The sequence below is a fragment of the Saccopteryx bilineata genome, chromosome 4, assembly GCF_036850765.1.
Source record: "Saccopteryx bilineata isolate mSacBil1 chromosome 4, mSacBil1_pri_phased_curated, whole genome shotgun sequence".
Taxonomy (NCBI): Eukaryota; Metazoa; Chordata; class Mammalia; order Chiroptera; family Emballonuridae; genus Saccopteryx; species Saccopteryx bilineata.
This window is the reverse complement of record NC_089493.1, coordinates 127,178,247-127,740,993: the sequence shown is the minus strand read 5'-3', so window position 1 is coordinate 127,740,993 and position 562,747 is coordinate 127,178,247. Positions and strand designations below refer to the sequence as shown.

General features: G+C 43.2%; 6 protein-coding genes, 1 long non-coding RNA gene, 1 other non-coding gene and 5 pseudogenes across 41 annotated transcripts; 9 read left to right on the top strand and 4 right to left on the bottom strand.

Moving 5' to 3' along the window:
- Positions 1-20,942: 20,942 nt before the first annotated feature.
- On the top strand, positions 20,943-53,916 carry CELF6 (CUGBP Elav-like family member 6). 6 transcript variants are annotated; one of them, XM_066278007.1, is made up of 13 exons: positions 20,943-21,307; positions 25,499-25,581; positions 35,818-35,866; positions 48,879-49,007; positions 49,116-49,195; positions 49,362-49,505; positions 49,590-49,722; positions 49,802-49,954; positions 50,102-50,164; positions 50,433-50,513; positions 50,600-50,743; positions 51,345-51,500; positions 52,344-53,916. In XM_066278007.1, the coding sequence occupies exons 1-12, from the start codon at positions 21,046-21,048 to the stop codon at positions 51,470-51,472; spliced, it is 1,449 nt and encodes a 482-aa protein (XP_066134104.1). In that variant the 5' UTR covers positions 20,943-21,045; the 3' UTR covers positions 51,473-51,500; positions 52,344-53,916. The 6 variants fall into 6 exon arrangements, with proteins under 6 accessions (XP_066134104.1, XP_066134105.1, XP_066134108.1 ...); XM_066278009.1 differs by lacking the exon at positions 20,943-21,307 and adding an exon at positions 25,257-25,366 and having other exon boundaries at positions 52,344-53,915; XM_066278008.1 differs by lacking the exon at positions 50,433-50,513 and having other exon boundaries at positions 52,344-53,915.
- Positions 53,917-64,454: 10,538 nt separating this feature from the next.
- Positions 64,455-98,210, top strand: PARP6 (poly(ADP-ribose) polymerase family member 6). 20 transcript variants are annotated; one of them, XM_066277993.1, is made up of 25 exons: positions 64,456-64,592; positions 65,753-65,829; positions 65,969-66,015; positions 68,520-68,717; positions 69,690-69,767; positions 70,489-70,583; positions 71,014-71,074; positions 71,308-71,398; positions 71,840-71,906; positions 78,687-78,836; positions 80,288-80,498; positions 81,985-82,038; positions 83,460-83,555; positions 84,363-84,455; positions 85,455-85,580; positions 86,760-86,825; positions 87,737-87,804; positions 89,391-89,439; positions 89,669-89,781; positions 90,478-90,550; positions 91,260-91,329; positions 96,723-96,802; positions 97,199-97,262; positions 97,430-97,514; positions 97,847-98,210. In XM_066277993.1, the coding sequence occupies exons 4-25, from the start codon at positions 68,715-68,717 to the stop codon at positions 97,947-97,949; spliced, it is 1,896 nt and encodes a 631-aa protein (XP_066134090.1). In that variant the 5' UTR covers positions 64,456-64,592; positions 65,753-65,829; positions 65,969-66,015; positions 68,520-68,714; the 3' UTR covers positions 97,950-98,210. The 20 variants fall into 20 exon arrangements, 19 of the variants coding, with proteins under 19 accessions (XP_066134090.1, XP_066134089.1, XP_066134098.1 ...); XM_066277992.1 differs by having other exon boundaries at positions 65,753-65,833; XM_066277997.1 differs by having other exon boundaries at positions 64,475-64,592; positions 65,756-65,829.
- LOC136333977 (small ribosomal subunit protein eS1 pseudogene) lies at positions 73,004-74,430 on the top strand (annotated as a pseudogene).
- On the bottom strand, positions 78,163-107,823 carry LOC136336384 (uncharacterized). Its single transcript, XR_010731438.1, has 3 exons — positions 107,429-107,823; positions 78,578-78,737; positions 78,163-78,463 (listed from the first exon to the last, which is right to left on the bottom strand). It is a non-coding gene; the product is annotated as an uncharacterized lncRNA (long non-coding RNA).
- Positions 107,824-107,895: 72 nt separating this feature from the next.
- Positions 107,896-140,875, top strand: PKM (pyruvate kinase M1/2). Of its 4 annotated transcripts, none has more exons than XM_066278004.1 (11): positions 107,896-108,037; positions 120,580-120,746; positions 121,662-121,753; positions 128,029-128,160; positions 128,724-128,910; positions 129,504-129,774; positions 132,867-133,017; positions 133,205-133,357; positions 136,748-136,914; positions 139,237-139,418; positions 140,165-140,875. In XM_066278004.1, the coding sequence occupies exons 2-11, from the start codon at positions 120,593-120,595 to the stop codon at positions 140,269-140,271; spliced, it is 1,596 nt and encodes a 531-aa protein (XP_066134101.1). In that variant the 5' UTR covers positions 107,896-108,037; positions 120,580-120,592; the 3' UTR covers positions 140,272-140,875. The 4 variants fall into 4 exon arrangements, with proteins under 4 accessions (XP_066134101.1, XP_066134099.1, XP_066134103.1 ...); XM_066278002.1 differs by lacking the exon at positions 136,748-136,914 and adding an exon at positions 137,319-137,485 and having other exon boundaries at positions 107,897-108,037; XM_066278006.1 differs by lacking the exon at positions 107,896-108,037 and adding an exon at positions 108,062-108,233.
- A 1,566-nt stretch (positions 140,876-142,441) lies between these two features.
- On the top strand, positions 142,442-196,762 carry GRAMD2A (GRAM domain containing 2A). Of its 3 annotated transcripts, none has more exons than XM_066278014.1 (12): positions 142,442-142,739; positions 188,414-188,506; positions 189,350-189,407; positions 189,765-189,840; positions 190,454-190,557; positions 191,158-191,256; positions 191,379-191,450; positions 191,978-192,052; positions 192,979-193,123; positions 193,258-193,462; positions 194,282-194,386; positions 194,639-196,762. In XM_066278014.1, the coding sequence occupies exons 2-12, from the start codon at positions 188,424-188,426 to the stop codon at positions 194,640-194,642; spliced, it is 1,026 nt and encodes a 341-aa protein (XP_066134111.1). In that variant the 5' UTR covers positions 142,442-142,739; positions 188,414-188,423; the 3' UTR covers positions 194,643-196,762. The 3 variants fall into 3 exon arrangements, with proteins under 3 accessions (XP_066134111.1, XP_066134112.1, XP_066134113.1); XM_066278015.1 differs by having other exon boundaries at positions 189,178-189,407; XM_066278016.1 differs by lacking the exon at positions 189,765-189,840 and having other exon boundaries at positions 189,178-189,407.
- Positions 196,763-206,507: 9,745 nt separating this feature from the next.
- On the bottom strand, positions 206,508-206,630 carry LOC136336870 (U4 spliceosomal RNA; annotated as a pseudogene).
- A 29,416-nt stretch (positions 206,631-236,046) lies between these two features.
- On the bottom strand, positions 236,047-271,680 carry SENP8 (SUMO peptidase family member, NEDD8 specific). The gene is made up of 2 exons (XM_066278017.1): positions 271,594-271,680; positions 236,047-238,530 (listed from the first exon to the last, which is right to left on the bottom strand). Exon 2 carries the CDS (start codon positions 238,492-238,494, stop codon positions 237,856-237,858), a length of 639 nt encoding a protein of 212 aa, XP_066134114.1. The 5' UTR covers positions 238,495-238,530; positions 271,594-271,680; the 3' UTR covers positions 236,047-237,855.
- A 232-nt stretch (positions 271,681-271,912) lies between these two features.
- MYO9A (myosin IXA) lies at positions 271,913-562,459 on the top strand. 5 transcript variants are annotated; one of them, XM_066277972.1, is made up of 43 exons: positions 271,913-272,341; positions 319,419-320,329; positions 346,479-346,573; positions 362,778-362,840; positions 367,598-367,697; positions 369,189-369,245; positions 373,704-373,801; positions 378,656-378,782; positions 388,051-388,140; positions 389,237-389,353; positions 392,728-392,862; positions 394,011-394,132; positions 399,835-399,976; positions 410,518-410,713; positions 426,193-426,312; positions 438,548-438,623; positions 446,873-447,016; positions 453,513-453,552; positions 461,197-461,319; positions 461,560-461,640; positions 464,186-464,296; positions 465,324-465,446; positions 468,774-468,923; positions 469,718-470,037; positions 472,164-473,750; positions 479,543-479,642; positions 480,156-480,365; positions 491,986-492,098; positions 506,943-507,085; positions 517,248-517,471; positions 518,255-518,371; positions 519,135-519,323; positions 521,781-521,828; positions 532,517-532,628; positions 533,854-533,915; positions 539,405-539,597; positions 541,137-541,265; positions 541,842-541,947; positions 542,682-542,813; positions 544,679-544,802; positions 553,755-553,957; positions 556,442-556,584; positions 557,895-562,459. In XM_066277972.1, exons 2-43 carry the CDS (start codon positions 319,490-319,492, stop codon positions 558,356-558,358), a joined length of 7,869 nt encoding a protein of 2,622 aa, XP_066134069.1. In that variant the 5' UTR covers positions 271,913-272,341; positions 319,419-319,489; the 3' UTR covers positions 558,359-562,459. The 5 variants fall into 5 exon arrangements, with proteins under 5 accessions (XP_066134069.1, XP_066134067.1, XP_066134070.1 ...); XM_066277970.1 differs by having other exon boundaries at positions 480,153-480,365; XM_066277973.1 differs by lacking the exon at positions 369,189-369,245 and having other exon boundaries at positions 480,153-480,365.
- LOC136333974 (cyclic AMP-dependent transcription factor ATF-4 pseudogene) lies at positions 349,980-351,300 on the bottom strand (annotated as a pseudogene).
- LOC136336658 (small nucleolar RNA SNORA61) lies at positions 402,799-402,931 on the top strand. The gene has a single exon (XR_010731494.1). It is a non-coding gene; the product is annotated as a small nucleolar RNA SNORA61 (small nucleolar RNA).
- LOC136333973 (golgin subfamily A member 5 pseudogene) lies at positions 413,232-414,317 on the top strand (annotated as a pseudogene).
- On the top strand, positions 520,253-521,198 carry LOC136333971 (coiled-coil domain-containing protein 28A pseudogene; annotated as a pseudogene).
- Positions 562,460-562,747: the final 288 nt, after the last annotated feature.

Below are 562,747 nucleotides of genomic sequence, written 5' to 3'. Positions count from 1 at the left end.
ATCATCCCACCCATTCTCAGGCCAGTTACACCATTTCAGAGAATCAGTGGCCCAGCTGAGACCATGAAAACAGCCCCTGCAGGTCCAGGAGGTAGGCATGTGGCTCTAGAAGAAGGGTCTTGGTGCACAGAAGCAGTTTTCCTAATGGGAAATGGCTCATCGTGGAGCCAGGCTGCCCCCTGGTGGTTTTGTGGTGAGGTGGCAGTGCAGCCTAGAAGCTGGGGCAGCAGCTGATTTAGATGAGTTCTTTGACCATTATTTAAGTTCTTTCACCTAGTCCTGGGTGGAAGAGCAGTGGGGAGGTTCCCAGGCTTTTTTTTTTTTTTTTTTTTTTTTTTTTTTTTTTTTTGAGGGGGTGGTATTTTTCCAAAGTTAGAAGTGGAGAGGCAGTCAGACAGACTCCCGCATGTGTCCGACCAGGATCTACCCGGCCTGCCCACCCACTAGGGGGCGATGCTCTGCCCATCTGGGGTGTTGCTTTGTTGCGGCTGGAGCCATTCTAGCACCTGAGGCGGAGGCCACAGAGCCATCCTCAGTGCCCGGGCCAATTTTCTCCAGTGGAGCCTTGGCTACAGGACAGGAAGAGAGAGAGAGAGAAAGGAGAGGGGGAGGGGTAGAGAAGCAGGTGGGCGCTTCTCCTGTGTGCCCTGAACAGCATTCTAACCCAGGACTTCCACACACTGGTCCAACACTCTACTGCTGAACCAACCAGCCAGGGCCCCAGGCATTTCTTTCAGAAAGATTCCAGTCTGGTGGACCCAGAAAGTTGGGGGAGGCAGAACTGAGAAGGAATCTGAGTAAAATATGGTTCATAAACAGTCCCTCAATCACTCTCCTGTGGGGACCTGGTGGGAGCAGACCAGCCCTGCCTTGTACTGTTTCTGTAGGGACAGAGTGGGCACCTTCTACCTGCCGAACCCTCTTGGGGATGGGTTTTCACACAGCCCAGAGTAGCCACACCCAGGACTTTGGCTTAGAGAGACACAACCTGCATCCACCAGAGGACCCCAAGAGTCCTGTGGGAGGGGCCAGCAAGCACCCTGTAGGAGTGATGCTCTACTCAGCTGCCCTGTTTCCTTCTTGATCTTACCTGTAACATCACTGTTGCTTGGGCGTAATGGTGAATAAAAAGATCAGCCATGAAGTTGTAAGCCTCAAGTCAATGAAGGAACAGACCATGAAAACCTTTGTGTTAAAACAACAATTAGGTTCTATGATTTCTTATTTCTGTTGTAAATATTTTCATTGTTATTATTTTTATAATTTAAAAAAATGTCACTGTGTCCCGGTCAAGACCTTCGGTGGTGGGATGTGCTGTTTCCAGCCTTCGCGTCTGCTCCTATGTGCCCAGTAACCTCAAACTGCTGACCACAGCCTCCGCCCATTCTGTCCCAGTGCTCCCCACCTCAGCTCCCGTCCCTGGGGCTATGGATTTAGTGCCCTACCTGCCCAGGGCCATATTGCATCAGCCTGCCTGTGTTCTCTGGGCACCACCAGGGAAAGAGAAGTGCCCAGACTCATTTCCTGGTTCTAGCCATGTTAGGGCACAGAGTCTGCCCCACTCTCTTGTGAATCTCCAAGGGTGTAAAGCAGACCTGGTGAGAACAACAGCAAAGAAGTGAACAGAAGCAGGGAACATTCAGCCCTGTCTCCTGGGGAGGCTTTGAGGCCCCGTGCCAGGCTCCCCTCTATTCTTGGAGCCCACTGTTCTCAGGTGCACTCTGTGGACAGGGACGGGTAGCAGGGGACTTGTACTGATGGGGTCAGTGAGGGAGTGATGAAAGCCATGACCCTGGGAAAGAATGAAAAAGGATTCTGTGGGAATAGATTGAATTTATATAAATGCAGATACACATGCCTGCCAGCAGCATCATTAGCACTCTAGTTTAGATTTTTATGGGTTTTGTCAATTTCATTTGTAAGATTAATCAATATAGGCCATCACGATTGTGTTTCATATACCTTTGTTTTTCCACTACACCAGAAAAGTAGGAATTGGGTGCTTTGTTTGTTAAAAATAATTCTGAATTTTTTTTCTTTATAAGTAAATAAACTCTGAAAGTTTAAAAATTAGTGTCCCTTTGCCTGATCTGTGGTGGCGCAGTGGATAAAGCGTCGACCTGGAAATGCTGAGGTCGCCGGTTTGAAGCCCTCCTGGTCAAGGCACATATGGGAGTTGATGCTTCCAGCTCCTCCCCACCTTCTCTCTCTCTCTCTCTCTCTCTCTCTCTCTCTCTCTCTCTCCCTCCCTCTCTGTCTTTCTCTCTCCTCTCTAAAATGAATAAATAAATAAAAAATTAAAAAAAAAATTAGTGTCCCTTTATAACAACTCTATATGTGTGTAACATAAACCCATAGTAACCAATTTCAGGGAAATGTTTCCTTGTGTTTTTCATAACTACTCACTCTATATGTTTTCAGTCCTGACAGTTGTCTTTAAAAATCATTTTTGAAGCAGTCCTTGTGTGTGTTGTGTGTGTATGATCCTGCATTTTTCAATGAGATTTTTAGAATGAAAATGTCCATGAACCTTGCTTATTTTAACAGTAATTACTGTATTCTAACCACGTCCATTTTATGTCTTCTCTACCACAGTACTTTATTTTTAATGGTTTCAAACATAAAAATGTAGAGAATAAAATAAGAAAGTGTAACCACCAGCCAGTCTTATCACATCTTAATAGTGTCAGATTTCTCTTTGAGATGAAACATGGATATGTCCCCAGACCCATCCCTTCCCAAAATAACCACTTCCAAGAATTTATTCAGTCTCATGTCCTCTGGATAGATGACACTTAGCTGTGACTTTTCTTCATTGTTAATAAATTCCTTTGGCTAATTATAGCAAATTAGAAAGGGAAGTTTTAGAAGCCATTCAAAACCTGTGAGAGGAGACTGCGGGAGGCCAGGGGCTGGGATGGGTATGGCTGTTGTGCAGTGTGCTGCCAAACAGGAGGAGGGAGCATGTGGGCATCTGTGTATTCTGTTTGCAGGTGTTCAGACACGGAAGTTCAGAGGAAACTAGGGATGTTTATCTAGACTCATGTAAGTCAGAAGTTTGCACAAAGAGATTTGTGGAGATACATCCAGGAAACAAAAGCACTTGGACACCTTTACCTGCTTGCTGTGTTAGGTACTGCTCTAAGCACTTTATTGGATGTTAATTTCTTTAGTCCTCCTCCCAATCAGTGAGGACAGGTAACAGTATTTTTCCTCCCTTGACAGATAAGTAAATTAGGTTAAAAGACTGGTTCATGGTTACACAGCTCAGCAGAGTCAGGGTTTGTGCTCAAGGAATATGGATCCAAGCTCACCCAGTTAATGCCCCATACTACACCAGGCTGTCAGCTGCCCCAAACCACTTCCTGTTGGAAGGCTTTTCTCTCAGCACGCAAATAGACATCACCTCCCTATCTTGAAGTAAAAACCCTCAGTCCTGCTTTTTCTCAATCGAGTTGCCTGAAACAACTGCAAGTGTGTCTCCACTTCTCATCCAGTCATGAAGGCGCTCTCTGAGGCCAACAATCACCAACATATCGCCACATCAAGGGGCATTTCTCAGTGAGAGTGTAACATTACTTGACCATTCCTTGCATTTTGAGATTTTGATCACTTTTTTTTTTTTATCACTCCTCATTTGAAATTCTTTCTTCCCAGACTTCTGTGACGTCGTTCTTCCCTGAATGTTCCCCTACATCTTTCAGGATGCTCAGCCCACATCACTGACTCCCCCAGCAAACTCCTGTCCCACAACCAGTCACTTTGAAGGATTTGTCTTCTTTCCTCTTATGTACATTTTTCTCAGGGATCTCATTACACTCAAACAAATCTGCATAATATATATACATATATGCTGAGCTCCAAAGACATCTACTTGATAGTCACATCATCTGAATGTCCATCACACACATTAGCTGATGTTCCAGGCAGAATTCATCCTCTTTCTTCATAGCTCCCTACTCTACTGTCCCACTAATGTGAGCCAAAATCTAGGAGCCTTACCTAATTGCCTCTACTCTGTCAAGTCATGTCCACTCTATATGGATAACTCTTAGATCTCTACTCTTCATCTGCACTGCCACTGTCTTTGTGCAGGCTTATCACATCTCCCCTGAACTTAGAATAGGATCCTCATACATCTGCCTTGAGTCTTCTTGAGTCATTTCTTTTTTAAAAAAAAAAATGTTTATTGATTTTTAGAAAGGGGGAAAGAGGGACAGGGACATCAATCTGTTCCTGTATGTGCCATGACTGGAGATCCAACCGGCAGCCTCTGCTTCAGGACAGTACTCCAACCAACTGAGCTCTCCAGCCAGGCATTTCTCAGTGAGAGTGTAGCATTACTTGACCATTCCTTGCATTTTGAGATTTTGATCCCAGTCATCTTTTTAAACTGCAACTTACTATGTCAATTTCCTGCTTTTAATTTTTCACAATTGTTTCACTGTCCAATTCTCTTAAGTTATTCTAGTCTTCTCCTTTGAGATGATGTGTCTTGAGCTCCCTAATCAACATTTCATGATACTTGACATGTATTAGTCATGTCTTTGGTTGTTGCAAGGAAACAACCCAAGCAGAAAAGATAACATTGCTTTGTGTAGATGCATGCTTCATATAGTAGAAGTCAACAAGATGATCCTAGGGATAAATCTCATAGAAGACATACAGGAACTTTATAGAGAAAATTATTAAATTTTTGAAAGATAGAAGAAGAACCAGATGTAGAGATGCAATATGTTCATTAGTATCCAGATCCAGTAATACATTAAAAAGATAATACACCAGAATCGAATAGGATTTATTGCTGAAATGCAAGATTAATAACAGTACACAAAAATAAGTTAATGTTAAAAAAATAATAATAAGTTAATGTTATATATCACATAAACAAAAGGATAAAACATGATTATGTCAGTAGGTACAGAAAAAGCATTTGATAAAGACCTAGTACCACCTGACCAGGCAGTGGCGCAGTGGATAGAGCGTCAGACTGGGATGTGGAGGATCCAGGTTCGAGACCCTGAGGTCGCCAGCTTGAGCATGGGCTCATCTGGTTTGAGCAAAGCTCACCAGCTTGGACCCAAGGTCACTGGCTCGAGCAAGGGGTTACTCGGTCTGCTGTAGCCCCATGGTCAAGGCACATATGAGAAGGCAATCAATGAACAACTAAGGTGTTTAATGAAAAACTGATGATTGATGCTTCTCATCTCTCTCCATTCCTGTTTGTCCCTATCTATCCCTCTCTGACTCTCTCTCTGTCTCTTTAAAAAAAAAACAAAAAACAAAAAAACCTAGCACCAGCCTTGGCTGGTTAGCTCAATGGTAGAACATCAGCCTGGTGTGTGGAAGTCCCAGGTTCGGTTCCCAGTCAGGGCACACAGGGAGAGCATCTGTATTCATCTGGGATATTGGCCCTTTTTTTCTCTTTTTTTATAGTGTATCTGTCTTTAGGCTTAGGATAATGCTGATCTTGTAAAATGAGTTTGGGAGTCTTCTCAAATTTTTGGAATAATTTGAAAGGGATAGATGTTAATTCTTTGAATGTTTGGTAAAATTCACCTGTGAAGTCATTCGATTCAGGATTTTTCTTTGTTAAAATTGTTTTGGTTGCTGCTTCAATTTAATTAGTTGTAATCAGTCTGTTCAGATTTTCTGTTTCTTTATTTTCTTTTTTTCAGTGAGAGGAGGGAGGATAGTGAGACAGACTCTGGCATGTGTCCTGGCCAGGATTCACCTGGCAACCCATCTGGAGCTGATGCTTGAGTACCAAGCTATTTTTATTGCCTGAGGCTGATGTTCAGACCAGCCAAGCTATCCTCAGCACCTAGGGCCATGTTCGAACCAATTGAGCTACTGGCTGTGGGAGGAGAAGAAGGAGAAAAGGGGGAGAGGGAGGGAGAGAGAAGCAGATGGTTGCTTCTCCTGTGTGCCCTGACCAGAAATTGAACCCAGGACGTCCATACACTGGGCCCATGTTCTGTCTACTGAGCTACGGCCAGGGCCTTCTGTTTCTTCTTGATTCTGTTTTGGGAGGTTATATATTTAAAAGAACTTAACAGTTTCATCAGATTGACCAATTTGTTTGCACATAGTTCATAATACTTATAATCCTTTGTATTTCTGTGGTGTTAGTTATTCTCCTATTTCATTTTTTATTTTATTTATTTGGGTCCTCTCTCCTTTTCTCTTGAGGAATCTGGTTAAAGATTTATCAATCTTGCCCTGGCTTTGCTGGGTAGCTCAGTCAGTTAGAGCATCTTCCTGAAACCCCAAGGTTGGGAGTTCAGTCTCAGTTCAGGGCACATATGGGAAGCAACCAATGAATGCACAACTAAGTGGAAGAACAAATGAGTGCTTCTCTCTCTCTCTCTCTCTCTCAAATCAGTAAATACAAAAATACAATCTTTTTAAAAATGTTTTTAAAAAGATTTCTCAATCTTATTTATCTTCAAAGAACTAGCTTTTGGTTTCATCAATATTTTGTATTTTTTTAGACTTATTTATTTTTTATGTGATCTTTATACTTCTACTTACTTCCTGCTTTGTTGTTTGTCTTTTTTTTTTTCTTGTTCCTTTGTGTAAGGTCATTGTTTATTTGAGTTTTTTTGTATTTGTTTGTTTCTTGAGGTAGGCCTATGAATTTCACTCTTAGGACTGCTTTTGTTTCATCCCATAGGTTTGGAGTTATTGTGTTCCCATTTTCATTTGTTTCAAAGTACATGTGTGTGTGTGTGTGTGTGTGTGAGAGAGAGAGAGAGAGAGAGAGAGAGAGAAAGAGAGGGACAGATAAGGACAGACAGGAAGGGAGAGAGATGAGCAGCATCAATTCTTCATTGCAGCACCTCAGTTGGTCATTGATTGATTTCTCATATGTGCCTTGACCAGGAGTCTGCAACTGAGCCAGTGACATTGGGCTCAGGCCAATGACCATAGGTCATGTCTATGATCCTGCACTCAAGCCAGCGACCTTACCCTCAAGCCGGTGAGCCCGCAATTAAGTTGGATGAGCCTGTGCTCAAGCCAATGACCTCAGGGTTTCGAACCTGGGTTTGCCAGGTCCCAGTCTGACACTCTGTCCACTGAATCACTGCCCAGTCAGGCTAAAAGTATCTTTTGATTTCTTCCTTGATCTCATTGTTAACTCATTCTTTATTTAGTAACATGTTATTTATCCTCCATTGTCTTTGTGTGTTTTTCAGGGTTTTTTCTTTTTTTTTTTTTTTTTTTTTTTTTTTATTTTTCTGAAGCTGGAAACAGGGAGAGACAGACAGACTCCCACATGTGCCTGACCGGGATCCACCCGGCACGCCCACCATGGGGCGACGCTCTGCCCACCAGGGGGCGACGCTCTGCCCATCCTGGGCATCGCCATGTTGCGACCAGAGCCACTCTAGCACCTGAGGCAGAGGCCACAGAGCCATCCCCAGCGCCCGGACCATCTTTGCTCCAATGGAGCCTTCAGGATTTTTTATTGTTGTAGTTGTTATTGATTTCTAATTTCTTAACACGGTAGTCAGAGAAGATGCTTTCTATGATTTTAGTCTTCTTAAATTGATTGAGATTTGTTTTATGTCCTAACGTGGTTTATCCTAGAAAATATTCTATGTGCACTTGAGAAGAATGTTTGTTCTTCTGCTTTGGGATGAAATGTTCTGTAAATATCAATTAAATCCATCTACTCCATTGTGATGTTTAAGGTCACTGTTTCCTTGTTGATTTTTTTTTGTCTGGAAGTTCTATCCATTGATGACTATTTAATTGTCAGTCTCTCCTTTTTATGTACATTAAGATTTGTTTTATAGATTTAGGTGCTCCTATGTTGTATGCATAAATATCACTCTTCTTGAATTGATTTCTTTATCATTGTATAATGTCTTTTGTATCTTTTTTTTTTCTTTTTTGTATTTCTCTGAAGTTGGAAATGGGGAGGCAGTCAGACAGACTCCCGCATGCGCCCGACCAGGATCCACCCGGCACACCCACCAGGGGGCGATGCTCTGCCCATCTGGGGTGTCGCTCTGCCGCAATCAGAGCCATTCTAGCGCCTGAGGCAGAGGCCATAGAGCCATCCTCAGTGCCCGGGCCATCTTTGCTCCAATGGAGCCTTGGCTGCGGGAGGGGAAGAGAGAGACAGAGAGGAAGGAGAAGGGGAGGGGTGGAGAAGCAGATGGGCGCTTCTCCTGTGTGCCCTGGCCGGGAATTGAACGTGGGACTCCCACACGCCAGGCCAACGGTCTACCACTGAGCCAATCGGCCAGGGCTGTCTTTTGTATCTTATTATAGCTTTTTAAAAAGTATTTTGTCTGATATAAGTATTAGTACCTCAGCTTTTTTTTGGTTTGTTTGTTTCCATTTGCATGAAATATATTTTTCCATCCCTTTAGTTTGAGCTCTTGTGTGTCTTTGTTCTGATGGGTCTCATATAGACAGCATATAATAAGGGTCTTTGTTTATCCATGCAGCCACCCTATGTCTTTTGAATGGACCACTTAAGCCATTTACATTTCAAGTGATTATTGATATGTATTTATTGATATGTATTTATATGCATTTTATTCTTTATAACTATTTTCCTTTTTTTTTCTTTTTGAAGAAATTTCTTTAACATTTTTTGGTGGTAATGAATTCTTTTAGCTTTTTTTCTCTTTCAATTGTAAAGGATTGCCTTGCTGTGTAGAGAAGTTCTGGTTGTGGGTCCTTGCTTTTCTTTTTTCTTTTCTTTTGGTTTGAAAGGGAGAGAGAGAGCTAGGGAATGAGAAGCATCAATTCTTCATTGCAGCACCTTAGTTGTTCATTGATTGCTTTCTCATATGTGCCTTGACCGCGGGCCTTCAGCAGAGCCAATGACCCCTTGCTCAAGCCAGCAAGTAGGTCTTTGCTTTTCATCACTTTGGATATTTCATGCCAATCCCTTCTAGCCTGAAATGTTTCTGTTGAGAAATCAGCTGACAGTCTAATGGGCGCTTTCTTGTAAGTAACAGTGTTTCTCTGGTTGCTTTTAAAATTCTTTGTCTTTAAACCTTTGTCATTTTAATTATGATATGTCTTGGTCCGGGCCTCTTTGGGTTCATCTTGTTTGAGACTCTATGTTTCCAGGACTTGTCATTTGCTTTCACCAAGTTAGAAAAGTTTTCAGTCATTATGTCTTCAAATAGGTTCTCAATCTTTTGTGCTCTCTCTTGCCCTTCTGTTACTTTTTTTTCTTTTATTTATTTATTCATTTTAGAGAGAGAGAGTTAGCGTGAAAGAGAGAGAGAGGAGAGAGGAAGGGGGGAGGAGCAGGGAGCATCAACTCCCATATGTGCCTTGATCAGACAAGTGCAGGGTTTCGAACTGGCGACCTCAGGCTCAGCATTCCAGGTCGACACTTTATCCACTGCACCACCACAGTGGTCAGGCCCTTCTGATGCTTTTTAGCTTTGGGTGTTCTTACACTTCATATTGTCTCTAAGATCCCTTAAACTGTCCTCATTTTTTAAATTATTTTTTTTTCTGGTCTGATGTTTTCTGCTACCTTGTCTTCCAAATCACTAATTCAATCCTCTGCTTCATCTGACCTGCTGTTGATTCTTTCTAGTGTAAATATTTTATTTTAGATATTGTATTTATTTATGACTGATTCTTTTTTATGGTTTCTATATTCTTTCTATGCTATTGACATTCTCAGTAAGTTCCTTGAGAATCCTTATGACCATTGTTTTGAACTCTTCATCTGATAGATTGCTTACCTCCATTTCATTTAGTTCTTTTTTCTGGAGATTTCTCCTTTCATTTGGGGAACGTTTCTTTTCTTCCCATCTTGGCTGCCTCTCTGCATTTGTTGCTATGTATTAGGTAGGTCTGCCATGTCACCCTGTCTTGGTAGTGTCTTCTGTGAGACCCATTGGTACAGTCTTCCTGATCACAGAAGAGTTGGGTACACTAGAATGTCCCTTGTATGGGTTATGTGGGCCCTCCTGTTGTAGTTGAGTCTTAATTGCTGTTGGCTTATCTATACATGGTGTTGACCCTCAAGCTGGCTGACTGTGAGGATCAGCCCCTTCCACAGTGTACCAGCTGCTATGCAGGGACTGACAACATGAAATGGTATTTTCCTCAGCAGGGTCTGGTGCCTGCTAAGATCTCCTATTGAATATGCTGCTGGTGGAGCTAATTGGATCCTGCTCTGATATTGTCCGAATCCTGCCACTGAGTGTGTTGGTTCTGGGGCTTTTGGGGAGGGATTCTGATACAGGTCAATGTCAGACACTGCCTATAACTGGCCCTGGGTACCCTGTTTAGAGATACAGAGTGATTCACAGTTTGTGGGTCCTATGCTGATCCTGGGTGTGCATGGGGAAAAGGCCAAGCTGTGCACCAAGGCTGGCTTCCACTGGAACCTAGCCTGTGTGTGGTCAGTTAGGATATAGGCCCATGGCAGCCCAATATCTCCCCTGGCCTGCTGATGCCTGCTAGCTTCTGGTTAGGGTTGGTAACTGAAAGATGATACACAATTTACCTCAGGTTCTCAGTGATTCACCAGGGAGGGGTGAATGGTGCTCACCAGACGGATACAGATTCAACCTTGGTGCCAGTTCTGGGTCTGGGGCCACTGAGCAAAAGTCTCAGGGTACACCAAGGCAAGCTTCCATCTTCTGGGTGACTGGGGACCATTGTGATAGGGCACGATCTCAGGGAGTCATCAGGGAAAGGGCAGCAGAGTTCATCATATCCAAACAGACCAAGATTTGTCCCTGTGAAAGGTGGACTCTGCACCCGTTTGGCATGTGAGGGAAAAATAGGCTCTGCTCTAGAGAAACAACTCTGCCTGTGCCAGATTCTGGTTGGATCTCCTCAAGCGCCCTAGTGTAATAGGGCAGGGCCACTGGGTGTTGGGAGACTGGGGGTAGTGAGTCTCTCATGGGGAGGCAGTACCAGTCAGGCTTGCAGGAAGGGGGAAAATGGCCCCAAACCCAGAGCCACACAACTCAGTCTCTGACACCCCCTGAATTTGTCAGTTCTGTACACCATGTGCCCAGGCAGCTGACTCCTCCATAGGGCATGAGCTCAGTACAGTGGGAACACGGGGAATTGGAAGTGTAGGGCTCTAGCATTACCCCAAGCTGATGCAGTGTGGAGAGGAGTGTTCCACCCAAGAAAAACGGTATCTGTGAGTGATGTGGGAGAGCAACTCAGCACAGGGACCCTTAGGGCTGTCCCTTCATTTTTGTCCCCTGAGCAACACAACCCAGTCTCCCCTCACATGACTCTAGTCCGCTCCAAGCCACCTTCCCTCTAGGGTGAGTAGCTGCAAATGAGCTTTTGTGCATTGGCCCTTTAAGAATGCATATGGGTTTTTAGAAGACTCCTGTTTCTCCCTGTTGGAACAGAATCCTTGCTGACTTTTACAGCCAGTTGTTATGTGGGTTCTTCCAAGCTCTGCTGTTCTGGACTGGAGAGCTCAGCATGGGGTTGAGACCCCATGCTCCTCAGGGGGGAACTTTACAACTGAGATATCCCTCCTGATTCTCAGCCACTACACATGGGTGTAGGGCCAGCACATTTCACATCTCCACACTTCCAGTCTCGATGTGTCTTCCTCTGTGAATCTTTGGTTATGAGACTTAAGTTCAGCTAGTTGGTTATTCAGGTTTATTCTATATTTTAGTTGTAATTCTAGTTTGGTCCAGGGTGAACGTTAGTGCAACTTCTACCTACTTTGCTGCCATCTTGGATTCTACAGGAAACCTCCTTTAAATATGAAGGTACAAAAATGGATTAAAAGTAAAGACGTGGAGAAAGATTTTTATGTTAACACTAATCAAAAGAAAACTGGAGGCCCTGGCGGGTTGGCTCAGCGGTAGAGTGTCGGCCTGGCGTGTGGGGGACCCGGGTTCGATTCCCAGCCAGGGCACATAGGAGAAGCGCCCATTTGCTTCTCCACCCCCACCCCCTCCTTCCTCTCTGCCTCTCTCTTCCCCTCCCACAGCAGAGGCTCCATTGGAGCAAAGATGGCCCGGGCGCTGGGAATGGCTCCTTGGCCTCTGCCCCAGGCGCTAGAGTGGCTCTGGTCAGGGCAGAGCGACGCCCCGGAGGGGCAGAGCATCGCCCCCTGGTGGGCAGAGCGTCGCCCCTGGTGGGCGTGCCGGGTGGATCCTGGTCGGGCGCATGCGGGAGTCTGTCTGAATGTCTCTCCCCGTTTCCAGCTTCAGAAAAAAAAATACAGAAAAAAAAAAAAAGAAAACTGGAGTAACTAGATTAATTTCAGACAGAGTCAACTTCAGAGCATGGAGTATTATCAGAGATAAAAAGAAACATTAGCCCTGGCCAGGTAGCTCAGATGTTTGCAGCTAACCTGATACACCAAGATTGCAGGTTCAATTTCCGGTTCCCAGTCAGTTCACATATAAGAACGAAACAATAAATACATAAATAAGTGAAACAACAAATTGATGTTTCCCTTTTTCTTCTCTCTAAAAGAAAATTAATAAACAAATTTTAAAACTTGTTAAAAATGATTATAATGATAAAGGAGAAAATGCACTAGGAAGACATTGAGTGTATGCCCTAAAAATACACAAGCGTAAAACTTGAAACTACAAGGAGACAAATCTAGGATTATACTTGGAGTCTTCAACTCTATCACTTGAAGGCTTTTTCAGTAATGGGCAAATCCAGCAGATAAAAAATTATTAGAGCCCTGGCCGGTTGGCTTAGTGGTAGAGCGTCAGCCTGGTGTGCAGAAGTCCCGGATTCAATTCCCGGCCAGGGCACACAGGAGAAGCGCCCATCTGCTTCTCCACCCCTCCCCCTCTCCTTCCTCTCTGTCTCTCTCTTCCCCTCCCACAGCCAAAGCTCCATTGGAGCAAAGATGACCTGGGCGCTGGGGATGGCTCCTTGGCCTCTGCCCCAGGCTCTTAAGTGGCTCTGGTCGTGGCAGAGCGTCGCCCCCTGGTGGGCATGCTGGGTAGATCCCGGTCGGGCGCATGCGGGAGTCTGACTGTCTCTCCCTATTTCTAGCTTCAGAAAAATACAAAAAAAGAAAATTAGTGACAGCCTGGCCTGTGGTGGCGCAGTGGGTAGAGCCTCGGCCTGAAACACTGAGGTTGCTGGTTTGAAACCCTGGGCTTGCCTGGTCACGGCACATACAACAAGAAATCAATAAACAACTAAAGTGAAGCAACTATGAGATGATGCTTCCCTCTAACTCCTCTCTCTGTAAAATCAATCAATAAAATATTTTTAAAAATCATTAGTGACAGGCCCTGGCCGGTTGGCTCAGTGGTAGAGTGTTGGCCTGGCGTGCAGGAGTCCCGGGTTTGATTCTCGGCCAGGGCACACAGGAGAAGCGCCCATCTGCTTCTCCACCCCCCCCCTTTCCTCTCTGTCTCCCCCTCCCGCAGCCGAGACTCCATTGTAGCAAAGTTGGCCCCGGCGCTGAGGATGGCTCCATGGCCTCTGCCTCAGGCGTTAGAATGGCTCTGGTTGCAACAGAGTGACACCCCAGATGGGCAAAGCATTGCCCCCTGGTGGGCATGCCAGGTAGATCCCAGTCGGGCGCATGCAGGAGTCTGTCCAACTGCCTCCCCATTTCCAACTTCAGGGGGGGAAAAAAAATCAGTGACATAATTGAACTGAACAGCAAAATCAGTCAACTAGAGCTATACATTTCTCAAGTTTACATGGAAAAATCACCAAGCTAGAACATTAAAAATGTATGTTCTCAGATTACTACAGCATAACAAACTATAGCCAAAATATTTGAAAATTAGAAAACATACTTCTAAATATCACATGGGTCAAAAAAGTCTTAGGAGAACAATTTTTAACTTTTTAATTAAATATAAAATGAAATATATAGTATTAATGCAGATATTAGAAAAGAAAGCTAAAATCAATAAGCTTTCACTTTAGGAAACTAGAAAAATAAAAAATTTAATTCAAAGTAAGCAGAGATAAGAAATAGTAAAAATAAGAGCAGAGGTCAATGAGATACAAAAATGTAAAAGCAGATGGAGAAAACAACACCAAAAGCTGGTTCTCTCAAAAGATCAATAAAATCAGTAAATCTATAGCCAATGTAACCAAGAAAAAAAGAGAAGATGCAACTTACCATAAAGCAGAAAGGGGCAGTCACTATTGCATGGACATTGAAGGATAATAAATGAATAAACAACTCTGCCCACAAATTTGATAATCTTCAGTGGTTTTCAACCACTGGTACACAAGAGTTAACCACCCTGATGTTGTCTAGACCTTAGTCAAATTCGTTTATGCTCAGTGTGATTTCTGTCTTAGCAGTCTGTGAAATCATTCTAATTTCACTAGTCCCCAAGTGTAAAGGTTTAAAAATCACTGATCTAGATGAAATAAATCAGTTCCTTGAAAGATACAATGTACCAAAACTCATACAAGAAGAAGTATATAATATGAATAAACCTATATCTACTAGAAAAAATTGAATCAAATCAATAATATTATTTCAAAATTAAAAGCACTAGGACCCCCATGGGCTCACTAGAAAATTTGCCATTAGATATTTACACCAATTCTCTATAATCTTTTCCTGTAAATAGAGGCCAGCATTTTCCAAATGCCAAAACCAGGAAAAGATATTACTGCCTGACCAGGTGGTACAGTAGATAGAGCATCAGACTGGGATACAGAGAACCCAGGTTCAAAACCCTGAGGTCACTAGTTTTACTGTAGGTCCATCCGGGTTGAGCACAGGTTCACCAGTTTGAGCATAGGGTCACCGGCTTGGCTGGAGCCCCTTAGTCAAGGCACATATGAGAAAGCAGACAACTAAAGTGACACAACTATGAGTTGAAACTTCTCATCTCCTTTTCTGTCTGTCTCTCTTTTGCTAAATATATGATATATATTTGTATACCAAATGAAAATTTTACAAAATTACAACCAAAATGAAAAACTCACTAGATGGTCTTAACATCTGAATGTAGGTGACAGAAAAGAGTTAGTGAACCTGTGGAATAGAATTTACCCAATCTACAGGAAGAAAATAAGCTTTAAATTTTTTTAACAGACCTCCTCAGGGATGTATAGGATTATAACAAAAGATCTAAAACTTTTATAAGTCCTGGAGAAAAAAAGAGGTGATGAAAAAATATCTGAAGAAGTAATGGCTGAAAACTATCCAAATTTAGCAAAATATACAAATCTACAAATCAAAGGAGTAAAAGATACAAACCTGCAGATCAAATCCCAAACAGGATAAAGCCAAAGAAATCCATATGAAGACACATCATACTCAAATTTCTGAAAACACACAAGACAAAGATAGGATTGTGAAAGCAGCAAGAAAGAAATGACACCTTGCCTATAAGGGGAAAACAATTATAATTACAACAAATTTCTTATCAGAAATTATAGAAACCACAAAGAAGTGGCACGACATCTTTCAAATGCTAAAATAACAGACCAGAATTCTATATTGAGCAAAAATATCCTTTAGGAATGAAGGGGAAATTGATTTTTTTTTTTTTGTATTTTTCTGAAGCTAGAAATGGGGAGAGACAGACAGACTCCTGCATGCGCCCGACTGGGATCCACCCGGCACGCCCACCAGGGGGCGACGCTCTGCCACGACCAGAGCCACTCTAGCACCTGGGCAGAGGCCAAGGAGCCATCCCCAGCGCCCAGGCCATCTTTGTTCCAATGGAGCCTCGCTGCGGGAGGGGAAGAGAGAGACAGAGAGGAAGGAGAGGGGGAGGGGTGGAGAAGCAGATGGGCGCCTCTCCTGTGTGCCCTGGCCTGGAATCGACCCGGGACTTCTGCACGCCAGGCCGACGCTCTACCACTGAGCCAACCGGCCAGGGCCGAAATTGATATTTTTAGGTGAAGTAAAACTTTAAGAATTTGTCACCAACAGAACTACCTTAAAAGAATGGCTAAAGAAGTTGTTAAAAACAAAATTATAAAAGAAGGAATCTTGGATTATCTGGAAAGAGGAAAGAACATCGTAAAGAGGAAAAGTATGGGTAAATATTGTAGGCTTGACTGTTCTTGAGTTTTCCAAATTGTTTTTGAATAACATTGAATTGGTTCTCAAAGTATGTAGAGGACGTGTTAAGAAAATTGTAAATGAGAGAAAATAAAGGGAATTAAATATTGGTAACTTTTCTACAGTTTAAGTGGTAAACTATCAACACCAGTATACTGTGGTAAGATATGTATGCTTAACGTACCTAGAATAGGAAGCAGCCCATAGGAAAGCAGGAAAATAAAACAGAAACAAATAATAGAGGAAATAAAAAGAAAACAAAATGATGGCAGATTTAATCCCTAACATGTTGATAATTGCATTAAATGTAAATGGCCTAAATAACATCAATTAAAAGACAAAGATTGGTGGCCTGATTTTTAAAAATGACCCATTATATGATGTCTACAAGAAATTGACTTGAGCCTAACCAGGCAATGGTGCAGTGGACAGAGCATTGGACTGGGACACAGAGGACCCAGGTTTGAAACCTCGAGGTCACTGGCTTGAGCTTGGGCTCATCTGGTTTGAGCACGGGCTCACATGACCCCATGGTTGCTGGCTTGAAGCACAGGGTCGCTGGCTTGAGCAAGGGGTCACTCACTCTGCTGTAGCCCCCTGGTCAAGGCACATATGAGAAAGCAATCACTGAACAACTAAGGAGCTGCAATGAAGAATTGATGCTTCTCATCTTTCTCCCTTCTGTCTCTATCCCTCCCTCTGTCACAAAAAAAAAAAAAAAAAAAAAAAAGGAAAGAAAGAAGGAGGGAGGGAGGGAGAGAAAAATTCACTTGAAATATAGCAGGGTACAGAGGTTGAAAATAAAAGGATGGAAAAATAATATGTGAACATTAACCAAAAGAAATCAAGGTTTGCTATATTATCAGATAAAGTAGATCTCAGAGCAAGAAATTTATCAAGAACACAGAGACATTATATAATGATAAAAGAATACATAATCTTAAATGTGTATACACCAACCAACAGCTGAAAAATATGTGAAGCAAAAACTAATATAACTGAAAAGTGAAGTAGATAAATTCACAATTATAGACATAAAAACCCTCTCAACAGTTAAAACAACTAGACATAAAATCAGGAAGGATATAGAACTCAGCAACACCAACAATCAGCAGAATCTAATTAGCATTTATAGAACATTCCTTTCAACTAGAACAGAATGTACATTCTTTTCAAGTACTGCCAAAATAAATTTATATTTACCGGCCTGACCTGTGGTGGCGCAGTGGATAAAGCGTCGACCTGGAGATGCTGAGGTTGCTGGTTCGAAACCCTGGGCTTGCCTGGTCAAGGCACATATGGGAGTTGATGCTTCCTGCTCCTCCCCCCTTCTCTTTCTTCTCTCTCTCTCTCCCCCTCTCTCTCTCCTTTCTAAAATGAATAAATAAATAAAAAATTTATATTTACCAAGATAAATCATATTCCGAGGATCACAAAACCTAAATAAACGTCAAAGAATGGAAATCATACAGTGTATGTTCTCTAACCATATGGACTCAAACAAGAAATCAATAACAAAAGATAACAGAAAAATCTCTAAACATTTGAAAACCACAAATACATTTATAAATCTGTGGATCAAAGGAAATTTTAAAATGCATTAAACTGAATGAAAGTGAAATGTCTTAGCAACCCATTTCATAAGCAGATAATTATAAGAACTAACTTTGGTTAAAAGTTTTAAAATACCTTTTTAAAAAATCACTATTTTTTGGCTCAGCGGTAGAGCATCGGCCTAGCGTGCGGAGGACCCGGGTTCGATTCCCGGCCAGGGCACACAGGAGAAGCGCCCATTTGCTTCTCCACCCCTCCGCCGCGCTTTCCTCTCTGTCTCTCTCTTCCCCTCCCGCAGCCAAGGCTCCATTGGAGCAAAGATGGCCCGGGCGCTGGGGATGGCTCTGTGGCCTCTGCCCCAGGCGCTAGAGTGGCTCTGGTCGCAACATGGCGACACCCAGGATGGGCAGAGCATCGCCCCCTGGTGGGCAGAGCGTCGCCCCTGGTGGGCGTGCCGGGTGGATCCCGGTCGGGCGCATGCGGGAGTCTGTCTGACTGTCTCTCCCTGTTTCCAGCTTCAGAAAAATGAAAAAAAAAAAATCACTATTTTGGCCCTGGTCATTTAGCTCAGTGACTAGAGCATTGTCTCGGTGCACAGACTTCTGGGGTTCCATCCCTGTCAGGGCACACATGAGAAGCAACCATCTGCTTCTCTTTTCCTCCCTCTCCTCCTCTCTCTCTCTCTCTTCCCTTCTTGTTGCCAGTGGCTTCACTGATTTGAGTTCAGCCCAGGGGCTAAGAATAGCTGGGTTGATTCAAGCATGGACCCAGAGGGGGTTGCCAGGTGGATCCCGATTGGGGCGCATGCAGGAGTTTCTATCTCCTCTTCTCTCAAAAAAATACCACTTTTTTTTTTTTTTTTTTTTTTTTTTTGTATTTTTTCAAAGCTGGAATCGGGAAGGCAGTCAGACAGACTCCCGCATGCACCGGACCGGGATCCACCCGGCATGCCCACCAGGGGGCGATGCTCTGCCCATCCGGGGCATCTCTCTGTTGTGACCAGAGCCACTCTAGCGCCTGAGGCAAAGGCCATGGAGCCATCCCCAGTGCCCAGGCCATCTTTGTTTTAATGGAGCCTCAGCTGTGGGAGGGGAAGAGAGACAGAGAGGAAGGAGAGGGGGAGGGGTGGAGAAGCAGATGGGCGCTTCTCCTGTGTGCCCTGGCCGGGAATCGAACCCGAAACTTCCGCATGCCAGGCCGACACTCTACCACTGAGCCAACCGGCCAGGGCCAATATCACTTTTAATTTACATTTTGCTGTAATATTTTTGTTGACTTCAGTTGCTACTGTTGCTCTTGAGAAGTTTCTTAGAGTAGTGGTCACAGGTTAGCAATTTTACTTGAAAAGGGGAATGTTTTATAAAATATATAATGTATGAATTATTTATCTTTATTGTATTACTCCTGTGTCCAAACATCACTGGCCCATCAAGAGAATACTTTCACCATCAGCAAGAATAATAAATTTCATCAGTTCTTACATTTTGCCAACTTTCAGTCATAAAAAGCAGCTTTACATATAGTTGGTATGAATGTGTATTTGTGGAAAAGAAAGGCAAACATTTTGTGTGTGTGTGTGTGACAGTGAGAGAGACAGAGACAGATAGGGACAGACAGCCAGGAAAGGGGAGAGATGAGAACCATCAATTAATTCTTCCTTGTGACTCCTTAGTTGTTTATTAATTGCTTTTTCATATGTGCCTTGATGGGGGGAGGACTGCTGCAGCAGAATGAGTGTCCCCTTGCTCAAGCATGCGACCTTGGGCTTCAAGCCAGCGACCATGAGGTCATGTCTATGATCTCATGCTCAAACCAGCGACCTCCCCGCTCAAACTGACGAGCCCGTACTCAAGCCAGTGACTTTAAGAGTTTCGAACCTGGGTCCTCTGCGTCCCAGTCCCACGCTCTATCCACTGCGCCACTGCCTGGTCAGGCGCGATCATATTTTAACTTTGATTTACAACTTTTAAGTATATAGACACACAGTTTGTTTCCATTTCTTCACTTGCCCTGGGTTCAGCAGATGTTAGGTGGTGGGCCTGACCCTAATCTCCTTGACTCTCAGACCCTCAGCTTTCTTGTTGGTAAAGGTAGATAACACTCCCTAGTTCACGGAATTAGGAAGAACCAGGTATCTAAGCAAATTTGGTTAATATATTACGTAAATTCCCTCACTCTCCTGAAGAGGAATCCGTGTTCAAGCAGAGTTTTTCCAGGTTTTGTTTATTGGTTTTTTCTTTAAAAAAGATGATCCCAGGCCCTGGCCGGTTGGTTCAGCGGTAGAGCGTCGGCCTGGCGTGCGGGGGACCCGGGTTCGATTCCCGGCCAGGGCACATAGGAGAAGCGCCCATTTGCTTCTCCACCCCCGCCCCCCCCCCCCTCCTTCCTCTCTGTCTCTCTCTTCCCCTCCCGCAGCCAAGGCTCCATTGGAGCAAAGATGGCCCGGGCGCTGGGAATGGCTCCTTGGCCTCTGCCCCAGGCGCTAGAGTGGCTCTGGTCGTGGCAGAGCGACGCCCCGGAGGGGCAGAGCATCGCCCCCTGGTGGGCAGAGCGTCGCCCCCTTGTGGGCGTGCCGGGTGGATCCCGGTCGGGCGCATGCGGGAGTCTGTCTCTCCCCGTTTCCAGCTTCAGAAAAAAATATATATATACAAAAAAAAAAAAATCCCACTCCTGACACCAAAAAAAAGAATATTTAAAAAGATGAGGGGGGAATGCAGGGAAGACAAACTTGTGCAAGGCTCGTGGGTAAGAAAATGGTTGAAGACAGCAAAGAGAGAGATGTGTGATGGACTGGGGTAGGATGCTTCCAGGAACTGAGCAGTGGGTATGGGGAGAAGGAACCCCCATGTACCCTGCTATGATTGGAGGTGTGTGTGCCTGTGTGTGAGGAAGAGGGTAACTCAGATCTCCGCAGACATCACCACGCATGACGAAGCTACTTACCCTCAAGAACAGGTACAAGGCGCACACGCGCAATTCACGGCCACGCCCGCTCCCACTCGGTACACACAGAGCAGCCGAAGGTCCGGTTGCCATGGCGAGCGGTAGCGCGTGAGTCCAGTCGCCCCTCCGCCCCTGGCAGAGCCCGGTCAACTCCAGCCCTGATTGGTCGCTGGTTTTCATTATGCAAATTAATTGCGTAGATCCGCGGCTGGCTGCCTGACGTCATCAAGCACGGGGTCTGGAGCTCAGGGCTCAGCTCCTGGAGAGCTCGTTCGGGAGTCCAGAAAGCGTCGCGCGGGGACCTCTAGCCGGACCCCAGCGTCCAGCCAGCTCAGTGCGGGCCTGCCCCGCCTCCGGCCCCGCCCCGATCTGGCCCGCCCCACCCTCTTTACGCCCCTCCACTAGGGACCCGCCCCCTAGGCAGCCCACCTCCCTCGCCGCCTGGGGCCCGCGCCCTCCCTCCTGGCCCTCGCCGCCAGTCCAGGGAGCGGACGGCGGGATAAGCAAGACCGGTGGGACCGGTGGGAGGGTGGACAAGCGGGGATATGGCCGCGGCGCCGGGCGGGTCAGCGCCGCCCGCCGGACCCGGGCCGCGACTGGGTTTCAGCACCGCGGACAGCGGAGTCGTCATGAGCGGGCTAAACCCAGGTCCTGCCGTGCCCATGAAGGACCACGACGCCATCAAGCTCTTCGTGGGGCAGATCCCGCGGGGCTTGGACGAGCAGGACCTCAAGCCGCTGTTCGAGGAGTTCGGCCGCATCTACGAGCTGACGGTGCTGAAGGACCGGCTCACCGGCCTCCACAAAGGTGCGCGGGGTCAGCCCAGCCCAGTCCTGCCCAGCCCTTACTATCCCTTACCAGCCCTGCTCAGCCTCAACCCGATTAGAGTTCAGCCCCGCCTAAACTCCAGCCCCAACCCTAGTCCTACTTAGAACAGTCCAATAACAGCCTCACTTTTCAGCCCAGTATCCCCAGACCACAGAGCCCCCAACCCAGAATTTTTTTAGACATTCTCCCTCTGATCATCACTCCGGTCCCCTGACATGTTCTGCACTCTAACCTCCAACTTCCTACCTTTCACTTCTTACATCCCAACAGTCCCCACCTTTCAGTTGGACTTTCCTCCATCCGTTCCATCAGACATCCCGAATCCTGGAATTTGGAAATTTATTTCACCTTCTAGCTGTCTAATACTCTCAAACTCCCAAATTCTGGACCCAATCATTCCTGAACATCCCCATTTGGTGCCACCCTATTCAGGCCTAACCATCCACACACATATCTTGGACTTGTACCCCTCATGTGGCCTTCAAGCCCAGGCATGCTCTACAGCCTTCTTTTGACTCTTAGATGGTCAACCCAAAATGCCACATGTCCAAACTCTCCCCTTCTTCAGAACCCAGGCCTAGTTAACTCACAAAATCCAATTGCCCTCCCAGAAGGTTCTCAGCTCCAATTCCACCCATATATATATATATATATATATATATATATATATATATATATATATTTTTTTTTTTTTTTTTTTTTTTTTTTTTTTTTTTTGTATTTTTCTGAAGTTGGAAACGGGGAAGCAGTCAGACTCCTGCATGCACCCGACTGGGATCCACCCAGCATGCCCACCAGGGGACAATGCTCTGCCCATCTGGGGTGCCTCTCCGTTGCAACCAGAGCCATTCTAGCGCCTGAGGCAGAGGCCATGGAGCCATCCTTGGCGTCCGGGCCATCTTTGTTCTAATGGAGCCTTGCTGCGGGAGGGGAAGAGAGAGACAGAGAGGAAGGAGAGGGGGAGGGGTGGAGAAGTAGATGGGCGCTTCTCCTGTGTGCCCTGGCCGGGAATTGAACCCGGGACTCCTGCACGCCAGGCCAACGCTCTACCACTGAGCAAACCGGCCAGGGCCTCCACCCTCATATTTAACAGTAAACCTTCTCTACGCCCTGCCAGAATAATGTCCACCTCTTCTGATTTGGGTCAGAACCCTGACCACAACTTGGAACTCCTGCCACCTTGTGCCCCTCATCTCAGCTGAATCCACTCTTCTCTCATTCTCTAATCTCCCCAATCCTGTGACTTATCTTTGCTCCTCCCCAATTCTCCTATAGCTTCCCATTTCCCTCCTTCCCAGGATAGTCCTGGACCAGAACCTGTGGACCAAAGCTTTAGGGTGGGTCAGGTTGAAGAGGCAGGAAGGGATATTCTTCCTGTCCTTGCTAGAGAGACAGAGATAACATAGTCCTATCCAGCCACACCCCTTTTCTTCCTGTAGAGAGAGGGAAGAGGCTTGTTTACGTGCAGAAAAGTCTATCCAGGCTAGCTGGAATGAGATAGCCAGGGTCATATGTCATACACGGGCGGGGGGAGGAAACATTTTGAGAAGAAGCACTGTTATCTCTCCTTACCTTCACCATACTACTGTTTCAGGATTTGATGGGGCGGGGAGCAGGTTGACCAACCATCCTCCATGGTCTTCCTAGGAGAGAAGTGGTGGGCCCTAGGTAACAGCTAAAAGTACTTTCTTAAGGGCTGAGGACTGAAATCAGGCTGCCACCTCTTTTCAACTGGGAGGCTTTGGGGAGGCCCACTGATAAAAGGGTTTCAGGAAAGTAAATGCCAATGGGAGATCTCAGACCAGCTATGTAGCAATGCATCTTCTACCCTTTGTACTAGGGTTATAGTAAATGGGGCATGAAAGGACAATACTATACCATCCAGACTCCTCCTAATGCAGTCCAGCTGCCTCATTGTCCATCCATCCACAGTAATTTAATTTCTAAACATTTATTCCAGTATGCAAATTCAAGCTAACCTTTTAGGGGATACTTTTAATTCTCACTCTTCTCACTCTTTACACCATTAGAGTTTCTGAACCATTTCCTCTTTGTTCCTCCCACTCTTCCTTCCTTCCTTCTTCCCTCCCTCCCTCCACTTAACTCTTAATTCTTCCTTGGGTTTTTTTTGCTTGTATTTTTTCCCCGAAGTTAGAAGTGGAGAGGCAGTCAGACAGACTCCTGCATGTGCCCAACTGGGATCCACCCAGCATGCCCACTAGGGGGCAATGCTCTGCCCATCTGGGGCATTGCGCCCTTGTGGCAGGAGCCATTCTAGCGCCTGAGGTGGAGGCTTGGAGCCATCCTCAGCGCCCAGGCCAACTTTGCTCCAATGGAGCCTTGGCTGCAGGAGGGGAAGAAAGAGATAGAGAGGAGGAGAGGTGGGAAGGGTGGAGAAGCAGATGGGTGCTTCTCCTGTGTGCTCTGATGAGGAATCAAACCCGGGACTTTCATACGCCAGGCCGACGATCTAACCACTGAGCCAACTGGTCAGGGCAACTGGGTTGTTGTTTCTCCCCCCCACACACACTCATCTGTCTTTCCATCCCTCCATTCTTCTATCCCCATCCTAGGTAGTCCACACAGGCTCTTTTAGGCAACAACTGTGTCACTGAGCCTTTCAGTCAAGGTCCCAGCCCTGCCCACTTCTGATGTCAACTGATATGGCATGTTGGCAGAAGATGGAGCAGAAATATAAGCAAAATTGGATGTTTGGTATTTAGCTCCAAACCAACCCACAACTCTCCAAGGCAGGGTTGCCTTGCAAGATGGTCGGGGAAGGTCTCCAAGTCAACATCTTCTCCACCATTCTCCCCAGCAACAGTGATGTCCAAAAAGCAGAGTGACTCATTTTCTTTTTGGTGGCTGGGTACAGAGGGAATCAGCCACAGCGCTTTGGAAAGAACCTCAATCTAAGTGTTAAGAGACTCCAAATACTATCCTGCCACTGACGCACTCTCTGAACCTCAGTTTCCTGATTGATCCAATGTGTTTGTCCCAAAAGTTCTCTAAGGTCCCTTTCACTCAGTAAATGGCAGATATTCACCCACCTTAAGGGGGCCACATAGAAGACATGGGAGATAATGTTCCCATTGGCCTTTCTAGTCTGCTAAAGTCTAAGTGGAAAACTATACCAACCTCCTTCCCAAATACATTTTCTCTTCTTTCAGTCTTTCTCCTTTCTACACTCAAAGGCTCTTTTTAGAAACAGATCTTATGTTACAACCATGCTAAGAACCCTTTAGTGTCTCTCCACTGCTCTTAGGAAAAAATTCAAAATCCAGACTGAGGTATACAGGCTGTAGATGACTTGATCCCTGCATATCTAACTGGCCACTCTGTTCTCATTTTCAATCTTTAACTTAACTTTGCATTCACTTCCCCAACACACTGAATTCTTGACTGAGTCTTCATATGTGCTATTTCCTTTGGTTCAATCCTAATTTCTTCTCTGCCCTGTATCTACTGGATCATTTAAGAAAGTCATATTTGGGGCACAGTAACCCTTTAAGAGGACCTATCTTGAAGCCTAGGGAGAGCTGACAGATCAAGCTCCCTGGATAGGCTTGGAGGTCACTGGAAGTTCCCACCTACAGGAAGCTCTTAAACTAGCCTCATCTTTCAAGCCTCAAATTAACCCCTTCCTCAGCTTCAAACTTGAAGGCAGGAAATGTTAAGAAGTTGTGGGGTCCTGGACTTGGCTCCTAACCCTCCTCTACCTTTTCTGCCTCCTTCCATCAAATCTGAGTTGGGAGGGAATTACATCAAATCTGAGTTGGGAGGGAATCAAGGCTGCTTCTGGGAGACTTTGTGAGTATGAATCCAAAAAGGAAGGGGAAGGCTGGGTTAAAGCAGAAGGCAAAGCAGCTTAGGGAGGTTTAACCCCCACAGGACTTATGGCTGGAGTGGTGAGGAGAGATGTGGGATTGTCTGAGCATGTGACTGGGTGTGAGTACACACGTTCCCTAGGCAGGAGGCCAAGAGCAAATGAGTCAGAGCCTGAAACATAGGCACATGAAGCCCCTCCAGTCAGAGAAGGTAAGGGGCAGAGAAGAAGCAATGTCCTTATTTAAAGGACAGTGGCCTTGATTTTGTCAACTTAATGGGATGTTCTGGGAAGAGTATTTGGGTGCTTCAGGAAACCCCCTGAGCCAGCCTCTTCCTCCCCAGGCTGTGCCTTCCTCACCTACTGCGCCCGAGACTCTGCTCTCAAGGCCCAGAGTGCACTGCACGAGCAGAAGACCCTGCCAGGGGTAAGTCCACCAGCGTCGGGGGGTGGGAGTCACCTCAGGCTGGGGATGTGCCCTGCATGCATGCCAAAGCAGTATGTAGGAGCTGGAATAGAACCGGAAACTAGCAGCAGAATCATCTTTAGGGAGAAGGGCTTACTTATGGGTTCTTTATTATAATTTTTCTGGCTCAAAGAAATGGGCTCAAGATCCTTAGGCCAAGTGTCCCACCTCATCTTTTAGAAGGGGCATCAGAGTTGTGGGCTATACAATTTGTTCACCTTGGCAAACATCATGGCTTGAGATATCATTTGTCCCTGGTGTGAGTGTGTATGCAGATACATAGGTTAGAGGTTCTGCTGGGCTGGGAGCCCATGTTCTCCTGAGCTAAGATCCTCGATGGCATGTACCTCTGGTCGTCTTCCTGTAATGTTTTTCCAGGGTGCCTTGACTCACCAAGATCACCTTCTCTCTACTCCTCAAACACTTGGCTAAAGTTAAGAGAGACCTGATTTGACAGGAAGCCAGACAATTATGTGTCTGTCAGTGGCACCTGACATGACCTTAGCTAATCACTGGACAAAAGGCAAAGTAAGATCTATTGACCCCACTTGTGGCAGGAAGCAAGTGGTGATTATTCAGAACTAGGGTAGGTTCACTAAGAGCCAGTCGTCATACTACCCACCCCTCTTGTCCAAGGAGTGATGTTTCTGGAACAAAAGTGCTATGAAATGCCCTGGGCAGGCCAAACCTAGGACTGTATCCAGTTCTAGGCCTCAGGTTTAAGAGAGTCATTAGCCTACCATAGAGGGACCATAATGGAACAGGAAATATATATGGAATGATAGTTTGAAAAAATTGGAGATATTTAGCTGGAGAAGATAGGGTTTAGTGGGGGCTTTAATACAGAGGTGTCATAACATAATAATTGAAAGTATTACTTTCCCAGTCTCAAAGACCTGGATTTGAATCCCAGCTCTGCCATTTGCCAATTTTTGTGTCTCTGGATACATTACTTAGCTTCTTGACTTAAATTTTAAATTTTCTCATCTAGAAGAAGAGGGTTATACTAACACTAAGCTCACTGGGCTATCATGAGGATTAACGGAGGCTTAGCAATTGTCTGTCACAGAGTGAGATCTCAATAAATATTACTGTTCAGGGTGTGGTGTCCACTTTTAGATTCTGAAGAGAGATTTGGTTTTCTACGGGTGGTCCCAGAGGACAGGATCAGGATCTGTGGGTATAAACAACAGACACGTTAACTTCAGCTCAGTACAAAGAAGTCATCCCTTTGAATCGCAGATGTCCAGACACAGGACAAGCTTTGCTTAGAGTTGATCAAGCTGTTGCTAGTATGGTAGGGTGTCAGATCCCAGAACCCACCCTAGTAATTGAAATAATTTGAGCCTCACTCTTTTTTTTTCTTTTCTTTTTTTGTGACAGAGACAGACAGAGAGAGACAGAGAGAGGGACAGATAGGTACAGCCAGATAGGAAGGGAGAGTGATGAGAAACATCAATCCCTTGTTGCAGCACCTTAGTTGTTCATTGATTGCTTTCTCATATGTGCCTTGACCAGGGGGCTACAGCAGACCAAGTGACCCCTTGCTCAAGCCAGAGACCTTGGGCTCAAGCTGATGAGCCTTGCTCAAACCAGATGAGCCTGTGCTCTAGCTGGTGACCTCATGGTTTCAAAGCTGGGCCCTCTACATCCCAGTCTAATACTCTATCCACTGCACCACCGCCTGGTCAGGTTGAGCCTCACTCTTGAAGATCCAATGTCAAGTAATGCCAACTTGTCACCCTCACCAGTCCTCTGTGTGCAGGCTGTGGAGTCAGACAGAACTCTGAGTGGGTCCAGGTCCCAGCATTATCTCTGTGACATGAAGCAAGTCTTTATCTTTCTAAGCCTAAACTTTCTCATCTGTACAACTGAACTCTTAGGACTATTATAATAATGGATTGAACTAAGTCATGTAAAGCACTCAACACAGTGCTTGGTAGACAATAAGTGCTCACTAGTTAGTGTGGTGGTGGTGGTAGTAATAGCAGCAGTATTAGTAGTGGGAGGAGTAGAAGTCATTGTTCAAACAATCCTGGGAGTATATGACTTCTGCTGCTCAAATGAGACTTGGCACTGAAACAAACTGTAGCATCTCATGTGGGAAATAGCAGGGTGAAGGTGCAGAGACAAAAAGAACAGGATGGCCTGACCAGGCGATGGCGCAGTGGATAGAGCCTCAGACTGAGATGCGGAGGACCCAGGTTCGAGACCCCGAGGTCACCAGCTTGAGCGTGGGCTCATCTGGTTTGAACAAAAGCTCACCAGCTTGGACCCAAGGTCACTGGCTCAAGCAAGGGGTTACTCGGTCTGCTGAAGGCCCATGGTCAAGGCACATGAGAAAGCAATCAATGAACAGCTAAAGTGTTACAATGTGCAACAAAAAACTAATGATTGATGCTTCTCATCTCTCCATCCTGTCTGTCTGTCCCTGTCTATCCCTTTCTCTGACTCTCTCTCTCTGTCTCTGTAATAATAATAAAAAAAAAAGAACAGGATGGATGTAAAATGAGGTTAAAAGTGTCAGGGGAGGGCCCCTGTGAGCATGGGCCAGGCTGGCAGGGAGCAGTGGTTGAAGTGAATCTTTAGATGCCAGGCTGAGGAGTTTGGACTTTATCCCGAAAGCAAATGAAAGATTCTGAAAAAATAATTAAGATGAACTTAGGAAGAACAAAATACCTCCTCAACTAGCCAGCCAGATGGCTCCACAAAATAAGGATTCTATGAGGTGGAGGGCACTGAAATAAGGGGTTTTAAGCACTAGACTACTGGGAGAAAAGAGAAATAATAATAAGCAACTTTTATTGATTCTAAAACTTTACATGTTCAAAATCATTTAATCCTCTAGGAAAGTTTTATTATAGGCATTCCCATTTTACAGATAAAGAAACTGAGTCATAGAAAACTAGTGACTTGGCCCTGGCTAGTAGCTCAATGGATAGAGTGTCGGCTGGTGTATGAATGTCCTGGGTTTGATTCCCGGTCAGAGCACACAAGAGAAGCGACTATCTGCTTCTCCCCCTTTTCTCTACCCCTCCTCTCTCGCTTCCTCTCCTGAAAGTAGTGGCTCATTTGGTTTGAGAGTTGACCCCGGGTGCTAAAGATAGCTTGGTTGGAGTCCATCAGCCTCAGACACTAAAAATAGCTCAATATTTGAGCATGGGCCATAGATGGGGTTGCCAGGTGCATCCCTGTTGGGGTGCATGCGGGAGTCTGTTTCACTATCTTCTCTCCTTTCACCTGAAAAAAAAAAGGAAAAAAAAAGTAAACAAGAGATTTGCCCAAGATGATGTAGCTTCTTCTGGGAAGGTCTGGGCACTCAGGTCAGGTAGTCTGGTTTCGGAACTCATTCCCCACCCCTGCTCCAACCTGCTGGCAGACAGGGCTCTAAGGTTCTGGAGGGGTTGGTGACCAGATACAGCTCGAGCCTCACACCCTTTCATTTGCAGTCTTTCAACACAGCCTGGCTTCCTCCAGTACTACCAGGATTGGCTTTATTCACCCCTTCCCAGTTTAACACAGTGGAAATTAATATTTAACTCTTCTAAATGAAAATCAGTGACTGCTGGCCAGCCCCAACAGTGTCTGTGCCATCAGTCTTTCCTTCGGGCCCACCAGGGGCAGCAGCAGCTTTAGTTACCTGGCCTCATGCTCGCCAGCATGGAGGGAGCAGGATGCCCAACTCTCTGCAAACAGTGGGTCTCGGGCACAACTGCCGCCTGCTGGACAAGCAAGAATACGATTGGTCTGGTCTCCTGAAGACAGGCTGGAGGTCACTGTTCGGTTAACTCCAAAGAGAAAGCCTACAGCCCTTTAGGATGTTTCATGATGAATGCTGGACTGGAACCTCCCTTTGATTCCCCTCCACCTGCACCCTGCTAATTTTTGTCACCCATCAGAGCTTGGCTTCCCACTCAAGACCCCCTGCAGACTTCAGTGGTCTGCCCTATCTTCTGCAGCTTCTTCCCATGAAGCTAGGGCTACTTCTTTCAGCTTCACTTTAGGCTCTGGAACCCACCTGAAGAAGGTCAAGCTCAGCCTCAGCCTCACTTTCAGAAGCTTCCCTCTTTAAAAAAAAAAAAAAAAAAAAAAAAAAAATATATATATATATATATATATATATATATATATTATTGATTTTTTTTAGAGAGAGAGAAACATCAATGTGTTCCTGTTATGTGCTCAGACCAGGGATCGAACCTGCAAGTTTGCATATTGGGATAATGCTCTAACCAACTCAGCTATCTGGCCAGGGCCAGATCTCTCCCTGCTTATGACCTCCTTTCCCTTGGGCATAGATCCCTTCAAATACTGTGAAGGAGACCGACATAATAGTACATTTGCTTTTGCAGGTTGTGCCCTGCACAAAACAGAGTGAGTGGAAAGGGCAACTAGGGGCTGAAATCCAGCCATGCTCTATTGACCATGCCATGTGTGTTAGCATAGGAAGGTATCAGCCCAGAAGACACAAAGAGGCATTTTTTTTTTACATTTTATTTATTCATTTTTTTTAGAGAGAGAAGACACAGAGAGAGAAAGAGACAGAGAGAGGAAAGAGATAGAAAGAACAGAGGGAGGAGCAGGAAGCATCAACTCCCATATGTGCCTTGACCAGGCAAGCCTGGGGTTTCAAACTGGCGACCTCAGCATTCCAGGTCAACGCTTTTACCCACTGCACCACCACAGGTCAGGCATAAAGAGGCATTTTTGTGCTAGCAGCCACCAAGTGAGTCAGAGCCTGTGCCTTCAAGGAGCTTCCAGCCCGGAAATAACTCATCACATCTTCATAGGGTTTACATCTGAGCATGTAAAAGAAGTGTCAGGAGTGAAGAGGAAGGAGAAGCCTCACAGGAGGGATGCTATCAGAGCTGAATCATGGTCATATGTCATCATGTTTGAGGGTCTAGAAACCTAAAAAATGAAGGCCACTTCTGGGGACAGTGTGAGAAATAGCAGGGCAGGTGTCCAGCAGAGATGGCTAACACTCCATGTGGACAGGGGATTGTGTATGTTGGGTAACAGGGGAGGCAGGACTCACAAGATCTGATTGCCAGTCTTGGGATTGGGATCTTGAGCTTTGCTAAGAGGCTTGCAGGGGGGAAGCACTGGCAGATTTTAAGCATAGAAGAGTAGGAGACTGGTTTCAAAAGATGACTCAGACTACAGTGTGAAGGCTGGGCTGGAGAGGAAGCCACCCTGGAGGTAGGGTGACCCTTGAGAACACTGTTGCTTAAGTGCAGATGAATGGTGATGCTGACATGGAGCTGGGGACAGGGAAAGAGTGGAGAGAGGAAGGCAGACATGAGGTTATCCACGTAAAGTCCAGAACCAATGGGAATTGGTAGTAGATTGAATCAGAGGAGGGGGATGATGTAGTACAAAGTGCCAAACACAGTGAAATTTGCTTTTCCTCTGCTTCACTCTTCCCTGCACTCATGACACCTCTCTTAGACTTACCAGTGGTTCCTTCTTTGGGAAGGTTCTCATAAACTCTCTTCCCATGGTGGGGGGAGGGGTTGAGGGCATGCATGGTGAATGGAGGGGGACTATAAATCAGGCTGGAAGAGTCTGAAGAGGGCAATGCTGAGCCTAAAGGCCGGAATTTAGGCAAGTCAAGGAGAGAGAAGGGGTGATGGGGGTAGGGCACTGCCTTCTCGCTGCTGATGGGGACAGAAGGTCCAGGGCCTGGTGTCTATCTGTGCTGCCTCCAACCTTCCCCACGACACTACCTGGATTGGCTTGTTCTCTTCTTCTGACATTCTCTCTCTTGACTTCCCCTCCAGGGCTGGGCTCTGACAGAGACATCAGCCTGGACTTCACCTAGGAAACTTTCAAGGAAATAGGTGCTCAACCAAGGGCAAGAGCTCACCTAAGGTCCCATGACAAGTTCTTGGCCAAGGAGGCAATGCCTTCTTTTCTCCAAAGGAGAAGCATGGTCACCTTGCCCTACTCCTTGTATGTCCCCTGGCTGTGTGGCAGGAGCAAGATGGGGTAGGGTTGCCCAGACAGTTCATGTGAGCATCTCTTCTCCTCCAGCCACACTGAGTATCCTAAATTGCAGGTGTTCTCCCTAACCACCTCCCAGTGAAAACTGCAGACCCGGAGCCCAATCTGTCCTCATTCTCTTGGGCTCCTGCACTGCAGACTTCCCTGTACCTCCAAACTCCCAAACAGCCAACTTCCCCAACTCCTAAGTCATAAATCTGAGAGTCAATTGTTCCTCCTCTCCCTCAGTCCCTACATCCTCTAGAACTTTAGTCCAACCAGTTCTTCCCAAACATTTCTTGAAGCTGTCCATTTTGTCCTTCTCTACTCCAGATCACCCTTGCCCCTTATCTGCATCACTGATGTTTCTACCTATAATCTTTCCTTTCTAGGCTTTTTCTCTGCATGGTGACAGCTCATGGGATCTTTTATAAGACCATTCCCCTATTTAAGATCCTTTCCTGGACCCTGGACCCCTATTGCCTTTAAATACAGCAGAGTCAGAATCTCTTGTGGTTTTTACAGCCTGCCCTGGTCTGGCCCCTGCTTACCTTTGTTTCACATCCTTCCATTAAAAAAAAAAAATATGTTTCACATCCTTCCATTAAAAGCCCATATTACATCTGGTGTGCCTACTAAGATCTAGCCCAGGGGTCCCCAAACTTTTTACACAGGGGGCCAGTTCACTGTCCCTCAGACCGTTGGAGGGCCGGACTATAAAAAAAAACTATGAACAAATCCCTATGCACACTGCACATATATTATTTTAAAGTGAAAAAACAAACAGGAACAAATCCAGTATTTAAAATAAAGAACAAGTAAATTTAAATCAACAAACTGACCAGTATTTCAATGGGAACTATGTTCCTCTCACTGACCACCAATGAAAGAGGTGCCCCTTCCGGAAGTGCGGCGGGGGCCGGATAAATGGCCTCAGGGGCCGCATGTGGCCCGCGGGCCATAGTTTGGGGACCCCTGATCTAGCCATTGTCATTGTCACCATAATCCTGTCAAGTAGGGTCATGATTCTCCTTTTTACTAATGTGGACACTGAGGCTCAGAGACCTTAGAGAAGTTGCCAGTGATGGAGACAGGATTTAAATCCATGTCTATCAGACTTGAAAGTAATTTGTTTTATGCTGGCTACCCCCATGCCCAGTGCCCACCAGAACCCTTGCTCCTCATTCAGACTGGCAGCTCCCTCTCCATATCCAAGGTGTCTAGGCTGCTCAGCTTCCAGCCCTGCCTCTCCTGTAGCTCCATGTGGCCTGAAGACTCCAGTCCTGCACATGAGCCCCCAGGTCAATCTACCTCCTCCATGAAGCTTTCCCTGAGTGACTGCAGCTTGAGTCAGCTCCTCCCAGAGCCCCTTACCTTGCACTCCTCCTAAGGCCCTAGTCCCCGCTGTGCCACGTTACTTGTGTTCATGTCTTAAGAACAGAATTAAGAAGCACAATGCAAAAATCAGTGTCAGAACTGGGGGCAGATTCCAGCTCAACTCCTCACCCGCCATGTGATCTTGGACAAGTGCTTATCCTCTCTCAGCCTCAGTTTTTCATTCATAATACAGGGACAGTGATATTACCTTGCAGAGCAGTTGGAAGGAATTCAGACAATGTTTGTAAAGTGCTATGTAAAATACTAGGCTCCCAGCAAATGGTGGCATTATTTCCCCCTCTGTGAGACTTTGAGGACAAAGTTCCCATGGTCATCGCTGCCTCCCCTAAAGGGGCCAGTCTGGGGATGTTCACAGAGTTCAGAATACTACTGGCAGCATACCCTAGTGGTGGAAAGCTTAGGTGCCCAGCCTTTGGCTACTGAGCTCTGCCAGGTTCATGTAGGACATGTGCATACTACCAAATGCCCACTCTCCATGAAAGAGTGGGGGCCTGGGGGAGGAGGACAGGGGTGTTCCCCAGAGCACCAACAGGTTCTGCCTCCCCAGAAGCCCAGCCAGGGAGGCAGCTGCAGTGGAAACCCTTGCTGTCACATGTGCCCCCGCTCCAGACTCCAGAGAGAAATTCTCAGGATCTATTTAAGAACTAATAAAATAATGATGATCTTGCTCACTTTCGTTGTCCCCAACCCCAGGCCTCTACTCCTCTATCCTCCTACCCCACCACTCACCTCTTTGCCTCTCCTTCCTGACCCCTTACTCTCTTGTTTTCTTCCCATCTCTACCAGGTTGCTCTGTCTCCTTGTCCCTCTCTAGTCTGTCTCTGACTCTCTCCTTACTTCTGTCTTCTCATGTCTCCTCATCTCTCCCTGTGTCTCCACTCTCCATAGCTCTATTTCTTGGTTTCTCCTTCACAATCACAGGTGGCCCTGCCCAGGGACGGGTCCTTCCTCCTGGTCCCTGGCCCAGGCCAGTCCAGACTTGTCCAGCTCGCCCTGATCTGCTTGGATTGATCTTTCATCCTCTCTAGACTGCAGCCTGAGTCCTTCCGTTGTCTTGGCCCCCACCCACACAGCCTGGGACACTGCAGGTGCTCCACCAGCAGCGGGTGGGTGTGTCAGAGCGGATAAGAACTTGGGTGGGAGGGGAACTGCACTGGTTCCGGCTTGGCATGTTTTCCTTTCCTTATTATTATTTTTTTTAATAAGCTTTCCCTACTCCCCACCCCCGAATTTGATCCAAAGGAAATTGCTCAACTGTGACTGCCAGGGCGTCACCATGGTTACCGGGTAGCACTTGTGGCTATGGTAACAGGGAGCTGCCTGTTGTCTCGGCAACAAGCACATTGGTAGAGGATGAAGTGGCCCCTGATTGGTGCAGAAACAGTGCATTTCCTGAGGGGAGGGGGTCAGATCATCACTTATCTGGCCAGATGAGCCTCAGCACCCCTTCTCCGTGACTGAGAAGGCCGCTGTTCTTTCCTCCTGGCACTCAGCTGCCTGCCCCCTACAATGATTCCTCCCATCCTACGCACTCAGCTCTTGGCAGTTTACAAAGACCTTTTGCGTCCCCGTTCTCTCATGTGATCCCCACAACACCCATGAGAGGAAGGTGAGAAGGGGATTCAATCATAGATTCTCTCAGGGTGGTTGGGGGATGGGAACGCGTGGGGTATACAGGGCAGAGCAGAAGTAGGTTTACAGTTGTAATGCAAATAAATACTACAATCATTAATAAATAATAATACAAGAATAAACTCTGTGTTTCACGTACTCACAACTGTAAACCGACCTTTGCTCCACCCTGTATACTTACGTCACCTAGGACATGTTTACAAATTATACAGTTCTAGGTGGTTCTCATCCACCCCTCATCAGGGCACCCTCGAATTGAAACGTAAAATTTTTTGGTGGGAGAGGGTTGGAGGGAGGAATCAAGCTGTTTCTGAGGTTTATAGCTTAGATGACTGGAAACATAAGATTTGGGCAAAAAGATGAACTCAAGTTTGGATGTGGCATGTGGAAGGTGCCAGTGGGATTTCTAGCGGGGGTGTCCATCCAGCAGCTGGGGACCTGGGTCTGAAGCTCAGTAGGGCGAGTGGACTGGAGACGCAAAGCTCTGAGTCATCATTGTGGAGACAGAGGCCGAGGCTGTGGGTGTGGACGAGGCTGTCCAGGAAGAATGAGAGGAGCAGAATGAGCAGGCCGGGCAGGGGGTGATGTCCTGGAGAATTTCAACATCCTTGGGGACGGGGGCCCCAGGAGGACTGAGGGGTAGAAACTATGGTGAGACAGAAGCTTGGAGAAGGCTTTCCCCATTTAACAAGTTGAATCAGAGAGGCAACTTACTGAAAGTCATGCAACCATTGAAGGGCAGAGTTGGGGATAGACAGCACTAAGTCTGATTCCCACATTGTTTAAACTGGCACACAGAATTATATTCTATTTGAGGCATAAACCACAGATCTGAAATATCAATTCTACTCTCCCACCCAAAGCCTTTCAAGAAGTCCAGGAACTAGATGGACAAGCTTCACATAGTCTCTGCCCAGAGCCTAAGGCAAGAGAATCTTCTCAGCCTTCACAGTCTGTCCTGTGCTTGCTACCACCCAACCCTTCAGGTTTTAAACACCTTCTAAAATTCCTAGGTTTAAGAAATGAAACTTGGAGAAAATCTATAATACCAGTATAAGAGAGGCAGAGCGCAGAGTTCAAAGGGTCAGGGCTTAGATCGTGCGGAGTTCAGGAATGGAGAAACTGGAAGCGTGGGGGCCAGGCAGTCATGCTGACTGGGTGTGTTGGTCTGATGTCTTTCAGATGAATCGTCCAATCCAAGTGAAACCGGCTGCCAGTGAGGGCCGAGGAGGTAACTTCCCTGCCTGACAAACGTCAGGGTATCACCCTTGTAGGGGATGGTGGGTTCACCCCTAGAGGCAATCCTACCTGTGGTTTATTACTAGAACCTCCTTGGGTCAGAGAGACAAGTGGGATCCTGATTTGCTCAGTACCAGAAACAGCAAAGCCATCCCAGCTCATATGAAGAAGGGATGAGGTCCCAAGATCCCCAGACCTAGAAGAGGCAGGAAGAGCCTAAACAGATGCTGGAGGTGGAGGAAGGGAACCTTTGTCACCTTGCCCCTGGAGAAAGTTCGCACCTGTTTTTTCAGGTTCTTCTTTGTTTGAAGAACAAAGTTAGAGTAGAGTTATTCTCCTTTTTCAGATTCTTCTAATTGCAGAGAACAGTCTACTCTAGGTTGGGGCCACTCACTCCTTCATTGCAATTGCCCGGCCACTCATGGTCAGAGATGAGGCTGGTGTAAGAGACTTCGCAGGCCATATTAAGGAGTTTGGCTCTATGTTGAAGACCCAGGGATGACTTTGAAAGTTTTTAGCTGCACTGTTTCCTGGTGCAGTGCTCCTTCACCAGGGAGCACTGAGGAGGGGCTGAGGGCCTGCACCAACTTCAGGCCTGGAAAAGTGATGCTGGCACCTGGTATCAGTTCTTCGTATCTTTCTTGCCCTTGGGTCTAATGTCTTCCTGTAGCCCTCCCTAATGTCTGCTGGCTCTCTCCCTTAGATAAGACTCTGCCATGGCTTCATTAGGAGAAAGCTTTCCAAGGTCAGGAAGAGAATGGAACCCAGTTAACAGACATTGAGTGACTCCTACTGCTTCTGTACATTCACCCAGACTTCATGCTCAGTAAAAGGGGGGATGGTGGCTCCATGGTTCCATTGTAGACTTAGTTCTTTCAGGAAATTCTTCTTTCATCCTTTTAGATTCTCTGACCTCTGTCTCCAACTCTCTGTTTCTGGTCAAGATGTTATCACCCCCTTTTTTGCCTTGAAGGGATATTTCCAAGCTTCCTCCTCCCTCCCCTTCACCCCTCAACATATATTCTCCTTTCCCATCTCATTCTCTTCAGACAGGTCTTTGAGAAGTACCAGGCTGCACACCAAACCTCTGGTTCACTTGTCCCGAGAATTTCGGCTTGAAACTCTGACAGGCATCAAGGCCATTATTGGCTCACAAACACTAGACAGTCCCACAGCTGAGAGGCCAGCTGTGAGTACCTAAGCGGACAGGTTGGGGTGCAGTTTATTTAACCACTCAACCAATGTCTTCTGAGCAACTTACTCTGCATCATAAATGCAGATGTGGGCAGGAGGACCTGGCCCTTGGCCTCACGGTGCTCTGGAGCGATAAGAGGATATAGACAAGTAACCATGGGTTACAGTTCAGTGTGATCAGTGCTTTTCAAGTTCTGGGGGCACTGTGGACACACAAACAAAGGGTCCCTAGCTTCGTCTGGGAGGCCAAGGTAGACTCCCAGGGTAGAAATCTTTAAGCTGATTCTCAAGGATGGACAAGAAGTGGTCAGTAGGAAAAAGAGGAGGGAGAGAAAGTGTTTGAGGCAAAGGGAATACCATGCACTGAACTCAGGAGAATGTGACACACCTGGAGTCTGGTTCAGGAACTAAGTCCACAGTGCTGGGAGCTCTCCTCTTCTTGGAAGGCTAACACAATTTGTTGGGGTGAGGGCACCCACACAAAGGAGGTCTCATGCCAGTAATGCTTCTGCTTGGTCTGGCCCATGTGTCCTGGTCACCTGGACCCCAACCAGTGTCATCAGCCTGGGTTTTATCACTTTTTCTTTCTGGATAAGCCTTTCAGGTGTCACACCACTGATAAATTCTGTATGTGTGGCCTCCCACCCCAATACCTGTTTATATTCGGAGCAGCTCAAGAGAGCAGAAAAAGCAAATCCAGCTTAAAAGAGGTCTGATAGGCAGTAGAATTCATCATTTTAGTACCACTTGTTACACAGATATTTACTGACAAGTGGTGGGTCTTAAGGAGCATGTACTCCCAATGCTTCCTTGGACAACCCTTCTTGCACATTGGGACTTGCCAGATCTCTCAGTTCCTCCGTGCTCCCACTCTGAGTCTCATATTTGAGAGAGAGAGGCATATGTGCTAAGTCTTGGGCCTTTACAATTTATACTTATTTTACTACCAATTTATCTGTGTTAGATAATCTTGTTACTAATCAAAATGTGTTTCTTTTCTTCAATGTTATCATATTTCTCTTCTGAAGTGAGTTCAGCTCTCTGCTGAATTTAAACAACTAATGCTTTTAAAAAATCCAACATTTAAAAAAATGTATGTATTGATTTTAGAGAGAGAGGAAGGGAGAGACAGGAACATTGGTCTGTTCCTGTATGTGCCCTGACTGGGGATCAAACCGGCAACATCTGTGCTTCGGAGTGATGCTCTAACCAACCACACTATCCAGCCAGGGCAGAAACCCAACTTTAAAATGGTATTGAATTTTGCTTTTGCTTTTTTTTTTTTTTTCCTGAAGTTGGAAACGGGGAGGCAGTCAGAAAGACTCCCGCATGTGCCCGAACAGGATCCACCTGGCACGCCCACCAGGGGGCAATGCTCTGCCCATCTGGGGCGCTGCTCTGTTGCAACCAGAGCCATTCTAGCGCCTGAGGCAGAGGTCATAGAGCCATCCTCAGCACCCGGGCCAACTTTGCTCCTGTGGAGCCTTGGCTGTGGGAGGGGAAGACAGAGACAGAGAGGAAGGAGAGGGGGAGGGGTGGAGAAGCAGATGGGTGCTTCTCCTGTGTGCCCTGGCCGGGAATCGAACCTGGGACTCCTGCATGCCAGGCCGACACTCTACCACTGAGCCAACCAACCAGGGCCTGCTTTTGAAATGTTAACACTTGACACAAATGTGGGACATCTTGTTCCATTCAAGTCTTATCTCTGTGATCCCAAACATTCCATAAATCTTCAGACTTAATGATTACAGCTGTTTTCATATATTTGAGCTTGAGCCTGCATATTTTTTGTTATTCATGAAATTAAATCTCTTAGTTTACAGTTGGTTAATAATGATTTCTATATCTGGTAAGAATACTGGTATCAAAGCAGACATAATCCAAGGGGTATCAAGGCAAATATAATCTTCCAAAACTGTGCTATTTTCTCCTAGAAGGGATTATTAGATTCTTTTTCCCATAAAATAGGAGTCACCAAATCCAATGTTAACGGGAGTCACGTAAGTAACCCTAAACGGGCAAGACTGTCAGGATTTAATTTAAAATTTCCATTTTAATTATATTAAATGTTGGCAACTAACTTGAGTTTTTAAGTGGACCAGCACTATGAGAATCTATTGAAAGCTATCAGTTTTCTTCTTTGGCCCAAAGACTTTCAATTTTTTTTTCCATCTGTCATATGAGAATATTCCATGTACACACATAAGCTTTTAAACAAAAATGGTTACTTTACATTTTGTCTCTTGACTTTGATGCCAGTGCAACAGGGTTATATTTCTCTTATTTTAAATGAATAGACATGAGGTCTGTGATTGAAATAACTTATGTCTTAAACACACGGTATATTGTATTACTTTCAGAATTTATTGGTAACATGTGCATTCAATGCTTACAGTGCAATAATAATAACACAACAGCATCTGCCTGACAGAAGGTGCATAGTTCCTCTTCTTCCATGGCTATCCCTTGCAGCCTTGGTGTCCCTTGGAGTGCCAGATGGTCATCCAGGTCCTCATAGACTATATATAGCAGTCTTTTAATGTATCCCGGTCAGTTCCTTTAAACTCTGTAATAATATTCACACTGTTCATATCCTGCATACTCCAAGCCTATATTTTACATCCTGAAGCATTGAGCAAAATATACTTTTAAAGTAAAAATGTATCTAATTTGCCTAAATAAAATTATTTCCTAATATACTAAAGGAACCCATTTCTACAATATACATACATAGTGCCAAAACTTTTCCCTTGTCATTTGGATTTATATGACTATAAACATTAAATGTTGGCCTGCATAAAAATTCAAGGTTCATATATTTCAAAATGTTAACCTCAAATTTATGAGGTCAGAACTAGAGATCCCCAATTCTCCCAGACAATGGGAACTGACTAGATCTATTTTCTTTTAAGTGAGAGGAGTGGAGATAGAGAGACAGACTCCCACATACTCCCTGACTAGAATCCACCTGGCAACCCCCATCTGGGACCATGCTTGCAACAGAGCTATTTTTAGCACCTGAGGTGGAAGCTCCACAGGGCCATCCTCAGTGCCCGGGGCTGGTGTGCTTGAACCAATCAAGCCATGGCTGCAAAAAAAAGAGAGAGAAAGAAGGGGGAAGGGGAGGGGGAAGAAGCAGGTGGTTGCTTCTCCTTGTGCTGTGACAAGGAATCAAGCCCAGGACTTCTACATGCTGGGCCAATGCTCTACCACTGAACCAACTGACCAGGGCTGAATAGGTCTATATTTTTTCTCTTCAGCATGGAGACTGGGGTTGATTCTTCCTAACTTACAGTATTTCTACTATGGAAGCAGTGAAAAATAAGTTAAATTATAAGTACCAATCTTATAGGAAAGCACTTTGTAGTCCCAAGGCAAAATCTTCAATATCATTGAACTCCTGCATATTCTTTCTTTTCTTTCAGGTTTCACAGCATAAAGTCAATAACTCATCAATCACAATGGTAATTGCTCTGCTTACTCCATTCCCCACCTTTGCTGTAATTTTTACTCAGCAAATATTTCTGTACCCAAGATTCCTTAGGTACAAAAATTGGTTAAGTAATTAATCCATACACTTCTTTCATTTAATTTTTTATGTTTTATTTTGTATTGATTTTAGAGTGAAAGGAAGGGAGGAGAGAGAGAGAAAGAGAAAGAGAGAGACAGGAACATCGATCTGTTTTGGTATGTGTTCTGAGCAGGGGTTGAACCAGCAACCTTTGCGCTTAAGGACAATTCTCTAACGAGCCAAGCCATCTAGCCAGGGCTCACTTTATTTGTTTATTTATTTATTTATTTATTTATATTTTTCTGAAGCAGGAAACGGGGAGAGACAGTCAGACAGACTCCCACATGCGCCCGACCCGGATCCACCCGGCACGCCCACCAGGGGCGAAGCTCTGCCCACCAGGGGGCAATGTTCTGCCCCTCTGGGGCGTCGCTCTGTTGCGACCAGAGCCACTCTAGCGCCTGGGGCAGAGGCCAAGGAGCCATCCTCAGCGCCCGGGCCATCTTTGCTCCAATGGAGCCTCGGCTGCGGGAGGGGAAGAGAGAGACAGAGAGGAAAGAGAGGGGGAGGGGTGGAGAAGCAGATGGGCGCTTTTCCTGTGTGCCCTGGCTGGGAATCGAACCCGGAACTTCTACACGCCAGGCCGACGCTCTACCACTGAGCCAACCGGCCAGGGCTTCACTTTATTATTTAACTACAATTTTAAATATTCTCTAAGGTGACATCTCTTTTTAATCTTAAAATTTGGTTTAACTCAAAATCCAATGATCTGTTTCCATATCAATTCTTTTATCCCTGTCCTATAACTGTTTAAGTAACTTGCCTGAATTTTCAAGGGCTTGTTTGAATATCAGCCTGGATTTTGAGTAATAAGCATATTATTAACATATTATCTAACTACGTGAGCCATCTTTTCCAAGGGTTTTGTAAGATTCTGTTTTATTCAGTGTTTAATAACAAAACTTTGAGTTCAAGTTAAATTTTGAGCTAGAATTTTTAGAATTTCTTAATAGTGGGACTTGTCCTCTGACCAAAATCAAATATGAACCTTAGCAACAACTATTTTCTCAGTCAGTTGACATTCATGTCAGTCTTTGATTCTTATACTTATTTAATTCTAAAAAGTATTCTTCTGCCTGACCTGTGGTGGCGTAGTGGGTCACGTGCTGACCTGGAACTCCAAAGTCTCAGGTGAATCCCTGGCTTGTCTGGTCAAGGCACAGAGGAGAAGCAACTACTATGAGTTGATCCTTACTGCTCCTCCCTTCTCCCTTTCTCTCTCTCTCTCCAAAATTAATAAAGAGCCTGACCAGGTGGTGGCGCAGTGGATAGAGCATTGGGCTGGGATGCAGAGGACCCAGGTTCGAGACCCTGAGGTCACCAGCTTGAGCATAGGCTCATCTGGTTTGAACAAAGCTCACCATCTTGGACCCAAGGTCACTGGCTTGAGCAAGGGGTTACTCGGTCTGCTGAAGGCCCACGGTCAAGGCACATATGAGAAAACAATCAATGAACAACTAAGGTGTTGCAATGAAAAACTAATAATTGATGCTTCTCATCTCTCTCTGTTCCTGTCCCTATCTATCCCTCTCTCTGACTCTCTCTCTGTCTCTGTAAAAATATAGATAAATAAATAAAATAAAATCCTTAAAGAAAAAAATATTCTTCTAAGACCTCTAAGACCTGACTAGACAAGTTTCACGGTACTGCTTCAAACTTGACTCAACATTTCACTTCCTGAAATGCATTCTACCTCCCAAGGAGAAAGGGAGTGCTTTCCTCCAGCTTGACTTAGAGCAGACCACCAGAGCCATGAGTGTAGCTGAGTCCCTCACAAGCCCTTCAGATGCAAATGTGCCCCTGCACAAGAAAAAGGCATCTCAGCGGGCTGAGAGTCTTTTTGTAAGGGACCTTACTCACCTCCTATCTCTCCTAGAGTAGGACAATGACACAGTTCTTCCTGGTCTAAGTCCCTATTTTTTCAACCATCCTTAAAGCCCTTACTTTATTTTTTTTTTAATTGTGGTCAAAATAGAACTAACAAACTTTACCATTTTTTTAAATTTATTTTTTATTTATTCATTTTAGAGAGGAGAGGGAGAGACAGAGAAAGAGAGAGAGGAGAGACAGAGAGAGAGAAGGGGGGAGTAGCTGGAAGCATCAACTCCCATATGTGCCTTGACCAGGCAGGCCTACGGTTTCGAACTGGCAACCTCAGCATTTCCAGGTCGACGCTTTATCCACTGTGCCACCACAGGTCAGGCCAAACTTTACCTTTTTTTTTTTTGTATTTTTTTGAAGTTGGAAATGGGGAGACAGTCAGACTCCCGCATGCGCCCGACCGGGATCCACCCGGCACGCCCACCAGGGGTGACGCTCTGCCCACCAGGGGGCGATGCTCTGCCCCTCCGGGGCATTGCTCTGCTGCGACCAGAGCCACTCTAGTGCCTGGGGCAGAGGCCAAGGAGCCATCCCCAGCGCCTGGGCCATCTTCTGCTCCAATGGAGCCTTGGCTGCGGGAGGGTAAGAGAGAGACAGAGAGGAAGGGGGGGTGGAGAAGCAAATGGGCGCTTCTCCTATGTGCCCTGGCCGGGAATCGAACCCGGGTCCCCCGCATGCCAGGCCGACGCTCTACCGCTGAGCCAACCGGCCAGGGCCCAAACTTTACCATTTTTAAGTGTATTGTTCAGCAGTGTGTTGACTATATCTACTTTGTGTCCAACTTATCTCCAGAAACTTTTTATCTTACTTTTTACTCATTTAACAATAACTCCTCATTCATTCTTCTTCAAGCCCCTGATAACCATCATTCTACATTCTGTTTTTATGAGTTTGACTACTCTGGATACCTTATATAAGGGGAATCATGAAGTATTTGTCTTCTGTCTGGTTTAGTTCACTTAGCATAATGTCCTCAAGGTTCATCCCTGTTGTAGCACATGTCAGAATTTCCTTCCTTTTAAAGGCTGAGTAATATTCCATTGTATGTATATGCCACATTTTGCTTATGCATTCATTGGCGGATAGACATTTGGGTCACTTCTTGTTATGGATAATGCTACTGTGAACATGAATGGACAAATATCTCTTTCAGACCTTGTTTTCAATTCTTTTGGATATATACTCAGAACTGATGTTGTTCGATCAAATGGTAATTCTATTTTTATTTTTCTGAGGAACCACCATACTGGTTTCTGTAGTGGCCCTGTCATTTTACATTCCTTCCAACAGTGCACAAGGGTTGCAATTTCTCTACATTCTTGCCTACACTACTAGTTATTATTTATTTTTATAGCAATCATCCTAATGGGTGTGAGATGCTAGCCCATTGTCATTTTGATTTGCATTCCCTTAACACTTAGTGTTGTTGAACATCTTTTCATGTTTCTTGGCAATTTTTGTGTTGTTTTTTGAGAAATATCTATTTAAGTCCTTTTGCTCATCTTTAAATCACATTATTTGGTTTTTTATTGTCACTGAGTGGTAGGAGCTTCCTATATATTCTGGATATAAAACCCTTATCAACTATATAATTTGCAAATATTTTCTTCCATTTTTTAGATTGTCTTTTCATTCTGATTGTGCTCTTTGATGCACAAAAGTTTTTAATTTTAAGTCATTCAACTTATCTATTTTAATTTCTGTTGCCTATGCTTTTGGTGTCATAGCCAAGGAATTATCACCAAATGGAAGGTCATGAAGCTTTCTCCCTATGTTTACTTTTTTCCTATGTTTAAGGGTTTTGTAGTTTTAGTACTTATGTTTAGGTCTCTGATCCATTTTCAGTTCATTTTTGTTTATGGTGTAAGGTAAGTGTCCAACTTCATCATTTTGCATGTGGGCATCCAATTTCTTTCAGCACCATTTGTTGAAATGACCGGTTCTCATGTGAAGAATTAGTGCTTATTTCTAGGCTCTCTATATTATTTCACTGATCTATATATGTCTGTCTTTAGGCCAGTGCCACACTGTTGGATTACGGTAGCTTTGTTTTAAAATCAAGAAATGTGAGTTCTCCAACTTTCTGTTTTTTCAAAATTGTTTTGGCTATTCAGAGTCTGTTGAGGTCCCATATGAATTTTAGAATGGATTTTTCTTTCTGCAAGAAATGCTGTTGGGATTCTGGTAGAGATTGCATTAACTGTAGGTTGTTTTGAACAGTATTGACATCTAACAATATTGAGTCTTTCAGTCCACAAACAAAGGCAGTCTTCCTTTTATTTTTATCTCCTTTCATTTCTTTTAGCAACCTTTTGTATTTTCAGGGTACAAGGCTTGGCTTATTGGTTAAGTTTATTCCTAAGTATTTTATTCTTTTTGGTACTATTATAAATGAAATAGTTTTCTTAATTTTCTTTGCAGATTGTTCAGTGTCTAGAAACAACTGACTTTTGTTTGTTAATTTTGTATTCTGCAACTTTGCTGATTTTGTTGATTAGCTCTAAGAGGGGTGTGTGTGTGTGTGTGTGTGTGTGTAATTAAGCTTTCCTAGATGCCCATCAGATCTGGCCAGCAGATGGTTTTCCCTGGGTGTTTCCTTCACTCTCATTCCCAGACTTCCTTGGCTCCTTGGGCTTCAGTTATTCCCAAGAATGTCAGGGAGAAATGCTCTGCCCTGAATGCTGCCACCCTCAGGAATTCCCCTGGGCCAACTTGCGGCAGGGCCTCCTTTCCTAAATAGCATCTTAGTGCCATTCCTGAAGAAGATGGATTGGACTGAATCTGGGCTCTCAGCCCCATCATTTGCTATGTTAGAACCCCTGACCTGTATGACCAGCTTCATGGAGATGGGCCTCTTGGGCCCTAACAACTTGGTTTGTGTTACCAAAAAAAAATGTATTTGGTAGAAGAGCAAGGAGTACACATTGGTTGCCAACAGGAAAATGAAGTTATACCATTCAGCTGTTTGTCTTTCCAATTGTGTGTCAACTCTATGCTGATGTTCTCTTTCTAGGGACCCACCCACCACCCATGAGTGCTGGGTTTATTTTGTTTTGTTTTGTTTTGAGAGAGAGCAGGACAGAGACTGACAGACAAACAGATAGCCAGGCAGGGACAGACAGGCAGGAGGGGAGAGAGATGAGAAGCATCAACTTATAGTTGAGGCACCTTAGTTGTTCACTGTTGCTTTATCATACATGCCTTGACCAGGGTGGGGAGGCTCAAGCCAAGCCAGTGACCCTTTGTTCAAGCCAGCAACGTTGGGCTCAAGCCAGCAACCTTGGGGTTTCAAACCTGGGACCTCATGGTCTATCCATTGCACCACCACCAATCAAGCCATGGGATGCTTTTATTTACACATTTCTGACCCACCTCTTACAAATTTCTATTTTTTACCAAACTGGTAGGGTTTGACCTGGAGGAAACTGAATTATTTGGACTAAATCACATCATCACCTCTCTCTCTCTCTCTCTAAGGGCATTGATCAGGCCTCCAAATCTTGACGGCTGTGGATTTGGGGGCTATTCTCAGAGGTCTAGCCTATACTTTCACCAGGTCTCTTAAGAAATGTATACCACCCTTTCAGGATCACCTAAGGCTTATTGTCACTGTAACTCAGATCATCCTCTGGTCAAACACCATTAAGTTCCCTATAAAATGGCAATGAGGAGACCAGGATTCAAGGTGATACCTGGGAAACAGGCAGCACAGAGCCCAGCCTACACCCTGGCCTCATTTTAATTTCAAATTCTATATAGTCCAGGAGCCCAGAACCATAGAGCCCATGCCTTGTAATGTAAATGGGAATTTGTAACTTGAGAGACTCTCACTGGAAAAGAAGGATCATAGCATGTCATGGTCTGTGACATGACCTTGAACTGAAAACCATCCAGAAAAAAGATCAACAAGAAGAAGAGCAGCTGAAGGCTCAGACTACTGTCCACACAACCCTCTTTCCCACCATGGGGGCTCTATCTCAGCCTTGACATTTCTTTTCCTACTGATGGCTACCTGAATGCTGGTCCATGTGGCATGACATCTTACGTAGGTGCAATAACCGTCTTGTAGACTCTTCCCAATGACACATAAATTAGGGCATTATGAAATCCCTTTAAGCCTTGGGACTCTGGATACCCTAGAAGTTTCTACAGCCCCTCCTGGGTCTTCTGCAACCACATGGACATACTTAAGTGTCCTAGCTCAGACCAATGACACAGTCTTCTGGGGTTGGATTCCCTGACCGAATGAGGCTTGTCTTCCAATATCAAGGCACAGCCACCGACATCATACTGGTCAAGAGATCCATAAAAGACCTTTTATATCTTCCTGAGTTGCTGAATAGGATGATTGCGGGTCCCTCTTCATACACTTTTAGAACTTAAGTCTCTATCTTTTAGGTCAGTGGTTTACAAAGAACTTTCCTTGGAGCTCTGTCTAGGGATTACTAGGGGCATGTGAAGCATGAAGAACTCCAGCACACACACATGCACACAAGCACACACTTACACACACTTTTTTAACTTCAGTCAGAGAAGTTTTACTTTTATATTTTGAACTTCATTCTAATATTTTTGTTGGAACAATGGATTCCACGGCTTTTATTTATTCACTTTTCTTTTTATTGAATTTATTGGGGTTACACTGGTCAACAAAATTACACAAGTTTCAGGTGCACAGTCCTACAACACATCATCTGTACACTGTATTGTGTGCAGTTTTTTGAAGACTTGGGAAACCAGTGATACATTCCAATGGTGCTGTTCCACGGGTAACATGCCCAGAAATAAAGTCCATCCACCAGATGGTCCTCTCACCACAAAAGGCCAGCACCTGCTCTAGAATCTGGCCATAAGTACGTGATCCATCTCTTCTCCCTCAGGATTCCTGGGCAGTAATCATTCTGGACAGATTCTGCTGGAACACACTATGCCTGTCCCAAATAAACTGCAGCCACTGCCCTCCACACAGACATGGCATCGACAGGTAGACATCTTGGGGTAGCCAGGGAAGTGAAGGCTGAACCCCACACCCTCCAGGTGAAATATGGACACACATAGCTTTGTTGGAGATTACCTCCACTGCTACTTCGGGCAATCTTTTCTTCCTTTTGAGCATTACCAGCCTTGCTCCCTTGCACCCAAGATCCAAGCACCCTTATTTGCCTAGCCAAGCTTATCAAGGAGTACAAGAGTTTGGGATGGCTCTTCCTGGGCTCTAGTATCTTGAAGGGGAAGCCTGAAGTCAGATTCTCACCCACTTCTTCTCTCTCAACTTGTATCACCTGGAGAAAGCTGCACCCCAAATTCAGAGTCTTATCTTGGTGCAGAAAGGAGCAGGGCTTTGATAGCAGACCCTGTGGACTGGACCCTCTACCCCAGGTTCCTGAGGCCACCTTGCTGGACATGCAGCTGAGTCCTGACTCCAGTTTTCTCCAAGAGACACAGGCCCAGCTTGCAGCCCCCTTCCTAGTGCCTCTGCCACTCCCAGAAGAAGGGTGGCCACAGGGAAGGATCAGACTTGTCCTCAGGTAGCATCCCGGTCAACAGGCAGATGTCATTCTCCCTGGAGAGAGATTAGAGCAGGAAAACAGGGTAAGCCAGAATGGCTTCACTGAGGGAAGGAAGTGGTGGAAGTGGGATGTAAGGAAAGGACTCAGGGATCCAGCAAGTGTAGTGTGATAAATACTAATGCTAGAGTCTCAAGAAACCAAGCTCCCTGCCCTCCTTGGGTCTGTGAAGGCACTCCAGTTGAGCTTGGTGCTAGGAATGGGGAGTCATCCTTCCAGAGCACATTGTCTGGGAAGGGGCAGTATGATGCAACAACTGCTTCTGGTGCTGTTTTCTGACCCAGAACCCTTCTTGATTTGAGCCAGAAGGAGCATTGGGTCTATCCATTGCCATCAGGCTAACCCATAGGGTCTACTTCTTTTCTCTAAACCCAGTCTGAATACAAAAGCTGCCTCTGAAGCCCTCCTCCCTCAATCGGGCTTACATGGCCACAAACAGCCTCTCCCAAACTTTAAGAACAGAAAGGTCAAACATAAAAGATGCATTCAGTGCTCTACGCAACCAAAGATACCAACTGGATCCATTTTCAAAAGAATAGCAGAGAGTCTTTCTGGGTTTTCCAGAACCTGGGGTCTCCTCATGGAAATCTGGGTTGAATTTTTTTCTTCCAGAGCTATCTAGAGGTTATCCTACCCCTCAAAGAAACCCAACCTTGTAGCCCCAGAACCTTCTCATTCCCTACATAGCTTCACAGCTAAACTGTAGTGAGCTACCTTCCTAGCTCCTCTAGCTGCGCTGGGGAGTCCAGGAGGACTTAGGGTCCCTAAATCAGCCCTGGATTTGTATCCAGAGGACCGAAAGCTGTTTGTGGGCATGCTGGGGAAGCAGCACTGTGAGGAGGATGTCAGGCGCCTGTTCCAGCCCTTCGGTCATATCGAGGAGTGCACCGTCTTGCGGAGCCCAGATGGCACCAGTAAAGGTGACTTGAACTGACCCCGGGATTTCCTGGTGATCTTGCTTCACTCTGGGCCACATGACCCTTTGGCCTGTGTGGCCTGAGCCACCCAATCCCTCTATCCTGCCCCAGGCTGTGCCTTTGTGAAGTTTGGGAGTCAGGGGGAAGCTCAGGCGGCCATCCAGAGTCTGCACGGCAGCCGGACCATGGCGGTGAGGGCGGGCGCGGGGCCGAGGGCGAGGCCAGCGGGGTGGCGATGGGCTCCTCCTTCCCACAAACGATCCACTGCCGTGGACAGGGCTCGACGCGCGAGGCGCTCGGCCCAGGGCCCAGGCCGGTGTCCGGACCGGTCACCGCGACCTCCCCTGCCCAACCCAGGGCGCCTCGTCTAGCCTCGTGGTCAAGCTGGCGGACACGGACCGGGAACGCGCGCTGCGGCGGATGCAGCAGATGGCGGGCCAACTGGGAGCCTTCCACCCCGCGCCGCTGCCGCTCGGGGCCTGCGGAGCCTACACCACGGCGGTAGGTGCAGGCCTGGAGGGGTCGGGAGCCGGGGCAGCTCATACTGCCGCGGGGCCACTCATACTGCCTCCTTCCCTCCCACAGATCCTGCAGCACCAGGCAGCCCTGCTGGCGGCCGCACAGGGCCCGGGGCTGGGCCCGGTGGCCGCAGTGGCCGCACAGATGCAGCACGTGGCGGCCTTCAGCCTAGTAGCCGCACCGCTGCTGCCGGCCGCAGGTACCGAGAGCCGGGAGGGCGGCAGCGGGGTTCGGGGTGCGGGGCCGCAGCCTGACTGCGACCTCCTCTGCCACCGCAGCCAGCTCCCCTCCAGGCGGCGGCCCCAGCGCACTTCCTGGCCTCCCCACGCCCATCGGAATCAATGGATTTGGCCCCCTGACCCCACAGGCCAACGGACAGCCGGCCTCCGGCTCTGATACTCTCTACAATAACGGGCTCTCTCCTTACGCAGGTGGGCCTCCCCGCCCCGCCACAATCTGGGAGCAGGGGATGGGGGGGGCCCTCCCTGGGAAGGGATTTCTCCTCCTCCCCTGCTGCCTTTCACTCGACCGTGCCCTCCGGCCCGCCTTCACTCGGCCTCCTGTGCCTCTCTCCCCAGCCCAGAGCTCTGGCGTGGCTGACCCCCTGCAGCAAGCCTATGCTGGGATGCACCACTACGCAGGTTTTACTGGGCTCCACGCAGCCTGGGGTGGGGGTGGGGGTGGTTTGAAAGGTCACAGAAAGGAATAGGGAAATCGGTGATGGGGGGAGATTATGCTCTCTTCTGAGGTGTCTACCCTTCCACCCACATACCCCGGGGCCCAGAACCACCTCTCTAAGAGTGAGGGTTATATTGGACTGGGCTGAATTGGTCAATGGTGGCCAAGCAGATGGGGCCCTGCTGGGGGATGGCCCCTGGGGTCACTGCCCACTCCCACCTCTGTCTCCAGCAGCTTACCCGTCGGCCTATGCCCCAGTGAGCACAGCTCTTCCCCCGCAGCCTTCAGTCCTGCCCCAGCAGCAAAGAGAAGGTGAGGGACCAGCTGGAGATCAGCACCTGGTGAGGCGGGGCCCAGGGTCCCTCCCCTGAGCCAGCCCACTGCTGCTGTTCCTGCAGGCCCCGAAGGCTGTAACCTCTTCATCTATCACCTGCCTCCGGAGTTTGGTGATGCAGAACTCATACAGACATTCTTGCCCTTTGGAGCTGTTGTCTCTGCCAAAGTCTTTGTGGATAGAGCCACCAACCAGAGCAAGTGTTTTGGTGAGCTGAGCCCCCTCCCTGGGCCTCTTCCACTTACTTGCAACTTTGAGATTCCTTGCAGACCTTAGATTGTTCCTCCATAAGTCAATGACTCCCAAAGACTGAACATCTAGCACAAAACAGGGTCGCAGACCAGTAATGGTGCTAAGCCCAGAACAGGAACAAATTTAGTTCAAGTTTATCTTGCTAGGTCAGGTATCTGGAAGATGTTTGAGCAGGTCAGGCTTTAGAATCTATCCAGGACAGGAAGTGTCTGGGTCTGGGATCAGAGGTCCCTTCCAACTCCAACTGCAGTTCAGAGGACCAGCATGGGAGCAGTGGGGAGAGAGAGTCAACCCATGCTAGGGAAAGACAGAGAAACACCCCAACCAGTACTCACACTAGATTGCTTTTGTCCTTCCAAGAATCACAATTTCATAAAATTTAAGCCATTTGCCCATTAAGTATGAGTGTGTGTGTGTCCATGCAAACAATGATGGTGGGTGGGGTGTATGTTTAATGGAACTGGCCTGAAGGGCAGGGAGAAGAGGGGGACCAGTCAGAGAGAAAAGAGGCCCTACCAGGCAGAGTCCCCCAGCTAACCTCTGCGCCCTTCCCCCAGGGTTTGTTAGCTTTGACAATCCAACCAGTGCCCAGACAGCTATTCAGGCCATGAATGGCTTTCAAATTGGCATGAAGAGACTCAAAGTCCAGCTAAAGAGGCCCAAGGATGCCAACAGGCCTTACTGATGTGATCTAACTGACCAGCCACAGAAAGGTGAGTCCTTAATGGGCCCCAGGCAGATGGGATCTGAGTGACAAGCCCTCTCAGACTTTTTTGAGTTGTTGGGGCACCCATCTCTGAAAAAGTCTGAGAGAGAAGAGCCAGGAGAGAGAAGAGCCAGGAATCCTTGGTTGGAGACTTTGTGTTTTTCCTTCAATCCAAGGACTGAGATAAATTAGACAACATTCCTGTCCCCATAGTCTGGGAAAGACAATTAACACCAAGCTCCAACCAGTGATTTCTACTCCAGAGATAACCACAGGGGCCATGGCAGCAGAAGACTTGTGTTCGGGGAGGGCAGGGGGACGAGACTAGAAAAGTAGGCCAGCTTGTGAAGGGTCTCAAAGGCCATGAGTGTGGACTTCACACAGAAGATGGCAGAGAACCATAAAGGAGGACCACAGTGCAAGTGCTGGGACAGTGGCAGTTAATGTAATGCTGAGGAGGGAAGCAAGTGCTCTGGAGAAGCAGGCTTGTGGTCCAGCGGGGTGATGGGGAGGACGGGACGGCCACTGTGAGGTTTCTGGTTCTCAGACAGGGCCAGCTGTCTGAGACTTAGAGACTTGCTATCTCAGAAGGCTCCAGGGCCCTGCCTCACTTGAGTGACCCCAGGAAGCCCTGTGGGGTGGATGCTGGGTTGGTGTCTTTGGCCTAGGACCCAGGGTCTGGCTTCAGTGGGTCAGGCTGATACCTTGGCCCTGCTGGGGCCCGGTTCCCAGAAAGAGAGGCCCAGGTGCTCACTGAAGATGGTAGCTGACGGGGCTAGCTGCTCTCCTTACCTTGCCCTCCAGACTGATTTTTGCTTCCCAAACCCTTACCAATTAATACCAACAACAGATACTGAGGAGTGAGAAGAAAGGAGAGGAAAAGCACAGAAGCGCTTAAGCAGTCCTCTTTGAAGGAGCAGCCGCAAGTGGAGGTAGATTGGACTCGAGGCCGCACCTGGGGCTCAAGCCACTTTAAGGATTGTCTTCACCAAGTGGGTTGCTCTGTGCCTGTGGCGCTGGGACAGCTGAGGACGGCTGTTGGGGGACCAGCAGAGGGCCGCGGGTTCCAAGGGCTTCCCACGAGGGAAGCCCAGATTTACTTCTTTCAAAATCATATCATTCCTTAGAGTTTAGGGACCAAAGGACTATTGCTTTTTTAAGAATATATATATATATAAATTAAAACAAAGAAAAAACACATAAGAGAAACACGAAAGACAGTATAGAGTCTCATGAAAGCTGCCTTTAACTACCCCTAGGAGACAGGGTCAAGGAGACCTTCAACAGCCCCAACCTAGCTGGAGGGGGGCTGGGAAAGGATTGTTCTGTGTCTCATATTCTCAACCATCTCCCTCCCCCCACCCGCACCTTTTTAAAAATAATTAAGGACTTGAGGTCTAGGTTCAGATGCAGGTAACAAGAGAGTTATGGAAGCAGTAAGCCCCCAATCCCCAAACACAGAGAGAGCATTGCTGAAGAGGTGTCAGGACAGTCTCTGGCCAGCCCCAGCTGTGGCCACCCAGAGAGGCCCCCACCAGCAAGAGGGGAACCTGCCTTTCTTTCCTCTGGAACCACTGCTTTCCTGGCAAGAAGAAACGGAGTTTTGGCCCCTCTAGCCTTCCTCTTCCCCTTCCAGAGAGACAGAGGACCTGTCTTTGGCTGAGCCGATACACCTCCTGTTTCTCGTGCCTTGAGCCAGCCCCAGGGTCCCCTTGCTCCAGGCCACCTTCTGTCTCTGAGTCTCAGTTTGCCCACCTGTAAAGTAGATGCAGGATAATTGTAGAGGGCGATGACAACAGACTTGGAAGGTTTGCTTCTGTATATACTGCCATTGAGAAAGGGATCATTTTCAATATGTAGAAGCTTCAGAATTTAGAGGTTTTCTCCTTACCTAGGACCTGGGAGAGAAGTAGATGTTTTGCCAAAATACTTCTTCATTCCCTTAAAAAGTACACCTTTCCTATGCAAGAGTGTTTCACGTGCTTATCCAAGGTGCTTCTAGATGGTGAGCAGTGTTCAGCTTAGAAGTGGTGTGTGCTCTGTCTGTCCATCTGTGTCTGTCTGTTGTGTTCAGTGGGTGCCATATTAAGCTGACCAGTGGTGGTGCTTCCTGCTTGCTTCTGTGAGATGGGCGAGACCACAGCTTAGAAAACCACTCTCACCTTGACTTTGTCCGCCTCTCCCGGGCCTGCAGGGCTCTGCGCATACTTTTCCGGGAGAGTCCCTTCCTCCCCACCCCACATAGATGTGGACCAAACTGGTCTGTGTGGCGGGCATTCTGATCCCTGCTTGTTGATGAGGCTGGAGGCCTCTGGTCTAATAACACATCAGACAGGAAAGGATGTGGGAGTGGGGTCAAAGGATTCCTCCTTCATAACAGTTTCTAAGAAAACTTGTTCCTACCTGTGCCTCTGTCTTTGACTCGTTCTTGGAGGGAATGGGATGAAAAATAGATCTGGTAATCATATTACCAGGTAAGGCGTGGTGTACATCAACTAATAATTCTCAGATGAGAAAGGGATGAGTGTCGAGGGCCTTTGTATGTCAGCACTATGCTGACACCCAGACTGACCACCTTGGACACCGATGAAGATAGCTGGCACCTGCACATTCAAACACATGTCCACAGAGAAGTAGAGAGTCTCCCTTGTACTTGGTGCTAAGCATTGTTTTGAGTACTCTGGAAGAAAGACAGAACGATAATGCAGTTCTAATGGAGGGCCACATGGGGTCTGTGATGGCAAGAAGAAGAGTACCTAATTCAGACTTGATTGGATATCAGAAAAGGTTTCCTGAAGGAAATGAAAGGAGAGGAGGGATCTTTGAGGAGGAACTGGGATATTTGGTCAAAGATAGACAGCTGCATCATTTTGATAATTTATTTTTATGACCAAGACATAATAATGGTGATCATTTACTCAGTGCCTATTCTGTGGCTGACAATGGCACCAGGACCCTTTTCCCATACCTAACTCTACCCTGAACCTTAACCCATCACCAAGTCATGTCAAGACACTTGAACCAAAATGGCATTGAAATGCTTTGCTTCATAGTTAGGGACTGGCAGACAGTGTGCCAGTGCAGCAGGGTCTGGATCAAGGGTCAGCAAACTACGGCTTGTGGGCCAATCTGGCCTGCAGCCTCTTTTTGTATGGCATACAAACTAAGAATGGTTTCTACACTGTTAAAGGATTGTAAAAATAAAACAAAAAAGAATATGAGACAGAGACTACATATGGCCTGCAAATCCTAAAATATTTATCTGATCCTTCAGATAAAAAATTTGCTGGCCCCTATAAGGTCACGGAAGACTTGTATAATGTCTAATGAGTTTGAACAACATGGTGTTTGTTTCTCTGTTGTCTGTGTATCTAACAATCTAAACCCTTTCAGCTGCAAGTGTCAACAACCCAACTCAAACATGTTTAAGCCAATAGGAAATTAATTGGATTATGTAATCGGAAAATCAGTATCTACCTTCAAGCATGACTGAATCTAGGTGTTCAAATGATGATGTCTCCATCTCTTGGCCTCACAGTTCCAGCTCTAAAGTCCTAGGGAGAACTTCGGCTAGAATAAGCATGTGTCCCCCTCTAGGGTGGCAGAGTAGGCCACCATAATTGGCAACTTCTCCAGGACTGTGTGGAGGGGAGAAATGGGTCCCCACAGGAAGGGAAGATGGGCAGAGAAGCCATACGTATCTACTATATTCCATTTCTTTATTGCTCAGCATCTACCTATATATTTTTTGACAAACATACAATTTCAAAGTGTGCCTGTGTACCCATACAATGACCTTAGGCCCAACAACAATAACAAAAAACACTCACTTCCCAATGTACGACAAAACAGAATCATATCCAGTAGCTTTATAGAAAACTCAGTCCAGGGTCCCTTTGTAATGTGCAATTCTTCATCAGGTCTGCGTATAACTTCCTGTGATTTTGTAATCCACAGCTAAAAGATCAATTTAGCTACCCCTATATAACCAATAGGAAATAGTGGAGGAAAAAAGGATAACCAGTTTTTAAAAGGAAACATACACCTTCCATTTGGAATGGGGAGCAGAGAAAACAATGGTCACTAATCTATAGCATATAGGACACATCCTGTGGACAGTGGAGTAAGTGTCTTGGTTCAACAAAATTGTTTTGGGTCCTTTTCAATGGAAAATAGATTTTTTACATATTTTCCTTATGGACATCCCTGAGAGGATGCCTCTTCTGGAATTGAGTCACCCTTCCCTTTGAACATGATTTTGGGCCCAAAGATTTCCAGATCTCTGTTTGCCAGGTGTGAGGATTTTCTGGTGATACAAGGCTCTCTGTGAGCCAATAACCATCATCAAGAATCTTGAATCCTTGTCCTTGAGGCTGAATCTGGCTCTTGGGATTTCTTTTTCTTGGCAACAGGTCACACTTTGACCATTTTCTTCTCCCTTAACTTCATGACTTCCATAATGACCTGCCTGACAATAAGTCAATCTTTTTTTTTTTTTTTCAGGGACAGAGAGTCAGAGAGAGGGATAGATAGGGACAGACAGACAGGAACAGAGAGAGACGAGAAGCATCAATCATCAGTTTTTCATTGTGACACCTTTCATTGATTGCTTTCTCATATGTGCCTTGTCTGTGGGCCTTCAGCAGACCGAGTAACCCCTTGCTCGAGCCAGCGACCTTGGGTCCAAGCTGGTGAGCTTTGCTCAAACCAGATGAGCCCGCACTCAAGCTGGCAACGTTGGGGTCTCAAACCTGGGTCTTCCGTATCCCAGTCCGATGCTCTATCCACTCTGCACCACCGTCTGGTCAGGCAATAAGTCTATCTTAATCTGCCCAATATCCCCAGAAACAAATTACCTATCCATCTAGTTACCTGTTCAACCTTTAGCAGGCTTATACTCCAGTGGCCCCAACCAGATAGTCAAAAATCTCTGAATTGCACTGGCTCCTGAGCCTCAGCCCCAAGGAGATACTAAGGGCAGGAGTGAGGCAATCATACAAATACTCATACTGACCAACCTGCAGGTTGCTCCCCTCCTCACCCTCCAGCTATGGTCCATTATTACACTAAGACCACATCACCAAAGCGCCCTTGACAGGAGTCTGTCAGTGGACACCACATTTGGGGACCCTCTGAGAACTTGTATAACTTGAGGACTGTGGGCAGAGACTTTAGCCTTCAGCAGGGCCTTTGGAATTTCTCTCTCTGGGTGCTTCTTTCTTTTCTTTTTTTTTTTAGTGAGGGAGAGAGAAAGGAAGGTAGAAAGACGAGAAAATCCAACTCGTAGTTATGTCACTTTAGTTGTTCATCGATTGCTTCTCATATGTGCCTTGACCAGGGTGCTCAAGCCGAGCTAAGTCAGTGACCTTGGGCTTCAAGCCAGCAACCTTTAGGCTCAAGCCAGCAACCATGGGGTCATGTCACTGATCTCATGCTCAAGCCAGTGACCCTGCATCAAGTTGGCAAGCCTTCACTCAAGCTGGTGACCTCAGAGTTTTGAACCTGGGTCTTCAGTGTCCCGGTTTGATACTCTATCCACTGCGCCACTACCAATCAGGCTCTGGGTGCCTTAAATGTAGTGAGGAAAGACCTTTGGTCTGATGTGGAACTGGTGACATCCCACGTTGGAAGCAGCTCTGGATCTGCTGTGTGCTCTGATCACACCTGGAGACAAGCCTGCCTCGGTGGGACAGAACATGCATGCCACACCTTACAAAACAGGGTGCTAAGGATATGGAGATCAGAGACTCTTGATCCTTTCCAGCTTTGGTTGTAATCTTTTGGCACCCATTTTCCTGACTACAGCGGCTATTTTGGGCCTCTGGACCTCCCTTCATAGCCAATATATTTGCACAATTACGTTACACAGTGCTGTGCTCTTTGGAAGAGCCAATGAAGGAGGAAATCTCATGGGCTCAGGGAACTCAGAGCCAATGCAGGCTCCTCAGCTATTATTCCAGCCTGAGCCACATGTGGTCTGCAGAGAGGTGACCAAGTTTGTGCTGAGCTTCACTCCTTTTGTCCCCAGCCCTGGCTTCAGACATTGCTACCACAGTGTTCCCCACCCTGTAGTAGGTGTGGCTGATCAGAGCCTTTGATTGACCATCTGTAGAGGAGACTGAACTTGCAGGCTCTGGCATCCTGCTCTCTAGTTGTCTAAGAGCAGAGAGACCCAGAAGACAGAGCAGGCTGCAAGCCTGGGTCTGAATTCTGCCAAGAAAAGTCTTAGGTGCCCAGGAGAAAATGCAGAGACTAATGAAGAGCCTGTGAAATGAGCCTTATTTCCTCCTAGAGGACAGGCCAGAAATGACCTGACCCAGCGACCTTGGTACTGGCCCCTTACAGGAAGCCAGCAGTCTGGGCTAGATTCTCTGTTTTTGAACAGGAAAAATCAGTTGTGTCCTCAGGACCTTCTTGTTACCATTGGGACCAATGTGTGGGTAGGGACCTGTGTCTTAACCCAGAGACTCTAGAAAGCAGACTTCAAGGCAAGGATTAAAGCGCTCATATTTGGGGGGGGGGGACAGAAGCACAGGATGGTGAAAGGGGAGAAGACGTGTGAGGCAAGGACAGATATGAAGAAATGTAAGACAATGCATGACTGTGTTGGCCACTGACTCATATGAGCCAGGAAGAGAGAGGTCATATTAGTTTAGACAAGGGTTTGTGATCCATGTAAAGCCAATCATAATCTTCTCCTCAAAGCTCTCTTGCTTTGAGGCTGTGGTTTTAGAAGTACATGAGATAGAAGCAGTTGGCATCTAGTTCTGCCACATTAAGAAAGTGCATCTGTGGCAGGAAAGAGAATGAGATCAATGCACAAAATAAAGCAGAGCCCTGAGAGATGGAGAGACAGACATGGTGATGTTGGTGTGAGCCCTGAATTCAGCCCTATCTGAAGTCAGGAATAGCACTACACTGTTCCCTTCTGGATTAAGCTGGTGGTCCATGTTGGTTCCTATGGACCAACCTATGTATGGTCATCTGATATGATTGTTTGCTAAGCACAAGGTATTTACAAGGAGAAACTACACCCTGGAGCAGTTCCTCAAGAAGAGAACCAAGGACTTTAGCTGTCTTTTCCTCTCTTAACTCCTGTTATCCACTGGCCAAGGTGTACCCCACATAGTGCTAATTCTGATGTATCTCTGAGTTGCACCATTGCCCTCAGGGTGTCTGCTTGGAAGTCAGATCCTATGGCTTGCCATGTGGCATTTCCACCATGCATGTGGAAGGGGAGGGACTACTCAGCATAGGTAGGGTGCTAAGGAGGCAGCCTAGGGAGTCCAAGCAGGTGCATGAGGTTTGTGACCAGTACATCCTACTGTCTCTCACAGGATTACTGTTACTGGTCAGGGTCCCTAGGCCGCAGAACCCTTGGCACTGTCTGAATGCTAAATGAAATAAATATTATCAGTTTTGGGAGAATAAAGCATTCAAGGGTGGCTTGAGGAGTTGGTATTTTTTTCCTCTGGAAGTTCCCAGGCCCTAAACTCCGGTATCTCCTGCTGCCTTTGCTCTTACTCACTCTAGATGGGCGAAGAGGATGTGGCTTTTATAATCTAAGACCTATGATTATCAGATCGTTGGCAGTCTAGCTTGCTAGCCACAGGCAGAAAAGGAAACTCTAGACACAGCTGCATACAGTTCTGTTTCTGCCAGCCTGGGAGAGTGCTGGACTGTGGAACCTTACTGAAAATATTTCTCTTTCTTTTTTAAGATTTTATTTATTGATTTTTTAGAGAGAGAGCAGAGACAGAAAATATGGGGGGAGGAGCAGAAAGCATCAACTCATAGTTGCATCTGTTATGTGCCTTGACTGGGCAAACCTGGGGTTTCAAACCTGTGACCTCAACATTCCAGGTTGGTGTTTTATTGACTGTGCCACCATAGGCCAGGCTGAAAATCTTGAGAGGACATCTTCCAAGTATGTCTCTGAAATTTCCATCTATGATAGACGCATGACCCAAATCCTAAAATAAAATAGATCTTGCCTGACCTGTGGTGGCACAGTGGATAAAGCATCGACCTGGAACAGTGAGATTGCCAGTTTGAAATCCTGGGCTTGCCTGGTCAAGGCACATATGGGAGTTGATGCTTCCTGCTCCTCCCCTCCCCTCCTCCTCTTCTCTAAAATGAATAAATAAAAATCTTTAAAAAAAAAAAAAGAAGTAGATCATTTAGCCCACTGACTTGATACCAGATAACAAAGATTCCCAACTTTTCCGCCAAGGATCACCAGGTCCCCACTGACTTCATGTCACTTCTGTTCTGACAGTTCCAGGTTCTTGGGTCTGTTTGCATGCTCCTTTCCATTTCTGTATGAGGGTTGGTTTAATTCTGAGAGATAGGAACCAACATGGACCACCAGCTTAATCCAGAAGGGAACAGTGTAGTGCTATTCCTGACTTCAGATAGGGCTGAATTCAGGGCTCACACCAACATCACCATGTCTGTCTCTCCATCTCTCAGGGCTCTGCTTTATTTTGTGCATTGATCTCATTCTCTTTCCTGCCACAGATGCACTTTCTTAATGTGGCAGAACTAGATGCCAACTGCTTCTATCTCATGTACTTCTAAAACCACAGCCTCAAAGCAAGAGAGCTTTGAGGAGAAGATTATGATTGGCTTTACATGGATCACAAACCCTTGTCTAAACTAATCACTTGGTCAGGGTGGTGGCATCCCCTGCCTGGCCTTATGGGTCATGCATCCATCTCTGTGGAGTGGAAGGAGGGACAGGGCAGAGGTGGCATTGTGACTGCCAGCCCCACTAAGTATGTATGGAGTGTAAAAACATGTACTGCATGGTCTGGAAAAATGTGTGATTTTGCCTGGGTGGGGTACGGGATGCCTCAAGTAGAGGCAGATCCAAAGAAACAGTGTAAGTTTTATCCTGGGAGCAGCAGGGAGCCATGGGAGGACTTCTGTAGAGGCATGACATGATCAGCTTGGGGTTTTAGAAAAATTCCCCTGCGCAGCTAAGTAGAGAATAAGTTAGAGGAATAGATCCTGGGACAAGGTCTGGTTAGGAGGCTAGAACAAGGGTGTGGTGAGGAGGTGCAGGAATATAAAAGAGGCTTTAATTTGATATGTATTAAGAGGTAAAACTTAAGATGTTTATGAGATAAATTGGTTCAGTTTAGGTGAGGGTGAGAGAAGTCTAAGATGCTTTCCTCTGAGGGCTCAGACTGAACATGTCATGGGTACTGCTTACTAAGCTAGAAACATGAAGAAATACAGACTGAGAAGGTGAGTTTGCCTGTGAGGCATATAAGTCAAGTTTTCTTAAAAGGCAACTGCTCCAAAAGGCAATGTGCAACTTGAGAGGTAAAGGATGGAGATGTCGATTTAGGAGTCCCAGGAATGTGCAGTCAGTGGTCACACAGAAAAGGAATTTGTTGAAAGGGTATTGGGTGGGTCACAGGATTTCCACTCAGGAGACAGGAGCTTAGAAAATAAGCAAGAACAACCGGAGGTCAAATCACTGGAGTAAAAGCCAAAATCAGATACCAGAACCAGCCCAGCAATAATACTGCAACTGTCATCATCCCTGGACGCTGAATGTCACTGTGACCAGTACCTACACTACTATAGCCCGTTGGACTAGGATAAAGCTGGCCCTACTGTGGCCACTGGCCCCAGGTTGTTCTAGTGCTCCAAATCACTTACTCCAGAAGGTTCATTTCTGGGGGCTACTTGGCCAGGCCTAGGTCACATGCCTCTGGTCCAGTTGCCAAAAAGCTGGGAAAGCAAAAACCCAGCCTTTTTTATGTCAGTCATGGAAGATGGGCCCTGCTTATCTCCAAGACCTATAACATAGGGGATTCAGATTTTGGACATCCTCAAATTACCAAGGTCAGCTTCAGGTGGGTACCACTGAAGTCACTGGGCAGAGTGATGAGGGTAGAAATGAGTGTAAACTGAACTGGTTTCTTAATTTAAATAATGAATAACAAGAGTCTCTTGGGATGCTGTGAAGAAGCATCCCAAGAGATGCTTCTTGTGGTGTAGAAAGAACACAGCCTGCAGGAGCCAACAGAGGAGAGGGATGCAGGGACAGGGTGATAATGCCAAGTGACATCACCCAAAACATCTCAAATTTCCCAGTGCATTTAGTAGTTTGGAAGTCATTCCTAACTTTGGTGAAAATATCTTCAGTGGAGATTTTGCAGAGAGGTCAGATGGCACTAGAAGGAATAAATGGGAGGGGAGAACAAGGGAGATTAAAATTAGATTAAAAAAAAAAAGTTTGGCTAGCTTGACCTGTGGTGGCGCAGTGGGTAAAGCATTGATCTGGAATGCTGAGATCACTGGTTTGAATCCCTGGGCTTGCCTGGTCAAGGCACGTATGGAAGTTGATGCTTTCTGCTCCTTCCCCCTTCTCTCTCTTTTAAAAATGAATAAATAAATCCTAAAAAAAAAAAAAAGGTTTGGCTAGCCCTGCTGGTTAGAGTGTCACCCCGACAAGCCAAGGCTGCAGGTTCAATCTCCAGTCAGGGCACATGCAAGAATCAGCCAATGAATAAAAGAATGGAACAACAAGTTGATCTCTCTGTCTAAAATCAATTAATAAATTCTTTTTCAGGTTTGGCTAGTTGATCAAGTTTATATGCTGAGATCAAAAAGTAAGGGAGGATACAATGTTGAATATCCATGATGAAGGAGAGGCAGGAGAGGAGGAGAGGGAATGACATACAGAGCACAGTGAAAGGACCAACCATGGATCTGAAGGGAGCCCTCTCTACCTCTGAGGAAGAAAGGGTGGGAGAGTCCAAGGAGTTTCCCCCAGAGTGCTCTTTTCCTCTGTGAAGGAGAATGGGGGTGAGGGCCACCTGAGGAGACAATTTGCAGTAGCTCTGTGCTGGATACAAGTAACTTAAGCAATTTATTATAAATTAAGGTCACTCATAGACCCCAAGGTCAGAAGGCCTCAGGAAGGAAGCTTCCAGAAACCGAAGAGCAGTCTCTGTTCTCTGCCTCTCCAAAGGCTGTTATGGGGCCCTTGCTGGTGAGTTGCTTTAGGGAGCAGAACTAACTCCTTCCCCAAGCACTCTGAATTTCTGCCCTCTGAAACTAAGACTACAAGACCTGTTATTTTATGTCCCTCACTTTCTTCAGGTATTGTAAGCAATGGGTGTAACAAACTAATGCTGAGACAGCATTGTGGCCCAGGCTGAGTTACCAGGGAGATGGGGTGGGGCATCAAAGAGGAGAGGGAGCTGGAAGGGAGACAGACACTGAGGTTTAAATGTATTCACATGTAAAAACATCACAGGGAAAATTCTGGCTGAGGCTGACTGAGGAGGCCAGAGATGACAGGCGTTCAAATCACTCAGGGCCAAGGCCTTCCTTAAGTGTGTGTGCTGTGTCCAGCTGAAAAGAGGGAGTAAGCCCTGGCCAGACAGCTCAGTTGGTTAGAGCATCCTCCTGATATGCAAACATTGCAGGTTTCATCCCCAGTAGTCAGGGCACATACAGAAACAGATCAATGTTTCTCTGTCTGTCTGTCTGTCTCTCTCTCTATCCCTCCCTCCTTCCCTGTCTCTCTCTCTAAAATCAATAAATAAATAAAACATTGTTGGCCCTGGCCGGTTGGCTCAGTGGTAGAGCATTGGCCCCACATGTGGATGTCCTGGGTTTGATTCCCAGTCAAGGGACACAAGAGAAGCAACCATCTGCTTCTCCAACACCTCCCTCATCCTCTTCCCCCTTCTCCCCCCCCCCCCCCCAGCCATGGCTAATTGGCTTAAGAGACTTGGCCACTGGCTCCTGGACCTTGCCTCAGGCACTAAAAATAGTTCCATTACAATGGAGCAATGCCCCAGATGGGCAGAGCATTACCCCATGAGTAGCTTGCCAGGTGGATCCCAGCAGGGGCCCATGCCAGAGTCTCTCTGTTTCCATTGCTCTCTTAATTAAAAAAAGAAAAAAGAAAAAAAAAAAGTACAAATTGATTGTTACAGAATACAGGGATGTAAAGAACAACATAGGAAACAGAGTCAATAATATTCTAATAACTGTAGTGTATAGTGTCAGAAGGGTGCGAGATTTATTGAGATGATCACTTAGTTACGTTAATATCTAATCGCTGGGGTGTACACCTGAAACTAATATAATAAAGTACGTCAACTATAATTGGAAAAAAAAAACATTTACAGGGAATAGTGATGATATGCAGACAAGATAACCATGAGGAATTTCACGGTCCCCTGTGATCTGGCCAGCTTCCGGCCTCTTAGGGACTCTGGAAAAGTACTCGGACCTTTCAAAGGTATGTTATCCTAGACTCACAAGGAAAATGGACAGGGCTCATTTAAGGTAAAGATTGACCTGCCACGACCTGTTTCGAGTTTATGATCTGACCATCCTGCTTGGTTCCTTTTGGTCACTGAATTTGCCAGGTCCGCCAAGTAGCCCCTGAACTTGTTCCGCCTTTTTGTTCACAATCCCGCTGTATGAATAGAGGTCAGAATGCTTCTTCAGTACATCGCAACTGCCAGGAGAGTAAATGTATTAAACCTAAGAATTAAGAATCCCTGAGGCGTGTGACCCTACTACACACGAGGGACTCCTGGACTCAGCCCGGCCCCTCAGTCTCCATCTGCCAGGCTGTTTCCCTCCCAACGCCAGGACTGGGCTCCCCGTTCATTCCGCCGAACCGCTGGGGGCGACACACCCCAACGCCTCTTCTGCAAGGCCCTTGCGCACCGCAGAGCCCCTCTTGCTCCTCCACGTAGCCGCTCCGCTTCACCGCGCAGCGGCCCCCCAATGATCGCACGCCGCTCCCCACCACCCACCCAAGCCGCCAGCACCACGCAAGCGCCCCGAACCTGGAGTCCGGAGCGGCGGCGCGCCCAGGGACAAGCCGCGCGGTGGTTGGCCCGGTGCGGGCCACGTGACCATAACTAGCGCCGCGTGCGCCTGCGCAGAGTTGCTCAGCGCGCCCGTGACGGAACGACTGGGCGTGGGGAAGAGCGACCTCGCCCGCCTGCCTGCCCCCGCCCCTTGCTCTGCCGCTCCACCCCCCACGGGGCGTCCCGGGGCGTCCCGGGCCGCTCGTCCCCTCAGCGGCGGCCGCGCGCGGCCCGGGGTCGCCGTGAGTACTCAGGAGGCTGGCCTGCGAAGCGCCTGCCACGGGGAGGGGCGGGGCGGCCGGGCCGCGTGAAGGGTGGGGGCCCGCCCCGCCGCTCGTGGTGCATGAAGTGAGGGGCTCGGACCCGGGGCTCCGAGGAGCCCTCCCGGGCCTTACGGGCGTCGCTGCAGGCCAGGCGGTGGGCGGCACAGGTCCGGCACAGGGCGTCCTCCTCGGGAAGCAGGTGTGGGTGTCTCCGGGGTCCCCCGAGCAGACCAGAGAAGCGCTCCCGTTGCTCCCGCAGGGGAGGCCGCGGGGCCTGTCTTGGGAGCGCGGGAGGCCGCTGTGTTTGCGGGCAGGCTCCGTCTTCGCCGCCCACGAGGCTGGCCTGCAAGAGTCGCCCTGCGCGAGTCGCCCTCCGGGGATCCTTCCCGCACTCTTTGTTCGGTGGGCTCGTCTTCCGCGGGAGAAGCGGAGGAGCCTCCGTCCCCACGACCACATGGCGGAGAGTCAGACCCGCATCGTGAACGTTGAGACCCTTGCCTGGGTGCAAAGTTGTTACCCCGAGGAGCCCCTGTGAGCCGAGCTGGACCTCTGGGACCCAGACTGGGGGCTGTCCCGTTTGGCCTGTCCCTGGTCAAGTTCCTAAGCCGTGGTGTGCGCTGCCTGGGTCCACGCGGACCCGGAACCGAGCGACGTCCTTCCCTGGGTACTGGGCACAGCTCGGGGCGGGCCCAGCTGCTGTCCAGAGAGGCCTCTCTTTACCTGGTTTAGATAAGGCCAGTCTTTCTGAATTCATTTAAGAACGCTTTCAATGACTCAAAACCACATTCCATAGAAACCGGATGTAGTTAGGGGCTGTCAAATGTGGGGTAAGGCCCGGTTCCTCCGGAGGGAGGCGCTTGGCTTCCCTACATCCGGAGTGTTCCGTGTGTAACGCAAATAGGACATCTTGCAGGTTTATTCTTCAAAAGTGTCTGTGATTCTGGGAATGTTATGAATTCCCCACCCCCATTTTCGTAATCTTCACCTTTTACATCAGTTCTCCATTTCTTAAGAGGAGTGAGCATTAACCGTGGAAGGTGGGAGCACCTTCACCGAAACAACCTGATGTGAGAACAGCGGTAGTCTCTTTCCTGGACAGGGAGAATTCTTTCTGAACTATCTTCTTCTTGTGTCAACAGCAGAAACCAAGCAGCAGCGGCCCTTGGAGACAGGCTGAGTGTTTCTTGACTCCTACAGTGGCAAAGACTTGGAGAAAGTTGGTACTTCTGGCCTCCTCTGTCCTCGCCCTACCACCCAGCCCAAGACAGCACGGCTGGACATTAGTGCCTCTTTCCTTGTTCCTCTGTGGTAGTCATCCAGATTAGCACCTGACTGTTTATTGTCACATCTCACAGACCCAGCCCCTAGACCTTCATATTCTGGTTCTCAGCTGCTCTTGAAGGTGAATGGAGTCTTGCTTTTTAAGATCGTTTTTTAATGGTTTTGTCTATGTGTAAGTGCATTTAGGTGCTTTATGTATTGGCCTTTTGGCATAGGTATCCAACAGAAAGGTCATTCATTTATTCATTTGACAAATACCTGTTGAGAGACTGGCAGTAGAGGCAGCGAAAACAGTCAAAGTCTAAGCCACCTGAGATCTTACTTTCTGTTTGGAAATAACCACAATGAACGAACATTGTGTATGTCAGAGCGTGATAAGTGCTGTGAAACAAGATGAAGCAGGGAAGGGGGATAGACTGCTAGCATGTGTATTGGGGAGTTGCTGTTTTATATAGGGTGGTCAAGGTGACCTTAGCAGAGAGTGAAAGAGTGAAGGAAGGATCAAGTCATGTGGATATCTGGGTAAAAAGCTTTCCCAGAAGGGGGAACAGCAGGAACAAAGGTACTTTGATGGGAATACACTTGGTATGTTTGAAGAATAACAAGGAGGCAGTTGTGGAATCTTGGGATGATCTTCCTGTTTGCATTTAGAATTGCTGTTTTAGGGGGAACCCGTGGAAGAGTCTAAGAGTAGTCTCTGATTTTTTTTTAAATTATTATTTTTTATTATTATTTTTTTTTTTTGTATTTTTCTGAAGTGAGAAGCAGGAAGACAGAGAGACAAACTCCTGCATGCACCTGACTGGGATCCACCCAGCATGCCCACTAGGGGGCGATGCTCTGTCCATCTGGGCATTGCTCTATTGCAACCGGAGCCATTTTAGCACCTGAGGCAGAGGCCATGGAGCCGTCCTCAGCGCCCAGGCCAACTTTGCTCCAGTGAAGCCTTGGCTGTGGGAGGGGAAGAGAGATAGAAAGGAGAGGGGAAGGGTGGAGAAGCAGATGGGCGCTTCTCTTGTGTGCCCTGGCTGGGAATCAAACCTGGGACTTCCACACACTGGGCTGATGCTCTACTACTGAGCCAACTAGCCAGGGCTGGTCTCTGATTTTCAAAAAATTATCTATTACGAATTTTTCCAACTGTTAAGAGTACAAGAAACCCTCATGTGCCAGTCACCCAGCTTCATTCATAATTGGCATTTTGCCATATCTATTTCATCTGTTCCTCCTCCCTTTTTGGTGCTGGAGTACTAGTATTTTAAAGCAAAAAATCAGGCTATTTCACCTCTGAGAACATCACTCCCAGTTTCCTTTTGCATCCTGTTTTTGATGTGTTGGGTAGCACTGTTGGCTGGGGGACTGCTCTGCTGTTTGCCCTGCCATTGTGTCTGTGTTCCCATCCTGGGTTGAGTTGATATCTGAGGAAAAGACCACAGGCTGTTGGAACATGCAAGGAGTTAGAACAGTGGTTCTCAAATATTATGCATTAGAATAACTTGGAGGGCTTGCTAAAACACAGATTACTGGAACCCCATCTCTGGAGTTTCTCATTCAGTAGGTATCAGTAGGAGTCCTTGATTTGCATTTTTATAATTGTTTGGGTTTTTTTTAATTTTTTTTAAATTTATTTTTAGAGAGGAGAGAGAGAGGGTGAGAGAGAGACAGAGAGACAGAGAGAGAGAAGGGGGGAGGAGCTGGAAGCATCATCTCCCATATGTGCCTTGACCAGGCAAGCCCAGGGTTTCGAACCAGCGACCTCAGCATTTCCAGGTCGACGCTTTATCCACTGTGCCACCACAGGTCAGACTGATTTGCATTTTTAACAACTTCCCTAGTGGTACTGATGCTGCTGGTCCACAAAACCCACTCAAAAACCACAAGTGGAAACCTAATGTTGAAAAGAATTATATTAGAGACCAATAATTCCTCTGTTCAAGGTTGGAGTTGGTGAGACTGAATATATGCAGAGCCAGGAAGGTCTAGAACAGTGGTTCTCACTTTTTTGAAAGGACTAGGAGGTTCGTGTGTTTCAGAGAAATATTGGGATCATTACTGCACTTTTATTTGGGGAGTAGGTTCCAAGATGAGTCCAGGGTATTGTTTTGGCCATAACAGCTCAGGCTGTGTCTACCAGAGGGTGTTCTGTGTTTTGAGGACTTTTTAAGTTTGTTAGCTATGATTGTCATATAAAGGCTTCTAGTGATACTGATGTTAATAAGAGATATGACTCAACTTGGAGAAGTAATTAGGAGTAAAAACTCCCAAAAGCATCTGATTCTGATGGAAGTTGATACTGTGAAGAATGTTCCCAATGTACTGAAGTGATAGAGTAGTATAAGCGTCTGGTCCTGCCACCACTTCTGGCTTCGGGGTTCATAAGGCGTTATGAGCTAGAGCAGGGACTTGCTCCAATCCAAGTTCCCCAGTTTAAGAAAGAGTAGCATCTTTTGTTTTTACAGGGTCCATTATCTTTAAAAAATTATGTGTACATGCATGCAAATATGTCTCTTTATGTACAAGTGTCTGTACATATGTATAATAAAAGTGTATCCATAAACGTGTGCTTGTGTATACACCACCAGCTTTTAAGTGGTGGTGAAACCGGTTGTTGTCTACTTTCCACAGGACAGTGACTTGTTACCACCACAACAGCAGAGCCTGCCATCCCCAGCAGATCTCCAGTCAGCCCCTGATAGCATCCCCATCCCCGTCTCCCTTTGTGGCCTCCTAAATGCCCATCTCGTTGACCTGGGTTCAGCTGGTGGTATGGAGGGGTGCTGCCTAGCACTGACCTGGGAGTGTGTGTGACCTACTGACCCAATGGTGAGGACCAACTGCCCACCTCTGCAACTGATCATCCATGGGGTAGATGGGTCAAAATACAAACTCATCTTTTCCTGTGTTTTCCCTCCCACCCTTTTGGAAGGTGGAGTGGCTCTTTGAAGTTAAGGAAAGGAGAAGGAGCATAGAAACAATTACTTAGTGTGTGTTTAGGTGAGTTTTCTGGGGAACGAAAGGGACAGAGAATGAATAGACAAGAGGTTAGGTATGATTTGGAGCTACCTTGGGTCCCTAGATGATCCTAGAAGAGGCTAGCTTATACTAGAACCTAGATATGCCTAGTAACCAACCTTGACATTGAATTCTGTGTCCCTCTCTTCTCTAGCTACCAGACCCTCAATCATATCTGACATTTAAGAAGGCCCAAATTCCCTACTGTTTTTCTTTATCCCACTAAATCATAGCTAGTTCATGGATGTGACTGATTCAGGGTGAGACTCAGATGCTCCTAAAGCAGGGGTCGGGAACCTATGGCTCGGGAGCCAGATGTGACTCTTTTGATGGCTGCATCTGGCTCGCAGACAAATCTTTAATAAGAAAGATAATAACATTAAAAATATAAAACATTCTCATGTATTACAAGCCATTCATTTCCTACCACTCATGTTCATGGTTGGAGGTGGCTGGAGCCAATCACAGCTGTCCTCTGGGACAACACCAAATTTTTATTGGATAATGCATAACGTACATGGGTCATAGTGTGGCTCTCACGGAATTACATTTTAAAATATGTGGTGTTCATGGCTCTCTCAGCCAAAAAGTTTCCCAACCCCTGTCCTAAAGGATAAAGTGAAGGGGATAAAGGGATTTGGGACTCAGTTTTGCTATTCCCAAGAATGGGACCTTCTTCCATTCTTTGTGGGGGTCTATTTCCTATTTTCCACCCTGTCACCCCACTCTGTTGTATAAGGTAACAGATCAGCACAAGGTTGTATCTTTATTTCTCATTACTAGGACATCAAAGGCCAGTTTTGGAATGATGATGATTCAGAGGGAGATAATGAATCAGAGGAATTTCTCTATGGAGTTCAGGTGAGATTACCACCCCTAAGATCCATGGGTGGTCTAAATGGGCTTCCCTCTGGATACTTCAAGAGTGAAAGAGGTTATTCTGGACCAGAGATATAATGTTGGTGTGGCCTGATCGTTATCAAAGCTAATACATCTTTCCTCTCTCCTGGGACTCATACCTTTCCCAGGGTAGACTATATCCTCTATACATGGAGGCTACCCATATGTTCTTATTTGGAAAGAATTATTTTCTGACTCTCCCCTCACTAACCAGTGGGATCATTTCAATCATTTTGTAAAAATTACCCTGCCAATGATTGCTTAATGCCATGACAACTCAAGGCATGAGCCTGAGCAGGAATGTTAGACTCCAGATAGAATTGATCTAAATTAAATTCTGTACTTTTCAGTCTGTTCTGAGTTCTCCTAGTAGGCACACCTAAGTATTCTGGTCAAGGTCTGAGAGGAAAAGCTGAGACTTAAGGATGTGAACTCCTTTAGCAAAACCTGCAGTTGGCCTGTTGAAACTTGTTAGGGTGGTGATGGAGGGAGACTGGTGTGTTGATGACATCCTCAGCTAGGGCTGCCACCAAGAGCCCCTTCATATACACAGCTTTTTGCTTATATGTAATGCTGCTGTTTGATTTTTCTGTTCTTGGTGTTTCTTCATCTTTTTATTTTTCACCTCTCTCTTTACCATTGTGTTCCTCCCCACTCCCTACTGTTTTTGCTGCTGACTCAGGGGAGCTGTGCAGCCGACCTATATCGACACTCACAGCTTGATGCAGACATTGAAGCCGTGAAGGAGATCTACAGTGAGAACTCTGTATCCATCAGGTGGGACTCCAGGGTGGCAGGGAAGCAAGCCACTTCTGAGCTGTTAAAGGGCTAGAGGGGTTTTCTTTTATGGTGTGATCGGGGATCTGTAGACACTGATAAATTATGAGCTTAGTAGTAGAGTTGCTCAGAGTACTTAAGCTGGGCTGACAGGAGTAAGTAGGGAAGTATAGTCACTTTTCTTAGAAATTTCCTTTTATTCTACACCTCTCTAGACTGTTAGTTTCATCTTAAAGGTAAGAAAGGCTCCTGGCCTGGAGAAGGCACTGATTATTAGGTAGCTCAAGGCTGTAGCTAAGAGCCTAGGTTCAGAGCTGCCTTCAACCATTCCCTTTTCCCTGGCCCAGGCTCAGTTCTCCCTCCACCTCAGTCTCTGTTCCCTTCTTTCTCCCTTAATGAGCCTCACCTGTGGTTGCCTGTATCTCTATAGAGAGTATGGAACTATCGATGACGTGGACATTGACCTCCACATCAACATCAGCTTCCTCGATGTAAGTGGTTCTAGCACCTGACAAAACATGTCTGGCTGGACTTGTGGGTCTGCTGTGTAGGCCGGGAGTCTAGTTCCTGAGTCCTGTATCTGGAGCACATATTCTCCATCCCTGTCTTCAGATCATCCCCAGACAGTGGTGTTTACTGTTCTGTGCATGTGTGTCGTACAGGGAAACTTCAAGTTCATTTCTTCCTGCCACTAACCTGGAAACTGTTTCCCTTACTCTTTTAGGAGGAAGTCTCTACAGCCTGGAAGGTCCTCCGGACAGAACCTATTGTGCTGAGACTGCGATTTTCTCTTTCTCAGTACCTTGATGGACCAGGTAAAGGCAGTGACTTTGGCCAAGTGTATTCTCTGAGCTAATCCAAAGTCCTAAATTAATTGAGACAGAGAAAAACTAGGAACAGGCCTTTGGGCATAATCTGCAGGCCATTGGTAGAGGATTTTGTTTCCTCTCACTAGTGTCCTCATTCCCTGTCACCTGATAGCAACCCCCTCAAATCCTTCTTGGTTAAAATATTGTTTTCTTTGATGATTCCCAGAAGGTATTTATCCCTCCCCTTCCCCTCCACTTCCTCATAGAAGTTGAGGATAATAAAGTCAGCCCCCAGAATCTACCCTTTGCTGCAAATGTTTTCCTTCCCCACCACTATTGTTTAGAGTACTTTTAGAATCTGAGGAAGCTGGTCCACTGGACTATGTCTTTGGACTTCCAGTGGGATAGAGACATGAATATACTAGAAGCTTTTTCTTCTCTTTGCAGAACCATCAATTGAGGTTTTCCAGCCATCGAATAAGGAAGGGTTTGGTCTGGGTCTTCAGCTGAAAAAGTAAGAACTTTGATCTTTCTGGTTATGGACATATATGGATGGACAGGCAGATGAAATATTTGTTCATCCTTCAGTGGAATAGTTTTCTTCCAAAAATGTGTTTTTGAGATATGCCCAAGAAAGACTAAAATAAATTTGGGGAGCCAAGTTTATGGTTAGGCAGAGGAGCCTGTGGTTCTGGGGTGTCTGGCATCGAAACATCATGAAGGTAAAAAGATAGGTTCATTACTAGTTAATATTTAAGGAAAAGTATGACCCTGGATTTAGAGCCGTGCATTTCCCATTTTCTCTTAGTTTTCTCCAAGTGGGGCCTAGGAGCTCAGACAGTTTTAGTTTATTGAATGTATTGAGCACCTTGTTAGGTGTTTGGTCTACAAGGGGAAAGCCACAGAGTCTACCCTCAGTGAGTTCCAAATAGAGTCCAATGGATATATATTCTTTTTCTTTTTTATTTTTTGTATTTTTCTGAAGCTGGAAACGGGGAGAGACAGTCAGACAGACTCCCGCATGCGCCCGACCGGGATCCACCCAGCACACCCACCAGGGGCGACGCTCTGCCCATCAGGGGGTGATGCTCTGCCCCTCCGGGGCGTCGCTCTGCCACAACCAGAACCACTCTAGCACCTGGGGCAGAGGCCAAGGAGCCATCCTCAGCGCCTGGGCCATCTTTGCTCCAATGGAGCCTTGGCTGTGGGAGGGGAAGAGAGAGACAGAGAGGAAGGAGGGGGGGGTGGAGAGCAAATGGGCGCTTCTCCTATGTGCCCTGGCCGGGAATCGAACCCGGGTCCACCGCATGCCAGGCCGACGCTCTACCGCTGAGCCAACCGGCCAGGGCCTGGATATATATATTCTAAGTCGAGTGAATATTTAAGTTTTAGAGAGAACACAGAAGAAGGAGTGAGTCAGTCCGATGGCAGGTAGAGGGCTCTGAGTGACTGAATGAGAGGGAGATGATGAATGGTTTTCAAGGATAGGCAAGAGTTGCTTATGTAGACAGACTCTAAAGTGAGTAACATTGCTAGGGCATAGTGATACGAAGCAGCATACATGTAGGAAGCTTCAGGCAGTTAAATATTGCAGTAAAATGCAAGGCAAACATGGTAGGAACTGAAGCCAGGATGTAGGAAGGGGTCCAAATCAGAGAGGATCTTGGGCTTTTTATATTGTAGGCTGTGAGAGTATTGAAGGGTTTCAGGCAAAGAAAGGACATGGTGGGTTTAGCTTTAAAAACAGTATCCTGTTAGCATTGTGCAAGATAGATAGGAAGGGGATGAGACAACTATATAGTTTAGTTGGAAGATTCTGTAGAAGCACAGACATTAGATGATGAGGGCTGAACCAAAGTGTGACTAGGTAAGAACAGAGATGAAAGATAGACTGGAGAGATTTATGAGCTGTAATATCATAAGACTTGCCTTTTGGCTCTGTGAGCAGCACCGTGGCCATCTGCAAGAACAGATGCCTTATGGAAGGCAGCAGAAAGGGAGCCAGAAGGAAAGTGGTTGATCTGTTTCCTAAGGAAGATCAGTGTGATGTGAAAGGTCCAGCTGTGCTCAATATAAGAGCTGTTGGAAACACTCTAGTCACAAAAAATCAAGGAACAAAATTGCATCTGATGGTCTCAAGGGCCTTGTTTTTTTTGTTTTTGTTTTTTAATTGATTTTTAGAGAGAAAGGGAAAGGGAGAGAAATAGCAAGAGAAACATTAATTTGTTGTTCCACTTACTTATGCATTCACTTGTTGATTCTTGTATGTGCCCTGACCGGGAATGGAACCTGCAACCTTGGTGTATCAGGATGCTCTAACCAACTGAGCTACCTGGCTAGGGCTCAAGGGTTGTATTTTTGAAGTGAACCTAGCTGATCTGCGGAATGATGAAGTTGCATTTGGAGAATTCAAGCTAATTACTGGGGATGTTCAGGAAAAAACTGCCTGACTGATTTCCATGGCATGGATCTTACCTGTGATAAAATGTGCTCCATAGTCAAAAAATTACAGACCATGCTTAAAGATCCTGTTGATGTCAGGGCTACTGATAATTATTTACTTTGTCTGTTCTGTTGGTTTTACTAAAAAATGAGACAGATTCGGAGGACCTCTTATGCTCAGCATCATTGGTCCACCAAATCTGGAAGATGACGGAAATCGTGACCTACGAGGTGCAGACAAATGAGTTAAGAGAAGTGGTCAATAAATTGATTCTAGTAGCATTGGAAAAGTCATAGAACAGCCTTGCCAACCGATTTATCCACTCCACGATGTCTTTGTTAGAAAAGTCAAAATGCTGAGAAAGCCCCAGTGTGAGTTGAGAGACCTCATGGAGCTTCACGGTGAGGGGAGCAGTTCTGGAAAAGCTGCTGGGGATGAGACAGGTGCTGAAGTGTATGAGCCCCCAGCCCATGGATCTGTTTACAATTCAGACATTCAATGGTGACAAATAAGAAGTCCTATTTGTGATATTTTAAAAAATTTATAATAAGACTTGAAGTTTGATTTAGGTATGTTGTATATCACTGGTAGTCAGCCTGGTCCCTACTGCCCACTAGTGGGCATTCCAGCTTTCATGGTGGGTGGTAGCAGAGCAACCAAAGTATAAATACAAAGATAGATTTAACTATAGTAAGTTGTTTTATAAAGATTTATTCTGCCAAACTTAGTGAAAATCTGACATAAAGTACTTGGTAAGTAATTATTATTATATGCTTTAACTTGCTGTAACTCTGCTTTATAAATTTTATAAAGTAAAGTTACTTCCCTACTTTATAAATCACCATTACTGTGGAACCGGTGGGCGGTTAGAAAATTTTACTACTAACAGAGATACAAAAGTGGGCGGTAGGTATAAAAAGGTTGACTACCCCTGTTGTATATGGTCATAAGCCAAGGAATAGTGGAAAGTTATTCCTAGGTTTCCACTCCAGGTGTCTAGGTAAATTGTAATATCACCAATTTAAAGAGGGATTTAGAAGAGGAACAGGTTTGTGGACTGAGGATAGGTAATTAGTTCCATTTTAAATATGTTTATTAAAGGTAACCTTGGGATATTTCAGTGGAGATGCTTAATAGATAGTTAGATGTGTAGATTTAGCACTTACAGGAGAGGTTAGGGTTGAAGGTACGTATCAAGGAATGGGTAAAAACTATAACCAGTGTAGAATTTGAGATGGCTGAAGGAGAGCTTGATGAAGTGAAAAAATCAAGGGCAGAACACCCAGACAAAGTGCCTGAGAAATTAGCAGGGTAAGCAGAAGAGGAAGAAACACTGGAGGCAGCTCAGAGAACTTGGGAACGATGGGAGGAGAATGGTGTTCCAGAAGGCAGGGAGGAGAGTTTCTTTAAGGAAGGCCAGGTGCCAGAGAGGCTAAGCAAGAGGAGAACATAGGTGGTTCTGTTGGCTTTAGCATCAAGGTAAAAGCAATTGTGGAGCCTGACTGGGCGGTGGTGCAGTGGATAGAGCGTCGGACTGGGATGCCAAGGACCCAGGTTCGAGACCCCAAGGTCACCAGCTTGAGTGCGGGCTCATCTGGTTTGAGCAAAAAGCTCACCAGCTTGGACCCAAGGTTGCTGGCTCGAGCAAGGGGTTACTCAGTCTGCTGAAGGCCCACGGTCAAGGCACATATGAGAAAGCAATCAATGAACAACTAAGGTGTCTCAACGAAAAACTGAAGATTGATGCTTCTCATCTCTCTCCGTTCCTGTCTGTCTGTCCCTCTCTCTGACTTTCTCTCTGTCCCTGTTAAAAAAAATTGTGGTAGAGTGGTAAAGGCAGACTCTGTTGAGAAGTAAGGGGTTGGCAATGAAGTAGAAACAATAAGTATGGATTGAGAAATTTGGATGAGGATAGGAGAGACCAGGGAGAGGTAGCTAGACTGAGAGGCAGAAACTTGAAACTTTCTGTAGACTTTGGGGAAGGAACTGAAAGGAAAGGGCACAATTGATGAATCAAGGTCTCTAACCAAAGAGACAGGAAGGAGCTGAGATCTAGAGCACAAGTAGAGAAAGTGACCTGTCATAGGAGGGTTTCCTTGTCTCCAGAGAATGGAGGCATTGAGGTAAGGGAATGGAAATAGAAATAGGTAGTAGAGTGGGAAAATTGAGAGCTGCCCTGGCCGGATAGCTGGGTTGGTTGGAGCATCGTCTGGAAGCACAGAGGTTGACGGCTCTATCCCTGGTCAGGGCACACACAAAAGCAGATCAATGTTCCTGTCTTGCTCTTGCTCTCTCTGTCACTTGCTAAAATCAGTAAATAGAAACTAAAATACTACTCAGCCATAAGAAATGATGACATAGTATCATTTACAACAACATGGATGGACCTTGATAACATTATACTGAGTGAAATAAGTAAAACAGAAAAGCCAAGAACTGTATAATTCGATACATAGGCAGGACACAAAATCCAGACTCATGGACATAGATAAAAGTGCAGTGGTTACCAGGGGGAGGAGAAGGGAGGAGAGGTAGAGGTGTGGGGGGAAGGGGAAGGGCTTAAAGAGAAATAAAATATAGGGTGACAGAAGATGATCTGACTTTGGGTGATGGGTGTACAACATAATCGACTGTCCAAATGATCTGGAGATGTTTTCTCTAAATCTATGTACTCTGATTGACCAATATCACCCTGTTAAATTTAATTGTCTAAATTAATTAATTAATTTAAAAAGAAATTTAAAAAAATTAAGAGAGCTGATATCTGATGGCTTTAGTTTTCTCTGTTTAGAAGAAAGAAATATTTGGTTGTAGGTGAAGTTAGTTTCTTAAAGGCGGTGATAAGGATTTAGGATAATAGTTTAGAACAGTGATTTTCAACGTTTTCCATCTCGTGGCACACAAACTACTAAAATTCCACGACACACCCAAAAATATATTTTTCCCCAATTTTACAGAAAAAAATGGGCATAATATTGATTCATTCACACCAGACAGCCATTGTTTTGTTGCCTGTTTTTACTTTTTTACTTGACAATTGAAGAGAAAAGGCAGGGTCAGTGCCCCTGACTAAATAGTCAGGTATTGCATGTTTTAAAAATTCTGCAGCACAGCCTGGGCTACAATGGCACAGTGGATAGAGCATTGGAATTGCTTAGGCCACCGGTTCAAAACCCTGGGCTACCTAGTCAAGGCACATATGACAATCAATGAACAACTGAAATGAAGCAACCATGAGTTGATATTCCTCACCTTCCATCCCTTTCCTCTCTCTGTAAAATCAATAGATAAAATATTTAAAATAAATTCTGCAGCACACCAGTTAAAAATTGCTGGCTTAGAGTAATGCTAGAGAGAACTAATCAAGGACAAATGAAAGAGTTGCCAAGACTATTTGAGGGCCCAGCTCAAGTTGGAAACTATAAATTTGAAGATGCAATATTTCATCTAACAATATCAGTACCTCTCATGTCACTAGGGCTTTTCTTCACTATTTTCAAGGCAGAGGGTGGTACTCACCTCTTTCCCATTCCTTTTGTTTCAGTCTCAGTATATAGTCATTGTTGGCAGTAAACTCCAAGGTTCCCAACTTTGGAAGGCTCACCTTTGAGATCTTTCTCTACTGGCAAAGCATCTCAGAATATTTTCTTTGTCCTTTATTTTTTTTATTTTTTATTTTTTTCCCTGTATTTTTCTGAAGCCGGAAACGGGGAGAGACAGTAAGACAGACTCCCGCATGCACCCGACCGGGATCCACCTGGCACGCCCACCAGGGGGCGACGCTCTGCCCACCAAGGGGCAATGCTCTGCCCCTCCAGGGCGTCGCTCTGTTGCAACCAGAGCCACTCTAGCGCCTGGGGCAGAGGCCGAGGAGCCATCCCCAGCGCCCGGGCAATCTTTGCTCCAGTGGAGCCTCAGCTGCGGGAGGGGAAGAGAGAGACAGAGAGGAAGGAGAGGGGGAGGGGTGAGAAGCAGATGGGCGCTTCTCCTGTGTGCCCTGGCCGGGAATCGAACCCAGGACTTCTGCACGCCAGGCCGACGCTCTACCACTGAGCCAACCGGCCAGGGCCATTTTTTTGTCCTTTAAACTAAGCATTGGGAGTGTGTAGTTACCCCCTAGAATAAAGAGCTACTTTAGAGGCCTGACCTGTGGTGGCGCAGTGGATAAAGCGTCGACCTGGAAATGCTGAGGTCGCCGGTTTGAAACCCTGGGCTTGCCTGGTCAAGGCACATATGGGAGTTGATGCTTCCAGCTCCTCCCCCCCCCCCCTTCTCTCTCTCTGTCTGTCTCTCTCCTCTCTAAAAAAAAAAAAAAAAAAAAAAAAAAGAGCTACTTTAGGCCTGACCAGGCAGTGGCACAGTGGATGGAGCATTGGACGCAGAGGACCCAGGTTCAAATCCCCAAGGTCGCCAGCTTGAGCGCAGGATCACTGGGTTGAGCCCAAAGGTTGCTGGCTTGAACCCAAGGTTGCTGGCTTGAGCAAGGGGTCACTCACTCTGCTTTAGCCCCCCGCCAGCCCCCATCAAGGCACATATAAGAAAGCAGTCAATGAACAAATATGGTGCTGCAATGAGGAACTGATGCTTCTCATCTCTCTCTCTTCCTGTCTGTCTCCCTCTTTCTGTCTCTGTCAAAAAAAAGAAAAGAAAGAAAGAGGAACTTTAGGACAGTATCTTTTCATGTGCTTAGGTAAGGTTATGTGGGGGAGCGGGGTTCAGACACATTGCCCCACCACAAGTACCTTTGCAGTCCCTGGATCTGCATTTTAGGTTAGTTGCCTTTCAGAGTCCTCTTTCTAGACCTGGTCCTCTGCCTGAGCTTACCGAAGCCTGTTTTCTTCAATTCCTTAGGATCTTGTGTATGTTCACATCCCAACAATGGAAACATCTCAGCAACGATTTCTTGAAGACCCAGCAAGAGAAAAGGCAGAGTTGGTTCAAGGCAACTGGTACTATCAAGAAGTTCCGAGCTGGCCTCAGCATCTTCTCACCCATCCCCAAGTAAGTGCTCCCCCAGGAGCTGATCCTTTCTAATCACCTTATTCTTATCTAAGTCCCCCTTTTTGATTACCTGAATTTATCTATGCGGTCTTCTCCTTGGGTCCTTCAAATTCTGTACCTTTAACTACTAAAAGTACCTCTGCGATCCAGTCCCCCTCTGTGATCCAGTCCTTTTACTGCTCACCCCAGTTTTTATACCTCATCCTTTATATAAAGCACAATACCAGGCCCTGGCCGGTTGGCTCAGTGGTAGAGCGTCGGCCTGGCGTGCAGGAGTCCCAGGTTCGATTCCCGGCCAGGGAACACAGGAGAAGCGCCCATCTGCTTCTCTACCCCTCCCCCTCTTCTTCCTCTCTGTCTCTCTCTTCCCCTCCCACAGCCAAGGCTCCATTGGAGCAAAGTTGGCGAGGGTGCTGAGGATGGCTCTGTGGCCTCTGCCTCAGGCGCTAGAGTGGCTCTGGTTGTAACAGGGCGACGCCCCAGGTGGGCAGAGCATCGCCCCCTGGTGGGCATGCTGGGTGGATCCCAGTTGAGCGCATGCGGGAGTCTGTCTGACTGCCTCCCCGTATCCAGCTTCAGAAAAATACAAAAAAAAAAAAAAAAAATTAAAGCACAATACCTAACTTATGGTATGTATTTGGAGAAATGTATGCTAATCTCTCCATCTTTCCTTTGTTTGACCTTCATCTTTATTCTCTATACCAGGGGTCTCAAACTTGCCGCCCGCGGGCCGCATGCAGCCCGCCCACCAATTTTGTGCAGCCCGCAGACTAATCAAACTTCATGGATTAGTCTTCGGGCCAGTCTGCGGGCCGCACAAAATTGGTGGGCGGGCTGCATGCGGCCCGCGGGCCCGAGTTTGAGATCCCTGCCCTATACTAAGGAGGCAGAGTTAGAGAACAGGCACCAACTCCTTACTCTTATGTAAGGCTACTCTGATCTATTATCTATGAACTCAGTTATCTAATACATAAAATAGGCCCCACCTGTGCTTTCTGATTTTCCCAAAGGCAAATATAGACCCAGATTTGTAGTTTCCCAGGTACTGTTGTTGACAGTCAGGCATCAGGCTCTTTGAGATGAAACTGCTTCTTGCCTCATACAGTGTTTAGCACTTAATCCTATGTATGTAAATACACACACACACAGAGTAAATGAAACAGGCATCCTCTCCAAGGGATCATACCTGGCCTAGATGCCGTAGAATGACATAGGCTTGGCCTCTATCCTCTATGTTCCAATCAGAAACACACAGATAATGACATAAAAATAAATTCAGATGTGTGATCCACTTATTTGTGTTAAGAGTGTTCAGATTTAATAGAACTTTCTGCATATGTTCTTCTTTGGCTTAGGTCACTTCACTCATCCTGGCCTTTGACCCCCTTGTCTCCAGACTTTTTTGAGGCTCATACTGAATCCTAGTTTTGTCACTTCTCCTATCTCTCCAGGTCTCCCAGTTTCCCTATTATACAGGACTCCATGCTGAAAGGCAAACTTGCTGTACCAGAGCTTCGGGTTGGGCGCCTCATGAACCGTTCCATCTCTTGCACTATGAAGAACCCCAAAGTGGAAGTGTTTGGCTACCCTCCCAGCCCCCAGGCAGGTCTCCTGTGCCCCCAGCACGTGGGCTTCCCTCCCCCAGCACGGACCTCTCCTTTGGTACATGAGCTGGGAGGGTCTGAATTGGGTGTTGGGAGGGAGGATTGTGGGAGTATAGCTTCTCAAACTGGGATGGGAGTATGGTTTTCCAGGCATCATAAATCAAACCTGGGCATGTTTCGTGGGTGGAATGGAACACTTTTTTTTTTTAAGATAGAAGCCAAAACAAATGGCTTCCAGAGACTATTTTTATTTATGTATTTAGTGACAGAGAGAGGGACAGATAGAGACAGACTGACAGGAAGGGAGAGAGATGAGAAGCATCAATTCTTCATTGGGGCACCTTAGTTGATTGCTTTCTCATATGTGCCTTGACTGGGGGGCTACAGCAGAGCGAGTGACCCCTTGCTCAAGCCAGCGACCTTTGGGGCTCAAGCCAGTCACCATGGGTTCATGTCCATGATCCTACACTCAAGCTAGCAACCCTGCGCTCAAGCTGGTGAGCCCCTGCTCAAGCCAGATGAGCCCGCACTCAAGCCAGCCACCTCAGGATTTCAAACCTGGGTCCTCTGCCTCCCAGTCCAACACTCTATCCACTGCACCACCATCTGGTCAGACTGGAATACATTTTTTTTTTTGTATTTTTCTGAAGTTGGAAACGGGGAGGCAGTCAGACAGACTCCCACATGTGCCCAACCGGGATCCACCCGACATGCCCACCAGGGGGCGATGCTCTTTTGCAACCAGAGCCATTCTAGCGCCTGAGGCAGAGGCCATAGAGCTACTACCCCCAGTGCCCGGGCCACCTTTGCTCCAATGGAGCCCTGGCTGCGAGAGGGGAAGAGAGAGACAGAGAGGAAGGAGAGGGGGAGGGGTGAAGAAGCAGATGGGCGCTTCTCCTGTGTGCCCTGGCCGGGAATCAAACCTGGGACTCCTGCATGCCAGGCCGACGCTCTACCACTGAGCCAACCAGCCAGGGCTGGAACACATTTTTAATCTCTGGAAACTTATATCTAAGCTGTTTGGCAAGCTTCCCTGACAGGCCATGAAGCACAGTGTGGCCTGGACATCCCAGTGAAATGTCACATATGGTTTTATTAGGTTATGGTTAAGACTTGAGATAATCAGCTGCTTGACTAACCTATTCCACCTATTTAAAAAAAAAATTTATTGATTGATTGATTTTAGAGAGAGAAACATTCATTTGTTGTTCCACTTAGTTGTGCGATCATTGGTTGCTTCCCATATGTACCCGGACCGGATTGAATCCGCAACCTTGGTGTTTTGGGACGACACTCTAACCAACTGATTGATCCAGCCAGGGCTCTATTTCACCTATCTTGAAGAAGGTTAAGGATAAGTGAGCTCTTTCCAAGAACCTTTGGAGAAATGTCCAAAGGTCTCTCCTACTTTGGAATTACTCAGGCCGATTAGAGTGAAGGCTTAGCTACTTGATGAGAGTCCTAGGTGACAGGCATGAATGAGTTCTGTCTGGGTACCAGTTTTATAGGAGGCTCATGGGGTCTGTCTGTCTTACTCTTCCCAGGTCAGTGGTCACTGCAAAAACATCCCCACTCTGGAATATGGATTCCTTGTCCAGGTAAGTCAAGTCCATATTTTCATTCCAAAGCCTTTCCCCTGTTATCTGACTCATCTGATCCCCTAACATCTCCTAGCTCCTTAGTCAGTTAAATAGTTTATTTCCTGAGTTTATCTGTTCCCAGAACTATACTATGTGTTAGGTAGGTAGGAGAAAAGAAGGCATAGCTCCCATCCTTGAAGCACACATTACTGGGAACTGTTTACAGACCACTTAATGATTGACTGCCAACCATGCTTTGCAAACTTTAACACTAATGTCCTAATGATCCCAGCATCCTTGCTCAGGTGGTCTTCAGTTTCTCGTGGACCTTTTTCACTGCTCAGTCACTATGGGTCATTTCTTCCCTTTAACCTTTTCATTCCCTAGACATGCTCTCACTTCGCCTCCCTGTTCCCTTTGTGTCATTTCCTTCACTGGATTTCTTCCCAGTAGCTGCTGATGGCAGTCAAGACTCAGTGTCACCTTTTCTGTCTCATCTTCATTACTCCAGTTACATTAATGAGCTGAAAGTGATGTCTCCTCTCTCTCAGCTCTCATGATGCTTTTTGTTTTCTGTGGCATCTAAGTGTCACGTACCATGTGCTACCTTGAATTGTAGTTAATTTGTATACATACCACGTCTCCCCTATTGGAGCAGAGACTTGAGAAGACAAGCTTTTATATTACTGCATAATCAGGAAGACTTTTCACTGAACTGGGTACATAGTAGGCATGCAATAAATCTGAATGAATAAAAGCCCTGCACGACCCTTTACCAGCCCCAAAGTATGTGAAATAGAAACAATTTGATTTATACACAAAGTGTACCATGTTAAGACATAATGTTTTAAAAAATACTTGAGGATATTCCTGCGTGAAGTCTGCATTTGTTTTCTTCCCAGCGCAGAGTTGGTCTGTGGTTGTGACCAGCAGCTAGGCTGGCTGTTCTGGGTAGTGAAATGACTTCTCAGGCTCCCTGCCATCTGATCATGGACTAAATGCTCACTGGTCCCCAAGGGACAATCTAATTGCTACAACTGATGCTAATAGTTTGATTAATACCTGTCAATATTTAAAAATACTTTCACAGAAATCATCTCATTATTCCTAATGCCTATATAAGGTGAATAATGTTCCACTTTATAAATAAAGAAACCAAGGCCTAGGTTAATTGACTTGCTTAAGTTATATGTGGTATTAAGTAGCAAAGAGGGTACTGTCAACCCAGGTCTTCTACCATGGCTGGTTGTATTTTTACTCTTCAACTACAGTCTTAGCTATAGAGTCAGGCCATCAGTCTAAGTGCAGGGCCCAGGAAGAGCTTCTATTCTAGGCACAGGGTTGGGAGGGAAGAGAGTAGCTGGAAAAGAAACTCAAATTAGTTCCCATATCTGTTCCTGTACTTCCAGAAGACTTAGTAGACTCTCCTCTCTCCCCAGATCATGAAGTATGCAGAGCAGAGGATTCCAACGCTGAATGAGTACTGTGTGGTGTGTGATGAGCAGCACGTCTTCCAGAATGGGTCCATGCTCAAGGTGTGAGCACAACCCTCCTCTGTGACTCTCTTCCTTGGTCCCTGAGCCAAGACCCCTTCACTCCTCATCTCTCATTTATTCCTTTCTTTTTGGCTGTAAGGTAAAGGTAGAATTCTGTCCTTACTCCGTGAGTCTCTAGAAATAATTGTTTTTCTCAGAAAACAAATGTCAGCAATCCTAGTAGGAAAGATGAGGAGGTTTTTTTTTTATTTATTTATTCATTTTAGAGAGGAGAGGGAGAGACAGAGAGAGAGAGAGGAGAGACAGAGAGAGAGAAGGGGGGGGAGGAGCTAGAAGCATCAACTCCCATATGTGCCTTGACCAGGCAAGCCCAGGGTTTCGAATGACGACCTCAGCATTTCCAGGTTGACACTTAATCCACTGCGCCACCACAGGTCAGGCCGAGGATATATATTTTTGAAGAATAATCCCCACCCATCATTTAAAAATAGGAATCAGATATTGACCATGATGATTGGATATGATGCTGTCCTTAGGGACTCCAAATCTAGGTTAGTAGACAGACACTTCACTATCTGTGTATAGAAGAGATATGAACGGTGATGTGAAGCTCAAAAGAGAGCTCTAACTCCTTAGGAGGGTTGGAAGACTTCGTGGAGGAGACAGCGTTATTCTCAAACCATGAGTAAGTTAAGACTTCACTTATTTACAGTGTTCTCCTGACACAGAGGGCCCCAAATCCCTATCTCACTCTAAAGTTGTCTGAGGTCAGAATTGTCCCTTTCCCCTGCAACACCTTTTTACTACACTTCCCCCACCACCCCTGTGCTTAATGTATTCATGCAGCCAGCTGTCTGTACTCGTGAGTTGTGCGTCTTCTCCTTCTACACGCTGGGGGTCATGTCCGGAGCTGCAGAGGAGGTGGCCACCGGAGCAGAGGTATGGGGGAGACTGCGGGGGGCCTGGTGATTGCACTCTTTGGAACATAACCTCCAGAAATGCTTTCATATGTAAGAATGCTCACGATAGTATTGTTCATAGTACACAGTAAAGAAATGGATACAACTCCATCTATAGGCTGTCCAGTTAAAGAAATTATAGTATGTTCTTACAGTGGAAATACTCTATAGCTATTATTTATGGTTAGAAAACAACAGTATATATAGTACAGTTCTGCTTTTTAAATAGCCTGTATAACACAGTAACAATTTCCATAGGGAAAATATCTGGAAGGTAATACGTCAAATTTAATAGTTCACCTGTGAGGAATGAGCTTTGTTTGGGGGCAGATAAAAATGAATTTTACCTTTTCTTTAATCACTTTTTTTTTTGACATAGACAAAGAGAGGAACAGATAGGGACAGACAGACAAGAAGGAAGAGAGATGAGAGCATCAATTCTTTGTTGTGGCATCTTAGTTCACTGGTTGCTTTCTCATATGTGCTTTGACCAGGGGGCTACAGCAGAGCGAGTGACCCCTTGCTCAAGCCAGCGACCTTGGGCTTCAAGCCACAGACCTTGGGCTCAAGCCAGTGGTGACATTGGGCTTCAAGCCAGTGACCATGGGGTCATGTGTATGATCCCATGCTCAAGCCAGCAACCCTGTGCTCAAGCTGGTGAACCCATACCAAGCCAGATGAGCCCGTGCTCAAACTGGTGACCTCGAGGTTTTAAACCTGGGTTCTCCGCGTCCCAGTCCAGCGCTCTATCTACTGCGCCACCGCCTGGTCAGGCTAATCACTTTTTCAGTCATGGATACTTTAATTTTTATGAGTTTATATTGTGTTATGAAAAAACCATGAACATATTTTCTTTTAAAAAGAGGAGCAGAGAGAAATGCTGAGACTCCAAAAGGTAGACCTGTCCTGGATACTGTGTGACTTCCGGCACTGAGAATCATTTAGCTTCCGCTGAACCCTTTCTCTCTCTTCCCTGAAGGTGGTGGATCTGCTGGTGGCCATGTGTAGGGCAGCTTTGGAGTCCCCTAGAAAAAGCATCATCTTTGAGCCTTATCCCTCTGTGGTGGACCCCACTGATCCCAAGACTCTGGCCTTTAACCCTAAGGTATAGTTGCTTGAGAAGAAAATCGGGGCACAGGAGCAAAGGCTAATGGGAGACTGGGGCTGTCATTTTATAGTAGTTACGCAGCACCTTGGAATAAGGATCAGAAGACATGAAACATTTGTTTCTTAGGAACTCTTGAACCCTAAGCTGTACCTGTTTTAGTGAGTAAGTAATTGAGTTTGTCAGAATTAGGGGAGAAGAATTATTAGTTACATCATAAAAGGGAAGAATAGAGACTTTGGAGCCAGACAGACCTGGATTCTACTTGAGACTTTGCTGTTCCTCAGAGTGGTGTTAAGCAAGTCAGTTAACCTTAATGAACCTTAATGAATCTCAATTTCCTTATCTGTAAAAGGGGATAATATCTACCTTGCAGATTGTTATGAAAGTGAGGAATAAAATATGTAAAGTACTGTATTAGTTAGATTTCTCCAGGAGAACATGACCAATAGGAGATTTATGATAAGGAGTTGACTTATATAGTTATAAAGGCTAAGAAGTCCCAGGATTAGCAGTCTCCAAGTTGGATACTCAGGGAGAGCCAGTTTAAGTTCCAGTCCAAATGCTAGCAGTTTCCAAATCCAAGTCCAAAGACAGGAGAAGGTCAGGGTGCCAGCTTCCAGGAGTCTGGCAGCAGGAGCCTGTTACTTGGCCTTTTTACTCTGCTTAAGGCTTTCACTGGATGGCCCACACAGATTAGAGAGAACAATGTGCCTTACGCAGTCCACTGCTAATCTCATCTTAACATACCCTGAAATAATTTTTGACCAAGTGTTTGGGCATGCCATAGTCGAGTCAGATTGACACAGTTAATGATCCACAAAATTTACCATCACAGTGCCTGAGTCTTGCTTATTGCTTTGTATCACATACTAAACCAGGCTCTTTACAGATGTCATTTCAGAATATTTGTATAAGGGTAGTGGGGATTTCTATCTTCATTTATTCACAGGGTTATTGGGGTTCCAAGAGGTTAAGTAACTTAACCCTAGTACTGTCAGCTGGTAAGAGAGCCAGCATATGATTCTGGAACTGACATTAAATGTATGTTCTTTCCATGACATTTCATGCTGTTTCCCTGGGGCCTACGCTATTGTACATCTGATCTTCCTTTTCGTTACATCTTACTCTCCTCAACTTATCTTTCTCTGGTTTTTCTCTTCCCATTGATTCCCACAGAAGAAGAATTATGAACGACTTCAGAAAGCTCTGGATAGCGTGATGTCCATCCGGGAGATGACCCAGGTACTCTGCCCTTGGCCTTCCCTGCCCTGTGCCACTTGAGTGTTGTATTCTGCTTGCAATTCATGGGACTGGAGTAAAGATTTAGAGATGCTACTCAGATTCCTCACTGTTTTCTTTAGTCGTCCCTCCTGTTTTTTTTGTTTGATAGCTCTGTTGCTCCTCTTTCTTGCTCCTAAGGTGTCTCTCAGCCTTTACCTTTGCTGCTAATTCCTTAACAGGTTGTTCATGTTGTTTTTTCCATGATTCTTAGGGAATTAGCAAAATGAGGGAAAGACCTCTACCCAGGGTTGGGAGGTTGAGGAGGGGGGCTTGAAGGTAAGGAACTAGACCCAGGGGCCTGCATCTTCTATCCTTCTAGGGGTGGGGCAGCCACATGGAGCAGTGACCATCCTTTGACTCAAGGCTGTCCCTCACCAGACTTCCCCACCCCTCGTCTGCAATCTCTGCATGAATAGACATTCATTTGTGCTCATGTACAGGTGGGCCTCTTCTCAGCAAATCCCATATCACAGTTCAGGTTAGCACATAAAATACACCAAGAAGGGATGCTTTATTTGTGAGAAGGACTCTTTGCTTTATATAAAGTTTTACTGCAGGATTCCTTAGCCTATTCTTTCTGGACGTTGATTTTATTAATTTTTTGATTCATAAGCAACTTTATAGGACTGTAGGAATTGAGTAAGATGAGTGAGACCCACCTGCATGTTGTTTGTAAGCATCTTCAGTCATTTTCATATTTATTTACAAGTCTTCCCAATCTGACTGGGTCCTTGTGGGTGGGAACCCCGTCTTTTCCTGACTCTGTGTGGCCTTCAGTGCCAACCTTGCCCTGGGCCCTGATAGTCAGTCTGTGGAAAGTGGGAGGGCTGCTACTGCTCCTGGAAGTTCACCTTATGGCTATTGTCTTACAGGGCTCATATCTGGAAATCAAGAAGCAGATGGACAAGTTGGATCCCCTGGCCCATCCTCTCCTACAGTGGTATGGATAGAAGGGTTCATCCTTCCCAAAGTGGGACAGGGACATGCTGTTAGACACGGTGCCTACACCGTCTCTGAGAGACAGCTTCAGCTTTCTTCTTGGATATGTCATGGAAGACACATCCAGCTTTTCTTCAGGCTGGATATGTCATGGCTGCGTTTTTATTGCTACACCTGGCTTTGACAAGAACTCGGGTCCTACAGAGAGCCCATAGATTCTGTGCTATCTCAACCTGTCTTTTGGGGTTTATTATTTCCCAGTGGGTTTTTGAGTGTCCCTTGCATGTAGGAATTAACACTTCATTTCAAACAAGTTTCTCTGCATCAAGAGAGGTGTGTCACCCCCTTCAACTCCCTTTCCCTGTTTGGAAGTCTTCCCTGTTACCATAGATTGTCTAGAGCCTTGAGGCACTGCTGTTACTCCCTTCTAGCAAAGATTCTGACTGTTCTGCACTGCTCAGCTTCCACCCTCCCTCCCTGACCTTGATTGCGGTTCTGTTTTTCTGACATAGCTTTCCCCTCTTTTCTTAGTCAACTTTTGACACCAGTGCTTTTCTCAGTGCAGCATGCTCCCTAATTAGCATGAGGGGAGGCCAGGCATGGGTCCGCCAGGGCGGCACCACAATGCACGGTGCAGCACGGAAACAAACCTCCACTGTAGGTCACGCAACTTTGCCGATCCTCAGTTTTATGCCTATATTCTCTACTGCCCTCAGAGTTCAGCCCACACACAGCCCAGTCTATCCCTGAGTTCTCAGGACGTTTATCCGAGTTTCCTGTTCTTCTGCAACCCAAGCAGTGACTTTCTGTTCGTTCTTCCCTATTCCTGAGAGCCTTCAGGTTTTCCCTGGGCTCAGGTGGGGATAATTCCTGACCTCTTGTATTTTTATTATTATTTTTATTTTTATTTTTTTGTATTTTTCTGAAGCTGGAAACGGGGAGAGACAGACAGACTCTCGCATGTGCCCAACCGGGATCCACCTGGCACGCCCACCAGGGGCGATGCTCTGCCCACCAGGGGGCGCCACTCTGCCACGACCAGAGCCACTCTAGCACCTGGGGCAGAGGCCAAGGAGCCATCCCCAGCGCCCGGGCCATCTTTGCTCCAATGGAGCCTTGGGCGGGAGGGAAAGAGAGAGACAGAGAGGAAGGAGGGGGTGGGGGTGGAGAAGCAAATGGGCACTTCTCCTGTGTGCCCTGGCCGGGATTCGAACCCGGGTCCCCCACACGCCAGGCCGACGCTCTACCACGCTCTACCGCTGAGCCAACCGGCCAGGGCCGACCTCTTGTGTTTTTAGCTGACCTCTTGTTCTTTTCCTTTTGTTCTATTTGTTTTCTTCCTAGAGGTAGCAGCTCACCTCTCACTCCTTTTTCATCCATTGTTTAGCTAACAGTAACTAGCTTTCCTTTTACGTTGTTATTTCCAAGCATTACTACCCAGGGGACACTCTAAATAGCGGCCTGGACATTTCACACAGTCAGAGCCCTCGCTTTTCTCCCAGAGCATGGCAAGGCTGCTGCTCTGTTGAAGATGACTGAGTCACGCCCTTACTCTGTCCTGTTCTTTTTTTCTCTCTTTTGTCCTAGGATCATCTCTAGCAACAGGTCACACATTGTCAAACTACCTCTCAGCAGGGTAAGTGACCTTTCTCCCTTTAAACTCTACATTTCTAATGAGAGGCAGGGAGGGGCTCCAACCAGCCAACCACATGGTCTCAGACTTGCCTGGTTGGCTCTGTCTTTGGGCCTAAGCATATTTCCTTATTTGGGGTCATTGCAGCCGGATATATTTTGCGTCCCCAACCCTTCCCTCCCTGATCTCCATTTCTGCTTTGTTTTTCTGACCCCACCCCCACCCTGGGCAGCAGCTGAAGTTCATGCACACCTCACACCAGTTCCTCCTGCTGAGCAGCCCTCCTGCCAAGGAGGCACGGTTCCGGACCGCCAAGAAGCTCTACGGCAGCACTTTTGCCTTCCAGTGAGGGGGGGGGCAGCAAATGATGTAGGGTGGTGACAGGTTCACTCAAGATGTATGAGTTTGTTACCTGTGTCCATCAACCAGTCAGTCAGCAGTAGTTATTAAATGTGATTGTGGCCAGTGTTATAGAGGAAAAAAGATACATATGATATGGTCTTCACTCTCATGCCACTAATGATGCATTTGAGGAGAAATGGTATTTACATATAAAAAGATGATTGAAGAAACAGATTGGAGAAATTAAATTTGAAATCTACTTTAAGGAAATCAGCAATGGAGGTCTAGTAGAGAAAGAGCCATATTAAAGGTAATACGAAGTGCATGGTGGTGCCCTTTTTTCAGACATGAATTCAAGACTGGAAGGCATATGTGGATTCATTGATAACTGTTGATTTTTGAGAATTTAATTTCAAGTATAGGTGACTAGGCTGATGAAAATACTGGATCAGCAGCTGAGGATTTAGGATGGGACTAACTCAAGCACAGACAAGAGGATGGGACTAGAAGATGTAGGGGTTAGCCACGCACACACACACGTCATGCATGCCTGTGACTGCCCATGTGCATGTCCACCGCCAGGTGTATGTGTCCACCTCCATGTCCTGTGTGGGTGAGAATGAGTGGGAGTGGTAGTCTTGGAAGTGCTCCTGGAAACCTCATACTCTGAGTAGACACGTATTCTATCCTGCCTTACAGTGGGTCCCACATTGAGAACTGGCATTCAATCCTGCGCAATGGACTGGTGAATGCATCCTACACCAAACTGCAGGTGAGGCTGTGCCCCTTTTTCTTTCTCAGCCCCCACCCTGCCCTCTCAGTTTGGGGAAGCCTGCTCTAGTTCTTGGCTGTTTCTGCCTCAGCACCCTCAGATCTAGCCTGTTGTGTGGCTTCCCTAGGGAGGAAGTTGGAACTACATATAGAATGAATGTGGCTGGGGCATATTTTACCCCTGGATGTGTTTTTGTTGATTCTGGGCATGGGAATATAGCTGTAGGCAGGGGTAGGAATTGCTGATTGCAGCCATTAGATGAATTAGCCTATTAGAATTTTCAGTGTATGTGACCATTCAGAGTTGATATGGGAGACTTCTTTGCCCTGTGAGACTCCAAGGCACAGCTATGGTCCCTCTTCCTAGCTACCTGTTCTGTAGTTCCTTGGGGGGGGGACATAGGGAGAATCTGCATATGTACCAAGGCCTGGGGACAGGAGCAAGGATTCTGAGGACCTGACTCAGTGGCTCTGCTGTTCTTCACTCTCTAAAGCTTCACTCTCCGAATACTCTCCTTTGGTATTTCATAGACAAAGGCATTAACCTGCATTCGGTTTTCAGATAATTGGCTTTTTAAGAGTAGGTGCCTAGAGTTACCTGACTGAGAGAGAATGGAGGGACAGAGGGCTGGATAAGCATTGTGGCTGCCCAATGTCCAGCCATGGGAGGGCCCAGGCTCATATTGCTCATCCTGGTGTTTCCCTGCAAGCTGCATGGAGCAGCCTATGGCAAAGGCATCTACCTGAGCCCCATCTCCAGTATTTCCTTTGGATACTCAGGTAAGAAATACTCTCTGGCCACCTATTTATATTGCATCCATTTTGTGAACACCTGCTCTGTGCTGTTCTCCTCCTCCATCACAAATACTTGATCTGTGTCAGCTCCCTCCCTATTCATGGGCACAGAGTTTGTCTTTCTCAACTTTCTCAGTAGAAATTTGGTTTCTTCACAGGGTGAAGCTTTTTAGTTCCCTCTTAGGTAGTCATTTTTCCCACAGGGATGATTTTGTTCATTATAGAGACTTGACCCTGGGAATGGGTGAGGGAGTAACTAGGAAATGAAAGTAGGCTTTTTGTAGACCACATTTTTGGTGTTGGCAATAGCCCATTTTTAGGAATTCTGTGTGTACATGTGCATGTGAGTTTACATGCGAATACACTGCAGGCTTGAGTCCTTTCCATTGGTTTACACATCTGGAGACATTGTTCTCCCTGTCAACCATCTTTTAAACTGTATGTAATCACACACTATAATATTAATCACATTGAATGCAAGCGAAAGCATTTTATTCGGGAGATAAGGCGTGAATGAGGTCCAGATTCTAGTCAGGAGATGAGTGCAGCTTTGTCTTGTTCAGAAAATGTTTCTGAGTTAGAACTCTCTTAGTATTCCAGGTTCGTGTCTTAATTCCTTCTCTGTCTTCTTTTGTTCTTGTTCTGTATAGTCTCTTTCTAAAGGAGGGCCACCTTGTAGTTGCATGTCTATTATATGGAGAGGACAGTGCTAGAGTATTTATGGATTATTATCTAGTATCCTCCAGGAATTAGAATTGTCATAAAGATTAGAAATCCTAGGTCCAGAGGCTCAGAACTAGAAAAATCTCTAACAGAATAAACCAAACAAAGTAAAAGAGATAGTATGGGTAGGTACCAAAATTGCCTGACCAGGCATTGGCACAGTGGATAGAGCATTGGAGGACCCAGGTTTGAGACCCCTGAGGTCGCCAGCTTGAGCGCGGGCTCATCTGGTTTGAGCAAAGACTCACCAGCTTGAACCCAAGGTCGCTGGCTCCAGCAAGGGGCTACTCGGTCTGCTGAAGGCCCGTGGTCAAGGCACATAAGAGAAAGCAATCAATGAACAACTAAGGTGTTGCAACGCACAATGAAAAACTAATGATTGATGCTTCTCATCTCTCTCCGTTCCTGTCTGTCTGTCCCTGTCTATCCCTCTCTCTGACTCACTCTCTGTCTCTGTAAAAAAATAAAATAAAATAAAATAATAAAAATTTAAAAATAAATAAATAAAATAAAATAAAAAGAACCAAATAAAAGCAGGTACAATAGAAACAAGCCAAAAGTTGATTCTTTTAAAGATTAAAACAAACAAACAAAAAAAAACTAGACAAAGCTTAGTTGGATTAAGAAGGAAAAGAGCACAATTAGATGAATGAAAAAGGGATCATAACTACAGAGAGAGCAAAATTTAAAAAGCTGATTGGAGAATATTGCCAGCTTTATACCAATACTTTGAAAACTTTGACAAAATGGATAAATTCCTAGAAAAAGATAACTAAAAACTGATTCAAGAAGAAAGAGAAAGCCTAAATAGCCCTAGAAGTATAAAAGACATTGAGTCCTGGCTGGATATCTCAGTTGGTTGGAACATAGTCCTGAAGCACAGAGGTTGCCAGTTCAATCCCCGGTCAAGACACATGCAGGAACAGATCAACGTTCCTATTTCTCTCTCTCTCAAATCAATAAAATAAGCAACAATAATTTTAAAAAAAGACATTGAAATAGTAGTTTAAAATTTCACACACATGCCTGACCAGGCGGTGGCGCAGTGGATAGAGCGTTGGACTGGGATGCAGAGGACCCAGGTTCAAGACCCGAGGTTGCCAGCTTGAGCACAGGCTCATCTGGCTTGAGCAAAATAAAAAATAAAAAAATGCTCACCAGCTTAGACCCAAGGTCGCTGGCTCAAGCAAGGGGTTACTTGGTCTGCTGAAGGCCCACGGTCAAGGCACAAATGAGAAAGCAATCAATGAACAACTAAGGTGTTACAACGAAAAACTAATGATTTATGCTTCTCATCTCTCTCCGTTCCTGTCAGTCCCTATCTATCCCTCTCTCTGACTCTCTCTCTCTGTCCCTGTAAAGAAAAAAAAAATGCAAGAATTCTTGTAGCTTGTGTACATGGGTAAATACTTTGAAAAAAAAAAATTTCACACACACACATACCCCACCAAACCCACACAACCCATGTAGCTCAAATAGTTTTTAAGTCAGTCTTAAAACCAAACTTTCAGGGAACATATTATCAATTTTATACAAAATCATTGAGGGAATAGAAAAAGGTGGAATTATAAGTCATAACAAATTGGTAAATTTGACTTTATTAAAACTAAAAACTTCTATCAGAGGACATCCTAAAAAAGTGAAAAGACAAGCTAGAAACCAGAGGACATTTATAACACCTGTAACCAGAGAAGATTAGTAATAAAAATATATTTAAAAAATTTTTACAAATCAATAAGAAAAAGACAACCCAATAGAAAAATAGGCAGGTGACATGAACACGCATGTCAACTAAAGAAATGACCAAAAAATATGAAAAGCTGCTTAACCACTATTAATCAGGGCAATAAAACCAGCACCAAAATGACTTAGCATTTTAGCACCCATATGGATTAGCAAAAGCTAAGACATATGAGACCACCTCTGCAGGATCTCTCTTATTACTCATGGGGACGTAAAGTGGTCTGACCACTTGGGGTTAAATTTGGTATTAAAGCTGGGAAGTTTTATCCCAGTGACCCAGCGTTTTTGTTCCTGCATGTGTGCACCCAAAGAGCATACACAGCCTTCAAAGCAATACTGTTTGCAACAACAAACCCTGGAAACAACCCAGATACTCATCATCAGGAGAATGGGTGAATGCATTGTAACACATCCTCACAGCTGATTATTACTTAGCAATGAGAATGAACGCGCATTGAACATGGAAAAATCTTAAGTAAAACAAGTAAGCCCAGAAACATCCTGCATGTTTTATATTGTTCAAGTGCAAACAAAATTGCCTGACCAGGTGGTGGCACAGTGGTTAGAGTGTTGGACTGGGACACGGACGACCCAGGTTCGAGACCCTGAGGTCGCCAGATTGAGCGCAGGCTCACCAGCTTGAGTGAGGGATCGTTGACGTGACCCCATGGTCGCTGGCTTGAACACAGAGGTCACTGGCTTAAGCCCAAGATTGCTGGCTTGAGCAAGGGGTCACTGCCTCTGCTGTAGCCCCCCAGTCAAGGCACATACGGGAAAGCAATCACTGAACAACTAAGGAGCTGCAATGAAGAATTGATGTTTCTCATCTCTCTCCCTTCCTGTCTGTCTGTCCCTCTCTCTGACTCTCTTGTCTCACACACACACACACACACACACAATAAACATTATGTAGGAGTGTGTGTGTTCGATAAAGTAAATTTCAGAATGGTGGCCACCTTCCAAGGGGAAGCAGATATTTGGGATGGGATAGGAGTACAAAGATGTACGTTACCAGTGATTTAGTTCTTGGGTTTCGTTCTTAAGTTGGGTCTGTACATATTCATTGTCCTATTAAATAAATGAGAGTGTGTTATGAACCAAATGTTAGGATTTAGCCACACAGGATATTAGCGTCCAATAAGTAGTTATTAAATGTGCACATGGACCTTATTCTGTGTGAGGTCTGATGTGGGGAGGTGTTGGGGTAGTCTTTTTGGCTTTTTTGTCTAGGTTCCTCAGTTTCTGTCTTTGTCCCAGTGTGATTAGTTTAGCAGTGTGATTACTAGCAGAGCCTCCAGTGACTTGGCCAGAGTATGTGGGTTCAGATGAGAGCCAGTGAGAAAGGGTTGGTAAATGCCATCTGTTCAGTCCTGTTAGACACTTGCAATAAATATATATTCCAGACACAAAACATCCGGGGACTATCCAGCCATCATGTCTGGTCTTGGGAAACTGACCGAACATCCCTGGGGTAGTCTGGACAGGACAGTGTGCAACAAGATTGAGATGGGACAAGATTTATAGTACATCATCAGGGCCATCTCTGAGACCAGTCATAGAAATCGGATTGTTCTTTTCTGTCCCCTGGAGTAGAACCTGAGTGGCAATTTCTCTCAGAATCTTGCACTGAAATACCGAAGCTGAGAACATCATGTTTGGATGGAGAGCTAAACATAGCTCAGGCTAATGGAGAAGGTGGAAACGGGTAGTGAGTGTAAGAGGGAGAAATTAGCACTTCAAGTCTTGAAGCTCTCCTTGCCCTGAGTGTTGTTCAGGCCATCATTCTGTCACAGGGCTTTCCTGTGAGTGCATGGTCGAATTGACAGCCTGAGCAGCGAAGTGTCAGCATCACTTCCCATCTTCATCCTCTGTCTTCCTCTCTGACACATGTGCATGCACATAAGACCGAAGACCAGACTGTGCTGAAGCCGAGCATGGAGCCTGAAGTCCTGATCACAGGCCACAGAGAGCTGGGAGGAGGGCTACACAGTACTCTTTAGTATCTAAACCAGAAAAACCAGGAATGAGTCTGTTGATGTCATGAACAGAACCATTCACTGGGGGTGAGGCTGGTGGAGGATTTATGGGTTTAGGTTAGGTTGGAAACTGAAGAGAAGGGGCACCATTGTTCTCAAGTATGGGGAGACTTTCTGAAGGGAGCAGGATTCTTTAAGGTTTCTGCCATGTGGGCTTATTGGTGGGAAATTACCACTTCCCTGCTCTGCTTTCTCTCTGTTCTTCTGAGTGACTCTGGTCACAGTGCTTAATGTCATTTGAGACCAGGCCAGATCGGACTTGCTCTGCTTGCTTCCTCTCTGCTCATATCACTCAGCCTTGCATCTGACCAGATGTCACCACTGACCTGGGCCCCTCATTCCTGTCTTATATCACGTGTTACTCCCTTATTGTAGAACCCTTGAGTGATTCCCTGATGTTCTCAGGATGAACTCTAGATACCTTAGCACGGCTGACAAGGCCTGCCTGACCTGACCCAAACCCACCTCTCAGACACCAGCTCTTGCCGCTGCTGTGTGTAAACTAGGCATGCTGCTGTTCATCTCCAGGCCTCCCACATCCTATTACCTCTGCCCAGGATGCCACCCCTCCTCATGTAGCTCGCTTGCTCTCATACTAGAGCTCCCAGCTGGCTATCACCATCTTCAAGCCCCTAGGCTGGTTTCCTCCTCTGCCTTGGCTTACATGGGCTCTGCATCCTCCCTCACAACAGGTGCCATACTGTGTTGCAATTACTTGCCCTCCACGAGACCAAATTTTGTGAGGAAAGACACCTGGTTTGTTTTACTTACCACTGTGTGCCAAGTGTGTAGCTCAGTGCTGGCACATGGTAAGCACATGAGTAAATGTTTGGTAAAGGAATAGGTGAATGAACTGGGCTTGCTGTTCCATTATAGGAATGGGAAAAGGACAGCACAGGATGCCTTCCAAGGATGAGCTGGTCCAGAGATACAACAGGATGAATACCATCCCCCAGGTAGTATTAATTGGCCCTGCTCCAGGGAGGCAGGACCCATCTCCTGAGATGTGTCAGCTACAGAGAGGGATGGGGAAATAATAGTGGGGGTGATGGGTAGTTTGAAGATCATCTGAAGGAATTGGTGCGTTCTAAGATAAACACACTTCCAGAATTATAAGTATCCTGTCATGAGTATGAAAGCAGAGACTGAGTTTATGAAAAAATGCAGTGACATGAAAATGTGGAGATGGAGGCTATGGGCTTATCCGGACTGGTTATGGGAAAGTGAAATCTGTATGTGTGTGGAGGGGGTGGCTGGGAGCCCAGGATATCCCTGACTCCACCTATCCCCAGCCAACCAGCCCCTGCTGGAGAAGCTTAACAGCCCACTTGTCTCTGCTCTTTCCCCTCCAGACCCGGTCTATTCAGTCGAGGTTCCTGCAGAGTCGAAATCTAAACTGTATAGCACTTTGTGAAGGTAGGTGGCTCACCCAGTCCCTGCTTTTCTGGGTCCCCAGCCTTTGTTTTTGGTGCAGCTGTGGCACATGATCCAGCCCAGGGTGATGTTGAAGCATCATGGCTTCCCTCCCCTACCTGGAGTGACCTAAGCATCATATTTGTAACTTCTGGTCCCCTTCTTCTCAGTGATTACATCTAAAGACCTCCAGAAGCATGGGAATATCTGGGTGTGCCCTGTGTCCGACCATGTCTGCACACGGTTCTTCTTTGTGTGAGTCTAGGAGCATGCCTTGCGGATTGTTCTGGGGAGAGAGGATGGGATGTGTTGGTTTGTGACCACTGGAGAGTTATGTCTGCTATCTGAGGCTTGCCCCCGGGGACCTGAATGTAGCTGGCACTGTGACTTCCTTTGGAGGCCAGGATGCCTACAGATCAGGGTCTGTGGAGAAGAAACCAAATGAGTTGAATCTCTTTGACCCTGAGGAGAACCAAGAAAGAGTTTTTACTTCTGGGATGGGATGGCCCAGCTCCAAATACCGTTCCACTAGTTATTATTTCTGTCATGTTCTGCCTCTGTGCTTACACTTGTCCTATCTTTGGCAGATATGAGGATGGTCAGGTGGGCGATGCCAACATTAATACTCAGGACCCCAAGATACAGAAGGAGATCATGCGTGTGATTGGAACTCAGGTTTACACAAACTGAGGGGGCCCAGCCCTCATGCTCGTGCTACCCATTCCCCCAGGACCCATCTGCCCTTGTCAAAGGGCTCAGGAGCAGCAGGCAAGGCTGCCCTGAGGATTCAAGGGGCAGGGAAAGGATAGAAGAGGTGGCCTTCATGGTGATTGACCCAGGAACCACTCTACATCGGGTTGGCCCAGACTGACCCCCATCCCCAATTTTCCCAGTTGACTTTACCGTTTGTAAATAAAACAATAAAATGGAAGGTGCTGTGGACTGGATACGATCACTGTGGTCTGACTGGCTTTGGCCCAGTATCTGCCGCAAGCGCCAAATTGGGGTGAGGAGACTAGACTCTTGCAAGGGTTGGGATTATTTAGGGTGGATGCAGTCAAAGCTGAGTCTGTCTAGTGCAGTGTGCTACAGATCTGTCAACATTTCAATCCGGGGATTAGATGAAGGGAAATGGACAGTTATGCAGATGACACCAACTGAGACAGATACAGAACACAATACCACTGATGAGCTGTTCCTCAGGATTTAAAAGGACCACAAAGCCAGAGCAGCTCAGATTTCCTACCTCTGGAAATCAGGTCACATTAGAACCTCTGCTTTCTGCACAAAACCTACCCATTCTCCCTAGCTCTGTATCTCAGGGGCGGGGCCCTCACTCCTCTCCTTACAGCTACTTTGAAATAGAGAGGTGGAGAGAGAGCTGGCAGGTACAGGAAGTTGGGTTTATCTCTAATTTGAAATCTATAAAGAGTTCCTAAGGAAATGTAGCCTCCCATAATGAAACCCTGTCCAGATCCTCCAAAGCCAGCCATTCAGGCAAGGGAGGAGAGCTGTTAACAGGTCTATTTCAGTGAACTCCATCTCCCTACTGGAATCTGCATTGCCAACCTCTGCTGGTCTTTCGGGCTGAGCTCCATGTACCTACAGAGACAGGTAACGGACAGGTTGGACACTGCCAAATAGTTTGAGACTATAATGGAGAATGTCAGTAATCGCAGCAAAAAACTTCTCCAGCATTTAAACAAGCCCAGCTTTCCAAGTGCAGGCACACATTGGCAATAACTGTGGGTCAGCTCCAGACCACTGCAGTAAAGCCAAGTAACTGCAGTAAAGTAGTTGCAATCTTTTTGTTGATGGAGGAAGGGTATTGCCTTCGATTAAAAAGAAAAAGCTGTGAAGTGCAATAAAACAAAGTCTTTTTTTTTCTGCTTGTATAGGTTTTTTATTCTGTTACAGCATCTTGACTGACAAATTCTGCGCTAGATCCATTATTTCATTACATCTCCCTGCTTGGGAGATGCCCTTCTTTGCCTGAGTTCCTTACCTGCTTTGTAGTTCCTTAGTTCCGGACTTCCTTCACTTACAAGTACTGTACCATTTTTATTTTTTTATTTTTTAAGATTTTATTTATTGCCCTGGCAGGTTGACTTAGTGGTAGAATGTCGGCCTAGTGTGTGGATGTCCTGGGTTCGATTCCTGGTTAGGGTACACAGAAGCGACCATCTTCTCCACCCCTCCACCTCTCCCTTCTCTCTGTCTTCCCCTCCTGCAGCCTTGGATTGATTGATTCATGTGCGCTGGCCCCGGGTGCTGATGATGGCTCCATGGCCTCGCCTCAGGCACTGAAATAGCTGGTTGTAGAGCAATGGAGCAATGGCCCCAGATGGGCAAAGCATCACCAGATGGGGGCTTGCTGGATGGATCCTTCTTTGCCTCCTGTGGGAGTCTGTCCCTCTGCCTCCCTGCCTGTCACTTAAGAATAAAATTTAAAATATATATATTTATTGACTTTTAGAGAGAGAGAGAAGCCTCAACTCATAGTTGTTTCACTCTAGTTGTTCATTAACTCTCTCATATGTGCCTTGACCAGGCAAGCCTGGGGTTTCTAACTGATGACCTCAGCTTTCCTGGTCGTCACTCCATCCACTGTGCCACCACAGGTCAGGCAGGAAGTACCACTCTTAAGGTCTATCCCCCTAGGAACTCTTTCTTTAACTTAACCGTTTTAGATCAAGACATTTAGACTCCACAAGTCAGCTAGTAAGATTCTCTTCCCGTTTTGGTTTCAGGTCTAGCAGAAATCCTCTTCACTTAGTAAATGACCCCATCAGGGAGTCCACCCTAATTGACATTCCTGCCTCCTGGTACAACGTTTGCAGCTTCTTTGTACAGTATTGGAGATAGCTAACATTTAGTTTTTACTAGGTAGGCACTAGACATTACACTAAGCATTGGCTAAGTATACAATGTGGCTAACACATTGGTTTACCAAGTGCTTAGTATTGTTTTAAGCTCTCTACAGGTATTGTTTTGGGGGTTTTTTTTTGTATTTTTCTGAAGCTGGAAACGGGAGAGACAGACTCCCGTATGCGCCCGGGATCCGCCCGACCGGGATCCACCCGGCACGCGCACCAGGGGCGACACTCTGCCCACCAGGGGGCGATGCTCTGCCCCTCTGGGGCATCGCTCTGCCGCGACCAGAGCCACTCTAGCGCCTGGGGCAGAGGCCAAGGAGCCATCCCCAGCGCCTGGGCCATCTTTGCTCCAATGGAGCCTTGGCTGCGGGAGGGGAAGAGAGAGACAGAGAGGAAGGAGGGGGGGTGGAGAAGCGAATGGGCGCTTCTCCTATGTGCCCTGGCCAGGAATCGAACCTAGGTCCCCCGCGCGCCAGGCCAACGCTCTACCGCTGAGTCAATGGGCCAGGGCCAGCTCTCTACAGGTATTGACTAATATTCTTATAACAAGTCTATAAAGTAGGTGCAATCATTCCCATTTTATAGATGAGAAAATAGAGACAGAGGATAAGTGCTTTGCCATTCCACACTAATAACTGAAAGGCAACCTGACTCTAGAATGGCTAGTCTGGTTCTGTACTAGATTTACAAGTTTCTGTACAAGTTTTACAAATGTTGTGTTTAATACTAACAACAAAAGGTGGAAGATAGTTTTCTCTAGAGATCTTCATGTGTTTAAGGTCTCACAGCTGGTTAGTTGCAAGGCTAGGATTTAACCAGACCTGCCCAACTCCAGGACCTGAGCTCTTAACCATTCTTTTACTTCCCCTGAGGTTCTCAAACTGCTCCGACTGCTGTTCGGACAGCTGAACTGAGGTGCTTGATGACTCAAATGGCATAACATTTTTGCTCTATTTTCAGAAATTGTCAATAGATTTTTCTCAGCATTTATTATAATTTACCAGTGGCATAGCATTTATTATAATTTTTCTTTATCAGTGGCATAGCAAGTATTAGTAAATGATGGAATGAGAGGTAATGAACAGGGTATATTAGCAGAAAAACTCAACACGTTACTCTTTTCTTTTTTTCTGAGGGGGTGGGAGGGAGAGATGAGAAGTACCAACTCTTAGTTGTATCACTTTAGTTCTTTTTTTTTTGTATTTTTCCGAAGGTAGAAGTGGGGAGGCTGTCAGACTCTCGCATGTGCCCAACCAGGATCCACTTGGCATGCCCACCAGGAAGTGATGCTCTGCCCATCTGGGGCGTTGCTCTGTTGTGGCTGGAGCCATTCTAGCGCCTGAGGCGGAGGCCATGGAGCCGTCCTCAGCGCCCAGGCCAACTTTGCTCCAATGGAGCCTTGGCTGCGGGAGAGGAAGAGAGAAATAGAAGAAGGAGGGGGGAAGGGTGGAGAAGCAGATGGGCGTTTCTCCTGTGGGCCCTGACTGGGACTCGAACCTGGGACTTCCACACGCTGAGCCAACACTCTACTGCTGAGCCAACCGGCCAGGGCTAGTCCATTGATTGCTTCTCATAAGTGCCTTGACCAGGGATGAGGGTACTAGCAGAGCCAGTGACCTTGGGCTTAAGCCAGTAACCATGACACCATGTCGATGATCCCATGCTCAAGCCAGATGAGCCTGCACTCAAGCTGGCAACCTTGAGGTTTTGAACCTGGGACCTCAGCATCCCAGGTCGAGGCTCTATGCACTGTGCCATCACCGGTCAGGTGGGTGTTACTGTTGTTTTTGTTTGTTTATTTGTTTTTATTCATTTTAGAGAGGAGAGAGAAAGGGAGAGAGAGAGAGACAGAGAGGGAGAGAGAGAAGAGAGAGACAGAGAAGGTGGGGAGGAGCTGGAAGCATCAACTCCCATATGTGCCTTGACCAGGCAAGCCCAGGGTTTCGAACCGGTGACCTCAGCATTTCCAGGTCAACGCTTGATCCACTGTGCCACCACAGGTCAGGCTTTTTTTTTTTTTTTTCATTTTTTTAGAGAGGAGAGGGAGAGACAGAGAGAGAGAGAGAGGAGAGACAGAGAGGGGGAGGAGCAGGAAGCATCAATTCCCATATGTGCCTTGACCAGGCAAGCCCAGGGTTTCGAACCGGCAACCTCAGCATTTCCAGGTTGATGCTTTATCCACTGCGCCACCATAGGTCAGGCATGTTTTTGGTTTTTTTTAAAGAACATATGCATGATCTTTTTTTGTCAAAAAATTATAATGAAATTAAATACAACAGGCCCTAAAATAACATGTCTATAATGTTGATGAGGTGCCATAGAACTTAACTCTTGTTTATATCAATTAGCCTATAGTAAAATTGGTCTAGTTGCGTGCTGTTTTGCTTAGTCACAGAAAGCTACTGATGACATTGAGGGCTTAATGAACCCTATTATATAGGGTTCCATGTGAAAGCAACAGGACTGTTTGAATCTGAAATGTTTGAAAACCACACATAATCATAGCTGAAAAAATTCAAAACATGTATGTTGTAAAACAAATCTAATTAAAACCCTACAAGAATGCTTTTATTGCAGGGAAACGGGGGGGGGGGGGGGGAGTTAGGGAAGTACTGCCCTTTCCCCCACCCAGGTCTAGCTACCCTCGGAGGCAGGGGGCTGTGAAAGCCAGGTCTGAGTAAGACTGTACTCAGAGGCCAAGGCTATTACAAATACTGCACACAGAGGTTGAGAGTGGCTTCCTCCCTTTCCTGGAGTCTTGGGCTCAAGCAGCCTTACTTCATGTAGACCTAGACATGCTTACTGAGGGGCCAGGGCCAGCAAAAGAACAAATTTTTCTTTTTAAAGATTTTATTTACTGATTTATGGAGAGAGAAAGAAAGGCAGGGGAGAGGAGCAGAAAGCATGTGTCACATGTGCCCTGATCAGGCAAGCCTCAAGTTCTGTTCCAGCAATCTGAAGCCTCAGCGTTCCAGGCAGACACCCTGTCCACTGCACCACCACAGTCAGGCAAAAAGAACCATTTTCCTCAATTATATAGTTTCAGGTGGAGCGTAGATGGCTATGATTTCTGGTTTGGGAGCTTAACTTCCTCCTTCCCTCTCCTGGTAATTTTCCTTTCATGTGGGGTGTGGCCATGACTCAGTTGGTGGTGAGGATGTAGCCATCATAGAGGAGGAGCCTCCTGCTGGATTCTGCCTTTCATCCCAGGCAGCAGGGAGAGGAAGAGAGTCTGGTGCTGAGTCATGACTGGTTACTTACCAGCTTCTCACAGGGTGGATTCTCGGATGGAGTTTTGGAAGATGCCTTACTTCTGGGCCCTATTTGGGATTGGTGGGAAGGAATTCAGGTGTCACAGAATTCCCCCAGAAACCTCCCCCCAGAAGGGGTGGGAATAAAGTAGGCTCCAAGTCATTTGAAGGGGCATCATTCTCTCTGGAGTACAGGACTTTCCATAAATATCTCAGAACCTACAATGAGGCCAAAGATGCCACCCTAAGTTAAAGCGTTGCCTACCAAAATTATTTTACCTAGGAGAAAGACCAAAGTCTCCTTAGTCCTAGCTGTCATTTTGGTGATAAGTGGGTGAGGTTTGCTAGCTGCCAATGAAGTAGGGAGGTGAACACTAGAGGCATGGTGCCAAGGAAAAAAGCAGACTTGGATTGGACTGTAGCAGGAGGACTTCCCGGGGAAGGGGCACTTGATCCACTGTTCACTGATGCTTTCCTTGGTCTTCCAAATCTTGGTTACTTTTAGGGAATAGGATCTGCTTATATTTGCATGTTAGGAAGCCTGAGCTCTGGCTACACTTGCAGGGAAGAGGTAGAGAGCACAGGGCCTCTTGTGGACAAGGTTAACCCGTCCCAAGGAGGCTTGTCCTTTGAGCCCTAGCAGTCCTGGACAGTCACCTTGGCAGAGGCCATACTTTTGCTTCTTCCCTCTTGCTTCTATGTGCTGATGGAGCACTTTTTCAGGAGAAATACGTAAATACACAATTGCATTCAGAAGACATTCTTCATTGCTCCTTTCTCCATTCTTCATTGCGCCTTTCCATCCCCATCCCCCTCCTTATCCTAAGCAACCCTCCATCTCTTCCTTCACAAAACCTTCCCTTTCCAAGACAAGCTGTTCTCTCTTTAGCCCTAACTCCAGAAGACCAACTTCCTCTTCTGTCTAGGATTTTTTTTGGAGGGAATTCTGGGATTAAGATTTTAAGCCCTGGCCGGTTGGCTCAGCGGTAGTGTCGGCCTAGCGTGCGGAGGACCTGGGTTCGATTCCCGGCCAGGGCACATAGGAGAAGCGTCCATTTGCTTCTCCACCCCTCCGCCGCGCTTTCCTCTCTGTCTCTCTCTTCCCCTCCCGCCGCCAAGGCTCCATTGGAGCAAAGATGGCCCGGGCGCTGGGGATGGCTCTGTGGTCTCTGCCTCAGGCACTAGAGTGGCTCTGGTCGCAACATGGCGACGCCCAGGATGGGCAGAGCATCGCCCCCTGGTGGGCAGAGCATCGCCCCTGGTGGGCGTGCCGGGTGGATCCCGGTCGGGCGCATGCGGGAGTCTGTCTGACTGTCTCTCCCTGTTTCCAGCTTCAGAAAAAAAAAAAAAAAAGATTTTATGCCCCCCTGGTGGGTTCTTGGGAGTCTGAAGGAAGGCACGGATAAATGTAAAGGTCTTCTTGGTCTGGATCTGGAACAGGCATATATATAAAGTCCACAGTGATAAGTATTTCTGCTATAGTCCTGACACCAGGGCCTGCGGGCTGCCCTGGAGATCTGTATTGCCCTAAGAGAGAAATAACATGGCTGTTTCAGGCAGAAGCCAAGAGGTCAGTCACATAATGCTAAAGGCTGTAACCAGGGCCAAAGTTCATCTTTGGGCTCCAAGATTATGTCCAGTATCATATGCTGACATACCTACCCCACCAGGGACTCCAAATGGCCTTTGAAGAGTTAAACCATTCAACTCCAGATTCTGTGGTTCTGTGGCCCAGAATCCAAACAAGTAACATAGCAACTGACATCCTCACTCACACGCCGTCCAGGGAATCAAGCAGCTCCCATGCCCATCCTGCCGGGTCAGTGAGCACCATGCAAGGGCTGGCTCAAGGGGAAGGGGCCTGGCTTCTAGGAGTCTGTTTCCTGTAGACCCTCTAGTGCTGGGTCAAGGGAGTGAAGATTCAGGAGGATGGCCAACAGAAAGGCAAACCAGGTTACTTGAATTCAGAAAGATGTCCTGGCACCAGTCATGAGGACAACCCTCCAGGACTGGTCAATGCCCAAAAAAAGAGGATGCCTACTGGGCACTTTGCTATACTCATACACACACACCATCTGATCAAACCCCACGCTAGGAGGCAGGTCTTGTCTTCAGTTTACTTTTAAGGAACTGGACTCTTACACATTAAATTACAGGATATAGTCATAGGGCTAGTGTGTGGTGTTGGAACTAAGATCTGATGGAACCCAAATTTTCTTCTATACTATGTTGCGTTTCAGCAAAACAATAATCTTAAACTCCGTGTGACAAATTTCCACTATGCATGTAATGTAGACAGCATTTTTATACTGTTGGATGATCAATATCTGCAACCAAAGGGCAATAGTTTGCCACCAACTCTCCAGTTTAACAGATACGCATTTCAATATTGAAAATATATCTAGATTTAGAACCCTTTTTAAATTTTGTGTGTGTGTGTGACAAAGACAGGCCGAGACAGATAGGGACAGACAGACAGGAAGGAGAGAGATGAGAAGCATCAATTCTTCGTGGAATCTTAGTTGTTCATTGATTCCTTTCTCATATGTGCCTTGACCAGGGGGCTAGAGCGGAGCAAGTGACCCCTTGTTCTAGCCGGCGACCTTGGGCTCAAGCTGGTGAGCCTTGCTTGAACCAGATAAGTTCATGCTGAAGCCGTGACCTTGGAGTTTTGAACCTAGGTCCTCTGCGTCCCAGTCTGACGCTTGATCTGCTGCACCACTGCCTGATCAGGCTATTTATTTATTTAAATTTATTGATGTTAGAAAGAAAGGGAGCGAGAGGAACATCGATTTGTTGTTCCACTTATTTATGCATTCATTGGTTGATTCTTTTTTTTTAATACTTTATTTATTCATTTCAGAGAGGAGAGAAGGGGGAGGAGCAGGAAGCATCAACTCCTATATGTGCCTTGACCAGGCAAGCCCAGGGTTTTGAACAGGCAACCTCAGCATCCCAGGTCGACGCTTTATCCACTGCGCCATCACAGGTCAGGCCATTGGTTGATTCTTTTAAGTGCCCTGACCATGGATGGAACCCATAACCTTGGCATATCAGGTTGACACTTGAACCAACTGAGCCACTCTCCCAGGACTAGATTTAGAACTTTAAAATGCAATACAGTAGAGCATTGACCAGACCACTAACTGCCCTCAGTCCTCCATCCCCACAAGTGTTGTCCACTACTGTATTTAGTTCATCCTTAGCTCAGGGACCAGAAAGGGCCATTTATGCTACTCATAGGAATATAATTCTCCCTTGTAGAACATGGCCTTTTCCCCTCTCAACAACTTCACGTGCTCTCACCACTTCAATAAACAAGCATTTACTTCCTATCTTCAACTAAGGGACTGGAATAGTCTCACAGAAAAAATTAAAAAATTTTAATCTCAAATTTACTATTAGGCTCACTTTCTCCTGGTGCTTATCTGAGATAAAGGAAAGTGTAATGAAGGCCTGTGATTCAGTGGCAGGAAGGGTGTCTGCCTGAGCAAGTCACACCCATTAGTCTCATTTTCCAGGAAACACTAAGAACCTAAGAGTCTTCACACTTTTGAATGAAGCAACATTGTATCTGCTCTCAAAACTTGGCTGAACAAAAGCAAGGGTTAACGGCTATTTCATTGACAACTACTGTGATCTATGATTGTTGGCTAATTACTGAGAGACACTGGAAAATGCCTTGGAGAAAGATGTAAGAAAAAGCAACAATACTGATTTAAATACACAAGGTTGGAAGCAGAAGTGCCGACTCCTTCAAAGATCATCGGTTCTCACGTCCTGACTTAGTATTTCCTGATGGCCCATTCTGCACTAATATTAATACCTTCTATGTGCTTTCTGCTCTCGGGGATTCTAGCCCCTGCTAAGTCACATGGCCCCAGGTCGCCCTGCCTTGTTCCACCCCAGAAAGCAGAAGGACCTCGCGCTCCCGCGCCACGCACATCCTCCCTTCCAAGTTCACCCTACCCCCATTCCCGTGCCCAAGAGCCCCGGAGCGGGCCGACTTCCAACCATCCCACGGATCTCCATCTCTTCCTACCTTCTTTCTGATCCTATCTCAGGCTCACCAAGTCCCCGCGGGGGCGGACGCCCGGAGGGTGGGGAGTCGTGGGGTGGCGCTGGGGGCACGCTGCCCGGGGACCCATCCATCTGGGCACCGCCCTAATAGGCGAGGGCAACTGGGGAGGCCTGGACCGAGGGTCAAGAGGTTCTCCCTCCTACAGCGTGACAACTGGTGGCAACAGGTGGCCCAGGCGCCCGGGGGTCTGGGAAGCAAGTCTCCATAGCTCGGGGGGCGGGCCCGTTCGTCCCTCCGCTTCTCCATTGGTCGCTACCGAGCGTTCGGCCGACATTTTATGTGCTGTGTCCTTCCGCCGCAGAATGTAGTCCTCCACAAAAGGGCAATCTGCCTGCCCATTTGGGTTTCGCGGCACCTCCTCCCGAAGTGACGGTTCCGTGTGGGTGCGCAGTGGGGGGTGGGGCCGGGCCGGGCGAACAGGAAGCTGACTTGGTGGGGGCGGGGCGGCGGAGGGATTGCGGCGCCTCAGCAGGATAACCTTGAGGCTGGGACCGCCGACTCCGCACTGGAGGCGACGCCGTCGGAGCTTTGGGACTTCTGTGCAGGAACTTGAACCGGACCACACCGGAGGTGAGCGGGGACCGCGCTCGGCCCTCCGTGCCCACCTGGGCTCTTTCGCCCCAGCGAGCGCGCAATCCCGGCGCCCGTTCCGCGGCAGCGCGCGATCCTGGGCATCTTGGACCTGGTTGGGTCCGGTAGGGAGAGGCTGCTCGCGCCCAGGGCCTGCTCTTCAAAGGCTCCGGCTCCTGCTTCCAGAGTCTGATAGGTCAGCCAGCTCCTCTCCTGCCCCAGCTCCTACCCGCATCTGGTCCCATCTTCGCCTCCCTACATTCCTCCTCATCTGCTCCCTTCCGCCTCCCTCCGTGCGCCCTCGCTCGCCTCCCCCCCTTTGCGTCTTTAATGCTACTCCATTAGCCCCCTGTCTGGAACCTACCCGTGTCTCCTCTTTTTGATGCTTTCCTTACCTCCCAATGAAACCCCTCTAGCTCCTCTGCGACCCTCCGCACGCAGGCCCGGTGCACGCTGCATGCCTACCCCTACCCCATTCATGCTCGGGTTCGCGCCCTCTCCTCCATTCTGGTCACGTCCACCCCTGCGCATCCCTGTCCTCCGCGCCTCGCGATCCTCGCCCCTCCCACTCCGTTCTGGTCACGTCTGACTGCTCCGCCGCTCCCCAGCTCCCATTTTGCCGGGTCCCTTCTGCATTACGCCTCCCAGCCCCGTGGCCCAGTCACTGTCCGGAGTGCAGCGGTCTTGATGGGCAGATGCAGTGGCGGCCTGCCTTACGTAACCCTTGGCATTCCCCGCCGCAGGGGAAGAAAGGGTGGGTGCTGCTGGGGCGCCCCAGATTCTGCGACCTCACCCCCGGGAGCGTCGCCGGGCTCCATCCTGCTGCGGCGGGGCGGCACGTAGCCCCTGGAATCTACTCCGCCGGACCACGCCTCTGCTTCACGTTGCTTGAGAGATGTGCCCACATTGTAGAACGCAGGGTGGGGTAGAGCAGGTGTGGGCTTGGCTGCAAGGACCGCGTTCTTTCCATACGAGCTCTGTGTTTTTTTAGAGCTGTTTTGAGGAAAGGGATGGAGACCGGGAAGCCTTAAGATCAGTCGTAGCCCACAGAGCTCACAGTCTCACCAGAAAACGCAAACAGCGTTTTCACTGGTGAGGAAGGTACACCCACCCTTCTTGCTTGGAGAGCAGGGGAGGGAGGTGCCAGGACGTCTCACAAAGTGGCATCACATTGGGTTTGAAGAAGCAGGAAAGCACCTTACATTCTGAAGGTTATTTAAAAGTCAGTTCGTGGTAAAGCACCTTTGGTTTCTTATCCATGTCCTTCAAACTCAGGTCATCATCAATCCTCCTGTACTAGAGAACCTGATGGATAGAAGCATTAGGAAATTGTCAACAGGCCTTTAGGATCAGATTTGACTCATTAATATAAGGTGATATTGCAGATAATTCAGCCTCAGGACCTGTTTTCCACGTGCAAACTGAGAATAACATTTTTCTCATGATAGTTGAAAGGATTGGTTTCTGAACGCACGCCTACGTGTATATATGTTGAAAAATCAGTGAAATGTCTAATCTGGTGAAAATTAATACAGAATCGGGTTCTAGGGCTCATCCTCATGCCATCCCTATAAACACACTCGTTTAATCTTTGCGAGTCTCTAAATACTAGGTATCTCTTGGAAACCCGTCAGAGTAACTAATAAGGTTACTTTGAAACTCTCCACTTGCAACAGGGTTCTTTAGTCTCCTAAGAATGGGGATCAGGAAGGCAATAGAGGGGGATTTTAATCTTTAGTGTTGGGCTATAAGAGTAGAAACAAAGTTGCAACACGGAGAAATCTTTAGTTCCATCCTGACTTGCCTGGTACTAGGATTGGCTTTGCCAGTTTAAGTGTAAAATTAGGGTTGGAGGCAGGTGGCAGTAGCCCCCTCCTGGCTCCGCTGTGGGTGTGGCCACTCCTGCCTAGGGTAACCGTCCTGTCCTAGGCCTCCCACTATGCTGCATTGTTAGCAAATAATTTGCCCTCTGGTTTTTCCAGGGTGCTGCTGTGAATACAGTGGGGCTGTTCTGAGGGGCTAGGTATGTAACTCATCTTCAGGTCGTTGTGTGAGGGTGGGGGAGGCTCTGTGGGGAAGATGACTCAGCCTCGCAAGTTAGCCGCTTTTGAGAGAATTATCATCGTTGGGTGAGTGGGAAACTGCATTATTAATTTGGCAGGTTTAAAAAGTTCCCTCTCCCCCTTCAGTGAGTCAAATAATGAACCACACATTTCCCCCAGTTAAAAATGTCTCAACTGAGTGAAAAAATGGTTTGTCCAGGTCCCCAGGCTCTCTATAATGCCCTAGGAACAGAAGCGCAGCGGGAAGAGCCCTGCACCCAGTCTATGCACCCACGTTCCCGAGCCTTCTGTGGTGGGCATGGCAGCCTGTGGGGATAGCGCCTGGAACAATGTCCTTGAACTCATTTCTGAGTTACTAGACTTGAGCCAAAATATGTGGACATTAGGCTCTTTCTTTCTAGTACAGCTGTTCTCGTGTTAAGCGCAGCATTGGAAGTACATAATTTTAGTTTAACTTAGTTAAATTCATAGTTTAACCAAGAGCCATTAATGGAATCTTTAAGAAATGTTACCCCCTGAGATTTGGCAAATTTAGTAGCTGTGACTCCAATCAGAGTTAACACCTTATGGGAGTTACTTATGCAGCTTGTGTGTTGTGACATCAATGTGGAATCACAGGAAAAGCCATTGCAGTTCTGAAGCTGTTTATTTCTTAATATTGAGGCAATGGAAGAAATGAGGAAATGGCTATGAGCAGGAAGGTAGAAAAAAATATAGCCTTTGCATGACAGACTCACACTACATGAGTTTTCATTTACTTAGCTTCAGCTTTTATGAAGGCATGCCAGGAGGTGTTATTCTGACCCAAAGCTAAGACCGAGATCAAGGTAGGGGAAAGTGACTCATTTGACATTCTTTCTGAGTCATTCTGAGGATCCCCATTCAGATCCCAGTTAACTGGCACACCACAGGAATGAGTCACCCATGTGAGCAGAGCAGTTTTCTTGCAACTTTGTGAGATGAAGAAATTATTTTATTTGGTTAAAATTCTTATAGTACCTTGAGTTATCACTTTAAGCATCAAATTTTGGTATAGGTGGGATAGAGCCAAATGAAGACCATTCCTAATGCCACAGTACTTTCTGGGAACTTGTATTTTTCACCAAGAGCCAGCCTTAGGCTAGATCAGTGATAGTCAACCTGGTCCCTACCACCCACTAGTGGGCATTCCAGCTTTCATGGTGGGCGGTAGTGGAGCAACCAAAGTATAAATAAAAAGATAGATTTAACTATAGTAAGTTGTTTTATAAAGATTTATTCTGTCGCCTGACCTGTGGTGGCGCAGTGGGATAAAGTGTCAGCCTGGAACACTGAGGTTGCCGGTTCGAAACCCTGGGCTTGCCTGGTCAAGGCACATATGGGAGTTGTTGCTTTCTGCTCCTTCCCCCTTCTCTCTCTCTCTCTAAAAATCAATAAATAAAATATTAAAAAAAAAAAAAAGATTTATTCTGTCAAATTTAGCGAAAATCTAACATAAAGTACTTGGTAATTATTATATGCTTTAACTTGCTGTAACTCTGCTTTATAAATTTTATAAAGTAAAGTTACTTCCCTACTTTATAAATCACCATTACTGTGGAACCGGTGGGCGGCTAGAAAATTTTACTACTAACAGAGATACAAAAGTGGGCGGTAGGTATAAAAAGGTTAACTATCCCTGGGCTAGATAAATGAAGTCTGCTTCTTCAGGGCTTCATCAAAGAAGCTGTTTAGGGAAAGGTGAGGTGTGGTGGGTGGTGGCCTGCAGCCTCTGCTGGGCCTTTTGGCCTCCTGATTTGACTGCTTGCTCAAAGAGGGAGACGTTGGCTGGCTGGCCACGGAGCAGCACTGCCCCTCCCTGCCCCTGCAGCGGCTGTGTCAGTCTGCACGTAGGAGAGCCAGGCTGCAGTACCTCTGCTGGCCTCTGAGGCTAACCTCCCCCACTTCTGACTGTATGCAAAGCTGGGGAGCTCTAAGCCTCTCTTCTCTGAGGTCAACAGTGAACAAGCTGTATTTGGAAGTCAGGCAGCGGCTGTAGTGGGGAGATGCCAGGACCCGCTGTGATAGGGCAGCGAAGCTGGTGGTCATAACATTTCATTCAGAGTATGAGCTGGCTTAGCTGATAGCAGTTGGGAAAATTCTCTGAAAGGAGACCCATCCCGTCTAAACACTTTTTTTTAAATTCCCATTGATTTGAAGGAGAGAGGAGAAGCATCAACTCATTGTTCTACTTAGCTTTTTTATTTAGTTGTGCACTCATTGGTTACTTCTCATAAGGCCAGGCTTTGAGCCTGTGACCTCTGTGTACCAGGACAACACTATCCACTGAGCCCCCAGGCCAGGGCCCTTTCTAAACATCTTTAATCAATTTACAGAGAGGGAATATTTACTTCACTTTAGACAACATGTGTCTCTGCTGTCTCAGGTGATGAGTCAGCTGAGTCAGTTTTGGAATGAAATGAAACCATGCACATTTGGGGGGAGCCCTGAAGTTTTGATCTCGGTAAGAGGTATGGAGACAAAGACTTGATATTCGAGGCACCTTTTATTATTATAAGGGAGCATACTCACAAAAGTTAGCCATCAGATGGTTGAACATTTAAAAAGTTTTACAGTTTCAAGTGTTGGTAAAGGGGATTGGAAGGCAAGAACTGACATTTCTGGTTAGTTGAAAGTGGATATAGCCACTTTTGGAGAGCAATTGAGAAATATTTAGTAAAACAGAAAATAAGCATACCTTGTGGCTCAGGAATTTCATTTCTGGATGTATAGACTCTCACACCTGCACAAGGAAACGTGCAAGGAGAGTTGTTATAGCACTGAAAACCGGGGGGGGGGGGGGGGGGTTTGGTTTAATAGGGGGGAGATGGCCAACCAGTAAGGGAATACCAAAATAAAGCATCTAGCTGTGCAGTGGACTGGCATAACATCTCATAGGAATTAACCAGATCTGCACACTAACCAGATAGATGTTAAATGTGCTGAGTGAAAAAGCAAGTTTAGTGATATTTGTATAGTACACGACTTAGGGCATTTTAGAGATTGGCAATATCACAGGTGGTCGGTGTCAATGTTTTTGATGGGATGTGAAAGGGCTGAAGGGGCCTGGGGGTGGAGAAGAAATAAACTGTAAAATTGTAAAAAAAAATTTAGGTCTAAAAATAATCTGGCCAAATGTTAATGTCAGTTCTGGGTGGTAGAAATGCAGTTGTTTAATATATCTTTAGTTGAAAACAAAGCAGAAGTAAACCTAAGACCAGTCAGACTAACTAGGTTAACTAGGTCAGTGCCCTTGGCAAGCTGGCATGGCCCTCCTGCCATTCCTCCTTTTTCTCCCTGCAGCTGTGATACAGGGCAGCAGTTCCTGTAAATGCTGAGGCCCATCATCCAGCTTGGTTGTGCCTGACCTGGAAGGGTCCTAAACCAAACTATGAGTTCCGTGCCCGGAAGCCCTGCCTCATTCTCTCAAGCCTCATAAGGAGGCACCATAATAGCACAGCAACATCCAGACTTCCTTCTTTGGGCTGAAACCAGTTCTCTGCTCAGAGTGCCTGCAATTAAACCAAGAAACCCTTGGCATGTGAGGACAGCGAGGTTTCCCCACCTTGGTACTTCCTGCCCTGGATTTATTTGGCTGGTCTTTCTGGGGTTAGGCCCATTTAGCATCAGCTTTTGTGTCCTATTCCACACTCTAGTTTGTGAAAGGACCTTAGGCTCTTGCTTATAAGTCTTTCTTTTTTTATAATAATGGTGCCTTATTTATTTATTTATTTATTTATTTATTTTACAGAGACAGAGAGGGACAGACAGGGACAAACAGACAGGAACAGAGAGAGATGAGAAGCATCAATCATCAGTTTTTCGTTGCAACACCTTAGTTTTTCATTGATTACTTTCTCATATGTGCCTTGACCGTGGGGCTACAGCAGACCAAGTAACCCCTTGCTTGAGCCAGCGACCTTGGGTCCAAGCTGGTGAGCTTTGCTCAAACCAGATGAGCCCGCGCTCAAGCTGGCGACCTCAGGGTCTCAAGCCTGGGTCCTCTGCATCCCAGTTGATGCTGTATCCACTGTGCCACCACCTGGTCAGGCGCTTATATAAGGGTTTTGTTTGTTTGTTTTTACAGAGACAGAGAGAGTCAGAGAGAGATGAGAAGCATCAATCATTAGTTTTTCGTTGTGCATTGCAACACCTTAATTGTTCATTGATTGCTTTCTCATACTTGCCTTGACCGCGGGCCTTCAGCATACCAAGTAACCCCTTGCTCGAGCCAGTGACCTTGGGCTCAGATGAGCCCTCGCTCAAGCTGGCGACCTCGGAGTCTCGAACCTGGGTCTTCCCTCATCCCAGTCCGACGTGTTATTCACTGTGCCACCACCTGGTCAGCCGGTTTTTAAGTCACTTCTAGCCCTGAATAAATAAAAGTAAAGGAATATTACTTGAACCTACAGGTGTGTTCATTTTGTTGTATAACTGGGCAAACTAGACTTTCCTTTCTGTTATGGGGCCTGCTGAGGGTGGAGCAGACTTCAGATTCACATATCTCAGCTAAAGATTGCTTATCCTCCATAACCCATCCCATGTGCAAATTCACAGTTGTCATCTATCTATTTTGGGATGCATGCCCATTCACTCTAGACCCGGCTTGGACTTGGTTCTGTGGCTGGCCTGCACCTGTTCGGATCTTCCTGCTGCCACAGTCAGCTGAAGCCCAGTCTTGGGAATTACATCCCCCTGCTCCATCATCTGGGGAGAGAGCTCCTAGGGAACGGGCTGGCCTATGTGCTTTGTCCAGCATGTTGTGATGTAGACTGGACCTTCTAAAGATGTGGAAATTGATGAAAGGCCTTCATGCTGGTTTGGAGAGTAGGAAGCCTGAGTAGCAAATTGATACCAGAGCGAGAAAGACAGGTGCCACTGTTACTGGGTTAGTCTGGGTGGTGAGGCTGGCATCAACTGGTGCAGAGATCCTGGGCTGGTTACAGGCTGGCTCAGGTACGTGCAGGCTCATGGGCCAGGCTGCTTGCCAGAGGAGAGTGGCATGGGCCTTTGTGAGAGGTAGAATAGGTGGAGTGAAGAGTGAATCTTTCCCAGAACAACTTGCCAACAGTGCAGGCTCTAAGAAGTAGCATGCCAGGGATTTTTTATACAAATCCCTCCACCCCTTGCTGGTTTTTGAGGAGTGGAATGAATGAAGTGATCAGGAGCCCCTTGAGATAGGAAAGGAAAAGTGGGACTAGGGGCCTCTGGAGCTGAACTGGGACCGCCCGCTGGGTCCCCCGACTAACTGCACTCAGGCCCCCATTGGTGTCTCGTTTCTCGCAGAGGAGAAATGGCTCTGAGGAGGCTCCTCCTGCAGGGGCTCAGGCTCAAGAATGAGGCTCCTGTACCTGGGCACAGCAGTTCTCGCCATCAGTGGATGCACCGGACTTCCAGTGCTGGCTGGAGGTTGGCTCTGCATGTCTGTGCCTCCCGCAGAGGAGGGTGTGGTAGTGAGGCCACTGTCAAGGGCAGGGCCACGTGTCCCCACAGACACTGTCCAGATGCTGGTGTGAGTGGGGGGGGAGCTCTTCCCTGAGGCTGGCCCTGAGAGACTGGGGCTGAGGCTGCCGTCCTGGGGCCAGCAGAGTCCAGAGGGTGCTGTAGGCAGAACTGCAGGTAGTTGGCACCATGTGCTTGGAAGAAGCAGCTCAGGGAGGTCCTTGGAGACGGGCAGGAGAGACCAGTTAGTGACCAGGGATGAGACATGGGGTCTGTTTTGGTGATGTGCTCTGAGGACATGCTGAGACCCTGTAGGAATCTGGACCCATTTGCTTTTTTTTTGGGGGGGGGGTCATTGCTGATGTATATTTCCACTCAAATACCAAGTTTTCATTTGTTATTTTTGTACTTAATAGCATAGGTAAACAAAAGGTCAGACCTTGTAAACCTCAATTTAGTCTGAGGTGGTGAAATAGGGTTAGTATTTGAGCTCAATATACTTATATCTGGTCTGGGGCAGGCTTCTGTGCCAGGACACCTTTGTCACAGGACTGTGTGGTGGGGCCTAAGGACAGACTAGACAGGACAAGAAGTTGTCTGGATTTGAGCATATAACTAACAGGTTTTTTTAAGATTTTATTTATTGATTTGAGAAAAAGGAAGGTGGTGGGGGAGGAGTCCGAAGCATCAACTTGTAATAGTTGCTTCTCATGTGTGCCTTGACTGGGTAAGGCTGGGGTTTTGAACCAGTGACCTCAGCACTGCACCACCACAGGACAGGTACTAACAGGTTTTTGACATTGAATTTTCCTGTAAACTGTATTACTTTTTTTTTTTTTTTTTTTTTTGCTTTGAGGTTCTGAATGCATCAGTTGACCTGTGAAACTGTCCAATTGTGACTAAGGTCCTGAGATGCCTTATCTTACCTGCCACATTTAAACAGTATTCCTAAAGTGCATGTAACAACAGTTGCCTAATGGAACTGGGAGCTTCACATTTGTTTTATTTTTTATTATTATTTTTAGCAAGAGAGAAAGAGAGACAGAAAGATTCAGACAGACAGGAAGCATCAACTCATAACTGTGGCACCTTAGTTGTTCACTGACTGCTTCTCATACGTGCCTTGACCAGGGGCTCTAGCTGAGCCAGTGACCCATCAACCTGCACTGAGGCCCCCTCTGGTGTCTTGTTTCTCACAGAGGGGGAAGTGGCTCTGAGGAGGCTCCTCCTGCAGGGCCTCAGGCTCAAGAATGAGGTTCCTGTATGTGGGCATGGTGTGGGACGGACATGATAACGGGCTCAAGCTGGATGAGCCCATGCTTAAGCCAGGGACATCTGGGTTTCAAACCTGGGTCCTCAGCATACCAGGTTGACACCCTGTCTACTGTGCCACCACTGGTCAAGCACACTTTTTAAAATTTCAATACTTTTACCAAGATGCTTGTAAATATATTATTTCTGGAGGAGGTATATTTGTAATTTTTCTTATAATAAAAATATTTTATATCAGTAAATTTATTAGTAAAGACAAGAAAAAATTTTGCTATACTCCTACCACCACAACATGCTATTAATATTTTGGTAGCTACGCTTCCAGACCTTTTATGGATGTTTAATTTAGTATCCCTTCCCCCTGAAAAAGGAGGAGGGATCAGGGTTCTGTAGAGCAGGGGTCCCCAAACTACGCCCACGGGCCGCACTACACCATTTATCTGCCCCCACCGCACTTCCAGAAGGGGCACCTCTTTCATTGCTGGTCAGTGGTACTGTATGTGGTGACACCACAAAGTGCGAGGTTGCTCACGTACAGTACTACTTCCGGGGACGCGGGATGCACGCGTCACGGCTCCGGAAGCGCATCATATCACTTGTTATGTTAGCAGTGACAAATATGGAACCAGACATTGACCGTCTCATTAGCCAAAAGCAGGCCCATAGTTCCCATTGAAATACTGGTCAGTTTGTTGATTTAAATTTACTTGTTCTTTATTTTAAATACTGTATTTGTTCCCGTTTGGTTTTTTTACTTTAAAATAAGATATATGCAGTGTGCGTAGGGATTTGTTCATAGTTTTTTTTATAGTCAGGCCCTCCAACGGTCTGAGGGACAGTGAACTGGCCCCCTGTGTAAAAAGTTTGGGGACCCCTGCTGAAGAGAACAGTGAAATGATAGTAAACCACATGTTTAGAGTCTTTACAGGAAAAGGAATATTTGGGTGTTAGGGGAGGGGGGAAAACATCGTAGAGGGGCCAGCAAGAACTCCTTTATTTATTTAGTTTAAAATTTTAGTGAGAGGAGGGGAGACAGAGATAGACTTCCGCATGTGCCCTGACTGGAATCTACCCAACAAACCCGTCAGGGGGCGGTGTTCTACCCATCTGGGACCCTTGCTCCATTGCAATCGGAGCCATTTTTTTAGCACCTAAGGCGGAGGCCATGGAGTCATCCTTAGCACCCGAGGCCAACTCTCTCTAATTGCGCCTTGGCTGCAGGAGGAGAGAAGAGAGAGAAGCAAGATGGCGAGGGGTGGAGAAGTAGGTGAGCACTTCTGTGTGTCCTGACTGGGAATCGAACCTGGACATCCACATGCCAGGCTGACGCTCTACCACTGAGCCAACCAGCCAGGGTCAAGAATTCACTTTTACCTGTGAGTTTTCTGTTACCAGTTTCATGGTATTTGCTTGGGAGGTTTGTGTTTTCCTTTGTAACATCACTGAATGTCTAGGAGCAGCTACCACCTGAATACCTGGTTATTAAGGTAATTTTTCCATTACCTCAAAGAGCTTTAGTTATACTCAGCCTTTACCTTAATCCTTGTACAGCTCCACAGAGAAAACCTTACTCAGCTCTGAGCAGTTTTTGCAAGTGGGGCCAAGGAGCCACCCTGAGCCAAAAAAAGAGCATTATGTCACCGGAAGCTCAAGCACAGAGAATACAAGGTATGACCTGATAATTGGTGGCCCAGCCAGTTGTCTTCAAGGAGAGACCCTAATGTCTCGGGCCTACTAAGGAGCCAGCTGGTGCTTTCTAAGAAGAGTGGGGCTGGTTACCCCAACCCAATTTCGCAGACCTTTTTTGTTCATGACACAGCCTTCAGACTGTGTGGCTCTCTCCACTTGGAGGCTCCAGCAGGGCCTCTGTGTTCCTACTGGCTCCGTGTGCTATCTGGTACCGTCTCCTCAGTACCATTCCCTTAGTGGCCAGACTTACCCAAGCCCACTGGTGTTATGAAGGCATGCAAGCCCTCTTCAGCTGTGCATGCAAAAGTGGGAACCTTGGTTGCCCTGGCTGGCCCTCCAGTAATTCAGAAGTTCCTCAGATTTGGGCATGGACGGGGTGCAGGTACAAATTTGCTTTTGGTAGAGATGCATTAAGACTCATGAGACAGTGTTCAGCACACACGGGATACGTCCAGGTGCTGAGAGGTGCAGAACCAACCAGGTTGTGTGGAGAGGGGTGATGCTGATTTTCAGGACCTGGTGCTTAGCAAGATGAGGAGGCACACAGCGAAAGGAACAGTGTGCTTGCCATGTGCACAAGTTAGCCAGTCTCTTATGTCCCCATTTTAAACATTTTAGATTCTGTAGTTGAGGACTTGTTGCTCACAACTGGTCACAAAGCTTCTCAGGTTTTTACCAGACTTCTTGAAGATGGCAGAGACAATTTAGTTGTGCACTCTACCAGAGCCACCCAGAGAGGCCCCAAAGTCAGGGATGGAGGGAGAAGGAATAAGGTTATGGGACGGGGGGCTTTGATTTGGAGCCTTGAGATTTAGGAGGATGTGGGACAGGGCTAAAAAGGGATTTGTTCCTGAGCCTGGGATGAAGCATTTAGGCTTGAGGGTTTTAGAAGGAACAGCCCCTTGGTCTAAGAATTTGAGGAAAGGGACAGTCTTCTGACGAGAAATGTCAAGCTTCTGCTCATATTCTTACCTGACAGTTCTTCAAGGGACTGGCTGTAAGTGTCTCACTCCTTTTCTCACTGGCTGAGTGAGTTTACTGTAAGGCAGTAATGAATGAGAGCAAAGGTCAGGAAAGTTGTCAGAATTGTAACCTGGGCTGGTTAATTACCTGGAACAGACAGTCTTTGTTACTGGGAGTGGTGTGCTTGTCAGAGTTGTAAAGGGAGTTGGCATGGTGCATGGTTGGGGAAAAACATCTGACGGGCAACTTTAATCTCATGTTGCAAATGGAGTTGTGATAATTTTAGAACTAGACCAGCACAATGGTTATCCTGGGTTTTATGCAAATTGCTTTGCACATCCTGAAGTCCTTCTGATCAAAAGTAGATACGGTTTTTAGTCGCAAACTCCTGGGATGAAAAGATTTTGCATTCAGGGTTTCAGTGGGAGTTCGCTTCGTGTTCCGGGATCAGTTTTTATTGCCTATCAGTGGGCTGGGACCCACTCTCAGGCCTGGAGTGTGTCGAGCAATGACTTTATGTGGTGTTTTGGGTTAGTGAAAACCTAGGAATCTAGAGCAAGGAGAACTGCCTGAGTGTTGGCTGTCTGGACAATCGGGAACATCACTTTGGGTTTGGGGGGGGGGGGGCATTGTTAAGAGTCAGTATGGGTGCTCCAGCCTGTAGCGGATGTTTGTGGCTTTGAGACAAGTTTTCATACAAAGATCTAGATTTACCAAGGTTCTAAACTAGGAAGGAGTCAGTTGTTTATGTCACTGGAAGATGGTTAGTTTTCTTTTGAGGAAGCTCCTTCAGGGCACGTAAAATGATGTTGTTGATATGATTAGCAGGAAAGCTGTCGGGGTAGAAACTAGCCCAGTGTGAGGGAGGTCTGCGTGCAGTGGATGCTCAGGAAGTACTTGCTCATTGTCCCGTGCGCCCTTTGCGTGACTCAAGGAGCACCACATGGCCAGGGTGTGAGGGGTTACCTGTGGCGTGTGCACAAAGCGTGTTGATTGATTTAATGTATCAGCAGGAAATGGCCTTCCATGCCAAGTGGTGTAGTAACTACCCAGGCTTCTCAAACTAATCACGCCCTTCACTTCCCCTGGACCCAGGACCTCAGCGACAATGCCGAAGCCCCACAGTGATGTCGGGACTGCCTTCATTCAGACCCAGCAGCTGCACGCGGCCATGGCCGACACGTTCCTGGAGCACATGTGCCGCCTGGACATCGACTCACCGCCCATCACGGCCCGGAACACAGGCATCATCTGTACCATCGGTGAGTGAGTGTGCCCCCCCCCCAAATAAGGCTTCATGTGACAGTGTTCTTTTCTCTCCTGAATAGACTAAGTGTAGCAGTCCTAGATATTGAGCAAGATTCTGCACAGATTCTTATGGGAACTGATAGCATAGGAAGTTGCAATGAAGTTTTGGTATGCTTTATATTTTCTGCTAAAGGCAAAAGTTAGAGAGCATCTTCCTTAGCATGTCTTTGTAGGAGTATCTTGGAGACCTAGGAAAGATGTATGTTTTTTTCTTCTTCTTTTTCATGTGAGCAGAGGGGTGATAGAGACATAAGACTCCCACATGTTCCCTGACTGAGATTCGCCCGGCAAACTCCATCTGGGCCATTGCTTGGCAACCAAGCTATATTCAGTGCCTGAGGTGAGGCTCAATGGAGCCGTCCTCAGCACCCAGGGCTGATGCACTTGAACCAATTAAGCCATGGCTGCGGGAGGGGAAGAGAGAGAGAGAGAGAGAAGGAGAGAGAGAAGGAGAGGGGTGGAGAAGCAGATGTTTTCTTTCCTTGTGTGCCCTCGCTGGGAATTGAACCCAGGACATCCACATGCTAGGCCAATACTACCACCGAGCCAACTGGCCAAGGCCAGAAATATTTTTTGACATTCTCTGTATGATCAAGTGTCATTGGTTGGACATCTGGCTGGGCTTCCAGGAGAGCAAAGAGGGCTGGCCAAGTCTTTCCTGGGCTTCACTGATTAGATGGGAGCCTGTAGAATTTAAAGGCAATAAAAGTGTGCCCCTAAATTAAGAAAGTGGGCTAACACAGTAATAGCCATATATGTGGCTTTTTAAAAAGAATATTGAGCTCTTTGGGGGGTGGGAAACCCAAGCAAGTTTCAAGTGTATATCCTTTGAATAACTAAGATTTTTGTCTTTAAAACTTTTTTACTAGGCCCAGCTTCCCGATCAGTGGAGATGTTGAAAGAGATGATTAAGTCTGGGATGAATGTGGCTCGTCTGAACTTCTCTCATGGAACTCACGAGGTGAGCCTCAGCTGGGCAGCTTGGCCACTGGGGTGGCATGTAGGAAGCAGGGTGAGGATGCAGTGGGCCAGGCAAGAGCAGATCTGGGGTTTACAGCCAATGGGAAGAGTGCCATCAATGGCCTGTCCTTGCCTACTCTCCTCCCCCTCTCCTACCATCTTCGTTGGCCACACCTCCTTGACAAAGAAGACCTTTGTTGAGACATGGACAAGAGTGTAGGGAATATGGGGAGGGGGGAGGAGAGAGAGGGGTTGGGGGAGGGGAGGGGAGGGGCACAAAGAAAACCAGATAGAAGGTGACGGAAGACAATGGGACTTTGGGTGATGGGAATGCAGCATAATCAAATGTCAAAATAACCTAGAGATGTTTTCTCTGAACATATGTACCCTGATTTATCGATCTCACCCCATTAAAATTAATTAAAAAAAAAAAAAGACCTTTGTCATTGGCTATGGTCCTCCCATGTACTTGTACCACCATGAGCCCATGCAGAGGGACGTAGAAAAGTGCTGCCGGAACCTCTCTGAGCCATTAACTGTCCTGGCCGCAGGGCTTGACACACCCACCACGGTCTTCTGAAACAGCTCACACTGCAGGGACAAAGGCTTACCCTGCAGATGGACTCTGGTCTGGTTTAGGATGACCAGGCAGGCCCAGGAGAAGGGCTTCCACTGTGGCGAGTGAAGGACTGACCCTGTCTGGCATTTCATACTTCACTTTCTCAGCATTGTGTTCCAGCTGTTCGTTCCCAGGGGTTCCGGTCCATTCAGATAAAACTGGGTCATAACACTTTCCCAGGAGCCTGGTAGGATTATGTTAGTGCTGGGGCTGTTCATGAGCGGACTTGACCTGGGGACAGACCCACGGTCCAGGGGGCTGCTCTTGGGAAGTCTTCTATTCCTGCTTCTGTTCCCAAATTTGGACAAGCTTATTTTGAGGAGTGTAGGAGTATAGGGGCTCCCTGAGGGACAGTGCCTTTTTAAAACCTTCAGGCTCGCCCTGGCCGGTTGGCTCAGCGGTAGAGCGTCAGCCTAGCGTGTGGAGGACCCGGGTTCGATTCCCGGCCAGGGCACACAGGAGAAGCGCCCATTTGCTTCTCCACCCCTCCGCCGCACCTTCCTCTCTGTCTCTCTCTTCCCCTCCCGCAGCCAAGGCTCCATTGGAGCAAAGATGGCCCGGGCGCTGGGGATGGCTCCTTGGCCTCTGCCTCAGGCGCTAGAGTGGCTCTGGTCGCAACATGGCGACGCCTAGGATTGGCAGAGCATCGCCCCCTGGTGGGCAGAGCGTCGCCCCTGGTGGGCGTGCCGGGTGGATCCCAGTCGGGCGCATGCAGGAGTCTGTCTATCTCTCCCTGTTTCCAGCTTCAGAAAAATGCAAAAAATAAAAAAAATTTAAAAAAAAATAAAACCTTCAGGCTCAACCATAGGCCCTGGGATTTCACACTGGCATTGATAGAGGAGAAATAAATGAGGCAGACTTCCCCCTCTCTTGACTTTATTACCTCTCTTTTTTTAATTTTTAAAAAATATTTTATTTATTGATTTTTAGAGAGAGGGTAGAGAAAGAGAGAGAGAAAGGCAAGGGAAGGTGCAGGAAGCATCAACTCACAGATGCTTCCCGTTTGTGCCTTGATCGGTCAAGCATGGGGTTTGAACCAGTGACCTCAGTGTTCCAGGTCGACTCTTTATCCACTGCGCCACCACAGGTCAGGCCATGCTTGTTCAGAATAAAGAAAATGCTGCCCTAGAAAGGCAGGGGGAGAAGGGTTGCCCTCTGGCATTTGGAAGTTGGTATTAAGTTTGAGCTAAAAATAAAGCCTCAGAAAGAGCCATCCAAGAGGTGAATTCTTCCTTTCTGGAAACATGAGACTTCATCATAGCTTCCTTAGCCTGTGGGAAACAGCCTATAGCCTGGCAAGTGGCAGCCTCTAAATGTCACGGGGGCCTGACCAAGTTCAGAGGATCCATGTTCAGCAGGCACCTCAGACAGGTTAATACATGTCTGTAATGACATTCTGTCATTTTCCAAAGCTGGGGGTCCTCAGCAGGAGTCACCAAAAGTCACTTCAAGAGTTAGCTTGGCCCAAAGAGAGAGCTGAAAACATCACAGCTGCTCCCTGCTGCTGGATCAGGGAGCCAGGGTCTACAGAGGAAGGAGCTGAAATAGATTTTAAGAAGTTGACCTTTACTGGGCTCTATAACTTCTATCCAGTAAAATAACACCGCACAGCCCCAAAATGGCAAGGGTGAGTGCTATCCATTGTGCCTGCTGAGGGGCCGGCTCAGGCCATTTTATTTTATTTTTTTAAACTGTAAGAGGCATTTGGAGATAATCTGTGCTTTAACTCTTATTCACAGATTAGGATTGGGATAAAAACAAACAATCAAAAAAACCCCCAAATCTCTCTTATGGGTTTATTTTAGGTTTTTGACCAGGATGAGGTTGTCTCTGCAATCTGGGTTTTAGAAGCTGATTTGAAAGTGTCCTAATGTTATAAATAATGTCAAGTAGACAGGATTCAGTTTGACTGCACAGCACCTTGTGGCTCCTGACCTGCAGCCGGGTTGTGCTTATACAGCTCTTCATATTTTAAATACTCTCCTGAGCAGAACACTGAAGTTGCTTTCTTTCCCTCGCTCTGACTGAGGAGTGTCCACCGTCTGCACAGGACCCTTTCACAGCATGACCACAGGATCTCTAGCCCCCACGTCTGTCTGTTTACATGGCAAACATGGGCAAGGTGTGCTTTCACTGAGCAAGTGGTCCCGTCGTGCCATGTTGGCCAGAAATACTGACTTCACTAACCAAGCTGTAGAGTGTTGCACAAGGACGACATTGAGGGGTGGGATTTTTCAACTGGTAACATCCAACAAGACCACAGCCGTGGTGGGAGACTTCAGTAGTACTCCTTCCAAAAGTGTACCTGAAGATGACAGTGTAGAGAATTTGAGTAAATAATACCTAATAATCAACTGGTAAGTGTGTATGATTCTGTCTCCAAGACATAAATGCATATTTATTTAAATTGCTAATGTTTCAGAAATATGTTAGGCCACAAAAAGGAAAATAAAACCTCAAGTTTCGTAAGTAGAAATTATATAGGCCACATTTGCTGACTTAGCCTTTTTTTTTTTTTTTTTTTTACAGAAACAGAGTCAGAGAGAGGGACAGACAGACAGGAACAGAGAGATGAGAAGCATCAATCATTAGTTTTTCGTTGCACATTGCGACACCTTAGTTTTTCATTGATTGCTTTCTCATATGTGCCTTGACCGTGGGCTTTCAGCAGACCGAGTAACCCCTTGTTCGAGCCAGCAACCTTGGGTCCAAGCTGGTGAGCTTTTGCTCAAACCAGATGAGCCCGTGGTCAAGCTGGCAACCTCGGGGTCTCGAACCTGGGTCCTCGGCATCCCAGTCCAACGCTGTATCCACTGCGCTACCACCTGGTCAGGCTTGCTGACTTACCCTTTTATAGAAATTGAGAACAGAGTCTAACATACTAAGTAGAAAATCTGTAAATTTGAATGCAGTTGTCAAGAAGCGAGAGTGTGAAAGTAAATGAAATAAATACATATTTAATACAAAACACTAGGGGGAACCCTAAAATAACCTTAAACAGGTGAAGGAAAGGAGTTGATTTTAAAGCATAGTTTAATGATTAAAATAGAAAATAAATTCAACAAATTAAACCAAGAGTTGGTTCTTTGGGGCTAAAAAACAACAAAAAACAGGGAAAAAACAAATCAAAAAGTCCTGGAAAGTCTGGTCAAGAATAAAAGAGCACAGAAAAGACCATAAATGGGAAAGGGACTATTTATTCTACATTAGAAGAGAGTTTAAAAGTCATAAAATGACTTGTAGCTTAATTTCTTATATAGAGAGTCCCTGGGTTCAAATGAGATAGGTTCTGTTGAGATAGGTTCTGTAGGTTTGAAAATATGTAAGTATTTATATGCACAGAAAAGTGGAAGTAAATACTATGTTAAGACAAACATCTCTCTAGGTTGCATTTAATAGTTAAATGTACCTTTTTCAACTCACATACAGATTCAACTAAAGAACAAACCCACAGAACCCATCTTATTCGTAACCCAGGGACTGCATCTACATTGAAATGAAATTGGATATTTTCCAACAATTAGATCGTAAGATCTACCTCTGCTCAGATCACCAGGCCCAAATGGCAGTTATATATTAAAGTCATGACCCATGACCAAGTAAATTTTATTCTGGAAACACAGTTTGCATTGAGATTCAATAATTTGATCAGTATAATATAAGATAATGATAGTAATAGGTAGCATTTATTAAATAGTTTCTATGTGCTCATTTCTGTTCTAAGTAAGTTATGTATTCTGTTACTCCTCACATTAACTCTGAACATGGGGCACTTAACTGTATCCAACACCCATTCATTTACTATTTCTCTATTGTTTTCTGTACGATTTTTATTGCAAGTCAGGATTAGAAAGAAATTTCCATAACTTACAGTAAGGAACTCTACTTCAAAGAGCCAGTGGTCCTCATTGTAGAATTTATCTGAATTAGCTGAGATTTTCATATCCAAGCTTTAGGCAACACCATGCTTGGCAATCAAGCTCTGGTTCAGCTTCCCTCTGACCTCCTGCTTGCAGGTGCTGCTCTCCAGGATGATGATGGTTATAGGCCAAGACCCATGAAGTGCTGAGCTAGGTTCTTCTTATTGGCACTGTCATACTAATTACACTATTTAAGAACTTTTGACACCTAAGCTTTGAGTCAAATGGTAACGGCAAATAGAGAAAGAGAAGCGGGTTGGCCCTGGCTGGTTGGCTCAGCAGATAGAGCATTGACCTGGCATATGGAAGTCCCAGATTTGATTCCCAGTCAGAGCACACAGGAGAAATGGCCATCTGCTTCTCCTCCTCTCCCTCTCCCCCTTCTTTCTCTCTCTCTCTTTCCTGCAGCCATTGCTTGATTGATTTGAGTACACTGGACCCAGCACTGAGGATGGCTCCATGGAGCCTCTGCCTCAGGCACTAAAAATAGCTCAGTTGCAAGCATTGGCCCCAGATGGACAGAGCATCGGCTCAAGACAGGGGGTTGCCAGGTGGTGGATCCTGGTTGGGGCACATGAGGGAGCCCATCTCACTATTTCCCCTCCTCTCACTTAAAAATAAATTAATTAGCCTGACCAGGTGGTGGTGCAGTAGATAGAGTGTCAGAGTGGGATGCAGAGATTCCAGGTTCAAAACTCCGAAGTTGCCGGCTTGAGCACGGGCTCATTCAGCTTGCACATGGGTTCACCAGCTTGAGTGTGAGGTCTCTGGCTTGAGCATGGGATCATAGACATGACCCCATGGTCGCTGGCTTGAGCCCAAGGTTACTAGCTTGAGCAAGGGGTCATTTGCTCTGCTGTAGCTCCCTGGTCAAGGCACTTATGAGAAAGCAATCATTGAACAACTAAGGAGCCATAACAAAGAATTGATGTTTCTCATCTCTCTTCCTTCCTATCTGTCTATCCCTATCTGTCCCTCTGTCTGTCTGTCTCTATCTCTGTCAAAAAAAAAAGTAATTAATTTAAAAAGAGAGAGAAAAGACTTAAAAGAGAAGGTTGAACTCAAGACTTGTTGCAAGTGAGAAATAGGAATAGCAAAAGGCAGTTGGTTCAGAGAAAGGCACTTTCCACCTACCTCTATTCCACATTTGCCTGTAACCAGACTCTAGAAAATAATTCTAAAAGCAGGCTTGTGTGACCTTAGCAACAGGTCACTGCTAATAATAATAATAAATACATAACAGGCTACTTAGCTTGGGCCACTTTTAGCTTAAGTAAATAATTTGGAGTTTGAATTGTAGATGGAATTAATAGAGAAAAGCTCAGAATTGCTCAGTACATTCAGCATCTGGCATTGATGTACAGACCGGTGTTATCCAAACACCAGCCTGGGATTTTCCTCCTGTCCACTTTATTTGATATGTGCTGAGGACAAAAGAACCACTGAGGGGACACAGGCACTTTTTCTGTTGAGATGTGTCTACACCATGCCTTTCTTGGTTTTTGGTGGCAGTTCTCGGAAATGTTTCTGAGATTTGTGCTTGGAGTGAGTTGGTGTTGTGGTGGAAGTGGTAGAAGCCAAGGAGGTTGAAAAGGCAGGGAGCAGGTGCTCAGTACATGGACGGCGCTGAGACGGGCCCGTGGTGGAGGAGGCCTGCCCTGAGCAGTCAGCTTCAGCTCCAGCTCTGGTTGTGGAAGGACATTCACCCTCTCCTTACTTCTCCTCTCCTCTCCCTAGTACCATGCAGAGACCATCAAGAATGTGCGCACAGCCACGGAGAGCTTTGCATCTGACCCCATCCTCTACCGCCCGGTTGCTGTGGCCCTGGACACTAAAGGGCCTGAGATCCGAACTGGGCTCATCAAGGGCGTGAGTATCCTAGGGAGAAGCAAGTAAGAGGCCCAGAGGTGTCCTCAGCCATTTCTGCCCTGCTGGAAGCCACGTTCCTCAGAGTTTAGGTGTATGAATGAGGGTTTGATTCATCACTGTTGGGCATGCTGGGTGTATCCCGGTCAGGCGCATGTAGGAGTCTGTCTGTCTGTCTGTCTGCCTCCTCCTTCTCACTTTGGAAAAATACCCCCCCCCAAAAAAAAAAAGTTGTTTAATCAACCTGGCTAAGAAACAGTGCCAGAAAGCAACCAGTTTTACTCTTAGAAAACTACTTGCAAATCTCTGCTGTTGGGGAGTGGTCTGTCTTTCCCCCTCTGTCTTTAAATAGTATAACTAAAACATTGTAGGTTTATCTGGGGTTGTTTCCTCGAAATATGCTCTTAGACAATGGGTTTATTTATTCCCAAAGGAGAGAGCTTTACTGTTACTTCTACCTGAGATCTGAGCATCGTTCCCTGGAAGATAGGGCTTCTTTTCCTGCCTGGAGGGCTGCCTGGCCCTGAGGCCCAGGCCTGTGGTGCATTTTACTTTCTTGTCTGCAGAGCGGCACCGCAGAGGTGGAGCTGAAGAAAGGGGCCACTCTCAGGATCACGCTGGACAACACGTACATGGAGAAGTGTGACGAGAACACCCTGTGGCTGGACTACAAGAACATTTGCAAGGTGGTGGAAGTGGGCAGCAAGATCTACGTGGACGACGGACTCATTTCTTTGCTGGTAAAGGAGAAAGGTAGGTCTGAGACCAGCTCCCGTGTCTAAATTTCCTGGACATGAGGACGAGAAGAAGTTTGTTTAGCTGTTAGCAACATGGAGTCTGTAGTCTCAGGAATTCCCTTTTAACTCCTTATCCTCAAAAACAGACTTCAGTTCTGCTTACTCATGCTCTTGGGGAGCATCCAAGAAGATTTCTTTTTATGTTTCCTCACCACTGTGGGGCCTCTGCTTCCTCCCTTAGCCCCTCATATGATATGTACAGGACTCCCATGTGTCTGGGAATAATGGCTCCTATTTTAGTGCAGACACTGTTATAAGAATTCCACGTGATAACTTGTTTACATTTTAAAACATCCTTATCATTAGGTATTCCTATTTAACGGGTGAGAAAGCTGAGTCACGGCAAAGTTAGTTGACTTGCTGGAGGTTACACGGTTACTGGTATTGGGACTTGAACTCTGGCAGGATAGTTCCACTGCCCACAGTGTGCTGCTGTCCTGCTTGCTGCATTGGGGACAGAAGTGCAAGCTTTTTGTTCCTTCCTTTCCCCTGTTAATGACCCGTGCCCTTCATTTGCTCTGACTCCCACCTACTACTCCATTCTGCCAGGTGCTGACTTCCTGGTGACAGAGGTGGAGAATGGTGGCTCTTTGGGCAGCAAGAAGGGCGTGAACCTCCCTGGGGCTGCTGTGGACCTGCCAGCCGTGTCAGAGAAGGACATCCAGGATCTGAAGTTTGGGGTTGAGCAGGATGTTGATATGGTGTTCGCGTCCTTCATCCGCAAGGCATCCGATGTGCATGAAGTCAGGAAGGTCCTGGGAGAAAAAGGAAAGAACATAAAGATAATCAGCAAAATCGAGAATCATGAGGGGGTTCGGAGGTAAGTGCCCCACCATCCAACCTGCCGCCTCCTGTGCCAGCCCAGCTGTGCCCTGTGAGTACCTAGCTGCCTGGGCATTGGGGTGTAGGCTCCTGAGTTTATCCCCAACCCACTGAACCAGGCTGTCCTAAGGAGAGGAGTGAAAGGCATTGGTTAAAAAAAAAAAGAGGCCCTGGCCGATTTGCTCAGTGGTGGAGCGTCGGCCTGGTGTGCGAGAGTCCCGGGTTCGATTCCCGGCCAGGGCACACAGGAGAAGCGCCCATCTGCTTCTCCACACCCCCCCTCCCCTTCCTCTCTGTCTCTCTCTTCCCCTCCCGCAGCCAAGGCTCCATGGGAGCAGAGTTGGCTTAGGCGCTAGAATGGCTCTGGTCGCAACAGAGCAACGCCCCAGATGGGCAGAGCATCGCCCCCTGGTGGGCATGCTGGGTGGATCCTGGTCGGGCGCATGCAGGAGTCTGTCTGACTGCCTCCCTGTTTCCAACTTCAGAAAAATACAAAAATAAATAAATAAATAAATAAAAATAAAAAAGAGAAGGAGGGAGGAAGAAAGGAAAACTGTCCAGGTGATTGGGATGCCAGCATCTTGACATTGTTCCAGAGACCCAGGGACTGACCTTGGAGACCTTGGAGAGGACCCTACTCACAGGATCAGGAGCTGTCATGCTATGCTCCTAATAAGGAGCACTGCCGGTGTTTGCTAGAATGTAGGGACCACCAAGAGGGAAGGCAGTGGGCTTTTAAGAAGGGGCCTTTTTGGTGCTATGCTGAAGGTTATAGCTTCCTAGTCTTCATTCAGAAAGCAGCTGGTGAGGCCCAGTGACCAGGCTTGCTCTTGGCATGGCGACAGCTTCCCAGAGGGGGCCATACAGCTCTACTTAGGCTTAGATTATCCCAGCTCAGCTTCCCCCCTCTCCAGTGCTCACCATCTAGAGCAGTGGTCTCCAACTTTTTTGGGGCCACAGACCAGTTTAATGTCAGAAAATATTTTCACGGACCAGTCTTTAGGGTGGGACGCATAAATGTATCACGTGACTGAGACAAGCGTCAAGAGCGAGTCTTAGATAGATGTAACAGAGGGAATCTGGTCATTTTTTAAAAATAAAACATCGTTCAGACTTAAATAATGTAAGTTAGGCCCTGGCCGGTTGGCTCAGCGGTAGAGCATCAGCCTGGCATGCGGGGGACCCGGGTTCAATTCCCAGCTAGGGCACATAGGAGAAGCGCCCATTTGCTTCTCCACCCCCGCCCCTCCTTCCTCTCTGTCTCTCTCTTCCCCTCCCACAGCCAAGGCTCCATTGGAGCAAAAGATGGCCCGGGCGCTGGGGATGGCTCTGTGGCCTCTGCCTCAGGTGCTAGAGTGGCTCTGGTCGCAACATAGCGACGCCCAGGATGGACAGAGCATCGCCCCCTAGTGGGCAGAGCGTTGCCCCTGGTGGGCGTGCCGGGTGGATCCCGGTCGGGCGCATGCGGGAGTCTGTCTGACTGTCTCTCCCCATTTCCAGCTTCAGAAAAATACAAAAAAAAAAAAAAAAGTAAAAGTAAAAAAAAAAATAATGTAAGTTATTTATTCTTTCTCTGCCGACCGGTACCAAATGGCCCACGGACCAGTACCAGTCCGCAGCTGGAGGGTTGGGGACCACTGATCTAGAGCAGAGGTTGGGAACCTATGGCTCGTGAGCCAGCTGTGGCTCTTTTGATGGCTGCATCTGGCTCACAGACAAATCTTTAATAAAAATAATAATAACGGAAGCCCTGGCCGGTTGGCTCAGTGGTAGAGCGTTGGCCTGGTGTGCAGAAGTCCCGGGTTCAATTCCCGGCCAGGGCACACAGGAGAAGCGCCCATCTGCTTCTCCCCCTCTCCCCCTCTCCTTCCTCTCTGTCTCTCTCTTCCCCTCCCACAGCCGAGGCTCCATTGGAGCAAAGATGGCCCAGGCGCTGGGGATGGCTCCATGGCCTCTGCCTCAGGCAGTAGAGTGGCTCTGGTTGCAACAGAGCGACGCCCCGGATGGGCAGAGCATCGCCCCCTGGTGGGCGTGCCAGATGGATCCTGGTTGTGCGCATGCGGGAGTCTGTCTGACTGCCTCCCCATTTCCAGCTTCAGAAAAATACAAAAAAATAAAATAAGAAATAAAAATAATAATGTTAAAAATATAAAACGTTCTCACATATTACAATCCATTCATTTCCTACCGTTCATGTTTATGGTTGCGAGTGACTGGAGCCAATCACACCTGTCCTCCGGACAACACCAAATTATTATTGGATAATGCGTAATGTACAGGGGTCGTTGTATTGCTCTCATGGAATTACATTTTAAAATATGTGGCATTCATGGCTCTCAGCCAAAAAGGTTCCCAACCCCTGATCTAGAGCCAAATGATGGTGACACAGGTTAGTGACATCTGTTCTTCTTTCGATTCCTACTAGAAACACGACTCAGTGCAGCTAAAACCCTAGACTGTCTCATGTGGATTAGGCATGTGCCTGTGGTGGGTGGAAGGGGCAGGGTAGCCTAACCTACTGGTGTGACCTTGGCTCTGTAGATGTCCTTTGTGTTGGGCAGTTTGGGGTCCTCCCTCTGCCATCCTGATGAGCCAGCTGACCTTGGGCCCTAGCCAGGCTGAGCCATATGTCCTCTTTCCTCTGCAAGTTAGAGGGGGCCACCTCAAGGTGTCCTTGGCTAAAAGAGGCTGTGGATCCTTGTGTTGCGAGCTATAAGTAGGCCACAGGTTTCCTTTCTGCCTTGGAAGTGTCGTCTGGAGTGCAGGTGGCACAGAGCCCTCAGGTGGGGCCTTCTAGCATGTAGTCGGAGAAGGAAGGAGCCTGTGGGAGTTGAGGAAACTTCTGCCCCTTACCCTGTCCCCAATGAAGTATCCACGCTAGTTAGTGCTGAGGAAACCAGCAGGCTAAACCACTGGGCCACCTTGAGGGACTAAGGTAGCTGGAATACCCCAGCACCTGCATGCATCCATGGTGACATCATGAAAGGCTGCTCTGCAAAGATAGCTGAGTCTGGTTCCCAGGAAAAGTCCCTTTGCGTCACTATAGTGGTGGCCCCTGTCCCACACAACCTCTCTTTTTTCACCTTTCAGGTTCGATGAGATCCTGGAAGCCAGTGATGGGATCATGGTGGCGCGTGGTGATCTGGGCATCGAGATTCCTGCAGAGAAAGTCTTCCTCGCCCAGAAGATGATGATCGGGCGCTGCAACCGGGTTGGGAAACCTGTCATCTGTGCCACGCAGGCATGTGCCTCCCCTCCTGCACATGCTTACACTGGTCTCTGCCATGGAACCTACCCAGTCACAACATATGCACACATACACCTCTTCATCCACATACCCACATTCTGTGCATACACACTGTCCAGGGAGTCAGCTTGCAGTCATTCTTGCCCAGGCCTTGTCTCACTAATGCTCTGTCCCCTCCCAGATGTTGGAGAGCATGATCAAGAAGCCCCGTCCCACCCGGGCTGAGGGCAGTGATGTGGCCAACGCAGTTCTGGATGGAGCTGACTGCATCATGCTGTCTGGAGAGACGGCCAAAGGGGACTACCCCCTGGAGGCTGTGCGCATGCAGCACCTGGTGAGTTCCTAGGGCTGCCCACCGCGCCGGCTGCAACTCCGGCTCCAGCTCTGGCTCAGGCTGGGTGGGGGCAGCTGTGGTCCACAGCTGTACCTCTCAGCTTCCGCACCCACATCTTTATCACCCTTCACATCACAACACGCATGAGAAGGTGTATGCCGGGGGATGTGTCTTGTTTTTTCTGTTCTGCCTTCCTTGCCCAGAGCCCCCTCTGACTGCCTTCTGTTCTGGAGATGTCCTACATCAGACACAGCCCTGTCACCCTAGCTCCAGTACTGGGATACCTGTACCTCTTTCTCCGGACAGCCCAGAGGACCTGAACGCTTTGCCCTCCTCTGGGAAAGACCAAGGGCTCCTGCTTCCAACCATCTTCATTTGGTTCCATTTTAATTCTCCTCCTGTCCCACTGATGTCCTCCCTGCAGGGGTCTCTGGGCCTGCACTGGAGACTATCATCCACACTGAGTTGGCTGTGAGCTGGCTTTGCATGGTGCCTGCAGCTGGACCTGCTGTTCTGAGCTGTTGTACTCACCTTAGCCTTAACAGTGGGGTTTAAGTGATAGGCAACAGGCCCACAAATAGAGATAGATGGAAGGATAGCTGATCCTGGCTGGCCCTGCAATGAGAGCATCTGGAGGTGACACGCCCCCCCCCTCCCCCCATGTCCCACTGCCTGCCTGCTTCTCATGGCCTGACTTGCTTGGATCCACTGCCCCGTCTGCTCCTGCTCTAGAGCTTACTAAAGGATTAACTAGGGATCTGCTGTCAGGGTGACTCATGACTGAGAAAGTGAGTGTTACAAATTAACTTTCCAGTAATAGTCCTAGGTTAGTGTTACTTTGTGTAGCTCAGGGAACTTGTCTCTTAATCCTGAAATGGTTTGTCTTTAACCTTCCCATTCCCCTTCCATCTGCAAAGGACCCGTGCCCTTTATGCGACACTTCCTCTCCTACATTCCCCCACATTTCAAACAACCCCCCAAAAGAACCTTTGGATGAAATAGCTTCCTTTGCTCCTTCATGTTCTATGTGTCCAGTTATTGGGCTTAACCAGCCTCCAGAGAAGGGATGTCATGTATACTGTATGTCTTTTCAGCAGTGAACTGAGACATCTTGACTAAGGTTGTCTCTGGGCTGTCTTTAGCATCCTTGGTGGATTTCGGCATGATGAACTTGGTAGAGACCAGTCCTGTTCCTGGGGTGATTATGTCCCCTGGCCCTGGCAGATATGCCACGTCAGACAGGCTTGCTGTTCTGAGGCTTAGGTACCCTGAGCTCATCCTAAGAATGCCCCAGTGCTGGGAAAGTGCTCTCTCCCAGGAGACAGTGGGCCTTGAACCAGTCACCTCTAGAGTGTCTGCTAGTATATGTATGGCTCTCTCCACACGTCTCCTCTCTCTAATTGCCTTGCTTAGGCATGTGGCCTCAGAGTGACTTGATACACTGAGCCATGAAACCATGTAGGGACTTCAGTGCATCTTTGGGCAAGTCATGTAGTCTCTCAGTGACCTATAACATTAATTAGATGGGATATGTTTAATTCTAGACTTCACCTTAAATATGCACGGCAGTTATTAAATGATAAGTCCCTGTGGATTGGTGTAATTTTCATAGCCTCTGTGAGATACATGCCGCCCCCATTTACCGATGATGGGTACATGATGTTGAAAGCTGAGTCTGAGCCTGACCAGGCGGTTTCACAGTGGTTAGAGCGTTGGACTGAGATGCAGAAGGACCCAGGTTCGAGACCCCGAGGTCACCAGCTTGAGTGCGGGCTCATCCGGTTTGAGCAAAGCTCACCAGCTTGGACCCAAGGTTGCTGGTTCGAGCAAGGGGTCACTCAGTCTGCTGTAGCCCCACAGTCAAGGCACATATGAGAAAGCAATCAATGAACAACTAAGGTGTTGCAACGAAAAACTAATGATTGATGCTTCTCATATCTCTCCGTTCCTGTCTATCTGTCCCTATCTGTCCCTCTCTCTGACTCTCCTCTGTCTCTGTAATAAAAAAAAAAAGAATAAAAAAGAAAAAAACCTGAGTCTGAGCCCAGATCTGGCTTCAAAGCTAGCATTTTGTCCTGCTACATAGCGCTTCATCTTGTAGGAGATGAGGCCGTATCTCCGCAGGGGGCTTGTTCTGGGGTCAGAGACTTAAGAACCCGGCTCTGGACTTTCACTTCCACATCTGTCTTTCCCAGACACCGATTTTTCCTATAATAGATGGACACCTTAGAGAGAACTGCAGGGTTTAGATCACATGGCCTTGCTCAAAAGATAAGTTACGGGGTCCAGGCCAGGGGATGTCGGCCTCTCTTTTCCATGTCCTTAGTCAACACTGATGACAGCCTGTCTTAACTGTTCACTGCTTTCTCCTGTGTCTAACTGATGCACTTAATGACCTATAACTAGGGGCCAGGCAGTGCCAGGTATGGTTTAGTCCCTGTTCCTGTTCCTTTCCCCTTCCCCTGTCCTTGGGCTGCATGCATTCCATTTCTGCAAAGAGAAAACCTTTAACCTAGTGAATCCTGCCACATATCTGCTTATCCTGTCAAATCCTGAGATAATATTGCTGATTCTGTCCTCGCCCATTATTCTCTAAGATGCTGGTGATTGCTTTATAAGCCCTTAAAGCTTAAATTTTTCTTCTAATAATTCTTGGTATTACTATTTGAGCAGATGGTCTATAAATAACTCAGTGGCTTTCTCGTGACTTTTAATCATTAGATTTTAATCAGGTTTCGTATTTAACTTGCCTGCATGCTTGCACAGGCCTCTGTCTCCACATGGCTGTTCAGTGGACCCTCCCAATGTCACTAGTTTCCCGCCCTCCTGCTTAGAGCACACTTCAGCCTCAGGCCTTGGCTTGGACTGACCTCAGTGCTGTTCCATGTGAGTCAGTGGTGGGCCACCCTGTGCCTGATGCCAAGCCAAGCACCCCATGTGTGCATGGAAGCTGGGCAGGACACCCTGGGGAGCCAGACAGCCAAGTGAGGAGGGAGGACCTGTTCCTTCCTATAAGCTGTGTCATGAGGTAGCGTGGTCAAGTCCTGCCAGGGAGTGGCACGAGCCCGCCTGGGCATGTTTCCATGCTAAGGTGCTACAGCCTGCCGCTGTATCATCTCTCTCCACCCTCAATCAAAAATTCCTTCCAAAACGGAAGAACCAGTTTCCTCTGATGGAGGAGAGGCAGCCACCGCTAAAGCTGGAAATCTGCACATATCCCTAAGCGGGCTTGAACCACCTACCTGTTTGCATCCGCCTGAAGCATAGATTTAGCCAATTAACCTGCTATCTTCTTCTATGATTAATTCTCCATTCTGTCTTTCCATGTTTATCGTTTTTTCCTCTCCTTCTTCCCTCCTCCTTGCCTCCTCTCCTTCCTAAACCTTACAGATAGCTCGTGAGGCTGAGGCAGCCATGTTCCACCGTCAGCTGTTTGAAGAACTTGTGCGAGGCTCCAGGCACTCCACAGACCTCATGGAAGCCATGGCCATGGGCAGCGTGGAGGCCTCCTATAAGTGTTTAGCAGCAGCTTTGATAGTTCTGACGGAGTCTGGCAGGTAGGGCCCTAAAGGCAGGTAATGATGTAGGGTCACCGGCTTCCTGCTCCAGCTGCTCTAGAAGATGGCAGGGCCTGGCCTGCTCCTGGGGCCTGGGCTCAGAGCCCGTTCTCTCACCTGCAGGAAGCCAGCCAGGGAGCTCAGGGCATGCAGAACTGAAGGATAGGCACAGGCTTGGTAGGCACAGGCGCCGTCACAGGCACCTGGTGAAGGACTGGTCCCTGCAAGTCTTGATCTTGCTTCGCTCAGAATCTACGGTGATTGGGCTCCTCTGGGCCTTTGCACCCAGGGATGTGTTCCTCACCAGCTGTCTGTGCCACTCTTCCCTCCCTCTCCCGTTGTGACACAGCTCTGACAAAGCTCTGTCCCCCTCTTGTCCCTCTGGACGGATGTTGCTCCCCTAGATTGCCCGTGAGGCAGAGGCCGCCATCTACCACTTGCAATTATTTGAGGAACTCCGCCGCCTGGCGCCCATTACCAGCGACCCCACAGAAGCTGCTGCCGTGGGTGCCGTGGAGGCCTCTTTCAAGTGCTGCAGTGGGGCCATAATCATCCTCACCAAGTCTGGCAGGTAGGAGGTGGCAGTAGCTCCCTGGGAATGCCCTGCTCAGTGACACCTTTCCTTGTGGGTCCTGGGAGCAGTGCATTGAACGATGCTCAGATGGCACTGTGACAAGGTAAGACCCTGCTGCCTGCCACCTGGACCCTGCAGGGAAGGAGCTCCCCCAGAGCCCAGGCCAGGATCTAGAATGACCAGAGCCCATTCCTTGCACTCAAAGGACTCTAGGCAGCACTTGTAAGGGCATGGGGGACTGTTTGGGTCCAAAGTAGGTTTATACCATCAAGATGAAGTGGTAACTTCACTACATAACTACAGATAAACTGACTATAGTTAGTAACTTGGTATTTGAAAGCCACCAGTTTTGCCTATTTCAGTTACTGGGTGCTCTTGAAAAGTTCCTTTTGGAAAATCAGTGCCACTCACTGACATGCTCTTTGGTTGGTGCATGAGTCCCACTCTGTCTCTGAACTCCAAAGACAAGTGATCTCTGGCCCAGGGAAAGGTCACCGTGTTGTCATGCAGCCGAGCTGAGCCTGTATTCAGGCATGGACTTGGGATCCCTTCCTAGTCCTGGACATTGAGTTATCATCCTTCGTCCCCCAGTCTGGGGTGTGCTCTGCGTACCTCCCAGGGTGGCTCAGGTTTCCCGGGAGAGGAGCGAGCAGACGGCAGTCCCTGTGCACTGAGGTGCAGTGGGGCTGCCTGGTGACACTAGATCTGTACAGATTCTCTCCGCACCATTGGGGCTGACCTTTATGAAAAGGTCCAGCCTTTGCTGTTTGGCTATTTTTAGCTCCAGTCTTCTGGGGTTTCACTCTTAGCCTATCCTGACTTCAGCAGTTCCTTTCCTTTGGAAGTCTTGTGTGGAGGCCAGGACTTAAACAGGGCATTCTCTGCTGTCACATGGCTTAGGTTTCCTTGGCACCTGTTGTGTGTCCTCACAGCTTGCCTCCTGGGGCCCAGTCCTGCCTGCATACTCTTCCCCAACTCTCGAGACATCTGCAGCTGCAAGTGTACAGGAAAGTGCCTGGTGCTGGGGCTTCTGAGAGGCCCCCCTTCTGCACCACCACTTCCAGCTCCTAGTCTTGCCCTTTGGGGAGCACCCAGGTTTCTCAGCCTAAGTTAGATAGTTGGATTTGACTCGATTTCCAGAGCTCAGTTGCTGGATCTGTTCCAGGAACCTGAGGGCCCCATCAGGTGGGGAGAGGGCCCAGCACTAAGAAGGCAGCTGGTAGTGTAGATTCCCCAGGGGTTGGTTAGTAGGCTCTGTTCCTGTTCTCTGTAGATGTCAAGAGTTAGGTGCTGTTCACATGCTGCTTGTCTTGTAGGAGTTACTGGCATCAAGAGAAGTGGGTGCTGGTGAGATTGGACCAGAGTTGCCTCCTTCTGCCAGAATGAAAAAGTTGGAAGGGGGCATTCCACCAGCAATGGGCCATGTGGGGAAAATGACCATGCTGGGTCAGTAGGGCCATGGCGCCCTGGCCTGTGTGGAGGGGTGGAGAGCAAATGAGTCATAGCTATAAAAAAGGAAGAGTTACGTGCTATGAAAAATACAGGAAAGGGGGATACCCCAGCTATGACTGGCAGTTCCTGAGTCCCACAGGGTGGCCCAGGGAGCAGACATTGAAATGGTCAGAGCCTCACACTGGCATCATGAGTTGGAGTAGAGGGTGAGCTATTGAAGCCCCTGAGGGGCTTCAGTGGAGGCTTCTGGGACACCATTTTATGGTCTTTTCTGCCTGTTCTTCATCCTGTCTCAGGTCTGCTCACCAGGTAGCCAGGTACCGCCCCCGTGCCCCCATCATTGCTGTGACCCGTAATCACCAGACAGCTCGCCAGGCCCACCTGTACCGTGGCATCTTCCCTGTGGTGTGTAAGGACCCAGTGCAGGAGGCCTGGGCCGAGGACGTGGACCTCCGGGTGAACTTGGCCATGAATGTTGGTGCGTGGCTGGGAACAAGGGCTCTAGCCTGGGGTGGGGATGCTTGCACACTGGGCTCTCTGGGAAGCTGTGAAGAGGGAACATGCAGACAGTTGGGTGCAAGAGACCTGGCTGCTCTCACTGGGAATGGTATCTCTACTGGATCTTTGCCAAAAGGCTGAGAAGCAATGGGAGTGTTCTCTGACTCCTGCATCCCCTTCCCTGAAGTTCTGGGCTGAGCCCAGGAGAGAAGAAGGGCCTTTGAGTTGTGGGGCTGAGAAGCCCAGTTTGTCTTCTCCCTCTTCCCAGTCTAGGACCCAAAGCCAAAGAATCCTGGGTAATCAGGATTGTTTATTCTTTAGCATCTGCTTATTACTGAGCTTTTTTAATAAAATTGGCCAGAGCTCTTGCAGATTTTGGGGGCAAACAGATCATGTACTGAGGTGGCCTTTGTCCCTATGTAAGTAGAAGATACCATGGAATGAGAGGAAGCAGCTAGCTGTGACCTTGGGCACGGCTCTCCACTTCTAGAGTATAAAAGTAATACTGTCCAAAGGTCCTGGCCAACTCTGCCATCTGAGTGATAAAGGAAATCTCAGGACTGCCCACATCCCCTTTGCCTGGGCTGTGAGGCTGAGGCCACCTTGTGGTGTAAAGGAGTAATAGCCAGCCAGCCAGCCCTGCTTGCTGTCTGCTGCCAGGCAATGTCCTGGGTCATACCTGCCAGACTTGGTGTTTACTCACCCACTTCCCTTCTCTTCCTCCAGGCAAAGCCCGAGGCTTCTTCAAGAAGGGAGATGTGGTCATTGTGCTGACCGGGTGGCGTCCTGGCTCTGGCTTCACCAACACCATGCGTGTGGTGCCTGTGCCATGAAGGGCCCCAGAGCCCCTCCTCCAGCCCCTGTCCCATCCCTTTCCCCACCCATCCATTAGGCCAGCAATGCTTATAGTGCTCACTAGGGGCTGTAGTGTGGCACTGGTGGGCTGGGACACCAGGATGGAAGTTGCATGTCTCTGAAACATGGTTATTTTTAAGACCCCGCTCAGGTGGGGCAGCCCAGAGCCAGGCTGCCCATCCCATGGCCCTACCCAAGCAAGGGAGGCAGAGGTGCAGGACCGGAGGCTCCAGTACTTAACATAGAAGCAAGAGCTCTTGCTTCTCCTGTGCACTCCATCCAATTCCTGTAGAGATGGATACTCAGAACTCCCAAGCCTGGCCTAGGGTCAGGAGACAGCCAGCTAGAGAGGATAGTGGTTCCAGTTTCAGCAAACTGGATCTGCCCTTCACTTGCTTCTCCAAACCCCTCAGCCTTCCGCACTCCCACCTTGTGCACAGTGCAGTTCTGTCCCTGTACTCCACTCAGCTGTTGCTGCAGACAAACACTCCACCCTCCACCTTCAGTTCCCCACTACTGTAGCCGCCTCCAGACCTGTTGCTATAGAGCCTACCTGTATGTCAATAAACAGCAGCTGATGCACCTGTTGCCTCTTTTTTTTTTTTATTGGGGTCATTGGGGGTGGTGATTGCTGCCCTCTGAGTAGCGTGAAAATAGCATGAGCCTCAAGGCTCCTGGTGGGGGCTCCAAAAAAGCTCAGACCACCTATCCTGTTCATCTCCACAGTGCAGAGCTGCTGGGAAGTAGTAACTCACTGTCTTGGTGTAGGTTACCCCTTGAGCATTCTGGGGAGTGGGTACTGTGGCGGCTGCTTAAAAGCTCCTGCAGTTTAACATCTTACTTGAATTAACTATGAGAGGGCAGTGCCCTGCCATCCCCTTAGACCAGGGGTCGGGAGCCTATGGCTCGCGAGCCAGGTGTGGCTCTTGATGGCTGCATCTGGCTCGCAGACAAATCTTTAATAAAAAAATAACGTTAAAAATATAAAACAGCCTGACCAGGTGGTGGCGCAGTGGATAGAGCGTCGGACTGGGATGCGGAAGGACCCAGGTTTGAGACCCCGAGGTCGCCAGCTTGAGCGCGGGCTCATCTGGCTTGAGCAAAGAGCTCACCAGCTTGGACCCAAGGTCGCTGGCTCCAACAGGGGGTTACTCGGTCTGCTGAAGGCCCACGGTCAAGGCACATGTGAGAAAGCAATCAATGAACAACTAAGAAGTCGCATCGCGCAACCAGAAACTGATGATTGATGCTTCTCATCTCTCTCCGTTCCTGTCTGTCTGCCCCTGTCTATCTCTGTCTCTGTAAAAAAATAAAATAAAACATTCTCATGTATTACAATCCATTCATTTCCTACCGCTCATGTTCATGGTTGCGGGTAGCTGGAGCCAATCCCAGCTGTCCTCCAGGACACTAAATTTTTATTGGATAATGCGTACGTGCACGGGTCTTTTTATGGCTCACGGAATTATTTTACAATGTGGTGTTCATGGTTCCCTCGGCCAAAACGGTTCCCAACCCCTGCTTTAGACCATTGTGCAGCAGAGGCCCCTGATAGAGGCTGCAGGATGAGCCCTGACCCCTAAGACCAGCTTCTGCTCCCGATTTCCAGAACAATTTCAAACCGCGGCTCCGTTTGTGCCCCTTGTGTTTGTCAACACCCTCCCTCCAAGATAGTAATAGGTCAAGGAGGTGGGAGAGGTTTGGGAATAGAACTGAATCCAGTTTGTGTCATCAAGCCCTCTGACCACTTCCAAGGACTAAAACCTATATGGTGGGGATACGAAGGAAGGGATCTGCAGGCCAAAACGGTTGGGGGAAGCCAAGTTTGATCCCATTCTCAACGTCCTGTTTACTGTCACCCCAACAACACCAGCAATCAACCCTTCTGCCTGTGCGTCCTCCGCTCTGGATGTTCTGGCCATCCATCTTCCACTCTTCCCAGACTTCTCCAGAAGTTTTCTGCCTGGGAGACTGAAGTTTCCAACTTTGAGAAAAGTGCATGACAGCATAGTAGCTCCCAGTTTGTACGACTGTCGGGTTCCTCGTTGCCTCTGGTGTTCCCCATTCAGGCCCTCCCTAAGTTGGTGCGGAGAGACATTGAAAGCTACCTTGGAGTTCAGTGTTGGGAGAGTTCAGAAGGCTGGGATCGGTTGTTGCGGAGAGCACCGAGCTGCGAGACTGCGAAGGCTCAAGAGGAAGAACGAGGAGGCGACCCAAGGCCCTCGCTGTGATAGGGCCGGAGGTGCAGACCTGGGAAGGGGCGGTGGGATCTGTGCGGAGCTTGGGCCCCACCTTGAATCTGGAGAGGAAGGAGCGGCCAATCGAAGACGCGCCCTCCGGCAGGCGGGGGCGGGGCGGCATGCAGTTGGGCCGTGGGATCTCCGCGTTTGCTGGAGGCTCCGCAAAGACCGCTCTGAGCAGGGGACGAGGCAGCCGAGGCGGGCAGGTAAGGGGGTGCAACCCGCGTGTCGGGCTCGGGACCCCGGAGGCTGCGCGAAGGGCGGGGCGAGGCCCTCAGCGCCTGGGTGCCCTTAGCCCGGAGGGCCGGCTCTTTCCGCCGCTGGAATGTAGGCTTGGCTCCAAGGCAGCGCTGCGCTGCGCCGGCTTCGGCGCCTCGCGGGCTGCGGGGCGTTCGCGCTGGGCGTGTCGTCCGGGCTGTCTGCCCTCTGCGCAGGAGGTCGGGACATGGGGATGAGGGATGTCCTAGCGGCGTCGGGACGGGCGTGGGCACCCTCCTTGGGACGCCTACCTCTGCCATCATCGCAGTTCACGCATGCAGGCATGCTTGCAATTCATTCATTCCTTTCTTCCTTCCCAAGCCATATCGACTCCCAGTCCTCACTGATCCCCACCCAAAGGCTGGCCCCCCGATGTGGGTGTCAGCCTCCCTGCCTTCCCAGCGGGGTCTAAAATTGTAGCGGCCCGCGGCTGCCCAGGAGGCAGCGTGAAGCTGTCCTGGCACGACCGAGCCGCACCCGTGCGTCGGGCCCGTCCCTGTCGGGCGGGCCGGGGCCAGTCTCTCAGCCTCGGTATCTGATCCAAAGTCACCCTGAGAGGAAGGAGAGTTCTTGCAGCTGGGCAAGGAGGTGGTGTTTCAGGTGACCTAAAGAATTATGGCCTCTGCCCCTTGAGGTGTTTGTTGGGGCCTTGGAGGGTGGGATTATTTGGGGGAAGGCAGAGCCAGTGGATGAGGCTGTAAATTCCTGCCCTTGCCCATGTCCCAGGTGCCACAGTCTGAGCTCTGGAAGGCAGCCTGGCACCCCTAGTCAGCTGGCACTGGGGCAGGTGGCATGGATGTATGAGCCTGGTGCCCACTCCACCCAGGTATTTGAAGCTGGTGGAATGCTTTAGAGCTCCATCTGTCCTGTCAGCAAAGAAACTGGTGGGGCCCTACCCACCTGCTCTACCGTTTGCTGCCCCCCTCCAAGATTGTTTAAAGGTGCCATCCTTGTGGAGATTGGGCTCTTAGAGAAAGACAGTACCCTGAGCATCTGTGATGTCTTTGCCCCATGTACACCCCCAGCTGTACATCTCTTTTCCAAGCAAAGACTTCTGGAGTTTCAGGGAGAGGTAGGCAGAGGGTGCCCCTCCCATTCTGCGGTGAGGGGCAGTCTCCACAGTCTGCTGGTCACACTGACTGGAGTTCAGTCCAGTCCATGCTGGCAGACACGCTCAGGTGTGAGGTCACAGTTTGACAGGGCCAGTAAAGCAGGGAGCATCTCTGGGGCAAATGGGCAGCCTAGTAGGTGAAGCTGACGGGCTGCACTAAGTTAACAAGAGAGTTTCTGCTGAGGGCAAATTAAAGTTCTCCTTACTGACTTGCCTTTGGGAGAATGTTCTGAATAGCCTAGAAGAGGCAGCCCAGGCCCTGTCCATGCCTTGATGTTACTGGTTGCTTTCAAATTTCAAAAAGTTAGCTTTAGGCCATTTTAGTGCAGACCAGAAAGACATGTGTGCCAGTTCATCCATTTCGGTTCATCTTCTGAGGTTGAAGTTGGCCATACTCATGGTGGCTTTTTGCTACCCAGCCTCCCTGGAGTTCTTCCACAGACCTGCTTGGGTGGCTCCACCCAGCCCTTAACCTGGTTAAGTGGTAGCTTTGGCCCTTAAATGCCACATACCCTATTTATCAGACCAGCATGAAGAGCCTTGTTCAGGGAATCAGAAATGAGCCCTCAGCCTAATGCCATTCCTGTTGCTGTGACTTGAAGACAAGTCAGGTTTTCTTTGGGTCTGCTTTGTCCTATGTGCAACTTCCACTAGCTTGTAAGTCCAGCTCCTTTCAGAGTTCCAGAGTTGTAAGGAACAGAGGGGACACCCCCTCCCTACCAGGTAAGGTGACTGGACTGTGAACCCCCTAAAGTCCATCCCCATGCATTCATTCAGTGATTCGGCTACCTAGCATGTTTCCCCTCAATTTCTGAAGGTGGTTTTTTCCCTATACATATAATTTCTTCTTTGCTGTGACTACCTATGGAAAGCCCATGAATTTGAAAACAGTTCAGCATTTCACTTTGGTGTCCAGTGTCTGAGGCTGGGAACCAGAAAATCATTTTTTTGTTTTTCTCCTTTTCTGAGAAGTGAAAAATCATTCTTTGGCAGGAAGTCCTTCTTGGCCACTATGCTTCTATTCACCTGGGCTGCTGGGCATTGACCTGTCACCACCTAGTATCACTACCCTTTGAAGCTTTGATGAATTCCCCAGCTGTTTACTAGTGTAGGAAAGGAAGGAGGAGGGGGAGGGCAGAAGTCCCTGGGCATGGAGCTTCTGTGTAATTGAGAAGGAATTGTCTCTCCAAGGAGGACCTACCTGCTACATAGTATAGATGCCAAAGGAAGGGGTTGCTTCCCAGAACAGAAGCCTCTGCAGGGCAAACCCTTCTCCTTTCTCCCCACTCTACAACTGTTCTTTTTTCCTTCCTTCCTTCCTTCCTTCCTTCCTTCCTTCCTTCCTTCCTTCCTTCCTTCCTTCCTCTTTCTTTCTTTCTTTCTTTCTTTCTTTCTTTCTTTCTTTCTTTCTAGTGAAAGAGTCAGAGAGAGACAAACAGGAAGGGAGAAAGATGAGAAGCTCTCATCTCGTAGTTGCATCACTTTTAGATCAGTGATTGTTTCTCATATGTGCCTTGACTGGGAGGCTCCAGCCAAGCTAGCGATCCCTTGCTCAAGCCAGCAACCTTGGGCTTAAGTCAGCGACCATGGGATCACCAGCGCGCACAAGCTGGTGAGCCTTTGTTCAAGCTGGATGAGCCCATGTTCAAGCCAGCAACCCTTGATTTCCTAACCTGGGTCCTCAGCATCCCAGGTTGATGCTCTATCCATTGCACCACCTGGTCAGGCAACTGAGCATTTTTATTAGTCTAGAAATGTAAAGTCATAATTTAGGACTGGAGTGTGTTAATAACTTACTGTGGTTGATCCAAGTTCTTGTCCTAAATTAGTGTTTTCTCAGAACTGAAAAACAACATGGTTAATTTTTTTTAAATGGACAGTAATCAGATTACTTGAATCTTTCCCATAATCGCCAGCACCACACAAAATGCTACTTTAAAATAAGTTCTGAATTTTGAAGGACTACTCAAAATTTTATTTTATTTATTGATTTTACAAGGCAGGGGGGTAAGAGTGAGAAGTATCAATTTATAGTTGCTTCACTTTAGTTGTTCATTGTTTGCTTGTTGCATGTGCCTTGACTGGGCAAGCCCAAGGTTTCAAACCAGCAACCTCAGTATCCTAGGTCAAAGCTCTATCCATTGTACCACCACAGGCTAGGCTCAAAATTTTATTTTAAAACAACCCAACCAAAATACCTCAGAATTGATATTCATACTGGGCTTCCTTCATTACTAAACAAGTTAAAAAAATGTTTATCTCTTTAAAAATGTAACTACAAAGCCCTGGCCAGATAGTTGGTTAGAGCATCGTCTCAAAGCATAGAGGTTACTGGTTTGATCCCCAGTCAGGGCACATACAGGAACAGAATGATGTTCCTGTCTCTCTCTTTCCCTTCCTTTCTCTCTAAAATCAATCAATAAAAATTTTTAAAAATAATAAAATAAAACTATAATATTTTTACACCTAAAACAACAATAACAATAACTCCTTAAAATCATTACACATTAATATCATTTAAAGTTCCCCCATCAGCTCGTAATGTTTTTGTGCCATTATTTCTTTTAATAAGGATACAAATGAGGTTTTGCAGTTGGTTAATGCATTGAATCTATATATCTATATCTCTGTAATCTCTTGTAAACTGTAGGTTCTCTTTCCATTTCTTCTTTTTTTGTTATTGTTGTAATTTATTTGTTGAAGAAACAGGATTTACTTATCCTATAGTATTCCCCAGTTTCTTAGTGTTGTTTAAAATATTCCTCTAACCCTGTTTTCCTATAAATAGAGTCGTATCTAGAAGTGGCTCAGACTCAAGAGATATTGAGCACTTGGGGAAGCACATTTGGAAGAACTTGAGGAAGCACATCTGGTTATTTCTCTTTGGACGATGTCAGCAGACATTGATGATTATTTTATTTAGACCCATTATTTCATTAGGGATTTTAAAATGGTATTGCTCTAATTCTATAACTCTTTCATCATTTATTAGCTTGATTCTTCCCATTAAAAAAAAAACTGTCTTGGCCCTGGCCGGCTGGCTCAGCGGTAGAGCATCGGCCTAGCGTGCGGAGGACCTGGGTTCAATTCCTGGCCAGGGCACACAGGAGAAGCGCCCATTTGCTTCTCCACCCCTCCGCCGCGCTTTCCTCTCTGTCTCTTTCTTCCCCTCCCGCAGCCAAGGCTCCATTGGAGCAAAGATGGCCCGGGCGCTGGGGATGGCTCTGTGGCCTCTGCCTCAGGTGCTAGAGTGGCTCTGGTTGCAACATGGTGACGCCCAGGATGGGCAGAGCATCGCCCCCTGGTGGGCAGAGCGTCGCCCCTGGTGGGCGTGCCGGGTGGATCCCGGTCGGGCGCATGCGGGAGTCTGTCTGACTGTCTCTCCCTGTTTCCAGCTTCAGAAAAATGCAAAAAGAAAAAAGAAAAGAAAAAAAAAACTGTCTCTTCAGCTATTTGGTTACTCTGAGGTATAGCTAATACTAGAAAGGCAGCATTAAAAACTTAACTCTTTTTACTTACAATTTTTCAAAATAATGAAATGGGTCCCTAGTATCTACCAAAGATGACCAATGAGTAATTTTTTTTTAATTTATTCATTTTAGAGAGGAGAGGGAGAGACAGAGGGAGAGACAGAGAGAGAGAAGGGGGGAGGAGCTGGAAGCATCAACTCCCATATGTGCCTTGACCAGGCAAGCCCAGGGTTTCGAACCGGCGACCTCAGCATTTCCAGGTTCAACGCTTTATCCACTGCGCCACCACAGGTCAGACCGAGTAATTTTTTTAATTAAAAAAATTTTTAATTGATTTTAGAGAGAGAGGAAGGAGAGAGAGAAAACATAATTTGTTCTTCCACTTATTTATGCATTAGCTGATTCTTGTGTGTGCCCTGGTCAGGGATCAAACTCACAACCTTGGCTTAGTGGGAGGATGCTCTAATCCACTGAACTACCCAGCCAGGGCCCAATAAGTCATTTTTGTATTGTTATTTCATGGATTTAAACAATTTTGTTTTGTTTTGTTTTTTTATTTTTTATTTTTTATTCATTTTAGAAAGGAGAGAGAGAGAGAGAAGGGGGGAGGAGCAGGAAGCATCAACTCTCATATGTGCCTTGACCAGGCAAGCCCAGGGTTTCGAACCGGCGACCTCAGCATTTCTAGGTCGACGCTTTATCCACTGCGCCACCACAGGTCAGGCCTGGATTTAAACAATTTTGAAGTGTTTCAGTTCATTGTAGACATCATCCTTTTATTTATTTATTTATTTATTTTTTTATTAACTTTAGAGAGAGAGGAAGGGAGAGAGTGAGAGAAAGACAGGAACATTGATCCATCTTGTATGTGCCCTGACGGGATCGAACTGGCAACCTCTGTGCTTCCGGATGATGCTCTAACCAACCAAGCTATCCGGCCAGGGCGACATCATTCTTATTGATGCTCAAATTGTCCCATTTTTGTCCCATCTTCAGAGGTTTATGAAGTCCTTATGCCATGACTGAGGTCTTTGATGGCTTCTCTGCCGTCTGGTATGATTAGATATTTTATACAGTGGTACCTTGACACACGAGCACTTTAAATCACAAGCAAGTTGAGAGACGAGCAGTGAGATTTTTTGCTTTAAGTCACAAGCAGACATTTGAATCACAGCTTCTGCCACCCGCCACTAGATGGCTTGCCAAACATTCTGAAAGGGAGGAAGAAACAAACTTCCATGGAAAGGTTTTTGTTGAAACGGTCTCTGAGTGAAAGTGAGGAAAGTGTGGCGAAAAAGTCAAAAGTAAGTGAAGAAAATTATGATGATTAAGCAAAGTAAAGAAATAGCAATTAAGTTGAGCGATAAAGTTACATATCATATGTAGTGTGTAAGTTAAATTTTGCAATTAGCCTGACCTGTGGTGGTGCAGTGTATAAAGCGTCGACCTGGAAATGCTGAGGTCGCCGGTTCGAAACCCTGGGCTTGCCTGGTCAAGGCACATATGGAGTTGATGCTTCCAGCTCCTCTCCCCTGTCTCTCTCTTCTCTCTCTGTCTCTCTCTCCCTCTCTCTCTCTCCTCTCTAAAATGAATAAATAAATAAAAATTTTTGCAATTAAATGTAGCATTAAGTGTGTAGAGAGTAAGTTATGTTAAGCAATAGTGCATGAAATGAATACCTTCTCCACCAGTCTCCTCCCTCTCTGCCAGCATTTTTGCCTGACCTTGAAGGTAAATACACTTCACAGTCTCTCTTATTATGTGTGTGTGTGTATATGTATTTGTTTTTTTGTTTTTGTTTTTGTTTTTGTTTTTTTTTTATTAATTTTAGAAAGGAGAAAGAGAGGAGAGAGAGAGACAGAGAGAGAGAAGGGGGGGAGGAGCAGGAAGCATCAACTCCCATATGTGCCTTGACCAGGCGAGCACAGGGTTTTGAACTGGCAACCTCAGCATTTCCAGGTCGACGCTTTATCCACTGCGCCACCACAGGTCAGGCTGTATTTGTTTTTTATAAAGTACATTTTCTTATTTAAAAGCATATAAAACAGCCTTACCAGGCGGTGGCGCAGTGAATAGAGCATCGGACTGAGATGTGGAGGACCCAGGTTTGAGACCCTGAGGTAGCCAGCTTGAGCGCGGGCTCATCTGGTTTGAGCAAGGCTCACCAGCTTGAGCCCAAGGTCGCTGGCTTGAATAAGGAGACACTTGGTCTGCTGTAGCCCCCGGGTCAAGGCACATATGAGAAATCAATCAATGAACAACTAAGGAGCTGCAACGAAGAATTGATGTTTCTCATCTCTCTCCCTTCCTGTCTGTCTATCCCTATATGTCCCTCTCTCTGACTCTGTCTCTGCCACAAAAATAAAATAAATAAAATAAAAATAAACAAATAAAAGCATATAAAACAAAAAATACATGTGGTTTTTGGGGGCTGGAATGGATTAATTGCAATCCCATTCTTTTTTTTTTTTTTTTTTTTTTTTTTACAGAGGCAGAGATAGACAGGGACAGACAGACAGGAACAGAGAGAGAGATGAGAAGCATCAATCATCAGTTTCTTGTTGCGTGTTGCGACTTCTTAGTTGTTCATTGATTGCTTTCTCACATGTGCCTTGACTGTGGGCCTTCAGCAGACCGAGTAACCCCCTGCTGGAGCCAGCGACCTTGGGTCCAAGCTGGTGAGCTCTTTGCTCAAGCCAGATGAGCCCGCGCTCAAGCTGGCGACCTCGGGGTCTCGAACCTGGGTGCTTCCGCATCCCAGTCCGACGCTCTATCCACTGTGCCACCACCTGGTCAGGCAATCCCATTCATTTAAATGGGGAAATTCGATTTGACAAATGAGCAGATTGAGTCACAAGCTTGGCCATGAAACAAATTAAACTAATGTGTCAAGGTACCACTGTACTCATTTGTGTATTTCCTGCCCCAAATCTGGAATCAGCCATATATTTTCAAGGAATACAGGTTCCTTTTTTTTTTTTTTTTTTTTTTTTTTGTATTTTTCTGAAGCTGGAAATGCGGAGAGACAGTCAGACAGACTCCCACATGTGCCCGACCGGGATCCACCCGGCACGCCCACCAGGGGGCAATGCTCTGCCCCTCCGGAGGCATCACTCTGCCGCAACCAGAGCCACTCTAGCGCCTGGGGCAGAGGCCAAGGAGCCATCCCCAGCGCCCGGGCCATCTTTGCTCCCATGGAGCCTTGGCTGCGGGAGGGGAAGAGAGAGACAGAGAGGAAGGAGAGGGGGAGGGGTGGAGAGGCAGATGGGCGCCTCTTCTGTGTGCCCTGGCCGGGAATCGAACCCGGGACCTCTGCACGCCAAGCCGACACTCTACCACTGAGCCAACCGGCCAGGGCCTCTTTTTTTTTTTTTACAGGGACAGAGAGAGTCAGAGAAAGGGACAGACAGACAGGAACAGAGAGAGATGAAAAGCATCAATCATCAGTTTTTCATTGTGACACCTTAGTTGTTCATTGATTGCTTTCTCATATGTGCCTTGACTGCGGGCCTTCAGCAGACCGAGTAACCCCTTGCTCGAGCCAGCAACCTTGGGTCCAAACTGGTGAGCTTTTTTGCTCAAGCCAGATGAGCCTGCGCTCAAGCTGGTGACCTCAAGGTCTCGAACCTGGGACTTCTGCATCCTAGTCTGATGCGCCACCACCTGGTCAGGCAGTACAGGTTTCTTTTAGTGGGAAATGGTATGTAGAGATCACAATCTCAGCACCAAGGGTGTTTATTGCTAGCAGAGTGGGTTTTTTTTTAAGTAATCAGTTCTGGAGTTTGTATATATTTTAAATAAGTTTTGTTGCTGATCAAATTAAAATTGTATTTTCTATCATTGTAGGAGCTATAGGCTACATTAAAAATCTAATGCCTGACCAGGTGGTGGCACAGTGGATAGAGCATTGGACTGGGATGTGGATGACCCAGGTTCGAGACCCTGAGGTCACTGGCTTGAGCACGGGCTCATCTGGCTTGAGCATGGGCTCATCTGGCTTAAGCAAAAAGTTCACCAGCTTAGACCCAAGATCGCTGGCTCGAGCAAGGGGTTACCTGGTCTGCTGAAGGCCCACGGTCAAGGCACATATGAGAAAGCAATCAATGAACAACTAAGGTGTCGCAACGAAAAACTGATGATTGATGCGTCTCATCTCTCTTCGTTCCTGTCTGTCCTTATCTATCCCTCTTTCTGACTCCCTCTCTGTCCCTGTAAAAAATAAAATAAAATAAAATAAAATAAATTTTAAAAAAGAATTCATTTAAAAAAAAAATCTAATAAGCCCTGGTGGGTTAGCATCATCCTGGTATGCAAAGGTTGCCAGTTTGATCCCAAATCCATGTACCACAAATTAATGCAGTAGTAACTACTGCTGGCTGTGGGCCTCCCTTTCTTCATCTCCACAGTCATATCTGGCCCACTGAAAGGTCTCCATCTGTGTAATGTCCTGGTCACTAAAACGTAGTTTCTCTGCATTGCCTCCGGCTTTGGAATTCTGACACTCAGGTTTTTTATGGGTTTTTTTGTTTGTTTGTTTTTTGACAGAGACAGAGAGTCAGAGAAAGGGACAGATAGGGATAGACAGAAAGGGAGAGAGATGAGAAACATCAGTTTTTCGTTGCGGCTCCTTAGTTGTTCATTGACTGCCTTCTCATATGTGCGTTGACTAGTGGACTACAGCAGTGAAGGTGACCTCTTGCTCAAGCCAGCAACCTTGGGCTTAAGCCAGCAACCAAGGGGTCATATCTATGATCCCATGCTCAAGCCAGCGACCCCACGCTCAAGCTGGTCAGCTTGTGCTCAAGCCGATGAGCCCATGCTCAAGCTGGCAGCCTTGAGGTTTCAAACCTGAGTCCTCTGTGTCCCAGTTCGATGCTCTATCCACTGTGCTACCACCTGATCAGGTGAGACCCAGGCTCTTACGAAAAGCTTGACCTGTTTTCTGTTTCAAGGTGCAAAGTTTATTTTTTAAAAATACACTTTTTGTTTTAAGATAATTGTTGATTCACATGCAATTGTATAAAACAATACTGAGTTCTCATGCACCTTTCACCCAGTTTTTCCCAGTGGTAACAACATACTTGACAGTAGCACAATAGCCCAACCAGAAAATTGACATTGACATAATCCATCGCCCTGTTCAGATTTCACAAGTTTTCCCTGCTCTGGTATGTGTTTAGTTTTGTACAGTTTTATTACATGTTAGGATTTGGCAAAGTACATTTTTAAAATCCAGGTTTATTTTTCTGTTGGATTTTGAGGTGTCTATGTAGGAAGAATGAGATTTTAGGAATTTGGAACTTCAGAAGTATCTGTCAGTTCATGTGGCTGTGCCCTAGGAACAAGTTGTTCTGGGGGTTTTTTTTGGGGGGGGGTCCTACATCTTTATCCTTCTTTCTTAATTTCTTTTTTTCAAGTGAAAATTATTTATTATCATAAAATTTAGGTAAAGTATATAGAAAGGTATAAGAAGAAAATAAAAAACACCTAAAATCCTGCCCTGGCTGGATAGCTCAGTTGGTTAGAGCATCATCCCGAAGCACAGAGGCTGCTGGTTCAATCCCTGGTCAGGACACATGCAGGACAGATGTTCCCGTCTCGCTCTTGCTCTCTCCCTTCCTCTCTCTAAAATCAATAAAACATACATGGAATAAAAAACTCCACCTGAAATCTCAACTGATGGAGAAAAATATTGTTGGAATTTTGGTGAGCATCCTTCCTACATATATATTATTATGCATGCTGTTCTATAGAATGCTTTATCCAATGTTATATAATGCAATTTTTCTGTGTTAATGGACATTTGAAATAAATTTTAATAAACAACGACAATTTTGATAGTTACATAGCCTTCTATTCTATGAATAAACTATAATTTGTTCATGCCCTATTGTTTCTTCTCCTCTAACCACACTTCAGTGAATGTTCTTATGCATTTGAATTTGTGTCCAATTTTTTTTTTTACATTTTTATTTTATTTTGAGAGAGAGACAGGAAGGAAGAGAGATGAGAAGCATCAACTCTAGTTGTGCCACTTCAGTTGTTCATTGATTGCTCTTTCATACATGCCTTGACTGGGGGGCTCCAGCCAAGCCTCTGACTCCTTGCTCAAGCCAGCAACTTGGGCTCCAGCTAGCAATCTTTAGGCTCAAGCCAGCAACCATGAGATCATGATGATGCCATGCTCAAGCCAGTGACCCTGCACTCAAGCCGGCAACCTCAGGGTTTCAAACCTGAGACCTCAGCATCCCAGGTTGACACACTATGCACTGCACCACCACCAGTCAGGCCAATTCTTTTCTTTTTTTTTTTTTTAAGATTTTATTTATTGATTTTAGAGAGAGGGAATGGTGGGGGTGAAGAGTGGGAAGTATTAACCTACCACAGTCACATCTCTGCATGAGCCTCGACAGGGCAAGCCGGGGGATTTGAACCAGCGACCTCAGCTTTTCAGGTTGATGCTTGATCCACTGCGCCACCACAGGTCGGTAATGTGTACAATTATTTTCTAAGAATAAATTGTTAGAAGTGGAATTTATGCATCTGATGGGTATCTACATATAAAATGTATCACCCTTCTCACACTGTAGCAGAAGACTGCCCGTTCACTGAAATGCTGATCAACAGTAGGTACTTTTAAACTTTTAAGCCTTTGAAATTTAATAAGTAAAAAGAGATATACTGCCTGACCTGTGGTGGCGCAGTGGATAAAGCGTCGACCTGGAAATGCTGAGGTCACCGGTTCGAAACCCTGGGCTTGCCTGGTCAAGGCACATATGGGAGTAGATGCTTCCACTCCTTCCCCCGTCTCTCTCTTCTCTCTCTCCCTCCCTCTCTCTCCTCTCTAAAATGAATAAATAAAATAAAAAATAAAAAATAAAAAAAAGAGATATACTGCCTGACCAGGCGGTGGCACAGTGGATAGAGCATTGGACTGGGATGTGGAAGGACCCAGGTTTGAGACCCCGAGGTCTCCAGCTTGAGCGCAGGCTCATCTGGTTTGAGCAAAAAGCTCACCAGCTTGGACCCAAGGTCGCTGGCTCCAGCAAGGGGTTACTCGGTCTGCTGAAGGCCCGCGGTCAAGGCACATATGAGAGAGCAATCAATGAACAACTAAGAAGTCGCAACGCCCAACGAAAAACTAGTGATTGATGCTTCTCATCTCTCTTCATTTCTGTCTGTCTGCCCCGTCTATCTCTGCCTGTGTAAAAAAAGAGAGAGAGAGAGAGAGAGAGAGAGATACTTTCTACCTTTTTTAAAAGATTTTATTTATTTATTTATTTATTTAGTTTTGAAAGAGACAGTCAGAGAGAAGGACAGATAGAGACAGACAGGAATGGAGAGAGACTAGAAGCATCAATCATCAGTTTTTCGTTGCAACACCTTAGTTGTTCATTGATTACTTTCTCATATGTGCCTTGACTGTGGGCCTTCAGCAGACCGAGTAACCCCTTGCTTGAGCCAGCGACCTTGGGTCCAAGCTGGTGAGCTTTGCTCAAATCAAATGAGCCCGCGCTCAAGCTGGCAACCTTGGGGTCTCGAACCTGGGTCCTCCAAATCTCAATCCGACTCTCTATCTACTGCACCACCGCCTGGATGGGCAAAAATGATTTTATTTATTTATTTTTTTTTTTTTAAAGAATTTATTTTTATTTATTTATTTTAGAGAGGAGGGAGGGAGAGGAAGAGAGAGAGAGAGAGAGAGAAAGAGAGAGAGAGAGAGAGAGAGAGAAAGAAAGGGGGGAGGAGCAGGAAGCATCAACTCCCATATATGCCTTGACCAGACAAGTGCAGGGTTTTGAACCGGCAACCTCAATGTTCCCAGGTCAACGCTTTATCCACTGCGCCACCAGAGGTCAGGCTGATTTTATTTATTGATGAGAGAGAGAGAGAGAGAGAGAGAGAGAGAAGGTGAGAGAAAGAGAGAGAAGGAGGTGGGGAAAGAAGTGGGAAGCATCAACTTCCAGTAGTTGTTTCTTGCATGTGCCTGGACCTGGTAAACCCGGGATTTTAAACAAGCAACCTCAACATTCCAGGTCAATGCTTTATCCACCGTGTCACCACAGGTCAGGCATTTCTACCTTCTATTTTTAAATACCTTTATTGTTTCTTGCTGATTTTTAAATAATTGCATGCCTGTTATAATAAGTTCAAACAAAACAAATTAAAACGTGAAAATTACCCTGTAATTCTTCCTGAGATATAATAACTATTGTTTGACATATACCCCCCCTTTTTTTTTCTTTTCTTTTTTCTTTTTCCAAAGTTAGAAGCAGGGAAGCAGCCAGACAGAGTCCCACATGTGCCCTACCAGGATCCATCTAGCAAGCCCACTAGGGGGTGATGCTCTACCCATCTGGGGCGTTGTTCCTTTGCAGCTGGACCCATTTTAGCACCTAAGGCAGAGGCCATGGAGCCGTCCTCAGCGCCTGGTCCAACTTTGCTCCAGTGGAGCCTTGGCTGTGGGATGGGAAGAGAGAGATAGAGAGGCATGAGAGGGGGAAGGGTAGAGAAGCAGATGGGCGCTTCTCCTGTGTGCCCTGACTGGTAATCGAACCTGGGACTTCCACATGCTGGGCCGATGCTCTACCCTGAGCCAACTGGCCAGGGCCTTCACATATACTCTTTTTTTTTTTTTTTTTTTTTGTATTTTTCTGAAGCTGTAAACGGGGAGAGATAGTCAGACAGACTCCCGCATGCGCCCGACCAGGATCCACCCGGCACGCCCACCAGGGGCGATGCTCTGCCCACCAGGGGGTGATGCTCTGCCCCTCCAGGGCGTCGCTCTGCCATGACCAGAGACACTCTAGCGCCTGGGGCAGAAGCCAAGGAGCCATCCCCAGCGCCCGGGCCATCTTTGCTCCAATGGAGCCTTGGCTGCGGGAGGGGAAGAGAGAGACAGAGAGGAAGGAGGGGGGGGTGGAGAAGCAAATGGGCGCTTCTCCTATGTGCCCTGGCCGGGAATCGAACCCGGGTCCCCCGCACGCCAGGCCGACGCTCTACCGCTGAGCCAACCGGCCAGGGCTTGACATATACTCTTAAGTAAAGATATTTTAATTTTATAAACAGATTTTTATCTCACTTACTAATTTGCACCTACTTTTCACTAAAGAACACATTTTGGACTTTTTTCCATATTTGCACATACAGCTATCCTCTGTTCTTTGAGTCAGTTGCATAGGAATCTATTAATAACATATTATTTCCATGTGTCCCCATATGAGTAGGTATATTTGCCTAACTAGCCATTCATTTTCTTGTACCAAGTTCTGTGAAATGGAGTTGTTGAGTCAAAGGATTTGCATTTCTTAAAAACCAAGTTTATAAAAATTTATTAAAATTCAAAGTTATTTTATTATCTATCCCATGAACATCCATCCAGCTGCCTTTCTTTCTTTTTTTTTTTCCCCCTTCTTTTCCAAGTGAGGAAAGGAGATAGACTCACGCATGTTTTCTGACCAAGATCCACCCAGCAACCCCCTATGGGGCCATGCTTTGCTCATCTTTGGCCATGCTTGCAACCAAGCTATTTTTAGTGCCTGAGACAGAGGCTCCATAGAGCTGTCAGTGCCTGGGGCCATCCTCAGTGCCTGAAGCCAATGCCTTTGAACCAATAGAGCCATGGCTGCAGGTGGGGGAGGAGTGAAGAAGCAGATGGTTGCTTTTCCTGTGTTCCCTGACTGAGAGTTGAACCCGGGACCTCTACACAATAGGAGATGGTCCTACCACTGAGTCAATCGGCCAGGGCCTCTTTTTAAAAATTTTTTATTTTTAAAAAAATTTATTGCCTGACCTGTGGTGGCGCAGTGGATAAAGCATCAACCTGGAAATGCTGAGGTCGCCTGTTCAAAACCCTGGGCTTGCCTGGTCAAGGCACATATGGGAGTGGATGCTTCCAGCTCCTCCCCCCTTCTCTCTCTCTGTCTCTCCTCTCTCTCACTCTCTCTCTCTCTCTGTCTCTCCCTCTCCTCTCTAAAATGAATAAATAAAAAATTAAAAAAAATTTTATTTATTGATTTAAGAGAGAGAGAGAGAGAGAACAGTGGGTTGGGGGAGGAGCGGGAAGCATCAACTTGTTGCTTCTCGTATGTGCTTTGACCAGGCAAGCTCAGGGTCTCAAACAGACGAACTCAGTGTCCCAGGTTGATGCTTTATCCCCTGTGCCACCACAGGTCAGGATATCCAGCTGCCTTTTAACTGGGCAGTCAGTTGCATGACTTTGTTGTAAATGCCTGCAAATTTTCAGGGTATCAGGTCTGCCCTCTGCTTAAAACTCTTGCTCCAGGTCTTGTAACCAACCCAATTCTTCACACCTACAGAAATTTATTCAAATTTAGTAACAGGTAGTAATAGGCAAACTTCTGAAGTTTTCCAAGTACTGTTTCAAAGCCATTTGATGTTTGTCAGAAAGTTTAACTAATTTCCAATGTCATCATGGGGTATAGAGAACGCTTATTTTCCACATTCTTGGTAACATTGAGCAGTGTAATTTTTAAAAAATGTTTACAAACAAGATAGGTAATAGAGAATTCTTTTTTTGTGACTGGACTGTTCATATTCTTTTTTTTTTTTTTTTGTATTTTTATGAAGTTGGAAACGGGGAGGCAGTCAGACAGACTCCCGCATGCACCCAACCGGGATCCACCTGGCATGCCCACCAGGGGGCGATGCTCCACCCATCTGAGGCATTGCTCAGTTGCAACCAGAGCCATTCTAGCACCTGAGGCAGCGGCCATAGAGCCATCCTCAGCGCCTGGGCCAACTTTGCTCCCATGGAGCCTTGGCTGTGGGAGGGGAAGAGAGAGACAGAGAGGAAGGAGAGGGGGAGGGGTGGAGAAGCAGATGGGCGCTTCTCCTGTGTGCCCTGGCCAGGAATCGAACCCAGGACTCCTGCATGCCAGGCTGACTTCTGAAGCCAACCGGCCAGGGCTTGTTCATATTCTTTTTTTTTTTTTTTAATATTTCATTTATTGATTTTTAGAGAGAGGGGAGAGAAAGAGAGAGGGGAGAGGAGCAGGAAGCATCAACTCCTATATGTGCCTTGACCAGGCAAGCCCAAGGTTTCGAACTGACAACCTCAGTGTTCCAGGTCGACGCTTTATCCCACTACGCCACCACAGGTCAGACCTGTTCATATTCTTTTTATTTTTAATTTTTTTTAATTTATTCATTTTTTTAGAAAGGAGAGGGAGAGGAAGAAAAGATAGAGACAGAGAGAGAGAAGGGGGAGGAGCAGGAAGCATCAACTCCCATATGTGCCTTGACCAGGCAAGCCCAGGGTTTCAAACCGGCGACTGCAGCATTTCCAGGTCTACACTTTATCCACTGCGCCACCACAGGTCAGGCCTTGTTCATATTCTTTAATCACTTTTCTATCAGATTTTTTTTACCTTTTTCTTATTGACTTGGATGAGTTCATTACATGTTAAAAAATACCTTCATCGGTTTAAATTTTGATTTACAGAGCTTTTAAATTTTTATGTGATTAACTTTTTTTTTTTTACTTTTAGCTAGAGATAGAAAGAAGGACAGATAAGGACAGACAGACAAGAAGGAAGAGAGATGAGAAGCATCAGTTCTTTTTTTTAATTTTTTTTTTATTCATTTTTTTAGAGAGGAGAGACAGAGAAAGAGGGAGAGAGAGAGAGAAGGAAGGAGGAGCAGGAAGCATCAACTCCCATATGTGCCTTGACCAGGCAAGCCCAGGGTTTCAAACCGGCAACCTCGGCGTTCCAGGTTGATGCTTTATCCACTGCGCCACCACAGGTCAGGCGCATCAGTTCTTCCTTGCAGCACCTTGGTTGTTCATTGATTGCTTTCTCATATGTGTCTTGACCGTGGGGCTACAGCCAAGCCAGTGACCCCTTGCTCAAGGCAACGACCTTGAGCTTAAGCCAGCAAACATGGGGTCATGTCTATGATCCCATGCTCAAGCTAGAGACCCCTTGCTCAAGCTGGGGAGGTGGGCACTCAAGCTGGATGAGCCCGCGCTCAAGCCAATGACCTCAGGGTCTCGAACCTGTGTTCTCTGCATCCTAGGCTGACACTGTATCCACTGCGCCACCACCTGGTCAGGCAAATTTTTTCCTTTATGTGTTCTGGGTTTTATATTTTGTTAGACTTTTCCTGATATTTTAATAATCTCTTCTTTTTTTTTACAGGCTTAAAAAATATATATATTTGGATGTTTGATCCACCTTGAACTTACTTTTGTGAATGGTTTGAGGTAGCCAGTTGCCCCAATACCATTGAATAGACCACCCATTCATCTTTTACTTATTTGAAATACCTTCTTATTTATATACTAAGTTCTCAGAAATTCATAGATCATGTTCTGGATTTATGCTGTAACGCTCTATTAATCTTTTCTAAATCAGTAAATACTGTGTTATGTTAATTAGTCTAGCTTTGTCATTTGTTCTGACATCTAATAGGGCAAAGCTCTTGCATTAAGTCTGAGATAAACTAAGTTTGCTTCTTTAATTTTTTTTTTTTTTTGCATTTTTTTTTTTGCATTTTTCTGAAGCTGGAAATAGGGAGAGACAGTCAGACAGACTCCCTCCCGCATGCGCCCGACCGGGATCCACCCGGCACGCCCACCATGGGGCAACGCTCTGCCCACCAGGGGGCAATGCTCTGCCCATCCTGGGCGTTGCCATGTTGCGACCAGAGCCACTCTAGCACCTGAGGCAAAGGCCACAGAGCCATCCCCAGCGCCCGGGCCATCTTTGCTCCAATGGAGCCTTGGCTGCGGGAGGGGAAGAGAGAGACAGAGAGGAAGGTGCAGCGGAGGGGTGGAGAAGCAAATGGGCGCTTCTCCTGTGTGCCCTGGCCGGGAATCGAACCCGGGTCCTCCGCACGCTTAAGTTTGCTTCTTTAAAACTTGGAATTTTTCCACTCAAGAACAGAGGTTTTTCTCTCCAGTTATTCAAGTCTCCTTTTATGTTATTTTAAAAATGTGGTTTTCTTCTAATCTTTTAAAAAATATTTTTTAATGCCCTGGCCGATCGGCTCAGTAGTAGAGCCTTGGCCTGGCATGTGGACATCCTGGGTTCGATTCCCAGTCAGGACACACAGGAGAAGCAATCATCTGCTTCTCTACCCCTCTACTCCCCCTTCTTTCTCTTTCTCTCTCTCTCTTCCCCATTCCACAGCCATGGCTCAATTGATTCTATTGCTTAGGCCCAGTTACTGAGGATGGCTCTGTGGAGGCTCCTCCTTAGATGCTAAAAATAGCTTGATTTTGAACATGGTCCCAGATGGGCAAAGCATCGGCCCCAGACGAGGGTCACTGGATGGATCCTGGTCAGGGGTGCATGCAAAAGTCTCTTTTTCTCTCACTTAATATATATATAATATATATATATTATACATATATGTGTGTGTGTATACATATATATATGTGTGTTTTTTAGAAACTTTATTGATTTTAGAGAGGAGAAAGAGAGAGAGGAAGAAAGAAAGGAGGGGAGCAGGAAGCATTAACTTGTTAGTGGTTGCTTCTCTGTGTGCCTTAACCAGGCAAGCCTGAGGTCTCAACCTGTGACTTCAGCATTCCAGTTGGACGTTTTATAAACACTGTGCCACCACAGGTCAGGCTCATTTTTTTTTTTACTTTTTATTTTTTTACATTTTAAAAGTTTATTCTTGGGTATCTTGTATGTGTTGCTGACATATATAAGAATCATTTTCTGAAATATATTTTATAACTGTTTTTGCAGGTCTACAGAAAAACTACCGACTTTTATGTTGACCTTGTAACCAAATTATAATTAACTCCATAAGAGTTCATTATATTTCTGTGCCAATCACACCTTTGCCTAGCCCAGTGCCCAAGTATAAGAATAGCCGAGCCATTTTCTTTCTTTTCTTTTAATTTTTATTGATTGATTTCAGCGTGAGAGGAAGGGGGAGAGAGAGAGACAGGAACATCAAGCTACTCCTGTATGTGCCCTGACCGGGGATCCAACCGGCAGCCTCTTGTGCTCTGGAATGACGCTCCAACCAACCCAGCTATCCTTCCAGGGCCCGAACCACTTTTTTATATTTTTTTCAGTTAATTATATGTTGTCTAGGTTTATCTTAACCATCTTTCAAATAATAAGCGCTTTTTTAATATATAAATCTTTTGTTTCTTTTTCTTGCTCTTGTGGTTAGAACTCCCAGAAAAACATTGAATAAGGATGGCAAAAACAGGCTGTTCTTCGGAGTTTCCATCTTTTAGGTAGTCTGGGGCTCTCCCTGGAGGAGAAGGTCCCAGCAAGCTCCTTGAAACTAGGTCATCGCTCAGGAATCTGAACCTGAACCTGAGCCCAACCCGGGCAGCAGCACTGGCCGCTGGCCGGAACCAGCCGTGAGGGCGTGGCCTGGTTTGGTGCTGGGCACCTGCCCAAGAGGGGTCCCCGGACGGGCAGGAAAGTGGGCGGGGCGGACGCAGGCGCTTACCCCAGTGCCCGAGAACCCCCCAGCGCCCGAGAACCCCCCAGCCCCGCTCAGGCGCTGGCAGGGAGTGTGGCGCTGGGATCTTGGGCGCGGCTGTCCTCGGCGGCACAGAGAGTGGACTTGTGGTTTGAGGTCTCCGGGCTGGTCTGTCGTCAGGGGAGGATAGCCAGGGGAGGCTGGACCATCAGCAAGGCCCAGGGCAAGGACAGGACGTTCCAGCACGGACCCAGGGAATCGGGAGAGGAACAGGCCACCCGTGCCCTCCTGCCCCAGAATTCTCTGGCTTTCAGGGAGAGAGGGAAGGCAGGACCCAGGGCTGGTGCGCCGCTGGGCGGCCTGCGCTCGGGGACCGGGTAGGCTGGGAAGGCAGGAGGAGGCCTTAAGCCCCAAGTCTAGATCATGGCCGCCTTTCAGCCTGCTGCTCCTGAGCCTCTACGCAGAAAGCGTCGCCTTCCCGTTCCTTGTTGAAACACCCCTAGCGCTTCCACAACGGCCTCCACACTTGGTTTTCTGTCTGCCTCTTGGGCCTCTGCCTCCAGAGCTCCTTGCAGGACTCCTCGTCCTCCGCAGTCTAAGAGTTGTGGTTCCTGAGGTCCCAGACGTCTCTTTCCACCCTCTCCTCCTGGAGATACTGTTTGCCCTCTGCATACCCTGGCTTCACATCCCGGGGTTCAATCAAGCAGGGATGGAAAATATTCCGTGGGGAAAAATCCCAGAAAATTCCACAATGAATCCTTGTGAATAAAATGATGTGTAGGCAAACCCTGCTGTAGCCTATATGCTACAGGTGATATTCAGTACCACACCTTTTATTATTATTACTTATTTTTAATGAGAGCTAAAGAGAGAGACAGGAAGGGAGATGAAAAATATCAACTCGTTTCACTTTAGCTGTTAATTGATTGCTTCTAATATGTGCCTTTTATGGGGGGGCACTCCAGTGGAGCTAGTGACCCAGCTCAGACTGGCCAGCCTACTCTCAAACAGGAGATCTTGAGGTTTTGAACCTGGGACTGCAGGGTCCCAGATTGATGCTTTATCCACTGCACCACCACCTGGTCAAGTTACAATGCCTTTTAATATGAGAGATTTGAGCATCCTGGAATTTTGGTATCCACAGGGAAGGAGGGGCCTGGAACCAACCCTCTTGTGTGTACCAAAAGAACTGTAAAATTCACATACCATTAAATTCATCCATTTTTATATTTAAAAATATTTTAATTGGCCTGACCAGGTGGTGGCACAGTGGAGTGTCGGACACAAAGGACCTGGGTTCAAGGCCTCGAGGTTGCTGGCTTGAGCACGGGCTCACCAGCTTGAGTGCGGGTTCGCTGGCTTGAGTGTGGGATCATAGATATGACCCCATGGTCGCTGGCTTGAAGCCCAAGGTCACTGGCTTGAGCAAGGGGTCACTCGCTCTGCTGTAGCACCCCATTAAGGCACATATGAGAAAGCAATTGATGAACAACTAAGGAGCCGCAATGAAGAATTGATGCTTCTCATCTTTTCCTTTCCTGTCTATCTGTCCCTATCTGTGCCTCTCTCTGTCTCATAAAGAATTTTTTTAATTGATTTTAGTGAGAGAGGAAGGAAGAGACAGACAGACAAGAACATTGAGCTATTCCTGAATGTACCCTGACTAGGGATCGAACCGGCAACCTCTGCACTTCAGGACCATGCTCTAAACAACTGAGCTATCAGCCAGGGCTAAAATTTATCCTTTTAAAGTGTCCAATGCAGTAGCTTTTTGTACCACCATCATCATTATCTAATTTCTTTTTTCTTTTTTTTTTTTCTGAAGCTGGAAGGGGAGAGACAGTCAGACAGACTCCCGCATGCGCCCGACAGGGATCCACCCGGCACGCCCACCAGGGGCGATGCTCTTCCCACCAGGGGGCGATGCTCTGCCCCTCCGGAGCGTCGCTCTGCCGTGACCAGAGCCACTCTAGCGCCTGGGGCAGAGGCCAAGGAGCCATCCCCAGCGCCCGGGCCATCTTTGCTCCAATGGAGCCTTGGCTGCGGGAGGGGAAGAGAGAGACAGAGAGAAAGGAGGGGGGGTGTGGAGAAGCAAATGGGCGCTTCTCCTATGTGCTCTGGCCGGGAATCGGACCCGGGTCTCCCGCACACCAGGCCGACGCTCTACCACTGAGCCAACCGGCCAGGGCCATTATCTAATTTCTGAACAGTTTCATTATTCCAAAAGCAACCCTATGCCCATCAGTCACTTCCCGTATTCCTCTCCCCTCAACACCTGGCAACTACTCATCTACTTTCTGTCTGTGCGGGCTTGCCAATTCTGGATATTTCCTGTACATTCAATCATAAAATACAGTGGTCCCTCGTCTACTACGGGGCTTGGGTTCCAGAATCCCCCTGCGGGAGGCAAAAATCCATGAAGTAGTCACCATATATTTATTTTATTATTTATATATATTTTAAGGCTTTATAAACCTTCCCCACACTCTTATAAATGCTGCCTATACTCTTGAACATTTTCTACACTCTTAAACCTACGTAATTTTAACAACATATAAAATTCTATATGAGTACTCACCAGTGAATATACTACAACATGAATGAAGAAGATGAATTAGCTGTGCAGTACTGATGATGATGAAGGTGATGATGATGAGATGAATGTACTGCACAGCCAAGAGAGCATTACAGCTCATCTGAAGGCGCCACTTCATCAAGCACTTCATCAGGTAGTACAGTATCTTCACCCTCGTCTGTAACTTCTGTTTTTGCTAAAGGCATAGGCATAACTGGTGTCTTCTTCCGGGTGAGGAACATAGTTATGGGGAGTTGCTGGTGCTTCTTTTTCTTCTGGGCGAGAAAGTTTTTATAAATTGACATGCCACCCTCAATTGTATTTGAGAACTGCAACAAATGAAGCATCTGGGAGTCCCATTCTTGAGCTACTCACTGAAGTGTTTGTGTGTGTGTGTGTGTGTGTGTGTGAGAGAGAGAGAGAGAGAGAGAGAGAGACAGAGAGAGGGACAGATAGGGACAGACAGACAGGAAGGGACAGAGATAAGAAGCATCAGTTCTTTGTTGCAGCACCTTAGTTGTTCATGACTACTTTCTCATACTTGACCATGGGGCTACAGCAGACTGAGTAACCCTTTGCTCAAGCCGGCGACCTTGGGCTCAAGCTGATGAGCCTTGCTCAAACCAGATGAGCCTGTGCTCAAGCTGGCGACCTCAGGGTTTCAAACCTGGGTCTTCCACATCCCAGTTCGATGCTCTATCCATTGCACCACCACCTGGTCATGCTCACTGAAGTTCTTTGGCCATTCTGACCATGGTAGTGAGGTGATCGAGTGTTAGGCCAATCTCCTTTATTTCTTCAACTCCTAGTTCCTCTTGTTCCTCTTCCTGTTCTTCACTTGCTGACTTCGTCATCTCTGTCAGGTCTTCGTCTGTCAACAGTTGTGAGTGGGCATTGATCAGGTCATTAACATCATCAGGAGTCATGTTATTGAAGCCATCTTCTCCCAGTAGTTTAGCCATCTTCACAGCCTTGTCTACCGCAGAGTGTTGGACTTCGTCAGGAGAGAATTCCTTATAATTGTGGATCACTTCTGGCCACAAATTTTTCAGCTGGCATTCAAAGTTTTACTTTTCATCTCCTTTATGACCTTCTGAATATTTAGGAGACATGATGCAATGGTGTAGTCATGCCAGTACACCTTTAGCAAGAATTCTTCATCTGAGTCCATAGCTTCAACGAGGTTTTGCAGGGCGTTTCACAAATAGAGAGCCTTAAAAGTGTGAATAACACCTTGATCTATGAGCTGAATCGGCGATGTGGTGTTCGACAGCAAGAACTCTATCTGCATGCTATTGTACAACAGACAGACAGTGTGGCCTCCAGCATTGTCCATGATCAAAAACACTTTGAATTCGAGGCCTTTCTCTGCCAAATAAAGCTTGACCTCCGGGATAAAGCACTGGTAGGAACAATCTGACATGAGTTTCGTGATCCAGGCGTTGGGGTGGTGCATCCAGTATACAGGCAACACATTCTTATTCTTGTTTTTTAGGGTCCTTGGGTTTTTTTACTTATAAATAAGCCCTGGCTTTATCATAAAGCCCTTAGCATTCCCACACATAATCAGAGTTACGCAATCTTTTTGGGCCTTAAATCCAGGGGCTTTGACTTTGTCCTTCATAATAAAAGTGCGAGATGGCATTCGCTTCCAGAATAAGCCTGCCTCATCCATATTAAAAAACTTGTTCAGGGCCTGACCTGTGGTGGTGCAGTGGATAAAGCATCGACCTGGAAATGCTGAGGTCGCTGGTTCGAAACCCTGGGCTTGCCTGGTCAAGGCACATATGGGAGTTGATGCTTCCAGCTCCTCCCCCTGTCTCTCTCTCCTCTCTCTCTCTCTCTCTCTCTCTCTCTCTAAAATGAATAAAAAAAAAAAAAATTAAAAAAAAAAAAAAAGAGGAAAAAAAAAAAAAAAAAATAAACTTGTTCAGGCTTAAAGCCCTCTTCCTCAATGATGGTTTTTTGTTTTTGTTTTTGTTGTTTATTTATTTTTTTCTGAAGTGAGAAGCAGGGAGGCAGAGAGCCAGACTCCCACATGTACCCAACTGGAACCCGCCTGGCATGCCCACTAATGGGTGATGCTGTGCCCATCTGGGCCATTGCTCCAATGCAACTGGAGCCATTCTAGTGCCTGAGGTGGAGGCCATGGAGCCATCCTCAGCGCCCGGGCCAACTTTGCTCTAATGGAGACTTGGCTGCAGAAGGGGAAAAAGGAGCTAGAGAGAAAGAAGAGAGGGAGGGGTGGAGAAGCAGATGGGCGCCTCTCCTGTGTGCCCTGGCTGGGAATCGAACCCGGACTGCCACCTGCGGGCCAATGCTCTACCACTGAGCCAACCAGCCAGGGCCTCAATGATGATTTTGAATGTATTGTTCACGTACTCCTCGGTTCTGGCTTTATCTGCAGAGGCAGCTTTTCCATGCAGAGAAACGCTCTTAAGTCCAAACTGTTTCTAAAACTTGTCAAACCAGCTCTTGCTGGCATTGAATGGAGTTGGTCTGGTGGGAGAAGCATTCGATAGTCCTGCTTCTGCATTGTTGTCCTCATTCTCTTTCTCATCACTGTTGCAAATGTCACCACTTTCAGTAAAAGTTTCATAAAGCTTCTTGGCCTTCGTGTGGATGGTGTTGGTATCCAGCGAGATATGCTTCTTCCTGCAGTCACTGATCCACTGGGCCAATGCAGACTCCATCCTCACAATGGCCTTATTGCGGGAAGATACCACTTCTTCGCAGTCTTTTTAAAAGACACTGCTGCCATCGTCCTTTATTCTTTTCATACTCCTTCATGCAGCAAACCAAAAATTTATTGATCCCGTAATGGTGGCCTACAGCCACATAGCTTCTCCTTTCCTCTAGCATGTTGAGGAGTTCCACCTTTTCTGTGATGGTAAGCATCTTCCTCTGGCGCTTGGGTTCAGTGCCAGAAGCCTTAGAAGGTGCAGAGCATTTGGGCGACATCATAGGGCTTGAAATAAATTCAGTTTTTTATGAAAATTTCACAAAAACACAACACGGCAGAGCAACACTACATGCAGCGATCAAACCTCGATGTGAAATGCACAAGGCGAGATGCTGAATGCATGCTATAGGCAGGAGATGGAAGAGACTGATGTATAGTCTCTGAACCAATAAGTGCTTAGGATACAGAAACAGTGCTCTGGTTGGTAGCCTCCCATCCATCAGCCAATAGTGTGCCATGTATGATCTCGTGTGCAAACTAGCTCAAGTGGAAGCAGCTGTAGCTGCATTTTCCATACCTGCGAGTCTTTGTCTACTCATCAGCTGTATGCTATGTATTTTATTTTGATTTAATATTCTTTTAATATGTTTTAATTAATATTTTTTATATTTTTATATTGTTTTCAATTTTTTGAAACTGCTTATTTTACCACAAAAATAATTAAAATAATAAATATATAAAAATACCTATATACCGCAAAATCCTGCGATATAGTGAAAAAATCCACAATACAAAATTAGATATATACAATTTAAAAATCCGTGATACAGTGAGATTGTGAAAAGTGAACCACGATATGGCCCTGGCCGGTTGGCTCAGTGGTAGAGCGTCAGCCTGGCATGTGGAAGTCCCGGGTTTGATTCCTGGCCTGCAGCCAAGGCTCCACTGGAGCAAAGTTGGCCCAGGTGCTGAGGAGGGCTCTGTATCTTCCATCTCAGGCACTAGAATGGCTCTGGTTGCAACAGAGCAATGGCCCAGATGGGCAGATCATTGCCCCCTGGCGGGCATGCTGGGTGGATCCCAGTTGGGCACATACAGGAGTCTGTCTGACTGCCTCCCTGCTTCTCGCTTCAGGAAAAGAAAAAGGTGTACCACGATATGACGAGGGACGACTGTACATGGTCTTTTAGTGACTGGTTTTTTTACCACCATATCGTTTTTAATGCTCATTCATGTTGTAGTGTGTATCAGTACTTCCTGTCTTCTTATGGCTGAATAATGTTCCACCGTAGGGATAGACCATATTTTATTCATCCATTCATCAGTTGTAAAGTACTGAGTTTTACATTTCTGGGCTATTGTGATTATAATAATTACAATTCTATGGGCATTCTTGCACACGATTTTGCGTGGCCGTGTTTTTTTGGTTCCTCTTGGATATAAACCCAGGAGTGGAACTGCAGGGCCATCCAGTAACTCTTTGACTAGCTATTTGAGGAACCAGCAGACAGTTCGAAAGCACCTGCACCAGCAGTGTATGCAGGCTCCAATCCCACATTCTCACTGACACCTGATATTGGTCACAGTCTCCTAGTGGGTGTAAGGTAGTGTCTCGTCATGATTTTCAGATGTTGAACATCTTTTCGTGTACTTTATTGGTATTTGATCACTTCTTTGGGAAAAAAATTTTTTTGAAGATTTTATTTATTGATTTTACAGAGGGAGAAGGGGGTAGGGGACAAGAAATAGTTGTTTCACTCTAGCTGTTCATTGGTTGCTTGTCATATGTGCCTTGACCAGGCAAGCCCAGGGTTTCAAACCAGCAACCTCAGATTTCCAGATTGACACTTTATTCACTGTGTCACCACAAGTCAGGAGGAAATATGTTTATTCAACCATTAGCCCATTTTAGTTGAATTATTTGTCTTTTTCAATTTTAAGAGCCCCCTTTTTAAAAAAAGTTAAGTTTTAAATTGTGGTTAAGAAGAGCACATAACATAAAAATTACCATCTTAACCATTTCTAAGTTCATTAATACCGTTCAATGGTGGCAAGTATATTCAAATTGTGCAACACATTTCCAGAACTTTTTTATCTTGCCAAACTGAAACTATACCCTTTAATAATTTTTCATGTTCCCTTCCCTCCAGCCCCTGGCAACTACCATCCTACTTTTTGTCTATGAATTTGACTACTCTAGATACTTCATATAAAGAGTCATACCGTGTTTGTCTTGTTGTGATTGGTTTTTCACTTAATATAATATCTTCAAGGCTCTAGGAGTTCTTTATCTATTCCAGACACTAGTTTCTTATCAGATACATGATTTGCAGTTATTTTCTCCCATCTGTGGGTTTTTCTTTCCACTTTTCCTGATATATCATTTGCAACACAAACATTTCCAGCTTTTTTTTCTTTTAGATTATTTATTTATTTATTTATTCATTTGAGAGAGAGAGAGAGAGAGAGAGAGAGAAGGGGGAGGAGCAGAAAGCATCAACTCCCATATGTGCCTTGACCAGGCAAGCCCAGGGTTTCGAACCGGCAACCTCAGCATTCCAAGTCAATGCTTTATCCACTGCGCCACCACAGGTCAGGTGCATTTCCAGTTTTTTGTTTGTTTGTTTGTTTTGTATTTTTCTGAAGCTGGAAACGGGAAGAGACAGTCAGACAGACTCCCGCATGCGCCCGACCGGGATCCACCTGGCACGCCCACCAGGGGCGATGCTCTTGCCCCTCCGGGGCATCGCTCTGCCGCGACCAGAGCCACTCTAGCGCCTGGGGCAGAGGCCAAGGAGCCATCCCCAGCGCCTGGGCCATCTTTGCTCCAATGGAGCCTTGGCTGCGGGAGGGGAAGAGAGAGACAGAGAGGAAGGGGGGGGGTGGAGAAGCAAATGGGCACTTCTCCTATGTGCCCTGGCCGGGAATCGAACCTGGGTCCCCCGCACGCCAGGCCGACGCTCTACCGCTGAGCCAACCGGCCAAGGCCGCATTTCCGGTTTTGTTTTGGTTTTTTTGGTTTGTTTTTTTTTACAGAGACAGAGAGTCAGAGAGAGGGATAGACAGGGACAGACAGACAGGAACGGAGAGATGAGAAGCATTAATCATTAGTTTTTCATTGCACACTGCAACACCTTAATTGTTCATTGATTGCCTTCTCATATGTGCCTTGACCAGGGGCCTTCAGCAGACCGAGTAACCCCTTGCTTGAGCCAGCGACCTTGGGTCCAAGCTGGTGAGCTTTTGCTCAAACCAGATGGGCCCTCACTCAAGCTGGCGACCTCAGGGTCTCGAACCTGAGTCTTATGCATCCCAGTCTGACGCTCTATCCACTGTGCCACCGCCCAGTCAGGCGCATTTCCAATTTTGATGAAGTTCAATTTATCTATCTTTTTCTTCTGTTTCTTGTGGTTTTGGTGTCATAGCTTAAGGGACCATTGTCTAATCAAAGGTCAGAAAGATTTACACCTATGTTTTCTTCTAAGAGTATAATAGTTTTCTCTCTGACATTTTTTAGTTAACTTTTGTATATGGTATGAGATAGGGGTCCAACTTAATTATTTCGCCTGTGCATTTCAGTTGTCCCAGCCCATCTTGAAAAGACTACTCTTTCTCTCATTGAATTGGTCTTGGCACCCTTGTTGATAGCTTCCATTCTTTTTTTTTTCTTTTTTCTTTTTTTTTGCATTTTTCCGAAGCTGGAAACGGGGAGGCAGTTAGACAGACTCACGCATGCGCCCAACCGGGATCCACCCGGCATGCCCACCAGGGGGCGATGCTCTGCCCCTCTGGGGCGTGGCTCTGCCGCAATCAGAGCCATTCTAGCCCCTGAGGCAGAGGCCACAGAGCCATCCTCAGCGCCCAGGCCATCTTTGCTCCAATGGAGCCTTGGCTGCGGGAGGGGAAGAGAGAGACAGAGAGGAAGGAGAGGGGAGGGGTGGAGAAGCAGATGGCACTTCTCCTGTGTGCCCTGGCCGGGAATCGAACCCAGGACTCCTGCACGCCAGCCGACGCTCTACCACTGAGCCAACCGGCCAGGGCCGATAGCTTCCATTCTTTATATAAACACTTGCCCTGGGGAATCTTCTTAGCTTCATTACCACCATGGACCAATAACACAAACAGTTATCCCTCCAGCCTGGGCCTTTCTTCTGAGCTTTTTGCCCATATATAGTCTGACATCTCCACTTAAATGTTTCTCACATATGTCCAAGACTAAACTCACAATTGTTTTCTTCAAAGACACTCTTTGTGTGTGTGTGTGTGTGTGTGTGTGTGTGTGTGTGTGTGTGGCAGAGACAGAGAGAGTCAGAGAGAGGGACAGACAGACAGGAAGGGAGAGATGAGAAACATCAATTCTTCGTTGCGGCTCCTTAGTTGTTCATTGATTGATTTCTCATATGTGCCTTGACCATGGGGCTACAGCAGACCAAGTGACCCCTTGTTCGAGCCAGCGACCTTGGGTCCAAGCTGGTGAGCCTTGCTCAAACCAGATGAGCCCGGGCTCAAGCTGGCAACCTCGGGGTCTTGAACCTGAGTCCTCCACATCCCAGTCCGATGCTCTATCCACTGCACCACCGCCAGGTCAGGCCAAAGACACTCTTTTTATGATACATTTTCTTCTGTTTTGTCTCAGCAAAACAGAGGAGAATCCTACTTGATTAAACCGGAAATCAAGAGTTATATTTGATATTTTTCCCCTTACAGCCCACATGAACTGATCACCAAGTCAGGTTGGTTCTGTTTGGAAATAAATACCCTGAGTCCTCCTCTGGCCCCAGGTCTCTAAGACATTGTTCCTGGGCTGAAACGCCGTCTCATAACTGAGCTGTCTCCAGGGAAAATGTTAAACACACAAAAGAGGAGAAAGTAGTAGGGTAGCCCCTATGTACCCCACACCCAGATGTGAGGTTGTTTCTGTTTCGTCAGCCTTCACCCTCTGTACCCCTGCCACATCCTCTTTACAATACTTTGAAGCAACTCTATGTATCAGTGATTTCTTTAACATAGAAAGTAGATAGTTTATTTGTGTTTAACCCCCTTCATTGGTTTCCCATTGATTTTTTTTTTCTGAAGTTGGAAACGGGGAGGCAATCAGACAGACTCCCATGTGTGCCCGACCGGGGTCCCATGTGTGCCCACCAGGAGCGATTCTCTGCCCATCTGGGTGTTGCTCTGTTGCAACCAGGGCCATTCTAGTGCCCGAGGCAGAGGCCATGGAGCCACCCTCAGCGCCCCGGCCAACTTTGCTCCAATGGAGCCTTGGCTGCAGGAGGAGAAGAGAGAGACAGAGAGGAAGGAGAGGGGGAGGGGTGGAGAAGCAGATGGGCGCTTCTCCTGTGTGCCCTGGCCGGGAATCGAACCCAGGACTCCTGCACCCAGGCCGACACTCTACCACTGAGCCAACTGGCCAGGGCCTAATTTTTTTTAAATAGAAAAGCACTCCTTCTCCTTCCTCTCCCCACAACTTTTTTTTTTTTATTGATTTGAAAGAGAAGAGAAAGAGACAAATATTGATTTGTTGTTCCACTTATCCACTCACTGGTTGATTCCTATATGTGTCCTGATCAGGGATCAAACCCTCAACCTTGGCGTGTCAGGATACCGCTCCAGCCAACTGAGCTACCCAGCCAGGGCCCCTGTTGCTTTTAAGAGAAAGATGAAAACCTTTCCTGGGGCCCACAGGGCCCTGCCTGCTCAAGCCCCCCCCAACTTCTCCAGCCTCGTCACTCACCACATCACTATTCACTTCTGCCCTTCTGACACAAAAGCTCTGTTTATGTTCCTCATAAAAGCTACACACATCTCTGGCCACCAGACCTTTGCACGTCATAACCTCTGCAGTGACACCTTGTGCGGCACCCTCTGACCGCCCAACCCTGTTCGATTAGCATCCATTGGCTGTTAGCTCAAATGCCACTGCTCCTGCAGAACGGTCCCCCCAGCTCTCCACAGCCCAGCTAGGACTCCCGCTGGAGGTCCTCCTCCAGCATCTTTCCTTCACAGGATACATTTTACAGTTATAATTATGTATTGCTTTATGTTAATATTTGTTTTCTGTGCACCTCTTCCACCAGGATAGCAGCTTGCCTTCCCCTCTTCGTGTACACAACACCTGCACAGAGCTGAGCAGATGGCAGGCCATCCACTGGTGTTTGTAGGAAGAAGGCAGAGCAGCCGCCACCCTTGGAGGACTGCGCTCGGCCAGCCTCTTGTGGGCCGGGGTTCTTCTGAGCACAGGGCCACCGCAGTCCACCCAGTGCCGGGCTCTGCTCTGTCTGCCCTTGGACGCTTGCTTCTCTCCTGGGCTGAGATTCTTGCCTTGTAGCAGAGGAGTCACTGAGGCACAGAAAGAGAGAGTGGCCTCCCCAAGGTTCCTCAGCCATGTGGGGTACCTCCAGGCCTGCCCCCATTCCTGCCCCCACGCTCAGGCTCTCCAGGACCCCAAGACCATCCAGTCTGCCTGAACCCTGAGAAGAGCCTGGTGGGCCCACGAGGTCAGAACGGTGTTGGAGTTGGGTGTGCTGAATGGTATCCATAGATGGACAGAGCTGACTTGTCCCTGGAGTGGCCACAGTACCTTGCAGCCAGGGGGAGGGGGGCCAGTGTGAGTGCCTGAGGCTGTTGGAGGGCCCTTCCCTCAGCAGGAAGGCAGAAGGTGGCCACCAGAGCACAGGGGTGCTCTGTTTCTTAATGAATGCAAGTCTGTTTTTAGACCTGAATGACCAGCTTCCTCTCTGAAAACAGCCAGGCCCCAAGTGACCTGCCAAGAAAAAGTGATCTGTGACCAGGTCCAGGAGCATCGGCTCAAACACATGCTGCTGCAGAGGCAGGCAGGTCTCCACAGGACCAGCGGCCTGCTCCCTGTGCAGCCAGGCTTCCTAGGGAGTCCTGGATGTGCCCAGAAGCAAGGCTGAGTTTCAGCACTTCAGCTGTTTATCTGATCTGTCTTCCTGGTAACTGTTTTCATTCGGCAGGCCGTTGAGCTCTGGCCAGTAAGGGGGCAGCAATCTCTGGTCTCCCACCTCTGGTGGAGGTGGTGGAAAAAGAGGGTGGCGTGGCTGGGCCTGAGCTGGGGTGTTCCTCTGGGCCCAAGGCGGGTGGGAGGCAGCCAGTGGCTATGGCCCCGGTGTGGAAGGGACCCTGCTCCCAGTTGCTGTCTCTGGCTGCAGTCCCGGGGAAATGCTCAGTCGTGCAGGACATGTATGGAGCTTTGTGGGTGAAGTTTGGGGCCCATTTGTGCCTCCATCCCTGCTTCTGGTGGGGACCTGCTCCTCTCAGCATCTTTCAAGGGACGTGATGGACTCGGGGCCCACTCAGCCCTCAGTGGTGCTGGCAGGCATGTGAGGCTCAGTGGGAAAGGCTGGGCCATGACCTCTTGGCCCCACGCAGCAGCCCTCCAGGTCTGTAGGTCAAGGAGGAGCAAACTCAGGGGGAGGTGGCTGGGGGCCACCCAGATGGTCCAGGGAAGCCAGCAGCAAACTTGAGTGGGATGCTCTCACTCCAGGTCTTATGTTTGTGTCCTAAGCCCTGCTGCTGCTGCTGCTGAGCAGATACAGAGGAGCTTCCCTTTGGGAAGCATTTGTTTATTCAACAGTTATTGAGTGCTTGCTGTATCCTTGAGCCGTACAAGGCCCTGGGGCAAGAACCCCACACACGGTCTAGTGGGGAGACAGCCACATAAGCAGGCAATGCAGCAAAGGAAAATCTGAGCAGATGATGTGGACACAGGCAGGGTTGGGTCTGCTTTCCCTGCAGGTGCCAGGAGGAGAGATACTGGGGGCTGGGAACGAGAGAGACTCCATCTTGGGCAGGATCAGGTTAGGGAAGCAGGGCCCAGGCAGAGCTGGGAGAGGCTCCTCATTAGCACACTTCCCCACGTGCAGGGGAAGTGGCCACCTGCGCATTTGCTCCTTAATTCCATCTTCATGAGGAGCTGGGCCTTTCTGGTGTACTGAGAGAGCCAAACTCAAGCTGGGGTTGGGGGTCAGGGAGCAGGGAAAGGGCAACTGAGGCCCTTTAACCAGGGTTGGTCCAGTCAGCCAAGCAGCCAAGGGCTTGGCTGTGAGCAGGCCTGGGCTCCACGGAGGGCCTGGGCGGCAGACAGTGTCTTGGCTGCTGAGTGTGGAGATGGGGCCAGCCTTGCTCTCAGGCCTCCCAGCTCCCACTGGATGGGGGAACCCAAGGATTCTGAGATCCCTGTAGGTAGAAGGAGTTCTTGTTAGCATCAGAGCTCAAAGAGGTCCTTGTTTTGGATGGATCCAGCCACCCACAGAGGGCTGGGCCAGCCCACACCTCCTGAGCAACTAGCCTTCCCAGTTTGTTTGGTTTTTGAGCAGAGGAGATAAAGGCTTGGGGTTGGGGGTTTGATCCCACTCCCCAGAGTGCCCTACCTAGTCCTCTCAGCCCAAGGGACCCTTTTCTGTCTCCCCCAGGCCTTCTCTGTTGGGGGCTCTGAGAGGGCAGGGGCCCAGCCCTGCAGCCAGGGAAGCTCTTAGAGGGCAGACCTGGGGGGCCCTCGAGTTCTCCCGGCCAGAGGCCACAACAGGAGTGTACATTTTCAGTGAGACCGGAGTTTGAATTCAGGCTCCACAACATCCCAGTTACGTAGTCAGGAGCAAGATGCTTTTCCTCTCTGGGCCTCAGTTTCCTCTTTGGTGTAATGGCAGTATTGCCATCTCCCTTGCAGAACAAGAGCTGAATTGAGGATGAGAGGAAGATCTGGTCCCCTCCCTTCTCGCTAAGGGCTTCTTTGGCCGATGAGGCTGGACCAAGTCTGAGTACTCAGGGAGAGTCCCCTCCCCTTCCCGAAGCCTTGTTGCGGGGTATGGTATGACCCAGGCATGGGTGTCAGACACCCCTCCCAGATTCCTGGCCCTGTCCGTGACTGTGCGGGCAGGCGATTGAACCCAGCTGAGTCTCTGCTCTCCATCTGTGAAATGAAGTAGCATCCCCTGCCTAAACAACACCCCATGTTGTCCTGGGTTGTGGGCAAACCAGGTGTGGGTGTTTCTTGTCTGGGACATGGAAGGCAGGATTCAGAGTTAATGGGCAGCCACAGGGAGCAGCCAGTCTTTGCTGTCCCCCAGACTGGGGGTTTGGGCCATGGCCCCCTGTTCCTCTCTGCCCCGGCCTCCCTCACTCCAGAGCAAGGCTCTGGTATACCCAAGTCTGCTGCAGTGTCTGCTCGCTGCCATGGGCTGCTCACCTCCACATCTCGTCTATCCCAGAGAGGACTCATGAGAAAGGGGATGTGGTGGGCCTTCTGATCTTCTCCCTCTAAAGAGGCTGCTGGTTAGCTTTCAATGGCTTTGCTTTGGGTCTGGAGCACACCTGTGACTCTGTCAGCTGTGGCCAGGGTCCTTCGCTACAAACCATGATGTCTTGGGAAGCAGGGTCGCTGGCCCTCCACATCTCCCTCCTCAAAGATACCACAGGAAGTAAAGGGAAACCACACACCTTCCTGGCCTGGGTGTTCTCACACTGGATCCTGAGAAGTGTCTGTGGCTGTGCTGCTGCCTCCCGTCCCGAGTCCTTTGCCAGGCTTGCTGCGCAGGACAGCTGGATGGGACAGCTGGATGCAAGCAACCTCCAGCTTCCTGAGCCCACTCTTTGCACTGAGTATGGAATTAATTTTGGGGTTTCTTCTCCTTTTCTAGTCAGCAGGAAGGGCAGAGCAGTTTTCCCAGAGAGGGGACATCAGCTTAGAACATACACTCTGCCAGTGCAGCTTTTGTGTAAGAAATATTAGAATTATTATTTGCAGAAGGAGATGCCCTTTTATCTTCCGGTTCCAGCATACTGATGGTGAGCCTGACTCTATGCTCAGGATCCCAGGTCCCTTAGAGAGAGGGCTGGGCTGTGACCCTCGAAAAGGACACGGTGTGGCTTGGAGCTGGCCCTGGCTACACGGGGAAGCTGCTGGTCTTCTTTCCACCTTGGCATGACTTAGTAAATGTGCTCTGTGACCTTAACAGGTGAAGGAAATCTCTGCTAACAATGCAATTCCCTGTCCTGCCAAGGACTGTTCCTGGAAATCCATAAGGGCAAGGGCACTGGAAGTCAGGGCCCTGGACCCAGAACCCAGGGAGGAAGATTGGCCCTGGGGACTAGAAATCAAAGAAAGGAGGGTGAGGCACGGCTCCTTCAGTTGTTTCATAACTCTTCCTGCAAGGTGAAGATCACCTGAGAGCCTTCCAAAGCCTGAAGCTGAATGTAACACCTACCTCATGACCCAGCAATTCCAATCCCAAGTGTTTACCCACAGAAATGAGTACTTGTGTCCACAAGACAGAGTGATGGAATGTTCACGCGGCATGTCTAGAGCAGGCAAGGACTGGAAACTGCCCAGATACTTATCAATGGTAAAAGGAATGTGTCAACTGTAGGATGTCCATAGCATGGCATTCTGAGCAGTAGTGAAAATGCACCATTTACAACCACACACGAGCCCTAGCCATGCAGCTCAGTTGGTTAGAGCATTGTGATGGTAAGCCAAGGTTACAGGTTTGATTCCCTGGTCAGGGCACATATGAGAATCAACTAATGAATGAATGCATAAATAAGTGGAACAAATTGATGTTTCTCTCTCTCTCTCTCTCTCTCTCTCTCTCTTCCCCTCTCTCTCTCTCTCTGAAATCAATAAATTAAAAAACAAAAACAAACTACACACCACGCTGAATGTCACCAATATGCTGCCAAGGAAACAGCCCATGGGAAAGAGCAAGGACACAACAGGGTTCCACTCAAAGTTCCCAAAGAGCAGCGGTGCCCCAGTGGCCAGCATCCCTACCAGGTCCAGTGTCCACCAGCTCCCTGTCCCTGAGTGCCTATATCCATGGTCTCAGGTTCATACACTCAGGCACATGCTGCTAAAATATGTTTCTTTGTTTGGAAGAGAAGGTCTCTCCTTGAAGGTCTCAAGTGCAGAGTCCTGTCTGGCTGCAGGAGGGGGTGGAGCTGTCCCTGAGCGTGACTTGAACAGAGCTGGTAGGACCCACGGATGCTCTGGTGTCTCAGATGTCCATGAGGACTCCAGGGGGGAGTGTGGCATCTTCTTGCAGCAGGAGACACTAAAGGGTACCCACCTGTGACCATGAAGGCCCAGCTGGCTCAGGCTGCAAGGCCTGGCCAAGCTTTCTGCCTCAGCATCAGTCATGGCCCAGCTTCTGCCAGCAGGTTAGGGCGGCATGTAGGAGCCCCAGAGTGGGGTCTACCCTGTGGTTACAAAGGTTGGGTAGGGGCAGGAGGCTTCATGAGCTGGAGGAGTGATGCCTGGATGTGCCAATCCCAGGGGAGTGCCACCAAGGGGATAGGACAGGGGGGGTCAGCAGGCCCAGTTGGTGCTTCCCCAAATACCCCATCCCATCCTGCCTAGGCTTCGTCTTTTTCTGTATGTTGTCTGCCTCCTACCTGACCTCCCTCCTGGTCAGTCAGCTACATGGACAGAGGACCTGGTGGTGCTGGGCCAGGGAGGCTCCCTGCCCCACAGGCTGGGACTCCTGGTCACTCCTTCAGCTCCTGTCCACCTTTCCTGCCACTTCACTTTTGTTTTGTTTTGTTTTTTTACAGAGACAGTCAGAGAGAGGGATAGATAGGGACAGACAGACAAGGAACGGAGAGAGATGAGAAGCATCAGTCATCAGTTTTTTGTTGCGCCTTGCGACACCTTAGTTGTTCATTGATTGCTTTCTCATATGTGCCTTGACCGTGGGCCTTCAGCAGACCAAGTAACCCCTTGCTCGAGCCAGTGACCTTGGGTCCAAGCTGGTGAGCTTTGCTCAAACTAGATGAGCCCGCGCTCAAGCTGGCGACCTCGGGGTCTCGAACCTGGGTCCTTCCGCATCCCAGTACGACGTTCTATCCACTGCGCCACCGCCTGGTCAGGCCTGCCACTTCACTTTTACTAGCTTGCTTTTTTTCTCTCCCTTGCTTCTTCTTGTTGTGTTGCCTGCCATCTCCCTTTCTCTGTCTCTCCTTCACCCATTCATTTAGCATCCTCGGGGTGCCTGCTGTGTCCCAGGGTACCAAGATGCTTAAGACATGCCTCTGATGAGCTCCTAGTTGACTGGGGGAGATGGCTGTATGAAAAAACAAGTGCAGTCTGGTGTGTTAGGCACTGGGGCAGCAGCATAAAGGAAGAGACAAGGCACCACAGCTCTGCTGTGGTGGGGAAACCAGGGAAGGCTTAACAGAGGAGGTGACCATTGACCTGGGGCTTATAAGAGGATCAGGAATTCCCCAGGTTGACAAGCAATGGGAGGAATTCCAGGTCCAGCTAGATGAAGGTGAGAAGGGCTCCCGCAGTGAGGAGATAAAGGAGCTCACAGAGCTGCAGGGGAGTCTGGGGAGGGAAGCAGGAAGGGCAGGAAGGCTGGCTGAGGAGGCAGGAGGAACTAAAGCAGGAAAGTCAGCTACAGAAGGGCCACATCAGATCTGGGCCCCAGGTGGGTATTGAGCAGTGTGGGTGCTGTAGAGGGCCAGGTGTGTGTTAGGAAGCTGTTGCCGGTGTCCAGGAAAAAGACGGTGGCATCCTGGGCTCACATGGTGCAGAGGGCATAGAGGAAGTTGATGGTAGTGTGAGCTAAACATCGGGGAGGCTCTCGGGGCCCTGGGTACTGATTGGTGGGGCAGTGGGGAAAAGAATGAGTGAAGGACTCTGGCTCCGCTCACTGTGGGGACAGAGCTGTATGGGGATTTGGGGCGCTCAGAAGCGAAGGGGTTGGAGGCACGATGATGAGTGCACTTTGATGGGTGTGCCTGAATGACAGGGCCGAGGGGTCAGAGTCAGAGGTGTCAACATGGGTGTGTCCTCCCCAGGAAGGCATTCAGAGCAGAGGGCTGCACTGGGCATCTTGTGAGGTCTAATACCTGAGGTCTGCGGGAGGCAGCCTGACTTCATCTCTGGGTCCCCTACTCACTGCCTCTCTCTTCCTCTCTCTCTCTCTCTCTTTTTTTTTTTTGTATTTTTCTGAAGTTGGAAATGGGGAGGCAGTCAGACTCCTGCATGTGCCCGACCGGGATCCACCCGGCACGCCCACCAGGGGGCGATGCTCTGCCCATCTGGGGTGTCGCTCTGTTGCAATCAGAGCCATTCTAGCGCCTGAGGCAGAGGCCATGGAGCCATCCTCAGCACCCGGGCCAACTTTGCTCCAATGGAGCCTTGGCTGCGGGAGGGGAAGAGAGAGACAGAGAGGAAGGAGAGGGGGATGGGTGGAGAAGCAGATGGGCACTTCTCCTGTGTGCCCTGGCTGGGAATCGAACCCAGGACTCCTGCACGCCAGGCCGACGCTCTACCACTGAGCCAACTGGCCAGGGCCTCTCTATCCCTCTCTTACCCTCTCTGTTCTTCTCTGCTTTCTTGATGGGCCTGACTCCCCTCCTGCCATCTCCTGGTACTAGCTGCCCGTCCCTGCTGTCTCATGGTGTGATAAGCTCATACTTTGTGGTAGAAGGAATTTGTAGAAGGAATAAAGAAATGGGTGGGTGCCTGAGTTCCTGCCCTAGCCAGCGAGGCTCGAGGGCAGAGCAGGACCTGCTGTGTCCTTCAGAGGAGCATCCTGCCCTTGGACCAGGGTCAGCAGGAGGACAGGGCCTCCTTTGAGGACTTTCCCAACCTTTTCTACCCTTTTAATGTCCAACATCCTGGGCCTCCCCTGCTCTACCTCCCTCATGACAATACTGTTTTTGTGGCTTTGATTGAAAAGATAAATACTGATTTCAGAAACCCTAACTCTTTTTTCAAGTACAGTTTACTTTCAGTATTATTTTGTAATGGTTTTAGGTGGGCAGCATGGTGGCTAGGCAGTCACACTTTACGAAGTATTACCCTTATATTTCCAGCACCCACCTGGGTATACTCCCCGAGCTGTATTTTACATCCCTATGACTGTTCTGTAGCTGCCAGTCTGTGCTTCTCAATCCCTTCACCTCCTTCACCCAGCCCCCCAACAGCCCTCTCAGCTGGTGACCACCAGTCTGCTCTCTGTGTCTGTGAGACTTTGTTTATTTTACTCTTTAGATTCCACATATGAGTGAAATCATATGGTATTTGTCTTTCTTTGACTCATTTCACTGAGTATAATACCCTCTAGGTCCATCCAGGCTGTCACAACAGGGAAGATTTCATTCTTTTTCATGGTCCCATAGTATTCCATAGTATATATGTACCACAGCCTTTTGTTTTTTGTTTGTTTGTTTGTTTTTTGTTGTTTTGTTTTTTTACAGAGACAGAGAGAGAGTCAGAGAGGGATAGACAGGGGCAGACAGACAGAAACAGAGATGAGAAGCATCTATCATTAGTTTTTTGTTGCACATTGCAACACCTAGTTGTTCATTGATTGCTTTCTCATATGTGCCTTGTTTGACCATGGGGCTACAGTAGACCGAGTAACCCCTTGCTCAAGCCAGCGACCTTGGGCTCAAGCTGGTGAGCTTTTGCTCAAACCAGATGAGCCCTCGCTCAAACTGGAGACCTTGGGGTCTCGAACCTGGGTCTTCCACATCCCAGTCCGACGCTCTATCCACTGCGCCACCGCCCGGTCAGGCATACCACAGCTTTTTAATCCACTCGTCCACTGACGGACACTTGGGCTGTTTCCAGATCTTGTCTATTGTAAATAATGCTGCAATAAGTATAGGAGTACATTTATTCTTTCAAATTAGTGTTTTGGGGTTGTTTTTTTTGTATTTTTCCGAAGTTGGAAACAGGGAGGCAGTCAGACAGACTCCTGTATGTGCCCAACTGGGATCCACCCGGCATGCCCACCAGGGGGCGATGCTCTGCCCATCTGGGGTGTTGCTCTGCCACAATCAGAGCCATTCTAGCGCCTGAGGCAGAGTCCACGGAGCCATCCTCAGCGCCTGGGCCAACTTTGCTCCAATGGAGCCTTGGCTGCAGGAGGGGAAGAGAGAGACAGAGAGGAAGGAGAGGGGGAGGGGTGGAGAAGCAGATAGGCGCTTCTCCTGTGTGCCCTGGCCGGGAATTGAACCCAGGACTCCTGCACACCAGGCTGACACTCTACCACTGAGCCAACCAGCCAGGGCTGTTTTGGGATTTTTTTAATATATACCCAGAAGTGGAATTGCTGGGTCATAAAACAATTCCACTTTTAAGTTTGTTACATTTTATTGGTTGATTTTAGAGGGAGAGAGAAAGAGAAAAACATTGATTTGTTGTTCCACTTATTTATGCATTCATTGGGTGACTCTTGTATATACCTTGACTGGGGATCAAACCCACAACCTTTGCATATCAGGATGATGCTAACCAATTGTGCTACCTGGCCAGGGCTCCATTTTTAATTTTTTGAGGACCCGCCATACTCTTTTCTGTACTGGCTGTATCAACAGTGCATGAGGGTTTCTTTTTCTCCACATCCTCGCCAGCACTTGTTTGTTGATTTATTGATGACAGTGATTCTGGTAAGTGTGAAGTAATATCTCATTGTGGTTTTAATTTACATTTCTTTGATGATTAGTGATTTGGAGCATCTTTTCATATGTCTATTGGCCATCTGTGTGTCCTCTTTGGAGAAGTGTCTATTCAGGATTGTTTGTTTTGTGTAGTATGAGTTCTTTATAAATTTTGGATATTAACTCCTTATCAGATATATCACTGGTGAATATCTTCTCGCATTCAGTAGGTTGTCTTTTCATTTTGTTAATGATTTCCTTTGCTGTGCAAAAACTTTTTAGTTTGATGTGATCCCATCTGTTTATTTCTTCTTTTGTATCCCTTGCCTGAGGAGATATATCAGGAAAAACTTGCTAAGAGAAATGTCTGAGATTTTACTATGTTTCTTTCTTTTTTTTTTGTTTTTTTTTATTTTTATTTATTTATTTATTTATTTTACAGAGACAGAGAGTGAGTCAGAGAGAGGGATAGACAGGGACAGACAGACAGGAATGGAGAGAGATGAGAAGATTTGATCATTAGTTTTTCATTGTGCATTGCAACACCTTAGTTGTTCATTGATTGCTTTCTCATATGTGCCCTGACCGCGGACCTTCAGCAGACCGAGTAACCCCTTGCTGGAGCCAGCAATCTTGGGTTCAAGCTGGTGGGCTTTTCCTCAAACCAGATGAGCCCGCGCTCAAGCTGGCAACCTCGAGGTCTTGAACCCGGGTCCTCTGCATCGCGGTCTAATGCTGTATTCACTGCGCCACCGCCTGGTCAGGCTACTATGTTTCTTTCTAGGATTTTTATGGTTTTGAGTCTTTAACTCATTTTGAGTTTATTCTTGTATGTGGTGTAAGTTGGTGGTCTAGTTTCACTTTTTTTTTTTTTGCATATATCTGTTCCAGCACCATTTATTGAAGAGACTGTCTTTACCCCATTGTATGTTCTAGCCTCTTTTGTCAAATATTAATTGATAATATAAGCATGGTTTTATTTCTGAGCTCTCTATGCTGTTCCATTGATCTATATTTCTGTTTTTTATGCCAGTACCATACTGTTTTGATTACTGCAGTCTTGTAGTACAGTTTAATATCAGGTAGTGTGATACCTCCAACTTTGTTCTTCTTTCTCAAGATTGCTGAGGCTATTCGGTCTTTTGTGGTTCCATGTAAAATTTTGGATTACTTGTTCTAATTCTGTGAAAGATGCCTCTGGTATATTGATGGGAATTGAGTTGAATTTATAGATTGCTTTGGGTAGTCTGGACATTTTAATGATGTTAATTCTTCCTATCCATGAACATGGTATATGCTCCCATTTATTTTTTTCAGTATCTTACAATTTTCTGAGTATAGGTCTTTTGCCTCTTTGGAGAACCTCTGATATCATTAACTCCATAGTCTGCATGTAGAGGCAGGATGTGGATGGATGGGCACAGAGTGTGATTTACAGCCCACAAAGTAAGAGCAGCTTGCCTGAGGAAGCCTAAGAGGGAATGTACAGAGGCTACCAGCCAGGTGGGGGGACCAAGATAGCCCCCCCCTCCAGCTCCCTGCTCTAGAAGCCTCCTTCCAGGGCCTCAAGGAACCTGGTTTTGCTGGTGAATGCTGGATGACCACTCAGCCCCAGATCTTCTCACCTGGCATTGCTCTCTTATTTTCACTCATTCAAACAAACAGATGCTGTATGGATGAAGACTAATTAGTAGAAAGTCTGAATTGAAGATAATTTTTTTTTAAAGGTTTTATTTATTTATTTATTTATTTTACAGAGACAGAGAGTGAGTCAGAGAGAGGGATAGACAGGGACAGACAGACAGGAACGGAGAGAGATGAGAAGCATCAATCATCAGTTTCTCGTTGCGCGTTGCGACTTCTTAGTTGTTCATTGATTGCTTTCTCACATGTGCCTTGACCATGGGCCTTCAGCAGACCGAGTAACCCCCTGCTGGAGCCAGCGACCTTGGGTCCAAGCTGGTGAGCTCTTTGCTCAAGCCAGATGAGCCGGCGCTCAAGCTGGCGACCTCGGGGTCTCGAACCTGGGTCCTTCCGCATCCCAGTCTGACGCTCTATCCACTGCGCCACCACCTGGTCAGGCTGAATTGAAGATAATTTTGAAAGTGGTCCATTTTGGCCACAATGGGGTCTCCTTATCAACAGCCTTGCTAGACAATGAGAGGGCTGGCTCGTGGCTTGATGGGAAGGAATGACTTGCAACTATCTTCCATCCCACTGATCACACATAAAGGGGTCGCTTGTAGGAAGAGCTATTTGGAAGTTGTATGTTCCCACGTGATAGCCATTTATTCATGGAGGTGCAGGGGGCATGCTCACAGCCTTCTTTGTCATTCTCATGGTTCACAACTTCTCCAGCCTCTGCTCTCTACCTGCTCACCTGGTCTTCCTAGTCATTCCTCACTTTTGTTGCCAGTGCCTGCTGCATGCTGGTGTCCAGGCCCAGGGCATTTGGTGTGGAAAACACAGAGTCCCTGACATCCTGAAGCCCAAGGACATGGACAGAGAGAGCACACCAATAACAGGACGGGGCCTGACCTGTGGTGGCGCAGTGGATAAAGCGTCAACCTGGAAACGCTGAGGTTGCCGGTTCAAAACCCTGGGCTTGCCTGGTCAAGGCACATATGGGAGTTGATGCTTCCTGCTCCTCCCCCCTTCTCTCTCTCTCTGTCTCTGTCTCTGTCTCTGTCTCTCTCTCTCTCCTCTCTATAATGAATAAATAAAATCTTTAAAAAAAAAAAAACAGGACGGGTGTGAACCGGGTGCTGTGACTGTCCCAGGAGGGGCCTCTCCCTAGGCTAGGGAGGGCCAAGGGAAGCCTCCCCTCCCCAAGAAAGTCACATTTAAACACAAAAGGTGAAAAAGCATGATTATCCATGCAGAGTTAGATGATGGAGTCCATGCAAGACTATAGTCCTACCCTGTTGGTAGGGCCCTTCTGTAACTCTTTTATACATATCCTTGGAGCCCCTGCAACCCTGAGAACTCAAATCACACACTCCAGTGCCCAAGTGATAGTCTTCCTGCTTCTGAAACTATAGACCAACCTCCACCTCCTTGTCCTCGGGGTCCTGTTTTATACCCTGGTCTCCAGGCTGGAAAGCTGATCCGTAGATTGGAGCCCATGCCCTTCTTGTCCCTGGTGGCCCAGTGGGCTCTTGGGCCACAGGGCTCATGCTCTGTAAGGGCTTAGGGGTTTGACTTGGACACCTACCGCATTAGGGCCTCTCCCCTCAAAGCACTCAACCCCAGTAAGGAGCAGAGGGTGGGAGAGGTGAGGGGCATCTACCACACAGAAATCAAACCCATGTACAGCAGCAATATCAGGCAAATAAGTGGCCAACAGGGAAATGTTTGCACAAAAAGGTAAACCAAGGATGAATGTTCTTAATAAAGAATTTATACACATCAAGGCTCTGGCCAGTTGGCTCAGCGGTAGAGTGTCAACCCGGCATGTGAAAGTTCCGGGTTTGATTCCCGGCCAGGGCATTTCCCCCTCTCCTTCCTCTCTATCTCTCTCTTCCCCTCCCGCAGCCAAGGCTCCAGTGGAGCAAAGTTGGCCAGGGTGCCGAGGATGGCTCCATGGCCTCTGCCTCAGGTGCTAGAATGGCTCCAGCTGCAATGGAGCAATGGCCTAGATGGGCAGAGCATCGCCCCCTGGTGGGCATGCCAAGTGGATCCTGGTCTGTGCATGGGGGAGTCCGCCTGCCTCCCTGCTTCTAACTTCAGAAAAATACAAAAAATACAAAAAAAAAAAAAGAATTTATACACATCAATAAAAATTATGGACAAGTCACATTTCAAGGGTTAATAAATATTTGGGAATAAAATGTCCAACACACCAGTAAGTAGAAATGGAAATGCAGACAATATATTCTCACTTATCAAATTTGCAAAAAGTTGAATAAAGGATAATACCCAGTGTAGGGCTTAGATGTAAGGACACAGGCACCCCAGTACAGAGCTGGGCTGTATCACTTGCTGTAGCATCTGGAAGTGGCTTCAAGAGCCTGAGACACGTTCATTCTCAATCCCCTAATTTCACTGCTGAGAACCTATTTTAGGAGTGGACAGCAGTGTTGGGAATTTCTCATGAAATCACATTAAGCAACAGAAATAGGACACATATATTATATGTTATATAATTCCACTCACATACATTATATATGTATGCAGAAATGTATCTTTGGGTGATTGGATGATATTTTTCTTATGGGTGATTTTGATAATCATATTTATATGTTTTTTTTATTTTATTATTTTTTTTTTTTGGTATTTTTCTGAAGTTGGAAGCAGGGAGGCAGTCAAACAGACTCCCGCATGCTCCTGACCGGGATCCACCCAGCATGCCCACCAGGGGGCGATGCTCTGCCCATCCAGAGCGTGGCTCTGTTGCGACCAGAGCCAATCTAGCACCTGAGGCAGAGGCCATGGAGCCATCCCCAGCGCCCGGGCCATCTTTGCTCCAATGGAGCCTTGGCTGCGAGAGGGGAAGAGAGAGACAGAGAGGAAGGAGAGAGGGGGAGGGGTGGAGAAGCAGATGGGCGCTTCTCCTGTGTGCCCTGGCTGGGAATCGAACCCAGGACTCCTGCACGCCAGGCCGACGCTCTACCACTGAGCCAACCAGCCAGGGCCTATATATTTTTTATAATGAGCATTTAAAAAAAAAACCAAGGGGAAATAAACATCTGCGAAGTGTGAAATGGTGGAACCAAATAATTTTCTAAATCAATTTTGGGAGTCAGCAGGTCAAATCACAGTCTGTCACTTTGCAAGATTTAGGAAATGCATGTTGATTGTACATATGAAAACTCTTCATAAGATGGTGGCAGAGATCACCAGGTCACATAGCTATGGCTGTGCTGATTTTGTGGGTGAGGTCACCAGGTTATGTGGCTGTGACATTGGGCACAGCCTGTCCCCTGCCAGGTCTTAGTTTCCTCATCTGTACAATGGTATGGCTGAAGGGGGTCAGGCTGAATAATTTCTGAGGGTCCTAGCAGATCTCTCACTGAGCCCATAGCTGCTCTCCTTGAGGAGAGAACTGTAACCTTCCTGGGTCGCAGAGTTGAGAGTGACTGAGTTCTGGAATTTGTAGGCTCCAGGGTTCAGCTCCTCATCTTTGAGAAGACCACCACCCAGGGCATTACCCACGGCTGCTACCCCCTGTCCAGCCTGGGTTGATTCTCGGCCACCCTCTCCTCTCATCAGTCCGCAGGCCCACTCACTAGTTTGGCTGCTCAGGCTTTATTGAGTTCAAGCCTGTCTTCCCAGGACAGGCAGAAAGCAGGGAACCTTGGGGAGCCATTTAGTAGAGTCATGAACTCCAAGGCTACTGTGGAGCCAGGCCCTCTGCCCAGGAAGAGGGTGTCCCCCCCTACCAGGACCTTTTCTCTGAGACAATTTTGAGATGGCTTGGCTCTCAGGCTAAGCTACCCTGACTGACCAAAGGCAACCAGTGGGGACTTCCAGGTGTAACCCACACTGACTTGTGGGCTGACTGCAGTTCACTCCCATGCCAGCAGCCTTGTGGGCTCCTCGTCTTTGATGAGGCTGCCTGTGTCGGCCCCTTCCCAGAACCCGACAGTTTATGGTAACACTGCCTGCTTCCCTCACAAACTTGCTTTCGGTTTCAAGCGGGTTTCAGAGTCTTCCCTGCCAGTGTGCTGGTTCTCCAGTGGGGCAGGGACCCAGCTCTGCCCAGCACTCAGTTATGGCAGATGTGTTTTCTTCCAGCCCAGTAATAAACTGAACTTCAGGCTTCTAGGAGGGACAACTAGTGAGCTACCATCTCTGTCACTTGCCTCAGAACTCCTGCCTGAGTTGCGGCTGCCGGACCCCGACATCTTCAGCCTCATGCTGAGTGGCAGGGCCAGTATTGAGTGGCAGGCAGTACATGGGGCTGGTGTGGAAGGTGTCCCCCTTTCTGATGCGGGACTGTTTCTTCTTAGCAACCAACAGATGCATGAGAAGACGGCGTCTCCGAGGAGCCTTGTGTTCTGCACAGAGAAGCTAGACAGAGTTCAGGTACATCCGGACTCCAGGTGAGGCCCCATCAAGTCAGATACGCATATGGATTGGGGGCGGGCCACCCTCTGGAGGAGTCTTGTTAGACATGGGATGCAAGGCTGAGTCAAGATGTGAGATCCAGCCTGGATTTCCCAGGGCCTCTTCCTCCCACTCCCAGCACCGACCCAGTGCACCGGGACCTAGCAGAGTCCAGGATTCTCAGGTTACCAGCCTCCACCCCTGCCCACCTGTCCTCAGGCCAACTTGGTTAGGACAAAGGTTTGTGTGTCAGCACCACCCCATTTCCCCCAGCCTCGGTAGCCAGCCTCTAGTCAGGTCAGGTGAGTCTGCAGAACCCGCTGCAGAGCTCCCCACCACCAGAAAGAGGATGCTAGAAGGGCAGTCCTGCCCGGATCATGGCTTGTGGTCAGGCCCCGGAGCTGTGAGTCTGACACCTCCATTTCACCTGCTCCCCAAAGTGGTCCTCGTTCCTGTGCCTCCTGCTCAGTTATTCCTGAGTCTGCTCCTCTGCATACCCCTTGGCCAGAGAAATAGGATCGGGCTTTTGACACCCAGGGGTAGATGGCTCCTAAGCATCTCTAGGAGATCTGAGCTCACGCTGAGTCAATCTCCTGGGGGGAGGGGGGGGGGACACAGCTCACCACTGTCTAGGAGGGTCGCCGAGACCCCTTGTGTCCTTCCCCAGGATTGAGCTCTTTGCTTGCTGTGTTTATTCCTGCGCTGTGACCCTAGAGAAGGGTCCCTCTCCAATCTCGGCCCCAAGCTTCTGGCTCAAAGTCAGGGCAGAACTGGCACTGAGGATGCATGGGTAGGACTCGAGGGTTCCTTGTCCCTGGAACGGAATGTCTCCTTCGCAGTCTGCACTGGCCAGAAGATTTGAAGGGCGAAGAGATAAAGAAGTCCAGTCGACAAGAGGTAAATGTGTGGAGGCTGATTTCTCCCAGCCCAGTTGGGGGTGGCATGGAGAGGGGGCTGGGCTGCCTGAATTCAGTGACCACTGCTGGCTCTTTGGCCACCAGGAAACCTGTGTGGTGGCCCCTCCTGGGTGGGAGTGGTGCACCCCCATTCAGTCATAGGCTGCCTATCAGGATCCAGCATTACCAGGAGACAAGCTGTACTAGGAATTTGGCCTTCTGCACCACTGCCTACTCACTGGCTGCCTCATGCTCCGTCCCCGGAGGGCCTGTGGCATTCTGTCCTGGCAGCTGGAGCAGGGCCCCTTGGGTGCTGTGAGCTCCTGGCACTTCTCATCCCCAGCCTGTGTGTTTGCAGACACTACTAAGTAAATACAACCAGCAATACCACAGGCTATTCAAGGATGTCCCCTTGGAGGAGGTGGTTCTCAAAGGTGAGCCTCCTCACTGGCATGCCTGGACAGGTACCTGCACTGCCCGAGGCTGGGGTGCTGTCCTCACAATGTAAAAATGGGGACTGGCTGCCCTTTGCATGCAGTTGGTCAAAAGTGTGGGAAGACTGGGCTGGTTCACGATATGAAGTTAAATTTATGAACATTTTCTTGAGTAAATGTCAGGGCTTCCAAATCTTATTTCTGTTCTGCTCTTATTGGTGACTTCTCAGGACTTTCACTGAGTGTGTGGGAGCATTTGCACCAGCAGGGTCCCCTCTGCGTGCAGGGCGGGCAGGTCAGGCAGGTCAGGGCAAGGGATTCTGCCCGAGGAAGTGAATCAGGCTTGGGGGCCAGGGCAGAAACCTGCCAGACCTTTCAGGGCATGGATGGAGGACTTGGAAAGAGCTAGCAGTCCACTGGGCTGGGATGTGGAGGGGGCGGTCAGTGCTCTCAGGAGAGGATTTTCTGGATACTGAGGAATGGGTGGTTTGGGAATTGGGGTTCTCAGGAAGACAGTTCCAGAGGCTAGACTCTGGATTCCTAAGTGAGGACCCAGGCCCTGGGGCTTCCCACGGACCCTGCTCACAGTCATCTCCTCTCTATGACTTCCCAGTGTGCTCCTGTGCCCTCCAGAGGGACCTCCTTCTCCAGGGTCGTCTCTACATCTCCCCCAGCTGGCTCTGCTTCCATGCCAGCCTCTTCGGCAAGGACATCAAGGTAATAATGAGTAGTAAGGGCACCACAGCTCAGGGAGGCCCCAGCCCAGCCCAGGAAAGAGGCAGCTGCTTCCTATGGGCATGCCTTGAGTCATGCCTGTTCCCCACTCAGGCCTCCCACTGGCTGGATGAGCCTCCCTGAGGCGTCCCACCTGGTGTCAATGCTGCTTCTTCCAGAACAGGGGCCCCAGACCTAGACTCTATGTCTGGCCTGAACAGTTCACACCAGATTACTCTGCTTCTGAAATGCTTTCAGATAGACAGTTGCACTACTCAGGTGGAGCCATAAGCATGGTCAGGCAGTAGTCCAGCCAACTCTATGGTAAGAGCGGGGGATTTAGCAGAGCAGCCGCCCCTGGCCTCCTGGATAAGAGGGGGAAAGCCCAGAGCAGCGTGTGCTGTAGGGCTGGCATGGTGGCAGCGGGCCCCGGGTGGAACGCCTGCATGACAAGCGGAAGGTTCAGATGCCCTCCCACACGGGGCTAGGTTTCTCCATCCTGCTTGGCTCTCTGTGAGGCAGGGCTGGGGCCTTGTGCCAGAAGCAAAGGGACCGTATCCTTGGAAATGAATCCTGAGAGCTGCATGCCTCTTCCCACCTCAGGTGGTCATTCCTGTGGTGTCTGTGCAAATGATCAAAAAACACAAGATGGCACGGCTCCTTCCCAATGGCCTGGCCATCACCACCAACACTAGCCAGAAGGTGAGTGGGCCTCAGAGCCACACTCTCATCAGCCCCCGCCCCAACCCCCAGAGCCACAACCGGACTCTAGCACATCCCCAGTCCTGATGCACCCCACCCTCTGCTTTCTTTCTGTGTCCCAGTATGTTTTCGTGTCACTGCTCTCCCGGGACAGTGTGTATGATATGCTGAGGAGGGTCTGCACTCACCTGCAGGTATGGGGCTTAGGGTGGGAGTGAGGCCAGACAGGCTGCTCCAGCCTGATTCAGGTCCTGGGACAAGGGTGTTGGGAAGACGGGCCACTTCTTCAGCACAGGGAATGGGACAGTGATAGGGGAGTGACAGGCTCAGGGTCACTGTGTCAGAAGCAGTCCCGGACTGTGTGTCTGTATGGGTGAGCATGACTCTCTGGGGCCAGTGGGCCTTCATGTGTCCCCATGGACATGCCCTCAGTGTACTGACAGACAGGAGCACGGACCACCTCCTGGGACGTCTGTAGCTCTCTCTGGCCTGTAGGGAGGAAGGGGAAGGGGCAGCAGCGTGAGGAAGCAGGTTGCCTTTGACTTGCCCTCTGCTCCCATGTTAAATCAGCCCCCCCCCCCCCCGCCTGCAAAGTCTGGGAGCGAGGCTCCATCTGACCCAGAATGGAGGTAAAGCTCTGTTAGAGAATGCTAGCACCTCCCCATGCCTGACCTTGGCTGCTCCAGACAGACAAGTAACCCCTGCTCCCTTTACTCCTCAGCCTTCCAGCAAGAAGAGTCTGAGCGTCAGAGAGTCCCCGGAGGAGCCCAACTGTGCGTCTCTGCTGAGAGCCGAGGTGGGGAGCAGCAGCTCTGCCTAGAGACGGCCTAGGCACTGGGCACTGGGCTCAAGGGCTGGCGGCCGTGCTGGGTCAGGGGCTCTCCTAGACGCCATGCTCCCCACTCTGCAGAGCCAGCAGGTCCAGGGCAGACCGGCTGACCCTATGAACTGGATAAATGTCCAGGCCCCAGAACACTGCCAGGTGCATCCCACACCTGTGTATACTGGCACGGAGCCAGTGGTCCACCCTCTTTCTTTTAGCAAAGTCAGGATGACCTGTAAGGGGATAGAGATGTCCCTGGGGAACTTCAAAGGCTACTAATGTGAAACCTAGACAGACTCATTTTAGATTTGTTGAGGTCCCGGGGATCCGGGTAGATAGAGCTGAGTTTCTAGAGTAGGGATGGGGGTGGAAATGCCCCGAGTGTGTGTGAAACCTCCCTCCATAACTATAAAGCAGTCAGCCAAGTGTGCAGTGTGCACAGTTCCAAACAGGGAGACAGAAAGGTGATGTTCCCATTTTTGTTGATGGGGACCTAAAAGTGCCCAATGCCAAGATCAGGGACCTGCTTAGGCGTAGAGCCAGATCAGAGGGAGTCATGACTTATCCCATCTAAGGCAGGTTGTACCGAGCTTTCTCGGACTCAGGGGCTCTGAGCACGTGCTTGGGTGGGCTCACGTCTAGGACCCCTCTGTGGTTCTGCATTGGCAGTCTTTAAAGACATTGTTCCCTGGAGGAGTAGCTGGTCACAGCAAGGGAGCAGACAGGAGAGACACATGCTTTCTATGGCAATGGTTGTCCCCTCCTGGGCACCAGCTTCCTGGCCTTACTAGGCATCTGGTAATATATGGACAAAACTTTGATAAAGCTTGTGCGGGCCGCTCAGGGCAAGTAAGATGCCAGGGTACATGGCGAGACAGCTTCTCCTGCTCTCTCTGCAGGAGGTCCTCATCCCTGAGATGAAGTGGAGAAAAGTGTGTCCTGCCTCCAGGTCCCTTTCCCTCCTAGACAGCATCCCTTGTATCCCTCGAGAACCCATGGACTCCTCAGACAGCTTCTTCCCTGCCAAGCCACCTCCAAGGTCGGGTGAGTGCAGGGGGCTTGTCCATGGCAATGGCATGCCAAGACCAGGCTTCTCCTCCTCCTACTTCTGTGAAAAATCATTGTTGCTGCCAACGGGGCTTCTGAGAGCTGTTTCTTTATTTCTCCAAACCCAAAAGGGAAAGCCAGGGGTCCAAGCAGCTTCAGAGGACAGCAGGAGTTGGGTGTTGCCGTGCCGAGCTGTGGTCCCAGGAAGATGATTACCCCTCTGCCCTTCGTTGCAGAGAATGTGGTCTGTGAGCAGGAGGTGCTGGCGGGGGAGCCCAGAAGCGACGGGGAGCTGAGGCTCTGGAATTACAGGCTCCTTAAGGTCTTCTTCCTGCTGTAGGTGACCGTACTGGGAAAGGGGTAGACCCGTCCAGTGCCTGGGTGTTTGGAGCGGGGGTCTCAGTGTGTGGGGCGGTCACTGTCCAGAGCGAGGGGGAGATTCTGAGCCAACTGCAAGCTCCTGGGTGGCGTCTGGAGGTCACATGGCAGGCCCGTCTGTGGTGACATAAATAAAGTGTATCCAGTTTTTATTTATACAACCCTGTCATTTAGGGCTGAGGCTGTGCAGCAGCGAAGGGCAGCATAGGGAACTGTGGAGAAAAGGAAAAGTTGCCCAGAACTGGGGAGCGCTGGCAGAATTGGAGAGGGTCATCAGCTAGAGCAGGGGACATCGCGGCCTTCCTGCTGCCAACCCGTAGGGCAGTTGCTGGTGCCCCAGACTCGTCTATAACCACCAAAGGACAGCAGACAGTAGGCATGGTGGGATGTATCATGAACGGCCAGCGCCTGGCTTCCTCTCGCCTCACCTCATCACCTTCCCCTAGCTCTGCTGGCTGGGGCCTCCATGGAGGGGGTATCCTTAGTCTCCCAGAGGAGCTGCAGGACTGAGGGGCTGGCTGGAGGGAAAGCGGGATCACCTGAGGAACCCAGAGCTCCTGCTGGGCTTTGAGGACACCTCCATGGAGATGAGTCTCAGGACCTCATGTGGCCTTGAGGATGAGAGGTGCCCAGGCTTGAACATGCCTACAGGACAAAGGGTTCTTTAACTCTCCCAACTGCAAAAGGAGCTTAGGACCACCCTGACTTTCAATGAGCCTCTAAATATGCTTTTTTTTCCTAGAAGAGAGATTCACCTCTTCTTGCCCCTTTCTCCAGGATCTGCCTCTTGGTCATGTCCTCCTGCTATCTGGCATTCCGCATTTCGCGGCTGGAACAGCAGCTGTGCTCCCTGAATGGAGGTGGCCCAGTCCTTGGGCACAGGTGACGCCCTTTCTCTTCCCAGTTCCTCTGGGATTCAGGACTGTGGACAGGGACCAGCCAGGCTGCTGGTCACCCTGGTTGGATTGGCCTGCCCTTGACAAGCTGTCTCAATGCCCAAGCAGGACTGGGCAGAGTGTGCAGGACAAACAGACGCCACCCTGACCCACTTCACAGGGGAAGGGGGGAGGCACCATCCACCCGTCTTGCTGCCTTCTGAGCCCTTCTCTGACCTGGCATCTCTCCTGTGCGCAGGTAATAGCCACCTGGCCTCTGTCCCCACTCCTCCAAGAAGAATGCCTTGGTTCCCTCAGCGGCCCCCTGGGGCTCATGCTGCTGTCACGGAGCTGGAACTATGAAGGAAAACATTCTAGAGCTCTCCTCTTCCCCCACGCCTTCTCCCCCTCCTCTGAGTGGTCTGAAGCACCTGTTTACAAAGCTCCTACAACTTTTGAACTCAGACAAAAAGCCAGATTTTTAGAACCAGCGAAGAATTCTGTACAGAAAGCTTCAGCAAACACTTAAATGCAAAAAAAAAAAAAAAAGAAAGAAAGAGAAAAGACTGTTTTTATCTTGTTCCCTAGAAGCAGTTCTGGTGTACAGGCAGAGCACTGGGGGCCACCCCCAGGGACAAAGGCCGTGCTTTGATACCTGGAATGTGGTTCTCTGACTGTCACACGGCTCACTCCAGGGGTGGGACAGAGGCCAGAACCCAAACCACCAGAGTCCCTACTCTGGGGCCTAGAGGCCTCTCTGCAGGGACCCGGGCACCTGCCCCTCAGGCCTAGGGTAGTCTGGAGGGGGATGCGGGCAAATTATGAGAAAGAAGAGGAGGGCTTGTGTCCAGGATGCTATTGAGAAAGGAGTATTTATGCTCTGGGCTCTGTTCAGGCCCTTCATGAGGAGGCGGCCTGGGTCTGGGAGGACACTTCCAGAGCAAGGGACAGAGGCAGGGGCTGGGAGGGAGAACAGAGGTCTGGCATTCCGGGTCCTCAGCTGCCACTTCCTGGTGAGACAGGTGCCGCGGGCCCTTTGATCACAGACCAGTGCTGGATCTCCCCTGGTGTGTGTGGACATTTCCAAGGCACCACAGGTAGAGAGTGGGTTTGACAGGTGGTGGCTTTGATCTGAGGTATTGCTCTGTACTCTCTGCCCGACTACCTGGATCTTAGGCATGGCCAGCGGCAACTTGGCAGAGAGGCTTGGCTGGGCAGCTGGGCATGATGCTGGTGGGCCACCATGGGGCAGAGCTCATTCACATCACCTGTAGCCACTCTATGGGCTGTTCTCCATGGTGGAGGTGTCCAAAGTGGGCCTAGTACAATGCAGGGGCCAAGCCAAGGGGACCTGTCTTGTACCTTTAGGGACAAGAGAGGTAGGGCATGGAAAAAAACACAATGGTCACTTTGCCATAGAGATCTCCCTTCTCTGTCAAGGTCTTCTCTAGTCTAAAAAGCTTTGTGCCTCTAAACTCTAGCCTGCTTTCTCTGGGTTCCCATCTGCTGAGATAGTAATTTGGAGGTTCCCTGAGGGCGTCTGTGAGCAGGCCAGCATTGTCAGGGAAAGTCCCAGCTGATGGGTGAGTGGAATCAGAGATAGCCAGTGTTCTCCCCTTTTCAGACCCTAAGAGGTTAATCGGGGAGGAGTCCAAGTGGAAATGACTTATTACAGAGTCACAATTGTCTGCCTTATTTATGACAAACCCAAGTGAGGACTGAGGGACTGAGAGTAGTTGACAGCTCCCTGCGCTCAGGCTGGAGGGCTCTGTGTCCTCTACCACACCAGACTCTAGGGTTCAGTCTGGAGCCTGGCCTTGTGGGTTGCTTACACCAAATCTATGTGTCTCAGGTGAAACTAATGGTTCCGTCTTCCCCACAGCACCCCGCTTTTTGTGTGATCACCCATCCTTTTTCAGGAACCAGCCCCCCTCCATCAGTCGTTTTCATCATATTTTCAGGAAAACAATCCTACTTGCCCTAGAGCCTTCACCACTACCCCCCCCCCCGGTCCTCACTGAACATTGGGGAGACCAGATGCATCTGCCAGAGGCCATGAGCAGTGCAGGTCATGGGAGGCTGTGCCAGGGGGCTGAGGAGCACACAGTCTCCAGCTGTATGCCAGGGCTCAGAGAGGCACAAGGCAGGCTGCAGGATGGGTGGCTTTGAAGACCCTCTTAGGGTCCAGGGCTTTGAGTGGCATGGATGTGCCTGTCCTCTGGAGGGTCCCTCTCTGTTTCTTTCTTTAGTCCCCCAAGCTGGTACTCTGCTGCTGTGCTCATTTATAAACTTTGTGTGTTTATACACACCTGCTTGCGTTGGCGATGCTCCCCTAATTGCCTGGGAGTTTGGTCCAGCTCTCCTCGGCTTGTTCCACTGTGGCATCAGCCTTTGAAAATATTTTTAAATAAAATAAATTCTGACTTTTCTAGTATCCTGTGATATGGAAAGTTCATTTTTATCTTTTGACTGTTTACTAAAGCTACTCTTACATGTCTGACACCAAGGAGAATGACAAAGCCCAAGCCCCCAGCACCCCCAGTACCCTGCACATCTCACAGGACTTCAGCTGCGGAAACTCATACTTTGGGCATATGGATGCAGAGGGCAAGGATGGCTATAGCAAGCCACCAGTATCTCTCTATTAGAGGGACACGCAGAACGCTTCCCCCTATCTCCTGGGAAACTCTAAAGCAATGTTCATAATTTTAATAATACTGTGCTTCTGACCTAGGAATTAAAAGTCTGGAACTCAGCACCAGAAAATTCCTCTGACACTTTCCTATGACACCACACCTATATTTCGCAGCTTAAACTCCAGTTTGGGCCACTTCACCTTGCTTTCTCCCGAAATGGTCCCTCGAGTAGGGATTCATTCATTCAGTAAATACTGAGCCCAGACTATGTGTGAGGCACCGTGTTGGGCTCTGGGCTGCAGCAGTGACCCTGCTGAGCAGCATCTCAGCAGTTCCCTGGCACTCGTGTTCCATGAAAATCTAAGTCCCAAATATATCTAAGTGACAAACAGGGTCACTGTTGTCACAGATTGTGACTAATTTCCAGGAAGGAAAGAAATAGAATATTAGATTGAGTGAAGAGATGGTTTCAAATGGGTGATCAAGAAAGTTCTCTGTGCGCTGGCAGGTGGCTCAGTGGATAAAGTGTCGGCCTTGCATATGGACATCCCAGGTTCGATACCTGGTCAAGGCACACAGGAAAAGTGACCACCTGCTTCTTCCCCTGCCCCTCCCCCTTCTCCCTCTCTTTCCTTCCTGCAGCCAGTGGCTCGACTGGTTTGAGCGTGGCCCTGGGAGCTGAGGATAACTCAGTTGGAGCACAACTTTAAGCACTAAAAATAGCTCAGTACTTGAACATCGGCCCCAGACAGGGTTGACAGGTAGATGGGTACTGCAAGAGTCTGTATCACTATCTTCCCTCCTCTCACCAAAAAAATAATAAATAAATAAATAAATCTGAAGTGATATTTAAGTTGGTTCTTTAATAATTTTTTTAAGACTTTATTTATTTTTTTTAGAGAGGAGAGAAGGAGGAGGAGGAGACAGAGAGAAGAGGGGAGGAACAGGAAGCATCAACTCCCATATGTGCCTTGACCAGGTAATCCCAGGGTTTTGAACCAGCGACCTCAGCATTCCAGGTCGATGCTTTATCCACTGCGCCACCACAGGTCAGGCCTAAGTTGGTTCTTAAAGGATGAGGAGCCGATCAGGGGAGGAGCTGGAAAAAGAGCATTCCTAGCAAATGGATCAGCAACTGCAAAATGGAGGAAGCAGAGCATACATCTCTAAGATACTAATCAAGTGGGAGAGTGACATGAAAAGAAGTTGATGAGGTCAAAACAATAACAAACAACCCTATTTAAAAACTGATGAAGGCCTGACCAGGTGGTGATGCAGTGGATAGAGCGTCGGACTGGGATGCGGAGGATCCAGGTTCAAGACCCTGAGGTCACCAGCTTGAACGCGGGCTCATCTGGTTTGAGCGAGGCTCACCAGCTTGCACCCAAGGTCACTGGCTCGAGCAAGGGGTTACTTGGTCTGCTGTAGCCCCACAGTCAAGGCACATATGAGAAAGCAATCAATGAACAACTAAGGTGTCGCAATGAAAAACTAATGATTGATGCTTCTCATCTCTCTCCATTCCTGTCTGTCTGTCCCTGTCTATCCCTCTCTCTGACTCTCTCTCTGTCTCTGTAAAAAATAAAAAATTTAAAAAAATTTTTAAAAAGACTGATGAAGGACTTTCCCAGAGAAGACACACAAGTGGCAAACAAGCACATGCAAAGATGCACAACATCACTAATCATTAGGAAAATGCAAACCAAAGCCACTGTCAGGTACCACTTCACCCCCCTTAGGATGGCTATTGTCAAAGAAACAGAAAACAACCAATGCTGGTGAGGGCATAGAGAGAGTGGAACCCTTATGTTCTGTTGGTAAGAATGAGAGATGGTGTAGCAACTGTGGAAACAGTATGGCAGTTCTTCAAGAAATTAAAAATAGAACTAGTATATGATCCAATAATACTACTTCTGGGTATATACCCCAAAAGAACTGAAAACAGCGTTTCACAGAGCTAGCTATACATACATGTTCATAGTGGCATTATCTACAATAGTCAAAAGAGAAGCAGCCTGAGTGTCCATCAACAGATGAATGGATAAACAAAATGTATTGTTTATCGGTGGCTGGCTTGAGCAAGAGATCACAGGCTTGGCTGGAGCCCCTCCGTCAATGCACATATGAGAAGCAATCAATGAACAACTAAGGTGCCACAACTATGAGATGATACTTCTCATTCCTCTCCCTTCCTGTCTCTCTCTCTTTAAAAAAAAAAGAAAAGAAAATGGAAGAACATTCTGACCCATGGTACAACATGGATAAACACTGGGGACATTATGCTAAGTGAAATAAACCAGACATAAATACTGTGTGATTCTACCTATATGAGGTACGTTGGATAGTCGAATCCACAGAGAGAGAAAGCAGAATGGTGGTTGCCAGAGACCAGGGGAGGGACACAGGGCATTATTGTGTAACAGATACAGAGTCTCAGTTTTGCAAGATGAAGAGAGTCTGGAGACGGATGGTGGTGATTATTGCACAGTGACGAGGATGTTCTTCAAACTACAAAGCTCCACACTTAAAAATGGGTAAGACAGTAAGTTGTAGGTGTATTTTACAACTTAAAATCTAAAGAAAAAGGTTGAAGAGGTAAGCTAGGAAGGAAGTTTGGGTTTTATATAACCCCTGGGTCCTCCAGCTCAGATCAGAAAATTTGGAGCTGGTAGAAGCAGTGATGCCAAAACCTAGTGCTTCCCTCTGCTCAAGGAGGCAGACCTGTGGGTGTGCTGTGCAGGGAAATGTGGCTGGTAACCTACATATGAGAGTATCTACCCATTTTCATATTGCCAGGGACTGGTTCAGAGCAGCAGTGTCAAAGAGAGGACACATCATTTCATGTTTGAAGTGAGCTACCAGTAACTTTATAAGGGAGAAACAACTGCCTTAAATTTGGAGAAGCAGCCTAACCAGGCGGTGGCGCAGTGGATAGAGCATCAGACTGGGATGCAGAGGACCCAGGTTCGAGACCCCGAGGTTGCCAGCTTGAGCATGGGCTCATTTGGTTTGAGCAAAAAGGTCACCAGCTTAAACCCAAGGTCGCTGGCTTGAGTAAGGGGTTACTCGGTCTGCTGAAGGCCTGCAGTCAAGGCACATATGAGAAAGCAATCAATGAACAACTAAGGTGTCGCAACAAAAAAAAAAAAAAAAAAAAAATTTGGAGAAGCAGAGAGAAAAATTCATATATATATTTGTACACATGCCCTGGCCGGTTGGCTCAGTGGTAGATGCACACATATATGTGCGCATATATGTATACATATATGTATACATATATGTATTGTATACATATATGTATTGTATACATATATATATTGTATACATATATGTATTGTAATGCCAGTGGCCAAGGCTAGGCAGGTTCCCATTGAATTTGGGCAGACAGTAGAGGAACTGCAGAGCTGGAGAGCATTGGGCCATTCCCGTTTATTGGAGGCTCACAGAGACAGGTGAGTGAATAAACAACAAAAGGAAACAAAGGAAAACCTGCTGTTCTCAGGAAGGACAAGGGAGCAAGGAAAACCACACCTCACGGTGGCGGGAGAGAGATCTGGGGGAATAGCCACCCAGGGGAAGCACCGCAACCTTACACAGACCACACACATGTGGCACTGTTACACACCCACGCACTAATGAAGCGAAGAGCTTGCAGCTGGTAAACCCGCGAGCAAGCCTAACACAGCTGCCCCACATTCCACCCCCTTAGGGTTGCTTGCATCATAAGACAGGTTTCTTCCACGATGGTCCCACTGTGAGGAGTGAGGGACATTACAAAAATGAAAAAAGTACAGACTACAGCAACAGAATTATAAACACAGCTATGGGCGAAATGATAGAGTGGTCAGCGGCACCAAGACAAACAAATCTCTCCTTCTGGCAGAACACAGGCCAGAGTTCTATCTGCAGAGAGCACAGCAGCAGGTACCAGAGGCCACCCCGGGCGGGCATTCCAAACCTTATTGTCCTGCACACCAGGATCTGCTGGTTCTGTGAGCAGCAAGATGGGAGAACTCGTTATAGGCCATAAAGAAATGACAAAGGAGCCCTTCATAATGCTGTCCCCCTGAGCACTCAAGGGATCACACACTTCTACCTTAGATGGCCAGGTGCTGGTTGCCCAGTTAACTGGCGGGAGGTCTACCTCTAGCCCCCTACCCCACAGTGCCAACAAGGCCACCCATCGTAGGTGGGGGGGGCGAGTACAGTCCAGGGCCATGTCCACTGAAGCCTCTGGCCTTTAAGGAGGGCTGTTGGCAAAAGCACATCACCCTGCTGTCCAAAGCCCTGCCTGAGCAAAGCGTCGTTGGTGCGTATCTGCAACTGGATGGGGGCAGCTGCCCGGTGCAGGAGGGCTTCCACTGCCGCGGACCAGCGCAGCTTCCAAATAACGGTGCGGAATTAAGGAAACACACTTTGTCAGAACAAAACCAATGGGACCGGGAGGACTCCTTGACTTCGTTAACTTTTAACAAAAATAGAGTAAAAGCACCTCCAAACAACATTTCCACACTTATCAAAACACCCCCTTAACATTAATTAACAGGCACTTTAGAGAGTACATATCAAAAAATATCCCATTGTGATCTTCATTATTCTTCTACAACAAAAAAAATCTTTACACCTTTATTATGTAAATCTATGCTGCTTCAAGCCTTTCACTTGCGGCCTGGAGCAGCCTGGCAAACCAGCAAATCTTTTGGATCCAAAATGAGCGCGCTTTACTTATTCCAAACAAAATTATATTTATAGCCTGACCTGTGGTGGCGCAGTGGATAAAGCCTCGACCTGGAAATGCTGAGGTCGCCGGTTCAAAACCCTGGGCTTGCCTGGTCAAGGCACATATGGGAGTTGATGCTTCCAGCTCCTCCCCCCCTTCTCTCTCTCTCTCTCTCTCTCTCCCTCTCCTCTCTAAAATGAATAAATAAAAAAAATGTCTGTTAAAAAAAATTATATTTATATAGGGAAATGAAATTATTCCCGTTTTGTTTTCAATACTACAGCCGGCACTTCCAAAACTATTATCATCATTACTTTTCATGTAAGGATTTAATTCAGGCCTTATAAACAAAAACACTTAGACATTATACAAAGACTTCACATACAATCACACAAATCAAGAGTGAAACCCGGGGTTTTAGAGATTAAACTATGGCCTGCTTGATCTTAAGTAGGGCTACCTTAATAGGAACGTAATAAGGATATATACTAAACAGAGATCTCTCTCGAAAAATCTCAAGACGGCCGTATGAGATTTCTATTCAGCAATACCCAAATCAGGCCCCCCTTTCGCCCCCTTTTCAAGCAATGGATCAGGAAAATAAAATGATCTAAAACATTAAAAAAATTAGATAATAATTGAGAAAGGGAAGAGAGCATAGTAACTCTTATGCAATTGCTCTTGTAAAGTGAGTCTCTCATCTAGAATCATGGTGTCTCACCAGTCGTTCAGGGATCCACCGAGGAGCTTCAGCAGACCTAGGAAAAACACACACATATCCTCGGCCCCATAAGAGAACAGGGTCTGGCCCTTGCCAGATTCCTGTGAGTGGGTCCCTCCATCGCACTTCAGGGAAGGCTTCCCTTGCAGGGTTCCAGAGTCTCTCTGCTGCTGAATGACCCTGTACATCAGTATTCAAAAAATTTAAAGTGAAAAGAGCATGACAAAGAAGATTTGCAGGAGTTTGAGGGTATAATTCCCCTTTTTTAATTTTTTCCAATTGGTTTTTAAGTGTTTGATGTGCACGCTCTACAATGCCTTGACCCTGGGGATTGTAAGGAATTCCCGTCCTTAGGTCAAGTCCAAAAGTCTGACAAAATGTAGTAAATGCTTTTCCTACATATGCAGGAACGTTGTCAGTTTTAATCAGTGTAGGAAGTCCAATAATAGAAAATGCATACAAGCAATGAGCTATAACATGTTTAGCAGCCTCTCCTGTTCTGGCAGAGGCTACTATAAATCCAGAATAAGTATCTACTGTAACATGGACAAAGGATTGTTTGCCAAATGAAGGTATATGGGTAACATCCATTTGCCAAAGTTGTCCCGGTAGGAGTCCTCGAGGGTTAATTCCAAACGAAGGGACAGATTGTAATATAGGGCACCTTGGACAAGATTTAACAATCTGCCGTGCTGCTTCCCGAGAAAGTTGAAACTGTTTACGCAGGGCTGCAGCGTTCTGGTGATGGATAGTATGAGATTGAATTGCTTGATCTGTCATGGTTGCTCCAATAATTTTCTTTTGGGTAGCTTGATCAACAAGGGCATTCCCTTGTGCTAAAGCTCCAGGGAGCATGGAGTGAGCTCGAATATGTCCTATAAAACACGGAGCTGTATGTTGACGTACAAGTCTTTGAAGAAGGAGGAACTGCTGAAATAGTTCCTCATCAGCAATTGTCCCTAAGACAGCAGTCTCTATAGTGGAAACAACCATAAGTAAATATCTGCTGTCTGTATATAAATTAAAGGAGGAGTATGGCAAATGCTGAAAAGCCATGATAATGGCATGTAATTCTACTCTTTGGGCTGATTTTTTTTTTCTTTTTTTTTTCCTTTTTTTTCATTTTTTTCTGAAGCTGGAAACAGGGAGAGACAGTCAAGACAGACTCCCGCATGCGCCCGACAGGGATCCACCCGGCACGCCCACCAGGGACGATGCTCTGCCCACCAGGGGGCGATGCTCTGCCCATCCTGGGCATCGCCATGTTGTGACCAGAGCCACTCTAGCGCCTGAGGCAGAGGCCACAGAGCCATCCCCAGCGCCCGGGCCATCTTTGCTCCAATGGAGCCTTGGCTGCGGGAGGGGAAGAGAGAGACAGAGAGGAAAGCGCGGCGGAGGGGTGGAGAAGCAAATGGGCGCTTCTCCTGTGTGCCCTGGCCGGGAATCGAACCCGGGTCCTCCGCACGCTAGGCCGACGCTCTACCGCTGAGCCAACCGGCCAGGGCTTCTTTGGGCTGATTTTAAGGTGACTGTTTCAACTATTTTTGTTTTTTGCTTTTTTTTAAAGATTTTATTTATTCATTATAGAGAGGAGAGAGAGAGAGAGAGAGAGGAGAGAGAGAAGGGGGAGGAGCAGGAAGCATCAACTCCCATATGTGCCTTGACCAGGCAAGCCCAGGGTTTTGAACCGGCAACCTCAGCATTTCCAGGTTGACACTTTATCCACTGCGCCACCACAGGTCAGGCAAGGTGACTGTTTCAGTATAAAGCTGTCTATTGATTATTAAGCCTGCTATTCCTGAGCTGGATCCGTCAGTAAAGATTGTAGGTGCTTCAGGAATGGGCTCATTAACAATTGTCTTAGGAAATATAAAGGTAGTAATTAATGAAAATTGAACTATTTTATCAGCTGGGTAGTGAGAATCAATTTGGCCTATAAAATTTGCAAAAGCGATTTGCCATTTTGTGGAAGTTTCCCAGAGCCATTGTTGTTGATCCTTTGAAAAAGGAACAACAATAGTCTGTGGCTCAAAACCTATAAGCTGCAAGAGTCGCCTACGCCCCTTGATAATCAAGGAGGCAACAAGATCAAAATATGGAGATAAAACTTTCTTAGGAGTAACAGCTAAATGAATCCATTCAATAGGACCTGAAGCTTGCCACAATAGTCCTGTGGGAGTGTAACTTGAGGGACATATTAGTAGGGCAATTGATTCCTCAGGATTTATGCGTTTTAGTTGTGCTTGCTGCAAGGCCTTTTCTACAAGCTTTAAAGCTTGTTGTCCCGCAGGTGTAAGTAGCCGAGGAGAAGCTGGTTCAGCTGAGCCTCTAAGAATATCAAAAAGTGGCTTCAGGCCTGACCTGTGGTGGCGCAGTGGTTAAAGCGTCGACCTGGAAATGCTGAGGTCGCCAGTTCGAAACCCTGGGCTTGCCTGGTCAAGGCACATATGGGAGTTGATGCTTCCAGCTTCTCCCCACCTTCTCTCTCTGTCTCTCTCTGTCCCTTTCTCTCTCCTCTCTAAAATGAATAAATAAAAAAATTTTAAAAAAAAAAGTGGCTTCAGTTCTCCAGTAGTTAATTTCAAGGAAGGTCTAAGCCAATTAATGTCTCCTAACAGTTTCTAGAAATCGTTTAAAGTTTGCAAATGATCTGTCCTGATTTCTATTTTCTGTGGGCGAATTTGTTGTCCCTCAATAATTTGTCCTAAATAAGAAAAAGGTAAAGATTGCTGTACCTTTTCAGGAGCTATATAAAGTCCTGATTTTTTCAGAGAATATTCTAGTTGTTGCAAAATGGTCAACACAGTGTCTTTATCTGGATGAGCAATAAGAATATCATCCATATAATGAATTATGTATGCCTTAGGGTGTTGCCTTCGTACTGGAGAGATGGCTTGAGCAACATATTTTTGGCACAAGGTAGGACTATTAGCCATACCTTGAGGCAAAACTCTCCACTGGTATCGCTCCATGGGAGCCTGAAAATTAAGTGAAGGAACACTGAATGCAAAACGCTTGCAATCATGAGGGCTTAAAGGAATAGTAAAAAAGCAATCCTTCAAATCAACAACTATAAGGTGATAGTTCCATGGAATGGCAGTAGGAGAAGGAAGTCCTAGCTGGAGAGGACCCATAATTTCCATAGTCTTATTTATTGCTCTCAAATCTTGTAATAGCCTCCAGTTTCCTGATTTCTTTTTAATGACAAATATAGGCGTATTCCATGGACTATTAGATGGTTCAATGTGCCCAAGCTGTAGCTGTTCCTGTACCAATTGAGCAGCTGCCCTAAGTTTCTCCTGAGAAAGGGGCCATTGGTCTACCCATACAGGATTATCTGATTTCCAAGTAATTGGGTCTGCACAGTGCATTATTGGGGTAGCAGGAGCTACCAAGGCCCTTATGCTAAATTTTTGATATCCTAATCCATGCCTTCTGGTATTGGGTGCCACTTCTATGGGGGTGAGAATTCCTCGCTGTTCTTTCCCTAGACCCTTAGTGGGCAAAAATCCCTGATCAAGCATTTGAGTGCTAACTAAACTATTAGGACTGACTAGCAATGCCCCCATATTTTTCAAAACATCTCTACCCCACAAATTAACTGGCAATCCAGGGAGCACATAAAGCTGAAAAAATCCAGAATGACCTTCTTTATCTTCCCACTGTAAAAAACTAGAACTTTGTTGAGGGGATTTACTCTGCCCTATACCTTGTAATTCTGTGGCTGCTGCATGAGTGGGCCAGGAAGGAGGCCAATGTAGCTTAGCAATAACAGATACATCAGCCCCAGTATCTAAAAGCCCTTTAAATTTACGCCCTTGTATTGTTAGTTCCATTTCAGGGCGTTCCTGGCCTATTTTTTGAATCCAATAGGCAGTATCAGTGGAACCAAATCTTTGATTCTCTCGGGGTCCCTTTAGCGGGGTTTGGCCTTGTCTTAAAAGAGGTAAAAGGATTAATTGAGCAATTTTCATATCAGGGGAGATAGTGACTATATTCCTCAAAGTGTGAGCCATTACTTTAATTTCCCCTGCATAATCAGAATCTATCACTCCAGGAAGAACAAAGAATTCCCTCATAGTTAAACTACTTTTTTTTTTTTTTTTAATTTAATTAGCAATAATCGCGCCTCGGATAAACCTCATTGGCTACGATACTGCCACTGCGCAAAGCTAGTTAAACTACTTTTGCCTAACAAAATTCCTACTGTGTTACTGGGAAGTGGCCCAAAAATTCCAGTGGGTATGGCTTGAGGTCCCATCTCTGGAGTCAATACGAATTGGGAGGTGGGACTGAGGTCCAGTCCTGTACTGCCTGTTGTTGCCTGGGATAGTTGGGCAATGTTTGGCCTGCTGGAATCTGAATTTGCTGAGGAAACACTGACATTGCCCCTATTGTTTGATGGGGCCGGGGAGGGCCCCATTGTTCGTTTCCCTGCCCTGCGGTAGTACATTTAGGCCTCCCCTTATTCTTCCAATGTTTCCCATGTCTACAAAGTGGACAGAGGTCCGGAGCCTTAAGGGCTGGCTGTCCTTGAGGGAGAGGCCGAGACCAATATCCGGGGAAAGCAGGGCAGTTTTTAGCAAAATGCCCCGAACCCCCGCATTGAAAACAGTTTCCACAGGCAAAAGTACTTCCCTGACCTTCCTTCCTTTGCTTGTTCTGTCCTTTATCAAAATTTTGTCCTGGAAATCTTGCCTTATTACCTGTGGTAAAGGCAAGACCTTGCATGTATGAAGGCCCAACATCGGCGCATATTCTAATATAATCCTCTATATCTCCCTTCTTGCGGTGAGGCCGAAGTGCAGCCTGACAAGCAGAATTAGCATTTTCATAGGCTAGTTGTTTTATTAAAACCTTTCCCACATTTTTTATCCCCTACTATTCTTTCAACTGCTTGAATTAGCCGTGAGACAAAGTCTTGAAATCGCTTGTCCGCACCCTGCCTAATTTTACCAAATTCTTCTGGTTTGGTCCCTGGAATAGGCAGGCATTTCCATGCCTGTGTGGCTAGCTGATTAATTATATCATAAATAGCTGGTCGATACTCTAATTGAGTTGCCATATGGGCATACTGTCCTTCTCCAGTTAACATATCTACAGTAACAGCAACCTCCTCTTGCTGATTTTTCTCATCCAGCTCTATAGCCTTTTCATGAAAGTTTGACTTCCACAACAAATAATCACCCCCAGAGAGACAAGCACGAGCAATCGCCTTCCAGTCATTTGGGGGAAGAGCCTTTGCACTAATGGTATCTAATAAACCAAGTGTAAAAGGAGCAGTAGGCCCATACTGAGCACAAGCAAGTTTAAGCTCTTTCAGAGTTTTAAAAGGTACAGGTTCATGTTCTCGCACTAGTCTCCCTGTATCATCCTGTCTTTCCACAATAGGAAAACAGGCAAAGCCATCTATTGTTTCCCCTATATTTCGAGCCTGGTCTATAGATTGTTGGAGAGGAGATTTCCCAGACTTTGAGCTATAGACTATGGAATCAGCCCGATAAGGGAACGGAGGAGCAGAGGGTTGAATGTAGGAAGGAGCTGAGGGCAGCGGAGGCCCCGCGGCTAAGGCAGCCATAGCCATGGATTTTTCATCCCCCCTGTCATCCTCAGACTTCAAGTTATCCTCATATTCACATCCTTCTGTTTCCGGCTTACCCTGATACTCTTCAGACAATGATTTGTCTTCATATGGAAACATTTTTACAAAAAGGTCCCTTACTTTTGACCCTATCTGTCCCATATTCTTTTACTCCCAACTACACTCTCCCCAAAAACTTTCTTTACTCACTGTGCGCACTTCACTTTGGGGAGTTCCGTCACCTTCCTTCAGTTTTAGTTTCCTCGTACTCAAGTCGTCTGTTCGGGCGCCACTTGCCACGGACCAGCGCAGCTTCCAAATAACGGTGCGGAATTAAGGAAACACACTTTGTCAGAACAAAACCAATGGGACCGGGAGGACTCCTCAAACTGCCTGGCAGCATCTGAGTGCCTCACAGCCCCAGTTCGCTTTATTATATGGACCTATGCAAATCAAGGACCCTGATACAAAGTTGCACATCAAAGGCTAAGACAGGAACTCTCCCAAGGCAAAAACAGGATACATTAGTGAAATCTACAAACATCTGAAACAAACAGAGTCAGAGGAAGGGTATGTATATTGCTTCCTGCAACCCAAGGAAGGAAGTGGAGTGAGTGCAAACACTCAGCATCAAAGCCAAATATGGAGATGGAGGGGGGAGAACTTAGCCCCCTGCCAAGCCTTGAATCTATAATAGCTTCCTGCCATTAACGGTCCACAACATTCCACTGAAGCTGGGCTTCCCCATCAAGGTCTCTCATTCCAAATCCAGAGTGTCCAAGCAGCGTGTCCATCCAGTAAGGGAGCTGGTGCCCCCCTCCTGTCGCAGTCTCTGCTTTAAGAGTCCATTATACCACTCAGTGATACCAGCAGCCTGGGGGTGGTAGGGGACATTGTACTTCCAGTCCACCCCTAGGTCTTGAGCTCATTGCCTCACCATAGGGTACCATTGTCACTTTCAAGGACCAGCGGCCACCCATATGTAGCACTCAGGCGGTCCAGAGCCTGTATGACTGCTCTTTAGTCAAGGTTATGGGCGGGGTAAGCAGCAAGCAGACCGGTGAGAGTATCTACATATATGACTACATACTGGTACCTGTCCGACTTTGGTAAGGGTCCAGTGATGTCTATTTGCCTTTCTCAGTGGAACATGACCCCTCTGGATCTGTCAAGGTGATGCCAGTTGTCTCTGCGGGTGCTCCTTGGAACATACTGCACATTGCTCACAGGCTGCAAGTACCTCTGCATAGGACACAGACAAGTTCTATAGCTTAACGGTAATCCATGTAGGTTTCTGTTCTGCATGGAGCAGATGCTGGTGGAGCCACTGTGCCATGTCACCTGCAGGTGTAGTCTTCAACCATCACACCCTCACCACACTCTCACCAAAGTGTCTGCCTCATTCCCAGGATGGGCTAGAGGGGCATGCCCTGTGACATGATATAGTCATCTGCTTCTGGTGTCCTATTTCCTGTAAGTCCTGCCACATGGCCTGACCCCATAGCAGATGGTGCATTAGCATCACTGGTTAATGTGCCAAGTAGCAATGCAAAGGGTCAGTCCACGATAGACAGCCCAGCTGTCAGTGCAGATCACCAGAGGTGAAGGTTCATATGGGCAACTAGCCATATGGCTCCTAATTCTGCCAACTGGCTGCTCTGGTCTGTACCTGTGTCCATCCAAATAGTCTCAGTGGCCGGATGGAAGGCTATGGCCATCCCCTTGGCAGGTTGGCCCCTGCTAGAACCATCAGGGTACCAGGTATCCTCAGGGGTGGGCATTTGTCCCTTCTGGTAGGGACTGACTTCAGGTTCTGCCTCCTGGGCTCCAGCTGCACCTGACTCTAAGGTCACATAGGTGACCTAGACCCAAGACTTCCTGCAGTTCTGCTCTTAATGGGCTGGTGCTCAAAGCACAGTACTGTTGCAAGTATGTACCCCACATGGCCAGGGTGGAGGTTTGGGCCATACCACTATGTGGTTTGGTTGCCCAATCTCTCACCCCTCCTGCAATAGGGTAAGTGGTCTTGACCATAACTGGAGTTGTGGTTGTAATACTCTCAGTGGCCGGGAGGGCAGTATACACAGCTGCCAACTGTTTCTCCACTAATGAGTAACAGACTTCAGCACCTTTCCACAATTGGGATCAAAACCCAATAGGTTGCCGTAGGTGCTCTGTCTGTTGCCACAAGCCCCATCCAAACCCCTCAGGGGTTACACGGACATCAAGCTCACAGGGCCTGGCAGGATCAAACACATTCAAGGCCTGTGCCATCCTGACAGCTCTCTTAGCTGCTGCAAATGCACCTTGTGCCTGCTCAGTCCAATCCCAGTGAACCCCCTTCTGGATAAGGTTATGTAGGGGGTGCAGTAACTGAGCTAAATAGGGTATGAATGCTCAACAAGACTCCAACAGACCTAGGAATTCCTGTAACTGCTTTACCATAGTGGGCACAGGGTATGCTTGGATCTTATCTATAACTGTGTCAGGGATAAATTTGTCTTACCTGACCAGACAACTCCCAAGAACTTAACAGATAACCCAGGGCCTTGTAATTTGCCCTCACTGACCGTCCACCCACAGGCTTTTCATATGGGAAAGCAGGGTAGGGACTGCTTGCTCCAATTCGGGAAGAGAATCACTAGGTAGCATAATGTCATCAATATAATGATACACACAAACTGCCTCTGGTTGTTTCCATTTAGCCAGGTCAGCAGCCACCAGCCCATGGCACAAGGTGGAGCTATGCAAATAGCCCTGTGGTAACACTGTAAAGGTCCATTGCCACCCTTCCCAACTGAAGGCTAATTGGTCTTGACTCTCTGCAGCTATATCAATAGAGAAAAAGGCGTTAGCCAAATCTGCCACAAAGTGGTATGTCCCCAACTCACGGCTTAACTGATCCATCAGGTTAGCTATTCAGGATACAGCAGCGTGCAAAGGGGAAAGAACTTTATCAAGTTCCTTGTAATTCACTGTCATTCACCTGGTTCTGTCTGGTTTGCACACAGGCCACACTGGACTGTGTGTTGCCTGGATGATCCCCACCCTTTCTAGTTTGAAGATTGTCTCTGTGACTTCTTCATAGCCGCCTGGCAGGTGGTTCTGCTTTGTGCTAGTCACATGCCGGGGAACAGGTAATTGCAAGGGGGAATTGTGATGCGTGTCCCTGCAACACTGCCTTCATGACCCGGACTCGCAGGCAGAACTCCCTGGCTGTAGTTTCCAACCACAGTCCTTGTAAGACATCTACCCCAAAATATATTCAGGAATAGGAGATAAATACACCTTATATGGCTTAGGAGGCAGTCTTCCTATCCCCAATAGAATAGTTATTGGCTTCACTTGGACAGTTTGGTCCTCATACCTATCAATGGCCACTGGGGTCCCAGCAAACCGCTCTGGGTTCCCATAGAGGAGGAAACATTCTGCCTGTATACACCAAGGCCAACACCTGTTGTACATTAGAAGGGGACCAGTGGATAGCCAGCTCCATGTGTGGCCTTCTGTCCCTGCCCATCCCTGTTAGATGGGTCCGTTGGCCTTCCTCCTATTCAAACTGTAACAGCAGGTCTTGGGGGTCCTTCTCTCCTTCAGCGGTCCTCATCATATAATCTTGTAACTCTTCCACCCACGCACCAATTGTTTTATTGGTAGCTGCTGGGGCCATTCATCTCAGCAGCTGGAATCTCTTTACTGGTTTAAGCTGCTGCCAAAGCTCCAAAAGAACTTTATTAGGCTTGCCATCCAATTTCTCCCTATCTGCCCCAGCCGCAATCAAATCTACCCACATCTGTGTTCGGGTAACTTTCACAGACCTGTTCCTCTTGCTAGTCGGAGGGGCAGCACGGGCAGAAGCCCTCAGTTTTGTGATTCTTTGCTCCTCCTGCTCCCCCAAATCTGCTACCATCTGTATAACTGCATTGATGGGCTGTCCCACATAAGGGCCCAGGATAGCCACTAGTGACCCAAAAAGAGCTGATGGGGCACTGCTGAGGATAATTTCTCACATCGGCTGTAAACACTTCCTCGTCTGGTTCACGGGACCCAGGGTGGAAAGCAGCATTCTTAATACCTAGTTCCCGAAGGACCTTTACTAACTCACTGTAGCACTGCCACCTACTCACTGCCCCCAGCAAGTCCCCAGCATTCTGCCAGACCATACGAATGGTGGCCATCACCCATTCTAATAGGGTATGGTTTCCTGGGTTGTCATGGAAGTTCTGAAGATGCTGCCTCAAGGAGGAGTGTGTGGTAATGGTGGCCAATTTCTCCATCTCTGTTTTGGAGAGCATGGTGCCATCCACCCCTATGTCCCACAGCCTCAGTAGACAGGCTGCCAGGGGCTCAGTGGGTTTCTGCCTGAATTGTGCCCCCAACTCCATCAGCTCTGCCTGGGTGTAGAGCACAGAGTGCTTCTCTATCTGTGGAGGGAGCTGTGCCTGCCCCTGAGGGACTCTTTGTTGCTGGGATTTTTTTTTTTCTCTCTCTCTCTCTCTCTTTTTTTTTTTTTTTTTACAGAGACAGAGAGAGAGTCAGAGAGAGGGACAGACAGACAGGAACAGAGAGAGATGAGAAGCATCAATCATTAGTTTTTTGTTGCACATTGCAACACCTTAATTGTTCATTGATTGCTTTCTCATATGTGCCTTGACCACAGGCCTTCAGCAGACCGAGTAACCCCTTACTCGAGCCAGCAACCTTGGACTCAAGCTGGTGAGCCTTGCTCAAACCAAATGAGCCCTAGCTCAAGTTGGCGACCTCGTGGTCTCAAACCTGGGTCTTCCACATTCCAGTCCGATGCTCTATCCACTGCACCACTGCCCGGTCAGGCTGCTGCTGGGATTTTACCTTCTTGGTGAACACCAGCCGGACTCTGAGTCTGTGGATGGCAGTTGCAGCCTGAGCCTCCCCCTCAGAAGAGGAGGAGTAGAAAACGCCTGCTCCTGCCAGACTCAGAGCTGCTCTACCGGCAGGAATGCGGCTCCGTCTTCCATGCCCACTTTGGCTCCTGTGGCTGCCAGCTCTTGGCCTGAAGCTGACTCTCAAGCTCCTGAACCCACAGTTGTTTCTCTAACAGCTGTCACTGCCAGTGTTCAGCTTCCAGGGCAAACTGCAACTCGCAAAGCTGCAATTCCTTCTCTAGAGACTGCTCCAGTTCCAGGTGCCATTAGTGTTTAACCTGCACCTCACAATGCAACTCTCAAACCTGGTCGGCCTTCCTCTCCAGTGCTGGTTCCAGTTCACACCATCGCTGGTTCTCAGCCTGCAGTCTGACTTGTAATTCTCGGGTCTGCAGCTCTATCCCAGTGACCATTCCAGCTTGTGAGGTTGTTGCTGATCAGTCCACAGCCCACCCTGGAGCCTTGACCTCAGGTCGCCTCTCATACAGAGCTCTCAGCTTCCTCTCGCAGGGTTGTAAAAAAATACCCAGCTCACAGCCCCTAAAAGGACAGCTACAGGGAACCATACACTGGAGTGACCTCTCCTCTACCCTACCCTTCAAAGGTTTCGGCGGCTCCATACCAATCTGCTCCAAATCCTGCCCACTGTGCCAGATGTAAGGCTAGTGGCTGAGGCCAGGCAGGTTCCCATTGAATTTGGGCAGATGGATGACACTGGAAAGCGTCGGGCCATATTCATTTATTGGAGTCTCACAGAGACAGGTGAGAGAATGAACAACAAAAGGAAACAAAGGAAAACCTGCTGTTTGCAGGGAGGACAAGGGAGCAAGGAAAACCACACCTCATGGTGGCGGGAGAGTGATCTGGGGTATGGTGCCTTACATAGACCGTGCACATGCGCTTTACTACGCACCCATGCACCAATCAGGCAGAGAGCTGCAGCCAGTAAACCTGTGAGCAAGCCTAACATAGCCATTGTTTCCCACATGTATACATACATTTATACATACATACATAGATATATATATATGTATGTATGTATAATGCATGCAGGAGCTTCAGTTTTGTAACATGGGCTGTCTGTAGCCAGATGTAAGGAAGAGTATTGGGAGGGGCATTCAGGAGTAAGGAGCTGGGGAAAACTGCACCTTACAGGAGTCATCCTGGGAGCAAGGCATGGCCCCCAACCAGCACCCAGCCACCCGGGCCCGGGCCAACCTTCGTGCTAGCCGTGGCATTAGGCCACGTATCAAGCTGGGCGAGGGCGTGAATCTGTGCTGCTCCTCTCCTAGTTGCTGGGCCGCAGTGTCAGGCTATGCCAGAGCAGAGACACTTCTCAGGAAAGGCTCTCCAGTTTCCCCCAGGTCAGGACGCAAGCCAGATCCCCAGGCGGTTTCAGGCAGAGGGGAGGAAATGCCAACTCGGCCACTAGGTGGCAGCAAAGTCCAGCAGGACCTGGAGTCCAGCTGGTGAGGCACAGAACTCATTCTTTCTTTAAAAACAAACAAATAAACCTCTCTGTCCCCTTTCAGGGTGAAATGGCCCAAGCCTGGTCCAAGTCCACTGCACTGCCTACCCGACAGGCTCATGGGCCCATTTCTTCCCTGTCCCCTTTGGTACCTTCTCTTCCCTCCTTCCCTCTTCTTTCACAGCCCCCGGGAAAGGTCCAAGGTGCTTCTTAATGGAAAGAATCCCTGAGGACCCTACAGACCTTGTGAAGGTCAGGCCGGTAGGAAGGCAGAACCGGCAGGGGTGGAGAAAAGGTGTGGCGCAGGGGGCGGCATGGAGTCCGCAGCAGTGGTGGGCAAGAGCTTACTTCTCCAACAAGGGCATGGAAGTTGGGCTCTCACCCTGACCTGCCCTGGTCAGGAGCACCTGCTTTTACTCAGGGCCCAGGACAGACACCTGGCTCCTGAAAAATGTGATTCCAGACGCAGTACCCCCTCCCCCTCCTCCTTCATTCAGAGATAAGGAGCTGGACCTAGGGCAGACAGAGAGGATTCAAATGGAGCAGTTACAATAGGCTTTGTCCACTGACCATGGGAGAGCGGGAGGCGGCTGAGTCTCTGAAATGGTAATCCAGAGAAACCTGAGTCCTCCCCCTGGTGCCTGACCTCAGCGGAGCCAAGGAGCACCTGATGCCCAGCAGGCCTTTCTGGCTGGGGGGCCTCTGCATTGGCAGGGCTCCTTTCCTTCCTGGAATGTGTTCCTTCTTGTTTGCCACTCAGTGCCTGGCCCAAGGCCAGACCTGGGCTGCTTGGAATACCATGTCCTACTCACTTCTCTCACAGGATCTGAAACAGGGCTCTCTCTTTCACTCGGGGAAAGGCCAAGCCCTCGCTGCCGCTGACTCCTCACATTGGATCCTCCAGCGGCCCAACCCAGAAGCCCTGGGGGTGGGGGGAAGTTCAGCTGGGATCCCAGCACAGCAGAGGGTGGCACGTGGCACGTGGCACGTTCACGTCTTACCCTACTGGCAGCCATCTAAATTGGGTCAATGTGTGGGCAAAGGGTAATTCACAAGCTGTTCGTTAATGTGTTAAATGCAGAAATGTTGGCTTAGGCAACACTCTGGGGAAGTGTGACACCCGCTGCCCCTGGATTCACTCTAGCATGAAGGTGTGTTAATTGGTGTAGGATTTCTGATAGAAGTTTTCCTTTGCTTTTAGTTCCAAATACCAGGCTAGTCTCTACAATGTAACTAACTCTCTCTACAATGTAACTAACTACATGAGAGAGATGTGTTAAGCACTCACTGTCTATGGGCTCTAGAATGTATGCTCCTATGGATACTATGACACTATGATTTTCTGAGCATGTAACTGTGTACCAGGCCTGTTGGGAAAACAGCTGTGTTAGGCTCACTGGCTTGTACTTTGTCTGATTAGTGTGTGAGCACGTGGTAGCACAGCATGTGTATAGTCTATGTAAGCCTATGGGTGCCCGCCCTCAGGGCAGATTGCGGATTGCCTGCCCACCACTGCGAAGGGCCATTTTGCTATTTGTTTGCCTGCTGCTGTGAGAAGTGGTTTTCCCTGCCTGTTTGCCCATCTGCCATTGCAACACTCTATTAAATGGAATGGCCCAACGCTTTCTGGCTCCGTAGATCTTCTACCATCTGCCCAAATCTAATGTGGGCCTGCTAGCCTCAGCCACTGGCAATACAAGCTCTCACACAAGATGCTTTTTTTTTTAATTTTTATTTATTTGTTTATTTATTTATTTTAATTAATTAATTTATTTATTTATATATCTTTTTTACAGAGACAGAGAGTGAGTCAGAGAGAGGGATAGACAGGGACAGACAGACAGGAACGAAGAGAGATGAGAAGCACCAATCATCAGTTTTTCATTGCGCGTTGCAACACCTTAGTTGTTCATTGATTGCTCTCTCACATGTGCCTTGACCGTGGGCATTCAGCAGACTGAGTAATCCCTTGTTGGACCCAGCGACCTTTGGTTCAAGCTGGTAGGCTTTTTGCTCAAACCAGATGAGCTCACGCTGAAGCTGGAGACCTTGGGGTCTCGAACCTGGGTCCTCTGCATCCCAGTCCGACGCTCTATCCACTGCGCCACCGCCTGGTCAGGCTATTTATTTTTTACAGAGACAGAGAGTGAACAGAGAGAGGGATAGACAGGGACAGACAGACAGGAATGGAGAGAGATGAGAAGCATCAATCATTAGTTTTTCATTGCGTGTTGCAACACCTTAGTTGTTCATTGATTGCTTTCTCATATGTGCCTTGACCGCAGGCCTTCAGCAGACCGAGTAACCCCTTGCTGGAGCCAGCGACCTTGAGTTCAAGCTGGTGGGCTTTTACTCAAACCAGATGAGCTCGTGCTCAAGCTGGCGACCTCAGGGTCTCGAACCTGGGTCCTCTGCAACCCAGTCCGACGCTCTATCCACTGTGCCACTGCCTGGTAAGGCATAAGATGCTTTTTATACTCATCTCACTTGACTCTTTTTTTTTTTCTTTTTTGTATTTTTCTGAAGTTGGAAACGGGGAGGCAGTCAGACAGACTCCCGCATGCGCCCGACCGGGATCCACCCGGCATGCCCACCAGGAGGCGATGCTCTGCCCATCTTGGGCGTTGCTCTGTTGCAATCAGAGCTATTCTAGCACCTGAGGCAGAGGCCACAGAGCCATCCTCAGTGCCCGGGAAATCGCTGTTCCAATGGAGCCTTGGCTGCGGGAGGGGAAGAGAGAGAAAGAGAGGATGGAGAGGGGGAGGGGTGGAGAAGCAGATAGGCGCTTCTCCTGTGTGCCCTGGCCGGGAATCAAACCCGGGACTCCTGCATGCCAGGCCGACGCTCTACCACTGAGCCAACCGGCCAGGGCTCTCTTGACTCTTGATTTAAGAAACTCTCAACACAACAATATGGCCTGCACGCCTTACATTGTGGAAATTGAGACCAACAGGCCAGCAATGCAACATGAACTCCTTCAGCGAGTTTACTGAGAAGACAAGATAAGAGAAATAGCTATATGAGGGATATAAGCTCAGTATAAGTACAAAAGGGAGTGTTATAGGCTGACTCAGTGGCACAGGGGTGTAAAGTGCATGTGGGTTTCAGAGAATGAGTAAGATTTGGGGTAGGTGGAGAGATGTGGGAGGACGGGATGTGGTTGGGGGTGAGGAGTTGGTAAAAGGATGATGGTGTGAAAGATGGTGCAGAAGAAAGCTTGGGAGAAGCAGAGCTAAGCAGAGTTCCTGCTGGGGAACAGAAAGGTAAGTGGAAGAAATCCCTCAAGATCTAAATGCCAGGTTGAGAAGAAGAGACTTGATAATTTGGGCAATGAGGAGTTATCGTGGCTCAGGAGTGCTGGACAAATTCAATGGTTTAGGAATACTAGTTGGACATTAAAGTATAAGTATTGTGGTCTGCGTAAATCTTTGTTGGGGGTGGGGGTTCCCTGTGCCTTGTAGGATACTTAGACACATACTTGGCCTCTGCTCACCTGATGCCAACAACATCCCTCCCCATCCCAGTTGTGACAACCCAAAATATCTCCAGACATTGCCAAATGTCACCAGCAGGGAAAAGTACCCCTAACAGAGAATCAGTAGTCTAGACTGAGGGTAGGAGATTAGGGCTGGGCCTCAGAATAATATTAGCAGGTATTTTCACACTGAACTGCAGCAATCTATTGACTTTCAAAACAGCTGCTGAAAGTAAAAATGGTTTCCTTTTCCACAGGAACTCCACCCTCAGTGCCAAAGAACTTAATGGCAGGGAGACAACAGACTCCAGAAGTAGACCACACTGTACATTAGAAACCTCTAGAGCAGTGGTAGTCAACCTGGTCCCTACTGCCCACTAGTGGGCGTTCCAGCTTTCATGGTGAGTGGTAGTGGAGCAACCAAAGTATAAATGAAAAGATAGATTTAACTATAGTAAGTTGTTTTTTAAAAATTTATTCTGGCCCTGGCCGGTTGGCTCAGTGATAGAGCATCAGCCTGGCGAGCAGGAGTCCCAGGTTCGACTCCCGGCTAGGGCACACAGAAGAAGCACCCATCTGCTTCTCCACCCCTCCCCCTCTCCTTCCTCTCTGTCTCTCTCTTCCCCTCCCATAGCCAAGGCTCCATTGGAGCAAAGTTGGCCCAGGCACTGAGGATGGCTCCATGGCCTCTGCTTCAGGCGCTAGAATGGCTCTGGTTGCAACAGAGCAACACCCCAAGATGGGCAGAGCATCATCCCCTGGTGGGTGTGCCGGGTGGATCCCGATCAGGTGTATGCGGGAGTCTGTCTGACTGCCTCCCCGTTTCCAACTTCAGAAAAATACAAAAAAAAAAAAAAAGATTTATTCTGCCAAACTTAGCAAAAATCTGACATAAAGTATTTGGTAAGTAATTATTATTATATGCTTTAACTTGTTGTAACTCTGCTTTATAAATTTTATAAAGTAAAGTTACTTCCCTACTTTATAAATCACTATTACTGTGAAACCAGTGGGTGGTTAGAAAATTTTACTACTAACAGATACAAAAGTGGGTGGTAGGTATAAAAAGATTGACTACCCCTGCTCTAGAGCAGGGGTCGGGAACCTTTTTGGCTGAGAAAGCCATGAATGCCATATATTTTAAAATGCAATTCAGTGAGAGCCATACAATATGTTTAACACTAAATACAAGTAAATGTGTGCATTTTATGTAAGACCAACAGTTTTTTTTTTTTTTTCTGAAGCTGGAAATGGGGAGAGACAGTCAGACAGACTCCCGCATGCGCCCGACCGGGATCCACCTGGCACGCCCACCATGGGCAACGCTCTGCCCACCAGGGGGCGATGCTCTGCCCCTCTGGGGCGTCGCTCTGCCACGACCAGAGCCACTCTAGCGTCTGGGGCAGAGGCCAAGGAGCCATCCCCAGAGCCCGGGCCATCTTTGCTCTGATGGAGCCTTGGCTGCGGGAGGGGAAGAGAGAGACAGAGAGGAAGGAGGGGGGGTGGAGAAGCAAATGGGCGCTTCTCCTATGTGCCCTGGCCAGGAATCGAACCCGGGTTTCCCGTACACCAGGCCGATGCTCTACCGCTGAGCCAACCGGCCAGGGCCAAGACCAACACTTTTAAAATACAATAAGTCTCTGAATTCTTTTTTTTTTGGTCTTAACATATATTTGCTTTTACCTTTATGTGTATACAAATTCTTAACATTTTCAAATACGATCTTAAACAATCTCGGATGATGCAGAAGGTAATGGTCTTGCTGGAGAGGATGGGACTGGTGTTAAAATCAGGGTTTGATTCTGCTGCTGGAGTCAGTTTTTTGAGGTAAATATCAAGGGTGGTTTGTACAGGGTTTTTCTTTTTCTCATCATAAATGGCCCTGTAGCATCTCAGGCCTTCGGTAAATGCACAGTAAACTTTGGTGAACCTCTCTGTATTGGGATCTTGCCACTCTAACTTTGCCTTTCCTGCTTTGATTATCCATTGCTTTAGTCTTCTACCATCTGTAGTCTTCACTAAATATGTTGGTGTTCACTAGGGAGTCTCTATTCTGGTTGGTCAGAGTCTGCTGAGAATGCTCAAGGAATTGCTTAGGATCCAATGCTGTCATTGTTATTTCTCTTGCAAAATGGAATTCTATGTTCCAGTAATAATGCAACCTAGGCAGTCCTTAATCAGCTTCCTCTTGAAGGGCCTTGTTTCTCAGAGTGTTCCAGACTTATTCACCTTTGTTTCCCATCTCCTTCCTTCTCTCTGCACAAACTCTGCACAAAACTGGATTCTCTCTCAGCACTCCACCATCTTGGCTGCTTCTCCTGGGCTCCTCCTGGCCCTTCTCTGCTCTCAATGCTAATCTCAGGAACCAAGAGCTGATTTTTTTTTCTTTTTTCTTTTCTTTTTTTTTACAGAGACAAAGAGAGAGGGATAGACAGGGACAGACAGATAGGAACAGAGAGATGAGAAGCAACAATCATTAGTTTTTCATTGTGCATTGCAACACCTTAATTGTTCATTGATTGCCTTCTCATACGTGCCTTAACCGCAGGCCTTCAGCAGACCGAGTAACCCTTTGTTCGAGCCAGCGACCTTGGGCTCAAGCTGGTGAGCTTTTGCTCAAACCAGATGAGCCCTTGCTCAAGCTGGTGACCTCGGGGTCTCGAACCTGGGTCTTCCGCATCCCAATCTGATGCTCTATCCACTGCGCCACCGCCCAGTCAGGCAGCTGAATTCTTTTTAATAACGTTGTTATGCTGTTGCTAACTAATGATGAATAAAGTACTTCTTACCATTAATGCGACTCCTGGTGCTGCATGGTTTTGCTGATGGCTTTGTAGTCTGGTTGATATGTGGTGAGGTTAAGATCATGCAGGTGTTGAGACTTCCATCCGTTAAACATGATTGTAAGTTGGTCTTAACGTTCTTTAGATGTGAGAAAGACTGCTCACATGCATACGTAGAGCCAAACATTGTCAGTACAGCAATACTCACATGCTGCAGTGTGTGGTATGTGACGGGAAGCGCATTCCAAGTTTTGACAATCAGCTGGTCCGCAGGTTGAAGTTTTTTCATTTCTCCCCACTTGTGTTTGCTTGCTAACTCTTCTTGCTGTCATGCAAGTCTTTCTAAATCTTCATTCAGTGACTTGAACTTATTCACCCACATGTCTGAGGCCTTCAGGTCAGCAGCTTGTAGCTCAAAATCTCTGACGGAGACACCGGGGATGTAACTCAGGTCGGCACTGTCCACTGCATACTCATGTGGATGGGTGATGAACTTAAAAAGACAACTGCGCCTGGCCGGTTGGCTCAGCGGTAGAGCGTTGGCCTGGCATGTGGGGGACCCGGGTTCTATTCCCGGCCAGGACACATAGGAGAAGCGCCCATTTGCTTCTCCACCCCCACCCCCTCCTTCCTCTCTGTCTCTCTCTTCCCCTCCCATAGCCAAGGCTCCATTGGAGCAAAAAAAGATGGCCCGGGCGCTGGGGATGGCTTCTTGGCCTCTGCCCCAGGCGCTAGAGTGGCTCTGGTCGTGGCAGAGCGACGCCCCGGAGGGGCAGAGCATCGCCCCCTGGTGGGCAGAGCATCGCCCCTGGTGGGCATGCCAGGTGGATCCCAGTTGGGCGCATGCGGGAGTCTGTCTGACTGTCTCTCCCCATTTCCAGCTTCAGAAAAATACAAAAAAAAAAAAAAAAAAAAAAAAAAAGACAACTGGACTCACGAAATTCTCCAAAGCGCGCTTTGAATGACTGCAGGAGATTAGATGTGAAGCCCGCTAGCTGCTGGAGATCAAGATGTTGAGCAGGGTCACTTGCTGTGCATGTATCTTTAAACTCTCCCAGTTTTTCAAAGTGTAGTAAATGACCTGTTTCAATGTCAGCGATGAAGAGTTCCAGCTTGTTTTCAAATGCAAACACTGCTTGTTGAAGAGATAAGACTGTATTTCCAACGCCTTGCATTTTCACATTGAGCTGGTTCAGATGTTCAGTCATGTCCATGAGATAGTAGAACTTCAGGAGCCACTCAGTGTAAGCTAAGTCAGGATGCTCGACATTTTTCATTTCAAGAAAAGTCCAGATTTTGCTCAGACAAGCCACGAAACGACTGAGCACCTTCCCTCTTGACAACCAGCGCACATTGCTGTGCAGAAGCAGACTAGGATAATTATTCCCAACTTCATCCAGCAGTGTTTTAAACTGGCGATCATTTAAAGCTTGGGCAACAATAAAGTTGACCACCCGAATGACCAGCAACATCATCTCACCAAGCTGCTCGCTACACATTTGAGCACAAATCCTGATGTAGGATGCAGTGAAAACTTAGGATGGGTCTCTTTTCATGTTCATGAGGAAGCACTACGAATCCTGTTTTTCCTCACCATGCATGGAGCACCATCAGTACACACCGAAATAAGTTTATCCATCGGTAGATTTTTTTCTTTAGCGAACTCAGTGAAAGACTTGAATAAATCCTCCCCTCTTGTTGTCTCTTTCGTAGGCAAAACAGCAAGACTTTCCTCACGTAGTGTGTCACCGACAGCATACCTTGCAATCATGCTGAACTGGGATACATGGCTTATATCTGTTGACTTATCCAAAGTGAGAGAAAAGAATGGTGCCGCTTTTATGTTCTTCACTTGTGTTGCCTCAATTTGATTTGCCATCATGATGGTACGATCGTGAACAGTTCTTGCTGACAGAGGCATGTCTTTTATTCATTTGATTATCTTGTCTTTTTTTTTTTGTATTTTTCTGAAACTGGAAACGGGGAGAGACAGTCAGACAGACTTCCGCATGCGCCCGACCGGGATCCACCTGGCACGCCCACCAGGGGGCGATGCTCTGCCCCTCTGGGGCGTCGCTTTGTTGCGACCAGAGCCACTCTAGCACCTGGGGCAGTGGCCAAGGAGCCATCCCCAGTGCCCGGGCCATCTTTGCTCCAATGGAGCCTCGGCTGCGGGAGGGGAAGAGAGAGACAGAGAGGAAGGAGAGGGGGAGGGGTGGAGAAGCAGATGGGAGCTTCTCCTGTGTGCCCTGGCCGGGAATCGAACCCGGGACCTCTGCATGCCTGGCCGACGCTCTACCACTGAGCCAACCGGCCAGGGCCTGATTATCTTGTCTTTATCCAAAAAATTGTCAAAAAGTTCATTGGCAACATCAAGCATGAATGTTTTGGCATACTCCCCATCTGTGAAAGGCTTTCCGTTTCTCATAATTGCTAAAGCACCAGCAAAGCTAGCCGAATTCTAGTCACCTTGTTGGTCCCAAACACAGAGTTGCTGCTGACTAGCTTTCACTCTGCACAGTAGCTCTTGACATGCTTTCTTCCTGCTGTCCCCCACTGGATATTTTGATGCAAATATAGTATGGCGTGTGTGGAAGTGCCGCTTTATATTTGACTGTTTCATTGATGCAATTTTATCATTGCATATTAGACACACTGCAGAACCTGCTATCTCCACAAAGGCGAATTCCTCTGTCCATTCCTGCTGAAAAGTATGATACTCCTCATCTTTTTTTCTTTTAGCCATCTTCATCAAAAGGGTTTCTACAATTAGCTGACTGACTACTTGATTAAAAGGAGGGAAGTTTACTTCTTGACCTCACAATGACCTGTGTATGTTACACATTATCCAATAAAAATTGGTGTTGTCCCGGAGGACAGCTGTGATTGGCTCCAGCCACCTGCAACCATGAACATGAGTGGTAGGAAATGAATGGATTGTAATACATGAGAATGTTTAATATTTTTAACATTATTTTTTTTTATTAAAGATTTATCTGCGAGCCAGATACAGCCATCAAAAGAATCACATCAGGCAACCATTTACAAAAAAAAAAAAAGAATCACATCTGGCCTGACCTGTGGTGGCGCAGTGGATAAAGCATCGATCTGGAAATGCTGAGGTCCCCGGTTCGAAACCCTGGGCTTGCCTGGTCAAGGCACATGCTTCCAGGTCCTCCCCCACTTCTCTCTCTGTCTCTCCTCTCTCTCTCTCTCTCTCTCTCTCCCTCTCCACTCTAAAATGAATAAATAAAAAATAAATAAAAATTTAAAAAAATAAAATAAAGCCTGACCTGTGGTGGCGCAGTGGATAAAGCATCGACCTGGAAATGCTGAGGTTGCCGGTTCAAAACCCTGGGCTTGCCTGGTCAAGGCACATATGGGAGTTGATGCTTCCAGCTCCTCCCCCCTTCTCTCTCTCTGTCTCTCTCTCTCCCTCTCTCTCTCCTCTCTAAAAATGAATAAATAAAATAAAATAAAAAAAAGATTAAAAAAAAAATAAAAATAAAATAAAAATGAGCAGATTCCCTCTGTTACATCCGTCTAAGACTCACTCTTGACGCTTGTCTTGGTCACGTGATACATTTATCCGTCCCACCCTAAAGGCCGGTCCGTGAAAATATTTTCTGGCATTAAACCGGTCTGTGGCCCAAAAAAGATTGGGGACCACTGCTCTAGATGTCTCATTAACAAGAAAGTGGCTGATAACAGGATTCTCTTTCTCAGCGCCAACCCTCAAGTCACATCTTACTCAGTGGCCACTTTGAATAAGGAACACCCAATCTGTCTCACACAGAGAAGCTACTGATCTGTAGTTTTGCTGGGTTTACATTCACCTTTCTAAAATTTTGTGGGTTTTTTTGGCAATTAGTAGAGTGGGGAGATAGAACCTGGCCTGCCAATGAAGAGCTAGGATTTATCCTGATGTACGTTTTTCTAAATCAGTGACAGTACTGCCTGCTGGCCACCTGCTCAATTTTGTAACTGGTTTTATTGGAGCACAGCCCTGCCCATTTGTTTATCTGTAGTCTCTGGCTGCTCTGGAGGCCCTGGAGGCCCAAAGGTAGCACTGACTGAGTAGTTACAACAGAGACTACATAACCTGTAAGCCTGTACTAGTTACTATCTGGCCCTTTAAGAAAATGTTTGCTACTTCCTGGTGTAAAGGAAAAATGTCTGTTGAACAAAATGGTGAACTCAGATCCTCATTCTGTGGCCAGGAATGACAGATTTCCACTTTTACCCCACTCTCTTATCACTGAGCACCTACTATGGGCTAGGCACTGTGCTAAGTGCTTGGGGTCTGTTCATGAACAAAGCAGACACAGATCTTCACCTTCACAGAGGTTATGTATTCTAGGGTGAGGGCAGGGAGATAAGACAATAAGCAAAAAAGATAATCATATAGTATGTTAGAACAGACTTAATGTTAGAAAGTGGTAAGTGCTAAGGGGAAAAGAAAAATGTAAATTTAAAAAGGGAGGGGGGGCCCTGGCTGGTTGGCTCAGCGGTAGAGCGTCGGCCTGGCGTGTGGGGGACCCGGGTTTGATTCCCGGCCAGGGCACATAGGAGAAGCGCCCATTTGCTTCTCCACCACCCCCCACTCCTTCCTCTCTGTCTCTCTCTTCCCCTCCCGCAGCCAAGGCTCCATTGGAGCAAAGATGGCCCGGGCGCTGGGGATGGCTCCTTGGCCTCTGCCCCAGGCGCTAGAGTGGCTCTGGATGAGGCAGAGCGATGCCCCAGAGGAGCAGAGCATCGCCCCCTGGTGGGCGTACCGGGTGGATCCCGATCGGGCGCATGCGGGAGTCTGTCTGACTGTCTCTCCCCGTTTCCAGCTTCAGATTAAAAAAAAATAATAATAATAATAATAAAAGGGAGGGGGATTGGAAAGGCTAATGAGGTACCACAGTTAAAAAGAGGGTGGTCGCCTAACCAGGCGGTTGCACAGTGGATAGAGCGTGGGACTGGGATGCGGAAGGACCCAGGTTCGAGACCCCGAGGTTGCCAGCTTGAGTGAGGGCTCATCTGGTTTGAGTGAGGCTCACCAGCTTGGACCCAAGGTTGCTGGCTTCAGCAAGGGGTTGCTCGGTCTGCTGAAGGCCCGCGGTCGAGACACATGTGAGAAAGCAATCAATGAACAACTAAGGTGTTGTAACACGCAATGAAAAACTAATGATTGATGCTTCTCATCTCTCTCCATTCCTGTCTGTCTGTTCCTGTCTATCCCTTTCTCTGACTCACTCTCTGTCTCTGTAAAAAAAATAAATAAATAAATAAAATTTATAAAAAAAAAAAAAAGAGGATGGTCAGGAAAGGTCTGATTGAGAAGTTAATATCTTACTAAGTGAGAGAATAACTTGGTGTGGCATTCCAGGTGGAGCGGAGCGAATAGCTGCTGACGCATAAGGTCTAAGGCGGGAAGGCGCCAGGCTTGTTCAGGGACAGCAAGGACGCAGGTGTAGCTGAAGAGAGAGAGCAAGGGGGCAGAAGTGGAAAATGAGAGCACAGGGGTGACAATGGGCAGCACAGGGTCATGGGGGGATGGGGAGATCATGTAGCTAGACCATGGCAGAAACTCTGGGTTTAACTTTGAATGAAATGGGAAGCAGGGGAGTGAATGATGACATTGTATTATACAGTTTGTAAAAGGATTGCCCTTGGCTGCCAGGGTGGGAGAGGTGGAAGCAGGGAGGTCTGTTAGAAGACTTCTGTGGCAACCCAGGTGAGAAATGGTGGTGGCAGGAGTAGAGATGGTGGAAATGAGAAAATTCTGGATATGTTAAGAAGGTACAAACAATAGAATTTCCTGTCCAATGAGAGATGGAGCACAACAGAAAAAGAGTCATAAAGGATAACTCCATGTGTTTTGGCTATAAAGGATGAATAAAACTGCCATTAACTGCAGTGAGGAAAGGCATGAGGGATGCCATTTTTGGAACGAAGATCAGAAATGTCATATTGGAGATGCTGCGTATGAGATGAGTTTTAGACCTCTCAGTGGGGATGTCAAGTGAACAATAGACTATATGAATCGGGGGGTCAGGAGAGAAGTCTGGGAAATATAAATTTGGCAACTGTTGCCGTATGGATAGTATTTAAAAGCATGAGACAACAAACAACCAGGAGGTAATACCACATGGTGGTTAAGAGTACAGGTTCTGGATCAGTACAGCTACATTTAAAACAATTTAATTTACTGATTTTAGCCAGTGAGGAAGGAGAGAGAAAGAGAGACAAGAGTATTGATCCATTCCTGTATGTGCCCTGACTGGGGATCAAACCAGCAACCTCTGCTGTAACCAACCAACCTAAACCTCATCGCTTTACTTGGGCAATGCAAAGCCTCAGTTTTCTCATCTCTAAAAGGGGTATAATAATAGTATTCACCTTATAGATTTACGGTTAATTATTAAACGGGAAAATTCATGTCAAATCTTTAGAAGTCCTTGGCATGTAGCAAGAACTGAATAAATATAGTTATTATCTACTACACTTCAAGAAATAAATTTAGGCCCTGGCCTGTTGGCTCAGTGGTAGAGCGTCGGCCTGGCGTGCAGGAGTCCCGGGTTCGATTCCCGGCCAGGGCACACAGGAGAAGCGCCCATCTGCTTCTCCACCCCTCCCCCTCTCCTTCCTCTCTGTCTCTCTCTTCCCCTCCTGCAGCCGAGGCTCCATTGGAGCAAAGATGGCCCGGGCACTGGGGATGGCTCCTTGGCCACTGCCCCAGGCGCTAGAGTGGCTCTGGTCGCAACAGAGCGACGCCCCAGAGGGGCAGAGCATCGCCCCCTGATGGGCGTGCCGGGTGGATACTGGTCGGGTGCATGCGGGAGTCTGTCTGCTTCCCCGTTTCCAATTTCAGAAAAATAAAAAAAATAATAAAATAAATAAAAAAAAGAAATAAATTTAAACTCGTATAAAACCCAGTGTTGGTAGGGATGTGTGAAATTAGACACAGGTTTATATTATACATTTTTTAATGGTCTCACACACTGAGTCTTCCCCTGGAGGCCTGTCTGGCTGTCTGCATTAAGGAATATAAACTGCTCACATGCTGTGATACCAATCCCACTTTTATGTTCCTCAAGGAAATAATTTGAAATAAAAAGTTATTTATAAAGAGTGTTTGCAGCATTGCTATTCATAACAACATCAGAACTAACCAAAAAGCCTAACAGCTGGAAAATGGCTAAGAAAATAATAATCTATTAACTTTATGTAACCCTCCATGTTACCTTCAAATATAACAAGCGGGCGACTTTCCTGGCCTCCATGTTTCCTCGGGGCTAGGGAACCTCGTCAGGTGGGAAGCGCTCTGTACTCAATAAAACCTTTTATTATTCCACACACACACACACAAAAAAAAAAAAAAAAAAAATATGACAAGCAGATAATGATGAAGTATGGAAATTCACAAAAAGCAGAATTAAAATAGTGCTTACACATGGGCTTCAGCTGTGTCAAACATAAAATGTCTCTAAAAATCAGCAGATACGTTGGAGGGATGGATGTCCAGGGCTGGGTTTGCACGTTGAGTTCCTTGTTTTCTGTCAGGTTGCTTAAGGTCATCAAGCCCTCCCCCTATAATCACTTGCTCTTTTGCAAGGATGGCATGGCCTTCCAGCTGTCAGGCCATGGAAGCATGATGGGCCATATATTTATATATATATTTTTTATACATTGCTTCTACATTTATTCATTCAACAGATAACCAGTGTCGATGTGCCAGGCATTATATGAAGCTGCAGGAATTCAATGGTGAGCAAATCAGGCATGGTGCCTGGCCTCCAGGCCTTTCGTGGAGCGATACAACACCAAGAATTCTAGGTGATTTGGGCACATGGGAAGGACTCGTGATTCCAGGAAATGGTTTAAACAAGGAAAGCAAAGTAGTGTGGGGCATCAGGGAAGATTTCCCTGAGGAAGAGTTTACATAGGTGTTGCTGATGAATCATGTGGGAGACTCAGGCGAGAGAGTATAATAACTTTCCTATTACTATTACTAATGTTGGCTATCACTTCCTTTGACACTGTGACATGTTAGTTTTTCCTCACATAAAACTTTATTTATTAGATACATTTGCCTGCCTGACCTGTGGTGACGCAGTGGATAAAGCAGAATGCTGAGGTTGCCAGTTCATGACCCCGGGCTTGCCGGGTCAGGGCACATACAAGAAGCAACTCTGAGTGGGTGCTTCCTGTTCCTCCCTCTCCCTACCTTTCTCTCTCTCCTCTTTCTAAAATCAATAAAATCTATAAAAAATAAACAAATAAATAAATGCATTTGGCACTTGACTTTTCCTTGGTGAATTCATTTGCTTCATTTTGGGACTCAGTGATTAATCTTTCCAGTTTTGCACAGAATGCTCCATCTTGGCCTAGTTCCATTCATTTGACCCAATCCCTTTAAGTACCCTCCTTTTTCATGAGATTCCCCAGGTCGCTGCTCTTGTTCTACTTCTCATCTCTCCTACACAGGGTATCTGAAAGGAGGCACAATGCAGGGCTTTTAAAATGCTTCAAGTCAGTAGCTCCAAGTCAGGAGTTGATCTGAATATGGCCTAACACAGAAAACAAAGCCAGTTTTTATAAAGGTTTTGATACCTTGCAGTTAATTAAGAGGACAATTTTTCACTATTGGTTTCTGTAATATATCAGTTGAATTTATGAAATTTATAAAGTGAGGCAAGATTACATTTAAAATGTTCAAGCCAGGAGCTCCTGCTAGCATTTTTCTCAGAGAGGGAGAAAAGAATAGATGGAAGGAGTGTGAGATGGAGGCCCTGCCATTGAGCCTTGGTCTTGTCACTTTCAACCAGGTGATGCAGCTTCTCTGAGTTTGTTTCTATCTATAAAATTAGAATATCTGAAATAAATGACAATTAAATGAGATTACAGCTGACCTTTGAACAGGCTGGTCAAGGGGTCCTGACCCCTTTCCCTCCTCCATTTGAAGATCTGGGTATAACTTTTGACTCCCTTTCTCAAACTTAACTACAGTTGTCCCTCTGTAGGAGACAGGTTGTAAACTGATGAAGTCCTTGCAAACCTTCCTCACATTCCTTGCTTGAATGAGTTGCTCAAGGCAATCTATATTCCCTTCCTCCTATCCTTTGTTCGAGGAACTGCTAGTTAAGATGTTATGCATGACTCTGTATTAGAGACTTCCTTGCTAAAATTCCTGTAATAACCAAGCTGCAGATGGCTTTGTTCTCTGCATTATAAAATAGTTTGTGGGTGTCTGGGCTTTTGTAGGTCATCAGCCTTGTAGAAGACCTCCCAATCCCATCCTTTGTCTCGCAGTGTTTATTTCTTCATCCCCCACTGTAAAGCCAGTAGCTACAGCCACCATCACAGACGCCTGGTCAATGCAGGTTTGCATTTGATTTGGACAGGTGGTAATGAAACAACAAAGCCAAGAACTGGTGGGCCATTAGCTTTAATCCTAGCTTGAACCCAGTGGGCAAGAAATATACACAGTGGGAAAACACTTCCCTTTCCATTTAGGGCTCCCAAAGCCACTGACTTATCCGAGTTACCTAGAATCAAAGGTTTCTACCTCACCAGCCTTATTCACCTCTGTTCCCCATCTCCTTCTCTCTGCACAAACTGGCTTCTCCTTCAGCATTCTGCCATCTTGGCTGCTTCTCCTCTCCTCCACATGGCCTTTCTCTGTTCTCACCTTTCTCTGCTCTCTCCCAGCATAGGCTTCTCTGCCCCCATTTTATAGTGTAGAAATCAAAACCCTTAATCCAATATCCAAACAAGGAAGTCCCTCATACAAAGTCACTTATCTGAGGCATGACGGGATTTCTTATGAGAGTGCACCACCCACATCATGCAATCAGTCAAGGGTGAGAAAAGCTTAGTCTTAAAACTAAGTCTTAGGCTATAACAAAGCTGCCTGCTTAAAACCTGTCCCCCACACCCAATGCAAACTATAAGTGAGCAAACATATATATCATATTTACAAACTTATTGGACCCACAGCCCACCATTCTCCCTCAGGACTGGGTATGAGTCATGTTGGCTCTTGCCATCCCTCATATCCATAGGGGTTTGGTTCTAGGACTCCAGCAGATACAAATCTGCAGATGGAAAATTCTGTTTGTGATCAGTGGTTGGTTGAATCTGTGGCTGCAAAACTCAGGGATATGGAAGGCCAACTTTATTTATTTTTAAAAATCCACATATAAGTGAACCTGTGCAGTTCAAATCCATGTTGTGTTGTTAACAGGTCAATTGCATATATAATATTATAATTATATATTGTTGGGCAAATGAGTTTGTGAAATTTGTATTTTTTGAGTTTGTTCACTTTTAGTTATCTTCTTTTTTTTTATTTTTATTTTTTTAAATTTTTTTATTTTTTTAAAGGTTTTATTTATTCATTTTAGAGAAGGGGGAGGGGGGAGGAGCAGGAAGCATCAACTCCCATATGTGCCTTGACTGGACAAGCCCAGGGTTTCGAACCGGCGACCTCAGCGTTCCAGGTCGACACTTTATCCACTGCGCCACCACAGGTCAGGCGAGTTTGTTCACTTTTAGTGTTTCAAAAATGGCGCTGGGCAGAGCCAGATATATGATTTGTGAAATTGCTAATTACCTTTCTGCTTGGGAAGGGCCATTGTTATGCTAATGTGTGCTGGAGGAGAGATTTTTCCCTCCAGAAAAATTTTAAAAGGAAGGATGAGGAGAAAGAAGCCAAGATGGCAGGGAAAGAGAGAGAAGCCAGTTTTGCAGAGTAAGAGGCCATGTTGGCAGATGGGGAACCAGAGGTGAGGGGCTTTGGGATTGGTGAGGCCTTTGATTCTATCCTGGTTGTGGAACCAGAGAATGTGTCAGTAGCTTTGTGAGCTCTGAGTGAAAGGGAAGTGCTTTTTCCCTGTGTGTTTGCTTATCGGCTGGGACGGTGTGAGACTTGAATCAAGGAATGACCCACCATTTTTTGGCTTTGCTGTTTCTTTACCGTTTGCCCAAATCCAATGAGAACCTGCATGTGAGGGCTGCCAGGATGGCGGCGGCCCTTGGCCTTAAATATATGAATTATCATACACATACAGAGTGATAGAAAGATTAGCTCATCTACCTTCCTTGAATGTTTTCTCTTTTGTACATAACACAGTATTTATCAGGCTGTATTTATAGAGCTTTTAACTCAATATAAAACTGTTTTCAAACCTCTGCTAGTCTTTTTTAAATTTATTTTTTTTCTATTGATTCGAGAGAGAGGGGTAAGGGGAGAAAAAGGGAAGCATTAACTTGGTGTTCCACTTAGTTGTTCCTTTTAGTTGTGTACTCATTGGCTGCTTCTCGTACATGCATGCACCCTCAACATGCTGGGATGATGCTTTATCCACTGAGCCACTCTGCCAGGACCTTATTGCTAGTCTTAAATGGAACTGGTAGTAGGACAAAAAGGGAATAGGTGTATTTTAGTGTCTACTTTATGATTTACAGACGTATTTAATCTTTATAGTACCTGCTTAAATAGATTATCTTCTCTCTGCAGATAAGGCTACTGAGTTTCCATCTTGCCTGAGGCAGTAAGTTTATAACCAACAGGGCTTTGATGAAAATAGTCACACTCTTTCCCACACTACAGCATGTCCATTTCTGTAACTATTCTCCACTTTTCTATTTTAAATGATAAAAGAAAAACTTTTATTATCGGCAAATAATCATGTGACTGAGAAATCCTACATTGCCATTTTGATGGAATATTGTTGGGCAGATAAAATATATTATGCTCACTTTGTTAAAAATGGCACTGCCCACGTGGAAGCCCATTGCCCGTGATATTAATTGCCCTACTTGCTTGGGATGGGTGTGATTATGTTAATATGTGTTGGGGGAGGGCTTTCTCGCCAAAAGGTTTTAAAAGAATGAGAGATCATGCCTGGCCAGTTGGCTCAGTGGTAGAGCGTCAGCCTGGCATGCAGAAGTCCCGGGTTTGATTCCCGGCCAGGGCACACAGGAGAAGCGCCCATCTGCTTCTCCACCCCCTCCCCCTCTCCTTCCTCTCTGTCTCTCTCTTCCCCTTCTGCAGCGAGGCTCCATTGGAGCAAAGATGGCCCAGGCGCTGGGGATGGCTCCTTGGCCTCTGCCCCAGGTGCTAGAGTGGCTCTGGTGGCAACAGAGCAACGCCCTGGAGGGGCAGAGCATTGCCCCCTGGTGGGCAGAGCGTCGCCCCATGGTGGGTGTGCCGGGTGGATCCCGGTCGGGCGCATGCGGGAGTCTGTCTGACTGTCTCTCCCCGTTTCCAGCTTCAGAAGAAAAAAAAAAAAAAAAAAAAAGAATGAGAGATCACGTTGTTCTGGGGAAGAGTGATTACGTTCTAGGAGGAGCCCATGCTGTAGGAGAGCAGAAAAAGGCCACATGGAGGAGAGGAGAAGCAGTCAAGATGGCAGAATGCTGAAGGAGAAGCCAGTTTGTGCAGAGAGAAGGAGATGGGTAATAGAAATGAATAAGGCTAGTGAGCTAGAAACCTTTGATTCTGGGAGAACTCAGATAAGTCAGTAGCTTTGTGAGCACTGAATGAGTGGGTTTTGGAGCCCAGTGTGTGTTTTTACTTCCCGCCAGGTGCAAGCTAGGATTAAAGCTAATGGCCCACCAGTTCTTGGCTCTGTTGGTTCTTTACTGACTGTTCGAATCCAATGTGAACCTGCATGGGCCAGGTGGCTGTGATGGTGGCTGTGGCTACTGGCTTTACAAATACCTATTATTAAAACATGATAAAAAAAACAACCCCCCAACCCCCCAAAAAAGATATATGGTCAATATGGATATAGTAAAAATTAGTGTAGTAAAAATAATAAGGTACATATCAGAAATATAATCTATTTGTGATTTCTCTAATCATTTTGATCCAATTAGGACTAATGCTAGGAACTTCAATAACTCTCTAGCCAAAGGGTACGGACATTTCTAATTGTACAGGGATTAAATAGAAAAGCCACTGATACTTATTTTTACATTTGACCACCATCTACAGCTATGTTTATAGATATCAACCTTCCCGAATTCAATGAGACCATGGTTGGACAAATTTGAGTATACTTATGGATTAATGCAACAGGATATATATATATATTTTTTTGTATTTTTCCGAAGCCAGAAACGGGGAGGCAGTCAGACAGACTCCCGCATGCGCCCGACCGGGATCTACCTGGCATGCCCACAAAAGGGCGATGCTCTGCCCATCTGGGGCATCGCTCTGTTGCGACCAGAGCCACTCTAGCGCCTGAGGCAGAGGCCACAGAGCCATCCTCAGCGCCCAGGCAAACTTTGCTCCAATGGAACCTCGGCTGCGGGAGGGGAAGAGAGAGACAGAGAGGAAGGAGAGGGGGAGGGGTGGAGAAGCAGATGGGTGCTTCTCCTGTGTGCCCTGGCCGGGAATCAAACCCGGGTCCCCCACACGCCAGGCCGACGCTCTACCACTGAGCCAACTGGCCAGGACCTTGTGCAACAGGATATTTGATGGCAGGGTTGTTCAGTGATCAATTCAATTTTGAATAACCTGTTTCCCTTTTGCATTTTTTGAAGCTGAATTTTGCACACTGGAGCCTTTTGACTCTAAGAGAAAAGGGAACACAATACTAACAAAATATCTTTTTCGCCTGATCAGGTGGTTGCGCAGTGGATAGAGCGTTGGACTGGGATGCGGAGGACCCAGGTTCGAGACCTCGAGGTTGCCAGCTTGAGCATGGGCTCATCTAGTGTGAACAAAGCTCACCAGCTTGGACCCAAGGTCTCAGGATTGAGCAAGGGGTCACTCAATCTGCTGAAGGCCTGCGGTCAAGGCACATATGAGAAAGCAATCAATGAACAATTAAGGTATTGCAACAAAAAACTAATGATTGATGCTTCTCATCTCTCTCCATTCTTGTCTGTCTCTATCCCTCTCTCTCTGTAAAAAAAAAAAATCTTTTTCCTATTTTTGTCCCATCTAACATCAATTAAGCACATGCATAACTTATAACTTACAGGCTGTTATAATATCTAATGAAATTTTACAAGTATACTCAAGTTCTCCTGTCATTTATGATGCTAACACAAATGGCATACTTGAAGTTTGTAAAAGTATACTCTCCTGGCGCAGTCTAATCGTGTTATGAATTTGGAAAAACAGACTTAGATTTATCTTTTTTATTTTTGTAAAAAGACGTCAATATTATAGTTTAGTTCAAAAAATAATTTCTGGGACAAATTTTAGGAAGTTAGGAAAGGTTGCTTTGATATGTATTAATTCTTGAGAGAGACAATCTGACATCTAAACAGATATATATCAACTATGGTTGCTGGTGCCAACTCAACCTCAACTGAAATCCCCAATTTGGGGCAGTGAAGACGAAATTTTTATTTAGTACAAAACAACTCAGTTGTGACACAGCACGGCAGTGATAACAGCACAGCTGTAAGGCAGGCTGGGGCTAGACACATCTGCTGTGCTCCTCACTGGGCTGCTCTGCTCTGGTCCGGTCTGCTCTAGTGAGGTATCTTCAGTGTCTTAGCTCCATTAGGAAAAAGCTGTCTTCAGTAGAAAGGAAAAGTATGCCCTAAGAGGATGAGGGGAGCTGGCATATATAGACAGAAGTCCCTGTTCCTGGTCCCTGATTGGTCCATCCTCATGCAAATGAGGACTCCAAATCTTCAGTTTGATTGTTCCAAAAGGCACTATTCTGATTGGTCAGAATGGAGCCTCTCTGATTGGTCAACCAAAGAAACTACAGGGGTGGGGTGGGAATATAGCTGCACAGGTTGGATTAAATGGGGAAAGCCTCAGTTCTTTTGGTTGATAAAGGATTCCAGGAACTCCTTTATAAGAGCTGGCTCAGAGGGCGAAAACAAAGCGCAGGCAGGAAGTTCAGTGTAGGCTTCTCTAGGAAGTGCAGTTTGCATGAGAGGCCCCTGTGTAGACATGGCTACTAGGCTGTTTTTTAATTTTTTTAAATTTTATCTTTTTAAAGATTTTATGTATTGATGTTACAGAGAGAGAAGAGAGGAGAGGGGAATAGAGCAAGAAGTATCAACTCCTAGTTGCTTCACTTTAGTTGTTCACTGCTTGCTTGTTGCACATACCTTAACCAGGCAAGCCCAGTGTTTCAAACAGGCAACCTTGCTGTTCCAGGTCGATGTTCTATCCACTGTGCAGCCATAGGCCAGACAGGCTGTTTTTTGTTTTGTTTTTTTTAATTTGAACTCAGTTAAGCCATCAGGAGCCCTTCACCATAGGTATCTCCTTTCTCAGAGTCCACACATACTCTGCATTATCAGAAAGACAACCTTTCACAGAGAGGATTTTACTCAATAATTATTAAAATATTACTCTTATTATTCTTTTAAATTTGGAAGCATTTATAACTAAGATTTTTAATTAATACTATTTATATTACTTCTTTAGCTTTATCTTTATTTAAGGAGGGTAATGTTTTCAGAGAATTTTCTTTATACATGCAGAAATAATTTCATACCATTCTTGTATCAGATTAGTGAATGTTTGCACATACCCAATTTATATAGCTAGTTTTGATTAAAGTTCTTTGTGACATATGTACTATCTTCTATAATAAGAATTGGTAAGTTTTTAATTCTATTTTTTAGGAATTGTTAAGGTTGAAGCCAACATGAGAGAGAATCTCAATCATGCATTATGAAATAAATGTTTGTGAGTGTTTAAGAAAAAAAAATTACTCTCTTATCTACATTCATGGCTTCAACAATCAATGTCACTTACTATATTTCACCTCTATGACGGACTGCCAGTTCCTAATCTTTTTTTTTCTGCCTGCCTTCCAAGATGGAAACTCTTTTTGTAGCTTTCTTTTTGTTTTTTTTAGTTCAGCTAGTGTTCACTCAGGCCTTCCATGTAACCAGTACTTATTTATATACTGTGTTTTCCCTCCTTGATTAAAAGGAAGTGAGTTACTGCCTCTGTGGTCACAGAGTGGTGAGGCTATTTTGGGCCATGAAGGCTGAGGGCAGGGTTAGGCTGGGGAGGTAGCTGAAATCAGTTTCATGTCTAATCTTTGGTTTTCAAGTGTCAGTGCATTGCAAATAGAATTAATGTGTGTACCCAACATATCAACATATCATCTGGTTGTTAATTACTTGAAACAACTGAAAAAAACACATCAGTGATTTAGGAGGGACAGCATTTCTTTTTACTGCTGGTTCCACAATTTAAAAATTACATTGTATGCGTTTTGAATTAAGTGAAAAGGTTGAGAAAGATCACTTTTTCTCCTTTGTATCTCAGAAACAAACCAATTTTTAGTTTCTAAAATTCAACTACAAGAATAGTCCTGAAATCACCAAGATACAACTGAGAACAATTCTACCAGATTAAGTATAGAGAAGAGAGAAAAATGATGACTATCATAAAGCAGAAATATTTATCTGAATAACAGATGACCTTGGGAAGTTATCAGCTATGAGTTTTAAGACCACAGAATTTTGGCTATAAGGAAGGACTGTGTACATGGCTAACAGACATGGTTAAGCAAAGTTATTATTAATCCAGAGTAGTAGATCAACCACTCACTGTGCAAACTAAGAGTTTTACCATAGCCATTTAATTTAATGAAGTTACTCAAGATTCTCCCTTTCTTTAAGCATCCAGGACTCAGGTGGGGGAAGATGGGTAACACTATCTTTATCAAATCCTTGCAAAGGGTATGCTGATAGCCAGGAAAGCTTTGCATGGCAAATGGAAGAGCTATCACATAAATGAATAACTGCTTTTCATAATATTTAGATCTTGAATTAGGGTAGGTCTTGATCTGCTTCTAGCCAATGGACTGTACAGTAAGGTTTTGGTTCTTCTAGTTTTGTTCTTGCCTTCCTCTAGATTTCACATATTCTTAATTTAACAGGCTACTGCTTTCCTTTGGAATAAGCCAATGTGGTTTAGGGAAACCAAAAGGGAATTAACAAATGTGAAAATAGCTTGCTTTTAAGGTTTCAGTGCCTAACTTCAAGACATTTTCACAGGACACAGTGCTGCTCTCAAGTTAGGGTTAAAATGAAACTTCCATTAGGATGATACAGATGACCACATTCTTTCAGGAAAAAGAAAGAATCCCAAGCTTGCCTCTGCCAAGTATCTTCCCTCAGGCACTGAGACTGCAGCCATCCAACCAATGGGGACAGGCAGAAAAAGGAGACTTCAAAAGTCACAAACATACAATAGCTAATTTTGAGCAAGTCTGGCAATGAGATCCTTCCATTCTCCCCTCTTCTTTGTGATGTATGTAGGAGTGAGCAGCTGCAATAGTGATTCTGGCTGCTGCCTAAAAAGGTTCTGACACAAGGCCTCAGTGTTGCATATCACGTACATCCCACAGTCATAGCTGTTTTGTTGAGCAGGGGCTTTCTCTTCCACAAAGGCCAGTTTGTCTCCTTTTGTGCCTAAGAAAGCCTCCAATTTCTCTGCTACCTGCTTTGCATGGACTGAGTTGCTTCTGCTATGGGAATCATAATGAAAAAAGCTATTTTTATCTTGGAGATAAACCAGCAAACTCCAGTGGGTTCCCCCAGCTGCCTGGTTGGAATTATCATTGATGGCTAAAAATACAACTCTTTTGTGGGGGAGGTCCAAGGATTCAAGGAACATTGCGATCTCTGCCCGGTTGCTGGTACACTTGATGAATTGGGTGACTTCAGGACTGATGAAGCAGACTTCGTTAGAGCAGTCATGAAACTGGCTGTTGGCAAAGTACTCAAAGGCAAACCCAATAATGTGGTCATTGAGCCAGCTTGGAGGATCCAGTAGGGAGACGTCTGATTGTCGCAGTAGACTGTCCATGTAACTCAAGACTACAGGGTCCATCGTATACTGACCAGGGCAGCTCAGAAATTCCAGAAGCTGAAGGAGAGGCAGAAGACAATATTTACTGTTGAATATGATACTTAGCTGTCAATTAGGGATCATAAATAATAGCTACTCTCACAGGAGTTTGGTAAAGATTAAATACAATTGTAAAGCCTGACCAGCTGGTGGCGCAGTGGATAGAATGTTGGACTGGGATGTCGAATACCCAGGTTCGAGACCCTGAGGTTGCCAGCTTGAGCGTGGGTTCATCTGGTTTGAGCAAAAGCTCACCAGCTTGGACCCAAGGTCGCTGGCTCGAGCAAGGGGTTACTCGGTCTGCTGAAGGCCCGTGGTCAAGGTACATATGAGAAAGCAATCAATGAACAACTAAGGTGTCACAACAAAAAACTGATGATTGATGTTTCTCATCTCTCTCCGTTCCTATCTGTCTGTCCCTATCTATCCCTCTCTCTGTAAAAAAACAAAGACAACAAAATAATAAATACAATTGTAAACTGTTTAACAACAATGCCTGGCTAAAAGTAAACATTTTAGGAAACAATAGGTTAAGTGTTTTAGGTTAACAATTAGCAAGAATGAAAACTCTGGGAATTTTCTATGCTGAAACAGTAAACATGGATTTTTAATTTCCTTTTTAAATGTAGAGACTGGTTAAAATTATAATTGTTTTTGCCTGACCAGGTGGTGGCGCTGTGGATAGAGCGTTGGACTGGGATGCGGAAGGACCCACGTTCGAGACCCCGAGGTCACCAGCTTGAGCGCGGGCTCATCTGGCTTGAGCGAAGAGCTCACCAGCTTGGACCCAAGGTCGCTGGCTCCAGCAGGGGGTTACTCGGTCTGCTGAAGGCCCACGGTCAAGGCACATGTGAGAAAGCAATCAATGAACAACTAAGAAGTCGCAACGCGCAGCGTGAAACTGATGATTGATGCTTCTCATCTCTGTCTGTCCCTGTCTATCTCTGCCTCTGTAAAAAAAAAAAAAAAAAAAATTCTTAAAAAAAAATTATAATTGTTTTACCAAACTCCATGGCATTAACTGTATATTTGGCCCTTTAATGACTATGCATGATAAAAACAGCAAATTATTTTTATATTAAATATAAATTTTCAGAGTCTAAAAAAAGTTACTAATTACCAAGGGAAATAGTTTCCATTTCAACATTAATTTTCAAGAGATAAGATAAAATATTGCTTCCTCATTCCATAATGGAAAGGGACAGTGATTAGAGTTGAGATTTAAAGAAACTGTAATTTCAAGAACAGAAAATCATGAGAATAATAGAAATGAAATTCATTACTACCTGGCCTATGGTGGTGTAGTGAATAGAACACCGAACTGGAATGCTGAGGTCGCTATTTCGAAACCCTGGGCTTGCCAGGTCAAGGCACATATGACAAGTAGCCGATGAACAGCTAGAGTGAAGCACCTACTTCTTGTCCCTCCCTACCCTTCTACCCCTGCTCCTCTCTCTGTAAAATTAATATATAAAATCTTAAAAAAGATGAAATTCATTCCTGATTCTGCCCAGCCAAGAGCGTGAGTGATATAACTAACATATCTCTGCCCATTTCCCATCTTTAATCTCAAGGGTAAGATAATGACTGTGTAATGTTATCGTGTTTCTGGTGTTGATAGGTAGTGTGGCACAGGAATCAGGAGGCCTGGGTCAAGCCCAGCTTTACCACTGATTTGCTGGGGTCATCCTGAGTAAGTTATTGAATAGATCTGTCTTTGTTTTTGTTATCTGTAAAAAGGGCATGTATCTGCTTTAAGTACTTCAGAGTTTGTAGAAGAGGCAAAAAAAAATTTTACTTAAATATATTAAAAGAGCCTAAAATGTACAAATAATATTTATATCATTAATAGGCAATTATTGGTAAGATGATCAGACAATCCAAACAGAGCTCCAAATCAATGAAAGCAAGTAAAGTTTAGGAAAAAATATCCTTTCCTCCCTCTCTAAAATCAATAAATAAATTTTAAAAAAAGGGCCTGACCTGTGGTGGCGTAATGGATAAAGTATAGACCTGGAATGCTGAGGTTGCTGGTTCGAATCCCTGGACTTGCCTGGTCAAAGCATATATGAAAAGCAATCAATGAATAACTAAAGTGAAGCAGCTATGAGTTGATACTGCTCGCTCCACTCTCCTCTCCCTCTCCGTAAAAATCAGTAAATAAAATCTTGAAAAAAAAGATTTAGAGAAAAAGAAAATACTGCTGCAAAAGACTGGGCTAGAATTATGACATCAAGTTAATCAATTCTGGCCATTATGGCAGTTATTTTACCCCTTGGTTACTTCTACTATTAAAACAATAAAATTTTGTGGTACAACCATTTTCATGTAATCAAAACCATGCAAAAACCGCCTGACCTGGTGGTGGCGCAGTGGATAGAGCGTCGGACTGGGATGCGGAAGGACCCAGGTTCGAGACCCCGAGGTCGCCAGCTTGAGTGCGGGCTCATCTGGTTTGAGCGAGGCTCACCAGTGGTCGCTGGCTCCAGCAAGGGGTTACTCGGTCTGCTGAAGGTCCGCGGTCAAGGCACATGTGAGAAAGCAATCAATGAACAACTAAGGTGTTGCAACGCACAATGAAAAACTAATGATTGATGCTTCTCATCTCTCTCCGTTCCTGTCTGTCTGTCCCTGTCTATCCCTCTCTCTGACTCACTCTCTGTCTCTGTAAAAAATAAAAATAAAAAAAAAAAAACATGCAAAAACCTATATGAAAAATAAAAATATAGTAGATAAAGTAAATGAGGTAACTAAGAAGGACCAAACAGGGTCTTATGTGCATAGTTATGTCATAATATGAATTTCAGAAACAATTCAAAGCTGTTTGTGTATGCATGCGTGTGTGTCTGTCTATAAAATAAGATGGCATGAACTAAGATTTTTTTTTCTTCTTTTTTTTTTAGAGACAGAGAAAGGGATAGTTAGGGACAGACAGACAGGAACAGAAAGAGATGAGAGGCATCAATCATTAGTTTTTCACTGCGACACCTTAGTTGTTCATTGATTGCTTTTTCATATGTGCCTTGACTGTGGGGCTACAGCAGACCAAGTAACCCCTTGCTCGAGCCAGCGACCTTGGGTCTGAGCTGGTGGGCTTTGCTCAAACCAGATGAGCCCTGCGCTCAAGCTGGCGACCTTGAGGTCTTGAACCTGGGTATTCGGCATCCCAGTCCAACGCTCTATCCACTGCGCAACCGCCTGGTCAGGCCTAAGATTTTCTTAAGAAGAAAGAATAAGATGAGTAGAGACATAAAATAGAACCAGGAACAAAGTTAATGAGGCATAGCCCATTTGTTATGGGTGGGCCACAGACCTGGTTCTAAGCTGTTTGGCGGCTAACCAGAGAGTGTTAAGTTAAATATTCACAATGTCCATAAGGTAGACAAAAAGCTATTGCCCAGGGGAGGTAAAAGCTTTCTTTGTAGTAAGGTCAGACAGTGTTCTTGCAAGAAATTTTCATGAAATACATGGTGTATCATAATGGACAATGTCCCCCAATACCCTTATAATAGATAAAACTGTTTCAGAGGATTGTTTCTTCTAATAACCCTCAATCTCCACTCTGATGGCGAGCAAACAGCATCTGCATGAACACTAGGTGCTCAATCTCGATTTCCGAGGACCTGAACAGGAAAAAGGAATGACTGCAGGTGCCTCAAACAAGGCTCCTTCAATCACTCCCCTGTGATGCTAGTGAACACTACGTGGTAGTAAGTGACAGACTGTACTGCCTAGCAAACACCTGGAGACCTGCTTCCTATGCTGCCAGCTGAAATCAGACCCACATCTTAACAGCCAACCCAACTCGGGATAGGAGCCTACAAGGAGAACAGTGCCGGAATAGATAGGCATCTCACACTGGTGGGAGTATCTACAGGCATAAAAGTTTTGTGGTTTGTCTGTTTGATTTTGAAAACATCCAACACAGAGACCATCAAGGACCTAATTCTATTCTACACTGCATGATTGCAATAATTTAACCCCAGTAATTCTAAAGCAAATGGAACCAAACTAGCCTATGGAAAACTATCCTTGGCCTAGAAAAAGAACTCTTCACATGTGAAGATTTGCATTTTAGATTCAGTTCTGTTACTCATACAATTCGCTGTTATCATGAACTACTTAATTTCTTTAAACCTCAGTTTCTTCTGAAAAGTGAGACTATTAATACAAATATACAAGTTATCTGTCAATGTAAAATGAAGAAACACAGGTAACTAAAATTTAAAAAAATATACAGTATAGTATTTCCAGATATCTATTGTGTCATCAGGAAATTTATATCCTAATAACTGATAACTGTAATGTATTTAATACAGGTTTATTGAGTGTTTCCTATGTGCTAGCAGCTGGAAATCAGAATGAGAAAGAAATAGTCATAGTTTCTACCTATACTGAGCTTACTGTGTGGTCCTGCCATGCTGGGACGGGGTGTGAGCAGGAGTGAAGGCAAGGATGAAAGGACGATTACTAGGAGCTAATTGGTGACAGGATGAATTCCAGGTGACAGAGTTTGAGATTTGTACTGGAGGAAAAGGTGAGCCACTAATGACTAGGTCAATGCTTTAGGAAGATGAACAATTCTAATACCATGTAGGATTAATTGTTCAGGAAAGAAACTGGAGGTAGAGATCAATAGATTTTTATTAAAAGTAAAGATAGGAGGACATGACCTAAAACAAGGGAAATGGTAGTGAGAGTGAAGAAGTCAGAAGAAAAGATATAGACAGAACCTATAAGTGAGCAAAGTAGGGTGGATCGGATAGGAAAGAATTAGCAATGGCCTGACCAGGCGGTGGCACAGTGGATAGAGTGTCGGACTGGGATGCGGAAGGCCTAGGTTTGAGGCCCCGAGTCGCCAGCTTGAGCATGGGCTCATCTGGTTTGAGCAAAAAACAATTCACCAGCTTGGACCCAAGGTTGCTGGCTCAAGTAAGGGGTTACTCGGTCTGCTGAAGGCCCATGGTCAAGGCACATATGAGAAAGCAATCAATGAACAACTAAGGTGCTGCAGTGTGCAACGAAAAACTAATGATTGATGCTTCTCATTTCTCCGTTCCTGTCTGTCTGTCCCTGTCTATCCCTCACTCTGACTCTCTCTCTGTCTCGGTACAAAAAACAAAAACAAAAAAGAATTAGCAATGATCTGAGGGGTTTTAGTTGGAGTGACTGGAAGGATGACAACTCATTATTATAATGCAGTAGGGAGAAGATGGACGGGGACCTAGCAAAAGAACCAAGAACCATATAGAACATCCTGGGGATATTTCCTTTCTATAAAGTGAGCTCTGTGGTTGGCATGTCTGAGATACAATAAAAGTTTGCCAGAGGAATGCAGGGTTCTAAAAAGGGAGTCAGAAAATACAGAGTAGGGGAAAAAAGAGAAATAAGGCCTCTTAAGATTTTTGTACTGTCTGTAACACCCATTTTTTGTTTTGTTTTTGTATTTTGTCCATTTCCTTCTGTTGATTAATAGTGAACTCCTTAAGAATGAAAAGACTCTATGTTTTGGGGCAGGCAGGCTTTGGGTCCAGGCTCTGATTTGGCCACCTGCTCTATCTATGTGACCCTGGGCAAGCCACTCATCCTTCTCTTTCTGGGTGTCATTCTCCTCATCTGATGAATGAGATATTAATGAAACCTGTCTTGCAGTGTTGTTATGCGAGTTAAAAGAGTAAAAACACTCTGCACAGTGTCTGGTATATAGCAGGCTCTCAGAAGAGGTTCGTTTCCTTCCCCGTTCCCTGTATTTGGGGTGGTAATAATATATCTTAAGGATTTCTTTCCCTTTTTACTTATTTTTTTTTAAATTAAATTAAATTTATTTATTTACAGGAACAGAGAGTCAGAGAGAGGGACAGATAGGGACAGACAGACAGGAATGGAGAGAGATGAGAAGCATCAATCATCAGTTTTTCGTTGCGACACCTTAGTTGTTCATTGATTGCTTTCTCATATGTGCCTTGACCGTGGGCCTTCAGCAGACCGAGTAACCCCTTGCTCGAGCCAGCGACCTTGGGTCCAAGCTGGTGAGCTTTGCTCAAACCAGGTGAGCCCGCGCTCAAGCTGGCGACCTTGGGGTCTCGAACCTGGGTCCTCTGCATCCCAGTCCAACACTCTATCCACTGCGCCACCGCCTGGTCAGGCCCTTTTTTACTTATTTTTTAAAAAATTATTTAGAATATTAAATTTCACAGGGTGACATTGATCAATAAGAGTACACAGGTTGCCTGACCAGGCAGTGGCACAGTGGATAGAGAGTCGGACTGGGATGCCGAGGACCCAGGTTCGGGACCCTGAGGTCACCAGCTTGAGCGCGGGCTCATCTGGCTTGAGCAAAATTAAAAATGCTCACCAGCTTAGACCCAAGGTCGCTGGCTCAAGCAAGGGGTTACTCAGTCTGCTGAAGGCCCGCAGTCAGGGCACATATGGGAGAGCAATCAATGAACTAAGGTGTTGCAACGAAAATCTGATGATTGATGCTTCTCATCTCTCTCCGTTCCTGTCTGTCTGTCCCTATCTATCCCTCTCTCTGTCCCTGTAAAGAAAAAAAAAAAAAGAGTACACAGGTTTCAGCTGAACATTTATATAGCATTTGAACTGTTGATTATTTGTATACCCATCGTCCAAAGTAAGGATTTCTTGAAAATACGGCATTTGGCCTGACCAGGTGGTGGTGCAGTGAACAGAATGTCGGACTGGGGAGCGGAGGACCCAGGTTCAAGACCCTGAGATCGCCAGCTTGAGCCCAAGGTAGCTGGGTCTGCTGTAGCCCCTCCAGTCAAGGCACATATGAGAAAGCAATCAATGAACAACTAAGGAGCCGCAATGAAGAATTGATGCTTTTGTGCTTGGTCTCTGACATGAGAGGAAGGAATGCTCAACTCAAGAGAGACTGGTTCTCTATACCTCAAAGTGAAGCAATGATGGGGACGCGCTGTCAGTGTACATGAGCCCTGCGATCACAGGGTTTGGTTTATACCTTCCCACTTCTGTAGTGAAATGAAACTAAAATTGAATTCATAGTCTAGAACACTTCCTAAATAAAATTTCACTTTTGACAAAAGGGACTATTGTTTTCCTATCAATCTTAAAATCCTTAAAATGCACACTACTTAAATATTTTTCTGTTATAAAAACGGGATAATTAAGCCTTTGAGTAGTGAGGTTTTTCTTTTTTTTTAAAGTTATTTTTTTAATTCTCAGTGGGGATTGTGGAGAATGAACTGAATTCTTTTTATTTTTTTTCAGAGACAGAGAGTCAGAGAGAGGGATAGACAGGGACAGACAGGAACGGAGAAAGATGAGAAGCATCAATCATCAGTTTTTCATTGTGACACCTTAGTTGTTCATTGATTGCTTTCTCATATGTGCCATGACCGCGTGCCTTCAGCAGACTGAGTTACCCCTTGCTCAAGCCAGTGACCTTGGGTCCAAGCTGGTGAGCTTTTTGCTCACACCAGATGAGCCCACGCTCAAGCTGGCGACCTCGGGGTCTCAAACCTGGGTCCTTGGCATCACAGTCTGACGCTCTACCCACTGCACCACCGCCTGGTCAGGCTATTTGCCTTTTTTTAATGTTGCCTTGCACATTTTTTAAATAAACATTTTTGTATGATCATACTCTGGATGGTCAGGAGACACGAGAACGTACATGAATGTTTGTACTACTCAAAGAGTTTAATAAAAAGTAATAAAACCTAAATTAAAGAAAAAAAGTATAATTCGATAAGAGCTGTTATGATTTCCTGCTGATATAAGGGAAGAGGAGGCTGGTTCAGTAGAAAACACGTGAGCTGGAAATCAGAAGACTTGGAATTTGGCTCAAATCTTCAATTAACAAGTCGTTTTACTCCAGAGAAGTCCTTAAACTTCTGGGTCTCAGCTTCATCACCCATATACAGGTGTTTGGACCAGATAAATAGCAGTTCTAGTTGGGGGTATCACATTCTTCCATGGGAACTTTAAGGATTTCTAGGAATAGGGTCAGAGCACCTATATTTTTAAGATGTTTCCAAGTGATTCTATGATTTCTACAATTCTAAGTCTAAGCCCTCATATTTGCCAATTTTAGAATTTGTCATCCTCTTTTAAAAATCCAAAAAAGTTTCGAGTTTTCTAGTCCAAAGGTCAAGAAACTACAGACCGCAGACTAAATTTGGCCTACTGCCTGTTTTGTAAATGAAGTTTACATAATACAGCCATATTTATCTGTTTACATACTGTCTATGGCTGTTTTGGAGCTATAAGAACTTTGTATCCTGCAACATCTAAAATATTTGTTTGGTCTCTTAGAATATTACACCAATCCGTGTTATAGATCACTCTTACGTCATTGGTCAAATAAGTTAGTAAATATGATATATAGGTTTGCTCGCTTATAGTTTACATTGGATGTGGGAGACAGGCTGTAAGCAGGCAGGGTCATTTTAGCCTTTTATAGATGCACCCGTTTAATACTAAGATCTTTTCAAAACTAAACTTTCCCCAGACCATTGAATGTTGCATGATGTGGGGTGGTGCACTCTCATGAGGAATCCCATTTATGCCTCAGATAAATGACTCTGTATCAGAGACTTCTTTGTTTGTATATTGGATTAAAGGTTTTGATTTCTACACTATAAAATGGGGGCAGAGGAGCCCATGCTGGAGGAGAGCAGAGAAAGGCCACGTGGAGGAGAGGAGAAGCAGCCAAGATGGCGAAGTGCTGAAGGAGAAGCCAGTTTGTGCAGAGAAAAGGAGATGGGGAACAGAGGTGAATAAGGCTGGTGAGCTACAAAACTTGGATTCTAGGAAACTCAGATGAGTCAGTGGCTTTGGGAGCCCTGAATGGAAAGGGAAGTGTTTTCCCACTGTGTGTATTTCTTGCCCGCCAGGTGCAAGCTAGGATTAAAGCTAATGGCCCACCAGTTCTTGGCTCTGTTTTATCACCATCTGTCCAAATCAAACGAGAACCTGCATGGGCCAAGTGGCTGTGATGGTGTCCGTGGCTACTGGCACTACATATGTAATCTACTATAAATATGTAGGTTGAATTAATAATCTTTCAAAGGTCTAATAAAGCATTGGGGTTATTATTAAAATATCTTAAAGGCATTTTCCAGGTAGAATAACTAATCTTAAACTTGTGGTATTACTGTGGGCTGTTTCAATCTGGATTTCTTTGTTCTTTTAGTGTTTTCATTTCAATCTGGATTTTTGATGAGGACATGTTTTAAAAATTCTAATTACAGTGACTATAAATAAGAATTGTCTAATTTATAGATGCATAACTTAATATTTATTTTATAAGATCAAAAATATACATGAAGATCTTAATTAACAAACAATTCATAAGGTGTCAGCATGAGACATGTCCAAACCTACAGAAAATTTTTACGAGTTTATTTGAACCAAACTGATGACAACTGCCAGGAAGCAAAAGCTCAAGGGATTAAGAAAATGTCCCAGAGAATGGCAGCTTTTGCAGCTTATTTTATACATCAGAATCAAAGAAGATATAAAGGGGTTGCATGAAATCCATTGGTGATAGATTAGGGAGGTGGGAGAAAGCAAAGCAGGGAAATCTCTGGGATTGGATAAAAAGTAAAATGGATAGACACATACTTCTTTTACATAGGTGGTATAGGATCATTAACAGTCAACTGCCTGGCCTGTGGTGGCGCAGAGGCTAAAGTGTTAACCTGGAACGCTAAGGTCACAGGTTTGAAACCCTGGGCTTGCCCGGTGAAGGCACATACAACAAGCAATCAAAGAACAACTAAAGTGGAGCAACTATGAGTGATACTTCTCACTCCCCCTCTTCTCTCTGTAAAATCAATAAATAAAATCTTAAAAAAAAAAACACAACAGTTAACAGGATAACAAATACAATAAAGGGTTTTGTGGTCTATGCTCTGGAATAGTGATTTTGTCCTCAGGGGTCTGGAAAAAGGAAATTGCCCTGACATTTCAAAGGTATGTTATTGTCGATGCAAAAAGACAAAGACCTTTGTCAGGGAAAATATTGGCTTAGGACATAACTATTTGCCAGGACTTGCTTTTAGTTTTAATTTCAGACCATCCTATGTAGTTACTTTCTGTCTCTGGGTTTGTGAGGCCCTCTATACAGGCTTCCGCTGGGCTTGTCTGGATTAGTATGTGGCTCTTTTATCGCTCACAAGGTATGCAGCAATTTTCATAGCTTCTGGGAAAATATGCCTATGGCTGATGAATGAAGTAGACCAGATAAGTTTGACCTTAGAGCCCAATAGGAAAACAAACTATCTTAGAATTGTGACTTTTACTCATTTTCCCCTCTAATTATTCAGTAAGGGTTCCATAAACAAAACAAAAACAAAAACAAAAAACAAAACCGGCTTCATTTTCTTAAGTTTTTAAAAACATTACAAAATGCCAAGTGCAGTTTTTCTACTCATTTTAAGTGAAGGTTATAAAAGTCAGTAGTTTCTAAGTGTAGTTCCCCTCCTTACTCCCTTGATTTTGTTTCAAACTGTATCACACTGCAAATGCTCACTGATGTGGTCTGGGCTTCTCTGAGGATGCATGGCTAGGTGCTAGTAGGTATCAATAAACAAATACATCAACAAATAAACAGGCTAATCACAGTGCATCTTCCTAGAGCTTCACTTTCACTAGCTTTTGGGGAAAAGAACTAAGAAATTTAACTATTGGCTTAAAATATTTTAATTGGTGCCTGATTAGGCAGTGGTGCAGTGGATAGAGCGTTGGACTGCGACGCGGAGAACCCAGGTTTAAAACCCGAAGGTCGTTGGCCTGAGTGTGGGCTTATCTGGTTTGAGCAAGGCTCACCAGCTTGAGCCCGAGGTTGCTGGTTTGAGCAAGGAGTTACTCGTCTGTTGCAGTCTGCTTCCCCCCTCCCCCAGTCAAGGCACATATGAGAAAGCAGTCAATGAACAACTAAGGTGCCACAACAAAGAATTCATGTTTCTCATCTTTCTCCCTTCCCGTCTGTCTGTCCCTATCTGTCCCTCTCTCACAAAAAAAATTTTTTTAAAATTGATAACACCTTTTTTCCCCTACTTTTTCTATCAACATTTTAATATGAACATTTATTTTTTAATTAGTAATATCTTTTTTATTTTTATTTTTTTAGGTTAGAGGAGGGGAGGTAGAGAGAGGAGACTCCCACATACACCCAGACCCAGATCCACCTGGAGACACTATCTAGGGCTGATTCTTGCAACCAAGCTATTTTTTAGTGCCTGAGTGCATCCTCAGTACCGGGGCCAATGCTTGAATCAATTGAGCCATGGCTGCAGGAGAGGGGGAGAGAGAACGAGAGAAGGGGTATAGAAGCTGATGGTTGCTTCTCCTGTGTCCTGACTGGGAATCAAACCTGGAACTTCCACATGCCCGGTTGACATTTTACCACTGAGTCAACCAGCCAGGGCCCTAATTGATAATATCCTAATTATTGACAAACATGGGCATATTGTAGCCTAAAATGCAAGCCAGCATTGATTTTATAAAAATAAGAGACTCTCGGAGAACTTCTGCACCAGTGGAAGGCAGCTGGCTCTGCGTCGTTCACTCTGCCCTGCTGGCTGGGACACTTCAGTGGAAAAGTCTAATTACTGTCCATAGCTGATATGCTTGTAACTTAAGCCCCTGTTTCTTAGAAAGCAGATTTCCTAATAACTAATACAGATATGAGAACAAGCTTATGCTTTACAAGCTTAAATGTATATAGCAGTAATTTATTTGGCCAAAATATATTTATTGGTGTTTTCTGTGTGTCAATTTTTCTTGTAATAATTAGACCAAAGACTGAACCTAGTACTTTATAATGAAATATAGATAGCAACCCAGAGTTTTTTATTTTCTTTACATCTCACACCCAATCGATAGTAAGTCCTGTTGATGCTACAGCCAAAATATTCTGAATCTGTCCATTGCTTTCCATCTCCACTACTATAATCTTTCAATTCCATCTCTTTTTTAGAGCGGGGGGGGGGGGGGGGGGGGAGAGATGAGAAGTATCAACTTGTAATTGCATCACTTCAGTTGTTCACTGATTGCTTCTCATATGAGTCTTGACCAGGTGGCTCAAGCTAAGCTAGTGACCCCTTATTCAAGCTGGCAACCTTAGGCTTCAAGCCAGCAATCTTTGGGCTCAAGCCAGTGACCTTGGGGTTTCAAACACATGACCTCAGTGAACCAGGTTGATACTTCATCCACTGTGCTACCACTGGTCAGGCGAAAATCTATCATTTCTTGCTTCACCTAGCCTAACAGCTGTCCTACTATTGACATTTCTGGTAAATTTTCCACACACTTGTCAGAGTAATTGTTAAAACTAGAGGCAGATCATGCCTGTCTTGTTTAACACCCTCTAGTAGCACACTATCATACTAGGGAAAGCAAATTCTCTAGCTTACAAAACCTTCCATGATCACATGGCCTCAGCTTCCTCTCCAACCTCATCTCCCCTTTGCCCAGTAAGCTTCAGCTGCATCAGCGTTCTTTCCTCAACAAGTCATGCTTCCCCCTACTTTTTCAGTGTAGGTAGCTAGCTAGTTATTAATAAAGGTAGAAAATGGAATCAGGAGCTGAACTGGACATTAAGCCTGATTCAATAGGAAGCTGCAGTCTGGGGCCCAGTGAGATGAGGGCCACTGCTGGCAGAATGCCCATGTCGGGCCCATGGCCTGCTGGCATGTTCCTGGCTCCTGCTGCAACCACAGCTGCTTGTCTGTGCCCCAGGAGGCAAAGAAGTGTAGGGTGCCGAGTTCTCCTAACTGTGCAGTATGCATGGGATATCCTGCCTCCAAGGCTGCAAGTAGAAAGCCTTTATAGTACTTGCAAGTACTCACAGAAATGGAAAGGATTGTATTAAATCAAGTGGAAGATAATTTTTTTTTTTAACAGAGACAGAGAGTCAGAGAGAGGGATAGATAGGACAAACATGAGTAGCATCAACTCTTCATTGCGACACCTTAGTTGTTCATTAATTGCTTTCTCATATGTGCCTTAACCAGGGGTTTTCAGCAGACTAAGTAACCCCTTGCTCAAGCCAGCGACCTTGGGCTCAAGCTGGTGACCTCGGGGTCTTGAACCTGGGTCCTCCGCATTCCAGTCCAACGCTCTATCCACTGTGTCAGCACCTGGTCAGGCAAGAAGATAATGATTTTAAATGAACCTCCAGAAGAGGAAACTAATCTTGACTGAATGTTAATCTATGCTACAACTTCTGTGCCTTCTCATACCCAGCAATTTATGACCTTCCTAGAGAAGGCTGTTAGAATTTGCACCCAGGGCCTGGGGTACTGTCCCTGTCTGTCTTGTGTAGCTAATACTGTATATGCAGGTCACCAAGGATCTTCTCTGATCCATCCTGGGTCCCCTGTCTTTTAAATTTTATTTATTTATTTATTACAGATACAGAGAGTAAGTCAGAGAGAGGGATAGACAAGGACAGACAGACAGGAACAGAGAGAGATGAGAAGCATCAATTATCAGTTTTTCGTTGTGACACCTTAGTTGTTCATTGATTGCTTTCTCATATGTGCCTTGACCATGGGGCTACAGCAGATCGAGTAACCCCTTGCTGGAGCCAGCGACCTTGGGTTCAAGCTGGTGGGCTTTTGCTCAAACCAGATGAGCCCGCGCTCAAGCTGGCGACCTTGGGGTCTCGAACCTGGGACCTGTGCATCCCAGTCGGATGCTCTATCTATTGCGCCACCCCGCCTGGTCCGGCTCCCCTGTCTTTTAAAACATCTTTTCCATAGGATTCTCAGGAATGGCTTAACAGAAACTCGCCCTTTCCTCCTAGGGAAAGCTACCCTAACCCTACTAGGTCTCTTGAAGAAACAGGCTGCTGGCCCTGGCCGGTTGGCTCAGCGGTAGAGCGTCGGCCTAGCGTGCGGAGGACCCGGGTTCGATTCCCGGCCAGGGCACATAGGAGAAGCGCCCATTTGCTTCTCCACCCCTCCGCCGCGCTTTCCTCTCTGTCCCTCTCATCCCTTCCCGCAGCCAAGGCTCCATTGGAGCAAAGATGGCCCGGGCGCTGGGGATGGCTCCTTGGCCTCTGCCCCAGGCGCTAGAGTGGCTCTGGTCGCAACACAGCGACGCCCAGGATGGGCAGAGCATCGCCCCCTGGTGGGCAGAGCATCATCCCATAGTGGGCGTGCCGGGTGGATCCCGGTCGGGCGCATGCGGGAGTCTGTCTGTCTCTTCCTGTTTCCAGCTTCAGAAAAATGCAAAAAAAAAAAAAAAAAAAAAGAAACAGGTTGCTGGGAATATGAAAGGGTAACAGGTTACTAGCCCAACTACTCAAAGATCATAGTTATAGGACAAGTTTTTCCACGCAAGGCAACAAAGGTACTAAGACCTCCCTTGTACAGACAGACAGGAGGGCTGGGACCTCTGGTAAAGCCAGCTAAGGCTGGAGGCCAAAAGATCATCCATGCGGGCCCTGGTCAAATAGCGAAATTGGTTAGTGTCATTCTGACACATACAAGTTGTGGGTTTGTTCCCTGGTCATGGCACATAGTTGGGTTGGTAAGAAAGTAATTTCGGGTTTTTTTTTTTTAATTTCTCTGAAGCCGGAAACGGGGAGAGACAGTCAGACTCCTGCATGCGCCCGACTGGGATCCACCCGGCACGCCCACCAGGGGGCGACGCTCTGCCCACCAGGGGGTGATGCTCTGCCCCTCCGGGGCGTCACTTCTGTTGCGACCAGAGCCACTCTAGCGCCTGGGGCAGAGGCCAAGGAGCCATCCCCAGTGCCCTGGCCATCTTTGCTCCAATGGAGCCTCGCTGTGGGAGGGGAAGAGAGAGACAGAGAGGAAGGAGAGGGGGAGGGGTGGAGAAGCAGATGGGCGCTTCTCCTGTGTGCCCTGGCTGGGAATCGAACCCGGGACCCCTGCATGCCAGGCCGACGCTCTACCACTGAGCCAATCGGCCAGGGCAGTAATTTCGGTTTTTGTAGTGTGAAATAAAACTTTTTTTTATACAAAGAATAAACTAGTCAATTATATGTTTTCTATTTTGTTCAATGACCTTTTGCTATCTTTCTTGCAGCTTCATGATTCCACGTCATAGAAACTTTGGTCCTCATCAGCAAAAAACTGAACCAAGAGCGATTTAAGGTCATCATTATTTGTGAAAGTTTTACCATTCAAAGAGTTTTGCAAACTTCAAATAAATGGTAATTAGATGGTGCCAGGTCAGGGCTGTATGGAGGATGCGACATCACTTTCCAACCAAGCTCCAGTAATTTCCCACAAGTTACCAAAGATGTATGAGGCTTTGCATTATCATGGTGTAACACAATTCCAGTTTCATTAGTTGTTGACAATAAACATCTGAATTGATCATCTGATTTCTTGGAAGCAGCTCAAAATACACAACACCTTTATAGTCCCACCAAATTGACAGCATGACCTTTTTTTTTGATGCAATTCAGCTTTAGATGTGGTTTGTGGGGGTTCATTACGCTTGCACCATGATTGTTTTCAAATGATGTTACTACTGTAAATGACCCATTTTTCTTTAATTTTAAAAAATTAGTTAATTTTTTTATTTATAGAGAGAGGGATAGATAGGGACAGACAGATAGGAACAGAGAGAGATGAGAAGCATCAATCATCAGTCTTTTGTTGCGATACCTTAGCTGTTCATTGATTGCTCTCTCATATGTGCCTTGACTGTGGGCCTTCAGCAGACCAAGTAAACCCATGCTTGAGCCAGTGACCCTGGGTTCAAGCTGGTGAGTTTTTTTTTTTTAAAGATTTTATTTATTCATTTATGGGGGGGAGAGAGAGAAAGAGAGAGAGAAGGGCAGGAGAAGAGCAGAAAGCATCAACTCCCATATGTGCTTTGACCAGGCAAGCTCAGGGTTTCAAACTGGCAACCTCAGGGTTCCAGGTTGACGCTTTATCCACTGCGGCACCACAGGTCAGGCCTGGTGAGCTTTTTGCTCAAGCCAGATGAGCCTGCGCTCAAGCTGGTGACCCCGGGGTCTCGAACCTGGGTCCTTCCGCATTCCAGTCCTACGCTCCATCCACTGCGCCACCGCCTGGCCAGGCAAATGACCCATTTTTCATCACCAGTGATGATTTAAAAAAAAAAAAGGGTGGGTTTAGCCCTGGCCAGTTGGCTCAGCGGTAGAGCGTCGGCCTGGCGTGCAGGGGTCCTGGGTTCGATTCCCGGCCAGGGCACACAGGAGAGGCGCCCATCTGCTTCTCCACCCGTCCCCCTCTCCTTCCTCTCTGTCTCTCTCTTCCCCTCCCGCAGCAAGGCTCCATTGGAGCAAAGATGGCCCGGGCGCTGGGGATGGCTCCTTGGCCTCTGCCCCAGGCGCTAGAGTGGCTCTGGTCATGACAGAGCTACGCCCCGGAGGGGCAGAGCATCGCCCCCTGGTGGGCAGAGCGTCACCCCCTGGTGGGCGTGCCGGGTGGATCCCGGTTGGGCGCATGTGGGAGTCTGTCTGACTGTCTATTCCCGTTTCCAGCTTCAGAAAAAAAAAAAAAAAAAAAAAAAAAAAAGGTGGGTTTCATTGTGCTTGAGATGCATATCGCAAATATTGATTTTGTTGTGTTAAGTGAATCTCTTTCAATTCATGTGGAACCCAAATATCAAGCTTCTTAGCGAGTCTAAGACATTTTAAGTGATTTTCAATTGTTGTGTGTGATACATTTAACCTCTCTGCAATCTCTCGAACAGTTATATGACGATTCTCTTCAATTATGGCTTTGATTTGGTCATCATCAACTTCAGTAGATCGATCAGAACGTTGGTCATCTTTGAATGAAAAATCTCCAGAACAGGCCCTGGCCGGTTGGCTCAGCGGTAGAGCGTCGGCCTGGCGTGCGGGGGACCCGTACAAAAAAAAAAAAAAAGAAAAAGAAAAATCTCCAGAACAGAATTTTTAAAACTAATTTTTTTTTTTTTGTATTTTTCTGAAGCTGGAAACAGGGAGAGACAGTCAGACTCCCGCATGCACCCGACCAGATCCACCCGGCACGCCCACCAGGGGTGGTGCCCTGCCCACCAGGGGGCGATGCTCTGCCCCTCCGGGGCGTCGCTCTGACGCGACCAGAGCCACTCTAGCGCTTGGGGCAGAGGCCAAGGAGCCATCCCCAGTGCCCGGGCCATCTCTGCTCCAATGGAGCCTTGGCTGCGGGAGGGGAAGAGAGAGACAGAGAGGAAGGGGGGGGGTGGAGAAGCAAATGGGTGTTTCCCCTATGTGCCCTGGCCGGGAATTGAACCCGAGTCCCCCGCACGCCAGGCCGACGCTCTACCGCTGAGCCAACCGGCCAGGGCCTAAAACTAATTTTGACACGTGCGTTATGCAATCAACACCATAAATTCACATTACCTTTTTGTGAGCCTCAGCAGCTTTCTTTCCTTTATAGAAATAAAAAAGTAAAATATGCCCAAAATGTTCATTTCTTCACTCCATGTTAAAATTGACCCTAAACTAACAGCTACAAACAAAACTATGCATAACTTGCTTCTAAAGTAACCTAAATGTGACTAATATCAAATGTCAAAGGTAAAAACCATAATACTGACAGAAGTCCTTCAAAATAATTACAATGCTGTGTGACAACCAAAAATACTTTCTTGCCAACCTAACAGGTATAGATTGATGTTTCTTTTTCTAAAGTCAATTAAAAAAATCCTTAAAAAAAATCATCCATGTGGAATTAAGGCCACCTGACTGAGCAAAGTGAACTCAACTAGCAGTGCCTGATCATCACTGTGACTGTTGGTAAGGCTGCCCTCAGAAGACAGGTAACACGCCGCACCTGGACATAACTGTACTGCAGTTTATGGCTGAGAGAGCCATAAACGCCACATATTTTAAAATGTAATTCTGTGAGAGCCATACAATGACCCGTGTACATTACGCATTATCCAATAAAAACTTGGTGTTGTCCCGGAGGACAGCTATGATTGGCTCCAGCCACCCGCAGCTATGAACATGAGCGGTAGGAAATGAATGGATTGTAATACATGAGAATGTTTTATATTTTTAACATGTTTTTTTTTATTAAAGATTTGTCTGCGAGTCAGATGCAGCCATCAAAAGAGCCACATCTGACTCACGAGCCATAGGTTCCCGACCCCTGCTTACTGCAATCTTTGGGAAGGCCTTTCCTTCTGTCAGCGTAAGGGGCAGGGCATGGGCCTTGGGATGCCAAGGCAGGCAAATAAGTTGGGCTAAGGTGTCACATGTCATCCTAGGTTCTGGCCAGGCAATGCGGGGCAGAGGAGTGCTAACGATGCTCATGCTTCCCTTAGCTACCCAATCTCTTCCACTTTTTATTCTTTTTATTCATTGGTTGACTTTTTAGAGAGAGGAAGGGAGAGAGAAAAACACTGATTTGTTGTTCCACTTATTTTGGCATTCATTGTCTGGTTCTTGTATGTGCCCTGACCAGGAATTGAACCTTGGCATATTGGGATGATGCTCTAACCAACTAAGCAACCCTGCCAGGGAAACTTCTTCCTCTTTTACAAGGAAGGAAATTCCTCTCTCTGAAGGCAATTGTCAATACCACCTCCACCAACAGTACCCCCAGAGACCTCTTTTGGGATGCACACTTTGTCAGCTGAAAGAAATTTAACCATGGGTCCCTCAAGGAAAAGGCTCACAGAGAATTGGTTTTATGAAACCAGTCCCTCTAGAACAGCGGTTCTCAACCTGTGGGTCACGACCCGGCGGGGGTCGAGACCCACAAGTTGAGAACCGCTGCTCTAGAAGCTTGCATTTCTTCCCCTGTACCTTTGAGGTGCAAATACCTGGTCTTCAAGAACTTTTATTTAGGCCATCTTTTAAAATGCAAATTTCTGGGGGGTAATTCTTATCAAGAGGAAAATCTTAGTCATCTAAGGAAATCAATTTAACTTATTTCAGCTGTTAAACATTAACTGCTAGAGAAAAAACTAGAAAATAAACCTGAAGCTATTAATGAATGTCTCATACCTTGTTAGAAGTCTCTTAAAAGTGTAAATGTTTGCTAATAGAGAAGCCCATGTTTCTAAAGTTATCAAATGTTATTTGCCAATCTAAAGAATGCTAATTGCTTACATTTTAGTGGTCCAATATGGAGTTGTAGTTTGCTTCTTTTCTACTGTTAAAAAGAGCAAGGATTTTCCTTTTGTTTTATATTGTTTGCCCTACCTGGTTCTACCAGAGCTTGGCAATTCTTTTCTTTTTTTCTTTCTTTTGAGTGAGAGAGAGAGAGAGAGAGACAGATACAGGGAGGGAGAGAGATGAGAAGCATCAACTTGTAGTTGTGGCACTTGTTGTTCATTGATTGTTTCTCATATGTGCCTTGACTGGGGGGGGGGTGCTCTAAGCTGAGGCAGTGACCCCTTGCTCAAGCCAACGACCTTGGACTTAAACCAGTGACCTTTGAGTCCAAGCCAGCTACCTTGGGATCATGTCAATAATCCTGTGCTCAAGCAAGCAACCACATGTTCAAGCTGGTGAGCCTGTGCTCAAGCAGATGAGCACTTGCTTAAACCGGCAACCTCGCTGTTGGTGTTTTCAATCTGAGACACTGAGGTTGATACTCTTATCCACTGTGTTACCACCAGACAGGCTTGGCAATTCTTAACAAGGGAGTCATAATAATGTTTATTTGTATGAATCAGTAAGAATTTGTTCTCTTTATAATGAGACATATAAAACCAGTTTCCAACTGTGATATTTTTAACCAAGATTTTGATTGGAATGTCATGTCTGAGAGAGACATGTGTGGACTCTGGATGTCAGGAGAAAGCTTTAAGGAATTAACATTGACTTTCAAAGCTGATAAAAGCCCATTGAAGAAATAGCATGGTACCTTGCTTATTCATGGGGCTCATGTAGTCTTTCCAGGTAAGGAGTAAAGGTTGATTTCCTGGGAGATGGCAAGGAAGAAACCTCAAAACATTCTTGGGACCTCAAGAACTTGAGGAATTTACCCAAATCTATAGGTACTGCAGGCAAAGCCTGATAACAACTGTGTGGCTTGGCTGTTTGTTCTGAGGGGCTAATCAAAGCTTAGTCTGAAGACTCCTTATGAGATATCAGCAAAGCAGATTTAAAAGAGCCTATATGATCAATTGTTATTCTTGTCGTGCTTATGCAAATCAGGCCAAATTGAAACTGGATTTAATGCAGTAAATAAATTGGTTTTCATTTAGCTTTTTAGTAAAAATGAGGTAGATTTTAGGGAAAGAAATTGTTTATAGAAATCACAATGCTCAGTTTTGGATATTAGACTCGTTATAAACAACTGAATTCTGAATTCTTCCAGTTTTCTTCAACCCTCCAAACTAATGTTTCATTTTTCTATCTTTTGACTTGGAATCAGTAAGAACTAAAACGGTTTTTTTCTTAGGGCTGTGTACGTCATACAGAATTTACTTGAGCACCTAGTGACATCCCCAGAGATGCTCAAACTGTAGACAAGGAAGGCCTATCAGATTGTCACTGCTTGCCTTCATTCCAGCAAAAGCGTTACATCTGGAAGTCTTCTCCACTGACAGTCTTACTAATTCAGAAACAAGTTTATGATTTGCTGTGTTCATTAAGCTTTGAGTTTTTTTCCTTCTGTTTTCATAGGCATACACCTTAAATAAATACCTTAAATACCTGCTTGTTTGTTCACACAGTATAGGTCTCATTTTGGAAGCTCATCTGCACTGCTGTCTCCTGAAACAAGACCAGCAGTGTGGCTAAACTGACCTGTCAGGACTACGGTTGTTGGGTAAACAAATTTTTTTTTTGTATTTTTCTGAAGTTGGAAATGGGGAGGCTGTCAGACAGACTCCCACATGCACCCGACCGGGATCCACCTGGCATGCCCACCAGCGGGCGATGCTCTGCCCATCTGGGGTGTTGCTCTGTTGCAACCAGAGCCATTCCAGCGCCTGAGGCAGAGGCCATAGAGCCATCCTCAGCGCCCGGGCCAACTCTGCTCCAATGGAGCCTTGGCTGTGGGAGGGGAAGAGAGAGACAGAGAGGAAGGAGAGGGGGAGGGGTGGAGAAGCAGATGGGCGCTTCTCCTGTGTGCCCTGGCTGGGAATCGAACCCAGGACTTCTGCACGCCAGGCCGACGCTCTACCACTGAGCCAACCGGCCGGGCTAAACAAATGTTTTTTAAGTTTGCTGCTTGTATTGGGGCAGTGCCCTGTGTGTAAAGTCCATGGAAGGCTGCTGCGGCAGATTGCAAATTGCAGATTGCCTTCCTGCTTGGGAGGAGCAATCGTTTGCTGAAGAAGGGTTTTTTTCCCCATCCGGTTTTGGCTAGAGTAGGGGTCCTCAAACTGCAGCCCCCTGAGGCCATTTATCCGACGCCCACCGCACTTCCGGAAGGGGCATCTCTTTCATTGGTGGTCAGTGAGAGGAGCATAGTTCCCACTGAAATACTGGTCAGTTTGTTGATTTAAATTTACTTGTTCTTTATTTTAAATATTGTATTTGTTCCCGTTTTGTTTTTTACTTTAAAATAAGATATGTGCAGTGTGCATAGGGATTTGTTCATAGTTTTTTTTATAGTCTGGCCTTCCAACGGTCTGAGGGACAGTGAACTGGCCCCCTGTGTAAAAGTTTGGGGACCCCTGGAATAGAGCATCAGACTGGGACACGGAGAACCCAGGTTCGAAACACTGAGGTTGCCGGCTTGAGCGTGGGATCAGAGACATGATCCCAAGGTCACTGACTTGAGCCCAAGGTCTCTGGCTTGAGCAAGTGGTCACTTGCTATGCTGTAGCCCGCCTGGTCAAGGCACCTATGAGAAAGCAATCAGTGAAGAACTAAGGAGCTGCAACGAAGAACTGATGCTTCTCATCCCTTTCCCTTCCTGCCCATCTGTCCCTATCTGTGCCTCTCTCTGTCTCTGTCAAAAAAAAAAAAAAAAAAAAAGACACTGAAGAGACTCAAGTTCTGATATCTTAAAACTGCTTTTGGGGATATTGATTTTAAACTGTCTATTGGAAACCAAAAGACTCAGAGGGAACCTCTGACACTCCATATTTCCTGCTCATGCTCAAGAGATTCGGACCGAAAGAAAGATCTTAGAATGTTCTCTTAGCCTAATTTCAATTCAGTATGCTACACAAAAGAGCTTCAGATAGGTGTGACACACTTTTCTTCATTCAGGAAAGACCCCCCCCCCACTCCCCATTTCTAGACAGAGACAGAGCGACAGAGAGAGGGGCAGACAGGAAGTGAGAGAGATGAGAAGCATCAATTCTTCATTCTAGCACTTTAGTTGTACATTGACTGCTTTCTCATATGTGCCTTGACTAGGGGGCTACAGCAGAGTGAGTGACCCCTTGCTCAAGCCAGGGACCCTGGGCTCAAGCCAGGGACCCTGGGCTTCAAGCCAGTGACCATGGTGTCATGTCTATGATCCCATGCTTAAGCCAGCGACCCCTCGCTCAAGCTGGATGAGCCCATGCTCAAGCTGGCGATCTTGGGGTTTTGAACCTGAGTCCTCCACGTCCCAGTCTGATTTTCTATCATGTGCCACCACCTGGTCAGATGGGAAGCCCCTTCTTTAACTTAATATGGGACACTATAAATTTGGTCTTTCCCTCTATTACCTGGTTCTTCATTAGACCCCAGTGATAAGACATTACATAGTTTGACACAATATATAATTATTAGAATATTAATAGAACTTCATATGCTGTATTTTATAGAGTCATGACTATTCAGTAACTACCAACTTGAACTTCTTAATCCGTTCACCTTTTCCACCTAACCCTCCAACCCTCTTCCTATCTGGCAACTGTCAAAATGTTCTCTGTATCTGAGTCTGTTTTGGTTTTTGCTTGTTCATTTATTTTGATTTTTAGATTTAATTGTTGATAGAGATATATTTATTGCCATTTTATTGTTCACATTTTAAAATCTTTCTTCCCCCTTCTTCTTAAAGAGCACCCTTTACCATTTCATGTAATACTGGTTTGGTGGTGAACTCTTCTAGCTTTTTCCTGCCTGGGAAGCTCTTTATCTGTCCTTTGAGGAATCTATGAACAGTGTGAACTGAGGGATGGAATATAGTCAGAGGTGGGGGGGGGGGGGGTCAAAGGGACCAGAGGGAAAGCGGTCAGAGGGAAAGGGGAGGAGAGGATGGGATCAGAGAAGGGAAAGAGATTGGTGAAATTATATATACATAACACAGTGCTATAGAGAGCAGGACAGCAAATCCTGGAGGGAAGGGGGGAAGGCGTTGTGGGGAAAGGGCAAGGGTTGGTGTCAAGGAGAACACGGGGGTGAGAGGGAGATATATTCGGTGGGATACTTCAATCTATGTAAACACAATGAATTAAAATCAATAAAAAAAATTCATTGTATATGTTATGAAAAGGTTTATATAAAAATTGGTATGAGAAAAATGTACATGAAAATAATCAAGAATAACAGCAATGAAAAGTTTAGAAAAAAAGAAATGTTTAGTTTTAAGAATAGAATTAAACTTAATATTTTTCTTCTATGTTTTGATACTGTCTGCTTTATTCCCCCTTTTTTTGATAATGAGCACATATCCAGTAAATAGTTATTTCTATTTAGAAAAAGATGTACCACTTTCCACTTTTTTCTTTTTTTACAGCTTACATTTAATTTTCTTTTGTATTAGTTTCAGGTGTACAGAATAGTGGTTAAGACAGCACTATATTTCAGTGTTCCTCTCAATATTTCCAGTGCCCACCTGGCACCATAGTTATTGCATATCATTGACTCTATTTCTTATGCTGTACTTTACATCTTAATGAGTACTCTGTAACTACTGATTTGTGCTTCTTAATCCCTTTCTGTTTTCCCTAGTACCTCAACCCCCTTTCCCACTAACCACCACCAGTCCCCTCTGTGTCTGAGTATATTTCAATATTGTTTATTTGTTTATTTTGTTCTTTAGATTCCACATATAAGTGAAATCATATGAAATTTGTTTTTCTCTGAGTGACTTATTTCACTTAGCATACCTTCTAGGGCTGTCCATGCTGTGACAAATGGTAAGATTTTATTTTATTTTTTTAGAGAGAGAGAGAAAGAGGGAGAAGAGTTGGGAAACATCAACTCATAGTAGTTGCTTCCTGTATGTGCCTTGACCAGGCAAGCCCAAGGTTTCGAACTGGTGACATCAGCATTTCAGGTCTACACTTTATACACTGTGCTACCACAGGTCAGGCAAGATTATATTCTTGCACTCCAAAATTATAAGATACTGAAGAAAGAAACTGAAGAAGATACAATAAATGTAAGCATATATCATGTTCACGAATAGGAAGAATTAACATCATTAAAATGTACAAACCAGCCAAAGCAATCTATAGACTCAATGTAATTCCTATCAAACTATCAATGGTGTTTTTTCACAGAACTAGGACAAATAATCCAAAAATTTATAGGGAACCACAAAAGATCCCAAATAGCTTCAGCAATCTTAAGAAAGAAGAACAAGGTTGGAGGTATCATGCTACATTTATATCAAACTATACTATAAGACTGTAGTAATCAAAACAGTACGGTAGTGGCATAAAAAACAGACATATCTATTGATTAACAGAACAGAATAGCAAGCCCAGAAAGAAACCAATGCCTACATGGTCAATTAATATTTGACAAAGGAGGCAAGAACATACAATGAGGTAAAGGCAGTCTATTCCATAAATGGTTATGAACAAACTGGACAGATACATCTACTTCTCACTCTTACAGTGATCTAAAATACCCGTTTCTTTAATTCACTGGTCTCACTTCTGTCCTCTAAAAAAACAGAGTAAGTCTAATTTCTTTTCTATAAGCTATTAAACACAAAGATTTAAAAATAATCTGATGTTATTAAAATTAGATAATATACAACTTCTAAGTATGATTCCATTTGCAATTTCACAAAAAGAATCACATACAAGACCAAGTATGCTTTTCATGTCAGCACAAATAGAAAATTTTTCAGGAAGGAAGTTCAAGCCTTTGTCTATTTGTTTGTTTCAATTCCCCCAATTAAACATTTCCTTTTAATGAAGCCTAAACCATTCAGGGATTTGTAGGAAGAGGCATGTGTAAATTGCCAAGATTTATATATCCCCCTTGAAGGCAGAGATTAAATTTTACTCATCCCTGTTATCTTCAGAGTTTGAAATACTGGATAAGTTTTAAGAGACGAATGTTTTTCTTGAACAAAACACAGAAATGAAATCATTCTGAAAAGCTCCTAGGCCATGGCCGGTTGGCTCAGCAATAGAGCATTGGCCTGGTGTGTGGGAGTCTCGGGTTTGATTCCTGGTCAGGGTATACAGGAGAACTGACCATCTGCTTCTCCTCCCTTCCCCCTGCCTTCCCCTCCTGCAGCCATGGCTGGAATGGTTCGAGCAAATTGGCCCCAGGTGCTGAGGATGGCACCATGGCCTTGCCTCAGGTGCTAAAATAAAAATAGTTCAGTTGCCAGGCTACAGAGCAACAGCCCCAGATGGGTGGAGCATCACCCTGTAGAGGGCTTGCTGGGTGGATCCCAGTCCAGGTGTATGTCACATGTCGGAGTCTGTCTCTCTACTTCCCCACCTCTTAATAAAAAAAAGAATAAAAGAAAAATTCCTATAAACATAAAATTGTTATAAACATAGGGGATTTCTCAATTTTCTTAAATTGTTATATAAATTTGAACAGTAGTCCTTTATCATCAATAGCTTATAAATAAAGGAATTCAGCTCTCAAAGTAGAAAAACCACATGGTATGATAATGATGCCTAGTAACTCCACTGCCAAAGATTCCAAATGGTCCTGCCTTGGGCCAGGGAGACAGTCTAGGTCAGTGGTTCTCAAACTTTTTGAAGTTGGGTGCATTTAAAATCCTACAAATAATTGTAGGTGCACTATATACAAATTTCTGAGAAGTATGTTATAATAATTAAGTAAAATATTAAAGAAAAAAATATAAAGTCCAAGCATGCTTTTATGGTAATTAAACGAAGTACATACGACAAAATTAAATTTATTCTGACATTAAAAAACATTTTTATGTTACATTTTTTGAGTTATGCTTTTTAGAATTCATAAAATAGCGGGGTTAAAAAATTAAAAAATGACAAAAATGTTATCTTTATATATATATATGTGTATATATATATATTTAAAAGATTATTCATTTTAGAGAGGAGAGAGAGAGAAGGGAGGAGCAGGAAGCTTCAACTCCCATATGTGCCTTGACCAGGCAAACCCAGGGTTTTTTTTTGTTTTTTTTTTTTAAACATCCAGAGGCTTTTCAGGAGCCTGTATCTTTATTTTTTATTTTTATTTATTATTATTTTTTTTTCATTTTTCTGAAGCTGGAAACAGGGAGAGACAGTCAGACAGACTCCTGCATGCGCCCGACCGGGATCCACCCGGCACGCCCACCAGGGGCGACGCTCTGCCCACCAGGGGGCGATGTTCTGCCCATCCTGGGCGTCGCCATGTTGCGACTAGAGCCACTCTAGCGCCTGAGGCAGAGGCCACAGAGCCATCCCCAGCGCCTGGGCCATCTTTGCTCCAATGGAGCCTTGGCTGCGGGAGGGGAAGAGAGAGACAGAGAGGAAAGTGCGGCGGAGGGGTGGAGAAGCAGATGGGTGCTTCTCCTGTGTGCCCTGGCCGGGAATCGAACCCGGGTCCTCCGCACGCTAGGCCGACGCTCTACCGCTGAGCCAACCAGCCAGGGCCAAACCCAGGGTTTTGAACCGGTGACCTCAGCATTCCAGGTTGATGCTTTATCCACTGTGCCATCACAGGTCAGGCTATATAGATGCATTCTTAGTAAGATTTAGTAAATTCCGCAGGTCCTGGCGCAAATGTGTTAAGTTTTTTCATTCTTGTGTTTATGAGAAACATGAGCCTGATGTGTCCTAGCAATTTCTTCAATGTTTGGAATATATTTGAAAGGCAAACTCTCATTTCCTTGTCAATACATTGAACAATTCCTCGCTTTTTACTCTTGTGTTGAGGGTAGAAAATCCTAATTCACATAATAGGATGTTAAAAATTGTAGTAAAATGTTCAAAGCTTTTTTAGATACTGCCACATATTCTTCTTTCAAAAGGCTTCAAGAGATAATTTCTTATGTTTAATCATCAATCCAAAACTCTCACCATACATATCATCCTAACTTTACACCAAACAAAGGATAGAAGAAACTTGCCTCCAGTCTTTCTGGGGAACATGGGGGGTAGTGTAAACAATCCAGCACTACAGCTTAACAGCCTTTTGCAACCTAATCAGGCAAGTAAGGTGGGGGGGTTGGGCAGACTGTATCAGCTTACAGCCAATTCCCCACCCCTCTGTCCTCCAAAAATCTAAACTCCAAAAACCCTATTGGTTTTTTGTTTCCCAGCAGGCACACATTTCTCTGGAATACCACAGGGCGCACCTGGAAATCTTATAGGGTGCACCAGTGCACCCTGGTGCACTTTGAGAACCACTGGTCTAGGTGAACTTTCAGGATTTCTTCTAGCACCAAGGTTCTTTATTTATTGCTGTTACTAGGCCTAACTACCAGTGACTAAAGTGTCAATGATCATAAAGACAATTTATTCTCATTCTACCATTACTGTCTCAAGGGTTGCATCTATAATTGTATCACAGTTCGTTGTTTTTCTTACTATAAACTTAGTGTAAACACCAGCCTTTTTTTTTTTTTTTCCTGAAGCTGGAAACGGGGAGAGACAGTCAGACTCCCGCATGCGCCCGACCGGGATCCACCCGGCACGCCCACCAGGGGCGACGCTCTGCCCACCAGAGGGCGTTGCTCTGCCGCGACCAGAGCCACTCTAGCACCTGGGGCAGAGGCCAAGGAGCCATCCCCAGCGCCCGGGCCATCTTTGCTCCAGTGGAGCCTTGGCTGCGGGAGGGGAAGAGAGAGACAGAGAGGAAGGGGGGGGGGTGGAGAAGCAAATAGGCGCTTCTCCTATGTGCCCTCGCCGGGAATCAAACCCTGGTCCCCCGCACGCCAGGCCAACACTCTACCGCTGAGCCAACCGGCCAGGGCCAACACCAGCCTTTCTTAAACTGATTTTGTTTTGCTTAAAAATTTCATAGAGGCCCTGGCCGGTTGGCTCAGCGGTAGAGCGTAGGCCTGGTGTGCGGGGGACCCGGGTTCGGCACATAGAAGCGCCCATTTGCTTCTCCACCCCCCTCCCCTTCCTCTCTGTCTCTCTCTTCCCCTCCCACAGCGAGGCTCCATTGGAGCAAAGATGGCCTGGGCGCTGGGGATGGCTCCTTGGCCTCTGCCCCAGGCGCTAGTGTGGCTCTGGTCGTGGCAGAGTGATGCCCGGGAGGGGCAGAGCATCGTCCCCTGGTGGGCAGAGTGTCGCCCCTGGTGGGCGTGCCGGGTGGATCCCGGTCGGGCGCATGCGGGAGTCTGTCTCCCCATTTCCAACTTCAGAAAAATACAAAAAAAAAAAATGAATTTATGTTTTATTGTAGTGTGCCGACTGGAAAACAGAGTCTGATAGAATCCAATTATGATGCACAGAATCTTCTGTCTTGCAACTTGTTTTTAAATGTTAACATGAATAGCCTGACCTGTGGTGGCTCAGTGGATAAAGCGTCGACCTGGAAATGCTGAGGTCGCCGGTTCAAAACCCTGGGCTTGCCTGGTTAAGACACATATGGGAGTTGATGCTTCCAGCTCCTCTCCCCTTCTCTCTCTCTGTCTCTATCCTCTCTCTCTCTCTCTCTGTATCTCCCTCTCCTCTCTAAAATGAATAATAAAAAAGAAAAGTTAGTATCAATTTAAAAAAGAAAAAAAAAAGAAATCTTTAAAAAAAAAAATGTTAACATGAATACTTGTGAGTTATCTGAACAAGCCTGAATTATATTATACATTAAGTAGGGTAAACATTTCCAGGAACTATTTTAGTTGCCAAAGTGCCAAGTTGCTGCAATAAACAGTAGTGAGAAAATTAGAGATAAAATAAGGCCAGAAATCCAAGCTATTGTTTTGAAGAACTGAACCTATCACAGTACTCCAAGAATATTTATTCATTGGCCATCAGAGAAGGCAGGCGTAAGGTTATTAAATTTATATATGTTCAAAAATCATAACTGTCATCAGGATAACTTTTAGTATCAGATCTGTGTTCACAACGATTGAATGTGCGAAGGGGTAGCCATGTAATTGGAAGCCAGGGATAGGAACTTTTAGAGATTTTCTGTAATAAAAATCTTTTAACCCTTCTAAGGTCTAGTATTCTCCCTGCTCTTAGACCCATTCTCCCATTCCCTAAACAAAGGGAACAGATAGATAAAACTCAACTTCGGAATAAACCTGATTTTCAGTCTATATGGACCATGACACCACCCACGTGATCTCTAATAGTTACAGGCTGGTCTGAAGAAGCTACTCTCTCAGATATTCTGGTTCAGAAACTTAACTTTACATTATTCATTTGGTTTAGTAATACCTAAACCTCAAGTTCAATCTGTTGAATAATATGTTTAAAAAGGGCAAAATTTAAGGACTAGCTGGAATTTGGGCAGTAAATTTTATATAATCTGATATTAATCAGTTTCCAGAGAGATGGGTTATCTGGGCCTTGAGGAATTCTTTTTTGTTTCATTGTATACATCCAAGAGGTTTAAGGGATTGGCAAGAAAATGAGTCTTTTTTTGGTTTGTTTTTTACAGAGACAGAGATAGAGTCAGAGAAAGGAACAGATAAGGACAGAGAGAGATGTGAAGCATCAATCATCAGTTTTTTGTTGCGACATCTTAGTTGTTCATTGATTGCTTTCTCATATGTGCCTTGACCGCGGGCCTTCAGCAGACCGAGTAATCCCTTGCTTGAGCCAGCGACCTTGGGTCCAAGCTGGTGAGCTTTGCTCAAACCAGATGAGCCCACACTCAAGCTGGCGACCTTGGGGGTCTCAAACCTGGTTCCTCGGCATCCCAGTCCGACGCCCTATCCACTGCGCCACCGCCTGGTTAGGCAAGAAAATGAGTCTTGATGTTAAAAAGTCAGAAATGTAGGATCTACTGGTATAGATGACATTTAATCAGGGAAGCCTTAGTAACATTTGGGAATCAATGCATGTAGTAAAGCCACTGCTTATCAGAAATGCTAATATAATAATTTTGTAACACAAAAGAACAGCCTATTGATTATGTAAAATGCCAACTGACCTCCACACTGGTGTATACATCCGTGTCGAAAGGTATGCTATTTATTCCAATCTATGTTTCTTTAGACTAGTCAGTCACACTGAGGAAATAAAGTAATTTAGCAAACTCTTTAGGGATCACTTTATGATAAAATTTAGTTTAAAAGGTCATTTAATTATTTATTTGTAGGCATAGTGTCTTCATTCCTGTCTTATGATCTAACACACATATTACTGCTAGATTAATTTTTCAAACAGAACTCTAATTTTATTATTCTACTCCAAAAAATTTCATCTCTCCATTATCTGCCAAAACAAGTACCAATTACAGCCAAGCATTTCAAAGATTTTCACAAAAATAGTCCCGACCTATCTTTCCCAATTTATTTCTGATACTACTCTTACATAGACAGCTACAAGCTCAGTCCTCCAGCAGGTCTAAATTATTAGGCAACAGTGGATTAGTACTGGTTGTTGCCCCTCGGTATTAGAGAAAAAGAAAATCCAGTTCCCCACTTCAGCTCCAAGAGAGGGGCTGGGAAGTTAACATTGCTCTGGCATCTCTCTGAAACACAGATTCAATCTATCATGCTCTTGCTTAAAACCATTACAATGAGCTTTTTATAAATCTAGGATTCATGAACCAGAATGTGGCTAGAATTTACAGGTTTGATGGACTTGGGAGTGGGATAAAATTGAACTTTTATTTTCAATAATATCTAGCTGAAATTTGGCATTTTCTTCAATAAATGTAGACAATCCAGAGTAATATCTGCAGTCCCTATGTCTTTAATCACCAATAGAAAATAAGATATTTTCACATCATATTAAAGTTGTTGCAGGTATTTCAAAATATAATTTATGTTTCTCATTATTTGGAATTACACAATTATACCTGCTGCCAGATGGTATTTAGTGCACAAAGAAGCACATATATAATACATTACACACTTGTTGGAATGTTTTAAAAACTTTGAATAAAATTGGTTTCAGCCTGACCAGGCTGTGGCGCTTTGGATAGAGCATTGGACTGGGATGAGGAGGACCCAGGTTCGAGACCCTGAGGTCGCCAGCTTGAGCGCAGGCTCATTTGGTTTGAGCAAGGCTCACCAGCTTGAGCCCAAGGTCGCTCACTCGAGCAAGGGTCACTTGGTTTGCTGTAGCCTCCGGTCAAGGCACATATGAGAAATCAATCAATGGACAACTAAGGAACCACAATGAAGAATCGATGTTTCTCATCTCTCTCTCTTACTGTCTGTCCCTATCTGTCCCTCTCTCTGATTCTGCCACACACACAAAAAAATTGGTTGTATTCATTTCCATGTATTTTATTTTATACATTTATAAACATTCTGGGATAGGGGCCACAGGCCAGGCTGCCAAAGAGGTCCATGTGTAAAAGAGGTTACTTTCTTTTTAGCTTTGTTATTTATTCCTATGAGTTGCTTACAGTATATAAACTAAATGTTTTAGCTTGGGATGTAAGGCTACACTTGATCATCTTTATCTCTACCCCACCCTTATTCTCCGTACTACGCCCCAGTCTTACCACACAATGCTGCTCTCCCTTGTCTGGAGGCAGAGACAGGTTTTTGGAATAACCCTAGTTAATAGTCACCCTACACTGGCTTTGGCTTTGCCTTTACAGTCCTTCTCTGGCAGCCAAGTGAATTCTTTTCTACAGGTCTGTTTCCCCTAATACTATGAGAGCCTAGTAGGGCTGTGTCTTAAATATCTTTATATCTCATTCCTAACTTAAATGATTGATGAAATAATTGGCAAGGCACTGTGCTTAGTAATCTCTATGAGAATGAAGTTAATCTTTGAATTTCATAAATTGGCTCGACTCTAATCTTTCTGGGTATAAAAATAAGGATATTCTCAAGCTCTAAGACTTAAACCCCAGCTGATAAATGCTAGAGTGAAGGGAAAAGGAGTGAGGGCTGTAACCGAGGGGGCCTCATGAAAATGAAGGGATGGAACTGCACAGAAATGAAAGGCAAGAATGGCTGCTGCTTCTTCCCTTTCCCACAGCGGTTATTAAAAACTTTCATCCCTCTGCTCAAGTTTCTTATTCCACCCCCAACTCTCTTTCATCAAATGACTCACATCCTAATGTCTATCTACATCTTCCTGTCCTTCCCTACTTCCCATCCTCTACTTCCTTCCCTTCCCCACTTTCCTCTTGTGGCTCTCGACCCTCAGCATAGGAAAAACACTGATACCTCGACGCCAGAGTTCGTTTAATTGGTTTTGGGGGGAACAACACAGATTTTTTCTTTCTTTTAAAGCTCCCAGATGATTCATTCTAATGTGTACAAGGTTGTGCTGCAACAGTGCTCTTACCTTATAAATTGGACACCCTCATTAATGGGCTCAGCATCTTTAAGGAAAAGATATTTGCGGCCCACATTCTCAGTCCTCCTCCTCACCCTTCACAATGATGCCTCCAAGTGCAGGCTTCATTGAAACAGTTTCCACCTGCTGTATCCTATTCCTCTAATTTTTCACTATTCCGGACCAATGTGCTCTTGTTTCTCGCTCCTATTTCATTAACCAGCCTTCTAACACGAGTTAAGAAAGACCCAAAGGTCGCCTTAGGAACGGTTTCCTCAGGGCCCCTCTTCTAGGCTGAGAGTATCTTGTACTTTTTTTCTAGGATAATTTTTCTTTACTACCACTGCGAGTTTTCTCGTCGTCTCCCACTTAACACCGCACTTCAGAAAGACAGGGCTATTTCGTTCGTGTCTGACTTTCTCGAGTCCAAGGCACAGACACCACTCAGTAAAAAGTCGGGAGAATGAATGGAAGGGACCGAGAAACGGAGGTCGGGGCGGGGGCTAAGAAGAGCCGTGCCGAGGACCGTGTGCCAGAACTGGGGATGGGGCCTAGATGCACTACACCTGTGCGGGCAGCCAAGCGGTCCTCGCCCGGACACGGTGACTGACAAACCAATGTGGGGAGGCGACTTCTTACCTGCTTAGAGCCTCACCCCCTCCATCAGCCTTCAGGCGCCTCTGTGTTGGCCGGAAAGCGAGAACCGTCGCAAACCCGGAGTTTTCCACTCCAACTTTGCGACATTACTATCCAGTAAAGGGAGTTTCTAAGGCTGTTCCCAGCTTTGCCGTAAAGTGAGGAAAAAATGTGGGCGGGGCCGCCTGGGGCGTACGAAACGGGGTGTGGCCGCGCAAGCGCACGCCGAACTCTCTGGTGGCGTCACGTGCGGGCGGGCCAACTGGGGCCGGCGGTAGGGGGCGTGGGAGGTAGGTCCGAGCGCGTCTGCTCGTCTGCAGCCGAGGATTTGCGCGGGGCGGGGCAGCGTGCGCGGGGTTGGTGGCGCGCGGGCCGGAGTCGAGCAAGGACCTGGCGGCGGTTGGTGGTGGTTGCGCAGAGCCTAGCCGGGACCTTGAGCGGCGGCGGCAGCATCCGCGGGACGGGCCGAGGCAGCGGCAGCCTCTGAGGCGGCAGTCCAGCGCGTGCTCTGGGCGGGGTGCGGCGGAGGCTGTGCCTGCCCAGGCCGGGCGGAGTCTCTCTGACAGGGCGGGGGATGCGCGGCGACCGCTCTCCCGGACCCTGAGGCAGCTGGGCCCACGTTCCCGGAACCGTCCGACCCCGCCGGCTTCGGCCTCTGCTGTCTCCTCCGGCCTCACCCTGGGGCCGAGGCTGGTAGGCAGCTTCCGCCATAGAGGAGGGGCTGTCTTTGGCCACTGCGGCGAAGCCCGAGGTAAGTCGCCGGGCCCAAGTCTCAGGCTCGTTCTTGGGCTCCCGCGGGGTAGCCCCGCGAGCGGGTCTTCCCATACTCGCGATCTTTGCCGCGGGGCTCCTGTAGACCCCACCCATCCTATCTCCATCAGCCAGACACCATTCCTTCCCTGCAGCCGGCGGCGCTGTTTCACGGGCCCCCACACCCCATGAAACCCCCCTTGGACTCTTCGGAAGCCTCCAGACTCCGTTACAGCTCCCCGTGAGTTCACCGGGTCCTACTTCCTCTGGGGCCCGGTCACGGACGCCCTCGAACCCACTGCGACTCCCCAGCTTCTAGGCAGGTCCTTCGCTGCTCAGCCCTCTTTCCTCGCGGACCTCCTGGGCCGCTTGCGGAGCTCCTAGCTGCCTAGCTCTTACCCTGCCGGGCTTTCCGACGATGTATTTTCTTGATGCTTAGCCTCCCCGCAGATGATGTCAGCCCCTCGTAGACAGCCCCCTCTCCTCAGCCCTTTCCTACAGACCTCCTTTCCTTAGGCGGACCGTGCTGTCTTCCCGGTCGTGATCCTTTCGTTGGTTGAAAGGACTTTTTTGCTGTTAAATGCCGAAGGGATGTTCGCTTAGCCTAGTGTATTCTCCCCAGTGGCTTAAGGGGACCAACTGACACCATGTTTGAAGGGCTTAGTCTGGTGGCTGGAGGCGGGTAGAGTAGGTAACCCAGGGTCGGGGGTGTGTGCTGTCCCAAGTCCCACAGCCCCTTCTCATCTGGTCTCTTCTGTAGGATGTGTGACATAGTCCAGATCTGGTGTTTTAGGGACCTGTATAAGGGTTAAATCACATTCCACTAATTGGATGTAAATGTGTCTCCAGGTAATACCTCTTCATCTTGCAGATTTTACAGACCTTTTGCGCTGGTTTTGAAGGATACTGGGGACTTTATTTACTTGAGTTTACTGGAAAAGTAAGATTCGTAGTTTTCCTTAATCCTTAAAGATTTAATGTCAACTTAATTTTCTGCTGCCTGATGCTGCTGTCTTGCTTTAACGAGGAGCAAGTAAAAATTATAGTGCACTATTCAGTGATGTCGTTGCAGCCTTCTCAGCAGTAGTAAAATATTGGATAAAATGTTGAACTCCTGAGCTGTCAAGAAGGAAATGTAGTGTTACATCAAATGATCACTGCATAATTTTTAATGTTGTTGTAAGGATGAAGTATAGAGAAGTTTTTGTAGTCAGTACATGTAAATATTTTATTTTGTGAGGAGCTTAGAAGGGGAAAATCATGTTTAAAATTATGGGTAGTAACTAGATGTAATATAAAAGTCAAAGGTGTCACAAAGGTCGCTGGCTTGAAGCCCAAGATCGCTGGCTTGAGCAAGGGTTCATTGGTTTGGCTGGACCCCCCCCCCCCCATCATGGCATATAGAAGAAAGCAGTACACGAACAACTAGAACAACTAAAGTGCCGCAGCTACGAGTTAATGCTTCTCATCTTTCTCCCTTCCCGTCTATCTGTCACTGTCTGTCTCTCACTCTCTCTCTCTCAAAAAAAAAAAAAAAAAGTCGAATCAAAAGAATATGCAGTGAAAAGTTTCTTTATCCTCCAAACACCCATTTTCACTCTAGAGGCAGCCACTATTTACATGTTGATGCGTGACCTTCCTGTGATATTTGTAGCATATACAAGCCTATACATTTATAATTTTAAAACACACTAGCATGTACTGTACACTGTTTATAGCTTTTTATCCCCACTTAATAATAGATCCTAGAGATTCTACAACAACAGTGCATATGGTAGTGCCTTATTTACTGGCTGGATGGTAGTGTTCCATTTTGGTGGTCTTGGTATTTTCAGTACAAACAGTGCTGCATATTTTTCTAAATGTGTCAATTGTTCCATGTTTTAAGTACTATATTTCAGGATTATATTCCTGATGATTCTTTTGTGCTGAACCTACAAAAAAAATAAAGATACAACTAAAGTAAATTTTATTTATGTGCAGAACTTCAATGGAGTGACTAGCTTTGATGTTGATTATATTTGTCAAATAAGATATTGAAGAATTTAAATTGGGATCTGAAATGATCAGATTTGTGGGTTTTTTTTTTTTTTTTTTTGTTTGTATTTTTCTGAAGCTGGAAACGGGGAGGCAGTCAGACTCCCACATGCGCCGACTGGGATCCACCCGGCACGCCCACCAGGGGGCGATCGATGCTCTGCCCATCTTGGGGCGTCGCTCTGCCGCAATATGAGCCATTCTGGCGCCTGAGGCAGAGGCCATAGAACCATCCTCAGCGCTCGGGCAAACTTTGCTCCAGTGGAGCCTTGGATGTGGGAGGGGAAGAGAGAGACAGAGAGGAAGGAGAGGGGGAATGGTGGAGAAGCAGATGGGCGCTTCTCCTCTGAGCCCTGGCCGGGAATCGAACCTGGGACTCCTGCACGCCAGGCCGATGGTCTACCACTGAGCCAACCAGCCAAGGCCCAGATTTGTGTTTTTTAAAAGGTCACTCTGGCTTCATTGAGGAGGGCGGGTTGAAGGATAGACCAAGGCTAAAGGCAGGAATATCAGGGGGGCAATCTGGCAAATGATGATATTGGTTCTGGATTTGGGTACTGGATTAGACAGGATTTGATGATTTCAATAGATTTGGGATTAGGGAGAGAGGGTTCATAGAAGATAAAATCTGGTTTCTAATTTGTGCCTTTCACCGAGATTGGGGTCTATATGAGGAAGGACAATTTTAATTTTTGTCAAGAAAGAGGAATTCAGTTTGTGACATGTTGAGTTTTGGTGATTATACTTATGTCAGATGGGGAAGGCAAGTAGGAAACGGGATTTGTGGTTTAAGCTTATTATCAAGTTCTGAGTGCATAGTAAAAGATTTTGGGGACAAAGGGTATAGATGAGTAAAGATTGTTGTACAGCAACCCAACATTTGTTGTACAGGTAAAGTTGAATGTCTAGCTAGTAAATTATGTGATTAAATCTTTAATAAATCTTTTTATTATAGTTTAAGCATCAATAGTGAGGTTCACTAACGTGACTTTTTAACGTTTTTCCCTCCTTAGTTAACATTAGTTACTGTAACATTAGTATACAGTTCATGAGGGAAATGTAGTAAAATCAGATTTTTTTCTCTTAATTAAAAAAATTATTTAAGTACATATTTTTTGTATTTCATTTATTTAAAAAATTTTAATTTTCGCCTGACCTGTGGTGGCGCAGTGGATAAAGCGTTGACCTGGAAATGCTGAGGTCGCCAGTTCAAAACCCTGGGCTTGCCTGGTCAAGGCACATATGGGAGTTGATGCTTCCTGCTCCTCCCCCCTGTCTCTCTCTCTCTCTCTGTCTCTCTCTCTCCTCTCTAAAATGAATAAATAAAATTTTAAAAAAAATTTAATTTTCAATTACAGTCGACATTCAGTATTATTTTATATTAGTTAGACAATCACATAATTTAGAAAGTGATCTCTTTGATAAGTGTGGTACCCACTAGGCACCCTAAATAGTTACTGCAATATTGACTCTTCCCTATGCTGTATTTCATATCTCCTTGACTATTTTATAACTACCTATTTGTATTTCTCAGTCCTTTCACCATTTTCACCTATCCTTCCAACCTTCCTCCCCTCTGGCAACCATCAGTTCTCTGTATCTCTGAGTGTTTTTTGTTTTGTTTGTTTGATTATTTTGTTCTTTAGATTCCACATATAAGTCAAATCTTACAGTGTTTGTTTTTTGTCTGACTTATTTAACTTAGCATAATACCCTTTAGATCTGCCTGCTGTCACAAATGGTAAGATTTAATTATTTTTTTTATGGCTCAGTAATATTCCATTGTATGTATGTACACCACTTATTTACCCACTGGTCTGTTTATGGGCACTTGGGTTGCTGCCATATCTTGGCTATTGTACATATGGGTGCATATATCTTTTCAAATTATGTTTTGAGTTTCTTCAGATATATTCCCAGAAGTGGAAATGCTGGGTCATAAAGCAGTTCCATTTTTAATTTTTTGAGGAATCTCCAGACTGTTTCCCAATGACTGTACCAATCTGCAGTCCTACCAACAGTGCAGGAGGATTCCCTTATCTCCACATTCTCACCATCATTTATTTGTTGATTTATTGGTGATAGTCATTCTGACATGTGTGAGGTTATATCTTATTGTGGTTTTTATTTGCATTTCTCTGATGGTTAATGATGTTGAGCATCTTTTCATTAAACTTGGATTTTTTAGAAAAAGTAAAACCTCAGAAGAAATTAGTAATATAAACTTCATCTTTAGTAATAATTTGGATTATTCTATTATATAAGTTCGGTCTTCGCAGAGAAGTGCAGGGGGTTTGAAATGTGATGTGCTAAGAAATTAAGGTTTTTATTTATTTATTTATTTAATTTAATTTAGAGAGGAGAGAGAGAGAGGAGAGGAGACAGAGGAGAGGAGAGAGAGACGGGGGGGGGGGGGGGGGGGGAGGAGCTAGAAGCATCAACTCCCATATGTGCCTTGACCAGGCAAGCCCAGGGTTTCGAACTGGCGACCTCAGCATTTCCAGGTCGACGCTTTATCTACTGCGCCACCACAGGTCAGGCCAGAATATTAAGGTTTTTTTTTTTGTTGTTGTTGTTGTTTTGTATTTTTCTGAAGCTGGAAACGGGGAGAGACAGTCAGACAGACTCCCGCATGTGCCTGACCGGGATCCACCCAGCACGCCCACCAGGGGCAATGCTCTGCCCACCAGGGGACGATGCTCTGCCCCTCCGGGGCGTTGCTCTGCTGCAACCAGAGCCACTCTAGCGCCTGGGGCAGAGACCAAGGAGCCATCCCCAGCGCCCGGGCCATCTTTACTCCACTGGAGCCTTGGCTGCGGGAGGGGAAGAAAGAGACAGAGAGGAAGGAGAGGGGTTGTGGAGAAGCAAATGGGCGCTTCTCCTATGTGCCCTGGCCGGGAATCGAACCCGGGTCCCCCACACGCCAAGCCGACGCTCTACTGCTGAGCCAACCGACCAGGGCCCAGAATATTAAGTTTTTAATTTGCATGATTTTTAGCTATGTTAATTTTTTTTAAACATTTTTTTTTTTAATTTTTATTTATTTTTTACAGAGACAGAGAGTGAGTCAGAGAGAGGGATAGACAGGAACGGAGAGAGAGGAGAAGCATCAATCATTAGTTTTTCATTGTGTGTTGCAACACCGTAGTTGTTCATTGATTGCTTTCTCATATGTGCCTTGACCACGGGCCTTCAGCAGACCAAGTAACCCCTTGCTGGAGCCAGCGACCTTGGGTTCAAGCTGGTGGGCTTTTCCTCAAACCAGATGAGCCCGCACTCAAGCTGGTGACCTCAGGGTCTCGAACCCAGGTCCTCTGCATCCCCGTCCGACACTCTATCCACTGCGCCACCGCCTGGTCAGGCTTAGCTATGTTAATTTAAAATACATATTAGTCAAATGATTTAAACCATAACACAAATTTAATGTCTTTATTCCTAAGTCTAGATAGAGCTGCTGTTTAGAGCTCTTGCCTCTATTATAGATTCCTATAAATCACTGCTATTGGACATCTTGGCTTGGATTCATGTTTCACATGCACTTCAAACATGTGTAACACTCTTCTCTGCCTCCTTTCCCCCAAAGAAGGTAGGTAAGAGGGAGACAAACTGCAACAGAATTTTTTCTTTTGATTTCCTGTCTTGATGAATGGCACCACCCTTTCCTCATGAACCCTTCAGGAACCTGGGAATTGTCTTCCACTCAACTCTACCTTACTACCAGCATCTTTAAGTCTTACATGCTCTTCCTTATAATTTTTCATATCATTCCTAGTTGCTATTTTTGTAGTCTTTATTTTAACTGAAAATATCTTTTGGGCTTTTGTAAAGATTTCTAAGTGGTTGTCTTGCCTTCTTCTGCCTATTGTTATGCCATGTCCGCCAGTTCTTTCTCTGCATTGCTGCCAGCCTCAGTGTTCTAAAATGCTTTTAAGTTTTTTTTGTGTTTTTTTTTTTTTTTTAATAGGGACAGAGTCACAGAGAGGGATAGATAGGGACAGACAGACAGACAGGAACGGAGAGAGATGAGAAGCATCAATCATCAGTTTTTCGTTGCGACACCTTAGTTGTTCATTGATTGCTCTCTCATATGTGCCTTGACCAGGAGGCTATAGCAGACCAAGTAGCCCTTTGCTCGAGCGAGCAACCTTGGGCCCAAGCTGGTGAGCTTTTGCTCAAATCAGATGAGCCCACGCTCAAGCTGGCGAGCTTGGGGTCTCAAACCTGGGTCCTTCCGCATCCCAGTCCAACACTCTATCCACTGCGCCACCGCCTGGTCAGGCTAAAATGCTTTTAGTTAGGCTCTTTCAGTTGCAGAGAAGAGACTCAAGTTACCTTACATCAGGGGTCCCCAAACTACAGCCTGTGGGCCGCATGCGGCCCCTTGAGGCCATTTATCCGGCCCCCACCGCACTTCCGGAAGGGGCACCTCTTTCATTGGTGGTCAGTGAGAGGAGCATAGTTCCCATTGAAATACGGGTCAGTTTGTTGATTTAAATTTACTTGTTCTTTATTTTAAATATTGTATTTGTTCCCGTTTTGTTTTTTTACTTTAAAATAAGATATGTGCATTGTGCACAAGGATTTGTTCATAGTTTTTTTTATAGGCTGGCCCTCCAACGGACTGAGGGACAGTGAGCTGGCCCCCTGTGTGGAAAGTTTGGGGACCCCTGCCTTACATAGTGGAGTGCATATTGAAGGAAACCCAGGAAACAAGGGAACCCAGGAAAAGTTAAACAGCTCGGTCTCAAGAAGAACACAGGAGCTTAATAAATAAAACTAAAAGCAGGGAAAGACAGATTTTACTCTAATTACTTGTCTTAGCTCTTCTTTCTATATCTTTTTGAATTATTTTTTCTCTCTACTCCAATCCCATCACCCCCATTTCATAGCTTCTATTTATTCCTAATTTCTGCCTCCTTACAACTACTCTGTCATTTCCATTCTAGTGTGTTGCCTCCTGGTTTGCTTTCTTTCTTTCTTTATTGATTTTGAAGCAGAATTGGGGGGGTGGAAGAAAACGTCGATCTGTTGTTCCACTTATTAAAAGAAATATTTTTAAAAAATTGATTGATTTTGGCCCTGGCCAGTTGGCTCAGTGGTAGAGCGTCGGCCTGTCGTGCAGGAGTCCCGGGTTCGATTCCCAACCAGGGCACACAGGAGAAGCGCCCATCTGCTTCTCTACCCCTCCCCCTCTCCTTCCTCTCTGTCTCTCTCTTCCCCTCTTGCAGTTGGCCCAGGCGCTGAGGATGGCTCCATGGCCTCTGCCTCAGGTGCTAGAATGGCTCTGGTTGCAACAGAGCGACACCAGTTGGGCAGAGCATCGCCCCCTGGTGGGTGTGCCTGGTGGATCCCGGTTGGGCGCATGTGGGAGTCTGCCTGACTGCCTCTCCGTTTCCAGCTTCAGAAAAATACAAAAAAAAAAAAAAAATTGATCGATTTTAGTGAGAGAGGAGGGGAGGAGAGACAGGAACATTGAGCTGTTCCTATAGTGCCCTGCTCAGGGATTGAACTGGCAACCTCTATGCTTCTGGATGATGCTGTCACCACCCAAGCTGTGTTGTCAGGGCTGTTCCACTTATTTATGCATTCATTGGTTAATTCTTTTTTTTTTTTTCTTGAGAGGGAGAGAGAGGAGGAGAGAGATGAGAAGAATCAACTTGTAGTTGTCTCACCTTAGTTGTTCATTAATGCTTCTCATAGGTACCTTGATGAGGGGAATGGTGCTCAAGCCAAGCCAGTGAGTGACCCCTTGCTTAAGCCAGCAAACTTGAGTTCAAGCCAGTGACCTTCGGGCTCAAGCCAGAGATTTTGGGATTGTATTGGTGATCCTTTGCTCAAGCTGGCAAGCTCTGAGCTGGATGAGCTCATGCTCAAGCCGGTGACCTTGGGGTTTCAAACTTGGGTTGTCAGTATTCCAGGTCGATGCTCAGTCCACTGCACCACTATGGGTCAGGCTCATTGGTTGATTCTTATATGTACTCTGACCAAGGATTGAACCTGCAACTGAATGAGGCTGGGGCCTGGCTGCTATCTTTTTTTTTCTTTTCTTTTTTTTTTTCATTTTTCCGAAGCTGGAAACGGGGAGGCAGTCAGACAGACTCCTGCATGCACCCAACCAGGATCCACCTGGCACGCCATTAGGGGGCGATGCTCTGCCCATCTGGGGCGTCGCTCTGTTGCGTCCAGAGCCATTCTAGTGCTTGAGGCAGAGGCCACAGAGCCATCCCCAGCATCCGGGCCATCTTTGCTCCAATGGAGCCTCGCTGCGGGAGGGGAAGAGAGAGACAGAGAGGAAGGAGAGGGGGAGGGGTGGAGAAGCAAATGGGCGCCTCTCCTGTGTGCCCTGGCCAGGAATCGAACCCGGGACTCCTGCACGCCAGGCCGACGCTCTACCACTGAGCAAACCGGCCAGGGCCATGGCTGCTATCTTTTTAACTTGAACTCTTGTTGTTATCTTCTTATTTTTCCCTAGGATTTTCTGATTTGAATTCCCAAGAAATGATCTCTTTGGCTTGGCGTTTTTCTTATGGACTGCTAGCAAGCCTGTGTACTTAGGTCATGTGACTACTGCTGGCCATTTAGTATTGGCTCTGTGTCTATTTGCTTCTGTGGGAGTGGAGCAGGATCTTAATAGTGAGAAGTATGGGAGGTATACAGGCTAATTTCTCACCTAAAGGGGGTTACAAGCATGCAGGCACCGTAATTGACATTTGTAGTAGAAATACAAATCTAATCATGTTCTTTCTTATTGAAAGAGCTTAGTGCTTTCTCATTGCTTTCAGGATTAAGCTTAAACTGCAGCATGGTATGTATATGAGAGTCTCAATGATCTGACTCTTAACTCTCCAGGCTTCTCTTCCTTGTAATTTCCTTTTTCCTGGCTTTCCCTTCCTTCTGTATTGGGTTGGTTAGCTCCTGTTTGAACTCCAGGATTCAGTTCAGCCATATCTTTAGGAAGCTTTCCTTTACCTCTCCCATGTTAAATTTGGTGCACCTGTACCTAGTGCTTGCTTCTGTCATAGCTCTATAATGAAATTCCTGGTTACTTGATTTTCTTTTTTCTTTTTTTTTTATTTGTATTTTTCTGAAGCTGGCAACGGGGAGAGACAGACAGACTCCGCATGTGCCCGATGGGATCGACCCAGCACGCCCACCAGGGGCAACGCTCTGCCCACCAGGGAGCGATGCTCTGCCCCTCCGGGGCGTCACTCTGCCGCGACCAGAGCCACTCTAGCGCCTGGGGCAGAGGCCAAGGAGCCATCCCCAGCGCCCGGGCCATCTTTGCTCCAAGGGAGCCTTGGCTGCGGGAGGGGAAGAGAGAGACAGAGAGGAAGGAGGGGGGGTGGAGAAGCAAATGGGCGCTTCTCCTATGTGCCCTGGCCGGGAATTGAACCCGGGTCCCCCGCACGCCAGGCCAACGCTCTACCACTGAGCCAACCATCCAGGGCCAAGTTGATTTTCTTCACCAACTTTTTTTTTTAAACTAAGTATATTTTTATTTATTTATTTATTTTTCGTTGTGATACTTTAGTTTTTCATTGAATGCTTTTTCATATGTGCCTTGACCATGGGCCTTCAGCAGACCAAGTAACCCCTTGCTTGAGCCAGAGACCTCGGGTCCAAGCTGGTGAGCTTTTTGCTCAAACCAGGTGAGCCCGCGCTCAAACTGGCTACCTCAGGGTCTCGAACCTGGGTCCTCGGCATCCCAGTCCAACACTCTATCCACTGCGCCACCACCTGGTCAGGCTATTTATTTATTTTTTACAGAGACAGAGAGTGAGTCAGAGAGAGGGATAGACAGGGAGAGACAGACAGGAACGAAGAGAGATGAGAAGCATCAGTAATTAGTTTTTCACTGTGCGTTGCAACACCGTAGTTGTTCATTGATTGCTTTCTCTTGTGCCTTGACCGCGGGCCTTCAGCAGACCGAGTAACCCCTTGTTGGGCCCAGCGACCTTGGGTTCAAGCTGGTAGGCTTTTGCTCAAACCAGATGAGCCCGCGCTCAAGCTGGCGACCTCGGGGTCTCGAACCTGAGTCCTCTGCATCCCAGTATGACGCTCTATCCACTGCGCCACCGCCTGGTCAGGCTTCTTCACCTATATTAACTTCATTAGTATCAGTGTAATACAATTAAACAGGATTTTAGACTAAAGATTTTAAATATATATATACTTTTTATAAATTGTAAATAAAAGTACCCAGATCATAAATGTATATAACTCAGTGAGTTTTCACCAAGCGAACACATCAATGTAACCAACACCTACATTAAGATATAGACTATTGGCCCTGGCTGGTTGGCTCAGCGGTAGAGCATCGGCCTGGCGTGTGGGGGACCCTGGTTTGATTCCCGGCCAGGGCACATAGGAGAAGCGCCCATTTGCTTCTTCACCCCCACCCCCTCCTTCCTCTCTGTCTCTCTCTTCCCCTCCCGCAGCCAAGGCTCCATTGGAGCAAGGATGGCCCAGGCGCTGGGGATGGCTCCTTGGCCTCTGCCCCAGGCGCTAGAGTGGCTCTGGTCGCGGCAGAGTGACGCCCCGGAGGGGCAGAGCATCGCCCCCTGGTGGGCAGAGCATTGCCCCTGGTGGGCGTGCCGGGTGGATCCCGGTTGGGCGCATGCGGGAGTCTGTCTGACTGTCTCTCCCCGTTTCCAGCTTCAGAAAAATACAAAAAAAAAAAAAAGATATAGACTATTAGCACATCTCTGTAAGCCACTCCATGCCCTCTTCTGATCACTAATCTAGTTCAAAGAGGATTTAATTTTAAATGGGAAAATTCTTTAACATAAAGATTTCTTTACATATTTTGTGTGTATCTTTAGATATACAAGAGACATAGGAATTGGAGTTTTGATCCTGTGGAAAGAACCTACATAATTTATATTATTTTATTAAAATCTAGCCAGACCAGGTGGTGGCACAGTGAATAGAGCGTCGGACTGGGACTCAGAGGACCCAGGTTCGAAACCCCAAGGTTGCCAGCTTTAGCATGGGTTAGCTGGCTTGAGCGTGGGATCATGGATATGACCCCAGGTCGCTGGCTTGAAGCCCAAGGTCGCTGGCTTGAGCAAGGGGTCACTCGCTTTGCTGTAGCCCCCCCAGTCAGGCACATATGAGAAAGCAATCAATGAATAACTAAGGAGACTAAGGAGCTGCAATGAAGAATTGATGCTTCTCATCCCGCTCTCTCTTCCTGTCTGTCTATCCCTATCTGTCCCTCTCTCTGTCAGAAAAAAGAAAATCTAATGTTGGCATTTTTTATTCACTAGACATTCAAAATCATAATACTAGTATTTTAATAATCAGTTGTGGGATATTTGTTATTTAAGTAGATTTTCTTGCTTATTTAATATAGGGTGTCAAAAGAATATGATATGTCAAAGAATATTTGCTAAAAATAGCCTATTAATTTTGAGTGATGAATATGCTTGAGATTAATACAGTAAACATGTAAAGCACTTTCTAAATGGTGATTGGCTTCTGAGTTTTAATGTAAATTATGTTGCTAACGTATTTTGGCAGTGGGGTCATCCAATGGGCAACTGAAGTATACTTTTACATGTACAGTTAGGAAAGGACTAAGTGTCCTACATTATAGACAGACAGCTGGCTTGCTAAGAAGTGTTCTTTTTGCAAATAGCAGTAAATTTAGAGTATACTTTTTCTGTTTTTAAAAAAATATTTTATTGATTTTAGAGAGAGAAGAGAGAGAGAGAACGGTGGGGGTGGTTGGGAGGAGTGCGAAGCATCAGTTCATATTTGATTCTCATATGTGTCTTGACTGGACAATCCCAGGGTTTTGAATGAGTGACCTCATCATTCCAGGTGAATGTTTTATCCACTGCACCACCACAAGTCAGGCTTTTTTCCTCAGTTTTGATTTTTTTAAACTTAAAATTAAAAATTTTTAATTACAATTTACTTTCAGTCTTATTTTGTACTAGTATCAGATGTTAGTGGTTAAACAGTCATATATATATATATTTTTTTATTGACTTTTTAATTGATTTTTAGAGAGAGGGGAGAGAGAGAGAAGGGGGAGGAGCAGGAAGCATCAACTCCCATATGTACCTTGACCAGGCAAGCCCAGGGTTTTGAACCGGCAACCTCAGTGTTCCAGGTCGACGCTTTATCCCACTGCGCCACCACAGGTCAGGCCCAACAGTCATATATTTTACAAAGTGTTCCCACGTGATATTTCAGTACCCACCTGGCACCATGCATAGTTATCGCTTTATTTCCTATGCTGCACTTTACAGTTTATTTATTTATTTGTGATAGATAGAGAGAGGGACAGATAGGGACAGACAGACAGGAAAGGAGAGAGATGAGAAGCATCAGTCCTTCGTTGCGGCACCTTACTTCTGTCATAGCTCTCTAATGAAATTCCTGGTTACTTGATTTTCTTCACCAACTTTAACTTCATTGGTATCAGTTGTTCATTGACTGCTTTCTCATATGTGCCTTGATTGGGGGCCTGCAGCAGAGTGAGTGACTCCTTGCTCAAGTCAGCGACCCCGTGCTCAAGGTGGTGAGCCTGCACTTAAGCCGATGAGTCCGAGCTCAAACTGGTAACCTCAGAGTTTTGAACCTCGGTCCTTTTTGTTCCAGTCCGACATTCTACTCACTGCACCACTGCCTCGTTAGGCTACAGGTTTTCAAAAAGATTTTATTTATTGATTTTACAAAGAGAAGGTGTGGGGGAGCAGGAAGCATCAACTTGTAGTTGTTTCCCATTTGTGCCTTGATCAGGCAAGCTTGGGGTTTTAAGCTGGCGACCTCAGCATTCAATGTAGATGCTTTTATTCACTGCACCATCACATGTCAGGCAGTGTATTTTACAGTTTGGATTTTTCTTAAAATTTAAGAATATATAGATTGTTGAATATGAAGGTATTCTTTTTTTTATTTTTAATAGAGACAGAGTCAGAGAGAGGAATAGATAGGGACAGACAGACAGGAACGGAGAGAGATGAGAAGCATCAATTATCAGTTTTTTGTTGCGACACCTTAGTTGTTCATTGATTACTTTCTCATATGTGCCTTGACCGGGGGGCCACAGCAGACTGAGTAACCCCTTGCTGAAGCCAGTGACCTTGGGTCCAAGCTGGTGAGCTTTGCTCAAACCAGATGAGCCCGCGCTCAAGCTGGTGACCTCGGAGTCTTGAACCTGTGTCCTCCGCATACCAGTCCGATGCTCTATCCACTGCGCCACTGCCTGGTCAGGTTGAAGGTATCCTTTTGAATATATACTGCTCACAAAAATTAGGGGATATTTCAAAATGAATATAAAGCGATAAAATATCCCGTAATTTTTGTGAGCAGTGTATTTTTTTCTTAGATGGACTTTTTGGTTAGTAAATATTAAAATCACAAGGCCAATAATTGAAAAACATATTGTCTTACAACCTAGATTTGCAATAATAGCCCTTGATTCAATTTCCATCTTCATTTATTTTCTTTTTTTTTGACAGACCGAGAGTGAGTCAGAGAGAGGGACAGACAGACAGGAAGGGAGAGAGATGAGACATCAATTCTTTGTTGTGGTACCTTAGTTATTCATTGACTATGTTCTCATATGTGCCTTGACCAGGGGCTATAGCAGACCCCTTGCTCAAGCCAGCGACCATAGGGTCGTGTCTATGATCCCATGCTCAAGCCAAGGACCTCGGGGTTATGAACCTTGGTCCTCCGTGTCCAAGTCTGATACTCTATCCACTGTGCCACTGCCTGGTCAGGCCATCCTCATTTCTTATGAGCTGTTATTTGTGGGCAAGTTACTTGATTTCTGAAGATCAAGAATGTTTATCTTTCAAATAAGAATATTTACGTTACAAGATAATCATTAAATAGTTTATGTAAAGCACCAAGCATATAGTTGATATTCAACAAGTCTTACTTTCCCCTTAAATGTCTATTTTATATGTTTAAATAGGAGATCAAGAATTTAAAGAATTTTCTTGTGTGATTTAGAATAAACGGCAAATAAAGTTTGTTGTTGATAAAAGTAAATCTGCTATGTATTTTTCAAGTACAATCACATTTTTCAATTCAAAAAATTTCAATGAAATGCTTTTCTTAATGTCTTAGTATGTAAGATTAATGGATGTTAGAATGTATATTGATTCACTGTGTGATATAACAAAAATGTTCTGTTTGCCAATGACTAACATTCCTTAAATCATTGATAGATTGTAGTGCTATTGCTGTTTGCAGTGTGTATGTATTTGTTTGAAATCTGTTTACTTAAATTGATCAGATGATTGTGAGCTGAGTAATCTCTGGGTTTTTTTTTTAATATAAGAGTGAAAGGTCTTTTTTTTTTTTTTTTTTTTTTTAAATTATTTCTGAAGCTGGAAACGGGGAGAGACAGCCAGACAGATTCCCGCATGCGCCCTACCGTGATCCCCCCCCCCCCCCCCCGCACGCCCGCCAGGGGCGACGCTCTGCCCACCAGGGGGCGACGCTCTGCCCACCAGGGGGCGATGCTCCGCCGAGACCAGAGCCACTACAGCGCCCGGGTCAGAGGCCAAGGAGCCATTACCAGCGCCCGGTCCATCCCCGCTCCAATGGAGCCTCGGCCGCGGGAGGGCAAGAGAGAGACAGAGAGGAAGGAGGGGGGGAGGTGGAGAAGCAAATGGGCGCTTCTCCCATGTGCCCTGACCGGGAATCGAACCAGGCCCCTCTGCACGCCAGGCCGACGCTCCACCGCTGAGCCAACCGGCCAGGGCCTAAGGGTGAAAGGTCTTTTTTTTTTTTTTTTTTTTTATTCATTTTAGAGAGGAGAGGGGGGGAGAGAGAGAGAGAGAGAGACAGGAGAGACAGAGAGAGAGAAGGGGGGAGGAGCTGGAAGCATCAACTCACATATGTGCCTTGACCAGGCAAGCCCAGGGTTTCGAACCGGCGACCTCAACATTTCCAGGTCGACACTTTACCCACTGCGCCACCACAGGTCAGGCAGGGTGAAAGGTCTTTATGTGACTGTTTGAATATGTGTTTATAAATGATTTTTAGCTCATTTATTTAACTTGCTTTACAACTGTACTTTCTTTTAATTCTCTTTCTGCTACCCCCCTGATGTTTTATAATTTAAAAACTTAGAAAATACCGAAAATGTGAAAGAACAAAGAACATTGCTATGTTTGCCATGTAGATTCAGAAGTTAATAATATGCCATGCATGCCTTTATGGGTCTCTCTGTATATGTGTGTGAAATACTTTAACTGAACCTTTTTTTTAATCCCTTCATATTTTTTTCATCCAGCTTCCCATGACCCTTTTGGAAAAATTTGAATGTTGTGACATTTACCTCAAAATACTCAGCATATATTGCCTAAGAAAATAGGTATTCTCCATATCATCATAGTGCCATTACCAATGCATAAGAAAATAACAATACTTTCCTAATAACATTTTATATTTACTTATTCACAATTGTCTCATAAAATAATTTTTTTCATAAAGTGATTTTTTTTTTTTTTGTATTTTTCCGAAGCTGGAAATGGGGAGGCAGTCAGACAGACTCCCTCATGCGCCTAACCAGGATCCACCCGGCATGCCCACCACAGGGGGCGATGCTCTGCCCATCTGGGGCGTTGCTCTGCTGCAACCAGAGCCATTCTAGCACCTGAGGCAGAGGCCACAGAGCCATCCTCAGCACCCAGGCCATCTTTGCTCCAATGGAGCCTTGGCTGCGGGAGGGGGAGAGACAGAGAAGAAGGAGAGGGGGAGGATTGGAGAAGCAGATGGGCGCTTCTCCTGTGTGCCCTGGCCGGGAATCAAACCCGGGACTCCTGCACGCCAGGCCGATGCTCTACCACTGAGCCAACTGGCCAGGGCTCATAAAGTGATTTTTTTTTTTTTTTAAATCTTTGTTTCTTTTTTTATTTATTTCATTTTTTTTTTTTTTTTTTTTAGAGAGGAGAGGAAGAGACAGAGAGAGAGAGAGAGAGAGAGAGGAGAGACAGAGAGAGAAGGGGGGAGGAGCTGGAAGCATCAACTCCCATATGTGCCTTGACCAGGCAAGCCCAGGGTTTCGAACCGGCGACCTCAGCATTTCCAGGTCGACGCTTTATCCACTGCGCCACCACAGGTCAGGCCATAAAGTGATTTTTTAAAATTAGAAACTCAATAAAGATTTTGCATTGCATTTGATTTTCTTTTTAGTCTCTTAATCTAGCAGAAGTTCCTTTCTCTACTTCGCTTTCTTATGATACTGAAATTTCTTTCACAAGGCCAGATTTTGTATAATGGCCTGCTTTCTAAGAGTTATCTGATTGTTTCTTTGTGCTTTTGTTTAACTTGTTTCTCTGTTCCCTGTGTATCCCTGTAAACTGGAAGTTATATTTTAAAGGTTTTTTTTTTTTTTTTTCCATTTTTCTGAAGCTGGAAACAGGGAGAGACAGACAGACTCCCGCATGCGCCCGACTGGGATCCACCCGGCACGCCCACCATGGGACGCTCTGCCCACCAGGGGGCGATGCTCGGCCCATCCTGGGCGTCGCCATGTTGCAACCAGAGCCACTCTAGCGCCTGAGGCAGAGGCCACAGAGCTATCCCCAGCACCTGGGCCATCTTTGCTCCAATGGAGCCTTGGCTGCAGGAGGGGAAGAGAGAGACAGAGGGGAAGGCGCGTCGGAGGGGTGGAGAAGCAAATGGGCACTTCTCCTGTGTGCCCTGGCCGGGAATCGAACCCGGGTCCTCCGCACGCTAGGCCGACGCTCTACCGCTGAGCCAACTGGCCAGGGCTATTTTAAAGGTTTGATTAGATTAATTTTAAAATGTTTTGGCAAGAATACTTAATAGGCGATTTTATATTTTGTTATGTGCTATGGGAGGTATATAATGTCACTATTAGTGATTTCAGTTTTATGAGGTTTAAGGTGGTGTTTGTTGTGTCTCTCCATTATAAAAGCATATTTTTTTCTTCCTTAATCATCAAGTACAGTAATCTGTGGGGGTAATATTTTGTAAACCTACTTTGGTGCCATTCCTTTTTCTTTTTTTTATTTTTTATTTTTATTTATTTATTCGTTTTAGAGGAGAGAGAGAGAGAGAGAGAAGGGGGGAGGAGCAGGAAGCTTCAACTCCCATATGTGCCTTGACCGGCAAGCCCAGGGTTTTGAACCGACAACCTCAGCATTCCAGGTCAACGCTTTATCCACTGCGCCACCACAGGTCAGGCCCCATTCCTTTTTCAATACTTTTTGCCTAATAATTTTAGCATCCTTTGTTGAACCTTAGGCAAATCAGTTACTTAACTGAAGATTGAAAAAATGGTGATCTTTAAAATTCTGTAATTCATTTACATTTATTAGTTGTCATTTTTCAGTTAACAAGAGCTTTTTTCTTTACTGTTTATTGATTTTAGAGAGAGAGAAAAACAGATAGCAGACAGACAGGAATGGAGAGAAGATGAGAAACATCAACTCATAGTTGTGGCACTTTAGTTGTTCATTGATAGCTTTCTTATACGTGCCTTGATGGGGGGGCTCCAGCGGAGTCAGTAACCCCCTTGCTCAAGCCAGAGACCATGGAATCGTGTTGATGATCCATGCTCAAGCCAGTGACCTTGTGCTCAAGTTGGCAAGCTTGGTGTTTTGAACCTGGGACCTCAGTGTCCCAGGTTGATTCTCTATCCATTGTGCCACCACCAGTCAGGCTTTTCTTTCTTTTCTTAAAAAAAATTAATTTATTCATTTTTAGAGAGAAAAGAGAGAGAGAAGTGGGGAGGAGCAGGACGCATCAAGTCCCATATATGCCTCAAGTGGGCAAGCCCAGGGGTTTTGAACCGGCAACCTCAGTCGTTCCAGGTTGATGCTTTATCCTCTTTCTTTTTAAAAAGAGTTTATTTGGCCTGACCTGTGGTGGTACAGTGGATAAAGCATCAACCTGGAATGTTGAAGTTGCTGGTTTGAAACCCTGGCCTTGCCAGGTCAAGGCATATATGGAAGTTAATGCTTATTGTTCCTCCCCCCTTCTCTCTCTCTCTCTCTCTCTCTCTCTCAAAATGAATAAATCTAAAAAAATAAAATAAAATAAAATATGTAAAGATTCTCAAAAAAATCCATAAAAAGTTCATTTGTTGATTTTACAGACGGGAGTGAGAAGTATCAATGCATAGTCAGTTCACTTTAGTTGTTCATTGCTTGTTTCGTTGCAACACCTTAGTTGTTCATTGATTGCTTTCTCATATGTGCCTTGACTGTGGGGCTACAGCAGACCGAGTAACCCCTTGCTTGAGCCAGCGACCTTGGGTCCAAGCTGGTGAGCTTTGCTCAAACCAGATGAGCCTGCGCTCAAGCTGGCGAGCTCGGGGTCTTGAACCTGAGTCCTCTGCATCCCAGTCTGTTGCTCTATCCATTGTGTCACCGCCTGGTCCATTGCTTGTTTGTTGTATGTGTCTTGACCCGGCAAGCCCAGGGTTTTGAATCGGCAACCTGAGTGTCCCTGGTTGATGCTCTAGCCACTGTATCACCACAGGCCAGGTGGTCCACTTATTTTTCATTTCAGGGTTTGCTTTGCCTGTTGTTGTTTTTTTTAATTTAATGTTACCATTTGTATACATAAAACACATGTATGTATATGGTACAAAAGAAGAAACCAAACGAAAATGTGTACCTATGTAGAAATCTCATTTTCATCCCCATCCCTTTTACTCTGTTTTTTCCTTACCACTTTTTTTCTGTAAGTTTCTGATCATTCATTCCAGTATTTTTTCTTTCTTTTAAAAATTTCGGTAGTAGATACACTTTAGGACATTTGCTTGTGGCCTGACCTGTGGTGGTATAGTGGATAAAGTGGTGACCTGTAATGACTCTTAGAAACCCTGGGCTTGCCTGGTCAGGGCACATATGAGAAGCAACTAGTATGAGTTGATGCTTCCTGCCCTATTCCCTGCCTTTCTATTCTAAAAAATAAATAAAATCTTTAAAAAAAATGACAAGTAAAAATTAGGTGTATGTATATTCTCTGTTCATACACTAGAGGTATAATGTATTATTTATGCTACTTTTTCCTTTTCACTTAACAGTGCATTCTGGAGAGCACTCCATCTGGGACAGAGATCTTTCTCATTCTTTTCTATGGAGGCATAATATTCTGTTATGTTGATATCCCATAATTTTATAAATGGGTCTGGATCTGATGTGTTCAATATATTTGTGTTTAACATCTGAACTATGAATAAGTAATACATGTTGAATAAGTTAATTAAAAAATAAAATTTCTTTCCCAAGTAATTGAGAATTAATTGATTTGTTTCATGGAGACTTATAGTGTAATCTGAGAAGGATTTGTTGTGTTTTTTGATGTTATTTTTAAGAAAATTTCAGTAGTAGATACACTTTGGGACATTTGGTAAACTTTTTTTGCCCGTAAATATTAGGTACTATGCATATAAACTAATGTTAATCTGTTTTTTTTTTCTTTTTGTATTTTTCTGAAGTTGGAAAAGGGGAGGCAGTCAGACAGACTCCCACATGTGCCCGACCGGGATCCACCTGGCATGCCCACCAGGGGGCAATGCTCTGCCCATCTGGGGCGTTGCTCTGTTGCAACCAGAGCCATTCTAGCGGCTGAGGCAGAGGCCATGGAGCCATCCTCAGTGCCCAGGCCAACTTTACTCCAATGGAGCCTTGGCTGCAGAAGAGAGAGACAGAGAGGAAGGAGAGGGGGAGGGGTGGAGAAGCAGATGGGCGCTTCTCCTGTGTGCCCTGGCTGGGAATCGACCCCAGGACTCCTGCATGCCAGGCCGACGCTCTACCACTGAGCCAACTGGCCAGGGCTTAATCTGTTTTTTTAAAAAATTATTTATTTGAGAGAGACAGGAAGAGAGAGAGGAAGGAGAAAGATGAGAAGCATCAACGTGTAGTTGCGGCACTTTAGTTGTTCATTGATTGCTTTCTTATATGTGCTTTGACTGTGGGACTCCAGCTGAGCCAGTGACTGACTTTGGGATCATGATTGATGATTATGCAGTCAATCCAGTGACCTCGGAGGTTTCATACTGGGCACCTCAGTGTTCTAGGTTGATACTCTATCCACTTTGCCACTACTGGTCAGGCATGAATGTTAATCTGTTTTAATTCTTTTATGTACCAGGGCTAGAGGGTCTATAAGTGATTTAACCTGCTGTCTTTCCCTATGCTTCCTGGCTCTCTGAAGTATCAGAACTAAAAACCTAATTTCCTGGATGTTTTCAGTAAGGATAACTGAATTTGTATCCTCACTGTTTTTTTTCCTCACAACTTCCCCTCTCCATAACATTAGCCTTTCTTTTTCATCTTTTCTGTCTTAAATCTCTCATTATATAGGATTCCAAGCATTCAGTGGACAGTTACCTATAATCTAGTAAGGCAGATAAGATGTATAGTATGAATGGTTAGGAGTAAGAGATCAGGAATACTGAAGGAAGAGAGAAGGGTACTAGGATACAAGGAATTTATTTTTTATTTTTTTTAAATTTTTTGTATTTTTCTGAAGTTGGAAACGGGGAGGCAGACAGACTCCCACATGCACCCGACCGGGATCCACCCGGCTTGCTCACCAGGGGGCGATGCTCTGCCCATCTGGGGCGTCTCTCTGTTGCGACCAGAGCCATTCTAGTGCCTGAGGCAGAGGCCATGGAGCCATCCTCAGAGCCCGGGCCAATTCTGCTCCAATGGAGCCTTGGCTGCGGGAGGGGAAGAAAGAGACAGAGAGGAAGGAGAGGGGGAGGGGTGGAGAAGCAGATGGGCTCTTCTCCTATGTGCCCTGGCCGGGAATCGAACCTGGGACTCCTGCACACCAGGCCGACGCTCTACCACTGAGCCAATCAGCTAGGGCTAGGATACAAGGAATTTAAGTTCTGGGCTTGTGAAATAGAAATAGGAGGTTAGGTAACCTAACCATTCAGATCTAAATAGTCTTTTTTACTCCATGATTGAAAGGAATTTGTTGAACGAAATTTTTTTTTGTGTGTGTGTCTGTGACAGATATGTAGAGAGGGACTGAGAGAGGAACAGATACAGATAGACAGATAGGAAGGGAGAGGGATGAGAAGCATCAGTTCTTCATTGTGGCTCCTTAGTTGTTCATTGATTGCTTTCTCATGTGTGCCTTGACTGGGGGGTATAGTTGAGCGAGTAGCCCCTTCCTCAAACCATTGACCTTTGGGCCAAGCCAGTGACCATGGGGTCATTTCTATGACCAGATGTTCAAGCCGGTGACCCCGCACTCAAGCTAGTGAGCCCGCGCTCAAACTGGTGACTTTGGGGTTTCAAACCTGGGTCCTCTGCATCCCAGTCTGATGCTCTATCCACTGTGCCATTGCCTGGTCAGGTGGGATTTTTATTATTATTCTTATTTTAAGTGAGAGGAGGGGAGATGATGAGACAGACTCCCACATGTGCCCTGACCAGGATCCACCTGGCAGCCCTCACTTGGGGCCCATGCTTGAATCACCTGAGCTCTTTTTAGCCCCTGAGACTGACGTGCTCAAACCAATGCAGCCACTGGCTGCAGGAGGGGAAGAGGGAGAGAAGCAGATATTCACTTCTCCTGTGTGCCCTGACCCTGGAATTGAACCTGGGACGTTTATATTCTGGACCGGCGGTCTATCCACTGAGCCAGCTGGCCAGGGCTGGGATTTTTATTGAGGTTTGGTTTTGTTTGTTTTAGTGAGAGGAGGAGAGATAGTGAGGTAGATTACCACATGTGCCCTGAGGGAGATCCACTCAGCAACCCCACCTAGGGCCAGTGCTTGAGTACAAAGCTATTTTTGGTGCTTGAGGCTGATGTACTTCAGTGGAGCTATCTACAATGCCTGGGGCCAGGTTTAAACCAATAGAGCAACTGGTTGAGGGAGGGGAAGAAGGAGGAGAGGACGGGAAGAAAAGCAGAAGGTCACTTTTCCTGCACCTGGATCGGGAATTGAACCCAGGACCTCTGTACACCAGGTTAACGCTCTGTCCACTGAACCATTGGTTAAGGCCTTGATTGAGATTTGAATTGATTCTAGATTAATTTGGGGAGAACTGAAAATTTTCCAACATTGAGTCTTTCAAACCGAACATGCTTATCTTTCTATTTCTGTCATTACAGACTATCTCATTTTTTTCTTACAGGTTTTATATCTTGTTAGATTTATTCTTGAGCACTTCTTTAAAGAGTATTTTCTAATTGTTGCTGGTATATAGAGATAAAACCAATATCAATTTATGTCAGTTAAATTACAGAATTAAGAGATTATCTGTAGATTCTTGTTTTGTATGCATAATTATTTCATATGCAGATAACAGTTTTGTTTCTTATTTCTAGTCCTAACATTTGTTATTATTTTTTCTTCCTTTTCTATATGCTGACTGGCACCTCCAGTATTATGTTGCCAGAAATAGATATGGGCTGTCCTTTTCTTTTTTTTTTTTTTTTAAGATTTTATTTATTTATTATAGAGAGGGGAGAGAGAGAGAGAGAGAGAAGGGGGGGAGGAGCAGAAAGCATCAACTCCCATATGTGCCTTGACCAGTCAAGCCCAGGGTTTTGAACTGGCAACCTCAGCATTTCCAGGTTGACACTTTATCCACTGCGCCACCTCAGGTCAGGCCTGGGCTGTCCTTTTCTTGTTCCTGATCTCCAAGGAAAGTGTTCTGCCCTTCTCCATTAAGCAATCTGTAGGTTTTTGTAGATTCCTTTTATCAATTGAAGAGATTTTCTTCAATTCCTAGTTTAAGATTATTTCACAGACATTAACAAACATTGAATTTTTATGGCTTTCTTAAATATGTTTGATTATATTGGTTTTTGGATTATTATCAGATATATTTTTACTTTCTTGGATTATTTCTAACCTGATTATAGTATATAATACTTACATTGCTAGGTGTTATTTGCTAATATTTGTTTGGAATTTTTGCATTCCAATTCAGGAATAAGATTAGTTTATGATTATTCTTCCTCACCTGGCCCCTGCCAGATTTTTTTAAATTTTATTTAATTTAATTTATTTATTTTTAAATTTTTCTGAAGCTGGAAACGGGGAGGCAGTCAGACTCCTACATGCGCCAGACCGGGATCCACCCGGCATGCCCACCAGGGGGCGATGCTTTGCCCATCTGGGGTGTCACTCTGCTGTAACCAGAGCCATTCTAGCGCCTGAGGCAGAGGCCAAAGAGCCATCCTCAGCACCTGGGCCAATCCTGCTCCAATGGAGCCTTGCCTGAGGGGAGGGAAGAGAGAGACAGAGAGGAAGGAGAGGGGGAGGGGTGGAGAAGCAGATGGGCGCTTCTCATGTGTGTCCTGGCCGGGAATTGAACCCGGGACTCTCACACGCCACGCCAATGCTCTACCACTGAGCCAATCGGCCAGGGTCTCCTGCCAGATTTTTTGATTTCAGAATTATGCCAGTCTCATAAAAATTATTGGGAAGAATTAAGATTGGGTTATTTCTTTCTTGAGTATTTAGGCAAATTTGCTGCTGGTACAGCTGTGTGGTTTTGGTGTTTTCTTTGCGGGGAATTTTTTTTTTTTTAATTTTTAATTTTATTTTTTTTAGTCATTAAGTTTTTTGTTTTTGCTTTTTAAACAAGACCATTCAGATTTTTTGTCTTTGAATAACTTTTGGTAAATTATGTAGTATTTGTTAATATTTTTTTTCCAATTTCATCTAAATTAAAAAAAAATCCTCTTAACCATTGTAATATTTGCAGTGTTGGCAGTTTTGACCCCCTTTTCATTTCTGATTCCTTTTTTTCCTTCCTCTTCTTTTTTTTTCCTTGGTATTTATTGAAGTGAGAAGCAGGGAGGCAGAGAGACTGACTCTGCCATGTGACGGACTGGGATCCATCCGGCAAGCCCACCAAGGGGTGATGCTCTGCCCACGTGGGTGTTGCTTTTTTGCAAACAGGAGCCATTTTAGTGCCTGAGTGTTGGGCAGATAAAATGTATTATGCTCACTTTGTTAAAGATGGAGGCCGTTGCCCAGGTGATATTAATGTGTGTTGAGAATCCTTGTAGCCTGGGGTGGTTTTGGGATTAAGCCTTTCCCACCCTTTTTGATGTGGGGTGGTACAATCCATTCATGCCTCAGAGAAGTGACTTTGTATTAGAGACTTCCCTATTTCATATATTGGATTAGAGGTTTGGATTTCTACACTATAAAATGGGGACAAAACGGGAGCTTGGGCTCTTGGTTCCTGAGATTAGCATGAGAGAACAGAGAGAGTAGAGCCAGCAGTGGAAGGAGGCCACGTGGAGGAGGCCAGGAAAAGCAGCCAAGATGGTGGAGTGCTGAGTGAGATGCCAGTTTTTGCAGAGTTTGTATCTGGGATAAGGAAGGAGATGGGGAACTGAGGAGAATAAAGCTGGTGAGCTAGAAACCTTTGATTCTAGGAAACTCGGATAAGTCAGTGGCTTTGTGAGCACTGAATGTGAGTGGGCCTTGGAGCCCAGTGTGTGTTTTTACTTGCCCGCCGGGTGCAAGCTAGGATTAAAGATGACAGCCCATCAGTTTTTGGCTCCGTTGTTTCTTTACCGACTTTCCGAATCTAATGCGAACCTGCATGGGCTGGGCTGCTCTGATGGTGGCCCTGGCCCTGGCTCCTGGCTTTACATTGAGGCAGAGGCCATGGAGCCATCCTCAGCGCCCAGGCCAACTTGGATCCAATGGAGCTGTGGCTGCGGGAGGGGAAGAGAGAGACAGAGAGGAAGGAGAGGGGGGGTGTGGAGAAGCAGATTGATGTTTCTCCTGTGTGCCCTGGCTGGAAATCAGGCCTGAGACTTCCACATGCTGGGCCAATGCTATACCACTTAAGCCAACTGGCGAGGGCTTTCGTTCATCATCTTTTTTTTTTTTTCTTTTCCTGAAATGGGAAGCAGGGAGGCAGAGACTGACTCCCGCATGTACCCAACTAGGATCCACCCAGCATGCCCACCAGGGGGCGATGCTCTGCCCATTTGCGTGTTGCTTTATTGCTACCAGAGCCATTCTAGCGCCTGAGGCAGAGGCCATGGAGCCATCCTCAATGCCCAGGCCAACTTTGCTACAGTGGAGCCTTGGCTGCAGGAGGGGAAGAGAGAGATAGAGAGAAAGGAGAGGGGGAATGGTGGAGAAACAGATGGTTGCTTCTCTTGTGTGCCTTGGCTGGGAATCAAACCGGGGACTTCCACACGCTGGGTTGACGCTGTACCGATGAGCCAACTGACCAGGGCCCCTTCATCATCTTAACAGAGGTTTTCCAATTTACATTTTTTTAAATGACCCAACTTCTGGCTTTTTTTGCCCTTTCTATTGTATTTTTTTTTATTTCTCATTTCTGTTATTTCCTTTTACTTGTCCAAGATTTATTTTGCTATTATATCTATTCATTTATTTATTTTTAGAGAAAGACAGACAGACAGACAGGAAGGGAAAGATATGAGAAGCATCAACTCGTAGTTGTGACACCTTAGTTGTTCACTGATTGCTTTCTCATATGTGCCTTGACGAGAGTTGGGGGGAGCTCCAATTGAGTCAGTGATCCCTTGCTGGAGCCAGTGATCTCTTGCTCAAGCCAACGACTTTGGGGTCATGTCTATAATCGCAGGCTCAAGTGGTGACTTCAGGATTTTGAACCATGACCCTCAGTGTCTCAGGCCAATGCTCTATCCACTGCGCCACCATGTGGTCAGGCTATTTTGCTGTCTTTTTTCTATCTTCTTGAATCAGGTTTCCTAATTTTTGTTCTTTTCCTGTTATACCTATTTAGGGTTATAGATTTTCCTATAAAGTATTGCTTTAGCTGGATCTCACAAGTTTTTTTTTGTTTTTTTTTTAGATTTTCTTTTTTTCTGAAGCTGGAAACAGGGAGAGACAGTCAGACAGACTCCCGCATGCACCCGACCGGGATCCTCCCGGCACGCCCACCAGGGGCGAGGCTCTGCCCCTCCGGGGGGTCGCTCTGCCGCAACCAGAGCCATTCTAGCGCCTGGGGCAGAGGCCAAGGAGCCATCCCCAGAGCCCTGGCCATCTCTGCACCAATGGAGCCTTGGCTGCGGGAGGGGAAGAGAGAGACAGAGAGGAAGGAGGGGGTGGTGGTGAAGCAAATGGGTGCTTCTCCTATGTGCCCGGGCCGGGAATCGAACCCGAGTCCCCCGAACGCCAGGCCGACGCTCTACCGCTGAGCCAACCGGCCAGGGCCTCACAAGTTTTAATGTAAAATATTTTTATTATAGTTTAGTTCAAAATATTTTGTTTGTCACATGGATCATTTGCAGCTCTATTATTAAATTTAGAACTGTGAGCATTTTCTAGTATGCTAGTTGTCTACTGCAGCATAACAAATTAAACCCAAAGCTTAGTGGCTCATTATTGTTTACAGTTTTTGTGGCTCAAATTTAGTTGTGATTCAGCTTGGCATTACTGCTTCAGTTCCTTTCCATGTGGCTTTTCCTATAGAGCTTTTTAAAGTGCTGTTGTGGTATGACACTGGAGTTCCTGGGGGAGAAGGCTCCAGGTAGAAGCAATACTGCTGTCTACTGTTTATGAACTAGCCTTAGAAGTCAGTCAGTTTCAAGCTTGTTGCATTCTTTTGGTTTAGACCACTGATTTTCAGCTGGTATGCCGTAACATACTGGTGTGCTGCAAGAATTTTTAAAACATGCAATACCTGACTATTTTAGTCATAGGCACTGACCTCTTTTCCCTTAGATTGTCAAAAAAAAAAAAAAAGGACAAAAACCAATACAACAATAGCTGTCTGGTGTGAATAAATAAAAACTATACTTTTTTTGTTGTTGGAGTACCAAAAAGTAGATTTTTCATTATGCTGCAGAATCTTAGTAATTAGTTTACATGTACCATGAGATGAATATAATGAAAATCACTGGTCTAGACAGTTACAAAGGTTCGTCCAAGTTCACAGGGAAGAGAACATAGGAAGAGAACACTGATACAGGAAAAGTATCAGTGTCACATTGTAGAGGTGAATGTGGGATGGGATATATATATATTGAGGTGAAAGATACCATTTACCATTCCTTTGTTTGTTTGTTTGTTTTTTGTATTTTTCTGAAGTTGGAAACAGGGAGGCAGGCAGTCAGACTCCCACATGTGCCCAACCGGGATCCACCCGACATGCCCACCAGGGGGCGATGCTCTACCCCTTCGGGAGCATTGCTCTGTTGCATCCAGAGCCATTCTAGCGCCTGAGGCAGAGGCCATAGAGCCATCCTCAGTGCCCAGGCCAACTTTGCTCCAATGGAGCCTTGGCTGTGGGAGGGGAAGAGAGAGACAGAGAGGAAGGAGAGGGGGAAGGGTGGAGAAGCAGATGGGCGCTTCTCCTGTGTGCCCTGGCCGGGAATCTAACCCAGGACTCCTGCACGCCAGGCCGATGCTCTACCACTGGGCCAACCGTCCAGGGCCATTTGCCACTCCTAGTTATCTTCTTGTTACAGATTTCTTTTTGCTTTCACAGAAAATGACGTTATTACTTCAGAGCTCTTTGTTTTTTCTTTTTGGCTCTCTGATTTACATATATATTAGATTTTCTCCCTTACATGTTTAACCGTGTTTCTTTTTTTCTTTTTTCACTATGGATTTTTTTTTTCAGATATGTGTTTTCATTCACTAATTAATCTTAAACTATTCCACTTTATTTTAAATTTCAAGTGTTGTGTTTTACAATTTAGTTCTTTTTCAAATCTTTCAAGTAATTTTTTGTGGTTCTTGTCCCTTTCAGCTCTTAGGGCTTGTTTAGTTCTTTAAACATTAGTAAACAGTTTTTAAAATATTTTGTGCATGATTATTTACTATATCTGAAGTTTTTGCATATTTATTTCCATCCTTTCATAATACTCTGTTTCCTTCTTGCTTGTTCTAAATAATCTCTTTTCTTGGGACATTATTTATACATATGTATCTTCTAGATGTCTAATCTTTTTGTTGTTATTCAGGTGATGTGAATTAGGATTACAAATCTGTGTGTGTGTGGAGGTAGTGATAGCTGCGGTGGTGGTGTGTGTCTTGTGATCTGTAGTGCCTGTTTTTATAAGGTCACAAGTTAAGAATTTTTTTTTGTGTGTGTGTGAGACAGAGAGAGAGACAGAGAGAGAGAGACAGATAGGGACAGACAGACAGGAAGGGAGAGAGATGAGAAGCATCAATCATTAGTTTTTTGTTGCGACACCTTAGTTGTTTATTGATTGCTTTCTCATTTGTGCCTTGATAGGGGTGGGGGGACTACAGCAGACCATGGGGTCGCTGCTTAAGCCAGCGACCATGGGGTCATGTGTATGATCCCACACTCAAGCCAGCGACCCTGCGCTCAAGCTGGATGAGACCATGCTCAAGCTCATCATGGGGTTTCAAACCTGCGTACCTTGGGTCCCAGTCTGATGCTCAGTCCACTGTGCCACCAACTGGTCAGGCAAGAATGGTTTTTACATTAAAATATTTTTTTATTAATTTGAGAGAGAGAGAGATAGAAAGGAAGAGGGAAGGAAGGGGGAGAGAGAGAGAGAGAGAGAGAGAGAGAGAAGCATCAACTCGTACATTTAGTTGTGTCCTCATTGGTTGCTTCTCATATGTGCCCTGACCCCGGGATCGTACTTCAACTTCTGGCGTGCTAGGTATAGTGCTTGTAAGGTTTTTTTTTAAAATTAATTATTTATTTATTCATTTTAAAGAGGAGAGAGAGAGAGAGAAAGGGGGGAGGAGCAGGAAGCATCAACTCCCATATGTGCCTTGACCAGACAAGTGCAGGTTTTGAACCGGCGACCTCAGCATTCCGGGTCTACGCCTTATCCACTGCACCACCACAGGTCAGGCCAGTGCTCGTAAGTTTTATTGGAACATAGCCATGCTTATTTGTTTCTGTATTGTCAGAGACAGTTTTCATGTTACAATGACAGAGTTGAGGGGTTACAACAGAGATCATATGGCCTCCAAAGCCTAAAGAATGTATCAGGCCTTTACAGAAAAAGTTTTAACTTGTCAGGAACTCTCCTTTTCTTTTTTCTTTTATGGCTCAGTTCCAAAGAACTTTCTTTGCAGTTCTTAGGGGATAAGTTAAAATGGATCACACTTACTATGGTTTGTTTTATGGGTTCCAGTCGTATGGTATAGGGCAGGCGTGGCCAAGCAGTTTTTGCCCCCAGATCAGATTAGAAAGAAAACTTTTTTCACGGGCTGGACAAAATATTAAAATTTAAAAAATGTTAAATACAAAAACAATTTGTTTAAGTAAATAAAACCTTATTAAATAATTTGTTTATGAATAAATGTGAGTGAAAAATTTTAATATACAGTATTTTAATTATTTTTATTTATTCATTTTAGAGAAGAGAGAGAGAGAGAGAGAGAGAGAGAAGGGGGAGGAGCAGGAAGCTTCAACTCCCATATGTGCCTTGACCAGGCAAGCCCAGGGTTTTGAACCGGCAACCTCAGCATTTCCAGGTTGAGGCTTTATCCACTGCACCACCACAGACAGGTCAGGCCCAATATACAGTATTTTAATGAAAAAATATTTTTGTTTTTTGTTTTTTTTTTTGCATTTTTCCGAAGCTGGAAACGGGGAGGCAGTCAGACAAACTCCCGCATGCGCTCGACCAGGATCCACCCGGCATGCCCACCAGGGGGCGATGCTCTGTCCCTCTGGGGTGTCGCTCTGTTGCATCCAGAGCCATTCTAGCACCTGAGGCAGAGGCCACAGAGACATCCTTAGCGCCCGGGCCATCTTTGCTCCAATGGAGCCTTGGCTGCGGGAGGGGAAGAGAGAGACAGAGAGGAAGGAGAGAAGGGGAGGGGTGGAGAAGCAGATGGGCGCCTCTCCTGTGTGCCCTGGCCGGGAATCAAACCCGGGACTCCTGCACGCCAGGCCGACGCTCTACCACTGAGCCAACCGGCCAGGGCCCTTTTTTTTTTCATTTTAATCACTTTTTTGTTGTTGTTGTTGAAAATATATTTTAATAAAATGTAATTACATACCGTATAAATATCCAAACTATCGCAATTAATTGAAACAATATAGAATTAATAGAATGAGCTTGAAGGGGTTATATCGCAAATAAAACAATTATTTCATTTTACAAACAGCCTGGACACGTTTTCAGTTATCAACTGCAGCTAGTGTCTATGCTACAATACCACTTGATTCAGCACACTTGATCATAAATTAACGAATTGTTTGACTTTGGGTGCGCACTGGCAAACTCCGCCTAAAAGAACCTGGGTTTCACATCGCTGCTAAATGTCAAACAGTTCAATCGAGTACATACAAGTACAAAAGTTGTAAATCTTTATAATGAAATTTTTAAAAAAAATGAAGTATTGCAAATCCATTCGACCAATTATTGTAAGTTAACCTTAGATTAGTCACATGTGGAATTCTTTTCCGTGTATCACTGTCTTCTTAAATATTTCGATTTCCAATAAGCAAAGACGCTTCTGCTTTTGAGTAGCTGAGATTTTAATATAGCGGAGAATATTAAAAATTTAATTGTGGGCCGCATAAACTCATTACATGGTCCGGATCCGGCCCGCGGGCTGTATGTTGTCATGCCTGGTATGGGGTCTCCTATGAGACTTACTATGTATCTAAGGGTAGCCCTTGGCTTGGCTTTTCTTTTAACATTTAAAAAATATATATATATTGATTTTAGAGAGAAAGAAGGGTAAGAGAGAGAAACACTGATTTGTTGTTTCACTTATTCATACATTCATTGGTTGATTCTTGTATATACCCTGACTGGGGATTGAACTTGCAACCTTGCTTATCCTCTAACCAGCTGTGCTGCTTGGCCAGGAACTGCTTGGCTTTTATTTTTTTATTTTATTTATTTATTTATTTGTTGTATTTTTCTGAAGCTGGAAACGGGGAGAGGCAGTCAGACAGACTCCCGCATGCGCCCGACCGGGATCCACCCATCATGCCCACCAGGGGCGATGCTCTGCCCACCAGGGGGCGATGCTCCGCCCCTCCGGGGCGTCTCTCTGCCGGGACCAGAGCCACTCTAGCGCCTGGGGCAGAGGCCAAGGAGCCATCCCCAGCGCCCGGGCCATCTTTGCTCCAATGGAGCCTCGGCTGCGGCTGCGGGAGGGGAAGAGAGAGACAGAGAGGAAGGAGAGGGGGAGGGGTGGAGAAGCAAATGGGCACCTCTCCTGTGTGCCCTGGCCGGGAATTGAACCCGGGACTTCTGCACACCAGGCTGACGCTCTACCACTGAGCCAACTGGCCAGGGCCAGCAAACATTTTTTGAGTACAGATATTATGGGGCTGATATGAAGACTAAAAAATTGCCCTTAGCCTGACCTGTGGTGGCGCAGTGGATAAAGCCTCAACCTGGAGTGCTGAGGTTGCTGGTTGGAAACCCTGGGCTTGCCTAGTCAAGGCACATATGGGAGTTGATGCTTCCTGCTGCTCTCCCCCTTCTCCCCTCTTTTGCTCTCTCTCTCTCTCTCCTCTCTGAAATGAATAAATAATAAAAAATAAAAATAATTAAAAAAAAATTTTTTTAAATTGCCCTTTAACAAACCTGAAGACTAGTAAGTGAGACCACCATATTTCCACTAAGCAATTTTGGATTTGCTTAGATATGCAATTTTGGAGTTCAATGGCAAGGCAAAGCTCAGACATTACTATTACAAAGAAGCCTTTCTTAGGGCTCCCCAGTGTACCTCCTATTCTGTCATTATTTACCAATCCCTATGCTAGAGAATACCTTATGCTGAGGTGTAGTGGGGTCAAACTTGATCTTTGCTCTCTAAAAGCATATGATCTCATGGAGTAAATGTGATATTTATCTTATCAATTGTAATATAAGACGGTTTATGAAAGACAAACTAGATGGTAGTTAACCCAAATTCTAGGGCTAAATCACTGAGATCTTGGCTGTGTCATTTACTTGTCTGTGACCTTAGACAAGTGGCAACTTCCATGTGTTTCAGTTTCTTCATTTATAAAATATGTAGAATAGAACACATTTAATTAGGATTACTATGAGGATTAAATGATCTGAGCACATACTAAATTTTTTTTGAAGAAAAAATTTTTTTTTTGAGAGGAGGCATAGAGACAGACTCTGTCATGCGCCCTGACTGGAATCTACCTGACAAGCCCACTAGGGGCGATGCTCTGCCTATTTGGGTATTGCTATTGCTTGGCGACCAAGCTCTTCTTAGCACCTGAGGTGGAGACCTTGGAGCCATCCTCAATGCCCAGGGCCAACTTGCTCCAATAGAGTCATGTCTGTAGGGGGGGAACAGAGAGAGAGAGAGAAAGAGAAAGAAGTGAGAGAGGGGGATGAGTGGAGAAGCAGATGGTGTTTTCTCCTGTGTGCTCTGACCAGGAATCCACATGCCGGGCCAATGCTCTACCATTGAGCCCATATTAAATTCTATATGAGTATTTGTTGCTATTTTTTATTGTTGTCATGTGTCTCGTTTGTGCTAAGTATAGTATATTGGTAAACCTTAAGAAATTGGGATCTGCCTGGCCTGTGGTGGCGCAGTGGATAGAGCGTCAACCTGGAACACTGAGGTTGCCATTCAAAACCCTGGGTTTGCCCAGTCAAGGCATATATGATAAGCAGTCTGTGAACAACTAAGGTGAAACAACTATGAGTTGGTACTTCTTATTCCCCCCTTCTCTCTGTAAAACCAATAAATCTTAAGAATAAAGCATAAAATAAAGAAATTGGGACCTTGTTTCTAACCCCAAATTACCCACATGCTATATTGTCTTAGGATCATCACATAATCAATCTGGAATTGGTTTCTTCATTTTTATTTTACTTATTTTTTGTGACAGAAACAGAGAGAGGGACAGATAGGGACAGACAGGCAGGAAGAGAGAGATGAAAGCCTCAATTCTTCATTGGGGCACCTTAGTTGTTCATTGATTACTTTCTCATATGCGCCTTAATGGGGGAGGGGCTACAGCAGACCGAGTGACCCCTTGCTCAAGCCAGTGATCTTGGGCTCAAACTAGTGAGCCTTGCTCAAATCAGATAAGCTTGCGCTCAAGCCGGCGACCTTGGGGTTTTGAACTTGGGTCCTCCATGTCCTAGCCTGATGCTCTATCCACTGCGTCACTGCTGGTCAGGCTGGTTTCTTCATCTTTATTTATATATTTTTAAAATTTAATATATTTTTAATTTTTTTTTTATTTTTGAGAAGAGAGAGATGGAGAGAGAGAGAGAGAGAGAGAGAAGGGGGAGCAGGAAGCATCAACTCCTATATGTGCCTTGACTGGGCAAGCCCAGGGTTTTGAACCAGGGACCTCAGCGTTCCAGGTTGACGTGTGATCCACTGTGCCACCACAGATCAGGCCTGGTTTCTTCATCTTTAAATGAGGATAATAGCACACATTTTTTATTTAATGAGGTACTATAAAACACAACAAAATGTCTATATATGCTCAATAAAGTTTTTTTTTTTTAAAGATTTTATTCATTTTACAGAGAGAGAGAGAGAGAATGTGGGAGGAGCAAGAAGCATCAACTCCCATATGTACCTTGACCAGGCAAGTCCAGGGTTTAAAACCAGCAACCTCAGTGTTCCAGGTCATTCCAGGTCAACGCTTTATCCACTGCGTCACCACAGGTCAGGCAGCTTTTACTTAAAGCTGTAAAATGAAATAAAATGTTACAGTTTTAGAAAAGTGAAGTTCTGAGATGAAGCACATTCCTGAGCACATAGGAGTCACCAAATACATGTTTACTTGAAACATTTATTTAGAGTGTGGAAGCCAAGGGAGAAAGCTCTTTGAAGTATATCCTTTCCATGAGTACTGTGGAAGGAGGATTTGATAGCCTTGTAGGCAAATATCATTGAGATAGCAAAAGGAACCTCAGAATAAACGACCTAAAAAAAAAAAAAAGAATCTTTGTATTTCCATCAAGAATTGTAGAATTCTTAGTTTTTCTGTCAAACAATGTATTGTAATTATAAGTAAACTTTAGGGCCTGTTGGTGGTTCAGTGCATAAAGTGTGAACCTGGAACCTTGAGGTCACCAGTTTGAAGCCCCAAGGTTGCTCACTCTGAGCACAGGCTCGTCAGTGTGGGATCCCTGGCTTGACTGGAGATCATCCACACGATCTCAGAGCTTGCCAGCTTAAGCCCAAAAGGTTGCTGAAATGAAAATGTCACTGACTTGAGCAAGGGGACCGTGGCATGGTCTCAGTCAAGGCATGTCTGAGAAGCAATCAATGCACAACTAAAGTAGAAAGCAACTATGAGTTGATACTTCTCATCTTCACTCCACTTTCCTGCTTCTCTTTAAAAAAAATAGTAAACTTGAGGGGGTTTGTACACAGCAGAAAATTTGCTGAGTAAAACAATCCAAACTTTTAAAATAGTCTGTTAGATTGAATAACCATTTTGAAGCTCATAGAATTTTATTAATTAAATGGATAAAAGCACAAAAGCTTCATAAGCATCCTATTGGGACTGTTATTTATGTTATGGAGAGCCACTGAAGGTTGTGAATAGAAGAGTGACAAGATCTGATTTATCTTTGAAAAGGCTAAGTCTGCCTCTTTTGTAAAAATAACATAGATTGTATTGGAGCAGTGATAGAAGTAAGGATATCACACTCTTGCTATATATGTATTTCTGATACAAGAAGGGTGATAGAGATGGGAATGGTAAAAAAAAAGAATGGCTAGAGTCAGGATCTTTTTTCAAGGTAGACCAATATTATTTACTGATGAATTCAATGTAAGTAGTGTCCCCTTACAGAACTTTACAGGGGAGGCGATGGGAAAAGTTTACAGTAATGCATTAGGGTAGGCCAGTGGTTGGCAAACTCAGTCAACAGAGCCAAATATCAACAGTACAACAATTGAAATTTCTTTTGTGAGCCAAATTTTTTACACTTAAACTATATATGTAGGCACATTCCTTATCAAGGTAGCACCCCCACGTGGTATTTTGTGGAAGAGCCACACTCAAGGGGCCAAAGAGCTGCATGTGGCTTGCCTGCCGCGGTTTGCCAACCAAGAGGGTAGGCTAACTGCTGTAATTAAACAACCACCAGATATCAAAAGTTCTGCACAGGAAATTTTATTTCTGGTTTACATCACAGTCCAGTGTAAGTGAGTGGAGGTGGGGTGATGGTGGGCGCACTTCTCCATGTTGTCATTTTGGGCCCAGCGCCCTTCCATCTGGTGGCTTTATATACCTTAGGACCTTAGAACTTTCCCCTGGATCCTCTCAATTTTTCCAGCAGTCAAGGAAAGGCAGGCCCCTTTTTACGGGCTTTTATTTTCTTTGCCTGAAAGGGATGTTCATCACCTCTGCCCACATACTGTTGGTTTAGGACTTGGTCTCATGGTCACATGTGACTAACTGCAAGGAAGGCTGGGAAATAGAATCTAGCTGTGTGCCTAGAAGAGGATGAAATGAATTTGTAAGAGTGGTGACTTTGAAAATGAAATCATTATAAAGCAACATGTTTAAAAGTAAAAATATTTGCATATGTAAATAAGTTGCATATACATTTATATTTGTGATTATACATTATTATAGTAATGACTATATTTGTAGAACATTTGAATTATAAGTAAAATAATGAAGAATCATGAACATTAGCTCCTAAACACCTCTTTCTGAGGTTTTAAAAAAAAAAGTTCAAAATGTAGCTCTCTCCTCATGAAGTTTATAGCTCTACTCAAATCTGTTGTTTTCCACAATTAGACCCTGCTTTGATAGTCGAATGTTCTCCTTATAGTATATACTGATAAGGTCTTTCTCTGATTTTTTTCTGTAGTGAAGCTAGATTTTTTTTTTTTTTTTTTTTTGTATTTTTCTGAAGCTGGAAATGGGGAGAGACAGTCAGACAGACTCCCGCATGCGCCCGACCGGGATCCATCCGGCGCGAAGCTCTGCCCACCAGGGGGCGATGCTCTGCCCCTCCAGGGCGTCGCTCTGCTGCGACCAGAGCCACTCTAGTGCCTGGGGCAGAGGCCAAGGAGCCATCCCCAGCGCCCAGGCTATCTTTGCTCCAATGGAGCCTTGGCTGCGGGAGGGGAAGAGAGAGACAGAGAGGAAGGAGGGGGGGGTGGAGAAGCAAATGGGCGCTTCTCCTATGTGCCCTGGCCGGGAATCGAACCCAGGTCCCCCGCACGCCAGGCCGACGCTCTACCGCTGAGTCAACCGCCAGGGCCTGAAGCTAGATTTTTATTGTTGAGATATACACATGCCTGATTCTATCCTTCCACTCATTACTGAATTGATAATGTATGATTCTACGTACTAACATTCATCAGTAGAATCCTATGATGAAGCAAGTATAAACAAAAAGGATTTTTTTTTGAAAAGAGCTTTAAGACCTGGATAAAAAAGTAAAAGCAACAGTATGTATTTTTTGAAAATTGAATTTTATTAGCACACAGATGCAAAATACAACATTAAAAACCTTTAGTTTTTTTTCATCTTTTTAATGGAGGTTTTAATTTAAAGGAAACTGCAATTTCTAAATTCGTTTTCTTTCTTCATCATACTTTTCCTCTATAATTAGTCTCTTCTAACTCAGTGCAGTGAATAACATCATAAGCTGGCCTATTCTGAACCACACCCTACTAACCACAGCAACTGTCAACCACATTGTTTCTCTCTGTGAGCATGTACTTTTGTAATATCTACTTTGGGATAGAGAATAAAAAGTATATTAATTTTCTTTATAAAAGATAAAGCAATGTTTGATTGCTACATAAGTGCTAGTGCTGTGCTAATTTTTTTTTTCTTTTGTGACAGAGAGAGAGGACAGATATGGACAGACAGGAAGAGAGAGAGATGAGAAGCATCAATTCTTTCTTGTGGCACCTTAGTTGTTCATTGATTGCTTTGACATGTGCCTTGACCAGGGGCTACAGCAGACCGAATAACCCCTTGCTCAAACCAGCTGAGTCTGCACTCAAGCTGGCGACCTTGGGGTTTCGAAGCAGGGTTTCGAACCTGGGTCCTCTGTGTCCCAGTCCGACACTCTATTCACTGCATCACCGCCTGGTCAGGCTGTGCTAATTTTTTGTATGCATAGTTTTATTTTCACATTTATCCCCAACTTATTACTGAATAATTTCCTTTCCCTGCTGATTGGAAATGCCATCTTCATCATAATTTTTTTTTTCCTCTTTAAGCCTTAGCTTTATGACTTGAAATGTTTGTTCCATGTCTTAGAGAACTCCTCTTGGACTCAAGTGAGGTAATGCACTTCAAACTTACTTTGGGTGAAAACTGTAAAAGAAAACTTTGAAGATTTCCCAAAAACCTAATATTTTTGTCTATTTTGCATATAATCTTATACAATTATATATTTTGTGGTTTTTAAATTTGGCATATTTTACATCCCTTGCCATATTTCTTCATGACGGGCATTACTAGTATTTTTCACTATCTGACTCTGTTTAATTCTTCAGTTTGAATAGTAATTTCGGATTGCAGAGGGGTACTGCCTTATTTAGCCAAGTTCAGATTGCAAATAGCATGATAGTGAAGGAAGTATCCAAAAGTTTATTCAAATGTATTTGGTTCCTGAGGTTTTAGACATTGAGAATTTGGATAACAAAGGGTATCTATATTTCTCAAAGGGTATTGTACTGAGATGCTACCAATTGTAGTGGGTTCCCTTTATTTTATTTTTTTAAAGGTTTTATTCATTTTAAAGAGAGAGAAGGGAGGAGGAGCAGGAAGCATCCACTCCCATATGTGCCTTGACCAGGTAAACCCAGGGTTTCGAACCGGTGACCTCAGTGTTCCAGGTTGACACTATCTACTGCGCCACCACACGTCAGGCTGTAGTGGGTTCTTTGGATTGCAGAGGACAGAAACCTGACTCATAGTGGCTTAGGGCATAACAGGGAATTGATGGACACACTTAACAAGGAAGTTCAATGGTTTAGTTTATGTGAGGCACAGTTGGAGTCAGTGGCCCAAACAGTGTTGATAAGGCTTTGCTGTGTGTGTTAATTCATTCTCTTTCACTACTGAGAAGCTTTTTTATGCATTCAGGGAAGATGGCTGCCAACAGCTCTAGGGTTACAGTCATCCCCTTTATCCATGGGGCATATGTTCCAAGACCCCCCAGTGGATGCCTGAGACCATGGATAGTACCAAATCCTATATATGCTATGTTTTCCCATATATACATACCTATAATAAAGTATAACTTAGGCACAGTAAGAGATGAACAATAACCAATAATAATAGAAATACTATTATAAAAGTTATTTGAATGTGGCCTTTCTCTCTCTCAAAATCATATTGTATTATATTTACCCTTGTGATGATGCAAAATGATACAGTGCCTACATGATAAGATAAAGGATATAGACATTGTAACGTAATGTTAGGTTTAGTGTTGACCTTACATCAGAAGAAGGATCATTTGCTTTGGGTGATCCTGAATATTTGAGCCATGTCCAGCTCCTAAGTGACTAATAGTTGAGTAGCTCATATAGCAGGGATACACTGAATGAAAGGATGATTCACAATCCAGGCCAGACAGAGCTGGATGGTATTAACTTTCATCACACTCTTCAGAATAACACACAGTTTAAAACTTGCAAATTATTTACTTCTGGAATTTTCCATTTAATAGTTTTGGACATTGGTTGACTGTGATAACTAAAACCACAGAAAGTGAAATGTGGATAAGGGTGGGACTAATGTACATCTTTCTAGATTAGCAGCCCTACTAGAAAAAAGTTTCTTTCCTAATAGTTGCAGCAATGTCCAGCATATTGAGCAGCCACCATCGCTAAGGGGAATGGAATAAACTGACCGGGCCTGGGCCATAGCTAATGCTATCCTTCTACCTTAACTGGAGGAGAAGTTTAATTTATTTAAACTGTGTCAAATAACAGTACTTTCACCAGAAGAAGGTATAGAATACGTACTGGGCAGACTAAATTGATAGCTGTCCATGTACCTATGCTATAGTGTGTCATATGATAACTTATTGCTTCCATCACCTTTTCTCTAGTTGAAATATTACAAATGGTTTTTTTCCTGCACCCAGTATGGCTTTGACATAAATGTATCTAGTAACAAAGATTAGCTGACATGCACTCTTGTCACATCTTACCCGAAAAGCTGTTTATCAACCCATCGTTGTTTCCCCAGAAGAAGAAATAACGAAAGGTACCTACTGTCTACTTTTTGATTTTTTAAAATTTATTTATTCATTTTTAGAGGAGAGGGAGAGACAGAGAGAGAGAGAGGAGAGACAGAGAGAGAGAAGAAGGGGAGGAGCTGGAAGCATCAACTCCCATATGTGCCTTGACCAGGCAAGCCCAGGGTTTCGAACCGGCAACCTCAGCACTTCCAGGTCGACGCTTTATCCCACTGCGCCACCACAAGTTACTGTCTACTTTTGACTTAAATCTCATTTTGTTTTGTTTACTGAAGAACCTTAGCATATCAGTTAGACCTTTTTTTTTAAATTTTCAGTTTCTGCTTCTATGCTTGATTCTATTTATAGCCATAAAGATGTGTTTCCAAGCCCCTAACAAACATTTACTCATAATTCTCTTTCGTTTATAGAATATCTGACCAATACCTGCTAGTCTACTTGCTTGCGAATCTATCACTTCCTGCTTAACTTAGAGTCTTTTTCTGTTTCTTATTTTTCAGGGTGACCAGAGATATCCAGAGACCTTTGTCTTGGACCTAAACCTAGAATTACAGTACTATATAAAGGCTAAAAGGGACCTAAGAGATATTTAACTTAGTTTTTTCTCTTTCTATTTTGCTTGATGTTAATTTGGATTATACCTACTTCCTTTTGGCTAGAATTTACATGGCATATCTTCTCTTTTTCTTTCAGGTTCTCTTTCGTCATATTACAAATTGAAAACAGTATATAGTTAGATTTTTAAAATCCAGCCTGACAATCTTTAAGCACTTAACACTTAATACAATAACTGCTATATTTAGTTTGCTTTCCATTTGTTTCATTCTCCTTTCTTGCCTTTTTTTGAAATTCATTATATTTTACTTCATTTTTCACTCTACTGGTTAAGAAGTAACTAGGTTTTCTAATTTTTAGTGGTTACCATAGGTTATGGGTCAGCAAACATTTTCTTTTAAAGCTATATAGTAAACATTTTTGGCTGTGTGAAACTTATGCTCTCCGTTACAACTCAGTTCTGCCATTGTAGTGCAAAAGCACCCACAGGTAATACGTAACTGTATACATTATAGGTAAAGAACTAGGTATTTTTATCCAGGTAGAAGAGTACTGGGTTGAGACCAGAAACTGGAAGGATATTTTGATTTACTTATTTTTTTTTTAAAAGACTTTATTCATTTTAGAGAGAAGAAAGAGAGAGAGGGAGAGGAGCATAAAGTGTCAACTCTCATATGTACCTTGACCAGGCAAGCCCAGGGTTTTGAACCAGCGACCTCAGCATTTCAGGTTGACACTTTATCCACTGCCACCACAGGTCAGGCAGAATATTTTTATTTTTAAAGTGAGGTAGTGGAAAATGAGTTGTAAGGATGAATCAAAATGAATGGGCCTATCTGAAATACAGTATTATAAGAAAAATAATTGTCATGTGAGGGCAGTTTCAAGACTGAGAAGATGGTCACTTCAGTTATATGCTGTAATGTGGTGTGTTAGGATGAGGACTGAGAAAAGGCTCTTGGATTTGGCAACTTCATGGTAATTGGTGACATTTTCAAAGAATATTGGCAATTGCTATGTGGGAAGAGGTAAAGGAGTGGAGAGTGAAAATACTATATGGACCATCAATTCCCAAATACTGTGCTCTAGATCAGCAACAAGAGAATTGCCTAGAATTCCCAACTTCAGAAACATTGGTCCTAGAAATGTATATTTTAAAAATGTTTCCCTGATGATTCTGTAAATGTTCATAGTGTGCCCTCAGGATGTATTTATGAGTGATATTTTGAGACAACCCTGTTTCTCAGATACAAAGCAGTGATTGGTAAAGTAACAAAAAGAAAAAAACAAATGGACATAAATGAGGTTCAAAAATGAGATAAATGTTTTTATCTTTCAGAAAGGGAATAGAAACAAAAAGCAGTGAATGGGGCTTTGGCTGGGAACCTGCATGTAAAGCAGCTGAGGTTTTGTCTTCTTTGTGGTAAATGGGGAAGTGTTATTGCAGTTGGTCTCATTGTTGGAAACCACAGATCAGCATAGGTAGGGGCTCCTCTGTTGAAAAAGATTTCTGCCTTACCAGCCCGTGGCACAGTGGCTAGAGCGTCGGTGTGGGATACAGAGGACCGAGGTTTGAAAACCCAAGGTTGCTGGCTTGAACGTGAGCTCATCTGGCTTGAACATGGGGTTGCCAGCTTGAGCGTGGGATCATAGACATGACCCCATGGTTTTTGGCTTGAGTCCAAAGGTCCCTGGCTTGAGCAAGGTGTCACTGGCTCAGCTGGAGGCCCCCTACCCCCACCCCATCAAGACACACATGAAAAAGCAATCAATGAACAACTAAGGTGTTGCAATTATGAGTTGATGCTCCTTATTGCTCTACCTGCCTGTTTTTATGTCCCTGACTGCCCCTCCCTCTCTCTCTTGCTCTTCTTTCTCTCTTTCTAGCTAAAAAAAGGAAAAACGATATTTCTGAGTTTTATTCTAGGGCTGCCACCTTTAGAGATCAGACTGTAGTTTTGGAGCTCCTGGAGTCATGCAGGGCACAGCTTTCTTGACTAGAAGGGGCAGCTTTGCTGCTGACTGGTCTCAGAGGCCACAGTTTATATGAAGCTAGATACTTAGGGATTCAGGAGAATGCAAGCATAGCTTTACAACTAGGAACCTGCCAGCTCAGAGCATAGCTTTATTGGCACTTCAGGACAGATAGCTTGATTTGAATAGGCTTAACTATAAGAAAAATACTCTTAAGATAACTAGGAAAATTGAATACTGACTAGTAATATTAAAAATTGTTAATTTTTAAAGGTGCGATTAATGGTACTGTGGTTGTTTTTAAAAAGGAGTAAATAGTGGGTTCTCAAGTAAATGCATGAAAGACAAAAAAGTCTTCTAGCAAAAAGTGTACCTGTAAGACTGAATTCTTAAACAAATTTAGCCACCTAATGCTGAGAAAGATAAAAAAACCAAAACAATCAGAAGAGCAGTTCACTCTGGATGAGATTAAATATTAGTTTGGAAAATATCAAATTATATACACTGCTCACAAAAATTAGGGGATATTTTATTGCTTCATATTCATTTTGAAATATCCCCTAAATTTTGTGAGCAGTATAGTTAGGATTTTCAAGGAAATAAGTGAATGAGTAATATCCCTTAAATTAAAACAGTTATGAAATTTAAACAGGGAGAATAAAGGTCAGGCAGTTATGAAAATGACAAGCCCTAGAAGTAAAAAATAATATAATTAAAAATAATAACGACATGGTGTTCATGAGTGTGGGACATCAGTAGGGTGTCAGTTTATCTATAATAAACTGTTACTCTATAAAATCAATGAGGTCTCAGACTGCTGAAAGGTTATTTCATGGTAGTTTACATGTTGCTCTTAAAATTCGCACAGCAGAGGAAATAGCAAAAATAATATTAAAGATGAACAAATAGAGGTGATGTGCCCTCTAGACATCAGAACATTATAGAACTCTAATAATTAGGATAGATTCAGGGATGGACAGACAGGCTAATGGAGCAGAATATAGAGCCAGATAGACTGATGATATTTTTGTGGAATTTGCTACATGACAAAGATGGCACATTATGTGAATCACTGGGGAAAAGTTTGTGATGCTGCTTCAGTTATTAATCTGAATTGGTGTGAAAATAATTGAGAGCCCTAACAGCATACATGAAAATAAATTCTGCATGGATTAAAAACCTAAATGAGAAAAGCAAAACTTAAGCTTTTTTAAAGAAAATACAAGATAATAATTATGTCCTTAAGATAAGAAAGGATTTTTTAAAAATTATACCAGGAGATAATGCTGTGTAGGCTTTGGAACCAGTCTGCCTGATTCAGATCTCAACTTTATCACACACTTTTTATGATATTGAAGCAAATTATATAATCTTTCTGTGTTTTCTCATTTGTAAAATGAGAATGATGATGATAAAAAGCAACCCTTAGCAGAATTGTGAGGATTAAATTAAATAATCCATGTCAAATGCTTAGAAAAATGACTAGTAAGCACACAATTAGAGTTAAGAGTAATTGTTAATGTTGTTCATCAAAAGAGAAACAAATCATATCGGTAAAGAATTGATAGATTTGTCTTGACCAGGCAGTGGTGCAGTGGATAGAGCATCAGTCTGAGAGGCTGAGGACCTAGGTTTGAAGCCCTGAGGTGGCTGGCTTGAGCGTGGGTTTTGTAGACATGACCCCATGGTCACTCCCTTGAGTGCAGAGGTAGATCACTGGCTTGAGCAAGGGTTCACTCCCTCTGCTGGAGCCCTCCAGTCAAGGCACATATGGGAAAGCAATCAAACAACTAAGGCACAGCAATGAAGAATCGATGTTTCTCATCTCTCCTCCTTATTGTCTGTCTGCCCCCCCTAAAAAAATTATAGATTTGACTATTAAAAATAAAAACTTCTCTCTAACAAAAAGCAATGAAATAAAATAGATAAACCACAGATTGGTAGAAGATATTTGTCACACATGCATCTGAAAAGTGGTTAATATTCAGGATATATGAAAAACTCATTCCAACCAGTTAAGGAAAAGACAAATCAAAAAAGGGAAAATGGAAAAGCAACTTAGTCTACACGGGTAATTATTATGATCCAATCTCACTAATAATTAGGAAAATGCAAAATAATGAGAGAGCTTTTTACACTTATTATCTTGGCAGAAACTCAAGTCTGACAATACTTTTATTGGTAAGGAGGCAGAGAAACCTGAGTTCTTCTCATGATGGTTGTGAAATAGTTTATACATTTTGGAGAAAGTTTTGGAGAATGCTTTTTAAGACCTAGTAAAGTTGAATATGCTTAAAACCCAGCAATTCTATCTACTTTTAGGTATGAAGCTCAGAAATTCTAGCAGAGGCACATGAAGAGACATGTATGAGAAGTATAACTTGTTCTAATAGTATGGTATTGGAAACATTCGAATACTATTTAAATGCTATTCACTATAAGGACAGTAGACTAAGAAATTATGGCATAATTATGTAATAGTTTAATTTTTAAAAAAAATTTTAGAGCAATTTGAGGTTCACAACAAAATTGAACAGAAGGTACAGAAATTTCCCATACATCTTCTGTCTGTCCCCACGCATACACTGTGGAACAACAAATGAATGCTTCCTTTCTCCCCCCCCTCTTCTTCCTCTCTCTGTCTCTATCAATAAATAAAAAAATTAAGCCCCGGCTGGATAGCTCGGTTAGTTAGAGGTCCCAGAATATAGAGGTTGCTAGTTCGATTCTCTGGTCAGGGCACATAAGGAGCAGCTTGATGTTCCTATTTCTCCCTGCTTATCTTAAAAAAAATTATATTAATTATGTTATATATAATTGTATATATTTGTTATTATATATGTCTGTTATTTACATAATGCAATGTAATATAATATATATGGGAATAATACCAACTTCAGGACAGTAGTTACCACCGCAGAGCAAAGAAGAGAATGTAAGTAACTCTATCTTTAATATTGTGTTTATAGAAGGATCTGGAGCAGTTACAGCAATTATCAGACTTGTTGAATTTGGATGGTAGATATATGACTGGTGTGTGGGTTTTTTTTTTTCTTTCCATTTTTCCAAAGCTGGAAACTGGGAGGCAGTCAGACAGACTCCCGCATGCGCCCAACCGGGATCCACCTGGCATGCCCACCAAGGGGCAATGCTCTGCCCCTCTGGGGCGTTGCTCTGTTGCATCCAGAGCCATTCTAGCGCCTGAGGCAGAGGCCACAGAGCCATCCTCAGCGCCCGGGCCAACTTTGCTCCAATGGAGCCTCGGCTGCGAGAGGGGAAGAGAGAGACAGAGAGGAAGGAGGGGGGGAGGGGTGGAGAAGCAGATGGGCTCTTCTCCTGTGTGCCCTGGCCAAAAATCGAACCCGGGACTCCTGCACACCAGGCCGATGCTCTACCACTGAGCCAACCGGCCAGTGCTATGACTGGTGTTTTTTTTGTTTGTTTTTGTGACAGAATCAGAGAGAGGGACAGATAGGGACAGACAGGAAGGGAGAGAGTTGATTGCTTTCTCAATGTGCCTTGACGTTGGGCTCAGGCTGGTGAGCCTTGCTCAAACCAGATGAGCCCGCGTTCCAACCAGATGAGCCCGTGCTCAAGCTGGCGACCTCCACGTCCCATTCCCACGCTCTATCCACTGCGCCACTACCTGGTCAGGCTGGCTGTTTTCTTGAATGTTTCATAGTAGTCTTAATAGTTGAAAGATCGAGGAAAAAGGTAAGAAAAAGTTTCTCTATTAGGACTTTGGCAAGTATGTAGTAGTTATGAGAGAGAAGTAACTAAAGGGTACTTAAAAAAATAACAGCATCTTTATGTTAAAGCATGAAATATGTTAGAAGGGAAAGTTTGATACACATGAGAGTGGTTTTTGATGGCGCAGGTTACTGTTGGATATGTTAAGAAATGTATTGTATGAGCCCTGGAAAGGATGTGGTACATATTTTTCTCTGTAGACAGGGATGGAAAAACAGAGATGAGATGAAAAGAGAAATGTATTTTGACTTGGTGAAGACATTTAAAGGAAATCACTATTTCCTCAGTGAAGTATAAAAGTTGAATTCATTTTTCTAGAGGTGTGATAAATGAAAAGATTGTAAGGACATGCAAAGTACTTGTAAGGAATGAAATAAGGTTAGATTAAAAGGTAGCATTGAAGGAAAAGGGAAGGTTGAGTAAAATTTGTAAGGTGTCTAGTTGTATAATTTCGTCAGCTTTGTTCAGCAAGACAGGGGCAGGATTCTTTGTTGCCCCCCTCACCTCTCCACCTTAGGGAAGGTGGAGAGTCAAGAGTATAGAAGTCCTTGAAAATATGTCTGCTCTATAGCAGGTTTTGGTTAATTAAATTAAAATAGTTTAATTTCTCTCTAATCTTATCTTACTGTTTTTAATTTCACAGAATTTTTGCCCCATCAATGGCATTTTTTTCTTGTTTTTGCTTTATTTATAAGATCTTTTCAGTGCAGGGTTATTAGATTTGTGTGATTATACTGTTAGTCTTAATCAATCTTTAGAGGTTCTTTAGATATTAAGAACCTTAGAAACACTTGAGATAGAAGACAAAATAATTTTTTTTATTTATTCATTTTAGAGAGGAGAGAGAGAGGGAGAGAGAAAGAGAGAGAGAGAGAGAGAGAGAGAGAGGAGAGAGAGACAGGGGGGAGGAGCTGGAAGCATCAACTCCCATATGTGCCTTGACCAGGCAAGCCTAGGGTTTCAAACTGGCGACTTCAGCATTTCCAGGTCGACGCTTTATCCACTGCGCCTCCACAGGTCAGGCAAAGACAAAATAATTTTTATTTGTCCTTTTTCGATTTGGGTTCACTAATATAATAAAACATTGGAATAGTTTTTGGCAAGTTGCTGTTTTAGAAAGTGCTTACATTTGGACAATAAAATGTAATATTATGTGGTCTCAGTGAGACCGTTTTCAAGACTGTTTCTCCTGAGTGCCCTCCTAGTCGCTAGATGGGATGCTGCCTGACTCATACATCACTTTAAAGCCATTAGATCTTTGCCTGACTAGTGGTGGTGCAGTGGATAAAGCTTCAACCTGGAAATGCTGAGGTTGCTGGTTCAAAACCCTGGACTTGCCTGGTCAAGACACATATGGTAGTTGATACTTCCAGCTCCTCCCCTCTTCCCTCTCTCTCTCTCTCCACCCCTACTCTCTAAAAAAAATAAATAAAGCCATTAGATCAGCGGTTCTCAACCTGTGGGTCGCGACCCCGGTGGGGGTCGCGACCCACAGGTTGAGAACTGCTGCATTAGATCTTTAACAGGAACAGAAAAAAAATTTCTGTCCTAAGATTTTGAATTTATGTTCTAAACTACATAATCAACATAATTGTTACGCATTTTTTTTCTTGAGCATCAGAAAGCAATGATTGTGTAATATGACTTCTAAGTGTTTCATATCTTTTATATTACAGTTCTTTTGCCATGAAAATGGTTTGCACAATCTTGAATACATACTCTTCATGCTGATGGGACAAGATCCAATATGAATATAAATGATGGAGGAAGACGACGCTTTGAAGATAATGAGCATACATTACATATATATCCTGGAACAATTTCAGAAGGGACAATCTACTGTCCAATTCCTGCCAGAAAAAACTCCACAGCTGCTGAGGTGATTGATTCTCTTATAAACAGACTTCATCTGGACAAAACAAAATGTTATGTTCTAGCAGAGGTAAAGGAATTTGGTGGAGAAGAATGGATACTCAATCCTACAGACTGTCCAGTTCAGCGAATGATGTTGTGGCCCCGAATGGCTCTGGAAAATCGCCTAAGTGGAGAGGACTACCGCTTTCTTCTGAGAGAGAAGAACATTGATGGATCGATCCATTATGGTAGTCTTCAGTCATGGCTACGGATAACAGAAGAACGGCGCAGGATGATGGAACGAGGCTTTCTTCCACAGCCTCCGCAGAAAGAATTTGATGATTTATGTAGCTTACCTGATTTGAATGAGAAAACTCTCTTAGAAAACCTACGAAATCGCTTTAAACATGAAAAAATATATACCTATGTTGGCAGTATTCTAATAGTTATTAACCCGTTCAAGTTTCTTCCTATTTATAACCCAAAATATGTCAAAATGTATGATAACCATCAATTGGGAAAACTTGAGCCTCACATTTATGCTGTGGCTGATGTAGCTTATCATACCATGCTTCAGCGCAAGAAGAATCAGTGCATTGTGATTTCAGGAGAGAGCGGTTCTGGGAAGACTCAAAGCACAAACTTTCTTATTCACCACCTTACTGCTCTCAGTCAGAAAGGATTTGCCAGTGGAGTAGAACAAATTATTCTTGGAGCTGGACCAGTACTTGAGGTGTGTAGAAATACTTTTCTTACTCCTAAACATATCTTTAAAAATTAAAAATAAAAGTCTGGTAGATGTGAGAAAAGGAAATGAAACTAAATAGAAATATCTATGTGATAAGTTACAAAGGAAGACTGGAAGATGGGATAGCTGAAAAGGCAGTATGAAAACTGAAGAGTAGTATGATAGTGGCACTATTTTTTCCTGACAGTGTCTTTGGGTCACAGTAATACAGAATAAAGAGATGATTGGAGTCAGATATATCCCTCTGTAAAGGGAGGTAGCACGGGCAAAACTCCCATTTGTAATAGGGTTGGGGAAGTAGGTGGTTGGGGAAAATGTTCTTGTTATATTTTTATCTTGGCAACCTTAATGTCTGTGCCCCAGCATTGACATTCTAAGGATTCACTTTTGAAAATGTAGATAATACGGAAATTTAAAAAAATTATGTAATGTTTTAGAAGTTTTACTATCCACGATAGAAAGGAAAGAAAATATGCTATTTATGTTTTAAAGCTGAAAGGAAAAGGTAATGTTACTTAGTTGGTTTTTAAAGAGTTTCTTTTTCCTTTTGCGAGAGAGAGAGACGGAGAGAGAGACAAGGACAGACAGACAGGGAGAGAGATGAGAAGCATCAGCTCATAGTTGTGGCACCTTAGTTCATCGATTACTATACTTCTCATCTGTGCCTTGACTGGGGGGCTTCAGCTGAGCTAGTGACCCCATGCTCTAGCCAATATCCTAGGGGTTTCAAACCTGGATCCCTAGCAATTTCAGACCAACTTGCTATCCACTGCGCCATCTCCTGGTCACACTTAAAGAGATTTTTGTGAGGTATCATTGAGATACAGTAAACTGCACATATATGCATTTTTTTTTTTTTATAAATTTTTATTAATGTTAATGGGATGACATTAATAATTCAGGGTACATATATTCAAATAAAACATGTCTAGGTTATCTTGTCATTAAATTATGTTGCATACCCCTCACCCAGAGTCAGATTGTCCTCCGTCACCCTCTATCTAGTTTTCTCTGTGCCCCTCCCCCTCCCCTAACTCTCTACCTCCCTCCCTCCTGCGTCCTCCCTCCCCCCACCCCTGGTAACCACCGCTCTCTTGTGTATATACCCCAAAACCTCAGAATCATTGATACGTAAAGACACATGTAGCCCCATGTTCATTGCAGCACTGTTCACAGTGGCCAAGACATGGAAACAACCAAAAAACCCTTCAATAGAAGACTGGATAAAGAAGATGTGGCACATATACACTATGGAATATTACTCAGAAATGATGACATCAGATCATTTACAACAAAATGGTGGGATCTTGATAACATACGGAGTGAAATAAGTAAATCAGAAAAAAACAAGAACTACATGATTCCATACATTGGTGGAACATAAAATGCATTTCTTATTAATTGATTTTAGAGAGACAGAGTGGAAGGGGGAGAGAGATATTTATTTGTTGTTCCACTTGGTTGTTCATTTATTGGTCACTTCGTATGTGCCCTGAGCAGGGATTGAACCTGCAACCTTGGTGTTTTCAGACATTGCTCTAACTGACTGAGCTATCTGACCAGGGCCTGAACTGCACATATTTAAAGTGTACAATTTGATTAATTTTGACATATGTTATGTATATATCCATTAAACCACCACCACTGTCAAGCTACTGAACACATACTTATTTTCCTTATTCAAGTTTTCTTACATTTCTTTGTATTACTACCTCTTTCACACCCTTTCTAGTCTACTCATATTCAAGAAACTACTTTAGTGTTTTCTGTTACTCTAGATTAGTTTGTATTTTCTATAATTTCACATAAATGGAATTCTACTGTATAATTATACTGTATGTACTCTTTTATGTTTGACTTTTTTACTTAATATCATTAATAGTCAACCATGTATATGTCAATAATTTATTCCTTTTGATAAGGTAGTATTTCATTGTGTAGAAACACCACACTTTGTTTATCCATTCACCTGTTGGTGGACATTTAGGCTGTTTTCAGTTTTTGGCTTTTACTCATAAAGCTATATACAAGATATTTGTGTGGACGTACACTTTACTTTCTCTTGGTAAATACCTAAGAGTGAAATGACTAGATCATATAATTGGTATATGTTTCAGTTTTTTAAGAAACTGCCAAACTGACTGACCAGGTGGTGGTGCAGTGGGTACAGCATTGACCTGGGATGCTGAGGACCCAGTTTTGAAACGCGAGGTCACTGGCTTGAGAGCGGGCTCATCTGGCTTGAGCGCAGGTTGCTGGCTTGAGAGTGGAATCATAGAAATGACCCTATAGTCACTGGCTTGAGCCTAACGTCACTGAATTGAGTCCAGGGTCGCTGGCTTGAGCAAGGGGTCAACTTGCTTTGCTGGAGACACCCCTACCCTGCCAAGGCACAACTAAGGTGCTGCAACGAAGAGTTGATGCTTCTCATCTCTCCCTTCCTGTCTGTCTCTCTTACTAAAAAAACAAACAAACAAAAAGAAACTGCCAAACTTTTCCAAAGTGATTGTACATATCATTAATATTCCCACCAGTGTGCGACAGTTCCAGTTTCTTCGTATCCTTGCTAATGCTACATTTTCTTTATCCATTCATCTGTCAATGGACACTGAGACAGTTTCTATTTCTTGGCTATTGAATAATGCTGCAATGAACATGAGAATGTGAATATCTTCTCTAAAATAATGATTTTATTTCCCTCAAATATATTCCCAGAAGCAGAATTTCTGGAAAACATGCTAGTTCTGCCTGACCAGGCGGTGGCACAGTGGATAGAGCGTCGAACTGGGATGTGTAGGACCCAGGTTTGAGAACCCAAGGTCGCTAGCTTGAGTGCAGTCTCATCTGGCTTGAGCAAAAAGCTCACCAGCTTGGACCCAAGGTCACTGGCTCAAGCAAGGGGTTACTTGGTCTGCTGAAGGCCCACGGTCAAGGCACATATGAGAAAGCAATCAATGAACTAAGGTGTCGCAACGAAAAACTGATGATTGATGCTTCTCATCTCTCTCCGTTCCTGTCTCTCTGTCCCTATCTATCCTCTCTGACTCTCTCTCTGTTCCTGTAAAAAAAAACAACAAAAAACGTGGTAGTTCTGTTTTTAATTTTTTGAGAGACCACTATACTGTTTACATCAGTTTATGTTACCAGTGTAGAAGGGCTTTATTATTTTACCCCACATCCTCACAAATAATTATCTCATGTCTTTTGGATGATAGACATTCTAACAGGTTTGAGTTGACATCTCATTGTAGTTTTGCTGTGTATTTCCTGAAGATGAGTAATGTTGAACATCTTTTCATATAGCTGTTGGCTACATGAAAAAAATGTGTAGTCAGTTTTCTGCCCATTTTATTTTATTGGATTTAGTTTTATGCTGTTGAGTTGTTTAAGTTCTTAATATATTTTGGATATTAATCTCATCGGATGCTGATTTGTAAATTTTTCTTTCCATTAGGTATGTTGTGTTTTCACTTTGTTGATAGTTTCCTTTGCTGTGCAGAAGCTTTTTGTTTTGGTATAGTTCCACTTGTTTATTTTCACTTTTGGTGTCAAATCCAAAAAGTCATTGCTAAGATCCACGTCTCTCCCTGTTGTTGTTGTTTTTAATAGGAGTTTTATGGTTTTAGATCTTATTACATTCAAGTCTTTAATTGATTTTTGTGTATGACATTACATAGGGGTTTAGTTCCAGTCGTTTTGCGAGTGACTTCAGTTTTCCTAGCACTTTTTCCTCATTGTATATTGGCTCTTTTGTCATAAGTTAATTGACCATATATGCATGGGTATATTTCTGAATTCTCTGTTCTGTTCTACTGATCTATACATCTGTTCAGTTTTTTTCTTTTTGTTTGTTTGTTTTTTGGCCAGTACCCTACTGTTTATTAGTACTACAGCTTTATAATATAATTTGAAGTCAGAAAAAGTATGATAGTGGCAGTATTTTTTCCTAAGACCTGTGATGCCTTCAGCTGAATCACTTTGGCTATTCAGGATCTTGTGTAACTCCGTATATGTTTTATGACTTTTTTTCCCTGTTTCTGTGTAAAATACTGTTGGAATTTTGATAGGAATTTCGATGAACCTGTAGGTTGCTTTGGTATTATGGACATTTATCAGTATTCTTCCAATCCATGAGCATGGGATATCTTTCCATTTATTTATGTCTTCTTCAATTTCTTTCATTAATTTCTTAGAGTTTTCATTGTACAGATCTTTCACCTCCTTGGTGAAATTTCTCCGAGATTTAATCCTCACTTAATAGTACCTTTTGAAGAGAAAAATGTTTTGTTCCATATCCTAGTGGGAATTTAAAATTTTGATGATGTCCAATTTAGCCATTTTTTTCTTTATGGATTGTACTTTTGGTGTTGCGTTTAAGTAAACTTTGACTAACCAATAGATTACAAAGATTTTCTCTTATTTTTTTCCATTTGTATTTAGGTCTGTGGCCCATTTTGAGTTTTTTTTTTTTTGCATTTTTCTGAAGCTGGAAACAGGGAGAGACAGTCAGACAGACTCCCGCATGCGCCCGACCGGGATCCACCCGGCATGCCCACCAGGGGCGACGCTCTGCCCACCAGGGGGCGATGCTCTGCCCATCCTGGGCGTCACCATATTGTAACCAGAGCCATTCTAGTGCCTGAGGCAGAGGCCACAGAGCCATCCCCAGCGCCCGGGCCATCTTTGCTCCAATGGAGTCTTGGCTGTGGGAGGGGAAGAGAGAGACAGAGAGGAAGGTGCGGCGGAGGGGTGGAGAAGCAAATGGGCGCTTCTCCTGTGTGCCCTGGCCGGGAATCGAACCCGGGTCCTCCGCACGCTAGGCCGACGCTCTACCGCTGAGCCAACCGGCCAGGGCTGAGTTCATTTTTTGTTTATGGTGCAAGGCATAGATCCAGTGTTTATCTCTGAATATTTTTTTTATATACATAAAGTTTTATTAATTTTAATGGGGTGACATTAATAAATTAGGGTACGTATATTCAAAGAAAACATGTCCAGGTTATCTTGTCATTCAATTATGTTGCATACCCATCACCCAAAGTCAGATTGTCCTCTATCACCTTCTATCTAGTGTTCTTTGTGCCCCTCCCCCTCCCCCCTCCTTCCCTCTCTCCCCATAACCACCACACTAAGTCCATGTCTCTTAGTCTCGTTTTTATGTCCCACCAATGTATGGAATCATGCAGTTCTTATTTTTTTCTGATTTACTTATTTCACTCCGTATAATAATATCAAGATCCCACCATTTTGTTGTAGATGATCTGATGTCATCATTTCTTATACCTGAGTAGTATACCATAGTGTATATGTGCCACATCTTCTTTATCTGGTAATATATATATATATATTTTTTTTTACTTTTTTTTTTTTTTACTGTGATTAAAACCTTTAAAAGCAAACTCTTGGCCAATACAACAAGAATCCATAAAAGAGTGAATATTCTTTTATTTCGAGACTAATATTTGTTTCAGGACTTTTTTTCTTCCCTATATTGCCTTTGTGTCTTATGTCAAATAATCATTTGTCCATGTATTGTATATTTCTAGTTTTTTTCTTCTGTCCCATTGATCTGTTTGTCTGCATTTATGCCAGTACCACATTGTTTTCATTTTATAGCTTTACAATAATTCTTGAAATTAGGTGGTATTAATCCTCCAGTTTTTTTCCTTTTGCATAGTTTGGATATTCTAGGGCAGGGGCCCCAAATTTTTTACACAGGGGGCCAGTTCACTGTCCCTCCGACCGTTGGAGGGCCACCACATACAGTGCTCCTCTCACTGACCACCAATGAAAGAGGTGCCCCTTCCGGAAGTGCAGCAGGGGGCCGAATAAATTTAGGCCTCAGGAGGCCGCAGTTTGGGGACACCTGTTTTAGGGTCTTTGCATTTTTATATGAATTTTAGTACTGAATTGTCAGTTTCTCCATAAAGCCTTTTGGGACTGTAATTGGGATAGCATTGAATCTGTAGTTCAATTAGGGAAGTTTTGACATGGTAACAATATTAAGTCATCTGACCCATGAAAAAGTTTATTTCTCCATTAAGATCTTCTACAATTTATTTTTGCAATATTTTGTTTTCAATGTACAGGTTGTTTACATCGTTGGTAAGCGACATCTCAGTTTTTCATAAATAGTATTTTAAAATTTTCAATTGTTCCTAGTATACAGAAGTATATATTGATCTTGTGTTCTGCATCCTGGCTAGATGCAAATATTAGTTCTATTTTCTTAGTTTCCATTGGATTTTGTGGATAGGAAGTCATGTTTGAGAATAAAGGACAGTTTTTTTCTTCCAATCTGAATGTCTTTTTTTCTTGCAAATTTCACTACTGCTCACAAAAATTAGGGGATATTTCAAAAAGGAATATGAGGTGATAAAATATCCCCTAATTTTTGTGAGCAGTATATTAAGTATGATTATAGCTGTTGGCTTTGTATAGATACTCAGTATTAGATTGGGTCATTACTTTTTATTTCCCTTTTGTTTAGATTTTTTTCGTCAGGAATGGATTTTGGATTTTTTGTCAAATAGTTTTTCACTGTCTCTTGATATGGTTATATGGTTTTAAAAAAATAGTTTGTTAATCTGGTGAATTACATTGATGGATGTTTGAATGGTAAACCAACTCAGGATTCCTGGAATAAATGCCACTAGATCATGATATATTATCTTTTAATATATTGCTGTGCTGGTTTGGTTTGCTAAAATTTTGTTTAGAATTTTTGCATCTGTGGTCATGAGAAATATTGTTTTCTTTAATGTCTTTGTTTTTGGTGTCAGGATAATGCAGTCCCCATGGAATGAGTTGTGAAATCTTCTCATATTTTTGGAAGAGTTTGTGTAAAACTTGTGTTTTCCCCCCTACTGTCAGGATTAGAAATTATTATTTTTACTATTTTTGTGTGTGTGTGTGACCGAAACAGAGACAGAGAGAGGGACAGATAGGGATAGACAGAGAGGAAGGGCGAGAGATGAGAAGCATCAGTCTTTCGTTGTGGCTCCTTAGTTTTTCATTGATTGCTTTCTCATATGTGCCTTGACCGGAGGACTGCAGCAGAGCAAGTGACTCCTTGTTCAAGCTAGCGACCTTGGGCTTCAAGCCAGCGACTTTTGGACTCAAGCTGGTGAGCCCACACTCAAGCCTGATGAGCCTGCTCTCAAGTCAGTGACCTTGGGGTTTCGAACCTGCATCCTCTGCTTTCCAGTCCAGTGCTCTAATCCACTGCACCACCACCTGGTCAGGCAGGATTAGAAGTTATTAATGAAGCAATGTGGACCTGATGTTATCTTTGCAGAAAGTTGCAGTTTTTCAGGTAGATTCGGGTTATTTGTGCTATTTATTCTTCTTGAATTAGCTTTGGTACTTTGTATTTTCAAAGAAATTGCTTCCTCTAAGTTAAATTTATTAACATGTTTTATACTATGTTCTTTTATTATGCAAAGCACTGGCTTTTGCTTTTATGGATTTTTTGTTGTTTTGCTGTTTTACATTTTTTTTTTTTTTTTTTTTTTTTTTTTTTTTTTTACAGAGGCAGAGATAGACAGGGACAGACAGACAGGAACCGAGAGAGATGAGACGCATCCATCATCAGTTTTTCGTTGCGACTTCTTAGTTGTTCATTGATTGCTTTCTCACATGTGCCTTGACCGCGGGCCTTCAGCAGACCGAGTAACCCCCTGCTGGAGCCAGTGACCTTGGGTCTAAGCTGGTGAGCTCTTTGCTCAAGCCAGATGAGCCCGCGCTCAAGCTGGCGACCTTGGGGTCTCGAACCTGGGTCTTTCCGCATCCCAGTCCGACGCTCTGTCCACTGCGCCACCACCTGGTCAGGCTGTTTTACATTTTCTTAATTTCAGCTTTGATTCTTATTATTTTTTGGTTTGTGTTACATTTAATGTAATTTACTTACATTATGATTACTTTTTTTAGTTTCTTAGTGTGGTATCTGAGGTCATTGATTTGAGACCTTACCTTTCTGATAGTCATTTCGTGGTCTAAAATCTCCCCTAGTGGTATCTTATAAATTCTATGTTGTGTTTTCATTTATATTTAGTTCAAAATATTTTCTAATTTCCCTCTTGATTTTTATGAATAATGTATTACCTAGATCTGTGGTGGTTGTTTTTTTTTTTTTTTTTTGCTAGAGAGAGAGGGAGAAAGAGACAGGAAGGGAGAGAGATAAGAAGCATCAACTCATTGTTGCAGCACTTTTAGTTCATTGATTCTCATACGTGCCTTGACGGGGGGGGGGGGGGGGGGGGGACTCCAGCGAGCCGAGCCAGTGACCTTTTGCCAAGCCAGTGACCTAGGGCTCAAGACAGCAATCATGGGGGATCATTGCCGTGATCCCACACTCAAGCCAGTGACCCCCACGCTTAAGCTGGTGAGCTAGAGCTCAAGCCAGATGAACCTGTGCTCAAGTTGGTGACCTTGGGGTTTCGAATCTGGGACGTCAGCATTCCTGATTGATGCTCTGTCCACTGCACCACCACCTGTCAGGCAAGAGTTTTGTACATTTTAAATTATTTATTTATTGATTTATTCATTCATATTTTACAGAGACAGTGAGTCAGAGAGAGGGATAGACAGGGACAGACAGACAGGAACAGAGAGAGAGAGATGAGAAGCATCAATCATTAGTTTTTCATTGCGCGTTGCAACACCTTAGTTGTTCATTGATTGCTTTCTCATATGTGCCTAGACCACGGGCCTTCAGCAAACCGAGTAACCCCTTGTTGGACCCAGCGACCTTGGGTTCAAGCTGGTAGGCTTTTTTTTTTTTTTTTTTGCATTTTTCCGAGGCTGGAAATGGGGAGGCAGTCAGACAGACTCCCGCATGCACCTGACCGGGATCCATCCGGCATGCCCACCAGGGGGTGATGCTCTGCCCCCAAGGGGCGTCGCTCTGTTGCATTGAGAGCCATTCTAGCACCTGAGGCAGAGGCCACAGAGCCATCCTCAGCGCCCGGGCCATCTTTGCTCCAATGGAGCCTCGGCTGTGAGAGGGGAAGAGAGAGACAGAGAGGAAGGAGAGGGGGAGGGGTGGAGAAGCAGATGGGCCCTTCTCCTGTGTGCCCTGGCTGGGAATTGAACCTGGAACTCCTACATGCCAGGCCGACGCTCTACCACTGAGCCAACTGGCCAGGGCCCAAGCTGGTAGGCTTTTGCTCAAACCAAATGAGCCCGCGCTCAAGCTGGCAACCTCGGGGTCTCGAACCTGGGTCCTCTGCATCCCAGTCCGACGCTCTATCCACTGCGCCACCGCCTGGTCAGGTGAGTTTTGTACTTTTAACTCTGACTTTTAGGCCTTTAATTCATTTTGAATTAATTTTTAAAAGATTTTATTTATTGATTTTACAGAGAGAGGAGGTGGAGGGGAGCAAGAAGTATCAACTCATAGTTGCTTCACTTTAGTTGTTCATTGGTTGCTTGTCATATGTGCTTTGACCAGGCAAGCCCAGAGTTTTATACTGGTGACATCAGCATTCCGGGTTGAAGCTTTATTCATTGTGCCACCACAGGCCAGGCTTGAATTAATTTTTTGTATGGTATGAAGCAGGAATTCAGCTTCATTATTTTGCGTGTGGTTAAAAGACTGTTTGTCTCTATTGAATTGTCTTGGCATCCTTGTTGAAACTTGACTGACCGCCTGACCTGCGGTGGCGTGGTGGTTGAAGCTTCGACCTGGGATGCTGAGGTTGCCGGTTCAAAACCCTGGGCTTCCCTGGTCAGGGCACATGTGGGAGTTGATGCTTTCTGATCCTCCCCCCTTCTCTCTCTCTCTCTCTCTCTCTCTCTCTCTGTCCCCTCTCTCTAAATGAATAAATAAAAATAATTAATTAAAATATTAAAAAAAAACAAGAAACTTGATTGACCATTAAAATGCAAGGGTTCATTTCTTTTTTTTTTAATCAAATAAATGCTAAATATAATTTATTATAGGGAAATGATACCAAAGATTATGAAGAGAAAATTAATAACAAATGCAGATGATGCTTCATAGTAGTTTATCTAGGGAATATCTGAGATTAAAAGTTTTCATTGCTCTAGATGTCCGTAACAGCATTAAAATACATTTCTTTTTTTTAATCTTATTTTTATTAATTTTAGTGCAGTGACATTGATAAATCAGGGTACATATTTTCCGAGAAAATATCTCCAGATTATTTATTTTTTTAAAAGATTTTATTTATTCATTATATATATATATATATAGAGATAGAGAGAGAGAGAGAGAGAGAGAGAGAGAAGAGGGAGGAGCAGGAAGCATCAACTCCCATATGTGCCTTGACTAGGCAAGCCCAGGGTTTTGAACTGGCAACCTCATTGTTTCCAGGTTGATGCTTTATCCACTGCGCCACCACAGGTCAGGCTCCAGATTATTTTGACATTTGATTATGCTGCATACCCCTCACCCAAAGTCAAATTGTCTTCCGTCACCTTCTATATGGTTTTCTATGTGCCCCTCCCCTACCCCTACCCCCGCCCTCTCCTTCCTTGCCCCCTCCCCTCCCCTCCACCCACCCCGTTACCATCATATTCTTGTCCATGTCTCTGAGTCTCAATTTTATGTCCCATCTATGTATGAGTTCATATAGTTCTTAGTTTTTTCTAATTTACTTATTTCACTCCATATAATGTTATCAAGGTTCATCCATGTTATTGTAAATGATCCGATGTCATCATTTTTTATGGCTGAGTAGTATTCCATAGCATATATGTAGCAAAGCTTTTTAATCCACTCATCCTCTGACAGACACTTGGGCTGTTTCCAGATCTTCGCTATTGTGAACAATGCTGCTATAAACATGGGGGTGCATTTCTCCTTCTAGAACTGTTCTATGGTGTTCTTGGGGTATATTCCTAAAAGTGGGATAGCTGGGTCAAAAGGCAGTTCGATTTTCAATTTTTTGAGGAATCTCCATACTTTTTACCACAGAGGCTGCACCAGTCTGCATTCCCACCAGCAGTGTAGGAGGGTTCCCTTTTATCCACATCCTCGCCAGCACTTACTCTGTTGTTTTGTTGATGAGCGCCATTTTGACTGGTGTGAGGTGATATCTCATTGTTGGTTTTTTTTTTGTTTTTTTTTTTGTATTTTTCTGAAGCTGGAAACAGGGAGAGACAGTCAGACAGACTCCCGCATGCGCCCGACCGGGATCCACCCGGCATGCCCACCAGGGGCGACGCTCTGCCCACCAGGGGGCGATGCTCTGCCCCTCCGGGGCGTTGCTCTGCCGCGACCAGAGCCACTCTAGCGCCTGGGGCAGAGGCCAAGGAGCCATCCCGAGCGCCCAGGCCATCTTTGCTCCAGTGGAGCCTTGGCTGTGGGAGGGGAAGAGAGAGACAGAGGAAGGAGAGGGGGAGGGGTGGAGAAGCAGATGGGCGTTTCTCCTGTGTTCCCTGGCCGGGAATTGAAACCGGGACCCCCGCATACCAGGCCGACGCTCTACCACTGAGCTAACTGGCCAGGGCCCCATTTTGGTTTATTTTTGTGAATGGTGTAAGTTGGTGGTCTAGTTTCATTTTATTTTTGGTTGCTGTCCACTTTCCCCAACACTATTTATTAAAGAGGCTGTCTTTACTCCATTGTATGCCTTTACGTCCTTTGTCAAATATCAGTTGTGCATAGAGCTTGGGTTTATTTCTGGGTTCTTTGTTCTGTTCCATTGATCTATGTGCCTGTTCTTATGCCAGTACCAGGCTGTTTTGAGTACAATGGCCTTGTAGTATAGCTTGATATCAGGAAGTGTGATACCTCCCCCTTTATTCTTCTTTTTTAAGATTGCTGAGGCTATTCGTGTTCTCTTTTGGTTCCATATAAATTTTTGGAATATGTGATCTATATCTTTAAAGTATGTCATTGGTATTTTAATTGGTATTGCATTGAATTTATAAATTGCTTTGGGTAATATAGACATTTTAGAGATGTTTATTCTTCCTAACCATGAGCATGGTATATGCCTCCACTTGTTTGTATCTTCCTTTACTTCTTTTATCAATGTTTTATAATTTTCCGAGTACAAGTCTTTAGTCTCCTTGGTTAAATGTACTCCTAGGTACTTTATTTTTTTGGTTGTAATAGTGAAGGGGATTGTTTCCTTAATTTCTCTTTCTGACTGTTCATTGTTGGTGTATAAAAATGCCTCTGATTTCTGAGTATTAATTTTATATCCTGCCACCTTGCTGAATTCATTTACCAGGTCCAGTAGTTTTTTTAATTTTTTATTATTTTATTTTATTTTATTTTTTTAAAAACTTTTTTTTTTTAAATTTTTTATTTATTCATTTTAGAGAGGAGAGAGAGAGACACAGAGAGAGAGAGAAGAGACAGAGAGAGAGAAGGGGGGAGGAGCTGGAAGCATCAACTCCCATATGTGCCTTGACCAGGCAAGCCCAGGGTTTCGAACCAGCAACCTCAGCATTTCCAGGTCAATGCTTTATCCAGTGCGCCACCTCAGGCCAGGCCAGGTCCAGTAGTTTTTTGACTGAGACTTTAGGGTTTTCTATATACAGTATCATATCATCTGCAAATAATGATAGCTTTACTTTTTCTTTTCCATCTTGAATGCCTTTTATTTCGTCCTCTTGTCTGATTGCTGTGGCTAGGACTTCCAGGACTATGTTGAATAAGAGTGGTGAAAGGGGGCACTCCTACCTTGTTCCTGATCTTAAGGGAATTTCTTTTAATTTTTGCCCATTGAGTATGATGTTGGCTGTGGGTTTGTCATAGATGGCTTTTTTCATGTTGAGGTATGTTCCCTGTATTCCCATTTTGCTGAGAGTTTTGATCATGAATGGGTGCTGGATTTTATCGAATGATTTTTCTGCATCTATAGAAATTATCATGTGGTTTTTCTCCTTCCTTTTGTTTATGTGATGAATCACATTGATTGATTTGCAAATATCATACTAGCCTTGCCTCCCCAGAATAAATCCCACTTGATCATGGTGTATGATTTTTTCCATATATTGTTGGATCCGGTTTACTAATATTTTGTTGAGGATTTTAGCATCTATATTCATCAGGCATATTGGCCTATAATTTTCTTTCTTTGTGTTGTCTTTGCCCGGTTTTGGAATCAGAATTATGCTCACCTCATAAAAGGAGTTTGGAAGTCTTCCTTCCTCTTGAATTTTTTGAAATAGCTTGAGAAGGATAGGAGTTAGTTCTTCTTTGAATATTTGGTAGAATTCAGTTGTGAAGCCATCAGGCCCAGGACTTTTCTTTTTGGGGAATTTTTTGATAACTGTTTCAATCTCATTTGTTGTAATTGGTCTGTTTATGTTTTCTGATTCTTCCAGATTGATTTTTGGAAGATTGTATGTTTCAAGGAATTTGTCCATTTCATCAGGTTGTCTAGTTTTTTGGCATACAGTTCTTCATAGTATTTTCTTACAATATTTTGTATTTCTGTTGTGTCAGTTGTTATTTCTCCACTCTCATTTCTAATTTTATTTGAGTCCTCTATCTTTTTTCCTTGGTGAGTCTAGTTAAAGGTTCATCAATCTTGTTTACCTTTTCAAAGAACCAGGTCCTAGTTTTATTGATCCTCTCTATTGTTTCTTTAGTCTCTATGTAATTTATTTTTGCTCTGATCTTTATTATTTCCTTCCTTCTACTGCATTTGGGCTTTACTTGCTGTTCTTTTTCTAGTTCTTTTAGATGGGGGGTTAAGTTGTTTATTTGAGCTTTTTCTAGCTTCTTAAAGTGTGCCTGTAGTGCTATGAACTTCCCTCTCAGTACTGCTTTCGCTGTGTCCCATTAATTTTGAGTTGTTGTATGCTCATTATCATTCGTTTCTAGGAAGTTTTTTATTTCTTCTTTGATCTCATTCTTAATCCATTCGTTATTTAACCACCTGCTATTTAGTTTATATGTATTTGAGAATTTTTGAGCTTTTCTGTTGTGGTTGATTTCTAGTTTAATGCCATTGTGATCAGAGAAAGTGCTTGATATGATTTCAATCTTCTTAAATTTGTTGAGACTGCTTTTGTGCCCTAACATGTGGTCTATTCTAGAGAATGTACCATGAGCACTTGAAAAGAATGTATATTCTGCTGCTTTAGGGTGAAAGGTTCTGAAGATATCTATTAAATCGAGTTGATGTAGTGTGTGCTTTAAGTCTGCTGTTTCTTTGTTAATTTTCTTCCTTGAGGATCTATCTAGTGATGTTAGTGGGGTATTGAAATCCCCTACTATTATAGTATTGCTGTTGATCTCGCTCTTTATATCCATCAAAGTCTGCTTTATATATTTAGGTGCTGCTTTATTAGGTGCGTAAATATTTATAATAGTTATATCTTCCTGTTGGATTGCTCCCTTTATCATTATGTAGTGGCCTTCTTTATCTCTTACTATATTCTTTGTTTTAAAGTCCATTTTGTCTGATATAAGTATTGCTACCCCAGCTTTTATTTCATTTCCATTTGCATGAAATGTTTTTTTCCATCCTTTTACCTTCAGTCTATGTGCGTCTTTTGTTTTAAGGTGTGTCTCTTGCAGACAGCATATGTATGGGTCCTGTTTTCTTATCCATGCAGCTACCCTATGTCTTTTGATTGTATCATTTAATCCATTCACATTTAAGGTTATTATTGATATGTAGTTGTTTATTGCCATTTTATTATTTAAAGCTGTATTCCTCTTTTGCTATATTCTTTTCCTTCTTTGATCTGTTTACACCATTCCCCCTAACATTTCCTGCAGCATTGGTTTGGTTGTAATGAATTTCTTGAGTGTTTTTTTTTGTCTGGGAAACTTTTTATTTCTCCTTCAATTTTAAGTGATAGCCTTGCTGGATAAAGTAGTCTTGGTTGTAGGTATTTGTTCTGCATTACTTTGAATATTTCTTGCCATTCCCTTCTGGCCTCAAGTGTTTCTGTTGAGAAGTCTGATGTCATCCTTATGGGGGCTCCTTTGTAGGTGATAGCCTTTTTTTTCCTAGCAGTTTTTTTTATTTTTTTCATTTTTCTGAAGCTGGAAACAGAGACAGTCAGACAGACTCCCGCATGCGCCCGACCGGGATCCACCCAGCACGCCCACCAGGGGCGATGCTGTGCCCACCAGGGGGCGATGCTCTGCCCATCCTGGGTGTCGCCATGTTGCGACCAGAGCCACTCTAGCGCCTGAGGCAGAGGCCACAGAGCCATCCCCAGCACCCGGGCCATCTTTGCTCCAATGGAGCCTCAGCTGCGGGAGGAGAAGAGAGAGACAGAGAGGAAAGCACGGCGGAGGGGTGGAGAAGCAAATGGGCGCTTCTCTTGTGTGCTCTGGCCGGAATCGAACCCTTGTCCTCCGCACGCTAGGCCGACGCTCTACCGCTGAGCGAACCGGCCAGGGCTCCTAGCAGTTTTTAATATTTTCTCTTTATCACTTAGCTTTGTTTTTTTGTTTTTTTTTTAGCTTTGGTATTTTAATTATGATGTGTCTTGGTGTAGGTTTCTTTGGGTTTCTCTTTAATGGTTCTCTGCGCTTCTTGAACTTGTGAGAGTTTCTCCTGCATTAATTTAGGGAAGTTTTCAGCTATGATATGATTGAACAAAGTCTCTATCTTTCTCCTCTTTTTCAGGAACCCCTATAATGCAGATGTTATTTCTCTTCATGTTGTCACAGAGCTCTCTAAGAGTTTCCTCAGAGTTTTTGAGTCTCTTTTCTTTTTTTTTCTCTGCTTTCATGCCTTAATTCAACTTGTCCTCCAACTCGCTGAGTCGATCCTCAGCTGCATCCATCCTCTTTTTAATTCCTTCCATTGTGGTCTTAGTTTCTGATATTGTATTTGTCATCTCCGACTGATTTTTTTTTTTTTTTGTATTTTTTTGAAGCTGGAAACGGGGAGAGACAGTCAGACAGACTCCCGCATGCGCCCGACCGGGATCCAGCCGGCATGCCCACCAGGGGCGACGCTCTGCCCACCAGGGGGCAATGCTCTGCCCCTCCGGGGAGTCACTCTGTCGCAACCAGAGCCACTCTAGCGCCTGGGGCAGAGGCCAAGGAGCCATCTCCAGCGCCCGGGCTATCTTTGCTCCAATAGAGCCTTGGCTGCGGGAGGGGAAGAGAGAGACAGGGAGGAAGGAGGAGGTGTGGGTGGAGAAGCAAATGGGCGCTTCTCCTATGTGCCCTGGCCGGGAATCGAACCCGGGTCCCCCGCATGCCAGGCTGACACTCTACTGCTGAGCCAACTGGCCAGGGTCTGATTATTTTTTAATATTTCAATATCTTTTTTTATACTTGCTATTTCTTCATTTAGGTGTTTGTAATGACCATCCATTGTTGTTCTAAGGTCCCTAAGCATCCTTACAATCATTATTTTGAACTCCGCATCAGGAAGTTTGGTTATTTCCATATCACTCAGTTCATTTCCTGGAAGTTTCTCTTGTGGTTTCATTTGGATTGCACTTTTTTGTCTTCTCATTATGTCTGTGTATTTGGGTGTTTTGTTTGTAGAGCTGGTTGAGTCTAGGCTTGGTGTTGTCTGCCTCCAGTTTTCAATTGTGTAATTTCTAGGTCTTCATGGGTTGGCATCAGCTATTATTTGTAATCCACTTTTGGATTTGGGGTGCCTTGAAGTCTTGATTTGTTTGTTTTCTTAACAGGTGATTGTCTTGTGTACTGATCTCAGCAGGGGGCTTATTTGAAACTGTATCCAGGAATGGGTGGGTGTGACCTGAGGCTCTGAAGTCCTCTTCTGCCAGTTATTCTCTCTGGGTGTGGGTTGTTTTCTCAGTTTCAGTAGGGGGAGGTGTATCTCAGATCTCCATGGAGACCTGAGTTACTGCTCCTCCTCCCCACTTCTTCTTTTCAGCTGTGTCTTGTTGCGCTGATTGGAGCTGGAGAGATGTCTGTATCTCTGTGACCTGGAAGTACTTTTGTATTTTGCTTTGTGGAAGGATCAACCCCTTCCCCAGTTATGGCTGCCTCCAGTACTGAATGAGTCAGCTTTTCAGGTTGTTCTCTGCATTTCTGTCCCCCTCATCATCTGTCTCTCTCTCTCCCCTTTCTTTTTGGAAATCAAGGGGCCCTTTCAACACACCTCATTCCCTGGTCGCCAGGCAAGTGGCTGTGAGTAGTATTTAATGCTCTTTTCCTAGGAGTGAGAGCCCAGCCTCACCTCCCCCCCCCTGTTCCTGTAAGCAGGGGAGATTCAGGTGCTCTCTACCAGGTTTGTTGTGGCTTCTTCTTTGCTCCTTGGTTTTTGAGAGCTGTTCTTGTAGTCCAGATGTGGTTTTTCATGCTGATTGTTCATAAATTAGTTTATAATCCAGTTCGGTAGTGTGAGCTGGGAGTCTGTGCATCTGCCTACACCGCCGCCATCTTCAGGTCTCCCCAATAGGTTTCTTGATTATAAAGTAATTACATTATTTCAGCACCATGGAAACACTTTACCTCAGGCTTCCAACTTCCTCCCTCTGTTTGGATCTTTTGGAAAGCAGGGTTTCCATAGACAAAGGATGAGCCAGAGGGCAAAAGATGAGAGAATATAATGATGAAATTTTAGAGCTCCAGATGATTAAAGGGAAATTTGTGGACAAGTCCTACCGGGGGTGAGGACAACAGAGACGCAAAGACCTAACTCCCGGGACCAGGTTCAGGGTTCATTTCTTAATCTCAGTTTTAACTCATTGATCTATATGTGTATCTATGTACTTATACTGGTCTTGAGTAGTATAGCTTTGTAGTAATTTTTAAAATCAGGAAGTATGAATTCTACAAATTTCTTCTTCCTCAAGATTGCTTTGGGCATTTTGAGTCCCTTGACTTTTCATATTATTTTCATTTTTTAAACAGTTTTTCATTGATGAGAGAGCGAAAGATAGAAAAAGAGAGAAGCATCAACTTGTTCCACTTAGTTCTTCTATTTTAGTTGTGTATTCATTGATTACTTCTCCTGCAGCCCTGACTTGGGGTTGACCCCGGGATTCTGGAATGCCAGAATGACACTTGATCGACTGAGCCACCCCACCAGGGCCTCCATGTTATTTTAGATTGGCTTGTCAATTTCTTAGAAAATGATAGCTTAAATTTTTGGAGGGACTGTATTAAAACTGTAGATCTCAATAATATTAAGTGTTTTAATCCATGAATACAAAATGTCTTTTCATTTGTATAGGTATTCTTTAATTTCTTAAAACAGTATTTATATTTTTAGTGTACAGGTCTTGCATCTTTTTGTTAAATCATTCCTACGTATTTTTGATTTTTGATGCTACTATATATGAAATTAAAAAATATTTTGTTCATTGCTAGTATATAGAATATAATTGATATTGTAGTATATTGCTTTAGTATCCTGCAGCTTTGTTGAATTTGTTTATTAGAGTTTAATAGTTTTTTCTTGTTTGTTTGTTTTTTTAATTTTTTCTGAAGTAAGAAGTGGGGAGGCAGAGAGACTCCTGAATGTGCCAGACCGGGATCCACCGGCAAGCCCATCAGGGGGCGATGCTCTGCTCATCTGAGCTGTTGCTCTGTTGCAACTGGAGCCATTCTGTTGCCTGAAGAGGAGGCCATGGAGCTATCCTCAGTGCCCTAGTTGACTTTTGCTCCAGTGGAGTCTTGGCTGTGGGAGGGGAAGAGAGAGATAGAGAGAAAGGAGAGGGGGAAGGGTGGAGAAGCAGATGGGTGCTTCTCCTATGTAGCCTGGCCAGAAGTCAAACCCGGGATTTCCACATGCTGGGCTGATGCTCTATCACTGAGCCAACCGTCCAGGCCTTTTTTTTTTCTTTTTTTTTTAATCTGGATTTTTTCTTTTGTTTACAAATTGCCTAATTCTCTGTGCTTTGAACATATAATTCCACTGGGTTTGTTTGTTTATTTTGACAGAGAGAGGAACAGAGAGGGACAGACTGACAGGAAGGGGGAGAGATGAGAAGCATCAGTTCTTTGTTGCCACTCCTTAGTTGTTCATTGATTGCTTTCTCATATGTGCCTTGACTGGTGGGCTACAGTAGCAGAGAAAGTGACCCCTTGCTCAGGCCATTGACCTTGTGCTCAAGCTGATGACCTTGGTCTTCAAGCCAGCGACCTTTGGGGTCAAGCCAGCGACCATGGGGTCATGTCTGTGATCCCACGCTCAAGCCGGCAATATGACGCTCAAGCCGGCAACCTTGGGCTTTTGAACCTGGGACCTCCAGGTCCCAGTCTGATGCTCTACCCACTGTGCTACTGCCTGGTCAGGCTCCACTGTCTTTTATCTGTAATGGTTTCTGTTGAGAATTAGGTGTATTCTTATTGAGGATCCTTTGTTTGGCATGTGTTGTTTCTTACTGCTTTTAAGATTTATTCTTTATGTTTCAACAGTTTAATTATAATTTATCTAGGTGTACTGGTCTTTTAAAATTTATTGTATATTTGGAGTTTGTTAAACTTCTTTGTTGTGTAGATTAATGAATTTTGGGAAGTTTTGGGCTATTCTTTAAATGTTTATTCTGTCCTTTTTGATCTAACCTCTCCTGGTGTTCCCATTACATCAACAGTGTTTTATGGTGGTTCCACAGGTCTCTGAAACTCCATTTACTCCCCCCCTTCCTTACTGTGGATTATGTTAATTGATCATTCAAACTTGCTGATTTTTCTACTTGCTCATGTCATTATTTGAGCCCTTCTAAGCACTTTTTAATTTTAGACAATACACACCAGAGTTTTTATACTTTTTGTAACTCCTACTTCTTTACTAATATTATATTTTCCATTGTTAAGGCGTATCTGTCATACTGTCCTTTAGTTGTTTGAAAATATTAAAAATAACACAAAAAGATTTTACTAAAAATGTTCAACATCTGGATTTTTTTCAGAGGCAGTTTTTAAAAAAAATTTTTTTATGCATAAAGTTTTATTTTAATGGGGTGACATCAATAAATCAGGGTACATATATTCAAAGAAAACATGTCCAGGTTATCTTGTCATTCAATTATGTTGCATACCCATCACCCAAAGTCAGATTGTCCTCCGTCACCTTCTATCTAGTTTTCTTTGTGCCCCTCCCCCTCCCCCTCTACCTCCTTCCCTCCACCCCATAACCACCATACTCTTGTCCATATTGCTTAGTCTTGTTTTTATGTCCCACCAGTGTATGGAATCATGCAGTTCTTGTTTTTTTCTGATTTACTTATTTCACTCCGTATAATGTTATCAAGATCCCACCATTTTGTTGTAGATGATCCGATGTCATCATTTCTTATAGCTGAGTAGTATATTATAGTGTATATGTGCCATATCTTCTTTATCCAGTCATATATATATATGTATATTTTATTATTTTTTTTACTGTGATTAAAGCCTTTAAGCAAACTCTTGGCCAATACAACAAGAATCCATAAGAGTAGTGTCCTTAACATGTTCACCAAGTCCAAGTTGGCACCAACACCATTCCAGATCCCTGCGAATGCAACCTAGCCCCAGTTCAGTCCGTTAGGAGCTATCAGAAGGAGCAGGAGTCCAGAAAAAGTCTACTTCCAGGAAAAGTCCTCATGGCACTGGAATTGTTGTTACAATTCTATACTTTGCAGCTCACATCCAAGTCCCAATAACTGCTGCTTCTAGCTGGTAATGATTCAGGTAGACTGGAAAAGCCATCTGCAGCATGTATGGAGATGGAGCTTCTGTTCTCCTCTGCCTGGAGAGATGAGAACAGGTTGCTTTTCCCTGGAGCTCTGCAATTGTGGTGTGGTAAAGAGAACCTTGGGATACACTTAGCTGGGTGGCAAAGGTAAATTCACAATAGAAGTTGGCAAAACAGGGAGAGAGAGCTCTAAATTAGGAGTAGGTCTCAGCCTGGAATATGAGTGGGGCAATGAGGTAGAAGGAATAAAGGAAACACTATATATTGAACAAAGCAGCAGAAAATAGGACTATCAACACCCACAACAGAGATCTTTGAGGGAAGAATAAAAAACCTGACTATTCAGGCAAGACATAGTTAAGTGGCCCTTGTGCAAATGAGATCAGTTTACCTGCTTCTTGGAAGAAATACCCTAGGCTCGTCCACAGTGTCGTAGATGGGGCCGACGGCCCTGGGCACCTTCAGCCTTCAGTGGCAAACCCCAGCTTTCTGGGCAAGGTTAGGTCATAGGTGGCTGGAGCAGGGTTGGAAGAGACTGAACCCTCCTTTAGAGGAGTGAGGGGGAAGCCTACCTTCCAGTGTCGCTTTTCCTCACAGCAAAGGCATGTAAGCCTGGCAGGCTTTAGCCAATGACCTTCCTTTTCACTATTGAAGCAGAACCCAGATGGCATCCTATGAGACCCCTTTGGAGTGTTGGAGCCTTTAAGGGCATATCCTAAAAGCTGGTAGTTCCCCTGATCTCTATTGGGCTTTTTCTGCCTCTTGGTACCTTAAAAGCCATGCTCAGAAGATCTTGCTGAGGGGTTTGAGGACCCCCATCTGCCTATATAAACCTTTTCCGTATATCTGGAGCTATTTGGAAAAAGACAAAACAGTTTTATTAGTTGGATCAAATAAAAGAAGGTAGAAGTTTGCAGGAGAAGATTTGCCGTCTCCTTTTCATCAGCATTCAAAAGAAATTTAAAAATTTTTTAAGTAATAAGGATGCTATGGTAGACCCATAGGAGTTCCAGGATATGACTCCCCCCTTTTAAATTTTATTTTTTTATTTTTCTGAAGCTGGAAACGGAGAGAGACAGTCAGACAGACTCCCGCATGCACCCGACCGGGACCCACCTGGCACGCCCACCAGGGGGCAACGCTCTGCCCACCAGGGGGCAATGCTCTGCCCCTCCGGGGCGTCGCTCTGCCACGACCAGAGCCACTCTAGCGCCTGGAGCAGAGGCCAAGGAGCCATCCCCAGTGCCTGGGCCATCTTTGCTCCATTGGAGCCTTGGCTGCGGGAGGGGAAGAGAGAGGCAGAGAGGAAGGAGGGGGGGCAGGGGTGGAGAAGCAAATGGGCGCCTCTCCTATGTGCCCTGGCCGGGAATCAAACCCGGGTCCCCCGCACGCCAGGCCGACGCTCTACCGCTGAGCCAACCGGCCAGGGCTTAATTTTTTTTTTTTAAATTGACCTTAAAATATTTGCTGGGTACACTTAATAATATCTTGACTTTAAAGATTGTAAGAAATACCCATAATTCGAAAGGTTTGACAAAATACAGTAAATGCGTATGCAGAAACATTGTCAGTTTAATCAGTTTAGGAAATCCAATAATAGAAAAATGCATACAGACAATGAGCTATAACATGCTTAGTAGCCTCTCTTCAGGGGCAGTTTCTATTACTGCTTTTTTCTTCATTATTCTCTATTCTTTTCTTTGCATGTCTTACAATTTTTTAGTGAAAACTAAGATTTTATTAATACAGTGTGATAGTTGTTGTATATGTATATATGTATTTCCTCTTTGGTGTGGCAGTTCTGGAAATAAGATTTTTCTTTCTTCCAGGATTTATAGTGGTTCTATTATTAGTGTTTGGTTATTCTTTGAAATAATTTTGCAAATTCTGTAATTCTTTTTTTTTTTTTTTTTTTTTTTTTAAATTTTCTTTTTTTTTTTTTTTTAAATTATTTATTTATTTATTTTATTTATTCATTTTAGAGAGAAGAGAGGGAGGGGGAGAGAGAGAGGAGAGAGAGAGAGACAGGGGGGAGGAGCTGAAAGCATCAACTCCCATATGTGCCTTGACCAGGCAAGCCCAGGGTTTTGAACCGGCGACCCCAGCATTTCCAGGTCGACGCTTTATCCACTGCGCCACCACAGGTCAGGCTGTAATTCTTTTTTGTGTGAGGCCATCTAATTCTCTACTTAGCTAGTAGTCAGATAATGATTATACAGGCATTTCTGTAAATGTTCTGAAGTAGTAGTAAGGTCTCTTGTACAAGGTTCTGTGTGCTTTTTGAGACAGCCCTCAATATTCAACCAGGCATTTGTCAACACTTTACCTTTTCTTCCTGTTCACATGGATCCAGAATATCAACCAGAGGTCTCAACTCTTTGTGAGTATGCACAATGTGCTCAAGCTGGTGACCCTGTGCTCATGTCAGTAACCTCCGGGTTTTGGACCTGGGTCCTCAGTATCTCAGGTTGATTCTCTATCCACTGTGCCAACACTTGGGTAGTAATATGCACATTTTAATGATATTCTTCCTATCCATGAACATGTATATGCTTTTTCAGTTTTTTTCTTCAGTGTCTTTTTTCAGTATGGGCCATTTATACTTTTGGTTAAATTTATTTCTAGTCTGGCTTTCACCAGCGCTGGGCTTGGGTCATGTTGGCAAAAGTTCCAAGGCACCTTGAGATCTGCTTCTGCATACCTCCACCTGTTGGCTGCCTTTTAGGCTCAGTCACTAAAGGAGTCAGACTTCAGAGAAGGTGGTGTATGTGGCCCCCACCCAAGAGCCACAGGTCTCAGTCCCAGATTTTTCACCTACCTCAACAGAATGGAGCCACTAGGAGTTGGAGGGGTGGAGCCCCCCTTGATCCTTAATGGTGAGTCTGCTGGCGGCCAGGAGAGTGGTTCTGTTGAATTTTCCTTGAGAGGTGAGTACCTGTCAGATTATAGAAAGTGGGGAGATTGGCCCCTGCCTCAAAGCCAGCCAGCTGAGTCATCTGTTCCTTGGCCAAGGCTACTGACTCCTAATCTCTGTCGGGTGGAGCAAGATGGAGTTCCAAGGGTTGGGCAGTTGCCTTCCTCCAGGCTTTTGCCATAGGGAGGGCAGTATGCCACCCAAGAAAGGTGGGAGACTGCGGCATTGAATGACTGAGTACAGAAATTCTGGTGGCTAGTCCTCTATCACTACCCCCTGTGTTGCTCCCCAGAGCTGAGACCCCTCCTCCCCCATTTGCCTTCACACGGCTTTAGTCTGCTCAGCTCTCCCTCCGCTAGAGCCCAGGGTAAGTGGCTGTGAAGGAGATTTTGTTCATTGGCCCTTTAAGAGAGTGCCTGTGTCTCTGTGGCCTCTTATCTCTTTTTGGCGACAGAAACCTAGCTACTTTTCACAGCTGAATGCTCTGTGGGTGCTTCTTCCTGGCTCTGGTGCTCTGGGCCAGGAGCAGGGCTTGAGGATTAGGCCCCCACCTTTTCGGGGAAAACCCCTGCACAGCTCAGATATCCCTCTGGAACCTAAGCTACTGATCATGGAAGTAGGGCCAGCCTTTTTTGAGTCTCCACCCTTCCTAGTAGGTTTTTTTTTTTTTTTTTTTTTTTGTATTTTTCTGAAGCTGGAAACGGGGAGAGACAGTCAGACAGACTCCCGCATGCGCCCGACCGGGATCCACCCGGCACGCCCACCAGGGGCAACGCTCTGCCCACCAGGGGGCGTCACTCTGCTGTGACCAGAGCCACTCTAGCGCCTGGGGCAGAGGCCAAGGAGCCATCCCCAGCGCCCGGGCCATCTTTGCTCCAATAGAGCCTCACTGCGGGAGGGGAAGAGAGAGACAGAGAGAAAGGAGGGGGCGGGGGTAGAGAAGCAAATGGGCGCTTCTCCTATGTGCCCTGGCCGGGAATCGAACCCGGGTCCCCCACACGCCAGGCCGACGCTCTACCGCTGAGCCAACTGGCCAGGGCCCCCTTCCTAGTAGTTTTGATCCTGCTTCTTCTCTGAGTCCTTGGTTATTAAGACTCCTCTTCATTTAGTCTTGAGTTGGTTATTCCGGGTGATTTTTTTTAATTTTTTTAAATTTTTTATTTTTTATTTTTTTTAAATTCATTTTAGAAAGGAGAGAGAGAGAGAGAGAGAGAGAAAGAGAGAGAGAAGGGGGAGGAGCAGGAAGCATCAACTCCCATATGTGCCTTGACCAGGCAAGCAAGCCCAGGGTTTCGAACCGGCGACCTCTGCATTTCAGGTCGACGCTTTATCCACTGCGCTACCACAGGTCAGGCTCCGGGTGATTTTTTTTTTTTATGTATTGATGTTACAGAGAGAGGAGAGGTGGCATGTAGTAAGAGGTATCAATTCAGAGTTTCTTCACTTCAGTTCATTGAATGCTTGTTGTATGTGCCTTGACCAGGCAAGCTGACAGTTTCAAACTGATGTCCTCGGCTTTCTAGGTTGGCACTTTATCCACTGCCCAACCACAGGACAGGCTCAATAATTTTTGATCGATGTATATACCTATGTAGCCACATTGATACAGTCAAGCTATTCTTATTACCCCTGTGTGTCCCTTTGTAAGCATTTTTCAAGGTACCATTTACCTTTTTTTGAGTTTCATTTGAGAATTGTATTTTTGTGTTTGGTTTATTCCCATGCTATACATAATGTTTGATATTCATCAATGTTGATGTCTGTACCAGTAGTGTATGTATATTGCTAGGTAATATTTCATTACACAGTGTATACTTGAGGTAATAATTCAGGAAGCTGATATGTTTTTATTCTCTTTCTCTCTTTTTATTATTCAGTGAGAGGTGGGGAGACAGGGAGGCAGAGAGACAGACCCCAGTTGGGATCCACCTGGCAAGCCCACTACAGGGTGATATGCTGCCTATCCTGGGGCCACTGCTCTCTTGCTCGACAACCAAACTATTTTAGCACCTGAAGTGAGGTCATGGAGCCATCCTCAGTGCTCAAGACCAAATTGCTTGAGCCATTTGAGCCATGGCTGCGGGAGGGGAGGAGAGACAGAGAACAAGAGAAAGAGGAAAGGTGGGGGGTGGAGAAGCAGATGATCACCTTTCCTGTGTGCCTTGACCAGGAATTGAACACAGGACTTCTACACACTCTACGTTTGAGCCAAGTGGTCTGGGCTGTTCTTATTCTCTTTAAAATGCTACTTTAGTTTTGTTTTAAGTAGATATAATAAAGTGTAGTGTGTTATGTAATGAAACTTCATTTATACTATTGTAAAATTATAATTATTTTGATGTTTATATTTTTTACCTAGCTCTTTTTTATTTCAGTAGCAAGATACAAAAAATACATATATAAATATTAAAATTTGCTGACTCTAAATTGTAAAGTTTAATTCTGAATTTTAATGAGCATTAAGTTTTTTAAATTGTTTTGTTTTACTGAGTAGCATAAAGTGCTGCTTACTTGGTTTTATTTCAATAATTTCAATGCCTATATGAGTCTAAAAGGTATACGTGAATTGCTTTTTTGGTATCTCTTTATCATTTTGTCTCTAATCTAAGCAGGACTTTCCATTTTTTAACATGAAATTAATGAAAACTGTTTATTTTGACAGGCCTTTGGAAATGCAAAGACAGCTCATAATAACAATTCAAGTCGTTTTGGCAAGTTTATTCAAGTAAATTACCAAGAAACAGGCACTGTACTTGGGTAAGTAGCAATGTCAGGTTTTAGAGCATGTTTATATTTTTATAATATCATTAATTTTTTGAGAGAGAGAGAGAGATGAGAAGCATCAACTTGTAGTTATATTACTTCACTTGTTCCTTGATTACTTCTCATATGTGCCTTAACGGGTGGGGGGCAAGCCAAGCCAGTGACCCCTCTTGTTCAAACCAGCAATCTTGGACTCAAGCCAGTGACCTTGAACTTCAAGCCAGTGACCTTTGGGCTCAAGCCAGTGACACCACGCTCAAGCTGTTGAAGGTGTGCTTGAGCCTGTTGAGCACGTGCTCTACCTGGCAACCCCAGGGATTTGAACCTGGGACCTCAGCATCTGAGGTTGATGCTCTATCCACAGTGCCACCATCAGTGGTCAGGTTATATTTTCATTATTGCCCCTTTATACACCATAGATTGTTCATGTGCTCTTTAACGAGAATAGTGACATTGGTGTCTGCATTAAATATTTTTTTGAACTATTCTTTTTTATAAAAAGTTCAAACATAATAAAAATTCTAAGAATAGTATAACATACATACATCTTTAACTTAGATTTATTGTTAACAATTTGCTGCATTTACTTTATCTCTATATTAGGTATACATTCTTTTTTTTTTTTTAAAGCGAGACAGACAGGAAGGGAAAGAGATGAGAAGCATCACTTCTTTGTTGTGGCACTTTAGTTGTACATTGACTGCTTTCTCATATGTGTCTTGACTGGGGTCTGCAGCAGAGCCAGTGAGCCCTTGCTCAAACCAGTGACCTTGGGCTCAAGCCAGCAACCTTGGGCTTCAGGCTAGTGACTTTTGAGCTCAAGCCAGCAACCTTGCGCTCAAGCTGGTGAGCCTGCTCTCAAACCAGATGAACCCCCAGCTCAAGCTGTCGACCTCGGGGGGTTTTGAACCTGGGTCCTCTGTGTCTCAGGCTGATGCACCATCCACTGTGCCACCATCTGGTCAGGTAGGCATACATTCATTTTTTAAAATTGTTCTTGAGTTAGTTGGGCCTCATAATTACTGTATTTTCTAAAGCAGTGATTTTCAACCTTTTTTGAGCTGCAGCACATTTTTTACATTTACAAAATCCTGGGGCACACCACCTACCAAAATGACACTCTAACACAGTACATATTATACATATAGTTTCTAAATGTATTTATACTCACTTAGTGTGAAACCTGGGCTTGTTTCGATGAACACAAAAGGGATATCCTGGCAGTAATGGTAGAAAGACACACACGAAGGTCTTCCTCAACAGTTCTCAGTCTCTCTCTGTTTTTAGTTTTTATCGCAGTCAAGCTTGAGAAGCTCACATAGATATGTGGTTGAAAACGGGAGCAATGTCAAAATAATTTTGTTGGCCAGAATGGGGAACTCCTTGGCAACAGATAACCAAAAACTGTCCAAAGGAAGATCAGCAAACTTTAGCTTTTAAGTTAGATAACATTGTGATGCATTGTGATGCATTATATATCACCCTCTGCGGGGCCTCTTTTAAAAAGAAAAAGGTCAAGTATCTATATACACCATCAGGATAGACATAACCAGCTGAGGCTGAGGCTTCATCTAGTGGTGGCAACATTTACCTCCAGTCCTGACCAGGATTAGAAATCGGGACCGTGGGGAGGAGTAGCAGCTTCAACTACTCGCTGTGGCCACACAGTGACAAGTGCGTGGCAGCCCGAGCGGGACTTTCCTGGGTATGGATGAGAGGCGGCCTACTATTGGTTCATCGCTAGTGGTCGGGTTGAATCTAGAAGGTGATTGATCAGTGAGTGTTCCCTGTGCCTCCACTCTTCCTGTCGCTGATAGCTGGAGGGATTGTGAGGGGAATGTTTATGTTCGGATGGAGGCGGCTGGTGGTGGACCGGATAAATAGCCTCCACGGGCTGTATCCGGCACGCGGGCTGTAGTTTGGGGACCCATGTTTAATTTCCCCACGGCACACCTGACCATGTCTCGCGCCACACTAGTGTGCTGCGGCACACTGGTTGAAAAACACTGTTCTAAAGCAACCACAACCACATTTACCTACATGGTACTATTATTATACTTAAGGAATTTAATTTTGTTATACTATACATTATATAATCAGAGTCCTCTGGTTGTGCTAGCAATATTATTTATAACTTGTATTTTTAATTAATAGAATATTTTTAGAGCAGTTTTAGGTTCATGACAAAAATGTGTAGAAAGTATAGAATTCCCATATACCTCTTCACCCTCTTGTCTCCTTTCCCCTATTAATAATATCTTGCATTAGAGTGTTGCATTTGTGTTGTATATTCTGTAGGCTTTGGCAGATGTGAAATGATATATATTTACTATTACAGTATCATATGAATAATGTTACTGCCCTAAAAATCCTGTTTCCTCTATTTATCCCTTCCCATTCTCTAACCTTTGGTGACCTCCAGTGTTTTTGTTTTTTTGTTTTAAGTAAAAGGAGGGGAGATAGTGACATAGACTCCTGCATGTGTCTTGATCGGCATCCACCTGGCAATGCTTGTCTAGGGCCAGTGCTCAAACAACTGAGCTATTTTTAGCTCCTGAGGCCAATGCTTGGACCAACAAGCTATCCTCAGCACCAAGGGCCTACGCTAGAACTAATCAAGCCACTGGCTGCATGTCCAGGAGGGGAAGAGGGAGAGAAAGGTGAGAAGGAGTGAGAGAGAAGCAGTTGGTCTCTTCTCCTGTGTGCCCTGACCTGGAATCAAACCTGGGATGTCCATACACCGGGCTGATGCTCTATCCATTGAGCCAGCCAGCTAGAGCCACCACCAATGGTTTTTACTGTTTCCATAGTTTTTCTTTTTGCAGAATGCCATGTAGATGGGATCAGGTAGTATATAACCTCTACAGATTGGATTGTTTTTCTCAACAACATGTACTGAAGGTTCCTCCATGTCTTTCATGACTTGATTCTATTGGATTAATGGTAAATGTACATATTGATTTGGGGGTAATTGACATCTTCATGCTTTTTAGATATACTAAGGTTTTTTTATATTTCTTGTTACATTTATTTCTCAGTGTTTTGTTTTAATGTTAGTAAAAGTGATTTTTCTTTTGCATTATATGATATCTTCAAATTATGTATTGTTTGTATAAATTGAAGGTTAATGATTTTTATATTACTTTTATATCTTGTCTTACTGAATTATTGTTTGTATGAGTTTTACTCTTGTTTCTTTTACCTTTTCTAGGTATATTATCATCTGCAAAAATAGATACTTTTCCTTTTTTTCTTTATTCTCATATCTTATTTTCTACCTTGTCTGATTCCATACCTCCTATACTGTGATAAAATTGTTTCAGATTTTTTTTTTCACTACAAAATATTTATTACAATACATGGCTCCAGTACAAGCCACTTAGGTACAAGCACACACTGACTACTCTAACGAGGGGGCCTTTTTCTTTCCCCTTGCCTTGTGGACCTCCTCTATTAAGTCTTTCAGATACTGGATTTCCTTAGCCAAGGAGTCCACCTTCTCTTTTAGAGCCTCATTTTTTTTTTCTAGCTCTTTACACTCCCCAGTCAGGACCTCCTGCTCTGCCCTCTTTCTGGCGGTACCTAGTGGCTGCTGCCTTGTTCAACTGTTCTATTTTTTTCAGCTTTTTATCTAGTTTCTCACCCTTCACTTTTGCTACTACCACCTTCTCTCAGAGGGATCATATGGTTTGGGGCGAACAGAGCCACCAAGGTCACTTGGAGACAGCAGGCTTTTATTTGGAGAGGTCCTGGAGGTAGAGGGACTATGCTAGGGAGAGCCCAGATAGGACTCAGGGCTCATACAGATGCCACTGTCATTGTCTGATGTGGCATCTTCCTCCTTTATGCATTGAGGAACTATGGTAATATAAGCAGTGGAGTCTGATTTCCTATCTCCTTCAGAAATATCAACCTCACTGCCTAGCTCTAAACTAAAGGAATGATCTGCAGTGGGGGACAGGGTCTCTGGGGAAAGGGGAAGTGTTTGGAGGAAGTTAAAGGGGGCAATCTGGTCAGTTTTGAGTAAACTTTCTGGAAGATGGCCAATTGGGTTCACTGTCTTGGGGGGCTCCTTTTTAATCTCCTGTTCTAGGGGGTTAAGGAGATCACACGTGTCATCAAATGTGGCCAAAAGCTCCTCAGGCATGGTTTCCAGGTCATCTAAACTGAATAGGGCATCAAAGTCAAACTCCTTAAGATCCATTTTCTCCACCATCCAATCTGTCCTGGAGAAGGCCTCCTTCTTACCATTGTCTGAGGCTTCGACCAACCCATCCACAGTCAGCCATTCGGAGGAGCCCGCCTTAGCCTTCTTAGGAGAACCCATGAGGTTTGAAGTGCTTGGCCACCTCCAGGTAGTCGTCTAAGAGACCTAGGCTTTCTTCAGCCCCCAAACCCAACTGGTCGAAGGGGGACATCAAATCCCCCACCAACACCCTGCTGCTCAGGGTCATGACCCAACATCTTGGTCATATTGTGGGGCTTTGTTGGAATCGAGGAATGTGCTTAATTCTAAGGTGTCTTTGTCAGTTACAGCAATGCTGCTGCTGAATGCCGTGAAAAGCGCCATGGCTTAAGCCGCTGGGGGGTGCCGCTGCAGAGCCTGGTGCGGCTGCTGCTGCTGCTGCTGCTGCTGCTGTGAAGCCCAATGCTGCCGCAGGCACTGCTGCCTCTAATGCGCCATGGCGGGCACAGACCTGCGGATGCGGAGATGGGAAGGGCCTTGCACACTACATGAGCAGATAGAAGGAGAAGAAAATCTATTTCAGATTTTTATATGAATGCCTTTACTTTCCTGCTCTAAGTAAAATTCTGGATTTAGAACATTTTCTCATGTTAATTGTTGGAATCCATGGGAGTCCGAAAGACCAGAGTAACAGGCTTTATTGAAAGGAAGAAAGGAACCCTGCCGGGATCTTCTCCTGGGGGAGAAGAGCACCAGTTACAGACTAGGGGGCCAGTTATATAGTGTTTGGGAGAGCCTGAGGGGATACTGAGGCAAAAGTCCTGGTATGTCCAGAATGCTCCTCCTTGGGGGGCTTCGAGCATGTGGGTGTTGAACCAAAAGTCCTGGTATGTCCGGAGCCCCTCCTTGGGGCGGGTTGTCAACTTTTTGGAATTCCTCTGTCTCAGGGTCAATAGTCCAGTAAGGGTGAGGTCTGACAGATAAGCGGAACATCAAGAGGGCAGCTTGGAATTCACATATCTATCATTTCTCGACTCTGTGGTTACATATAAAAGAAAAATAGTTATTAATTTTATACTATATGGTGAGGGGTGATGAGGAGAAAGAGGATAAACAATTGGAAAATTATTTCTTCTTCTGGAGAGAACTCAAGAAGGGAATCTTGCCAAGCCAAGTCCCTCATCCAGTTAAGGAGGTCATCAATTTCCATGCTGTAAGGTCTGAACCAGGTGATGTCTCTGAAAACCTGAGTGAGGAAGTAAAAAAATTTTGCAGGGGAATTGTTAGTTGCTTGCTGCTAGTGCCAAGTGGACAGAGTGACATGGTGATGCATGGTCTCCTGGATGAGCCTCATGAGACATGCTGGTCTGGTTCCTCTCGAATGAGAGGACATATGGAGATTTTAAGAGACAGGAAACTTGTTGGTGTAAGTTTTTTAGAAGGATTGAATATGTGTGGTTAAAAAGGAAGAGGGTTTAGAGAACATTCAGGAGGGAACTTCTTGGGCTGAGGGGCGGCTTCTTCCTGCTGTCATCCCTACCTATTTGATATTTCCCTCATGAAGTTCTCCTTGGTGTACTGGGGAATAGGAGTGTAGGAGCATTTGATTGTATGTAATCCTAGAGATTTCTCTCATCCCAGCCTGTATGAACTTAATAAAGAAAGAGGCAAGTATTTGGACATTAGCAATGCAGAGATAAGGAGGGTTGTATAGGGGTATGTGTGTGAAAGTTCTTCCATGGTAAAGCTAGAGACATTTTTTCCTGGCAGCCCTGGAGAGAGCAGTAAGCTTGAGTTAAAAGAAATGATTCATGTCCGTTTGTAGGCTCCAAGAAGACCCAGTGATCTTGTCCTTTTACTATGTGAAGGGTAAAAAGACTGAAACGCATTAAGAAGTGAATGCTATTCATTCTCCTAGTTCTTCAGGGATATGGGAGAGCTTTAGGGTTTGGGGACCTGTAGAGGTTGAAAGATAGAATATAGGAGGTTTGCTGATACAGGGTTTCAGATTTTTCTGTTTCATGAGGGCAGGTTTCAGGGTTGATGTGTAGGGTTAGGTAGATTTTTCCAGTGGTCTGATTGGTGAAGGTCTGCATGCGGTTCTGTAAGAAACTAGTGAACAAACGTAAGAGGCAGGGTCTAAAAGTTAGAAAAATAAATAGGAGAGTGAGTGGAGCAATGAAAGGTAATAGTCAAGGCGCCCAGTTTGTGTGAAACCACTGATTCCATGTTTACGAATTCACTGGACTTCAGAGAGAGAGAGAGAGAGAGAGCAAATATAAATAAGACAGGGAAATGTGGCTAGTCCCCTGTCCCTAGATCTACTTTTGTAGAGATTTCTAAAGCAATAAGAAGAGAAATTACCTGTATAGCTCATTTGGTCCTTACATTGATGGATAGTGTATTAGGAACTGGAAGAGGCTCATGGGGTGGGATTAGGTTGATATTTAGGGTGAGATAGATTAGGGTACAGGTTTTTGTCTAATTAGTATGGAGACGCAGATAGGTGTTGGTCCCACACGAGTAGAAAGTTCCTGATTTGGTGAGGCAGGCTGAGAGGTGCAGTGGGAGTGAGTTGTCAGGATAACGGTGTGTGGACTTGTCCATGTGAAAGTCAGTCCTTAGGTGAATGCTGGAAGTGCCTCTTGGACAGTGTTTGAACAGTTTGCTGAATGACCTATAAAACCTGCAAGTACTTAGGGAAAGGGTGTTACATTTCTACACTTTGCAGTTAGAGTTTAAGTCCTAGTGACCACTGCTTCTAGCTGGAATTACCAGCAGGTCCCAGCCTATAATAGTCACGGGGCATTGAGATAAGAGGAACAAAGGAGATACTAAACATTAAATAAAGCAATAAAATCAGACTGTCAATACCCACAGTAGAGATCTTTGAGGGATAAATAAAACTTAAATATTCAGGCAAGGCATAGTAGATGGCCCTTGTGTTTACAAGAAATGAAATCAGTTTATCTGCTACTTGGAAGAAATACCTTAGGCTTGTGAAGGATGTCCTTGGGCCTTCAGTGGCAATTCCCAGCATGCTGGGCAAGGTCAGGTCACAGGTAGCTGGAGCAGGGCTAGAAGAGACTGAACCCTCCCTCCATGGAGAAAGGGGGCAGCTTACCTTCTCGTGTCCCTCTTTCCACAGCACAGGTGTGTCACCGGTGGGGCCGGGAAGCCTGGCAGGCTTCAGTTCAATGACCTTTCTTTCCACTCTGGAGCAGGGCCTTGATAGAATGCTATGAAACCCCTTAGGGTGCTGGAGCCAAAAGTTGGTATTTCCTGACTTCTTTTGGGCCTTATTTGCCTTTTCTGTTACTTCCTTGGTCATTATAGACCTTAAAAGCCATGCTCAGAAGATCTCACTGAGGGGTTTGACTAAGAGAGTAAAATTGGGAATTCAGTGTTTAAAGAAGCCTATTAGACTGAGGAAAGAAAGGATTTGATCTATGGTGGTAGGTGGTTGGAGACTGTGGAGGGTCTGAGTTTGATCTAGGGTGAGACTTCAGGTGGTGGGGATTAAAGTAATGCCTAGATAGTCTAGGGACTGAGAATAAAGTTGAGCCTTAGCAGAGAAGACAGGATAACACTTCATAGCGAGGAAGTTAAGGGTGGTGGTGAGTCTCCTTGAGGCAGGCAGGGAGGGGCTGCAGAGGAGTAGGTTATCTATATATTGTAAAAGAGTAGTAGTTTTGAGATTGCGTGCTGCTAAATTTTGAGCTAGTGCCTGCCGAAATAGGTGTGGGCTGTTTCTGATCCCCTGGGGTAAAATAGTCCATGTAAATTGCTGGGCTGCATTAGTGTCTGGGTAAAGGCAAACAGAAAGTAAGAGTCAGGGTGTAGAGGAATGGTAAAAAGGCATTCTTGAGGTCTAGAACCCTAAAGTGAGTGGTGTTTGAGAAAATGTGTGACAGTAACTTGTAGAGATTAGGGACCACTGGATGGAGGGGAATTACTGCCTCATTGATTAGGTGTAAGACTTGTACAAGGTGAAAAACTCCTGAAGGTTTTCAAACAGGAAAGATGGGGGTATTGCAGGGAGATTCCATGGGGATGAGTAAACCTGGTTTATGAGGTGGGTAATTACTGCTTTAAGGCCTTAGAAACAGACACAGTTACACATTAAACAAAGACTTCACATATTATGAATTAAGAAATTTAAATGAGCGCGCTTTAGTTGTTTCAATTCACTGGGAATATTTTCTGACAAACAATGAGACAAGACAGATTACTTACTCACATAGCTTAATATACAATTCTGTTTTTTAAGTTTTTCAAGATGGCAGGGAGTTGCCAGCAAAGAGGGGAGGAAGAGAGAAAGACGGATGGACAGTGTGAGCAGCTGGATGGAAAGAAGGAAAGTCAGAATCTGCAGGAGGAGAGAAGGAGGTTAAAGTATTGGTGTGGCGCCACATGGTCAGAGGAGTCAAAAGGATTTAGAACTCTGAGGAGAGAGGAGAGGGCAAGGAGGAAAGAGGCACAGTCACAGTTTGTAAGGAAGGAGGAGGGGTCGGAGAGGAGACAGACAGAACTGTCAGTTTGTAAGGAGGGAAGAGAGGTCAGAGATGAGACAGGCACAGCTTCTAAGGAGGGGGGAGGGGACAAAGAACACAGTGGAGAAGGGAGAGGCCCCTGGCCAGCAGGGGAGGAGAAAGAGACTGGTGAAATGAGAAAACAGGATTCAGTGAAGGGAAGAGCTTTCTGGAGGGAAGAGACTCCAGCAAAAAGATTTTCTGAGAGACTAGAGAGGGGTCCCGAGAGAGGGGTGCCCCGGGGGTCAGGCAGGAGAAGGAGAGAGTTTGGGAGTCCACGGAGAAGGAAAGATTAGGAGCAGAGGTTTTAGGTGAGGTTTCTTTGGCCAAAACCGGCCTGCAGGTGGAACAGAAAGTACAGAAATTAAGGACAGGAGAGAAAGGAGAAGAAAGCCTGCACGTAAGGAACTTCTGATGCCCTCCCCGTCCGGTGGCAGAAATTGTCAAGATCTCTTAGGATATTATAATCGAATGTCCTGTTTTCAGGCCAATGGGAGTCATTGTCTAGTCTGTACTGAGGCCATGCCATGTTACAGAAGAAGATTAATTTCTTTGGTTTGAGGTCTGAGAGACCGAATTTGGCGAGGATTTTTATGAGACATCCTAGAGGGGTCTGGTCAGAAGGCTTAGACCCTGAAGAGCCCAGAGTGGAGACAGGTGAGCAAGAGGAGGCGTCCCCACCTTTTGTCACTGTCTCAAGAGGAGAGAATCTCCGTGTGGGGGAGTCGTCCCTGATAGAGGTCGTCACCACCTGTCAGGGAGCTCCGAGGACGAGAAGTCCGAGAGAGTGGAGAGGTTTGGCTAGGCGCCTAGTCTTCCGTGCAGTCCACTGAGACTGAGTCAAACCCCTCAAAACGTGAGGCGTATCAGAGAAAACCGTCCGACCAGAAAGTGGTATTTTTAGAGAGAAATTTAGAGGCCAACCGGGGAAGGGGAAGGGAGAAACTCCTTACCTTCTGGTCCAGCAGGGGTTCAGGACAGGGTTAGACTGCCGGCCAATCAACCCACAATTTCACGTCCAAACAGAATCAGGGAGTAAGCCCGGGACGAGCTGCCGCTGCCCATTGCTTCCCTGGTTGTAAGTTTGAACGGCAAAGAGGGATCGTCCAGGCAGTTAGTACCCTGTCCCGGGTTTCAGCACCAAATGTTGGAATCCATGGGAGTCCGAAAGACCAGAGTAACAGGCTTTATTGAAAGGAAGAAAGGAACCCTGCCGGGCACTTCTCCTGGGGGAGAAGAGCACCGGTTACAGACTAGAGGCCAGTTATGTAGTGTTTGGGAGAGCCGGAGGGGATACTGAGGCAAAAGTCCTGGTATGTCCAGAATGCTCCTCCTTGGGGGGCTTCGAGCATGTGGGTGTTGAACCAAAAGTCCTGGTATGTCCGGAGCCCCTCCTTGGGGCGGGTTGTCAACTTTTTGGAATTCCTCTGTCTCAGGGTCAATAGTCCAGTAAGGGTGAGGTCTGACAGATAAGCGGAACACCAAGAGGGCAGCTTGGAATTCACGTATCTATCATTAATGAGTTAAGCTTTGATTTAAAAAAATTTGAGGCCCTGGCTGGTTACTCAGTGGATAGAGCATTGGCCTGTGTATGGACTTCCTGGGTTCGATTCTCTGTTAGGACACACAAGAGGAGTGACCATGTGCTTCTTTCCCCCTCCCCTTCCCTCCCCTCTGTCTTACCCTTCTCTCCCTCTTTCCCTTCTGCAACCAGTAGCTCAATGGGTTTGAGCACTGGCCCCAGATGGGGGTTGCTGGGTGGATCCCGGTCAGGGCACATGCGGGAATCTGTCTTACTACTGTCAAAGGCCTTTTTGACATATATGGAGTTTAACATGATATGATCTTTATTTTGAGGTCTATTAATATTATCCTTACTCTCCTAATATTGATTCATTTTGTATTCCTGGGAATAGAATCCCATTTGGTCATTACAAAGAAACACACACGTACATACATACTTATACATATATACAGACATTTATACACAATATGTATTTACATTGTCGTGGTCTGTTTACTAGTTTTTATTTATGATTTTTGCATCTATATTAAATGAGATTGATCTCTATTTTTTATGCTATTTAAATTATGCTTAAGTGTTATCATTTTACTTTTGATTGTATGTATGTATGCATGCATGTGTGTATGTATTTATATGGGTTTATTTGAGCCAGACTTAACAACATATACTGAGGGGCAAGATCTCAAATGCTTCTGCATTTAGATTTAAAATTTTTGACCAACTCTATCTTATTCTTTTGCCCTCACCCCCAAGAAAACAAAAACAAGGATAAGTCCTTCTTCAGTAACAAGTTTCATTCCTCATTTCTTTCCTAATTTGAGGAATGTTAGTTTCCAAAGGTATAGATGGCATTTTTACTCACAAAAGCAGGCTCTAGTCAAGTTGGGCTGCTCTCTCTATTTATGATTATGCTGCATGAGAGGTTATTAATAGGTAAAGTTGTATATGTTGCTGTATAACATACAAAGTACCATTATGTATAGTCATTGATTCTTAAGACACATTTTTAATTTAAGAATGGCAGATTTAAGAGTGGCAGATATTTATTTTCCCACTTTATGCATGAAATTCAGGTTTGTCTATGTTAAATGACTACCTAAGAAGGTTAAACTTTCTCTTACATCAATAACGAGCAAAATATCTTTATCTTGAGTAGTAAGTCAACAAATACAGATTGAACATTTTAAACTTTAACATTGAGTCAACAGATAAATACTGCTCATTTTTATCTTTCACCCTATCATTCATTAAGCAAATATTTATAGAGTTCATTTTGAGTGCCAGACACTATGCTAAATTTGAGAATGTAAAAACATGTAGACATGTTCTCTGCCATTAAAGTCCGTATAGTTTCTTTGGGAAGATAGATATTCATGAAAGTGATTACAGAAAATGAGATAAATACAATGATTGTATGTGTCTGGAGGAGTTCAGAAGAAAAGATGATTTTTATTTTGGATCTTAATAATTTGCCAAGCAAAAAACTTGGCAATCACATTACCCATTGAGGAACTCACATTAGCAAATGAATGGAATCCTGACAAGAGCTTGGTGTGCTTGAAGTAATCAATGGCTACCAATTATGGGCATAATGGTCAGCTGGTTTCAGACTGTGAAAAAACTCTGTAATTTATCCTCTGACACTGGGAAGCAGATTAAAATTTTTTTTTTTTATAAAAAATAAACATACAAAAGAGTAAAGGAGCTCCCACTTAGATTCTACAATTACCAAATTTTGCCATGTTTCCTTCATTCTTTTTCTTTTTTTTAATGGCAGAGAAAGAGTCAGAGAGAAGGACAGATAGGGACAGACAGACAAGAAGAAAGAGAGATGAGAAACATTAATTCTTCGTTGCGGTTCCTTAGTTGTTTATTGATTGATTTCTCATATGTGCCTTGACCGAGGGGCTACAGCAGACAGAGTGACCCCTTGCTTGAGCCAGCGACCTTGGGCTCAGGCTGGTGATCCTTGCTCAAACCAGTTGAGGCTGCGCTCTGTAAGAATGAGACGGCACTCGAACATCAGATGTGCAGGCTTTATAGGAGAAAGACCTGCTGGGGCAATTCTCCGGGAAGAAGGGCCCCCCAAACAGACAGAGGTAAAACTTGATAGGGTTGGGGATAGCCTTGAGCAAGGGTGTGCTGGTATGTTCGGCTTTCTGGAATACTCCTCTTTGGGGTGATTGACCAGCTTCCTGGAATTCCTTTGTTCCAGGGGTGATTGTCTGGTAATTAAGGGTGGGGTCAGGCAGCCAAGCAGAACAGCAAAAGGGCAGTTGTAATTCATGTATCTATCATGCTCAAGCTGGCGACCTCGGGGTCTCAAACCTGGGTCCTCCACATCCCAGTCCAATGCTCTGTCCACTGCACCACCACCTGGTCAGGCCATTCTTTTTTTTTCTGTGCTGATGTATTTTATTTTTTATTTTATTTATTTTTATTTTTTTACAGAGACAGAGAGAGAGTTAGAGAGAGGGATAGACAGGGACTGACAGATGAGAAGTATCTATCATTAGTTTTTCGTTGTGCATTGCAACACCTTAGTTGTTCATTGATTGCTTTCTCATATGTGCCTTGACTGTGGACCTTCAGCAGACTGAGTAACCCCTTGCTCGAGCCAGCGACCTTGGGTTCAAGCTGGTGAGCTTTTGCTCAAACCAGATGAGCCTGTGCTCAAGCTGGCGACCTCGGGGTCTCGAACCTAGGTCCTCCGCATCCCAGTCCGACGTTCTATCCACTGCGCCACTGCCTGGTCAGACTCTGTGCTGATGTATTTTAAAAACAATCCCAGATGAGCATAATATTAATTCACCCCTATATATAGTATAAGAAACAAGTGAAAATAGAGGAATAACATGATTTAATCTTATTTTAAAGGTAGATAACTCTCGTAGCAGTATAATTATGAATTAAAAGGATGGAAAGAACGCTGTCCAGGATTATGTTAGTGTAGTTGAAAGACAGAGCCTTTATAGTGAGAACTGACCTGGGTTTAAATCGCGGTTCTGTTGCCCTGGCTGGTTGGCTCAGTGGTAGAGCGTTGGCCTGGCGTGCGGGGGACCTGGGTTCGATTCCCGGCCAGGGCACATAGGAGAAGCGCCCATTTGCTTCTCCACCCCCACCCCCTCCTTTCTCTCTGTCTCTCTCTTCCCCTCCCGCAGCGAGGCTCCACTGGAGCAAAGATGGCCCGGGCGCTGGGGATGGCTCCTTGGCCTCTGCCCCAGGCGCTAGAGTGGCTCTGGTCCCGGCAGAGAGACGCCCTGGAGGGGCAGAGCCTTGCCCCCTGGTGGGCAGAGCCTCGCCCCTGGTGGGCGTGCTGGGTGGATCCCGGTCAGGCGCATGCGGGAGTCTGTCTGACTGTCTCTCCCCGTTTCCAGCTTCAGAAAAATACAAAAATAAAATAAAATAAATCACGGTTCTGTTGTATACTAGCTACATCGTCTTAATATCTTTGAGTATCAGTTTCTTCACTTGTAAAATAGAGGCAGTCATATTTGTCATGCAGAGTGGGTAGAAGAATTTAACACATTAGTTTATGTAAGTTTCTTCTCCCCATTTTACACCTGTAAGAGCCTGTTTCCATCATTTAGACTAGAGGTGATAATGGTAATTCAGAAGAAGTGATTAATTTTAACTACTGCTAGTAGTAGTGATAATGAATTTGCTAAGAAGACACATTTGAGCTTCATTTTAATGAATGAGTGGAATCTTCTGGACAGAGGGAACAGAATTGGAAGTGGAAGGAAGACAGCGAACAATTTATTTAAGAGTGAATATCATGTTTGAGGGAATAGACTGTATTTGGGAGTGATTGAAATAACAGAGCATGCAGTGGGAGGGAACAAGGGAAATAAGAGCTCAAGAGTCAGATTTTAACCCTAAAGAGGTTTGTGATAAGTAATTTGGATTTAGTAGTCAAAAACACTTAAATTTATAGAAACCCCTTTTCTTGTTTGAGTTTAACCAATTGCTCCAGTTTGGGTAAGAGGTAGTGAAGAATTGGTGGGTGCATACTGTATAAAGAGAATAGCATCAGAAATACAGTTCATGTTTGTTTATTTATTTAGTGACAGAGAGAGGGACAGATAGGGACAGACAGACAGGAAGGGAGATAGATGAGAAGCATCAATTCTTTGCTGTGGCTCCTTAGTTGTTCATTGATTACCTTCTCATATGTGCCTTGACCCAGATGGCTACAGCAGAGCAAGTGACCCCTTGCTCAAGCCAGCGACCTTAGGTGCAAGCCAGCTATCTTGGGCGTTAAGCCAGCGACCTTTGTGCTCAAGCCAGTGACCATGAGGTCATGTCTATGATCCCAAGCTCAAGCCAGCGACCCCGCACTCAAGCTGGTGACCTTGGGGTTTCCAACCTGGGTCCTCCACATCCCAGTCTAATGCTCTATCCACTATGCTATCGCCTGGTCAGGCTACAGTTCATGTTTAATCAAGTCTATCATGACTTTCAGGATAAGTTTTATCCTTTTGGTACATGGTATAATGGATCTTCTTGATCCAGTACTTGTGCCTGTCTTATTCTCTAGCTATGTTAATGATCTTTCCTAAAGTTGATAGGTGCCCTTTTTTATGCCTTTACATAAAGACAGTTCTTCTTGTCTTATTCGGGGCACTCTTTCAGATTTCAGAATCATTTATTCTCTTGATGGATAGATTTAAATAACATTTACTGTGTGCTATGTATTTACTCTGTGTAGCAGGCATCCCCAAACTACGGCGTGCGGGCCACATGTGGCCCCCTGAGGCCGTTTATCCGGCCCCCTCCACACTTCCAGAAGGGGCACCTCTTTCATTGGTGGTCAGTGAGAGGAGCACTGTATGTGGCGGCCCTCCAACCATCTGAGGGACAGTGAACTGACCCCTTGTGTAAAAAGTTTGGGGACCTCTGCAGTGTGTAGGAATTCTTTCTTACATCCTTTCTCCTTCTTTGATTGGATCTTTTTTGTTAAGATATATTGATTTTAGAGGGAGAGGGAGAGAGTAGAGAGAGAGTGAGCGGTTACAGTTGCTTCATATTAGTTTTTCTTTTTTTCTTTTTTTTCTTTAAATACTTTATTTATTGTTTTTACAGAGACAGGAGAGAAAGGGGAGCATGGAATGGGAAGTATCAACTCATAGTTGCTTCATGTTAGTTGTTTATTGCTTGCTTGTTGTATGTACCTTGACCAGGGAAGCCCAGGGTTTCAAACCCGCAACCTTGGCATTGCAGGTCGAAGGTTTATCCACTGCGCCACCAGAGGCCAGGCACATATTAGTTTTTCATTGATGACTTCTGTTATGCGCCTTGACTGGGCTAGCTCAGGGCTTCAAACTGGCGACCTCATTTCAGGTTGATGCTCTATCCCCTGTGCCACCACAGGTCAGGCTTGGATTGAATCTTATGTGCTCTCCTGGTAAATGTTTAATATCCAGGTGATTGCTCTATACTAAACCCAGTCAACTCAGTATGGGAGCTGCTACTTATTTCCTTCACTAGTTTGTAAGCCCCTTGAGAACAGGTAATGAGTCACTTATTTCTATATTTGAACAATACTTACTTACTAAATCAATAAATAATCATTAAATTGGTTCCAGAATGTGGCAATAGCATGAATATGTATAGTATATCTTTGAGCTTTTCTTAAAATAGTAGTCTGGCCAAAGTATAGTATCTGAAAGAATGTCTAGTGTGTTATATCACCCTGGGAAGAAAGTAAAGTCTGTATCATGGGAAGTTCTTGTGTGTGATGTTTTCAGCTTCTGACATTATTTTGCTTTATTATAAACAAGTGAACAAAAGATTTATGAATTTATGCATATAACAGCATTATGACACTGTTCATCCATTACACAATAATTGTGAATATACTAAAACAATCTGGGTAGCTGCCTTTATATTTTTTCATCTTCTCTGAAAAATATTTGTCTACTTTATATTAACCAATTTTTATTTTTCTCCTAGTGCCTATGTTGAAAAATATCTTCTAGAGAAGTCCAGACTTGTTTATCAAGAGCATAATGAACGGTACATATTTCATTTAAGTTAATATTTGTATAATGCAGATTGACTTTTAGGAACTTTGTATATTATGACCTTTAATTCAGTTTATACTATACATAGTTTTACATATAATTGTTATTTCTGTCATGGGCAGAAAAGTGCACTTTTTATGGGGCTGCTAGGAGATTTTTTAATGGGTATATAGAATTGTTGCCCTTTCTAAATTCTAGGCAGTTGTCAGAACAGAAAAACTGGTATCTTATACTCTGTGAGCATGTGCCTTTGGACCACCATTTTTCATGTCTTAGTGTTCTCTCTGTAACTTGAGAAAAAATTTTAATAATGCTTTTAATTTCATTATAGTATGTGAGGTATATGGGACTTCAAAGATGATGTATGTAATCTCTTTCAGATGAAGGAAACAAATATTGGAGATGTAAATCGTTTGCTTCATGTTTCAGTGAGACAAAATTTAACATCCAGAGTTTGAAGTTAAACAGACATACATATTCAAATATTGGATATGCCTTGGGCATCTCATTTAAATTCTTTCCTTAGATATTTAGTCTCACTGTACAAATAAGAAACTATTGTAGAGTGTTTAGAGGGTTGAATGAAATAACATTTATAAACTGTTATAGCCTGACCTGTGATAGTGCAGTGGACAAAGCGTCTACCTGAAATGCTGAGGTTGCTGGTTTGAAACCGGTCTTGCCTGGTCACAAGGCACATTCGAGAAGCAACTACTACAGTTGATGCTCCCCTCCCTTTCTCTCTCTCTCCTCTCTTTAAAATCAATCAATAAAATCTCTTAAATAAAATGTTTATATATAAAAAATAGAAGCTCAGTAATTAATAACTAACATTATCATAATTAATTACCTACATGGTTAGGATTAGAACCAGACTTCTCTGTTACTTCTTTTGTGGCTAGTAGATGAGAAAATCTGAATTAGAGTTTCAAAATGAAGGGAAGAGTCTTTCAGGAAGAGAATGGTCTCAAAGACTTGCAGAGCTTATAGGTACTACTATTAGAAGATTATTAGTAACTTTCTAATATATTTTAATGGCGTGCTAGGGATATACTCCTGGATTCCTTGTTGTGGTTTTTAAATTTTTTTAAAGGAGAGAGAGATAGCCACTGTCACCTTAATGAAAAGACAGGGAGGTCTCCGCCTGTACAGCAACAGACACAGGGGCCACAGACAATCCAGCAGTCTTCTGAAGACCCATGGGTGCTACTGAGAGAATGTCAGCACCCAGCTCCCAGATAATGCACGCTCCCCTCTGCAGAACCCCTCGGTGCTCAGCTGCAGTGAGGGTTAGAGGAGAAAATGGCATGGCCACAATGCTTATGTCATCAAAATCCCCAGATAAAAGGGTTTGGGTGATTATGTTTTATTTGCTCAGTCTGTGACATGCTGTTGGTACACATTAAAAAGGGTCACCTCTAGACTGCTTTCTCTTGCTGTGGCCCTGCTTTTATTTCTTTTAATGCAATTATGACTGCCCCCTAGTTACAGCGTTTGAATACAAACTGTCCAATTTGCAAAAGGGCAAAAGAGATCTATCTCCCTTACAAATAATATATCTCGTCCTCCTCATGATTAGGCCGACCCCCGTGAAACCTCTCACTCAGGAAAAATCCCCCATAGAACAGCAGGAAGTTATCTCTGTATGGCTTCCAGCTCTGCCACACCACTGTTCCAGTCACCTTGTTTGCAGGGTCTTACGTCTTTGGGGGAGAAACTGGTGTTGTTAGCTACGAGAGACAACAGTCAGTCGCTGATTCAGCCGACCACCTGGGTCATGTCTAACACCAGACAGTACTTTTCCCAACAGGAAGATTCATTTGAAACACAGAAAACAAGATCTCAGGCACACCTGATTGTCCAAAGTAATGACCACAAAGCATAACCACCAAAATCTAGGTTACCAAAAAAGGCGTGTCCAGCTCCAGACAACGGGTCATACACTGACTTTTAATTTTAAAAAACTTGAGAAACTACAAGCACTACTCAGGGGTTGGTGTTTTCAAAGAACCTCAAGTACAGACAACAATTTTTTAATTTTTTTAAAGGAGAGAGAGATGAGAAACATCAATTTATAGTTGTGGCACCTGAGGTGTTCATTCGTTGCTTGTTGTATGTGTCTTAACTGGGCAAGCCCAGGGTTTTGAATCAGCAACCTCAGCATTCCTCAGGATTCCAGGTTGAGGCTCTATCCACTGTGCCACCACAGGCCACGCTGGATATAATTATTTTAAAATATTCTTTCTGCACCTTATTTTCTTCTTTTTTGGGGGTTCCTATTGTCCATATCTTTGTGTCCCACATTATGCAAATAGTGTCTGCTTAATTGTATCCTACACATCTCTGAGACTCTGCTCAGTTTTCTTCATTTCTCTTTCTGTTTTAAGGCTAGTCTCAGTTGACATGTCTTCAAGTTCACTCATTCATTCTTCTGTCTGTTTGGATCTGATATTGATCTTCTCTAGTGTTTTGTTTTTGTTTTTCAACTTTAAAATTTCTTTTTGATTTTTTGATGTTTTATGTATTTATTAATAGCCTAGATGATGAGGCATCATTTTCATATTTGTCTTTAGTTCTCTTTTTTTTAATGTTTATTGTATTGATTTTAGGGAGAGAAAGAGACAGACAGGAACATTGATCTGCTTCTGTATGTGCCCTGACCAGGGATCAAACCAGCAACCTCTGCACTTTGGGATAATGCTCTAACCAATGGAGCTACCCTGCCAGGGCTGCCTTTAGTTCTCTTAAACATGGTTTTTTAGTTCTTTGGATATATTTAAAACAGTTGATTAAAAATGTTGTCTAATAAGTAACATCTGGGCTTCCTCAGTGACAGTTACTAGCATTGTTTTTTATTTTCTCTATGTGCTATATTTTCTTGTTTCTTTGCATACCTCAATAAATTTTTTAAAATATTGGACATTTTAAATAATACAACAGCTCTAAATATGAGATTTTCCCTTTCCCAGGATTTTCGGTTGTTGTTTTTGTTCTGTTTGTTTCTTCACTTTTGTGAGCTAACTTTGTGAGGTCTGTATTCTTTTTTGAATTTGGGCTTCTAAGTAAATCTGCTTGATTAGGTAATGATTACTATTTCCAAGAATTAAAATTTCCTTAAATGTTTGAGTTTGAGTAAGGGCTCTGTGTGTATTGGTCTTGCCTTTTACACTCACATAGGCTTTTAAAATTCTGTGTTCACCTTTACTCTCTTCTGTACAGACCCTCAAAGTTAGCCAAAACTGAGAGCTTAGCACCTCTTCTGGTCTTTGTGGAGCTAGCACGTGACTCTGGGCATGCCAATAGACTTGTATATGTGCATGGCCATCTAGATTCTTGGCAATATATTGGTCCTTAAAAAAAAAAAAAAGACTGTGTGGAGAGCCTCAGAGTTTCCCTTTAAGGTTTTGGTTAGCTTTTTGTTTGCCCCAACATTTATCCACTGCTTCAAGACAGTGACATGTTAAAAAATTGTAATTGTTTTCTATAAATGCCCCTGGGGAAAAGACTTTAACCCTGGCCTTACTTTGCATCAGGTCAAACAAAAGAAAGTTTTCAACATAGCTTTTTTCAGACAGTTCAGATAATGATATTTTTCATGAAATGAGGTTCTGAACGAGCTCCAACCCAGATCTGTCCACTTTGGAGGCTGCCTGGTTTCTAGTGTTGACAAGATTGTCAACTGTTGGCCTGACCTGTGGTGGTGCAGTAGATAAAATGTCAACCTGGAAATGCTGAGGTCGCTGGTTCGAAACCCTAGGCTTGCCTGGTCAAGGCACATATGTGAGTTGATACTTCCAGCTCCTCCTCCTTCTCTCTCTCTGTCTCTCTCTCTCTCTTCTCTCTCCCTCTCTCTCTCCTCTCTAAAAATGAATAACTTAAATTAAATTAAAAAAAATTCTGGTTTCTCTTAAAAAAAAAAGATTGTCAACTGTTGGTTTTGAAGGCTACCATGGATCTAGTGAACAGCAGATGAAGTAGGACAAGTTAGAAGGCCACAAAACCTTACTAATATTACTGAGATTTAGCTGATTTTCTTTTTTTAATTTTTTTAAATTTTTAAATTTTTTTTTATTTTTTACAGAGACAGAGAGTGGGTCAGAGAGAGAGATAGACAAGGACAGACAGACAGGAACAGAGAGAGATGAGAAGCATCAATCATCAGTTCTTCATTGTGCATTGCAACACCTTAGTTGTTCATTGATTGCTTTCTCATATGTGCCTTGACTGCGGGCCTTCAGCAGACCGAGCAACCCCTTGCTGGAGCCAGCGACATTGGGTTCAAGCTGGTGGGCTTTTGCTCAAACCAGATGAGCCCGCGCTCAAGCTGGCGACCTTGGGGTCTCGAACCTGGGTCCTACACATCCCAGTCCGACACTCCATCCACTGCACCACCGCCTGGTCAGGCTAGCTGATTTTCTTGTGTAAACACTCCCTGGATTGTTGTAAACATTTGCTCAATTTTTAGAATTCTAAAAAGTTGATTTTTACAAATTTATTAGTGTTCTAATTGGTTTTATGAAGGAATTTTCAGAGGTTCTATCTTTGCCATATTGCTGCCTTCACCCCACTTTTAAATTCAGCATCCAAAACAACATTTTATTTTATTGAAAATATTGAATTTATCACCTTTGTGTTAAAAAGTGAAGCAAAGCTGAAACATTTTAGTAATTAATGTTTGCTTTTTTTTTCCAGTTAAATGATAACCATAGGTCATGTTCATTATAAAGCCATACTTCATTTTTTCAACAGGAACTATCATGTGTTCTATTACCTCCTGGCAGGAGCAAGTGAAGAAGAGAGATTAGCATTCCATCTTAAACAACCAGAAGAATATCATTACCTTAATCAGGTAAGTGTTAATGAGAAGCATTTCAAATCTAGGGCATTATTAAATTTTAGCTCTTGATAACAGTTTTATTTATTACTATTTTTAGTACCTTCTTTTCCAAATCTGGTAATGGATATTAACAAGTGTTTTCAAACATGCAGTGTAAAAATTTGTATTATGTAGTTCTCAAATTTAAAAATCATTACTCTCATGAGTTTTAAAAGTTGTATTTGTGCCTTTTGCTTTTTGTAGGTATCTCCATGTTAGAAAAATGGTTTACTCTCTTCAAAGTGATTTACTTTTTACAGACCACGCATGTTACTAATGGTTAATGCTTGCCCTCTTCAAGGGATTACTTTAAACTTTATTTTCATGTTTTGAAGTCTTAATATGTATACCTTTTTGCACGATACTGTGGTACTGACTTAGAGTATGATTATTTTTATAATTTAGTGAATGATCCTATTAAACACTCAATATGAAATGCATCAGAGGAAATTACTTAGGAAATTTGTGTCTTCCCTTGAAACTCATATTATACTCCTAAACTTCTATAATAAGTAGTAATTATCAGAACTTTATGTCGGTTTCTCTAAGTTTATCCCTTATATTAGCAAAAATTCTAGGACCAATATTAATGGAATTGGTCTGACAGAACATCATCTAAATAAAAAATTGTGTCTTATTATTTTAACTTTTTGAGGCAAGATGTAATATCTATGGAAAGGCATTTCTTTACAGTAATTAAGAAGTTTTTATGGTGATGTGTAAGCAAATTGATACTTTGGTAATGGATCAAAGATTATAATATGTATTTAAGGTTATAAAAGTAGTATCTTAGACTCTTTTCAAGATATACACCATGAGCCCTGGTCGGATAGCTCAGCTGGTTAGAGCATTGTCCTGAAGTGCAGAAGGTTGATGGTTTGATTCCTGGTCAGGGTTCATACTTAACAGATTGATGCTCCTATTTCTTTCTTCCTTCCTCTCTCACTAAAATCAGTAAATAATTATATAAAAGCTTGAAAAGATACACTGCATGCTGTATAACTGATACTTCTTAATTTTGAAGTGACATATTTGTAGTTTCAACTATTTGCATATTTGGGTGACTAATTACTTTCCTTTTTAAAAAGTAGTAATTACCCATAAATGAGCTGATAGTTATTAGTATTAGAGAAATTCAGAGTTTATTACTGTTCTTCCAGATATTTTTGTAATCAGTGGCCATACCATACATATTCTTGTCATAAGACGAGTAATTAGACAATATTGGAACTTAGAGATTAATAAAAATCTCAGAGTCACTAGAAAATAGTAAGTATGGATTGGCTATAATAATATATCATTTCCCAGAATTTGATCATTTACGTAGTTGTTTCTTGTTTTATGCTGCTATACCAAATAACTTTCTTTGGATAACAGCAGTGACACCTAAACACGATGGTTAATAGATTATTAGAGATGTATCATAACCATTATTTCTACCTAACTAATCTGCCTTACTTTCAGATAACAAAGAAACCCCTCAGACAGAGCTGGGATGATTATTGCTATGATTCTGAGCCGGTCAGTACATGTACCTAAATACCGTATGTTCCTCTTAAAGGACCATTTCCTTGCTCATTTGCTTCTATTTCATGACTTAGAAAAAAAATCAGCTATCATGTGAACAGTCTAGGAAAGAAGATAAATCAGTGTTTAATTTCTTTTAATTGATTTATTTGTGTATATACACATACATATATACATACATTTATATGATTTGTCGATTAAGAATCAGTTAATTTACATTTTGGGGATTCCCCCTCCCCCTCTAACATTCAGTATTTATTTTGACAAATAGTAAATTGATTGCATTCCTGATTTCAGCATTTATGTGGATCCTTATGAACCACAGGGGCTTTTTCCTTAATATTTACTTATTTTAATTATTTTTTAGTGGGTTTATTACTCACATGAGTAGTAGTTATTGTTTATTTTTCAAAGTTACTGCCTTCCTGTGTTATTTGTCAGTAAACAGTCTCCTTACATAATGAGTGCATGTATAATATTTCTGAAATATTTTATAGCAAAAAAGGCTATATTATATTTTCTGTTTTATATTGTCTTGTTTTTAAATTGAGTAATTTAAGGAAATATGATATAGTATAAAATGATTAGGAATATTTATAATTATTTATTATATTTATAAGGGCAAGTATACACTCATAAAAAGCACAAAAAATCTTTTTCCTTTTCTTCAGTTTATAATTAGGTCTGATGTAAGGCTCAAAACACATGTTCTTCTCTATCTATGAATTAACTAATGAACTAACTTATTAACTATTCTGTCTGGATACATAAAATGTCTTAGTCCTTGATTTAAATAACCATGACTTTGATTTTTACTGCATGTGAGTAAAACTCCACTAATTATAAAACTAGCCTTTTTCAGAATTGAAAAAGATCAATAATTATAGACATTTTTTCCCTCAAAATTTAATTGTATTACCATTTTATAATCCAGTAATTTATGGTTTCATATTGAACATTTTGGAAAATAGGCCTTGGCCAGGTTGTTCAGTGGGTAAAAGCATTTTCCCAGCATACTGAGGTCATGGGTTGGATCCCTGGTCAGGGCACATATGAAAAGCAATCAATGAGTACATAAGTAAATGGAACAACTAAGTGGAACAAGAAGTTGATGCTTCTTTTTGTCTCTCTTTCTCTCCCTCTTACCTATCTCTCTTACTCTCAATGCAAAAAATTAACGTTTTGGAAAATAAATTTTAGACATTTATATTTATTATACCAAGTGAGTCTGCCTCATTGGGAAGTAGGTAGGAGACCTAGAAACTCATGGCCACTAGCAAGACTTGATTGCTTGTACAGAGCTTACAATGGAATTGTACGCTGATCTGCTCTTCATTAAATAGTCTAAGTAATGCTCAAGAATTTGGGGTCTGAAGTAGACAGACCTGACTTGAATACTAGCTTATCCACCAGTTTTGAGAACCTGAGCTAGTCACTTCTTTTGTTTCTATCATTTATTTAAGGGGTTAATAATGGTCTTTATCATGAATTTTATGAGTATTAAATTAGTGCTGGCCCTGGCCATTGGCTTAGTGGATAAAGTATCTGCCCCATGAATGGCCGTCCTGGGTTTGATTCTGGACCAAGGCACAGTGACCATCTGCTTCTGTCCCTCTTCCTCTACCCTTTCTTTTCCTTTTCCCCTCCCACAACCAGTGGCTTGATTGGTTTGAACGTTGGCCCGAGGCACTTAGGATAACTCTGTTGGTCCCAGCATGTCAGCTTCAGGTGCTAAAAATAACTTGGCACTCAAGCATTGTCCCCAGACAGGGTTGCCCAATGGTCAGGGTGCATGCAGGAGTCTGCCTCTCTATCTCCCCTCCTCTCACCTAAAAACAAAGAAAAGAAAAATAAATCAGATGATGCATCTAGAATATATTTGCTTGATAGAGTGCTTAATACTTAGTAAGTACACAATAAATGTCCACCATTGCTGCCACCATTGGACTCACCATTATCTGCTTTTTTCTTCTGGAAAGACTTTGTAGCCATATTCTCCTACTACCTTAACATTACTTTTATCACCACCCTCCTGTTTATTCTGTTTTCAAGTCTATTCTAGTTTGAACTTTATAATTTGTTGTCCCCTCCCCCCACCCTGCCCACAAGTTAATAAAAGCAAGCAGTTAGTCTGAGGATCTTTTGGTTCCTTCCTTGTAGCTCTTCCTCATACTATATTTTGGGGCAAACAAAATGTGTTTCCCTCTGAGTTATTAGAATTTATGTGACTAGCATTATAGAAAGGATTGTTAAGGACTGTTCTGCCACCTGTGCTATACATTTTATGGAATTGTATGAATGATCCTAAGGGAAACTATAGTGAGAGAGTTGCTTTTAACAGAGGACCTGATGTTACCTATTGCGATGCTGATTTAATTTCTTTTAAGGATTATCCTTTGAAATAAGCTTAAGCAAATAGTGTTACATAGGAGTGAGCAAATGATTTAGAACTGTATAGATTTTGGTTTGGCCATCATGTTATTTAGGCAAGTTATTTAACCTTTGAGTTTGTTTTCTCCCCTACAAATGTACATACAATTATATATACATAGCTATATTTATCTTTTTATGTTTTGAGGATTTTGTGAGATTCTGTACGTCAAGTGATTCTGCCATATGTAGAAGACATTTAGTAAATGCTAACTTTCCCTCTTTAAATGGTAATAAATCTATTCAATAGTTTATTTTAAAGCTGGTTTTAAATAACTTTGATGCAAAGGGTTAGTGTCGCCTAATTCATTTTATTTTTATGAACCAATATTTTAATGATTTTTGGGTCCAACTCTCAGTTGGTATGATCCTGATATGCCAAGGTTGCAGTTTCAATCCCCAGTCAGGGCACATACAAGAATTAACTAGTGAATGCATAAATAAGTGGAATAACAAATCGATGTTTATCTCTCTAAAATCAATAAATAAAAATTTAAAATATTTTTGCTTACCAGAAATTTTTTTCCCCCCTGTATTTTTCTGAAGCTGGAAACGGGGAGGGACAGTCAGACAGACTCCCGCATGCGCCCGACCGGGATCCACCCGGCATACCCACCAGGGGGCATCGCTCTGTTGCGACCAGAGCCACTCTAGCGCCTGGGGCAGAGGCCAAGGAGCCATCCCCAGCGCCCAGGCCATCTTTTGCCCCAATGGAGCCTCGGCTGCGGGAGGGGAAGAGAGAGACAGAGAGGAAGGAGAGGGGGTGGGTGGAGAAGCAGATGGGTGCTTCTCCTGTGTGCCCTGGCCGGGAATCAAAACCGGGACTCCTGCACGCCAGGCCGACGCTCTACCACTGAGCCAGCGGGCCAGGGCACTTACCAGAAATTTTATAGGCAGAATATGCATGGGTTCTCAGAAAGAATTTTTGTCGAAGTGAATTTAAAGTTTTAAACTATGCATGTATGCTTTTCCATATAGAGAATAAATGTATTTTCAACAGTATTGTAAACCTTAATATTTAAAAGTATTTATCTAGATGCATTAACTTATTCTTACAGTGTCTGAAGCAGGTTATACAAGGTAGGTGCTTGATACTTTTTAAAAAATAAATGAGCACTTTATTTCTCAAAGGAATGTTTCATTCAGTTCAGTTCTTATTCATTAATTCAGTGATTATATATTTATTTCAATAGTAACTTTCTTCTTGGCCCTGACTTGTTACTAGAGATCAGAAGTGAATATAGCAGATAACAGTGCATATGTTTATTGAGTGTTTGATACAACATTCTGTGGGATGATAGGCATTACAAAAGTGAGTACATGTTAGGAAGTTTTTGACAATGGAAGTGTAATAGACTCTGAAAACATATAGTAAAGGGATTTAAAGACTTAAGTGTACAATGTAATGTTTAACTTTTTTTTGGTTACTCTAAACAAGGAATATTTTTTTTTAATCTGGTAGCGCACACTTTTTTTCTTTTGCTGATTGATTACCATATTTATATTGTTTCATTAGGAGCTATTTATATTTTATCAAATAATGGTATAACATGAACGTTTTTATATCATATAAATCTGTATTCCACTTATCAACTAAATCACTACGTCTTCTAAAATTTATTTTTAAGAGGATCTAGTTCAGTGCCTGTCATATATGTAGGAATTTATTAAATATTTGTTGAATAAATAGTACTTGTTTGTGCAGTTGAACTCTCTTGAATGCTTTGGGTCTCGAAAGCATTCAGAACTACTAAAAGTCAAAATTGGTATCATGTTACTTTTGAGATTTTTGCTTTAATGATTGTGAAAGGGAGAAAAATGGAAACTTCATGGTATTTTGGTAAGTATGTGTTTAGTTTGCAGAAGATAAGAGGTCTAATGAATTTGACTATGTCTGAGTATTCACCAGCTCTAATTTTTATGCATTGGTGTACCTATCTAAAATTACTGTATTTCTGAGTGGTTTATGTTAGTTTTAAATAAGCAATCTTATTTTGTTTCCCTTTCTTTTTTCTTAAGCAGGATTGCTTCACAGTGGAAGGGGAAGATTTGAAGCATGACTTTGAACGCTTACAACTGGCCATGGAAATGGTAGGCTTTCTTCCCAAGACACAGAGACAGTGAGTTTACTTATTATATTCTTATACCCTCCATAGAGAACAAATTGTTATGTGTGTTTAAAAAATTCCCTTATCTTAATCCTTTGAAACAGTTTTACTATATTTTTGATTTAGTACCTTTCTCATCTTAGCCATGGCTTAGGAAATTTATTTTTTGGCCCTGGCCAGTTGGATCAATGGTAAAGCATCAGCTTGGCATATGGAAATTCTGTGTTCAGTTCCTGGTAAGGGCACACAGGAGAAGTGATTGTCCGCTTCTCGCACCACCCCCATTTTCCTTCTGTAGCCATGGCTCGATGGTTTGAGCAATGTTGGTCCTGGGTGCTGAGGATGGCTCCACGGCCTCCACCTCATGCTAAAATAGCTCAGTTGCTGAGCAATGGAGCTGTCGCCTAGCTGGGCAGAGCATCGCCTGGCAGGGGTTTGCTAGGTGGATCCCAATCAGGGCGCATGCAGGAGTCTCTCTCTGCCTCCCTGCCTCTCAATTAAAAAAAAATTTTTTTTTTCTAAAAGACTTGTTTTAAATTCCTTTTCTGTCAAATTTTTTGAGATTCTTTGAGAATCAGTTGAAAGCAGGAGCTCTTCTTCGTGTAAAATTTATGTCTATAAATATTTGCATATAATTGTAAGATTTCTCTGGTGCCTCTCAAGCCTCTTTATGGGCCTTCCTTAAACATTGTTGTTGTTTTTTTTTTTTTTTTAATTTATTTATTTATTTTTAACAGAGACAGAGAGAGAGTCAGAGAGAGGGATAGACAGGGACAGACAGACAGGAATGGAGAGATGAGAAACATCAATCATTAGTTTTTTGTTGCCATTGAGACACCTTAGTTGTTCATTGATTGCTTTCTCATATGTGCCTTGACCTTGGGCCTTCAGCAGACCGAGTAACCCCTTGCTCGAGCCAGCAACCTTGGGTTCAAGTTGGTGAGCTTTTGCTCAAACCAGATGAGCCCATGTTCAAGCTGGCAACCTCGGGGTCTCGAACCTGGGTCCTCGGCATCCCAGTCTGACGCTCTATCCACTGCGCCACAGCCTGGTCAGGCAAACATTGTTGTTTTATAACACTATTTTTTATAGCTTCTTGTCTTCTATATCATTGATCTCTAACATTATTAAAGCATATATACCTATCAGTAAAACATGATTTTCCTCTGTTAATTTTTACAATTGTTCTAAACCTATTTTATTAAATATAAACAAAAATAATAATAGAAGAGGTTGAGCAAAAGATGAATTAAATTATACTTAAAATTAAAGACACAAATAATGTTGACTCTCACCAGAAAAAAATTGTAGCATAACTATATTTTTGAGGAGGGAATTAGTATAGATAAATATGTCAGATCTAATTATATTGTCAACTTTAAATCTCATACCAGGAGGAGAAAAATACCAGCTTTGCCATTTTCTTGTTTGCTTGTGATAACATTAGAATGAATCTTCAATTAACATATTATTTGCTAGACTTTTTTATGAAAGATAAGTTAAAACTAAATAATATGCAAATATGCAAACTTACTTAATTGATGGCATAAACTGCAGTTCACTTGAAAATTACTAAATAAATGAGAGTACCCTGTTAGTTCCTTCATGCTGCATTACTTATGTTTTTCCCCTAGGTTACTGTATTTGTTCTATCTGATACCTGACTGATACCTACTGAAGTGTCAAGTCAATATGCTAAAGAGTAGTGAAACTTAATTATATTTTTTTAAGATGATGTAAGATACACAACATGTCAGAATTGCGATTTTTACTTCTTACACACTAAAGGTTGTCCTCTGTGCTTTCTGATGTGACAATCTCCCATGTTGGAAACCACTTAAAATACTATATTCCTAGTAGCATTACATTCAGTTTAACCCTTTTCTATTGCTCAAATATTATCATCAGATATTTTCCTAACACAAGTTTTGCATTTTAACTAGACCAATATTCTCAAAAACATTGGTATTGTATTCTGAACATTCACTATTTTCTCTATTTCATGAAAGAAAAATCTTCATCTCTTTTTCACTCATTCAAATAATTTTATTTTTTGGGTAGAGTGATTGTCATGTGTACATGCTGTGAATATGATTGAATCTGCTAATAAATCACAACATTCTTTTCTATTGCACTTAGATCCACCCCAGAATTCTTTTTAGTACAACCTTGCAGGCAGCCTAATACATAATACGTACTTGGCATTTGAATTGAGACATACTTGCTTTAGAGCAGTGGTCCCCAACCTTTTTTGGGCCACGGACCGGTTTAATGTCAGAAAATATTTTCATGGATTGGCCTTTAGGGTGGAACGGATAAATGCACAAAATAAAATTATGCGATCTGCGTAAAAACGGTGGTATTTTTTTTTAAATTTTTATTTATTCATTTTTTTAGAGGTGGGGGAGAGAGAGAGAGAGAGAGAGAGAGAGAGAGAATGGGGGGAGGAGCAGGAAGCTTCAACTCCCATATGTGCCTTGACCAGGCAAGCCCAGGGTTTTGAACCAGCAACCTCAGCATTCCAGGTTGATGCTTTATCCACTGCACCACCACAGGTCAGGCAAAACGGTGGTATTTTTAAATATAATTGTCGAACTTACGAGACAAGTGTCAAGAGTGAGTCTTAGACAGATGTAACAAAGGGAATGTGATCATTTTTTAAAAATAAAACATTGTTCAGACTTAAATATAAATAAAACAGAAATAATGTAAGTTATTTATTCTTTCTCTGCAGACCGGTATCAAATGGCCCACAGACCGGTATCAGTCTGTGGCCCGGGGGTTGGGGACCACTGCTTTAGAGTCTCTTCATGTCCTACCATTTTAACTGTACATTGTTTCTGCGTTCTGTATTTTAAGATATTCTGCCCTATCGTATGGTTGTTTATTGTTATCTCCTGATGCAAGGTTATATTGAGAACAGGGATTCTTATATTTATTGATCTCTTTTATATTGAATTATAGTCTATTGGTTTGCTTATATGATGTTTTTATTGCTGGAGTCTATGCATCACGTATTTGTGTGTGAAACAATGTGCTGATTTTTTTTTTTTTTTACAGAGACAGAAAGGGATAGATAGGGACAGACAGAAACGGAGAGAGATGAGAAGCATCAATCATCAGTTTTTTGTTGCAACACCTTAGTTGTTCATTGATTGCTTTCTCCTATGTGCCTTGACCATGGGCCTTCAGCAGACCGAGTAACCCCTTGCTTAAGCCAGTGACCTTGGGTCCAAGCTGGTGAGCTTTGCTCAAACCAGATGAGCCCGCGCTCAAGCTGGCGATCTCAGAGTCTCGAACCTGGGTCCTCCAAATCCCAATCCGACGCTCTATCCACTGCACTACTGCCTGGTCAGGCCAATGGGCTGATTTTTGAACTCAAATTCTGAAACAATGTAATTAGCAACATAGAAACTAGCTAAAAATATTTTTTTTAAAATGGCTCAGAAATTAGTGTTTTTATATCTTTTGACTTCCATTAGTTTTATGTTTTAGTTGATAGTTTTCTCTTTACTTTAACCCAGACTAATTTTATGATTTATTCCTTTATAATTGACTTGTATTTTAATTGAATCATTAAAATTTTTTTAATTATTTGAGAAATTAGACCTATAAATTAGATGTAGATTAAGGATTTCTGAAATTATAGTTATTAAATTTAGGTTTCTAAAGCAGTATCTTTGTTTTATTTAGAATACTTCCTAATTTTAGGAAAACACAGTTAAAATTTCTTAAGTGGAATAAATTTATCCTAAGGAAATAAACTGGTCAAGGCATGAAGATATGTGTCTATATGGATTTCCAAGAATGGCTTTTAGATGGAGTTGTGTTCAGTTTTAGATGCTCAATTGTGTTCAGTGCCTTTGAGATATCAGGAAAGTTGAGGAATAATATGCTTTTCTTATTTATATGGAAGTGTTTGGTAACCTCAATGAGACATTTTAGTTGCCAGAATGTGATAATGAATAAGGAAATTATAAAACAAAGACAAGGACTATAAGTTAACACTTGTTTGTGAAGGGAAGGACAAGATGTAGATTATAAGATGGGTTTTTTAAAGTTAAAGAGATGTGAAGATGAGATTATTTTGATAGAAAGTTCTTATAGATTCAAATGAGAGGTAGGAAAAGGTATAATATTTCCAAGTAAACTGGAGTTCATGGGATGGAGAGCACACGTGGAGGGATTGTTTATTGACTGGAAGAGGTGCATGTGTTCCTCAGATATAGGAGGGAAGGACAGTAGGAAGAGTCCAGATGTAGATGTTTCACAGTAGGGGCCTGATAACCATTAATATACTCCAATGGCCTTAGGCTGTTTTTAAAAAAACATTTATTAAGAGTGCCATAAAATGATGTAGGAAAGCTTTTCTTAAATACAATTACTATTAAAAATCACCTAGGCTACTTGGTTAAAAAATACAGATTCCAGGACCTTATTCTGATTCAGTTGATCTGAAATAGACAGTATAGGGAGAGGGCATACCAGTCATGATGAAAGTGTTTAGAAAGGCATGAACTTTTCAAACTCTCCAGCAAGTTCAGATAATAGCAGGAAGTTGCCTTGAAATAACTCTGTTTGACAAGTAATACAATATTCGAACACTAGCAAGAAGTCCCTTTCAAACAATTTTCCTGACAACTGATAGGTACAATACTGAAATTAAGGTTTTGTAAAGCACTTTGCACAGTGCCTGGCCATAGTGAACACTCAATAGATTTTAGTTAAAATTATTTTTCCCATATTTCTTATTTAGTGAAGACTACTTCATATTTGTACTAAATTGCTAGATTAGAATTTGGGGAATGAAATAAGCTTAGAAAATGCCACACAAACAAACCGTAATTTGTTGCTTTATTTTTGCAGGATTTTCTGTCTTCTCTCAGCAATACTACATTTGGGTAATATTTGTTACAAAAAGAAGACATACCGAGATGACTCCATAGATATCTGCAATCTTGAAGTTCTGCCTATTGTTTCGGAATTATTAGAAGTGAGTGATTACATTCTCAATTGTCATTTCAAATGCTGGATGACTTCTCCGTTTTTATTTTGTGTAACTTTTTTTGTTTAATTTAAAAATTTTATTTAGAAAATTGACTTTAACAGGGTGACATTAATCAATAAGAGCACATAGGTTTCAGGCGAACATTTCTATAGCATTTGAACTGTTGATTATGTTGTATACCCATCACCCAAAGTCAAGTCATTTTCCATCACCTTATATTTGTCCCTCTTTACACCCTTCCCCCCACTCCCTCCCACTTCCCCATTCATTCAAGTCCCCTTCCCCCTGCCTCACATTCCTTTCCCCCTGGTAACCACTTCACTTTTATCTATGTCCATAAGTCTCAGTTTTATATCCCACCTATGTGTGAAATCATATAGTTCTTAGCATTTTCTGATTTACTTATTTCACTCAGTATAATGTTCTCAGGGTCCATCCATGTTGTTGTAAATGTCACTGTGTCATCGTTTCTTATGGCTGAGTAGTATTGCATTGTATATATGTACCACATCTTCTTTATCCAGTCCTCTATCAAGGGACACTGGTTTTTTTCGTGTCTTAGCCACTGTGAATAATGCTGTGATGAATATAGGGCTGCATGTGTCTTTACATACCAATGTTTTCAAGTTTTTTGGGTAGATAACCAGAGGATTGCTGGGTCATATGGTAATTCTAGTCTTAATTTTTTGAGGAACCACCATACTTTCTTCTGAAATGATTGTAGTAATTAACATTCCCACTAGCAATAAATGAGGGTTCCTTTTTCTCCACAGCCTCTCCAACACTTGTTACCTGTCTTGTTGATAATGGTCAGTCTAACAGAGCGGTTCTCAACCTGTGGGTCACGACCTGGTGGGGGTCGAACGACCAAAACACAGGGGTCACCTAAAGCCATCGGAAAATACATATTTATTTTACAATACATTTTAAAATCCTCTCCCAATTTTTTTTTTATTTTTAATTTTTTTTTAATGGCTGAATAGTGAACCATGGTGTATATGTACCACATCTTCTTTATCCAGTCTTCTATTTTTTTTTTTTACAGTGATTAAAGCCTTTAAGCAAACTCTTGGCCAATACAGCAAGAATCCATAAAAGAGTAGTATCCTTAACATGTTCACCAAGTCCAAGTTGGCCCCAACACCATGCTGAATCCCTGAAAAATGCAACCCAACCCCAGTTCAGTCTGTTATGAGCTGTCTCCCAATTTTTTAATTGGATTGTTTGCTTGTTTGTTGCTGAGCTTTGTGAGTTCTTTATATTATATATTTGGATATTAACCCCTTATCAGAGCTCTTGTTTACAAATATCATCTTTCATTTAGTAGGCTGCCTATTTTTTTTTTTCCTTCTGAAGTTGGAAATGGGGAGGCAGTCAGACTCCCACATGAGCCCGACCGGGATCCACCGGCATGCCCACCAGGAGGCCATGCTCCGCCCATCTGGGGCGCCGCTCTGCTGCGACCAGAGCCATTCTAGCGCCTGAGGTGAGGCCATGGAGCCATCCTCAGCGCCCGGGCCAACTTTTGCTCCAATGGAGCCTTGGCTGTGGGAGGGGAAGAGAGAGACAGGGAGGAAGGAGAGGGGGAGGGGTGGAGAAGCAGATGGGCGCTTCTCCTGTGTGCCCTGGCCGGAAATTGAACCCGGGACTCCTGCACGCCAGGCCGACGCTCTACCACTGAGCCAACTGGCCAGGGCTTGCCTATTTATTTCGTTGTCAGTTTCTTTTGCTGTGCGGAAGCTTTTTAGTTTGATATAGTCCTATTCATTTATTTTTGCCTTCCCTTGCCTTTGGGGTCAAATTCATAAATCGTTCTCTACGGCCAAAGTTCATGAGCTTAGTACCTATTTTTTCTTATATATGATTTATAGTTTGAGGTATTATATTTACGTCTTTGCTCCATTTTGAATTAATTTTTGTGCAAGGGGACAAACTGAAGTCAAGTTTCATTCTTTAGCATGTGGCTTTCCAATTTTCTCCGCCATTTCTTGAAGAGGCTTTCTTTTCTCCATTGTGTGTTTCTGGCTTCTTTGTCAAAAGATTATTTGTTCATATATATGTGGTTTTATTTCTGTACTTTCAGTTCAGTTCTGTTGGTGTATATATCTTTTTTCTGCAAATACCATGCTGTTTTGATTATCGTGGCTCTATAGTGTAACTTGAAGTCAGGAATTTTAATGCCTTCAGCTTTGTTATTTTCCCTCAGGATTGCTTTGGCTATTCAAGGGTTTTTATGGTTCCATACAAGCCTGGTAATTTTTTCTGTTTCTTTAAAGAATGACATTGGGATTTTGATGGAGACTGCATTAAATTTGTGTATTGCTTTGGGTAATATGGCTGTTTTAAGTATGCTGATTCTTCCAATTTGTAAGCATGGAATAGTTTTCCATTTCAGTGTGTCTTTTTCATTTTCTTTTGATAACCTTTTATAGTTTTCAATATATACAGGTCTTCCACATTCTTTGTTTATTCCTAAGTACTTTATTTATTTATTTTTTGTTGCAATTGTAAAAGGAATTGTTTTGAGTTCATTTTCCCAAGTTTATTGTTTCTAATAGTTTTTTGGTGAAATCTTTGGGGTTTTCTATCTACAGCAGCGGTTGTCAACCTGTGGGTCGTGACCCTGGCGGGGGTCGAACAACCAAAACACAGGGGTCGCCTAAAGCCATCGGAAATACATATTTTATTTAAAATGTATTGTATAATAAATATGTATTTTTTGATGGCTTTAGGCGACCCCTGTGTTTTGGTCATTCAACCCCTGCCGGGGTCGCTACCCACAGGTTGAGAACCGCTGATCTACAGGATCATGTCATCTGCAAAAAGTGATAGATACCGTTACTTTTTTCCCCCCCAATATGAATGCTTTAATTTCTTTCTCTTGCCTGATCACTCTGGATGAATATTTTACTCAAGACTGTACAATGTTTTAGGCCTTTCTATCTAGTTTTTCTTCTATATTGAGATTTCTCCTCATAAGATTTTGGTTAGATTATTTTATATTATTTGAAGGTGGGGTATTTGGATGAGTGGGGAGAAAAGGATACTAATTTTTCTTTCTTTGTAGTTATATGTTATTTTCTATATCAGGGTCTTTATTACCATTTTCTTTCTGGAATGATGATTTCTCGTATTCCCAGCTAAGTTCTCATTTTGCCAGATTAATTTTAATTTTTTTCATTGATTTGAAGGGAGGCAGAGAGAGAGAGAAGAGCATCAACTCATTTTGCTTAGTTGTTAGCAGTTAGTTGTGCAGTCATTGATTGGTACTTTATCCATTGAGCCACCTGGTCAGGGCTTACCAGGCCAGATTCACTTTAGAAGGGATGTAATTTTTTATAGGCCCTCTTCTCTGACAGAGTAAGGAAATATACATGTGTATTCTAACCTGGGTATATTTATATATCTACAGATATGTTTATCTAACTGTCTATATATAAAGATGAGGTCATGCTGATGTTTAATCCATATGACATGTATCATTCTGGCTTTCTTCCCTTACTTTTGTGTAAACTCCCACTCTTAACAGTGAGGAACCTGTCTTCCATCATCTTCCATTTATTTACTTAATTATTTAATTCTAGTGTACTTGTAAAACAGTATTAGAATTGTTAGTCTATACCCCTGTGGGAAATGACTTTATCAACTAGTGTAGAGTGCTTATGTGTCATTCCTTTTGTCTTTAGTTTTATCGACATCCTTCATTTTCAGAATTAGTTAAGTCAGTACCATTTCTTCCCACCCACTTTCTTGGTCATTAAGGTTGTCCCATGTGTTTTCATACAGTTAGATTCTCTAGTCATTATATGAATTCTTCCCTGGGATCCCCCAATGTCTTAAATAATTTTCTAAAACTTTGTATACCTTTCAGATTCCCTCTTTGTGCTGTGTGGGTTCTGACAAAGGCATCATGTCGTGTATCCTCTGTTATACAGTATCATATAAAATAAATTTTCCTTCCCTAAAAATTTTCTTCAACTGTTCAGACCTTCCCCTCAAATGCCTAGCAACCACTCATCTTTTTACTAACTATAGATTTGCCTTTTCTAGAATGTAGCATAATTGGAATCGTATAGTACGTAGCCTTTTTAAACTGACTTGTTTCACTTAGCAATATGCAGTTAAGATTCATCAATTACTCATGTCTTGATAGCTCATTTCTCTTTATTTCTGGGTAATATTCCATTGTATGGATATACCATAGTTTATCTCTTCCTCTATTAAAGGACAACTTGGTTCCATTTTTTCCCCAGTTGTAAATAACTTTTTTTCTATTAAAATATTACTCTTTCAAATCTTGGTTTATGTGCCAGTTCATGAGGTTTAACTTTATTAAATGGTGTAAACTGACTCCTCAGTTCCTACTTTGCATAGTTTATTTTTGATTTTGTAGCAGAAAGTTAATTGTTTACTAATTTGTGTCCCTTATAAGGTGGCGGTGCTCTTTGAGAACAATGGATGCCCCTTTCTTGTTTATCTCACCTTATAGTGTTTATTATTTTATACATGCCTGAGTGTTGCTTATTAACTCTCATGGAATGAGGTAGCCTGGCAGAAGGGATAGGAGAAGGGAGGAATACCTTAAATTGGAACTAGACTCACTCATTGGAAAGAAGTTCTACCCGATGTTGTGTGTGGTATCTAAAGGTTGTAATTTTAAAGGTCCTGCGGGTCAGAGAACAGATGGTATTTCAGTCATGCATTTCAGGTGGTAGGTTAGTCAAATATTTGGAATTGAGGTAGTACAGGGAATGTGGCCGGTGATCTTACTTATAAGTTCAGGCACTCAACAAGTACCAAGGCTTCTGGTTCTGGTGCAGTGTTCCTCCTTTGGTGAGAGACTACTAAGAACAATTGAGGCCATTCATGGAAGAACTCAGATATTGGTAAAAAAGGAGAAATCCAATCGTGAGGATGCTTGCCAGTGTCAAAGTTAGGCTAACAGCAAATGTGATTTGATAACAAATCTCACGTTAGAACCCAAACTTTAAAAAATTTTTTCTTTTTATATATAATTTTCACTGGTTCTCAGAGTTGAGATTTGGTAATAAGCAGAAAGAAGATATTTTCAGAGTTGAGCTAGAGAAGATATGATAGGACCTACCATGATATACTGCCTCTAGTTAGTTCTTAGCAGTTATTTTTAAAAATGATCTCTTCCTACTGGTTATAATTGATAATAATTACAGTTGTAAGGCTTTTATTGATATAAAATTAAAAAGTAGGCACATTAACTGTTTTAATCAAAATGTAAACTCTTTAGTTAAAAATGAGCTTAGTTTCCTTCCTTCCTAAGTGATTCAGTTCAATGATATAGATTTAGAACAATAATAGATAATAATTAAATTATTATTAAAAGATAATAATTTTATTTATTTTTCCAGTCTTTGTAGTTACCTTAGGCCACGTGAATGTTTTGGGTCTTCTGTTTACTAAATTCTTTTGGGGATAGATAATTTTGAAATTATTAAAAGGCAAACAAGCTCCAATAGTTTAACTGGGTAGTTGTGGACTGTTCTTGGTGTGAGATACTAGAGCTATCACCATTACCAAAAACTGTCCAGTTTTTAACAAGTTTATGTTTCTTGAATATATTTTAATATCTTTTAAAACAATATGAATAATGATTTCTTTAAACATGTGTATCAGTTTCCCAATTAGGTGATTATGAAAAATGTTATAGATTGGTTATTGAACCCATTGCTAATTATTTTGTATTAATAAGTTTTTCTAAATTTTACAAGTTATATATATATAATTAAGAATATTTGGGAAATTATAGAAGTATATCATGAATTCAGTAATATATTCTTTAGAATATTTATCCAATAAAAGCAAAATTAGTTGTGTTTTGTGTGATTATGCATAGCATGTAGGTCTGTGTAGATCACTGTTGGGTTTTAAATCCAGCTTTAAGACAACTTCTAAAATTGAATTGGGCCATTCTTTTACAATTTTTTCTGCATTTAAAAAGGAATCAGTTTTTTCTGATTTACTTATTTCACTCCGTATAATGTTATCAAGGTCCATCCATGTTGTTGTAAATGATCCTATGTCATCATTTCTTATGGCTGAGTAGAATTCCATAGTATATATGTACCACATCTTCTTTATTCATTCATCTATTGAAGGGCTTTTGGGTTGTTTCCATGTCTTGGCCACTGTGAACAATGCTGCAATGAACATGGAGCTGCATGTGTTTTTTACGTACCAATGTTTTTGAGTTTTGGGAGTATATACCCAGTAGAGGGGATTGCTGGGTTCTATTCTTAATTTTTTTGAAGAACCACCGTAATATTTGTACTACTTTCCCACCAACAGTATGATTCTATACCTAGGTGGGACACAAACTTGAGACTCATGGACATGGACAAGAGTGTGGTGGTTACCGGGGGGAGGGGAAGGAAGGAGAGGAAAGGGTGAGGGGAGGGGAGGGGCACAAAGAAAACCAAATAGAAGATGTCGGAAGACAATTTGACTTTGGGCGAGGGGTATACAACATAATCAAATGTCAAAATGATCTGGAGCCTGACCTGTGGTGGCGCAGTGGATAAAGCGTCGACCTGGAAATGCTGAGGTCGCCGGTTCGAAACCCTGGGCTTGCCTGGTCAAGGCACATATGGGAGTTGATGCTTCCAGCTCCTCCCCCCTATCACTCTCTCCTCTCTGTCTCTCTCTGTCTCTCTCTCTCTCCTCTCTAAAATGAATAAATAAATAAAGAATTAAAAAAATGAATAAATAAATAAAAAATAAAAAAATAAAAAAGATAAAAAAAATGATCTGGAGATGTTTTCTCTGAATCTATGTACTCTAATTGATCAATGTCACTCCGTTAAAATTAGTTATCTAAAAAAAAAAAAAAAAAAAAAATCTAGACCGAGAGGATATTAGGCTATATAAGTCAGTCAGAGAAAGATAGGTACCATTATGATTTCACTTATGTGTGGAATTTAAAGAACAATATAAACAAACAAAATAGAAACAGACTCAGATACAGAGAACTGATGGATGATTGCCAGAGGGGAGGAGTTGAGGGGCTGGCGAAAAGGTGGAGGGATGAAGAAGTACAGACTGGTAGTCACAAAATAGTCATGGGGGATGTAAAGTACAGTATGGGGAATGTAGTCAGTAATATTGTAATAACAATGTAGCGTTCAGGTTGAGTACTGGAAATATCAGGGGAACACTGTAAAGTATATGTTTGTCTAACCACTATGCTGTACATTTGAAACTGATACAGAGAGATAATGGGTATAAATTGTAAATGAGAAAAATTAAATTAAAAACAAATTTTTAAATTAAAAATTAAAAAAAACCCATAAAATCATTAGCAGAGACTGTTCTATAAAGATTTGAGAAACAGCAGCCCGGTCTGACCTGCGGTGGCGCAGTGGATAAAGCGTTGACCTGGAATGCTGAGGTTGCCGGTTCAAAACCCTGGGCTTGCCTGGTCAAGGCACATGTGGGAGTTGATGCTTCCTGCTCCTCCCCCTGTTCTCTCTCTCTCTCCCCCCCCCATCCCCAATAAAAATGGATAAATAAAATCTTTAAAAATAAAAAAAAAACAGCAGCCCTGTGACCAACTATATTTGATGTCGTTTCAGTTTATTTTGTGTTAACTAAATTTTTTTTTAAGCAAGACAGAGACAGGGACAGATAGAAAGGGAGAAAGATGAGAAGCATCAGTTCTTAGTTGTGGCACCTTAGTTGTTCATTGACTGCTTTCTCTTATGTACCTTGACTCGGGGCTCCAGCTGGGCCAGTGACCCCTTGCTCAAACTAGTGACCTTAGGCTCAAGACATTGACCTTGGCTTCAAGCCAGCCACATGGGGTCATCATGTCCCTGATCCCACGCTCAAGCTGATGAGCCTGTGCTCAAGCTGGATGAGCCCACACTCAAGCCGGGAACCTTGAGATGTCAAACCTGTATCTTCTGTATTCTAGATCAGGCTATCTCAAATTTTTTTAGGATTTTCAAATCTGGCTTGAGTTAACATTGATAATTTGTGTTTTTCTAGGGGTCATATATTGATTAAATGTGTTTAAAATTTATTTTTTGGCTCTGGCCTGTTGACTTAGTGGTAGAATGATGGTCTAGCGTGTGAAATTCCTGGGTTTGATCCCCAGTCAGGGCACATAGGAGAAGCGACCATCTGCTTCTTCACCCCACCCTCTTCTTTTTCTCTCTTTCTCTCTCTCTCCCCCCTCCTCTCATCCTGCAACCATGGCTCAAATGATTTAAGCAATGTGGCCCCAAGTGCTGAGCATGGCTCCCTGGCCTAGCCTCAGGCACTGAAATAGCTCAGTTGCCAAGCAACAGAGCAGCAATCCCAGATGTGGGGGCGGAGAACATTGCTCTGTAGTGCTTGTCAGGTGAATTCCAGTTGGACACATGCAAGAGGTTGTCTCTCTGCCTTCCTGCCTGCCTGCCTCCCCACCTCTCACTTAATTATTAAAAAAAAAATTGTTTTGTGTGTTTTGTAAATATTATGTTAATGTCTAAATTTTTTTCTAGTGTCTAAAAAAGCTAAGTTATTAGATTTTTGTTATTTTCAAAGCATGAGCATTTAGATTTATCAATTCTACCATTTTATGTATTAATTAGTTTTAACATATTTTCTTCTGTTAAATTATAAAATATTTTTGGCATACAGTACATATAGAAAATATATTCAACACCTGCATGCTCACATTCCCATACAAATAATGAAATATTGTATATAGCTGAAACTCACTGTATGCTTTACCCCCACCAGAAGTAAACAGTGCTGTGTGAATTTGGTGTTTATCATTCTCGTTCCTGCTTTCACAGTTTTAGAATAGATAGATATTTCATAAAGAATAAATTAGTACCCAGTGAAGTTTTCCTGGAATTGAAGCAGTGTCGGCACTGTTTAGTCCTTTTCTCCAGGTTGTGGGATTATGGTTGAGGTCTTAAAATGTTTTTTGTATTCTCTATTTTCCACATTTTGCATAATGAAACATGTTTCTTCATTATGACCAAAGATAAAACTTGAATTTAAAAAGACCCATCTATTTTATTTACCCTTTGATTTCTTTTTTGGGGGTGGGGAGAGTAAAGTGCATTGGAGACTAATATTACACTTTGCCCACTATTCAGAATTTCCAGTGTATTATCTCTGTTTTTCTCTATTGTATATTTGCTAATCTCAATTTCTTCTCTATATGAATTTTTAATAAATAATTCAAACCATCATTATGAATCATATTTGAATTTGCTTTGCTGTATAGGTTAAAGAAGAGATGCTGTTTGAAGCATTAGTTACAAGGAAGACCGTGACAGTAGGAGAAAAGCTTATTTTACCATACAAGCTTGCAGAGGTATGAATAAATTTTCTTTGGATTAAAGTACTCTGAACATTTTTAGAAGTTTGGGTTTGTGTTATTTTTCTAACAGAATGGAAATAACAAGAAGGTGTTGATTGAAGTATTTCTGGGCCCTTGAAATGTGATTGTGAATTTTCCATCAGCTTGGAAACTTTAAGTTGAATGTGATTTTAAGCAGTAGGCTTACAGTTATTTCAAAGAGCTCAATCTGTTCACCATTCTTAAGTTTCATATTTAACATAGAGTGAATAGATGGTAGGTAGAATTATAAATGAACAATACTTGACCCAATTGATTATCCTTTTTGAGGCAGTTCTTTTTGCCCATCATGCTCTCCTGACTTATGTTTTCGGGTTTTTTTTATTTGCTTTTTCTTTTATTCTGACCTTTGAGGCTTCTAGTTGAACTTTTATTGCCATAGTGAGCCATTATTGTTGTTATAGGTGTATAGAAGTAGGGATTTAAAAAAATTTTTTTTAAATGAGAGAGAGAGAGAGAGAGAAGGTAGACAGGAAGGAAGAGAGATGAGAAGCATCATCTTATAGTTGTGTCACTTTAGTTGTTCATCAGTTGCTTCTAATATGTGCCATGACCGGGGGCTCCAGCTGAGCCAGTGGCCCCTTGCTCAAGCCAGCAACCTTGGGCTTAAAGCCAGTGACCATAGGTTCATGTGTATGATCCCATGCTCAAGCCAGCAACCCTACGATCAAGCTAGTGACCCTGTGATCAAGCTGGTGAGCCTCAACCTGTGACCTTGGGTTTCGAACCTGAGTCCTTAGCATCCCAGGTTGACACTGTCCACTGTGCTGCCACCAGTTAGGCTTAATAAAACTATTTGGAACTGAGTGACCTACATTTTCCTTTATCTTTCAAGACAGTTTTAGCCTAGATTCTTTGAGTTGGACTAAATTATTGAGTGAATGTAGAAAACTTATAATAATTATAGGCTATTGTATATTGAGAGAGAAAATATATAATTTATGACAGTAAGCTTTCCTTTTTAAATGAGAGCAAAACACACTTTGTTATAATAGCTTAGTAAGATTATTGCCAATTTCACTTGTACTCCTAACCTTTTCTTTTTTTTCAGGCTGTGACAGTGAGGAACTCCATGGCTAAGTCTTTATACAGTGCCCTATTTGACTGGATAGTTTTTCGGATTAATCATGCACTTCTTAATAGTAAAGATTTGGAGCAAAATACCAAGGTAGACAGACAAAGATGATATATTTTCCCCAGAAAACTATTCTAATAAATTAGTTAACATTAAATTTAAAAAGACAATTATATTAAAGTCATAAGTAAGAATCATCTTTTATCTGTATTCCCTGCTGTGTCTCTCATTTCTGGTTTTATTGTCTTGTTCAGAGGAACTGTTAATCTGTGTATTTTCAGACCTTTTTTCTTACATGCTTACAGTCCTATAGATAAATGTCCATGTAGTGTTGCTTTTAAACATACAAGTACAATTATGATATTGTTGATGTAAGAAATGTTCAAACCTGTTGAGAATATTTACGAGTTTATTTGAACCAAAGTGACAACATATGTCGGGGAGCATATCTCAAATACTGTGGAGAATAACAGTTTTGTAGTTTCTTATGCATTTGAAATTAGGAAGCAACTAAGGAAGATTACATGAAGGTGGGAGGAAGCAACATGATAGTTAACAAGATTATGTGCTTTATTGAGAATTAATTCTTCTGGTATTTCAAAGGTGTGTTAACCTAGATGTACAAGAATAATAGACATGGTTTTATATTGTATTGTGTGTTCCCCACCTCAAGTCAAGTCTCCTTTCATCACTGTTGATCCCCTCATTACTGTCTTCTACCTCCCCCATCTCCCTTCCCTCCCATCATCACCACACTGTTGTCAGTGTCTTGAGTTATGGGTGTTTTTTTTCCTGCTTGCTTCTTTCACCTTTTTCATCCAGCCCCCTAACCCCATTTCCTCTGACAGATAGATGTCAGTCTGTGGTTTGTATCTATGTGTGCCTCATTATTTTTAACAACTTTGTAATATATAGCTTGGATGTGTACTGTAAATTCCCCCATTAGGGCCATTTGGCTCTGTGGTTAGAGCATTGGCCCAGGTTCGATTTCTGGTCAGGGCACACATGAGAGGTGACTATCTGCATCTCTTCCCCTCCCTCTCTCCCATCTGTCTCTTCTCCAGCCAATGGCTTGATTGGTTAGGTCCTGATCAGCAAACTGCGGCTCGGCTCTTTGGCCCCTTGAGTTCGGGCTGCAAAGGCTAGCACTTAAGAGTACCCTAATTAAATTAATAACAATATATACCTACTATATAGTTTAAGTTTAAAAAATTTGACTCTCAAAAGAAATTTAAATCGTTGTACTGTTGAAATTTGTTTCTGTTGACTAATGAGTTTGCCGACCACTGGCAGAGCACTGGCCTCAGGCACTGAGGATACTTAGGATAGCTTGGTTGATTCAAGCATCGGCCCCAGATGGTAGTTGCTGCGTAGATCCTGGTTGGGGCGCATGCTAGAGTATGTCTCACAATCTTCTTTTTCTCACTTAAAAAAAAATTCCTCCATTAAAAATATATTACATTTGTCCTGGCCTGTGGTGGAGCAGTGAATAAAACATTGACCTGGAATGCTGAGGTCTCCAGTTCGAAACCTTGGGCTTGCCTGGTCAAGGCACATATGAGAGTTGGAGCTTCCTGCTTTTCCCTCCTCTCAAATGAATAAATAAAATCTTTTTAAAAACCCACTAAAAATATATTACATTTGTTTTATTTTTATAAATGATAATGTAACATTCTTTCCGTACATTTTTCAAGGATAAAATCCTCAAAATGAATCGCTGGATTTAAGGAAATATATATTTTAAAATACTGGTAGCTGCTACTAAATTGCTTTTCAAAAACCATTACATTTCCACTAGTATTTTGTGAAAGTTCTCATTTCCCTACATCTTTACTAATACAGAACATGATTAGAATTTTCATGTTTAATTTTTTTAATTTATTGATTTTAGAGAGATATGGAGGAAGGGAGAGAAAGGGAAGCATTCATTTTTTGTTCCACTTAGTTGTGCATTCATTGGTTGCTTTCTGTGTGTGCCCAGATCCAGAATCGAACCCACAACCTTGTTGTTTCGGGATGATGCTCTAACTGACTGAGTTACCCAGCTAGTGCACCAATATTTTTATTGATAGGTGAAAGTTGAGCATCTTCTCATGTTTTCTCCATTTTATTTGTTTTCATTATTTCTTTACATATTTTTGTTATTTTTATGATGTTCATTTTTTCTTTTTGTTATTCCTTTTTAGGAATAAGATATTATGGATGTTGCAGAGACTTAGAGTTTGACATACATTGGAAATATTTTCTCTTGACGTTTATTTTCTCTATTATGTTTTTAAAGCCCACATATTTTAAATTTTTGAGCATTTAATTCTATCATTATTTTTCTTTATTGTCCTAGGCTTTATTTCTTTATTTTTCTTACATAGGAAGGCCTCTTCCAGCCCAATATTATAAAATATTCTCAAACTTTTAGAATATAACTTTGTTTTGTCCAGGCCTTTTTCCAATCAGAATTTATTTTTAATATGGCAGATTTTAGATATTTAATTATTTCTACTTAATTTTATTTTCTAACAACTTTTATACAACAGTCTACCTTTTCAGGATAATTAGAAATGTCATCTTTAATCCTCCTGTTCTTGGTGGGGATTGGACGTGCTGTCCGGGTCCCTGTAATGCAGCGGTTCTCAACCTGTGGGTCGTGACCCCGGCGGGGGTCCAACGACCAAAACACAGGGAAATTCCGATGGCTTTAGGCGACCCCTGTGTCATTCGACCCCCGCCGAGGTCGCGACCCACAGGTTGAGAACCACTGCTGTAATGTGCTGAGGCAGAGGGAAAGGGTTCCAGCTCTCTCGGCGTCGTGTCCACCAGTTTTACCCTCAAGTACTGGAACATGGGAAAAGAAAGAAAAAAGAAGAAATGTTCTTTTTATTACCCGATTATCTTATATGTAAAATTGCTATTTGTGTGTGTGTGTGTGTGTGAGACAGAGACAGAGAGAGAGTCATAAAGAGGGGCAAATAGAGACAGACAGGAAGGGACAGAGATAAGAAGCATCAATTCTTCCTTGCAGCACCTTTGTTGTTCATGATTGCTTTCTCATATGTGCCTTGCCTGGGGGCTTTAGTGGAACCAGTGATCCCTTGCTCAAGCCAGAGACCTTGGGCTCAAGCTAGCAAACTTGGCCTTCAAGCCAGTGACCTTTCGGCTGAAGCCAGCAACCATGGGGTTGTGTCTTTGATTCTGTGCTCAAGCTGGATGAGCCCACACTGAAGCCAGCAACCTTGGGGTTTTAAACCTGGGACTTCAGTGTCCCAGGCCAACACTCTGTCCATTGTACCACCACCTGGTTGGGCTTAAATGTTTTTTATTTGTGGTATGTTTGGGTCAACATTGGCTCCCCCAATATCTGCTCTCCACTGCTGTAGAAGAACCGTGAGCATTTTATTTCTTATATTGTAAATATTATTCATGAAATAAATTTGAACATCCTTAACCAAAATTTTTTTCCTATTTTACAGACTTTGTCCATTGGTGTTCTTGATATTTTTGGTTTTGAAGATTATGAAAATAACAGCTTTGAACAGTTCTGTATTAATTTTGCTAATGAACGTTTACAACACTACTTTAATCAGCATATCTTTAAATTGGAGCAAGTGAGTACCTAAATGCGTGTGTGTTTGCCCCGCCACTTCTTCACCCCCCTCGTTCACACACACACATTATTGAGTCATAGTCATGATAAGCATTTTATTTTTAATTTTTATTAACATTTAAAAAAAATTTATTGATTTTTAGAGAGCGAGAGAAGGAGAGAGAGAGGGGGAAACATTGATTTGTTCTACTTATGCATTCAGTGGATGATTCTTGTATGTGCTCTGACTGGGTTCAAACCACAATCTTGGCATATTGGGATGATGCACTAACCAACTGAGCTACCCATCCAAGGCATGTTAAGCATTTTATATCTTATATTTTAGTACAGGTATTCTAGGTTTTGTATTAGTGTAAACAAGTGACATATTAGACCATAGGTTTTGAGCTATATTGTACAGAGTTGTTATTTTTTTATAGACCCCAAGTAGATTTAATAATAGGCGCTTGTTTGAGTGCACTGTGAATGAAAAATGGGTGGGTTTGTTTTGGGTTGCTGTTGGTGGTGTTGATTTTTAATCAGTGACATAGGCTTGGTCACTATGTAATGCTAAGAATGCTTGCTTGATCTCTGGGTTCCAGAATCAACTCTAGAATGTAGATATAGAGAACAGGACAGTTATAAAGAGACAAAAATTAGTTACTAGATAATATTTTTGAGAAGCTCAGATTGATTAGTGTAGGAAGAATGAGCCATCAGTTTCCACGAGGATTCTTTGGTTAAATGCGGGGTGAAAAAAATGGGGAGGGCTGTCTTTTCTCCAAGCTGAATTTGAAGTCAGTAGCAGGTCGAGATTGTAGCACCATATTTAAACCAAGTTGGACTGCTTGGTTGGTTAGAATTGTTCCGAAGTGCAGGTTTGCTAGTTTGATCCCTGGTCAGGGCACATACAAGAACAGATGAATGTTTCTGTCTCTTTCTTTCTGTCTCCCCCTTCCTCTCTCTAAAATTATATAAAAATTAAAATAAAGGAAACATACACTGTATTTAGATTTTATATAATTGAAATTACATATTCTTTCTATATTTAGTGATTTGAAGGAAAAACTTCAAACTGTTCTTTTAAACTTAAAAGTTTTTCAGTCCTTATTATTATGTACTTATTATTTTCTGCAAGATGAATAAATTGTTAATATGTTATTTTCCCAGGAGGAATATAGAGCTGAAGGTATCACCTGGCACAATATAGATTATATTGATAATACCTGTTGCATAAATCTTATTAGCAAGAAACCAACAGGGCTGCTTCATCTTTTAGATGAAGAAAGCAAGTGAGTATGATTCTTTTCAATTTTGTCATAGGCCATGTGGGCTATGTCTAAGTCCTGAAGTTTCTTTTTATGTTATCAAATAAAGAATCAGAGGTTTTCTTGTATGCATTTGGTGTGTGTGTGTCGAGGAAAATTGGATGGACTTTACTATTGAACTAATTTAAAATTTGTTTTTCAGATTACTTTTATTTATTTTTTTAAATTTTTATTTTATTTTTTTACAGAGATAGAGAGAGAATCAGAGTGAGGGATAGACAGGGACAGACAGACAGGAACAGAGAGATGAGAAGCATCAATCATTAGTTTTTCGTTGCGCATTGCGACACCGTAGTTGTTCATTGAGTGCTCTCTCATATGTGCCTTGACCGTGGGGCTACAGCATACCTAGTAACGCCTTGCTTGAGCCAGCGACCTTGGGTCCAAGCTGGTGAATTTTTGCTCAAACCAGATGAGTCTACGCTCAAGCCGGTGACCTTGGGGTCTCGAACCTGGGTTCTCCGCATCCCAGTCTGACTCTCTATCCACTGCGCCAGTGCCTGGTCAGGCTGTTTTCCAGATTACTTTTACAGAGTTACTTTGATGTTAAATTTGCTGGCACTAATGTATTTCGTTGTGTGTTTCTCTCTTCTTGGATTGAGTTTTGTGTATGAGGTGTGTTGCTATTTTCATATTTAGTAGAAAACATGATTGATTAGTGATGTTACCACATCTGTGCAGGTGGGAAGTGGCAACATATACCAAGTATTTAACATCCTGGTTAATATATCATACTTGCATATGAGCTTCAGGAATCAAGCTTCACAGAGCATCCTTCAGAGTGTTCTGAGTGCTCTATAAACTATTATTTATTTCATTTTATTATTTTTTGTGTGTGTGTGTGTGACAGAGAGAGACAGAGAGAGGGACAGATAGGCACAGCAGACAGGAAGGGAGAGAGATGAGAAGCATCAATTCTTCATTGCAGCTCCTTAGTTCACTGATTGCTTTCTTATATATGCCTTGACCCAGGGGCTACAGCAGACCGAGTGACCCCTTCTCAAGCCAGCGACTTTGGGTTCAAGATGGTGAGCTGTGCTCAAACCAGATGAGCCTACTCATAAGCTGACAACCTTAGGGTTTCGAACCTGGGTCCTCTGTGTCCCAGCCTGACTCTTTATCCACTGTGTCACCACCTGGTCAGGCTATAAACTATTATTTATAGTTAAATTATCCTAAGAGATGGCAGATTTAGAACTTGAGATGCTGAGGTGATGGAGAGTTTGTAGATTTTCTGTGACCTATTAGTAAAGGATTTTGAAATTGAATTAGATCACTTGATAATACTTTACCTATTAAACTGGAACCTAAAATATTGGAGATTTATTATCAGGTAGGATTTTTGCATATAATGTTTATGTGGGACAATCTAAAGTTTATAACTGTTGTGCAGTTTAGTTATTAGTGTCTATTTTTACCCTCAGAATATCCTGGTTTGTTGGGTAAGTTATATGTTACCATACTGATATGCCGTAGACACACAGAATGACTGTATGGACATATAGAGTAAATATGGCAGAATGAAAAATATTTTAGAAAGGAGACTGCAAACAGTTACCAGCTTCCCACTATATCACTAGTTGATTTCCATCAATCTTAATGAATTAAAATGCAGTCAACACAAAAATATTTAAATTTCATGGCTACAGTTGTGTAGAAGTTTTTGAGGGTTTTTTGCTGTATGTGCCCTAAAACATACATCATCTTTTATAAAATTGTAAGGTTAGTGGTTCTCAACTCTGCTTGTGTACCTTTATCTCTGTTGTATTTTATATATTTATTTATTTTGATGATGATGTATTTTATTTTGGAAAGTTTAATAGGTTTTTTGATATTCAGTGTTGAGAACCATTGTGGTTGATACAGAAATGATAAGCAGTTCTTTTATGGTGACAAAAAGAACAAAGCTACATGAAGCAATTCAAGAAACAGATCATGCCTGACCAAGCAGTGGCACAGTGGATGGAGCATCAGACTGGGACGTGGAGGACCCAGGTTTGAAACACTGAGGTCACCAGCTTGATTGCGGGCTCATTTGTTTTGAGCAAGGCTCACCAGTTTGAGCCCAAGATCGCTGGCTTAAGCAAGGGATCATTCAGTCTGCTGTAGCTCCCCCCCCCCTCCCCCCCCCCCCCCCCCCCCCCCCCCCGCCCAGTCAAGGCACATATGAGAAAGCAGTCAATGAACAACTAAGGTGCTGGAGCAAAGAATTGATGCTTCTCATCTCTGCCCCTCTCTGTGTCTCTCTTTGTCTCTGTCACAAAAAAGAAAGAAAGAAACAAACAAACAGATCATATAGGTAATAAATGATTGACTTAAGATTTAAACCTTCTAGGTATTTTTGCTTACGATTTACGTATTGTCCTATGTTGCTTCCCGATACTACTTAGGCTGTAGAATTAAGATTTCAAGGTTGTACGTAACCTTGGCAAATTTGTTAACATCCTTGGTCATCAGTTTTCTGGCACGCAAACAGGAAATGATGACAAATGATAATGTGGTTATTAACAGCAATTGAGATAGTGGATATATAATTGTAGAGTGGATAATTGTAGAGTAAAACAGTCTTGTCTATCCTATCATTCTTTAACCAGATTTTATCTAGTGCACATCTTTTATGCAAAGACATCTTTTATACAAAGTTGCTACCTCATACAGATATAAATATTGCCCAATGAAGGGAATGTCACCTCTTTGCTATTACCCAAAAGCCTGTGGGGTTGGCTCTGGCTGATTGGCTCAGTAGTAGAGCATTGGCCTGGTGTGTGGAAGTCCCAGGTTCAATTCCCCACCAGGGCACATAGAAGAAGCACCCATCTGCTTCTCCACCCTTACTCCTCTCCTTTCTCTCTCTCTCTCTCTCTCTCTCTCTCTCTCTCTCCCCCTCTCTCCATCTTTCCCTCTCCCCCCCCCCCCCCCCCCCCCCTCTCTCTCTCTCTCTCTCTCTCTCGCTCCTGCAGCCAAAGCTCCATTGGAGCAAAGTTGGCCTGGGCACTAAGGATGGCTCCATGGCCACTGCCTTAGGTGCTTGAATGGCTCCAGTTGCAACTGAGCAACATCCCAGATGGGCAGAGCATTGCCTCCTGGTGGGCATGCCAGGTGGATCCTGGTCAGGCACATGCGGTAGTCTGTCTCTCTGCCTCCCCACTTCTCACTTCGGCGGGGGGTAGAGGGGAGTCTGTGGCACTGATTTTGACTCAGTATAAGGAAGAACTTTCTAATTATTAGGGCCAATTAGCAACTGCTTCGTAAAGTAAAAATATTGCCCACTGTAGTAATTATTTTGCATCATCTGTCAGGGTATTGTAGATAGGAGACTGGAGTGAATAACTTCTTGATAGTCATCCTTTCAATTATGTTTCTATATTCAATCCTTCATAAAAATTCTTAACTAATCTCACTTTATGAGTCAGTCCTGTTATTACTTTTCTTGTGAATGGACCACCTTCTTCTCTGGACTTGAATATCCCAGTAGGTGCAAAGGCATGACATATTTTTCCTTTGCCGTGGACCTCTAAGGAGGGGTTGAAAATATTGGAAGAGCCATTTTGAGAATCATTTAGACTGAGTATTTTTCTCTAAAAATATTTTGTGGGCATATATAACATGAAATACCTATTCAGCAGTGTGCCTTCTTCATTCAGTCTGTTTGTAGTGCTTTAGATGCATGGTTCTGAAGCAGAAGTCTTGCTTAATCTTGTCTCACTATCTACTGGCTCTTTGACCTTGGACCATTTTTTGAGATAGATTATAACGTATGTATGCAGAATAGAATTTAGAAAGGAAGGATAGTAGAAGCAATGTTAGGCAGGGATAGGATGTTAAGTGTCATCAGCCTTTACTATACTCAGAGTGTTACCTGACAGTGGCACTGGCAGCCCCGTGAAGCTTGTTAGAAATGGAGAATCTTAGGCTTTCACCCCAGACTTGAATTAGAATCTCATCTTAACAAACTGAAGTTAAGATAAGAGCATTCATTTTGGACAGTGTGTTGTTGGTCTTGCCTGTTCTAAGACTTATCCGGGCACCTGTAAATAGTGCTGATGTGGCACCACCTAGCCTTAGTTCTGTAGAAGCACAGCAGGAGGTATGCAGGCACTGGTAATTTTGACAGTTCCAGAAGTGTGCATATGCATAGAAACACGGAGACTGCCCTTGCAGATAGCTAGAGGAAGAGCTTTGGAATGAGCGGTGCTGTCAGATTTGTTTTTGTTCCAAGCTCTTTTGTTTGAAGTATGTATCTACAAATGTATCTACAATGAAGTGTATGTATCTACAAATGCTAATTGAATGCAGGACTTGGGGAAGGCTTTCCTTTTCATCTGTCCTTGTTTGGAATAGAAATTGTTCTCATGTCTGTCCTACTTTCTTTGAGCATTTCTTTCTCTATTTAAAAGTAGTAGAAAAATAAATCACAAGCACTTTGATTACTCAGAAATTTAGAAGGTAAATAAACCCTTACCTAGAGATGTAAGTTTGCATAAATTTGTAGAGATTTGTTAAGTCTAGACTTTAGGAGCTTGTTGGATTCTGTCACTGTGCCTTGATGATCCATAAATTTTCCTGAGTAGGGGAGGCACATGATTAAAAGCACAATTGTAGAAAAATTTTATTTATTTATTATTTATTTTTAAAATTTTATATAGACAATTAATTTTAACAGGGTAACATTGATCAATTAGAGTACATAGATTCAGAGAAAACATTTTCAGATCATTTTGACATTTGGTTATGTTGTATACCCATCACCCAAAGTCAGATTGTCTTGGTCCCAAATAACATATGATATGGTTTTTATTATCCTATGGTTCTTACAGTAGGGAAGTAGATTGTAGCCTAAGCCAAACACTTAAAGACCTGAGTTAATTTCTCAGTTATCTTCTTTTACAGTATGAATTTGGGAAAATCACAACTTTTGATTCCTCATCTCTAACACGGGAACCTCAATTCTTGTTGTGTTCACTTTTTAGCTTGTTAAGATCAGATTAGATAGTATAAATAAAAACTTGCCTGACCTGTGGTGGCGCAGTGGATAAAGCGTCGACCTGGAAATGCTGAGGTCGCCGGTTCGAAACCCTAGGCTTGCCTGGTCAAGGCACATATGGGAGTTGATGCTTCCAGCTCCTCCCCCCCTTCTCTCTCTCTGTCTCTCTCTCCTCTCTGTCTCTCCTCTCTAAAATGAATAAATAAAATAAAAATAAAAACTTTTTGTGTTAGATGGCAGTGGATTTATAATGTATTTTTTACAAGAGATTATATCAGTGGTAGTCAATCTGGTCCCTACCACCCACTAGTGGGCGTTTCAGCTTTCCTGGTGGGCAGTAGCGGAGCAACCAAAGTATAAATAAAAAGATAGATTAACTATAGTAAGTTGTTTTATGAAGAATTATTCTGCCAAACTTAGTGAAAACTTCCCATAAAGTACTTGGTAAGTAATTATTATTATATGCTTTAGCTTGCTGTAACTCTGCTTTATAAATTTTATAAAGTAAAGTTACTTCCCTACTTTATAAATCACCATTACTGTGGAACCGGTTGGCGGTTAGAAAGTTTTACTACTAACAGAGATACAAAAGTGGGTGGTAGGTATAAAAAGGTTGACTACTCCTGGATTGTATTAACTGCAGTATCTTTCTTTAGTGTTTTTGTTTTTGTTTTTAACTCAGCTTTCCACAGGCTACAAATCAAACACTGCTAGACAAATTTAAGCACCAACATGAAGAGAATACGTACATTGAATTTCCAGCTGTGATGGAGCCTGCTTTCACCATAAAGCATTATGCTGGGAAAGTGAAATACGGGGTAAAGGTCAGTATTATATTGAATAAGCCTTTAGGGTAGAGGTATATTCTTAACTATACCACACTACCCTCTTTAGATGTGGAGGCTCTTCATCAGTAACAATTACAGCCATTATTATAAAGATACTACTAAAATTTAGATTTCTACTTTGTAAGATATTACTGACTTAAGTGATGTTTCTGTTGATTTTTTCCTACATACAAAAGCTTATGTCAGTCCATTCTAATAGCCTTTTAGTTCTGAAAGAATAGATAGTATCGGTATGTTTTTCACCCAGTAGGTGATCTGTATCGTTTATTGAATTTTTCTTTTCTCTGCGTCCATAAGTCCTGATAGAAGAAGCTTCATGTCTTCTTGCACCATTAGGTGTTTTTGAGCTTGCACTCTTACTGAATATAGTAAGAGCTTTTTAACTCCTGTGGAAGGAAATCTTCATAATTTTGTCCATTTCTTGTTTGTAATTAGTTAGCTGTTACCTTTCAACCCCTGATGTTTAAGCCATTTAAGATAATTTCGCAAGCAAGACAGTGACAATATGGAGACTAGTGTAGCCATGTGTTTTTTTTCCTGAGTATTGAGGTGAGAGAATTAAAATCACTTATTCAGGAAGTGTTCAGTAAACAGAGTATGTGACGGACCCTGTAGTTGGTATTTGGAATGACCCAGGGATAAGATAGACAAATATGTTTCTGGCTTTCTATACACGTGTACTTACATTTGTGTATGTATGTGTATACAGTAATACAGATAATGGGCCTATGTGCTATTGATAAATGAATGGGGTCTATGAGAGAAAGTAGTGAACTACTGGATTTTAAATTTGTGGATCCATGACTACTTCTCAGAGAAACTCAAATTTTGAGAGATGATCTGGAATGAATGTAAATGAATATTCTAGGCCATGAGATAAAAATAACTTAATTTTAAAATAATTGAAAACAGGCCAGTGTTACTAGATTATAGTGAGCAATGGATCTAGTGGCATAAAATGAGTTCAGAGAATAGAAAGCAAGTTAATTCTTCAGGGCCTCTAGATGAAGTTAAATGAGTTTGGTTTTTGTTGAAATGATTATGGGGAGCCATGAAAAGTTTTTAAAGCTAAGAATGTGATTTATGTTTTTAAAAAATTGCTTTGATTACTGTGAGAACAATAGAGGATGAGAATGAAAGTGGGGAGAACAACATTAGGTAAATTTTTTAAAACTGTTGAGATGAAATTTTAAGGTAAAGTGAATCATAGGGGTGACTGTCGAGTTGGAGAACATCTAGATGATTATGAAATATATTTCAGAGATATAATCAGTAGACCTTATTGATGGATTCCAGGTAAGTAAGTGACTTCTGGTTATAGCTGATGGGTGAATTTAAGGTGCTATTTTTTCAATGGAAAAGACAGGAAGGAACAGATTTTAGAAAAAACATTAAGAATAACAGAGGGAAGAATAGTGGTTACCAGGGGCTAGAGGGTGTGGGAATTGAGATGTTGGGCAAAGGATTCAAATTTGTAGTTAGAGGATGAATAAGTTCTGGAGATTTAATACCCAGCCTGTGATTGTAGTTAACACTGTGAGTATAACATAGTGTTCTAAGTTGTTCTTTTTATTTGTTTGTTTGTTTGTTTTAGAGAGAGAGAGGGACAGACAGATAGGAAGGGAGAGAGATGAGAAGCATGAACTCTTAGTTGCATGTGGCACCTTTGTTGTTCATTGATTGCTTTCTCTTATGTACCTTGACTAGTGGGCTCCAGCAGAGCCAGCGAACCGTTGCTCAAGCCAATGACCATGGGGTCATGTCTATGATCCCACGCTCAAGCTGGTGACTTCGTGCTCAGCTGGTGAGCCCATACTCAAACCGGCAGCCTTGGGGTTTCAAACCAGGGACCTCAGCGTCCCAGGCCAACGCTCTATCCACCGTGCCACCGCCTGGTTAGGCTTAGAGTTCTTAAGAGACTAGATTTTAAATGCTCTCACCACAAAAAAGAAATGATAATTATATGACTTGATGAAGATGTTAGTTAACACTACTGTGGTTATAATCATATTGTAACATATAAATTTATCAAATCAACATATCATACACCTTATACAATGTTACATGCTAATTGTACCTCAATTTTAAAAAGATTTAAAAATGCAGTTTAAAACAAAACCAAAGAAGCTTGAGCTATAAAATCATCCATCCAGTGAGGTGCAGAGTGTATAAATCTCGAATATACAGATTTCTTTCATGCCCCTTCTCTGCTCATTCTTCCCCGCTGAGAGGTAACACCATCCTTTTTGTTCATAGTTTTATTATTAAATTTCAGATAAATGGGAGCATGCAGCATATACATTTGTGGTTATTCAACCATATTATGACATAGGTGGAAAGTAAAAGGCCAGGAAAAAGATATACCACACAAACCCTAACTAAAAGAGGTGGTATATTTACATTATTATTAGACAAAGTAGACTCTAAGGCAAGAAATATTATTAGAGATAAAGTGGCACATTTCATAACAATGAAAGGGCCAGATCAACAGGAAGACGTAATCATTAAAACTTGTATTACCTAATGACATCATTTCAATATATATGAACTGAAAGGAGAGCAAAAGGAGAACTAGACAAGTCCGTCATTATAGTTGTAGATGTATTTCTCAGTATCTAACAAAATAAACAAGCACAAAACCAAAAACAAAGATTGAACAGCTTTCTCAAACAACTGACCTAATTGGCATATCAGAAAGATAGTCTTTTGATGTTGAGAAATTAAGCAAAATTCTTCTGTATAACCCATGAATCATAAAAGAAATCACAATAAAATGATAATATTTTAAATTGGACATTATCCTCTGGTTCCCTTTCCTATTGGATCTGAACACTGGTCTTGGTGGTCATAAAAGGAGGAAGAGTAATACTGAAGCTGGCCTCACAGTGCCTGTAGTCTATTCTCTAGCATATGGGCTAATTTCAAACAAGGTAAATTAAAAAAAAAAAAAAAAAAAAAAGGAACATTAATGAAAATAAAACATCAAAATTTGTAGGATGCATTTAAAATAATGATTTATAGCTAAATGCATATATTAGAAAGAGAATAATTAAAAAGTAATTATCTAAGCTTCCATCTCAAGAAACTATGAAAAGAACAGCAAAGGACCCAGCAATTCTATCTGGGTATTTATTTGAAGAAACCAAAAATACTAATTTGAAAAAACACTAATTCAAAAAGACAGATGCGTCCCAATGTTTACTGCAGCATTATTTACAATAGCGAAGATATGGAAGCTACCTAAGTGTTTATTGGTGAGACAGTTGGATAAAGAAGATGTGATGTGATAAAACTCAGCTATAAAAAAAGAATACAGCCTGACCAGGTGGTGGCACAGTGGATAGAGCGTCGGACTGGGATGCGGAAGGACCCAGGTTCGAGACCCCGAGGTCTCCAGTTTGAGCGCAGGCTCATCTGGTTTGAGCAGAGCTCACCAGCTTGGACCCAAGGTCGCTGGCTCAAGCAACAGGTTACTCAGTCTGCTGAAGGCCCACGGTCAAGGCACATGTGAGAAAGCAATCAATGAACAACTAAGAAGTCGCAACACGCAACAAGAAACTGATGATTGATGCTTCTCATCTCTCTCTCTGTTCCTGTCTGTCTGTCCCTGTCTATCTCTGCCTCTGTGTAAAAAAAAAAAAAAAAAGATTTAAAAAAAAAAAAAAAAAAAAAAAAAAAAATTTTTGCCATCTGAAACAACATGGGTTGACTTAGAGGGTATAATGCTAAGTGAAATGGGTCAGTCAGAGGAAGACAAATGCCATATGATTTCACTCATATGTGAAACCTAAAAAAACAAAAGAACAAACCAAACAAACTTATAGATACAGAGACCATTTTGATGGTTTCCAGATAAGAAGGGCATGGGTGAATGGGTCAAAAATGGAAGGGGTTAAGATGTGTATATTGCCAGTTACAAAAACAGGTTGTAAAGTACAACGTAGAGAATGTAGTCAGTAATATTGTAATAACTGTTTATGGTGTTAGATGGATACTAGGCTTACTAGGGTGATCACTCCATAAGTTATATTAATGTTTAATTACTATATTGTATCCCTGAAACTAATATTATATGTTAACTGTAATTGAAAAAAGATTATTTCAAGAAACCTAGGCAAATTAACCCCCCAACTCTGCAAATTAGAAGGCTACAATAAAGGAGAGATTAGTGTAATAGAGTGCAGATATGCAATAGAGAATTGACAAAGCTGAAAGTCAGTTCCTTGAGAAGGTAACAGAAGATAATATAACTAGAAGGAATAGAAGATAACTAATAGTTGAAAAAAGAGATTTACTAATTACAGATGCCAAAGTGAAAAAGGAGACTTACCTACCTCTTTTACAAATATTGAAAGTGTATGAACATATTTTGCCAACAAATTTGACAATGTAGATAAAATGGAAAATTCCATGAAAAATGCACATTACTAAAACTGACACCAGAAATACAAGAAAACCTGAAAATCCCATATCTGTTAAATAATTTGCAACAGTAGTTTACAGTTTTCTCACAAAGGAAATACCAGGACTACCTTATTTCACTAATGAATACATTCTTTCAATTTTAAAAGACTTTTAGGATGTGCAAGTGGATCTCAGACTTAAGATCTGTGTTGGAAATACAGATTTGGGCTCTATCATTAGAGATAGTGCTTAAAAGCCATCATTATATTTGAGATCACCTGTTGTAAGGTGGTTAAGTGAAAAAAATGTGAGTGCCTAAGATCAGACTTAAGAATTTCTAACATAAAACCAGCAGTGGAGACTGAGAGGGGCTGCATAGTAAATCATAAAATGTGTTATAGAAACCAAGAGAAATGTTTCAAGAAGAATGATGTTACTAGTTTATGAAATGTACTTAGAAATTGAGAACCATGTAGACAGATGAGACCATTACATTTGGAGAATAAATCTCTATCAATATTTGGCAGTCGTCATGGAAAGAATTTTAGATAGTATGGTGTAGTTATAGGATGGGATGGTCTTGGGGTAGGGCAAATTGATGTTTTAGTTCTTGTACTGGTACTTGTTACGTTTGAGCTTTGGCAAGCTTCTGTATCTGTTTACTTATCAATGAAGTGTGGCTCATAATTTATTCTGCTTTATTGATTAATTGATAGAATTGAACAAGTTATGTGTAGTGCTTAATTTAGTGCCTGGCATCTTGTCTGCACTTGGTAGGGATTAGCTAATGATGATGATGGGGATGGTGGCAATGGTGGTGACTTGGATTTGAAAATTCTTACTTAGTTTCACTGACTTTTATAATATATACAGGGTGGGGCAAAAGTAGGCTTACAGTTGTTCATATAGAAAATAATAATAAATACAAAAATAAGCTTTGTGTTTCATGTACTCATAACCATAAACCTACTTTTGCCCCTCCCTATACTTTAACTCAAAGATTATTTAGGAACAAGCCAGGGACCACACCTTCTTGCTTATTTTCCTATTTTTCCTGTTCCCAGGTAAACAGAAGAATTAGGAAAGGCAAGCCATAAGGCAGTGGTTCTCAAAGTGTGTGCTAGGGTGCAAGATTTCCAGGTGCGCCCTATGGTATTCCAGAGAAATTTGTGCCTGTTGGGGACCAAAAAACCAACAGCGTATTTGGAGTTTAGATTTTTGGGGGACAGAGGTGTGGGGAATTGGCTGTAAGCTGACAGTCTGCCCAAACCCTCTCTTCACTTGCCTGGTTAGGTTGCAAAAGGCTGTCAAGTTGTGGTGCTGGATTGTTTACACTACCCCCCATGTTCCCTAGAAAGACTGGAGGCAGGTTTCTTTTATCCTTTGTTTGGTGTCAAGTTAAGATATGCTAATGGCCTCACTTTGCCCTATAAATAAAGCAGGATGCGGTTTTTGGGCATGCTTTGTTCTTTCCAGCAGCAATTACAGGACCCTTCTGACCCCATATTTTCTTAATTCTGCACCGTTCCCACTCAGGACCTGGAATTACTAGCTGCGCAGGTTCACAGCATATACCCATATATAAAAATAAATAATAGTTACTCTATTATACTATTTTATTATGGAAATACCGCTTTTTGTTAACACATCATTATATTTATTTATTAACACATCATTATATTATTTTTAGATAAATATACCCAAATAAAATGGATAGATTTTTTTAAGAAAAGCATGATATTAAAGAATTTGATTCTGGAAGTAAGCAAAAGTTAAGTGCAAATAAGAAAGCAAAATCGCAGCCTACTCGCAAATATAATGAAAATTATTTAAGCTTTGGTTTCACTTGGACTGGAAGTGAAAATCATCCTTTACTACTATGTTTAGTATGTGGATGTAAAATGGCAAATGAATCATTGCTTCCTAGTAAATTAAGTAAACATTTTAAAACTATACACTGTAATTTACAAGATAAATCTATAAGTTTTTTCAAGAGATTGAATAGCAAACAAAAACGGCAAATTTTTAAAAAGTTTAATGAATATTTCTGATAAAGCTCAAATCACTTCTTATCAAGTCTCAGAACTGATAGCAAAAAATATGAAAGCTCATATTTTGAGTCACTTATTTTGCCTGCATGCAAAAAAAAAAAAATAGTCATGACAATGCTAGGAAATGAAGCAGCAATGAAAATAAGCAAGATTCCTCTGTTCAACGATACAGTTCACAGGCATATTATAGAAATGTCTTCTAATATCGAGAAAAATCTATGCAGTAATAAGCTTCAGTATTCAAATTTTGCATTGCAAGTTGATGAGTCAACAGTTATTACCAACACGGCACAACTCTTAGCATTTGTCCGTTTTGTTAATAAAGATCAAATGGTAAATCAGTTTCTTTTTTGCAAACAATTAGGTGTCTACAAGAGGTAAAGACGTTTTTAACATTTTGAATAACTATCTTGAGAAATGGCAGTTAACATGGAAATCATGTGTAGGCATTTGTGCAGATGGCGCCCCTTCCATGGTAGGCTGTGTTAAGGGTCTTACATCTTTTGTAATAAAACAAAATGAGAAGGTTATCGTAACTCACTGCTTTCTTCATAGGGAGGCCTTGATGGCAAAAACATTGGGAGAAAAATTAAGAGAAGTTTTAGATCAAGTTGTTCAGATGGTAAACTTTATTAAATCAAGACCTATCAAATTGCGTTTATTTGAAAAGCTTTGTATTGATATGGATTCACAACATGGATGGCTGCTTTTACACACTGAGATCACTGAGATGAGGTGGTTGTCAAAGGGAAAAGTACATACCTGTGTACAAGAGCTACAAGAACTTCTTTGCGTTTTTTTAAGAGATGAAACAATTACATTTTTGTAACCTCCTTCTGTGCAAATTTTAGATTGTCAGGTTACAGTATTTGGCCGATATATTTCAGCAGTTCAATATTTTGAATACTAGCATGCAAGGAAAAGAAGAAAATATTCTCACATCCACTGACAAAATGAAAGCGTTACAGAGAAAACTACAGATTTAGAAAAGAAAATCTCTTGAAGGTAATTTGGAAATGTTTCATTGGTAAATAACACTTGCATAAATGAAACACTTCCAATAATAGTTGAACATTTAATAAGTTTAGAAGAAAATTTGGGTTCTTATTTTCCATCACTTAACACTGAACAATACGATTGGATTAGAAACCCATTCATGGAAGCTTCAAGTGATTTTGGTTTAACATTAACAGAAGAAGAAGAACTGGCAGCTATATCCACTGATCATGGATGGATGATTGAACATAAGGAATTGTCTCTTGAAGCCTTTTGGATTTCTATAAAAGAAGAATATGTGGCAATATTTAAAAAAGCTTTGAACATTTTACTACAATTTTCAACATCCTATTTATGTGAATTAGGATTTTCTACTCTCAACACAAGAGTAAAAAGAGGAATTCTTTAATGTATTGATGAGGAAATGAAAGTTTGCCTTTCAAATATATGCCTAAACATTGAAGAAATCACTAGGACACATCAGGCTCATGTTTCTCATAAACACAAGAATGAAAAAACTTAACATTCGCGGGGACCTGCCGAATTTACTAAATCTTACTAAGAATGTATCTATATATTGATACAGTGTGTCCGTAAAGTCATGCTGCACTTTTGACTGGTCACAGGAAAGCAACAAAAGACGATAGAAATGTGAAATTTTCACCAAATGAAAGGAAAACCCTCCCAGTTTCTGTAGGATGATGTGGCAGCATGTGCGCACCGTGTATACAGCGGAGCAGCCCACGGCCATGCCAGTCGAGATGTGGACGGTACAGAGGAAAGTTCAGTGTGTTCTGTGGCTTGCTAAATTAGAATCCGTGACTAAAGTGCAACGTGAATATCGGAGCGTTTATAAAGAAGCGCCACCACATAGGAATAACATTACTCGGTGGGATAAGCAGTTGAAGGAAACCGGCAGTTTGGTGGAGAAACCCCGTTCTGGTAGGCCATCAGTCAGTGACAAGTCTGTAGAGGCTATACGGGATAGCTAACTAAGGAGCCCTAAAAACTCTGTGCGTGAGCCCACATCAAACTGCACTGAATAGGTATGAAACTGGGAGAGTTTTCCTTTTATTTGGTGCAGATTTCACATTTCTATTGTCTTTTGTTGCTTTCCTGTGACCGGTCAAAAGTGCACCATGACTTTACGGACACACTGTATATAAAAAGATAACTTTTTTGTCGTTTATTTTTTAACCCCTCTTTTTTACGAATTCTAAAAAGCATAACAAAAAACATAACATAAAAATGTTTTTTAATGTCAGAATAAATTTAATTTTGTATTTATTTTGTTTAATTACCATAAATGCACACTTGGACTATATATTTTTTCTTTAATATTTGACTTAATTATTATATCTTTCTCAGAAATTTGTATATAGTGTGCCTACAATTATTTGTAGGATTTTAAATGTGCCCCACTTCAAAAAGTTTGAGAACCACTGCCATAAGGTAATAGGATGAGTCCAGCTGCCTTCTGGTCATGAGGATAGATGACATCAGACCAGACATGCTCCTCATAGAATACTTAGAGCTATTTTGTAAAGCTCCACAGACTTGGAGTGATTTACTCACCAAGTTTCGATCATTTTATCTGGGTGTGGTTACAGTCAAATGCCTGGACTCTAGTTATCAGTCTGGGACCTTATTCCAGTAAGCTTCTTGCCCTCCATATCTTTCTGTAGGGTATTTTAACCTATTTTCTTATGTTCTCTCCCCTCCAGTCTCCATCCATGTTTTGGCAGGAGTATCTACTGCTTATTTATAGTCCTTAAGTAATCTTAAATCAGCTTTAAAAATCTATATGCTGATGAGATCCAAATGTATTTTCTGAAATCTCTATATGCCTCTGGACACACATACCCATCTGCCTACTTGATGTCTGTATGAAGACATAATATAGGGTTGTGAGTGCTTGTGTTTGAAAAACTGTACTTCCATTTACGTGTAATAGAAGCTGAGATAATTAACTTCTCAGTGACTCGGTTTCCTCATCTGTAAAATAGAAATGATAAAATGAGCTTAAAGGAGTCAAAATAGGTAAAATGCTGAGAAGAGTGCCAACACATGCAGAAACCTCTTAGTAAATATTACTTGTTGAAATATACTTACCATCTCGAACTTGAGTTGGACAAACTAATCTCTTAATCATTTCTTTTTTTTTCTTCTTCATCATCATCTTTTTAAAAAATCGTTTCTATCTCCACACCTTCTCTTTTCTTTAATCTTCTTCATATCAGTATATGGTACCTTCGTTCACCTATTACTCAGACCCCAAGTAGAAATGTTAGCCTAATTCTTTTATTCTCTCATTATGCCCCAACCCATCAATAAGCCATGTGTCATTATTTCCATAACATCATAAGTATGATCACTGTTTTCCCTGACTGTTCTTATTTCCAACAGAGTCCCAGTCACTGTCAGCTCTTATCTGGAGCATTGCAATAGTTGGCCTCCCTTTTTCTATTCTTTGTACAATTCATCTCTCCTCAGCAACCAGTGGTGTTTAGAAAACACCAATCAGCTCATGTCATTACCCTTCTAGGAACTTTCCTTTACATTTGAATAAAAACCAGACCCCTAACTGAGGCTTACGTGGTCTACATAGCCTATTGATTTGTTTAATCTTCCACTACACACACCCTTGCCCAGAATATTCCAGCCCTAGCTCTTCTCTGTTAACTTATTCAGTTCCTCTCTGCCTCTATGTATTGATAGTATGTGTTCCCTTGGCTTGGAGTGCTGTTCCTAACCTTAAGTCTGATTTCTTTTTGTTACTCAGCTTTCTTTTCATTTTATATGATAGCCCTTCAGAGAGACTTTCTCTGACCAGTGTTTAACCAGTTGCAATAAAATTGTGGAATAGACTTTCTAATTCAAATGTAGTATAGAATTTAATAGTTTTAGGGTTGGGTGGGACTTTAGAAGACACCTGGTCCAGTTAGCTACCTCAAACAGAAATCACTTCTATATTCCTTATTGAACCACTGTTCAAAACATGTCACCCATTATTTTCTTGGTTTAATAATTTTTTTCAAAAATAACACTGGTACTTTTTTCATGTAGGATTTCCGGGAAAAAAATACAGATCATATGCGCCCTGACATTGTAGCTCTTCTGAGGAGTAGCAAGAGTGCATTTATCTCTGGGATGATTGGAATTGATCCTGTAGCTGTTTTCCGATGGGCAGTTCTTCGAGCTCTTTTCAGAGCAATGGTTGCTCTCAGGGAAGCTGGGAAAAGACACGTTCAGAGTAAAACTGGTAAGCAGCAGTATTAGTATTCACCCATGTGTCATCTTTAACTTTTTTGCCTCTTTAAGGAGTAGAGATCTAGTAATTTTATTCTGTTTTCTTACTACTCCCTATCATCATATTTCAGATGTAATTTGTTCTGTTGAACGTTATATAATAATTCAGTTAAACAGGTAAATGGTTTATGTGTGTATATATGGATAAATACTGGTAGGATTAACGTGTAAAGCACCTGGTATTTAGTAGAAACCCAGTAAGACATTGGTATAATTATTAAACAAAAAGTGAAATGTAATTATTATCTGATTATGTAGACTTTTTATATTAATATCTTTCTTTGCTTCTTATGTGACAGTTTTTACTAGAAATGAAACAATTTAATGTGGAAGCATAAATCAGGAGACATTGGTTCTTTTGGAGTTATCATTAATGTTTAACCAAGAAAAATTTTAATCACTGACGAGACTAGACAGAGATGGGCAATTCAGCTATAGCATTGGAATAAAAGGCAAGAACAAGAGAATCCAAAGTGTCATTCAGTTTCTTCTTCTACAGGGAGGGAAGGTGAAGTCACCCATATAGTGTCTGCGAGTGGAGGGTTTTAATGGTTCCCACCTAACCTAGTTCTCTTCCCCACCCCACTCAGTGGACTGTGTAACTCCATTGTGCTCCCATTTGTTTTGCAAGTGGTAGATGTGCTCCGGTGACTATGTATTTTTAGAAATGACCAGGTATTAAAACTGATTTGGATATCACCAGGGGTCTGGGATCTCTATGCAGGACTCTGTCCACAATGCTGCTCCATACTAAAGACAGTTAAATGGATGTTAAACAAAACCCTGACCATTATTTATAAATATTTCAGTACCAGGCACTATTAGTGTTGTGGTTCAAGAGTAAATAAAAGTTTTATTTTGAACGTCAGCCTATTATGGAGTTAGAACCTCTGAAAGTTCTCTCTTTTTATAAAAGCAACAAGAATGCTTGCAAAAAGTACCAGAATTCAGGAAATTCATTAAAGGCTTGCAGTAATTTGGGAAGTGTTTATACTAGAAAAATGGCTAAATATTGGCAAAGATGGTGCATTTTGTAGTGTTTTCATTTGCACTGTTTCCTCCCTGGCTCCACTGCAGCCTCGAAAGCCAACAGCCTAATACACAGTGAATAGCAGCAGTGTGGCAGCCATGAGGGAGAATAGGAGGGTATTGGAGCTTCTCCCAAGCTTCATTTCCTGAGAATATTTCTTATTCAATTTGCTGGGTCTTCCCTGGAGACCCTATTTGGGAGACTGTCTTTAACCAGACTTGGTGCTTGCCCAGTTTGAATAGAGCCTTTTACCTAGGGGTGTTGTCCAAAAAGAATCAGAAGCAATTGTTGAATATTGCATCTATCTGATGCAGTAGATAATAAGTGGGGCAAAAACTAACCAAAATATGTAAAAGGAAAAGCTGGGGAATGAGGTCTGTGATTTTGAAGAGTTCCCACATATTCATGGGAATCTTAGATAGTCATGCATATGCGTAGTGCTGTGTACATGCCCAGGGCTGTGTGCATGCTTAGGAGAGACCCGAGATGATCCTGGTTTCTTACCTCTGGATAATCTTCAGACACTGTGTAAGCAGAAGGTGAAGGACATGGTGTACCTGAGTGTTGAAGGTGTACCCAACTCATCAGACACAGTGACCCTTAACAAAGACAAGATTTATTGGGTTCAGGCATGTATAGATAACTGTCTGTAATCTTTAGCTGACCAGGATGCCAGCTGAGTAGAAATGTCCATGGTCACATGTGACAAAAAATACAAACTTGACGGAATTAGTAAACAAGTGGTAACAACTACAAGAAATAGCAACAGCAGCATATAGTGGAGAGAAGGGAGAATCTGATTTCCAAATTGCCCTGTTAAGTTATCTAAAATTTTACACAAAATTATAAGACATGTGGAGAAACAAGAAAATATGACCCTTACATGGGAAAGAAGAAATCGATAGAAACTATTTGTGAGGAAAGCGAGACACTGAACTTACTAGACAAAGACATTAAGCTATTTTAACTATGTTCAAAGGCCTAAGGCAACCATATCTGAAGAACTAAAGGACAGTTTGAGAGCAATGTCATACCACATAGAGATTATCACCACATATATACATACATGTGTACATATATATGTTATGTATGCACATATGTATATGTATTGAAGTGAGAGAAAAAGTATAACTGACATAAAAAATTCACTAGAGCCCTGGCTGGTTGGGTCAGCATGTGGACGTCCCAGGTTCAACTCCTGGTCAGGGCACACAGGAGAGGTGACCATCTGCTTCTCCATTCCTCTCTCCCTCTCCCTTCTCTCTCTCTTCCTTTCCCATAGTCATTGCTCGGTTGGAGCAAGTTGGCCTTGGGCGCTGAGGATTGCTCCATGGCCTTGCCTCAGGTGCTAAAATAGTTCCGTTGCTGAGCAATGGAGCAATGGCCCCAGATGGGCAGAGCATCGCCCCATAGGGGGCTTGCTGGATGGATCTCAGAGTGCATGCAGAAGTCTGTCTCTCTGCCTCCCCACTTCTCACTTAAGGAAAAAAATAAAAAGAAAGAAGATGCTTCCTGCACTGATCACAACCCAGTACCTGTTTATGATGGCAAATTATATGAATTATTTAATTTTTGACTGGAAAATCAACTGCTGAAGAATAAAGGTCAGTCTTTAAATCAAGAAATGGCCATATTACTTCAGACAGCCAAGGAAACTCAAGAAGAACTAACAAAGCAAGAGGAAGAATTAATGAGAGAAAGAGTGATCGAATAACTTGAGAACTTCCATTGCAAGTTGATGACCTGACTGATGCAGTGGCTGCAAAGTGTTCCCAGCTGGCAGTACTGAAAATGAGACTCTAAGAAGCTGACCAGGTACTGAGTATTCAGAGAGAAGCATTAGAAGCCTTACAGAGTGAACAACCAGGAGAGACTGCACAAAGTGAATGCTACTCTGGAGAGAGCCAGGGTTGGGGGCTGTGAACAAATGCAGAGTCAGTTGCTACACACCTGAATAAAATGGAAGTGGAATATCAGAGAATATGACAGAAGGAGATACTCTTGCAGAAAGAAAATACTTAGATGAGAAGAAGGGAAGTTGATGAGCCACAGCAGCAAGTCAACTAGCTTGGGAGTCCTTTTATGCAAGAATTCATTGATTGTAAGCAAAAAATTAGTAGAATACACTGATAAGAGAAATGAATTAACAGCTTAAAATAAGAATCTGGTTTTGAAGGCCCAGACAGCAATACTGTTAAATACCATGGAGTTAGAAGAATTTTAGCATGAAAAAGAGATGCAAAGGGAAGAAATACAGAAGCTAGTGGGTCAGATGGGCAACAGCTGAGTTCTAAATTACAAGATAAGGATGCTGAGCAGGTTAATGAAGCAGAATCAGCAATATGCAGTTGCAAGACCCAATAGCTGGACGAAAGCATCTAAGGCAGAATTGGACCGACAGAAGCAGGAATTCCACTACACAGAAGGTCTGTATTGAACAATGAACACATTACAAAGCAGAATTAAAGATTGAGAAGAAGAAATTGAAAAACGCAGGAATCAGTTTACCAATAAAACTTTAAGCTAGTGATTTTCAACTGATGCTGCAAAAGAGGCACACTGTGTGTTACGAGAATTTTCAAAATACATATACCTGACCGTTAGTTGGTGCACTGCCCTCTTTTTCTTTACATTGTCAAATAAAAAAATGACAACAGCCAACACAATAGCTGTCTGGTGTGAATGAATCAAAATTATACCTTTTTTGGGTGTCAGATTGGGAAAACATGTAGTTTTTGGTGTGCCACAGGATTCTAGTAGTTCGTGTGAACCATGAGATGAAAAGGTTGACAGTCACTGTCTTAAGCAATAGTAGTCAGTCAGTCTGAGTTAAAAAGTTTACTCCATCAGCTAACAGAGACTCTTATCCAGAAGCGGAACCTTTTGGAGAGGCTCAGCACAGCAAGGGACTCTGGTCTTCCAGCTGGAGAGCCTGGAAAAGCAGAAGAACTCTGCCACTGCAAGTGAGAGTGAATGGGTCTTCTGTTAATATACCTGCAGTTGACAGTGGCGAAGGCAGATGTCTGTGAAATGTTTCTGTTCTTTTTAATGACACAAACTAATCTGGCAGAAATGAATGGAAATGTTCACAAAGCTGCTAGTTCAATAGACCGATTTAGTATCTGTCTGGGAATTTTTCTTTGAACATACCCTATAGCACAAGTTTTTGTAATTATAGATATATGGCTTTGCTTCACATCTGGGTCATGATTGTTCTGTTGACTTATACACTAGAAATATGACATTACCAACCATGTAGCAAATGAACTGAACCCAGTTGTTTCATTGATTGGTTGTCTTTTTTTTGACTTGGGGTGTGAAAATGGTCAATTGCCTAAAATTCCAGAGGAGGGTACACAAGAATATTTTGTCACTGGAAAAAAAAAATGATCAAAACTAGACCAAGAACTTACATAAGCAAACACTATGTAGGTTTTATTTAAACCTATTTTAAGAGTTTATGAGATTCCTTTAGAAAATAACTGTAAGAATGAGACGGCACTCGAACTCCAGGTGTAAAGCCAGTATCCACGGCCACCATCACAGCCGCCTGGCCCATGCAGGTTTGCATTGGATTTGGACAGTCAGTAAAGAAACAACGGAGCCAAGAACTGGTGGGCCATCATCTTTAATCCTAGCTTGCACCCGGCGGGCAAGTAAAAACATACACTGGGCTCCAAAACCCCCTCATTCAGTGCTCACAAAGCTACTGACTTATCCGAGTTTCCTAGAATCAAAGGTTTCTAGCGTCACCAGTCTCATTCACCTCTGTTCCTCATCTCCTTCCTTCTCTCTGCACAAACTCTGCACAATCTAGCTTCTCCTTCAGCACTCCACCATCTTGGCTGCTTCTCCTGGCCTCCTCCACATGGCCCTTCTCTGCTCTCTGCTCTGCTCTCTCTGCTCTAATGCTAATCTCAGGAAAGACCGAGAGAGAGCAAGCTCCCGGTCTGCCCCACTTTATAGTGTAGAAATCCAAACCTTTAATCCAATATACAAAATAGGGAAGTCTAATACAAAGTCACTTTTCCGAGGCATGATGGGATTGCACCACCCCACATCAAAAAGGGTGGGAAAGGCTTAGTCCTAAAACCAAGCCTTAGACCTGACTAGGTGGTGGCGCAGTGGATAGAGTGTCGACTGGGATGCGGAAGACCCAGGTTCAAGACCCCAAGGTTGTCAGCTTGAGTGCGGGCTCATCTGGTTTGAGCAAAAGCTCAGCAGCTTGAACCCAAGGTTGCTGGCTCGAGCAAGGGGTTACTCGATCTGCTGAAGGCCCGCGGTCAAGGCACATATGAGAAAGCAATCAATGAACAACTAAGATGTCACAGTGAAAAACTGATGATTGATGCTTCTTATCTCTCTCCGTTCCTGTCTGTCTGTCCCTATCTATCCCTCTCTCTAACTCTCTCTGTCTCTGAAAAAACAACAACAACAACAAAAAAACCCCAAGCCTTAGGCTATAAGAATCCTGCCTGCTTACAGCCTGTCCCCCCACAACCAGTACAGATTATAAGCGAGCAAACATATATATCATATTTAAAAACTTATTTGACCAACACCAGGTGTGCTGGCTTTATTAGAAGAGAAAGACCTGCTGGGGCACTTCTCCAAAACAAGGGCCCCCAAAACAGACTGAGGCACAATTTTATAGGGTTAGAAATAGCCTCAAGCAAGGGTGTGCTGGTATGTTCAGCTTTCTGTAATACTCTTCCTTGGGGCGATTGACTAGTTTCCTGGAATCCCTTTGTCCCAGGGGCAATCATCCAGTAATTAAGGGTGGGGTCAGGCAGCCAAGTGGAACAGAAAAAGGGCAGTTGTAATTCATGGTCAATACATGTATATTTCATTTCTCAACTCCATGGTTACATATATTATTTTATAATATATAGTGAGGGGTGATGAGGAGAAAGAGGAGAAAAAATTGGAAAATTATTGTTTCTTTTGGAGAGAACTCAAGAAAAGAACCTTGCCAAGCACAGTCCCCCATCCAGTTAAGGAGGTTGTCAATTTCCATACTGTGAGGTCTGAACCAGGCAATGTCTTCGAAAACCTGAGTGAGGAATTAAAAAAATCTTGTGAGGTTATAATTGTTAGTTGCTTGCTGAGAGTGCCAGTTGAATAGGGTGACATGGTGATACATGGTCTCCTGGATGAGCCTCATGAGACGTGCTGGTCTGGCTCCTCTCGAATGGGAGGACATGTGGAGATTTTTAGAGACAGGGAACCTGTTGGTGTAAGTGTTAGAAGGACTGAGTATGTGTGGTTTAAAAGGAAGGGAGTTTGGAGAACATTCAGGAAGGAACTTCTCGGGCTGAGGAGCAGCTTCTTCCTGCTGTTATTCCTTCCTATTTGATATTTCCCTCGCGAAGTGCTCCTTGGGGTATTGGGGTTAGGAGTGTAGGAGCATTTGATTGTAGGTGATCCTAGAGATTTCTCTCATCTGGGCTTGATAAAGATGGGGGCAAGCATTAAAATTAGGCACAAAATTAGGATTGGTCTTATAATTGGCGCTAGCATGGAGAACAAGGGTTTTTTCCACCATTGTTTGGAGTAGGGGTCAGTACAGGCCTGGCCACTGTGGATTCATTCTTGAAGTTTTTGGAGAGAGTTGATATTCTCCTCGACCAGGCCAGACTTGTTAATGTAGTAGCAACACTGTTCCTGTAGAAAAAGGCAAGTACTGTCCTTCTCTGCTGTTAGTAGGTCTAAAGCCCTCTGGTTTGTAGGGCGACCTGAGCTAGAGAGGTCAGTTGTCTCTGGAGGGAGGCTAGAGAGGTGGCTAAGTTATCAAGGGCCTGTTCTAGGCCTGCCTTTAGTTGGTTAGTAGTTCATATACTATGGCCTAAATCAGCCCTGCCTATCCCTATAGCCGCTATAGAGGTGGCAAGGGTAAGGCCAAGGAGGACCAGGAGGAAGGCAGCCCGTTTATTCCTGCTTGTTCTCAGCTGGTTTGAAAATTCTTCCTCTCCATAATATGTTAGTTGTGGCGCAACTATTACCAGGACACAAGGGAGGGGGGAAGAGTTGTTTAAGGTTTTTAGAATGGTTCCTTTGCACCAGAAATGAGTTTCATTAGGGCTGGTTAGAGAAGTTTTGATTGGGATAGTCTTAACATAGTGGGGTAGGCCGATTGGCATAGCAAATTGAGAGGGTCTTCTTGGAAGGGAGGAACTCCAGAAAGAGAAAAAGGGTCTGGATTTTTGGTGATGTTGAGTGGGTAGGGTAAAGGAACCGCAGTGATGGGAGGCTTATTAAGAAAGGCACAGAGAAAGCAGTGAGAAGTGTTATATACAGAAGTGAGGTTGAGAACTTGGATGCCCTGCTTGATGAGTCCTAGCCATGAGAAAGGTTGGGAGTAGGGGTGTATTTATAGGCTTTTAGATTTTTCTGTTTCGCCAGGGCAGGTTTCAGGGTTGGTATGTAGGGTTAGGTAGATTTTTTCAATTTTCTGATTGGTGGTCTACATGCGGTTCTGTAAGAAACTAGTGAACAAACGTAAGAGGCAGGGTCCAAAAGTTAGAAAAATAAATAGGAGAGTGAGTGGGCCAATGAAAGGCTATAGTCAAGACACTTAGTTTATGCGAAACCACTGATTCCATAACTCAGTTTGTTTTTTACAAATTTGCTGGGCTTTAGAGAGAGAGAGAGAGTAGGAATAAGACAGGGAAGCGGCCAGTCCCCCTGTACCTAGACCTATTTTTGTAGAGATTTCTAAAGCAACAAGAAGAGGGATTACCTGTACAGCTCATTTGGTTCTTAGATTGATGGGTAATGTACTAGGAGTTAAAAGAGGCTCATGAGGTAGGATTAGGTTGATACTTGGGGTGAGATAGATTAGGGTACAGGTTTCTGTCTCATTAGTAGGGAGACACATATAGGTGTTGGTCCCACACAAGTAGAAAGCCCCTGATTGGGTGAGGCAGGCTGAGAGGTGAATAGAGAATAGAAGGACAAGGGGTCAGTTTCGTTTCTCTGTTTCTGAGCTCCAGATGCTCAGGGTGGAGGAAAGAGTCGTCCCAATAAGTGGAGAGAGTAAAGGATTGTTAGTTAGGGTGACTAATTAAACATTCTTTGAAAACCCGTTTTCTGATTGTTCAAATTCTTTTTTCTTGGTACAAACCTCCTACAACCTGCATAAACCTACAACTTACATCTATCCAGTCTGTTATCAAAACTGTACAATTCTTTTTTAGTCAGAACTCTTTGATTTAAAAATCTTTAACCTTTAGTGACAGTTAAGTTGACTTTTTTTTTTCCCTAGTTTCCCTTTTCCCCAAGTCTGATTAAAAGAGTCCTTAGTTTTTCATATATTCGCCATATGTAGACCAACCAGCTTCCGGTTTGTGGTTAGAGTAAGGCATGCTGTTTTTCTACTTTAGTAGCAGTGGGAGTTGTCAGGGTCACGGTGAAAGTCAGTCCTTGGGTGATGTAATGCTGGAAGCGCCTCTTGGACAGTCTTTGAACAGTTTGCTGAGTAACCTGTAAATCAGGGGTCCCCAAACTTCTTTTTTTTTTTTTTTTCCCAGAGACAGAGAGTGAGTCAGAGAGAGGGATAGACAGGGACAGACAGACAGGAACGGAGAGAGATGAGAAGCATCAATCATTAGTTTTTCATTGCGTGTTGCAATACCTTAGTTGTTCATTGATTGCTTTCTCATATGTGCCTTGACCATGGGCGGGCCTTCAGCAGACCGAGTAGACCCAGCAACCTTGGGCTCAAGCTGGTGGGCTTTTTGCTCAAACCAGATGAGCCCGCGCTCAAGCTGGCGACCTTGGAGTCTCGAACCTGGGTCCTCCGCATCCCAGTCCTACGCTCTATCCACTGCGGGGGGCCAGTTCACTGTCTCTCAGACTGTTGGAAGGCCAGACTATAAAAAAAAACTATGAACAAATTCCTATGCACACTGCACATATCTTATTTTAAAGTAAAAAAACAAAACGGGAACAAATACAATATTTAAAATAAAGAACAAGTAAATTTAAATCAACAAACTGACCAATATTTCAATGGGAACTATGCTCCTCTCACTGACCACCAATGAAAGAGGTACCCTTCCGGAAGTGCGGCAGGGGCCGGATAAATGGCCTCAGGGGACCACATGTGGCCCGCGGGCCGTAGTTTGGGGACCCCTGCTGTAAATCCTGCAAGTACTTAGGGAGAGGGTGGTTACATTTCTACACTTTGCAGTTAGAGTCTTAGTGACCATTGCTTCTAGCTGGAATTAGCAGCTGGTCCCAGCTTACAGTAGGCATGGGGCATTGAGAAAAGAGAAATAAAGGAGATACTATACATTAAATAAAGTAACAAACTCTGAGACTGTCAATACCCACAGTAGATACAAATCTTTGAGGGGTAAATAAAACTCAAATATTCAGGCCTGACCTGTGGTGGCGCAGTAGATAAAGCGTCGACCTGGAAATGCTAAGGTCACCAGTTCGAAACCCTGGGCTTGCCTGGTCAAGGCACATATGGAGTTGATGCTTCCAGCTCCTCTCTCTCTCTTTCTCTCTCTCTCTCTCTCTCTCTCTCTCTCTCTCTCTGACTCTCTCTCTCCCTCTCTCCTCTCTAAAATGAATAAAAAAAAAAAAATTCAAGTGAGGCATAGTAGATGGCCCTTGTGTTTACAAGAAATGAGATTAGCTATCTGCTACTTGGAAGAAATACCTTAGGCTCATGAAGGATGTCCTTGGGCCTTCAGTGGCAATTCCCAGCATGCTGGACAAGGTCAGGTCACAGGTAGCTGGAGCAGGGCTAGAAGAGACTGATCCCTCCCTCCATGGAGCAAGGGGGCAGCTTACCTTCTCGTGTCCCTATTTCCACAGCACAGATGTGTCAACTGGTGGGGCTGGGAAGCCAGGCAGGCTTCAGTTCAATGACCTTTCTTTCCACTCTGGAGCAGGGCCCTGATGGAATTCTATGAAGCCCTTTAGGGTGCCGGAGCCTTTGAGAGTGTATGCCAAAAGCTGGTATTTCCTGACTTCTTTTGGGCCTTATTTGCCTTTTCTGTTACTTCTTTGGTCATTATAGACTTTAAAAGCTATACTCAGAAGATCTCACTGAGGGACTTGACTAAGAGCGAATTTGGGAATTCAGTGTTTAAAGAAGCCTATTAGACTGAGGAGAGAAAAGATGTGATCTGCAGTGGTAGGTGGTTTGAAACTGTGGAGGGTCTGAGTTTGATTTAGGGTGAGACTTCAGGTGGTGAGGATTAAGGCGATGCCTAGATAGACTACAGATTGAGAATGAAGTTGAGCCTTAGTAGAGAAGACAGGATATCCCCTCATGGTGAGGAAGTTAAGAAAGGGTGGTGGTGTGTCTCCTTGAGGCAGGCAGGAAGGGGCTGCAGAGGAGCAGGTTATTTACATATTGTAAGAAAGGACTAGTTTTGAGATTGCATGCTGCTAAATCCTGAGCTAGTGCCTGCCAAAACAGGTGTGGGCTGTTTTGATCCCCTGGGGTAAGACAGTCAATGTAAGTTGCTTGGCTGCATTAGTGTCCAAGTAAAGGCAAACAGAAAGTAAGAGTCAGGGTGTAGAGCAGAGGTCCCCAAACTATGGCCCGTGGGCCGCATGCAGCCCCCTGAGGCCATTTATCCAGCCCCCGCCGCACTTCCAGAAGGGGCACCTCTTTCATTGGTGGTCAGTGAGAGGAGCATAGTTCCCATTGAAATATTGGTCAGTTTGTTGATTTAAATTTACTTGTTCTTTATTTTAAATATTGTATTTGTTCCCGTTTTGTTTTTTTACTTTAAAATAAGATATGTGCAGTGTGCATAGGAATTTGTTCATAGTTTTTTTTTTATAGTCCGGCCCTCCAACGGTCTGAGGGACAGTGAACTGGCCCCCTGTGTAAAAAGTTTGGGGACCCCTGGTGTAGAGGAATGGTAAAGAAGGCATTCTTGAGGGAATGTGTGACAGTAACTTGTAGAGATTAGGGACTACTGGATGGAGGGGAACTATTCCCTCATTGATTAGATGTAAGGCTTGTATGAGGCGATAAGCCCCTGAAAGTTTTCGAACAGGAAGGATGGAGGTATTGCAGGTAGAGTCCATGGAGATGAGTAAGCCTTGATGGCTTAATTATTGGGTAATTATTGTTTGTGTTTTTTTTGTTTTTGTTTTTTTGCATTTTTCTGAAGCTGGAAACAGGGAGAGACAGTCAGACAGACTCCCGCATGCGCCCGACCGGGATCCACCCGGCACGCCCACCATGGGGCGACGCTCTGCCCACCAGGGGGCGATGCTCTGCCCATCCTGGGCGTCGCCATGTTGCGACCAGAGCCATTCTAGCGCCTGAGGTAGAGGCCACAGAGCCATCCCCAGCACCCAGGCCATCTTTGCTCCAATGTAGCCTTGGCTGCGGGAGGGGAAGAGAGAGACAGAGAGGAAGGCGCGGCGGAGGGGTGGAGAAGCAAATGGACGCTTCTCCTGTGTGCCCTGGCTGGGAATTGAACCCTTGTCCTCCGCACGCTAGGCCGATGCTCTACTGCTGAGCCAACCGGCCAGGGCCGGTAATTATTGTTTTAAGGCCTTGGAAACAGATACAGTTATACAGTAAACAAAGATTTTATATATAAATTATGAATTAAGGAATTTAAATGAGCACACCTTACTTGTTTCAATTAAAATTATACTAGAGATATTTTCTGACAAACAAAGAGACAAGGTGGATTACTTACTCACATAGCTTAATAAACAATTCTGCTTTTTTAAGTTTTTTGAGATGGCAGGGAGTTGCCAGCATAGAGGAGAGGAAGACAGAAAGCATACAGATGAACAGAGTGAACAACTGGATGGAAAGAAGGAGGGTCAGAATCTGCAGGAGGAGGAGGAGGTTAAAGTGCTAGAGCTCTGAAGAGAGGGGAGAAGATGAGGGGGAGAAGGGCATAGCTGTAGTGTAAGCTGGTGGGGAGAGGGAAATGGGTAAAATACAGCTGATGCCAGTGGGGAGGGGTCGAAGAAGAGAGACAGGCACCGCAGCCGGAGCCAAAGCTTTTAAGGAGGGAGGAGGGATTTAAGAACACAGTGGAGAGGGGAGGAGCCCCTGGCCAGCAGGGGAGGAGAAAGATAGACTGGTATTTGTAAGTTAATAAGAAAGAGGATTCAGCGAAGAGAGGGGAGGGGGTTTTCTGGAGGGAAGAGACTGGAGCAAAAGAGATTTGCAGAGGGACTACAGAGAGTTCCCGAGAAAGGGGTGCCCCTAGGGGTCAGGCAGGAGGGAGAGAGATTTGGGAGTCCACGAAGAAGGAAGGATTAGTTGTGGAGGTTTTAGGTGAGGTTTCTCTGGCTGAAAACGGCCTGTGCGTAGAACAAGCAGTACAGAAAGTAAGGACAGGAGCAAAGGGAGGAGAAAGACTTGCACGTAAGGAATCTTTGATGCCTTCCCCGTCCGGTGACAAAAGTTGTCAAGATCTCTTAGGATATTGTAATGGTAGTAGAAAGCAACCTGGCTAGGAGCCTCGACTTTCCAGGAAGTCTGTAGAAGCTAGCCACTCGGAGTAGAAACCTCCCAAACTGTGAACCTCAAGAGAGTAGAGTGTGGATGACACACTATCTCGAAGGAGTAGAGGAGTAGTCTCTGAGGCCTGAGATTGGGAGGAGCCCATGTTCTGAGGGGAGTCTGGCTGGACAGTTTGGACTGGGAGGAGCCCACAGTAAAGGAGACTGGTGAGAGAAGGGGGCGTCCCCGCCTCCAGTCATAATTCCGAGAGGAGAAAATCTCTGTAGAAAGAGAGTCTTAAACAAGAGATCGTCACCCCAAGGCCGAGATCCCAGGACGTAGGAGAGTGGCCTGGCTAGGCGCGCCTAGACTTTCGTAGAAGTCCATAAAGGAGTAGAGGCAGACCACTTGTAGATATGGGGTCCGAAGTCAAAACCGTCCGACTAGGAAGGGGTGCTTTTAGAGAGAAATTTGGAGGCCAACTGGGAAAGGGGAGGGAGAAACTTCTTACTTTCCTGGTCCAGCAGGGTTCAGGACAGGATCAAACTGCTGGTTGCTCAACCGCGCTCACACAGCCGAACAGAATCAGGGAGTTAGCCCGGATGAGCTGCCACTGTCCACTGCTTCCCTGGTTGTAAGTTTGGCCGGCAAGGGCATCGTCCAGGCAGTCGATACTTTGTCCCAGTCGATACCAGATGTAAGAATGAGACGGCACTTGAACTCCAGGTGTGCTGGCTTTATTAGAGGAGAAAGACCTGCCGGGGCACTTCTCCAGAAGAAGGGCCCTGAAAACAGACTGAGGCAAAATTTTATAGGGTTGGGAATAGCCTCAAACAAGGGTGTGCTGGTATGTTCGGCATACTCTTTCTTGGGACGATAGACCAGCTTCATGGAACCCCTCTATCTCAGAGGCAATTAAGGGTGGGGTCATGCAGCCAAGCGGAACAGAAAAAGGGCAGTTGTAATTCCTGGTCAATTCATGTATCTATCAATAACCTCTACTTAAAATGTTCTTATAAACTATCCTAGAAAACCAGACCACTTTGATAGGGAGTTGGTATATACAGCAAACAGAAGGAATATAATTTTAAGGTTTTATGATTTGTAAAATAATGCTTAAAATAGCTAAAGAGTTAAAGCAGGCAAATCAGAATGAAATGAAAGAATGTTAGTTAAAAGAGAAAACTTAAGGCATGATGATGTGACACAAAACAGTTGCAGATACAAAATTACTCATATCTAAATGGCATTGCAACAAGATGAAGTAGGAAAGAGAGTTCAGTGGCTGTGGTAATGAGTGATCTTAAAACTAGGTAATTTTAGTATCTTTAATATCCTGAACTTTTATATAAAACACTTTAACACCATAATAAGACTTCTGCCTAGCAGTACTAAGTTAGCTATTTAAGTACCTGAAAGTCTGGTGGTAACTTTTTAAAATTATAATTTGGATGGAGTATGAGTAGAACTCACCAAGTATTTTTTCCTCAGATGAGTCTGTCAACTTTCCCCTAACCAGTGAAGTGCAGACTAGTATGAGTCTAAGCATTCTTTCTCCAAGCAGACCATTGCGGGGTTGGGGGCATTATTGATAATAATGAGAATAGAATATTTTTATTAGAGTGTGTAACTTAAACATTGAACATTTGCAACTATGGGCTGTCAATTTTGGGTAATGGAAATACATTTTTATTATATGGATGTGAAAAAACTTTTGAGAATCATTTTATTTTTAAAACCTGGTATTTATATAATATGTATATTATCTGATGTTATGGTGTCATAAAATTCTATTTCTTTAGCTAAAGTGTAGATGTAAATTCTCTGGATATATATATCCAGTTTAAGAAATTATAGTTAGACTAAACCATGCTTTGCAAACCTCTCTGAATAGTGTGCCTTGTGTTTAACTATTTTTAAAACATTTTTTAAGAATTATTCATAGATAGTACTGTATCTCTTTCTTAATTATATAGTAAATATGCACCAGTGGAGCTTTTAGTTCATTGTTTAACTTGCCTCTACCTGTTGTTAACTATTCACTTTTGTTTTTTAAAGGCAAATGTACATAAATTTGAACTTAATATCCTAGAGATGTCCTCTGAGTAAATGACACTTAAGTTCCCCCAAACCTGGGAAACCTATATTGTCTTTTAAATCCATTTGTTGCTATTGTTTATGGTACTGTACTCCCCCACCCCCACCTCGTCCCTTCTATTGCTTGAATGGTTCCCTGTTTCAGTAGCACTAATCTGGGGCTTTAGTCCTTACTTGGAAGAGTTCTTTTCTCTTTCCCACAAGTAGTTGATTCTGTCTTACTTTACTAAGAAGTGGTGGTGAGGTACAGTTTTCAGCTTGTTTTTAGACTTAAAAATACAGAGTGCTGCTGGGTTTTCCTGCTTTATGGTGCTTTCTTCCTGCTCTTTCAACATTGACACACTTGTTAGAAATCCTACAAGTGTCGTTAATTCAAGATTTGAAATAGAATTGTTAAATTTTTGGTAAATTGTTTTGAGTAAATTTCTCTTTGGGGATCATCAGTGTTTCTTGCATTGTTGCCAACTATATGCTAATTATATTTCAGGCCTGATAAAAAATGAGTCCATTAAAAAAAATTAAACCATACCAATTGTTTTTGAAATGTCTTTTATTTTAAAATAGAAGGTTTTGGTATGGTGTTAACTCACAACACTTTGAGTACTAAAAAGGATATTTTGAATACCTAAAAAAGACCTAGATTATTCCCATCATAAGGTATTTTACAAATCATAAGGTTATTGTTGTGCAGTTTCCTCAAATAAATTGGAAAGAAATCATTCACCTTTAATCCCTATCACTGGATATACTTTTATGTGCTCATAAAAGATAGTTGGCAGCATTACCCTTGATTCTCTTGGTTTGGGCTTATGTAATGTCTTTTTCTTTTCTCCATTTTTTTGTTTTTCTTTTGCTTCCTAAGGACATGATGATACAGCGCCATGTGCAATTTTGAAAAGTATGGATAGTTTTAGCTTTCTCCAACACCCAGTCCACCAAAGGAGCTTAGAGATTCTGCAGAGGTGCAAGGAAGAGAAGTACAGTAAGGCTGCAAATCCTGATAAACTCTATGTCATCACATACACATTTGGAAATGGAAACCAGGAGCATTCTATACTAGGCGGGACATAAATTATGTAGTCAAGTTTAAACTCCAGACTTCTTTGACCAGTTGGTCTCAGAATATTTTCATTGACACTTTCATTTTTTCTCTTAAAAAGTTGATATATACCTGTTCCTTTAACTTGAATGACTATTTATTTGCCTGTGATTCTTGAGTTGTTTATTACACTTGATTACAGACTCTGAACTAGTTTTCATTTTTGGCTTTCAAGTAGCAGAGTGATGGGTAAAAATGAATAGTGATTTTCTTTCCTGCTGACTTTTTTTAAAAGCTTTATTGAAATTAATAAACTGCATACAAAAGCATAGAGTTTGCTAAGGTTTTACATATATATGCACCTGTGAGGTTATAGTTATAGTCCAGTGTTGGATTAATATATCCAACACTGCCAGAAGTTTCCTCTGCTCCTCTCTAATTCTAGCTGATTTTTATGCTTGCTTATTCTTGAATTTCAATGTCAGCATTGATCGATTAGTTTGATGGCAATCCCATCAGACTTTCCTATGTCTGATTTAAAGCAAAGCTACCACATTAATGTTTTGGTTAAAGGAAGAATGACAGAATCATAGTGGGCGTTCCTTTTAAAAATAAAATAGGTATAAAAAGATGCCCTTGGTCTCCATTTCCTCCATTTGTTGTACTCATTCTGCATGAAAATGGGTTCTTTTGCTTGTTGTTGGATAATAGCTATTTGGCTATTGATTCAGTGAGAATAAATTGAATACAGAATACATGAAGCCTTGCTCAGAAATTTGCAAATAATGAATCTAAATTACTTACATAGTCTATTCTGAGCTTTTTATCATTCACTACAGATATTTGCTACAGAATTTCACAGTTTTGTGATTGAAATTCCATTAAATTTTAGTGTCCAATTTCAATGAATGGAATTCCTAAAAGCAAATGTTATGGGTGTTTTCTTTAGTTCTTAGATTTGCTGTTTTGGTATAAGAATATGAAATGCATTTTAAAAAATAATATTTAAAACACATTTTCATTTCAGGAAGAACAAAGGTAAGTATTCCATTAAAAAAAGACATTCTTGGCCCTGGCTGGTTGGCTCAGTGGTAGAGCATCGGCCTGGTGTGCAGGAGTCCCGGGTTCGATTCCTGGCCAGGGCACACAGGAGAAGCGCCCATCTGTTTCTCCACCCCTCCTCCTCTCCTTCCTCTCTGTCTCTCTCTTCCCCTCCCGCAGCCAAGGCTCCATTGGAGTGAAAGTTGGCCCGGCACTGAGGATGGCTCTGTGGCCTCTGCCTCAGGCGCTAGAATGGCTCTGGTTGCAACAGAGCAATGCCCCAGATGGGCAGAGCATTGCCCCCTGGTGGGCATGCCGGATGAATCCCGGTCGGGCGCATGCGGGGGTCTGTCTGACTGCCTCTCCGTTTGCAGCTTCCAAAAAATACCAAAAAAAAAAAAGACATTCTTAAATCTTACTCTTAATTATTCCTGTTATTTCTAGAGGTATATAAGTCCTTATTACATTTATCTAGCTTTCTTTTTTAAATCTTTTAATCCATGGGACATTGTTTAAAACAGTCTATAGGGGTTCCTCAGGTTACAACATAGTTCTTTTCCTACAATAGTGACATAACCCGAATATTGCTGTAAGACGAAACACACTGTAGCCTAAGTCACTTACCTATTTTAATACAGTTGTAAAATCATAATTTAGAACATAAAAACAACTAAGCCACAGAAAAAGGAAAAGGACATAAGTATACTGTACTGTAGTAACAATAAATGAGTGTAGAAAAATCCCTTACCTTTATTCCTGTGGTTGGCTTGCACACTGGAAGTGGCATTGCAAGGCAGGAGAGAGTGACCTATTGGGAGGAGGAAGCTAGAGAGGCAGGAGAACCTGCAGAAGGTGCTGGAGATACTGGGTCAGGCGAATCAAGATTGCCTAAGGCAGTGGTTGTCAAACTCATTAGTCAACAGAGCCAAATATCAAAGTACAACAATTGAAATTTCTTTTGAGAGCCAAATTTTTTAAACTTAAACTATATAGGTAGGTTCATTCCTTATCGAGGTAGTACCCACACGTGGTATTTTGAGAAGAGCCACACTCAAGGGGCTTGCGAGCCGCAGTTTGCCGACCACTGGCTAAGGAACATGCAGGAGACACTGGAGATGATTCTACCTGTATCAGGTAGAATGTACCAGGTGTTTCATCTTGAGAAGCAGCTGCTGTAGAGGGGACAGGATCTGTTGCACGCCTCTCTACCTTCTTAAAGAATTGTTCCAGGCTAGTCTGAAACTAGTTCGCCCACGTGGTCCCTAAGTACAACACTAATGGCGTAAGCTGAAACACATTTCATTTTTTTAAAAGATTTTATTCATTATAGAGAGGGAAGAGAGAGAGAGAGAGAGAGAGAAGGGGGGTGGAGCAGGAAGCATCAACTCCCACATGTGTCTTGACCAGGCAAGCCCAGGGTTTTGAACCGGCAACCTCAGCATTTCCAGGTTTACGCTTTATCCCCTGCGCCACCACAGGTCAGGCTCACGTCTCATTTTTAAAAAGTTTTTATGGGAGTGAGCGTCGTAAACTTGAAACATCATATGTCAAGACCCGAGGACCCCTACATATATCTTTGGGGAACTTAACTTTTTAACTTTTAAATAGTTGCCAGTGGTTTATTTGCTTTATTGATTTTCATGTATCTCAGTTTGACAACCCCAGACTTGATTGCATTGAAGTTTCATATAAACAGGTTCAGAATAGGAAGGCACTAATTTCAGCATAGGCTGAATGAGGAAATTGTATATTTATCTGTAATTTATTTCTACATTTGTGTAAGTTGCAGCTTTTTCATTATTTTAGATAGCTTATTACATTTTTCATTATAGTACTACCAATAATTAAAATTTTACAATATATTAAATTATAAATTCATGTTTGAGAGGTTTTTTTTTAAAAGTCAGAGTACTACCAGCTCTAGGCAATGGTAGATTGGTGAGGTGAGTGAGCCCTTCCTCAGATAACAATACTAAAACCTGGAGAAAATTTAGCAATAATTACTTGAAAGCACTGGGAAAAAGACCCAAAAGACCAAAAGGAAGCTAAAACCAGAAGAGGGTCATTCTTTAAGTAAAGTAGTGGATAAAAATTGTGATTATGTGGCTTTTTATACAAAGTACTCCCAACTTTCATAGCTCCCGAGACAGAAACCATAACCTTACTGGCTTGAGGTATCAGCGGACAAAGTTGAAGACTTTGGGAATTTGAGAGGAAAACCCTGGAACTGAGAGCTGCCAAAGGGCTCTCTTTGGCAAACCCAGAGTGTGAATATTGCCAACCATCCCTGACTGACTGCTGTGAGTAGGCAGGGAAGAAAGACTGTAGGAGCCCTGTCAGAAAAGCATTGCAAACCAAATAGGAGATAACCTTTGAAAGATTTAACTGAAGTAGGTGAGATTTGCTAGTTTTTCTGCTTTTCTGACTGAGGGCTTTTTGTATCTATGCATGACTCCTGTGTGAGGAAAGATGAATTCTTACTGCCTTAGATGGAATCCCGTAAGTAGAGGACAGAGACAGAGGCAGAAAACTATTTGAAGAAATAATGACTGAAAACTTCATTTTTGGTTAAAAACAAAAAACAAAACTAGCTTAGAGATCCAAGAAGATCAGTGGCCTTTAAATAGAATAAATACAAAATAAAACCACAACTAGGCACATTATAGGCAAATTGCTAAATGCAAAAGACAAAGAGAAAACAGCTAAGAGAAAATACGACACATTAAATACAGGGGAATAATGATATGATTAACCTGACTTATTATTGAAAGTTGTTGAGGCTGAAAGATAACCAAGTATCATAGTTAAAACAAAAACGAGTAAAACCCCCCCAACCAAAACAACCTTCAGGCAGAATTTCTGTATTTGTAGTTTTGGACCAGATAAATTAACTGTCTTTTAGGAGAAATATCAACAGTCGTCAGAAGAACATAACAGAATCTAGTGTTGCTGCAAATTATTATCCACAATGTTCAATCAACAGCAAAAGTATCCTTCAAAAATGAAACTGAAATAAAGATGTTTTTAGATAAACAGAGTCTAAGACAGTTTGTGACCATAATATATATTATACAAGAAATGGTCATGGAAATTCTTTAAACTAAAGGGAAATGACAACACCAGATGATAAGTTGTATATATAGTAGAGGTTGGTAAACTTTTTCTGCAAAGGACCAGATAGTAAACATTTTAGGCTTTGTAGGTCATGCGGTCTCTATTGAAACAACTCAGTTTTACTGTGAAAGCAGCCATAGACAATATATAAATATAAGTAGGCATTTCTGTGTTTTAATGAAACATTATTATGCATGGTAAAATTTATCATAATTTTCATATATCACAAAAATATTCTTTCATTGATTTCCTCAACCATTTAAGAATATAAAAAATATTCTTAGTTTGCAGGCTATTCAAAAATAGGTAGTAGGCCTGACCAGGTGGTGGCGCAGTGGATAGAGCGTCGGACTGGGATGCGAAAGGACCCAGGTTCGAGACCCCGAGGTCACCAGCTTGACCGCGGGCTCATCTGGCTTGAGCAAAGAGCTCACCAGCTTGGACCCAAGGTCGCTGGCTCCAGCAGGGGGTTACTCGGTCTGCTGAAGGCCCACGGTCAAGGCACATGTGAGAAAGCAATCAATGAACAACTAAGAAGGCGCAACGAGAAACTGATGATTGAAGCTTCTCATCTCTCTCCGTTCCTGTCTGTCTGTCCCTGTCTATCTCTGCCTCTGTAAAAAAAAAAAAAAAATAGGTAGTAGGTTTGATTTGTCCCACGGACTCTCTAGTTTGCAGATCCATGAATTATTGGAAGGAATAAAGAAACCAGAAATAATAAATATGTGTAAAAACAAATGACTATACATATTTTCCTTTCTTCTCTTGATTGCTTTAAAAATTATTACATTGTTCTAGTGGTTTAAAATGTGTCTACAAATTCTTTGATACTCCTCCCTTGAAAAGGTTTGTGCTGTATTCCACTTCTAACAAATGGAATGTGGCAGGTGACAATGTGTCACCTTTGAGATTAAGACATAAAACGTATTGTGGCTCTTCCTTTTCATTTCTGATACTCCATCTTCTCTCTGCAGTGACTATTCTCTGAGATTTGGCAGGAAGGAAATTAGAGGAGTAGGGAGAAATTGGGGTTCTTGGGAGTATGAGCTGCAGCCCCACTTCTGCAAAGGCCAGGAGCCCTGGAAAGGAGAAGGCATAAGATGACAGGAAGAGAAAGAGTAGAATAAGAACCTCATTTCAGTTTGAACACATACTTTTAATATTCAGTCTAGACTTGGGACATTGGAGGTAGTGATGTTCATGAAAAAGATGAAGGATCAGCAGTTGTCAGAAAAGGGCTATGAACTTGATGCTTCTGACCACTCCCATCTTGCTGACAGTGGCTGCGTTAAATTCCTCTGGCCTGATGCTTTCATATAATACAGTCATACAAATGATTGAAATTTAAAATATGTTGTCTGCTCCAAATGGACAGATAACACAAAGCCATCTGAGAAGATGAAAAATAAACAACATGTATAAATAGCTCATGAGTTAAAGAAAAATTCATAAGGGAAACATGAAAATGTTTTGATCTTAATGATAATGGAGACAACATATTACACCTTTTTTTAAAAAAAAAATTACATCTTGTATAATGCAGCGAAAGAAGTGCTTAGAAAAAATTGATACCTTTAAATCTATATTAGAAAATGAAGGTAAAAAAATCAATGCTCTAATGAGCTTTCATCTTATGAAGCTATATCAAAAAAGAGCATATTAGACCTAAAACAAGTAGAATGAAGTAAATAATAAAGTAAGAGCTAAAATCAGTGAATAGAGAGCAGACCAGCAGTGGAAACCAAATGCTGGTTTTTCTAAAAGAGCCATGAAATTGATAAAGTTCAAGCCCAGCACTGTCCAGTAGCACTTTCTGTGAAAGTGGAAATGTTCTCCAACTCTGCTGTTCAGACTGTACCCATTCACCCCCATGTGGCTGTCAAGCACCTAAAATGTTTTGAAAAATTTAAAACTGTAGCTTTAATCAGTTTAAATTTGAATGGCCACATATGCTTAGTGATTGCTAAATAGGCAATGCAGTTCTTGCCATTCTGATCAAGAAACATGAGCAAAGAGCAAATACTGTTACCTGGAATGAAAGAATAGACACAGTTGCATATAGTACAGACATCAAAAGATTGAGGAGGAATTACAAACATTTGTTGCAGTAATTCAACCTAGAAGAAAGGACAAATTCATCCAATGTTAACAAGACATCTAACAGGTCCCAAGGAAAAATAGAAAATTTGATTAGTCCTATATCTATTAACAATATTGGATTCATAACTAATGTCTTCACACAAAAGCACAAGAGTTCAGACCCTGATAGCTTTAATAGTGAGTTCTATTTAAGAAACATTTAAGAAAGGACTAATATCAATTCTGAACTCTTTCAGAAACTAGAGTAGTAAGAAACACTATATACTCATATCATTAGGCCAGTATTGTTACTCAAATATCAAAAATCATTATAGGAACTAAATTAAACAATTAGTGCATGAAGATTAACTGGAATTTATTCCAGGAATGAATAGTTGATTTGATAATAAAAAAAATCAATATAACTTGCCATATTAACCAGTTGATTTGATAATAATAAATATAACTTGCCATATTAACCATCTATAAAAGGAAACAAACATGATTATATCTTTAGATGGATAAAAAGAGTGTCAAAATTCTATACCCATCCCTATTTAAAACTTATAGCAGCCTAGGAATAGAAGGCAACTTTTTCAGCTTTATAAAGACCACACATGAAAATCCTGCAGCAGATTTCATACCTAATGGTGAAAAACTGAAAACTTCTCTTATATTGAGAACAAGGTAAAGATGTCTGCTCTTGCCACTCAATTTTATATTCTACTAAAGATCATAGTGTAATAAAGCAACAAAAAGAAATAAAAAGTACATAGATTGAAAAGGAAGATGTGGACAGGATGATCATCTACATAGAAAGTGCTAAGAAGTTTAAAAAATGCACTTTGATCATGACTGACCTGTGGTGGTGCAGTGGATAAAAGCATCGACCTGGAATGCTGAGGTCACTATTTTGGAACCCCAGGCTTGCCCAGTCAAGGCACATAGGGCGCATACAAGAATCAACTACTAGGAGTTGATGCTTCCCGTTCTTTTCCACCACTTCTCTCTTTCTCTCAAATCAATAACTAAAATCTTTTAAAAAGTGCTCTGTGATCTTGAAAGTGAATTTAACAATCTCATAGGATACCAGGTAAGTACATGAAATTAAATTGTAATATACTAGCCACAAGTACTTGGAAAGTGAAATTTATAAATTCCATTTATACATCTATGGCAGCTAGTCTCCTAGATATACTCTAGTCATCCCTACCTTTTGGTATTCACAACCTTGTGTAATCTCCCACATTTTACTAGTGTTGGTCTGTATGACCTATAGGCCATAGCGTTATTGATAGTATGTCACTTCTTCAGCCTACCTCCATGATATATCCCAGTTATCCCCATTGTCTGGTATTCACAACCCTGTATAATCTTACCCATTTTACTAGTGTTGGTCTATACAGCATATAGCAGAAGTGATAGTATGTCACTTCTGAAATAAAGTTATAAAAGACTAGTTTTCATCTTAGGTCATTTCTTCCTAGATCTCACTTTATCTTAAGAAAAACAAATAGCCATTTTAAAAAATCCCTCTGAAGAAGCCTCTAGTAGGCAGGCATTGAGGCTTGCCACCAATTACGTGAGTGATCTTAGAAGTGGATCCTTCAGTCCTATTCCAGTCTTAAGATCATTGCAGCCTTGCCCGACAGCTTAAATACAACCTCATGACAGATTTTTATCAGAACCACCAGCCCAAGTAGCTCCTGAAACCTGTTCCTCTATAAATTCTGATACGATAATTCTTTGTTGTTTTAAAGTGCTAGGTTTTAGAGCAATGTAGTGTACAGTGAACAGTAATATAGCATACCAAAACATGAAATACTTAGGGATAAATTTAATGAAATATGTGTTAGACTGGTGTACATCAGAGAGAAAATAAAGAATAACTAAATATTCAATAAATGAAGATAGGTAATGTTTTTGTTTTTCTGAGATGTCATTTCTCACCCAAATGGATCTGTAGATTGAATGTATAATCCCAATGAATAGCAGAGCAGATTTTTTTTGGTAGAAATTCACAACCTTATAACTAAAGTTTACATAGAAATATAGAATAGCAAAAATGACCAAAAGTTGGAGAACTTATTATATGATTTTAAGACTAAAATAATGACATTGGTAGGATCAGAAGATCAATAAAATCAAGTAAAGAGTCTAGGAGTAGGTTTGTATGTATTGCCATCAATTGATTTTCCACAAAGGTGCTGAGATAACTGAGTGGGGTAAAGCATATAGTGCTTTAAACAGATGGCACTGGCACAACTGGGTATTCATATATTACAAGAGAACTTTGACTTCTATATTATACATAAAAACTCAAAATTGTCCATGCAGCTCCTTGTGAAGAGCTATTAAATTTGTAGAACAAAAACCTGAGAGAAAATCCTTGCAATCTTGGGACAGGCAAAGATTTTTTAGTTGGGTCATAAGAGCATGAAGGAAAAATGTAGTAAATTGGAGTTCACTAAAATTGAAAGCTTTTTGCTTTTAAAATGATATTGTTAAGAAAACAGAAAGCATATCACAGCTAGGAAACTATTTGCAATAATTTATAATACTAAAAACTGATAATGAATTTGAAAACAGAATTATTTTTAAAATCTTGCAGTAGTGCCTGACCAGGTGGTGGCACAGTGGATAGAGCGTTGGACTGGAATGCAGAGGACCCAGGTTCGAGACCCTGAGGTTGTCAGCTTGAGTGTGGGCCCATCTGGTTTGAGCAAGGCTCACCAGCTTGAACCCAAGGTCGCTGGCTTGAGCAAGGGATTACTTGGTCTGCTGAAGGCCCACGGTCAAGGCACATAAGAGAAAGCTATCAATGAACAACTAAAGTGCCACAATGAAAAACTGATGATTGATGGCTTCTCATCTCTCTGTTCCTGTCTGTCTGTCCCTGTCTATCCCTCTCTCTGATTCTCTCTCTGTCTCTGTAAATAAAAAAATAAAAAAAAAATAAAAATAATAATGCATTTTAAAAAAATCTTGCAGTAGTAAGACAAAAATAAGTTAAAAATGGTCAAAGATTTGAGTATACATATCCAAAAAGGAGATATGTGAAGAGTCCAAAGACTCATAAAAGATTATCAGCTTCGTTAGTCATTAGGGAAATGCAACTTGTAGTCACAATGAGATCACATCAACACCCTGTATCATGACTAAAATGTAAGAAATTGACAAAACTGATGATGAGGATGTGGAGCACTGGAACAGTTACATACTCCACTGGCGGTGTAAAACTAAAATTATTTTGTAAAGCAGTTTCTCATTTTTTAATAACTGTAAGCACATTTTTTATGTGGTCCATTAAGTTTCAGTTTTAGATAGTGGTTAAATACACATGAATGTTTACCTTATGGACAACCAAATAATCTAAATATAAAATCTTTTTTTAAAGTCTTACAAGAAACCTTTATAAAATGAAAACTAAGAAGGTGAAAAAGTTTAAAGGATAAAATGGGAAATAGGAAAAAAATACAAACGCTACTATTTAAAATTAGTATCAGATTAATGTCACCATTTAAAATCTCAAAATGGACTTTTCAAAAAGTTTAATAAGATTCTTAAAATGATGAAATGGATGGACAAAGATATACTAGGCAAAGATGAACTATAGCCATAAATAGAGTAATCTGAACAATCTTTATCAACAACATATGAAAATATTTTGTGGAGAAAAAAGCTGTTTAATAAGGAAATCATAATATGTATAAAGAAACACCATATCGTGTTTTTTTTTTTCAGGGAAGATATACCCAAGAAAGAGCAGAGTTTCCCTATGAGCATTTTACAGTATAGAAGAATTTAAGAACATGAAGCCAATAAAGCAATAGCACACATTTGAAAATATAAAATAATATGGTTTTGAAAATAGATATTGAACTACTAAAACAAGCAGAGGTATAAAGCAACATCTGTATGAGCTCAAGAAATAGAGGAAAAAGGCCCTTGCTGTTGGTCAGTTCGTTAGAGTGTCCTTCCCAAGCAACAAGTTTGCAGGTTCAATCCCTAGTCAGGGCACATAGGTAAGTGACTAGTGAATGCACACCTAAATGAAACAACAAATGAATGCCTCTCTCTCCCTCTCTCTCTCTCTCTCTCTCTCTCTCTCTCTCTCTCTCTCTCTCTCTCCCCCTCTCCCCCTCTCCCCCTCTCCCCCCTCCTTTCCCTCCCTCCCTCTCTCCCTTCCCCCCTCCTTTCTCTGTCTCCCTAAAATCAATAATTAAAAAAAATTTAAGTAAGGAAAAGAGCTAAAAATTGAATATTACCAATATTGAGGAAAGGCCTGAGGTGATTGTTTCAGTAGGCAGAAGAAAAGGATGGATATAGAAGATTGAAAATGATAATTGTCATAGGGAAATTGGTGTCAGTGTCTTAGAAACTGAATAAGTGAAATTAAATGAAATTCCTTTCCTTTGAATTGTCTTAGCACTTTTGTCAAAATTCAGTTGATCATAAATGTAAAGGTTTATTTCTGTACTCTCAGTTTTTTTCCATTGATATATTCATCATTATGCTGGTACCATATTGTCTTAGTTGCTGTTTCTTTGTAATAACTTGAATTTAGGGAGTGTGAGTCCTCCCCACTATGCTTCTCTTTTTTGATGTCGTTTTGGCTATTCTACGTCTCATGTATATGTATATTAACTATAGAATTTTTCTGCAAAATATAGCTGGAATTTTAATAGAGATTGCATGGATCTGTAGATCATTGTGGGAAGCATTGTCATCTTAACATTAAGTTTTCTAATCCATGACTATGGATGGCATTTTTTATTTAGATTAAAATTTTATATATTTTAACAGAGTTTACAGTTTAGAAATTTTATACTTTTTATTAAGTTTACTTCTTTTATACTGATGTTATTAATAGAGTTGTTTTTTAAGTTTTATTTTCTGATTCTTTATGGTTGTATAGAAATAGAATTGATTTTTAAATATTGATCTTATATCTTGTAATAACTCATTTATTGGTCCTAATAGTTTTTTGAGGGTTAGGATCTTCTATATATATGAGATTGTTCTCTTGAATAGAGATACTTTCACTTCTTCCTTTCAGTGTGTCTTACCAAAGTAAATATCTATGTAAGTATGTTATGAAAATTGATAGCCATATGGTTACAGAGCTTCAGCACTTATTGAATGATTTGAAGAATGCTTCTCTCTCTCTTCCTCTTCCTCCTCCCTTCCTTTCTCTGTCAAGTATTGGTAATTAAGGAAGCAATTTGTCTTCTTTGATTCTCAGTGTTTTTATATGTAAGATTAATTGAGCACTAAAATCTATAGTCCATGTCAGCAGTATACTTAATGCTGAAAAATGATACATAGGAATCATTAGGAATTTTTTAAATGTTAAAGTAAGTCATGAGCCTGACAAGGTGGTTGCACAGTGGATAGAGTGTCAGCCTGGGATTCAGAGGACCCAGTTCAAAACCTCAAGGTCACTGGCTTGAGCCCAAGGTTGCTGGATTGAGCAAGGGGTCACTCGCTCTGCTGGAGCACTCCACCTGCCCCCGTCAAGACATGTATAAGAAGCAGTCAATGAATAGCTAAGGTGCAGCAACAAAGAATTGATGCTTCTCAACTCTTTCCCTTCCTGTTTGTCCCTATTTATCCCTCTCTCTCTTTCTCTGTCACTGTCAAAAATTAAAAAAATGTAAGCATTGAGCTTATACTTCTCTAGACCTTCAGACCAGTTATTCTTGTACTTCCTGATAATATTTAAATGAGAGAAGAAATAATTTATTATTAAAATTCCTAATTGCATTTATAGTTGCTTAAGTCAGATTTATAAGTAACAGTCATGGGATTTCATTCATACTATTATTTAGATGTTTCCAACATGTTTACAAATATTTGCTAAGGACATTAATTTCATTTGTCTTTAGGAATATTGGTTTTTCTTAGCACTGACTTGAAAATCTTTGCTTTTTTTGTGTGCTAGGTATAACACGAAAAAACCCCAGAACACCACTTTCTGATCTTCAGGGCATGAATACTTTAAATGAAAAAAACCAATAGTAAGTATGTTTGGTTTATGTTTTTAAGGAAATACAGAAGAAATAAGTAGAATTCTTATCAATACTTTTATGGCTTTAAAAGTATAAAGAAAATCAGGCCCAGTTTGCTTTATATCTCTTAAAGCTTTTATAAATGATGTAGTAATAAGGTTAGTGCTAATAAAACTGTTGGGACTAAATTATCTAAGAGTGTCTCTGATACAATTAAAAGCAAGTTTTTTCAGAATAATTTGAAGCAATAACTTATGTTTTAATTTCTGAGACCCTTCTTGCATTTTAAGTCTTTTGCAAAGTTCAAGCGTTATTCTGCTTCTCTCTGTGAAGAAATCTTATTGGTAAGTAATAATTGAGTAGTTTGATTTACATCAAATCACTGAATACCTTTTCTTGCTGAATGTGATAAAAATTAGAGCTTATCTTTTAACCATTTTAAATGAAGAATTCTTTTTTTTTTTGTATTTTTTTTCCCCCTAAAGTTGGAAATGGGGAGGCAGTCAGACAGACTCCTGCATGTGCCCAACCAGGATCCACCCGGCATGCCCACCAGGGGGCGATGCTCTGCCCATCCGGAGCGCCGTTCTGTTGTGACCAGAGCCATTTTAGCACCTGAGGCAGAGGCCATGGAGCCATCCTCAGCGCCTGGGCCAGCTTTGCTCCAATGGAGCCTCAGCTGCGGGAGGGGAAGAGAGAGACAGAGAGGAAGGAGAGGGGGAGGGGTGGAGAAGCAGATGGGCGCTTCTCCTGTGTGCCCTGGCCGGGAATCGAACCCGGGTCCCCCGCACACCAGGCCAATGCTCTACCACTGAGCCAACTGGCCAGGGCCTAAATGAAGAATTCTTGAATAAAATTTGAAAATAACAAGTATAAATAATTTTCTCAGTTTATAAATACTTTGTCCTTTAGACTCAGAGACACGGACAAGAGTGTGGTAGTTCCGGGGGGGGGGGGGGCGGGGAGGGGCACAAAGAAAACCAGATAGAAGGTGATGGAAGACAATTTGACTTTGGGTGATGGGAATGCAACATAATCAAATGTCAAAATAACCTGGAGATGTTTTCTCTGAACATATGTACCCTGATTTATCAATGTCACCCCATTGAAATTAATTAAAAAAATAATAAAATAAACACTTTGTCCTTTACACATACTGTTTTATATAGATTGTATTTTATATGAGCAAAAAAGTATTGTTTAGAGTCTAGAGTCTGCTTTCTACATTTTGTTTTTGTATTTTATTTTTAATTATTTATAGATTTTATTTTTATTTTTTTAGTGAGAGAGACAGACAGGAATAGTGAGAGATGAGAAGCATCAGTTTTTTGTCGCAGCACCTTAGTTCATTGATTGCTTCTCATATGTGCCTTGACCAGGGACCTCCAGCAGAGCAAGTGACCCCTTGCTCAAGCCAGCAACCATTGGGCTTAAGCCAGCAACCCTGGGATCATGTCTGTGATCCCATGCTCAAGCTGATGACCCCATACTCACGCCTGGTAAGCCCATGCTCAAGCCAGTGACCTTAGGGTTTCGAACCTGGGTCCTCAGCAGTCTAGGCCGATGCTCTGTCCACTGTGTCACTGCCTGGTCAGGCTATATTTATTTATTGCTTTCTACATTGTAAACATCATCAAGTGAATTGAGCTTTTTAGTACCTTGGTAATAAGAATTGTCTGTCACTAAAATTAAAGTATAACTTTATTGATCATTTTTTCCAATTTGTGTTTCGGTATTTTTCTAATGTATATTTTCATTTCTCTGCTCAATAACTTCATTATTCTTTGTTGCATGTTAAAAGAAATTTAGTGCCCTGCCCGGTTGGCTCAGTGGTAGAGCGTCGGCCTGGTGTGCAGAAGTCCTGGGTTCGATTCCCAGCCAGGGCACACAGGAGAGGCGTCCATCTGCTTCTCCACCCCTCCTCCTCTCCTTCTTCTCTGTCTCTCTCTTCCCCTCCCGCAGCCGAGGCTCCATTGGGGCAAAAGATGGCCTGGGCACTGGGGATGGCTCCTTGGCCTCTGCCCTAGGCGCTAGAATGGCTCTGGTCACGACAGAGCGACGCCCCGGAGGGGCAGAGCATCGCCCCCTGGTGGGCGTGCCAGGTGGATCCCGGTCGGGCGCATGCGGGAGTCTGACTGCCTCCCCATTTCCAGCTTCAGAAAAATACAAAAAATAAAAATTAAAAGAAATTTAGTTTCACTAGTCTCATATACAAGAGCTGTCACAGTTGGAGTATCCAGTCTCAACTGTATTTATCTTCAATGCTAACAAAATGAACTACCCATATTTCCTCATGTATAAGATGCTCCATGTATAACATGCACCAACTCAATTTTATTCATCATAAAATTCATACAACTCATCATCACTGTCAAAACTCCCATCTGTTAACTTGTACTCATCTGTGTCTGATGACGAATCACTATCTTCATATATTGCCTCATTCTCAGTTCCATCTATGGCATTTGAAATATCACAACCACTGTATAAGATATACCCAGTTTTTAGACCCCAGATTTTTCAAAAAAGGGTGCATCTTATCTGTGGGGAAATATAGTACTTGTTAGCTTTGTAATGTATGCATTTTGTTTTTCTTTCTCTCTCTCTCTCTCACTCTCTCTCTTTTTCTCTTTCTTGCAACAAAGACAGGGACAGAGACAGGAAGGGAGAGAGATGAGAAACATCAGTTCATATTTGCTGCACCTTAGTTCATTGATTGCTCTCATACATACCTTGACTGGGGAGGCTTCAGTTGAGCCAGTGACCCCTTGCTCAAGCCAGTGACCTTGGCCTTCAAGGCAGCATCCATTGTGTCATGTTAATGATCCCATGCTCAAGCAGGCAACCCTACTCTCAAGCTGGTGAGCCCATGCTCAAGCCGAATGAGCCCACACTCAAGCCACCAACCTTGGGGTTTTGAACCTGGGTCTTCAGCATCCCAGGTTGATGCTCTATCTGTTGAACACCACAGGTCAGGCTGTGTTGGTGTTTTCAAATCCAAAAGTTTTTAATTTTGACGAGTCTAATTATTTTCTTTTCTGCTATACTTTTTTTTCCCCATATTTAAAGATTATTACCTAAGCCCATGTCACAAAGGTTATGTTTTTCCCTAAGAGTTTTATTGTTTTAGCTCTTAAATTTGGATCTGTGATTCATTTTAAGTTTTATTTTTTTATTTGTTGTTAGATAAATATCCACCTTTTCTTTTTTTTTTTTGAGAGAGAGAGACAGGAAAGGAGAGAGATGAGAAGCATCAACTTGTAGTTGCTATCACTTCAGTTGTTCATTGATTGCTTCTCATATGTGCCTTGACTGGGATCAAGCCACTGGTGTGACCTTTGGGCTCAAGCTGGCAAACTTCAGGATTGTGTGGATAATCCCCCTGGCTGACAAGCCTGTGGCCAGAGTCAGCGACCTCAGGATTTTGAACTGGTGAACTCAGTGTTCCAGGTCGAAGCTTTATCTCCTGCACCACCAACAGTTTGGCCAACTTGATTCTTTTTTTGTGTGTGTGACAGAGAAAGAGAGAGAGGGGGACAGATAACAACAGACAGACCAGAAAGGAGATGAGAAGCATTAATTCTTCATTGCAGCTCCTTAGTCTCCTTAGTTGTTCATTGATTGCTTTCTCATATGTGCCTTGATTGGGGGGAGGGGTTAGCAGAGCGAGTGACCCTTTGCTCAAGTGAGCAACCTTGGGCTCAAGCCAGCAACCTTGGGCTTCAAGCCAGCGACCATGGGGTCATGTCTATGATCCTACACTCAAGCCAGTGACCCTTTACTCAAGCTGGTGAGCCCCCATTCAAGCCAAATGACCCCACACTCAAGCTGGTGACCTTGGGGTTTCGAGCCTGGGTCCTTTGCATCCCAGTCCAATGTTGTATCCACTGTACCACCGTGTGGTCATGCCCAACTTGATTATTTTGCATGTGGGGATTCAGTTATCCCAGCAGCACTTGAAAATACTGTTCTTTCCTCATTGAATTGGTGACACCTTTCAAAACTTATTGACCATAACTGATAGCATTTATGTCTGGATTCTGTTCCACTCATCTATATATCTTTGCTTATGCCAGTACTATGTTGTCTTGATTACTATAGCTTTGTAATGTGTTTACACATCAGGAACTATAATTCTTCTAGCTTACCTCCACCCCCCAGTGTTGTTTTGGTTATTCTGGGTTCTTTTTATTTTCATGTGCATTTTAGGAACAGCTTGTCAATTTCTTTTTTTTTTTTTCTTTTTTTTTACTGGGACTGAGAGTGAGTCAGAGAGAGGGATAGATAGGGACAGACAGACAGGAACGGAGAGAGATGAGAAGCATCAATCATTAGTTTTTTGTTGCGACACCGTAGTTGTTCATTGATTGCTTTCTCATATGTGCCTTGACCGTGGGCCTGCAGCAGACTGAGTAACCCCTTGCTCGAGCCAGCAACCTTGGGTCCAAGCTGGTGAGCTTTTTGCTCAAGCCAGATGAGCCTATGCTCAAGCTGGCGACCTCGGGGTCTCAAACCTGAGTCCTCTACATCCCAGTCCGAGGCTCTATCCATTGCGCCACCGCCTGGTCAGGCAGCTTATCAATTTCTTCAAAAAAGGCAACTGGGGTTTTGATAGGGGTTATGTTGAATCTGTAGATCATTTGGGGGAGTATGATCAGCAAGGCTGGGAAAGATAGGCAGAGAAAGAGTGATAGGAGATCAAATCAGAGAGGGAGGAGGAGGAGGCCATGTTACATAAACCTTTTAGGTAATATAAGAATTTTTTATTTTTAGTGGGAATGAAAAAGAAAGACACAGGAGCCCTGGCTGGGTAGCTCAGTTGGTAGGCACAGAGGTTGCCAGTTCAACCCCTGGTCAGGGCACATACTGGAGCAGATCAATGTTCTTGTCTCTGTCTTCCTCCCTTTCTCCCTTCCTTGCTCTCTAAAACCAATAGAAGTAACATAAAAAACAAAAGAAAACCAGAGACAGGAGAATTTTGAGTAAAACACTGGCCTGCTTCAGTTTATATATTAAAATAAATGTTTTGGCTGACTTCTTAATATATCTTAGACTCATTAGCAACATTTCTGCCCCTGGAACTTGTGTTTTTTCTTTTCTCTGCATGGAATATGGCTTGATTTTCTTCTTAGTGCCTGTTATTCAGCATACAGTTATTTAGTATATTTTCTTATGTGTTTATCATTTGTCTCTTTTCATATAAATTTAAGCCTTGTGAGGGTAGAGCTTTTTAGTTTGTTAATTGGTATATGCCCACTGCCAGGAAAATAATTGGCACTAGGTGGTGCTCAATAAATATTTTTGAATGAGTGAATAAATATATTCTGCATTCTCATTAGTATCACATTTTCACTTTTCAGGAGCTTTTTGTAGTATCTTGTTCTTGTTTTATACATGGAATATTTTCTCTCTCTTCTCTAAAGGTATTAATGATAGCCAAGTTTTCTTTTCCCTGCTTAGTCTTTTTTCCTTCAAGTTGTTTATGTCATGATTGGTTTGCTCTCTGTATTTCATGCTGGGGACCTCCTTCAAATGTCTAGTGAACCTTGGTCAACTGTTCATATTTAGAATTGAGACACTGAAAACCTAATTGGAATCTCTGATTAATTGGGTGTGTTGTCAGTCTCTGGAACATATCAGTATTTTTGGGTCTTTCCTCTTGTGCTTCAGATTTCAAACACAAGTATATTCTAACTTTCTGCTGTGACAATATAAGTAGACCCTTGAACAATACGCGTTGGGGCGGTTCCTGCATAGTTTAAATTCCATGTATAACATTTGACTTTTTTTTTTTTTTTTTTTGTATTTTTCTGAAGCTGGAAACGGGGAGACAGTCAGACAGACTCCTGCATGCGCCCGACCGGGATCCACCCAGGACGCCCACCAGGGGCAACGCTCTGCCCACCAGGGGGCGATGCTCTGTCCCTCCGGGGCGTCACTCTGCCGCGACCAGAGCCACTCTAGCGCCTGGGGCAGAGGCCAAGGAGCCATCCCCAGCTCCCGGGCCATCTTTGCTCCAATGGAGCCTTGGCTGCGAGAGGGGAAGAGAGAGACAGAGAGGAAGGAGGGGGGGGTGGAGAAGCAAATGGACGCTTCTCCTATGTGCCCTGGCCGGGAATCGAACCCGGGTCCCCCCGTACGCCAGGCCGACGCTCTACCGCTGAGCCAACCGGCCAGGGCCGACTTTCTAAACTCTTAACTATTATTAATAGACACAGTCTATTAACACAGATTTTATATGTTACATGTATTATTACTGTATTCCTACAATAGAGTAAGCTAGAGAAAAGCAAATGTTATTAAGAAAATCATTAGGAAGAAAAAATACATATATATTATTTATTGAAAAACGTGGCCCTGGCCGGTTGGCTCAGCGGTGGAGCGTTGGCCTGGTGTGCGGGGGACCCGGGTTCAATTCCCAGCCAGGGTACATAGGAGAAGCGCCCATTTGCTTCTTCACCCCCCCCCCTCCTTCCTCTCTGTCTCTCTCTTCCCCTACTGCAGCCAAGGCTCCATTGGAGCAAAGATGGCCCGGCCGCTGGGGATGGCTCCTTGGCCTCTGCCCCAGGCGCTAGAGTGGCTCTGGTCGCGGCAGAGTGACGCCCCGGAGGGGCAGAGCATCGCCCCCTGGTGGGCAGAGCTTCGCCCCCGGTGGGCGTGCCAGGTGGATCCCGGTCGGGCGCATGCGGGAGTCTGTCTGACTGTCTCTCCCCGTTTCCAGCTTCAGAAAAATACAAAAAAAAAAAAAAGAAAAGAAAAACGTGTGTATGAGTGGATCTGCGCCGTTACAGTCTATGTTGTTTATGGGTCACCTGATCCCAGCTGCCAGTGTTCTGGATCCGGCTACGTAAGAGAACAGAGAATCTCTATTTTCAACATTTCCTTTTACTTCTACATAGTATACCCATCATCAGCTGTGTTGTGTATGGTGCTGCCAAGTTCACAAATTTTCTCTGTCATCTTCTTGCTTAGGGATGGCCAGCAGACTGTCTAGACTTCTGAGTGCTGCTACTTCTTTTTTTAAAAATTGATTTTAGAGAGAGACAAAGGAAGAGAAAGAGAGGGACACCAATTTGTTGTTGTACTTACTTGTGTATTCGGTGGCTGATTCTTTGTGCCCTGACCGGGGATCAAACCCACTACCTACGTGTATTGAGACGACACTGTAACCAGCTGAGCTGCCTGATCAAGACTCTGAAGTGCTTCTTAAACTGTCAGCTAGTGCCCCTATTTTTTTCTTTTCTGAGTGAGAGGGGGGGATAGACAGACTCCCACCTGTGCCCAGACTGGGATCCAGCTGGCAACACCTGTCTGAGGCCAATGCTCTGCCAATCTAGGGCCATGCTTGCAACCAAGCTACTTTTAGCACCTGAGTTGGAGGCTTTACTGCTTCTCTTTTTAACTGATGTTTCCTACCACATCCAGAGATACTTGGTACCAGCAATCTTAGAGCCTTTGGGGAGTCCCGCAGAGTAAATAGAGATGCTTCTTAACTTCCCCTACAGTCAATTTAAGGTTTACTACTGAGATAGCAATTTTCTTTCTGTATCTGCTTTCCATATTTCAAAAATGTATTACCGTTATATATTAGCATGTAGTTCTTAAAGGTTAATGTTTTTTTGGGTTTCTAGAGGAATCCAAATATGTGTACAATTTGCTATTTTTATCTGGAAAGTTCCCTGTTAACTCATTATATTGTAATCACTGATAATCTTATTGTTTTGTTCATTTCTATATTGTCAGTGCCAAGAATAGTGCTCAGCCCAGAGAAGGAGCTTAGTAACTTCGGTGGAAATATATGTAACAGTGAGACCTCCCAGGAGGAAATGAAATATTCCACAGAATGGGATGGCCTATTAGATTTGGAAATTTCTTCAGTAGCATTCAGAAGTTCTAAAATCTAACAAAGACAAAACCCTTTACATTATATTATTAGTACATTACATTACTTACTGATTGTTAAATGGTTAACAATATATTTAAAGACATTAGCTGTATGATGTGTTCATCTACATGCATACTTGTATGTAAAGGTGCCTGAATCAATAGAAGGTTTTTTTTGTTTTGAATGAATAAAAGGTTAATCTAAATTGATTGATAATCTCTTTGATAAAACCATTTGCTTCTAGTTTAGCATTTTTTCTATATTTTAACTTAAGTGTTAACTTTAAAGTTTTATTTTACTTTGTTGAGCAGTTTAGACTGTTTCAGATTTCCTGATTAACTACAGAAAATTGTACTACATTTAATTTTTACAGTGAAATATTTGATACTGCTTGGAATGGCAGACCTGGGATTCACCAGAGCAGACTATCAAGTAGCACCTCCTTGCTTGACAAAGATGGGATATTCGCTAATTCAGCAAGCAGCAAACTCTTGGAGAGAGCCCATGGAATTCTCACGTTAGTATTAATCAGTAATGTGGATTGCTTTTTATGATGAGTTTTAAATCCTTGGCTAAAAGGGGGGGAGGTGTGATGGTGACACTATTTCATGAGTAGAATTTTGAGTGAAATAAGTCTCAAACGTACTTAGCCTTTAGAGCTCTGAATCTTATGCATTATTTAGCTGATGGGTTTTTGTTTTCATCTCATCAGGAGAATCATGGTTGAATATACTCATAGACATGATTCTTTATTGCTCTTTGGTGGCCCCTACAGCCAGAGAGAGAAAAAACTGTTAGCTCTGTTTAGGATTCCCCATCTTTAACTGTGTAATTGTCCTTTAATTCTGGCAGTCCTAATAAACTGGGCAGGAAAATTCTCTGAAATGGTGAAGGACTCATATATAGTGATATATAACCTTTATCCAAAAGCCTGCTATTCCTTATTACCTAGTCCTAGAGTTGATTTAAAGACATAGATATAACCATGCATTGTAGACCAGTAAAAAGTTCTTAGCTACCTATATCAACCTATTTCAGACACTTCCAAAGCATATTTTTGGATGACTAGCTAGTGGTGTGACTGAATTGAATTCTTTTTTTTTTTTTAGATTTTTATTCATTTTTATTAGAGAGAGAGAGAGAGAGAAAGAAAAGAGATAGAACAGGGGGAGGAGCAGGAAGCATCAACTCCCATATGTGCCTTTTTTTTTTTTTAATTATTTTTATTTATTCATTTTAGAGATGAGAGAGAGAGAGAGAGAGAGAGAGAGAAGGGGGGGAGGAGCAGGAAGCATCAACTCCCATATGTGCCCTGACCAGGCAAGCCCAGGGTTTTTTTTGAACCAGCGACCTCAGTGTTCCAGGTCGACGCCTGATCCACTGCACCACCACAGGTCAGGCCCATATGTGCCTTGACCAGGCAAGCCTGGGGTTTCTAACAGGCTACCTCAGCATTTCAGGTCGATGCTTTATCCACTGCACCACCACAGGTCAGGCCTGAATTGAATTCTTTAATTCCTAAGTTACTGCTTAACAGTGTCATAGGTTCAGTTTATGTAAATCTTGCTATACTCCAGAATTATGAATTGACTCATTTAATTCTCATAACTCTTAAGAGGTTGGTGGTATTATCATCCTCATTTTTACATTATCATGTTGTGAAACTAAGGATTAGAGAGGTTAAAATTATATATTAGGTGAAAGAGCTCAGATTCAAGCCCAGGTCTTTCTGACTCCTCTGACTCCTCAGCCCATGTTCATAAGTGTTAGCTTTTATTCTCTTTCTGTAGCCATAATTAAAAATAAAGTCATAAGTATGATTTTGAGAAATAAGGAAAAGGGAGAAGAGAATTTTTAATTTCCAAAAGTAGAAAAGTTTTTAAGTTTTAATGAAATGTACATTTAAAACATTCATGAAATTAAGCATCTGTACAAAGTCTTAAAGTTTGGAAACAGAATTTCTGCAGCCATAAGAAGTTAGAGCCCTACAAGTATTGTAAGAAATATTAAAGGGCCTGCTCTAAGAAAAGGAAAGGAAAAAAGAAATTGAGAGAAAGAGGGGTTATAGGCTTGAAGAATAAAATGGCAGTAAATAAGTACATATCAATAATAACCTTTAATGTAAATGGATTAAATATTCCAATCAAAAGACACAGGGTAGCTGAATGGATAAGAAAACATGACCCATATATATATATATGTTGTCTGTAAGAGACTCCATCCTAGAACAAAAGATATACACAGACTGAAAGTGAAGGGATGGAAAAAAAAGTATTCCATATGAATGGAAATGAAGAAAAAAAAGCTGTGGTAACAATACTTATAAACAATAAAATAGTCTTTAAAACAAAGTCTATAGTAAGAGACAGGGAAGTTTACTACATAATGATAAAGGGAACAGTTTAACATGAGGGTATAACCATTGTAAATATTTATGGACCCATTATAGGAGCACCTAAATATATAAAGCAGATTTAGATGGACATAAAGGGAGAGAGTGACAGCAATACAGCAATAAAGGGGATTTTAACACCTCACTGACATCAATGGATAGACCTTCCAGACAGAAAATCAACAAAGAAACAGTGGCTTTATATGACACACTAGATCAACTGGGTTTATTGATACCTTCAGAACTTTTCACACCAAAGCCATAGAATATACATTCTTTTCAAGTGCACATGGTACATTTCTAGGAAAGATCTCATGTTAGGACATAAAACAAGTCTCGATAAATTTAAGATTAAAATCATATCAAGCATCTTCTCTGACAACAATGGCATGAAACTGGAAATCAACTACAATAGAAAAACTGAAAAAAATTCAGACACTTGCAGGCTAAATAGCATGTTATTAAATAACAGTTGGGTCAACAATGAGATCAAGGAAGGAAATAATAAAGATCAAAGCAGAAATAAATGACATACAGACTAAAAAAATATAAAAGATCAATGAAACCAAGAGCTGGTTCTCTGAAAAGGTAAACAAGATTGATGAACCTTTAACCAGACTCATCAAGAAAATAAGAGAATACAGCCTGATCAGACAGTGGTGCAGTGGATAGAATGTTAGACTAGGACGCAGGGGACCCAGGTTCGAAACCCCGAGGTCGCCAGCTTGAGTGCAGGCTAATCTGGTTTGAGCAAGGCTCAGCAGCTTGAGCCCAGGGTCGCTGGCTTGAGCAAGAGGTCACTCGGTTTGCTGTCCCCCACCCCCGTCAAGGCACATATGAGAAAGCAATCAATGAACATCTAAAATGCTGCAACGAAGAATTGATGCTTCTCATCCTCTCCCTTCCTGTCTGTCTGTCCCTCTCTGTCTCTCTCTGTCTTTGTTACACACACACACACACACACACACACACACACACGCACACACAACCCCACAAATAAATAAAATTAGAAATGAAAGAGAAGTAACAGTTGACATCACAGAAATACAAAGGATTGTAAGAAAATGTTACGAAGAACTATAAGTAAAAAAAATTGGACAACCTGGGCCAAATGAATAAACTCCTAGAAACATAGTTTTCCAAAACTGAATCTGGAAGAATCAGAAAACCTAAGCAGAACGATTACAATAAATGAAATAGAAAAATAATCAAAAAACTCCCAGCAAACAAAAGTCCTGGACTGAATGTCTCCGCCGCGAATTTTACCAAACATTCAAAGAACTAACTCCTATCCTTCTCAAGCTATTTCCAGAAATTGAAGCGGAAGGAAGACTTCCAAGCTCCTTTCATGAGGCATGCATTATCCTTATTCCAAATCCGGATAAAGATACTACAAAGAAAGAAAACTGTAGGCCAATATCTCTGATGAACATAGATGCTAAAATTCTCAACAAAATAGTAGCAAACCAGATCCAGCAATACATTAAAAAGATCATACATTGTGATCAAGTGAGATTTATTCTGGGGAGGCAAGGCGGATACAATATTCACAAATCAGTAAACGTGATTCATCACATAAAATGAAGGGTAAAAATCACAAGATCATATCAGTAGATGTGGAAAAAGCATTTGATAAAATCTAGCACCCATTTATAGTATAAACTCTCAGCAAAGTGGGAATAGAGAGAACATACCTCAACATAATAAAGACCATATATGACAAACCTACCGTCAATATCATACTAAATGGGCAAAAACTAAAAGTGACCCCCTTAAGATTAGGAACAAGACAGTAGTGTCCCCTTTCATCACTCTTATTTAACATAGTATTGGAAGTACTAGCTACAGGGATCAGACAAGAAGAAGAAATAAAAGACATCCATTTTGGAAAGGAAGAAATAAAACTTTTATCTGCTGATGGCATGATACTATACATAGGAAACTAAATTTTTCACCAAAAAACTGCTAGGCCTATTAAGTGAATTCAGCAAAATGGCAGGATATAAAATTGACATTCAGAAATCAGTGACATTTTTATACACCATTAATAAACTGTCAGAAAGGGAAATTAAGGAAACAATCCCATTTATTTTGCTTGGAATGAATTTAACCAAGGAGGCAAATAACTTTTATTCAGGAAATTATAAGACATTGAAAAAAGAATTTTGGTCCTGGCTAGTTGGCTCAGCAGTAGAGCATTGATCAAGCATGTGGAAGTCTGGGTTCAATTCCTGGTGAGGGTACACAGGAGAGGTGACCAACTGCTTTTCTCCCCTCCCCCTTCTCTCTCTCTCTCTCTCTCTCTCTCTCTCTCTCTCTCTCTCTCTTTCCCTTTCTCTCTCTCTTCCCCTCCTGCAGCCATGGCTCAACTGATTCAAGTGCATCAGCCCTGGGTGCTGAGGATGGCTCTGGAGAGCCTCTACCTCAGGCACTAAAAGTAGCTCAGTTGAGAGCATGGCCTCAGACAGGGGTTGCCAGGTGAATCTTTGTCTGGGTGTAAGCAGGAGTCTGTCCCTGTATCTCCCCTCCTCTTGCTTTAAAAAATTAAATAAACAAAATAAATATATAAGTAAGAAAGAAAAAGAAAAAAGAAATTGAGAAAGATATAAGTGGAAGCATATATCATGTTCATGGATAGGAAGAATTAACATCATTAAAATGTCTATATTACACAAAGCAATCTGTAGATTCAGTGAAATTCCTATTAAAATACCAAAGATCTGGAACAAATATTCCAAAGATTTATATGGAATCAAAAAACCCAAATAGCCTCAGCAATCTTGAAAATGAAGAAAATACTGGGAGGTATCACATTTCCTGATATTAAACTATACTACAAGGCCATTGTAATCAAAACAATGTCTGGTACTGGCTTAAGAACCGGCGTACAGACCAGTAGAACAGATCAGAGAGCCCAGGAATAAATTCACGCCTTTATGGTCAATTAATATTTGACATAGAAGACAAGAGTATTCAATGGAGTAAAGACAGTCTCTTTAATTAATGGGCAGGTTCATGCAAAAAAGTGAAATAGACCATCAACTTACACACTACACAAAAATAAACTCAAAAAGGATAAAAGATTTAAATATAAGCCATGAAAGATTAAAAATCCTGGAAGAACACATAGGCAGAAGACTCTCAGACATCCCTTTTTTAAAGCAATATTTTTGTCAGTACATCTCCTTGGGCAAGGAAAATAACAAAATAAACAAATGAGACTACATCAAATTAAAAACCTTTTGCTCAACAGAAGACACCATTAAAATAAAAAGACAACTGCTGGATGGGTGAACATATTCATCAATACATCTAATAAGTAGTTAATAATCAAAATTTATAAAGAACTTAACAAAACTCACTACCAGGAAGACAAACAGTCCAATTAAAGAAAATGGACATAAGACCTGAATAGGCACTTCTCCAAAGAGGATGTACAGATGGCCTATAGGCATATGAAAAAATGCTCAGTGTCACTAATCAGAGAAATGCAAGTTAAAAACCACAATGAGATATCGCCTCACACCTGTCAGAATGGATTTCATTAACAAATCAACAAACAAGTGCTGGTGAGGGTGTGGAGAAAAGGAAACCTTCTGCGCTGCTCGTGGGAATGCAGACTGGTGCAGCCACAGTGAAAAACAGTATGGCATTTTCTCAACAAGTTAAAAATGGAACTGCCTGATGACCCAGCTATCCCACTTCTAGGAATATATCCCAAGAATCCCAAAACACTAATTTAAAAGAAGATACACACTACCATGTTCATTACAGCGTTGTTTGCAACAGCCAAGACCTAGAAACATCTCAAGTGTCCATCAGTGGATAAGTGGATAAAAAGCTGTGGTACAATTGCACAATGGAATACCATGCAGCCTTTAAAACAAAGGAACTCTTACCTTTTGAGACAGCATGAATGGACGTGGAAATTATTATGCTAAGTGAAATAAGCCAGGCAGAGAAAGACAGATACCGTATGATCTCATTATATGTAGAATCTAATGAATACAAATAAACTGAGGAACAAAGTAGAAACAGAGGTAGTGTTATAGGGAACAGATGGACAGCTGTCAGAGGGAAGGGGGAAGAGGGCACAGGATCAAAAAAGGTGAAGGGATTTGCCATAAAACATATATACACAACATATATATAGATAACATGATAGCAATAGGGGGAAAAGGGGGATTGAGGTAGGGGAGGAGGGCAAAATAGGGAGGAAATTAGGTGAAAAGAGACTTTGCATGGGGCATGGGAGGCATGATGTGGTGTATAGATGGTATATTGAGTGGGATTCATGAAGCCATGTTAACACAATGGAATTTTAAAAATGAAATAAATTAGTCTTATTAACATCCAAAAGAAAATGAAACTTTGAATGTCTGTATGTTATTGATCATCTGTCTATACCAATACTACATACAGAGCAAGTGTCTCTTTTCTTATTCTCTCTTCCTTGCTTATCCTTTCTTCCCAAAAGCACCTGCTTAGTTGAATCAGACATCGTTTTCATATAGATTATCTATATCTCAGAAATGGGTATATAATCTGTTGTTTTAATAGAGACCTTGAAATCATTCATCTCTATAATATTTTTTTCCTAATGTATGATTTGTCTCTTTAGGAGAAACAAAAACTTCAAATTCAAGCCTGGCCTTCCAAAGGTGGGTATTATGAAAAATCATTTTTCTATTGGTTTCCTATTTCATAATTATTTTTTTATTATTTATGCAAACAACCTTTAGAAATCAAAGATGAGATATCTTAGTTATACCCAAAATAGCTATTGTGTTCATTCAATTATATCTATTTTAGAAGTGATAACCGATGTTATAAAATAGCAAGTTTAATGATTCAGGTAGATATTTATTTGTGGTATATCCTACTTTCTAGTGTTTGAAAAGCTTCTGTATAAAATGTAAACTTTTTTGAGTACTTGCCTCTTTTTATGCAAGATCTTCTTATTTCTCTTTGAGACAGGTTAAGGTCAAACTCTGGATTTTATTTGATTTTTAAATAATTTCTAGTTAGTGTTTACCTAATTCTTACCATCATCAACCAGAGTCAAGTGTTCCTGTATATAGGCTTACAGGCCTGTGGTCTCTGTTGTAACACTTAGCTCTAATATTGTAGCACAATTGCAGTTACAGACAGTATGTAATTGAATGAGTATGACAGTATTCCAGTAAAACTTTATTTTGAACACTGAAGTTTGAACTTCATACAATTTTTCACCTACCAATAAATATTATTTTAATTTTTTTTAACCATCTAGCATGTAAAAAGTAGTGGGCAGGATTTGGACCTTGGGGTGTAATTTGCCTATTCTTATCTACATTGTTAAGGCAGGGATGGCATTTCGAAAATACTGAATTTAGTGAAGAAAGAAAAGTCTTGCTATTTTGTTCTCTTGTACCCTTCCAAAGAAGGCATTCTGTCCCTGGTAACCTTGTTAGTGAACAAAATTTCACAATCTTAAAAGAACTGGAAAAGAGCTATTTATTATGATTCTCTAGTTTAAGAAAAAAGAAAATGAATCTATCTTTATTATTCTTTCTACTTAAGTTATCTTAGGTTTCCAAAGAAAATTTAAATTTAATGCACTGTTTTTTTTTGTTTTGTTTTCAGGGACAGAGAGAGAGTCAGAGAGGGGGATAGATAGGGACAGACAGACAGGAACGGAGAGAGATGAGAAGCATCAATCATCAGTTTTTCATTGCAACACCTTAGTTGTTCATTGATTGCTTTCTCATATGTGCCTTGACTGCAGCCCTTCAGCAGACTGAGTAACCCCTTGCTCGAGCCAGCGACCTTGGGTCCAAGCTGGTTAGTTGTTCTTTTTTTGGCTCAAGGCAGATGAGCCCACACTCAAGCTGGTGACCTCGGGGTCTTGAACCTGGGTCCTCTGCATCCCAGTCCGACACTCTATCCACTGCGTCACCACCTGGTTAGGCTAATGCATTGTTGATGTGATTTCTGGTAGTGGTAAATATTGTTACAAATCAGAAATCACAAAGAAAGTTTATGTAGCTAGTTCTTAGCCATTTCTTACCATGAAAAGACTTTATGTAGAGAAAAAGAGAGGAGACCATATTTGTTCTTATACATCTTTATCTGTTCATTTTTCTTTTTCCTTCATTCTTTTTAGTTTTTTTTAGTATTTTGAATGCCACCTCTGGGCCTACCTATTTGCACTGTTGTTTTTACTCTTATATGAGGAACTTCTTAAACTTCATAAGAATATGTTGGATACATCTGAAGTAAATTATTCCATTCACTCATCAACCACAGGAATCCCATCTATGTCTCTTTTTAAATTAAATTTAGCTAATGTTTTTGTTATTTTAGTGGTTTATTGATTCAAATGCATATATTTAAATAATTAAATTTTTTCATAAAGTGAGAAGTGGGGAGGTAGAGACAAACTTCTGCACGTGCCCTAACTGGATCCACCCAGCAGGCCCCCTATCGGCCAATGCTCTGCCCATCTGGGCTGCTGCTCTGTTGCTCATCAACCTAGTTTTTTAGTGCCTGAGGCGAGACCATCTTAAGTGCCTGGAGCTAACTTTGTTTGAACCATTTGAGCCATGGCTGTGGGAGGGGAAGACAGAGAGAGGAAGAAAGAGAGATAGAGGTAGGAGTGGAGAAGCAGATGGTCATTTCTCCTGTGTGCCTTGATCAGGAATCGAATCTGGAACTTCGGTATGCCAGGCTGATGCTCTACCACTGGGCCAATCAGCCAGGGCTATATTTTGAATATTAAAGAGGCAACATATTCTATGAGACTATAGACTTCAGAGTCAAATTGACCTTCATTTAAATTATGGATCTGTTACTTGCTCTATGGTTTTTGGAGTACTCCTAGTTGTCTTAACCGCTATCTTCTCATCTGTAATTCAGGAGATAATGTATGTTAAAATTAGAGATATGTGTTTGGTACGTGCATGGTTACCAGTCAGTAAACAATAAATATTTTTCTTCCTATTTACCATCAGAACTTTGAGAAGTGAATTTGTGGCTTATCTGCATACAAATATGCATGATATGTGGTTTAGGAAACTTATTCTTCATCCTTCATACATTTATTTAATTATGCCTCATTTTTTCTAATTAACCTAATAAATGGGTTTGCTTGTTTCTTTCAGTTCATTTCAGATCAAGGCAAAACAAGTATATTTTACTAAAAAGTAAAGTGGCAGATCTTGCATTCTCATTGACTGTTCATTCACTGAACAAGGTATTTCTGTCCACAGGAGTATAGGTAACCTGAGGTTTTTATTGTCCCTTTTGCTTTGGTGAAATCATGTCTTGCTGTAAGAAGCATTGTTGCATGCATCTGTGTGACTTGTATAGCTACGGGAAATAAGATTCAGTCCCCTGCATTCAGGGCACCTTTAACACTTCATTTTATTGAGATAGGTAGTATTTAGAATGCTTTGTTTTGACTAAAATCCTGAACAGTTAAACATATTTAACAAATATAACCTGCGATAACCCTTAGTCCTCTCTTATACAGTTCTCTTTTGATAGTACTTTCCCTTTTCTCTCTTAGAATTTATTCCCGCTCATAACTTGAAGCTGTCACTTCTTTTAAATCTACTTTTCTCACATGATGTATCTTTTAATTTCCAATCTTTTTACTGACAGTTGCCCTGTTGTACATTTCTACTTTGACACTCTGTTCATTTCAACTTGATGCCTAAAGTGATTTTAGTATGTCACTTGCCTACTAAATTTGTAGTCACTCAGGCTCAGGACATGAAGTTAATTTTACTCTCTTTAACATGAGCAGTATCTTCCTTTTTGTGTATGTCACAGAGACAGAGAGAGGGAGAGACAGACAGGAAAGGAGAGAGATAAGCATCAATTCTTTGTTGCGGCTCCTTAATTGTTCATTGATTGCTTTCTCAGTCATGCCTTGAATGAGGATAGGGGGCTACAGAAGAGCCATTGAGCCCTTGCTTGAGCCAGTGTCCTTGGGCTCAAGTCAGTGACTTTGGGCTTCCAGCCAGTGACCATGGGGTCATGTTCATGATCCCATGCTTAAGTCAGTGACCCCATGCTCAAACCGGATGAGCCCATGCTCAAGCTGGCGACGTCGGGGTTTTGAACCTGGATCCTCAGCATCCTAGTCCAATGCTCTATGCACTTAGCCACTGGGACCTATTTGACACCATACATAGTTATTACAATGTTATTGACTATATTCCCTATGCTGTACATCCTATGACTGTTTTTATAATTGTCAGTTTGTATATCGTAATCCTTTCTTCTTTTTCATCCGTTTTTCCACCCACCCTTTGGCTATCATCAAATGTTCTTTGCTCTAGAGCTTGTTTCTTTTTGTTTGTTCATTTATTTTGTTTTGTTTTTAGAGTCTATATCTAAGTGAAATCATATAGTATTTGTGTTTGTCTGACTTATTTCACTTAGCATAATACCTTCTGGGTCTATCCAAGTTGTTGCAAATGGAAAGATTTCATTCTTTTTTTCTGGCTGAGTAATATTACATTGTGTATAGGTACATACCAAACCCTCTATATCCATTTGTCTATTGATAGGCACTCGGGTCGCTTCCATATCTTGGCTATTGTAAATAATGCTTAAGCAGTATCTTCTTAATCTTTGTTTCTATAGTACCTTGCACAGCAAGCAGTATATAAGTTTTTTAAATAAACTAAGCTGAACAAACTAAACAATGAAGATCAAATTAAGGAATGAATAAAGTAGATATGAACAGAATACCAAAGAAAGAAATTAACTCTATATTTCTTTTCTGCTAGATCTCTGTCCACATTCCTGTTTTTGGTTTTTGTCACATCATGCTGGGCTATTGCAGTTGCCACTTAAATGGATTCATCTCTCTATTGTCCCCTTAGCCTTCCACCATGTTCTGTTTTGCCTTATCTCCCTTTTTTCCCTTGCCCTATTTTATCTTCTTCATAAATCTTAATAACCTTCAAGTTATCATTTATTTTTTAATTTCCTTGTAGCCTGTTTCCCTGTACTTGAATGCACTGTATTTCTAGCACTTAGAGCCTTGTCTGCAGTAATCACTCTGAATATTTTTTATTGATCTAATCATAGTGGTTTTATGGACAGAAATCGGGTTGCCAGTTGCTGAGGAAACATTGCTCAAAAATCATTAGTTGCCAACCATTTATTTATTCATTGAAACTGATATTTATTGAATACTTTCTCTATATCAGACACTGTTTTAGTCATTAGGGATACAGAGATGAACAGTCTAGTCAGAGTCCTTGCTTTTCTTTAGTTTATCTTCTAGAGAAAAAAATTGCAAATAAGCAAATAAATGAAAATAAATTAGATGATATATGTACAAAGAGGAAAATGAAATGACATGTTGACCTAAATGTGGACTACTTTTTCTGTAGTTAAGCAAGAGCTTCATGAGAGAGTTTTGGGCATTTAAACTGTAAGTTGAATACCAAGAAAAATCAAGTCATGACTAGAGTATTCCAAGCAACTGAAGTAAATTAGAAAGACCTTTACATAATAATAAATTTTTAATACTTTTCCAGTTAAACTCCTTGAAGGCAAGGACATTTTAAAAAATAGTTACTTATATTTTCCATTGTCCTTATGATGATTTTAACAGTGACAAATATTTCTTAATTAATTTTACTATCATTTTAGATGGTTTATAAAATGGAACCATTATTTCCATTTATCAGAAGTATCTTTAATGTTTGGGGTAAAAATTATTTTAGACTTCAAAAGTGTTTAGGGTAAAAATAATTGATAGTTTATAGATAGACTATGCAATTACTCTGATTAGTCTTGACCGTTATGTAAAATTAATTTTTTTTGTAATGTACAATGAATTTTTTTGTGAGAATTAAAAAATGCTAATAAAAAAAGGAAAAACCCGCCAAAATTCAACATCCACACACCATTTTACATATATATTATTGTTTTATATTTTGTTAATAGTAGTTGCAAATATTTCTCCATGTCAGGAAATAACAGGTTTACAGTGGGTTATTTTTTAAATGAATTTATTGGGGTGACATTGGTTAATAAAATTATATAGGTTTCAGGTGTACAATTCTATAATTCATCAACTGTATATTGTATTGTGTGTTCTCTACCCCAAGTCAAGTCTCCTTCTATCACCACTTATCCTTCTTTGCCCTCTTTTTTCTCTCCTTATCCTTTTTCCCTCTATTTACAGTGGTTTTATGAGCCAAATAGTACGCAGTTGGGTGGATGAAGCATACTTTATGAAAATAATTCCATATAAATTCATATTTTTGTTAATAATTTTTGAAGTTCATTGTCAGAAATAGCATTCAAATCTTGTTTGACAGTCTCCTTAAATAAATACTTAAAAGTGACATTGCTTGTCAAGAAGGTTATACTTATTTGTGTTCCTAAGAACAGTACATATACATTGCTTACAAAAATTCGGGGATCAAGGAACAGGAAGATACTCCAGTACTTTCAGCCTTGTGTATAGTGTATTTTCACCAATGAGATAAAGTTGGTTTTGCATCTCATTTGCATAATTGAACAACTTTCTTTGACTTGTTTGCCTTTCTGATTTTCAAACACAAATGCTTCTTTTTTTATCGCTTCATATTCTTTTTGAAATATCCTAATTTTTGTGAGCAGTATATATACCTATTTTCCCACATCCTTGTGAATGTTGGGTTTTGTCAATCTTTATTATGTTTGTCGGTCTTTATTATGTTTGCCAATCTAATGTGCAGAAAATCTCTTAAAAATAAAATAAGGATTTTTTGCCTGTGAGACTGAATGATTGTCAGTATGTTGTCATTTATACTTTATTTGCAAATTGAATATTCAGATCTCATTATGAGATGTATTTTTAAAGGATTTCTTACATACAGGTAACGAGTCATTATCATTGTTGGAAATTCTTTTTCTTAGTTGCACTTGTTTGAATATATATTGTATTTATTACTACTTAAAAGCTTTTATTATTTTAATGTTTATATTGTCAAAATTAATACTTTTTAGACTTAAATTTGTTGTGCCTGTAACTCAGTCTTGTGCTTCTCATACAATAAAAGTTTTACTATCTTTTCAATAAAACAAGTTGTACATCTGTGTAGATACATTATTTTCTTTTTTTGTATTTTTCTGAAGCTGGAAACGGGGAGAGACAGTCAGACAGACTCCCGCATGCGCCTGACCGGGATCCACCCGGCACGCCCACCAGGGGCGACGCTCTGCCGGGACCAGAGCCACTCTAGCGCCTCCCCAGCGCCCGGGCCATCTTTGCTCCAATGGAGCCTTGGCTGCGAGAGGGGAAGAGAGAGACAGAGAGGAAGGGGGGGGAGTGGAGAAGCAAATGGGAGCTTCTCCTATGTGCCCTGGCCGGGAATCGAACCCGGGTCCCCCGCACGCCAGGCCGACGCTCTACCGCTGAGCCAACCGGCCAGGGCCTGTAGATACATTATTTTCATTGACAAACTCACTGCTGTATAGTATAAAATTTTTTGATTGGCCAGAGAAGCCCCTGCATATTTATTAATATTTTATTTTGTATTCTTTAGTTGCTTTATGTGTAACTTCAATTTTATTAAGATTACTAATTAGTACATCAGGATGAGGGTTGATCAGGACTGTATTTTTCTTTTTTCTGTGTTCATGGCATATCTGGTATAGCCCTGGGATTGAATTTGTCTCTGTGAGTTAGGATTCATCTGCAGGTAACAGTAATTAATTACTATAGATGTTTTTATGTAGCAAGGGTCTACATAAGAGAGGCACTTACAAAATCATTAGCAGTTTTAGCGTTTCAGAGTATTAAAATGGCAGTGCAGAGCTAACCTGAGCTGCTGCATCCAGGTTAGCACAGGGTTCAGGAAGAAGTTGCTAGAGCTGTTGGCTCCAGGACTGTAGAGCCTTTACTGAGTTGCAGTGACAACACGAATGGCCTGCACACTGCCTCTCAGCCCTCAAGAAAGTAGTGCCTGGACAGGGAGCTGGAGTGCATTAGTGTGTGCTTTTTAGCAAAGACAGAGGCTACTGGCCAGGTCTCTGCCTCATACACCTGCCCAGTTTCGAATATAGGCATTTAATAGATGAACTTAAATTTCTTTCAGAACCCAAGCTGCCAGAAAGTTTGGGGAAAGTCGTTTTCTCTTTAGATGGAAAGCTGCAGGAAGAAAGCAGGAGGTAGAATGGGGGTTGAATATCAATCTCCCGTATTCACTGGTCATTATACATAGGAACTAATGAAAACTGGCTTAAAATTTTGTTCTTCTTATTAGATTAATTTTTTGTGAAGAATTTGATTTTTTCCTTCTTCTTTTCAGCACTTGCTAGAGGTAAATTCTTTAAAGCACCTGACAAGACTGACCCTTCAGGATCGCATTACCAAGTCTCTTCTTCATTTGCACAAGAAGAAGAAGCCTCCCAGCATCAGTGCTCAGTTTCAGGTTATTTTCTATTTAACTTTTAAGGTTGATATTGAAAGGTTCAAATGATTGGCAGGATAGTTGAATGGGACATGCATGCTTCATGTGACTGAAAAGTGTTGCTGTTACATCATTTTGCTTTTAAGAAACCCATTTCTGTGGATACCACTTGTTTTTGCATATTTTGACATTTTTTATATTTATAAATCGTTGCTGGTTTGGAATACAAGAAAATGTTCATTATATTGCTTTGTATTACAGGCCTCGTTAAACAAGCTGATGGAGACACTTGGTCAAGCAGAACCATATTTTGTAAAATGCATTCGCTCTAATTCAGAAAAGGTAAAAAAGTCTGTAAATGATAGTTTCTTGCTCAGCTTATTTCAAACCAAACTTGAAATCTCTATAAAAAGAGTAAGAGTAAGAGCTATCACCTGTTTTAAGGTGGGGGAGGGAACGATGTTCAGTTCATTTTCGATGGGTATTTTTCTTTTTTTACACTTATCTGCCTGTAGGGTATTTATATGGTCTTGATTTAGCATCTCCTAGAACTTGAGAAGCAAATACCTCTTGAAATTCCATCATAAAAAAGAGTTTTACGCCACTTTTGTTACCCTAAGATTAATCCCTCTTGTTTGGATATACACTCTCACTTTTCAAGAGTTTACTTTGCAGTTTTCATGTTTAGAGATTCGTGTCTTTGTAAAACAGGGAAGATACTGTGGACATTCTTGATTCCTTGTTTTCTATGACAGTTCCCCTAATTTGAGCTTTGCAAACTAATCTAATAAGTGTTATAAACATTTGTCATCTTTCTTTATGTTCATCATAGGAAAGAATAGTTCTCAGCTGAACAGCTAAAATGTGTAGGACTTATGTTCAGCTTTATTGATTCTTAAGAAGTATCCAAGTCTGCTGTTTACAAGCTTTATGACTTTAGACAAATTAACCTTTCTGTGGCTTAAATATTTTCATCCATGTAAGAATATACTGTACTTACAGGACCTCATAGTGTTTTGTGAGTATATGTGAGTTAATACCTGTAACATACTTAGAATGTTCCTAGCCCATACTTAGTGGTTAGTAAATGTAGATATTCTTTTATAGTGACTAAAAAGGAGATCATTTTATTTATTCTGTAAATAGAAGTTTGACTCCTGATTATTAATTGAGACCTTGCTACACGAAGAGTTCAATTAATGAAGTATTTCAGGGTACTGAAAAGTACTAAATAAATGTCTATTATTATTATTATTATTATTATTATTATTAAACACAAGTTGCTCATTGACTTGTTTTCCTTGACAGCTGGTGTGCCCCATCTATCTGCAGGGAAAATGTTTGGGATTGCCTTAGGGAGTCATTGAAAATAGTATTTAGAGTAAATAGGGAGGACTCTTAGAAACTCCAAATATATACATCTTGTTTTTATTGCCTGAAAACATGCTTGCTGAGAAGCCTAGGAGTGAGGTATTGGGACTAGTGAGCAGTGACTACCTCCTGTTAACTTCTCCCTATCAGTGCCTGTGGATGAAATCAATTATAGGAATTACTAGTTTTTCAATGTCATACCAGTTTCATCAGCAAAAAGTATTTAGGGAAATAAACTTTTTTTTTTAAAGCAAGAGAGAGACAGACAGGAAGAGAAAGAGATAAGAAGCATCTATTCATAGTTGCAGCACTTTTAGTTGTTCATTGATTGCTTCTCATAAGTGCTTTGACCAGGGGTGGGGGGGAGAAAGAGAGGGTCTCCAACATAGCCATTGACCCCTTGCTCAATCCAGCAATCTTTGGACTCAAGTCAGCAACCATGGGATCATTTCAGTGATCCCATACTCTAGCTTGCAACCCCGCACTCAAGGTGGTAAGCCTGCCTTCTGGCTGGATGACCCCATGTCCAAGCCAGTAACCTCAGGCTTTGAACCTGAAACCTGAGCATTCCAAGTCGATGCTCTGTCCACTGTGTCATCACAGATCAGGTGAAATAAACTACTCTTAAACTTGTACTGGTCATTAGAAAAAGTCTGTCAGCTCTCAGTTAATCAAGGCATTTGGTAAAGTGGAGCAGGTGGTTTCTGAGTGAGAAATGGATAAAATTGTAATTAAAAACAAAAGTACAGGCCCTGGCCGGTTGGCTCAGCGGTGGAGCGTCGGCCTGGCGTGCAGGGGACCCGGGTTCGATTCCCGGCCAGAGCACATAGGAGAGGCACCCATTTGCTTCTCCACCCCTCCCCCTCTCCTTCCTCTCTGTCTCTCTCTTCCCCTCTCGCAGCCAAGGCTCCATTGGAGCAAAGATGGCCCGGGTGCTGGGGATGGCTCCTTGGCCACTGCCCCAGGCGCTAGAGTGGCTCTGGTCTCGGCAGAGCGACGCCCCAGAGGGGCAGAGCATCGCCCCCTGGTGGGCAGAGTGTCGCCCCTGGTGGGCGTGCCGGGTGGATCCCGGTCGGGCGCATGCGGGAGTCTGTCTGACTGTCTCTCCCCGTTTCCAGCTTCAAGAATTAAAACAACAACAACAAAAAACAACACAAAAGTACAGACACTCTTGACCATGTATAAGTAGGTTAGTCTTGTTAACATATTTTATGGTGACTATTCTGAGGCCTCCTTTCTGGGTAGCTACATTCCTTTTGAGCCTTGAAGGTACTCTCTCTACAACTGGAGAAGTTTAGAAACCTAGTTTCTCTTTTTGTCTCTGGGGTCAGGCAGTCAGAACTTTTTTGAAGCTACCAGCTGGGAAAGTAAAATTGTCCTGTCATCTCTGCTATATTTTAACCAGACAACCTTCAGTCTCTTTGTAGATATTAAAAAGTTAATGCTTATAAGACAAACATTAATTTGGAGCTCAGTTATTCTACGTTAATGGTTTTTTCTATTTTCCTTGTGTTAGCTGCCATTAAGGTTCAACGATGCTTTGGTACTTAGACAGCTTCGGTATACTGGGATGCTGGAGACGGTTCGAATTCGCCAGTCAGGATACAGCTGCAAATACTCTTTCCAGGTTATCCTTTTTTTTTTAAATTTATTCATTTTAGAGAAGAGAGAGAGAAAGAGAAAGAGAGAGGGAGGAGACGCAGGAAGCATCAACTTCCATATGTGCCTTAACCGGGTAAGCCCAGGGTTTTGAACCGGCGACCTCAGTGTTCCAGGTCGACGCTTTATTTACTGTGCCACCACAGGTCAGGCCTCCAGGTTATACTTTTATAGTGGTCTTTAAATATATATACACATCAAGTAAATTATTCCTGTCTTGTTTATTTTTTATTAGAGGCTCACTTATTTATTTTTCTTAATTCTTTGTTTATTTCATCTTTTGTATGCAGAATTAAAGAGGTACTCACTTCCATTGAATGCCACCAACTCATTAAGCTTGTGTTGTAATAAAATCTAGTGAGTGTTGTAACTTGATATGAATATTTCCTGATACTCAATATACTTATAATATAGTAATTTTCACATTGATTACTTTAGTAATTGAAATAGTTCACTGAGAACTGTCTAGTTCAAAGAAGATTCCATTTGTTTTTTGCTAAAGTTTTCTCAGCAGTATTTTCTTTTACAGGAAGCTGCCAGAAAGGCTTCTAGTTATTCTCATCAGCTACTGCTGCTGTGGGCATAGAAATTACATTGAAGCTTTTCAGCAGCCAACAAGTCTTTGCTGTTACTGGAAACGAAAGCTTCATTCTTAGTTATATCCTATAATAACTGCCATTTCTGCTAAAAGTTTCTGATTCTTGTTTATTAACTTTTTCTTCGGTTTTTAATACAGCTTAAAAGGAATGGTTAGTTTCTGCCCTTCCTTTCTTCTTCTGTTCCCCTTTGATAACAAAATACTATGTAGAATTCACTATATTCCCCTACCCCATATGATAATTTAACCTTTTGTAATATTTTAAGTTAACAAGTACTTCCTTGGTTTTACCCTATTTAAAAGGATGAGAAAAGAATCAACTAAAGGATAGTTAGCTGAAGTTTAGAATCTTGTTTACATATTCTCTTGTGACTTTTATGACTTTTTTTTTTTTCAGGATTTTATAAGCCACTTTCATGTACTTCTTTCTCGGAATATTATTCCATCCAAGTTTAACATTCAGGATTTCTTCAGGAAAATAAATATCAATCCAGATAATTACCAAGTTGGAAAATGCATGGTAAATATATATACAGCCCTTGTCAAAATTGAGTGTATTTTTGTGTCAAATAATAATGACAGTCTTTGCCTGTGAGAATGTTTTTTAAAAAAATAGTTTACCAGTTGTCATAAGGAAATTGTTTAGGCCACCAAAACTTTTTTCTTTTGACAGAGACAGAGAGAGAGTCAGAGAGAGAGACAGATAGGGACAGACAACCAGGAAGGGAGAGAGATGAGAAGCATCAGTTCTTTATTGCAGCACCTTAGTTGTTCATGAATTGCTTTCTCCTATGAGCCTTGATTGGGGGGGGAGGAGGTACAGCAGAGTGAGTGATCCCTTGCTCAAGCCAGCAACCTTGGGCTTCAAGCCAGTGACCTTTGGGCTCAAGCCAGCAACCATGGGGTCATGCCTGTGATCCCATGCTCAAGCCAGTGACCCTGCACTCAAGCTGGTGAGCCTGTACTCAAGCCAGATGAGCCCACACTCAAGCCAGTGACCTCCGGGTTTCAAACCTGGGTTTTCAAACCTGGGTCCTTTGCATCCCAGTCTGCCACTCTATCCACTGTGCCACCTCCTGGTCAGGGTAGACATTTAAAAAAAAATTTATTGATTGATTTTAGTGAGAGAGGAAGAAGGGGAAAGAGAGAGAGAGGAACATCGAGCTGTTTCTGTGTGTGCTTTGACTGGGGATCAAACTGGCAACCTTTGCGCTCGGGATGATGCTCTAACTGGCTCTATCTGGCCAGGGTGGTTAAGCAAAGATTTTTTACTTAATAGTATAATCAATATTAAAACGCTCTAGGCCCTGGCCGGTTGACTCAGTAGTAGAGCATCGGCCTGGCATGCAGGAGTCCTGGGTTCGATTCCCGGCCAGGGCACACAGGAGAAGCGCCCATGTGCTTCTCCATCCGTCCCCCTCTCCTTCCTCTCTGTCTGTCTCTTCCCCTCCCACAGCCAAGGCTCCATTGGAACAAAAGTTAGCCCGGGTGCTAAGGATGGCTCCATGGCTTCGCCTCAGGTGCTAGAATGGCTCTGGTTGCAACAGAGCGACGCCCCAGATGGGCAGAGCATTCCCCCCTGGTGGGTGTGCTGGGTAGATCCCGGTGGGGCGCATGCGGGAGTCTGTCTGACTGCCTCCCCATTTCCAACTTCAGAAAAATACAAAAAAATAAAAACAAACAAACAAACAAAAACGCTTCTAGCCAGTTCTCTAGGTTTTCTTATAATTTTACCTGCCTAAACTCATGTCTCCTTAGTGCTCTACTGTCTTTTCCAACTCTGCTTGCCTTATCCTGATTTTCTGACTATCCTTAATTTGTCAGCTGTTCTTTCTGTCACACTTTTTCTTGCTGCCTAGTCTGGAAACCATAATCATATTTGTTTTCCCTTTGGTTGAATCCTTTTTCAAAACTGTTTCTTTTTTTCCTACAAATGATTGTTATAATGCTCCCTTTTTCTCCATTGCTACTGCTTTTATATTAGTTCTATTTCTTTACCTCTCACTTATATTTTACTTCCCTTACAGTGAACAGATTCCATGACTAGTTCCAGTTTATTTGTCATTCTGTTTAACTCACTCTACTCGAAATCATCATCTTAATCTTATTTCTTTATGTTGACTTCCTGCTTAGTAATTATCTGCTGATAACCTCATGCAAACATTTTTCTCTTTTTCAAGAACCTTCAATTGTGATTTTACATTATTTAATATCTTCATTATGAAGATTGTTTCATTGTCCCCTGTATGTGCCTTTATCATTATTTCCAACTCTTGTTTTGCTCAGGGGGGTGGTCCTCTGTCTCTTGTCCTTATTAGTTTACTGTTTCCCTCTTTGGGTATCTAAATATCAGTGTGGTTTTTTTTGTTGTTTGTTTTTTTTACTTTTTGTGTTTTTCTGAAGTTGGAAACGGGGAGGCAGTCAGACAGACTCCCGCATGCGCCTGGCTGACCGGGATCCACCTGGCATGCCCACCAGGGGGCGATGCTCTGCCCATTCTAGGCATGGCTCTGCCGCAACCGATGCCATTCTAGCGCCTGAGGCAGAGGCCACAGAGCCATCCTCAGCTCCCGGGCCAACTTTGCTCCAATGGAGCCTTGGCTGTGGGAGGGGAAGAGAGAGACAGAGAGGAAGGAGAGGGGGAGGGGTGGAGAAGCAGATGGGCACTTCTCCTGTGTGCCCTGGCCGGGAATCAAACCGGGGACTCCTGCATGCCAGGCCGACGCTCTACCACTGAGCAAACTAGCCAGGACCTCTGTGTGGTTTTGAAAAAAAAATTTTTTTTTTAATTTTTCTGAAGCTGGAAACGGGGAGGCAGTCAGACAGACTCCCGCATGCGCCCGACCGGGATCCACCGCACGCCCACCAGGGGGTGATGCTCTGCCCCTCCAGGGCATCGCTCTGTCATGACCAGAGCCACTCTAGCGCCTGGGGCAGAGGCCAAGGAGCCATCCCCAGTGCCTGGGCCATCTTTTGCTCCAATGGAGGCTTGGCTGCAGGAGGGGCAGAGAGAGACAGAGAGGAAGGAGAGGGGGAGGGGTGGAGAAGCAGATGGGCGTTTCTCCTGTGTACCCTGGCCGGGAATCGAACCCCGGACTTTCACACGCCAGGCCGACGCTCTACCACTGAGCCAACCGGCCAGGGCCTGTTTTTTTATTTTTGATAAAAATGGGCGTTGATAGATATATTAATTAGGTTATGGTAATCTTATTACAATGTATATATACATCAATACATTTATGTTACATACCTTAAATATATACAGGTTTTAATATTTACCCGCTTTAAAAGGTGAGTGCAAAAGCTATTTCCTAGGGACCATTCTAAGATATCCTTATATTGCCTCAATTCCTACAGAGTTTTTAATGGAATGAAGGAGTAAATAAGTGAACTGATTAATAGCTTTGGGCAGTGAAAAGTCTTTGATGTATACTGTTTTTCAAAAAGATTTATTATTGTTTAATTCATGTAATGATGAAACTTGAAGATTTGTAGTTCTCAAGTTTTTGCCCCTACTTTAACATCCTTGAAAAATATGACATACTACCAATAGCACGTTGGCTCACGAAGGTTGTAAATTTTCCAAGGGACTAGTGTATTATAGTCTCTGGCACTGACCTTTAGTGCCCGTGTGCACCTTCTTGTCTCCCTGTCTCTAGTCTGATGTCTGCATTTTGAGAATGAGGACTTTGAATAAATTGATGGAGTTATTTATCAGTACTGCTTTTATACATCTGCCACTGTATTTGTTCTTCTCTAAAGATGCTTAGCACAGAGGGGCTTATTCATGAAATAAATGCCTCATTTCCTCTTAAACTGTATTTTTCACCTGTCTTCCTTCTGGCAGGTGTTCCTAAAGGAGCAGGAGCGACAGCACCTGCAGGGTCTGCTTCACCAGGAGGTGCTCCGCAGGATCACACTGCTGCAGCGCTGGTTCAGGGTCCTGCTGTGCAGGCAACACTTCCTCCACCTGAGACAGGCTGCAGTCACCATCCAGGTGGGAGGCAGAGAGTTCCTTGCAATGAGATTGGCTAGTTTATTCGACCTTTGTTTTAGTAACTAGAACTATTTTACTGTGAAACATGTAAATAAGAATGTAAACTTCTTCAGAAATGAGACAGTGTCATAGTCAGTTTTGAAATGTTGATACACTGAAAAGATTACGTGGCATATAATAATAGACTATTAATAAATACTGATGGAATTGAATTTGAATTAAAATGAATTTATAGTTATAGTGGCTTGTGAGGTATAATTGGGGCAAAGGAACTATGTGTTTTAATTTTTGTTGACATAGTTTTATTTATAGTTCTCTGATATTTGAGAGTTATACATACATTGTTGTTAATATACTCATCTTGGTTTATAGGTACCTTATTTTGCATTTATCTATTTTATTTTCTCCTTTATCAATTTATATGATAGCTGTTTTCACAGGACATTTTCTGTTTGTGCAAGAAAATCTTTAATATATTAGGTTTTGAAATGTATTAATGTTGAACTTAAACCCAATTTATGTAAGAATAATTGTAATTTGTTAAAATTAATTTGTAGGGCATGAAAGCATTAAAATCTTAAATATTAAGTTTTATAATAAATTTTATTGAGGTTATATTATCTAAAATAGTTGTTTTAACCAAGAATATCTCTAAAAGAAAACTTTTTAAAATCATCCACAATTTAGCTGGTTAGTCACTAATTATGACATCAAAAATTGATTCTTTTTTTCTTTTTCATTGAAAATGTGTATAAGATATGACAATAGTTTCTGTTATTTTTTCTTCCTCACAGCGATTCTGGAGGAATTACCTAAATCAGAAGCAAATCAGAGATATAGCTGTGCAAAAGGATGCTTCTGTTCAGACTCATGCTGCCAGGCTTCTACAGGCCTCCTGGCGTGCTCACAGAGGGAGGCAGCGGTACCTGGAGCTCCAGGCTGCAGCCCTCCTCATCCAGCACAGCTGGAGGGAGCACTGCAGGCGGAGGCACTCAGCTGCTCTGTGTATACAGGCCAGGTGGAAAGGCTACAGGGAAAGGAAGCGGTATCAAGAACAGAGGAACAACATCATTCTTTTGCAGTCCATATGTAGAGGATTCAGAGCAAGACAAAGGTAATCTTTGTTATAATAGTTCTCTCTGCTCAAGACTGTTGTTTATACCTGTGTTCTAACATTTGCTGAAGTTTTATTAGAATTGGTGATGTAGAATTTATCTTCTCCACAAAACTGTGATACTCCAAACAATTTTAAACTATATCGTATGGCCTATAATAGAAGCTAAATAAGTATTTATTGAATTAAATTGGATTGAAAAACCTACATAGCCTATGGCAGTGGTTCTCAAACTTTTTGATGTCAGGGTGCATTTAAAATCCTGCAAATATCTGTAGGTGCACTATATAAAAATTTCTGAGAAATATGTTATAACAATTAAGTCAAATATTAAAGGAAAAAATATAAAGTCCAAGTGTGCTTTTATGGTAATTAAATGAAATAAATTTATTCTGACATTAAAAAACATTTTTATGCTATATTTTTTGAGTTATGCTTTTTAGAATTCGTAAAAGGGTTAAAAATAAAAAAATGACAAAAAAGTTATCTTTATATATATATAGATATATTCTTAGTAAGATATTAGTAAATTCGGCAGGTCCCAGCACAAATGTGTTAAGTTTTTTTATTCTTGTGTTTATGAGAAACATGAGCCTGATGTGTCCTAGTGATTTCTTCATTGTTTGGGCATATATTTGAAAGGCAAACTTTCATTTCCTTGTCAATACATTGAAGAATTCCTCTCTTTTTACTCTTAATTGTATTGAGGGTAGAAAATCCAAATTCATATAAATAGGATGTTGAAAATTGTAGTAAAATGTTCAAAGCTTTTTTAGATATTGCCACATATTCTTCTTTTATAGAAATCCAAAAGGCTTCAAGAGACAATTCCTTTTGTTTACTTATCAATCCACAATCAGTGGATATAGCTGCCAGTTCTTCTTCTTCTGTTAATGTTAAACCAAAATCACTTGAAGCTTCCATGAATGGGTTTTTAATCCAGTCGTATTGTTCAGTGTTAAGTGATAGAAAATGCTATAAATTAAATTCTGCCCATTAGCCTTCAAGTCCTATTTTATTTACACTTAACTTTTGCTCACTTCCAGAACCAGATTCTTCAATATCACACTTCTTTTTGAGAAATCTATTCATTTTATTTGGGTGTATTTATCTAAAAATAATATAATGATGTGTTAATAATAAATATAATAATGATGTGTTAACAAAAAGAGCAGTCTTTCTGTAACTATTTTATATCTGGGCACATGCCGTGAGCCAGCACAACTAGTAATTCCAGGTCCTGAGTGGGAACAGTGTGGAATTAAAAGGATATTGGGGGGGGGCTGTAATTGCTGCTTGGAATAACAAAGCACGCCCAAAAACCTCATCTTGGGCCATTAGCAAATCAGTTGTCTCTGATTATGTTTCCAAGGCAACCCAAGAATTTTACCAAGTGCAGAAAACCCCCACCATACATATCATCTTAACTTTACACCAAACAAAGGATAGAAGAAACTTGCCTCCAGTCTTTCTGGGGAACATGGGAGTTAGTGTAAACAATCTAGCACCACAGCTTAACAGCCTTTTGCAACCTAATCAGGCAAGTGAGGTGAGGGGTTGGGCAGACTGTCAGCTTACAGCCAATTCCCCACACCTCTGTCCCCCAAAAATCTAAACTCCCAAATCCCTGTTGGTTTTTTGGTCCCCAACAGGCACATATTTCTCTGGAATACCATAGGGCGTACCTGGAAATCTAGGGCGCACCAGTGCGCTCTGGAGCACACTTTGAGAACCACTGGTCTATGGTTATATTGCTAAGAATTAACTTTTACATTAGATTGAATCTTTAAAAATTGGCAATATTTAATTGTCTTTACCTTTAGAAAACTTTACTTTCATTTTAAGATTTACCTTAAAATAAGAATATTATCAAATGAGAGCTTTATTTCTGATTTATTTTTTTGAGTTGAATGCCCAATTAGGAATAATGAACTTAATGAAAATAACCTCACTCATGGAAACAGAACTATTAAATGTGTATCGATGTTAGTTTGCAAAACACCTAGGTATAATAAAAAGGAAATGTTAAGATGTTCCATTTTTTTCCTTAAATTTTCAGTAAATGATTATCTTCATTGGTAACCAAGAGACATCTCTATCCTACTTTTTTTTCTATTTTTATATAGATTTAAAGCTTTAAAAGAACAAAGACTAAGAGAAGCAAAACTAGAACTTGGATTAATGAATGTTGAGCCATATGGAGCCCTGATAATTCAGGGTTCAGACCCTTCAGAATGGGAGGATTGTTCCTTTGACAGCAGAGTAAAAGCCATAGAAGAATGTAAATCTGTGATCGAGAGTAATCGAATTAGTTCACTGGACTGCTTGAAGGAGTTCCCAGACAAGCTACAGGAGAGAGCTCGAAGCCAGAGTGGTGTGGACTTGCAGGAAGATGTGGTTGTAAGAGAGAGACCCAAGTCCTTGGAGGATCTCCACCAGAAGAAAGTAGGTCGGGCCAAAAGAGAAAGTCGGAGAATGCGAGAATTAGAACAAGCCATTTTTAGCTTAGAGTTGCTGAAAGTTCGTTCTCTTGGTGGTGTGTCTCCTTCAGAAGAACGCAGATGGTCTACAGAGCTGATGCCTGAGGGACTTCCGTCTCCACAGGGTACACCTGACAGTGAAAGCTCTCAAGGAAGCTTGGAACTTCTGAGTTGTGAGGAAAGCCAAAAGGGCAAACTTGAGACCATCATTTTCGATGACAGAGACTTGCAGTTTCTATCACCTAAGATATCTAACAGTCAGAAGTGTGACGCAAAGGACAATGTCCTCAGTGCCTCAAGTGAGACTAATTGTACAGTGATTCCCAGGGAACCACTTTCTGACTCAGTGCATTGGCAGAATGGGACTATGAAGGAAAAACAAGTTTGCAGTTCTGAATCTATTACCTGTAGGCCACAGCTGAGAGACTCCTTTATTTCCAGCAGTCTGCCTACATTTTTTTATATTCCCCAACAAGACCCACTGAAAACCAGTTCCCAACCAGACACAAGTATCCAGAGAAACAAACTCATGGAAAGTGGAGAAACACTTTCAGCTCTTACTTTGGATATCAATAGGGAAGCCAGAAAGTATCCCTTCTCAGGAGAAAACCAGGCTGTTACTCCTTTCAGTACAGATTCTTCTAATACTGTGCTAAAGAAGTTGGAAAAGCTGAACACTGAGAAGGAAGAAAGGCAAAAGCAGTTGCAGCAGCAGAATGAGAAAGAGATGATGGAACAGATTCGCCAGCAAACAGATATTCTAGAGAGGGAGCGTAAAGCCTTCAAGACCACAGAAAAGCCGTTAACTGGGGAGTCTTTCCCGGCATCTTCTCATCAATCAAAGCACAGAGGGGAGAGGCCATCCTCTGCCCTCATTCTGAATACCCCAGATAAGGAAAAATCCAGTGTTCTTGGGCCTCCATCAGTAACTGTAAAAGATGCAGCTCTTACCCCAAAGGACAGTTCCTCTGCTCACTTACCCCTGAAGCATCGACCTGTCACCCTGTTCTTTGAAAGAGGAGGCCCATGCCAATCTAGTTCCATCAGTGAATTATCTAAGACAGACAGAATGTGCACCCAACGGAATGTTGCCTGTAAACTCTCTAATAATATTTCAAAAAGGGAACACTTCAGGCCGACTCAGTCTTATGGCCACAAATCTAATGACTCTACCAGAGATGGAACTACTAACACTATTTTCTTCACACCAAAGGAAAATAAGAGTAATTCCCTGTAAGTGAAATGTTTGTTTATTGTTATGTATATATGGGAAACTTTCTGGACAATTTTACAGGTAAACCTCAGCGAGATTGAGGGTTCAGTTCCAGACCACTGCAGCAAAGTGGATATCACAGTAAAGCAAGTCATTATCTTTTTGCCAGTGGAAAGTTCTTTCCTTTAATTTTTAAAAATCTCAATCTGTGGAAGGTAACAAAACCAGGCATTTAAGAGTTTATGATCTGCCTCAACAATTTGTGTGGATGCTACTCAAACTAACCATTTGGTCTGTGTAAAAGTTCCCTAATTTTTACTCCATTAGCCACTTAAAATTGGATATAATTATACCCTAAGAATCTTTGACTAAGCACAGATAGCAGTTTTTGGTTTCTTCCCATTAAGCGAGAAAGCATTTAAGGGCCATCCTGTGCCAGTAAACATAGTAGGCATTCAACAAATGCTGGCTTTGTTAGAGCTGTTAGGTGTAGCAGTCCAAGCATATTAGTGTCAGGCTTTAAAGTTAATGTGCTTTGTCACAGCTCTTGGTCTATTTTTGTTCTTCATTAAGTTATTTATACTTTTTTGTGGTTAAAAAAAATATTACCCTCTTAACTTTTTTAGTGTATAGTACAGTGTGTTAACTATATGCATATTGTTGTACACCAAATCTCTAGAATTTTTTCATCTTGCAAAAACAAACTCTATTCCCCATTGTACAACCCTTTTCTCTTACTCCAAACCCCTGATAACCACTGCTCTTCTTTCACTTTCTAAGAGTGACTACATTAGTTATCTCATACAAGTGGAAGATCTTTATCCTTTTAAGTTTTCTTAACTAATGATAGCCACAGAAAAAAAGCATTTTTTAAGTGGCAAAAAAAATTTGATAAAATTTAAGGTATATATATTAAGTCTTTGTATACAGGGAATTCTTTCATTTCTTCTGGGAGAATATCATTGAAAGGAGGGCTGTATCTTAGGGTTAAAAAATTAAATTTCATATTAACAAATAACTTTTTAAAATTTTTATGAGTTTATTTGAGCCAAGCTGATGACATGACAGGAAGCAAGATTTCAAATGCTCCTAATTTTTTTTCTGTTATAGTCTAAGCTTTTAATCTTTCAGTCTTTAAAATTGCATACAGATTTTATAGAAATCTGTAATTTGTAATGTGGGCGAGAGATCATTTGTATTTAGTTTTTCTGCTAAGGATTTTTATATAATATTATGAAATGTAGCTGGAGTAAAGGACACATTGAGGTCCTATTCCTACCCATTAGCCTAGAGATTGCCCAGAAGTTCAGAAACTCTGTGTAGCATACAAACTCATCAGAGTATTAGAAAGATATTATTTCGTGTCATTCTGATTTAGTGATGTGAGTTGTGTGTGTTTGAGTGTGTGTGTTGTGTGTGTGTAGAGTTGTTGGATCCAAGAATCTGCTTTGTAGAAGGCATACTTGTAGATTTTTTAAAAAAAGTCATACTGCCCTGGCCGGTTGGCTCAGCGGTAGAGCGTCGGCCAAGCGTGCGGAGGACCCGGGTTCGATTCTCGGCCAGGGCACACAGGAGAAGCGCCCATTTGCTTCTCCACCCCTCCGCCGCGCTTTCCTCTCTGTCTCTCTCTTCCCCTCCCGCAGCCAAGGCTCCATTGGAACAAAGATGGCCCGGGCGCTGGGCATGGCTCTGTGGCCTCTGCCTCAGGCGCTAGAGTGGCTCTGGTCGCAATATGGCGACGCCCAGGATGGGCAGAGCACAGAGCACCGCCCCTGGTGGGCGTGCCGGGTGGATCCCGGTCGGGCGCATGCGGGAGTCTGTCTGACTGTCTCTCCCTGTTTCCAGCTTCAGAAAAATGGAAAAAAAAAAAAAAAAAAAGTCATACTTACGAATTACTTGTTTTTCAAGATAAAGAATCTATGTAATCTGCCTGACCTGTGGTGGCGCAGTGGATAAAGCGTCGACCTGGAAATGCTGAGGTTGCCGGTTCAAAACCCTGGGCTTGCCTGGTCAAGGCACATATGGGAGTTGATGCTTCCAGCTCCTCCCCCCTTCTCTCTCTCTGTCTAGGTTGACACTTTATCTACTGTGCCACTATAGGTCAGGCTAAACATTTTTTATTTTTCAATTACAGTTGACATATAGTATTATATTAGTTTCACGTGTACAACCCACTGGTCAGACATTATATAATTTGCTAAGTGATTATCCTGGTAAATCTCATACTCATCTGACACTATACATATTGACTATCTTCTCTATACTATATGTTACATCCCCATGACTATTCTATAACAATCAATTTGTACTTCCTAATCCCTTCAACCTTTTTTCAGCTATCTTCCAATCCCCTCCCCTCTGGCAACCTTCAAAATATTCTCTGTATTTGTGAGTTTGTTTCTGTTTGCTTCATTTATTTTGGTTTTTTTAATTCATTTGTTGTTAGATGTATATTTATTGCCATTTTATTGTTTATATTTTTATCTTTTTTTTTTTTTTTAGTGAGAAAGAGAGACGGATAGGGAGAGAGATGAGAAGCATCAATTCGTGGTTGTGGCAGTTTAGTTGATTGCTTTCTCATACATGCCTTGACCAGGCAGCAACTCCAGCTGAGACGGTGACCCCTAGCTCAAGCCAATGACCTTGGGCTCAAGCCAGTGACCTTTGGGCTCAAGCCAGATACCATGGGGTCCATGTCTATGATCCCATGCTCAAGCTGGCGACTCCACACTCAAGTTGGATGAACCCACGCTCAAGCCAGCGACCTCAGGGTTTTGAACCTAGGTTCTCAGAGTCCCAGGCCAATACTCTATCCACTGTGCTACCACCTGGTCAGGCTCTTCTTCTTAAAGAAGACCCTTTAACATTTTATGTAGTATAGTCATCCTTCACTATATTGTGGTTCACTTTTCATGGTCTCACTGTATCATGGTTTTTTAAATTGTATTATATATATCTAATTTTGTATCATGGATTTTTCACTATATTGCAGGATTTTGTGGTCTATAGGTTTTTTTATATTTATTATTTTAATTATTTTTGCAATAAAATAAGCATTTTCTAGCCTAAAAAATCAAAAACAATATAAAAATATAAAATATTAATTAAAACATTAAAAGAATGTTAAATCAAAATAAAGCCTTAAAAAATATATAAATAATTAAATATAAGGTCACTACTTTGTGGATTTTCGCCTATAGCAAGGGGTTCAAGAACCCATGATAGATGAGGGACCACTGTACTGGTTTGGTGGTAATGAACTCTTTTAGCTTTTTCTTTTCTGGAAAACTCTTCGTCCTTCTATTCTAATTGATAACTTTACTGAGTAAACTAATCTTGGTTGTAGGTTCTTGCTTTTCATCACTTTGAGTATATATTTCTTACTACTCCCTTTTGGCCTGCAAAGTTTCTATTGAGAAATTAACTGACAGCCTTTTGGGAGCTTCTTTGTGGATAACTAACTCTCTTTCTCTCTCTTGCTGCTTTTAAGATTCTCTTTTTGTCTTTAGCCTTGGGCATTTTAATTATGATGTGTCTTGGTATGGGCCTCTCTGGGTTCATCTGGTTTGGAACTCCGTTTGATTCCTGAACTTGTATGTCTATTTCCTTCACCAGGTTAAGGAAGTTTCATGTCATTATTTTTTCAAATAGGTTTTCAATTTCTTGCTCTCTCTCTTCTCCTTCTGGCACCCCCATTATGCTAATGTTAGTATGCTTGAAATTGTTCCAGAGGCTCCTTACACTAGCTTCATTTTTTTGTTTTCTTTTTGCTGATTTGAGTGGATGTTTTTGCCTCCTTTTATTCCAAATAGCTGATTTGATTATCAGCTTCATCTACTCTGCAGTTGATTTCCTGTAAATTATTCTTCATTTCAGTTAATGTATTCTTCACTTCTCACTGGTTCCTTTTTATGGTTACTATTTTTTTTGTGTGTGTGCTTATTATTTCTTTGTTGAGGTTCTTACTAAGTTCCTTGAGCATCGTTATGAGCAGTGTTTTGAACTCCATATCTGATAGATAATCTGCCACCATTTTGTTTAGTTCATTTTCTGGAGATTTCTCCTGTTCTTTCATTTGGGACATGTTTCTTTGTCTCATCATTCCAGCTGGTTCCCTGTGTTTGTTTCTATGTATTATGTAGAGCTGCTATGTCTCCTGTACTTGGTAGAGCAGCTTTATGTTGTAGGTGTACTGTGTGCCCCCGTGGCACAACCTCCCCAGTCACTTGAGCTGGTCGTGTGCACTGTTGGTATCACTAGGAGGGGTTGACCCCCAGGCCGCTTAGCTTTGAAGACTGGCTGCGACTACATTGGAGGAGCTTTGTGAAGGAGTCAACTTTGTGGAGCAGGACGGGCTTCAGTGGGGCTCTGGTGTTCACCCAGTTTGCTTCTTGAGCGTGTCACTCATGGTGGAGGTATGGTTGTAATCTATTGTGGTTGAAACTATCCACCAGGTGCACTGGTTCTGGGATCTCCCAGAAGGTATAAGGTCAGCCATTGCCTATGCCTGAGGTCACCTGGCACAAGCTTCAGAGTGATGTGCAGATGGCTGCTACTTGTGCTGGGTTGGAGGTGCCCAGAAGAGGCCAGGCTGTGAACCAATGCCAGCTGCCACTTCTCCCACCTTTAGTCACTTAGCAAGAAGTATGAGGTGTGCAGAGACCAGATGTTGCTTTTTGAGAAATTTTAGAAAAGTCTGAAGTACAAGGCAAAAGAGGCTGTTTGCATGGAAAAGCCACAGCTTGGATGGGCTTGCAAGTTGGGTGGGGCTGAGTATTAGGGAGTCATCATGGTGGGGTGAATAGTGTGAGCCAGTTTGATGTAGACTCAGATATGGCATCCTTCTGTCAGCTCTGTTGGGGTGAGGTCTAAGAAAAGCACCAAAGGCCTCTGCCAGTGCTTTTGTCTAGAAGAAGGCTATCCCACCCCTACCTCCCCCCTCCCCCACTCCCACCTTCAGGTGTTGCCTTGATGCCTAATAATCCAGTTCTTCCCCATAAGTCCCTCATTTCTTTATAACTGATGCCCCATCACTGGAGCTTGGAGGGCGTGAGTCTGAGTACATGGCTCTTTAAGAGGAGCTATTTCAGACTCCAGCAGCTTCCGTCTCATTCAGCCACAATCCTTACCAATTTTTATAGCCAGAAGTTATGAGGACTTCTCTTCCTGGCTCTGGAACCTTGAGACAGGACCCCAGACTCCTCAGAGGGATGTTTCAAGTAGTTCATGAGCTCTCTGATGCTTTCATTTGGCATCATCCAGTGAAATCTCCAAACCAGTTGAGTTATCCCTCCCAATTTTAAACCACCATACATGGGTGTGGGACTAGCTCGTTCCACGTCTGCATCTTCTTACTAATCCTGATGTGGCTTCTTTAATTCCCTACTTGTAGGACTTCCATTCAGCCAGATTTCAGATAGTTCTGAATGATGGTTGTTCTGTAGGTTAGCTTTAATTTTGATGTGGTTGTGTGAGGGTTCGAGTATTGTACTTACCTACTCTGCCATTTTGGGTGCCATGTTGCTACTGTTCTTAAACATAGGTCATCATAGGGGATGATGCCCAGTGGTTACCAGGACAGGGCCTTTAGTAATTCATTCATACACGTAAATTCTTGATAATAGTATCAATTAGGTAAGCAGAAAAATTTTGATATATTGTTTTGGGAATTGAATAAGTTCTGGAAACATGTATGGAACTTGCTGGAATTCTTTGACCTGGCTTGTTATACTGTATTTCATGCTATACTTTAAGACTGCTGCCATGGGATATCTACTAGGAATTGAAATATGATCCTGATTTTTATCCTAAGCATCAACAAGGAATCCTTAAGCAGTGGAAATCCTCAACTCCATAAACAAGATGAACCAACTTGGAAACCTGGGAAGTTAACTGGGCTGGGCCAAGGAGAGGTAAGTATGGAATTTTATTTATTTATGTTCTATGCAAAATAGATTTGCGCTATTTTGGAAATTATTATTAAATTATTATTATAGTATCTCATCTACCCATTTACTCCCAAGAGTTTATAAAGAAAGAAGACATGAGTTAAGTACACCTGGGGAGAAGTTCTTCAGGCAGGGAATGGTGCCTAAAAACTCAGATTGTATTTACAAAAAAGAAGTTGCTAAGAAAAATTGGGCAATTTATGCAAGTGACTTTGGTGACTTATGGCAGTGAAAGGTGACTTCCTTGGCTATGGAGAAGAACAATGTAGATTTAGCTTCCATTCTCATCCTTGTCCGGTGTAATGTATATGGATTGCCTGTGGTTATCTCTGTCACTTCTAGTAGAAATGGCATGGTGGGGTGGCGGGATGTTTGAAGACATTCATGAACTCTCTGATGTCTTTCATTGGCATCATCCAGTGAAATCTCCAAAACAAAACATTGTTGTGTTATTTGTTTTATCATTTGGTCAAGCAGGTTGCCAGACCGGCCCATAAAAAGAAAGCTCGAATGGCGCGGACGCGCTCCGATTTCTTGACTAGAGGTACTTTTGCTGATGGGGAGGGGGATACAGAGGAAGATGATTGCGAGGACATTGAGCCCCTTCTCTCCCTTGACCAACCTTCTCACTCTGAGCTAGAGCCAACACCCAGCCTGGGTCAGGCTTCTCACAGTGACTCCGAAATGGTAATTTTATAACAATATGAAAAAAGTAGGCAAAAGGCAAATCTGATGGGAATAGTCTTTGCTAATCTAAAGCTAACCTTCACAGCTTCTTCCCCATATAATGGTTTGTACATGGGAAACCTCAGAGAATACAGCAAATTAGCTAAATTTATATATTTTTATAAATTTATTGATTGATTTTGAGAGAGAGAGAGACCGCTCTGTTGATCCACTCATTTATGCATTCATTGGTTGATTCTTGTTTGTTCCCTGACCAGGATTGAATCGGCAACCTTGGTATATGGGATGACACTCTAACCAACTGAGCTACCAGCCAGGACTAAACTTTAATTTAATAGGAGTAAGATGAAGGGCAGTTTAACAGGGTATGTCAAATCATGAATTGGCAACATTAAGGATAACTTGGCACTAATGTAGAAATTTTCTGTGTTATGTCTTGAAAGGTCTAGAACAGGGACCCTCAAATATTTTTTCTGTAAAGGGCCAGATGGTAAACATTTACAGCCTCTGTTGTAACTACTTATCTCTGCCTCCATAGAGTGAAAACAGCCATAGACAGTATGTTAATAAATGGGCATGGCTGTGTTCAATAAAACTATTTATAAAAATAGCCAGTGGGTTGGTCATAGTTTGCTGATCCCTCTTTAATCATGTTAAACAATATAATAACTTTTAATTGAAATGGTATTCTCTTTTTTATTTTCCTGTTTTAAATTTTTCCTTTAAACCTGTCAAGTTTTAAACTTGTTTAAAATTGTTCTTAATTTTTTGGTAATAGACAATATATGTGAATTTAAAAATTTTAATTTAATGAGCCATGCCAAAAATATCTTTCTCAACCATCCCAGCCAGAAAGAAGGTTTTGTATATAATGTGAGTTTGTATTAATCACAGATTATAATGTTGGAGGTAGGAGTGAATACAGCTAGCTGCACTATTTTCACTTAGAACAGGGGTCTCAAACTCAACTCAGCATGTGGGCCGCAGAGCAAGATCACAGCCATTTGGCGGGCCGCACTAGGTCTACAAAAGGCAACTGTTACGCAACACTTTTCTCACTGCAGTTGAAAACAAAAAAAAATTAGTACAACAAGCACAATCGTACATGCAGTTTACTCAGTGTCACAAAACGATCAGAAACTGTAGTTCGCATCACAACTGCTGTTAACTAAGCTAATATCTAGCTAGGATGCTAGAGAAATGAAAAATACAAGTAAGCCCCTAGGCTTACTTAATTTTATCCAAAATATTTTGAACTTCGTGGATTAGTCTGCGGGCTGCACAAAATTGTTCGGCGGGCCGCGAGTTTGAGACCCCTGACTTAGAATATAACTTTTTATTCATATCTCAGCCCAAATTAGGTATGTATAGTTTGACAAGTATGACTGTATTTGTGGATGTAAAGTGTTTGATTTTGGAGTTGTCCTGGAAAATATACCCTATAAGGACCCTGCATGTATGATACATGCTAAACACTGTCAGTGATGGAGTGGACTGGAGTGGCAGGCAGTTTTTTTCCATGTAGAACCTTAATCAAGTTAAATCTTGTTATTTTTTTTTAAAAGGAGGTAAATTTTAGTGTGATCTTCTTTTGACTCATTAAATATTTTATCTTTAAACTGTTTTAAGCTATTTGTGCAAAAGATCTAGTTATTTTAAAATTTGCTAATTTCCAGGGTACTCTCATTTTATTTATCTTTTGTTGGAGAGATACTCAGTTTTTAAAAGACAGTTTATATTTTAAGAAAGAAAAAACAACACACAATAATGCACTACCAATTCTCTAATTAGACAAATGAGTAATTGCCCTGAGCCAAACTGTAGGACTGTAAAAGTTGGGAATAATCTGTGTATCCATTAATAAATATATCAATAATTAGAGCCAAATCCCTCTCTTCAGGTAGGATAAAATAACTCCATTTTGGAGGTACCCAGTTTTGAACTTACAAATAACAACATATATTCTTATATGATTATTAAAGATGAAGTTATGTAATGAAGCAAACTAATTTTAATGAAAAGTACTGCATATATATCAGGAAGCATACTTAATTTATTTTGTAGAGCATAAATAAAATTTTCATTTGTGGATAAACTTAGCATTTGTAATTGCTGCTTTGTTCCTGAGAGTTTCCTTTGTTACAAACCATAGTCCTTTTGGTCGTAGAATTCTTTCTCACTGAAAATTCCACTGAGATGAACCAGGAGATTGGGCTTTCTGCTTAGAGCATTCAGCCCCTTGGAGCCTTCTCGCTGTTAGCCTCTGCCTCTGCCTCTGTTCACCTGCTTGACAGTCACTGCATGCCAGTAGTTATAGAACCCCTGTTGTAGTATGTTAGTCAACTCTCAGCCTTCTAACTGCCCTCTGTTTCATCACTGGCTATTTTAAGAACAGGTGGTGGTTGTTTCTGGTGGATACTTGCATGAAGCAGCTTTGCTTTCTAGAATATGCTGTGCTAGATACTTAGTGGGGTTGGGGGTGGGAAGGGTAGGGTCAGTTTTAAAGTGTGTTTTGGTTTATCTTGAAAATATGTCATGTTCTAATGTTATCTGATATTGTGAAGATGAAGACTAATTGTTTCTAAGTGGAATTATATCTTTGGGATTTTAAATGGGCTTGATTTTTCTGGGCACATGGATTCTTAAAAACAGGATAGTTTTGTGGGGGGTTTTCCTCCCGTGGACAAAGTGATCTTATCACTGACTTTTGCCTAAGAAGTGCGTCATTTCCATTGGATCTTGGAAGAAGCCATATGACCTTTACAGTTGTGAAATACTTAATGGGATAAAGACAGTTAGTTGTAAGTGAATTACATGAAGGGAATTTGATAAGCATTACCTCCTAAGTTGATGAATTGTTTATCAGTTGTTAACCAACTGTGGAGGAGTGGAGACGAGTAATATTTTTAAGACTTTGGTGGGGTATTTGTGTGTGTTCGTTTTAATTTCCTACTTTTACTCTACCATTTAAATAACTGTTTCATCTCTGTATGTGCTGCTCTCACTCACTTCTTATACCCACTGTGGTGGCTTTTACCCAACAAGAGTAACACATTCTGCTAGCAGTATTTTTAAGGTGGCTTTTATATAGTATTTTAGTCTTTCAATCTTCTGAATGGTGAGTTAGTAAAGTCATTTTTGTCCCTTATTGATAGGATTGTTATAGACAATGTTACAGTTTTCTTTGCATAGTTTCTTCTGCCATTTCTCCAGTTAAGCCAATCATTTCTATGGTTATGACTCCCAAATAGCTCTCTGAATTTGTCTTCTTTATCTACAATATGATAAAATTAAATTTCTCATTCCTTTTCCCCCCAAAACTGTTGTCACTTCTTATATTCCTATTTCTGTTGGTTACTCTCTGAGATACTTATTTATCTGTGTTGAATTTTCTTTCTGCTGTCCACTCCACAAAAAAACTGCCAGAAATACCTGTTGATTAATTAAGGCTAAGTTTATTAGCTTATTTAAGTGAAATCCCCTTTTTTTTTTTTTTTTTTTTTTTTACAGAGAATCAGAGAGAGGGACAGACAGAAAGGGAGAGAGATGAGAAGCATCAATTCTTTGTTGCAGCTCCTTAGTTTTTTCAATGATTGTTTTCTCATATGTGCCTTAACCAGGAGTGGAGGGGCTACAGCAGAGTGAGTGACCCCTTTCTCAAGCCAGTGACCTTGGGCTTCAAGCCAGCAACCTTTGGGCTCAAGCCAGTGACCATGGGCTCAAGCCATAGACCATATCTATGATCCCACGCTCAGGCAAGTGACTCCTTGAGGGAAGAAAGGCAGGCCTCCTCTTCCCTGAGAAGGAAGAAACAAAAAGAATACAAGGGAAAGTAGCCAGCAGGAGTAACCAAGTCAGCCAGTGATAAATTAACTACATCCCAAAATTCTCTAGATGAGTATGCTGAGAGTCACAATACAAAGCAAGAATAGCAAGATCTGTACATAACTGAGACCACCAGTGGTCCAGAAACCCCTTCCCCTTTGCTGACCCACCAAAACTTATCTTCCCCTTCTGGAGTCATGAGAGTAATGTATACCTCTATAAAGGGAGCTCCTTGCATGGACGCATGTATTCTGTAAAAGGTATGTAACCTGTAAGAAAATCAACTTTGGGGAACATGTGTCTTTGGAGCTACTATCCTCATGTACTCGACCGGATTTTAATAAATTCTCTTTTCCTCTAATAAAGTTATCTGAGTGTCTATCCTTTGTCAGGCCACTTCCTGCTATACCCTTGCTCAAGCTGGTGAGTCCGTGCTCAAGCCTGCAACTTCAGGGTTTTGACCCTGGGTCCTCCACATCCCAGTCCTATGCTCTATCTACTGTGCTACCACCTGGTCAGTCTGAAAACCCCTTTTGACTAGGTCTTAGTAATTGCTCAGAAAGGGCAAGTCAAGAGAGGATGCCTGTAGGATTTTAGGACCTTGGGTAGTGATTTTGAGGTAGGTCTTGAAAGTTGGAAAACTGGTTGGTAGTGAACAAAGTTTATGACATAAGAGGTTTGGATTGGTGGCCCCCAGACAACAGCCACACTGTTAAATACACTTAGTATTTATATGTGTATTTTATTCCCGGACAAAAAGTTACAGATAATTTATAGCAGTGGTCCCCAACCTTTTTTGGGTCACAGACCAGTTTAATGTCAGAAAATATTTTCACAGACTGGCCTTTAGGATGGGACGGATAAATATATCACGTGACCAAGACAAGCGTCAAGAGTGAGTCTTAGGCGGATGTAACAGAGGGAATCTGGTCATTTAAAAAAATAAAACATAGTTCAGACTTAAACACAAATAAAACGGAAATAATGTAAGTTATTTATTCTTTCTTTGTGGACTGGTACTGGTCTGCGGCCGGAGGGTTAAGGACCACTGGTTTATAGCATTGTGACTCTCTGCTCTTTGAAGATATTGTAGAATTTCACTTGAAAGCATCTGGGGTTGGCACTTTTTTTGTGACATAATTCTTTCAGAAGTTCCTCTGTTTCTTCTAGTGAAATTAGTCTTTTAAGCTGTCTACCTGATATGGTCAATTTTGGTAAATAATATTTTTCTTATGAAATTATCCAATTCATATAACTTTTTAGATGTATTTGCATAAAGGTTTGGAAAGTAAGTAGTCTAGTAGTCTCATGATATTTCTAAAATTCCTGTGTTACTGTTTTTTTCTCTTGTGTCATTTCTAATTTTGTAGATTTATGTGTTTTCCTTTTTTTTTTTAATTTTTTTTAAATTTTTATTTATTTATTTATTCATTTTAGAGGGGGGGAAAGAGAGAGAGAGAGAGAGAGAGAGAAGGGGGAGGAGCAGGAAGCATCAACTCCCATATGTGCCTTGACCAGGCAAGCCAGGGTTTTGAACCGGCAATCTCAGTGTTTCCAGGTTGACGCCTTATCCACTGTGCCACCACAGGTCAGGCTTCCTTTTTTTTTTTAAGTTAGCAAGTCATTTCCCCCCATTGCCTACTATTTCTTTTTTTTTAATAAATAAATTTTTATTTTAATGGGGTGACATTAATAAATCAGGGTACATATATTCAAAGAAAACATGTCCATGTTATCTTGTCATTCAATTCTGTTGCATACCCATCACCCAAAGAGAGATTGTCCTCCATCACCTTCTATCTAGTTTTCTTTGTGCCCCTCCCCCTCCCCCTTACTATTTCTGCTTTTAACCTTTGTTATTTATCTCTGTGTATTTTCTTTTGGTTTACTTTCTCACTCTTCTACCTTTTGAGTGGGGGTTGGAATCATTTATTTAATTTATTTCTATTGATACAATGTTTAAGGCTACCAATTTTCTTACCACTACTTTATTTTTTAAATTTTTTTTTTAAATTTTATTTATTCATTTTTAAAGAGGAGAGAGAGACAGAGAGGAAGAGAGAGGAGAGAGAGAGAAGGGGGGAGGAGCTGGAAGCTCCCATATGTGCCTTGACCAGGCAAGCCCAGGGTTTCGAACCAGCGACCTTAGCATTTCCAGGTCGACACTTTATCCACTGCGCCACCACAGGTCAGGCTCTTACCACTACTTTAGATGCATCTTATTTATTCTAATGTGCAAGTTATTTTTTTAAATGTAATTTTAGTTTTATTCCTTTTTTAAATCCAAAACTTGTATAATAAAAATATTTTTAGTTTTTAGGGGAAGAGCCTTAAAATTTTTCTTTGTTAATTTATAGTTTTAGTACAGTGTGATCAAAGAATATTTGTAATGCTTTTTTTTACAGACTGTGATCAGTTTTTGTGAATGTACCATGTACATTTGATAAAGTATATTTTCTATTTAGAGTGTAAAATTTCAATATTTATCTATAACCTCTGCCTTATTGATTATGTTGTTTGTCTTCTATAATTTTGGTTTTTTGTACACTTGATCTGTTTTATATACAGATAATGTTATGTTAAAATCTCTTATTACTAAAAGTTTTAAAAAGTGTCATTTGTCACATTCAATACCTTTTGCTTGAATTCTTCGCAATAGTAATATCACAGTCTCTGTTTTCTTATTATTTCTATTTGCCCAGAATACTTTTGGTCATCCCGTTATTATTAGCTGTTATGGATACTTTTGTTTTAGATATGTGTTTTTTGACATAGTATACTTTGGTCCTGCTTTGTGAGCCACATTAAAAATTTTTTTCTTTATAGATGCATTAAATCTATTTATATTTATTATTGTAACTGATAGATTCATTCTCAAGTCTTATTTTTTATTGTGTTACATTAAATTTGCTATGTTTGTGTTACATTTCCTTTTATTTAAAAAAAATTTTTTATATTTATATAAGATTGTGTTCTTATATTTGTGGTTTGGTTTACCTTTATAAAATGGCTTTTAAAATTACTTTTTAAAATGCTTTTAATTTACTAGTTCTTAACCAGTTATTCCCTAGTAATTTTTAAATGAATAATATTCTCTAATTCTCACCTACTATTAGCCAACTATTGATGAATTATTCTATTCTCTTCTTTTTCTCTCTTCTACTCCTGTTTTTTAGGTGTCTGTCTACTTTATCAGAATATGTAATTTTGCATGTTATTCTTTTACTGTAGTCCCTGCCTTGCTTTTGATTTAGATGTACTGTTAAATACAATGAATGATGAAATTAAATATCTTGCTGATGTTTCCCTATTTATCTCTTAGTTGGATGAAGTTCTTCTCTTAGTAGATTACTCATGAAGGGTGCATAGATATGCAATTCCTTGAGTAGTTCTTAAAGCTTGATATTTGAAGGGATATCTTGGCTATATATAAAATCCTTGATTGATATTTTCTTTCCTTAAGTTTTTTGAAAATACAGTTACATTGTTTACGTGCTTTATTTGTTATTTTTGGTAAGTCTATTGCCAGTCTGATTTCCTTGCCCTCTTTATTTGATGTTTTTACTTGGAGACTTTCAGAAATTTTTCTTTATGTTAAAAGTTTAGGATATGGCCTGACCAGGTGGTGGCGCAGTGGATAGAGTGTCGCACTGGGATGCAGAAGACCAAGGTTCGAGGCCCCGAGATTGCCAGTTTGAGTGCAGGCTCATCTGGCTTGAGCAAAAAGCTCACAAGCTTGAGCCCAAGGTCGCTGGCTCGAGCAAGGGGTTACTCAGTCTGCTGAAGGCCTGTGGTCAAGGCACATATGAGAAAGCAATCAATGAACAACTAACGTGTCGCAACAAAAAACTGATGATTGATGCCTCATCTCCCTCCGTTCCTGTCTGTCTGTCCCTATCTATCCCTCTCTCTGACTCTCTGTACCTGTAAAAAAAAAAAAGTTTAGGATATGTCTTTTAAGTTGATCATTACAGATTAGTTATCCCATATACTTGCAGGACTCTGTCAGTATTTCTCTCACCTTATTTTTGAAGTTTTAATGGATTATTATTTTAAATTTTAGTTCTGTTCTTTTGTTTTGCTTTTCTTGTTTAGGAACTCTAATTATTAATCAGTTTTTTTCTTCTTTTCCTATTTTCGTTTCAGCCACCAATTTTCTCTGACCCTTTCTTACTTATTTTTTTATCTCACATTGTATTCCTTATTATCTTCCTGCCTTTATTTAGTCCTCTTTAAATCTCCATTTTTACTTCTTTTCCTTAGGCATCTTATAAGATAGTCTTAATTTCACTGTTTTTTTTTTTAATTTCTTTACTAAGTTCATTCAACGTTTTTTAAATTTCTTCCTGGTATTATTATCTGTGAGTTCATTTTTGAGTTAGTTTTCTGCTTCTTGTTTGTTTTCTTATCCAAGGGATGGTGGGAGGTGGGGTTAAATCAGCTGAGCTGTTTTGGTTTGAGTTTTGGTTCTCGTTTTCTTTGTTTTCTTATTGTAGCTTGTGTAGATTTTGTATGTTTTAAATTTATTCATTTTGTCCATTTGTGTAGTTTATATTATAATGAGTTCAAGGGCTCCATTTCTACCAGTGTAGCTAAGTTCAGTTTCTTTTATTTTTAAAATTTTTCTGAAGTGAGAAGCAGGGAGGCAGAGACAGACTGCATGAGCCTGACTGGGATCCACCTGGCATGTCCACCAGGGGGGCGATGCTCTGCCCATCTGGGGTGTTGCTCCATTGCAACCAGAGCCATTCTAGCACCTGAGGTGGAGGCCGTGGAGCCATCCTCAGTGCCTGGGCTAACTTTGCTCCAATGGAGCCTTGGCTGTGGGAGGGGAAGAGAGAGACAGAGAGGAAGGGGAGGGGGAGGGGTGGAGAAGCAGATGGGCACTTCTCCTGTGTGCCCTGGCCAGGAATCGAACCCAGGAGGTTCATACACTGGGCCGATGCTCTACCACTGAGCCAGCCGGCCAGGACTAAGTTCAGTTTCTTTTACAAACACCCTGTTTTGGCTTTGTTTGTTTTTGTGCTGGCAGAGACATTGTTGTGTCCTCCATTATTTTCTTCTTTTTTGCATTCCATGCGGGAATTGGATTCCAAGTTTTCCCCTTCTGCTGTTTTTTCTCTACACTGCCTAATCTCCAAAGGTACCCCTTCCTTCCCTTTTTTTTCCTGAACATGTTTTGTTACAGAGGAGATGGGGCTTGGTCCTTGGCTGCTGCCTTCCTCATGGGTACAAGAATGTTACTTTGCTCCTGTCTCTTTCTTTTGGCACAGATCTCCCCACCCTTCTCTTGATGAACTTTGGGGCCTTTGTGTCCTTAGAGACCTTGAGCGGCTCCACGGCATGCCACTTGTAGGAGGCAGAGTCACATCTCTTGGATCGTGTCCCACATGAACATGGTGTATTAGGTGCCCACAGTGGCGGCTCTGGCTCAGCTTGCTCATTTTCTTAGTGTGGCCCTTGATGAGCCCATGCCCTGGTGTAGTGCTGAGCCATGACTGCTGCTCTTTGGTGGCTACATCTTCTTTCATTTCTGTCTGCTTGTACCTCAGAAGCAATGCCTCAAACATATGCCGCCTTGAATCATGCCATTTTACGTTTTGTCTCTTTAGTTCTTTGATTACCAGTACTCGCCAACATTTGTGATAGTATTGATTCATTGTAGATGAGTTCATTTTTTTCCCTCTTCTCAGTGTATATTTGTACTTCTTCGTACACCTGGTTATTTCTTACAGGATGCCTGACGTGAATTTTTCCTTGTTGGATATTTGTATTTGATTAATATTCTTAAGGCTGTTATATTCTAACAATATTCCAAAGCTTTGTTCTGGAAGCAACTTGGTCCTTTTAGGTTTTTTAAAAAAATTTATTAGGCTCACTGTTTTAAATACTGGAAATTTGCCAAGAGAGTAGATTTCAGGTGGTCTAGTCAGCAAAACGAAAAAGTAACGATATAAGGAGATACATTAATTAGCTTGACTGCAGTAATCATTTTACTATTTATATGTAAATCAAATCATGTACACCTTAAATATATACATTTATTTATTTTTAGTTTTTGGTATTTTTCTGAAGTGAGAAGCGGGGAGGCAGAGAGACAGACTCCCGCATGCGCTTGACCGAGATCCACCCAGCAAGCCCACTAGGGGCCGATGCTCTGCCCATCTGGGCTGTTGTTCCATTGCAACCAGAGCCATTCTAGCGCCTGAGTCAGAGGCCATGGAGCCATCCCCAGCACCCGGGCCAACTTTGCTCCAATGGAGCCTTGACTGCGGGAGGGGAAGAGAGAGAGAAAGGAGATGGGGGAGGGTGGGCGCTTCTCCTGTGTCCCCTGGGAATCGAACCCGGCAACTCCACACACTGGGCTGACGCTCTACCACTGAACCAGCTGACCAGGGCCCTATAATTTTTATTAAATAAAGATTTGTTAGGTATAAAGAGAGAAGTACTTGGTCTAATCTGTTGAGGCATTGTTTTTTCCCACGGAGGCAAAATGCTCATTGTCCTCTCACACAGTGCCCTGGGAGTCATAAAGTTATGTGATCTGACTCTGGGAACAGGCACTAGAATTGCTGGTTGTTGGTGGATGCTGAGCACTGTTCTCTTTTATCCTTTCAGCTGGCCCTTTCCCTGTGCTTGGTAGTGGTCTGACACAGAAGTGTTGATAAGTACTCAACCAAATACCAATGGCTAGTTCTGAAGGTCTCTAAAGTTCTTTGTGCATCTCTTTCCTCTCCAGTACTCCTTTGGTTTCTAGTCACTTTGATCTGTCTGGATGTTCAGATTCACGTATTCAACTCAAGGAGTCTGCCAAGGTTCACCTGTCGAGGCTCTCTGTCATAGCCTGAAAACTGTCTCAAGTCCCTCAGCTGGGCAGCTGCAGGACTCGTTCCTTTGTTTCTTATCTCTTGGGGAGACTGTCCATCATCTTGAGAACTGCTGTTTCACATTATTTTGGATGGGTTTTTGTTTCTGGTTGTTGTAGGCAAGAGGATAAAATGGGTCCTTGTTACTGCCTGTGCCAGGAGCAAAAGTCTGTTCTTTACATTTTAACTACTCAAGAGAGTTTCTGTTGATAAGGCCCAAGTCAAGCAGATCAGAGGGCTAAGGAAAGATACGTTTTATAACTATAGAAAAATGAAGTATTAGGAAATGACTTGAGTAAGTAACAAGAAATTTTCTCCTTCAAATGGGATTGCCTTTAAAAGGGCACATTGTAAACATATGGCACAGGAATTGCCAAATTGAAAGTCAGGTCCCACTTTGATAGCCTTGTGAACTGTTTATAATTTAGACTGTTAATAGTGATAGTGATTTTTTATTCTTTGTTCCTTAGGTTTTTCTTATCTTTCTGTGTAGTTGCCCTTTTAAATTCTTTACTGGATATAATAAGAATCTATAATAGCAAGTTAAGCCATAAAAATAAGGAAGTATGAAAGACTGTACTTAGCATTTTATATTTATCAGATCCTGGATCTTTTGTCTGTATCTAGATGATTTTGACATTTTACTTACCTTTCCACTTGGTCTTCTTTGTTAAGCTGTTAGAAAACATGGGCTGGTGGGTCATATTTAGCATTTTCATTGACCTAAGTTCTCTTTTACTTCAGATTACTCTATTAATAGAGTTTTAACAAGTTCTTTAATGTCAGTAAATCTCTGAATAATATTAATGTATTTTTGTCTGTTTTTAATAGATGTAACTCTGAAAAATTTGTCTTAACCTGAGTTTTAATTACAGTACTATGATACAGTTGCTTGGTTTTAAAGTCTTTCACGTATGTAATCATTACAGACATCACAGCGATTTTCTTCAGCTGATGAAGAAGCAAAGCTTCATAAGACCATGTCTCAAGGAGAGATCACAAAGTTGGCAGTGAGACAGAAGGCTTCAGATTCGGATATAAGGTATAAAGTCTACACTGACAGTTAATAGGGAAATACAATTTTATCTCCTAATTGACTATAGTTAAATACTTAGCCTTTTTTTAAAAGCATAATTGATAGAGCAGTTACTTTTGAAATTTATCTATTTTCAAGTATTAAGTACCTACTTACTGTGTGATGTATAAAATGAGCTCTATCTTTCTGAGATTTCGATAGTCTTTAAATTATTATATGAGCTGTAATTTTTTTATTATAAAAGGAGATTAGACCTTATTTTTCAGTTTTGGATGTAGAGTCTAGTCTGAGTTAAGTGTTTTACAAATGGAACTGGGAAAATCTTTTGGAATATAATTATATTTTCTTTAAGAGAGTATGTGGAATTCTTATTTGTCAAATATTTTTGGGATGTGGATAAAAGTGAACCCTTGTGCGCTGCTGGTGGGAATGCAGACTGGTGCAGCCTCTTTGGAAAACAATGTGGCTGTTCCTCAAAAAATTAAAAAGGAATTTCTTTATGACCATGCAATTCTACTTCTGGGAACATACCTGAAGAAACCTGAAACACTAATTCAAAAGAATATATGCACTCCTGTGTTCATTGCAATATTATTTACAATAGCTAGGATATGGAAGCAGCCCAAGTTCCCATCATGATGAAGGGATAGAAAAGCTGTAGTACATTTACACAGTGGAATACTACTTGGTCTTAAAAAAGAAGGAAATTTTACCATTTGCAACAGCATGGATGGACCTGGAGAGCATTATACTAAGTGAAATAAGCCAGTCAGAGAAAGACAAGTACCATATGATTTCACTTATATGTGGAATGTAATGAACAATATAAATTAACTGCCACGGACCAGCAGGGCTAGTAATTGTCCAGGTCCTGAGTGAGAATGGTGTGGAATGAAGAAATAAATTCAAGAGAAAAGAAGTATTGGGATAGAGAGGTCTCTGTAAGCTGATAGGAAGCCAGAGCAAAGCAACCCTCCACCCCCCACCTTGTTTGCTTTATTACATAGTGCAGAGCCCTATGCAAATAAGGACGTCTCTGATACAAAGTCACATATCTGAGGCATAAACAGGAATCCTCTTAAGGCATAAAGAGGAATCCCCCCCACCATGTATAACTGAAATCAACCAACATCAGAACAAAAAAGGGTGAGAGGAAGGGCATGTAAATTGCCTCTAGCAGCTTAATCAAGCAGGTAAGGTGAGGAGTGGGACAAGTAGAAACACTCAGCTTCACAGCCAACATGGAGGTGTGTGGAAGAGTTTATTTAGCATTTAGCTTAAGCCTTAAACTGTGAGGACTTTGTCAGTTTGCAGTCTCCCATAATTAAACAAAATAGAAACAGAATTACAGACACAGAGGATAGACAGCTTTTAGAAAAAAGGGGTTTCAGAAGCTTTCATAGGGGAGGGGGTTGGGGGTGCTGAGAGAAAAAGGTGAAGGTATTAAGCAGTACAAATTGGTATTTACAAAATAGCTACAGAGATGTGGATTACATCACAGGTGATATAGGTAATAACATCAAGATAAATACTATGCAGCCTGGGGCAGCAGATAGACACTGTGAGGGGGGGATTCTCTGGCCACTTTGCTGTACAAATTGCAGAATGGTGTTGCATGTGGACTGTGGTTAAAAAATTTTAAAAAGAGAAAAATTAAAAATACAGTGAGTTCACAATAAAAACCAATTTTATAGTTAAGGATGAAGGAATTACAGGTATAGAAGAAATTTTAAAGTAATTTTATATTTTTTAAAATGAACTTCAAGTATGAATAAAATTGATCTATTTTAAGAAAAATATTTACTATCAAAACTGACTCTAGAAAATACCTAAAGAAAAGTTAAGCAGGCTAAATAAATAAGTAAATAAATAGCTTTGTTCCTTGTGTTATATAAGGCAATTGGGCCCTCACTGAACACTTAAAGATCACATTGAAGTTTATCTGGTTTATGACCTGATAAAGACTACTTCCTTAATGACTACAGAGGCATAATCTGAGCAAACTCAAATCCAGAGCAATTATCCTGGAGATCAAACTTTTGGCAAACTAGAAAGAACATATTACTGGAGATAGCAGACTAAGTATATAAATTTAATTTCAAGTTCTTGCTCCAAAATTGCTGAAATGATAAAACCTGTGCAGGATAAACAACAACAAAACAACAGAAGATAATAATAAAACTGTGGTATCCAAAAAGTAAGTAGACAAATTTTAAATGTCTTGATAGTGTTGCATTCACCAAGCGCGAGAACAAACGTCGGAGACTTTCAGGGGTTTAGATCTTCTTACTTTATTGGCCAAGTTTAACCTGCGCAGGGACGAACTCTTAAGGCGTCCGGAGACACCGTACCCACAAGCGGCTGCAAACAGAGTCGCGCCTGGCGCTTACAACTAGGTCCTTATATATCCTAAGTGAGCAAGCATTATACAGAAGCAGATGTGGCAGTTTGCTATTCCGCTTTCGCTAGGGGGGTCGCGTGCAACATAGCAACAGGGGAAGGGTCTAGCTCAGTGGCGAATTTCAAACATAAATTTCTGATAAGGGTCTCTAACCAATAGAATGCAGGATGTTTGCCCAACTTTGTGCTGATCTCTTTGTTCTTGGCCTCACAGGGACCCTATCAGCCCTTCCCTGTTCCTGCTCCTCCAAGAGTTAGACTCTGGCAGCCACAGCACACCTCCTCGAACCTAACATTCCCCCATCTCTTTTGGGCATAAATCAAACCCTTGATTCTTCATCAGTGGGAAGAATGGTATAAGGTTGGGACAGAACCATTAACTTCACTACTTCTATTCTTTCTTTAATGAAGGCAAGGAACTTGTTAAGGATTATTGGTCCAAAGGCAAGAGCCAATAAGAATAATAGGAGGGGTCCAGCAACTGTGGATATGAAGGTAGTTAACCAAGAAGAGGTCTTAAACATGGAGGCATACCAGCTAGAGCTTTCTTCTTCTGGGTCCCTGTTCCTTAATGTTTGTAAGTGTCATGATATTCTCGCTAATTACTCCAGAGTGGTTAGTGTAAAACCAACATTCTTCTCTTAATGCAGCACACACTCCTCCCTGCTTAAGGAGGAGGAGGTCTAGCCCTTTCCTATTCTGAAGGGCTACCTCAGCGAGGGAGTCTATTTGCTTCTCTAGGTATATTACCTGATCGTGAAGGAGTGCGATATCCTTTGAGAAGGTCTTGGATGACTGTCTGAGGGTGGTTTCTCCTTGAATGAGTGATGCTGTTCCTACAGCTGCAGAACCTACAATTCCTATGGTAGCTATGATAGGGATAAGGAGTGGGGTTCGTTTTTCCCTCCTCGGGGGAATAAGAAGAAATTCGGGGTTTCCTCTATATAGATATACCTGTGGGATAATATAAGCACTTACCCAAAGCTCAGGATGAGTGGGGACTATACACTTGAAGATACCTTGAGTGCACACAAACCATAGTCCTTCAGGAGCCTTCATTACTTTTGGGCCCTCTAGGGTGGCAGGTAGGGTTTCTTGGTTAAGACAATAGTCACTATAATTGGAGTTACTTAAGGTGAAATTTGCCAGAAGGTAGCAGGTCCTCCTCCCATGGAACTCTGCTAAAGTGAGAGATCCTTCAGAGAAACAATCTTTTATCTGATCCTGGTTTTGGTCCCTCGTAAGGGTTACTGTATTGGGAGCCAGTTCTCCTTCTCTCGAGGTGTTGGCCCCTAGCCCTACATAGAAAGGGGGTCTGAGGCCTTGGCCAGTTGGCTCAGTGGTAGAGCGTCGGCCTGGCGTGCAGGAGTCCCAGGTTCGATTCCCGGCCAGGGCACACAGGAGAAGCGCCCATCTGCTTCTCCACCCTTCCCCTTTTCCTTCCTCTCTGTCTCTCTCTTCCCCTCCCGCAGCCAAGGCTCCATTGGAGCAAGTTGGCCTGGGCGCTGAGGATGGCTCCATGGCCTCTGCCTCAGGTGCTAGAATGGCTCTGGTTGCAACAGAGCAGCGCCCCAGATGGGCAGAGCAGCGCCCCCTGGTGGGCATGCCAGGTGGATCCTGGTCAGGGGCATGCGGGAGTCTGTCTGACTGCCTCCCTGTTTCTAACTTCAGAAAAATAAAAAAAATAAATAAAAAAAAAAGAAAGGAGGTCTGGGACTAAGGCATAGCCAACAAGACTGTGATTCCAGGCTGCGTACTGTTAAAGAAGGGAAATACCTTATCCAGTAAATCTAGGGCATACATCTCTTGGTGGTGTGGTCTTTCCAGTAATGGGCTGGGAGTGTAAAAAGGCAATTTATGGTCCTGCCCTTCTGGCTTGACTGGTAAAGAGTCTGTAGTAGGAGTCGTGGTAGCTCCGTTCTGGTCTGGGCCTGTCTTATTATCCGGGAGTTCAGGTACTGCCGGGAGGCTGATGGGGCCTAGGTGGCCTGAGTGGCAGCCCGCTTCCTGCTCCTCGAAGGAGAGGTCTGTTCTTTGTAGGAAGTTTTCTGATGGTGAAAAAGGTACCAGGATCATGTCCAGTTACATATAGTCTTAGGCCCCATGTTTTTCCTGAATTCCAACTTGGGTATTTAGGCTTCTTAATTGTAATGATAGTAGGGTTACAATTATCTTTAGCACAGTCATCGTCCCAACCATCACTGGGCCTTCTTCCCCCTAATCTAGTTCCTAATCAAAAAAGACTTATGTCTAGGTCTGGTTTAGGTGGACTCCATTGAAATTCACTGACAAGTGACTCACAACCCCACTTTTTACAAAAATAATCTGAGTGAGACCCGCAAATGCGGCGTTGTCCGGAAGGGGGTTCAGGGCAAGCATAGTGTGGAGTATACCATAAAGCCCTATTCTTAACATGGGGTGAACACTTACTACCTGCGGTGTATGAGCTAGGCCAGTCATCTAAGAGTGGGCTCCTGGCTGAATCAGAATGTCTCCAAGCTGCTGGTGAATCACAGAATTTTTCTTCAAAAAAAAACTTTGATAAGTCAGCTTGGAGGGTTATGGGGTTGCTACTATCCCAGGTGTTATTCTGTGCTATAACTGTGCCATCTGCTGTCCTGATTAAAACCTATTCCTGCAACTCCAGTTCCTTGCTGGGTAGACAATATAAAGTTATTAGTCCTAAGTGGAGGAGAACGTGAGCTTTAGAGGCTCTCCAGGGGTCCGCTTGACTTGCCATCTCCGAGGTCCTTCGTCGGGTGGTTGGGCCGGCTTCACGAGGGAGAGGTGGATCCAGTAGGGCTTCTCAGCTACCTTAACAGCTGTAGGTGTGCTCAAGAGTACCTGGAATGGTCCGTTCCATCGTGGCTCAAGGTTGCCCCATCTGTGGTTGAGAATCCATAACCGCTCTCCAGGTTCTGGTGACTCCAGCAGTCTGGGATTGTATTTTCCTTCTGAGCTGGCTGATCTCTGGAGGGTTCACACTTCACTCCTGATGTGCTGCAGAGCCTGCAAGGACTTGAGGAAGTTATGGTTAGAAACTTCTAATTCCTCTCTGGTTAATCGAGGCACAAGGGGTATGGGCTGTCTAAACAGGATTTCATAAGGGGCCCACTTCTTAAGATAAGGGGTACATTTAGTTCTAAAGAGGGTGAACCCAGTTTTCACCTGTCTCCTTCAGTTTAATTATAGTCTCTTTTAGAGTCCTGTTCATCCTTTCTACCTGTCCTGAACTTTGGGACCTATAAATGCAATGCAATTTCCAGTTGATACCTACCTTAGTATAGCTAGTTCTTCAGATATCCTAGAGATGAATGCAGGTCCATTGTCTGATTCTAGGGCTAGGGGAATGCCATATCTAAGTATGATTTCCCTTAATAAGACTTTGCAAACTGGAAGCAGCCTCTCCTCACGTGGGGAATGCTTCCACCCATCCTGAGAAGGTGTCTACTAATACTAATAGATACTTATAACCTGACTTCCCAGGGGTCATCTCTGTGAAATCTACTTCCCATAACTCTCCAGGAGCTTTCCCCCAATACCTCATAAAGGGAGGCAACTTCTTATTCTGGGCATTTACCCTGGCATAGATGCTGCATTTAGGGACAACGGAGTGAACAATATCCCTGATGTTGGGCCCAGAATAATATTTCTTGACAAGTTGTTCTAGCTTATTCTGCCTTAGGTGAGTGCTATTATGAATATCTCTCACTATTTCCCTTACTATTCCCTGGGGTAAATAGAGCCGGGAGTCAGGAAGTTCTATCCATCCCTGCTGATTTTTCTTCCCCTTTAACTGTATCCCTTCCTGCTCTTCTTCTGGGGAATATCTAGGATCCGGAGGTAGCGTTGGCTTAGGCAGCAATGGCAGAAGGCTTTCCTGTGGTCCAGTGACTGCTTCTCTTGCAGCTGAGTCTGCTAGGTTGTTACCTTTTATAATAGGAGAATCCCCCTTCTGGTGTCCTTTGCAGTGGATAATGGCAACTTTGGTAGGTAGCCAAATGGCGTCGAGGAGGGCAAGAATTTCACTGCGCTTCTTAATGTCCTTCCCCCTGCTGTCAGGAGGCCTCTCTCCTTGTATATGGCTCCGTGAACATGGGCGGTGGCAAATGCAAAACGGCTGTCAGTGTAGATGTTGGCAACTTTTCCCTCTGCTATCTGTAAGGCCCTGGTTAGTCCTATTAGCTCTGCCCTCTGTGCAGATGTCCCTGCGGGCAGCGCTTTCTGCCATAGGACCTCATCTCCCGTAGTCACTGCTGCCCCTGCATACCGCTGTCCATCCTTGACAAAACTACTCCCATCAGTAAAGAGAGTCAGGTCTGCTTTTTCGTAGGCCTGATCCCTTAAGTCCAGGCGGGAGCCAGTCACCGTGTCAAGGATTTGCTTGCAACTGTGATCCACTGTGGACTCTGGTATTGGCAACAGGGTCACTGGGTTCAGGGCTGTTGTTTTGAGGAACTGAACAGACGGAGGGTTCAACAACTGAGCCTGATATTGTGTCAGCCTTGCATTGATAGCCACCTGTCAGGAGATGCTCGTAGCACTTGCTCTACGTAATGTTCCCCAATTACTTGGATGTCCTGTCCCAAAGTCAACTTACTAGCCTCCTTGACTAGTATTGAGGTGGCAGCAAGTGCCCTCAGACATGCTGGCCATCCCGAGGCTACAGGGTCAAGTTTCTTGGACAGATAGGCGACGGGCCTCTTCCCCGGCCCGAGCTCCTGACTTAGTACCCCCAGAGCTATAAATAGCTTTTCTGCTATAAATAGCTGAAAGAGTTTGGCCAGATCTGGCAGGGCCAAAGCTGGGGCAGTCCCTAGGGCCTCCTTAAGTGCTTGGAACGCTTGCTTTTTCTTTATCTGTCCATATGAATTGTTCTTCTTTTCCCCTGGTTAGTTCGTGTAGGGGTCTAGCTAGTTCTGCAAAGCCCAGTTCCACAGTCGGCAGTATTCTACTGCACCCAGGAATTCTCGTACCTGCCTCTTGCTGGTAGGCTCGGGGATCTGCAGGACCATCTGGATTCGCTGGCTGGACAATGTCCTTTGCCCTCCCTGTAAGTTATACCCCAAATAACTTACAGTTTGCGTCACAATCTGGGCCTTCTTGGCGGAGACTCAATACCCTATTCGCCCGAGATCTTGTAGCAGGTCCAAGGTAGCTTCCTCACACTCTCCTTCGTCCTTGGCAGCTATGAGGATGTCATCCACATACTGGAGCAGTATGATCAACAGATGGGAGGAGCGGAAAGCCTGCAGATCTTTACTGAGGGCCTCATTAAAAATGGTGGGGGAATTCTTAAACCCTTGTGGTAGTCTGGTCCAAGTGAACTGCACCACCAGTCCATTTTCTGGGTCGTTCCATTCAAAGGCAAAGATCTCTTGGCTCTGAGGTGCCAGGGGAATACAAAAAAAGGCATCCTTCAAATCCAGGACCGAATAATAGGTATGGGTTGGGGGCAATAAGCTCAGTAAGGTAGACGGGTTGGGCACCATGGGATGGATAGTCTCTACCCATGCATTTACCTCCCACAAGTCCTGCAGCAGGCGATAGTCATGGGTCCCCGGCTTTTCGACGGGGAGTAACGGGGTGTTCCAGGCTGGTTGGCATTCTCGGAGTATACCTGCCTTCAGCAGGCATTGCAAGTGCCGTGCAATGCCCTGTCTGGCTCGGGCTGGGACCGGGTATTGCCTGATCCTAACTGGGCTAGCAGTGCTCAGTAGCTGCACCAGGATAGGCGGGTGGTGGATGGCCAAACCTAGTGGGTTGGTCTCCGCCCAAACTTCAGGTACCCTGGCACGCAGGGCATCTGGAACTCCTGCTCCTTCCTCCTTACCTCCTTGGATAGTGGCAAGTAAGTATTCTTCAGACAGTGGGACAGTTATCTATCTCCAAGCTGACCTCTGCCTCCTTGTCCCTGGTAGGGCTTTCCTCCCATCGGAAGGTAATGGTGTCCTGAAGTTTTTGCAATAAGTCTCTTCCAAGTAGTGGGTAAGGGCAGTCTGGAATGACTAGGAAGGAGTGGGTAATGGTGCCTCTGCCCAAGTTAGTAATTCTTACGGTAGCCCATGGATAGGCTTATGCTTTGCCCGTTGCCCCTACTATTTTGGTAGTTGCCTTCTGAATTTGTCCTTGTGGTTGCTTTAGGACTGAGTAGGTGGCTCCCGTGTCAACTAGGAAGTCTATTGGCTTTCCTTCGACTGTTAAGGTGACCATGGGCTCCTGGGAGCTGACAGGAATGGAGCCCTAGCCCCATCAGTATAAGGTTTGGAGCAAGACCTCTGGGCCCTGTTTTGGCCCTTGGCTGTCGGCCTTCAACCTTGGACACTCTCTTCCAGTACCCTTTCTCCTTATAATAGGCATATTGATCTTTGGCTATTTGCCGTCCCTGGCCCTTTTGCTGTCCCCCTTTCCCTTTGGGAGGAAGTTTCTGGGCAGCAATCAGGATTTTGGCAACTTCCTTCACCCTACCAACCTCCAGATCATCCCTATTGACATACACCAGGGGTCCCCAAACTTTTTACACAGGGAGCCAGTTCACTGTCCCTCAGACCGTTGGAGGGCCAGACTATAAAAAAAACTATGAACAAATCTGTATGCACACTGCACATATCTTATTTTAAAGTAAAAAAACAAAACGGGAACAAATACAATATTTAAAATAAAAAACAAGTAAATTTAAATCAAGAAACTGACCAGTATTTCAATGGGAACTATGGGCCTGCTTTTGGCTAATGAGATGGTCAATGTGCTCCTTTCATTGACCACCAATGAAAGAGGTGCCCCTTCCGGAAGTGCAGCAGGGGCCGGATAAACGGCCTCAGGGGGCTGCATGTGGCCCACGGGCCGTAGTTTGGGGACCCCTGACGTACACCTTCTGGGCTATCTCTAATAGCTTGCTTCTATTTTCTCCTTCAAATCCTTCTATCTTCTGAAGCTTTTTCCTAATATCTGAAGCAGCCTGAGTCACAAAGGCTATATTTACTAGTCTCCTGCTCTCTTCTGCCTCAGGATCTAGAAGGGTATATACTCTATAAGCCTCCATGAGTCTTTCTAGGAAGGCTGCTGGGGATTCCTCTCTTCCCTGGATGATTTCACTAACCTTACTGAAGTTGGTAGGTTTTCTCGCAGCTGCCTTGAGTCCCCTCAGCAGAGCCCGGCGATACTGGAGGAGCGCGTCCCTTTCCCCGGTAGTATTAGGGTCCCAGGCTGGGGGCTGAGAAGGGAGTATGTCTTCTATTTCCCTTCTCCCGGCCATAGTCTCTCTCTCCTCCCCCAGGACCGCCTTTGCGGCCTCCTGCATTATCCTGTCTCTTCAGAAGTGAAGAGAGTTTGCTGGATCTGTTGACAGTCATCCCAGGTGGGCTGGTGAGTTCTGAATATGGTTTTGAGGAGGGAGATCAGCCCTTGGGGTTTCTCAGAGAACGGGGGATTTTGATGTTTCCAATTATATAAGTCACTGGTAGAGAAGGGCACATAAACAAGGCGAGGAGGTGCCCGTGGTGGAGCATCTGGTGCTGGCGGCGCCTCTCGGAGAGGCAAAATGGCACCTCCCGCCGGAGGCAAAATGGCGGTAGCTCCCGCGGAGGCAAAGCTCCCTCCCCATAAAATACTCCTCCATGGGTGTGGGGTGGGCTCAGGACCCTACCTGCATCCTGACGCGAGCAATCTGGTTCCTCTCGATGCGGGTAAGGTGGAGGCGCATTCACTGGGTCTAGGTGGTCCTTTGGTGGTTCGGGCAAGACTGGGTAAAGCCTAAGCTGGCTACGAGGCTGTTTCAGGGCCTGGGCTTCCCCCTTTCCCTTTTCCTTGACCTTCTTTTCCCCTGCGGTGAGGCAAACTGCCTGTCTGCCTTGCTGGTTTCCCTTCAAATACTTCCTAATGTATGCGGGCCGTTCGGTAGCTATATCGACCCAGACGTCTGTGTACAGATATTGGTCCTGGTGGGAAACCCTATAGATGGTGGCTCGAACAGCAAATAAAGTCGGAAGGTCAAAGGTACCCTCTGTGGTCTATCCTACATTAAAGGTGGGCCACTCTAGCTAACTTAAGGTTCGGAGAAATTCGGGGTCAGGTGGTGGGCCCCCGTATTCCCAGGCCTGCCTCTGGAAATCAGAAAAGTTCTTCAGCAGGCAGTCAAGTGGAGAGCCGGGTATAGATTCCTGCTGGCCCATCCTAAGAAAATCAGGGAGAAATAAAAGGGGACAACAAACAATACAGACTAGCAAGAAGCAGACGAGAAAATCTAACTTTTGTACATACGAGAATGACATGTAAATCAAAATTAACGCGGCGCAGCGTGGCGCAAGCAAATAAAAACCCCAACGTGACCGGTCACTTCTAATGTTAGCAAAACCAAATTTCAGAGAGTGGCATCCCGCCTCTGAAAGTCCTGGGTAGGTTACCGGCAGCGTCCCACCTACTACCTCAGGGTTGTTTGCTCCAGAGCCCAAAACCAAAAGAGGATCCTCAGTAAATACTTACTCAGCTCGAGCTGCCCATCCGGTCTCCAAACTGGGGGATTTCCCGGCCAACGCCCGAAATGTTGCATCCACCAAGTGCGAGAACAAACGTCGGAGACTTTCAGAGGTTTAGATCTTACTTTATTGGCCAAGTTTAACCTGCGCAGGGACGAACTCTCAAGGCGTCCGGAGACACCGTACCCACAAGGGGCTGCAAACAAGAGTCGCGCCTGGCGCTTACAACTAGGTCCTTATATATCCTAAGTGAGCAAGCATTATACAGAAGCAGATGTGGCAGTTTGCTATTCCGCTTTCGCTAGGGGGGTCGCGTGCAACATAGCAACAGGGGAAGGGTCTAGCTCAGTGGCGAATTTCAAACATAAATTTCTGATAAGGGTCTCTAACCAATAGAATGCAGGATGTTTGCCCAACTTTGTGCTGATCTCTTTGTTCTTGGCCTCACAGGGACCCTATCAGCCCTTCCCTGTTCCTGCTCCTCCAAGAGTTAGACTCTAGCAGCCACAGCACACTTCCATGAACCTAACAATAGATGAATCCTAAGCCAGGGTAAAAGCTGAGAAAGAAGTATCAGGTTGATTGAAGTTCCCCAAGCTTAGCAAAGAAGAGGAGATTTATTCCCTAGAAAGGATGAAAGAGAAGATCTCTGCACTTGGAGGTCACCGGATACATTTGAAGTCTAGGGTTCACGTTTGGCACAGGGGTTTTATTTAATCGGTGTTTGCTTACTGAACATTAAGATAGCCTAGCTTTTTTTTGACTCAGCTTCTATATTTTATGTACCCTCTAAGTAGGTGGTTCGAAGAGTCTTTGGGTCTTTTTGTCCAACCCTCTAGGAAAGAGAAATACTGGTATCAGGGGCTCTCCCTACAAAACAGACCAGCCAGATAACTCTACAAAGAAGAACACAGTTTGGGAGTCCCACCAGTCCGCACTAGATCTTCCAGACAGCTTTTATTTTTTACACGTTTTGATCTCCATATATTTGAGGAAACATCTTATATGAAAGAAACTAAAACTATGGATAAAATATAACTTTGAAGAAATAAACTATGGAGGTGGGGGGAGAGGACTTTAAGACAGACAAGTATAACTATCAGCAGACCTGCATAAATAAATATAACTATACCAATGAAACCAAACAGAGTGCATGAAAGAGAAGCTTCATAATAAAAGGAGCTTTTGAAAATTAAAAAATTAATAGCATAAAAAAGTAACTAAGAAGTGTTAGGAAGTTAAGACAGTATCACAGAAAGTTGAGCAAACAGACAGACGGAAGAGAAAAAAATAAGAAAAGTAGAGGAGCTCTTCAGTCAGTCCACTGATAGGAGCTCTGGAAAGGTAAAAAAGAAAATGGAAGGGATTAAATCCTTAATAAATAATTCAAATAAACTTTATAGAATTAAAGGACATTAGTTTTTAGATAGAAAGGGCACAACACAATGGATGAAAATAGAACCACACCAAGAGGCATGTCATTATAAAACAATAGAGACAAAAGGAACCTCCATTATGATGGTTAAAATAACTTCTCAGATAGGAGTTGTACAGCAAGCAGTGAGGGAAACCATGCCAGATTGCAGCAGGTTAGACGGCTCTGGGAGAGGTTTCAAGAATGTGAAGCTTGATGGAGTGCCCTTATGTTTGAACATGTTGAGAGAAGATACCTACAAATGGGGAAACCCTTGGAGGTGAACTGTATATAGGAAAGTAAGCAAATGTAAAACAACATTTATTAACCATAGAAAAATGGAGGTTAGGCAGTATACTACATGTCTCAGTTGTGACTATTATTTACATAGTAAAAATAGTGAATATTACTAAGAGAAAATACTGTATATCGGGGCACATTTCTGTTGTGGAGGTTGTAATACAAAAATGATGGAACATGTTTAATCATTATCTGTGGTCACAAGTGTGATAGCAATATAAGAATAATAAATATTGAAAGAATCAGTTAAATTCAAAAGGGTTATCTCTAGGAAGCAGAAAAGGAATGAGAATGGCAGAAGGGTGCTGTCATTTATAATGAGCCTTGTAGAAAATTTTTCTTTAGATTATATGAATGTATAAGTTTAGTAAGAAGCATTTTTTTTAAAAAAAAAAAAAGAACAAGAGAAAGAAGATCATGGGCTTCCAGACCAGATAGACCTCATTTTAACCTCCAGCTCCATCAACCCACTGAACCTCATTTGCTCATGAGTAGAGTATGGATAATAATACCTATTCACCCCAGTACATTTGACCCTTAAACAGCATGGGTTTGAACTGCTTGGATCCACTTATATGTAGATTTCTTAAAATAAATACATACAGTACTATAGATGTATTTTCTCTTCCTTATGATTTTCTTAATAACATTTTCTTTCCTCTAGCTTTATTGTAAAAATACAGTATATAACACCTATAACATACAAAATATATGTTAATTGACTGTTTCTGTTATCAGTAAGGCTTCCGGTCAAAGTGGGCTATTGGTAGTTAAGTTCTTGGAGAGTCAGAAGTTATGTGTGGATTTCCAGCTATGCATGGGGTCATTGCCCTTCATCCCCGTGTTGTTCAAGGGTCAGCTGTAGTAAAATTAGGCCTATATACAAGGCATAATACCTGGCTTCTAGTAGATGCTCAAATATTTTTTGATTGACTTAATGAACATACAAAGGAACAAATTAATGTACAAGTAAGTCTCCTACTATGGGGTTAAGATACCTGATATGTGGTCAGTCAGTGGGAGCTGTTATTATTACCTCAAGGTGTTGCCTTGAGATATGTGGTAAAAGAGAGTGTATAAGTACTAAGAACGAGGCACTGTGGCATAGTACTATAAATGTGATTCTCGCCCTGGCCCGTTGGCTCAGCGGTAGAGCGTCGGCCTAGCATGCGGAGGACCCGGGTTCGATTCCGGCCAGGGCACACAGGAGAAGCGCCCATTTGCTTCTCCACCCCTCCGCCGCGCTTTCCTCTCTGTCTCTCTCTTCCCCTCCCGCAGCCAAGGCTCCATTGGAGCAAAGATGGCCCGGGTGCTGGGGATGGCTCTATGGCCTCTGCCCCAGGCGCTAGAGTGGCTCTGGTCGCAACATGGCGACGCCCAGATGGGCAGAGCGTCGCCCCTGGTGGGCGTGCTGGGTGGATCCTGGTCGGGCGCATGCGGGAGTCTGTCTGACTGTCTCTCCCTGTTTCCAGCTTCAGAAAAATGAAAAAAAAAAAAAAATGATAAAAAATAAATAAATGTGATTCTCAGCTTTGTCACTCACTGGCTGTATATTCTTAGGAAAGTTATCTAATTGTTAAGTCTTCAGTTTTTCACCTGTAAAATGGTTCTAATAGTTTGAAAGTAACCATATTGTTATAATTAAACTAATCTTATGGAAGCATTTAGTACTGTGCCTGGAGCAAGATCACAACTCAAGTAAGGGGTGGCTTTTGTTAATAATATTGATGACTTATGAATATAAAAGAGTAATATTAAAACCTTTCTTAGGAAAGATGTAAAATTGTATCTAAATCATGATTACCAGAAGTGAAATGGACACACTTATGGGTAGACTGGTAGGAAATTACCCAACAAATCTAAACTAATATGCATCAGAGTAATGTGATGTCAGTGACTTCTTTAAAAATCTTTTCTTTCTTGTTATGTTGTGTGTATACTAAATGCAAGCTAGATTTAGGACAAGAATGAAGAGATACTAGTTTATAAACTAGAAAACCTGAGTTGGAATCCTAGGTTCACTGTTTTATAGCTGTTTGTTTTAGGGAATTTTTTATTGTCTCTGGGTCTTAGTATTTCTGTATTCAAGATGAGAAAACTACCTTTCAGATAAAATGTAAATGAAATTAAAAATTAAACATCACTAATTTATGTGTGGATGTTAAATAAATTAATGGTCATAAAAAGCTTAAAGTGTTATACAAATATTATCACTTGGGATGCACTGATTTCCATTTTTACCCTTATTCATTTTCTAAATAGACCTCAGAGAGCTAAGATGAGATTCTGGGCCAAAGGGAAGCAAGGAGAGAAGAAGACTACTAGAGTGAAACCTGCCAACCAGCTGGAGGTTTTGGCACTCTTCGCTGGCTCAGATGTGGTTCCAGCTCATCAGCTCTCAGATGGTAAAAATAGATAGTCTTTGTGATTGCTGTCTACTCTTTCTTTTCTTTTCTTTTCTTTTCTTTTTTTTATAAATTTTTATTAATGTTAATGGGGTGACATCAATAAATCAGGCTACATATATTCAAAGAAAACATGTCCAGATTATCTTGTCATTCACTTATGTTGCATACCCATCACCCAAAGTCAGATTGTCCTCTATCACCTTTTATCTAGTTTTCTTTGTGCACCACCCCCTCCCCCTCCCCCTCTCCTCCTTCCCTCCCGCACTCCCCCTCCCCCCCACCCCCGGTAACCATCACACTCTTGTCCATGTCGCTTAGTCTCATTTTTATGTCCCACCAATCTATGGAATCATGTAGTTCTTGGTTTTTTCTGATTTACTAATTTCACTCCGTATAATGTTATCAAGATCCGACCATTTTGTTGTAAATGATCCGATGTCATCATTTCTTATGGCTGAGTAATATTCCATAGTGTATATGTGCCACATCTTCTTTATCTAGTCTTCTATTGAAGGGCTTTTTGGTTGTTTCCATGTCCTGGCCACTGTGAACAATGCTGCAATGAACATGGGGCTACATGTGTCTTTACATATCAGTGTTTCTGAGTTTTTGGGGTATATACCCAGTAGAGGGATTGCTGGGTCATAAGGTAGTTCTATTTTCAGCTTTTTGAGGAACCACCATACTTTCTTCCACAATGGTTGCACTACTTTACAGTCCTACCAACAGTGAATGAGGGCTCCTTTTTCTCCACAGCCTCTCCAGCATTTACTATTACCTGTCTTGTTGATAATAGCTAATCTAACAGGTGTGAGGTGGTATCGCATTGTAGTTTTGATTAGCATTTCTCTAATAACTAATGAAGATGAGCATCTCTTCATATATCTGTTGGCCATTTGTATTTCTTCCTGGAAGAAGTGTCTGTTCATGTCCTCTTCCCATTTTTTTATTGGATTGTTTGTTTGTTTGTTGTTGAGTTTTATAAGTTCTTTGTAAATTTTGGATATTAGGCCCTTATCTGAGCTGTTGTTTGAAAATATCATTTCCAATTTAGTTGGCTGTCTGTTTATTTTGTTGTCAGTTTCTCTTGCTGAGCAAAAACTTCTTAGTCTGATGTAGTCCCATTCATTTATCTTTGCCTTCACTTCTCTTGCCTTTGGAGTCAAATTCATAGAATGCTCTTTAAAACCCAGGTCCATGAATTTAGTACCTATGTATTCTTCTATGTACTTTATTGTTTCAGGTCTTATATTTAGGTCTTTGATCCATTTTGAATTAATTTTTGTACAAGGGGACAAGCTGTAGTTGAGTTTCATTCTTTTTTTTAAAATTTATTTTTATTTTATTTATTCATTTTTAGAGAGGAGAGAGAGAGGGAGAGAGAGAGACAGAGAGAGAAGGGGGGAGGAGCTGGAAGCATCAACTCCCATATGTGCCTTGACCAGGCAAGCCCAGGGTTTCGAACTGGTGACCTCAGCATTCCCAGGTCGACGCTTTATCCACTGCACCACCACAGGTCAGGCGAGTTTCATTCTTTTGCATGTGGCTTTCCAATTTTTCCAGCACCATTTGTTGAAGAGGCTTTCTTTTCTCTATTGTGTGTTGTTGGTCCCTTTATCAAAAATTATTTGACCATATATATGTGGTTTTATTTCTGGACTTTCTGTTCTGTTCCATTGGTCTGAGTGTCTATTTTTCTGCCAATACCATGCTGTTTTGATTGTCGTGGCCCTATAATATAGTTTGAAGTCAGGTATTGTAATGCCCCCAGCTTCATTCTTTTTCCTTAGGACTGCTTTGGCTAATCGGGGGTTTTTATAGTTCCATATAAATCTGATGATTTTTTGTTCCATTTTTTTTTAAAGAATGTCATAGGAATTTTGATGGAAATTGCATTAAATTTATATATTGCTTTAGGTAATATGGCCATTTTGATTATATTTATTCTTCCTATCCACAAACAAGGAATATTTTTCCATCTCATTGTATCTTTTTCAATTTCCCTTAACAATGCTTTGTAGTTTTCGTTATATAGGTCCTTTACATTCTTTGTTATATATATTCCTAGGTATTTTATTTATTTTTTGTTGCAGTTGTGAAGGGGATTTTTTTGAGTTCGTTTTCTAATATTTCATTGTTGGCATATAGAAAGGCTATGGACTTTTGTATGTTAATTTTGTATCCTCGACCTTACTGTATTGGCTTATTGTCTCTAGTAGTCTTTTTGTGGATTCTTTGGGGTTTTCGATGTATAGGATTATATCATCTGCAAAAAGTGATACCTTTACTTCTTCTTTTCCGATATGGATGCCTTTTATTTCTTTCTCTTGTCTGGTTGCTCTGGCCAGAACTTCTAGCACCACGTTAAATAAGAGTGGAGAGAGTGGACAACCCTGTCTTGTTCCTGATTTAAGGGGGAAAGTCCTCAGTTTTATGCCATTTAATATGATGTTGGCTGATGGTTTATCATATATGGCCTTTATCATGTTGAGATATTTTCCTTCTATACCCATTTTGTTGAGTGTCTTAAACATAAAGTTGTGTTCTATTTTATCGAGTGCCTTTTCTGCATCTATTGATAAGATCATGTGGTTTTTGTTCTTTGTTTTGTTGATATGGTGTATTACATTAACCGTTTTACGTATGTTGAACCATCCTTGAGATTCTGGGATGAATCCCAGTTGATCATGATGTATTATTTTTTTAATATGTTGTTGTATTTGATTTGCCAGTATTTTGTTTAGTATTATAGCATTTGTATTCATTAGAGATATTGGTCTGTAGTTTTCTTTTTTTGTGCCGTCCTTGCCAGGTTTCAGTATGAGGGTTATGTTGACCTCATAAAATGTGTTTGGAAGTATTGCTTCTTCTTCAGTTTTTTGGAAGACTTTCAGTAGAATAGGAACCAAGTCTTCTTTGAATGTTTGATAGAATTCACTAGGATAGCCATCTGGGCCTGGACTTTTATTTTTGGGGAGGTTTTTAATGGTTTTTTCTATTTCTTCTCTACTAATAGGTCTGTTTAGGCTTTCTGCTTCTTCTTGACTCAGTCTAGGAAGGTTGTATTGTTCTAGGAATTTATCCATTTCTTCTAGGTTGTTGAATTTAGTGGCATAAAGTTTTTCATAGTATTCTACAATAATTCTTTGTATATCTACGCTGTCCGTGGTGATTTCTCCTCTTTCATTTTGGATTTTGTTTATATGAGTTCTTTTTCTTTTTTCCTTGGTAAGTATTGCCAGGGATTTGTCAATTTTGTTGATATTTTCAAAGAACCAGCTCCTTGTTCTATTAATTTTTTCTATAGTTTTACTGTTCTCTATTTCATTTATTTCTGCTCTGATTTTTATTATCTCCTTTCTTCGGCTGGTTTTGGGTTTTTGTTTTTCTTTTTCCAGTTCCTTAAGGTGTGAAGTTAAGTGGTTCACTTGGGCTCTCTCTTGTTTGTTCAAATAGGCCTGAAGTGATATGAACTTCCCTCTTATCACTGCTTTTGCAGCATCCCAGAGATTCTGATATGTTGTATTGTCATTTTCATTTGTCTGTATATATCTTTTGATCTATGCGCTTATTTCTTCTTTGAACCATTCATTTTTTAAAAGTATGTTGTTTAGTTTCCACATTTTTGTGGGGTTTTTTTCCTCTTTTTTGCAGTTGAATTCTAGTTTCAAGGCTTTATAATCAGAAAATATGCTTGGTACAATTTCAGTTTTCCTGAATTTGCTGATGTTATTTTTGTGGCCCAACATATGGTCAGTTCTTGAGAATGTTCCATGTACACTAGAGAAAAATGTATACTCTGTCACTTTGGGATGAAGTGTCCTGTAGCTGTCTCTCGTATCCAGGTTCTCTAGTGTTTCGTTTAAGGCCACTATATCTTTATTGATTTTTCTGTTTGGATGACTGATCTATAGCCATCAGCGGTTTATTGAGGTCTCCAAGTATGATTGTATTTTTGTCAGTTTTTGTTTTTAGGTCAATAAGTAGCTGTTTTACATATTTTGGTGCTTCTTGGTTTGGTGCATATATATTAAGGATTGTTATGTCTTCTTGATTCAGCATACCCTTAATCATTATGAAATGACCATTTTTGTCTCTGAGTACTTTTGCTGTCTTGTAGTCAACGTTATTAGATATTAGTATTGCTACGCCTGATTTTTTTTGCTTGGAGTATTGTTTTCCAACCTTTCACTTTGAATTTGTTTTTATCCTTGTTGCTTAGATGTGTTTCTTGTAGGCAGCATACAGTTGAATTTTCTTTTTTAATCCATTCTGCTACTCTGTGTCTTTTTATTGGTGAGTTTAATCCATTTACGTTTAGTGTAATTATTGACACTTGTGGATTCCCTATTGCCATTTTATAAATTGCTTTCTGTTAGTTTTGTATCTTGTTTGATTCTTCTCTTTTGTTTTTCTATCATTTGTTTTGGTTTGTTTGTATTCCATACTTCTTACCTTTGTTGCTACCTTTTTTAAGTCATGTGCTTTTGTGGTGGTTTTTTCAAGGGTGGTTACCATTAAGTAATGAAAAGGGTACCTACCATATTTATTGTAGTACCCTATCTTGTGAGTGTTTCTGCACTTCATCGTCTTTTGCTACTGTTAATCTCTGTCCTCTCCCCTTTTTATTTTTGCTTTTTTTGTCACAGTTTAAATTTGGTTTTATTGTGTTCTTGGTGGAGCTTTTACTTGTCGTTTTGTTTTGTTTTGTTCTTTGGATCTGGTTGGAAAACCCCCTTTAGTATTTCCTGGAGTGGGGGTTTTCTGATGACAAATTCCCTCTTCTTTTCTGTATTTGTGAATGTTTTTATTTCTCCTTCATACTTGAAGGATAACTTTGATGGGTATAGTATTCGTGGCTGAAAGTTCCTCTCTTCCAGTACTTTAAATATTGGGGTCCACTCTCTTCTAGCTTGTAGAGTTTCTGCTGAAAAATCCGATGGTACTCTAATAGGCCTTCCTTTATATGTTGTATTCTTCTTTTCCCTGGATGCCTTGAGAATTCTTTCTTTGTCGTTGGTTTGTGCCAATTTTATTATGATGTGCCTTGGAGTAGGTTTATTGTGGTTAAGAAAACTCGGTGTTCTGCTTGCTTCTTGAATTTGAGGCTTTGGTTCTTTCCACAGGCTTGGGAAGTTCTCGTCTATTCTTTGTTTGAATAAATTCTCCATTCCATTTTCTCTCTCTTCTCCCTCTGATATACCTATTATTCTTATGTTATTCTTTTTGATGAAGTCAGATAATTCCTGTAGGGCTTTCTCATTTTTTTTGAATTTTTGAGTCTCTCTCTTCTTCTCTCTGTTGTGCCTCAAGTTGCTTGTCCTCTATGTCACTAATCCTACCTTCTATCTGGCCTGTTCTATTAGCTAAGCTTGTTACCTTGTTTTTCAGTTCTTGAATTGAGTTTTTAATCTCTGTTTGATTTGTTTTTATAGTTTCAATTTCCTTGGTAATATATTCTTTGTGTTCATTGAGTTGTTTTCTGAGCTCCCTAAATTGCCTTTCTGTGTTTTCTTGTATATCTCTGAGTATTTTTAGGATTTCTATTTTAAATTCTCTGTCATTTAGCTCCAAGGTTTCCAATATATTAAATTTTTTCTCCATAGATTTTTCCACATCTATCTGTGTTACTTCTCTTTCTTTTGTATCCATGATATTCGATTTCATTTTTCTTAATGGCATCTGAGAGTGATCTTGTTGATAGCACTTCGCCTTCAGGGTGTGAAACTCTCGGATGCTCCAAGGATAGATTTTCCTGTCTCTAGTTGTTGAACTTGTTGAAATTTTGGGGAGATTTTTCGGTCTGTGTCTTCACGGTACCATTTCTATGACGTCACCTCCGCTGTCTACTCTTCCTGATAGTTTGCTATTGCTCTAGTATTCATAATGGCAATCCTGTTGGCCAGGTATTTTAATGAGATAGGACCAGGATTATTAAATTCTTCTTTAACTAAAAGATAATTATAAAAATACATCATGCCTATAATAGAAGTTCCAAGGAAATGTGGCACAAAATGGTGAAGCAAAAATTACTTCAAGATTAGTGTGAATCTTTAGTTAGCCTAAGTTTTCTAAAGTGTTAAAATTTAGCCACCATGCACTCACAGATAAGTATGTATTATTAGTAAAAAGAGAAGGTACAAATATTGATCACTTACGACCTATGCAATTTACGACCATTCGAATTTATGACCACAATCACTAGCCACGACTGCTCCATGTCTGGCAGCGCAAAGTGTTACCCAGCTGGGCGTACAACAGTGCAGATCAGCTTCCGGCAGCACTACCATCTCCACGTGTACCATTTTAGCTGTTATCCCAGACTCAGTACAGCAATTTGTGTTTTGTGTCTTGGATATTTTCATCAAACCCCTCCCAAGATGTCTACCAAGAAGAAATTGTCTTTGCAAATATTAAACCAGTTGTACTGGTAATGCAGTGTTTTACTTAAACCTGATGAATGTAAAAATAAAAAACAAAATGGTGTAGAGATGATACAAAGGGCATAAAATGAACAAAGAAAATTATGATATATAACAATAATGAAAAAGAATTATGATAAAATATGACTTAAAGATTTTTATGACATCATTTCACAGTACTGTACATATAGCCTACTCAATTTATGACCAAATCATGTTACAGCCAGTCTGTCAGAACCAATTGTGGTCATAAGTCGGGCACTGGCTGTAATAGCTAATTTGAGTGCTTACTTCGTACAGAGCACAGTACTGAGCATGTGTAGATTAAATCAGTTCATCCTCACAGCTTTTTGAAATAGTGTGATTATTATTCCCAGTTTATAGATGAGAAAACTGAGGCACAGAGAAGTTATTTGCTTATACATATATAGGAATTAGCAGAGAGCTGAGATGTGAATTCAGGCATTCTAGCTCCAGAGTCCACATTCTTAACCAACGTTCTATAAAATACTTACCATATGTCAGTGCCTAGGACTTGATCATGGTAGCTATTATTTTAACTTTTGGGGCATCAATTTCACACATTTGAGAGTACCCCAGTTCATCTGTTGAGAAAACTAGCTTTTCTAAATGCTACAGTTACTAATTCTTTAGGGATTTCAGTAATCCCACTATTAGAAAATTACCCCATTTTTTCCAAGCCCTTTGTTTAAGTATGTTTTCAATTATTATGTAAAGATGTCAGTTATCTTCAGTAGGAGTATAATTAGAGGTGGGTATTGGGTTAAGAGTGTGTGACATACTAGTGGGTTGGTGACATACCAGTATTGAATAAAATGTTACAAGATTCTAGGATGAAAGATATTATCTATTAAAGAAAGATAAAATAGAGCAATTACAATAAGTAAACAAAACTCATATCTATTATAAGATGAAGGCACAAGGAGGAAAGATCATTGGGTTTCACGTAGAAATGGATGGGCCAGAGGCACCTGTGTGTCAGAGGAAAAAAATGATTGAAATATGGTTAGAGCCTTATTTTTGTCTTGTGGCTTTGCTCTCTTATCAGTTGAGAAAATGGTAAGATTAAAATCAATGATGAATTAAGTGAATACTACAAGTAGCTTGGAAGATTTGGAGTTTTTTACCATTATATTACTAACAGGATTAGTTTCTTAATATCTGTTCTCAATTTTTCACTTTTCATAGTTATATTCTCCATTGCTAATTCCCAAGAAGGAAGGTTAATGCTTTTTTTTTTTTTTTTTTGTATTTTTTCAAAGTTAGGAGTGGGGAGGCAGGCAGACTCCTTCCTGCATGTGCCTGACCGGGATCCACCTGGCATGTCCACCAGGGGGTGATGCTCTGCCCATCTGGGGCATTGCTCTGTTGCAACCAGAGCCATTCTAGTGCCTGAGGTGGAGGCCACAGAACTATCCTCAGCGCCCAGGCCAACTTTTCTCCAATGGAGCCTTGGCTGTAGGAGGGTAAGAGAGATAGAGAGGAAGGAGAGGGGGAAAGGTGGAGAAGCAGATGTTCACTTCTCCTGCTATCTCCTGTGTGCCCTGACCGGGAATCGAACCCAGGACTTCCACACACTGGGCTGACGCTGTACTGCTGAGCCAACTGGCCAGAGCAAGTTAAAGCTTTTTGATTAGAGCAGTTATTATTGCAGTGTTCATTGTGTGTTTGCTCCATAAGGATATCTATATAAAAGTTATGATTATAGTTTTTAAATTATCTTTCGGAAGAAATTTGTTAATTTGTTTTTAATGGTGAAGTAGGATTAAAAGCAGTTTCTTTAGTAATTATTTCCTTTATTATAAGAAAGATAATGATTTTGCTAAATGAAATACTTATATATCTGAGTTATATAATGGAATTAAAGTCAGTTGATAACAACTTGAATATACTTCTGTCCTGTATCTTTATAATTTTTATTCTGGTCCATATCTGAGATTGAGTTAACCTCACTTCTGCCTGAAGTAGAATTAAGAATTTGGGGGAGGCTACTTTTTTTGTTTTTGTATTTTTCTGAAGCTGGAAATGGGGAGGTAGTCAAACAGACTCCTGCATGCGCCCGACCGGGATCCACCCAGCATGCCCACCAGGGGGCGATGCTCTGCCCATCTGGGGCGTTGCTCTGTTGCAACCAGGGCCATTCTAGCACCTGAGGCAGAGGCCATGGAGCTATCCTCAGCACCTGGGCCAACTTTGCTCCAATAGAGCCTTGGCTGCGGGAGGGGAAGAGAGAGACAGAAAGGAAGGAGAGGGGAGGGGTGGAGAAGCAGATGGGCACCTCTCCTGTGTGCCCTGGCCAAGAATTGAACCCCGGACTCCTGCACGCCAGGCCGACGCTCTACCACTGAGCCAACCGGCCTGGGCCTAGGCTACATTTTTTTTTTCGGTATCAGAATTAGCCTTTCAATGGGATGAGGATATACCACTGGGGAGAGGGTAAGGTGGATACATGTCTGACTAACAAACAGATATGTGAAGTGAGAAGGGGCCGGTAGTCTCATAAAGCCCTGGTTAGACCTTTAGCAAATCCAGTGTGGTTCTATAATAGATAGTAATGGACTACGTGGAATCTAAATCCTCTGGTATAGGCAATTGTAGAGAAAATTTGTTGTGCTTTCTAATATTGTAGTCAAAGCCAATTCATTCTAAGAATTCTGTGGGAAATTCAGACAATTATTTGGGATATGTATAAGAAAATCCTAAGTACAAAAGAGACGAAAGCAGAAGTGAGCCAGCTGTTTACCTGGTTCCATAAACAGGTTGCCAAGCTAAGTCCAGATATTATTACTGAAGCATTCATGGCTTTAGCCCCTAGAAAGGAAATAATAGTAATTACCAAACTTCACTGACTTGTTTGACTTTCATATAGCTGGATGTTCTTTCAAATAGGTAGAATAAGTCTGTGAGTGGGTTAACAGTCAACATTTGACATGCTAGTGTGATTTTATACTCTTCTTACTCTTTGGTACTTTGGTCTCGGGATCGGGCTTCAGTTCTACGAGACACCTCCATCCAGATTTTCTGGGTCAGACCTTAGGAAGATATGATAGCATTTTCCATTGAAAAGTAGTAATTCTTGGCCCTGGCCGGTTGGCTCAGCGGTAGAGCGTCAGCCTAGCGTGCGGAGGACCCGGGTTCGATTCCCGGCCAGGGCACACAGGAGAAGCGCCCATTTGCTTCTCCACCCCTCCGCCGCGCTTTCCTCTCTGTCTCTCTCTTCCCCTCCCGCAGCCAAGGCTCCATTGGAGCAGAGATGGCCGGGGCGCTGGGGATGGCTCTGTGGCCTCTGCCTCAGGCGCTAGAGTGGCTCTGGTCGCAATATGGCGACGCCCAGGATGGGCAGAGCATCGCCCCCTGGTGGGCAGAGCGTCGCCCCTGGTGGGCGTGCCGGGTGGATCCCGGTCGGGCGCATGCGGGAGTCTGTCTGACTGTCTCTCCCCGTTTCCAGCTTCAGAAAAAATGAAAAAATGAAAAGAAAAGAAAAATAAAAAGAAAAGTAGTAATTCTTAAATACATTTTCAGTACAATGTGTGATCTGAATTTTCTATTTAACTGCCTGGGCCTCAAGCATTAATTTTACTTTGATTTTCAGAAATTTATGTGTATTTCTTACAGTGATTTACTAAAGAAACTTAAACTTAAAAAAAAGGATGTGGAGATTTTATTATTTTTTACTAAATTTTTTTTCTTTTTGGCTATTCTATCTTGAATTATAGAATTAGCTCAGTGTCACCCAACACCCCCTTTGAGCCCAGAATTGCCTGGTAGTTGCCAGAAGGAGTTCAAAGAGAACAAAGAGCCCTCTCCGAAGTCAAAGCGCAAGCAAAGTGTGAAGATCAGCAGTGTGGCTTTGGAATCTGTGCACTGGCAAAATGACTCTGTGCAGATCATAGCAAGTGCCAGTGATTTAAAAAGCATGGATGAATTTCTTCTGAAAAAGGTACACTTTGAATGCTGAGTTAGGTAGCTGAGCAGCTTTGACTATGGAATACTTGTTATGTTGGGGTATGGCCCCTAGAGATCAAGGTGACATAGGCTTCATTAAGGTAGATGGTCTGTTCTTTGCCATGAAGGTGCATATAATATGATATGCATTAGTCAGTCTGGGCAAACAGAATTTAGGGTTTTAGGCTTTACTCTTTTTTTTTTTTTCTGAGACAGAGAGAGTCAGAGAGAGGGATAGATAGGGACAGACAGGAACTGAGAGAGATGAGAAGCATCAATCATCACTTTTTGTTGTGACGCCTTAGTTCATTGATTGCTTTCTCATATGTGCCTCAACCATGGGGCTACAGCAGACTGAGTAACCCCTTGCTCGAGCCAGCGACCTTGGGTCCAAGCTGGTGGGTTTTTTGCTTAAACCAGATAAGCCTGTGCTCAAACTGGCGACCTCTGGGTCTCGAACCAGAGTGTTCTGCATCCCAGTCCGACACTCTATCTACTGCGCCACCACCTGGTCAGGCTAGGCTTTACTCTTGGCTTCATTTTTACTATAACTGCCATGTTATATATTCCTTCTGTGAAGGTGAGGTTGTCATTGCACACTTGGAGTTGTCTTTCTGGTAGAACTATAAAATCATAAGTATAGGAAAGGACATTTAGAAATCATCTAGTAGTAATAAATAAAACACTTTTTTGAAAATGACTTGCACTTTCAGGGCAACAATAGGTGTTCACTTCTTTTCAATTGATTTTGTACAAAAACTCTCTCTATGGTCCCCAGATGAATGACCTGGATAATGAAGACAGCAAGAAAGACACATTGGTGGATGTTGTATTTAAAAAAGCCCTGAAAGAATTCCGGCAGAACATCTTTAGCTTTTATTCATCTGCATTGGCGGTGAGTTGGGCAATGTTAATATGTATCTTGTAGTTCAACACATGAAAAATTTGTCAGTACTGCAGAAGGTAATACAGAGGCTGTTCAGCTAGAGACTTCTTTAGTGTCTTGTTTTTCTTTTAGGTATGGGTAGAGAGAAGCATACTAACTGACCTCAGATTAATAGCTTCCTTGAGTAGTTTTCTTTTTCCCCCTTCTGGGTATATTTCCATCTTCTTAAGATACTGAATTTGGATATTCTGGGTAGGTTTCTGTTTAACCCAGTGGCTCTCTAATATTTTGACTTTCTATATCCTGTAGATCTAGCTCCTAATTCTTATAGTGTCTGGAGTTATTATACTGTTTTTTTCCAGTGGAATTAGAAGAGTTTTGTTCACTGATTTCCACCTATCAGTTTAAATCACTTTCAGATTTACTTTATACTTTCATATGATATTGGTTGTGGTTTAGAAAATTTATTTTTGATGCTAAAATATATAATAAAGCCAGACTTATGGGAGAGATTCTCAGGACTTTTTCAAATTATTACATTGTTTAAACTGTTAGGTATTTTACTAAAATTTAGCAAATTTTACTCAGCAGGTATTTCACAGTAGAGTGGGAGTTTATATCTATGAATATCACATGAACACATGGTCATGCCTGTTAGAAAGTATGTCAGGTTCCTAATCTTTACTCTGAATACTACCCAGAAATTGAATGTCTTTTTTACTTAAAGAATTTCTTCATAAAACCTTACATTTCTTCTTTTATTGCTTATTAGATAGATGATGGGAAAAGCATACGATACAAAGACCTCTACGCACTCTTTGAGCAGATTCTGGAAAAGACCATGAGGCTTGAGCAGCGTGATTGGAGAGAGTCTCCAGTCAGAGTTTGGGTTAACACTTTTAAAGTGTTTCTTGATGAATATATGAATGAATTCAAGACTTTGGAGTGCATACCCCCAAAGGTAAATAATCTATATTTTGATTTCTAAAATGATTAAATTATGAACTCTGCTTAAGAGTCTGTTTGGCACATCTGGTAAAACATTACAGTGAACAGGTCAACTTGGCATTACTTGAGGTTTAGCAAACTCCATTCTGTCCTATAAGTTCATCAGACCATATTTTCTAAACCTTCTGCAATTAATACATTCTTCACTGAGGTTGAATATAATGTTGTGCCCTCAAGGTTATACCCAGAGCTTTGATAGAGGTCAGTACATGAATTCTCTTTTGTGAAACAGTAGTTGAAGATGTGGTTCTCTGTATCATTTAGTGACCTTTATGAGAAGACCTACAAATTTTATTTCTCCTTGAATTAGGTTTTAGGAAAATGTGTGTTTTTGTGGAAACCTATATAACAGTAATAATAACCTTTATTTATTAAGTGTCAGGATTTGGACTAGGATTTTGATATTCTTGCTTCAGATCTATTAAATAACTATTGTGAAATCCATATTACAGAAGAGATAGCAGGCTTTGACAAACTTATATCAATGTGTTTCCTTTCAGTACCCTACCTGAAATATCTAATGATTAGGTATTAGGAATAATATTCATTGTTTTTGTTGATTATGTTTCATTTCATTTTCAGTTTCTCTAGTTTATATGTGTTTAGATTTATGTAAGATGGTGTTTTAACCATCTTAAATCGTTTTAGAAGTAGTCAGAGATAAACAGATCCTTAAATGTTCTTCTGTTCTAGATCTAGGTTAAGGTCTTATGCAGAAGATTCTTACTAGGCTTATACTGCCTTTGTTTATAATTTTAAAAGCTAGGCTTGGATTGTTATATACTAAGTTTATCAGGAAATGTCATGTAAAAGACTCTAGTTATGTCCAAAATGATAGCTTTTTATATTTAGCTCTGGGATGGAGGGTTTTCTACAGCCAAAATGGGGAAAGTGCAGTCTTTAAAATTAGTAATCACTTAATGAGTAAAATGAAATCATCATTTAAATTAATATGGTGTGGTTTCTGGGTTCAACTGAGGTTTAAAACACAATAATCTCTAAAGTATCTATTCATTCTGTTGCTTTTGTGAGCACTGGTTTATTACAGTTCAGAGTTTCTTGCCATAAACAAAAGTTGCTGGAGCAATGCGAGGTCTGGGATTTGACCCCCACTCAAGCTGCAGCAGTATTGTCAGCAGCTGCAGCTATGGCTGTAACTTCAGCTGCTTCAGGGTCTTTGCAGGTCGAAGGAAAAGACCTGATCCCCTCTTTCTTAGGTCATAAGAAGCTGGCTTTGGTATAGTAAGGCACTTAAAACAGTAGAGGAGCAGAAAGTGAAGAGGAGTCCTATGTCTTTTAGTGCCCGCTCTACTCAGGTTGTTGAAGCCAAAAAATATGCCATTCCAAGGAGTAAAAGCACAGGGTTTTCAAATCCTGCATCATAGTCAACTTCACAGTGACCAAAGTTAAAAAGTGATGAACGAAAAAAAAAATCTCAGAGTGAGGAAGGAAAAGGTGCTCAGTCAGCCCTGGTTTAGCCTTCCTTCTCACTGATGGATGTTTCAGACTGTCAGGAGATGAGACGGGGCTTCTCAGCCTTTTGAATGATTTCCACTCTGGAAAACTTCAAGCATTCGGAAATAAACGTTCCATTGGACAGATGGAACATATTTGGGGAATGCTGGAGAAATTAGCTTGTTTGAATTTGGAGCTCTGTGGGGAGTTAGAGGAACTTCCTGAGGATAAAAGAAAAACAGCTAGTGACTCTAATATGGATAGGCTTCTGTCTGATTTAGAAGAGTTGAATTCTTCCATTTGGCAGATGCACAAAGTGTTCAAAATATTTCTACCGGCTAAAATGAAATGCAGTTGCTTTCTTGTGGTTTGAAGAAAAGCAGCATTCTTTACTTTTCTAGCTGAATCCAGGAGCAGAATCATCTTCCACAATAAGGAATTAATAATTCACGTGCAAGTGCAGTGGTTGTTTTCATGTACTACTTTTAGTAAGGTTGCTGTAATTCACCATAACTTGAGGCCTGGGCCTTGTCAAGGCTTAATCAGGAAATGTCATGCAGAGGTTGTGTTGCTTATATGGTTGCCTTATGGGGTTTTACTCGACATGCATTGTACTCAGTGTTGTTGGTAGGGCAGAAGGAGTGACCTCCCTGAGCCCACCAGACTCACCGCACTGCTGCTCCTCTAGTGACGGTACACAGGCTTTCTCTGGCAGCCCAGCTGGTTTATGTGGACAATCAGTACACATGCTAGTGTTTTCCAGTGGCCAGTGATAACAAAATGCTAAATGAGTATTTGTAAAATTTGCTATTTTTAATAAAGTGGTTGTTTTAAATTTGAAAAAAAATTTACATTTGCATATTAGATTTTGGCCAACAATCTCAGCATTTGCAAAGAAGTAAGAGAGCATGTTGGTCTTTGTTATATCACAATTTTTGTATTTATTCCCTACCAGGTGCCAAAAACAGAAAGAAAGAAAAGAAGGAAAAAAGAAACTGATTTAGTAAGTCATAATCTTTTATGTTATAAAAAAGGATTTTAGACCAGCAGTCTGAAGTATGTCATTACAGTATTTATGTGGATGTATTTAAGAAATAAGCTTCTCTGCTACCTAGAGTGGAATCATTTTTAGCTTTAAAAAATTTGGAATGGCAAATGTAGCTTTGTCTGTTGCAATTTGACTTGTCAGTGGTTGCTTTCTAAAATGGCTGACTTCTCACCTACAAAACTGTGATAAACTGGTAATGTGTTACAGTGTATAGAAATCTGTTTTACAGCTGTCTGATATTCCTGGCTGGGCCACTGGGTTGTTTCTAGTCTTCTGCTGTTAGAAGTGGTCGATAGCGCTGTGTGTGTGTGTGTTGTGTGTGTGTGTAAGTGTGTGTAAGTGAGTGGTGGAGGGGGATGCCAGTGGCTGAGACCAGGTAGGTTCACATTGGATTTGGGCAGATGGTAAAGAAACTGTCCTGAAAGCATTGGGCCATTCCCATTTAATAGTCTCACAATGGAGGATGAGCAATCGGGCAGGGGAAAACTTCTCAGGCAAACAAATAGCAAAACAGCCCCTCACAGTGGTGGGCAGGCAGTCAGCAATCCACCCTCTGCCCTGAGGGCCGGCACCCATAGCTTTACATGAACTATACACATGTGGCGCTGCCACGTGCTCATGCACTGATCAGAGTACAAGAGAACAAGCCTTACAGCTGTTTGCCCAACAGTATCTCCCTGTAGTTTTAATTTGCTTTTCTCTTATTATCATTGAGTTGATCTCTTTTTATACCTAAGTATTATTTGCATTTTCCCCACAGCCTGCATGTTTCTGTTCATTGACCATTTTTCTATTGAGATTTTGGTCTTTCTCAATTTCTAGGAATTTCATATAAGGTAGATTACCTTTTGTCTGTGATGTAAGTTACAAATAGGTTTTCCCATTTTGTCAGTTGTCTTTTGACCTGCCTTTAGCTGTTATTTGCTGTATGGAAAATTTTTATTTTTATGAAATTAAGACTTACCAATCTTTTCTTTCATCAACTCTGAATTTTCAGTCTCAGTTTAACTTTCTCCCAACTAAAGGTGTGGGAGACAGGCTATAAGCCAGTGGTTCTCAAACTTTTGAAGTTGGGGTGCATTTAAAATCCTACAAATAATTATAGGTGCACTAAATACAAATTTCTGAGAAATGTTATAATAATCAAGTCAAATATTAAAGAAAAAATATATAAAGTCCAAGCGTGCTTTTATGGTAATTAAACTAAATAAATACGACACAAATTAAATTTATTCTGACATTAAAAAACATTTTTATGTTACATTTTTTGAGTTATGCTTTTTAGAATTCGTAAAAAAAGAGGGGTTAAAAAATAAAACGACAAAGAAGTTATCTTTTTATATATATATAGAGAGAGAGACATCCTTAGTAAGATTTAGTAATATCAGCAGGTCCCGATGCAAATGTGTTAAGTGTTTTCGTTCTTGTGTTTATGAGAAACATGAGCCTGATGTGTCCTAGCTATTTCTTCAATGTTTGGGCATATATTTGAAAGGAAAACTCTCATTTCCTCATCAATACATTGAAGAATTCCTCTCTTTTTACTCTTAATTGTGTTAAGTGCAGAAAACCCCCACCATACATACCATCTTAACTTTACACCAAACAAAGGATAGAAGAAACTTGCCTCCAGTCTTTCTGGGGAACATGGGAGTTAGTGTAAACAATCTAGCACCACAGCTTAACAGCCTTTTGCAACCTAATCAGGCAAGTGAGGTGGGGGGTTGGGCAGACTGTCAGCTTACAGCCAATTCCCACATCTCTGTCCCCCCAAAATCTAAACTCCAAAATCCCTGTTGGTTTTTTGGTCCCCAACAGGCACATATTTCTCTGTAATACCATAGGGCGTACCTGGAAATCTTCTAGGGCGCACCAGTGCACCCTGGCACACAATTTGAGAACCACTGCTGTAAACTGATGAAGTCCTTATATAGCTTAGCAGGGGTCGTCAAACTTTTTATAAAAACCGCCCACTTTTGCAGTGCTGGTCAACCTGGTCCCTACCGTGCAACCAGACAGTGCTGCGATTGGCCCATCATGAAAGCTGGAACGCCCACTAGTGGGTGGTAGGGACCAGGTCTACCAGCACTGCAAAAGTGGGAGGTTTTTATTGTATAAAAAGTTTGACGACCCCTGGTAGGGCTTAGTTTGACTCAGCCCTTCCCCACACCCTTTTAAGACTAAGATTCTCCCCACACCCTTGACTATTTCTTAGTGGGAGGAGGTGCACTCTTATCAAGATTCTTGTTTATGCCTCAGATGTGTGACTTTATATCAGAGACTTCCTTATTTGCATATGGCTCTGTACTATATAATAAAGGGCTTTACTCTTGCAAGCTATGGGCTGTGCAGAGACCTCCCGATTCCATCATTTTCTCTTTGAGTCTATTTCTTCATTCTTTACCATTCTCACTCAGGACCTGGACAATTACTAGCTGCGCTGGTCTACGGCATAAAGGTTAAAAGAATTTCTCAATTTAAGACTTTAATAGGCACATTTTTTTTTTTTTTGTATTTTTTCTGAAGCTGGAAACGGGGGGGCAGTTAGACTCCCGCATGCGCCCGACCGGGATCCACCAGGCACGCCCACCAGGGGGCGACGCTCTGCCCATCCTGGGCATCGCTCTGTTGCGACCAGAGCCACTCTAGCGCCTGGGGCAGAGGCCATGGAGCCATCCCCAGCGCCTGGACTATCCTTTGCTCCAATGGAGCCTCAGCTGCGGGAGAGGAAGAGAGAGACAGAGAGGAAGGAAAGGGGGAGGGGTGGAGAAGCAGATGGGCGAATAGGCACATTTTTGTTTTTACACTTAAATTCTGATCTTTATGGAGTTTGTCATAGCATATAGTATGAAATACCAATCTAATTTTACATCTTACCAAACTTAGCATCATTTATTTAAAAGCTCATTTTTACCCATCATTTGAGATGATGTCACCCTTTTTATATTCTAAATTTCCCTTTATGCTTGGATCTTTTTTATCCTGTTTCATTAGTTGATCTGAATATTCATGAGTTAATTCCACATGACTTTAATTATTAAACTTCTGTTATGTGTAATAATTGCAGGGCCAGGTATTCCCTAATTACTTTTTTATTTAGCACTTTTTTGGCTATTTTTACTTATTTTTCCATATCAACTTTGAATTTACCTATCTAGTTTTATGAGGCAAAACTATTACTACTTTCCCTTAGCTTCTCTTAAAAGTTCATATAGAACTGACACTTTTATAATTTTGAATCTCTTCATCTTTTCAAGTCTATTTTTGTGTCCTCTTGAAGGGTTTTAAAGTTTTTTATATATAGATTTTTGTTATTTCATGTTACATCTGTTTCTGGGCATTTTATCTCACCAGAGAGAATCACTATAGTTAATAATGTGTAAATCCTTCTATACTTTTTCTATGCTTATATAAACTATTTAATCTGGTGGTTCTCAAAGTGTGGTCTTCAGGGGTTTCTGGGACTTTCAGAAATTTGGAAGATCAAAACTATTTTCAAAATAATAATAGTAACATTTTTCTTCACTGAGTTGACACAAAAGCAATTATGGATAAAACAGCTGACAACTTAGCACAGATCAAGTCAGTTACTCCAATTGGGGATGGAAAGTGTGCAATAGCTGCTAATGGTGGTTGTCTTAAAAGAAAAATCACTTGTAAATTGAATTGTAAACTGATCTAGCCTTTTAAAAAATTGTGGCAAGATCTATATAATAAAATTCACCATTTTAACCATTTAAATTAGTATATAATTTAATGTGGTTTAGTAAATAAACAAGCACTGCATAAAGACATTTCATTCAGTTACGGACTGCATGTGTGATGGTGGTCTCAAGATTATAATGGAGCTGAAAAAAATTTTTTTTAAATTTTTTATTTATTCATTTTTAGAGAGGAGAGAGAGAGAGGGAAAGAGAGAAACAGAGAGAGAGAAGGGGGGAGGAGCTGGAAGCATCAACTCCCATATGTGCCTTGACCAGGCAAGCCCAGGGTTTCGAACCGACAACCTCAGCATTTCCAGGTCAACACTTTATCCACTGCGCCACCACAGGTCAGGCCCGGAGCTGAAAATTTTTGATTGCCTAGTGAGGTCAAAGAGCTTTTATAATGTCAGAGTATAACCCTTTCCTCCTGTGTGTGGTGATGCTGGTGCAAACAACCCTACCACATTGCCAGTAATATATAAGTGCAGCACATACAGTTGTGTACAGTGTATACAATACTTGTTAATAAGAAATGATGTTACCGCACTGCCAGTCATATAAAAATGCAGTTCATATAGTTGTGTACAGTGTATACAATACTTGATAGTAAGCGACTGTGTTACTGATTTATTATTTACTATACTATGTTATTTATTGTTTTTAGAGTATACACTCTCTACTCATACAGAAAACTTTGCTGTGAAACAGTCTGCAGTGCCTCAGGCACCTCATGTTTACTGTGTCTCTTTTTTGTGTGTGTGTGACAGAGAGAGATAGAGATAGGGACAGACAGACAGGAAGGAAGCGAAATGAGAAGCATCAGTTCTTCATTGTGGCACCTTAGTTGTTCATTGATTGCTTTCTCATATGTGCCTTGACTAGGGGACTACAGCAGAGCAAGTGACCCCTTGCTCAAGTCAGGGACCTTTGGGCTCAAGCCAGCGACTATAGGGTCATATCTATGTTCCCACACTCAAGTCAGCGTCCCCACGCTCAAGCTGGTAAGCTCGCGCTCAAGCCAGATGAGCCTGCGCTCAGGCTGGCAACTTTGGGGTTTCAAACCTGGGTCCTCTGCATCCCAGTCCGACACTTTATCCACTGTGGCACTGCCTGGTCAGGCTACTGTATCTCTTGATTGTACCATTTTCTCTTGTGCTTGATTTAATTTGAGGTTATTCTGTAAATCTGATGTAGCTTAAGTGTATGGTGTATACCAAGTCTACAATATTGTACAGTAGTGTTGTAGGCCATCACATTCACTTAGCGCTCTCTCACTGACTCACCCAGAGCCACTTCCAGTCCTGCAGGCTCCACTCATCATATGTGCCCTATAGGGGTGTACAATTTTTTTTACCTCTTATATTATTACTATACCTTTTCTGGGTTTACATACATATATAAATATTTAACGTTGTGTTAATAATTGCCTACAGTATTCAACATAGTATCATGCTGTGTAAATTTGTATCCTATACCAGTGGTTTTCAATTTATACTTGGGGACCAGTGAAAATAGGAGAATTATTTTGGAGACCACTAAAGCAGAAATCACCCTGAGCTTAAGTGTATTTGACTAAGACCATTGGGTCTATAATCTTCATACAACATCAGGGAGGTTAACTATTTCGCATACTGACACAAAATTTCTGGTGGACCAGTCGTTGAAAACCACTGTAAATAGGCTATTCCATTTAGGTTTGCATAAGTATATTTTATGATGTTTGCACAACAACAAAATCACCTGACGACGCATTTCTCAGAACGATATCCCTGTTGTGAGCAGCACATGACTGTATTTACTACATTGGTCACTCCCTGTTCTATCTTCACGCACCCCTGACAACCAGTAATCTACTTTCTTTCTCTGTGGATTTGCCTATTATGGACATTTCATAGTGATTAAAAACGAAATAAAACATACTTTTGGCCTTTTGTATCCATCTTTTTTCACTTAGCATAATGTTTTCAAGATTCATGCATGTTGGAGCCTGACCTGTGGTGGCGCAGTGGATAAAGCGTCGACCTGGAAATTCTGAGGTCGCTGGTTCGAAACCCTGGGCTTGCCTGGTCAAGGCACAAATGGGAGTTGATGCTTCCAGCTCCTCCCCCCCCCCGTCCCTCCCCCCCCCTCTCTGTCTCTCCCTCTCCTCTCTAAAAATGAATAAATAAAAAAATGTAAAAAAAAAGATTCATGCATGTTGTAGCATGTGTGGTGCTTTATTCCTTTTTATAGCCATGTTATAGTCCATTGTATAGATTATACTACATTTTATTTATTTATTCATCTAGTTTATGGACTTCTGTGTTTTCCCACTTTTTTTTTTTTGAGAGAGAGAGACAGCAACATTGAGCTACTCCTGTATGTGCCCTGACTGGGGAATTGAACTGGCATCCTCTGCACTCTGAAATAATGCTCCAACCAACCGAGCTATCTGGCTAGGACTTACTTTTTTTTTTTTTTTTTTTTTTGTATTTTTTGTATTTTTCTGAAGCTGGAAACGGGGAGAGACAGTCAGACAGACTCCTGCATGCGCTGGACTGGGATCCACCCGGCACGCCCACCAGGGGGCGATGCTCTGCCCCTCCGGGGCGTCGCTCTGTTGCGACCAGAGCCACTCTAGCACCTGGGGCAGAGGCCAAGGAGCCATCCCCAGTGCCCGGGCCATCTTTGCTCCAATGGAGCCTCGGCTGCGGGAGGGGAAGAGAGAGACAGAGAGGAAGGAGAGGGGGAGGGGTAGAGAAGCACATGGGCACTTCTCCTGTGTGCCCTGGCCAGGAATCGAACCCGGGACTTCTGCACGCCAGGCCGACGCTCTACCACTGAGCCAAACGGCCAGGGCCAGGACTTACTTTTTTTGTTGATTTTCAGAGAGACAGAGAGAGGAAGGCAGAGAGAGGGGCGGGGGAAGGGAAGCATTTGTTGTTCCACTTAGTCGTGCATTTTTTGATTACTTCCCATGTGTGCCCTGACCAGGGATCAAACCCCCAACCTTATTGTTTTGGGATGACGCTCTTAACTGACTAAGCTAACCAGTCTGGGCCGTGTTTTTCTACTTTTTAGCTAGTATGAGTAATACTACTAGGAACATTTGAGTACAACTTTATTTTTTTAGCAAGAGAGAGAGAGGCAAAGACAGAGACAGGAAGAGAGAGAGATGAGAAGCATCAGTTTCTAGTTGCAGCACTTTAGTTGTTCACCGATTGCTTTCTCATATGTGCTTTGACCTGGAGACTTTAGGTGAGCCACTGACCCCTGGCTCAAGCCAGCGATCTTTGGGCTCAAGCTAGTGACCTTGGAATCATAGTGATTATCCCAAGTTCAAACCTATGACCCCACACTCAAGCCGGATGAGCCCATGCTTAAGCTGGCGACCTTGGGGTTTCAAACATGGGACCTCAACATCCCAGGTTGATGCTCTCTCCACTGCACGACCACCAGTCAGGCTTGAGTACAACTTTTGTGTCATATGTGTCTCTAGCCACTTTTTTTTAATAGTGTAAAGCCAGTGGCCATGGCCACTATCACAGCCACCTGGCCCATGCAGGTTCACATTGGATTCGGACAGTCAGTAAAGAAACAACGGAGCCAAAAACTGATGAGCCATCATCTTTAATCCTAGTTTGCACCCGGCGGGCAAGTAAAAACACACACTGGGCTCCAAAACCCACTTACATTCAGTGCTCACAAAGCTACTGACTTATCCAACTTTCCTAGAATCAAAGGTTTCTAGCTCACCAGACTTAGTCACCTCTGTTCCCCATCTCCTTCCTTCTCCCTGCACAAACTCTGCACTAACTGGCTTCTCACTCAACACTCCGCCATCTTGGCTCCTTCTCCTGGCCTCCTCTATCTTTCTCTGCTCTCCTCTCTGCTCTCTCCTCTAATGATAATCTCAGGGACCAAGAGAACAAGATCCCGTTCTGCCCCCATTTTATAGTGTAGAAATCCAGACCTTTAATCCAATATACAAAATAGGCAAGTCTCTAATACAAAGTCACTTTCTGAGGCATGATAGGATTGTACCACCCCATATTAAAAAGGGTGGGAAAGGCTTAATCCTAAAAACAAGCCCCATGCTACAAGGATTCTGCCTGCCCACAGCCCACAGAGACACACATTAATATCACCTGGGCAACGGCCTTCACGTGGGCAGCGCCATCTTTAACAAAGTGAGCATAATATATTTTATCTGCCCAACAAATAGCAATCACTTTTACTTTATTAACAAGCAGTACTTATTTAGACTTTGGTAATTGGCAGACATTTTTTCTAAAAATGTACAGTGACTCTATCACTTCAAAGAAAACTTCTGACAGTATTATCAGTAAAGTTTGAGATCTCAAGCAAAAAATAGGATTGTGGAAATATTTGCTGCTATGAGTATGAGAACTTTCCATTAAAGATGAGATTTCTGATGAGATTGTTAATGATATAAAGGAACATGACTTTTTGATGGTGTATAATGTGTCTACGTGGAAGGGCTACACAGTGTATACTCTCTGAACTAGTATTCTCCAAATTACCAATGCAAAATACTATAAAATCATGTATAAGTAAAATATCCATTTAAAGTGCAAGATAGACTAAACAGTTTTTAAAAAGAAAATTATTGAGGTAAATTTAATTACAGTGTAATTTATCTCTTTTAAGTGCACAGTTTAGTGATTCTTTCTTCTTTTTTTTTTCTGAAGTTGGAAACGGGGAGGCAGTCAGACAGACTCCCGCATGCGCCCGACTGGGATCCACCCGGCACGCCCACCAGGTGGCGATGCTCTGCCCATCTGGGGTGTCGCTCTGTTGCAACCAGAGCCATTCTAGCACCTGAGGCAGAGGCCACAGAGCCATCCTTAGCGCTTGGGCCAACGTTACTCCAGTGGAGTCTTGGCTGCGGGAGGGGAAGAGAAAGACAGAGGAAGGAGAGGGGAAGGGGTTGAGAAGCAGATGGGCGCCTCTACTGTGTGCCCTGACTGGGAATTGAACTCAGGACTCCTGCACACCAGGCCGATGCTCTACCACTGAGCCAACCGGCCAGGGCCCAGTTTAGTGATTCTATCTAATTTTAGAACATTTACATTACCCCAAGAGGATTTTTTATGCCAGTTTGCAGGCCTTGCCCTTTACCATTTCCAGTTTCAGGTAATTGCTAATTTACTTTTTTTTTTATATTAGCATTTTCTGAATATTTCATATAAATGCAATCATACAGTGTGTGGTCTTTTTTGCATTTGGCTTTTTAACATAATGTTTCTGAGATTCATTCAGTAGTTAGGTGTTTTTAGTGCTATTCTATTGTAGGGATATATATCTTATTTATATTTTTATCATTTGATGGGTATTTGGGTTGTTTCCACCTTTGGGATGTTATGAGTAATGCTGTTGTGGATATTCATGTACAGGTGTGAACATGTTTTCAGTTTTCTTGGGTATAAACTACCTAAGAGTAGGATTTCTGGGTCATATGGTAACTCTGATGTAGATTTTCAAAAATTTCCAAACTGTTTTCCAAGTGACAGTGTCATTTTACAGTCCCAACTGCAGTTTCTGGGGGTCTTTCCACATCCTCACCAGCAGTCATGCTGTCTTTTTTACTTAGAGCCATTCTGGTGGGTGTGAAGCAGTACCTCCTTGTGGTTTTAATTTGCATTTTCCTGATGACTGATGATTTCAAGCATCTTTTCGTGTGCCTGTAGGCCATTTGTACTTCTTTAATGAACTGTCTGTTCAGTATTTTGCTTGTTTTTAAATTGAGTTATCTTTTTATTATTGAGTTGTAACAGTTCTTCATATATTCTAGATAGAAGTCCTTAATCATATACATGATTTGCAAATATTTTCTCCAAGTCTGTGACTTGTCTTTTTATTTTCTTAATGGTACCTTGAAATAAAAGTTGTAAATTTTAATGAAGCCCAGAAAAATGGATTTTAATATCACAGAGCATGAAGAATTCTTTTATGTCGTTTTAGATTTCATATTTCAATTAACCTTCAAGTTATTTATAGAGTTTTGATGTAGCATCATCTGAAAAGATAATTAAATTATCCTTTTTTTTTTCCAATTTCAAATCTGTATCAACTTGGATTTTCTTCATATCTTTCAAAGTAAACCGCACCTGCCAACAGGTTGAATGAAAAAGTGGATATGGGCCTGACCTGTGGTGGCGCAGTGGATAAAGCGTCGACCTGGAACGCTGAGGTTCCCGGTTCGAAACCCTGGGCTTGCCTGGTCAGGGCACATGTGGGAGTCGATGCTTCCTGCTTCCCCCTTCTCTCTCTCTCTCTCTCTCTCTATCTCTATCTCTATCTCTATCTCTCTCTTCTCTAAAATGAATAAATAAAACAATTTTTAAAAAAGTGGATATGGGAATCCAGGTGTCTTTTATTAAGCCAGACATTAAAGAGGTCTACAAAAAGTTAAAACAATACTCCTCTTAACATTGCTGTGTTTGTTTTAAAGGCACAGTTTTTCATAAAAATGTTATTTATGTTAACACGTAATTTTAAATGAATTGGATAGTACAATTTTTTTCAGTTTCAATTTCTAATATAGTAAATATAGCAGATATAGCTCATATAAACAGAAGTTCTTTGTGGTCATCAATAATTTTCAAAGTGTAAAGGTGTTTGAGGTTAAAAATACAAATTTGAGAACTGCCTTAACATGCTGATTGAACTCACATAAGACAGCTCATATGTGTTTTATGCATTGCTTTCTAATTTTCGTATAAGTTGGTCTTGTTTCTCCACAAAATTGTTAGTTTTTGAAAGCAGTGAACACATATTTTAATTTAACTTTATTTTTTAGAAGATCTTTCTTTTCTTACTGCATTAAGTGCTGAAAAGATTTACTCCACTCCACTCCACTGGGTTTCTCATTGGCTGACAATGTTAGGGTGACATGTGCTGTTGGCTATAACATAGATAGCCATGTTTTTCTTTCAGGTGGAAGAGCACAATGGCCACATCTTTAAGGCCACTCAGTATAGCATTCCTACGTACTGCGAGTACTGTTCTTCTCTGATATGGATAATGGACCGAGCCTCTGTTTGCAAATGTAAGTGTAAGAGATCTTTGAGGATTTTTAAAACTACTTGATGCTTCTATTTCCCTAAGTTTTCTTATGTCTTCTTTAACATAAAATAAAAAGTCATACTTCCTAATTTTTTAACCTCATCTCTCACTACTGTCTTTCACCTACTCTCAGTAGCCAAACCAAATATTTTTATATTCTTTAGTCACTGTACTTGGAGATCACTCTATCTGAAATGCTCTTCTTCCAGATGTTAGTAGGACATACTGTTTCAGTTAATTCATGTCTGTACTCAAATGTTACATCATAGAGAGTTCTTTCTTTACTTTCCTACCTAAAATGCCACCCGGTTCCCTGGTACTCTCGGTTCCCTTACTCAGCTTTGAAAGTCTTTATAGCATTTGTCACCACTCAAGATTATATTAAGTATTCATTTGTTTTCTTGTTTTGTTAGTTTGTCCTACTAGAATGTATACTCTATAAGGTTGGGAAACTTATCTATCTCTTCTGTATCACCAGTGCCTAGAACAGTTCTGGCACATGGTAAGTTTCAATAACTACTTGTTGAGTAGATGGATAGATTAACTAACGAATTCTTAGATTATAACCCAAAAGGTACTTTTTTTCTTTACTGTAACCCTTTCATCAGAATATATAAATTCTAGAGTGTGAATAGAGACTTTTTTTAGGTCAACTTGGTTCTGGCTTACAGAAGACCTTTTTCTATTTCTGTCATTTCATGATAGACTCGAGTGCTGTCATTAATTCTGTGAGGGTTTATTTACTGCTGGGCTAAAACTGAAACATTAGGAAGGGTTGAGTCTACTATGGTAATAAGGATAAAAGTCATATGAAGGGAACATGAACTCTAATCTGTGACTCAAACCATAGAGATAGATAAGTATTCTACTGGAATATGGGGGCGGGGGCGCCGAAAGGGTAAACAGTCTTGAAAGAATAAAAAAATTTTATAGACATTGGTTAGAAATATTAGGCATGTTTTTCAACTTTATATTTCTAAATAGAATGGGCTAAATAAAGTAAATTGAATTTACAAAGAACATGTTAAATGCTTTTCTTTCTAATGTACAGAGTAGAGTGTGTGTATATATATATATATATATATATATGATACTTTGGCAGTCTCAGATTTAAAGAAAAATTATATACAAAATAAACTTTTAATCTTTTTAAGTTCATGTCATTGATATACAGACTTCTAAAAATTCTCTCTTAACCTGCTTTTTAGTATGCAAGTATGCTTGCCACAAGAAGTGCTGTCTGAAAACCACAGCCAAGTGTTCTAAAAAGGTAAGAAAGAAGTTATTATCTATGAATAATAATGAATAGAACTGATGGGTTATTTGGTGTCTCATGGAAAGAAATCAAGGCCTCTAGGATAGTTTTATAGAGCAGTAGGTTTCAAACCTTTGATTTTCAAATCACAGTAAGAAATATACATTTGATGTCATGATCCAGCATACACATAAAAGGAGATATATATTAATATCTGAATTGATTTTCTGAGAACTATATTTACCTTTACTACATGGAAGCTACTAAACTGATTGCCCAATAATTTATTAAAGCACTACTTTTAAAGGTTTCTTTTTTTGTTTGTTTGTTTTACAGAGACAGAGAGTCAGAGAGAGGGATAGACAGGGACAGACAGACAGAAACGGAGAGATGAGAAGCATCAATCATTAGTTTTTCATTGTGCATTGCAACACCCTAATTGTTCATTGACTGCCTTCTCATACGTGCCTTGACCACGGGCCTTCAGCAGACCGAGTAACCCCTTGCTGGAGCCAGCAACCTTGGGCTCAAGCTGGTGAGCTTTTGCTCAAACCAGATGAGGCCTCGCTCAAGCTGGCGACCTTGGGGTCTCGAACCTGGGTCTTCCGCATCCCAGTCCGATGCTCTATCCACTGCGCCACCACCTGGTCAGGCTAAAGGTTTCTTATTTTATTAAACACTCGTATCTTCCTAGGAATTATCTTGAAAGTGGTAGGTTGCAATTAAAGATTTTAACATGAACATAAAATTCACTACATATTTGATGTTTTTATATATTTCTACTTGGATACCATAGACAGAGATTTAAAAGATACTGTGAACATATACTTCAGTATCTATGTTTCAAGGAAGCAACTGTTTTTGAAAGATTTTAGGTTTTTATTGATGAATAATCACATTTTCTTACTTATTAGTCACATACAGACAATCGTAACAATGTTATATACACACCTGAACTACAATATTAATGTGTATGCATGTTGTTTATAGCCTATGTATAGAATTTTGTGTCTGTTCCAAATTAGTAGAGAAATTATGGCAAAGTACAAAGGGAATTTTGATTCAAGGCTTTAAATACATGTAGGTGGGACATTTACTTCCAGCTAAGATAGAGTAGCTTATGGCATACTAATACTCATGCTGAGAACAACTGAAAAAGTCTGTGGTGAATCATCAGAGAGCTACCCAAGCAAACTGGACTTTTAAGGGCCAAGATCCTAGAGAGAAGAGAATTGTAGATTGGTAACTATATATCTGTGAGGTGTTTTTCTCCTCATGGGAAGTTGTCAAATTTTGTTATAGAACAAAAAACCAAGATTCTGGGCATAGGGCCACATTTAAGAGTCAGAGAAGTCAGCAAAGTGGTCCTGCCTGCTTGGCTTAGTGGTACAGAGCATGGGCCTGGCATGTGGATGTCCCGGTTCGATCTCAGGGCACACAAGAGAAGTGACCTTCTACTTCTCCAACCTTCCCGCTTCCCCTTCTCTCTTCCTCTTCCTCTCTCCCTCTCCCTCTCTCTCCCTCTCTCTCCCTCCCTCTCTCTCTCTCTCTATTTCTCTCTCATTTCCCTGCCTGCAGCCATGACTCAATTGGTTCTGTTGTAAAGTGACCAGCGAGTTCTAAAGAGACACGAGTTACAGGAAAATCTTGAGCACTTTATTATTAAAAGCCGGCTGGTTGCACGGAGCTCACTACAGACTCAAATCATGCAGCCGTGAACAAACTCAAGGGTTCACTTTTAAAGGCAAAACCCGTATTTTGGGGTGGGGGCAAAAGCAGGATACAGGCACCTAGCTAAGCAAGATTATAGAATTGAAACAGGCTCCTTAAGCTAAGGTTATCTTTAGAACAATTTTGGGGTGTAGGGTCCAAATTTCTTAACAGTCGCAGGCCCCCTAACGTCTGCATTTTTATAGACTGTTGAGCCTGCACAATAACTTCCCTAAAATGGACAAAAATAGTAAAATGTTGAGGCTAAGGAGTCTAGTGTCATTATAAATTACACGTATAAGCTGGTCCTGGGTAGCTTACAATGCAAAGGGGTTACAATTAGTTGGGTCCCTTATAACAGTTCAAGTGCATCAGCCCCAGGCCTGAGGATGGCTCTGTGGAGCCTCTGCCTCAGTACTAAAAGTAGCTCTGTTACAAGTATGGCCCCAGATGGGGGTTGCTGGGTGGATCCCAGTTGGGTGCATGTAGGAGTCTGTCTGTCTTCCTCCTCTCACTTGGAAAAAGAGGAAGAAGTCAGCAAAGTTTTTAAAAATCTTACAGGACTGTAGAGACAAAATTTGAAGTCTAGGGTTGGGACTATGATTCAGACATAGAAAAATGAACCTGAAAATCAGAGGTTTCCCCTTAAGGCATTTTTCTAATTCCTTGAGCTGCATAGGACAAAAAGCTAAGGAGCTAAGCAGAAGAGCAGATTAGAGTATTTTGCAGTCTCACAGTGCTCAGGAGAGAAATTCTGCAGTTGTATGATCTACCTACAAAGAGGGACCCTAGTTAATACTCTCTCAATGGCATCTCTGAAGAGCCTAGGAAAAGGGAGGTAAACTTTGATTGGATTAAGATGATTTATTCTTTGTGCTAGCATCCACCAAAGAAAAGATGAATCCTCTCAAAGAGAGAAAACTTCATCCAGAGCCTTTGCAATTTGTTCATATATAATATCAGACATTAAGAAATGAGACTAAACATACCAAATAGACAATAGCAATCAACTCATAGATGACCCAGTTACTGAATTATCAGACATGCACTTTAAAACTTTTTTGATTAGCATGTTCAAATAATAGGTAAAAAGATACAAAAAATTTTTTCTATCACAAAATGGAAAAAATAATATTTATTATTTATTTATTCACCTGGAAAGTCTAAAAATAAAAAATGCAACTGAAATTATAAGACTCAAAAAATAGATTTAAAAGCATATTGGCCATAGGAGAAGAAAAGAGTGGTGAACGGATAGGTTACTAGAGTTATCCAAGCATGGAGAGGAAAACGAATAGGTAAATATAGAAATAAACATAAAAGACATTGGAAAGGATGAAAGGTTTTTAAATGTATGTGACTGGTGTTTGGGAAGAAAGGTATAATGGTCCAACACATCAAGTCACAGGTTCATGAACCAGTTTTAACCTACAGTGGGATAAAGACAAAGAAAACCATACCAGATACAACAGTGCTCCAAATGAAAGAAAAAGAAAATTTCTTTATTTTTTATTTTTTTCTTTTTCTGAAGCTGGAAACGGGGAGAGACAGACAGACTCCCGCATGCGCCCGACCAGGAGCCACCCGGCACGCCCACCAGGGGGCGACGCTCTGCCCACCACAGGGCGATGCTCTGCCCCTCCGGGGCATCGCTCTGTTGTGACCAGAGCCACTCTAGCAGAGGCCAAGGAGCCATCTATGCTCCAATGGAGCCTCGCTGCGGGAAGGGAAGAGAGAGACAGAGAGGAAGGAGAGGGGGAAGGGTGGAGAAGCAAATGGGCACTTCTCCTGTGTGCCCTGGCCAGGAATCGAACCCGGGACTTCTACACGCCAGGCCGACGCTCTACCACTGAGCCAACCGGCAGGGGAAAAAGAAAATTTCTTAAAAGTAATCAGAGGGGAGAAAAATCAGTGTTACCTAACTGAGCAATGAAAAGACTGACAACTGACTTTGCAATTAAAATAATGGAGGTCAAAGACAGTGATTTGGCACATTTTAAGCGTCAGAAGAAAATAAAGCTAACCCAGAATTCTGTATCCAGTAACAGTAGTCTTCAAAAGTGGACATGGTGCGAAGATATTTCCAGACAAACAGAAACTCAGCATTTGTCACCAGCAGACTTGCACTAAAAGAAATATTAAAGGAGGTTTACAAGGTAGAAGGAAAATTACCTTGTCTGGAAACAGAAATACAGGCAGGAATGAAGACCAATGGAAAGAATAAATAATGTGTAAATATAAATGAATATTGCTAAAAACAATAATGTCTTGTGGGCTTAAAATATAGAGAATTAAAGTGCATGAAAACTACACAAAAGGACTTAAATTATTCAAAGGTTCCTGGGTTACCTGAAAAGTGGTAGAAGTCCTGAAAATAATATATATTAGGCTTAAATGTTACAGATATTTGTTGAAGTTTTTTAAGTAACCACCTAAAGAACAGCAAATGAATGTTCATGAATACAGTGGAATACTAATCAGACATAAGAAATGATGACCTATTGTCATTCACAACATCATCGATGGGCCCTGAGAACATTATACTAAGTGAAATAAGTAAATCAGAAAATGCTAAGAAGTATATGATTTTACACATAGGGAAATAATAGCTAGGGTAGCTGTTCGTGCTGACTGGGGCATGGCAGGCACCAGTGGTTTCCCACCTTTCTGTTCCAAGGTGGGGGTGATGGGTAATATCTCATTTGTGGGTTCCACAATACATGCATGATCAAGCAGCTACTTCTTAGGACCAATCTTAACCACTTGGGTCCTAAGGAAGCATTTCTAAGTGAGAAATTCATAGCCACACAAGCCTACCTCAGGAAACAAAGAAAATCTCAAGTAAATCTAACTTACACTTAAAAGACACTAGAAAAAGAACAAACAAAACTCAAACTGAATAGAAAGGAATGAAATAATAAAGATCAGAGCTTAAATAAACAAAAAAGAGTCTTAAGAAAACAATACAGCCTGATCAAGCAGTGATGCAGTGGATAGAGCATTGGCCTGAGGACACAGGTTCAAACCAAGAGGTTGCTGGCTTGAGCTGCGGGCTCACCAACTTGAGTGCAGGGTTACTGGTTTGAGCATGGGATCATAGACATGATCCCAAGGTCACTGGTTTGAGCCCAAAGGTCGCTGGCTTGAAGCCCAAGGTCACTGGCTTGAGCCCAAGGTCACTAGCTTTTCTGAGAATTTAAATAATCTTAAGGATAAGCCATTCTTTTGCAGTCTCATAAACTATAGTTAGTAAGTTATGATATCAAATACACTATTGAACTAAATAAAAAAGAGCTAGAACACTAACCATAGACCAATGTCTGTGTGCCTCTGCCTTTAGCTGTGACATCAACATGTAGTTGAAGTTTTCTAAAGTTTATGTAAACATCAAAGAATTCTTATGCTTCAGGAACTACTGACAGTTCTAATTCATATTAAATTGGTAAATTTTTTAATGGTGCGTATTAAATGTTTGGCATACATTTAAGTCCCTTTTCTCTTGGCCACATCTCACCTTTATATGAAGAGATTTTTCACAGGAAGAGAACAGTAGCCTGCTGCCACTACCTTTCTTCTTCACCCCATTACTTCTGGGGGTTTTCCTAGTGGAAGAGGATGGAAACTGACATCTCACTTATACTGTCAGCTTTAACCATGATTCCCTCTCTCCCTAACTCTCATAACTGTGCTCATAAACCTTCAGGGAAATAACAAGTAGTGCCTCCTAAAGAACTGGTTAAACGTGTTTAAAGATGTTTGAACATATTTGGAAACAAAAATTATCTTCTATTTAGTATGATCCAGAGCTATCATCTCGACAATTTGGGGTTGAACTGTCCCGTTTGACTAGTGAAGACCGAACTGTTCCTTTAGTGGTAGAAAAGCTGATAAACTACATTGAAATGCATGGACTATACACGGAAGGCATTTACCGGAAGTCTGGGTCAACTAACAAAATCAAGGAGCTTCGACAAGGTCTAGACACAGGTAAGATGGTGCCTCCAGATCAAGGCCAAATACTTTCACTTAAATTAAAGGTCATTTTGTACTCTTAATTTTCATTACATATTGATCCTTTTCTTGTAGCCAGAAGAACATAATCTTTTCTGTGGTGCTTGTTAATCATTTTGTGGGTTTCAAAGGAGTCTTTCCTATTTTATATGGTCAATTCAGCAAACATATACTGAGTATGTCATTTATGCAAGGCAAAGTTATTAGGTAATTCAGACAAACCTCTTTATCTTTTTAACAATCTGTTAAGATCTTGATATCTAATTGCAAAGAAAATTTTAGGCTCAGAGAAATTAATGAATGTGTTGTTGATAATGCAGGGCACTGATGTTTTTATAACAGTCTTCACAACCCTATGAATTAGGGATTGTTAGCCCTGTTTACAGATAAAGAAACAGAGGTTTACAGAGGATCCTGCCCAAAGACTCACCAGTAAGTGACCAAGCTAGAATTTAATCCTAGATCTTCTGAGTTCATTATCTAAACTGTTGCCTGTTAGTCTCTATTATTCTGATTCTAAGTGCTGTTTCCAGTACCTCTTCCTGCCTCCCTCCATGATGACATAGTTACTGAGTGGTAGTGGGTTGAGTGTGTATCTCTGTACAGCTCTAGCCACAACCTTGGAATGTGTACAGGGGTTTGAATTTGGTTTCATTCTCAACTTCTGCTCTTTACCAATATTGAGAAGGAGTAGGTCTTTTTGAGTCTCTTTATGAACAAAGCCTGTCTTTACATAGCCAAGAACCTACCCACATACTATTTTCTTTCTTTCTTATTTTTTTTTTTTTAATGAACAAATCAATGAGCAATGAATCAGTATGGACATAATAACAGAAAATGCCTGGTAAAACTCAGGCAGAGGTTCTGCTTCCAGAGACTTTGGTCTGCTCCAGTTTAAGGGCAATTGCCACCTTGTCTCTTGTACCTTTAGTCAGACTGCCTGAGTGAAAAGTCAGTCTTCCTTTATCCTCCTGATCACCCTTACCCAGATCATCTCATCTATAAATCTCATCTATATAAACAAGTGAGACAGAGTAAAGGTGTTCCCGATACATTGCCCAAGCTCAGTTATTACTCATTCATCTCCAAGAATGACTTAAAATCAGCCTTACTTTTAGAAAACGTTCCCTGGGCCTTTTTTCATTTGTCATGGGAAGCATTGTTACTCAAAGTTTGGTTCGGGACTAATCCATAGCAAGATAAGTGTAGAAATTGAGCATTAGAAACTGTTAAAGCAATTTAACAGTGCTTTGACATGAAGATGTGATCTTTTATTTTATACATGGATCAGTGTACAACAAATTTGGAAAATAAAACAAAAATTGTTTCTTTACTACAATTAGCAGCAGTGTTCTAAAGCATTGAATTAGACTGTAGAAGAGAAGTCAGTCTCATTAAGAACAGGAAGCCAAAAAAAAAGAACAAGAAGCCTTCTTTTGGTGATGGTAGTTTCTAAAGTGAATTATTTGAATCTCTTTGCATGTTTTGTCTTTTATCACTCTTGTTTATGAATAGATGCTGAGAGTGTAAACCTAGATGACTATAACATACATGTCATTGCAAGTGTATTCAAACAATGGCTTCGTGATTTGCCCAACCCACTCATGACCTTTGAGCTCTATGAGGAATTTCTTCGAGCAATGGGTAAGCACTGGATTCCTAGGTTTGAGGGAAGGCCTCTACTTGGGAAAAGAATACCGTCTTTGTTACATAGATTATTTAGCGATCCTCTAGTAGTTTAGTCCACTTGTAAATCTTGGCAAGAATTCTGTCTGTTTTGTGCCAGGCCTGACAGGTTATGGAGTTTAGTATTTCAGTGCTACAGATGTGTAGATGATGAAGGAAGGCCTACAAGTATTTAGGCCCTGAGGCATGACTTCTCACAGTCCCATAAGACTGGTTTATAAATTATATGGCAGTTGATTAATTTTAATGGGGGCTTAGTTAGCCACCAGATGCCTAAAAAACTAGGGCATCTTTTTTCCCTTGCTGTAATCAAGGGTTACTGGGATATAGATGAAAACTCAGGAGATTGCATAGTGAACATAGAACTCCAGCAATGAGAGAGTAGTGGTGACTGAGTTACCAGCCACACAGCTACAACTGCCTCTTCTAAAATTCTAGAGCCAGTTTCCCCTGATTCCTAGTATCTCTCCAGGAAGAATAGGTAGTATATAAGAGAGGATAGCTAGTCTTATTTGCTGCTCTTACTGTGTTTAGGTCTTCAAGAGAGGAAAGAGACAATCCGTGGTGTATACTCTGTGATTGACCAGCTCTCCCGAACTCATCTAAACACACTGGAACGCCTCATCTTTCATCTAGTTAGGTAACTTCAAGAAGCAAAGGAATGTTTAACAGCTCCCCTTGGATTCTTTTAAATAAATGAAGAGGTTCTCCATTTGGTAAACTGACAGATTCCCCCATGTATAATGTCAATACCTCAAACAGGTAGAAATCATCAGACTAGTTGGACTGCATGACAGGTGCTTCTCTTTCCTATCAGAACCAGGTAACTTCAGCGTCAGGGTGACAACTGTATAGCCTAACCTATTATTTAATCTTGAACTAGAAAGTTTGTATATCTACTGATATAACCTAATTCATAGGAGGATGGGTCCAGATGGTACTTAGGTGACTAATCATAGACTTCAGGAGTAGTCTCTCCACCCCAGAGTGTCAGTGGCAGCAGTTGCTGGGAAGAACACCATCCTTTTTTTTTTCAGATATGTATGACTATCTGAAAATGCCTTAAAGTCTCTGCTCTGTGTTCTTTAGATGTGTTCATCTAGTGATGATGACCTTGAGCCATGGGTCAGAGATGTCCCTTAATAAGCTCTGCTGGCCTACATTACTTCAAGGGAGGGACAGAGCAAAAGTGTGGTTTTCAGAGACAAAGGAGCCACTTTGGGAAGAACCTACAGTGTCTCCCTCCAGCTGCTATCAACACCCTTCAGTACTGTGCACTTGGTGTCACACGTCATCTTTCTCTTGTCTCTTCTGCCTCCCTCCCTACTGTTGTCCTTTTTATCGTGTTTCACCTGAGGTCTTGTTGTTTCTTAGGATTGCTCTGCAGGAAAACATTAATCGGATGTCTGCTAATGCTCTGGCCATTGTGTTTGCACCCTGCATCCTCCGCTGCCCTGACACCATCGACCCACTACAGAGCGTGCAGGACATCAGTAAGACTACCACGTAAGGCAGTCTCTGTCCCTCTACAAGACCCCAGGGGCTTCTGAATCAGTATAGTCACTTTATCCAGATACCGAACATTGCCCATGATTTTATACGCTCAGATTATTTTTCAAGGATTACTGGATACCCTGGGTTTTTTATGCTGAAGGTGAAAAAATTCTTTGGAGTCTGATCAGCTGAGCATCATTTGTTTTGTTTTGTTTTTTTGACAGAGAGAGTGATAGATAGGGACAGACAGGAAGGGAGAGAGATGAGAAGCATTAGTTCTTCGTGGCAACACCTTAGTTGTTCATTGATTGCTTTCTTGTATGTGTCTTGACCGGGAGGCTACAGCAGACCGAGTAACCCCTTGCTCGAGCCAGCGACCTTGGGCTCAAGCTGGTGAGCTTTGCTCAAACCAGATGAACCCTCAGTCAAGCTGGTGACCTCGGGATTTTGAACCTGGGTCCTCCGCGTCCCAGTCCAATGCTCTATCCACTGCGCCACTGCCTGGTCAGGCTGAGCATCATTTATTGTAAGGAATCTTTTCTTTTCTTTTTTTGGGGTATTTTTTTGAAGTGAGAAGTAGGGAGGCAGAGAGACAGACTCGTACTTTGCATCCTGACCAGGATCTACCTGGCATGCCCACCAGGGGGCGATGCTCTGCCCATCTGGGGCGTCGCTCTGTTACAAGCAGAGCCATTCTAGCACCTGAGGAGGAGGTCATGGAGCCATCCTTAGTGCCCAGGCCAACTTTGCTCCAATGGAGCCTTGGCTGCAGGAGGGGAAGAGAGAGAGATAGAGAGAAAGGAGAGGGGGTGGGGTGGAGAAGCAGATGGGCTCTTCTCCTGTGTGCCCTGAGTGGGAATCGAACCTGGGACATCCACATGCTGGGCTGACGTTCTACCGCTGAGCCAACTGGCCAGGGCAAGGAATCTTTTTAAAATTAGGTTTTTCGCCCTGGCCGGTTGGCTCAGCAGTAGAGCGGCGGCCTAGCGTGCGGAGGACCCGGGTTCGATTCTGGCCAGGGCACACAGGAGAAGCGCCCATTTGCTTCTCCACCCCTCCGCCGCGCTTTCCTCTCTGTCTCTCTCTTCCCCTTCCGCAGCCGGGGCTCCATTGGAGCAAAGATGGCCCGGGCGCTGGGGATGGCTCTGTGGCCTCTGCCCCAGGCGCTAGAGTGGCTCTGGTCGCAACATGGCGACGCCCAGGACGGGCAGAGCATCGCCCCCTGGTGGGCAGAGCGTCGCCTCTGGTGGGCGTGCCAGGTGGATCCCGGTGGGGCGCATGCGGGAGTCTGTCTGACTGTCTCTCCCTGTTTCCAGCTTCAGAAAAATGAAAAAAAATAAAATAAATAAAATAAATAAAAAAAAAATTTAGGTTTTTCTTTAGGAATGCTGTAGTTTCTAAATATATTTTAAAATTTCGATTTTCCAAATTACATATTCTTTGTATCTTTTTTAATCTAGTCTAATTGTGGCTTTGTGGTTCTGAATCCCTGTATTCTCAGTATTCCTCTGTTTCACCTTGGCCTTTTTTTCATAAGCCTCTGCTGTCCTGGAGTGGTGGTTACCCTTGACTGCAAAGGGGCCTTAAAGAAACTGATGTTTGTGTCCTCTTCCCAAAAAGTCTAGTCTGATTTCATTGTTCTGGGTGTGGCCTGAGCTTGGGGACTAAGAACCACTCCTGAGACAGATGCTAAAGTGCACCCAGTTCTGGACCACCATGCTGTGAACTCACCCTGTCGCTGAGCTCATCAGATCAGGGGTGTTGGGTTTCCTTTCATCCTTCTGCCAGTCACCACACTTAGCTGAGGAACAGTGTGTGGATGCTACACGTGATTTATTTCAGCTCTTCAGTTTTCTCTCTCTCTGCTCCTGTTTCAGCTGTGTGGAGCTGATCGTTGTGGAACAAATGAATAAATACAAAGCTCGGCTCAAAGATATCAGTAGCCTGGAGTTTGCTGAGAATAAGGCAAAGACCAGGTTGTCACTGATTCGGAGATCAATGGTAAGATGCATGATGTGGAATCACAGGGGAAATGGGAGCTTTCCTGGGATTTTAAGTGTGCGTTTTCAGTGGGGAAAGAGATGATTTTCTGAATCTTTTTCACGTGGAACAAGTAAAAAAAAAATCAACTTTTGGGGTACAGAGAATGCCTCATGTTTGATCTTTTAGCTTTCTGTATTTGTATGTACAGAATACATATGGATTTAAAAGTGTAGAATTTTAAAAATAAAGTATTTGCATAAAATGTTGGTGGTTTAATAATCTATCCTGTTTTCTTTTCCTGTCTTTTCTGTGAAAACTTAACCTATCTTAACTTTTTTCTTTACTTGCTTCTACTATCTGTTCCTGCCCTCCACCATGCCACTTTTGGTGGTCCTGCCAATACTCCTGGGATGTAAAGAACTTAATTGCAAAAATACCATTCATAAGGAAATGGAATTTTATCTACACGTCTGTTGTCAAGGAAAGATTCTTTAAGGGTTTATTGTTAGGTTTTCGGAAAAGCCTTCCAAAAACGATAATTTATTTTCTCCATTTGCCCACTTTTCTGTTTAATATTTTCCTTTGTAACCAGTGACCTATATCTAGATAATTCCAGTTCTCACTGACTAATAATCGTAGGATCTGAGTAACTAAAAAATTGCTATGAATTAAAGTTTAATTATTGCCTGTTTGCTACCCTTCCCCTCAGTTGTAAAACAAAATCGTAGTGCTGAACGCCTACTCCAATCTCCATTGAATCTCTGAGGAGAGGCAGGCTTGCCCATTGTCATACCACTGCTTTTCCAGCAGAATGTCCTTGTCTCTCCCTATGAGTATGAGTATCAAAGGATGAGTATCAAAGGAACTCTATTCTTCCTTCACCATTCAAACTGCCCGACACAGAACAGTGCTCCAATGTCTGCTCATTAGATGAATGAAGTCTCTTTTCTAAAAGCAAACATAAACATAGACTTTCTCAGGCATAAAGGGTTTAAATAAGGCCAATCCCATGATACTGTCTAAATCTTTTACCCAGAAAATGGAAAAAGAAACCCCATTTAAAAATGAAACCTTTTCATTTTTTAGTAGTAAGAATTTTAAGGAACTTAGTTCTGAGGCCCAATTTAGCAGTGCTCCTGCAGGGAGGGAGGGAGGAGACCTTTTACTAAAAAGCTGCTTTTCAAAGCAGGTAGACCAGCTGTGCTTTTTTTGCTGCTGCTGCAGAGTCTTTTGAAAGATTAAACCTTCCCTTTTAATGGGGCAATGACATTTGCATTCTAACCTCTGCTTTCCTTTTCATGTCCTTTCTAATCCAGAAACCTGTACTAATTGCAATTAGATTTATGAGCATTACCCGCAGTTCAGTCTCGGTATGTATTAATATTGCCATGTGTCACAGCACTTGACATCACTGTCTCTCATCCATCAGGAGTTGTTCTGCTGTTTCATCCATGCTTGTCCACCCTCCGTGTGCAGCCTAGTGCAGGCCCTACTTCCTGACCAGCCCTCTCTTGCTTTTCTCTTGCTCTTTCTTTAGAACCTTCGTCTTCCTTTCTCTGTATCATGCAGTTGAACAATCTCCATTCACGAAATACTCACTTTTCCTTTTTGTCAGATAAGCCTTGTAGTTTCCTCTTTGGTTGATTGATGAAAAGGTGAATGTTGAAAGCATTGAGTTACCAGATTAATTTCTGCTTTCTGAGCTTTGGTCTCATCGGTCTCTTTAACTTTATTACTTTAAATACCTGTTGCTACTTCCAGCATCCTCCATTATTAGTAATGCTTATATGTCTATTCACATATGTGGCTTTGATGGTATCTTCCCAGATGTAGAAGTATGGCTCTATCCACTTCTTATTTCTCAGAGAGTGGCATGTAGAAGTGAGCAAATTCATGGACTGGTTCTGGACTTAAATATCAGTGTAACAGAGCTCATACCAGGATTTTATTAATAATATAAAAGAAGGTGAAGAACACCAATATATAGGGAAAGTAATTTCAGAGATTGTCCATCTATGTGTCACCAGTTCTTTGAGGATCTCAACTTGCTGGCATGTAAATACAAATCAGTTTTGCTCTTTCTCTAGTAATTGCTTCTAACTCTACCATGCCAGACTCTCCATTCCTACTGGACATCAACTACTTTAAAAAATCTTGTCCCTTATCCAAGATATTCAAATGCTCCAGTCTCATTCAGTAAGACTTAGTTCTCTTCATATTTATAAGTTTAGTCACAGGCTTGATGTAATATTCTTACCACTTTATCCCAGGTCAAACTAACCTTAATCTAGGGCTGAAAACTTTGGAGGTAGGCAAGTAGGTTTTTCCTCCCACACTCTTCTGCCCTGCTTTTTCTGCCTTGGGTTGTTGAAGCTGGGATGAGTGTTGGGGAGGCAGAATTCTGGATGATATCCTAGACCTTTGTTGAGATGCCAGTCCTCTTTCTTTGTGTTCAACAGTAATTCCCAGCTCATTGTCTGCAGAGTAAATGAAGATGAGTGGTAGCTCCTGGTCACCCTGCTGACAGTGCTCTCAGCCCTATCCCGTTTCTGTAGGCACCAGGCTTCCCTTACAAGACTTGGCACCTCATCTGGCTAACCCTGACTGATGGCATTCACACCTAGTGACTCTGATAGGCATTTTTTTATAAGACTCTATCCAATAAAATCTACTTTCTACTTGTTTATATTGTTATCTCTTTAAGCCTTCAGAAAAAATGGAAATTTGGGGCTCACCTGAGGATTAACTCAAAGAGGAGGGTATCATCACTTAGTTCTCCCCATTAAAGCATTTGGTTCCCAATATTTTTACAGTAGGGAAGCTTAATACAGACTGGTCTCACAGAATAATAGGGGAGCTATTATGGGGTGGTCTCACAGAATTCTGACCCAAATCAGGTAATTAAGGATCTCTGTTTCAGAATGTCATTCTTAGAAAAGGTAGTAGAATCATATATAGACTTCCTCACACAAAGGAGGGCAAATCTACATGATTAGATGATTGAATCTGTGGGTTCAGAAAGAATGGTCTAAGGAACGGTGGGGTCAAATAGAACTGTGTCTATGTGATGAGAGCAGGAAGGAAGGATCCTGCCTGGGGGTGTGGGAAAGGCTGTGGAAGAGGGGGCACTGGAGCTGGAGCTTAACGGATGAGTTTGAGCCACCAGGTGATGCTGGTACAGAGCATACAAGATTTAATTCTGGAAAAAAAAGATGTAATTAAGAATTTCTGCAAACTTAGATATGTAATTGTGCGGAAGGGAGGTGTTAAAACAAAACGGGCTTTTTTTGTTCTGAAGCCTGAGACATTAGCACTGTGGGCCATGAATGAGACAGGGCTTACCTGGTCTGATAGTTACCTATTAGGGTGGAATAGGATTTTTTTTTTTTTAAGATGATGTCCTCATTTTTAGGGAATAATTGGTACCAGAAAAAGATTATTTAAAGTTAATATACTTAAGGCTCTGGCTGGTTGGCTCAGCAGTAGAGCATCGGCCCAGTGTGTGGAAGTCCCAGGTTCGATTCCCGGCCAGGGTACACAGGAAAAGCACTCATCTTCTCCACCGCTCCCCTTCTCCTTCCTCTCTGTCTCTCTCTTCCTCTCCCACAGCCAAGGCTCCATTGGAGCAAAGTTGGCCCCGGTCACTAAGGACGGCTCCATGGCTTCTGCCTCAGATGCTAGAATAGCTCCAGCCGCAAGAGAGCAACGCTCCGGATGGGCAGAGCATTGCCCCCTGGTGGGCATGCTGAGTGGATCCTGGTCAGGTTCATGCGGGAGTCTGTCTGATTGCCTCCCTGCTTCTAATTTCGAAAAAAAAATTAATATACTACTTAAATAACATAATTAATGATATATAGAGAGATACAGACATATCTCTCTATATATCTATACACACACATGCACACACACATAATTCTGTACCCACAAAGGAAAAAATAGTTCTTCCTTTTCATATATTATGTCTTGTTATCAGGGTTATGCTGGCCTCTAAAACTGAGTTGAGCAATAGTCTTTTTAATTTTGAGGGAGAATTCATGTGATTTGTATGTTATCTCCTGTTTGCCAGTGAAATTATAAGGGCCTAGAGTTTTCTCTCTGAAAAGTTTGCATTTGTGTATTCAATGAATAAGATTATTTACTTTTTTGTATTTTTTGACAGTATTAATTACTTGGACTTATGTAGAAACCTCCACTTTGTATGAAATTTCAAATTAATTGATATAAGGTTGTTCATAGTAGCCCCTGATCCTTGTTATGTCTGTAGGACTTATAATGATGCTCACTTCCATTTCTGCCTTTGGTTATTTGTGGGTTCCCTCTTTATCTTCAGTCTCACCAGGGTTTGTTCTTTTTGTTAGTCTTTTCAAAGAACTATATTTTGAACTTGGTTCTCTCTTTTCTAATATTTATTTACTTTTATCTTTATTTCTTTTTCTCTCCTTGAATTTTTTTTGTTGTCCTTTTAGTTTCCTGGAAAAAAAAATGCTTTTATTTTTAGCCTTTTCTACTATATACCTATAGAGCTATAACTTTAAGGTAGGCAGAGGTAAAGTGTATCCCACAAACTTTGATATTGGTGCTTATTTCAAAATATTTTCTAATTTCTGTTGTGATTTCTTCTTTGGTCATGGTTGTATTAGAAGTCTGTTTCTTTATTTCTGAATATATAGGTGTTTTTAGTTTTCTCTTTGTAATTGCCCTGTCAGTAAACTTATTTTAAATTACTTTAAAGGTCAGATATATAATTTCAACCTTAAGAACCGTATTGTCTTTGCTATATGTGCTTTAAAATAGTGTTCTATAGTTATTAGATACTAAATTTTATATGTCTATTATTATCACTTATAATAAATTGTTTACTTCCATAGCTTTACTGATTAGTTTGTACACACTTGTTTTCTCTGTGGTGATTATAGCATTGTCTATTTCTTTGAGTATTTTTGTCACTATTTTACTTTAAATTTCTGAAGCTATTTCTTAGGTACCTACAAATTTGGAAATGTTATATCTTCTTCATAATTTGAACTTTTACATTATAAAATATTCCTTTCTTCATCACCGGTAGCACTTCTTACCTTAAAGTTTACTTTGTCTAGAATTAATACAGCTATGTCAGTTTTCTTTTGATTAAATGTGGTATGTCTTTATTCCCATCCTTTTACTCTCTGCCTCTCTGAATTCCTATATTTTATATGCATTCCTTATAGACTTCATATAGTTGGGCTTTTTTTTTCCCATTAATAATAGTGGCAATTATATTATTTTTTATTTTTTCTGAAGCTGGAAACGGGGAGAGACAGACAGACTCCCACATGCACCCGACCGGGATCCACCCGGCACGCCCACCAGGGGGCGACGCTCTGCCCATCCTGGGCGCCCTGGCCGGTTGGCTCAGTGGTAGAGCGTCAGCCTGGTGTGCAGAAGTCGTGGGTTCGATTCCCGGCCAGGGCACACAGGAGAAGCGCCCATCTGCTCCTCCACCCCTCCCCCTCTCCTTCCTCTCTGTCTCTCTCTTCCCCTCCCGCAGCGAGGCTCCATTGGAGCAAAGATGGCCCGGGTGCTGGGGATGGCTCCTTGGCCTCTGCCCCAGGCGCTAGAGTGGCTCTGGTTGCGGCAGAGCGACGCCCTGGATGGGCAGAGCGTCACCCCCTGGTGGGCGTGCCGGGTGGATCCCGGTTGGGCTCATGCGGGAGTCTGTCTGACTGCCTCCCCGTTTCCAGCTTAAAAAAAAAAAAAAAATACAGTATGACAGCCCGATTAGTGGTGGCGCAGTGGATAGAGCATCGACCTGGAAAGCTGAGGTCTCTGGTTCCAAACCCCAACGTTGGTGGCTTGAGCAGGGATCATCTGTCTAAGCGCAGGAAAATTGACATGATCCCAAGGTCTCTGGCTTGAGCTCAAAGGTTGCTGGCTTGAAGCCCAAGGTCGCTAGTTTGAAACCAATGTTCCTGGTTTGAGAAAGGGGTCACTGGCCTGGCTTCAGTGCTCTGTACCCCTGCCTGTCAAGCCACATAAAAGAAGCTAACAGTGAACTAAAGTGAGGTAACTATGAGTTGATGCTTCTCATTTTTCTCTCTCTCACTTAGAATAAAAAAATTACACAATATGACAATTATCACATTATTACTAGAGCATTTAGTCAATTTACATTTAATGTAATCACTGTTGTATTTGGATTTAAGTCTGTTTAATTATGTGCTTTTTTTTAACCAGATACATCTTTCTTTTTCTTAACTTTTTTGTTCTTTTTTGCCTTTTTTTTTAAAGAGACTCAGAGATAGGGACAGACTGGAAGGGAGAGAGATGAGAAGCATCAACTCATTGTTGCAGCTCCTTAGTTATTCATTGATTGCTTTTTCATATGCGACTTGACCAGGGGCATCAGCCAAGCCATTGACCCCTTGCTCAAGCCAGTGACATTGGGTTCAAGCAAGCAACCATGGAGTCATGTCTGTGATGCCATACACAAGCCAGTGACCCTGCGCTCAAGCTGGTGAGCCTGTGCTCAAGCCAGCAACCTCAGGGTTTTGAACCTGTATCCGTAGTGTCCCAGGTTGACACTCTATGTACTGTGCCACTGCCTGGTCAGGCTTGACTATTTTTTTTTATTATTTTTTTCTGTTAGTTTAGAAGTTTTTACACTTTTACTTTTCTTTTAGTAGTTAACTTATAGGTTATAATAAAAATCTATTATCTTTCGAAGTCTGTTAATTGGTACTTTTATCTTTTTCCAAGATAATGCAAGGACTTTAATATGCTTTCACTATTATATGATATAGTTACTATCTTTTTGTATGTTTAATTATCTGTATAATTTTAATCCAACATTATTATTATGTTGTATTTAGTCAGTATTCATTTTAGGCTTACTCACATATTGACTGTTTTCATTGCTCTTTATTTCTTCCTTCTTTTCTTTCTAGGGCGTTTCTGTCTGTTCGTCAGTGTTTCCTTTAGTGCAAGTCTGCTAGTAACAGATTCTCTTAGACTGTCTGAAAAATGTCTTTATTGGAGCTTTATTCTTGAAAGTTGTTTTGCTATATATAAAATTTTAGGTTGGCAGTTAACTTTTTCTCTCTTCACTTTGAAAATGCCATCTATTATTTTCTGCCTTCCATTGTTTCTGTTGAAAAGTTGCTTCTTTGTTGCAGGTAGATTTTTTCCCCATTAAAACCTTAATGTTTTTAAGGTTTTCTCTTGCCTTTGATTTTCAGTGTCTATGTATGGACTTTTTAAAAAATTTACCTTTCTTAGAGGTTGGAGGCTTCCTATAGTCAGTAGGGTGATGTCTTTATTTACATAGTTTTGAAAACTTTTCTGCCATTATCTCTTTAATATTTCTTCAACAGGATCACTCTCTCTCTTGGTTTTGTTTTGTCTTTTTTTTTTAACAGATGGTAGATCTTTTTATTATGTCCAGTCTTTTACCTTCTTTTCTGAATTTTTTCAGAAAATTTTTTGTTTTGTTTTGTTTTTCCTGCTTGATTCTTAATATTTTTTTCTGACCTAACTTCTGGTTCACTAATTCAACAGTGTCTTCCTGTCTCCTCCAGTATGGTTGTTTTCCGTCTGTCCTATAGCTACAGTGTCTGGAGTCATCAAGGGTTTCTGTTTTCTGTTGTTTTTACTGGTTTTCATTTACATTGTCTTGTCTCCTTTTGTGCTTGGTTACCTTTGATTGTGTTTCAGACACAGTATTTAAAACATTGTTTGAAAAAATATTTTGAGGCCTGAGATGATGTTACTTTCCAAAGAGTATTTTTATTTTTTCTGCCAGGTGCCAGGGCACTAAAAACATGGGTTACTTTAATCCAGTTTTAGGGATTAGTTTTCTGGACCATTCACATGAATTGAAGCTAGGCTGCAGAGTCCTCAAGGACTAGTGTCACTTCACCCAGCCCTCAGGTCTAGGACACACACCCTGGGGATGCCAGCGTCAGACACAGAGGGTTTACCAGGCTGCAGTCTGTACTCTGTGGGTCTGGACGCCACTTTATTCTCTACCCCAAGGGTTGACAAGCTCTTTCCATAAAGGATGAGAGTAAATATATTCGTCTTTGTAGAACTGTATAGTCTTGGTTGCAACAATTAATGCTGCCATTGTTCTACAGAAGAGCCATAGTGCATGAATTAACGAGCATGGATATATTCCAATAAAACTTTATTTACAAAATCAGGTACATGGAGCATGCAGATGCAGCTTCCTTGACCCTGATGTAGTGTGTCAGGAGCTCTGCTCAGACTCTCAGCCCCTCTTCTTAAACTTAGATTAGCCCTGACTGCTAGGCTGCCTCTCCTTGTCCTACATTGCTAAGAATATGTTGGATTTTTTTATGTTTGGTCCAGTTGTTCTTAGCAGGAGGTCTAAACTGAAATACCTTGCTTGCTATTTTCAGAAGCTTAAGTTATATATAAAATAACCAGTGTGAAAACAGTAAGGTTTTTCCCCCTCTGAGCTCCAAGAAAGAAGTTTCTTAAATTATTCTCAGAGACTATCTCTCACTAGCACTCTGTGATATATAAATGACTTTTTAAAAAAATGAAACTGAGTTTCAAGACATGTTTCTATAATCTTCCTAGAGAGATTGTGCCTTCCAGAGTTAAAGGTAAAGAGCAGTGCTGTCCATCAGAACTTTGTGTGATGATGAGAATATTCAATTTAAAAGCCACGTGAGGCTATTTAGTTTGGAGTAGATGCAGCTTAGATTAAAAGAAAAATCTCATCCCAGCACAGTTTTGTTCTACACTCTCACCCACTGAAGTACCCATTTCTCAGTGCTCTTGCAAGAAGTATTTAATCTAAATGAATTTGATGGATGGTATCTCACTAAAGATCTTAGACCTGGCAGAATATTTCCTTTATTTCTACCATTCATCTGGTATGATAGAAGTACATTTGTTATCCTAAATGGGCCATTATGTAAACAGATGTAGTCATTCAGTTACTTTATAACATGTTTTTCTTTGCAGGGAAAGGGGCGTGTTCGTCGAGGAAACTACCCAAGTCCATCCTCTCCTGTTGTAGTTGGAGTGCCTTCCGTGTCTGACGTGCCAGAAGAGACTTTGAGCAGTCAGGTGGCCGTGGAGACGGACATCAGCGAGCAGCAGCAGGCAGCCATGCAGCAGGAGGAGCGGGTGCTCACGGAGCAGATCGAGAACCTGCAGAAGGAAAAGTGAGTTTCCAGGTGGAAAGGGAGTGACCGTATTTCCCGTGTATAAGATGTTCCCATGTATAAGACGCACCTTAATTTTGGGGCCCAAAATTTGAAAGAAAAAAAAAAGTATTACATAAAGTTATTGAACTCAAGTTTTTATTCATCATAAAATTTATACAACTCCTCATCACGGTCAAAAAAGTGGGAAATGCAAGTAAAAAATCTACAACCACTGTATAAGATGCACCCAGTTTTTAGACCCTAAATTTTTCAAAAAAGTGTGTGTCTTATACATGAGGAAATACCATATCTGTCTTTACTTCTTTCTGTCCTTTATTCTTCCTGTATGTCAAGCACGGTGTCAGGTGATATAGGGGATGTGGAAAAGATGTTACCTGTTGTCAGGTAACAGTGTGAAAGCTATCACCTCACGGCAGGAAGCTCCATGAACAGGGAGACCTGAAACTGCTGCAGTGATGGTGCGGACAGGCTGACTGGGCAGGGCATGGCAGGGAAGCTTAGTCAGGATCCTGACAGGTCACCTGGAAGCCAGCTTCGGGAATTCCCAGGCTAAAATGGAGTACCTGCCAAGAATGGGCATTATTTGGAACTCCATGAAGGAAGACATGTTCTGAAGATCAGTATAGCCATGGGGCCAGCAACTAGATGGTCAGAGTGGGATAGCAACTCTAACGGGTGCTAGGATACTGGGCAGGGAGATTGGTTGTCACTTAGGAGAGGGACAAGCAAGCAGCTCTGTGACCATTCCCATCCCTGGAGCAGAGGTGGGTGGCAGTGCGTCTTGGGGACAATGTGACCATCCTGGGGTTCTCCCTGAAGGTCCCACATACTGATTCTGGTGGACAGTGATGACTCGTACATTTCAAGGGGATTTTTGTTCCTAGTTCCAGGGTCCCAGGTCTGAGAGTTTGATGCATGTGGGGATGTGCGTCTGTGTACAGTGCTTTCTGCCTGTCAGAGTTGATGGAATGTAGGTGAGCTGAAATACCAGCCGGAGCTCTGTGGCCCAGACGTGGTGAGGCGGCAGCGGCGCACACTGAGTAGGCTGTTGCATACAGGGATTAACTAAAAAGAGGGATGACTGGCTCAGCTCTGATGAAAATGATATCAGAGGCATTGAAGGATGAATGGGGATTTGTAGGAAGGGGAAAATCTTTCTAGAGAAAGGAATAAGTATGAGCAGTCTCAGAGGTGTGAATACACATGGCTTATGATGTAATGAGCTTCTTGTGAGATTGTCTTTGAAAAGATTGCTTCAGCTAGGTAGTGGAAGTGATGCTTACAGGGCTTCGAAAGGGAAGAGATGAAAAGGGAGTAAGAATATGAAGGACAAGGCGGTTGTGGGCAAACAGACTATTTGATTCAGAGCTGGTGTATTTCCAGGTAATGATGAACCCTCAGATCTGCCCAGTGGAGAAAGTTGCCTCTATGTGGAATGGTTGTTACAGTTGCAGGCATAAAGGAACTTTGGTGTTAGGGTATTAAAGTGAGCTGTGACAAAGATACTGATTGAAATAGATAGGGGGGATGTCAGGCAGTAATGAGAAAAGCAAGATTAGGAGCCATGTACCAAAGACTCAGGGAATGAGGGGCGTGACTGAGGTAGGTCAGCAACTGATGAAGAGTAGCAGAAAATAAGACAAGTGGAGATGGTATAAGCTTTAAGGACAGAAAAGACAATCAGGCCTGACCTGTGGTGGCGCAGTGGATAAAGCGTCGACCTGGAAATGCTGCGCAGTGGATAAAGCGTCGACCTGGAAATGCTGAGGTCGCCTGTTCGAAACCCTGGGCTTGCCTGGTCAAGGCACATATGGGAGTTGATGCTTCCAGTTCCTCCCCCTTCTCTCTCTCTCTCTCTCTCTCTCTCTCTGTCTGTCTTTCCCTCTCTCTCTCCTCTCTAAAAATGAATAAATAAAATAAAATAAATGTTTTAAAAAAAAAGAAAAGACAATCATTGTTTTACTTTATTCAGAGGTCTCTCTGTGGTCAAGGTAGAAAATATAGTCTGTATAGCCAGTTAGTAAAATATCATGAAAAATAGTTAAAGAGCTGGAAGGAATCTTTAGAGATTATCTGGTTTAATCTCTTTGTTCTGTGAATGAGGAAACTGAGGTCCAGAGAGAGAAAGGGTCCTTCCTGAGGCAGTATGAATGAGCTTAGAGTGAGTTTAGAACCCAATCTGATTATAAGCCCCCAAAGTGCCTTTTACCAAAAGGTCTCGCGCCTTTGCTTTCTTTCTCTACGTCCCCCTGGCCCTGTTCAGGCTCAGCCTTTGCTGTCATTTTGTCCTTTAGTGCTTACAGTTTTAGCCTTCCTATTACTATGGCTTACAGATTCTTATCACCACCCTGAATGAGAACAGCAAGAACTGTGACTGTTTTTGCTACTTAAATTCCTGACTTTTATGGAAGGTCTTTTCTCCTGTTGTCTTTCTTCCACTTCCTATCAAATGCTAGTGGGTTTCCGGATTGTGTCTTACAGGGAGGAGCTTACATTTGAGATGCTTGTACTGGAGCCCCGGGCCTCTGATGATGAAACCCTCGAGTCTGAGGCTTCCATTGGGACCGCTGATAGCTCTGAAAACTTGAACATTGAGTCTGAAGGTGCCACTTCTGAGAAACCCGGTAAATGAACACAGTAATGCAAAGAGGGTTAAGTATTCCCAAGCTAAGACAAAGTCCCTTTTCAGAACGCCTTGACCTTACAGGAAAAGGTGACAAAGCCCTAAGAAGTTGAAATATACTGGTCTTTATGAGGCTTTCATAAAAATTGTTCATTATGTGAGGCCTTCCATGCAGTGCAGCTTTTGGTAATTGAATGTTTTCTCTTGCATTTACTTTACCGCAGAGAAAATCCAGTAATCACAACAATGTTGTCTTACTGAGCCATGGTCTGTTTTCTAAGGGTGGGTAGTTTTCTAAATCGGGTAGTCAACCTTTTTATACCTACTGCCCACTTTTATATCTCTGTTAGTGTAAAATTTTCTAACCGCCCACCAGTTCCACAGTATTTGTGATTTATAAAGTAGGGAAATAATTTTACTTTATAAAATTTATAAAGCAGAGTTATAGCAAGTTAAAGCATATAATAATAATTACTTACCAAGTACTTTATGTCAGATTTTCGCTAAGTTTGGCAGAATAAATCTTTTTTTTTTTTTTTTGTATTTTTCCGAAGCTGGAAACGGGGAGAGACAGTCAGACAGCAGACAGACTCCCACATGCACCCGACTGGGATCCACCCGGCACGCCCACCAGGGGGCGACGCTCTGCCCCTCCGGGGCGTAGCTCTGCCGCAACCAGAGCCACTCTAGCGCCTGGGGCAGAGGCCAAGGAGCCATCCCCAGCGCCTGGGCCATCCTTGCTCCAATGGAGCCTTGGCTGTGGGAGGGGAAGAGAGAGACAGAGAGGAAGGAGAGGGGGAGGGGTGGAGAAGCACATGGGTGCTTCTCCTGTGTGCCCTGGCCGGGAATCGAACCCGGGACTCCTTGCACGCCAGGCTGACTCTCTACCACTGAGCCAACCGGCCAGGGCAATAAATCTTGATAAAATAACTTACTATAGTTAAATCTGTCTTTTTATTTATACTTTGGTTGCTCCACTACCGCCCACCATGAGAGCTGGAATGCCCACTAGTGGGTGGTAGGGACCAGGTTGACCAGCACTGCTCTAGATGATGGTGACAGTTGTAGGCCTCTCCTAATGACACAAATTTCAGACTTCTTGGGGTGATTCTGAAATGACACGTAGAAATGGATGATGAGCTCATTTCAAATTAAGCGTGTACACAGAATACTTCAGCCTGGACCTTCCAAAGCTGAGCCCACTTAATTTCTCATGTGAATAGTGACACTTACTCATTACATAATAGAATATTATGAGATTATGAGTAGAGGGAACTGTCATTTACATCTTTGGTCTCTTTTTTGCATTAGAGAGAAGCTTCGCCCCCAGCTCCCTGAAGGCAGCCAGCAAGTATGAACCTCCTAGCACATTGAGAAAGCAGCTAAGAAGGCAGCGTGACTCTCTGGACTCAGTGGACCCATCAGTTTCCTCTTTATGTTCCTCCAGCACTGCATCTTCTCATGCAACCAGAAAACGATTTCAGATTTACTCCAAATCGCCATTCTACCGAGCTGCCTCTGCTGGTGAGGCCCTGACAATGGAGGGGCCCCTAGGCCAGACCAGATCCCTGGAAGACAGGCCTCAGTTCATTAGCAGAGGAACCTTCAACCCTGAAAAGGGCAAACAAAAATTGAAGAATGTGAAAAACTCACCTCAGAAAACCAAAGAGACCCCAGAGGGGACGGTGGTGTCTGGTCGCAGGAAAACTGTGGACCCAGATGGCAGCTCTACCCAACAGTTAGCTCTCTTTGGAAATAATGAGTTTATGGTCTGAACTGGCAGATGTGTCCCTTCATGGCTGCAAAGTGGTGAACACATCTCATCGTCAGGGCCTCTCGTCACCTCATCCACAGCAGCCCCTCAGTGAGGTTCTGCCTCTGGCCCACGTGCACAGCTGAGACCTTGAGTGCCGGCCCAGGGCCGCTGCTGGGGGAGGCCCCTGATGGTCACAGGGCGGTGCCAGCTGTGCCTTGGCTGTTGTGTTGACTGGAGGTCTCACCAACAAGGCTGCCTCACCAGGGCCTGGGGGTGTGGGCCAGTCGTGGAGGCCTTTGTGGTCACCTTTCTTCATCTTCTCCCTTTCCAGAGGAGGTGTGGGAGTGGGGAGCACATGGTGGGCCCAAGGGGCCCACTGATCTCTGATGTTTGAAGAAAATGTAAATCTTTCTTAACCATGAAAGCAAAAGCCTTTGGGTTTATTTTGGGATAGTTAGGAGCTGGGGCAGAATCTACTTTTTCTCCAAGGATTTATAAGGAAAAAGCCTAAGCTCTCTATTTTAAGATTTTTGGAAAACACTTCATGTTCTATTCCTGGGTGAGTGGAACAGCAGCTGTCTCCATTGGGCCATCAGAGCACATCTCAGGCCTCTGGTTGCAGCAGAGAAGAGAGGCCATGCTTTCCTTTTTTGTTGATGTTTGATGTAATAATAATCAGTGCTAGTTTAACTCCTAGTTAGTTCTTGCCAAATATATTGCATGGGCTGAAGTTTCCGTAGCCATACTGTTCTCATGTCCCTGGTCCTAGGATCAGGTTCCTCTGATTTTATAAAAATGTCCCAGAGATACGGTGATCCCTGAACATGAGGGTTTCACTCTAATCCGTCCAGGCTTTTCTCTGTACAGATTAGACCGAAGATCACATATTCAGTTGCTGATAGATACCAACCAGAAACTCAAAACAAATGAATTGACCATTTAATAACTTCTCCTAAAACATTCTCACACTATACTGCATGAATAAGTGTTACTGAAAGCTGCCAGAAAATAAAAGTTTTTCAGATGACTCATCTAACATATCTTCTTTTCCTTAGACCATCAGTATTAAATAGATTTTTTTAAAAAATCAAGGACTACTTGAAGCTACTTTCATTAATATTCTGGTTACTGAAGTTTTATATATATATATATATACACACACACATATATATGTATATATATGTATGTATATATGTATATGTATATATAGTGTGCATATTTCTTTTTAACCTTATGCTTACCTCCTCCCATGGAATTCCTTCCCACAGATAAGGGATATCGGACAGGGATGTGAGAACCACGCGTCCCTGGGTTGAGGGACAAGTCAGACCATCTTTCACCCCACTAGGTGTCTTTATACACCTGAGTTATAATAGCGTTTTAAACTCCTTAGTTAGCATTCATGGGATTAGAAATCTGTTTTTGCTATTTATATACTATATGGAAAATGAAACACACTACCCTTTCTTGAGATACATATGTGAAAATGTTTATTTTTCAAGTTACTAAATGCATCTTGTCTAACTACCACATGCACTGTTATGAGAAATAGCCTGTACCACCTGTAACCTGAATTTTGGTTATTCTTCCTTTCTATGCCGCTTCTTCAATGTGAAGTTATGGAAGTACTAAGACTTAAGTAAGGCAGTCGCTCCTGTTACACAGTACTGAACCTCATGCCACTGCCTAAGTAGTTGTTGTCGAGCCCTAGAGGAGAGGCTTGGGACATTCAGAGTAGCAGCTAAATGTAGCAGGAGTCTCACATGGTTTGGGTTCCGATATAAGCTGGAGAAAGGAATCTAAATCTCCAGAATGATCATGGTTAGTGAGTAAATGTTCCATTCTATATCCCACAAGCATCTGCCACCTTGTTTATGCTATCCTGAGAAGTAATGAATACAAAGCCTTTAAAAATCTGAATTTTGGAAAATTTAGAAGAAAACCCAGTCTCAGCATGGTTGTGATGCAGTAGGGTTGCTGCTGTCCAAGGCCCCCTGCACTGCACATCAGTGTGGTGCTCCCGGTAGGTGGCTCTGCAGGTGTGCTGCTGCTCTTTGCGTGCATGCATTGGTCAGCACCACGCAAAACATGGCCCTTGTTGTGTAGGTCCCCTTGGCCCAGAGCAGTAGCCTGGAGAGCACATCTCGACATATACTCTCCTGAGTCTGTGGATTTCTGGTTACTGTTTTTAGCAAAGTAAGTTTTTTGGCAGTTAAAAAGCTGCCAAAAAATAGTGCACATAGGACACTTTACAGGAGCTTGGCAATGGATGTTGAGAAACTTTATAATTTTTCTCAGGGACCTGAAACCTGAATTTGGATAACATAAAATAAGAAATACTTGTTTTTCAGTTGCTAGATTTGTGGATTTCTAGTCATTTAATGAGCTACCAGAATGGAGGGTGGTGGGAAAGAGAGGTTCAGCTCCAGGAGTGGAGAGGAAGTGTGACCCTCCCTCTGCAGGGAGGGAAGCTGCTCTCATGGGATAATAGGTCTCATCATAACTCACCACTGCCAGAACCAAGTGCTGTCTCCTTCTGAAATTTCCCCTTAACTGGCTCTCTCCCTGGTCAAGTTATGTTACCAGTGAGGAGTGCTATGTGCATCACACTCACTTAGGAGTAAGATAATTAATAGGTGTCACATGTATTGCCTGATGCTTCTCCTCTGCTTGTTTTATCTCATATCTCAGAGAACATGCCTGCGGGGCAGCAGTAGGCAGCTCACCTGGAGCCCATACTCCAGGGTGGGGAGCATCCTGTCCCATCACACATCCCCAGCCCCAAGCAGAGCCTGGATTGCAGCTTTCCCCAGGAAAGCCAGCACATGCCTTGTCTTGAAAAGTGTGATGGCAGCTTGGAGCACATTGGGTACCACAGGTGAAGCAACTGACTCTAACAGCAATACAGGAAGAGTTTGGGATGTCACATGCTCGGCTTGTAATGCACTTTGCAAGTCCTGCCCTTTTAATTACTCTGCCACTCTGGGCTTCACCGAGGGAGATGCCGCCTTCCCTGTAGGGGCCTCCCTTTGATGGCTGTGGGAGGACCGAGGGCAGGAAATGGGATGCCAGAGCCCACTCCTCCACCTTCCTCAGATAGGCTGCAGGTGAGCGGCCAAGTCTCAGTGCCATCACAGTGGGGTTGTTTCCACTATCAGAGGATCCCAGAAACTTACTGAAAGAGGAGGTCCGACAGAGTGCCACAGGCCCACTTGGTCTTTTTAAACGAATGAATGTGTCTTTTTCACAAGCACTTTGGTGAAGTAGAGAGAAGAAAATATTCTCAGGATGTGTTCAAAGGATGTGTTTTAATTTTAAAAAGAAACAGTCCAGACACCTTTTCTCATCCTCTCTCCTCTCTCTCTTCTCTCTCTTCTCCCTTCTCCCCTCTCTCTTCTCTTTTTCCTCCCCTTGATAGGGAGGCAGACCTCTGGCACTGTCCTCCAACACCAGGTTCACCTTGGTGGTTAGCTTCCTCAGTATCTGTGGGAGTCCTCTATCTCTGTGCAGCTGACACACTGTTACCCACTTTTCTCTGGAACCACTCCCACATTTGATTCAGTGTTAAACAATGACAGCAAAATGATGAGTGTGGACATGGCTCTTAACTAGGTTTTGTTGGTCTCTTGGTTGAAATTGTTTTCCAGAAAACCCCCATAAAGGAGCCTATCACCTTGCTATGCCTATTTATCAGCCCTCTTTAGGTCATATAAAAGTTGCACCTTTGAACCATGTAATTGCATTTCCTAGGGGGAAAGGGGTGTAATACAGATTAGTATTATATTATTTTAAAGAATTTAACTAATTTATAAGTATGCTGAGTGTAAATTTTTAAGACTATGTATTGTAAAAGGACATATCCTGTGAAATAGAGTATTTTACTGTTAAAATAATTCTATAAGAAGAATGACTCACCCCTGGAACTGTTACATTCCTGACACAATCAATAGGCGCTTTGTCATTTCCTTTTGGTTTTGGCAGGGAGGGTATGGGGGAGCAAGACATCATCTGTATAAAGTTCAGTTTGTGTCACTCAGAATATGCACTGTATGCCTACATAAAAGCAGCTTGATGGACAAGTCACTCCAATGGCTTATTAAAGAACAAGCTTCCAGAAGCAGCAGTATGTGTGGTTTGTTTTCTGACCATCCCAGCTCCCACCCCAACTCATTGCAACCTGATCTCAAGAAACAATGATTTTCGTTAAACTTTTTTTTTTTTTTAAGGAAAAGTACTGAGCCCACAACTGACAAAGTGCAGATGTAGTAGTTACTGGAACTTACTGCATTTGCGTAGAATGAGATTCAGCTGTTTTCTGTCGTGGATGGCAGCTACTAGCTGTCAAGACTTCATTTAATCAGTTTAGGGCCAACTGGGCAGGAAGGAGGGAAGTCTACTTGTAGGATCC

Excerpts from the sequence above, each read along its gene's own strand:
- PARP6 (XM_066277993.1), top strand. Across the intron at positions 82,039-83,459 it reads AATATGGATTCCTTGTCCAG|ATCATGAAGTATGCAGAGCA; the intron begins GTAAGTCAAGTC and ends CTCTCTCCCCAG. Across the intron at positions 97,515-97,846 it reads TGCACACGGTTCTTCTTTGT|ATATGAGGATGGTCAGGTGG; the intron begins GTGAGTCTAGGA and ends TATCTTTGGCAG.
- GRAMD2A (XM_066278014.1), top strand. The coding sequence starts at position 188,424 with ATGCATGAGAAGACGGCGTCTCCGAGGAGCCTTGTGTTCTGCACAGAG. Across the intron at positions 191,257-191,378 it reads CCACCAACACTAGCCAGAAG|TATGTTTTCGTGTCACTGCT; the intron begins GTGAGTGGGCCT and ends TCTGTGTCCCAG. Across the intron at positions 191,451-191,977 it reads GGGTCTGCACTCACCTGCAG|CCTTCCAGCAAGAAGAGTCT; the intron begins GTATGGGGCTTA and ends TTTACTCCTCAG.
- MYO9A (XM_066277970.1), top strand. The coding sequence starts at position 319,490 with ATGAATATAAATGATGGAGGAAGACGACGCTTTGAAGATAATGAGCAT. Across the intron at positions 367,698-369,188 it reads AATATCATTACCTTAATCAG|ATAACAAAGAAACCCCTCAG; the intron begins GTAAGTGTTAAT and ends CCTTACTTTCAG. Across the intron at positions 399,977-410,517 it reads AAGTGAAATACGGGGTAAAG|GATTTCCGGGAAAAAAATAC; the intron begins GTCAGTATTATA and ends TTTTTCATGTAG.
- CELF6 (XM_066278007.1), top strand. The coding sequence starts at position 21,046 with ATGGCCGCGGCGCCGGGCGGGTCAGCGCCGCCCGCCGGACCCGGGCCG. Across the intron at positions 25,582-35,817 it reads AGCAGAAGACCCTGCCAGGG|ATGAATCGTCCAATCCAAGT; the intron begins GTAAGTCCACCA and ends GATGTCTTTCAG. Across the intron at positions 49,723-49,801 it reads ACCGCTGCTGCCGGCCGCAG|CCAGCTCCCCTCCAGGCGGC; the intron begins GTACCGAGAGCC and ends CTGCCACCGCAG.
- PKM (XM_066278004.1), top strand. The coding sequence starts at position 120,593 with ATGCCGAAGCCCCACAGTGATGTCGGGACTGCCTTCATTCAGACCCAG. Across the intron at positions 121,754-128,028 it reads TCTCTCATGGAACTCACGAG|TACCATGCAGAGACCATCAA; the intron begins GTGAGCCTCAGC and ends TCCTCTCCCTAG. Across the intron at positions 133,358-136,747 it reads CTGTGCGCATGCAGCACCTG|ATAGCTCGTGAGGCTGAGGC; the intron begins GTGAGTTCCTAG and ends TAAACCTTACAG.
- SENP8 (XM_066278017.1), bottom strand. The coding sequence starts at position 238,494 with ATGGACCCTGTAGTCTTGAGTTACATGGACAGTCTACTGCGACAATCA.